The sequence below is a fragment of the Schistocerca americana genome, chromosome X, assembly GCF_021461395.2.
Source record: "Schistocerca americana isolate TAMUIC-IGC-003095 chromosome X, iqSchAmer2.1, whole genome shotgun sequence".
In the NCBI taxonomy this organism is placed as follows: Eukaryota; Metazoa; Arthropoda; class Insecta; order Orthoptera; family Acrididae; genus Schistocerca; species Schistocerca americana.
This window is the reverse complement of record NC_060130.1, coordinates 759,566,887-760,143,602: the sequence shown is the minus strand read 5'-3', so window position 1 is coordinate 760,143,602 and position 576,716 is coordinate 759,566,887. Positions and strand designations below refer to the sequence as shown.

The window sequence follows — 576,716 nt, the reverse complement described above, 5'->3', positions numbered from 1 at the left end:
TCTACAATGACAGTTTATGACCCATCAGCAGTTATCTGGCGTCAGTGATTGTGTGGTTAGTTGATTCTGCTGATAACTGACAGAACCTCCAGGAAGACAAATGGTTTTCAGCTGGGAATGCTGCTGTTAAGGGCTTCCAAGATACTAAAAATTTAAAAATATGAGACCACTATGAGAAAATAGGGTTTCTGTTATGGTTGTAACTTTGGAATTTACACCGTATATTTAAAAAAAAGACTGATATGACATACTCTTGGCTTAGCCAACTCACTAGCAAATGGTCAGTTTGCAATACAACCTACACCTTGGGCTATACTGGTACTTAGTATGTCATCACAAGCTCATAAAGAAATAAGATGACTAACAAATGGGTCTAGCATACAGTACAATGCAAAACCTCATTCCCTCAGTGGGTCACTATATAGGTCTTTCGAACAACACAATCTATGCCACCACCCCCAAACAATAAAGAACATATCACATCATAAACAAAACACATCAACAACACCTACAACAAAGTTACAATAAAAAGCATCTCAGTTGCTATCCACGTAAAATCACAGCTCACACAATATATTTACTGCCCGCATTGTTCACTAGACCTCGTCACACTATTAAGTCGGGGTCCATATTTATAAGTAGTTATTTGGAAAACATATTTCATAAATAATAATGTCATGGACAGAGAAAATGTACACAGTGAAAAAGGTGTCTTTGTAAGAATGTTTATACTGTTGGGTTCTCACTTTGTTCAGTCACATGCAATTGCACAGATAATTACTGGAATACACCTTTAATGGGAGAAGTAGAGCACATGAAATGCAAACGGCAGTGCGAGAGGTGATACAAATGTATCAGGGTGTTTTGAGAGTAAATCAGACTATTGTAACATACATTCTTTAACTACATTTATAATATACATATTTATATGTTCCTGTAGAGATTGATACAAATATTAGCATTACAAGAATTTATCCAAGGACGAATAAATATGGCAAGACTTGTGTATTGTGACTTACCCTAATGAATTTTTCGTAGTTTATGTACAACATGAGTAAATAAAATGCACCAAAGAATTTGCCTGAAATATGTTTGTTACCTAAAACAGCTTTTTTTTTTATTTAGCTTGCAAAGTGGATAAATGTGACGTGACATGAACATAGGCATCTGAGCTCACAATCTGTTATCACAAAGTTGTTTTGCATCCACATTCATTGCCTTCGTCAACCCACAACCAGACTGTCGTCAGCCAATCCAGCCTAGACTATGAGCTATGCTACAGACTGTGTTACCACAATTAACATATTGGGCGGGGGGGGGGGGGGGGTGTTACTACAGCAGCACTCCACTATTCTCCCACAATGATTACATTTTACATTACTACATCATACAATTCCACAACAGGAATAAGAACACTGGTTTTTTTAAGAAATTATACACTAACTCAATGGCATCAGCATTCTCAATCAGCCCTTAATTTATTTAGATTCAGGAATTTGAATTACATCAACGCCCATCGTTATACTGATTACCATTTACGTATTTACTATCATTTTTCATTTGTAGTGTGTATTACTAACACTTGTATTTTTTTCCCCGTAATTCACTACAGCCAACATTAATCACAGTTCTCTCCTAAAAGAATCATGACAATCCTGCAAAATAAACATTGCAAAAACAAGCGAAATTAAATTACCATATGCCATTTCAGTGTCTCAAAAATCAGGTTCAGACGTTGTCTAAACTCAATAAGAAAGTGTTTCACGCAAATGACGTATCACTGGCCAAGTACCCATATCAGTACATCAAGAACCATTTTCAATTTTTACTGGGAATGTGTGATCAACGTGAAATTTACTGAAAACATATTCAAGACAGTTACTAGGACCAACGGAATTGACACATTATGACCACGATGTGTTTGGAAATATATACAGCCAACAATGTCGCTTTGTAATGTAAAAAAACTCAAGCATCAACAAACCTTTATATTTTCCACTGAGGTGCGAAATCAGTTGTTGAACTAAGGACTCATATGTTTCAGTGTTTAAATCTGAACACCAGTCTTTAGCTAGCGATGACATATAATCATCATCATCATCATGCGACATACTGTCCACGCAGACCGTCAAGCGTGCACTTACGGTGTGCGCTCCTTCGCCGTTGCGTGCCGCTGTTGCTAATTCGCTGAGACTGTCTGTAGTCAATCGGATGTTACTACTCAGTAGTCAATGATAATCGCTGAATCTAATGAAGACTAACGGCGGAAGATCCAAAGTGATTATATTAGTTTTCGCTATGGAGACTGCAGGAATAATTTTTAGTGATCCGATTGTTATAAATTTGAAGGCTGGTTACTGATTTTCGTGTTTGTATGGTTTATTGCGTGTTTGTGGGAAAATGGCAAGAGTGTTGGCGGTATTGTTTGGTATTCCAATGCAGTTATTTTAATTTGCAGCGTGAAGTTATTACACAGCATAAAATATCTTTGAATGTACTTAACCATAGAGTTTACGAGACGTGTAGCAGAGCCTTTGACTCTTTTAACACAGCCAGCTTGCTCCATATGCGCTAACAGTGGCGCTATAACCAGCCAACCCAATTTGACGTGGCTAGTAAATGCACGAGTAGTTGCGTTATAAGCCAAATCTGTGGGTTTTATTACATTTTAAGTAGTTGTTACAAATTATTTCCTTTGACGCACACGTCTAATCAGCGAAACTGCTAACAAAAGGAAATCGTATGCGAGTAGCGCTTACTTTACAAATTTATTCCTTAAGGTCGTTGTTCCCCCCTGCAGGCAAAATCTGCTCTCCTTAAACATTTAACGTGGTGTTTACAACAAGGTTTCATTGTCAAAGAACGATTAGCATATGTAACTGATGTTCACGGCCCATGAAGCTGGTTCAGAGAAAAAAGAAAATGGCTGGTGTAAGATCGGTTTTTGTAAAGGAGTCCACATTTCCCACTGTAGAATACGTCAGAAAAGTCGGTTTGCCATCAGGCTAACAATGGGAGACATTTTAAAAATAACGTATTTGTGGGTGAAGTTACGTAGTAGCTCTTTCATTACCAAAGTGTTACACTTGTCTATGCAAGGTGTTGTGGGCTGGAGCAGTTTCCATCGTGAAGTTTGTATTATGGCTTGTATAACTAATGGTTACGATCTTGGGAGTGTGGGATCAGTCATTGAAACTGACGAATCGAAGTTCGGGCGACGAAAGTCTGGTTGGGCAAACGTGTTATCTACAGTTGGGTATTCGGCGGAGCTGAAAGAGGAAGCAACAAGTATTTCTTCCAAGTTGTGAAAAAGAAGTAACATTTACTGTCAAATGTGGTTAAAGTGTGCCACCGGAATCAATTGTGATTTCAGATTGCTTTCGGTCGTATGATTATTGGATTTCTCCGTCAACCACAAAATGCACTTCAAAGATAGGATCACAGGTGCTCATACTAGCAAAATGGAGAAGACATAGTCCACGATCGAACGTTCTTTTCTTGGGACGAATAAGCACAAGCACTTCTTTTATACTTGTCAGAGTACGTGTGGTGGAGGTGGCGCGATGAGAACGATTTATGTAGTAAATTACTGGAAGCCGTTTCCAGAGTTTATGATCTTGGATAAAGTTTTGTTGCGTTCCATTTCGTTGGTTCTAATTACATCAATTACAGTAATACCATACGTCAGTTTGCTGGTATTCATAATGTTTTCTCGGCAAAGGCCTTTATTCCCGAGATTATGATAAGATTGAGACCTAATAGCACAGTTTAAACTGTTGCGAGTGAAACGAGCAGTAATCATATTTGAAACGTGGTCATCACAAATATTTCACTGTTTCTTTCGAATATGTGATTATTTCCTAGGTTGTGGTTAGGTTGCGACCTATAGTACAACTTAAAAGATACCGAGAATCATTTTTATCATAAACGTTACTCTTTTTTCGTTCAAAACATCGCGATGTTGATAATGGCGGCTAAAGTGGGAACCTTTAAATCAGTTTAAATCACAGTGACTGAAACAACATATCAGCTGACTTCATCCATGAAATTAAGAATGAGCAATACCATTGCCTACCCACATCCGACTCATGATGCGTGTTCCCTACCCTTGATTCAACGTGCACACTGTTACCAGGAGAAACAAGCAAGCGAAAAACCCGCGTATAGTGTACGTATACTTTCTAAGGGGATTACGCACGCACTAGTTTATCGATAGACGGAACGACAAAAGGCACCAACAACGTTCGCCAGACGTCGTTATCAGAAGTAGCCCGATAATATCGGCCGACTGCTTTAGCAAAGTGCTCCCAATCTCCGTTGGTTTTTGATGGGGTCAAGGACGTTAGGTTAGAATCAGTTCTATGCATGAAGTAGATTAGACTAAGCTCATACCACGATGCCTCTGTGCTTGGAGATGAGTGCTGTTATTGCGCCTTTTCCTCTTAAAAAGACGTCAAATGCATGTGAATAAGCTGTATCTCCCTGGAAAAAAAAACCGCGAGTACTGTACATTACACACTGGCCTCAGTTATCGGAGCAGCCTGACAAGATTTACAAATATACGAGACGAATGCAGAAACGTTCTGTTACGCAAGGCCTACACTACTCCAGATGATTCGTCGTGATCTTGAAAAGTAACACAACAAACACACTCTTTCGGTGTATTTATTTGAAGATGTGCAGACATACGTCAACTGACCTCCAATGACTAACATACAGTATACGCGTGAAAGACAAGCATAAATTTCAGATTAAGATGCTCTTAACACCTAAAGCCCTGAAAAATGGAAACACAAGCCGATACACCACATTTACAATTCACCTCATATAACAACAACACCACACTATTGGCATAAAAATGCCGGGAAGCAGTAGTAATAATTTGTAGATAGCTAATGCTCAGCTACCATAACCGAAAAATGATACAATACACACTACAGTGCCGCGCGGGATTAGCCGAGTGGTCTATGGGGCTGCAGTCATGGACTGTGCGGCTGGTCCCGGCGGAGGTTCGAGTCCTCCCTCGGTCATGGGTGTGTAAGCATAGGGACTGATGGTTCAAAATGGCTCTGAGCACTATGCGACTTAACTTCTGAGGTCATCAGTCTCCTAGAACTTAGAACTACTTAAACCTAACTAACCTAAGGACATCAAACACACCATTGGCCAAGGCAGGATTCGAACCTGCGACCGTAGCGGTAGCGCGGTTCCAGACTGTAGCGCCTAGAACCGCTCGGCCACAAGGCCGGGTCGGAACGAACAGTCAAAAGCACAGCACTGAGGCATTATTCTACTTAAAACAACGAAAATACATAACACTTCCTATGCTTCACATGCAATGCTTGCGCCCATAATGGCTGCTAATGTCACGTGAGGCGCTTTCAGCCAACCCTGAACTGCAGACGGCAGCAAACGCCGGGGAGTAGAATGGCCATACTTACCTTTATATAGAACTTTGTGCTGAGACACATACCATTCAGTTCCAAGAGTGATAAGCAGAGTTCCGTATCTCTATTTGCGATCCGTATAAGTGATCGGCGTTGGGCGAAACCGGCTTTCTGTAACACTCCTCTTGGCAAGGCGGTCAACAGTTTCATTATGAAGAATGCGATGATGTCCTCTAATCCAGAATAAGTGAACGACAATGCCCCAGATCTGCTTGTCTCTTACGGCCGCCAAGAAGTCCAGAACATACCTGTTGGTCTGTTTATCAAGTAGGGGACGTTGCAATTTCTGCAGCACGCTTTGAGGTTCCGTAATTATCAGGATGAGCTTGAAAAATTTGTTGACACCCACCTACATAGGGAGAAATGATCATCACGATAAAATACGAGAAATCAGGGGTCGCACAGAAAAATTTAAGAGCTCGTTTTTCCCGCGTACCGTTCGAGAGTAGAACGGTAGAGAGACAGCTTGAAGGTGGTTCATTGAACCCTCTGCAGGCACTTCATTGTACACTACCGGCCATTAAAATTGCTACACCACGAAGATGACGTACTACAGACACGATATTTAACCGACAGGAAGAAGATGCTGTGATATGCAAATGATTAGCTTTTCAGATCATTCACACAAGGTTGGCGCCGGTGGCGACGCCTACAACGTGCTGATATGAGGAAAGTTTCCAACCGGTTACACACAAACAGAAGTTGACCGGCGTTGCCTGGTGAAACGTAGTTGTGATGCCTCGTGTAAGAAGGAAAAATGCGTACCATCACGTTTCAGACATTGATAAAGGTTGTATTGTAGCCTATCGCGATTGCGGTTTATCGTATCGCGACATTGCTGCTCGCGTTGGTCGATATCCAATGACTGTTAGCAGAATATGGAATCGGTGGGTTCAGGAGGGTAATACGGAACGCCGTGCTGGATCCCACCGGCCTTGTATCACTAGCAGTCGAGATGACTGTAATCTTATCCGCATGGCTGTAACGGATCGTGCAGCCACGTCTCGATCCCTGAGTCAACAGATGGGGACGTTTGCAAGACGACAACCATCTGCACGAACAGTTCGACGTCGTTTGCAGCAGCATGGACTATCAGCTCGGAGACCATGACTGTGGTTACCCTTGACGCTGCATCACAGACAGGAGCGCCTGCGATGGTGTACTCAACGACGAACCTGGGCGCAGAAATGACAAAACGTCATTTTTCCGGATGAATCCACGTCCTGTTTACAGCATCATGATGGTCGCATCCGTGTTTAACGTCATCGCGGTGACCGCACATTGGAAGCGTGTATTCGTCTTCGCCATACTGGCGTATCACCCGGCGTGATGAGATGGGGTGCCATTGGTTACACGTCTCGGTCACCTCTTGTTCGCACTGACGGCACTTTGAACAGTGGACGTTACATGAAATGTGTTACGATCCGTGGCTCTACCCTTGATTGGGTCCCTGCAAAACCTTACATTTCAGCAGGATAATACAAGACCACATTTGCAGGTCCTGTACGAGCCTTTCTCGATACAGAAAATGTTCGACTGCTGCCCTTGCCAGCACATTCTCCAGATCTCTCAGTAATTGAAAATTTCTGGTCAATGGTGGCCGAGCAACTGGCTTGTCACAATACGCCAGTCACTACTCGTGACGAACTGTGGTATCGTACTGAAGCTGCATGGGCAGCTGTACCTGTACACGCCATCCAAGCTCTGTTTGATTCAATGCCAAAGCATATGAAAGTCGTTGTTACGACCAGAGGTGGTTGTTCTGGGTACTGATTTCTCAGGATCTGTGCACCCAAATTGCGTGAAAATGTAATCACATGTCAGTTCCAGTATAATATATTTGTCCAATGAATACCCGTTTAACATCTGCATTTCTTTTTGGAGTAGCAATTATAATGGCCAGTAGTGTAAATAGAGTAATCACGTAGATGTAGAATGCCTGGGTACCATAATGAATAGCTTCCCTGATGGCCAGTAACTCCACCGTGTAGATAGAAGATTCAGGTGGAAGCGCTAACGTTTGATAGGCGCCACTAGAAGAGCAAAAGAAGGCATATCCCACACCCGCCTCAGATTCGGAACGGTCCGTATAGATGAGAGCGTACTGCGGACATTGTACGCTGAGAAAATGCTCCAGGTCGCGAGTGATGTTGGTCTCCGTCGGAAATAGGGCGGCAGGTATGCCACTGGGGGTGGGAGTGAAGAATAGACTAAATAAAAAACGAAAACAGGAGATTTTATGTCCTGCAGAATGAGTGGAAAGGGATGGCGCCATTTCTCTTCGTGCGAACTTGTAAAGAAGTTCTGGTAAGTCGTCGTTCACCAGGTGCCTGTGACAGTCTCCAGCATCGAACACCGCTGTAAGAGAGGCACAATCAGATATCGAAGATCGACTGAAGAGAAAAATATCACACAACATCTTATGGACAGTGGCATAACCAATGCTTCCACTAGAAGGCCGTTGGTGGACATTGATTTCTGGCTACGAGGACAAGACGAATCACAACAGATTGTGCCGTATATAGAGCTTATGTCCCGACCGCCTGACAAAAGATCGTCACTATGCACGGTAGTAAGCGCTGTCCAAATATAACTACACTACTGGGCATTAAAGTTGCTACACCACGAAGATGACGTGCTACAGTCGCGAAATTTAACCGAAAGGAAGAAGACGCTGTGATATGCAAATGATTAGCTTTTCAGATCATTCACACAAGGTTGGCGCTGGTGGCGACACATACAATGTGCTGACACGAGGAATGTGTATAAGAAATCGGTTGGAAACAAACAGCAGTTGACCGGCATTGCCTGGTGAAACGTTGTTGTGATGCCTCGTGTAAGGAGGAGAAATGCGTACCATCACGTTTCCGACTTTGATAAAGGTGGGATTGTAGCCTATCGCGATTGCGGTTTATCGTATCGCGACATTGCTGCTCGCGTTGGTCGACATCCAATGACTGTTAGCAGAATATGGAATCGGTGGGTTCAGGAGGGTAATGTGGAACGCCGTGCTGGATCCCAACGGCCTCGTATCACTAGCAGTCGAGATGACTGCATCTTATCCGCATGGCTCTAATGGATCGTGCAGCCACGTATAGATCCCTGAGTCAACAGGTGGGGACGTTTGCAAGACAACAACCATCTGCACGAACAGTTCGACGACGTTTGCAGCAACGTGGACTATCAGCTCGGAGACCATGGCTACGGTTACCCTTGACGATGCATCACAGACAGGAGTGCCTGCGATGGTGTACTCAACGACGAACCTGGGGGCACGAATGACAAAACGTCATTTTTTTCGGATGAATCCAGGTTCTGTTTACAGCATCATGATGGTCGCATCCGTGTTTGGCGACATCGCGGTGAACGCACATTGGAAGCGTGTATTCGTCATCGCCATACTGGTGTATCACCCGGCGTGATGGTATGGGGTGCCATTGGTTACTCGTCTTGGCCACGTCTTCTTCACAATGACGGCACTTTGAACAGTGGACGTTACATTTCAGATGTGTTACGATCCGTGGCTCTACCCTTCATTCGATCCCTGCGAAACCCTACATTTCAGCAGGATAATACACGCCAGCCAATACTCTTGATGAACTGTGGTATCGTGTTGAAGCTGCATGGGCAGCTGTACCTGTTTACGCCATCCAAGTTCTGTTTGACTCAATGCCCAGGCGTATGAAGGCCGTTATTACGTCCAGAGGTGGTTGTTCTGGATACTGATTTCTCAGGATCTATGCACCCAAATTGCGTGAAAATGTAATCACATGTCAGTTCTAGTATAATATATTTGTCCAATGAATACCCGTTTATCATCTGCATTTCTTCTTGGTGTGGCAATTTTAATGGCCAGTAGTGTAGCATGACAGTGCATGGCGGACAAAAGTTTGATCACAGAGTTTCTGAAGAAGTTTAAAGACTGCAGATGTTAGTGGGACACGTAGTGCGAAGAGTATACCAACAGAAGTACAAAAAACGAAGCACTTGATCCATTTTTTAACGTCGAATCCATAGACAACAAAAGATCTATACATGACTCCGGCGACGGCCTGTATTTAAGTTTTTTTTTTTTATTTCCGATACTTATCGGAAATGAAATCTTAAAACCCTAATAGACACAGATTAAATTTTAGATTTGCGTTATCAGAAATGAAATCTAAAAACCGAAATACGTATAGATTATTCACTGGTGTGCAGAACTTACGGACGTAGATAACTTTCTCATGATGTGTACTGATGAATTACATAGCTCGATGAAACTTTGACCATACGAAGAAAGAACTGCTACAGCATAGTAACAAAAGGCAAATGAAAGAAATATTCAATGAAACGAAAACAAATGACACTTTTATTCAAGAGCAATAATTGAACTGAAGTCACTGCGATTCATGATGGTCCCCTGGACACTATAAAAGATGGGACATGGTCCTTTTTGGAGTGAGTGATCACAATGGACGGCTATGCATGCTCTGCGCTGTGCCCCCATGCTCGCCACTAGGTGGGTAAGGAGTTCTTGCGGTAGAGCGTTTCATTTCTCCACCAGTACAGCTGACAACGGCTGGATGGTCGCTGGTGCAAGTGGACATGCTGCGATACATCTCCCCGCTGCATCCCACACATACTCAATGGGAATTAAGTCAGTGGAACAGGCAGGCTAATCTGTTCGCCAAATATCCTCTCGCTCCAAGAGCTCCTCCACGTGCGCTGTGCGTTAGGATCGCGCGTTGTCGTCCATAAAAATAAGGTCAGGGCCGAAGACAACTCTGAAAAGACGTTCATGTGGAAGGAGCGCAGTATCATAATAACGTTGAAAAGTATACGTACAGTGTTCAAAGATCTGGAGGTCAGAACAGCCACCAACATTATGCCTCCCCAAACCATAACACGATCGTGTTCGACAATGTTCCTGGGTCCATTGCACGTTCCCACCTCTCGCCATGTGATGGTACATCTAATATTACCTTCTGTACTATACAGTAGCAGTTCTTTCTATGTTTGGGCCAAGTTTCACTAAGCAATGTTATTTGGCAGTGACACATCATGCGAAAATTATTTTCGTCTTTAAGTTTTGCACACCATTGTATTAATTATCGGAACCCACCCGGTTAGCCGTACGGTCTAACGCGCGGCTTTCCGGAGTAGGAAGGAGCGCCTGGTCCCCGACAGGAATCCGCCCGGCGTACTTATGTCAAAGTCCGGTGAGCTGGCCAGTCTGTGGATGGTTTTTAGGCGGTTTTCCATCTGCCTCAGCGAATGCGGGCTGGTTCCCCTTATTCCACCTCAGCTACACTACGTTGGCGATTGCTGCGCAAACAAGTTCTCCACGTACGCGTACACCACCATTACTCTACCACGCAAACATAGGGGTTACACTCATCTGTTGTGAGATGTTCCCAGGGGGGAGAGGGGGGGGGGGGGGGGTCCACCGGGGGCCGAACCACACAATAACCCTGAAAGAGTGGTTCGGTGTGGGGCGGCAGAGGGGTGAAATGGACTGCGGTAGTCGTCGTGGGGTTGTTGGTTGGTTGGTTGGTTGTTTGAGGTTAAAGGGACCAAACAGCAAGGTCATCAGTCCCTTGTTTCAAATAGACTCCATTCTGCTAACGGGACATCTCAGTATAGTCAGAAAAATAAAACGGATAAAGGGGAAACGTAAAAGGGCAGTCACGTTGTCATTAGTAAAAACAAGTGAGGGAAGTTGGCAAGAGAACGAACCCAACACTATGCTGAAACAGCATAGGCAAGACCACCTGTGACTTAAAAGGTACAACTGCTATAATGCAGAAAGTACGTATGGGAATAGAAAAACTAACCAAGCCTTAAAAAGAAGGGGTAAAAACAGAGTAAAAGGGAAAGAAAAGAGGATTCCGGTCAGGGAGGTGAATCGGGAATCTCTGAACACTGCCTACAGTGGGAGACACCCAAACACTCACCGCCCTGCCCCAACACCAGAGGGAGATTAAAAACTTTAAAACTGAGAATAAAAACCACTCTCCCGGAGGAAACCTAGAACCAGAGAGACCATCCGGGAATCGTCAGCCAACATCAAAGGTAAAGTGTGGGGGAGTCTGTACTTAGCACGCAGAGCCAAAAGAAGGGGGCATTCAACCAACATGTGGGCCACTGACTGGAAGGCTCCACAACCACATAGCGGGGGTGGCTCATCACGCAAAAGGAAACCATGGGTCAGCCTGGTATGGCCAATGCGGAGACGACACAGTGTGGTCGAGTCCTTGCGGGAGAGGCTAAAGGAAGAACGCCATGGGCCTGTATTCACCTTAATGGCACGAAGTTTATTAGACAGTGGAGTAGCCTCCCAAGAATTGGCCCATGACTGTGCAAAGTGGGATTTGATGTGAAGCCGTAAATCCGCTGCAGGAGGGGTTACAGAAAACGGGGGGTAAGTAACTGCTCCCCCAGCCAAACGATCAGCGAGCTCATTACCCGGGATACCCACATGGCCCGGGACCCATAAGAAGTCAATGGAACAAGCAGCACGGTGAAGATCAGCGAGATGGTCATGGATGGCAGAGACCAAGGGATGGCGCGAAAAACACCGGTCAATAGCAAGAAGGCCACTCATCGAGTCCGTACATAACAAAACGCGGTTGTGTTGGGATTGTTTAATAAAGGTAAGGGCCCGGGAAATTGCCATCAATTCCGCAGTAAACACCCCACATGAGGGTGGCAGTAGATGATTTTCCGTTTCAACGAAGGACGTGAAGGCATACCCAACATGATCAGCAGATTTAGAGCCATCAGTGTAAAAAACAACAGCATCCCGAAACTCCCATAAAATTTGGCGGAAAAAGGAACGGAACACCACCGGGGGGATGGAATCTTTCGGACCGCGGCGGAGATCCATCCGAATTCGAGGCCGAGGAACTAACCAAGGAGGGGTGGAGGGGAGGGAGCGAGGAAGACAGGACAAAGAAGGAAGCCGAAAATCACGGGTAAGAGACGCAAGGCGCAGCCCAACCGGTAAACCCGCCCGAGGGCGGGAGTCAGGCGGGCGACGTCCATGGTCTGGGAATAGGATAGAATAGGAAGGATGAGCGGGAGAAGAACGGATAGTAAGGACATAAGACACCAGAAGCTGGGACCGCCGAACAGAAAGGGGGGGGATCCCAGCTTCAACCAGGAGACTATCAACAGGGCTAGTAGGGAAGGCACCGGTGGCCAAACGGATACCACGATGGTGGACTGGATCCAGCACGTGCAGCGTGGAAGGAGCAGCTGAACCATAAACTTGACAACCATAGTCCAAACGTGACAGAACTAGAGCACGATAAAGACGGAGGAGGAGGGAACGGTCCGCACCCCAGGAGGAGTGGGCAAGGAAGCGAAGGACATTGAGTTTACGGAAACATCCTACCTTCAGGAGTCTGATATGGGGCAGCCAAGTGAGCTTGTTCTCGAAAAGAAGACCTAGGAAACGAAACTGTGGAACCACAGGCAATCTTTGTGCAGCGAGATAGAGCTCTGGATCAGGGTGGACCGTAGTACGGCGACAGAAGTGGACCACCCGCGATTTTAAAGGAGAGAATTGAAACCCGTGGGAGAGGGTCCATGCAGAGGCACGCCGTATAGCCACCTGGAGCTGCCGTTCTGCAGATGGCATCGAGGAGGAACTAACCCAAATGCAGAAATCATCCACATACAGGGCAGGGGCGACCAAGGGACCGACAGAGGCCACAAGTCCATCGATAGCAATGAGGAAAAGAAGGACACTCAAGACAGAACCCTGTTGGATGCCCGTCTCCTGGGTCCGTGGAGAACTAAAAGCAGTACCAACTCGAACTCTGAATGACCGATGGATCAGGAACTGGCGGATAAAAATCGGGAGGGGGCCCCGAAGACCCCACTGATGAAGGGTTAGTAAGATGTGATGGCGCCAGGCCGTGTCATAGGCCTTGCGAAGGTCAAAAAACACTGCAACCAAATGGCGGCGCTGGGAAAAAGCCTGCCGAACTGCGGATTCCAAGCGAAGCAAATGATCGATTGGAGATCGTCCCTCTCGAAAGCCACACTGGTAAGGGGACAATAGATCCCGAGATTCGAGGACCCAAGTGAGCCGACGGGCTACCAGCCGTTCAAGTAACTTACAACCAACATTGGTCAAACTAATTGGCCGATAGCTGTCAACAGATAGGGGGTTCTGACCAGGCTTAAGGACAGGAACCACAATGCTATCCCTCCACTGAGAAGGGAAGTCACCCTGGAGCCAGATACGGTTAAACACCCGAAGAAGATGGTGCCGTTGTGGAGCACTGAGATGTTGAAGCAGCTGGTTATGAATGGAATCTGGGCCAGGAGCCGTATCATGAGAAGCAGATAGAGCAGAAAGAAATTCCCATTCAGTGAAAGGTTCGTTGTAAGATTCTGACTCACAAGTGGTGAAACATAAGGTGACAGCTTCAGCCTGCCGTTTTTGATGAAGGAAAGCAGCTGGATAGGAGGCCGACGCTGATGCCACTGCAAAATGGGTCGCAAGATGTTCTGCAAGAACTAATGGGTCCGTACAAATGCCATCTGGGAGGTGAAGGCCTGGGAGGGTGGACTGCCGATGGCAACCTTGGAGAGAGCGAAGTGTAGCCCATACCCGTGACAGAGGGACAGTGGAACCAAGGGAAGAAACGAATCGTTCCCAACATATCCGCTTGCTCTGTTTGATTAAATAACGGGCTTTAGCGCGAAGGCGCTTATGGGTAGATAGGCTGGCTACAGATGGGTGCCTCTTAAAGTGTTGCAAAGCTCGACGGCGATCACGGATGGCAATGGCAATGGCCGTACTCCACCACGGGACTTGCCGACGACGAAATTGTCCAGATGAGCGCGGGACAGCAAGGTTAGCAGCGCGAACAATCGCGTCAGACACGTCACGTAGGACGTCATCAATACAACCCGACAAAGAGGGAGAAAACTCGACCTGTGCAGTATATAGAGGCCAATCGGCGCGGTGGAAAGACCAACGAGGTAACCTCTCCATCGGGGAGCGGGAAGGGAGCGTGATAATCAACGGGAAATGGTCACTATCACAAAGGTCGTCGTGTGGCGACCAGTGTAATGAAGGGAGGAGAGAGGGAGAAGAAAGAGAAAGATCAATGGCAGAAAAGGTACCATGACCAGCACTGAAATGAGTAGGGGAGCCATCATTAAGAAGGCACAGGTCGTGGTCTGCAATAAATTGGTCGATAAGACGACCTCGTCTAGATGGAAAGGCACTGCCCCACAAAGGATGATGAGCATTAAAATCCCCAAGGAGGAGGAAGGGAGGAGGAAGTTGCTGAAGAAGGGTGGTTAAGGCAGCAGGTGTAAGAGTCCTGTCAGGAGGGAGATAAAGATTGCATACTGTGACTGCAGAGTCTAAGTGGACCCTAACAGCAACTGCTTCCAATGTAGTTTGGAGAGGAATCCACGTGCTAGCAATGTCTGTACGGACCAACGTACAAACGCCACCAGAAGCCCGCAAGGGTCCGACCCGATTTCGACAGAAAACACGGAACCCACGGAGGGTCGGTGAGTGAGCATCAGTAAAATGAGATTCCTGGAGAACCACACAAGCTGCTGAGTAGGACGAAAGAAGGGATTTCAATTCCGGAAGGTGACGATAGTAGCCATTACAATTCCATTGGAGAACCACAGAACGATGGTTTAAATGAGGGCTGAACACGCTAAATCCAGTCATACCGCCGGGTCCCCACCCGTCACCGACAAGGAGGGGGCGACATCCATAAACGACAGGTCAGAATCCGGTTGTGAAGCCGGGGAAGGGACCTCCGGTGACACCAGAGGCTCTTTGTCCCGGGACTTATGTTTCTTCTTCTTTTCAGGCTGAGATCGAGGAGGGCTGTGTGGCATAATGGAGCCAGCTGCAGCAAGATCAGGAACAGAAAGAGACCGGGCGACCTGGGGGCCGATAGACCGCGGCTCTCGCGGTCGCCGCGCTGCAGCAGACCTTTGACCTGGAAGGTGCCGGGAAGGGGCATCCCGGGAGAGGCGCCCTTGACCGGCAGACGCCGAAGGAGTGGGACACTTCTCCGGCTGGGGAGGGGGAGCGGCGCCCAGAGGAGAAGGTGTGGGAGCCGCAGGGGAGGGGGGAAGGAGAGGGGTCCGGGACGGGGGTAAGGAAGGGGGAGGAAGGGATGAAGATGTAACCAAGGCGTAACTAGATGTCATGGACACAGGGTGCAATCGTGCATATTTCTTACGGGCCTCTGTGTAGCTTAAACGATCAAGAGACTTATACTCCTGTATCTTTTTTCTTTCTTATAGACTGGGCAATCTGCTGAACGTGGAGAATGACTACCATGACAATTTACACATACAGGAGGGGGAACACAGGGACTCCCCTCATGGAGTGGACGTCCACAGTCACCACAGAGAGGGTCCTGGGTACAGCGAGAAGACATGTGGCCAAAACGCAAGCACTTAAAACACCGCATAGGAGGTGGGATGTACGGCTTCACATCACAGCGATAGACCATAATCTTAACTTTCTCAGGAAGGGTATCCCCTTCAAAGGCCAGGATAAAGGCACCAGTATCAATACGATTATCTTTAGGACCCTTCTGAACACGCCGAACAAAGTGAACACCCCGCCGTCCGAGATTGTCCCGAAGTTCCTCATCAGTTTGAAGGATGAGGTCTCTGTGAAAAATCACACCTTGTACCATATTCAGAGACTGGTGAGGGGTAATGGACACGGGAATTGTGCCAAGATGGGTACAGGCACGAAGGGCCGCAGATTGGGCAGCCGAAGCAGTTTTTATCAGTAACGAACCCGACCGCATCTTGCTCAGGGAGTCCACTTCGCCGAACTTGTCTTCAATGTGTTCCACAAAGAATAAAGGTTTGACACTGGTGAAAGTATCTCCATCAGTCCTGGTGCAAACTAGATAACGGGGGAAAGGTTTTGCCCCTAGACGACGGGCCTGACCCTCCTCCCAGGGGGTAGCCACGGAAGGGAAGGCCGAAGGGGCAAGAGAAGCAGCACTTGAGGAATCAGTACCACGCAGAGAGACGGCCGCAGAAGAGCGGCCAGAGGTTTGGACCCTTATGCGTTTCATCTGCATAGCGTCCGCCCTGATACCACCCACTCCGATCAGGGGCTCTCCTCACGGGCGCCACCCAGCCACAGCAAGGGCCGTCTGGCACGGCGGCCATTGCCGGGAGTTCCGATGCTCCAGGATGACGAGCAACCACTCCAAGGCATGCATGAGGAGGTCACAGCTCAGGTATCAGAAGTGTGATCCCTGTGTGTTCAGGGGGCTCAACCAAAAGGGTACATAGCGACCCCACCACACGGGCTGGCTACCGTGCTGGCTATGCACCCTAGCATCAGACAACGACGTAGAAGAAAAGGTGGAATATACTAGGAGGGCACACGTCGGAGACACTAGGTAAGGTGCTCTTCCCCAAATGGCTCACACTACGGAAGAGAAATTTTGGAATGGAGGTCAAACCCCAGAGGGGGACCAAGGAATGCCAAAAGGAGGAGATGATTACGCAACAAAGCCAGAGTGTAAAACCAACAGAACCAGGAGGATAGCGGGGGCCAACATAAGCAAGGACACCAATAGAGGGAGAGGAGAGGGCGAGGGGAAAGGGGTATGGAGGGGAAAGGAGGGGAAGGGAAAGGAAATGCAGCCCGGGAGAGAAAGAAGGCTGCAATGGCTCGGGGCCCCGTGCTCGCCACGCACGTATCCACGAAAGAGTTGTGGACCCCCTGGGGGTCGTGGGGTTGTGGACCACTGCGGCTGCGGCGGGGACGGAGCCTCTCCGTCGTTTCTGGACCCCCGGTTAGCATACAGTACAATTGTATTATCTGTCTGTATTTCGGTTTGCAGATTACATTTCCGAAAGCATCGGAAATAAAACATAAAAACCGAAATAAACGATCGACAGATTTTTATTCATAAAATATGCTTGCTTCATTGTTAGAAGTGTTAGAAAATATCCAGCCCTTCGCCACGCCTTCTGCTGTGAAGAGTGAAGTGTAAGACTTTACAGTTCTAACAGTAGCTAAATGCTTCATTTCTTATGTATCTCTTGCTGTATTTATTACATGACGTACGCCGCCATCATTTGTCACGTATCTCTTGTTGTATTTACTATACGATGTGCGCCACCGCGATTTGTAATCATTCTTGTTCTAATTTGAAATGAGTATCTCAGACTTACTGGGGGCACCTTTTATGCTACATACGTAAATTCATAAAGTTTAAATTAACGTCATTTGTTTCATTTATTTTGCTTTACCGTCATGTACACACATCAAAAAATATTTTGTATCACCAATTTATCTTGAAAATCGTCACAGAGAAACCAAAAGCTGGCTCTGAGGCACGTGTATTATATTCATTTGCAATGGGTTCAGATCACCCAATAAGAAAAACATACATACATTTGTGTAACGACAAAAGCGTCCGTTTCGACTCGGTGGAGGGCTTTCAGAGTACATCTGAGCAATGTCAGTACGTGGTGGAAAGTCTCTTTGCTCAAATGCAGGTTTGAATTGATGAGATCAAGCCAGCCCCAGTCCAAACTGTCCCACTTTTGAGTGGTGATTCTGCGTGAGTCACGCAGAGCACGTGCTCGTTGTCTGTATAAAAAAACAATTCGTTTCAATCGATCCCCCATATGTTCGATTGGGTTCATGTCCGGAGAACAGGCAGGCCACTTCATTCTGGCAATCCTAGAATGCTGAAGGAACGTATACGCGAGAACAGTACAATGATCAAACGAATTATCACCCATCAAGATGAAATCATAACCAAAATGTTGGCGATATGGTACCACTATTGGTAGCACAATGTCGTTCCTGTGTGTAGAGCAGTGAGTTGCCCTCATCAATAATGGGAGGTGGCCCTGTATTATGCCAGTCCACAATATAGTTCCCCCATCACCTTGTTGCACATGTGGGAAACATTGGTGGAGGAGTTCAATATTACCAAGTTGTCTACAATGAACAGGGTACAAACATATCAGAGTTTAGTCCGTAAACAACACCCAATGTCAATCCTGTAGCGTCTATTCTGCATGAGTTCCTGTGCACGTATAACAAAGTCCATGGTGTTGCTGTATACGACGTGGTGCTCGCCGTGATTGTGGGTATGGATATTCGCACCATGCAATTGTCTCCTAACAATTCGATGGGATGCATGACGTCCTGCAGCCTCTTGGAACGACAAATTCAGTTCTGGAGCATACAGCCCACGGTTCCTTTGACTCAAAAGTTATAGATATCGATCATTCCGTACACCTGTCGAATGTGGACGGCCTCTGGCGGCGTGAGTCCTTAACACTTCCTGTCCTTTGGAACCGATTCCATGTCCGCACCATATGACTGACTCCAGTCCACATGTCGAGCACCTCGCTCACTGCGCGATAACAACGGTGAAGTCACTGATGACACTGTCACTAAAGCAGAGTTATTAATCACGGTTTTCAGAAACTACACAATACTCAATGAAGGGATGTAGGAGTAATCCGCTGAATTACAGCCCCATATCACTAACGTCGATTTGCCGTAGGGTTTTCGAATATATGCTGTGTTCGAACATCATGAATTACCTCGAAGAAAACGATTTATTGCCACATGGTCAGCACGGATTCGGGAGATACCGTTCTTGCGAAACACGACTAGCTCTTCATACTCATGAAGTAATGAGTGCTATCCACAGGGGATGTCAAATTGATTCCACATTTCTAGATTTCCAGAAGGATTTCGACTGCGTGCCTATGGAATATCGCCTCAGTTGTGCGACTGGATTCGTGATTTCCTGTGAGAAAGGTCACAGTTCGTAGTAATAGACGGAAAGTCATCGAATAAAACAGACGTAATTGCTTCGCTACTGGTGCTTTACTTTCAACCGAAACGCTGCAATCCGCTAGTGTGGCGTTCTATCCGCAGGTAGCGCTCATGATAACTGCGTGTATGTTTACAAACATATTTTTGGGGGCGACCCTCCGATCGGTACTGAAACAGTCACAATAGCAACACATGCTGGACAAAAAAAAAAAAAAATGGTTCAAATGGCTCTGAGCACTATGGGACTTAACATCTGAGGTCATCAGTCCCCTAGAACTTAGAACTACTTAAACCTAACTAACCTAAGGACATCACAAACATCCATGCCCGGGGCAGGATTCGAACATGCGACGTGGCGTTCGCGCGGTTCCAGACTGTGCGCCTAGAACCGCTCGGCCACTTTGGCCGGCCATGCTGGACATATCGAGGTGATGCGTCGCTTTTGGTGATGTAATTGTTTCCTCGGGCAACTATAAATTACGTTGCAGGTTACAGGAATCATTTTAGATAATAATTGTAGGGATACAAATGCACTGAATTTGAGGTCCTCGTAACTTCTGCCATTTGCTAGAAACCGTAGTCTGTCTAACAGACCCTCCATGCAGCTTACAGCTTCACTAATGACTGCATTCTTGTTCTTCAAATATGGTTTGATGACGTTCAATAGCTCCGTAAACAACGTTTCATTCATTTTTGAATAATTCCGAAAGACATCGGCTCACAGTTCCTTAAGTAACAGAGCATAGGTGAATTTCATCCTTTACAAACGTCTACAAAATGAGATTGACAGGAAGTGGAAAATGGCTAAGCAGGGATGGCTAGAGGACAAGTGTAAGGATTTAGAAGCATGTATCACTATGGAAAAGACAGATACCACCTACAGGAAAATTGAAGAGACCTCTGGAGGAAAGGGAACCACCTGTATAAATATCAAGAGCTCAGGTGGAAAACCAGTCCAAAGCAATGAAGGGAAAGCAGAAAGGTTGAAGGAGTATATAGAGGATATGAATGGTATGTACAAGGGAGATGTACTTGTTGTTGTTGTTGTTGTTGTTGTTGTTGTTGTTTTTTTTCAGTCATGAGACTGGTTTGATGCAGCTATCCATGCTACTCTATCCTGTGCAAGCTTCTTCATCTCCCAGTACCTACTGCAGCCTACATCCTTCTGAATCTGCTTAGTGTATTCATCTCTTGGTCTCCCTCTACGATTTTTACCCTCCACGCTGCCCTCCAATACTAAATTGATGATCCCTCGATGTCTCAGAACATGTCCTACCAACCGATCCCTTCTTCTAGTCAAGTTGTGCCACAAACTTCTCTTCTCCCCAATCTTATTCAATACTTCCTCATTAGTTACGTGATCTACCCATCTAATCTTCAGCATTCTTCTGTAGCACCACATTTCTAAAGCTTCTATTCTCTTCTTGTCTAAACTATTTATTGTCCACGTTTCACTTCCATACATGGCTACACTCCATACAAATACTTCCAGAAACGACTTCCTGGCACTTAAATCTATACTCGATGTTAACAAATTTCTCTTCTTCAGAAACGATTTCCTTGCCATTGCCAGTCTACATTTTATATCATCTCTACTTCGACCATCAACAGTTATTTTGTTCCCCAAATAGCAAAACTCCTTTACTACTTTAAGTGTGTCATTTCTTAATCTGATTCCCTCAGCATCACCCGACTTAATTCGACTACATTTCATTACCCTCGTTTTGCTTTTGTTGATGTTCATCTTATATCCTCCTTTCAAGACACTATCCATTCCGTTCAACTGCTCTTCCAAGTCCTTTGCTGTCTCTGACAGAATTACAATGTCATCGGCGAACCTCAACGTTTTTATTTCTTCTCCATGGATTTTAATACCTATTCCGAATTTTTCTTTTGTTTCCTTCACTGCTTGCTCAATATACTGATTGAATAGCATCGTGGAGAGACTACAACCCTGTCTCACTCCCTTCCCAACCACTGCTTCCCTTTCATGTCCCTCGACTCTTATAACTGCCATCTGGTTTCTGTACAAATTGTAAATAGCCTTTCGCTCCCTGTATTTTGCCCCTGCCACCTTTAGAATTTGAACGAGAGTATTCCAGTCAACATTGTCAAAAGCTTTCTCTAAGTCTACAAATGCTAGAAACGTAGGTTTGCCTTTCCATACTTTTTCTTGTAAGATAAGTCGTAGTGTCAGTATTGCCTCACGTGTTCCAACATTTCTACGGAATCCAAACTGATCTTCCCCGAGGTCGGCTTCTATCAGTTTTTCCATTCGTCTGTAAAGAATTCGCGTTAGTATTTTGCAGCTGTGACTTATTAATCCGATAGTTCGGTAATTTTCACATCTGTCAACACCTGCTTTCTTTGGGATTGGAATTATTATATTCTTCTTGAAGTCTGAGGGTATTTCGCCTGTTTCATACATCTTGCTCACCAGATGGTAGAGTTTTGTCAGGACTGGCTCTCCCAAGGCTGTCAGAAGTTCTAATGGAATGTTGTCTACTCCTGGGGCCGTGTTTCGACTCAGGTCTTTCAGTGCTCTGTCAAACTCTTTACGCAGTATCATATCTCCCATTTCATCTTCATCTACATCCTCTTCCATTTCCATAATATTGTTCTCAGGTACGTCGCCCTTGTATAGACCGTCTATATACTCCTTCCACCTTTCTGCTTTCCCTTCTTTGCTTAGACCCGGGTTTCCATCAAAGCTCTTGGTATTCGTGCAAGTAGTTCTCCTTTCTCCAAAGGTCTCCTTAATTTTCGTGTAAGCAGTATCTATCTTAACCCTAGTGAGATAAGCCTCTACATCCTTACATTTGTCCTCTAGCCATCCCTGCTTAGCCATTTTGCACTTCCTGTCGATCTCATTTTTGAGACGTTTGTATTCCTTTTTGCCTGCTTCATTTACTGCATTTTTATATTTTCTCCTTTCATCAATTAAATTCAATATTTCTTCTGTTATCCAAGGGTTTCTACTAGCCCTCGTCTTTTTACCTATTTGATCCTCTGCTGCCTTCACTATTTCATCCCTCAAAGCAACCCATTCTTCTTCTACTGTATTCCTTTCCCCCACTCCTGTCAATTGTTCCCTTATGCTCTCCCTGAAACTCTGTACAACCTCTGGTTCTTTCAGTTTATCCAGGCCCCATCTCCTTAAATTTCCACCTTTTTGCAGTTTCTTCAGTTTTAGTCTACAGTTCATAACCAATAGATTGTGGTCAGAGTCCACATCTGCCCCTGGAAATGTCTTACAATTTAAAACCTGGTTCCTAAATCTCTGTCTTACCATTATATAATCTATCTGATACCTTTTAGTATCTCCAGGGTTCTTCCATGTATACAACATTTTTTCATGATTCTTGAACCAAGTGTTAGCTATGATTAAGTTATGCTCTGCGCAAAATTCTACCAGGCGGCTTCCTCTTTCATTTCTTAGCCCTTAATCCATATTCACCTACTATGTTTCCTTCTCTCCCTTTTCCTACTGACTAATTAGTCACCCATGACTATTAAATTTTCGTCTCCCTTCACTACCTGAATAATTTCTTTTATCTCATCATACATTTCATCAATTTCTTCTTCATCTGCAGAGCTAGTTGGCATATAAACTTGTACTACTATACTAGGCGTGGGCTTCGTATCTATCTTGGCCACAATAATGCGTTCACTATGCTGTTTGTAGTACCTTACCCGCACTCCTATTTTTTTTATTCATTATTAAACTTGCTCCTGCATTACCCCTATTTGATTTTGCATTTATAAGCCTGTATTCACCTGACCAGAAGTCTTGTTCCTCCTGTCACCGAACTTCACTAATTCCCACTATATCTAACTTTAACCTATCCATTTCCCTTTTTAAATTTTCTAATCTACCTGCCCGATTAAGGGATCTGACATTCCACGCTCCGATCCGTAGAACGCCAGTTTTCTTTCTCCTGATAATGGCGTCCTCTTGAGTAGTCCCTGTCCGGAGATCCGAATGGGGGACTATTTTACCTCCGGAATATTTTACCCAAGAGGACGCCATCATCATTTAACCATACAGTAAAGCTGCATGCCTTCAGGAAAAACTACGGCTGTAGTTTCCTCTTGCTTTCAGCCGTTCGCAGTACCAGAACAGCAAGGCCATTTTGGTTAGTGTTACAAGGCCAGATCAGTCAATCATCCAGACTGTTGCCCCTGCAACTACTGAAAAGGCTGCTGCCCCTCTTCAGGAACCACACGTTTGTCTGGCCTCTTAACAGATACCCCTCCGTTGTGGTTGCACCTACGGTACGGCTATCTGTATCGTTGAGGCACGCAAGCCTCCCCCACCAACGGCAAGGTCCATGGTTCATGGGTCGGGGGGTGGGGGGGGGGGGGGGGGGCGGGGGAGATGTACTTGAGGACTATATTATGGAAATGGAAGAGGATGTAGATGAAGGTCGGATAGGAGATATGATACTGTGTGAAGAAAATGACAAAACATCGAAAGACCTAATTCGAAACAAGGCCCTGGGAGTAGAAGACATTCCATTAGAACTACTGATAGTCTTGGGTGAGCCAGCCATGACAAAACTCTTCCATCTGATGAGCAAGATGTACGAGACCAACGAAATAGCCTCAAAGGTAAAGAAGAATATAATAATTCTAATTCCAAAGAAATCAGGTGCTGACAGATGTGAAAATTACCGAACCATCAGTTTCATAACCCACTGTTGGAAGATACTAACGCGGATCCTTTACAGAAGAGTGGAAAAACTGGTAGAAGCTGACTTCGGGGAAGTCAGTTTGGATTCTGGAGAAATGTGGGAACACTCAAGGCAATACTGGCCCTACAACTTTTCTTAGAAGGTAGGTTAAGGGACGGCAAACCTATGTTTATAGCGTTTGTAGACTTGAGATAGCTTTGACTGGAATACTCTCTCTCTTACTCTGTAGATGGCAGGGGTAAAATACAGGGAGGGAAAGGCTATTTACAATTTGTACAGAAACCAGATGGCAGTTATAAGAGTCGAGTGGCACGAAAAGGAAGCAGTGGTTGAGAAGGAAGTGGACAGGGTTGTAGCACGATGTTATTCAATCTGTATATTGAGCAAGCAGTAAAAGAAAAGAAAAATTTGGAGTGAGAATTAAAGTCCAAGGAGAAGAAATAAAAACTTTGAGGTTTTACGATGACATTGTAATTCTGTCAGAGACAGAAAAGGACTTGGAGGAGCAGTTGACTGGAATGGACAGTGTCTTGAAAGGATGATATAAGATGAACATCAACAAAAGCAAAACGAAGAGAATGAAATGTAGCCGAATTAAAACGGGTGATGCTGAGGGAATTAGATTAGAAAATGAGACAGTTAAAGTAATAGACGAGTTTTGCTATTTGGGCTGCAAAATAACTAATGATAGTCGAAGTAGAGAGGATATAAAATGTAGACTGGTAATGGCAAGGAAAGCGTTTCTGAAGAAAGTTTGTTAAGATCGAGTATAGATTTACGTGTCAGGAAGTCTTTTCTAAAAGCATTTGCATGGAGTGTACCCATGTATGGAAGTGAAAAACGGACGATGAACAGTTTAGACAAGAAGACAATAGAAACATTTGAAATGCAGTGATACAAAAGAATGTTGACGATTAGATGGGTAGATCACGTAACTAACAAGGAGATACTCTATAGAACTGTTGAGAAAAGAAATTTGTGGCACAGCCTGACTAGAAGAAGGGATCAGTTGGTAGGACTCATTCTGAGACATCAAGGTATCGCCAATATAATACTGGAGAGAAGCGTGTGGGATAAAAATGTGCAGAAGGATGTAGGTTGCAGTAGTTGCTAGGATATGAATAGGCTTACACAGAATAGAGTAGCATGTAGAGCTGAATGAAACCAATTTTCGGATCACAGCAACCACATTAGCTGTTTCTTTGCCAACAGCTTTCTCTTCTTTTTTGTTGTTGTTAGTTACAACGCAGCCAAGGAAATTTCATTTTCGTGTCCGTATTATACTAAGTAACATCTCGTGGAACATAACCTCAAGGCAACCGCCTTGCCGCAGTGGTTACACCGGTTCCCGTGAGATCACCGATGTTAAGCGCTGTCGGGCGTGGTCGGCACTTGGATGGGTGACCACTCAGGCCACCATGCGCTGTTGCCATTTTTCGGGGTGCTGTCGTGATGCCAATTGAGGAGCTACTCGACCGCATAGTAGCGGCTTCGGTCAAGAATACCATTTTACGTCCGGGAGAGGGGTGTGCTGACCGCACGCCACTCCTATCCGCCTCCTCCACCGAGGATGACACGGCGGTCGGGTGGCCCCGGTAGGCCACTCGTCGCCTGAAGACGGAGCGAAACACAACCTCAGCGAAGTCAGATAAGCAGTTCGCAACCAGCGATGCGATAGGAACAAATCGGTGCTGTAATCGCTGAGCGCAGTCGGTCGGGCTGCCACGAAATTGGTCGGTCAGTCGGCCGACCGATAACTGGTGCGTGTGTAGAGCTCTTTACCCTCCTGCCCTTCATTACAGTTGACACTGTCAAACACGCCTTTGACGCGGCAGCACAGAGATGTTGCGTCAGTACTACTCGTTTCACTCGCCGCAATGTAAGTGGGGCTCTTAGGTTCCTGCCCAATCATATCGACGCAAACCGCGACATATTAGAGGAAAAAAAAAAACAAAAAAAAGAAAAAAAACAAGAATACAAATGTCATTGCTGCTCATTTCATTCGCAGCAACTTACTCTTTCGTACTTTAAGCAAACTAAAAATAAAAAATTCAAACATTCCTTCGTACCATGTGCATAACCAGTCTTATGCCTCGATAAAATGCTAGGGAAAAAGCCACGGCTAACCCCATTTGTACCGTGGTATTTCCGGCCAGAGCCTCCTCCACTGCTGCAGCTTCTTTTGACGGCCTTCACTTTCCGAGCGATAGCAGCGGCGTTTTCGTAGAGTTATCAGTGCTAACACACAACCAACACTGCATGAAATAACCACAGAAATCAATGTAGGACGTAAGGCGAACGTATCCGTTAGGACAGTGTGGCGAAATTTCGTGTTAATTGTCCATAGCAGCAGATGATCGACGCTGCACCTCTCCTCGGCAGTAACCATATCGGTCAGATGAGTCCTGGTTTCAATAGGTAATAGTAATAATAATAATAATGATAATGTCGTGTGACGAGGGCCTCCCGTCGGGTAGACCGCTCGCTTGGTGCAAGTCTTTCGATTTGACGCCACTTCGGCGACTTGCGTGTCGATGGGGATGAAATGATGATGATTAAGACAACACAACACCCAGTCCCTGAGCGGAGAAAATCTCCGACCCAACCGGGAATCGAACCGTTAGGTATAACATTCCGTCGCGCTGACCGCTCAGGTACTGGGGGCGGACGTTTCAGTTCAAATGGTTCAAATGGCTCTGAGGACTATGGGACTTAACATCTGAGGTCATCAGTCCCCTAGAACTTAGAACTACGTAAACCTAACTAACCTAAGGACATCACACACATCCATGCCCGAGGCAGGATTCTAACCTGCGACCGTAGCGGTCGCGCGGTTCCAGACTGTAGCGCCTAGAACCGCTCGGGCATCTCTGCCGGCGGACGTTTCAGTAGGTAAGAGTTCATGGTAGCGTTCGACTGTGGTGCAGACCCAACGAAGCCATGGGCCCAGGTTTCGCCATTGCACTGTGCAAGGTGCTGGTGACTCAATAACGATGTGGGCTGTGTTTACATGGAATGGACCTGGATCCTCTGGTCCAGTTGAACCGATCATTGACTGGAGAGGTTATGTTCGGCTACTTGGAGACCGAACGACGATGGTATTCTTATAGATGGCAATGCGCAATGTCACCAGGCCACAGTTGTTCGCGATTTGTTTGTAGAATATTTTGAGAAATGCGAGCGAACGATACTGCCACCCAGCTCGCCCGACATGAATCCAATCGAACGTCTATAGGACATAATCGAGAGGTCAGTTCGTGCACAAAATCCTGCACCGGCAACACTTTCACAATTATGGACGGCTGTAGAGGCAGTATGGCTCAATGTTTCTGTAAGGGATTTCGAACGACTTGTCCATGCCACGTCGAATTGCTGCATTATACCGGGCAAAAGGAGATACGCGAAGGAACTTGCCCCCTTCTTGGAGCGGTGTACCGTAGGTCTCTAGAAGAGCGAAGCGTTCCAAAGGATTGGAAAAGGGCAAAGGTCATCCCCGTTTTCAAGTAGGGATGTCGAACAGATGTACAGAACTATAGATCTATATCTCTAACGTCGATCAGTTGTAGAATTTTGGAACACGTATTATGTTCGAGTATAATGACTTTTCTGGAGACTAGAAATCTAATCTGTAGGAATCAGCATGGGTTTCGAAAAAGACGATCGTGTGAAACCCAGCTCGCGGTATTCGCCCACGAGACTCAGAGGGCCATAGACACGGGTTACCAGGTGGATGCCCTGTTTCTTGACTTCCGCAAGGCGTTCGATACAGTTCCCCACAGTCGTTTAACGAACAAAGTAAGAGCATCTGGACCATCAGACCAATTGTGTGATTGGATTGAAGAGTTCCTAGATGACAGAATGCAGCATGTCATTCTCAATGGAGAGAAGTCTTCCCAAGTAAGAGTGATTTCAGGTGTGCCGCAGGGGAGTGTCGTAGGACCGTTGCTATTCACAATATACATAAATGACCTTGTGCATAACATCGGAAGTTCACTGAGGCTTTTTGCGGATGATACTGTGGTATATCGAGAGGTTGTAACAATGGAAAATTGTACTGAAATGCAGGAGGATCTGCAGCGAATTGACGCATGGTGCAGGGAATGACTACTGAATCTCAATGTAGACAAGTGTAATGTGCTGCGAATACATAGAAAGAAAAATCCTTTATCATTTAGCTACAGTATAGCAGGTCAGCAACTGGAAGCAGTTAATTCCAAAAATTATCTGGGAGTAGGCATTAGGAGTGATTTAAAATGGAATGATCATATAAAGTTGATCGTCGGTAAAGCAGATGCCAGACTGAGATTCATTGGAAGAATCCTAGGGAAATGCAATCCGAAAACAAAGGAAGTAGGTTACAGTACACTTGTTCGCCCACTGCTTGAATATTGCTCACCAGTGTGGGATCCGTACCAGATGGGGTTGATAGAAGAGAGAGAGAAGATCCAACGGAGAGCAGCGCGCTTCGTTAGAGGATCATTTAGTAATCGCGAAAGCGTTATGGAGATGATAAACTCCAGTGGAAGACTTTGCAGGAGAGACGCTCCGTAGCTCGGTACGGGCTTTTGTTGAAGTTTCGAGAACATACCTTCACCGAGGAGTCAAGCAGTATATTGTTCCCTCCTACGTATATCTCGCGAAGAGACCATGAGGATAAAATTAGAGAGATTAGAGCCCACACAGAGCCATACCGACAATCTTCCTTTCCACGAACAATACGAGACTGGAATAGAAGGGAGAACCGATAGAGATACTCAAAGTATCCTCCGCCACACACCGTGAGGTGGCTTGCGGAGTTCAAATGGTTCAAATGGCTCTGAGCACTATGGGACTTAACATCTGAGGTCATCAGTCTCCTAGAACTTAGAACTACTTAAACCTAACTAACCTAAGGAAATCACACACATCCATGCCCGAGGAAGGATTCGAACCTGCGACCGTAGCAGTCGCGCGGTTCCGGATTGAAGCGCCTAGAACCGCTCGGTGACCGCGGCCGGCAATTGCGGAGTATGGATGTAGATGTAATACGACATTAGGAGGTATCCCATGACTTTTATCACCGCATTGTGTTATGTATTTAGTGTTTCCATATTTTTGTGTTAAACAGTTCCACCTGTAACTGGTTAATGTGGTTTTGGTGTAGGTGTTTAGGAACTACCATCTCGAGCAAAAATAAGTGCCAGTTTTCAAAATTTTGCAGTTATTGATGCCCAAGAAAGACGCTGATTAGAAGCATATGTAGCATCGGCGGTGCAGAGATGGGACCACGTCGATCAAGTGATAGATGGTGGTATTTGCGTTGAGGAGTGCAGACAAACAAGTGAAACTTCTAGTGTTTGAGCAAGCGACCCTGAGTTGACGAAATCATTCCAGAAACTGGACAAGTTTCAACCGCTAGATCGACAGGGAATGGGAAGCTTTTAAGTTTCTATACAGTTATGTGGAATGAAAAAAAGCCCTTCAGCAGAATGAGATTTCCACTCTGCAGTGGAGTGTGCGCTGATATGAAACTTCCTGGCAGATTAAAACTGTGTGCCCGACCGAGACTCGAACTCGGGACCTTTGCCTTTCGCGGGCAAGTGCTCTACCATCTGAGCTACCGAATCACGACTCACGCCCGGTACTCACAGCCTTACTTCTGCCAGTACCTCGTCTCCTACCTTCCAAACTTTACAGAAGCTCTCCTGCGAACCTTGCAGAACTGGCACTCCTGAAAGAAAGGATATAGTGGAGACATGGCTTAGCCACAGCCTAGGGGATGTTTCCAGAATGAGATTTTCACTCTGCAGCGGAGTGTGCGCTGATATGAAACTTCCTATCAGATTAAAACTGTGTGCCCGACCGAGACTCGAGCTCGGGACCTTTGCCTTTCGCGGGCAAGTGCTCTACCATCTGAGCTACCGAAGCACGACTTCGTTTGGAGCAAAGGAAAGCAACTATTGTACTGCTTTGTTTGCTGCTTGCTTTCGCGATTCGTGGAGGTCTCTAAGCCTGATTTGGCTTTAATATTCTGTTCGGGATTATCAGTAGGCTGGGAAAAGCTGACACAAAAAATGCGCTAAATGGTAGTTCAACCATAAAAATCTTTGAGACTGAAACATAGTAATAGAAGAGCAGCACTGGACAGAAGGATTGCATCGCGTAACTGAAGCGGTTCTTTTTCTAGTTGAAAGCGATATGGCTTAGAGAGATAATAGTGACTTAGCCGGAGAATGTCGAAATGACAATTTTTTTGGACATTTCAAAGTTTTTGGCGAAGTCTGATCCTGTTTTAAAAGAGCATTTAAGGAAAGTTGAAGCATCGCAGCTAGGATGGTTCTTTATATATCACATGATGTTCAAAGAGAATTTATTGAAATAACTGGAGATGATGATCGTCAAACTATTGTAAATGAGGTAAAACGTAGTAAATGCGCTTCCGTCCTGGTAGGTGGGACTCGTGAAGAAGTGCAAACAAAGCAAAATGGTTTTATACTGAGTTACATTGCCCTCGATGAAGAAAATCAATACAGAATTAGATTGGTTCAAATGGCTCTCAGCACTATAGGACTTAACTACTGAGGTCATCAGTCCCCTAGAACTTAGAACTACTTAAACCTAACTAACCTAAGGACATCACACACATCCATGCCCGAGGCAGGATTCGAACCTGCGACCGTAGCGGTCGCGCGGTTCCAGACTGTAGCACCTAGAGCCGCTCGGTCACCCCGGCCGCCCACAGAATTAGAAGGCTGGTCAGTCAACCGCTAAAACGATTTTCGACGTGCTGAAACGTGATGGCTTACAGCTTTCAAACCGTCGGGGGCAGGATCATGATAATGGGAGCTATATGAGTAGCATCTATCAGGCAGCTCAAACCCATATATTATAAGAAAATTCACTGGAAATTTTTGTCCTTGCGATGCTCATTCTTTACACCTTTGTGGCGCCCATGCTGCCAGGAGTTGCACAGATGTAGTTACTTTTTACGACATTCGAAACTACTTTATTCTAGTCTCCAAAGATGGAAAGCTGTAAAAGAAAGCATTTTATAATCCATTTACGTGCTTTCGGGAACGAGATGGCCTGCGTGATATTGTAGATACAATGCGTCCATTTGTTAAGCATTTGCCGGGATTACGAAGAGCGATTGAACTTACTTCTAACTCTGACTGCGGAGGCACGTACTGAACTTAAGGGTGCCAATATTAAGAGTCTAGTGGAGGAATTAAATGAATCGAAAAATAGTTGGGATGCTATCTTTGCAGTATTTGACTAAGTAGCAGAAAATATTGGAATACCACCTGAGCTGAATGTAACGATCGGCGGCATGGAGAAATAGAAAGGCAAAAGAAAACGCTTTGCAGATGCAACACCAGAAAAAGATTTAAACCTGAGCCCAGAGGACAGTTTTAAACTAAATGTTTTCAGTGTTGCTCTAGATACAGTTGTGAGAAACTGGTTGCTACCTTTGTAGAGCATGGAGATAGTAAGGAGGATTTGAAAGAAGAAATTTTGCAGTCAGATAATATTCATACAGCTAATTTTGGGTCTGAGCGGCATTCTAGTCTGCTCCTTCTCAATGCTATTCATAAGTGCAAATTTAAATAAAATATTTCCAAATATAATGGTAGCTTTACGGATTTTCTGCACTTTTCTGTTACTGCTGCGCAAGATGAGTTCTCACTCAGCGTTCTTGCAAGATTTAAGAATTATTTGAGGGCTAAAATTGGGCACGAGCCACTTCTTAGATTAGTTATGATCACAACAGAGTGAAAGTTAGCCAATCATTAGATTATACAAGGATCATAAAAGATTTGCATCTAAAGAAGCTAAAAAGGAAGTATAGTTATGTTAAGTATCGATTTTATGTAAATTGCGAACATTAAAAAAGTTTCTTAGAAAAGTAGTTTGACTTTTCGTATTAAAGTTTTCTGACGTTATCAAAAATGCAGAGTTTAAAATGAAAAAGAGTCGTAGTAGGGTCCTAAGAACGCTTACCCCAGCCCAAAAATCGTAGCGCTGGCCATGAGTGTAGTCACTGGTCGCTTTCTTCCGGCTCGCTGTGTCGTCATGTTGCCTTCAGACGCCGCTATACCGTCGACGGGTGCAGAAGCGACCATCCTGAAATAGTGTGTCTTCCCGCGAGGTAGCAAGCGTCATAGTCACACTTGTTTCTGCATATCATTGTATCACATTTTAACACACGTGGTGAAAGTATAAGATCACTAGAGCAACTCTTCAAAAACGTTAAAAAATTATATTAAATTCGCACAGTTCATTTAAAATCTGTTCTTAAGAGCCATTCTTGCTAATAAAGATTTCAGTTTCCTCTAGCACGTCGAGCAATATTCCTTTAGTTGCTGTATGTAGCGCTTTCAGGTTACGTTCTACGTTTGTTGTAGAGAGTGTATTTTCGACACGTGTGTACGAAAAGCGATTTTATTTTGTGGATACGTGTGCTCTTTAAAACGTGTTTTAACGACCGTCTCATGTGACTTATGAAAAACTAATCACAGTCACTGCAGTTCATTTTGCACACAACTGAATTCAGGAATTTTTTACAATCCTGACCAATTTTATGCCAGAGAGGTGACCCCAAAGTATTGTTTGTTTGAAACCCTATTGCACCGCTTGAATTTTTAAAACATTGTCCTCTTTTTTTGTCGTTATATATCATAGGAATATACTTAGTTTTTGTTTTCTGGGCCTTATTAGTGACTGATTTACAGAAAACCTTAAGTTACATACCGTATATAGATGGTACGACTCTCCACTTTAAAACTGTGAGGAAGACTTTGAGAACGTTGCACAAAATATGAGTTTAAAGCGCCCAGAAATCATCTCACTATTGAACTGGAGCGTAGTAACTGCATTAACTTCCTGGACGTAGCTGTAACCGGAAAATAAGATTAACGCGTTTTCAGATTTATAGACAACCAACTTGCACCGGAGTGATGATAAACGCCAGTTTTTGTCATTCTCAACGTTATAAAAGAGCTTTTTCCAACTCTATGGTTCACCGTCTACCATTGCAACAAGGTGAAATTAATAAAGAAAGCAGTATACTGAAACAGACTGCTGTAGCAAACTGTTATAAATCCACCGTTGTCACCAGCACAAGTCAGGAAACGGTACGAGTCACATCTAGGTCAATCAATTACGAATAATGCCCAGAACAAAAACTAAGTATATTGCGCTGACACATAACTTGTTTGTTTTGTTTTAGAACACTACTTTGAGGTTACGCCTCTGACATAAAATTGTACCTAATTGTGACAAATTCCAGAATTCAGGCGGGTACAAAATTGACTGCAATGACAGTAATCAGTTTTACGTAGGTCAAACGGGACGATCGTTTAAATCACAATTTAAAGAGCACAACGTAGTCCCAAAATAAAACAGCTTTTGGTGCACACACTATAGAAAATAAGCGCTCTACAACAAACATGGTACTTAACATGAAAGTGTTACATTCAGCAACTACAGGAATATTGCTCAACGTGCTAGAGAAATCTTTAGCAGCAAAAAGTGCTCTCCAGAACAGGTTTTACATAGCAGTGAGAGTTTAATCAGAACGAAATTTTTAATCATTTTTGAAGAGCTGCTCTAATGATATTTACTTGGACGTTGTGTGTCAAAATGTAATGCATTGTTACGGACAAACAAGCGTGATTATGACACTGGCTGCCTTTTGGTCAGACGGCCAGACTGCTTCCGTATGCGCCCTTCTGCACTCGTTCACGGTATATCGGCGACTGAAGGCAACAACAAGACACAGCGCGTCGGAAGAAAGCGACCCCTGGTGGCTGCAATGAACATACCGATGGTGCAACATACCCTCCCTACACTTTTTTATATTGCATTTTAAAAAGTAAATGTATTCCCAAAATAAAACAGCTTTTGGTACACACATTGTCGAAAATAAACACTCTATAACAAACACAGAGCCTAACGTGAAAGTGTTACATACAACAACTAAAGGAAAACAATATAAGAAATAATGTTGACAGGTTAACTTACGGTAGTAAAGAGTTAAACAACTGAAAATAATAAAACGTGGAGAGATTAAATTATCATTTCGTAATTCACTGACGTGAAATGAACTTTTTGGCGGTACAGCGTTTCTGTTTTGTACCTTGTATTTTATTTATTAAATTATTCAATAATTTACTAAGGACTACCTTGCAATATCAGTCAACAGTCTGATCATTAGAATTATTGTTTTATCTTCTTATGTAGTCTCCCCACGTTTTATTATTTTCAGTTGTTTGCACTTTTACCACCGTAAGTTAACATGGCAACATTCTTTTGTATATTGTTTAACTGTTTTTGATATGATACATTTTATAATGTAATTGTGCATACAATGGCGCCTTTTAACAAATGCACGCCTCTTTGTATCTTAAATAGCAGCACCACGACTCATGCAGTAATTTTAATGACGCAGTACCTGACTTCACAACATGTGACGCGTTATATTTCGCAACGATATTTTATGGTGTGTTCTTTGACAGTTCCATTTCTTTTCATATTGCGCGTATTGTAAGTGGATATAACTTTTATGGACAGAAATTTTTCCGTCTATTTTAGACATGAAGATGATTGTTAGCACAATCGAAATTGGTTATATCATTTTATAAACTTTCGATCTAGACAAAGGCTGCGTTACAGATACTAGTGTCAGAGGCATTGAGAAACAGCAAAAATCGCTGAAATAAAACAAAACTGTGTGGTCTGATAGGATCCCTATCATATTCTGTGCTGAGTTTGCAGCTGAGTTAGCTCACATTTTAACTACAATATACCATAGATGGTTGAAATGGTCTAAGCACTATAGGACTTAACTTCTGAGGTCATCAGTCCCCTAGAACTAAGAACTACTTAAACCTAACTAACCTAAGGACATCAAACACATCCATGCCCGAGGCAGGATTCGAACCTGCAACCGTAGCGGTCAAGCAGTTCCAGACTGTAGCGCCTAGAACCGCTCGGTCATTCCGGCTGACAATATACCATAGATCTTTTGAACAAAAAACTACTCTCAACTAGAATAACAGAAGTGATCCACAAAACCAATGGCCTAACTAATTAACATCCATCTTCTGTAGAATCCTAGAACATATTCTAAGCGTAAACATGTGATGTATCTCGAACAGAATGTTCTCTTCGGTGCTAACCAGAACTGATTCTGTAATCATCAATCACTCAAAACCCAACTTGTGCATTTATCGCATGACATCCTGAATGCCACGTGTCAATGAAGCCAGGTAGATGAAGTATTTCTTGGCCTCCAAAAAAGTTTTTATTCGTTATTGCAACAACGTTTATTAACAAAAGTGCAGTTATGTTGGGTATCATACAATATTTGCGAATGGGTCACGGATTGCTAGTAAGGGGAGACCCATTCCATGACCAAATAGCTTTGGCTCGCATGTTCCTACGGAAACTGATAAATAAAAAAATAAAATAAACGAACAAGAGCATGTTACCTTTGCCATTTTTCGGGGTGCACTCAGCCTCGTGATGCCAATTGAGGAGCCACTCGGCCGAATAGTAGCGGCTTCGGTCAAGAATACCATCATAACGACCGGGAGAGCGGTGTGCTGACCCCACGCCCCTCCTATCCGCATCCTCCTCGGAGGATGACACGGCGGTCGGATGGTCCCGGTAGGCCATTCGTGGCCTGACGACGGAGTGCATGTTACCTTGGGAGAAGACTTACAGACAGTAGTGGAAATTATTTCAGGCATGCTCCAGGGATGTGTGTTCTGACCTTTGCTGTTCATGTTGTATATTAATGAGCTTGCAGCCAATATTAATGGTATTCTCAGCCGTTTCGCATGTGATGCGGTTGTTGATAGTGAAGTACTGTTTGAAAAAATGCTGCAGACGTATTCAATCTGACCTTGATAAGATTTCAATGTGGTACAAAATTGACAGCCTGCTTTAAACGTACAAAAATGTAAAAGGATGCAATTAACATAACGAAAAACCTACTATCCTATGATTACAATATCTCTGAGTCACAATTATAATCAGACAACTCATACAGATACCTGATTGTAAAAAAATTGAAGGGATACGAAATGGAATTGATCACATGCGTGCAGTCGTAAATAAGGCGGGTGGCAGCTTTCGGTTCATTGAAAGATACTGACAAAATGCAGCCAGGCTACAAAGGAGGCTTCTTGTAAACACTTGTAAGTCCCATCTTACAATATTGGGGCCCGTACTACATAGGGGCGAACGGGGGATACTGAACGTATACAAAGAGAAAAGCACGAAGGATCACAGATTTGTTTCCTTTGAATCACGGGAGATCGTCAGGTAATGTTGAAAAACATTAACTGAAAATAGACGAAAACTGTTCTGCAAAAAGCCTGCTTACCAAAATTTGAGGAACCAGTATTAAGTGAGGAACCTAGGAATATGCTAAAACTCCGTAACTATAGCTTAAGCAGTGGTAGTGAAGACTAGACTAGACTAATTACAGCACGCAAAGAGGAATTCGAGCCAGTCTTTCTACGCTCCGTACGCAGTTAGAACGGGAAGAGGACCATAATATGTGGTATCATGCAAAGTACCATCTGCCATACACTTCACAGTGGTTTGCAGATCATGTATGTAGATGAAGATGTTGACGTAGACAGCAAAATGAAGTGCACCGGCAGTACAGCGCCCGACTACACCAAGTACAAGGGTGTACCACGTTATCTTTTCAGAGGGTCCCCGTTCTGCCCCACGATTGGCGTATCCATATATGGAGGCTCCGAGGACAATGAACATTTCCAGGTTAGATTCATCATCATCACCATCATCATCATATGGGCCCAGCATTTAGTGTGGAGGTGTGCATTGCCACTGAGTACACAATCTGCGCAGCCGGAAATTTGGACAACAGGCCTTAGATTTTTGACGTTTTAGGCTCGCGATTGTGCACTGTCTTCGAGGTTTCCGTGACGTTATCTAATAGCAAGATAGGGTAAGAGCGCGTCTTACCCGTGTTGTCTTGCTCTACCTCCACGCAAAGTGTGTTCGACTGTTGCTGAGGCCAGCACAGTCTTCGGGTCCATCACCCACTGCCGAAGTCTATCACGCCACCATCGATAGCTACTACATTTTACAAACTCTGGAACAGTATCAGCAAGGAGTATCGTATCCATATCTGTCATCCAAGTCCAGTTCAACGCACTGGATAGCGGGGTCTGAGCCGCTTTAGCTGCGAGAGGTGGCATCTCGTGTATTGAATTTCGAACCCTCTATATTCCCAAGCCACCTACAAGTTGAAGTATAAATGGGAAGGGTAGGTAAATTTCCATTATTGTAGTAGCTGATACCAATGTTTATAAGAGCTCTTGTCGGCCGGAGTGGCCGAGCGGTTCTAGGCGCTACAGTCTGGAGCCGCGCGACCGCTACGGTCGCAGGTTCGTATCCTGCCTTGGGCATGGACGTGTGTGATGTCCTTAGGTTAGTCAGGTTTAAGTAGTTCTAAGTTCTAGGGGACTGATTACCCCAGAAGTTAAGTCCCATAGTGCTCAGAGCCATTTGAACCATTTTTATAAAACCTCTTGATATTAATTTATACCCGACTTACGTGATACATGTGATCACATAAAAGTAATTATTTCATTCAACATATGTTGTAACTAACGAAAGTATTTATTCTCGGCTATATTCAGGTATAACACATACATTTAACAGATAGTAATAAAGATTCATCGTCTGTCGTTTGTTTTAAAATAAAGGGGAAGCCACTGATCCCAGTAAAGCTTTATTTTTCTTTCATACTGGCTATCAAACATGTAATGGATAATCGATATGTTCCAGAAATTGTCAAAATTTTGTCAAAGGCGTTTCCCATTAAGCTTTATTATTCAGTATTTAGTTGCCAGTTTCCTGATTGTAATAGTGCACTCAGTTCTATTAAAAACATTTCATTAAAATTAATAAAATAATTTTACTTCCCAAATATGTATTCCCTAACATTTCTAAAGAGGTGAAAGTTATTTATAGTAACAGTGACATACCTCAATTGAAACCTCCTTTCCTCCGCTTTTGAAGAAAAAATCATTTTTCTTTTTCAAAAAATGATTTGTTTGAAAAGTTATTAATGATAAAACCTCTCGCTTTTAGAATATTCTTTAGTAATACTAAACAGTATTTGAATCGCCAATACGCCATACTATATTCTTGTAACCCTAATTCTCTGGTTTCTAAAAATGTATATTTTTATCAAAATTAATGTGCTAATTTTAAAATTATTGTAATTCAAAAGTTTTTGTTTCGCAAAAATCCTCATTGGGAATGCGAAATTATAAGCATAGGTGTTGTATGCCAATTAAGAGAGTCTGTGTTTAGTTTTCAATTTGTAAAAATACTATTCTACCTGTCTCAAGATGTTTGTCACTTTTCTATCTTGGATGTAGGAGTTGTGAACAACTGATCTGATGTTATTAAATGGTGTATAGGTGTTCTGGGGATCTGTGGTGGAGGTAGGTGGGCAGTGCAAGTCGTGGACAGCTCTAAGGCTACAGAATACTTTATTTGTTTCCCAAGAGTTTATTATAGAATGCTCTTGTCCAGATCAGACGGGCTGTGAGCATTGGGCATTGAAGCAACGGTCCATGACGGACGACGTGTGGACGAGATGTAGCCAGCAGTTGCTAGACCAAGTTTGGTTCAATGACATTACAAGGCTGGCATTTCTGTGTGGCTGTGCTGTGCTGGGTCAACTGCTGTCAAGGCAGCTCGACCTTGCTCGGCTGTAGGCAAGACAGGCCGGTGGACTGCCTTGGTATATAGTGGACATCTGGTCGACTGGGGGCTGGGAGGGCCCCAGTAGAACCCTTTGCCCAACACTGCTGGGGCTGGACCCCAGGCATGTGTTCCTGTCAGGATGACAGTTGAACGATGGTGGCCTTACTGCAGAATCCCACTCTACAGCGTACACCGTCTCCACGACTCACTGATCTGATGCCCAACTTCGCTGGGCAGTCGGTATTTATATGCATCAGGGCAGGTTTGTTATTGAGCAGAAGCCCGAGGTATCATTTATACCTCCTGCTGCAATGCCCACAAAGTGTACCACATTACAATAATACCGTGGGTTACTGGTCGAATGGTCATATTAGTGTACTGAGACACGTGAGCAGTGGAATGCTGCACTGGCTGGTTGTGACATGCAGCACGATTATGGATTGAGCCCTTGCTATAGATCACGCTGCTACACTCTTCCCCTCTTAGACGAATTCAGCTTTCTGGATACCTTGCTGAGGTCGAACCTGTAACTAGTTGACTTTTCGCATAGTTAGTACTGGATATGTTCTACTGAACCTTTGGCTCATATTATTTACAGGAGTTCAGTCGCAATTTTTCAGCAGCTAAGATGATTTCTCGTGAGTAATGACATAATTGACATAGGCCTGAAGGTGGAAGGACGTCAGGGGCAGAATCTGTGTGATTCTACTCTTGAGGTAGCCACAGACTGTGCCTACTACGGTCAGTGCTACTGACTTGGGAGTCCCCAGTGTAATGCTGATGTTCCTTACACTACTGCCTTATATGCCCTAAAAGTTGCTTGATTAAAGTCCGGCCATTCTGAGCAGCTAGCATTTGGTCCAGGGAGGTAGAAGTGCCGATTCCAGATAGCGTTCAGGTAGGTCAGGTTTTCTCTAGGAAGGATTTTGAAAGGAAGATTGGATAGGCAGACTAGTGAATAGTTGGTACCCAAGGATGTCGTTCCACTAATAGCTGCAGGTAATCAGAAAGATTGACCAGATATATCACAGTGGGTGCCGTTGACTATCAGACTGTAGCTCTAACGATGGTGTGCCAGTTAAGTGATCATGGTTATAACATGTGCAGATGGTAATCATCGGTCCTGTCATTGAAAGCCGGCCACTGTGACCGAGCGGTTCTAGGCGCTTCAGTCCGGAACCGCGTCGTTGTTACAATCGCAGGTTCGAATCCTGCCTCGAGCACGGATGTGAGTGATGTCCTTAGGTTAGTTAGGTTTACGTAGTTCTACGTCTAGGGGACTGATGACCTCAGACGTTAAGTCGTGTAGTGCTTAGAGCCATTTTTTGCCATTGAAAAGAGCCAATGTGAGCTCACTCTTTGAAAGTAGTCAGTTTTACTCGTAATCACTTCCCATAGACACACATACCTGAACTTCTGTGTGGAATAGGCTCAGCACGCAAGACCCAGGAACAGAATGTGGCAGCTCTGTGGCACATACTGTGACTCATTCGGTCCAACACCGTGGCTTTTCTGAGGTGAAAATCAATTTGTGGGACTTCCTTTCCAGTGTGGCTAGAAGGATATCATGCATCTTCAACTGTGCAAACTTCTTTAGAGATCCCCATGCTAGAAGGTAGGAGTGGATTATGTGGGACTCAAACCGGTATTCTTTACACTTTTCTGGTATTAGTACCGGAACCTGTAACTGGGTTCCACCTTGGTTATGTCAACATCAGCCATAAGGTAAATAAAAATGTAAAAGCCATGTGGCATTGTTGGCTGAGAAATTCCAAGGGGTGCATTGAGCCGACTGTGGAAAGAGTGCTTTTTCTCTGCTTACACGGGGCCCGTGCTCAGTGAATATGTGAAAGTTGTGTCATATGGATATTTGTTGAGAATAGTTTAGTATAAAGGACGAGTGTATATTTTAGTGTTACGTATGTTTGTATTGTATGTGGTTAAATAAACACCTTGTAACTTTGAGGACTTCCAGTTCATGTAAAGGAAAGAGGAATTACTTATCCATCTGATGTACTTGTTTCTCTTCCTGTGATAAGGGTCGCTGGGACCAAACTAGAAAAGATTAAACAATATTCCCTACAACTGATGGCTAAAATTCAGTTCTTTAAGAAATATGTAATGTCAATGAAAAAGTTTCTAACGCTATCTGTCTCGAAATAGTACCTCAAAAATAGTCACACAGCACACACTTTCATATAAACTAATGCAACGGAAGGAAAAAGGGCCTGTATAGTCAACATAGATAATAAAACAAGATTATGGACAGATATGGCTAGCAACAGATGTGAAGGAACCCTTTACACGTGTTGGCACTCGTTCTGTCCGTAATTGCACATATTACAATATGGAACATAGCGTTACTCACAAAATGCTAGGTAAATGACACGTGGCATGGTTTTGCTAACTACGACTACGATCAACATTGAAAGGAAACATCTGAGTTCACATAAAATATTCAAAATAAAAGGGGTGAAATAACTAACTTAGCTCGCTGAAGGCGCTAGTCTCTTCATTTAACCAATTCAGAGTGAACTGAAACTGTCTGTGGTGCCATGCGGCGTGATCACAGACAAAATCAAAAATACTGGCGAACACGCTAAAAATCACGCGAATTCCAAAATATCTCTGAAAGTTTCGTTAACAAATACGATTGTTCACCTCGGTAGCTGCAGGGTCACCGCGCCAGTCAGTTTTACTCGTAATCACTTCCCATAGTCACCGCGCCAGATTGCTAACCGAAGGGCTCCGGGTTCGATTCCGGCCGGTTCGGAGATTTCCTCTGCTGGGGGATTGTGTGTTGTGTTGTCCTTACGTTCGTATCATCGGTACTGACAGTAAAATCGTCTCCAGTACACTGTCGTATCGTCTTTTCATTACTGAGGCGGGTGAATGGGCACCAAGCGAAAGCCACAAACTGAAATAGAAAAAAAAATATGAAATTAGCAAATACGCTTTTAAATTATGAATGCAGCAAGTCATGAGAGACTAGACTCACTGATCTATAGGATCATGTGACTACCTCTCTTCACAGACAAAGACTTGGATGCTAAACCGCACTCTATACGTCAAATCTGAGTGAAAACAGACAAAAAATATAATCTCAAGGCACTACGTTGAATGAAACTTCTGACCGAAAGTGGCTAAAACCCACTATAGTCTGAATGAAACGGTTATCTAGCTCGAAACTGTACCGCCGGCCGAAGTGGCCGTGCGGTTGTAGGCGCTGCAGTCTGGAACCGCGAGATCGTAACGGTCGCAGGTTCGAATCCTGCCTCGGGCATGAATGTGTGTGATGTCTTTAGGTTAGTTAGGTTTAACTAGTTCTAAGTTCTAGGGGGCTAATGATCTCAGAAGTTGAGTCCCATAGTGCTCAGAGCCATTTGAACCATTTGAAACTGTACCAGTAAGCTAGGAAGAGTTACAGCCATATACTGACGTGTCTTACAAGGACAGTGTCTGACAATTTGTAAATTGCGGCCGCTCTCATCCTTTCGGAAAACGGAGGGGCGTGCGAAACATTAACCAATACAAACCACCGCTCATAGTCGTTTAAGAGGAAACGTTATACGAACATCTCTGGTTTGCCCTGTTATCACTGCTATTCGCGACTACCAGAATACTGTTAGATTGGTAAAGCTCATGTTTGCAGTGGTTAATTCTCTGGTACCTCACGGAACTTTAAAATTCGATCCATACATTTGTCTAATCACTTAGTAGGGTACAACCCGGATTTACCACTTGTCTTGAGCGGTTGCCTTAACCTCTTCCGCCATCTGGGTACATCCTCATAGATTTATTTCAACGCTCACTGGCAGCAGTTGTATATCTTTAGTACGATTCACATTTATATATAATGGTATCCGTTTATCCACACTCCTTCCTCTGCACCCTTTTGAGTGGCTGGACAAATGTATGAGCCTATTTTGAAACTTCCATGTGGAACCAGATGGGTTAACCACTGTAAACGTGACCTTTACTAATCTAACAGATCTAGTGCTTGCTGCACATACATCTTAATGAGTTTGGGAGACAGGTAGCATCCTTGCTTCAGTCCGTTAATTATTCTGTAGGTCTCTCTAGAAATTTCTTTCCTCATTTAATGACACATTCTGCCGAATTGTAAAGGTTTATAATACTTCTTACAAATATTTTCGGCAATTTCCCTGACAACAACACCTCAGACAGTAACTGTATGGCATTGTGCCAAATGCTTTCTAAAGATCTTTGAAGACCAAATAACTGCTTAGATTCCTTTCCAATTTCCAATTTCTTCTCCATCATCTGTTTTAAGGTAAAGTTGTTACCTACACAAGACACAAGACCTACCTCTTCTAAAGTCATTTTGTTGTTCCATTTTATTTACAAACTTCCCCATTCTTGATTTTAAAATGCTCCCATAAAGCCTGCTAATTGAACTTGCGACACTTATGTCACCATAATTGCTTTGTTTTTTTATGTATCAGGCTTAGGAGCGGTAAGTTCCACACTATTGGAATTTTCTCCCCATATCAAATACAGTTTTTAAATAACTTGCTTTGATACTCATACAGAATTATATGACCCTTTCTCACTAATTTTATTGCTACATTTCTAGGTACTGGTGATTTCCCAATTTTCATTTCAAAATGAATACGCAGTTAACAGAAGTGACTGCAATAAATTGTATTTTCTCTCAGGCTTGGTCACTTAAAATCATTTTACTATGTGATCATTGATTTTGTGTTTATTAATTGTTTATTTCGATGGCATGATCTAGCTTTCCTCAACCATTCTTCGATTAAGTTTTTCTGTATTTTCATTATTATGTTAAAGATACCATCTTAAATTACACAACATTCTCATGCGTTGTAACACTTATCACCGACTACATTATTTATTAGATTTCTTTTCCTTGCATCAATACTTCTAGAGGCACGTTTTCTTTCAATGTAATACTCCAATTATTTGACGATAAGTGTAGATATTTTCTTATCACAGGTGTATGCACAGGAAAGATATTAATATTTTTGTAAATTCCTATCTATATGCTGTTAATACTTTGTTAGAAAGAGGATTTTAGTTAATTTGTCACAATTTCCTCTGTTTAAGCGAGCAACAAAATATTCATTGAGGTTGATGTTTTTTTTATTGTTGTTGATATGTCACAGGAAATTAGTGTTGTACAAACATTAGCTAATACCGGTAATATAATGTGAAAACTATTTGTGTTCATGTTTGATTTATAAAAATAATGTGTATACCATGTGAATGTAGGCTTTCCCAGCAGATACTGTTGATGAAATCTTCTCGGTTTTCCAACTGGGTGGCTGCGTCGAAATTCAACTAATATGTATTACCAATCTTCATACCATGGATTATATGCCTACAGCACAATTGTACATGATACTAGTTATAAATCTATATTAGATGCATAACATATTTAATTTTAAAATTTTCTGTTTATTTTTAAATTACATGTGTTAGGCATCGGCTACATACAAGGAGTTTATTATTGTTTCCTATGCACCCATGTGTAACAATAACCTCGTTTTTGCGATTACTGAGTGTGTTACTAACAAGTGAGGCACACTCTTTTCTTGTAGTGACGAGTCTCTGGAGGGAGGATGAGTGGAAAAATGTGTTTCTCTTCCAAGCAGATGCACACATACTCTCGAACTCATACAGGAATCAGCGAATGCTGCGAGTATAGAGGCTTAACGGGTGGGAACACTTCATCACTAGTGTGAGGATAATATAATAACTAAAGGACTGGAGCAATGATGCTGTGTGTCTCACACAGTCTTTGAGATGTATGTGCAGAAGGCACTGGATCTATGGTGTAGAAAGCGCGTGGACGTGGGGATTGAAGCAGCGAACCGATGTATGTAAATGGTTCAAATGGCTCTGAGCACTATGGGACTCAATACCTGAGGTCATCAGTCCCCTAGACTCAGAACTACTTAAACCTAACTAACCTAAGTACATCACACTCATCCATTCCCGAGGCAGGATTCGAACCTGCGACCGTAGCAGCAGTGCGGTGCCTGGGTAAGCACGTGTTTTGACAGGTATTTCTCAGGTGTCAAGCATGAAAGGGATGCCGCTGCCCCATCCTTGTGGGACCCGAACTGACACCAGCACGTCGTTCGGCAGCTGACGGCCACATTGTCACTTCCAGAGGACTGCCGGTGCATCCTGACTCCCGGCAACGTGTATGGTGGTGTTCTGTGCGGTCCAGTGGACAGGGGATGGGCGAGCGGTGCATGCTTCGCGATCGAAAGATTTTTAACTGTGTAATTACGTATGATGTGTGTTTCATGATGGTATTCCTTGGGCGATTGGAACGGAAAGAAAGGAGATCGATTTAATTACTTCTTACAAGACCTGTATTTTTCCAAACAGCAGAGAATGATGAGCAAAAGAAATCCACTCACGCAGACTTTTTTTTTATAATCAAACAATATACCGTTAAATTTCCCTTCCTGAGATCCTTCCTCACCACTGCAGTGCCGCCAATTTCCGCAGAAGAGGGGAGGGGGAGAGGGGAGGGGGATAGGGAGGGGGATGGGGTGGCAGGGAGCGGGCTATCGATGTCCTGAAAAATTCTTTAAATAAATAAATAAACAATATTCCATACACTACCCTGGATCCCATAAATAGTTCAAGTAAACAATATTCCAAACATTGTTTAAATTGTATAAATCTACTGCAGTAGATTTCTGGGCAAATTCCCTAACAAAATAAATAACCTGTATTCCGTACACTGCCATAAATAATTAAACAATATTCTAAACATTGTATAAATTGCTGAAATAGTATTCCATACACTGCAATCGAATTCCCTCCAAATTACTGATCAACTGAGTCTTTTTCCCACCAATTTTGGGGAGGGAGAGTGGGAGGGGAGGGGGTTTATCACAGAGGAAGAGGTTAATTAATTGATCATTTTAATTAAGTAGTTATCAAATTGATAAGAGTGAGAGGAGCTATTCCAATAACTCAGAACTGAAAGTGTACCTGTATCAGGGAGGGGGGAAGGTGGTTTGGAGGTTTTCTGCGGGGGGAGTGGAGTGGGAGGTGGTGGGGGAACAATAGCTTAAGGATCTGTCAATCAAAAGGAAGGATCCTTTTAGCAGAACAATATGTTAAGTTCCTGTCAGTCAAAGGAGAACAATAGATTACTGACCTGTCAATCAAAGGAGAACAATGTTTGCCCCCAAGTTCATACCTTACCCCAATGTAGGCAACCCACACTAACAAAATGCACTGGAACGGACATTGTCTTACATATAATGTAAGAATGGCGCTTGAAAATAAACACTATACAGCTGTAACTGGACCTCTAGCTCGTTGCTAGAAAACGTGCTTGCTGTAGGAGGGATGGTGGATTTGATTCCTGGGCTTGCGAAAGGTGTCTGTAGAGGAATGATTGGCCCTTACAAAAACAGTTCTTAAGAGGGCCAAAGCGTATTAACTACATGTTTCAAGGTGTATCAACACATGGCAGCTAATTTGTTAAAACACCAATTGGTGCTTCACAACTGGTAGTATTACAAAAATATCGTTGATTGAAATAAAGAACAATGAATATAATGAATATCATAAATGATGTTGTAGACTGATAGGTCTTTATAACTGCATTACTCAGTTTTTACTCCTGACGATGAGGGCGAAAATAGGCATCGAAAGCTCGACTATTTTATTCGAAATGACCTAGAAAATTTTATTCATATGTCTTACACGCTTAGGAAATTGTTGGAAGAGTTTAGTTTGGTTCACAAAAGAGTTTAAAGGTTAAAATGAATTTACAGAAATCCATCGGGGAACCGATACCCAGCAATGGGAGTGAGTGCTCCTAACTCATAGGAAGAAACAAAAAGAGACTTAGGACTTTAGAAATGGACCACCTGACCACTTAAGAAATGAGGAAATAAGAGAAAAGACGTAGACTCGTAGTATTACGCACAGAATAGAAGAAAGGCAGATAGGGTGGTTTGGGCATGTCTCAAGAATGGATGAAGACAGATAGCCGAAGGGAGTACTTTCATGGCAATCTCCTGAAAGGAGAAGAAGAGAAAGACCATGGAAAGTGTGTCTAAGTGGTATCCAATAAGCGATTAAGGGAAGAGGAATAGAAGAGGATGAGGAAGAATGGCGAGATCGAGACGTTTGGCGACAGAGATGCGGGATACGGCGACAGCTATAGGACCTCCGCAACAACAAGAAGATTTTGACAACTTCGCACACGTGGTTAATGGGACAAAAGCGGAGCGCTCATAGGTCATCAGAGGGGTTAAAAGTCTTCTTGAAGATACTGAGAGGACAGTGGAAGTCACGCTGAGAGCTTCTTTTGACAAAAGAACAATGTTCTTCATCACCATCTGCGCCAGTTTCATGATATTTTATTTTCGTTAGAGACTGTTCTAGGTTGCACACCATCTTTCCTTGAAATAAAGTCAACAATATCATGAGTCAACCCTTTATTCAAGTGAACTCATGATTTAACTGAATACACTTATTTAGCATATTGTACAGTACTGTGGCAGACACGTTTGTGTATCTTCTTTCACCTTTCGAGTGGCAGCCCATTGTGGTTGTCGATTACATTCGCATGTGACAGTCAACAAAGTGCTCGTCTGATTTCTACCATGCCGTTATTCAGCATGCTCTCGTTGTGTCATTGACGCAGATTCCTCAACACCAGTTTCTACAGTGGTTAACAAAGTATAAAAATTTAATACAAAGTGAGAATCGACTACATTAAATTTGCGAGTTTTCTTTAGATTTATAACGGTGAAGACTCACCATCAAGTTATTCATAATTTTACAGAGATGATCCTAGATTACAACAAAAATATCATTACTTATTCTAACTTCAAAATCTAATTCAGTATTGGGAATAGACAATAGGTTATAATTCCATCCCTACGTTAATCAGTTGTTACTTCTTCACTTTTTTATATACATCTGGCTGCTGTGTCTTGGTCTAAGTACACAGCAGGTAGTCAACCTCCAAACAACTACACTATGTGATCAAAAGTATCCGGACACCTCCAGAAACGTACGTTTTTCATATTAGGTGCATTGTGTTGCCATCTACTGCCAGGTACTCCATATTAGCGAACTCAGTAGTCATTAGGTACCGTGAGAGGGCTGAATGGGGCGCTCGGCGGAACTCAACTGACTTCGAACGTGGTCAGGTGATTGGATGCCACTTGTGTCTTACGTCCATATGCGAGATTTACACACTCCTAAACATCCCTAGGTCCACTCTTTCTGACGTGATAGTGAAGTGGAAACATGAAGGGATACGTACAGCACAAAAGCGTACAGGCCGACCTCGTCTGTTGACTGACAGAGATCACCGACAGTTGAAGAGGGTCGTTAATGTGTAATAGGCAGACATCTATCCAGACAATCACACAGGAATTCCAAACTGCATCAGGATCCACTGCAAGTACTATGACAGTCAGGCGGGAGGTGAGAAAACTTGGATTTCATGGTCGAGCGGCTGCTCGTACCCCACACATCACGCCGGTAAATGCCAAACGACGCCTCGCTTGGTGTAAGGAGAGTAAACATTGGACGATTGAACAGTGGAAAAACGTTGTGTGGAGTGACGAATCATGGTACACAATGTGGCGGTCCAATGGCAGGATGTGGGTATGGCGAATTCCCGGTGAACGTCATCTGCCACCGTGTGTAGTACTAACAGTAAGGCGGTGGTGTCATGGTGTGGTCGTGTTTTTCATGGAGGAGGCTTGTACCCCTTATTGTTTTGCATGGCACTATCACAGCACAGACCTGGATCGATGTTTTAAGCACCTTCTTGCTTCCCACTGTTGAAGAGCAATTCGAGGATGGCGATTGCATCTTTCAACACGATCGAGCACGTATTCATAATGCACGGCCTGTGGCGGAGTGGTTACACGACAATAACATCCCTGTAATGCACTGCCCTGCACAGAGTCCTTATCTGGATTCTATAGAACACCTTTGGGATATTTTGGAACGCTGACTTCGTGCCAGGCCTCACAGACCGACATCGACACCTCTCCTCTGTGCAGCACTCCGTGAATAATGGGCTGCCATTCCCCAAGAAATCTTCCAGCACCTGATTGAACGTATGGCTGGGAGAATGGAAGCTCTCATCAAGGCTAAGGGTAGGCAACACCATATTGAATTCCAGCATTACCGATGGAGTGCCCCACGAAGCTGTAAGTCGTTTTCAGCCAGGTGTCGGGATACCTTTGATCACATGGTGTGCTTCACAAATACACGAATCCCTTACAAACTACCTTCCGTCTACCTAAAAATAAATTTTTTGTCAATTTCATGTGTTAATTTCCGCTTCCAGCAGAAAGTTGTTAAGTAACATGTTATGTACATATACAGACTGTAGAGCTCATTTTCATAATGACATTAATGACTGGAAAAATACAGAAACAGAACGTGCAAGAATTACCTGAAACGTTTTGTATCATGAAATGGTAAAAACGCTCTCTTGGTTACATTATGAAACAATTCCTTTAATGATCGTAGCCTTCAAAATAACGGATTCTGTGGCATATGAATAGCCAGAGGTGGACCAGTTCCAGCCGGCCGAGGTGGCCGAGCGGTTCTAGGCGCTACAGTCTGGAACAGCGCGACCGCTACGGTCGCATGTTCGAATCCTGCCTCGGGCATGGATGTGTGATGTCCTTAGGTTAGATAGGTTTAAGTAGTTCTAAGTTCTAGGGGACTGATGACCTCAGAAGATAGCTCCCATAGTGCTCAGAGCCATTTGAACCATTTTTGGACCAGTTCCTTGGCCTCCACGCCCTCAGGACCAACCCACTAGAACTTTATTTGTGGAGGCCTTTGAAAGCTCTTGTGTACGGAACCCCGGTGCAAGATATATGTAGTCAATGTGCCATTACTGTGGAAGGTTGTGAAACAATACGCAATTTTTCAGGAATACCTGTTCAGCAGCGCATCAGAGATTCATTGCGATGGCGCTGTAACCAAGGGTGTATGTTGAAGAGCCCATGAAGGGAAACGTTCGTGTAGTGCTGGAACGTTCTGTTTCTGTGTGTTTCCCATGATTAGTGTGATTGTGGAGAGAAGTAGAAAACGAGCTCTAACATGCAAATCAATCGTTTCAGGACCCAGTTTTCTTCTTCTACCTGTTGGGAACTTTACCTGAAAGTTTAACAACACCTTTTTTACACCCTATATGTATATTAAAAAAGTCAGGAACGTGCTGGAGCCTACCTCTACGGATGTTTGCCTAATAAATTTATCACTGTCATTACATGAGCTTAGAAATAAGTCATAAACAACACAAAAGGTTAATCAAAATCTTTGGTGATTGCACCCATCAATTAGTCCTGCAACAGAGTTTCTTGTTATCGCAAGTAATATGTTGTTATCTACATCGAAGACGTAGCGTCTGGGTTCCTGGCCTGCTGGAATCTCGAATCTGTTAAGAATTACAATTAAAAAATTAATTTAAATAACTTGGGTGGTTCTTGTACATCGCGTTTCAAGATTCTTGCTCAGCTGCTCAATTCCAGAATTGTAAACACACTGAAATCGATGGCACAATTTGGAATATATTAATTTACTGGGAACACACTTCTTGACGTTTCTATATTCTTGAGATTTCAGATTGATACTCCTGACTATACCAATCTTGGTCTATATTCTCACTCCTTTTCATGTCGGTGGGTCGTTGTGGTTGTTTCACCTCTGGATTTCGCCCTTCCTTGGTGTGGTCAGCTCATTTATATTTAGTTTTGGTGACAGCAGTGCCAAGCGCAGCTCTTTTAAAACAAACTAGACTGCAAAAGACCTTTTATCTTGGGAACTAATTTTAATTTGCACGGATCACTAGGGAAGATCACATGCTCTGCATTTGAAATACCCTCTAATACGTCACTAACACAGTGCTTCCACTGGCAACTAACAAAAAGAAATACTCAATACGACAAATCTGTTTGGCACATCCTGCTACTGTCACTGATAACATAAGTGCTCCATTGTCTAGGGTACTCAAAAAAGTACTCTAAAACATAACGTCAATTCCTGTATCCTTGATAAAAATCTTAAATTCTACTTACGGCGCCACATTTCGTAACTGTGCTCACCATCCATACCAATCCTTTGGAAACTCACTTTATACTCCAGTCATCTTCACTCTCTTACGAACAAAAAACGTCATAATAGCCACTGTTCAGTGTTGTTGTTGTTGTTGTCTTCAGTCCTGAGACTGGTTTGATGCACCTCTCTAGGCTACTCTATCCTGTCAAGCTGCTTCATCTCCCAGTACGTACTGCAGTGTACATCCTTCTGAATCTGCTTAGTGAATTCATCTCTTGGTCTCCCTCTACGATTTTTACCCTCCACGCCGCCCTCCAATAGTAAATTGCTGATCCCTTGATGCCTCAGAACATGTCCTACCAACCGATCCCTTCTTCTAGTCGAGTTGTGCCACAAACACTTCTTCTCCCCAATTCTATTCAATACCTCCTCATTACTTATGTGATCTACCCATCTAATCTTCAGCATTCTTCTGTAGCACCCCATTTCAAAAGCTTCTATTCTCTTCTTGTCAAAACTATTTATCGTCCATGTTTCACTTCCATACATGGCTACACTCCATACAAATACCTCCAGAAACGACTTCCTGACACTTAAATTTATACTCGATGTTAACAAATTTCTCTTCTTCAGAAACGCTTTCCTTGCCATTGCCAGTCTACATTTTATGTCTTCTCTGCTTTGACTTTCATCAGTTATTTTGCTCCCCAAATAGCAAAACTCCTTCACTACTTTAAGTGACTCATTTCCTAATCTAATTTCCTCAGCATCACCTGACTTAATTCGACTACATTCCATTATCTTCGTTTTGCTTTTGTTGATGTTCATCTTATATCCTCCTTTCAGGACACTGTCCATTCCGTTCAGTAACCTCAGGTATTTGAAGCTGTCTGACAAGAATGCTGAAGTGTATCCAGACTGCAAACCTCTGTCTGGAGGAGACGCCATTTTCTTTAAATGAGGTGCAAGAAGGAACTTCTTTTGTCCTTCAGGGGGAGCTAACATCTTCTCCAGTCCTAGCAGTGTACGACGAGAATGCCAAGACAGAACTTCACACCGACAATAGCAGTTATGGGATTATGGCATAGGTGCAGTTCTTGTGTAAATCCGGGAAGGAGCTGAAAAGGTGATACTTAACATTTACAGACTACTCTCCAAGTCCGAGATGAACTAATATATGTGAGAAACAGTGCGTTTCAGTTGTTTGGCCATCAAAAATTTCCATCCGTATTTATTTGGCAAACCCTTCATTGCTGTGATGGACCATCATTGTCTATGTTGGCTGAGCAACCTGAAGGTCTGTAAGGTCGACTAGATAGATGGGTGCTGAGACTTCTGGAGTACGACATCACAGTGGTATACAAAAGGAGACACAAACACGAGAATGCTGACTGCCTTTCAAGGAATTCTTGCGCAGAACACAGCAGTGTGAATGAAATCTCAGCCGTTGCTGTATTGAATCTCATTTCAGATGAACAGAGAGAAGATCCAGCATTGCTGAAAATCATAGAAGCCTTGAAGGGGAAGAACTGATGGAAGGAAAACGAAACATTGTGTAATAGCAGGGATCTTCAGATTACTAGAGAATGAAGGCTACATGTCAAGTTTTGAATCTCAGTGGGGACCATAATACAGTTCCTCAGAAATTAAAGAAGAAAAGCATAACGAGATTTATTGTTGTGTAACACAAACATAACGTTTAGTGAAAATCTCAGGTATAATTTATTACTCTTCAGTAAACTTGTTGGGAGGTATTAAAATTTGTCTTTCGAATAAAACATTTTCTCAAACTATGGCCCTAACTTAGTCTATTGTATGAGTAAAATACAAGTATATTGTAAACGCTTGTCACTCAGGTTACTTCTGCATTTAGATTTTGTGAATTTCAGCGAAGAAGATGTTCACACCTGTAGGTAGTGCAACATATGGAAAACGAACTTCGTGCAAAATCTTTGATCTTGTGATAGTTTTGTTCTGGAATAAACTTGTAAAACTAACATAGCTTCCACCTTTAAATTTACATTTCAGAGAGTCATCAGCTTGAAGGTCAATGTTTTCCATTTGCTGTGCTGTCTGAAAATCTTTAAATTCACAAGAAAAAAGTCTCTGGAAAATCTGGATCTCCATGGAATGAGCATCTAAATCTCAGAACCTGGAAGAGAACTATTTTATCAGATCACCAAGAAATTCCATTGCAAACAAGAGTTGAAAAGTTGAACTTCGTTCACCCTTCAACGCGTGGCAATTGTCGAAGTGTGACAAAATTTTCTGTCTGACGAGTTCAAAAAGTATGTTTCTGTCTTGAAAATTTAGCATATATTTACTAAATACGAATAATACTGAACTCCGCTCAAAGCTTTTATTCATTTCATTCAAATGTAAAGCAATATCACACAAGAAAACAAGTTTCCACGGCCATTCTTTGTTCGACAGGACTGTTGTCTTTCACTATAACGACATATTTCACGACCCGCGTTGTAGTGAAGATATGAGACTCACTCTCCTCTTTTCTCTTTTTAGTTTTAACGGACATAATTGCACACGTATTCGAAAGAAAGGAAACTTAAAATATCAACATGATACACGAAATTTAGGCTGCTTTGCTTATTTTCATTCGTTTATGAAATGTGGCATTATATTCTGGCCAAACTCTGCCCATTCGCAAAGAGACTTTCGTCTCAGAAACGGACGTGTAAGTTCGCGAACCTCTTGTCTACACCTGTCAAGGAGTCGGGAATTCTGACACTGGCCTCTCAATATAAACGTTCTTTAATGTCGTTTCTTGTTAACAGTGTGAGCTTATTTCCAAGAACCATCAGCTTTCACTCAGTTAATACTAGGCAGAAATCCAATCTGCATTTGGATAGCAGTAATCGTCACAATTTCAAGGCTAAACTGAAGAATTTTCTTACGGCTCATTCTTTCTATTGTGTCGAGGAGTTCCGGGAAGAAATTGAGATAAATCCTGTGTTAAATTGTTGATAATGCTAGTATTTGGTCAGCACCTTCTCGTCCGCATAGGACTGTGTACAGTTTATTTTATCAATTTTTACTTTTCTGATGTTAATTTCGTTAACTAACTTATTCGATGACCATGGAGATTTGCTTCTCACTTTGGTCCTACGGAAGTAAATACCTAAAGAAAGCAAACGTCATTAACATTCTACATGTTTATTCTTCATGTCTACATACTTATTTCTCAACATAGTCACCCTGGCGACGACATATTTCTTACAACGAAAGACCAGGTTGTTGATACAATCACTGTGGATTGTTTGATTTTGTTCAAGGAGACACATTCTCACCTCTGCTTGCACCGCTTCATCACTATCAAAGTGAAGTCCTCGAAGGTAGTCTTTTAAGTTTTGGCAACACATGAACGTCGGATGGGGGCAAGTTCGGAATCTAGGAGAATGATCGATAACAGAAAACCCAGAGAGTCGAATTGTTACATATGTCGCAGCGCTCGTGTGTGATTTGGCATTGTTATGCTTAAAGGAAGGGTGCTCCATATGTGGAGGAATTCATCGAATCAGAAACTCGATTACAGCATGCTGTTTGTCACCCACCGACATGGTAACATTACGCACCGCAACGTTACACTCGACAATTCGGAGTCCTCTAGCGGCAGTGCGCTACAAATATGTAGACATGAATAATAAAGATTTAGAATGTGATTCTTGAGTTTCTCCCGGCGTATTTGAGAAGACCACTGAACTTTTTAGGCATGTCTTGACCTCCACGTATTTTCTTTTTAATGGAGGATACTACAAACAAACGGAGGGAGTCGCCATGGGTAGCCCACTCTCACCGGTGGTTGCGTATTTGTACATGGAGAACTTCGAGGAGGAAGCCCTGTCGTCATCCGAATGGAAACCTACTTGCTTTTTCCGTTACGTGGACGACACGTTCGTCATCTGGCCACATAGTATGGATAAACTCCTTGAGTTCCTTACACATCTAAATTCCATACACCCCAACATCAAATTCACTATGGAGACTGAAACGGAGGGTAAATTAACTTTCCTTGACGTCTTGGTCACGAGCGCTGCGACATATGTAACAATTCGACTCGCTGGGTTTTCTGTTATCGATCATTCTCCTAGATTCCGAACTTGCCCCCATCCGATGCTCATGGGGTGTATCAGAAGACAACGCACACTGATCTGTATTTGCACGCAGTCAGCTGCCACCACCCTTCACAGAGGAATGGGGTACTTAAAACTCTAGTACATAGGGGACGCACTATCTCTGACGCAGAGAGTCTACCCCAGGAATTGGAACATCTGAGAACTGTATTTCGAAAAAATGGGTACTCAGAGTGGCAGATTCAACGTGCTCTCCGCCCAACCACTACAGCACAACCTGTGGAGATGGATGAAATCACGAGGGAGGAGCTAGGCACTGCATTTATTCCATATACAGGCGCACTCTCGGGGAAAATCGCTCGCATTTTGAAGAAACACCGGGTCGGAACTGTGTTTTGTCCTCCGAATAAAACTCGTGCACTGGTGGGGAGCGCCGAAGATGATCTCGGTTTGAGGAAGGCCGGCGTGTACCAGATTACGTGTCAATGTGGCAAGTCGTATATTGGTCAGACGATGCTTACCGTCGAGGATCGATGCCGTGAACACCAGAGGCACACTCGACTGATATATCCGAGCAAGTCGGCGGTCGCTGAACATTGTTTGTCGGAAAATCACGCTATGGAGTATGAACGCACGAGGATTCTGGTACAGACATCGAGATACTGAGACAGCGTTGTTAGAGAGGCCATCGAAATTCGCACCAATGATGACCTCATAAACTGTGACTGTGGCTATAATCTTAGCAAGGCTTGGGAACCAACGATTGGGTTAATCAACAGTAAATCGAGCAAACGTATAGTTGTGACGACCACGGCGGACAGAGCCATCACTCCGACGTCATCTCAGACGCCGTCGCAATCTGTTCCACCGCTCGACCGTGGCGCGGGGCGCGGACGGTGGAGGGAGCGCGCCGCGGGCGGAGGGTATTTAAATCGGCAAAGCCGCACCTCACACGCGATTGTACGAAGCCCAGGGAAGCCGCTGCTACATGTTGTAATTGCGGCGGTTCTCACGCCGCCAACCACCGTGGCTGCAGTTACCTCAAGAGCTGCGGCCGCGGGAAGGAGCGGCACACACACCGACGGCGAATTACAGCGCAAGAAGAGGTGACAAGGAATCAAGAAACGGTAAATGCTCTGCCCGCGCATCACGCCACTGGCACTTCTGCCGGTGCTGGCGCGAGTGGAGGGCCGTGCTGCTGCAATCCCTACAGCATTCACAAGATCGACGATGCTGTCGCCAACGCAGTTGCCGCTCTCAAATCTGCCATGGCAGGGGAGGGGGTTGCATTTCGGGCCGAGGTGGACGAGGTACGCCTCCAGCTCGCGCAGCTCCGCGAGTTGTTGGCCTGCAAATCTCGCAAGGGGCGAGAAGTTACGACTGCCACCATCGCCACGCAGACGGACGCTCTCCCGGCTCCTGCGGTAACGCAGGGCGCTGTGGGGGTGCCCATGGAGGTGGCAAATGAGATGTCTGCTCCCTCCTCGAAGGAGGAGGGCCAACGGAGACAAGATTCCGAGCCAGCCCCACCAGCAATACAAGATGACGTGACCAAAGGCATCGAAACGCCCGCCCGCCCATCCGAGGACAAGGCGGGACTGCCGCTGCTGGGAGATGAAGTCACAATTGCTGCGCCCATCCAAGAACAGGACACAGAAGAGGTAGTCCACACGCCGCCAGCAGAGACAGAGATCACTGCGCCAGAACTGCTGAAGATGGTCGCAAAATCATTGCGTGACAAGACGTTCGCGCATCTCAATACCCCGTACCCTTTTACCGCCTCCAATGTTCCTAAATCACCTCTACCCCATAAGCCTTATGATTTCGGCTGGGCAATTGCAAATCTGACCGCCGTCATTCCTAAGAAGGACTTGGACCTTATAAACCGCTTCCCTATTTTTACCGACTATGACTGGCAGCGTATAATCGCTGCTATTCCGAGAGTTAAGCAGAAGAAGAACAAACATTCCTCTTCCTCTCGCCGCTAGTTTCCTAGCACCCATTTTATTTTATCCTGGCGAGCTCAGACAAGTTTTAGCAAACCCTTTTTAATCCCAGTCAATTTTACCTTTATACTTGTGGAGTAAATGTCAATTGACAACAGACTCCGATATTGTAGACCACCTCGAAGGAGGTTGTCCATACCAGAGAGCTGCAAGCAAAACGACCGAATCCAGTTCCCTCTGAGCAGCCATAGCGTACGGATCTCCGTGCCGGCACGTTCACAGGAGCTCAGTCCGTCAGTTCACCTGATGATGGCGACATGTATGATCGCCAAAATATTGTGCCCGTTGGACACTGTAGACCGGCAGTACACCCGTGGATATTTTGATTAATAAAGATTTAGAATATTAACAAGTTTTAAGAGTTTTCACATGAAAATTTCGAAGGTATTACTTTTCAGCACGCCCTCGTGTAAATAAAATAACACAATAAGAAAGTCGCAGTCAGCTGCAGGCAGAGTGCTTCTGGTGGCGTCTCTCTCATTTGTGAGCAAGCAGAGGCGATGCCCCTTGCGGCCTTGGAGTTCAACGAGTTTCAAGAATCACGTGCAACCTTAAAAAAACTTTCGCTCAAGCGCGGGCCGGATTAAATGTCTTCGCGGGCAGCATCAACCTCGCGGGCTGTACTTAGGAAGCCCCTCTGTAAAAGCAACAGTGATTCAATGGGGCGGAAATGGTTACTCATCATCCCAGCTCATTTACAGACAGCTTCCTGAAGTACATGAAATATATTCGCAATTGCAAATAACGACAACCATCAGCTATGCAATGGAATGATGACAATGAAAATTTGTGCCGGACCGGGATTCGGACCCGGATTTCCCGTTTATCGCGAAGGGAAGCCTTACCATTAGGCTATGCGAGCTGGACCCTACTGCAAGACACAAACTTCCATATATCGTGAATCATGTATCTACAGTCTGTACTTGTACATTCATTATGTACCGGGTGATCAAAAAGTCAGTATAAATTTGAAAACTGAATAAATCACGGAATAATGTAGATAGAGAGGTACAAATTGACACGCATGCTTGGAATGAAATGGGGTTTTGTTAGAACCAAAAAAATACAAACGTTCAAAAAAAGTCCGACAGATGGCGCTTCATCTGATCAGAATAGCAATAATTAGCATAACAAAGTAAGACAAAGCAAAGATGATGTTCTTTACAGGAAATGCTCAATATGTCCACCATCATTCCTCAACAATAGCTGTAGTCGAGGAATCATGTTGTGAACAGCACTGTAAAGCATGTCCGGAGTTATGGTGAGACATTGGCGACGGATGTTGTCTTTCAACATCCCTAGAGATGTCGGTCGAACACGATACACTTGCGACTTCAGGTAACCCCAAAGCCAATAATCGCACTGACTGAGGTCTGGGGACCTGGGAGGCCAAGCATGACGAAAGTTGCGGCTGAGCACACGATCATCACCAAACAACGCGCGCGAGAGATCTTTCACGCGTCTAGCAATATGGGGTGGAGCGCCATCCTGCATAAACATTGTACGTTCCAGCAGGTGTTTATCAGCTAGGCTGGGGATGATGCGATTCTGTAACATATCGGCGTACCTCTCACCCCTCACGATAGCAGCTACAAAACCAGAATCACACATTTCCTCGAAGAAAAAAGGCCCGATAATGGTAGATGTGGTAAATCCAACCCATACCGTGACTTTCTCGTCGTGCAATGGAGTTTCCACGACAGTTCTAGGATTTTCGGTAGCCCAAATTCTGTGGGCGTTGGCAGACCCTCGGAGCGTGAAACGAGCTTCGACGGTCCACAATACGTTACTCAACCAATCGTCATCTTCCGCCATCTTTTGAAACGCCCACACCGCAAATGCCCTCTGCTTCACTAAATCGCCAGATAACAGTTCATGATGCCGATGGATTTTGTACGGATGGTATCGGAGGGTACTCCTAGGTGCCAACCAAACAGTAGTGTATGGAATGCCGGTGCGACATGCGACTGCACCAGCGCTGACTTCCCCGTGCATAGATGAACCCGCTACAGTCTCCATTTCTTTCTGAACTGTCTCAGCAGCATTACCCCTTGTGCTCGATCGGCCACTACGGAGTCTATCGTCTAAACAACCCGTGGCTTCGAACTTCGAAATCATTCTCGCCACAGCTGCATTTGTCAACGGACCTTTGCACATTCGAATCCCCTTCCTATGACGATAGGATCGTAACGCTGAACTAGCACATTCCCCATTCTGATAATACAGCTTCACTTAAACTGCCTTTTCAGGTAACGTCAACATGCTGCGACTCCTGGCGCATCTGATTCTCTCTCTCATTACAGCTCCTTTTATTCACGATTGTCATGCGCAGTCACTGACGTTTTGCTGTCCAGCGCCATCTGTTGGACATTTTGTAAACTTTGTTTTTTTTGGTTCTAATAAAACCCCATGTCATTCCAAGCATGTGTGTCAATTTTTACCTCTCTATCTACATTATTCCGTGGTTTATTAGGTTTCCAAATTTACACTGACTTTTTGATCACCCGGTATATTCCCATATAGCTAAGACATTTTACTTGAAAGTCGCTCGTTCGGTGGCGGCGGATAAATACGATGTTGCAGTGCCTGTGTTATTCCGAACTACGATGAAATGTTCCTTTGGATTTGCATGTATGTGAGCCACTGTAAGGAATGCCAGTGATAGAAGCATGTGCTGCCGTTCCCTTCTGGGCAGCTGATATCAGTTCGGCCTGCAGCAGGGCCATGCCACCGGACTGAAATCGACCTCTTGTTACCGGAAGTCGACAAACGGGAATCGATGGATAATAGTGTACTGCGGCTACCTCAACTGCTAACCTATTACCAAAACTGTTCCCACTGCTAAAGCGACAGAATTCGCAAGGTTCGTTCGTAGAGGATCTCATTTTGAAGCACAGAGCTCCCTGTGTGATGATCTCTGATAATGGAAAGGTCGAGACGGTATCAGAGATAATTTCAAGTTGCGACATCAGACGCAGGATGACAACTTCCTACCACCCGTAGACGAGTGGCTCCACAGAATACTTTAATAAGGCGCTGGAAGATATCCTCGCTATGTACGTTGATGTCGAAAGAGAGATTGGGATACAATACTACCCATAGTGAAATTCGTATATAACACAGTGAAGCAAAACACTACTGGTCTAACACTGTCTTGCTGCACAGTCGTGAGACCAAAATTACTATCGGTGCAATATTCTCGTTTCAAGTAGACTATGTGAAACTCCGTAATACCGTGACCAAAGACGCAAGACAGCTAGCTCGCATACGGATCCTAGACTTCCAGGAGAAGGACCAGCAGCGCTAGAACGCCAAGCGCTAGAACGGCAAGCGCTGCTCAGTGAGCTGCAGCCTGGGAGGCTCTGGCAAAGCTAGCAGCTAGTAGTACTAAAACGGTGCTTTGGGCCTTATCGTATCCTTCGTCATTTTCCGGACATCACATACGAAATTGTAGCTTATCACCTTTGATCAAGAAGGCGAAAGCGCACAGACATGGTCCACGTCGTCACTATGAAGCCCTACTACTTTTATGAGACGCAGATAGATGAAGATGGTGGGGAGGGGGGGGGGGGCAGGTGGGCTACTACAGCCATGAGGTGCAGATCGACGATGGGGACTTCTCGTTGAAGGAAACTGAAAAACTGAAGATGCACTCGACGATCGCGAAGTTTAGAAGGCAGAGACAACCTTCGATGCTCATCATAGTGAAAAAGACGTGACTACGCGACCAGAACGTGAGGATCCGCCAGCGTTGTCATACAGATGATCGTCGTTAAGACCTAGATTCAGGGTGCTTCAATTGGCTCCAATGAAGACTTTTGAAACATGTGGTCGCTGGAGAGGGAGCAATGCCCCGAGCTGCGTTGCATGCAGTGTGATGTATCCATTAGGGTACCTGGTATGCGCGCCACAGGTGACCAGCTCAGCTCGACCGCTAGTAATTATTTACACCCCTGGCCATTAAAACTGCTACGCCATGAATATGACGTGCTACAGACGCGAAATTTAGCCGACAGGAAGAAGATGGTGTGATATGCAAATGATTAGCTTTTCAGAACATTCACACAAGGTTGGCGCCCGTGGCGACACCTACAACGTGCTGACATTAGGAGAGTTTCCAACTGATTTCTCATACACAAACAGCAGTTGACCGGCGTTGCCTGGTGAAACGTTGTTGTGATGCCTCGTGTAAGGAGGAGAAATGCGTACCATCACGTTTCCGACTTTGATAAAGGTCGGATTGTAGCCTATCGCGATTACGGTTTATCGTATCGCGACATTGCTGCTCGCGTTGGTCGAGATCCAATGACTGTTAGCAGAATATGGAATCGGTGGGTTCAGGAGGGTAATACTGAACGCTGTGCTGGATCCCACCGGCCTCGTATCACTAGCAGTCGAGATGACTGCATCTTATCCGCATGGCTGTAATGGATCGTGCAGCCACGTCTCGATCCCTGAGTCAACAGATGGGGGCGTTTGCAAGACAACAACCATCTGCACGAACAGTTCGACAACGTTTGCAGCAGCATGGACTATCAGGTCGGAGACCATGGCAGCGGTTACCCTTGACGCTGCATCACAGACAGGAGCGCCTGCGATGGTGTACTCGACGACGAACCTGGGTGCACGAATGGTAAAACGTCATTTTTTCGGATGAATCCAGGCTCTGTTTACAGCATCATGATGGTCGCATCCGTGTTTGGCGACATCGCGGTGAACGCACATTGGAGGCGTGTATTCGTCATCGCCATACTGGCGTATCACCCGGCGTGATGGTATGAGGTGCCATTGGTTACACGTCTCGGTCACCTCTTGTTAGCATTGACGGCACTTTGAACAGTGGACGTTACGTATCAGCTGTGTTACGTCCCGTGGCTCTACTCTTCATTCGATCCCTGCGAAACCCTACATTTTAACAAGATAATGCACGACCGCATGTTGCAGGTCCTGTACTGGACTTTCTGGATACAGAAAATGTTCGACTGCTGCCCTGGCCATCACGTTCTCCAGATCTCTCACCAATTGAAAACGTGTGGTCAATGGTGGCCGAACGACTGTCTCGTCACAATACGCCAGTCACTACACTTGATGAACTGTGGTATCGTGTTGAAGCTGCATTGGCAGCTGTACGTGTACACCCCACCCAAACTGTGTTTGACTCAATGCCCAGGTGTATCAAGGCCGTTATTACGGCCAGAGGTGGTTGTTCTGGGTACTGATTACTCAGGATGTATGCACCCAAACTGCATGAAAATGTAATCACATGTCAGTTCTAGTATAACATATTTGTCCAATGAATACCCGTTTATCATGTGCACTTCTTCTTGGTGTAGCAATTTTAATGGCCAGTAGTGTAGTATTTATCATTTCCGGTAGGTGCTCGAAATATCTCATGTTTGTATATTCTGATGTATTCAGTGGTTGTATAAATAGCAGCGCTCTCCCTCCAAGAGTTCAGTTTTGTTCTGACTGTACGTTAGTGTTTATACAAAACGTGTTTTCAGTCCTACATGTTGTACTTCACTGACGACCCCGCTTTCAGATTTGGACTTGATTGTGGTTACGACGTGACAGTATTATGCCTAGTCTACTGTAACCTTTGTAATTTACGAGCGGTTCTTTTGAATGTGTCTGAAGCGAGAAAAACCTTGCAACGAGTTGCCTTGAGATGAGGCGGTAGAAAGCAGTTCTTTCCGCTCCTATTTGCCCGTCCAAGCAACACTACCTGCTTATACAGGGTGTTCGGAAATCTCCATCACTAACTTCTTGCACTTCTATAGGGGAGAGAGAACGTACTGTTTTGAGTAGGAGCCCATGTCTGGAAACACGACAGTTTCAGTTCAGATGTGTAGCGCGTCCCCGTCTGCTGAGCGAAAAAGAAAAACCTCTGGGTTGCTTGTTCTGGGATCCAGTAGGGTAGACAGGTTCACGTGTACTACATTAAACGGCCAATTAACGCCTGCCTTGCTGCGAGATCTATGCAATGCCTACGCGTCTCCGACAGGCTACACATGGTTCGCAACACGGTCTCAGAATACACAGACATGCTCCTTATGTATGTCGAAACTCAAGGTAACGCAAAAGCTGTTAGTCAGCTGTATCACGAACTTTTTCCGCAACGTTGTACGCCATCGCACAAATTTTTGCCCAAGTTATACAGCAGCTCTGAGAAACAGGTAGCTCCACAGCGATTAGACAGGACACTGGCGCTCCATGGCAACGCTGCACATTCGAATTTGAAAAAGATGACTGCATTGCATTGAAAAGAACCCGTCAACGGTTACCAGAACAGTTGCGCGGGCATTGAGAGTATCGTCTGGGACGTTCTACGTGAGCAACAGTTACATCCGTACCAGTTACAAAGGGTACACGCTATGGATCCAGCCGAGTTTCCACAACGCGTTGCTCCTGCACCTAGTTCCTGTACTGCTGCATAGACATGTCCCTGTTTCCACGACGAATTCTATTCGCAGATGAATATAAGTTCACCAGGGACTGTGTTCTGAACTCACGAAACAGCCACGTCTGGGCAGACGAAAACCCTTGTGTCACGAGTGTTCAGGAATGTCAGCACCGGTAAGGTATTAAAGTGTGGGGAAGTACTCTGGACGATTATGTGATTCGGCCACACCTCCTTACCCTTACGGTAACTTCAAATGGCTCAAATGGCTCTGAGCACTATGGGACTTAACATCTGAGGTCATCAGTCCCCTAGAACTTAGAACTACTTAAACCTAACTAACCTAAGGACATCACACATATCCATGCCCGAGGCAGGATTCGAACCTGCGACCGTAGCGGTTCCAGACTGAAGTGCCTAGAACCGCTCTGCCACCATGGCCGGCCTTATGGTAACTAGTCCTGCATACTTGATCTTTCTACAAAACGTATTGGACCCCTCCTGGGAAGCTGTGCCACTCAATGTCCATCAGGAAATGTGGTTTTATGGTGATGGTGCACCACCTCACTTCTCATATGTTGTTCGGAGACATCTCAACATACGATATGGAGAATGATGGGCAGGCCGAAGTGGTCCAAGTGCCTTGCTACCGCGATCATCGGATTTAACTCATATTGACTACTTACTGTGGGGTCTTATGCAAAATTTAATTTACGAGACTCTTGTAGAGACAGAGGAACGTCTAATTGCACGAATTCTGGCAGCTGCGCTAGAAATTGAAGTGACACCAAATGGGATGGAAAGTGCCTACCAGAACATGCTTCGTAAGTACAATGTCTGTAACAACGTTGGTGGTGGCTACATCGATCCGCTTTTGTAAGGCATCAGTACTGTACTGTACGTTCAGTATGCTGGGTTCTTTTTTGTTTTGGAATGATGTAAACACATAAGTTTATGTGTTAATACAAACAATTGCGCTTAAGTGATAAGTGGATGTTTCGTGATGTTTCCTTTTGAATTGTTACCTAATAACTGTACGGCGTCACGCTTAATCCAAATCCTGAAGCAGAAGTGGATAAGTTAAACATTTGTATTGTAACCATCGTAGAACGGAAATGATACGTTTCCGAACATAAGTTCATATTCAAAATATTATGTACTCACTCCCCTCTACAAGTCCTAGAAGTCTATAACCGGAATTTACGAACACTCTGTATATGGCGTTTGTTGCTTCAGTAGAATGTTCCATTCCTAAACGCATGTTATTAGTTAGTCAGAGGAATCATAGTTGCTGTCGTTTTCTTCTTGTTCTTATCGTATTTTTTCAGGTATGCCATCAGACTGTGATGGAAGGAGTAGATGATAATGGAAATTTTGAGCAGTTGATTAATAAAACTGCAGAACCACTAAAAAGATGCAGAAACAATGTGGTTAAAACTGGACAAGGAGAACGCTATGTAAACTGTAAATCATGGAAAGAAGAAAAAGATTGTCTCCTACTGAACGTTGGAAAAAATAAGAGCAACACAGTTTATTAAGGACGAACTGTCACCACAGACCTAAATTCATTGCTGCAACAATCACCAGGGTCAGCAGAATAATAGGTATGCAGTCCACGATGCTTGGACGAACTACCTCAATATGTCTCATTGTGTTTAATGTGAAAAGAGCAAATAAATTAAGAAGGAAGTATGTGTTTTAATAAGAAAATATGTGAAGGTACTCAAACAAAAGTATTAGATGAGGCTACCACAACAACTATGAAAAAAAAGAGAACCTCGTTTCAACAACATGTCCTTTTGCCTGACGATTTGATGAAAAATGAATCACTACCCATCGTCACACAGAGCTTATTGAAAGCGACTAGTGAGATAGGGAGAAGTCATAGTCTTAGAATCAGTTACCATCTACCATAACTTTGGCATTTTAACCCAGGGAAAATATCATTACTGCAATTTATTTTCTTTTTATATCCGTCACAGTTGCCGGCCGCGGTGGCCGAGTGGTTTAGGGGCTTCAGTCCGGAACCATGCTGCTGCTGCGGTCACAGGTCCGAATCCTGCCTCAGGCATGGATGTGTGTGCTGTCCTTAGGTTAGTTAGGTTTAAGTAGTTCTAAGTCTAGCGGACTGATGATCCCAGATGTTAAGTCCCATAGTGCTTAAAGCCATTTGAACCATTTCCGTCACAGTTGCGATAATAGTCATTTATTTGTGGTGACTGATTTCAGGCCATAACTTCCATTTGCAAACCATGGGCTTAGATGTAAATGAAATCACTCAGTTTCCACCAATGTACACGTGAGTAACCTAAAATAATTATCCTTAACAGTAATCATTACACAGATACAAAATGAGGAACTTCTTGTGAGCATACAATGGGAATTTTTTCCTATCGAACTGGAGGAATTCACATTGTATGCTCATACGAAATTTATCGTTTTGTATCTGTGTAATGATTATTGGTGAAGAAGACTGAATATTTGGGTAGTCCCATGTACATTGGTTGTATGTGTGTGATTACAGTTACGTCTAAGGCCATGCATGGTTTGATAGTGGACATGATGGTCCGAAACAAGTCACCACAAAGTAATGACTGTTATCGCAGCTATGGTGGCTTTTGAAGGAAAATAAAGATTTATAAGCCAAAGTTGCTGGTACTATCCTCCATCAGTATGTTGGTACTTCATAATTTATTACAACTGTTTAGTGGTCCTATCTGGCAAAATACACTGTGCCACATTAATGTGACCACCTGTTACAAGCCTGAATAGTGACCTATTGCCGTCGGGCTGCTGCGAGACGTACAGGAAGAGTGTCAGTGAGGTTCTGGAAGGTACCGACAGGAATGTGGAGCCATGCCAGCTGCAGTGCTGTGGACAGCTGCGCTAGGTTTCCCGGTTGAGCATCCACGGCGCGGACAGTCCGATCGGGGTGGTCCCATAAATTCTCGATTGAGTTTAAAACCGGGGAGTTTGGTGGCGAGGGGGTACGATAAACGTATTTCGGTGTTCTTCAATCAACACACGTACACTGCGGGCTGTGTGGCACTTTACATTGTCCAGCTGGTAGGTGCCATCGTGCCGAGGAAAAAAAAACTGCGTGGTCTCCAAGGATAAGTGCATAGTTGTGTTGCTCCATTGCGCTTTCCAGAATGACGAAATCACCCAGGGAGTGCCACGAAAACATTTCCTAGATGTTGTGTACATAGTTCCGCGTAGTCAGCGTGTACACAACTTTCCCACTAGAGCGCGCCTTGCTAAGCACAACGAGACGGACCAAATTCTGCTCCCGCCAATCCGCGCATTAATATGTAACGCAGCCAATGAGATTGCCGCTAACGTAGAACCTTTCCTCCTCGCGGGTCACACTCGCGCAGTGATACATGAACGCGCGAGGTATTATAACGAGTGTACAGACCTCCGATTAGTCAGTATGCATTTGTCTGCATTAGTCTGTACCAGTCTGTACGAGTTCTACATTTGTCTGTACCAGTCTATAGTCAAGCCTGCGCCTAATAAGATTACCATATTCCTGTACATAGCCATGAAGATAAATGTATAGACACTTTTGTCAAGTATCAGAGATATATGTGAGAATAAGATTAACGTACCCGTACCAAAGGAACTTCAGATTGTCAATTGTAAATAGCATCCAGAACCAAGTTAAGTAATTTTTATGCTTGTTTTTATTTTTAATAAATGTGTGTGAAAATTAATCAAGTTCTGTTTAAAGTTGGTTACCGTCAATCTGTTACGCTAAGCGTGCAAGTGGCATTTCTATCATCTGACCTAACGGCAGAAGATAAACACGCTACGATAAGACCACGAGACGTATTGCTGACAATCGCCTACTTCTTTAGAGCGACACGTCAAATAATCTGATGGTGTGTGTACTGAAGGTCTTACAGTACGCTACTACACCAGATCATAACTCTCTGTCGTTGGGCATGGACCGTTCCGTCGATTGTTGCAGGGAGTACACTTTCAGGCGTTTCATGTCCGATGGAGCATAAAACATTATTCATCTGAAAAGGCCACCCGTCGCCCCTCAGTGGACGTACAGTTGCTTGCAAATTCCAGCCTTCGTCTGCTATGAAAAGCAGTCAACATGAGTGCATGAATCAGGCGCCTGCTGTGGAGGCCCATATGTAGCAACGTTCACTGAGTGGTCATTGAGGACATGACAAGCTGCTGGTAGCCCAGAGACACTGTTTATAGCCCAGAAACACTGTTGGTTTCCCCTTGTTTTATCTGGATGGTCAGTTGCTCAACAGTTACCCGTTATTTCTCCCATGCACATCTCCACAGCCGTCGTTCTCCTCTATCATCTATAGCCTGTGATGCACCACATTTGCCTCGATGCTGGTTTTGGATAGCGCTGTTTTGCCATGCACGGTATATTGTAACCACGGGGGCTGCGAATAATTTACAAACTTAACCGTTCTGGATATGCCTCCCAGCTTGGCCCGAAAGCCAACGACCATGCCCTTTTCGACCTCAGACAAATCGCTCCGTTTCCGCATTACGACAACGACAACACCGTTACCCGCGTCTCCCCTACGCGCTTTATATACCCTCCACTGTTAGTGCTGCCACCAGCCGTCTGTGAGTGGTTATGGCAAGTTGACGTCGAACATAGGCATTGGGACGGAGCTGACGTCAAAGCTGGTTCCACACATGTTCAATTAGTGACAAATTTGGGTATCTTGCTGGCCACGGAAGTACGCCAACATCATGTAGACAGTTCATAGAGACAAAAAATGGCTCTGAGCACTATGGGACTTAACTTCTGAGGTCATTGTTCCCCTAGAACTTAGAACTAGTTAAACCTAACTAACCTAAGGACATCACACACATCCATTCCCGAGGCAGGATTCGAACCTGCGACCGGAGCGGTCGTTCATAGAGACAGGTGCCACATGTCCGGTATATTTAAAAATATGCCATACGGCTGGAAATGAGTTTCAGAAACTATGTCTCTTGCAATGATGAGAAATGGGAGTCTTGGAAGTCCCTGAACAGTCTGTTATGTGACGTTGGCAGATCAAAGGTCAATTTGACAAGACAGGGCTACACTGGTCAAGATGATATTCAGTGTAACTGTGGAGAAGACCAGACTGTTCGTCATATGCTTCAATGTCAATTGTGTCCAGCCTCGTGCACAGAAGATTAACTTTATCAAGGAATAAAAAATGCAGTGGAATTGGCTAAGTTTTGGGCAAAAGTAATACGGTCAGGACTGTGTTTCGTATGTATGTTTCTGATACGAGACGAAAAATAAGAAAGCTGTTATCAGCTACTGAGTCTGTATGAAGTTCATCTCAGGAACTCAGTCTTAATGGTAAAAAAGAAATATATTTTACAGTTCGTATTTTAACTAGTGCAATATTGAAGTAGTACGTTCCTATCACCATTTTTCTTCCTTCTAGACCGATAAGATAAGTTTCCTCGCTTCGACTAACATGCATAATTTTTTCGATATATTACAAATAGGTAGAAGGTCTTATCAGAAAATGCAGCCTGTCAAATATAAACGTAGTGCTCTGTTTCTTTCCATGAAACCAAACAGACAACAGCTGAGGTCTTCACACGCGAGCATGCATTTACATCTACACTACATGATAACTCTGTAATTCACCATTAAGTGCCTGGCACCATTAAGTACCCTGCAAGCTTTAAGCTACGTCTCTACTGCTCCACTTTCGAACAGCCTGTGGAAAGGAACATTTAAATGTTTCCGTGGGAGCTCTAATTTCTCTCTTTTTATGACGATGATCATTTCTTCCTATGACCTATGTAGATGGACGCAAAAAAATATTTTCACTTAGTGTGGAGAAACCTTGTGACTGAAAGATGAGAAGGCGCTCCTGCAGTGAAAAACACAGTTGTTTTAATAACTGCCACCCCAATTCGTGTAGCGCATCCATGGCACTCTCTTCCTTATTTCGCGATAATGCTAGACGAGATGCACTTCTTTGAACCTTTCGATGTTCTCCGCCAATCCCATCTGATGCGGACCCACGCGGCACAGCAATACTCCAGCAGAGAGCGGACAAGCGTAGCGTAAGCACTCTCTTTAGTAGACCTGTAATATATTTAAATGTTCTCCCAACAAATCGCAGTCTTTGATTTGCTATCCCTACAACATTATCTATGTGATCGTTCCAATTTAGTTCATTCTTAATTGTAATCGCTAAGTACTTAGTTGTGTTTACAGCCTTTAGATTTATGTGATTTATCGTGTAAGTGAAATTTAGCTGGTTCTTTTTAGTGCTCATGTGGATGACTCTACACTTTTCACTATTTAGAGTCTATTGACACTTTTTGCATCATACAGATATCTTGTCTGAATCATTTTGTAATTTGCTTTGGTCATCAGATGACCTCACATGGCTGTAAATGATAGCATCATCTGCAAACAATGTAAAAGGGTTACTCGGAGTGTCTCCTAAATTGTTTATGCAGATCAGAAATGACAAGGCCCTAAACACATCCTTGTGGAATACTAAATATTACTTCTATTTTACTCGATTGCTTTACGTCAATTATTACATATTATGACCTTTCTCTCAGATAACGAGTCCAGTCATACAACTGGCACATACGCCATAGGCACGCAATTTCCTTAGAAGTCGCTTGTGAGGAACGGTGTCAAGAGCTTTCTGTAAATCTAAAAATATGGAATCAATTTGACGACCCCTGTCGACAGCACTCATTATTTCATGAGAATAAAGAACTAGTTGTGTTTGAAAAGAACGATGTTTCCTGAATCCGTGTTGGCTATTTGTGAATGAATCGTTTTCTTCGATGTTGTATATAATTTACATCTACATTTACATCCATACTCCGCAAGCCACCTGACGGTGTGTTTCAGAGGGTACTTTAAGTACCTCTATCGGTTCTCCCTTCTATTCCAGTCTCGTATTGTTCATGGAAAGAAAGATTGTTAGTATGCCTCTGTGTGGGGTCTAATCTCTCTGATTTTATCCTCATGGTCTCTTCGCGAGATATACGTAGGAGGGAGGAATATACTGCTTGACTGCTCGGTGAAGGTATGTTCTCGAAACTTCAACAAAAGCCCGTACTGAGTCACTGAGCGTATCTCTTGCAGATTATTCCACTGGAGTTTATCTATCATCTCCGTAACACTTTCGCGACTATTAAATGATCCTGTAACGAAGCGCGCTGCTCTCCGTTGGATCTTTTCTATCTCTTCTATCAACCCTATCTGGTACGGATCCCATACTAGTGAGCAGTATTCAAGCAGTGAGCGAACAAATGTACTGTAACCTACTTCCTGCTCTCCGTTGGATCTTTTCTATCTCTTCTATCAACCCTATCTGGTACGGATCCCATACTAGTGAGCAGTATTCAAGCAGTGAGCGAACAAATGTACTGTAACCTACTTCCTTTATTTTCGGTTTGAATTTCCTTAGGATTCTTCCAATGAATCTCAGTCTGGCATCTGCTTTACCGACAATTAATTTTATATGGTCATCCCATTTTAAATCAATCCTAATGCCTACTCCCAGATAATTTATGGAATTAACTGCTTCCAGTTGCAGACCTGCTATATTGTAACTAAATGATGATGGATCTTTCTTTCTATGTATTCGCAGCACATTACACTTGTCTACATTGAGATTCAACTGCCATTCCCTGCACCATGCGTCAATTCGTTGCAGATCCTCCTGCATTTCAGTACAATTTTCCATTGTTACGACCTCTCGATATACTACAGTATCATCTGCAAAAAGCCTCAGTGAACTTCCGATGTTATCCACAAGGTCATTTATGTATATCGTGAATAACAACGGTCCTACGACACTCCCCTGCGGCACAACTGAAATCACTCTTACTTCGAAGACTTCTCTCCATTGAGAACGACATGCTGCGTTCTGTTATCTAGGAACTCTTCAATCCAATCACACAATTGGTGTGATAGTCCATATGCTCTTACTTTGTTCATTAAACGACTGTGGGGAACTGTATCAAACGCCTTGCGCAAGTTAAGAAACAGTATATGTTCCAAAATCCTGCTGCAAATCGACGTTGGTGAAATGTGTTTTTAATTCAGCGGATTACACGTATTTCCTTTCTTATTAAAGAGCGGACAAAATTCTAAAACTGACATTTTTGAGATAACTGATTCGCTAATGATGATAACGGTTGTGCTCCAAGCATCAATTTTGACGGGAAGTATTCCAAACTAAGTTAGATTACTTTGTTACTTAAGCAGTATGCATATTTCAATAATGTATGCCCCTTTTTAAATCAAATGGCTCTAAGCACTATGGGACTTAACATCTGAGATCATCAGTCCCCTAGACTTAGAACTACTTAAACCTAACTAACCTAAGGACACCATATACATCCATGCCCGAGGCAGGATTCGAACCTGCGACCGTAGCAACAGCGCGGTTCCGGACTGAAGCGCCTAGAACGGCTCGGCCACAGCGGCCGGCTCTTTTTTTTCATATTGTTAATATGAGTATGGATGCTACCTCTTCAACTCAACATGAAATTATATCATCATATCATTACAATCAGAGCAACAAATGAATTATGAAAAATATAGGTAGAAAATATTCACAAAACTTTGTTATATGAAAATAATTAGGCTGACACTGAAGTTAGTAAAGTGAAATACAAAAATTCAGAACGTTTGAGAATATCCTGTTACATAGCATCAAAACCAACCAACAAAAAATCTCATATTAATTTCTCACGAAATGGAGAAACATAGAATTTATAACGGAATCACAACAGTAGTTTACCGTTTTCTGTGGATGAAGAAGACACGTGATAGTTTGCTGAATACACCTCCAGTTTTACACGCAAAAGGAATTGTAGTCCTCGCTGAAAAACGCTGCTACGCTGTTCTGTAGGTTTGTACATTTATTCTCAATCTTGGGAGCTAAATGCATCAGTCGAAAAAAGATATCTTTATCTGAGATAGAAGAGAGTGAAATTTCAAGGGGGACTTCTCAAACTCTACGTGGTGCATCACAGCGCCAAATACAATCACAGAGCTACGAATTCTTGAGTTCAGTCGCCTGACTACACAACAACGCGACAAAGTGAGCAGATGACGACTGCCTCGATTCAGTCCTAGGGTGTTAAAAGTCGGTTCTACCATCCAGTTTGAGGCTCGGTTTGGAAGATTTCCCGTATTCGTCCTGTCGAAAGCTGATCCTGGGTTATACTTTTTCCAACAAACCCAAAAATTGTAGCTTTCAAAACACATTTTATTCAAGTTTAATTACGCAAGACAACTTTAAAAATAGAAAGCTCAGAAGCAATGCAATAAAGTCATAAACGTGATAGTAAGTGACGTTTCATGAGTGTGCAGGAAAGGGAATTCCTCATGGGAATTGAGGCGTAGACGTCAGGCACGTATTGTACTGCTCTCATGCTCGCGTTGTTCTGGGGAATCCACGTGCCAGGAAATCTTCTCTTCGGTGAGGGCAGTATGAGGAAATGAAAGAGAAAAGATCGAGTACAGTGTTTCAATGCGGTTCCAAAACGTTTTGCATTCACCTTGGCTGAAAAACAGGGCCGAAGTCGCTGCCGCATGTAGGAATCGGCACAGTTTCCCGTGATCGAAGTGACATACAAAAATTTCGAGATTTTTAGTAGTTACTAAAGCCAAGGTATTTGCTATTAGGCTCAGCAGTAGAGTCTTTGATAATCTTTACTCTCAATGTGTGAGAATTCTGCAATGAATGAAAAGCCTGTGCACAGCTTCCAGAATTCGTGCCAGGCAATTAAGTGACCACTCACTCCCCCCCCCCCCTGCCCCCCCACGCCCTTCCCCCTTGCGCTATATGAATCATATTTAATTTCGATTAGCACGTGTTAGAAAATGCCGACAGAGTTCCGGTTTTGGAACCATTGAAAATATGATGTGGTCTTAAGATATAATATGCATAATGTGTGTAACTAAATTCAATAGTAAGAAAGTTTGACGTACACTATGTGATCAAAAGTATACGGACACCCCCAAAAACATATGTTTTTCATATTAGGTGTATTGTGCTGTCACCTGCTGCCAGGTACTCCATATAGCGACCTCAATAGTCATTAGACATGGTGAAAGGGCAGAATGGGGCGCTCCGCGGAACTCACGGACTTCGAACATGGTCAGGTGATTGTGTATCACTTGTGTCATACGTCTGTACGCGAGATTTCCACACTCCTAAACATCCCTAGGTCCACTGTTTCCAATATGATAGTCAAGTGGAAACGTGAAGTGGTACAGCACAAAAGCATACAGGCCGACCTCGTCTGGTGACTGACAGAGACCGCCGACAGTTGAAGAGGATCGTTAATGTGTAATAGACAGACATCTATCCAGACCATCACACAGGAAATCCAAACTGCATCAGGATCCACTACAAGTACTATTACAGTTAGGCGGGAGGTGAGAAAACTTGGATTTCATGCTCGAGCGGCTGCTTATAAGCCACACATCACACCGGTGAATTCCAAACGACGCCTCGCTTGGTGTATGGAGCGTAAACATTGGACCATTGAACAGTGGAAAAAAGTTGTGTGGAGTGACGAATCACGGTACACAATGTGGCTGTCAGATGACAGGATGTGGGTATGGGAATGCCCGGTGAACGGCATCTGTCAACGCATGTAGTGCCATCAGCAAAATTCGGAGGCGGTGCTGTTATGGCGTGGTCGTGTTTTCCATAGAGGGGGCTAGCACTCCTTGTTGTTTTGCGTGGCACTATCACAGCACAGGCCTACATTGATGTTTTAAGCACCTTCTTGTTTTCCACTGTTGAAGAGCAATTCAGGGATAGCGATTCCATCTTTCAACACGATCGAGCACGTATTCATAATGCACGGCCTTTGGCGGAGTGGTTACACGACAATAACATCCCTGTAATGTCTCCAGAATGAGAATTTCACTCTTCAGCGGAGTGTGCGCTGATATGAAACTTCCTGGCAGATTAAAACTGTGTGCCCGACCGAGACTCGAACTCGGGACCTTTGGCTTTCGCGGGCAAGTGCTCTACCATCTGAGCTACCGAAGCAAGACTCACGCCCGGTACTCACAGCTTTACTTCTGTTCGCAGGAGAGCTTCTGTAAAGTTTGGAAGGTAGGAGACGAGATACTGGCAGAAGTAAAGCTGTGAGTACCGGGCATGAGTCGGGCTTCGGTAGCTCAGATGGTAGAGCACTTGCCCGCGAAAGGCAAAGGTCCCGAGTTCGAGTCTCGGTTGGGCACACAGTTTTAATCTGCCAGGAAGTTTCATCCCTGTAATGTACTGACCAACACAGAGTCCTGACCTGAATTCTATAGAACACCTTTGGGATATTTTGGAACGCCGACTTCGTGCCAGGCCTCACCGACCGACATCGGTACCTCTCCTCAGTGCAGCACTCCGTGAAGAATGGGCTGCGATTCCCCAAGAAACCTTCCAGCACCTGACTGAACGTATGGCTGCGAGAGTGGAAGCTGTCATCAAGGCTAACGGCGGGCCAACATCATACCAAATTCCAGCATTACCGATGGAGGGCGCCACGAACTTCTAAGTAATTTTCAGCCAAGTGTTCGGATACTTTTGATCATATAGTGTACGTGGCAAATTCCGTTATGATGTCAGGCAATGCATTTTCGTAAGCTTTCTATAGATCGTCTTAAAAATCTGCTACCGCATATGAAACTAAGATGAAAACAAAGGGCAACTCTTCCAGGAGACACTATTGCCATCTTTGTACATAAAACAGTTTGCGTGTTTGAGAAAGCTGAATGGACTGTAAGATTAGGCGTCTGTTCTGTGACAACTCAGCTCCACGCGTTCCTGCCGAAGTGTCAGTCCCAAGGAAATTTTGAGCAAAATGTAGATGGTCCGCGAAACTGTGTAAGGCACAATCGTAACATCATCTTTGAGTGATTTAGGGGACTCTAAACTTCCTGTCACCAAGCAAATACACCCTCCGTCACACTTTACACGCTCAGCAAAATGGTCTTCACCGTGGTAACAAGCAAATTTTAGAACGATCGATCACTTGTAGCTGAGTATTGTTACTAAATTTGTTGTTTGAAAAGCTTAGAATCAGTGCAGGTAGGTGTCTCTCTACATACGAAAAGTATTTGGTATTGTGGCCTGCTAATTAACAATGTATTTGATGATGGAATATGCAGATTCATACGTGATTAGTAACGTCCGTCAGTTCTAATGGCGAAATACTGTCAGATTTAAGTTATATTTATGTTTAACGTGTTACATATTTAACGTTCTTTTTTTGGGACTTTTTTTAGGCAAAACGTAATTTTCATCTTTATATCTCATAAATACTCCGCAATCCATGGCGGAGACTACACCCTATCGTTATTATCAGTTTTATGTCCTGTTCCATTCGCATGTTACGTGTGGGTCTGTACGCACCCCAATATCTCTTATCCTTTGCTCATGATCCCAACGAAAGATATAAGATGACAGCGTTAAGGCAGTACAATCGTCTTCGAATGATCCCCTGAACTTACCAAAAGGGTTTCGTGAAAACTAAGTCGTCTTTCTTTCAAGGACTGCAATTTAAGTTCACGAAGTATTCCTATTACACCTTCATGTGGTATATATTGTCCTGTTACGATCCTAGCAGGGCGCCCCGGAATTCGTTCGATATCTGTTGACACGCTTACTTTATAAGGACTCCAAACACTGTTAACAATACTCCAGAATGGCTCGCACTAGCGAGTTGTATGTGATTTCCCTTACAGATGCAACGTACTTTCCAAAGCTCTTTCGAACAAATCTAAGTCTTCTTCTCGCTTTTTCTATTACTGATTTTGCGTGTTTCTCCCATTTCATATCGCTTCTTAGTATTACCCGCAAATACCTATACTATGTGGCATGCTCCAGAAGTTCAGACGGCCGCTGTGGCCCAGCGGCTCTAGGCGCTTCAACTGCTACGGTCGCAGGTTCGAATCCTGCCTCAGGCATGGATGTGTGTGATGTCCTTAGGTTAGTTAGGTTTAAGTGGTTCTAAATCTAGGGGACTGATGACCTCAGATGTTAAGTCAAATAGCGCTTAGAGCCATTTGAACCACAAGTTCACTACTAATTTTGTAATCAGATACTAGACGGTTCTTTTTCTTTGTTACATGAATTATGTTACGTTTATCCGCATTTAAAGAAGAGTTGTCCTTCAGTTCACCAGGGATAAAGTTTGTCCAAGTTTTCCTGCATTTAATTACAGTCGTCTGACTACGATAGTTTCCTGTGATCAGTCACATCGTGAGCTAACAGCTTTCGGGACGTGCCCATACAGCCATCTCAACATTGGAAATGTCATACTACAATTCGTTTTGACAATTCAGAGTACACACTAGTTTAAGTCATAGCCCGATACAGCGAGCGATCTTCGCAACTCTTGGATTCGGGTATTCTGTTACTGTTAGAAAAGCCGTTGCACTGGAATATCAGTCCTGTGACCTCCAGCGCTGCCCTTGATTCCGTCATTGTGACACGTCAGTCTAAAAAACGAAACGAGGGTGACGAGACGGCGCCTCTCACAATGCTGTATTCTCGCACGAAAGCGGAAATGGGTCTGCGGCCGCTGTTGGCGTCCCCAAACAACAATAACCTTTTTTTAAGGCGTGGCCGCAATCTACAGATTTGCAGAAAAACGGCCGTGATCCACGTGATGAAAATCTGTTGCGTCATGCGGACAGCCATTTGCTGAGAACCCGCTCAAGGGCAGCCGGGTGACCTCTGTGGTCACTTGGGGCGACGCCATCTCTCCCTAGTGAAAACCCATGGGTCCCAAATGTCTGTCGACCTGCTATTTTAAATTTTTAAGCAGACATGGTCATTCACAGAATGAAATTTTCACTCTACAGTGGAGTGTGCGCTGATATGAAACTTCCTGGCTGATTGAAACTGTGTGCCGTTTGAGAATCGAACTCGGGACGTTTGCCTTTCGCAGCACAGGTCCAGAGTTCGAGTCTCGGTCCGGCACGCAGTTTTAAGGGGGGTAGGACGTCAATCGGGGCGACTTGGAGCACGTGAGACAACACAGGAATTTTTAATTTCCACAGTCTATACTTTTAAAAATAAATTTACAAAACTTTGTCAGAATGACCAGAAAGAGTTCAGGATTTACACTTGTAGTGGTGGAAGTTCAAAAATATAAGAAAATAATTTATTTTTTTACATTTGTATTTCACTTTTTTTTCACTTACCATTGGGTGCATTTGTTGCTATAGGTACACTTTTCTTCATAAGTAAGGGAGATTCTTCGATGAATTTTGCACAGCATACAAACCATACTTACAGGTGTATGAAACTCTAGAATTTTCCAAATCTATTAAAAACTATGGTAAAAATTGAGATAATTAACTATAAAATATGAGTTTTTTTTCTAAACATGAAGTTGAAAATGTAAAGGCACATTCATTTTTTCATAAATTAAATAATTTCTAGAGTTTCATACACCTGTAAGTATGGTTTGTATGCTGTGCAAAATTCACTGAAGAATCTCTCTTACTTATGAAGAAACGTGTACCTATAGCAACAAACGCAGCCAATAGAAGTGAAAAAATGATGAACTTTCACATTTAAAAAAATTTATTTTGTTATTTTTTTTGAACTTCCACTGCTATGATTGCGAATCCTGAATCCTTCCTGGTCATGCTGACAAAGTTTTATGAATTTATTCGTAAAAGTATAGACAGTGGAAATTAAAATATCCAGTGGTGTCTCTCCTGCTCCAAAACGGCCCGTATGACGTCCTACCCCCATTAATCTGCCAGGAATTTTCGTGGCCATTCATCTTTGAGACTAAAAAAACAGCAATTTTTTCTGTTTTTCGAGTGGAGCCGCTCGTCCCGCACTTGCAAGGTAAGTGTTCAATGGTTCTACTGCCACCGCCACCCTTCCAAGTATTTATAGTCTACTAAGCATTACACGATAGAGTCTATGTTGTTATTCATGCGTCTGGGACAGTACGCCTATTAACATGACCCATTTGGATATAATAGGCTAAGCGCTTGAAAAAGTATAAAGGTAGAGGTGAGAAATTTTCGCACCATCCGTTGGGGGGGGGGGGGGGGGAGGGGGGAATATATGCGCAGATATCGTCGGATCGTGGAGGGGAAGGTGGAACGAAAGTTATATGCCGCTCGCAACAGTTTGTGATTTTCATTAAGGTATGCTAGTAGTTAGTTTGTCGATGAACTGTCGTAGTCACCAGTACCTGTGAAGCCCCAGCGGTAGATACTCGGGGCAAATTGTTCTGTAACAAACCGGAGTCGTCATGAGACTAATCAGTTTGATTATAAAACTTGATTCTCAATGTACACTACTGGCCATTAAAATTGCTACACCAAGAAGAAATGCACATGATAAACGGGTATTCATTGGACAAATATATTATACTACAACTGACATGTGATTACATGTTCACGCAATTTGGGTGCATAGATCCTGAGAAATCGGTACCCAGAACAACCACCTCTGGCCGTAATAACGGCCTTGATACGCCTGGGCATTGAGTCAAACAGAGCTTGGCTGGCGTGTACAGGTACAGCTGCCCATGCAGCTTCAACACGATACCACAGTTCATCAAGAGAAGTGACTGGCGTATTGTGACTACCTCTCGTGTTGAACTGTCACTTATTTCAGATACTGTTCTAATGGTAAATAAAGCAGCATTTAGTTTCTGAACAAGATCCTGAACATGGGCTTTCCACAACAGCTTACTATCTATCCGAACGACTAGAAATTTGAACTGTTCCGTCTGGCTTATAGTATTCCCATTCTGTCTGATCAAAATATCGGTTCTTGTTGTATTGTGAGTTAGAAACTGTAAAAACTGAGTCTTACTGTGATTTAGCATCAAATTATTTTCCACAAGCCACGAATTTATTTCATGAACATTATTTGATAATGTTTCAATATTACACACAAGATCCTTCACTACCAAGCTGGTGTCATCAGCAAACAGAAATATTTTTGAATCACCTGAAATACTAGAAGGCATATCATTTATATAAATAAGAAACAGCAGTGGTCCCAGCACCGACCCTTGGGGAACGCCCCACTTAACAGTGCCCATTGGGACTGAACATTACTACCACTCTCAATATTGCGGAGAATTACCTTCTGCTTTCTGTTATTAAAGTAAGAGGCGAACCAATTGTAAGCTACTCCCCTTACTCCATAATGGTCCAATTTCTGCAGTAATATTTTGTAGTCAACACAGTCACAAGCCTTCGTTAAATCAAAGAAAACACCTAGCGTTCGCAACCTTTTATTTAATCCGTCCAAAACCTCACAGAGAAAAGAGATTATTCCATTTTCAGTTGTTAAACCAGTTCTAAAACCAAACTGAACATTTGACAGCAAATTATGTGAATTTAAATGCTCCAGTAACCTTGTATATACAACCTTCTCGATAACTTTAGCTAATACCGATGGCATAGAAATAGGTCTATAATTGTCAACATTATCCCTGTCTCCCTTTTTATAAAGTGGCTTCACTATGGAGTACTTTAATCGGTGAGGAAACCGACCACTCCTAAAGGAAAAGTTACAGATATGGCTAAGTACTGGGCTAACATACATAGAACAATACTTCAGTATTCTGCTAGATACCCCCGTCATATCCATGAGAGTTCTTCGTCTTTAGTGATTTAATAATTAACTCAATCTCCCTCTTGTTAGTATCATGGAGAAACATTTCAGGTAACTGTCTCGGAACACTTTTTCTACAAGCGCTATATGATTCCCTGTTGGGACTAGGTTTCTCTTTAGTTCACCTGCTACATTCAGAAAGTGATTATTAAATACTGTACATATATGCGACTTATCAGTAACACGGACGTTCCCACTACGCACTGATTCTATATCCTCGACCTGTCTCTGCAGACCAACCACTTCCTTTACGACTGACCGTATGGTTTTAATTTTATCCTGAGACTTAGCTATTCTATCTGCATACCGCATACTTTATGTGTTTGTAATGGGCTGCTGCATTTTGATTTTGACTGTTTCTAGCGTTTTGATATAATTGCCACTTTGTTCTACAGGATATTCTTATCCCTCTAGTTAGCCACCCAGGCTGCCTGTTTGTGCTAGTACCCTGTTTTGAACGTTCTAACGGAAAGCAACTTTCAAAGAGCACGAGAAAAGTCTTGAGGAAAGCACTATATTCATCGTCTACTGTATCAGCACTATAAACATTTTGCCACTCTTGTTCCTTGATAAGGTTTACAAAGGTCTCTACAGCAACTGGATCATCTTTCCTAAAAAGTTGATAACTATATTTAACAGGTGTTGCAGCACAAAAATCTCTTAGAGTTAAAACTTGTGCATCATGATCTGAAAGGCCATTCACCTTTTTGCTACTACTTAAACCTAACTAACCTAGGGACATCACACACATTCGTACCCGAGGCAGGATTCGAACCTGCGACCGTAGCGGTCGCGTGGGTCCAGACTGTAGCGCCTCGGCCACTCCAGCCGGCTTTTCATACCTATCTGCATTAGCTTACATCTCTCTACATTTAGAGCAAGCTGCCTTTCAGCACACCAACTAGAAATTTTAATTAATCTTGTATACTCCTACATTCACTGAACCACGATACCTTCCCGTTACACCACAGTGTCAGCAGCAAGCAGCCGTAAATTGCTACCCACCCTGCTCGTCAGATCATTTATGTACATAGAGAATAAGAGCGGTACTTTCACACTTCCTTGGAATGGTGCTGAAAATACCCTTGTCTCTGATGAACACGAGCACAACATAATGTGTTATATTACATAAAAATATTTAGAGCTACTCACATATCTGGGAACCTAAACCGTATGATTGGACCTTTCTCAGCGTTCTGCAGCTGGTCACCGTGTCAAATGCTTTTCGGAAATCTAGGCATATGAAATCTGCCTCTTGCACTCCATCCATGATGTAAAGGATGTCATGTGAGAAATGGGCAATCTGAGTATCGCACTACCGATGCTTTCAGAATCCGTGCTGATTAGTGCGCATAATCTTTTCTGGCTCAAGGAAGTTTATTATATTCGAACTCAGAATGTATTCAAGAATTCTGTAGGAAACCGATGTTAAGGAGCGTTGTGGTTGTGGTCTTCAGTCCTGAGACTGGTTTAATGCAGCTCTCCATGCTACCCTATCCTGTGCGAGCTTCTTCATCTCCCAGTACCTACTGCAACCTACATCCTTTTGAATCTGCTTAGTGTATTCATCTCTCAGTCTCCCTCTACGATTTTTACCCTCCACGCTGCCCTCCAATACTAAATTGGTGATCCCTTGATGCCTCAGAACATGTCCTACCAATCGATTCCTTCTTCTAGTCAAGCTGTGCCACAAACTTCTCTTCTCCCCAATCCTATTCAATACCTCCTCATTAGTTATGTGATCTACCCATCGAATCTTCATCATTCTTCTGTAGCACCACATTTCGAAAGCTTCTATTCTCTTCTTGTCCAAACTGTTTATCGTCCATGTTTCACTTCCATACATGGCTACACTCCATACAAATACTTTCAGAAATGACTTCCTGACACTTAAATCTATACTCGACGTTAACAAATTTCTCTTCTTCAGAAACTCTTTCCTTGCCATTGCCAGTCTACATTTTATATCCTCTCTATTTCGACCATCATCAGTTATTTTGTTTGTATATTAAGAATACTGGTCGGTAATTATGCGGGTCCGTTCTTTTTCCTTCATTACATACAGGAGTCATATGCGCATTTTCCCAGTCGCTTGGGACTTTCCACTGGGCGAGAGATTCACTACAAATGCAATCTAAGTAAGGGGACAATCCCGCAGAGTGCTCTCTGTAAAATGTTCGACTGTATGACGGCTTATTCGGACGGAACGATCGCCCTTGTGGAGCACGAAATGTTATTAATCGGACCAGGTGGCACGTTCCACTGATCAGCTGTCCAGTCTCGATGATACCGTGCCCATTGCATTCGCAATAGACGATGTCGTTAGGTCAACATTCCCAGGCGCCAGACAGTAAGAATCTACCTTTTGTCAGAGTCGCTTATGCCAGCGGATTTCGCCCTTCGATGTGTAATGATTCCCAATTTTTATAAGTTTTATTCTCTCCCCTAAACGAGGAGCGCGGGCACGTTGATAGCTTATTGCTCTTTGGTGCCTTAGAGTACTCAAGTTCCTTATTCTTCTTCTTCTTTCTTCGTTTTGGTCAACAAGGGACCACGTCAGTTCAACATCTCTTTTTATGAGCTCTGATTGCCGCCCAATGCTCCCGCATTTTTTTCTGGAGTTTTTTTTATCTACACTCGTGTTCATAAACTAAGGATAATTGCAGAATGTGGTGGCACACAATGTGGCACTACACAAAAGTGGCGCTAATAGCATAGGCACATAGGGAACACACACGACACAGATCTGTAAGTCCACGGTATGGCTGATAAGTTGAGAAAACCGTCCCGAAACACATGTGCTACACAACGCCACTGTTTCCTGCGCATGTATCCCGACATCAATATGGGATATGATTACCATGCACACGTACACAGGCCGCACAACGCATTGGCATACTCTGGATCAGGTGGTCGAGCAACTGCTGGGGTATAGCCTCCTATTCTTGCACCAGTGCTCGTCGGAGCTCCTGAAGTGTCCTAGGGGTTTGAAGACTTGCAGCGATACGTCGACCACGAGCATTCCAGACGTGCTCGATTGTGTTTAGGTCTGGACAACAGGCAGGCCACTCCATTCGCCTGATATCTTCTGTTTCAAGGTAGTCCTCCACAATAGCAGCTCGGTGGGGCCATGCGTTATCATCCATCAGGAGGAAGGTGCGACCCACTGCACCCCTGAAAAGGCGGACGTACTGGTGCAAAATGGCGTCCCAATACACCTGACTTGTTACAGTTTCTCTGTCAAAGACATGCAGGGGTGTGCTTGCACCAATCATAATACCACCCCACAACATCAAACCACGACCTCCATACATGTCCTTCTCAAGGACATTAAGGGGTTGGTATCTGATTCCTTGTGCACGCCGGATGAAAACCCGGCGAGAATCACTGTTCAGACTATACCTGGACTCTTCTGCGTACATAACCTGGGACCACTGTTCCAATGACCATGTACTGTGTTCTTGACACCAGGCTTTACTGGCTCTCCTGTGACCAGAGGTCAGTGGAATGCACCTTGCAGATCTCCGGGAGAATAAACTATGTCTGTTCAGTCGTCTGTAGACTGTGTGTCTGGAGACAACTGTTTCAGTGGCTGCTGTAAGGTCCTGAGCAAGGCTACCTGCAGTACACCGTGGCCGTCTGCGGGCACTGATGGTCAGATATCGGTCTTCTTGTGGTGTTGTACACTGTGGACGTCCCGTACTGTAGTGCCTGCACACTTTTCCTGTCTACTGGAATCGTTGCATAATTTGAGATCACACTTTGTGGCACACGGAGGGTCCGTGCTGCGACCTGCTGTGTTTGACCATCCTCCAGTCCCCCTAGTATTCTACCCCTCATAACGTCATCAATACGTGTTCTTTGAGCCATATTCAACACACAGTCATCATTAGCACGTCTGAAAACGTCTGCACACTTACTCGCTGCATCGTACTCTGACATGCACCAACACACTTCTGTGTATGTGGACTGCTGCCAACGCCACCATGCGACGACTGCAGGTCAAATGCACCGCATGGTCATACCTCGAGGTGATTTAAACCCACAAACCGCCCACCGCAGCGTTGTTTCACCATGTATCAGCATTATCCTTAATTTATAGGCATGAGTGTAGATTCCACATCTTCCCTGGCTTCATCTTTGGCTTTCCTGGAAACCTTTGTGTGTTCGTAGTTTTTCCTTTAGGGGATCGCATTTCTGGATGTCGTTAGGAGAAATTTCCAGTTCACGTAAGTATTTTTTAGCTTCGGTGAACCGGGCTCCTTTCATTTTCTTAACTTCATCGTAGGTTAACATCCTTTTTAGATATCCTTCCTCCTCCCATTAGCGTCACGTGGCCATAAAAGGCAATCCTTCTTTTTGGAATTGTGCCACTTATTTTCTGCACATTTTTATACAACTCGTAGTTGTAATGCCTTCCGTGCTCAGGATGTTTCGTAAAATCTTGCTTTATTTGCTCTAAAGTTTCTCCGTTAGACCTTCCTTGTTCACTGTAAGAGTCTGTGCAGGACATGTAGCCTGCGGCCGAATAACATTCCAATAGTGCCTAATTTTGGTGTTTAAGGATATCTGTCTCTTATTGTAGATGAACTGAGGAGTAATCAGCTGGTAAGCCATTTCAATTTTAGTATACGTGACATGAAGACTTCTTTGTCTGATAGGTTAGACTATATCAATTTATATAGGTATTTAAAATTTTCTGCCTGCTGAATTTTTCCTAGTGCAATCTCCAGTTCTCTTGGCGCTGATTTTATATTGTTATAAAGTGTGTTTTTACAAAGGAGATTTGAATCCCAGCTTCGCTACCTGTGTCTTGAAACGGTTATAGTTTTTTGTGCCATTTCTATGGAGGCTGAAAAGATCACTAGATCATTTGCAAAGGCGGTCAGTTGTAAGAGTCATATACTTATAACCTAGCGTCACCCCATTTTCTATCCATGAGTTGTTGACTTTTTTCCGCTATTCCCGGATGATCGTTTATAATATATAGTTGAATAGCGGAGGCGATAGCCTTTCTCCTTCTACCACTGCTATCCTGATTTCTTTATTGTTATTTCAGTTCTCAACGAAGGGGCGAGCTGGCAGTGGACAAAATCCACTCTTTAGCCGAAGGTTATGCATAAATAGAGGAGATTTTTAAAACATAAAGACATATGACAATAAATGATGTTTTTCTTTTAAAAAACCATTAATGAACAGTTCTTATGATGTTTAAAACTTTTTAAACGATTTTAAATTATAGTTAAAATATAACTACTAATGGCAATGTTAATGATGCTGCGGTAAAATGGTAGTGCAAGTGATACATGGAAATGATCATGGTCAGGCTGAAAGTTGAATGATGACTATGACTATCGCCCCTGTGTAACCACAGGAGAGCTGGAGGATGGGAGGAAAATCGATGGATGGGGTGAGGTGCGTCGTTGTGACTGGTGTTGCAATGACGGGTGTGTTTCGGGACGGATTTCATCGTTGGGTAGTGGGATTTTGCTGAAGTTCCTGTGGGAGAGGGTGGATAAGGCTAATGGTTCAAATGGCTCTGAGCACTATGGGACTCAACTGCTGAGGTCATTAGTCCCCTAGAACTTAGAACTAGTTAAACCTAACTAACCTAAGGACATCACAAACATCCATGCCCGAGGCAGGATTCGAACCTGCGACCGTAGCGGTCTTGCGGTTCCAGACTGCAGCGCCTTTAACCGCACGGCCACTTCGGCCGGCGGTGGATAAGGCATGAAGGTGGAATATGGGTGTGGTGGCGCAGCTGGGTACCTGGATTTGTGATCTGAATGTGACATATTGCGTACCGGGACTGGATTTTGCAATTAATGTACTGGATTCCAAGGCGCTGTAGGAAGAGAAGCAGGCATAGGAAGTGGATGGGTCGGTATAAGATGCAGAGTGGGGAGGTAAGCATATGGAGAAAACGAGGTAGAGTGCATGTCTTTGCAGATTTCAAGGGGCTTGTAGAATTTGAGGGAGGTGAAGATCCACACGATGTTGACGTAAGATGGATGGGGCGGATGAGGAATTTGTAGAATGGAAATCTAAAATGTGGAAGGAATATATATATGGCCTATAAAAGGGAGACAAAATTGAGGATAATATTGTTCGAAGAGAAGATAAAGTAGATGAAGATAAGGTGGGAGATATGATACTGCACCGCGCGAGATTAGCCGAGCGGTCTAAGGCGCTGCAGTCTTGGACTGCGCGGCTGGTCCCGGCGGAGGTTCGAGTCCTCCCTCGGGTATGGGTGGATGTGTTTGTCCTTGGGATAATTTAGGTTAAGTAGTGTGTAAGCTTAGGGACTGATGACCTTAGCAGTTAAGTCCAATAAGATTCCACACACTTTTGAACATATGAACATATGATACTGCGAGAAGAATTTGACAGTACTGAAAGACCTAACTGGAAGCGAGGCCCGTGGAGTATACGGCATTCCCACGGAATTATGAAATCCTTGGGAGAGCCAGTATTGACAACATTATTTTACCAGTTATTCAAGATGTATGAGGCAGGGGAACTACCATCTGACTTCAAGAAAAATGTTTTAAGTCTATTGCAGAGAAGACAGCTGTGAATACTACCGAACCATCAGTTTAATGAGACACTAACTATTTACAGAAAAATGGAAAAAACTGGTACGAGTCGACATCGATGAAGATCAGTTTCGGATCCGGAGAAATGTAACAATACTCGATGCAGTAATTAGCGTACGTCGTATCTTAGAAGACAGGTTGAAAAAAAGGCAAACCTAAGTTTGTAGAATTTGCAAATTTAGAGAAAGCTTTTGACAATGCTGACTCGATTCTTTGAAATTTTGAAGGTAGCAGGAATAAAATACAGGGAGCGAAAGGTCAGTTATAGCTTAAACTGAAACCAGACAGCATTTATAAGAATCGGACAGGAAAGGAAAGCTGTTATTGAAAAGTGAGACGGTGTTGTAGCCTGTTGTATTACACTGTACATCTGTATATTCAATAAGCTATAAAAGAAATGAGAAGAAATTTGGAAAAGGAATTAAAGTACAGGGAAAAGAAATAAAACTCTTGAGGTTTGCCAATGACATCGTAATTCAGTCAGAGACCGCAAAGAACTTGGAAGAACAGCTGAACGGAATGGGCATTCTCTTACAAAGAGATTATATGGTGAATACTAAGAAAAGTAAAACAAGTGTAATGAAATGTCGTCAGGTGATGTGGAGAGAACAAGATAAGTAAATGCGACACGAGAAGTAGTACATGGGTTTTTGTATTTAGGCAGTGAAATAACTGCTGATGGCCAAAACAGAGATATTACAAAATGTAGAGTGTCAGTGGCAAGATAAGCATTTCTGAACAAGAGAAATTTGTTTACACCGGATATACATAGTCGACTCACAGTAATGTGACCACCGCAATATTTGAAGTCAACGTGCAATAACCACTCACAAATGGCAGGGGAAGCCCTAGCAGTGGAGGGCATACAGGGTGTAACAAGTATAACTGAAGAAATTTTCTTAAACGTGGTTCCTTAATACGTATACACATCAGTGTGTTGGTTGGTCCGTACGGCACCACTAAGCGGACTACGCCTGTCAATATAGCTAAGGCTAACCATTTTGCGTCCACCTGACCACACACGTTGACGTTAGTACCACCGTTGCCTTCGTTAGGAGCACGAAGAACCCATCGTCGGACAGTACTGATGTTGACACTACCAGTACAGCACACAGCTTTCGTCCTTCTATAGATTTCAATTGAAGGCACTTTTTCTGTGGTTAGAAGCTCTATTACAGCTCACTGTTTCTCATGCACTAACGGAGTTACGTTTCGCACCGCTATGTTACAGGATACAATTTGAAGCCCTCTAGCGGCAAAGGGTTGCAACTTACGTCAGCGAAGCGGGAAAGTCGACCAAATAATATGCATGAAATTTAATACCTCAACTAATATTGAGAACAGAATAAAAAAAAAATCAGAGGAAATGCTTTTCAGCATAGGCTCGTATAACTGCACAAGAAATTATAATGCTATCTGAAAGTTGACGTAAGATTAAAACTACTAAAGAAACAATAACTCTTTTATTCGATAAAATTGATAATTGCCACACATTCGAGGGTTGGATTCCCTCACTTCCCGATCGAGGACTCACACTGCCTGGGCTACACTCAGGGTGTATCTTCGACGTGGAGCCGTCACTGCTGCCCGCCGTCCGGTCGCCGCCGCCGCCGCCGCCACCGCCGCTGCGGCCGTCTCTCGGTGCTCGCTGCTCCTGCCGCCGCCGCCGCCGCCACCGCCGCTGCCGCCGTCTGTCGGTGCTCGCTGCTACTGCTGCCGCAGCCGCCGCCGCTGCCGGCGTCTCCCTGTGCTCGCCGCCGCCCAGTGCTCGTCGCCACTCCCTGTTTTAGTTCCTTTTGTACTTCGGTGACTCCTGTCGCCCGTGGGGACTGCCTGCAATCATGGACAGCCCAACTACCACCATCATCTACACCTCCCCTTCACCTGCGCCCACTGTAGCATCATGGAGTGCTTCCTCTGGGATTAACCTGTCTCATCCACCTCCCCTACTAACTGTCTCCTCCCCATCTATCTCCTCATCACTGTATCCCCAGCTGTATGTCACTCCTGCTCCTGTGCCTGCTCCTGCTCCTGCCCCTGCCCCTGCTCCCACCCCCCCCCCTCCCGCTCCTGTCGCCCGCCAAGACGACTTTACCCCCCCCCTCCCCCTACAACTACCACTGCTTCCCCTACCCGAGTCACCGCCCGCCGCGCCACAGTTGCCGCCACAGAGCGCACTACCCTCTCACCCGGTGCTACTGCCTCACAGGAGGGCCCTGCCTCCCACCACCTCCTCATCCATCCAGTCCCTCATCCCTCCTCCCAGGCAACACCCACAAAAAAATCTTACAAACGGCCCAGTGGCGACCTCTTCTCTACTCCCTCATCCAAAAAGCCACTGCCCACCCGACCTCCCTCTGACCCCACCACGGATACCACTACACCTCCCACCTCTCCAGCCCCTCCCTGTATACCTTCGTCCTAGCCGACCCTTATCCGAAATTTCTGGATGCTCGAACCCTCACCCTTGAAATCCGGAAGTACATCCCCAGTGCACCCCTCACCCAACTTATCCCTTGACGAGACTCTGTTCTCATCAAGTCTCCCTCTCCCTCTTTCCATACTGATCTCCTCCGGCGCCTTCCCCACATCACGTTTGGGCCCCGTGCATCCCTCACCCCATTCCTTCCATCCTCCTCTCCTCATCAGCCCCGACTGCCTCGTCGTCCGCCGACCCTCACTGCCGTCATCACAAAAGTCAGCCCTGAGGTCACGGAGGCTGAGGTATTGGTGGAACTGAACGCCCACCTCTTCCTGCATCCTTCCCACCTCCAACCTCCTGGGGCATCAACAGTATCATCTCCTCTACCTCAACATTCACTCCCTCTCTGCAAACAAATACCTCTTCATGCATACCTTCTCCCAGCACCAGGTTGACTCCTTCATCCTTAATGAAACCTTCCTCCAACCCCACCTCCCCCCATCTCCTTCACCGCACTGACAATCCCCTTCACCTAGCCCGAGGTGGGGTCACTATAGGCCACCTCAAGCATCTCCCTGTCTGGCCGCAGCCCATCTTCTATGACCCGACCGAACACCTTCTCCTCAGCCTATTTTTTTCCTCCCTCACCGTCACCTGTGCCACTATCTATATCCGCCCTGCAGCTCCTCTCCTCTTTGACTTCATTTCCCATGTTGACCATACCTTCTGCACCTATCTGATCGCTGCTGACCCCAACATCCACAGCTGTGACCCTGCCACCCTTCGGCGGTGGCATCAGTTCCTTGCTACCCTCCATGGTGACCTTGTTCCTCTCCCACAGCACACCCATCCTGTAAGTAACCCCCCCCCCCCCCCCATGTCATCCTTGCTTCTCCCAACCTCCTTGGTCACATCGCTGTTGATGTCCTTGATCCCATTGGTAGTGACCATCTCCCTGTCCTTCTCACCATCTCCTCTACCCGTCCCACTCCTGCAGCCACCCGCCCACCTGCCCCTCAAAAGTCTGTCCATGACTACCACTGTTCCAATTGGGATACCTACCGGGAATCTACTGCCCTACAGGTCGAAAGCCACCACCTCACCTTTCATCACCGTGATGACATCACCCATGCCTCTTCCTTCCTTCAGAAGACCATCACTGACGCTGTGGAGGCTCATGTCCATACCAAACTCACCCACCCTCACCGCCCTACACTTCCTCCACAGGCCGTCCTTGTTCTGCATGAATCCAGCAGGCTATACCGCTCCTTCCTCCGCACTCGTGACCGGGATACTCTCACCCGCTACCGGCAGTTACAGCGACACATCCGGAACCTCCTTACAGCAAAGAAGCACCGAGACTGATGCCAGACATGCACACGCCTCAACTCCATCCTCCCTGTCAACTCCTCCAAGTACTGGTCAGCCTTCCACCGCGTTACTGGTAGCCATCCCACCCCGCCTTACCCCATCCTCCATGACGATCGCCCCTTTCCTGACAACCTCAGTAAGGCTAACCATTTTGCTTCCCACCTATCGGAGGTCTTCTCCATTCCTGACGATCCCCATTTTGAACACTCCCTCTTCCCCACTCTCCTTGACTGCACTGACACCTCTGTACCCCCTCTCGCCCCTATCTTCCAGTACTTGAATCGGTTATCCCCCTTAGACATCAATACTCCCATCACCACCCAAGACATCACACTCGTCCTCCGCTCCAAATGCAACACCGCCCCTGGTCATGATGGAGTCACCTACTGCCACCTCAAGGAATCCCCCCCATCCTTCCTGTATGTCCTTGCTAACCTGTACAATGTCCTCCTCTCCACTGGATTTTACCCTGACCTGTGGAAGACTATCCATGTCCTACTGTTCCCTAAACCTAGCAAACCCCACTCTGATACCTCTTCCTATCATCCCATCTGCCTCACCTCCGTGTCCAGTAAGGTCTTCGAGGACATACGCTCTCACCGTATTCACCACCACCTTAACCAGCACCACCTCCTTCCCCTTACCCAATGTGGCTTCCGGCCTTCCTTTTCCACCGACGACCAGCTCCTTAACCTTACCAATCTTCTTTCCCTCGAACTTAACTCCCGTCGCTCTGCTATCTTTGTTTCCCTTGATCTCCAGAACACCTATGACCGTGTCTGACATCCCGGGCTCCTCTTCAAACTCCAGACCTATGCTCTCCCCATCAACTTTGTCTGTCTCATTGCTTCCTTCCTCTCCCATCGTCCCTCCTATGTGACTATCCACAATTCCAACTCCTGTACTTTCTATCCCTCTACCAGCATGCCCCAAGGTTCTGTCCTTTCCTCTCTCCTCTATCTCCTGTACACTACTGATATGCCCAAACCTCACCCACCTGTTCATCTTCTCCAGTTTGCTGATGATACCGCCTTCCTAGCCTTTTATCCTACTCTTCAACGGTCCCAACGTACCCTCCAAACCCACCTTGACCAATTCACCACTTGGTGCAACCAGTGGTTCCTCCGTATCAGTCCCTCCAAGACCCAGGCGATCATCATAGGCCGCACCACCCACTCCTTCCGCCTCCATGATTTCTACCTCACCATTTATGGCCGACCTATCGACCTCACTCCTACCCTCAAATACATTGGCCTCAGACTCGACCGCCACCTCACCTGGACTCCCCATCTCCTTACCATCCAAAACAAAGCTCACAACCGCCTCCGCCTCCTGATACTCCTGTCTGGCCAGACGTGGGGTCTGCATCCTTCCACCATCCTTCATACCTACAAATCTTTGATCTGCCCCATCCTCTGTTATGCCAGCATAGCTTGGATTTCCGCCCCTCCCCCGTTCTATAAAGCCCTCCAAATCCTCGAACGCCATGCGCTCCGCCTCGCCTTCCGCATCCGCCTTCCGTCCCCACGCGCATCCTCTACAACCTCTTGCCCTTCCCCCACCTTCTTCTTTTCCTTGAACACATCCGCACACTGTATATTGTCCGCCGCCTTGATCCCCCTCACCCCCTGGTGTCACGCTTCCTCTCCACAGCCAACCAGTTGCCACACCTTTACCGTTGTGTCCCACCCTCTCTCCATCTTCACACCCTCCATCTCCTTTCCCAACACAACTTCCACCATCTACCCCTCCCGGATGATGAGCTTTGCCCTGACATCTACCCTTCCTACCAACTCTAACCCCATCTTCCTGCCTCCTCCTCAGGACTCCCTCTCCTCCCCCTCCCTCCTCCTGAGCGGCTTCCCCCTCCTACACCCCCTCCCTCTCTTGTGCCCCCTTTCAGTGTGTCTGCACTCTGTCCTGTCCTCCCTCTTAATCTCCCGCCCCATGTGTCTCCTTCCTCTTCATGTACCTGCTGACGCCTCTCCTCTCTTCATCCCACCGCTTACCCTGCTGCCCCTTGCTCTCCCCTCCTTTACCATCCTCTCTGACCTTTCCCTTGGCAGGTCCCTCCTGGCAGTTTTATCCTTCGTCGTGTGTGTTCGAAGTGGGTTTTAAGTGTGTTGTTCTGGAGTGTTTTTAATACTGTGGCCGACTTTTAACCTGTGCATGCCCATTCAGTGTCTTCTCTGTGTTATAAGAATCACCAACTGTGTTTTTTAACTTTCTGGTGACTTTTTTAACTGTCCTCCATGAACGTCTCCATGTCAGTCTATTTTTACCTCCATTTTCTCCCATTATTCTGTCTTACGTTCCCCTTTTTTATCGCCTAATGTATGTAACATTTTATTCTTATTTTAAGTTATCGTGTCACTCGACCGAAGAGCGGCGGATTGTGCCGTTGACAGCCATCCCCTGCCCATATGGCAGGGGAATGAAATCACAATAAAGAGAAAAAAAAGAATAGACACACATCCCATGGGTTGGAGTCCCACAACTTCCAAATCGGAAGAACAGCCGCCTGGGCTACGCTACGTTACCTAATTTTTTAAAACAGGTCGTACATCTTACAATTTTCGTTTTTCATCTTTTTGCAGTTTTCTTTTCTTTTGTTTTATCTACAACATTTACAAGGAATAATAATTTTCAAAGTAACAATAATTTATAAGGTTGAAATATAATTTTTTTTTTGTTTTTCGAAAGAAGAATATAAAAAGATGATAGGATAGAGGAGAGTTTTGTTAGTACCATCAGCGAATGGCGGTGAATACCTCGGAATGATTTCCTCGAGCTGTTGACCACAAGTCACACACACAGAAACACACACGCGCGCGCGCGTACACACTCACACACACACACACACACACACACACACACACACATACACACACACACACAAATGGTTGTTAGTGGAGAAATAGTATTGCTTATCCTGTTTATTACTAATCTTATGTATTAACTTTAGGTGTCCATCCGTGTACAGCATTTGGTGATTTCTTGGCTAGATCGCCAGCGCCTTATGAATATTTACTGTCACATCTCGGCTTACACCTCCTGTTCCTCCTCATTGTCACTGTTTTCGCTGTCACTGTGGGTATCGCTGTCCACCCTCTGGAGATTGTTGTTACGTTGCACATAGGCATGTCTGTTATGTCGTGTCCACATGTACTCATCATGTGTTGTTTTTGAACTTTTTTTTTTTTCTTAAATGGCTCTGAGCACTATGGGACTCAACATCTTAGCTCATAAGTCCCCTAGAACTTAGAACTACTTAAACCTAACTAACCTAAGGACATCACACACACCCATGCCCGAGGCAGGATTCGAACCTGCGACAGTAGCAGTCCCGCGGTTCCGGACTGCAGCGCCAGAACCGCTAGACCACCGCGGCCGGCTTTTGAAATATTGTTTGTCAACACGTGTAATTGTGCCCATTGTTCTTCGTCTCTTATTTCTGTGTGTATATCTATGTCTGTATCTTTGTAGTCCAAGTGGAGTATATGTCTATTGTTCGCGTATTGCCCGCAGAAAAAGACAGTGTGTTCTGGGGAACCTTCTTCCCCGCATGTGCATGTTGATGTCTGCTTGAGACTGACGCGGTTTAAGGGCGTGGGATAAGGTCCGTGTCCAGTTAAGAAATGTACCATACAGCGGCTGGGATCGATATGTTTCGTTCTCAACCCCTTCCTTATGTCAGGGAGGAAGTCGTGCAGTCTACGTCCCTTATCACTCACATCCCACTCACCTTGCCATGTATCCAAACGCCAACTTTTAAGGTGACGTATCGTTTCTATTGGTACACCAGTTATTGTGAGTATCTTATCTAGTGTCTTCATCTTTAACCAGTACCTTGCAGCTCTGTATTTGATCGTGATATCTATGGGGCATATTCCGAGCACCACCACACATCCGCTGAAGTGGTGGCGAAGGCTCCAGATAGCCTAAGTAGGATACTTCTCTGCCCTCTCCTGACCGATGCTTTGTTGGTGACCACGTTCAGTCTAAGTGCCCACGTGCTAGCTGCGATGCTGAGTACTGATTCGAAGAGCGCACAGAGCGTATGACTGGTTGAGGTAATCTGTACATCTTTTAATTTAGCCTCGCCAGTTTGTGTTGTATTTTTTCTGCTTTGTCTCTTGATAGTCTTATGTGTACGTGGAAATTCAATTTTTCACCTATGTGTACCCCAAGATAGCTCGTAACGTGTGCTCGTTTGATGTTTATGTCCTTAATTTTAACCGAAGGATGTCTTTGGAGTGATCCTTTCAGTAATGTGTATGTTGTTTTGTTTTCGGCTATCCTGAATTTATTGTTGTGACACAATTGCGTGATTGTTTGCAGTATTCCACTGGCTCTCTCTTCTAACTGGGCTTTGTTGTTTGCAGTAACTACAAGTTATAGGTCATCTGCGTAGCCGACAATTCCGTCTGACCTGTCATCCCCATCCAGAAGTTGTAGGAGAGGTTCGACTGTTATGTCCCAGAAGATGAGGCAGCAGATCGGCCCTTGAGGACAGCATTTGGTAATTCTTTTAATTACTTTCCGGCTGTCCATCTGCCATTAGACTACTCTGTCTTTACAGTAGTCTAGTAACTGCGGTACCTTCAGGTATCTAAACCTCTGAGACAGTGCAGCCACCAGAGATTATCGAATGCTCCAGCAATATCAATCATTATTGCCATGGCCTATTTATGTTTTGTAGTACTATCTATGTGTAGGGCCTGGTTAATGGCATCATCTACTGATATGCCAGTTCTGAAGCCGAACTGGTGTTGGCTCATACCCCTTACAGCTCTATGTGTTTGCAGGCGCTTACACAGTAGCTTCTCCTGAATCTTTGCTTAATGATGACTGCTTTGGAGGTATTACATACTGTAGGTACCCTGCCCAGCCGTAAGGCATCGTTCAGTAACGTTGTTAGGAACGGGGTGATCTGCAGTGCTAGTATCTTCAGAGTTTCCGAGTGGATACCATCTCGTCCAGGTGCTTTTCTTTTTTTTTTTCTTTTTTTTTTTTTTTTTTTTTTGAGCTCTGAGATTCCTATCGAAACCTCTTCTTGCACAAAAGGACACGTGATAGTTGCAGTGTTGTATGGTGTGTGTAGCTTTTCTCTTGGTGTTGTATGATATTGTGTGTCTGTATCGATAACGTAGTCAGGGAGCAGTTTATACAGCAGAAACTTCGCTGTATTCCTCCATCCCCTTGTCATCGTGCCGTCATTCTGCCTTAGCGTTCCCAGAACTAGTGGTTTTTTTATCTTCTCTGTCAGTATTTTGTATGGTTCCCTCCATATATTTTGCTCTGTTTGTGTTGTTATAAATAGCTCCCTTTGTTGTCTACGTGTTTTGTATAGAGTCTGTCTGTATAAGTCTTGTGTATCCCTGTATGCTTCAAGTCTTATGCATCTGTCCCTATCTGCTGTCGCCCTTTGGAATAATTTTCGTTTGGGTCTGGCATCTTGAGTCTCGTGAGTTCGTTGCTCCATGGTACTGGTGAGCGTTTTGTGTTCTTTGTTGTCGGTATTGATTTGTTTTGTGTATGTTGTAGTACCTGTATTAACTTGTGTGCTCTATAATCGATACTTCCATTGATATGATAATTAAGAAACAGTCTTAATTGCAAATTTCTTTTAATCGGAGTGACCGGTTTCAATTCTTAAGGATCATCTTCAGATTCTGAAATAACACACGTACAGATAGAGGGATCCTTACAGTAAAGTATATACACTGAAATAAGATTACAAACTACATATACCCAGAATGGAAGGTGGACTTCCATGGAGCAGGCTGCGCCGATCCACGACTCTGAACTGACTGCAAAATGAATAGGCAGGGATTGGTCTTAAATAGCACTAGTCCCACTCACCGTCCTGTGTATGATATCAGTATTAACCAATCAGAAGTACAGTGTGTACTATTAGCATAAAATGTATTACAATAGTCCATATTACTAAGATTTGAAGAAGAGTTACAGGTAAAATACATCATAAAATTTCTATGAAATAGCTATTCGTCAAAAAATATAAACTGTAGTAAATAATTTGCTTAAAATAAAGTAGTCTAGGCTGCCCTCTGTTATCTATTCCGTAACATCCGTGCTGTTGGCAAATATATATGGAATAACTGTCAATGGTTGCTATAGCGACAGAGAGAAGCTACTAGCAAAGATAATCTATATAGACGTTGAGGGTTGCCGTAGAAACGGCGTCCAATATAATTGCGACTATGTAAACGTTAAGGGTTGCCGTAAAAACGGCGTCCTCTGTAGATGTGACACACCAAAATAAATAGAAAATATAGTAGTGAATATAATAGTCGTTAGATGTTATTCATTGTAATATGAATGGCAGAATAGCGAAACATGGGGCGTTAGTTAACAAGCAATGTTGCCTAATACGTAGGAAGGAAACATAGACACAAAGGGCAGCATAAGGTTTTAGATATACAGAGCTCCATTACATCTCGTGTTACACACAAAATGGTTATAAATTCGTATAATAGATAATATTGTGTAAAGTAATGGTGATGCGGAAATAACCCATGCAACATTAAACGATACAAAATCCGTTAAAAAGAGATTGTTATTGAAAAAACAGTTTGTGAAAAGAAAGAAGGGGGTGGGAACAAAACATTAGGAATACTAACGTAACAGCAGTGTTAAATATAAAGAAGCTGTAACGTCATTACTCATAGAAAAATGCTAATGATAAAGTCACGAGTCAGCATTATTTGTATAGAAAGAAGGTAAACTAAAACATAGATTGAAGAAAAAACGAAAGAACAGTCAAAATTATAACAAGTCTTCAAAAAGATCAAAGAAATATTTTTCCCTAAAACAAAGCTGCTCGTTCAATATAGCTAGAGGCTGTCAACTCCTCCAAGAACTGGTCAGCCTTCCACTGCCTTACTGGTAGCCACCCAGCCCAGCATTACCCTCTTCTCCACGACCACCGCTCCTTCCCTGACAACCTCAGTAAGGCTAACTACTTTACTTCCCACCTCTCCGAGGTCTTCTCCATTACTGAAAACCTCCATTTTGATTACTCCCTCTTCCCCACAGTCCTTGAATGCACTGAGACCTCTGTTCTGCTACTCACCCCTAATTTCTGGTACTTGGAGCAGTCACCCCCCTCAGACATAAACACTCCCATCATCACACATGACATCACACTCATCATCCGTTCCAAATGCAACACCGCCCTTGTTCACTATGGTGTCACCTACCACCACCTCAAGGAATCTGCCCCGGTCTTCCTGGCTGCCCGTGCTACCCTGTACAATGTCCTCTCCACCGGCTTTTTCCCTGACCTGTGGAAGACTTCCCGTGTCCTGCTGTTCCCTAAACCCAACAAATCCCCTCTGACGCCTCTTCCTATCGTCCCATCTGCCTCACCTCTGTGTTCAGCAAGGTCTTCGAATCCATTCTCTCCCCTCTGTATTCATCACCACCTTAACCAGCACCACCTCCTTCCCCTTACCCAGTGTGACTTCTGGTCCTCTTTCTCAGCCGACGACCAGCTCCTTAACCTTACTTCTCTCCCTCCAGCTTAACTCCTGTTGCTTCGCTATCTTTGTTTCCCTCGACCTCCAGAATGCCTACAACCATGTCTGGCATCCAGGGCTCCTCTTCAAACCCCAGACCTACGATCTCCCCATCAATTTCGTCCGTCTCGTTGCTTCCTTCCTCTCCCATAGTCCCCCCTATGTCACTATCCACAATACCAACTCCCATACGTCCTATCCTACCGCCAGCGTGCCCCAAGGTTCCGTCCTTTCCCCTCTCCTCTATTTCCTGTATACTGCCGATATGCGCAAACATCCCCTGCCTGTTCACCTCCTCCAATTTGCTGATGACGCCGCCTTCCTAGCCCTTTATCCTACCCTTCAACGATCCAAAAAAAAAAAAAAAAAAAGGTTCAAATGGCTCTGAGCACTATGGGACTTAACATCTGAGGTCATGAGTCCCATACAACTTGGAACTACTTAAACCTAACTAACCTAGGGACATCACACACATTCATGCCTGAAGCAGGATTCGAACCTGCGACTGTAGCAGTTGCATGGTTCCGGACTGAAGTGCCTAGAACTGCTTGACCACTGCGGCCGGCTCAACGGTCCCAACATACCCTTCAAACCCACCTCAACCTGTTCACCGCATGGTGCAACATGTGGCTTTCTCACATCAACCCTTCCAAGACCCAGGCAATCATCATAGGTCGTACCACCTGCTCCTTCTGGTTCCACGATTTTTACCTCACCATTTATGGTAGCCTTATCCACCTCACTCCTACCCTGAAATACCTTGGCCTCACCCTCAACTGTTACCTCACCTGGACTTCCCATCTCCTTATGATCCAACACTATGCCCACAATAGACTCTGCCTCCTGAAACTACTGTCTGGCTGGACATGGGGACAGTAAACTTCCACCATCCTTCACGTTTATAAATTCTTGATCTGCCCCATCCTTTGTTATGCCAGCATCGCTTGGATTTCTTCCTCCCCAGATTCTATAAAGCCCCTATAAATCCTAGAATGTCATGCACCCTCCTCACCTTCCATATCCATCTTCCATCCCCCAAGTGAATCCTCTATGACCTCATATCCTTCCCCCATCTTCTTCTTTTCCTCAAATACATCTGCACCCTGTACATCGTCTGCCGATTTAATCCCCCCACTGCCTGGTGTCCTCACTCCTCTCCACCCCCAGCCCGTTGCTGTACCCTTACTGTTGTGTCGTGCCCTGTCTCCATCTCCACACCCTCCACATCCTTCCCCAAGGAACGTCCCCATGTCAGTGTCTGTTTTAACTTCCATTGTCTCCGGTTACTGTGTTTCTATATCCCTCTTTCTTCCACCCGTCTTATGTATAAGTTTTTTTTTTTTTTTTTTTTTTTTTTTTTTTTTTTTTTTTTTTTTTTTTTTTTGTAATGGCACTCAACTGAAGAGCGGTGGATTGTGCCACTGCCAGCACTCCCGTGCCCATATGGGGCAGGGTAATGAAATTACAATAAAGAAATAAAAAAGAATTGCCGCAGAATTCTCTGACTCTTACACCTTAGTAGTTTTAGAGAATCAACATGAAGTTCAGGTTCTATAAGTGATCAGGAACCAGAATGAGGATAATACAGTTTTAAAGTCTGGACTCAACGCTTGGAAATTAATAGTGTTACACAATGAAGCCTCAGTCTGATATTTATAAAACCTCATGGGGATGTTCATCACATAATAAGCATTAAATGATTAAACTTTCATTCTATTCGGAATTAATGCCCATCGCAATGAGTTGTGATCCCTTTGGGCGCGAATAAACTCTTGTATTCGTTTTATTATGGAGGAAAGCAGTCTCCGAAGGTCATGTCAAGGAAATTATTGCCATGCCTGAAACAGATGCTGTGTCAGCTTCTGAAAATTGCTACAAGGAGGTTGGTATGAAATTATATATCTTCTCACCGCATCTAAAACGTGCTCTATGGGTGACAAATCAGGGGTTGGAAAGGACATTCAAGGATAGTTACTTCCCGCAAAGCGTTTGTGGTGCGAGCTGCAGCGTGGGTTCTTGGGTTATTCTTCTGGAATAGGCCATTTGGTACCCAGGTCCTGAAAGGTATAATAGTAGGGTTTACCATTATTGACACTGACTGGCGAGCATACGGAATCCATTCAACATTTACCAAACTATTCCTGATGTCATTCCAATTTCTCCACACACCATGATTCCCGTAGTTGAGTTGGAACAGAGCTCGAGAACCGCTGGTAGGATTCTCCCATATCCATCATAATAATGATTTGAACTTTCTCGACGTCCGAGAAATACTCGTGCGCGTCCTCTGGGCATGTTGTGTTGCGATTTCCACCTGAAAAGTTCCAGTAACGTTAGACACGCCAAATAGCCAATATGTTCGGATAACATTAGATTAGACTGATGCACTGTTCGTGCTACACATCCATAGTGAGCAGTTCTCAGGGACGTTGAGCGTGGTACATATTTACAAAGAAAGTATATTACTGTGCATTCCACACACCTCAAATGAAATGGTCTTCATTGATGTGAAATATCTCAAAAAAACTTAAACACATTTTCATTTGGAAGGTAATAACAAATTTGTCACAAAACGAGTACTGTAAACGCACGACTTACTGAGGTGCTTATGACAATTCTTAGGCTATTGTACCCACGCTACATCAAAGAAAAGAATCAGTTTTCAACACTTATTTATATTGATTTCGTTACTGCACTGAAGACGTGCAGAAGCAGATTTTACGTAATTTTACCTTATAATCTCACATTTTGATATTACTAATAAAACGTACACTATCTGATAAAAGTATTTGGACACTTATGTGGACATTAATATGTTGCATATCCACTTTCGCCTTTATGACGACTTGAACTCTGATAGGAACACATTCAGTGAGGTGTCTGGATGTCTAGGGAGCAACAGCAGCCCATTATTCAACCAGAGAAGATAATGATGTCTGGAGAGAAATCGACGTTCTAGCTCATCCCAAAGGTATTCCAATGGATACGTTTCGCTCTTAGCGTTTAGTAAACGCCATAAGGGGACCACACCCTCGAGACTGTACCTCTACTGTAAGCAGTACAAAACGCTGTGAAATGTGTTCATATAGTTTCGCTCTTAGCGTTTTCGTAAGCGCAATAAGGCGACCATACCCTAACCACGCAAAACACCTACATACCGTAACATCATCTGCTCCATACTTCAATGTTGGCACTACACATGATGGCAGGTACCCTTCTCCAGGTCCGCCCCTGGTAGCTGAGTGATCAGCGCGACATAATGTCATACCTAACGGCCCGGGTTCGATTCCCAGCTGGGTCGGAGATTTTCTCCACTCAGGGACTGGGTGTTGTGTTGTCCTTATCATCATACCGAGCGAGGCGGCGCAGTGGTTAGCACACTGGACTCGCATTCGGGAGGACGACGGTTCTAATCCGTCTCCGGCCATCCTGATTTAGGTTTTCCGTGATTTCCCTAAATCGCTTCAGGCAAATGCCGAGATGGTTCCTTAGAAAGGGCACGGCCGATTTCCTTTCCCACCCTTCCCTAATCCGAGCGTGTGCTCCGTTTCTAATGACCTCGTTGTCGACGGGACGTTAAACACAAGTCTCCTCCTCCCCCTTATAATCATCATTTCATCCTCACCGACACACAAGTCGCCGAAGTGGCGTCGACTCGAAAGATTTGCACCAGGCGAACGGTACCCGACGGGAGGCCCTAGCCAAACGGCATTTCCATTTTACCTTCTCCAGGCGTTCGGGAAACCCAAACGCTTCCATCGGACTGCCACAGAGTATAGCGTCATTCATCACTCCTATCACTCGTTTGCAGTCACCCACCGTCCAGTGCCGTCGCTGTTTATAACACCTCAAACGTCACTTAGCATTGACTCCAGAAGTGTCTGGCTTATGAGGAGCTGGTTGACCGTTCTGCCCTATCTCTTTTAACTCCATAACCACAGCCACTGTGCTAGCTGAACTTCTGGTAGCACGTTTTAACTCACAAGTGATTCCTTCCGCAGATTTTTTACAACTAACTTCCGCAATTCTCGACGGTCCCTGTCCGTCTGCCTGGTCTTCGTCTGAATGTCGTTGTTCCTTGGTGTTTCCACTTCACAATCACATCAGCAACAGTCAACTTGGGCAGCTGTAGAAGGGCTGAAGTGTCCCTGAAGGATTCGTTATTCACGTGACATCTAGTGGCTAGTCCACGTTCCAAGCCACTTCGCTCTCCTGACCTATCCAGTCTTGTTGCTGCTCCTTTACTGACAACACAACGCTCTCTGCCTTCTTTTATACTGACGGTTCCACATCTGGTGATATCTAGTTGTCAGATCTGCATTACGTAGGGCGGCCAGCATGCTTCTGATCGGATAACGTATGCATCAGTGTCAGTCCGCACTACGTAGGGGGGGGGGGGGGGGGGCAGCATGCTTGTGATCGAATAACATACTCATCAGCCCGTTCCACTAAGAAATTCGTCAATGGAGTTGAAGAAATTGGCTGCCAGTAAATCCTTTAGGCTCATCCTAAAGTGAAATTTATTAGTAGTTAAACTTCTTATGGCTTCTTGTAAGTTTTTGAAATTGTTTGTACCTGAATGATGGCCACCTTTCTGGACCAAAGCAAGTGACTTTAATTCTTTGCGAAGATAATTTTTATTTCTAGTATGATTCTATAAACTAAGCTCTTGGTTTGAAACAGAAATATATTATTAATGACAAAGTTCATTACGGAATGAATCTGTTGGGCAGCGATAGTTAGTATGCCCAGTTTCTTGGACAATCGTCTTGAGTTCACACCGCAAATAATTCGTATTACACGTTTTTCCATTTGGAAAACTTTAGCTTAGATTGATAAGTTACACCAAAAAATTATCCCGTATAATATTATGGAATGAAAGTAAGTGAAGAATACTAGCTTTTGCGTTTTTGTATTACCTACATCTGACAACATCTGCATTGCAAATAAAAATTTGTTTATGTGCTTCAGAAGTTCTGTGGTACAGTCCTCCCAGTCTAATTTATTATCAACCTGTAATTCCAAGAATTTAGCAATGCCAACCTCTTTTATCTGCGTGTCGTGATATTTTCGGCATATGCTGGGAGGTAACCTCTTACAATTATTGAACTACATATAGCGTGTTTTTCAGAGTTTCTTGAAAAAGAATTGGCTAGAAGCCATTTATTAATATCCATGTAAATTTCATTTATCGATCTTCCGAAAACTATACTTGATTTGCTATTTAGCGCAACGAGTTTGGCCTCTGGTAATGTTACTGGTGAAAGGTCATTGATATACACGAGAACTAGCAAGAGACTTAAGACGGAACCTTGTGGGACACTGCGTGTAGTTAATGTTCAGTTGAGCTATGTCTGATAGCTTAATGCAGAGCTCTGCCCTGATGAAACTCTGTTTCCTGTCAGGGAGATACACGGTACCACCATTCTTCATCTGTAGGGATGGCTCTTTTTTGTACCGGAAATAAAGTCGCAGGAGAATGAGATGCTAATCAGCATACCTTGTAGGATGTAAATACTAAAGTATCAGTTTGGCAGCGTCCGGTCAAGGTGTTCGTGGTGTAACACTTTCCATTTTCACTGGTGAAAATAATTTTTAGCGTTCCACATCTTATCGGTAAAAATGGAACCCTTACAGGATCACTTTGTTGTCCGTCTGTTAAGACATCTTTTCCTCCGGAACGAGTGGACGTACCAAGTTGAAATTTATATCACTTACTAAAGCCTATGGTCCCTTGGCGGTGTACAAAATTAAAGCATTTAAGTCAATGCAATTTAAAGAAACGGCTATTTATGTCACTTATTTTGATACGAATTCACTCATAAAAACCTGTAGGGTACTTCTCGTTGACCTACAATCATGAAATCTGGTAAGAAGCAAGGTTTCATAGTGCAAGTGAAAGGAAAAAATTCGAAAATTGCCAATTTTTAATTATATCACATAAAAAATATTTCTTTACCATTTGCTGTCCGCCTATCTGTATAGCTATCTGTCCGTCTGTTAAGACCCGTTTATCTCTGCAGTGGGTAGAGGTATCAAGTTGAAATTTATGTCAAACATGATGGTCTACGGTTCATTGGCGGTGTGAAGAATTTAAGATTCTAAGTCATTGCGGCCATTTACGTCAGATATTTTGATACTCGCAAACTCGCTCATCAAGATCTATACATGAACTCTCTGGCACATATACGAGGTTTGTCCGGAAAATACGTATAAATGTTGTATGATGTCTTTATGTTACAAGTTGCAGTCACCGCCAGGTGGGACTACTGCTGTAATCAATCCCATCAACGCTCAGTTCGAGTCAGAGCACTCTGCGTGAAGGTGGGAGTGTGCGGCAGCTTGTTGACAGTTACCCTTTTTCACCTGCCGTCGGCATGGAGATCTCTCTGATTGAGGAACAGCGCGTCGACATCATGTTTCTTGCAAAGCTAGGCAAGAATGGCCGTGAGATTTTTGAGTGTTTGAAACAGGTTTACGGAGACAATCCTCTGAAGGAACCAACCGTGAACAAGTGGTTAAAAAGGTTCCGGGATGGCCGAGAAGAAGTGAACCATGACCCTCGCCCAGGAGGCCCGTCGACATCGAGTTCCGATGCAAATGTTGAACGAACTCGGGTTTGTGTTCTTAAAGACCGTAGATTGACAGCCAGAATGATTGCTGACGAGCTGTCAATCCCCAAAACAATCGTTCACGAAATCCTGACACAAAAACTTGAAATGAAGAAATTGTGTGCGAAAATCGTACCGAAGCTCTTGACGCCAGAACAGGAAGCAAAGAGGGTTGAGTGCTGTGAGGAATGGGTGGAAGCAGGGGAACGAGGGGACTTTCTCAACCGAGTCATCACTGGAGACGAGTCCTGGTTTAACGAATTCGATGCGGAGCTCAAATCTCAAAGCAAGGAATGGAAAATAGCAGGAGAACCGAGAACAAAAAAGTCGCGAAAACCAAGGTCCAATGTGAAGACAATGTTGATTGTTTTCTTTGATTCTAGGGGCATTGTTTACAAGGAATTTGTCCCTCCCGGCCAGAGAGTGAACGGAAATTTTTACGTTGAAGTTCTGACACGTCTCAGAGCTCGTGTGGCCCGAGTTCGACTGGAGTTGGCAAAAGGGGGCAGGTGGATCCTTCATCACGACAATGCGCCCGCTCACACGTCGCTCGTTGTGCGCGGGTTTTGGCCCGAAGCTCAATCACCGTGACAGACCACCCGCCTTATTCACCCGATTTAGCCCCGTGTGACTTCTTCATGTTCCCGAAATGCAAAATGGTGCTTCGGGGGCGGCACTTGGGAGATGTGGAAGCCATCAAGGCGGAAACGACACGGCAACTGAACATCACTACTGAAGACTTTCAGCAATGTTATCAACAGTGGAAACGGCGTTGGCAGAAGTGTATTGCGTCTCAGGGCGAGTACTTTGAAGGAGACCATATTGTAATACCTGAATAACTGTAAAATAAAGTTATTATTCAACTTTTATACGTATTTTCCGGACAAAGCTCGTAATTGAGTTTGTACGGAACTCCCAGAGCACGAGTCTTGCTCGCCCTTGTTCGTTTTTTTTTTTTTTTTTTTTTTTCTTTCGTTGTGATAAACGTTCCACTGTAGCACAAATAATTAAGGTAATTTTAAAGATCTGGTCTCGTTTAGCATATTTTATTGTGGTATGGTAGTCTGATTTATATCTCTGTGATAGAAAATAACTGACAGTCTTTAACTCGTCATCTTTTTTGATTTTCCTATAAACGTTTTACGCTGCTTGGAATAATTCGGCACCATACGCGAAAAGTGATCAACTGAAAATTATTGAAGGAGAAACGTCAGTTCTAGACCACATCCAGAAAGTTATAAACGGAAACTCACTGAGACTAAGACAGCAACAACTTATGCACAGAATAAAATTCTTTAATCTGTCGCTGGCTTGTTGTGTTTTATTTCTTCTCATCAAGCATTTGGAGGACTGGGAACCGTTTCCAGGCGTCACAGAACTCTGTTGATTTATTTGCTCCCACCACCACGAAGCAATCGTGTCAGACTTTGCAGATAAAGACGAAAAATACAAGTTTAAATTTTAAGTTGATTGCCATCGCAGCTTTGTCTTGGGAAATATCGGGCCAGATGGCATGTAACTATAGATATTTCTCTATGATATTCCTTACGTAATGGAATTATTTTCGTCTTCATCGTGTGAAGGTGGAGTGCTGCCGTGGAAATGTAACCAGAACACAAAAGATATGCATTAGTTCATTGGTACGTAAGTAATTTGATTCACAGCGGCATAAATTAGGAACTCTCGTTACAAGCCCTAAGCCCATAAAAAAAGATTTCAAGGACTGCGTAATTCCTCATACTTCTCGTGTAAAACATTATGGCAAAGGAGAACACTAAAAGCTTAAAAAATACTATGTAAGGTAACGGGACTAATTTCCTCAAGTGCTAAAGTAGCTCGCAGGACAATTGCAGTAACAAATTGTACATCACCCAAGTCATTTTTCACTACCGTCACAGCTTCCAGACTCACCATTATAATATAGAACCAATACTTAAAAAGCTTACGGGAATGCAGCCGGGTGACGTCGGCAATGCCGATATTTCGACAAGCGATAACCCTGTCATTTACAAGGCTAAACTGCAGCAGGAAAGCGCAGTGCAAGGAAATTTAAATTTTTGGTTTGCAGAGCAGTTCCGGAAATATTTCTCTCTCTCTCTCTCTCTCTCTCTCTCTCACACACACACACACACACACACACACACACACGAATGGTTATTTTTCCTTGGGTAGCAGGTCAGTTGTTGAAGTGTGGACACAAAACGGTTAGTCTATACTGACAGGCATAGTCCAGCTCGTGGTGCAGTTAGGACTGTGCAGAAAACATCAGGTAGTAAATTATTTGACGTGTTTGTGGAAAGGCTGTTAGACCCAAAGAAAAAACAACTAACACAATGAAGTGGGTACCAATGATCACAATGTGTACACTTACACGAATCACGCAACACTTGCACCACAAATATTGCACAAATGGTAAGTTCTCTTGATGTGTGGTTTTCACAAAGTGGATTGCTAGTCAGGGGCTCGTATTGCTAGCCAATAAACAGACTGTAATATTACTTACAAAGCGTATTTTTTGTGCAAACAGCAACTTTTTAACTGAAACAATGCCTATTGACATTAAAAACCTAAAAGTAGGGTAAGTTAGAATGTCAGTGATTTTTGTAGCAAGTGTGTGTGAGAGTCGGTCACGAGATATCGTACAATACTAGCCATAAAAATTGCTACACCAAGAAGAAATGCAGATGATGAACGGATATTCATTGGACAAATGTATTATACTACAACTGACATGTGATTACATTTTCACGCAATTTGGGTGCATAGATCCTGAAAAATCAGTAGCCAGAACAACAACCTCTGGCCGTAATAACGACCTTGATACACCTGGGCATTGAGTCAAACAGAGCTTGGATGGCGTGTACCGGTACAGCTGCCCATGCAGCTTCAACACGATACCACAGTTCATCAAGAGTAGTGACTGGCGTATTGTGACGAGCCAGTTGCTCGGCCACCATTGACCAGACGTTTACAATTGCTGAGAGATATGGAGAATGTGCTGGCCAGGGCAGCAGTCGAACATTTTCTGTATCCAGAAAGGCCCGTACAGGACCTGCAACATGCGGTCGTGTATTATCCTACTGAAATGTAGGGTTTCGCAGGGATCGAATGAAGGGTAGAGCCACGGGTCGTAACACATCTGCAATGTAACGTCCACTGTTCAAAGCGCCGTCAATGCGAACAAGAGGTGACCGAGACGTGTAACCAATGGCACCCCATACCTTCACGCCGGGTGATATGCTAGTATCGCAATTACGAATACACGCTTCCAATGTGCGTTCACCGCGATGTCGCCAAACACAGATGCGACCATCATGAAGCTGTCAACAGAACCTGGATTCGTCCCAAAAAATGACGTTTTGCCATTCTTGCACCCAGGTTCGTCGTTAGGTACACCATCCCAGACGCTCCTGTCTGTGATGCAGCGTCAAGGGTAACCGCAGCCATGGTCTCCGACCTGATAGTCCATGCTGCTGCAAACGTCGTCGAACTGTTCGTGCAGATGGTTGTTGTCTTGCAAACGTCCCCATCTGTTGACTCAGGGATCGAGACGTGGCTGCACGATCCGTTACAGCCATGCGGATAAGATGCCTGTCATCTCGACTGATAGTGATACGAGGCCGTTGGGATCCAGCACGGCGTTCCGTATTACCCTCCTGAACCCACCGATTCCATATTCTGCTAACAGTCATTGGATCTCGACCAACGCGAGCAGCAATGTCGCGATACGATAAACCGCAATTGCGACTCTACAATCCGACCTTTATCAAAGTCGGAAACGTGATGGTACGCATTTCTCCTCCTTACACGAGGCATCACAACAACGTTTCATCAAGCAACGCCGGTCAACTGCTGTTTGTGTATGAGAAATCGGTTGGAAACTTTCCTTATGTCAGCACGTTGTAGGTGTCGCCACCGGCGCCAGCTTTGAGTGAATGCTCTGAAAAGCTAATCATTTGCATATCACAGCATCTTCTTCCTGTCGGTTAAATTTCGCGTCTGTAGCACGTCATCTTCATGGTGTAGCAATTTTAATGACCAGTAGTGTATTCTGCACATCAATATCACTTTCCCTTTCCGCAATATCTGCAGTGCAAGTTTTAGTCGATTCAGCCTGTATATACGTAGGGTGTCTCTCCTAAGAGTCATCGGGCGCATTTTCCCTGGTGTTTCTGCAGATATTTGCAATTTCGTTTTTGCAATGTGTAGCTGGAGTCAGCCCAAACTCATCAAGTCTTTAAGGCGACGCCAAAGTGTCGCAGAAAGCGTCGGGTTGTTTCCCATTACAAACAAAATGTTTTTTTACAGTGGAATTTTACGTGCCCATTCGATGGAGCGGTCCCAAATTGGTCTAGTACGACATTCTTTTTATGTGCTAACAGGGACAGTAAAAGCCGAGGAATAACCAGCACTCCAGCAGCGAGTGTGTCGTGCTGCTGCATGGCGGTAGCAGTCAGCTCGATCCACGGCAACACACAGGTCGCTCCTGAGAGTTGGTTATTCATGGGATTTAGTTTTTCTTTTAAAACATGTCTTAGGAGAGGCATTGTCAGGAGGAAAGGTACAAAGGTACATGCATTGATGGATGATAGTATTAGTGATTCTGAATAAAAAAACTTTATATGGGCGTATGCCCTATTCCGAATGGTTTCCGAGACAGAACATATTTAATACCACTATTGTACGTTTTTCTTGAATAACTCGAAAACCGCACCCTCCAGCGACAACGTGTCTCAGTACAAAAGTAAACTATATTAAACTTCCTCCAGAAAAGTTCTATTCATTTTTTCTCTAGAACTAATGGTTTGTGCGAAGAGAGTGCGAGAATGTTGAAAAACTCTCTCGACGCGCATGCACTGTAGCTTACGTAGTTTTTGTAGGCCAATTTGAGGTAGTTTCCCGACTTGATGACCACAAGTGTCCCGTATCAAACTGTTCGTATCAACTTACTACCTCAATATGCTACCTCAAATTGGGCTACAAAAGCTACGTAGGCTACAGCGCATGTGCGTCGAGCGAGTTTTTCAACATTGTCGCGCTCTCTTCGCACAAACCATTAGTTGTAGAGAAAAAATGAATGGGACCTTTTTTTGTAGGAAATTTAATATAGTGTAATTTTGTACGGGGACACGTTTTCGCTGGAGGTGCAGTTTTCGAGTTATTCAAGAAAAACGTACAAAAGTGATATAAAATGTGTTCTATCTCGGAAACCATTCGGAATAGAGCATACGTCCATATGAAGTCTTTTGTTCAGAATCACTAATACTATCACCCCTCAACTTGTATATAAAATGTGTTCAGAAGCAGTCCGAAAAGCTTGTAAGAATTCTGCAGGGTAGATTGGGCTAAGAAATAATAGTTAAGAAAAAATTGGATGCGCTGTACCGTTTCTTATTTAATTAGCATTGAAGTTAGCCAATCAGGTATTTGCGCAAGCAAATACAAGCAGCCTGTCAGAGGCGGTGTTGCCGAACGTGATCTTTATTTGGTTAGCTGTAACCGACCACAAAGAAAAAAAACCACGGGAAACCACTGGACGGTCTACATTTCGATACTTGCTACCGTTCAATGTTCAATTTTCGTAGCGCTGTCTTGTTCGGTTTGAGGAAACCAAACGAAGAACATGTTTGGTAGACCGTCTCTAATAGTCTGCTTGAATTTCCTCATGCAACGATCTGACTGGCTAACTTCAATGCTAATTAAATCGGGAACGATGCAGTGTATCGAATTTTTTTCGTAAGAATTATTTCTCATTACAGCCTGCTCTGCAACATCCTCAGAAGCATTTGCGACTGTTTCTGTCCAGGATCAGTTCCAACCAAACTTGTTACATATATCGCTTTATATCTGGAAAAAAGCACTGCGGGGGTAAGAAGCACCCAGCTCACAAAGGGGTGGAGTGGGGATGAAAAAGGTGGTTAACATACTGGGGCGCAAATACTTAGACTATATTCATCCAGTATCTGAGAATGAGGACATTTAGCGACTTGCGACGAAGTTTACACGTAATTGAAACCTAACCTAACGTAATCTAACTTTTATGAAACTTTTCTCGCTAATACCATCACAAAATGGTGATACAAAAAAAGTTTATCGCTTACTATGTTTTCGTTTCTCACGCAGTGAAACTGCAGCATCAGGCATAACGTATTAATTTATTACTTCTTTACTAATAGCCGCCGGCCGGAGTGGCCGTGCGGTTCTAGGCGCTACAGTCTGGAACCGAGCGACCGCTGCGGTCGCAGGTTCGAATCCTGCCTCGGGCATGGATGTTTGTGATGTCCATAGGTTAGTTAGGTTTAACTAGTTCTAAGTTCTAGGGGACTAATGACCTCAGCAGTTGAGTCCCATAGTGCTCAGAGCAATTTGAACCATTTGAACCATTTTGCAAACAGCATCCAGAAATACACTATGTGAGGAAACGTATCCGTACACATGGCTGAGAATGACTTACAAGTTCGTGGCGCCCTCCATCGGTTATGCTGGAATTCAATATGGTGTTGGACCATCCTTAGCCTTCGTGACCGCTTCCACTCTCGCAGGCATACGTTCAATCAGGTGCTGGAAAGTTTCTTGGGGAATGTCAGTCCAATCTTCACGGAGTGCTGCACTGAGGAGAGGTTTCGATGTCGATCTTTGAGGCCTGGCACTAAGTCGGCGTTCCAAAATGTCCCAGAGGTGTTCTATAAGATTCAGGTTAGGACTCTGTGCAGGCCAGTCCATCACGGGATGTTATTGTCGTGTAACTACTCCGCCACAGGCCGTGTATTATGAATACGTGCTCGATCGTGTTGAAAGATGCAATCGCCATCCCCGAATTGCCCATCAACTGTGGGAAGCAAGAAGGTGCCTAAAACAACAATGTAGGCCTGTGCTGTGATAATGCCACGCAAAACAACAAGGGGTGCAAGCCCCCTCCACGAAAAACACGACCACACCATAACACCACCGCCTCCGAAGTTTGCTGTTGGCACTACACACGCTGGCAGATGACACCCACACCCTACCATCGGATCGCCACATTGTGCACCGTGATTCTTCACTCCACACAACGTTTTTTCACTGTTCAATCGTCCAATGATTACGCTCCTTACACCAAGCAAGGCATCGTTTGGCATTCACTGGAGTGACGTGTGGCTTATGAGCAGCCGCTCGACCATAAAATCCAAGTTATCTCACCTCCCGTCTAACTGTCATAGTACTTGCAGTGGATCCTGATGCAGTTTGGAATTCCTGTGCGATGGTCTGTATGGTTGTCTGCCTATTACAAATTACGACACTCTTCAACTGTCGGCGGTCCCTGTCAGTCAACAGACGAAATCGGCCTGTACGCGTTTGTGTTGTACGTGTCCCTTCACGCCCCTTCAAGTCAACAGACGAGGTCAGCCATTAATGAACCGGTACCTCCCACGCGCCTGAACTACAACTGAGCCTATGTAATCGTTTCATGACATGTCTCTACAAATTGATACGCCTGTTTGTACGAGTCGACCGATTCCAGCTGTGACTCGTTGATGTGGTAATCACAGGATACTAAGTTTTTTCGTTTCCTGAAGCGCAAAATTTTACATTTCTGAATATTTAAGGCTAGTTGTCAGTCTTTGGACCACTTCGCAGCTTATCAAGATCTTCATTATGGCCGGCCGGAGTGGCCGAGCAGTTCTAGGCGCTACAGTCTGGAACCGCGCGACCGCTACGGTCAGCCTTCCACTGCCTTACTGGTAGCCACCCAGCCCAGCATTACCCTCTTCTCCACGACCGCCGCTCCTTCCCTGACAACCTCAGTAAGGCTAACTACTTTACTTCCCACCTCTCCGAGGTCTTCTCCATTACTGACAACCTCCATTTTGATTACTCCCTCTTCCCCACAGTCCTTGAATGCACTGAGACCTCTGTTCTGCCACTCACCCCTAGTTTCTGGTACTTGGAGCAGTCACCCCCCTCAGACATAAACACTCCCATCATCACACATGACATCACACTCATCATCCGTTCCAAATCATCCATTCAAGATAATATGCAGCGCCCTCCTTACCAAGAAATCCTCAGTCCGGCTACCAATTTCGCTTCAAACCAAACACGAATGTACTTTCGGTAAAAAAAGGATTTGCGACCCCGAGCCAAATCCTTTTCGGAAGTCAAATACTGCATCCACCTTATTGCCATGATCTGTGGCTTTCAGGTCGTCGTATGGGGTAAGTGCGAGTAGAGTTTCACATGACCGACTTTTACGAAATGAGTGCTGGTTGGTGTGGAGGAGGTCAACTGTGTTAGATATACCGCATTAGATTTTCTCTACGACGAACGTCAATCCCCCCTCCCCCCTTCCAAGATCTTACACATCCGTAATTTTGAAGGAATACCACTGCTCTCGGGGATAATTCTCTCAGCAGAGCAATTAGAAACCAACAGCCCACATGTTAGGATTAATGTGCTTCTTGAACTGTTTTAGAATTGCTCGAACACCTCAGCTTGAAGATTTGATACACCGTCACAGGCATTGTTCCAGCGTGCGACACTACGAGGTCAGTGCATCCGTCTCTCATAGTACTCTGCCATCATTAAGAAACGTCCTCATATCTAGCAGTTTCCTGTTCAGAAGAAATCTTGAGAAAATCCTTTGTACTCAGGCATAGCAGGCGCAGCACGAGAAGCAAGATGCGTGATGACGTCCTCCGGTCACATACAAGCAGCCCTGTCTGAGAGGTGACCGGCACGTGATGAAATACGGAAAGCAGTATAAGTAATCACCGTGTGAAGCAACATGAGTTTGTTACATTGGATACGTGACGTACTTCCTGAACAACGGCCAATAAACGATTGTTCTCACTGGCAGTGATAACTTAATTGAGATCGTTGGTAGCTGTTGCGTATACCTACATTCGATCGTGGAGGAGTATAGCAGGTCTAACAAACAAAAACTTCATTGCTTTAACCGTGTAGGGTGGGATAGTGATAAGCATCGAACTCTAATTCGGAAGGACAGCAGCTCCAATCTCGTCCGGCCATCCAGATTTATGCATTCCATAGTGTCCCTAAATCAGTTTAAGGGAATGTTGGATTTTAAATAACGAAACACTGCATCAGCTGCTAATTTTTTTCTTGGTTAACACAACGCGTTTCAAGAATTTATTAACACTGCCAAATGCAAATATTTACGTCAGTGTTATATGTGATATTTGCATGTGTATTTTTATGCCTCTTTGGACTGCAGTCGTCTTTTCGAGGCTATACTGCAATCGCAAAACCAGACAAAATAAAGCTTACGATGATCTTTAAATGTTAATGTTAGAAATAGCATTTTTGTCCGTTCACTTACAGGTACTGTGCCTCTTCCATTACGCTGAATACCACACATAAGCAAAACGGTACTGATGTTGTTTGTTTTTGAAATCAAAATAAGTTACAAATATATTATGACAGTATGGTTCACAAAGAGTCTGGCTACACAGATGCTGTATCATCAATTATACGTTATTTTCTGTTTTGTTGTAAATGTTGCCGGCCGCTGTGACCGAGCGGTTCTAGACGCTTCAGTCCGGAACCGCGCTGCTGCTACGGTCGCAGGTTCGAATCCTGCCTCGGGCATGGATGTGTATGATGTCCTTAGGTTAGTTAGGTTTAAGTAGTTCTAAATCTGTGGGACTGATGACCTCCGACGTTGAGTCCCATAGTGCTTAGAGACATTTGAACCATTTTGTAAATGTTGCCTAGAGTGCAAGAGAGACGGAAACACAAATTTGCGAATATCACACGTAATTTTCCTGTACATTTTTTGCACTTGACAATGAAAATAAAGTCTCGAAACGTGTTGCGCTAAGCACGAAAAATTCGCAACTGGGGTATACTGTTTCATTATTTAAATCATGAATGATTCGTTTGCAAAGGACATGGTCGATATCCTCCCGCATCCACCCCCGAACCTAACTTGTGCTTCCTATCTAATGACGACATCATCGATGGCATGTTAATTTCAAATCTTCCCTCTATCTCTCATTAGTTTCATCAACTGTCACCACTACAGTCCATTTCCATCCCAGGCAGACTTTTCAAAATCTTCGGATGCTTGTCCCATTGCTTTCTTTCTTGGCGTAGTCCTGATCCGCTATTTTCCATGATCTGGTAAATTTATTTTATTCTAACTTTGTTGCTGGATGCCTTTCCTGTCGCCACAGTCGTCAGTTTAGCTTCAAGGACGGAAGTTTTGTGTAGATCGTGTGAACTTTGTTCAGCGTAGTACGTACTTTAAGTGTTTGTTATCGTATTTTTCGAGGCGGAGATGAGTGAATCTGCCTAGCGCAGGGGAATCCAGCTTACATGAAGGGTAAAAGAACGGACTCGAAAATTTACAGTCCAATATTCTCAACATAGGTCTGCTACAAAATTCCTGGACGTATTCTGAGTGCGAATATAATAATCCTTAAGATGCGAAAGCATCTGTTCACAAAGCAGCACGGATTTAGAAAGCATCACTCGTGTGAAACTCAGCTTGCCCTTTTCTCACATATTCTGCGAACTATGGATGAAGGGCAAAAGGCAGTTCCGTATTCTTAGATTTACGGAAAACGTTTGACACGGTGACCCACTTAAGACACTGTTGACGAATGTTCGAGCGTATGATTTAGGAACCCAGATATGTGAGTGTCTCGAAGACTTTTTAAGCAATAGAACCCAGTACGTTGTCCTCGAGGCAACGGCCTTGCCGTAGTGGGTACACCGGTTCTCGTCAGATCACCGAAGTTAAGCGCTGTCGGGCGTGGCCAGAACTTGGATGGGTGACTATCCGGGCCGCCATGTGCTGTTGCCATTCTTCGGGGTACACTCAGCCTTGTGATGCCAATTAAGGAGCTACTCGACCGAATAGTAGCGGCTCCGGTCAAAGAAAATCATCATAGCGACTGGGAGAGCGGTGAGTTGACCACAATCCCCTGCTATCTGCACCTTCATCTGAGGATGACACGGCGGTCGGATGGTCCCGATGGGTCACTTGTGGCCTGTAGACGAAGTGAATACGTTGTCCTCGACGGCGAGTGTTCATTAGAGATCAGGGTATCATCAGGAGTGCCCGCCGGGAACGTTATAGGACCACTCTTATGCTCTGTATACGTAAATGATCTGACAGACAGGGTGAGCAGCAGTCTTCAACTGTTTGCGGATGACGTTGTAGTGTACAAGATGGTGTCGTCGTTCATTGACTGCCGGAGGATACAAGATGACTTAGACAAAATCTGCAGCTGGTGTCATTAATGGCAATTTCCTCTACATGTAGAAAAAGCTAGTTAATGCAGGTGAGTGGGAAAAACAATTCCGTAAAGATCGAATACAGTATTAGTAATCTGTTAGCCGGCCAGTGTGGCCCAGCGGTTCTAGGAGCTTCAGTCTGGAACCGCACGACCGCTACGGTCGCAGGTTCGAATCCTGCCTCAGGCATGGATGTGTGTGATGTCCTTAGGTTAGTTAGGTTTAAGTAGTTCTAAGTTCTAGGGGACTGATGATCTCAGATGTTAAGTCCCATAGTGCTCAGAGCCATTTGAACCATTTTTAATCTGTTGCTTAACACAGTCTTGTCGATTAAATGCACTACAGACCATTAAAATTGCTACACCACGAAGATGACGTGCTACAGACGTGAAATTTAACCGACAGGAAGAAGATGTTGTGATATGCAAATGATTTGCGTTTCAGAGCATTCACACAAGGTTGGCGCCTGTGGAGACACCTACAACGTGCTGACATGAGGAAAGTTTCCAACCGATTTCTCATACACAAACAGCAGTTGACCGGCGTTGCCTGGTGAAACGTTGTTGTGATGCCTCGTGTAAGGAGGAAAAATGCGTACCATCACGTTTCCGACTTTGATAATGGTCGGATTGTAGCCTTTCTCGATTGCGGTTTATCGTATCGCGACATTGCTGCTCGCGTTGATCGAGATCCAATGACTGTTAGCAGAATATGGAATCGGTGGGTTCAGGAGGGTAATACGGAACACCGTGCTGGATCCCAACGGCCTCGTATCACTAGCAGTCGAGATGACAGGCATCTTATCCGCATGGCTGTAACGGATCGTGCAGCCACGTCTCGATCCCTGAGTCAACCGATGGGGACGTTTGCAAGACAACAACCATCTGCACGAACAGTTCGACGACGTTTGCAGCAGCATGGACTATCAGGTCGGAGACCATGGCTGCGGTTACCCTTGACGCTGCATCACAGACAGGAGCGTCTGGGATGGTGTACTCAACGACGAACCTGGGTGCACGAATGGCAAAAAATCCTTTTTTTTGGATGAATCCAGGTTTTGTTTACAGCATCATGATGGTCGCATCCGTGTTTGGCGACATCGCGGTGAACGCACATTGGAAGCGTGTATTCGTCATCGCCGTACTGGCTTATCACCCAGCGTGATGGTATGGGGTGCCATTGGTTACACGTCTCGGTCACCTCTTGTTCGCATTGACGGCGCTTTGAACAGTGGACGTTACATTGCAGATGTGTTACGACCCGTGGCTCTACCCTTCATTCGATCCCTGCGAAACCCTACATTTCAGTAGGATAATACACGACCGCATGTTGCAGGTTCTGTACGGGCCTTTCTGGATACAGGAAATGTTCGACAGCTGCCCAAGGCAGCACATTCTCCAGATCTCTCACCAACTGAAAACGTCTGGTCAATGGTGGCCGAGCAACTGGCTCGTGACAATACGCCAGTCACTGCTCTTGATGAAGTGTGGTATCGTGTGGGAACTGCATGGGCAGATGTACTTGTACACGCCATCCAAGCTCTGTTTGACTTAATGCCCAGGCGTATCAAGGCCGTTATTACGGCCAGAGGTGGTTGTTCTGGGTACTGTTTTCTCAGGAAAATGTAATCACATGTCAGTTGCAGTATAATATATTTGTCCAATGAATACCCGTTTATCATCTGCATTTTTTCTTGGTGTAGCAATTTTAATGGCCAGTAGTGTATTTATGCGTAACGTTGCAGAGTGATATGAAAAGGAACGAGCACGTAAGGACGGTAGTAGGGAAGGTGAATTGTCGACTTCGGTTTGTTGGGAGTGTTACTCGAGTGTTTGGGACCGACACCAAGTTGGATTCAGGGAAGACATCGAAGCAACTCAGGGGCGTGCTGTTAGATTTGTTACCGGTAGGTTCGATCAACAGGCAAGTATTACGGAAATGCTTCTGGAACTCAAATGGAAATCCCTGGAGGGACGGCGGTGTTTCTTTCGAAGAGTGCTATTGAGAACATATAGAGAACAGGCTTGAAGGTGACTGCAGAACGATTCTACTGCTGTCAATGTACATTTCGCGTAAGGACCATGAAGATAAGAGAAATTAGGGCTAGTATGGAGGCATCGTTTTTCCCTCGCCCCTTTTGCGATTGGATCAGGAAAGGAAATGACTAGTAGTGGGACAAGGTACGGCTTCCGGAGTAGGTACGTACACGCAGAAGTAGATTTACCTAAACAAGCGTGGAAAACGGTCGAAAACCCATACTCAGGATTAACGGCGTAGCAGACCAACGACCGTTAATCCCCTCTCGAATACAGGTCTGCATCGCGACCCTGTCTCTCAAGGTCGTGCGTTGCGCGTTAAGCTATACGGACAGGTCGAGGATGTTTGTCCCTTAGCATCACAAAGAAGTTCTGCATTTGCGTCGCGAACCTTTGTACTCAATAGCAAAATACCCAATATCTGCAAGAAGTCGGCGATCATAGGTAACGAAGTGTGAAACGTACCCTTCGGCAGTAAGCTCCTACCTGTCAGGAGTTTTTGTTGCGAGTGATTCGGTAGTCAACTCCTTCACGTGACGCTGGTGAAGGGCAGCATTCCTTGCGCCGCTGCAGTAGACCTTGCAGTTGCCTGACTAACGTCAGCTTAAGTTTTCCGTCACATCCTTCTGCAGGTGACTAGTACTCTCAGCAACAGAAGAATTTAAATTTCTTTGTTTCATATTACTGTTACTCGCTATTCTTCTGTATTCGTTTCGTGCAGATGAGGACCATGGTGTTTCTTCAGTCATCTCTTGCAACATTTGCTTGCCTTCCCGAATTTGCTCTACCTAAGTAGGTGTCGCAATGTTGGGGGCGTTCGGGAGGAGTGCTATTCAAACGCTCGTCCACCGATCTAGATTTAGGAGTTTCATAAACGCTTTAAGCGCATATCAAGAAGGTTGTTTTGAAAATGCTGCGGCCTATCCCTTGTTTTATTATTCTCCGTTCATAATGACATAGTTACTGGCGGGACATTAAAATCTTATACTTCCTTCACATTCGTTCTCTGATCGTGTCTTTCCTGTTTAAAGTCGTGGACGTATTTCTGGATGTTCTCATAATTCTATATTTAATAACAACTCATGGAAACCTTAAACATCAGTCCTCGTTTGCAAATGATACTTTTCGACGTGAATCAACAAAGCGTGCGTCTTTTTCGGTACATGATATTCACAAAAGCAAAGCTTCTCGTTCGTCAGCCATGCTGTGGGATTCGATTTCGTTTAATAATTACACCACTGAAAATGACAGCTGTAGGAAGTTGCTGAAATAGTATGCCAAAATGAAAGCTGCACACATCAAAAAAAGTTTTGCATCACTTCGGTTCCGAGAGTTCCGGAACCTGTACAGAAAATTTGGATAGAGATCAACGTAAATATCATTTCTACCCCTTTTATTTCTCATAAAAACATATTGCATGTTGTACCACCATACAGCGAGACCTTCAGAGGTGTTAGGCCAGACTGCAGTACACACCGGTACGTCTAATACCCAGTACCACGTCCTCTTGCATTCATGTAGCCTGTATTCGTCATGGCATGCTATCCACGAGTTCACCAAGGCACTGTTGGTCCACTCCTCAACAGCGATTCGGCGTAGATCCCTCAGAGTGGTTGGTGGGTCACGTCGTCCATAAACAGCCCTTTTCATTCTGTCCCCGGCATGTTCGATAGGGTTAATGTCTGGGAAACGTGCTGGTCACTCATGTCGAGCGATGTCGTTATCCTGAAGGAAGTCATTCAAAAGATGTGCGCGATGGGGGTGCGAACTGTCGTCCGTGAAGACGAATGCCTCGCCAATATTCTGTCGATATGGTTGCACTATCGAACGGAGGATGGCATTCACGTATCGTACAGCCGTTACGGCGCCTTCCATGACCACCAGTGGCGTACGTCGGCCCCACATAATGCGACCCCAAAACAACAGGGAACCTCCACCTTGCTGGACTCTTTAGACATTGTGTCTAAGGCGTTCAGCCTGACGGGGTTACCTCCGAACACTTCTCCGACGATTGTATGGTTGAAGGTATATGCGGCACTCATCGGTGAAGAGAGCATGATGCCAATCCTCAGTAGTCCATTCGGCGTGTTGTTGGACCCATCTGTGCCGCCCTGTATGGTGTCGTGGTTGCAGAGATGGACCTCGCCATGGACGTCGGAAGTGAAGTTGTGCGTCATGCAGCCTATAGCGCACAGGTAGAGTCGTAACACGACGTCCTGTGGCTGCACGAAAAGCATTATTCAACATGGTGGCGTTGCTGTCAGGGTTCCTACAAGCCATAATCCGTAGGCAGCGGTCATCCACTGCAGTAGTAGCCCTTGGGCGACCTGAGCGAGGCATGTCATCAACAATTTCTGTCGCCCAGTATCTCCTCCATGTCCGAACAACATCGCTTTCGTTCACTCCGAGAGGTCTGGACACTTCTCTTGTTGAGAGCCCTTCCTGGCACAATGTAACAATGCAGACGCGATCGAACCGCGGTATTGGCCGTCTAAGCATGGTTGAACTACAGACAACACGAGCCGTTAACTTCCCTCCTGGTGGAATGACTGGAACTGATAGGCTGTCGGACCCCTTCCGTCTAATAGGTGCTACTCATGCATGGTTGTTTACATCTTTGGGCGAGTTTAGTGACCTCTCTGAACAGTCAAAGGGATTGTGTCTGTGATACAATATCTACAGTCAGCGTCTATCTTCAGGAGTTATATATATATATATATATATATGACAGGCTGCAAAGAAATGTGTCTGCGGAGAGTATCTTGCTCCACTACTAGTCATTTCCTTTCTTGGTCTAGTCGCATGCATTTAAGTACATTTCTCTGCATGTATTACGACCACCACACATGACGTCCATCTATAACGAGAGAAGGTGTAGCTGATGAAATTTGTAAAGACTAAGGAAGATAAATTTAATGATTCTATTGACAAGCGGCTGTGGCAGTGGTATTGAAAGATTCAGTTCAACCTCGAGAAACCAGAATTAAGATAACCATATCCTAATTAATTCATTTGATGTGCTACCTACAACACTAGAGTATATCTGCCATGCCTGGCCTCGGTGGTCTCAGAGCTTCGCTGACTGGCGCAGGATGGACTTCCGCATTCATGAGCGGAGTTGACAAGACCACTAGAAAAGCCACAAGTAATCACAATTTAATAGCAAATTTCAAAATATCACGAAAAGTTTACGGGCGACTTGGTACCGAATGCAGCTCTAAGGCAGCAGTAAAAGGTCCGTACACCTGTACCTCCTTCGCTAGTACTGTAACTTACACTAACTGACCAAAAATACCAGGACACCTATTAGTCGACATTAATACAGGGGGTGGGGGGGGAGGCGGTGCCCTCGCGTTCATGATCGCATGAACTCACGAGGACACTTTCGATGAGGTATCTGAATTTCTATGGAGGAATGGCAACCCAGTCTTCCTTAAGAGCCGACACATAGAATGTAGTGATTTTCTTTATTTTTTATTTTTACTCATAACTCTACTATATAGGCAGTTTAAACCAAGTTTAAGATGTTATACAATTGAAACAATAGTTACATAGTCGTATTTGCTTTGTAACTACACTCCTGGAAATTGAAATAAGAACACCGTGAATTCATTGTCCCAGGAAGGGGAAACTTTATTGACACATTCCTGGGGTCAGATACATCACATGATCACACTGACAGAACCACAGGCACATAGACACAGGCAACAGAGCATGCACAATGTCGGCACTAGTACAGTGTATATCCACCTTTCGCAGCAATGCAGGCTGGTATTCTCCCATGGAGACGATCGTAGAGATGCTGGATGTAGTCCTGTGGAACGGCTTGCCATGCCATTTCCACCTGGCGCCTCAGTTGGACCAGCGTTCGTGCTGGACGTGCAGACCGCGTGAGACGACGCTTCATCCAGTCCCAAACATGTAAATGGGGGACAGATCCGGAGATCTTGCTGGCCAGGGTAGTTGACTTACACCTTCTAGAGCACGTTGGGTGGCACGGGATACATGCGGACGTGCATTGTCCTGTTGGAACAGCAAGTTCCCTTGCCGGTCTAGGAATGGTAGAACGATGGGTTCGATGACGGTTTGGATGTACCGTGCACTATTCAGTGTCCCCTCGACGATCATCAGTGGTGTACGGCCAGTGTAGGAGAGCGCTCCCCACACCATGATGCCGGGTGTTGGCCCTGTGTGCCTCGGTCGTATGCAGTCCTGATTGTGGCGCTCACCTGCACGGCGCCAAACACGCATACGACCATCATTGGCACCAAGGCAGAAGCGACTCTCATCGCTGAAGACGACACGTCTCCATTCGTCCCTCCATTCACGCCTGTCGCGACACCATTGGAGGCGGGCTGCACGATGTTGGGGCGTGAGCGGAAGACGGCCTAACGGTGTGCGGGACCGTAGCCCAGCTTCATGGAGACGGCTGCGAATGGTCCTCGCCGATACCCCAGGAGCAACAGTGTCTCTAATTTGCTGGGAAGTGGCGGTGCGGTCCCCTACGGCACTGCGTAGGATCCTACGGTCTTGGCGTGCATCCGTGCGTCGCTGCGGTCCGGTCCCAGGTCGACGGGCACGTGCACCTTCCGCCGACCACTGGCGACAACATCGATGTACTGTGGAGACCTCACGCCCCACGTGTTGAGCAATTCGGCGGTACGTCCACCCGGCCTCCCGCATGCCCACTATACGCCCTCGCTCAAAGTCCGTCAACTGCACATACGGTTCACGTCCACGGTGTCGCGGCATGCTACCAGTGTTAAAGACTGCGATGGAGCTCCGTATGCCACGGCAAACTGGCTGACACTGACGGCGGCGGTGCACAAATGCTGCGCAGCTAGCTCCATTCGACGGCCAACACCGCGGTTCCTGGTGTGTCCGCTGTGCCGTGCGTGTGATCATTGCTTGTACAGCCCTCTCGCAGTGTCCGGAGCAAGTATGGTGGCTCTGACACACCGGTGTCAATGTGTTCTTTTTTCCATTTCCAGGAGTGTATTTATTAATTCTACTATCCCGGTCCACTTAGCCTCAATAGCTTCCCATTTGGGTGTTACTATGGAGGTGTCACGCTTCCCGTCCGTAGGGCTGCGCACCCAGACCGATTACTACCTCTGGAGCGAATTCGACGTCCTAACTCATCTCAGAGGTATTTTACTGCGATCAGGTCGGAATTCTGTAGGACAGTCCACGTCAGGAATGTTACTGTCCGCAAACCATTGTGTCACAGATGGTGCTCTATGACAGGGAGCATTATCATGATGATACAAACAACCATTGCCTCCTAACTGTTCCTCTACTATACACAGCACACAGTGTTGTAAAATGTTAAACTAAATTTTCCTTGAGATATTTAAGTCTATCTACGATAACGTTGGAAGCTGAAGAAGTGAATTAAAAATTGTGCTGTCACCGAGATTATTTTTTTTCTTTTGTTTTAAATCTCATTTGGTTCGCTTTCGTTCGTTGCATCTGCTCGTGGTGGACGTCGTAAGACACCCGTGTGAGTTCATTGTTGGTCGATTAACTTAGTTTTTTTACTACAGAGGGCAGCTAACCCACTGACCGAACACGCTGAGCTACCGTGCCGGCCATTCGTACTCGTGTCTTCTTGTTTAATAAGCAGATATGCTGACCATTACACCACTACAGCATTGTGATGTACAGAGTTGCACGAACTACCCAAGTTTGTGTTGGGGAGGGTATTTGACTTCGGTAGTTCGTGCAGCTGTGTTAACCATAATACTGTGGTGGTGTAATAGTCAACATATCTGTTCAGTAAACAAGAAGACGTGGGTTCGAGTCCCGGGCGCAGTGCAAATTTTAATTCACTTCTTCAGCTTCCAACGTTATCGTTGTAAAATGTGTTCATATCCTTCCGCATTTAGCGAATTATTAAGCACAATAATGGGACAGCACCCTAACCAAGAAAAAGATCTCATACCGTAACCCCACCTCATCCGTACTTCATTGTTGGTGCTGGACATGATGACAGGTAACCATCTCCAGGCATTCGCCAAACCCACAACGTTATATCGAATTTCCACAGTCCATAGCGTGATTCGTCACTCAGAATCACTCGTTTCCATTCATCGGCCGCTCTTTACACGATATCAAGCGTCAAGTAATACAGACTATAGAAATGTGTAGCTTATAAGGAGCTGCTCGACAGTTGAACCCCTTCTTTTTAACTCCCTACGCACAGTCTTTGCACTATGTGGATGCTGGTAGCACTTTGGAACTTACGAATTATTCGTCGGTCGGTTACTCGACGGTCCCTAACCTTTATGCATGAGGTCTGCTTGGTCCTGGTTTAACTGTGATTGTTCCTTCACGTTTTCATTTCGCAGACATATCACCAACAGTCGACTTGGGAAGCTTTAGAAGGGTTGAAATGCCCCTGGTGGATTTACTACTCAGTTGACATTCCATGACTATTCGCCGTTCCAAGTCCTGAGTTCTTCTGACCAATATGTTATGCTGTTACTGTTTCCCTACTGACAACCCAGTATTCATTGCCTTTTTTTTATTGTGGCTGGTCCACCTCTCGTGGCATGCAGTGGTCAGTTGCGCATTATATAGGGGTGTCCGGATACTTTTGATCAGATAGTGGCTGCACGTTATTCAGAAGCTTCAGTTCACCAGTTAACAGTCAACGACAACAGCAACAACAACAACAAAAACAACAACAAAAACGACGACCCTTACACATTAATGCATGTAACCATTCCAATGAAGCTTTTCCTTTCGACATTCTTTCGTGTACTGGAAGCGTAAGTCTTTTTCGCTTCCCACCGTCCGCAAGGTGACTTCCTGCCATGGAAAAAACGCAAATGAGCGTATGGCATTGTTGACCAGGAGGCGCCTTACGGAGGAGTTCGGTCGCCGTATTGCAAGTCCTTTTTAGTTGACGCCACATCGGCGACCTGTGAACCAATGATGATGAAAATTATGACGAAGGACACACAACACCCAGACCCCTGCCGGTTCAAATGGTTCAAATGGCTCTGAGCACTATGGGACTTAACATCTCAGGTCATCAGTCCCCTAGAACTTAGAACTACTTAAACCTAACTAACCTAAGGACATCACACACATCCATGCCCGAGGCAGGATTCGAACCTGCGACGTAGCGGTCGCGCGGTTCCAGACTGAAGCGCCTAGAACCGCTCGGCCCCCCTGCCGGTAATCGAACCCAGCCCCCCTGCGTAGTAGGCGGTTAACGCTACCGCTACGCTACGGAGGCGGACACTTCCCGGCATGGTACGTGGGTACCACTGCGCTCTGTAGCATTGTGTCTGCCACTGCTCCTATTCCATATTTGAAGTAGGATGTGTGCGACCTGTGCGAGAAGTATCCTCATCCCTGTTGTTCTGCTCTGAGCTATGCCTTCGAAGCCTTCAAACATTATATATCCAGCCAGAACGAATGAATCAAAATTAGTAGAAGTAATTTAAAATACATAATTATTTGCTGTGACAGGCCTTTGCACATAACCTCCATCTAAAAAACATTTTTTGAAAAAAAAAAATAGAAATTCATAAATTGAACATTCACAGCAAATGAGCCACCTGTCAGTTGTCTCGTAATATTCTGCAGCAATACTCTCAGAACTAAAAAAATTCAAATATATTCAAATTTCTAATGTACAGTGCCGTTCTTACCTATGGTGACTAACGAAACTGCTATCCAGAGCAGACTGTCTGCATAAGTAGAAACTCTAAAGACTGTTGCTCTCTTCAGCGAAAATTTGGACAGTTCCTGCAGCGACACTAACCTATTTTATCGTAATCGCTATATAAAATGATAGTAGTTAAACAACGTTGATATCAACATTTACGATGGATTTACACAAATGACATGCCAGTGGCCATTTCAGCTCCGCTCTTTGAGCTATATACTCTGCAAACCACTGCACAGTGCATGGCGGATAGTACTTCGAAACAACGTTTTGTGCACTGTTCCATTCACGTATTGAGCAGGGGAAAATGACAATCTATATGCATCTGTATGTACCCTAATCTCTCTTTCCTTAATTCCTATGATCTCTATGCGAGATATACGATGGTGGCAGTATAATGGTCGCAAAGTCTTCTTCCAATACAGGTTTTCTAAATTTACACAACAGGGTTTCGCGTGAACTACGTCGTGTATTTTCCAAGAATTCCTACTTTATATCCCAGAAAATTTCTGATGCTCTTTCTAACGGGCTACTTCTGAGGCAAACTGTGGAGCTGCTTGATTGAGAAGTAGCGGCTCCGGTCTCGTAAACTGACGTACTGCCGGGAGAGCGATGTGCTGACCACATGCCCCTCCGTATGCACATCCAGTGACGCTTGTGGGCTGAGGATGACAAGGCGGCCGGCCGGTACCGTTGGGCCCTCACGGCCTGTTCGGACGGAATTTAGTCTAGTTTTAGCTTTTTATGACGGACTATAACGACCTCTTGCGATCCTAACAGCTCATCTTTGAATTCGTTCCATGATTGTTGTCATGTCTACTTAGTAAGGATTCTGAACACTCGAATAATACTGTACAATTTGTCGCACTTGCATCTTGTATGTGATTTCCTTTGCAGGCACACTGCATTTTCTCACAACCCTACCAACAAATCTAAGTTGTCCATTAGTCTTTCCTAATAGTGATTTTATGTGATCGACCTGTTTCGTATCGCATCTTCCTAATACTCCTAAATACGATGCATGACAAAAAAAGTGAAACGCCCAGAGGGGGAAGAGGAAAAGATACTTTACGGGTTGAGAGAGTATATGATATTGCATCAGTGATTACAAAAACGGGTCTAGTTTACAAAGAACTTGGCACTATGATACCACTTATCAGTACGCCATTGCATTCCTTCTGGCCTATATGCATACAGTGATTCGACTGGGGAGACTGTCTTACAGCCGTTGTATCCTCTCCTGCGGCAAGCTGACCCACAACTGTTGTAAGCGATCCTTGATACCTTGGATGCTGATACTGAGACGGAATTGACGTCCGAGATGGTTTCAAAAATGGTTCAAATGGCTCTGAGCACTATGGGACTTAACTACTGTGGTCATCAGTCCCCTAGAACTTAGAACTACTTAAACCTAACTAATCTAAGGACATCACACACATCCATGCCCGAGGCAGGATTCGAACCTGCGACCGTAGCAGTCGCGCGGTTCCGGACTGCGCGCCTAGAACCGCTAGACCACCGCGGCCGGCTAGATGGTTTCACACATGTCCTATATGGGACGGGGGGGGGGGGGGGGAATCTGGGAAACCTGCTGGCAACCAGAGTATCTCAACGCAACACAGACAGTTCATTGACACGGGTGATGTGTGTACCCGAGCATTGTCCTGTTGAAAAATACTGCTGGCCTCCAGAATATCTCAACATGCAGGCCGTTCATAGACACACCTGGCGCTTGTAGACGAGCATTGTCCTGTTGAACAATATCACATCGATTCTGTCACATGAGAGGTAACACATGAGATGGAATGGCGTCCGTGATGTACCGTTGTGAGGTCAGATTACGAGCCGTGACCTGCAGTTATACCGATGGGTCCCCACAGCATGACACCAGGAGACCCGTAATGGGGCCCACTTTTAAACTCTGACCTATACCAGTAAGCGGCGTCTCCGCATCCTGCACAGTGATCAACATCTGACGCTGTTCACGCCTCTTATGTGCCCCGTCAGACCTGCTAACAACACTAAACACGATTAACGTTAATGCACTCTAGCGGCTGTTCTGCCCTCATTTACATACCACACGCTGGTCTGTGTAGATGGACGAAATTACAATACTGGCCACTAAAATTGCTACACCACGAAGATTACGTGCTACAGACGCGAAATTTAACCGACAGGAAGAAGATGCAGTGATATGCAAATGATTAGCTTTTCAGAGCATTCACACAAGGTTGGCACCGGTGGCGACACCTACAACGTGCTGACATGAGGAAAGTTTCCAACTGATTTCTCATACACAAACTGCGGCTGTCCGGCGTTGCCTGGTGAAACGTTCTTGTGATGCCTCGTGTAAGGAGGAGAAATGCGTACCATCACGTTTCCGAGTTTTATAAAGGTCGGATTGTAGCCTATCACGATAGCGGTTTATCGTATCGCGACATTGCTGCTCACGTTGGTCGAGATCCAATGACTGTTAGCAGAATATGGAATCGGTGGGTTCAGGAGGGTAATACGGAACGCCGTGCTGGATCCCAACGGACTCGTAGCGATAGCAGTCGAGATGACAGGCATCTTATCCGCATGGCTGTAATGAATCGTGCAGCCACGTCTCGATCCCTGAGTCAACAGATGGGGACGTTTGCAAGGCAACAGCCACCTGCACGAACAGTTCGACGACGACGTTTCGAGCAGCATGGACTATCAGGTCGGAGACCATGGCTGCGGTTACCCCTGACGCTGCCTGCGATGGTGTACTCAACGACGAATCTGGGTGCACGAATGGCAAAACGTAATTTTTTCGGATGAATCCAGGTTCTGTTTACAGCATCATGATGATCGCATCCCTGTTTGGCGACATCGCGGTGAACGCAAATTGGAAGCGTGTATTCGTCATCGCCATACTGGCGTATCACCCGGCGTGATGTTATGGGGTGCCATTGGTTACACGTCTCGGTCACCTCTTGTTCGCATTGATGGCACTTTGAGCAGTGGACGTTACATTTCAGATGTGTTACGACCCGTGGCTCTACCCTTCATTCGATCCCTGCGAAACCCTACATTTGCCGGCCGAAGTGGCCGTGCGGTTAAAGGCGCTGCAGTCTGGAACCGCAAGACCGCTACGGTCGCAGGTTCGAATCCTGCCTCGGGCATGGATGTTTGTGATGTCCTTAGGTTAGTTAGGTTTAACTAGTTCTAAGTTCTAGGGGACTAATGACCTCAGCAGGTGAGTCACATAGTGCTCAGAGCCATTTGAGCCAAACCCTACATTTCAGCAGGATAATGCACGACCGCATGTTGCAGGTCCTGTACGGGCCTTTCTGGATACAGAAAATGTTCGACAGCTACCCTGTCCAACACATTCTCCAGATCTCTCACCAACTGAAAACGTCTGGTCAATGGTGGCCGAGCAACTGGCTCGTCACAATACACCAGTCACTACCCTTGATGAACTGTGGTACCGTGTTGAAGCTGCATGGGCAGCTGTACCTGTACACGCCATCCAAGCTCTGTTTGACTCAGTGCCTAGGCGTATCAAGGCCGTTATTACGGCCAGAGGTGGTTTTTCTGTGTACTGATTTCTCGGGATCTATGCACCCAAATTGCGTGAAAATGTAATCACATGTCAGTTCTAGTATAATATGTTTGTCCAATGAATACCCGTCTATCATCTGCATTTCTCCTTGGTGTAGTAATTTCAATGGCCAGTAGTGTATATTGACATCCCATCAGGTCTTCTGTTTCTTTTCTTCTTCTTTTTTTTTTTTTTTTTTTTTTTTTTTTTTTTTTTTTTTTTTTTTGTGAGTCAGTGCACTTAGTCGATGTGATGGACTCGAGATGATCGACACTAGTCTTGTAATCATGTTTCCCAACATCCCTCGCCACTGGTTACTGTCCATTAGTGTTGACGGGAACGGTCAGAGCATATCTTTTGATCCTATCCTGCATTTGATGTTACAGGAAGCGTACAGTGCTAGAACTTCCCAATCCAAGCAGCTCTGCTTGGAGCATGTGTCGTCTGGGAATGGGAGATATTTAACCTAGCTACTACAATAAAACCTATTACGAAAAGTCCGCAGCTCATGGTTGTTCTCGCTTCCCGCGCCCGGGTTCCCGGGTCCGATTGCCGGCGGGGTCAGGGATTTTCTCTTCCTCGTGATGACTGGGTGTTGTGTGATGTCCTTAGATTAGTTAGGTTTAAATAATTCTAAGTTCTAGGGGACTGATGACCATAGATGTTAAGTCCCATAATTCTCAGAGCCATTTGAACCTATTACGAAAATAATGCATTCCACACTGGACCTCTTCAGATTTATCATATTGTAGAATTTGATCGACAAAAAGGCGTTTTAATGACTCACCTCGTTCATGGTTCGTTGAGAGTATGTAGTTTTTCTTTAAATGAATTTATGGCCATATAAGTAGCAGTTTACTAAACAATTAATATTTGTGTCACAAAGCGTAAAATGAATATAAACGTAATGTTCTGAGCTTTTATACATAATTAATCCATTTTTCAATGTCTCGCGAGAGATCTGGCCATTACTCATACTTCTGAGAGAGATTCTTGGTTCATATAATGCTCTAATAGCCATTGTGAAGGCAGTACAAAATATGAGGTTGCAGAGATAGTAGGATGATAACCGCGTATTGATAATGTGTGTTGCCAATTGACAGAACCCCTTTATTGATCGAAAATGCTTTCTTCAATCAGATGAAAGCTTGTAACGTCGGATCAGCTGAACGAAGCATTTTTGTTATAGATTACTTGTGCGAGTATTGGACTGTGCCTAATCGTTTCTACAATAATTTTAATCACCATCGGAAATCTGTTTGCCGCGCGGTGTGGCCGCGTGGTTTGAGGCACCATGTCACAGATTGCGCGGCCCCTCCCGCAGGAGGTTCTAATCCTCTCTCGGGCATGGGTGTGTGTGTTGTTCTTAGCATAAAAAATGGTTCAAATGGCTCTAAGCACTATGGGACTTAACATCTGAGGTCATCAGTCCCCTAGATTTAGGGACCGATGACCTCAGCAGTTTGGTCCCTTAGGAATTCACACACATTTGGAAATCTGCTGCAGTTTAACCCGGGTTCCCGGGTTCGATTCCCAGCGGGGTCGGGGATTTTCTCTGCCTCGTGATGACTGGGTGTTGTGTGATGTCCTTAGGTTGGTTAGGTTTAAGTAGTTCTAAGTTCTAGGGGACTGATGACCATAGATGTTAAGTCCCATAGTGCTCAGAGCCTTTTTTTTCAGTTTAACTGGAGCTGTACTTTTCTCTACTGTGGTGTTAAAAGTTTGACCCCATTGCATTTTTGTATAGCTGACATACACTGTCCAATCACATTAATGTGACCACCTGTCAACAGCCTGAGTAGCCACCTCTTGCAGCGCTTACCCCTGCGAGACTTGCCGGAAAAGAGTCAGTCAGGCTCTGGGAGGTACCGAGGGCGATGTGGAGACATGGCGACTCCAGTGCGTGCCCAGCTGCACTAGGTTTCTCGGCTGAGGATGGTGAGAACAGTCCGATGGAGATGGTCCCACAGATTCTCGACTGGCTTACCCCAAAATGGTATACAGGGTGAGTCACCTAACATTACCGCTGGATATATTTCGTAAACCACATCAAATACTGACGAATCGATTCCACAGGCCTAACGTGAGGAGAGGGGTTAGTGTAATTGGTTAATACAAACCATACAAAAATGCACGGAACCTACGTTTTTTTAAATGGAACTCCGTTAGTTTTGTTAGAACATCTGAACATATAAACAAATACGTAATCAGTGCCGTTTGTTGCATTGTAAAATGTTAATTACATCCGGAGATATTGTAACCTAAAGTTGACGCTTGAGTACCACTCCGCTATTCGATCGTGTGTATCGGAGAGCACCGAATTACGTAGGGATCCAAAGGGAACGGTGATGGACCTTAGGTACAGAAGAGACTGGAACAGCACATCACGTCCACATGCTAACACCTTTTTATTGGTCTTTTTCACTGACGCACATGTACATTACCATGAGGGGTGAGGTACACGTACACACGTGGTTTCCGTTTTCAATTACGGAGTGGAATAGAGTGTGTCCCGACATGTCAGGCCAATAGATGATCAATGTGGTGGCCATCATTTGCTGCACACAATTGCAATCTCTGGCGTAATGAATGTCGTACACGCCGCAGTACATCTGGTGTAATGTCGCAGCAGGCTGCCACAATACGTTGTTTCATATCCTCTGGGGTTGTAGGCACATCACGGTACACATTCTCCTTTAACGTACCCCACAGAAAGAAGTCCAGAGGTGTAAGATCAGGAGAACGGGCTGGCCAATTTATGCGTCCTCCACGTCCTATGAAACGCCCGTCGAACATCCTGTGTAGGGTCAGCCTAGTGTTAATTGCGGAATGTGCAGGTGCACCATCATGCTGATACCACATACGTCGACGCGTTTCCAGTGGGACATTTTAGAGCAACGTTGGCAGATCATTCTATAGAAACGCGATGTATGTTGCAGCTGTTTGAGCCCCTGCAATGAAGTGAGGACCAATGAGGTGGTCGCCAATGATTCCGCACCATGCATTTACAGTCCACGGTCGCTGTCGCTCTACCTGTCTGAGCCAGCGAGGATTGTCCACGGACCAGTAATGCAACGGGTGAAGGCGGTGACGATGCAGTATGCGCATGACACTACTTTGACTCAGTCCACCGGCTCTCGCAATGTCCCGTGTACTCATGTGTGGGTTCATGGCAACAGCAGCTAACACACCAACTGCACCCGCTTCTCCTGTGACGGGCCTGTTACGGACCCGTTTGCGTGCTACGACCATACCTGTTGCATACAGTTGGCGGTAGATGTTTTGCAATGTGCGGCACGTTGGATGCTCTCTGTCCGGGTACCGTTCTGCATACACCCTGCAGGCTTCAGCTGCATTTAGTCGACACTCGCCATAGATGAGTATCATCTCCGCCTTTTCAGAGTTGTAGGCCGGCCTCGGTGGTCGTGCGGTTATAGGCGCTGCAGTTCGGAACCGCGGGACTGCTACGGTCGCAGGTTCGAATCCTGCCTCGGGCATGGATGTGTGTGATGTCCTTAGGTTAGTTAGGTTTAAGTAGTTCTAAGTTCTAGGGGACTGATGACCTAAGATGTTAAGTCCCATAGTGCTCAGAGCAATTTCAGCCTTTTCAGAGTTCTAATACACCATGGTCACAGTTCCTACAACACTACACTATCACAGACGTCTGGTAACACGATGTACTACAGTTGGTCTGCGTGCGGAGACGAATGCAGAATAACAATAGCAACAAGCGCTATATGCGTACACTGCGACAGCTAGACCAAACCACAACAGTGCACTGCAGCCACACTCGTAAACACGGTCGGCATCGTAAACATGTCCCTGCAGATGCTGCTCGTCGACCGTGGCCCGTGTTTGTTACAACACGCAACTGAACGTCGGACGTTTCAAGCGTCAACTTTAGGTTACAATATCTCCGGATGTAATTAACATTTTACAATGCAACAAACGGCACTGATTACGTATTTGTTTATATGTTCAGTTGTGCTAACAAAACTAACGTGGTTCCATTTAAAAAAACGTAGGTTTGTGTTGAAAAACATACTTCCGTGCATTTTTGTACAGTGAATGACCGAAATTGGAGAATGTCGACTTTCACCGGTGAATGTCAGCAGATACCAAATACGTCGGTGAAAGATCGAATATTTAATTACATTGTTGTACATTCGGGCCCTCTCCGGTGTGTGTCGACAATCTCAGATATGCTCTGGTGGAGGTCGAAAACAGAAGCGACTGGCTCTCTCCCGCCAAATCCTTTGTTCTGCTCGGAGTCAATTAGCTTTGTTAGTCTTATGCAAGCTTTGATAACGAGAGCAACGTTTTCTTAATTTTTTTCCCGATACCCTAATTTATACTAAATGGATACTGCAGTAAATCGTGATCTTTCTCATGAAAAGTTAAACGCATTAATTGCGGATAAAAGAGAAGACAATTGTTTTTATTTTCCTCAAGAAAAGTATTCTAAAATAATTTCTGAAGTGGTTTCTTCTAAAATTAAATGCAACACACCTTTGGATTACAGACGATTAAAACGTTTTGATGTTTTTAAAATTAATGATGAAGAGAAGTTAATTGTACCATTAAAACCAGGGGAAACGAACGTACAGTATTATGTTACCAATGAAGAATTGTACAGTATACTATATGAAACTCACATCAGAATAGGCCACGGAGGAAGAACATGTATGCTTAAAAAGCTGCAAGTTAAATACAAAAATATTACATATGAAGTTGCAATGTTGCATTGAAATTTATGCAAACAGTGTCAAATCAAACACAGTGCACCTAAGAAAGGTATTGTTGTGAAGCCAATGGTTAATTCTGAAATAAAGTCAAGATGTCAAGTTGATCTGATAGATCTGCAGTCAAACAGAGATGGCGAATATAAGTTCATAATCGTGTATCAAGATCATTTAACTAAGTTTGTTCAGCTACGACTTTTGAAAACTAAAAGAGCTGAAGAAGTAGCGGATCACGTTCTTTAAATATTTTTAACATTTGGTGCACCAGCAATATTGCAATCAGATTATGGTAGAGAATTTAGTAATCAAGTCATATCCGAAATATGCGATATGTGGAAAGATGTTAAAATAGTTCATGGAAAGCCTCGTCACAGTCAAACACAAGGCTCAGTTGAAAGGGCCAATCAGGATATACAGACTATGCTAACTGCATGGATGAACGATGTTGTTGTTGTGGTCTTCAGTCCTGAGACTGGTTTGATGCAGCTCTCCATGCTACTCTATCCTGTGCAAGCTTTTTCATCTCCCAGTACCTACTGCAACCTACATCCTTCTGAATCTGCTTAGTGTATTCAACTCTTGGTCTCCCTCTACGATAACGATACAAATAAATGGTCAGATGGTTTATCCTCTGTTCAATTTGTCAATAAAACTACATACCATGAAGGTTGGGTTGGGTTCTTTGGGGGAAGAGACCAAACTACGAGGTCATCGGACTCATCCTATTAGGGAAGGACGGGGAAGGAAGCCGGCCGTGCCCTTTCAAAGGAACCATCCCGGCATTTGCCTGGAGCGATTTTGGGGAAATCACGGAAAAGCTAAATCAGGATGGCCGGACGCGGGATTGAACCGTCGTCCTCCCGAATGCGAGTCCAGTGTGCTAATCACGAACGAATACGCCAAAGTCCTTATGAAGACATGTTTGGCGTTAAAGCAAAAAGAGGCATAGCATCGTCTTTTTCGTCTGGCGAACAAATCGCATATATTGAAACTGAAGAACAACTCGAAGAAATTGCCAATACTTCTGAAAACGAAGAACAGCTTGCAGAAACTGTTAATGCTCATAAAAAAAATTGAGCGGTGGTCATACCGAAAACCATAGTCCTAAGAAAAATATTGAAGAGGACCTACAACCTGCAACGTCTTCACATCAAATTCTATCTGAAAAACACGAGTTGATTTCTACAAAAAGAGCGGCTGCGAAAGAAAATCTTCTACTGCAAGCAACAAAGATCTTACGAACCTCACAAAAACAATTTCCTCCTGCTCAAATTGGTGATAATGTACGAATACAAGTCCCTAATGTCGACCGTGGTCGTACAGATAGCCGAAATGTGTTAGCGGTTGTTGGAATAGAAGACTCCGACTTCTATATACTGGCAAATAAAAATGGTACCCTCAAGCAGCTTTACACAGGTAATCAGTTCGTATTTTGTAAAGAAAGTTACTTTCCATATACGAGATTTCTTTTCAAGAAATGTCGCTGAGAGAAGCAGGTGCAGCTAATTCGAGAAGCGGGGACAAGGCTATACACGCTGTCATTGCAAAAGGAAGTGTTCCACAAATAAACGCAGTTGTAAAAACAAGGGACTCTTGTGCAATTCAAAGTGTCATAATAGTTTAAGTTGATGCAATACATAAGATTTGAATCACATAAGTACGTAATTTTTTTATAACAATTATTTTCTTTTCTCATGTAGAATGTACTGTGTATTTTAAATTCTTGGTCATTCCTTTCAGAAAGAGAGGCGAGAAAGTTACGTCACCCTTGTGACGTTTTATAGCGACTGAATTACGGAGAAGAAAATATAAATCTCCAACATGTTCAACATTCACCTTTAGTGCATGGTGAATGTCAACATTTACCGGTGTAAGTCAGAAATAAGGGTATTTATCAGATATTTCGGACATACGCTAAGCGACTATGTGAATTTTGACATTCACCAGTGAAAGTCGACATTCTCCAGATTTCGGTGTTTCACTGTAACATACCGGGTGATCAAAAAGTCAGTATAAATTTGAAAACTTAATAAACCACGGAATTATGTAGATAGAGAGGTACAAATTGACACACATGCTAGGAATGACATGGGGTTTTATTATAACAAAAAAACCACCTCATATTGCTAGACGCGTGAAAGATCTCTTGCGCGCGTCGTTTGGTAATGATCATGTGCTCAGCCGCAACTTTCGTCATGCTTGCCCTCCCAGGTCCCCAGACCTCAGTCCGTGTGATTATTGGCTTTGGGGTTACCTGAAGTCGCAAGTGTATCGTGATCGACCGACATCTCTAGAGATGCTGAAAGACAACATCCGGCGCCAATGCCTCACCATAACTCTGGACATGCTTTACAGTGCTGTTCACAACATTATTCCTCGACTACAGCTATTGTTGGGGAATGATGGTGGACATATTGAGCATTTCCTGTAAAGAACATCATCTTTGCTTTGTCTTTCTTTGTTATACTAATTATTGCTATTCTGATCAGATGAAGCGCCATCTGTCGGACATTTTCTGAACTTTTGTATTTCTTTGGTTCTAATAAAACCCCATGTCATTCCAAGCATGTGTGTCAATTTGTACCTCTCTATCTACATTGTTCCGTGATTTATTCAGTTTTCAAATTTATACTGACTTTTTGATCACCCTGTATATACCCTCCATTGGTAGTGTTGCCACCTGCCAGCTGTGAGTGGCTATTGCACGGTAACGTCGAATATAGATGACGGTTACATTAATTTGACTGGACCGTGTATTTATTCCAGACATTTTAGAGGTGGAATGAATATTGTGAGACTTGACAAGCAACATAGAACAATTTAGACGAGGAAAATATTTAATTTGACGTTCTGTTGCACCTTATATCGAGAGTAGTACAGTAGTTGAACACTGGACGTTGACAACTACTTCTTTACCTGTAAGTTCTTCGCAAAAACGTGTGTGCGTGTGTGTGTTTTTAAATGGGGAAATACTGCGAATTACACTATTTACATAATTTTTTGTATTAATACTTCAGAATATGAGGCAAAGAAATTCAGATCATATGGATACTTTTAAGCACAGCTAAGATGTCTGCTCTGGGACTACACTGTGATTGTTTCATTTTAATGGTCTGTAAAGTAGTAGGATATGACTGGGTGTTCCATTTTCATAGACTCTACCATTCCAAGAAATGAGGTGTGGCTTCTTGGAACATGAATGATATCTTTGATAAGTGACCATGGCTTGTCATATGGTGATGATGGTGACATCATTGATAAGAAGTATTGTGGCATGTCATGTAATAAAGAAGGGGAAACGTGGCTCGTCGTCATCTTGTGTTTTTTAATTTCCTGCCAGTGCCAGAGACTGCAGTGCCAAGACAGCAATGCTGATTAGTTGTAGAAACTTGAACGTGTTCTTGATACTTGGTAACCATACTACTGACCATTTATGTAAGTTCTTGCTGTGTGTATTGGGATGCTGTTACAGGGGCTGAAACTTAACACTAAATTTTTGTAAACAGTGACCCAGCTGAAACTTATACAATAGAAATACAAATAAATATTTGATGAGCAGATACAGTGGTCAAGGCCTCTTTTACTATTTGCAAATATTTCACTTTGGCTTGACTGCCTTTGAGGTGTGTGCTATTATTTATTCACTATAAGCAACCGAGATTTTTATGGACAAAAACGCCGCCAGTGAGATACTGTGATTCATCAGCGGCTACAACAGATTATTTTTGTGGCATAAATGATGCGAGACACAAAGGTCACTTAAGCTTCTGTTTTAAAATGTGGAATGCTTTGTCTCATTTGGATGACCATGTGAATGTAATACCTAAAGCCGCGCGGGGTAGCTCCGCTGTCTAGGATGCCCAGTCACGGTTCGCGCGACTGCCCCCGCCGGAGGTTCGAGTCCTCCCTCGGGTATGGGTGTGTGTGTTGTCCTTAGCGTAAATCAGTTTAAGTTAGATTAAGTAGTGCCTAGGGACTGATGATGGTTCAAATGGCTCTAAGCACTATGGGACTTACCATCTGAGGTCATCAGTCCCCAAGACTTAGAACCTAAGGACATCAAACACATCCATGCCTGAGGCAGGATTCGAATCTGCGACTGTAGCAGCAGCGCGGTTCCGGACTGAAGCGCCTAGAACCGCTCTGCCACAGCGGCCGGCAGGGACCGATGACCTCAGCAGTTTCGTCCTATAAAACTTACCACAAATTTCCAAATTTCCAATGTCTAAATTTGTTCAGTGGGTGCATTATAAAGGCTGCGCTCAGAGTAGTCTTGATAAGATACAATTATCTAGACCAGATATGTCACTAACAGTGTTCAATGTTTTCTCGTGGGAAAGGCATATGTAGCAACTGGATTTTGCTGAGAGTGTGCTATGCCTTGTGAACTGACCTTTCCCTGAATCTGCTCCATGCACTCTTATGGAAACTTATTCTTCACCGTTAACATGATTTTGCTGATCTATGCCTGTAACTATGAGTCAATCTATAAAACTGGCACATTTTGTTACATTCTGAATCAGCGGTTACAGAAAATGATGAACGGCATCAAAACCACTGGCAATCTCATAAGGCAACCTATTACGTTTACATAAACAAATGGATGGCATATATACTGTAACAATGTTGAGGGAGACCTCACTGAATGGTAGCTGTTACTGTGCGTCCTGAGGTCTATCGCAGAAATGCTTCCCACCAGTTAATTTTTTCGAATGGCCGTGAGCACTATGGGACTTAACATTGGAGGTCATCAGTCCCCTAGAACTTAGAACTACTTAAACCTAACTAACCTGAGGACATCACACACATCCATGCCCGAGGCAGGATTCGAACCTGCGACCGTAGCGGTCGCGCGGTTCCAGACTGAAGCACAAAGAGTTGATTGAGTTTTTAATGAAGACGGCGGCCGTCGTAGACATCTGTACGAGCAGCATCAGGAGATTAATGCGTTTGTGTGTCAATTTTACGAGCTTCAAAGTAGAAGCGAATTACTTACTTAGGATTAGCTGTGTGCTTTTGCAGTTAATTCATAAATTTGATCTACAGCCACTTGATTACTCTGCAATTCACAGTTAAATTCCTGGCAGAAGGTTCATTGAACCACCTTCAAACTTTCCTCTACTGTTCCAGTCTCGAACAGCACGTAGGGAAAACAAACACTCAAATTTTTCCGTGCAAACTCTGATTTATCTGTTTTATTATGATGATCATTTATCCCTATGTAGATGGGCGCCAACAAAATATTTTCACACTTTGAGGAGAAAGTTGGTGACTGAAATTTCAATAGAAGATACTGCCTCAACGAAAAACGCATTTGATTGAATGATTGCCACCCCAATTCATGTAACATATCCGTGGCACTCGCTTCCCTATTTCGGGATAGTACAGAACGAGCTGCCCTTCTTTGAATTTTTTCGATGTCCTTTGTCATTCCTACCTGATGAGGATTCCACACCACAAGGCAGTACTCCAGAAGAGGGTGGACAACCTTAGTGTATGTAGTCTCTTTAGTAGACTTGTTGCATTTTCTAAGTTTTCTGTCAATAAAGCGCAGTCTATGGTTAGCTTTCCCCACAACATTATCCATGTGATTGTTCCAATTTAAGTTTTTCGTAATTGTAATTCCGAAGTGCGGTATTTAGTTGAACTTTAATGAATTATCATATAAACGAAATTCAGCTGATTCCTTTTAGTACTCATTTGGATGACTTTACGCCTTTCGTTATTTAGATTCAATTGACACTTTTCACAATATATAGATATATTATCTTAATCAGTTTGCAGTTGGTTTTTATCATCTGATGACTTTATGACTAGTAAATGACATCATAAGCTGCAAACAATCTAAGAAGGCTGTTCAGATTGTCTCGGAAATCGTTTATGTAGATCAGGAACAGCAAAGGACCTATAACACATCCTTGGGGAGCGCCAGATATTACTTCTGTTTAACTCGAGGACATTACATCAGTTATTACGAACTGTGACATTTCTGACAGGAAATTCTGAACCCAGTCACACAACTGAGACGATCTAATTAGATGTCGCATGTGAGGATCGGTGTGAAAAGCCTTCTGCAAATCTACAACTATGGAATCAATTTGACATCCCCTGTCAATAGCACTCATTACTTCATGAGAATAAAGAGCTACTTGTGTGCCACAAGGACGATATTTTCTGAATTAATTTTGGGTATTTGTCAATAAATTGTTTTCGTCGAGCTAATTAATAGTGCTCGAACACAGTATATGTTCCAGAATCCTACTTAAAACTAATATCAGTGATATGGGTCTGTAATTCAGCTGATTACTCCTATTTCTTTTCTTGGGTGTTGGTGTGTCTTGTGTAACTTTTCATTCTTTGGGTATGGATCTTTCTATGAGAGATCTGTTGTGTAAGACTGCTAAGTATGTAGCTATTGTATCAGCATACTCTGAAATGAATGTGACTGGTATATAATTATAATCTGGTTCACCGAGGATAATATCTAAGTTACTCATATTGGTAGTTAATCTTGATTCGGATTCTGGAATGTTTACTTCGTCATCTTTTGTGAAAGATTTTCGGAAAACCGTATTTAGTGTCCCTGCTTTAGTGGCACTATCATAAGTAACATCAGCATTGTTAACGCGCAATGAAGTTACAGATTGCATCTTGCCGCTGGCGTACTTTACATACGACCAGAATCTCTTTGGATTTTCTGCCTGATTTCGAGGCAGAGTTTCGTTGTGGAAACTATTAAAAACATCTCGCATCGAAGTTCGCGCTAAATTTCGAGCTTCTGTAAAACTTCGCCAATCTTGAGGGTTTTGCGTTCTTTTAAATTTGGCATGTCTTTTTCGTTGTTTCTCCAATAGTTATTTGACCAGTTCTGTACACCATGGGGAATCAGTACCATCTCTTATTAATTTACTTGGTTATATCTTCCAATTACCGTTGATACTGCTTCTTTGAATTCAAACCTCAACTGCTCTGCACTTACAAAGTCACACTGGAAGGAGTGGAGACTCTTTCTTAGGAAGACGCCAACGAATTTTTTTCTGCTTTTTTAAATATATGTATTTTGCATTTGTTTTTGGTGGATTTATGCTATAGTATTCAATCCCGTTACAACAATCTTGTGGTCACTAATCCCTGTATCAGTCATGATGCTCCGAATTTGCTCAGGATTATTTGTTGCTAAGAGGCCAAGTATTTTTTCGCGATCATTTACACTTCGAGTGGGCTCCTGAACTAATTTTTCAAAATAATTTTCAGATAAGTCATTCGGTACGATTTCGGACGTCTTTGTAGGTCTCTCACCGACTTAAAACAACTTTATCAACATATCGAGGGTAGATTGAAGTCACTACCAACTATGAGTGGGTACCTATTTGCAATGAGACTCAATTTTTCTTTGAACTGTTCAGCAGCTGGGCCGGGGGTGGATGGGGGAGAGAGGGGGTGGTGTGTCTGTAAAAGGAACAAATTATTAATTTTTTCCCGTTGTCAAGTTCCATCTTTATGTGTTTCCGAGGCATAGTCTTCCATTTTAGTAACTGAATAGTGCAGGTTTGGGCTGTCTGTATCTACACTGTAATTTTTTTTTATTTGAACAGCCAGCAACGATCTGTAGAGAACCCTGTCAGTCGCCGACTCCAGTATGAGCAGCATCAGGAAGGTAGTTCATTTAGGTGTTCATTTTATGAGCTTCTAAGTAGAAGGGACTTACTTATTTGGACAAGTCTGTGTTCTTCTGTAGTTCAACTGTAAATTTGTCATGTATTGTGTAGTGTAGTTTTCCAGCGTCTGTAGTATGTATAGGGACTGTGAATGCTGTGTTCGGAAGCGAAATGAGTTGGTAACCCTTCGCTAACAAATCCAGATAGTGATGGCTCCGATGACGCAGCTTGAGGCTGTTACCAATGAGCATCACTATGTGGGATCAGACGCGGGAATCCAAGGGACGTGCAGCACGTCCCACATGACTCTCCTATCGGTCTGCTACTGTGATTGGACTGGTTACCGTCCACACTGAGGTTGACCCCTCACCTGTGCTTGAGTAGGAGGTTATTTCAAGCTGTGGTTGGCAGTAAAAGACTTTCCAAGGAACCAGTCGAAATGGCCTCCTTGGTCTGTCTGACGAACAGGCTTCAGTCACTATCTGTGTCTGATAAAAGTCCTTAGCCAGCTGAAGTCGTCTGAAGTGTATTTGTGCAAGCCTCCCAGCGTGTAACGTCCGGGTATTCACAGAAGGTAGTATTACTGACAGCTGGAAGCTGAAATGTTAGGCACGTGATGGCACACTTTGGGATTTGGCTGCCAAGGAGTGGAAGAAGTCCAGTGTGCATTGTGTGGTGGGTACCAGTGGGGGGGGGGGGGGCATCCCACATGTTGAACAGGCTGAAACAGGTCTTTCTGGATGCCGTGGAGAGCACACGGTGCAGTTAACAGCAGGTGATAAGTCATGTTGGTACTAATGATACGCGTCACTATGGATCGGAAGAAATTCGCTCTGGGATCCAGCGAATATTAGAAGTGGTAGTTGCAGCCAGTCTTGCTTAGGAGATGAAGATAAAATTTACCATCTGTAGCATTGTTAACAGGAGCGATTACAGACCCGAGAGGTGGGTCTGAATCAGACGCTCAAACGGTTCTCTGACCGATCCCTTGACTTGATTCATATAGTGGAAAGGTGTCAGGGGTTCACTACACACTAAAGGCTGTTACACGGGGAGCAGAAGCAGTGTGGAGTAGACTGGGCGGTTTTTTAGGTTGTAGGGTCTCCGGAAAAAAAATGTTCAAAAGTGTGTGAATTCCTAAGGGACCAAACTGCTGAGGTCATCGGTCCCTCGACGTACTCATTACTTAAACTAACTTATGCTAAGAACAAGACATACCCCCATGCCCGAGGGAGGAGTCGAACCTCCGGCCGGAGGGGTCGCGCAGTCCGTGACATGGGGCCTTAAACCACGCGGCCACTCCGCGCGGCGGAAAGAAAAGAAAGAGGGCTTTAGTCTCAAACGCGCAGATAAAACACAGGACGAGGGTAGACCTAGGAACCATTGGTATTATAGTTCTAAATTATCATAGTTGTGTTTGGAAAGAACCGGAGGTCCAAGAGCTTACAGAAAGCACTGAAGCTCAAATCGTTATAGGTAGGGGAGAGTGTAGTGTATCTAGCGACACATGATGTTTTTGGATCGTTAGTTCAGTGTAGTGACTGAATTTAGAACCATATAAAATACTGTGCACTAGAGACCGCTGTGTGCAGTTTCCGCCATTTTCCACAGCTTTCGTTTCTGTTAGAAATCAGGTTGTGTTTTGTGTAGCATTTGTAAGTATTTCGCTTTGTGCTCGTTTAAGTGCTGTATCATGAGCAGAGTATCCCTAGAAAAATTATCAGTATTCAGGGATTTGACAGGAACGATCATTTGACCCAAAAAAATGTGGACATAAGCGCAGTTCCGAATGGTTTCTGAGACAGAACACATGTAATGTACTCTGTTGTTTATTTTCTGTGTTGTTCAATCCATTGTCAGGTTTACAGAGTCGTGTATAACAAAATGGTTCATATGGCTCTGAGCACTATAGGACTTAACGTCTGAGGTCATCAGTCCCCTAGACCTTAGAACTACTTAAACCTAACTAACCTAAGGACATCACACACATCCATGCCCCAGGCAGGATTCGAACCTGAGACCGTAGCGGTCGCGCCGTTCCAGACTGTAGCGCCTAGAACCGCTCGGCCACCCCGGCCGGCCGTGTATAACAGTTAGCAAACATTAAAACATCCGTTTTGAAAGTATCAATTGGAAAATGCGTATTTTTAACACTTTCACCTCTAAGCATTATCGTACAAGGCACATTAGTTGTTGTACAGTTCACGTTCGAATATCCCACCTTCAACTTCAATGCATTTGTGTACTCATGGGAGAACATGATCTGTTGCTTGTCAGAGTACCTGTGCTTGTTCGCTAATGAGGCAGCAGCATCAGTGATGCGACCTAGCAGTTCATCTCGCTTATTCACCTTTCGCTTGAACACCTCAGACGTCATCCATCCCCACAACCAAAAATCTAATGGCGTAAGATCAGGCCAGTTAGTTGTACCACCCTGACCAACCCAGCTTTTAGGGTAGCTGCAGTTGAGACATCCCGTTACACGTACGGTGTAATGTCGAGGGGCTCCGTCATGCTCGAAGTACATTTCAGCCCGCATGGCCAAAGGAACGTTCTGGAGGTGTTCAGCAAACGCATTTTCCAAAAAATGGAAGTAATTCTGTCCCGTCATTCGCTCTTCTAGAATGACTGGACCTATGACGTGTTGCCGATCACGCCGCACCAAACATTGATAGAAAAACGAACCGGGAAATTGGTTCCCGCCATAGCGTGTGGATTTTCCTGCTATCATCGATGATCATTACATGTGTTGTTGATTCTCTTCCGTGTACACCTGGTATCATCAGTGAATAGTATTAACGGAAGCAAATAACGACTGCAATTTAAACAGTGATAAAATTCAAGTCGTGTGAATTTTACGCCAGTGTCAAGATTGTTGGTGCGCTGTTTATGAAACGGGTACAAGTTTCCTGCACTTAATGTTCGCCATACAAGAACGTTTTCGTTGGACATTGAGACGTGCAGGTAGTCACCGTGTGCAAGTCTTAGGACTACGCTGTACCATTTAAAAATGCGTTGCTGTTCGTGCACAGGTTGTTGAACCACATGCTTAGAAGAAAAATGGGAACTTGAGAGAACACCTGTTTCACTCGGTGTACTGAAAACACTGATAAACATTCTACGATCAGGAAAGTGCCGACATTACCATATCTGCATATTTTTCAATAGTGCAGATCTGTGGCATTTTAGCCATCGCGTGAAGAAACACAGACAAGCGATGAAACTTCCTGGTAGATTAAAACTGTGTGCCGGACCGAGACTCGAACTCGGGACCTTTGTCTTTCGCAGGCAAGTGCTCTACTACTGAGCTACCCAAGCACGTCTCACACCCCGTCCTCACAGCTTTACTTCTGCCAGTACCTCGTCTCCTACCTTCGAAACTTTACAGAAGCTCTCCTGCGACCCTTGCAAAGAAAGGTTCTGAGCACTATGGGACTTAACATCTGAGGTCATCAGTCCCCTAGAACGTAGAACTACTTAAACCTAACTAACCTAAGGACAACACACACATCTATGCCCGAGGCAGGATTCGAACCTGCCTAGAACCGCTCGGCCACTCTGGCCGGCGAACCTTGCAGAACTAGCACTTCTGAGAGAAAGGCTATTGCGGAGACATGGCTTAGCCACAGCCTGGGGGATGTTTCCAGAATGAGAGCACTTGTCCGCGAAAGGCAAAGGTCCCGAGTTCGAGTCTCAGTCCGGCACACAGTTTTAATCTGCCAGGAAGTTTCATATCAGCGCACACGCCGCTGCAGAGTGAAAATCTAATACTACAGACAAGCGATGCATCTCACCCGTAAAACATCATGGACAACTGTGCTTTCAAGGGGCTAGTTTAATGGCAGAAAGACATCACGTGCAAAGAGGTTGAAAGCAACGGGGTAGGTTGGGCTGGAATAAAACTTCAAAAAAATGGTTTGCGTAAGAGCCAAAAAACAAATGTACATTTAATGTGTTCTGTCTCGGAAATCACTCGGAATAGGGCATGTACCGATCTGAAGCTTTTTGCTTCAAGTAAGCGTTCCTGCCAAATCCCTGAATACTGGCCACTCATCCTAGGACACCCTGTATTAGAGCTGCTTGGAATATTTGTCAATTCTTTAGTTACAGAATTTTATGATAAGTCAAATCTGCATCTACATCTACGTGATTACTCTGCTATTCACAACAAAGTGCCTGGCAGAGCGTTCAATGAACCACCTTCAAGCTGTCTCTCTACCGTTTCACTCTCGAACGGCATGCGGGAAAAACGAGCACTTAACTTTTTCTGTGCGAGTTCTGATTTCTCTTATTTTATCGCGATGATCATTTCTCCCTATGCAGGTGGGTGCCAACAGAATGTTTTCGCAATCGGAGGAGAAAACTGGTGACTGAAATTTCATGAGAAGATCTCGTCGCAACGAAAAACGCCTTTATTTTAATGATGGCCACTCCAATTCACGTATCATGTCTGTCACACTATCTCCCCTATTTCGAGATAATACAAAACGAGCTGCCCTTCTTTGTACCTTTTCGATGTCATTCGTCAGTCCCACCTGATGCGGATCCCACACCGCACAACAATACTCCAGAATAGGCCGGACAAGCGTGGTGTAAGCAGTCTCTTTAGTAGACCTGTTGCACCTTGTAAGTGAATCACAGTCTTTGGTTTGCTCTACCCACAACATTATCTATGTGATCGTTCAATTTACGTTATTTGTAATTGTAATTGTAGTTCCTAAGTATTTAGCTGAATTTACAGCCTTCAGATTTGTGAGACTTATCAGGTAATCGCAATTTACCTGACTTCATTTAGTACTGATGTGAATAGCTTCACACTTTTCTTTATTCAGGGTCAATTGCCACTTTTCGCACCATACAAATATCTTATCAAAATCAATTTCCAAGTCGTTTTGATCATCTGATGACTTTAAAAGACGGTAAATGACAGCATCGTCTGCAAACAATCTAAGATGGCTACTCAGATTGTCTCCTATGTCGTTAATATCGATCGGGAACAATAGAGGGCCCATAACACTTTCTTGGGGAACTTCTCTTTTACTCGATGACTTTCCGTCTATTACTACGAACTGTGACCTTTCTGACAGGAAATCACGAATCCAGTCGCACAACTGAGGCGATACTCCGTAGGCACGCAGTTTCGTTAGAAGACGCTTGTGAGGAACGGTGTCGAAAGCCTCCTGGAAATCTAGAAATATGGAATCAATTTGACATGCCCTGTCGATAGCGCTTATTGCTTCATGAGTATAAAGAGCTAGTTGTGTTTCACAAGAACGATATTTTCTGAATGCGTACTGACTATGTGTCAATAAATCGTTTTCTTCGAGGTACTTCATAATGTTCGAATACAGTATATGTTCCAAAACCCTACTGCAAATGGACGTTAGTGATATGGGCCTGTAACCCAGCTGATTACTCCTACTTCCCTTTTTCGGTATTGATGTGACTTGAGCAATTTTCCAGTCCTTGGGAACGGATCTTTCTGTGAGCGAGCTGTTGTATATAATTGCTAAATATGGAGCAATTGTATCAGCATACTCCGAAAGGAACCTGACTGGTATACAATCTGGACCGGAGGCCTTGCCTTTATTAAGTGATTTAAGCTGCTTTGTTACAAAATCAAATGGCTCTGAGCACTATGGGACTCAACATCTTAGGCCATAAGTCCCCTAGAACTTAGAACTACTTAAACCTAACTAACCAAAGACATCACACACACCCATGCCCGAGGCAGGATTCGAACCTGCGACCGTAGCAGTCCCGCGGTTCCGGGCTTTGTTACACCGAGGATATCTACTTCTATCTTTCTCATCTTGGCAGTTGTTCTTGATTGGAATTCAGGAATATTTACTTCGTCTTCTTTGGTGAAGAAGTGTCGGAAAACCGTGTTTAACAACTCTGCTTTAGTGGCACTGTCATCAGTGACTTCACCGTTGTTATCGCACAGTGAAGGTATTGATTGCTTCTTGCCACTGGTGTACTTTATGTATGACCAGAATCTCTTTGGGTTTTCTGCCAGATTTCGAGACAGAATTTCGTTGTGGAAATTATTAAAAGCATTTCGCATTGCAGTACGCGCTATATTTCGAACTTCTGTATGACTTTGCCAATTTGGGGGATTTTACGTTCTTTTAAATTTGTCATGCTTTTTTCGTTGCTTCTGCAACAGCGATCTGACCCTTTTGTGTACCATGGGGGATCAGTACAATCACTTATCAATTAATGTGGTATATATCTCTCAATTGCTGTCGAAACTATATCTTCGAAAACATTCCACAACTTTTCTACACTTGCATGGTCAGATCGGAAGGAGTGAAGACTGTCTCTCGAAAAGGCGTTAAAAGCATTTTTTTAAATAGATATACTTTGCGTTTCTTTTTGATGGTTGTACGTGTTAGAGTATTCAGTCTAGCAGCAACTGCCTTGTGGTCGCTAATCCATGTATTCGTCACAATACTCACTATTTGTCCAGGATTATTTGTTACTAAAAGGTCAAGTATGCTTTCGCAACCATTTGTGCTTCGAGTGGGCTCATGAACTAATTGTTCAAAATAATTTTCTGAGAAAGCATTCGCCGGCCGGAGTGGCCGTGTGGTTCTAGGCGCTACAGTCTGTAACCGAGCGACCGCTCCGGTCGCAGGTTCGAATCCTACCTCGGGCATGGATGTGTGTGATGTCCTTAGGTTAGTTAGGTTTAATTAGTTCTAAGTTCTAGGCGACTGATGACCTTAGAAGTTAAGTCGCATAGTGCTCAGAGCCATTTGAACCATTTTGAGAAAGCATTCAGTACAATTTCGAATGACGTTTTATACCTGCCGCTGGCTTTAAACGTATAATTTTTGCAGCATATCGAGGGTAGATTGAAGTCACAACCGACTATAACTGTATGAGTGGGGTACTTATTTGAAATGAGACTCAAGTTTTCTTTGAACTGTTCAGCAACTATATCTTCTGAGTCGGGGGGTCGGTAAAACGATCCAATTAATAGTTTAGTCAGATTGTCAGGTATAACCTCTACCCATACTATTGTATATTTTTATGAATATTTGTGTAACACGTGGAAAGTTAAGTCATACTGCGTCATTTGGGCACCATCTTGTACCTGGAAACGGAACAAGGTCTTTTACTATAAAACATGTGACACCTGCAAATGAACTGAGTTTCTTTACTGTATTAACGATTTTCCCTATCTTGAAAATGGAAATGTGTGTTAGTTTCCAGTAACTTCTATCTAAAAATAATGGGTATAACTTGTGACTCGTTTCTGATTATACTTCTGCTTCATTTGATTTCACTCACTGTGTAGTAGAGTAATAGTGTAACAGATAGGCGATTAAATACAATAGGGACAAGATTTTCTCCATTGCAACGCTTTTAAATGTCAAACGAATATTCGCTTCTAGGTACATGAAGACGGTGTGCCATGGAACATGTTCTCATGTGTCGAAAAACCCTGATTTTCCAGAATAATTTTTGTAAGTGCAGGAAAAAAAACTGTAGCACGTAAAATGTTCATGCCATCATTTACAAATGGAATATGAAAATACATTAAACTTGTATTACAGGCCTAGTTAGAGGCGAAAATCTGAAAAGTGTACCAGCGTATAACACACTCTCACCTATTGAAAGCTGATTAATCGGGAGATAAGTTCAGCCGAAATTTTTACCACTGACCTAATTGTGTTCAGAAATGATAGATTAAATTCAGTTGGTGGTGGCGCGCTTGTTGCCGTTAGAATTAGTTTATCTTGTAGTGACATTGAAATAGACAGATACGGTGCGTTACTATGGGTATAGATTATGCTTGGCTACTGGAATAAATGTATGGCTGATTCATTTTGCCCCCCTCCCGACTCAAAGAGAATTTGAGCCTTTCAAATAGGTACTCCACTCGTGCAACTAATTACGCTTGCTGGTGACTACAGTCCACTCACGATATGTTGGCGATACATGTTTAAATTCGATGGCAGGCATGAAACATCGCCCGAATATGTACTAAATGCTTTCTCAAAAGTTATTTTGGCAATTATTTCAGGGGCCCACTCGAAGTGTAATTTGTTGCGATATCACATTTGACCTCTTAGCATCAAAGAATTCCAAGCAAATAGGGAACATCATAACGCATAAAGGGAGAAGTGACTACTAGGTCGTTGTAACACTATCAAAAGTAAACGCAAAATATAAAAATTAAAAGAAAAACCGATGAAAATTCTCTTGATGCCTTTCTAAGAGACGGTCTCCATTCCTTCCGAACTAACCATGTAAGAGTAGACCAAATGTGTCTTAAATTCAGAGGAACAGTATTGAGAAATTTATGCCAAATAAAGTAATAAGAGACGGTACAGATCTCTCATGGTACCCAAAACAGATCAGGATACGACTGCAGAAGCAACAATACAGGGTGTATCTTAATTGATGGTATAAATTCATACGGTTATAAAAACACGATACTAGAAGAAAAAAAGTCTCAGTAAAAATGGTCTCTAAAACGCATAGCTTCAGAGGTACGAACATTTTTTTAATTTTCGATACTTTGGAACAAATCTCTTCTATAGTAAACTCTTTGCTTTCCATATTTTGAGAGGCGGTAGTACGGACCAAAACAAGAAGAAAGTCCGGAAAACACGGGGTTCAACCTTAAGAGCCATGAGCACCTGTTCAATAGAAGAGATGAGCTTCACAGTAGCGAAGATGTAGAAGTGATCATAGCCCTTAAAGTATGCACTTTAGCTCCCATGTTCACTGAGCATTTTTGTCTTGTTTTGGACTATACCACCACCTCTCAAAATATGAAAAGCGGAGAGCTTGCAGTAGAAGGGATTTGTTTCACAGTATCGAAGATGAAGCTCTTAAGCCATCGTTTTAGATCTCATGTTCGCTGAGACTTTTTTGCTTCTATTATCATGAACTTTCAACTGTATGCGTTTACGCTATTAATTATAACGTACCTTGTATAAGAACGACAGATTTAAACGAACATAAAATGTCCAAGAAGAGCAATGTTTTACAGAAGATCGAAATTTAGCGTGGGCTATAATACGAAAAATTGTCTCGAAATCTGACAGAAATTCCAAAGAGATGCTGGTCGTATGTAACATGCACTAGCAGCAAGACACGATACTTTCACTGTGCGACAGCAATGACAATGTTACCGATCACAGTGCCACCAAAGTGGAGTTACTATATCACGATTTTCCGAAATTTCTTCACCAAAGAAGACGAACTACATATTCTACAGTTCGAGACAAGAACAGTTACTAGTATAAGTAACTTAGAAGCAGATACCTTCGATCTAGCGGAGCAACTTAAATCACTTAATAAAGGCAAGTCTTCCGGCCCAGAGAGGATATTATTTTGGTTCATTCTGGAGTATTCTAAATTAATAGTTACGTACTTAGCAAACATATACAACCGTTCACTCGACAGAAGATCAGTACCATAGGACTGGGAAGTTGCACAGGTGGCACTAATGCACAAGAAAGACATTAAAAATAATCCATTGAAACGCGGACCCATATCACTGTTATCCATTTTCAGTAGGATTGTGGAACATATACTGTATTCGTGCATTATTAATTATCTCGAAGAAAACTGTATTGACACTGTCAGTACGGGTCAGAAAACGTCATTCTTGTGAAAGACAACTGGCTCGTGAAACACAGCTGGCTCTTTATTTGCACGGGGTAATGAGTGCTATCGATAGAGAATCTCAAAATGAGTACATATTTCTGGATTTCCAGAAACTTTTTGACACTGTTCCTCATAATCGGCTTCTAATCAAATTGCATATCTATGGAGTGTCGTCTCAGTTGTGTGATAAGATTCGTGGTTACCCGTCGGGAAGGTCACAGTTCGTGGTAACTGACGGACAGTAATCGAGTAAAACACAGTGATATCTGGCGCTCTGCTGATCCTAATTTATATAACCGATTTAGCAGACAACCTGAGGAGCCCTCTTAGATTGATTTCAGACGATGCTGTCATTTACCGTCTAGTAAAGTCATCAGAAGATTGAAAGAAATTGCAAAATGCTTCAGACAAGATATATGTCTGGTGAGGAAAGTGACAATTCACTGTAAACAATAAAAAGTGTGGCGTCATCCACATGAGTACTAAAAGGAATCCGTTAAATTTCTATTACACGATAAAAAAAAACAAAATTTCGATTAAGAAAAACTTTAATTGTAACATTTTGTGGAGAGGGAGAACCAAAAACTGCATTTTATTGGCAGGCATTGAAACAAATCTACTGACGAGATGCCTACGCTTCGCTCCCTGTTTGTCCTGAGTATTGCTGCGTAGTCTGGGACTCGTGCCATATAGGACTGACGGAGGACATTGAAAAAGTTCAAAGAAGTTTGGCTCATTTTCTATAAATGCATAAAGAAAGGGAATCGTGTCAGGTGGAAATAATTAAAACAAACATGTTTTTCGTTGCGGCGAGGTCTTTCCAGAAAATCTGAATCACAAACATTCTCCGGGTGCAAAACGTTTTTGTTGATTCCCACCTGCATAGGGATAAACGACCATCATAATAAAGTAACAGAAACCAGAGTTCGCACAGCAAGATTTAAGTGATCGTTTTTCCCTCGTGCTATTCGAGAGTGAAACGATAGAGAAATGGTCTGAAATAATTATGAAAAATCCGCCTCGATTGCATAAACTACCTGGTGTTTACCTAGGTTTCAGAGTGCAGAACAAATATAAAACAGCTTGATTAAATAGGCATAGTCAAAGGCTAAAATCAGCACCTACAGCGCCAAGACCCCATTAATATACATATACATATATATACATATATATAAATCAGCACCTACAGCGGCAAGACCCCATTAATATATTGGGGTCTTGCCGCTGTAGGTGCTGATTTTAGCCTTTGACTATGCCTATTTAGGCAAGCTGTTTTATATTTGTTCTGAAGAAGGCGTGGTTACCCATGCTGAAACCTAGGTAAACACCAGGTAGTTTGTGCAATCGAGGCGGATTTTTCATAATCATTTCGATACCTACGATTACTGACACGCTGCAATGCTGAAAGTTCTTAAACAGACTGAAATGATTGAATGAACCCTCTGCCAAGTACTTTAATGTGAATTGTAGAGTAATCACGTAGATGTAAATGGCATAGTATAATCACTAGCTGACATGGGTTAAATTACTCCCATGTGACATAATGTATCCAGGTCCTCTTTCAGGAAGTCCCTGGATGAAAAATGTATTTGGCGCATTAAAAGAAAAGAAACAGAGTATGACCATTGACCTAAGTGTAATATCAGCTTTAAATTGGGAAATAAATTTGAGACACAGTGCGAATAATGAGTCGAACTCCTGATATATTGCATAAATATTATTAGGAGGTACTGTGGGTGATATCAAGTTAAGTATTCTGTATGTGAAACCTAGAGATTACGAAAGCGTAGAGGCCAAAATAATTGTCACGCCTCTAAGGATAGTCATTACAACTGTTATTGTGCAAGGCGTCTTTTTATATCACGCAGTACCTTCACACTAGCCTCCGGTTGGCTTTTTTCAATTACTATCACCAATCACCTTTGTGGCAGTCGTCACACAAAACTTGCATAAAGTGACTCTCTGGCCACTTATGAGGAATGTGAGGAGTGAAACTATTTGAACAAGACGGAAGTTTGAATACGGTGTAAGATTCAAATGACAACCGAGCTTTTCGCGGATGCATGATATTAACATTACACGAAGGCGTTCATCATTTGCTAACTGTTGTGACTGTGACCATGGTTTTCTACATCTTTGAGATTGCTGAAAAGAGTAAGGAAAGGGAATGGAGATGCGATGCTGTGACATACTGGGTACATCGGCGTTTTCCTTATTCCATTGTAATGTACTCGTGGCCCGTGCTGCCTCAAAACTCTGAATTGTTAACATGAGGTCACCTAGTGGCCTTGTAGATAGTGTCGGAAGTTCCATGCGGCTTTTCGCGGATGATGCTGTAGTATACAGAGAAGCTGCAGTATTAGAAAATTGCAGCGAAATGCAGGAAGATCTGCAGCGGATAGGCACTTGGTGCAGGGAGTGGCAACTGACCCTTAACATAGACAAATGTAATGTATTGCGAATCCATAGAAAGAAGGATCCTTTATTGTATGATTATATGATAGCGGAACAAACACTGGTAGCAGTTACTTCTGTAAAATATATGGGAGTATGCGTGCGGAACAATTTGAAGTGGAATGATCACATAAAATTAATTGTTGGTAAGGCGGGTACCAGGTTGAGATTCATTGGGAGAGTCCTTAGAAAATGCAGTCCATCAACAAAGGAGGTGGCTTACAAAACACTCGTTCTACCTATACTTGAGTATTGCACATCAGTGTGGGATCCGTACCAGGTCGGATTGACAGAGGAGATAGTGAAGATCCAAAGAAGAGCGGCGCGTTTCGTCACAGGGTTATTTGGTAAGCGTGATATCGTAACGGAGATGTTTAGCAAACTCAGGTGGCAGACTCCGCAAGAGAGGCGCTCTGCATCGCGGTGTAGCTTGCTGTTCAGGTTTCGAGAGGGTGTGTTTCTGGACGAGGTATCGAATATATTGCTTCCCCCTACTTATACCTCCCGAGGAGATCACGAATGTGAAATTAGAGAGATTCGAGCGCGCACGGAGGCTTTCCGGCAGTCGTTCTCCCCGTGAACCATACGTGACTGGAACAGGAAAGGGAGGTAATGACAGTGGCACGTAAAGTGCCCTCCGCCACACACCGTTAGGTGACTTGCGGAGTATAAATGTAGATGTACATGTAGAGAAACATCGAAAAGGCATAACGCTTCTTGCCGAACTTCCTTGTTGTGCGCTTGACATAGTACAACGTTCTGGATTAAATATCATAATCTTGACACTTACGACGCACAACAATACACTTTCTCCTCAGTCCGCAGAAATCTGCAATCCGAGAATCGTAAGACGAACCATGAAGATTTTTTATGCTGGTCGAGAGGGGCAAGATAAAAGACTTAACAGGTCTTCTTATTGCGGAATTCCCTGGAACTTTTTGCTTGGCGTATGAGTAGCTTCATACGCAAATTTGCGTCGTGCTGATGACTATCAGGGCGTCAATTACAGGTGGGAACTTCTCGCTGCCTGTGCACAGGCCACCAGCCTCTGCATTGCACTCCAGGCAGAAGCAGAACGTAGTGTGGGAGCGTTTCCGAGCATCTTGCTGTAGCTTCTTCGAAGGTGTCACCGTTCTGTTTTAAAGCAGTAAGTTCAAAAACAGTTCTCAACTGAATGACGGGATCTATAACAGCTTTCCCTTTAATAATACCGCTGACTTTTGCTATTGTACAAGGTATTAGGAGTATAAGTGCGGGTACTGTGATCATTGGTAATGGAATATGTGCCCACTTCAGTATGTTAGTTGTTACTTCTATGCGCCTACCTGTCTTTCCGTAGACACGTCACCTAATTAAATACCTGATGTTTTTGGCATGGTCGCAACTGCACTACTAAGTGGACTACACATGGCAGTACACACTAATCGTTTTGCGTCCATGGATCTACACTTCAACGCTTGTCCTGCTGCCCGGGTCAAAATAAGCATTGCTCTTGGCACATATACTTTGAGCACTAACCAACCCAAAGACATACTACTCCTAATAGGTGTAATTATTAGTCTGCAAATGAAGTAAATACTGATGTAATGTTACAAAACTATCATCAGTCACCAATAAAAATATTTGCAACTTCACCCGTACCGGCCGGCCGTTGTGGCTGAGCGGTTCTAGGCGCTACAGTTTGGAACCGCGCGACCGATACGGTCGCAGGTTCGAATCCTGCCTCGGGCATGGATGTGTGTGATGTCCTTAGGTTAGTTAGGTTTAAGTAGTTCTAAGTTCTGGGGGACTGATGACCTCAGCAGTTAAGTCCCATAGTGCCCAGAGCCATTTGAACCACCCGTAACATATTGTATACTGGTGGACCCCTCTGTGGTTTACAGCGTATGAATTTTGGTCTATCACCTAATAGGAAACGTGCTTGAAATACAAACGACTTGAGTGTTACAAGGTGATAGACTGACACTGTCAGCAGAGCTGACACCGTGTGAAGACAATACATTACTCCATGGTGATGTGTACATCATCCAAATGGCTCTAAACAGATACTTTTCTTAACGAGTAAACATAATGACGAATGTCAGAACAATTAATTGCCACCTCTGATCATTAAATAAGATGATTTTGTTTATTGTGTAGCAGAATTTTACACCCGTGTATCAGAATCTGCGTTATTTGATAATGTGTCACATATTTTTACAATATACACTCATGCTCATAAATTAAGGATAACGCGGATACATGATGAAACAACGCTCTGGTGGGCGGTTTGCGATTTTAAATCACCTCAGGGTATGACCATGCGGTGTATTTTACCTGCGGTCGTCGTACGGTGGTGCTGGCAGCAGTCCACATACGCAGAGATGTGTTGGTGCATGTCAGAGTACGGTGCAGCGAGTAAGTGTGCCAACTCTTTCAGACGTACTTATGGTGACTGTGTGTTTAAAATGGCTCAAAGGACACATATCGATGTTATGAGGGGTGTAATACTAGGGTGACTGGAGGCTGGTCAAACACAAAAGGTCGTAGCGCGGGTCCTCCGTGTGCCACAAAGTGTGATCTCAAGATTATGGCAACGATTACAGCAGACAGGCAACATGTCCAGGCGCTACAGTACGGGACATCTAAGAAGATCGATATCTCACCATCAGTGCCCGCAGACGGCCACGGAGTACTGCAGGTAGACTTTCTCGGGACCTTAAAGCAGCCACTGTAACAGTTTTGTCCAGACATACAGTCTACAGACGACTGAACAGACATGGGTTATTCGCCCGGAGACCTGCAAGGTGCATTCCACTGACCCCTGGTCACAGGAGAGCCCGCAAAGGCTGGTGTCAAGAACACAGTACATGGGCATTGGAACAGTGGTCCCAGGTTATGTTCACGGACGAGTTCAGGTATAGTCTGGACAGTGATTCTCGCCGGGTTTTCATCTGGCGTGAACCAGGAACCACATACCAACCCCTTAAAGTCCTTGAAAGGGACTTGTATAGAGGTCGTGGTTTGATGGTGTAGGGTGGGATTATGATTGGTGCACTACACCCCTGCACGTCTTTGACAGATGAACCATAACAGGTCAGGTGTATCGGGACGTCATCTTGCACCAGTATGTCCGCCTTTTCAGGGGCGCAGTGAGTCCCAACTTCCTCCTGACGGATGATAACGCACGGCCCCACCAAGCTGCCATCGTGGACAAGTACCTTGAAACAGAAGATATCAGGCGAATGGAGTGGCCCGCCTGTTCTCCAGACCTAAACCCCATCGAACACGTCTGGGATGCTCTCGGTTGACGTATCGCTGCACGTCTTCAAACCACTACGACACTTCAGGACTCCGAAAGGCACTGGTGCAAGAATGGGAGGCTATACCCCAGAAGCTGCTCGATCACCTGCTCCAGAGTATACCAACCCGTTGTGCGGCCTGTGTACGTGTGCATGGTGATCGTATCCCATACCGATGTCGGCGTACGTGCGCAGGAAACAGTGGCGTTTTGTAGCACATGTGTTTCGGGACGGTTTGTTCAACTTATCACCAATACCGTGAACTTACAGATCTGTGTCGTGTGTGTTCCCTATGTGCCTATGCTATTAGCACCAGTTTTGTGTATTGCCATGTTGTGTGGCACCACATTCTGCAATTATCCTTAATTTTTGAGCAAGAGTGTAAATAGAAAATCACAACCACAAGTCAGTGGGATAGAAATTTCGCTAAACCATGAATGATCAACGATAGTGCCCCAGGGGAACCAGTGTGGAATGATCAAATCTTTTGATGGAGGAAGCCATTCAGGTTAGTAGTATGATAGCGTTACCAGCAGTCTACTTGTGTTCACTAGAACCGAAAGCAGGTAACAACAGTTTTCAACCTGTTGGATTGGAAACATACGTTTTTACAGAATTTAGCTACCGCCATAATTTAATTCAAAACAGACCGGCTCTGATGGCAGTGCTAATCGAGATGCTACAGACACAGAACTGCAGCTAGTCTGCGCACCAATTCATTCTGCTGCTGTCAGCACGACGCACAGTTTGGGCCGCAGTATGCGTCTGTGACTGCCTTGATAGGCTGGAATAGCTTGGCGAGGTTCGAGAAGCAGTCCTGTCGATGTTTCAACAGCTCTTAATTGATCTTTAGTGTGAAGAACTACGCACAGTAATAGAGTCTGGGCGTACGAAGATGTACATTATGTTAATGGCGAGCACAACATTAGTCCACCTTTGGCACGGATAACAGCGTCGACGCGTCGTGGTATGGAAACAATGAGTCCCTGGTAGGTCGCAAGTGGAGAGCTGGCACCACATCTGTACACACACGTCACCTACTTCCCGTAAATTCCGGGGAGGGAGGTGATGAGCTCTGACGTCACGTTCAATCACATCCCAGACGTATTCGATTGGGTTCGGATCCATCGAGTTGGGGGTCCAGTACTTCAATTGGAACTCCTCACTGTGATCCTGGAACCACTAAATCATACTCCTAGCCTTGTGACGTGGCGCAGTATCTTGCTGAAAAATGAGACTGTCGTCGGGAAACACGATCGTCATGAAGGAGTGTACGTAGTCTGCAACCAGTGTACGATACTCCTTGACCGTCAGGGTGGCTTTAACGAGCTCCACTGGACCCATGGATGCCCTGGTGAACGTTACCCAGAGCATAATGGAACCGCCGCCAGCTTGTCTCCGTCCCACAGTACAATTGTCAAGGAGCTGATCCCCTGGAAGACGACGGATTCGAGCCCTCTCATAGGAATGATGAAGAAGGTATCGGGATTCATTAGACCATGCAACACTGTGCCACCGTGTCAACGTCCAGTGCCGATGGTCGTGTGCTCATTTCAGCCGTAGTTACCGATGTCGTGGTGTAAACATTGGCACATGCATATGCGTCGTCAGCTGCGGAGGCCAATCGTTATGAGTGTTCGGTGCACTGTATGTTCAGGCACACCCGTACTCTGCCCACCATTAAGGTGTCATGTTAGTTCCGTCACAGTTCGCCGCCTGTCCTGTTTTACCAGTCTGCCCAGCCTACAACGTCCGACACTTATAATGAGGGGTTGCTGCTCAACCCCACGACGCCTGCACGTGGTTTCAGCTCGGTTTCGCCGCGTGTTGAAGATACTCACCGCAGCACTCCTCGAACAACCGACAAGTCGTGCAGTTTCTGAAATACATGTGCTGAGCATCTGGACCATCACAATCTGCCCTCTGTCAGACTCAGTTCGCTCGCCTCCCCATTCTACACACGAACAGTACGCTCACTGACATTACATGCACTGTGCTTGTGTGTGGCTAGCAGTCATTCCTTGCCAGGTGACGCTGCTATCGCATGGACGGGTTTATATTGATAGTAGGTCGGTGGTCATAATGTTCTGGCTGACCAGAGTATGTGTGTCTAATTATATGTATTACATATGTTTGTGGTTAGGAGGGGTTGGGAGGGAGGGGGGGAGGAGAGAGTATGAAAGAGCAATTGCTATACAAACTGTTCGTGATTGGTGTTGGTAAAGAGGAGCTGAGTTCCTACCTCATTGTCAGGCTGTTGGTCCCATACCACGATCACAAATAACAGCAAAGGCAGACCAACTAATAGACTCAATGTTGAAAAAAATGAATAACTTCGACAAATACATACGTGAAATTATACATATATTTTGCAAGCAGTTATAATGGTGTGCTTTTCAAAGAGACATCGTAATATGCTGGGTATCGAATAGGGTTAAATATTGACAATTTGTGCAAAACGTAGGGTTCGCGAAAGCTGATAAAAAGTACCGTTATTGATGGTTCTGTTACGTAAGGATGAAAGGAATGACCACCGGCAAAGTGTGGAATTCATAAAACGGCGGAAGTAATGAATGTCTGTAAAATATTAGAAAATAGCTCTTGTAGAGGCCCAAACTCGTGAGGCTAACTGAACACATAATCAGTATTTTAATGAATAGTTAATTCCTGTTAGCTGCTCAGAGGCTACTATTCTTTCGTACTATTAGCTATTTCGGCGTTATTGTCGTTTTCTGACACGACCTGCAATCATTATGCGTAGTATAGATGTTGTCAATTGGATGGTAGTTTACATAGCATTTGAACAAAGGTATAGGTAACGTTTATTTGTTCGTAACGTATGTACATACTGTACCTGTGTATGATCGCTATTTTCTTGCAAGAATGTAATTGACGGCACCTATAGCATGGATAATGATTGCAAGTTGTGCTAGAAAATGGCAATAACGTTGAAATAAGCTTATAGTACGAAAAAATAATAAACAGGAATTAACTATTCGTTAAAATGTCATATGCTACTTATATTACGCTGCTGATCTGATAATGCGAAATATAATCAAATGAGAAAAAGTGCAGGAATGCCAAAAAAGATGAAAATAGCAGAACTGTTAAACAATGCCACCGCTAAGACTTGAAACTGTGAGTTATGAATAACATGACACGGAAATGTGACGTTATACGTTTGTATCATAGTTGAAAAATAAGAAAATAGGGAAAAAGTCTGAAAATTGAGAATCATTGCCGTTACCATGACGCTGACACTTGACTTCTCGCGAAAGATTAATAGAAAATAGTCAGAAGCTCAAACCAGAAGATAAGCTTGGGGAGGATATCGGGATCACCATGACTGCAACACCCATTGTTCAAACCTGTGGTGCATAACATGGGAGGGATATAACATGATCATTAGATATGGAGTACTGGGTCAAACAAGACAAAGATGGGCAAGGATTTTACCTATGTTCGTTTCAAAGGAACCACCCTGACTAGTATTCACATTAATATATTTAGTGAAACAACGCTCCCCCGACTTAAATGCTATAGAGCACACGGAGAATGCATTGGGGAGACTTACTGCAGCACGTCCACATACGCCAACGGCCATCCAACAGTGGTCAATCGTGCTGAGGGAGGAATGGAACGCCTTACCAACGTTGTGGCCAGCATGGGAGTACGTCTAACAGCATGCATCACCATCCGTGGTGATCACACATCCCGCTAAGAACCATGTGCCGCCTTTGTAATGACCAGGAGACCATCATGAATCGAGGTGACTTCAGTGTAATTATTGTCTTCGAATAAAAGTGTCAATTCTGTTCGTCTCACTTTCTTCCAGTTACCTTCTGTACTATACTGCAGCAGTTATTTATATGTATCGTACAAATTTAATCCGAACTATGTTACTTGACAGTGACACATGATGCGAAACTTACTTGTGTCCGTAAGTTCTGCACACCAGTGCAAACTTCGGCTGTCAACTATCAGGTTATCCTGAGCATAGTGTACCCATTACTGTGTTCTTGAGAACACATGCAGTTCAGTAAGAGAGGAGTATGCCCCTGCTAAGAAGAAGAATGTTCCGAAAATTCAGTCCTGAAGCGGGGAACGACAAAGGGTACGCAGTGATCAAACCACGTCCGTAGGAGATCCTCCAACTGGAGTAAAAACTGGTAATGGTAGTGACTTGACCTCCAACAGATTACTAAGGTAATACAATAGGATTCGTTGTCGGAAACAAAATATGACAAACTCTACATGACTTGTGAAGATTATGGGTGACCGCGGAAATGTAAGCACTGACAGTACAGATACCTCAGGCACATCGTAAACTCACTGCAGATAAATAATGACGTCAAATAACACAACGCCTAAGCAGGATAAACTATGGCAGTGCGCGTCTAATGCAACATATGCATGTCGTGAAACTATAATTCCTTCACCTTTCGTCTGTGCTCTCGTATTTCTCTCTATGAATAAAAGTCTGTCTTCTGCTCCAGATAAATAGAGATAATTTTTGTTGCTGAATATATCTCAACTTTCATGTGTATTAACTTTCATAAAGTTACTCTAGCTGCTGGCGAATACGTTATGTAATCATTGCCATCCATCGAGGCTTTCAATCGATACAATGTGATTCGTTTTGGGCCGAGATGATGGCTCCCGAAGTAACTTGTTAACAGTGAATAAGTATCATCTACTGGACATATGTAAGAGTGCACTAAATCCACGCTCTCCGAAACGATACAAATTTACTGCTTCAAATACTGAGCATAACTCATCTTAGACAACCGATAAGTGAACGTGTTTGTGTCCAGTTAGATCTTTGTTTTAGTGATCTCGCTGTCAACGGAATGCTGAATCCTAATCTTCTTGCCTTCCAAACAAAAAAAAAAGTTTACGATATATTACTGCAGGATTGAGACTGGAATGCGTTTATTTTGAGACTGAGATTATAGTTTACCCGAAACGTGTATATAAGAAGAGGAACATAGGAGTCTAATAAACCTGTATACACACATGTAAAAAAGTTTTGCATCATCTCTGTTTCGAGAGTTCCAGAACCTGTACAGAAAACTGGAACAGAGATCAACACAAACATCATTTCCGCCATTTTTATTGCTAATGAAAAACACACATTGCATGTTGTACCACCATACAGCGAGACCTTCAGACGTGGTGGTCCAGATTGCTGTACACATCGGTACCTCTAATACCCAGTAGCACGTTCTTTTGCTTGATGCATGTCTGTATTCGTCGTGGCACACTATCCACAAATTCATCAAGGCACTGTTGGTCCAGATTGTCCACTCCTCAACAGCGATTCGGCGTAGATCCCTCCGAGTGGTTGGTGGGTCACGTCGTTCATAAACAGCCCTTTTCAATATGCCCCAGACATGTACGATAGGGTTCATGTCTGGAGAGATCGCTGGCCACTCCATTCGAGCGATGTAGTTATCCTGGAGGAAGTCATTCACAATATGTGCAGAATGGGGGCGCGAATTGTCGTCTAGAAGACAAATATCTCGCCAATATGCTGCCGATATGGTTACACTATCGGTCGGAGGATGACATTCACGTATCGTACAGCCATTACGGCGCCTTCTATGACCCCCAACGTCGTACGTCAGCCCCACATAATGCCACCCCAAAGCAGCAGGGAACCTCGACCTGGCTGCACTCGCTGGACAGTGGATCTAAGGCGTTCGTTCAGCCAGACCGGGTTATCTCCAAACACGTCTCCGACGATTGTCTGGTTGAAGGCATATGCGACACTCGTCGGTGAAGAGAACGTGATGCCAATCCTGAGCGGTCCATTCGGCATGTTGCTGGGCCCATCTGTACCGCCATGCATGGTGTCGTGGTTGCAGAGATTGACCTCGCCATGGACGTCGGGAGTGAAGTCGCGCATCATGCAGCCTATTATGCACAGTTTGAGTCGTAACACGTCGTCCTGTGGCTGCACGAAAAGCATTATTCAACATGGTGGCGTTGCTGTCAGGGTTCCTAAAAGCCATAATCCGTAGGTAGCTGGCCAGGGCAGCAATCGAAAATTTTCTGTATCCAGAAAGGACCGTACAGGACCTGCAACATGCAGTCGTGCATTATCCTGCTGAAATGTAGGGTTTCGCAGGGATCGAATGAAGGGTAGAGCCTCGGGTAGTAACACTTCTGAAATGTAACGTCCACTGTTCAAAGAGCCGTCGATGCGAACAAGAGGTGACCGAGACGTGTAACCATTGGTACCTCGGGCCGGCCGGAGTGGCCGTGCGGTTCTAGCCGCTACAGTCTGGAACCGAGCGACCGCTACGGTCGCAGGTTCGAATCCTGCCTCGGGCATGGATGTGTGTGATGTCCTTAGGTTAGTTAGGTTTAATTAGTTCTAAGTTCTAGGCGACTGATGACCTCAGAAGTTAAGTCCCAAAGTGCTCAGAGCCATTAGAATTTGCTCTTTAGCTGGCAGACAACGACATAACGGAAATGAGAGAGACAATGGCAAACAAACAATATATTATAAGTTCCTCCGCCGCCAACGTTCTCAGTTTCCAGTCGTTATCCGAGAGAACGCGAAGAGTTTCACGCTTGAGGGACAATGTAATTGTCCACAGGCAACTCTTTTCCCATTATCAAGCACCGCTAAAATTCCCTCTGCGGTTTTCGACGCAAATCTGTTTTACACTGAAACTAGCGCTGTTCGTTTTTGTTGTGGGCAGGAAATTTTGCTGGCCCTGAAACCCCACTCTTGGCTTTATTTCGACAGCTAACATCGCTTTGTGCGTTGTAACCCCAAAAGGCGCTAAAAAGTAAAAGTTTACTAGATCTCTGAAGAAAACACATATGAGGATTGGGGTGGTAATCGTAAAACAAAGGCGTTTTTCGTTGCGGCAGAACTCCTCATGAAATTTCAATTACTAACTTTTTCCTCAGAGGGTGAAAATATTTTGCTGGCGAGCACCTACATAGGGAGAAACGATCATTACAATAAAACAAGAGAAATCAGAGCTCACACAGAAAGATTTAAGTGTTCGTTTTTCTCGTACGCTGTTCGAGAGTGGAATGGTAGAGAAATAGCTTGAAGGTGGTTCGATGAACCCGCTGCCAGGCGCTTGATTGTAAATTGCGGAATAACCATGTAGATTTATACTGAAGAGCCAAACAAACTGGTATACGCATTCGTATTCAAATACAGAGATGTGTAAACAGGCAGCATACGGTGCTGCGTTCGGCAATGCCTATGTAAGACAATAAGTATCTGTCGCAGTTGTTAGACCGGTTACCACTGCTATAGTGGCAGGTTGCCAAGATTTAAGTGAGTTTAAACGTGGTGTGATAGTCGGCGCACGAGCGACGGGACACAGCATTTCGAGGTAGCGATCAAGTGGGGATTTTCCCGTACCACCATTTCAGGAGTGTACCGTGAATATCAGGAATGCGGTGAAACTTCAAATCTCCGACATCGCTGCGGCCGTAAAAAAGTTCTACAAGAACGGGACCAACGACGACTGAAGAGAATCGTTCAATCTGACAGAAGTGCAACCATTCCGCAAATTTCTGCAGATTCCAGTGCTGGAAAATCAACAAGTGTCAGCGTGCGAACCACTCAACTTCATCGATATGGGCTTTCGGAGCCGAAGGCCCACTCGTGTACCCTTGATGACGGCAGGACACAAAGCTTTACGCCTCGCCTGGGCCAGTCAATATTTAAATTGGACTGTTGATGACTGGAATCATGTTGCCTGGTGGGACGAGTGTCGTTTCAAATTGCATCGAGTGGATGGACATGTACGGGTATGGAGACAATCTCATGAAACCATGGAGCCTGCGTGTCAGCAGGAGACTGTTCAAGCTGGTGGAGGCTCTGTGATGGTGTGGGGCGTCTGCAGTTGGAGTGATATGGGACCCCTGATAGGTCTAGATACGATTCTGACAGGTGATACGCACGTAAGCATCCTGACTGATCGCCTGCATCCATTCGTGTCCACTGTGCTTTCCGACGGGCTTCGGCAATTCCGGCAGGGGAATGCGACTGCCCACACGTCCAGACCTTCTACAGAGTGCCTCCAAGAACACTCTTCTGAAATTAAACACTTCCGGTGACCACCAAACTCCCCAGACATGAACATTATTGAGCATATCTGGTATGCCTTGCTGTTCAGAAGAGATCTCCACCCTCTCGTATACTTACGGATTTATGTAGAGGCATGCAAGATTAATGGTGTCAGTTCCCTCCAGCACTACTTCGGACATTAATAGAGTTCATGCCACGCCGTGTTGCGGCACTTCTGCGTGGTCGTGTGGGCCCTACACGATATTAGGGTCTTCAGTGTAGATGTAATTCAGCACGAAATATAACTGTACAGTCGTTTGAGATTCGTAGAAAGGGACAGAAAACATGTACTTTTTAGTTACAAGTTAATGTGCTTTGTTAACAGACATTGTTGTTATGGTAGTGGACTCAGTTCGTTGATAATATTTCACAGAAGTTAGTGTCTCGAATAAATAAATGTGCTTGTGTGGTGTCACCGCCAGACACCACACTTGCTAGGTGGTAGCCTTTAAATCGGCCGCGGTCCGTTAGTATACGTTGTACCCGCGTGTCACCACTATCAGTGATTGCAGACCGAGCGCCGCCACACGGCAGGTCTAGAGAGACTTCCTAGCACTCGCCCCAGTTGTACAGCCGACTTTGCTAGCGATGGTTCACTGACAAAATACGTTCTCATTTGCTGAGACGATAGTTAGCATAGCCTTCAGCTACGTCATTTGCTAAGACCTAGCAAGGCGCCGTTACCAGTTACTATTGATGCTGTAAAACATGTACCGTCAAGAGCGATGTTCACTATTTATGGATTAAAGTTAAGTATTACACAGCTACGTCCTTTTTTGCTAGTCTCTTCCTTGTCCTGTTCCAGACCTCACGCCAGCCTGCGTGAGCTAAAACACGTGCCTTTCGGCTTCCTCTCATAGTGGGTTGGCTGTCTTGCCAATCCACAACAGCTTGATTGTCCATTTTTCTGTGGTACAAGCATGTGAATGACAGACTTACGTCACCGCATGGTTTAAGCTGAACGAGATGGATGTTCACCCTGCTGAGAGTGTAGATACTGTGTCTGTAGTGACGCTGTTAACGTCGTGAAATTCAGTGCCAAAAATAATTTTTTGCTTCAAAATCGCAATACGTTCCTGAGTTACTGGAATCAACATAAGACTAAAAATATCGAAATATCGTGAGAAACGCATGCTTGAACATAAAAGGCTGGAGGTTGCGCTGTTGTATTTCACCGCGATCGGCACCCGTGCAATGTCATCAACAAATGCCAGTCGTGGCCAGAACAATGCTCTGTGTAGTTGTGAGTGCGCTGTGTTGGAGCTACGTGAAATCAAATGTGGGCAAATGGTTAGTGCTCGTATGGTCCATGCTTCTGCAACCAAGGCACCCAAAGTGTTTGGTGTTTCAAGAGACGTGGTATCAAAGATTTACACCGCATACAGATAAAGCAGAAGAACATCATCTGATAAGTTACGATGCGGGAGAAAGTGATTGTGACGGACGATCTTTGAAGAGGATCGTGCTGGTAAATGTGGTCAAGCGGTTCCGGTCTGCAACCGCGAGACCGCTACGGCCGCAGGTTCGAATCATGCCTCGGGCATGGATCTGTGTGATGTCCTTAGGTTAGTTAGGTTTAAATAGTTCTAAGTTCTAGGACACTGATGACCTCAGATGTTAAGTCCCATAGTGCTCAGAGTCATCTGAACCATTTGAAGAGGATCGTGACGAAAAATAAGACGGCGACAGCAGCAAAAGTCGCCGCAGAACCGAATGTCGCACTCTCGAACCCTGTCAACACCAAAACAACACGAATGGAGCTCAAGGAGCAGGGCAAGCTGGAATTACTCATCAATGATAAAAATGCACATAACAAGAAAACTTGATGGCGAAGCCATAAAGCCTGGGATATGGAGCAAAGGGAGAATTTCATTTGGTCGGATGAGTCTTCTTTCGCAGTCACCAAAATCTGGCCGAGTTTACTACCCAAGAATGAAACGTGGCGGGTACTCGGTGATGATTTAGGCAGCCATATCGTGGTATTCCCTGGGCCCCATGTGTACTCTGTAAGATCGCGTTATTGCCAGGGTTTATGTGACCATTTTGGCTGATCAGGTCCATCCCATGGCCCCTGTTCATACAGCTCGCGTCGTCCAGGATTGGTTTTAAAAACCATACAGTTACCATACTTATCCATGTCGAGACGACTGGAAACTGTTTTGAATGCCAACGATTTCCCTACACCGTATTAGGCCTGATGACGTGTTGTTTTTGGGCTGTTTCTATACCTTTGTGCACGCCCTGTAAATTTATAGTAAATCAGTGGAGTGGGACCATGTTACTCCTCTACGCACAAAATGGTTCAAATGGCTCTGAGCACTATGGGACTTAACATCTGAGGTCATCAGTCCCCTAGAACTTAGAATTACTTAAACCTAACTAATCTAAGGACATCACACACATCCATGCCCGAGGCAGGATTCGAACCTGCGACCGTAGCGGTCGCGCGGTTCCAGACTGTAGCGCCTAGAACCGCTCGGCCACCCCGGCTGGCGGGAGTGATATATCTGACGTCCTAATGGGCATGATGATTGTCTTTCGGGACAAGGGTGGAAGCATTTCGGAAACGGCTAAGTTTGTAACCTGTTCGCTTGACACCATGGTAAAAATATACTGTGTCCAGCGGGTCATACCGAGCGAGGTGGCGCAGTGGCTAGCACGGTGGACTCGTATTCGGGAGGACGACGGTTCAATCCCGCGTCTGACCATCCTGATTTGGGTTTTCTGTGATTTCCCTAAATCACTCCAGGCAAATGCCGGGATGGTTCCTTTGAAAGGGCACGGCCGACTTCCTTCCCCGTCCTTCCCTAATCCGATGAGACCGATGACCTCACTGTCTGGTCTCCTTCCCCAAACAACCCAACCCAACCCAACGGGTCATAGATGACGGGGGGGGGGGGGGGGGTGAATGACGGCTGCGGACATGTGTACGGGCGAACGGACTTGCAACTATTGAAAAACTGACGGCTCAAATGAACCGAGAGGCTACCAACAGTGACACCTCAACGACACCGTTCAGTCAACGTTGCTGCATATGAGCCTTCGCAGCAGGCGCTTAGTTCATGCTACCATGCAGAGCGCGCTTCATCGGCGACGAAGGCTGGAGTTTGCACGCCAGTACCGCACTAGGACGTCCACGGAATGGCGACAGGTGGCCTTTTCAGATGAATCATAATACTGAAAGAAAACACCCTGTAACAATGGTCGGAAGTGTCCAGGCCGGAGGAGGGAGCGTTATGGTCTGGGGAATGTTTTCGTGACATTCCTTGGGTGATTCTGTCATTTTGGAAGGCACAATGGATCAATAAAAGTATGCAGCTATCCTTCGGGACCATGTCCACTCCTACATGCAGTTTTCCTCTCCTCGGCACCATGGCATCTACCAGCAGGACAACGCAATGTGTCACACAGCTCGCATTGTACGTGTGTGTTTCGAAGAGCACTAGACTGAGTTTACAGTACTTCCCTGGCCACCAAACTCCCCAGATTTAAACTCAGTCGAGAATCTGTGGGAGCACCGCTCTTGGCCTTTTCGAACTATGGATCCTCGGCCCTGAGCCTATCGCAGCTGCCCACGGCGCTAACGTCGGCATGGCTCCACATCCCTGTCGGTATCTTCTAAAACCTTACTGACTCCCTTCATGCACTTCTCGCAACGGTACGCGCTGTTAAAGGCAGTTATTAAGTCTTTTGACAGGTGGTAACATTAATGTGACTGGACGGTGTATTAGAGCATCAGTTGCTTTCCGGCACACAATTTTAACAACAACTGTATTTACATTCTACTAGTCATTTCTAATAAACTGTGGGCGGGAATATTCGCCGTGAAGACTACTACGCTCATAATTTCAGCATTTTCGCAGTCTGTTTGTAGATTTTAACACTCTCTATGTAAGTGTTGGTGTCCCTCAAAGATTGTAGTTAGTTGAACAGTTACAAGACTGCGTGCTCGCCTTACGTGTGTGGCAGAGGGTACTTTGTGTTGTGCCATATAAAAAGGATTATTTCCGTTCACATCACAGAATGAGTGTGGGAAGAACGATTACTATATGCCTCTGCACAAGATGTTAATGGTCTATTTTTATCCATCTTCACATCGTCTCCGTAGCTCGATTCGCAGTTTCCACTCGGAGTATCTATTCTTCAAGTTTTCTGAGCGGGTTCTCATAAGACACACAGTGTCTCTCTTAGAGCATTGCTATTCAAGATTTTCCAGCATCCCTGTCGTGATCTACCGGCAGTTATGCAACCGTCTGAACATTCTCACAACCCTTCATCGCATACGCTTCACATCTCCTGTTACTCCAGTCTGACACGTATCATACAGAGTTGAGCAGTGTTCAGCGATAGGCGTAGAAGCGTTTGTAAAGCAGTCTCCGAAAGAGACAGAAACTCTTAGATAAACTACACTTTCTCAGTACTATACAATAAAGTGAGATCCGTAAATGACCCATCCGACATGAGCGATCATTAATAGCATCACACATTGTTATTCTAAAATATTTATACACTCCTGGAAATGGAAAAAAGAACACATTGACACCGGTGTGTCAGACCCACCATACTTGCTCCGGACACTGCGAGAGGGCTGTACAAGCAATGATCACACGCACGGCACAGCGGACACACCAGGAACCGCGGTGTTGGCCGTCGAATGGCGCTAGCTGCGCAGCATTTGTGCACCGCCGCCGTCAGTGTCAGCCAGTTTGCCGTGGCATACGGAGCTCCATCGCAGTCTTTAACACTGGTAGCATGCCGCGACAGCGTGGACGTGAACCGTATGTGCAGTTGACGGACTTTGAGCGAGGGCGTATAGTGGGCATGCGGGAGGCCGGGTGGACGTACCGCCGAATTGCTCAACACGTGGGGCGTGAGGTCTCCACAGTACATCGATGTTGTCGCCAGTGGTCGGCGGAAGGTGCACGCGCCCGTCGACCTGGGACCGGACCGCAGTGACGCACGGATGCACGCCAAGACCGTAGGATCCTACGCAGTGCCGTAGGGGACCGCACCGCCACTTCCCAGCAAATTAGGGACACTGTTGCTCCTGGGGTATCGGCGAGGACCATTCGCAACCGTCTCCATGAAGCTGGGCTACGGTCCCGCACACCGTTAGGCCGTCTTCCGCTCACGCCCCAACATCGTGCAGCCCGCCTCCAGTGGTGTCGCGACAGGCGTGAATGGAGGGACGAATGGAGACGTGTCGTCTTCAGCGATGAGAGTCGCTTCTGCCTTGGTGCCAATGATGGTCGTATGCGTGTTTGGCGCCGTGCAGGTGAGCGCCACAATCAGGACTGCATACGACCGAGGCACACAGGGCCAACACCCGGCATCATGGTGTGGGGAGCGATCTCCTACACTGGCCGTACACCACTGGTGATCGTCGAGGGGACACTGAATAGTGCACGGTACATCCAAACCGTCATCGAACCCATCGTTCTACCATTCCTAGACCGGCAAGGGAACTTGCTGTTCCAACAGGACAATGCACGTCCGCATGTATCCCGTGCCACCCAACGTGCTCTAGAAGGTGTAAGTCAACTACCCTGGCCAGCAAGATCTCCGGATCTGTCCCCCATTGAGCATGTTTGGGACTGGATGAAGCGTCGTCTCACGCGGTCTGCACGTCCAGCACGAACGCTGGTCCAACTGAGGCGCCAGGTGGAAATGGCATGGCAAGCCGTTCCACAGGACTACATCCAGCATCTCTACGATCGTCTCCATGGGAGAATAGCAGCCTGCATTGCTGCGAAAGGTGGATATACACTGTACTAGTGCCGACATTGTGCATGCTCTGTTGCCTGTGTCTATGTGCCTGTGGTTCTGTCAGTGTGATCATGTGATGTATCTGACCCCAGGAATGTGTCAATAAAGTTTCCCCTTCCTGGGACAATGAATTCACGGTGTTCTTATTTCAATTTCCAGGAGTGTATCTATTGTGAGTAATTGTTGATAACTGCCTGCCGGAGTGGCCGTGCGGTTCTAGGCGCTACAGTCTGGAGCGGAGCCCCCGATACGGTCGCAGGTTCGAATCCTGCCTCGGGCATGGTTGTGTGTGATGTCCTTAGGTTAGTTAGGTTTAATTAGTTCTAAGTTCTAGGCGACTGATGACCTGAACAGTTAGGTAGCATAGTGCTCAGAGCCATTTGAACCATTTTTTTGTTGATAACTAATTTATCAGTGAAAGACTACTACATTTTTATGTTTCCATAAATGTATATGTTTATTCTGTTCTGTGTGAAGCAACAGATGTAAGTCTTAGCACCAGTCTGTTAATTTCACAACACATAACTGAATATTACTACAGTTCTTATCAGACAAAACTCCCTCGTATGTTACTTCACTCCTGTGAAATATCTCAGATTCAACTAATATTATCAAATAATCATTAACGTATAACGTGAAGAAAATGGTTGCGTTTTTTTCTTCCTGCATCGGATCGTTTGTGATTTTTGATAATAAACCATGGTCTCACTTTAAAACCCGTCTTCCGCAAGGCCCTTTCTCTTACACGTTCTCCTGTCAGCATTATCTAAAATTTGTTCCCATGAATTTTCAGTTCGCTTAGATTACGTGTGTGTGTGTGTGTGTGTGTGTGTTGGGGCTTATGGGCGCTCAACATCGAGGTCATCAGCGCCCTGACACACATTAAAAGGAACGAATGTGGACAGACCTAATAAAACTGAAGCACACACTCAAAGAAAGCAGGAAAAGAAGGAACATGCTACATAAGAAAGTAAAACCTAAGGAAAGGGAAAACATAGCAACAAGAATGCCACAGGAAATTGTCATTGGCTGGCCACTTACATAAAATGTAGATTACTTTATACCTAGAACATGTAGGTTGTGATACTGTTACGCCATAAAACTGAAGCACACACTCAAAGAAAGCAGGAAAAGAAGGAACATGCTACATAAGAAAGTAAAACCTAAGGAAAGGGAAAACATAGCAACAAGAATGCCACAGGAAATTGTCATTGGCTGGCCACTTACATAAAATGTAGATTACTTTATACCTAGAACATGTAGGTTGTGATACTGTTACGCCACTCTCCAAAATTTAAGGACGAGAGAGATAAAATAGCATAATACATTAACAACTCCGTGGAAACGAATGAAAATGCGGGAGCACGTTGTCAGAGGTCTCCAAGTGGTGCACAGAAGGCTGGACGTGACATGGAGTGAGGTCAGAGTGATTATAGTGCCAAATGGGGCCGGCCCCGCAGCCCCAGGCAGCTGATGTAAACGGAAAAGAGATGACTGCATGTCAATCAGCGAGCGGTTATGGTGCACTGTGGTGTTGTTCTTCATTAAAAATGGCCCGGAGGCAAGAAGTGGATGACTTAATATGGGGAAGAATCTTCGGGAAAATGGAAAGAGGACGAAGGGTGACGAGAGTATGGAACAGATTTGGTGTTGCTCACAGCATTGTTTCACGTGCATGGGGCATAACCACAGGCAAAGCTACCCGAAGGAGATGGTCGACTACTGTCAGCTAGAGCAGCAAATGGCCGCCACATTGTACAACAGACAAGAAGCACCCACATGAAACAGCGGGTACAACTGCGCCCACTTTTAACACGACGCCAAGACACGCTATCCACAATCCACAATGGCACAGCGATTGCATCGAGGCGGCCTCGTTGTCCAGCGACCGGTATGTTGTGCTCCCTTGACCCCATCTGCAGCTCGTGGTCTAGTGGATGCCGGCACGGTAGCTCAACGTGTTCGGTCAGAGGGTTAGCAGCCCTCTGTAATAAGAAAACTGAGTTAATCGATCAACAACGAACTTAAACGGATGCCTTACGATGTCCGCCCCGAGCAGATGCAACGAACGAAAGCGAACAAAATGAGATAAAAAAAAAGTGGCTAGCGTTGCTGCCTCTGGATCACGGGGTCCCGGGTTCGATTCCCGGCCGGGTTGCGGACTTTTTTCTGCCTGGGGACAGTGTGTTTGTGTTGCCCTCATCATTCGTGACAGTGGCTAGATTGGACTGCGTGAAGAATTGGACTATGTAAAAATTGGGACTTCGTACGGGCGCTGACGACCGCGCAGTTGAGCGCCCCACAGACCAAACATCATCATCATCCCTCTTGACTCCCGCACATGGGCTGCACCCTTTGCGATGGTGCCAAGAGCCTAGGGATTGACCTACCGAGGAGTGGGATCGCGTGCTCTTCTGCGATGAGATCAGATTCATTCTGGGTAGTGATTCTGGATGTACCATCACATGACATTAACCAGGAATATTATTAAATATCTCGAAAATGATCCTTTTTGTGGTTCAGGTATTATGGTGTGGGGAGCCATAATGTTGCATGGGCGTGCTGAGCTCCAAATCTCTGAACGCGGTACACCCACAAGTCAACCTTATTGTGACACTGTACTCCTCTCTTCAGGGCTGCTTTCGGCCCTGACTTCATTTTTATGGATGGCAATGCACCACCACGTCGAGCAACGCAGGTGGAGAAGCTCTTGGATCTGGAGGATTTTCGACGAAAGGGATGGCCTGCCCGTTTCCCAAAACTTAGATCCCATCGAGCACGTGGAGGATGCGTTGGGGAGATGTATTGCAGCACGTACACATGTACCAGTGTCTATCCAGCAGTTGTCAACCGCGCTGATGGAGGAGCGGAACGCCCTACCACAATAACACTTTCCCAACCTCGTAGCCAGCATGGGAGCACGTTGCAGAGTACTTATTGTTGCCCGTGGTGATCACACACCCTGATAAGAACTATGCTCCCTACCCCCTTTCATAATGTCCAAGCAACCATCATGAACCGCGGTGCCTTCAGTGTAGTTACTGCCTTTGAATAAAAGTGTCATTTTTGTTCGTCTTATTACGTATGTCGTTCAGTTACTTTATTTGCTATACTTCAGCATTTCTTTCTATGTATGCTACATTTTTCATCGATATATCTCACTTGGCAGTGAGACATCACGCGGATGTTTCTTTCGCCCTTAAGGTTTGCACACCAGTGTAATTAGCATAGATTTTGACGAAACGCTAGCGGAACGCGGGAATGATGATCAGTGAGAAGAAGTGGCATCAGAAAATGAAAGCAAGATTATGGTTCAACGCCCCGTCGACGATGTGGTCATTAGAGACGGAGCACAAGCTAAAATGCGGACAAAATGGGAGGGGAAACGAGTTTACCGTCGTAATTTGTATAAGTGATGGTCTTCAGTCCTCTAGACTTAGAACTACTTAAACCTAACTAATCTAAGGACATCACACACATCCATGCCCGAGGCAGGATTCGAACCTGCGACCGTAGCGGTCGCGCGGTTAAGGACTGAAGCGCCTAGAATCTCTCGGTCACAACGGCCGGCTTGTATAAGTGAAATAACGCACAGGCGCCAGTGAAAATATGCAGTACTTTGTAAGTTGTCATTATTTAAGGCTGTAAAAGTTAGGTAAAGTTCCGCGTTCTGACCCTAGACGGGCCAGTGGGGCCTAACTGACTGCCGTGTCATCCTTGGCCTGTGGCGTCATTGGATACGGTATGACCCATGCAATTTTGGACAATAAATTTATAAGTAATGACAGTGAGCTATGTGATGCATGCCATACATTGTGAAACACATTTTTAGCAGTTGTTGTCGTTGTGGTCTTCAGTCCTGAGACTGGTTTGATGCAGTTCTCCATGCTACTCTATCCTGTGCAAGCTTCTTCATCTCCTAGTACTTACTGCAACCTACATCCTTCTGACTCTGCTTAGTGTATTCATCTCTTGGTCTCCCTCTACGATTTTTACCCTCCACGCTGCCCTACAATGCTAAATTTGTGATCCCTTGATGCCTCAGAACATGTCCTACCGACAGGTCCCTTCTTCTTGTCAAGTTGAGCCACAAACTCCTCCCCAATTCTAATCAATACCTCTCCATTAGTTATGTGATCTACTCATCTAATCTTCAGCATTCTTCTGTAGCACCACATTTCGAAAGCTTCTATTCTCTTCTTGTCCAAACTATTTATCGTCCATGTTTCACTTCCATACATGGCTACACTCCATACAAATACTTTCAGAAACGACTACCTGACTCTTAAATCTATACTCGATGTTAACAAATTTCTCTTCTTCAGAAACGCTTTCCTTGCCATTGCCAGTCTACATTTTATATCCTCTCTACTTCGACCACCATAAAAATGGTTCTGAGCACTATGCGACTTAACTTCTGAGGTCATCAGTCGCCTAGAACTTAGAACTAATTAAACCTAAGGACATCACACACATCCATGCCCGAGGCAGGATTCGAACCTGCGACCGTAGCGGTCACGCGGTTCCAGACTGAAGCGCCTTTAACCGCACGGCCACACCTGCCGGCCGACTGTCATCAGTTATTTTGCTCCCCAAATAGCAAAACTCCTTTACTACTTTAAGTGCCTCATTTCCTAATCTAATTCCCTCAGCATCACCCGACTTAATACGACTAGATTCCATTATCCTCGTTTTGCTTCTGTTGATGTTCATCTTATATTCTCCTTTCAAGACACTGTCCATTCCGTCCAACTGCTCTTCCAAGTCCTTTGCTGTCTCTAACAGAATTACAATGTTATCGGAGAACCTCAAAGTTTTTATTTTTCCTCCACGGATTTTAATACCTACCCCGAATTTTCTTTTGCTTGCTTTACCGCTTGCTCAATATACAGTTTGAATAACATCGGGGAGAGGTTACAACCCTGTCTCACTCCCTTCCCAACAACTGCTTCCCTTTCATGCCCCTCGACTCTTATAACTGCCATCTGGTTTCTGTACAAATTGTAAATAGCCTTTCGCTCCCTGTATTTTACCCCTGCCACCTTTAGAATTTGAAAGAGAGTGTTCCAGTCAACACTGTCAAAAGCTTTCTCTAAGTCTACAAATGCTAGAAACGTAGGTTTGCCTTTCCTTAATCTTTCTTCTAAAAACAATCTTTCTTCTCTTAGCACTATGGGACTTAACTTCTGAGGTCATCAGTCCCCTAGAACTTAGAACTACTTAAACCTAACTAACCTAAGGACATCACACACACCCATGCCCGAGGCAGGATTCGAACCTGCGACCGTAGCGGTCGCGCGGTTCCAGACTGAAGCGCCTAGAACCGCTCAGGCTGGCGCCTTTCTTCTAACAAGGGAACCTCCCCATCGCACCCCCCCCCCCCCAGATTTAGTTATAAGTTGGCACAGTGGATCGGCCTTGAAAAACTGAACACAGATCAATCGAGAAAACAGGAAGAAGTTCTGTGGAACTATGAAAAAAATAAGCAAAATATACAAACTGAGTAGTCCATGCGCAAGATATGCAACATCAAGGATAGTGTGAGCTAAGGAGCGCTGTGGTCCCGTGGTTAGCGTGAGCAGCTCCGGGACGAGAGGTCCTTCGTTCAAGTATTCCCTCGAGTGAAAAGTTTACTTTCTTTATCTTCGCAAAGTTATGATCTGTCCGTTCGTTCATTGACGTCTCTGTTGACTGTAATAAGTTTAGTGTCTGTGTTTTGCGACCGCACCGCAAAACCGTGCGATTAGTAGACGAAAGGACGTGCCTCTCCAATGGGAACCGAAAACATTTGAGGGAAGACTTGAACCAAGGACCTCTCGTTCCGCAGCTGCTCACGCTAACCGCGGGACCACGGCGCTCCTGAGCTCACACTATCCTTGATGTTGTCTATCTTGCGTATGGACTACTCAGTTTGTATATTTTGCTTATTTTTTTCATAGTTCCACAGAACTTCTTCCTGTTTTCTCGATTGATCTGTGTTCAGTTTTTCAAGGCCTATCCACTGTGCCAACTTATAACTAAATCTGAGGGGAGTGCGATGGGGAGGTTCCCTGGTAAGATAAGTCGTAAGGTCAGTATTGCCTCACGTGTTACAACATTTCTACGGAATCCAAACTGATCTTCCCCGAGGTCGGTTTCTACCAGTTTTTCTATTCGTCTGTAAAGAATTCGCGTTGCATTTTGTAGCTGTGACTTATTAAACTGATAGTTCGGTAATTTTCACATCTGTCAACACCAGCTTTCTTTGGGATTGGAATTATTATATTCTTCTTGAAGTCTGAGGGTATTTCGCCTGTCTCATACATCTTGTTCACCAGATAGAAGAGTTTTGTCAGGACTGGCTCTCCCAAGGTCGTCAGTAGTTCTAATGGAATGTTGTCTACTCCCGGGGCCTTGTTTCGACTTAGGTCTTTCAGTGCTCTGTCAAACTCTTCACGCAGTATCGTATCTCCCATTTCATCTTCATCTACATCCTCTTCCATTTCCATAATATTGTCCTCAAGTACATCGCCCTTGTATAGACCCTCTATATACTCCTTCCACCTTTCTGCTTTCCCTTCTTTGCTTAGAACTGGGTTTCCATCAGAGCTCTTGATATTCATACAAGTGGCTCTCTTTTCTCCAAAGGTCTCTTTAATTTTCCTGTAGGCAGTATCTATCTTACCCCTAGTGAGATAAGCCTCTACATCCTTACATTTGTCCTCTAGCCATCCCTGCTTAGCCATTTTGCACTTCCTGTCGATCTCATTTTTGAGACGTTTGTATTCCTTTTTGCCTGCTTCATTTACTGCATTTTTATATTTTCTCCTTTCATCAATTTAATTCAATATTTCTTCTGTTACCCAAGGATTTCTACTAGCCCTCGTCTTTTTACCTACTTGATCCTCTGCTGCCTTCACTACTTCATCCCTCAGAGCTACCCATTCTTCTTCTACTGTATTTCTTTCCCCCATTCCTGTCAATTGTTCCCTTATGTTCTCCATGAAACTCTGTACAACCTCTGGTTTAGTCAGTTTATCCAGGTCCCATCTCTTTAAATTCCCACCTTTTTGCAATTTCTTCAGTTTTAATCTACAGTTCATAACCAATAGACTGTGGTCAGAGTCCACATCTGCCCCTGGAAATGTCTTACAATTTAAAACCTGGTTCCTAAATCTCTCTCTTACCGTTTTATAATCTATCTGATACCTTCTAGTATCTCCAGGATTCTTCCATGTATACAACCTTCTTTTATGATTCTTGAACCAATTGTTAGCTATGATTAAGTTATACTCTGTGCAAAATTCTACCAGACGGCTTCCTCTTCCATTTCTTACCCCCATTCCATATTCACCTACTATGTTTCCTTCTCTTCCTTTTCCTACTCAAGAATTCCAGTCACCCATGACTATTAAATTTTCGTCTCCGTTTACTACCTGAATAATTTCTTTTATCTCATCATACATTTCATCAATTCCTTCATCATCTGCAGAGCTAGTTGGCATATAAGATTGTACTACTGTAGTAGGCATGGGCTTCGTTTCTATCTTGGCCACAATAATGCGTTCACTATGCTGTTTGTAGTACCTTACCCGCACTCCTATTTTTTTTTTCATTATTAAACCTGCTCCTGCATTACCCCTATTTGATTTTGCATTTATAACCCTGTATTCACCTGACCAGACGTCTTGTTCCTCCTGCCACCGAACTTCACTAATTCCCACTATATCTAACTTTAACCTATCCATTTCGCTTTTTAAATTTTCTAACCTACCTGCCCGATTAAGGGATCTGACATTCCACGCTCCGATCAGTAGAACGCCAGTTTTCCTTCTCCTGATAATGACGTCCTCTTGAGTAGTCCCCTCCCGGAGATCCGAATGGGGGACTATTTTACCTCCGGAATATTTTACCCAAGAGGACGCCATCATCATTTAACCATACAGTAAAGCTGCATGCCCTCGGGAAAAATTACGGCTGTAGTTTCCCCTTGCTTTCAGCCGTTCGCAGTACCAGCCCAGCAAGGCCGTTTTTGTTAGTGTTACAAGGCCAGATCAGTCAATCATCCAGACTGTTGCCCCTGCAACTACTAAAAAGGCTGCTGCCCCTCTTCAGGAACCACACGTTTGTCTGGCCTCTCAACAGATACCCCTCCGTTGTGGTTGCACCTACGGCACGGCCATCTGTATCGTCGAGGCACGCAAGCCTCCCCACCAACGGCAAGGTCCTTGGTTCATGGGAATGGGCAGTGTTTAGACAAGACAATCATAAAATCATTGCCTACCAACATTTCTTTTCCGATACCTGGCCATTCTCACGTCTTTCTGGAGCTACAAGCAGTCTGCTACATGTCTTGTTCTCTAACTGCTATTAGCGAGCAGATATCAGAGTACCAGACGCTTTGGTACGCAGATAAAGCCCTGATTTCGGCACAGTCCATATTCCCTGTGGGAGAAGATATATGACGCCACTAAGAGTGATTTTGGATGTTTAGGTGAAATCCAACAAATTCTTCCAGCGGGAGAAAATCGTTGATAAACTAAGAGGAAGTAAGAAGTTTGAATCAGCAGTGACAATTTTCATCCTTAGCAGAAGTACATATTGCTTCTGACCAATCACGCAAGAAAAGGAAAACTTGTGTCCTTAAAGGTACAGAAAAAGGGACATCAAGTAATTAAAAGTGGCTGCACAGATAAGAAGTGAAGGAGTAATATTATCATCCGTATGATACCGTTCGTTGATTTTCGGCTGAGTCCCCCATAGCATCATTTTTCAACGGACTTAAATACTGTGATCGGGAAGCGGTCACTGTATCGAGATTGCAAGCGTCTACCATTCTTTTTCTGACACATGTCCTATAGCCTTCCTATGGACTGCTTGCTTCTCCGAACCATGAGTCTTGCCGACCAACGATGGAATGGCTGGCTTCGGAGTCTGGAGCTGCACCTCACTCAGCAGCTCGATAAACATTACTTACGTATTAATAATTTGGAAATTTGTGGTAAGGACTATGGGACCAAACTGCAGAGGTCATCAGTCCCTAGGCTTACGCACTAATTTAACTAACTTAAACTAAATTACGCTAAAGACAACACACACACCCATGCCCGAGGGAGGTTCAAATGCCTCTGAGCACTATGGGACATACCTTCTGAAGTCATCAGTCCCCTAGGACTTAGAACTACTTAAACCTAACTAACCTAAGGACATCACACACATCCATGACCGAGGAAGGATTCGAACCTGCGACGTAGCGTTCGCGCGGTTCCAGACTGTAGCGCCTAGAACCGCTCGGCCACTCCGGCCAGCCCTGAGGGAGAACTCGAACCTCCGAGGGGGGAAGCCGCGCGAACCGTGACGAGGCGCCTGGACCGCACGGCTACCCTGCGAAGCTACCCCGCGCGGCTACGTATTAATAAAATTGCATTCAGGGCCCAGATGGAATTATTAATGTATAATTTACCTCTCACACAGGTCAAGAGCTCTGAGATGTACAGGACAATTGTTCAATTTCCTTATTTCATGGAAATACAAATTAATTATTCATTTGCTTGTTTTAATATATGTGGTTCCGTATTAGACCCTTTTCTTCACGTAATCGGTTCCCAACATTGTAAATTTGACCACTGTTACTTTAACTTCAGCTTCCTGGTGCCAATCACTCCTGAAAACGTACAGAAGGGTCATTAGCAATCTGACGCTCAACACTAGGCTGAGCAAAATAATCACTACGCTCCTGCGAAATAGCATGGTTAGAGGTTATACTTTAGAATCTGACTAAACCATTAATTGGGTCGTTTTACCGACCGCCTGACTCAGAAGACATAGTTGCTGAACAGTTCGAAGAAAAATTGAGTCTCATTTCAAATAGGTACCCCCCTCATACAATTATTGTCGGTGGTGACTTAAATCTACCCTCGATATTATGGAAAAATTTTTCGTTTAAAGCCGGCGGCAGGCATAAAACGTCATCCGAAATTCTCCTGAATGCTTTCTCAGAAAATTATTTTGAACAATTAGTTCATGAGCCCACTCGAACCGTAAATGGTTGCGGAAGCATACTTGACCTCTTAGGAAGAAATAACTTTGGAAAAATAGTGAGTATCATGACGAAAACAGGGATTAGCGGCCACAAGACAGTTGCTGCTAGGCTGAATACCGTAACACCTACAACCATCAAAAAGAAACGCAAAGCATATCTATTTTTTAAAAAAAGTTGATAAAGATGCTCTTAACTGTTTTTTAAGAGACAGTCTTCACTCCTTCCGATCTGATCATGTGAGCGTAGAAAACCTGTGGAATGATTTCAAAGAGATAGTATGGACGGCAATTGAGAAATATACGAGGTGTGGCTAGAAAAAAACCGGACTAGTACTGGTGAAACAATAAAACGAATGCAATAAGGCTGAAAGTCGCGTGGCCTGTCACGTGACTCTCGCTCCGCCTACTGCTCGAGTTTCATCTGCCTCCTGCACTCAGTCTGCCCGTGGCGTCTGTTTTAAGTAGTTGACGTTTTGTCTGTGCGTCGGAAAATGTTGAGTGTACAGAAAGAACAGCGTGTTAACATCAAATTTTGTTTCAAACTAGGAAAATCTGCAAGTGAAACGTTTGTAATGTTACAACAAGTGTACGGCGATGATTGTTTATCGCGAACACAAGTGTTTGAGTGGTTTGAACGAGTACGGAGAAAACGGAACGATTTGTGGAGAAAAAAGTCATGGATCCTTCACCAAGACAATGCCCCAGCTCACAGTGCGTTGTCATTGAAGACGTTTTTGGCAAAACACAACATTCCCATCTTAGATCATCCACCCTACTCACCTGATTTGGCCCCCTGTGACATTTTTCTTTTCCCTAAAGTCAAGTCAGCTTTGAAAGGAACTAGATTTGAGACTGTTGAAGCAGTAAAAGAAAAAGCAACGGAAGTAATGTATGGACTTACCGAAAATGATCTGCAGCATTGCTATGGACAGTGGAAAATTCGTATGGAGCAGTGTAGAGACCGAGGAGGAGAGTACATTGAAGGAGATAACATGAAATTGTAAATAATTGTAAATAAATGTTTTTTCCAGCATCAGTCCGGTTTTTTTCTAGCCGCACCTCGTATACCACATAAATTAATAAGTGTTACTAATCCGCCATGGTACACAGCGGTAGAGAGACAGCTTGAAGGTGGTTCATTGAACCCTCTGCCAAGCATTTTATTGTGAATAGTAGAGTAATCACGTAGATGTAGATGAACATACAATGAAAGCAGCTATGGAAACAGGCATTTGACTATTCGCTCCTAGGACTTTGCCTCAAAGTTGGTCAGGGTAACGCTATGATAGCTACTCTGGGACATCCATCTTTCCCAGTCTTAAATAAAAAAAAATAAAGAGCTTTTTCCATGAGTTGGGAAAGTTTTCTATTTACCACATTAACCTCGGAGAGTTTAGGCGGATTTCTAGCTATGCAACGTGTTGTAATGGATTTTTTCATGGCGTGGTGTCATTTCACATGCTGCAGACAGTGTCAAATACAACTCACGCAGGGAGAAGATACAACTGTAAGATCCTCTACTGGTGCAGCTGATGTCCCACCCGCCACTCTCAACAGTTATTCATTGCCGATGGAAAGCCGGATCCTGACAGATGGTGTCATTGCTTTGAGCGATGTTCTCCGCCATGGCCTGCGCAAGGTCAAAGCCTCGATTGTCGGTAAAAATACTTCAATTTTTTATTCCAACATTAACAGGCATCTTCCACTTCTCCCTGAAATCATCCTAATAGGTGCCCATACATGATTTAGTTTAGTGTACTAGATGGCAGTTGTTCCGACCTCCGTTTGCTCTCCATAATAGTACCACGGCAGTTTGCGGCGAAATCTGTGCATAGTCCCACAGTTATCCCTTATTGTAGAATGACTTGGGTCGTTCTAACAATGTGGTCTTCACAGCTGCCCAGAATCTGACATAGCTACGTCAGCAACGTGGTGGTTAGTGCTGTTGGTATGATCCACCCTTCCTGTATGCTCTCTAGGTACAAATGCAACCAACTTGATGTAAAGTGCCCAGTTTGCCTTGCTGACCAACTATCTTGACGGCTTTCTTTCTGGAATTTCTCCTTCTAGCAGATGTATACAGATCAGGATGTAATCACTAGAGTAGTGAAGTTGATCATTTCCCAATGAGCAGTGTGTCTGAAGCTTAGAGGCTATGTGCGTAATCCATAACAGAGAAAAATCCATAGAAATAGTGAAACGCTTTCTGTGCCTCAATAATCGCAAGGCATAGGTCACATGGGGACAGGTGACAGTTGAGCACCACTGCACATCACGTGCGTTGAACAAATTGACGCATGGTGCAGGGAATGGCAATTGAATCTCAATGTAGACAAGTGCAATGTGCTGCAAATACATAGAAAGAAAGATCGTTTATCATTTACCTACAATATAGCAAGTCAGCAACTGGAAGCAGTTATTTCCATAAATTATCTAAGAGTAGGCATTAGGAGTGATTTAAAATGGAATGACCATATAAAATTAATCGTCGGTAAAGCAGATGCCAGACTGAGATTCATTGGAAGAATCCCAAGGAAATGCAATCCGAAAACAAAGGAAGTAGGTTACAGCACAATTGTTCGCCAACTGCTTGGAAACTGCTCACCGATGTGGGATCCGTACCAGATAGGGTTGACAGAAGAGATAGAGAAGATCCAACGGAGAGCAGCGCGCTTCGTTACAGGATCATTTAGTAATCACGAAAGCGTTACGGAGACGATAGATAAACTCCAGTGGAAGTCTCTGCAAGAGAGACGCTCAGTAGCTCGGTACGGGCTTTTGTTGAAGTTTCGAGAACATACCTTCACAGAGGAGTCAAGCGGTATATTGCTCCCTCCCACGTATATCTCGCGAAGAGACCATGAGGATAACATCAGAGAGATTATAGCCCACACAGAGGCATACTGACAATCTTTCTTTCCACGAACAGTACGAGACTGGAATAGAAGGGAGAACCGATAGAGGTATTCAAAGTACCTTCCGCCACACACCGTCAGGTGGCTTGCGGAGTATGGATGTAGATGTAGATGTAGAAATCCCCACAGGAACGGAACGGGCAGTGAGCTGCGTGGTAAGGTTGCGGAAATCTTCATTGTCCGGAGAATTATTAGTGGTCAGATAAGGGCAACTTGTTATTAATTTATGCGGAGTGTACCCTACTGTAGCAACTGCTTCGAAGTTGGTATCGAGTGGGAGAGAAGAGTTGAGTTATTTGCTATTTGTGAAGATGGCAAGAGAGATGAAATAGTAAAGGCAGCAGAAGATCAAATAGGTAAAAAGACAAGTCCTAGCAGAAATCTTTGGATAATACAAGGAATATTGAGTTTAACTGGCCAAAGGAGAAAGTATAAAATTGCACAGGACGAAGCAGGTGAAAAAGAAAGCAGACGTCTAAACAATGAAAGCGACAGAAAATGCCAAATGGCTAAGCAAGAGTGGAGGGGAAATGCGAGGCTGTAGATAGCACGATTAGGGGAAAGATAGCTGCTGCCTCCAGAAAAATTAGAGAGACCTTTGGAGAAACAAGAAGCAGCTGTATGAATAGCAAGATCTCAGAGGCAAGCCTGTAGTATGCAGGCAAGGGGAAGCTGAAAGATGGAAGGAGTGTGCAGAAGGGCGATAGAAGGCAAATGAAACTGAAAGCAATATTATACAAAGCAAGCAGAAACAAAAAGAAGAAGAGCAGGAAATGTAATACGAGAAAAGAATTTGACGGAGCACTGATTCACCCAAGTGGAATCAAGGTCCCTCAAATAGACGACATTCACTCAAATATCTTAATATCCTCGGGAGAGCCATCTATGGGAAAACTTTGTGTCATGGTGCACAAGATATATGAGGTATGCGAAATACCCCCAAGACTTCACGAAGAATGTAATAATTCCAATTCCAAAAGAATTTGGTATTGACGTGAGAATACTAACAGTCAGTTTACTAATTCATGATTGTAAAATACTAACAAGAATTGTTTAGAGAAGAATGGGAAAACAGGTAGAAGCCGACCTAGGGGAAGATCAGTTTGGATTTCGGAGAAAAGCAGGAACACACGAGGCAATACTGACGCTACGACTTATCTTAGAAGATTGATTGTAAAAAGGTTTATATATTTATAGCATTTACAGATTTAGAAAAATCTTTTAACATTGTTGACTGAATTACACTCTTTGAATTTTTGAAGGGAGCAGGGATAAAATACAGAGTGTGAAAGGTTATTTAGAACTTATACAGAAACTAGACACCAATTATAAGAATCGAAGGTCGTGTACTGAAGCACTTGTTCAGAAAGGAGTGAGACAAGATTTTAGCCTGCCCCAATGTCAATCAATCTGCACGTTGAGCAAACGTTCAAGGAAATCAAGGTGAAACTTGGAAAGTGAGTTAAAGCTTAGGGAGAAGAAATAAAAACTTTGAAGTTTGCTGATGACACTATATTTTTGTGAGAAACAGCAAAGGACTTGGAAGAGCAGTTAATGGAATAGGTAGATGGACAGTATCTTGAAAAAAGATAAAATGAACTTCAACAAAAGTAAAACAAGGGTAACGGAATGAAGGCGAATCAAATCAGGCGGTTTTGAGGGAATTACACTAGGAAATAGTACACTATAAGTGGTAGATGAATTTTCCTTTTTGGGTTGCAAAATAATTGATGATGGCCAAAATGGGATTGTAAAACGCAGACTGACAACAGCAAGAAAAGTAATTCTGAAGAGGAAGAATTTGTTAGCATCAAATATAGATTTGAGTGTTAGGAAGTATTTTCTGCGGGTATTTGTCTGGAGTGTAGCTTAGTACAAAAGTGATGGACGATAAACAGTTTAGAGAAGAAGAGAACAGAAGCTTTTGAAATGTGATGCAGTAGAAGAATACTGAAGAAATTTATGGCATAACTTGACTAAAATAAGGGATCAATTCTACATCTACATCTACATCTATACTCCGCGAGCCACCTTACGGTGTGTGGCGGAGGGTACTTATTGTACCACTATCTGATCCCCCCTTCCCTGTTCCATTCACGAATTGTGCGTGGGAAGAACGACTGCTTGTAAGTCTCCGTATTTGCTCTAATTTCTCGGATCTTTTCGTTGTGATCATTACGCGAGATATATGTGGGCGGTAGTAATATGTTGCCCATCTCTTCCCGGAATGTGCTCTCTCGTAATTTCGATAATAAACCTCTCCGTATTGCGTAACGCCTTTCTTGAAGTGTCCGCCACTGGAGCTTGTTCAGCATCTCCGTAACGCTCTCGCGCTGACTAAATGTCCCCATGACGAATCGCGCCGCGTCCGGCCATCCAGATTTAGGTTTTCCGTGATTTCCCTAAATCGCTCCAGGCAAATGCCGGGGTGGTTCCTTTCAAAGGGCACGGCCGACTTCCTTCCCCATCCTTCCCTAATCCGATGAGACCGATGACCTCGCTGTCTGGTCTCCTTCCCCAAAAACAACCAACAACAACCAACGAATCGCGCTGCTTTTCGCTGGATCATGTCTATCTCTTCTATTAATCCAACCTGGTAAGGGTCCCATACTGATGAGCAATACTCAAGAATCGGACGAACAAGCGTTTTGTAAGCTACTTCTTTCGTCGATGAGTCACATTTTCTTAGAATTCTTCCTATGAATCTCAACCTGGCGCCTGCTTTTCCCACTGTTTGTTTTATGTGATCATTCCACTTCAGATCGCTCCGGATAGTAACTCCTAAGTATTTTACGGTCGTTACCGCTTCCAATGATTTACCACCTATGGCATAATCGTACTGGAATGGATTTCTGCCCCTATGTATGCGCATTATATTACATTTATCTACGTTTAGGGAAAGCTGCCAGCTGTCGCACCATGCATTAATCCTCTGCAGGTCCTCCTGGAGTACGTACGAGTCTTCTGATGTTGCTACTTTCTTGTAGACAACCGTGTCATCTGCAAATAGCCTCACGGAGCTACCGATGTTGTCAACTAAGTCATTTATGTATATTGTAAACAATAAAGGTCCTATCACGCTTCCCTGCGGTACTCCCGAAATTACCTCTACATCTGCAGAATTGATAGGGCACATCCTAAGGTATCAATGAAATGTCAGTTTTGTAACAGGTGGGGTGGCGGGGGGGGGGGGGAGGGGGGCGGTGGAGGGATACGTAAAATTGTAGAGGGAGACCTGCAGTACGCAGATAGGTTGTGGTAGTCATTCGGACATGAAGAAACTTGCACTGGATAGACTAGCGTAGAGAGCCTCAACAAACCGTTTTCAGACTTAAGACCACTACAACAAACATTTCAACATCACTTGCAACCCCTCTTCACTTATGTCTTTCTTTCTGTGGAAGCCATAAACCTTTAGAACAGGAGTGTTAGTCCACTGAAAATGGATCTCTTCCGATCAACGACAAAGAGTCTTCCTTACCCTAGGGTCTTAATGCCTCCCCGTGTATTCTAAACCCGCTCACTGGCCCAGCCCATCATCTTCACCGCTTTCTACTGCGCATCATCTGTCAAGTCCTGTAGCTAACCTTCTTTATTAACTATGCAGAGGCAGGTTTGCAGCGCTTTTGAGTTTGATCTTCACTATATTTCCAGTTTAGTTTTTCTTTTTATCTCCAGCCAATTTCAGTATTTACATAGGTATCTTCCTCTGTGTATGCATTGCCATGTTTTGAAGTCGATTTGAAATAAGCCACATTGTTGCATGGAGTAAGGATAAATCCCTTACACTTCAGGTCGTTGTTCGGTCTTCGACACTATTTTGGGGCAAAAAACGGCTTCTGACGGTTTGTGACTGACCATCAGGTGGAAATGTTCTCCTGAGACGTAGACACGGAAGTTATTTGTAAGTTCCAAAATGGTTCAAGTGGCTCTGAGCACTATGGGACTTAACAGCTGAGGCCATCAGTCCCCTAGAACTTAGAACTACTTAAACCTAACTAACCTAAGGACATCACACACATCCATGCCCGAGGCAGGATTCGAACCTGCGACCGTAGCGGTCGCGCAGTTCCAGACTGAAGCGCCTAGAACCGCTCGGACACTCCGGCCGGCGATTTGAAAGTAATTTACTAACAAAGGAAACTCCCCATCGCACCCCCATAAGATTTGGTTATAAGTTGGCACAGTGGATAGGCCTTGAAAAACTGAACACAGATCAATCGAGAAAACAGGAAGAAGTTGTGTGGAACTATGAAAAAAATAAGCAAAATATACATACTGAGTAGTCCATGGCAAGATAGGCAACTTCAACGACAATCTGAGCTCAGGAGCGCCGTGGTCCCGTGGTTAGCGTGAGCAGCTGTGGAGCGATAGGTCCTTGGTTCAAGTCTTCCCTCAAGTGAAAAGTTTAATTTTTTATTTTCAGACAATTATTATCTGACAAACTCTTATGTTTTCATCACTTTTTGGGAGTGATTATCACATACACAAGAAAACCTAAATCAGGCGAAGTAGAAGAATCTTTTTACCCATTCGTCAAGTGTGCAAGCTAGGTGGGTCGACAACGTATTCCTGTCATGTGGTGCAAAAAAAAAAAAAAAAAAAGGTTCAAATGGCTCTGAGCACTATGAGACTTTACAGCTGTGGTCATTAGTCCCCTAGAACTTAGAACTACTTAAACCTAACTAACCGAAGGACATCACACACATCCATGCCCGAGGCAGGATTCGAACCTGCGACCGTAGCAGTCACACAGTTCCGGACTGCGCGCCTAGAACCGCGTGACCACCGCGGCCGGCTCATGTGGTGCACATGCCGTCACCAGTGTCGTATAGAATATATCAGACGTGTTTTCCTGTGGAGGAATCGGTTGACCTATGATCTTGTGATCAAATGTTTTCGGTTCCCATTGGAGAAGCACGTCCTTTCGTCTACTAATCGCACGGTTTTGCGGTGCGGTCGCAAAACACAGACACTAAACTTATTACAGGGAACAGAGACGTCAGTGAACGAACAGACAGATCATAACTTCGCGAAAATAAAAAAATTAAAATTTTCACTCGAGGGAAGACTTGAACTAAGGACCCATCGTTCCACCGCTGCTCACTCTAAGCACGGGACCACGGCGCTCCTGGGCTGACTCGCTGCTCGATGTTGCTTATCTTGCGCATGGACTACTCAGTTTGTATATTTTGTTTATTTTTTTCATAGTTCCACACAATTTCTTCCTGTTTTCTCGATTGATCTGTGTTCAGTTTTTCAAGGCCTATCCACTGTGCCAACTTATAACTAAATCTGAGAGGGGGGGGGGGTGCGATGGGGAAGTTCCCTTGTAAGCCTCATTCATTACTGTGTACACACATGCAATTGTTTTCGTCAGTTCTTATGTTCTATTAACTTTACTTTATGGTAAGATCTTATGGGACCAAACTTCTGAGGTCATCGGTGCCTATCCTTACACACTACTTAATCTAACTTACACCAAGGACAGCACACACATCCATGCCCGAGGGAGGACTCGAACCTCCGACGAAGTTTGCGTTCAACAGTGGCGTCTATTCTACACATGTGATGCATCAAACGATAGGACTGAATATCAAGCATAGAGCCGACCTTATCTTTCTTTAGCATAATGAGTGCTGTATCTCATTCTGAAGATCAAAAGTATAGAATGTCTTTGCGCCTAAACCTATTAAGCAGATACATTATCTTGGCAGCATTTGGAATAAATTTCGCGTGGTAGTGACCTTGTCCAGGAAAATCTGAAAAAGGCTATTACTGGATGTTGGTAATGCGTCTGTGACTAGAAAATATTGCCGAACTGGAGATATTCCATATGAACTAAGACTGTGCCCTCAGTATTCTATTTGTTCTTCTAAAAACTAAATTTATTGAAGTGACATATACGTCTGGCCGCATTTAATCTGACAAAAACTGTTCCCACGTTAACCAAATGATCCTGTTGACTACGCATGTCATCGAAGTAGTTAGAGCAAAGAGATATGCCGTGAGTTAACTGTTCCAAAAATTTCTGAAATTTGATGGACGCAAATATGGTCTCTGCTACCTCTTTTAGATATGAGTCACAGTCATAAGCAGAGGGCGCCACACGGCAAGGCCAGCCCAAGAGAGGCGCAACATAATTATTGTCAGAGACTAGAGAAGGCATACACAACACGGACAGTGTTATGCTTCCACGAAACGTGACACAAATAGTTTCCAGGTAGACATCATCTACCAAACTCAGAGGTAAGCAGATGCGCAGCTTCACTCAGTCAGATAGTTCGACTGTACCAACACTGAGCATCGTGATTCCATCAGGATGTGTCTGAAGATGCCGCCCAGGAGCCCAACTGGACAGTCTACTAAATGATGACGATCGAATTATGTCACTTTTTGTTTCGCACATAATGTACGAGCCGCACTAGATATCCCATTGAGCATCTCAACAGCAGTAGCAGTAGGGCTCGGAGAAACAAATGAGTTACGAACTGACGTGTTATTCACGATACCGTCGCTAGGAGACTAGTGTTTACAATATGTCCAACAATGGACGATTAACACCGCTGTAGCTATCAGCAGATGTGTTACTTTTTCATGAAACGAAAAGTCCCGTTGCGACTCACAGGCGATTTAGACAGTATAACACATAGTGTGCCCCTTGCAAGAGAACCATCCACGGACCGTATGATCAGTTTGTACGGGAAGGATCAATACTGGAACCGAAGCGACCTCGGTCGAAGCCTCTTTGTTCGCTGGAGAATCCTAAAGCGGTACGAGTTGTTCCACACAGAAGCCCCGGCAAATCGTGCAGAAAGACTGCAGTGCAACTGGGCATATCCAGACGCTCCACTCAACGGATTCTTAAAAGTACCTCCGGATGTACCAGTACAAAAGATCTCTGCTCGGTAACTCATTGTAAAACAGAAGCGGCAGAGACTTAGGTTTCCCACTAGGCGGAGGATAGGGAACACACACTCAACAAAGTTTGGCTTTCCGACGAGGCGCATTTTCATTAGGACGTTGTGGTTAACAAACAAAATGTATGTTTTTGGCTGCTGAAAATCCGAAAGTGCTTCACGAACAATATCATGCTCCGAGGATTACAGTCTGGGTCGTAATTCCCAGTCACGGACATACTGGACTTTTTTCCTTTGAAGGAACCGTGAACAGTGCGCGTTATTTGGGGATGCTTCTCAGAAACTTTGTTCCGCAGCTTCTTGCTACTGCGTTACCTTTCAAGACGCAGTGGCTCATGCAAGATCGATCAGTCAATTACTGCAAACACTGTGTTGGATTTCTCACAGGAGCTTTTCGACATGCGGATCATTTCACTCCTATTTCCAGGTCATTTCAATGACGGACAATTTTGGTCCCCCAATAGTCCAGGCCTCAACCCATGTGACTTCTCCCTTTGGGGTACCTAGAGGAAACCTCCACATGATTTAAGGAAGCTCAGACGCCTTATTCTTCAAGCTTGCGGTGAAATCGCGGAAAACATGTGCCATATGGTTATCGCTAACATCAACGTTCGTGTGAAGGAAGTTAAGAATCAAAAAATGGTTCAAATGGCTCTGAGCACTAAGAGACTTAACATCTGAGGTCATCAGTCCCATACAACTTAGAACTACTTAAACCTAACTAACCTAAGGATAGCATGCATATCCATGCCCGAGACAGGATTCGAACCTGCGACCATAACGGTCGCGCGGTTCCAGACTGAAGCGCCTAGAACCGCTCGACCACGCCGGCCGGCGTAGGAATCAAAGTAGCAGACATACTGAGCACGTGCTGATTTAGAACAGTTCTCCACACAGCGAATTCCATGGTAGTTTCTTTGAGTTTATCTTGATGGTAAAGTTTTTATTCAAAAACAAAATGATGACACATTTCGTGAACTTTGAACTACACTACCACTCACCATCTTCACAGATATATTACGTAATTTATAATTTTTCTTAATAAATTATTGTAAATTTTTGCTAAGCTGTATTGCCATAATTTTTGCCGTCGTTTGCTTAAACCTATTCGGTCCCGCATGAGGTTTATGGTTACTGCGTGCAAGAAAGCCACCTCGTAACAGCAACTACTTTCGGCAACGTCTATGCATGAATTCAAGAGGATTTGGCGAATACAGCAGTCTTAAAAGATAGTCTGTAATTGACGAAATATATGAAAAACTAAGTAATGCAATAAGACATGTTAAGGGGGCTGAAAATCTGATAATCATGTGGGACTGGAATGCAAGTTTGGGTGAAGAATCGGAAGAAGGAATGTCGGCAACTATGAACTTTGGAGAAAAATGAAACAGAAGCTGGACGAACTGAGTTCTGCTCGAGGCACCAATTAGTTGTTGCAAACACGCTTTTCCAGCACCTCAAGCGAAGAAGATACATCTGGAACGGCACGGAAGACATAAGGAGACAGCAGTCGACTACATTTTAGAGAAATCACCTTTTAGAAACCAAGTAATACATAGCAGGAGGCCGGCTTGTGTGACCGAGCGGTTCTAGGCGCTTCAATCTGGAACCGGGTGACCGCTACGGTCGCAGATTCGAATCCTGCCTCGGGCATGGATGTGTCTGATGTCCTTAGGTTAGTTAGGTTAAGTAGTTCTAAGTTCTAGGGGACTGATGATCTCAGATGTTAAGTCCCATAGTGCTCAGAGCCATTTGAACCACAGCTGGAGCTATACATCTGCCGACATAGACAGTGACCACGACCCGATCCTGATTCAAGTTTATTCAGAAGCGTTTATTCAGATTCAAACGTCTGAAGAAAATGACAGTAAAACAGAAGTGGGAAATAAAAAAGAAACTGAAAACTAAGGGAATGGCCAGGCAGGAACAGATAACCAAGTTAAAAATTACCAATATGGCGGAGTAAAATAAGACTAGGTACAAATTAAATCTGGTATATATGTAAGGCAGCAGAAAAGATAGTAGGGAAAACTAAACCTAAAAACGAAAGGAAATAGATTTCAGCAGATTTTATTCAGCTTATCGAAAACAGAAGGCTAGGCAAAATGCAACTGACGAGCACGGAAATGCTCAATGCAGAAGGCTAATGAATTTAATCAACAGAAAAGCCAAGAAAGCAAAAAAACGTTTTCTTGAGGAAATGTGCATAGATATGCAAGAAAATACGAAAAATGGAAGAACTGATATAGCCTACAGAGCAGAAAATGCATTTTTAACTAACGCAAAACAACACTCTCTGGTACAGTAGAAGATCCGGAACCGCGGGGCTGCTACGGTCGCAGGTTCGAATCCTGCCTCGGGCATGGGTGTGTGTGATGTACTTGGGTTAGTTGGGTTTAAGTAGTTCTAAGTTCTAGGGGACTTATGACCTAAGATGTTGAGTCCCATAGTGCTCAGAGCCATTTGAACCATTTTTGGTACAGTAGAAGACAAAGAGGAAAACATGCTATCTGGTGAAGACATAGTGAAGAGATGGAAAGAATAAGTTGACAAATTGTGACGGTACACCTTTATCGGAGAATGTATTAGGTAAAGAGGAGGAAGCAGGCGATTTCGGCAGGCGATTTCGGCAGGACGGACGTATATAATGAGTAAAGGATCGGCCCTAGTACCGACCCTTGCGGAACGCTGGCTGCTAGGGGCCGGATTGTCGAGTGTGAGTCACCCACGCCTCCCTCGAAGGTAGGAGCTAATAAGATGGACAACTGGTTTCCGAAAGCCTAGGGCGCACAGTTTTCATAGGAGCCCAGAGTGACAAACGCTATCAACGGCTTTCGAGACATCCAGGAGGATCCAGAATGAGATTTTCACTCTGCAGCGGAGTATGCGCTGATATGAAACTTCCTGGCAGATTAAAACTGTGTGCCAGACGGTGACTCGAACTCGGGACCTTTGCTATTTGCGGGCTAGTGCTCTACCAGCTGAGCTACCCAAGCACGACTCACGCTCCGTCCTCACCGCGTTAATTCTGCCAGTACCTCGTTTCTTACCTTCCAAACTTCACAGAAGCTCTCCAGCGAACCTTGCATAACCAGCACTCCTGGAAGAAAGGATATTGCGGAGACATGGCCTAGCCACAGCCTGGGGGATGTTTCCAGAATGAGATTTTCACTCTGCAGCGAAGTGTGCGCTGATATGAAACTTCTTGCCAGATTAAATCTGTGTGCCGGACCGAGACTCTAACTCGGGACCTTTGCCATTTGCGGGCAAGTTCTCTACCAACTGAGCTACCCAAGCACGACTCACACCCCGTCCTCATAGCGTTAATTCCGCCAGTACCTCGTCTCCTATCTTCCAAACCTCACAGAAGCTGTCCTGTGTGGTTTGGACGGTAGGAGACGAGGTACTGGCGGAATTAACGGTGTGAGGAGGGGGCGTGAGTCATGCTTGGGTGCAAATGGCTCAAATGGCTCTGAGCACTATGGGACTTAACAGCTGAGGTCATCAGTCCCCTAGAACTTAGAACTACTTAATCGTAACTAAACTAAGGACATCACACACATCCATGCCCCAGGCAGGATTCGAACCGGCGACCGTTGCGGTCACGCGATTCCAGACTGTAGAGTCTAGAACCGCTCGGTCACTCCGGCCGGTCATGCTTGGGTAGCTCAGTTCTTAGAGCACTTGCCCGCGAAAAGCAAAGTTCCCGAGTTCGTGTCTCGGTGCGGCACACAGTTTTAATATGCCAGGAAGTTTCATTCAGGAAGATGGCGCCGCTGTACTCCCTGTTGTTGGAGGTCATTGTTATTTCTTCATCAACTCGTATAAGCTGTTGAGTGGTAGAGTGGCCGCTTTTGAAGCCGAATTGTTCCGGTGGAAGGAGCTGGAGACGGTCAATAGTCGTCCGCAGGCGAGGCAGGAGGATCCTCTCGAAAAGTTTGCTTAGTTGCGGAAGCAGGCTGATAGGTCGGTGGTGTTGGGGGTTTTTCCTATTTTTTCCCGGTTTCCGTATAGCCACAAAACAGTATGCTTCCAGGCGTCAGGATATTTCTTGTTATGAAGGATGGAGGTGAAGATATGGGCAAGACGAACAAATGCGTCGTGCGGACGTTGCCTCAGCGCCTTTCCCGGTATGTCGTCCGCTGGTGCTTTGTTGCTGCGCACACGTAGCGGGACACCTCTTGAGGGGAGATGGGCGGGAGTCCGTCAGCTTCGTCGTCGTTGGCGTCATCAGCCAGGTAAGCCGTTATGTCCTCTTCGACTTCGTGCGTGTGTTGCACGTCGGCTCGTCGACGGGGACGAAGGTAGTTTGGAAGATGTCGGCGAGGTCGTTGGCCTTGGCAGTAGGAGTGTATGCCACCCCAGCCGGTGTGTCCAGTGGTGGTGTTGTTCGGCGCCTCTTCGTGAAGAACCTGGCAGTGTCCCACGCTTCGGGTTTGGGAGTGAAGGCTGCGAGTTTTTCGTTGCCGCTTTGATATCACGACGTAACTGGTTGATGTGCCGATTGAGGAGTCGGTCTCACGTGATATGCCATTCCTTCGAAAGCATGTTGCGGACTTTGATAAGGTGAAGGATGTCTTGTGACAACCCCGGTCGGCTGGCCTCTTGACCGTGAAGTCGATGCTGACAGCGCTGCAGTAACAGTAGCGTTGAATGTTGCAATTGCTGCGTCACCGTTGTAGATTTCGGAGTCGAGGTCCGGTGCTAACGACAGAGTGATGTTCCCTCTGTAGGTGGCCCAGTCAGTGCGACCGATGTTGAGTCTTCGAGGCTGAGGGGTGTATTCGACGTCGAGGTTAAAAATAACCGGTAGAAGGTTGGAACTGAGTTCGTGCAGCTGTGAGGAATTGATCAAGTCCTTTCGTAATCGCGATGTCCAGAATGTCCGGAGTGCCACGCGATGTGAGAGCGCTAAACAGACTGACTAAAAGCCTTAACTTGTCAGTACCTCTCCCCTGACGCCCGAAATCCACCGTTTCCCTTCGGCACACTCTGCTAGATTAACACTTCAGAAAGACAGGCTATCATGGGGCAAGATTTTACCAAGTCTTTTACCTACTTGTAGAAGAGTAGGAGAGAAGCACTACTAGATTGCAACTTTGAATCTGTTCGCGAGGTGCACTCAAGCGGTTCATTTGATACGAGAGTGGCTCGAAGAAGGCAAAGTCCAGGTTCGAAACCCAGTCATATCTAAACTGGTGGTGTCTATTGAATTACAGAATGTAACAGATGGAGTATATTAGTAGATACTTACAGTGGAAGCTCTAAGTCTAAGGATTGAAAATTTGTCTCCTACACGGCAAAGTGTCTACAGATAAGATGCAAACAGAGGTAACACCACATTGTGGACCGAGCGAGGTGGCGCAGTGGTTAGACACTGAACTCGCATTCGGGAGGACGACAGTTCAATCCCGCGTCCGGCCATCCTGATTTAGGTTTTCCGTGATTTCCCTAAATCGCTCCAGGCAAATGCCGGGATGGTTCCTTTCAAAGGGCACGGCCGACTTCCTTCCCTGTCCTTCCCTAATCCGATGTGACCGATGACCTCGCTGTCTGGTCTCCTTCCCCAAAACAACCAACCAACCACATTGTGTAAAATGTAATAATGCAGAAATGTAGCTTTATCACAGCACACTTTGGGAACTAGGGAGTGAGAGTACTACAAAAAAGTACACAAACATATTTAATAAAATTGATATACTCTGTCAGGAAGCTTCATTACAGCAGGCGTCCTGCTGCAGCAGGAAACAGTTATTTTGGAAACTATTTCTACGCTGTGAATAAGCCATTCTCCACCACAGACTTTTACCCTCGAGTTCATCAAGGGATGCTGGAGAATGTCTCGCGATTGGCTGGGTAAAAAACTGACAGATTGAAACTTTGATTAGAAATAAAGCGTGTCCGATTGTTTCAGCTGGATGCAAATTTGCCAGAGAACGGCTTTTCCCTCTCTCAGTTGGCCACATCACTTATTCAGAAGAAACGAGGAGATCTTGGCGTCTCTTTAACTTTAGACAGTCTACAGTTAAAAGTAATCGGTAATGCAACTGCTCACAAAGACGATTTCTGACTGTTTTCATTGTTCTTAGTTCTTTGTACGAGCGTAAAGTTTGTTGTTTTTGCGTTTTTTTTCTACTTCAGCTAAATATGAAAAACTTTCTCGTTAATAGCGCTGCAGGGCGAGGTCGTTGCCACAGGTTGTGCAAAGGTCTGACGTTTTAAGGTAATTGCGCTTATGCAAGAAACCGTGACGAACAGAGCGTTCGTAAAATATTCAGTATTCGGAGATGTACTTTTGCTCTTTAACGTAATATGGCCTGCAATGAACTTTAGTGCCAACTTAAATTTTATTGGGTTTGTTTCTAAATAACTTTTCTGCTACCAGTCAAGATTTTCTTTCTTTCATATTTTACACGACCCGTTTCGGGAAGTGATTCCCATTTTCAAGTGTGTATTCTCTTTGTGCTATGTCATTTTTACTTATTGTTGTTGATGTGTGAGATTCTGCTTCGTTTAGTTGACTTTACTGCACTATATAAAAAAACTCGCAATTTTTTAGTTAGTTATCTGTTTTTATATCTAGTTAGTGGCGAAATTTGGAAGAACTTGTACTTACAGTTATCTTATGGTCTATTTCTGCAGAGTCTTTTCAGTGCACAGTATACACTGAGAATAACTTACATAAACAAACAGTTACAAAGTTGTTTTTAGATGTAGTTGACAGATATAATGTTACAGATCTTCCACAAAGTATGATATGCTTTTGTACAGAACGTATTTATCTTAGTAATATAGAATATAATTTGCTTACATGTATTTTACAATGCTACTTATTTCTATGTGTTACTATTTGATTTAAGTATATGGTCAAACCATCTCAAGAAATTCACCGATCCACTTTCAAGTTTTTCATGTAACAATTTGTCTTCATATTCTCTGTAATGTGAATACATTTACAGTTCTTCTAACAAATTCATTTTATGTCCTTTGGTTAGTCGGTGGAGTATTTCGATATTTTGCTCTACTTTTCTAAATTGATGTCCTGTATTATATATGTGTGTAGCTACTGCTTATGTGTGTCTGTTGTTTGTGTAGGCGTTAATGTGCTCTGTGTACCAGGTGTTGAAATTTCGGTCTATTTGTCCTGGTTAGAATATGGAGCATTCCTGGCATGTTACTTTGAATATTCCAGAGACTCAGTATAGGTCATGACTACACTTTATATTATGTATCAGTTATGTTGTAATTTATTTGATGTAGAAAACCCGACTTTTACTTTGTGATTTTTGAATATATGTGCAGTCTTCTGTGATATACTGCCAATGTAAGGGATGCAAGATGTACATTTTCTTACGTCTTTTTCAACTGCGGTGCACTTTGTGTTTGGGTCTTTCTTCACTGTGTCTAGAACTGTGTCAACCATGGAAACACTATAATCATTAGCAACTGCAATCTGTTTCACTATATTCGATCTGTATGCTGGCTGCTTGTGGATGTCCTGGAGACATGAGATTGCAGTGATTGTGGTGTCGGTCATTGTGTTTTTCCTGTAAATTTTGAATCTGCATGTGATGAGGTTTCTTGTAATATTTTGGTCCAGGTAATTGAAACGTTTGTTTTGTTCGTGTTCCATGTAAATGTAATTTTCTCATGGAGATTATTGAAGCAATTTATAATATCTGTTATGTCTTTGGTTCAAATGGCTCTGAGCACTATGGGACTCAACTTCTGAGGTCATCAGTCCTATAGAACTTAGAACTAATTAAACCTAACTAACCTAAGGACATCACACACAGCCGCGCGGGATTTACCGAGCGGTCTTAGGTGCTACAGTCATGGACTGTGCGGCTGGTCCCGGCGGAGGTTCGAGTCCTCCCTCGGGCATGGGTGTGTGTGTTTGTCCTTAGGATAATTTAGGTTAAGTAGTGAGTAAGCTTATGGATTGATGACCTTAGCAGTTAAGTCCCATAAGATTTCACACACACACACACACACACACACACACACACATCCATGCCCGAGGCAGGATTCGAACCTGCGACCGTAGCGGTCGCGCTGTTCCAGACTGTAGCGCCTAGAACCGCTCGGCCACCCCAGCCGGCTATGTCTTTGGCATCGCCATTCACTAACAGTAGTGTGTCAACTACATACCTCATACAAAATTCAGTTTCCTTCTGGCAGGATTCTTGGCTGCTAAATAACTTTTATTCCAAGTGGCTTATGTATATGTTAGCTATGGTACATAATGTATATGATCCCATTGCTAAACGCGTCGTGTAAAATATAAATTAAAGGACCTCGTGACTGGTAGCAGAAAAGTTATTTATGAACAAACCCATTGTTTTCACAGTCGCAGCCTTTCAAAAAACCATTTTTAATGGACAAAATCAGATTAAAATTCTATACTACACTGAAACTCTAGCCAGGATCTGAGTCTTTTGAGAGCAGTTCGAGAGTTTGTTGCCGCAAAAATAAAAGTAAAATAACGCGAATTTCACCATGTTCAACTATTTTTATCACATGCATGGTTTTTTTTAGCAACACACACAAACTTTGGAAGTCAATGTTCCCCCTTTTTGGTAACAGCTGCTCTTCATGAGTTAATTTGTTAGTATTGAAACATATTCAGTTACAAATAACGCCACTTCGAATGCACCTGTATATACGCTGTACGGGATATAATCAGCTGAACAAATTTTCCAATTCGTAATGATTCAACATGAACGTGTATAGACTACACACTGCTATTCAGCAATGGAAGTCTCGCTAACCTTGAAGGGCACGCCACTACACCCAAGGAGCTCGTTCATGAACTGTTGCGTAAACCTATCTTCCTACGTCAAAGAGTTGACAGCACGTAGGTAAATTAGAGCCGGTATCTGGACGGGGAGCCAGAGGAAGAGGGGGAAAACGGGAATCCCAAAAAGCCGCTCTGTGCGGTCGGCAGCAGTGACCTCTGCTGTACATGACGCGGAGGGCTTCTACACCTGCCACAGACCTGCGTGGTGAACGGGGAGGTACAGCCAACAGAGCGCAATGCCGCGAGGTACGTCCACACCTAGAAAGCTAGTAAGTACTTGCGCGCGAAAGACGACATTAACTATTATCGCAAAGCTACCATTTCTATTTCTATCTACTGATATAGATCTGTCGATAGGCTTTTACTGTTTGTTCTGACATTAATATTAAGATTTACGAAAAACATTGCACTTTTTGTTTTTATACGTGCACATTTTTCTAGTCCTTGTTCTTACATTTTACTCTATTTACAAGTATGCGCTAGGTTTCAGTTTGCATATAGATAGCTACAGTATGGAATCTGCAAAGTAATGCCGGCCGCGGTGGCTGTGCGGTTCTAGGCGCTCCAGTCCGGAGCCGCGCTGCTGCTACGGTCGCAGGTTCGAATCCTGCTTCGGGCATGGGTGTATGTGATGTCCTTAGGTTAGTTAGGTTTAAGTAGTTCTAAGTTCTAGGGGACTGATGACCACAGCAGTTGAGTCCCATAGTGCTCAGAGCCATTTGAACCATTTTTGCAAAATAATACTGAATTCTATGAAACTCGCTCGAGAGTTTTAAATAGGTGCTTTTTCAACTAAAATTGTGTTTTTCAATTTCTTCATTACGAATATGGGAACGTCGCTATGACTTGACTTTTGCTCTTCATCCTTAGTGTTTTTCGAATGTTGGTTGTGATAGATAATGCACGTTTTCCTATCCATTGAAAATCCAACTTCGACATTTTAAAATTTTATTAATTTATAATTAATTACTTTATTTTTTTGAGCAGAGAACCGTTCAGAATTCAGCCTAACAATTTAATAACAGTTCAGATATCCGCACAACGAAAATTTGCGTGATTTCATTACACTTCTGGCACATTCAGACAGAGACGTCTATTGTAGGTATTATTCGAGTCACCATTTCGCTACAATAAAAGCGCTTAAAAGGAAATAACACTCGTCGCTAGGGATAACCTGAAGAGTCAGGAAGCTGCAGAACAACCTGTTAAGAAAAATGTGATAAATAATTACAAAAACATTTCTGGAGAAAAGTCGCGAAGTACTATTCTGTTTCAAATGACGATGACCATGACTCAACCGAATCATGCTGCAACCTTTTCTGCAATATGTAAACCATGTTCCAGAAGCGAAGAAAGAAAGTAGTTTGGTATTTTCTTAGCTCATTCCAGTTGCCTGGATACCACGTTCATGGGCCACTGCATCAAGTTCTGCATGGGGGTGCACGTCACCGACTGCGACTCTATTTTTAGTGTCCTATCCCCCTCCCATGCCCCTACCACCTTCTGCACTCTCAATTACTGCTACAGCCCCACTATTTTTCTGCCATTCTTCCACCTCCCCATTGTTATCTTCACGTTTTCCCTATCCTCAGTTTTCTCGTTCTGGAGGCTCGTATTAGTAGTCTAGAGATGTATTTCCACTCACGTTCCCCTACCGCAATCTGCCAGCAGCAGAGCTTCCTTTATCGCAAGTTGAATCAACAATAGTGGACCATTAGACATATGAATAGCAGATTTAACAGTAAAAATAGGGTTCTATAGTTCAGTTGAAGGAGAATATATTAAAAATTTAATTCCACAAAATGTTAAGCAATTAGATGTAGCACCAATATCCTTCACTGAAATTAATAGTCTAAGCCAAATAGACGATTCATCACGAAAGAATTATCCGAATGAGATAGAAAGCGGTATGTTATGAAGATGAACAGACAAACAAATGATTACAATTTCAGAAAAATTAGACGATTAATTTAAGAGAAAGAGCTTCACAAATTGTGCAAGTCAATAACGCTTTGGTCCACCTCTGACGCTTGTGCAAGCAGTTATTCGGCTTCCAAGAATTGAGGGAGTTGTTGGATATCCTCCTGAGGGATATCGTGCTAAATTCTGCCCAAGTGGCGGGCTAAATCGGCAAAATTCCGAGATGGTTGGAGGGCCCTGCCCATAATACTCCAAATGTTCTCAATTGGGGGGAGATCCAGCGACCTTGCTGGCCAAGGCAAGGTTTGGCAAGCACGAAGACAAGCAGTAGTAACTCTCGCCGCGTGCGAGCTGGCATTATCCTACTATGAAGGGCGGCAGAACGGGGCGTAGTCATTCGTTGACGTACCGCAGTGCTGTGAGGGTGCTGCGGATGACAACCAAAGGGGCCGTGCTATCAAATGGAACGGCACCCCAGACCATTCCTCCTGACTGTCGGGTCGTCGATTGGCGAAGGACAGTCAGGTTGGTATCCCACCGCTGTCCCGGGCATCTCCAGACACGCCTTTGCTAGTCATCGGGGCTCAATTCGAAGCGGGACTCGCCACTAAGGAAATTCTACTATTTTTTTTTTTTTTTTTTTTTTTTTTTTGTCATCAGTTTACTGACTGGTTTGACGCGGCCCGCCACGAATTCCTTTCCTGTGCTAACCTCTTCATCTCAGAGTAGCACTTGCAACCTACGTCCTCAATTATTTGCTTGACGTATTCTAATCTCTGTCTTCCTCTACAGTTTTTGCCCTCTACAGCTCCCTCTAGTACCATGGAAGTCATTCCCTCATGTCTTAGCAGATATCCTATCATCCTGTCCCTTCTCCTTATCAGTGTTTTCCACATATTCCTTTTCTCTCCGATTCTGCGTAGAACCTCCTCATTCCTTACCTTATCAGTGCACCTAATTTTCAACATTCGTCTGTAGCACCACATCTCAAATGCTTCGATTCTCTTCTGTTCCGGTTTTCCCACAGTCCAGGTTTCACTACCATGCAATGCTGTACTCTAGACGCACATCCTCAGAAATTTCTTCCTCAAATTAAGGCCGGTATTTGATATTAGTAGACTTCTCTTGGCCAGAAATGCCTTTTTTGCCATAGCGAGTCTACTTTTGATGTTCTCCTTGCTCCGTCCGTCATTGGTTATTTTACTGCCTAGGTAGCAGAATTCCTTAACTTCATTGACTTCGTGACCATCAATCCTGATGTTAAGTTTCTCGCTGTTCTCATTTCTACTACTTCTCATTACCTTCGTCTCTCTCCGATTTACTCTCAAACCATACTGTGTACTCATTAGACTGTTCATTCCGTTCAGCATATCACTTAATTCTTCTTCACTTTCACTCAGGATAGCAATGTCATCAGCGAATCGTATCATTGATATCCTTTCACCTTGTATTTTAATTCCACTCCTGAACCTTTCTTTTATTTCCATCATTGCTTCCTCGATGTACAGATTGAAGAGTAGGGGCGAAAGGCTACAGCCTTGTCTTACACCCTTCTTAATACGAGCACTTCGTTCTTGATCGTCCACTCTTATTATTCCCTCTTGGTTGTTGTACATATTGTATATGACCCGTCTCTCCCTATAGCTTACCCCTACTTTTTTCAGAATCTCGAACAGCTTGCACCATTTTATATTGTCGAACGCTTTTTCCAGGTCGACAAATCCTATGAAAGTGTCTTGATTTTTCTTTAGCCTTGCTTCCATTATTAGCCGTAACGTCAGAATTGCCTCTCTCGTCCCTTTACTTTTCCTAAAGCCAAACTGATCGTCACCTAGCGCATTCTCAATTTTCTTTTCCATTCTTCTGTATATTATTCTTGTAAGCAGCTTCGATGCATGAGCTGTTAAGCTGATTGTGCGATAATTCTCGCACTTGTGAGCTCTTGCCGTCTTCGGAATTGTGTGGATGATGCTTTTCCGAAAGTCAGATGGTATATCGCCAGACTCATATATTCTACACACCAACGTGAATAGTCGTTTTGTTGCCACTTCCCCCAATGATTTTAGAAATTCTGATGGAATGTTATCTATCCCTTCTGCCTTATTTGACCGTAAGTCCTCCAAAGCTCTTTTAAACTCCGATTCTAATACTGGATCCCCTATCTCTTCTAAATCGACTCCTGTTTCTTCTTCTATCACATCAGACAAATCTTCACGCTCATAGAGGCTTTCAATGTATTCTTTTCACCTATCTGCTCTCTCCTCTGCATTTAACAGTGGAATTCCCGTTGCACTCTTAATGTTACCACCGTTGCTTTTAATGTCACCAAAGGTTGTTTTGACTTTCCTGTATGCTGAGTCTGTCCTTCCGACAATCATATCTTTTTCGATGTCTTCACATTTTTCCTGCAGCCATTTCGTCTTAGCTTCCCTGCACTTCCTATTTATTTCGTTCCTCAGCGACTTGTATTTCTGTATTCCTGATTTTCCCGGAACATGTTTGTACTTCCTCCTTTCATCAATCAACTGAAGTATTTCTTCTGTTACCCATGGTTTCTTCGCAGCTACCTTCTTTGTACCTATGTTTTCCTTCCCAACTTCTGTGATGGCCCTTTTTAGAGATGTCCATTCCTCTTCAATTGTACTGCCTACCGCGCTATTCCTTATCGCTGTATCTATAGCGTTAGAGAACTTCCAACGTATCTCGTCATTCCTTAGTACTTCCCTATCCCACTTCTTTGCGTATTGATTCTTCCTGACTGATGTCTTGAACTTCAGCCTACTCTTCATCACTACTATATTGTGATCTGTCTATATCTGTTCCTGGGTACGCCTTACAATCCAGTATCTGATTTCGGAATCTCTGTCTGGCCATGATGTAATCTAATTGAAATCTTGCCGTATCTCCCGGCCTTTTCCAAGTATACCTCCTCTTCTTGTGATTCTTGAACAGGGTATTCGCTATTACTAGCTGAAACTTGTTACAGAACTCAATTAGTCTTTCTCCTCTTTCATTCCTAGTCCCAAGCCCATATTCTCCTGTAACCTTTTCTTCTACTCCTTCCCCTACAACTGCATTCCAGTCACCCATGACTATTAGATTTTCGTCACCCTTTAATACTGCATTACCCTTTCAATATCCTCATACACTTTCTCTATCTGTTCATCTTCAGCTTGCGACGTCGGCATGTATACCTGAACTATCGTTGTCGGTGTTGGTCTGCTGTCGATTCTGATTAGAACAACCCGGTCACTGAACTGTTCACAGTAACACACCCTCTGCCCTACCTTCCTATTCATAACGAATCCTACACCTGTTATACCATTTTCTGCTGCTGTTGATATTACCCGACACTCATCTGACCAGAAATCCTTGTCTTCCTTCCACTTCACTTCACTGACCCCTACTATATCTAGACTGAGCCTTTGCATTTCCCTTTTCAGATTTTCTAGTTTCCCTACCACGTTCAAGCTTCTGACATTCCACGCCCCGACTCGTAGAACGTTATCCTATCGTTGATTATTCAATCTTTTTCTCATGGTAACCTCCCCCTTGGCAGTCCCCTCCCGGAGATCCGAATGGGGGACTATTCCAGAATCTTTTGCCAATGGAGACATCATCATGACACTTCTACAATTACAGGCCACATGTCCTGTGGATACACGTTACGTGTCTTTAATGCAGTGGTTTCCATTGCCTTCTGCATCCTCATGTCGTTGATCATTGCTGACTCTTCCGCCTTTAGGGGCAATTTCCCACCCCTAGGACAAGAGAGTGCCCTGAACCTCTATCCGCTCCTCCGCCCTCTTTGACAAGGCCGTTGGTAGAATGAGGCTGACTTCTTATGAATGAAATCCCAGTCCGAATGTGCCCGACACCACTGCAAATGGGATTGTTGGTGTACAGGGGTCTACAGTAGAGACACAATGAACGCCGTGAGCTCAGCCCCCATAATGGTCCTTGTGGTCACTAAAACACCAGTTGTATCTAGGATCGATGATGGTGATAAATCCAGGGCTCTGAGTGCCTCTCTGACGACTCCTCGGTCCTCACGTTTTGCCGTCTCACTACGTCGACTGCTCCCTTCTTGACGCTGTGTTCAGCCTTCGTTCACCCATCCCTACCAACATCGTCGAATGTTGCCATCGCCTCTATTTACTCGTAAATGTTGACCGGTTCTCCTATTACTCCAACCGGCTTCTTTGAGCCCAACTACACGTCCACTCCCAAATGCTGATGTCAGCGTATATTGTTCACGCTCCTGTCTGCGAGGCATAGTAACTGTCTGAGTACACGCAATGAAATTCGTAAATTCTATACGCCCTGGTGTATGTCCCCTGTGTACTATCCTTGGCAGCTGCGCCGTCAAATTGCGCAGCAGCATCACATCTTTATCCGTGTGCCGCCAAAGTCTACAATTTTGTATTTTCCTTCGATACCTGTATGAATATAAATCTGTGACGAATTTGCATAACTCCTTCGCGGTGCGCCGTTTTTTCTTGCTTTAGAGTGTAAACATTCCAAAACACAAAAGCTCATACTGTGTTGATCGAATTCCAAACAGAATTCTGAAAAATTGTTCTAACCTAGTAAATAATGTCGTTACTTGTATATTAAAGCATCACTAATATAGGGAATTTCTCCAGACATATTAAAATACCCAGTTGTTAAACATCGCCCGCATCTCGTGGTCGTGCGGTAGCGTTCTCGCTTCCCACGCCCGGGTTCCCGGGTTCGATTCCCGGCGGGGTCAGGGATTTTCTCTGCCTCGTGATGGCTGGGTGTTGTGTGATGTCCTTAGGTTAGTTAGGTTTAAGTAGTTCTAAGTTCTAGGGGACTGATGACCACAGATGTTAAGTCCCATAGTGCTCAGAGCCATTTTTTGTTAAACATCTTTATAAGAAAGGTTACAAGAAAGAATTGTATAAGTATCGTCCAGTTTGCTTTCTGATGTCATTTTACAAAATATTCGAAAAAGCAATATACTGAAGAGTAGTCTCAAATGTAAGTAGAAACAGTTAACTTTGCACAAGACAGTTTCATTTCCAGAGGGGTTTCTCGATTGAGAATGCTATTTATATATTCGCTCAGCAAATATTACGAGACTTACCCGATGAAATAACGCCATGTGGTATTTCTTTATCTTTCCAAGGTGTTTGCTTGTGTAGATCATGTTACACTTTGAGAAAAACTTAAGTGTCATGGAACTGATGGCGTTGCTCACAACTGGTTTCAATCGTACTTAACAAACACAACGAAAAAAGTTGTGCTGAATAGTTCCATCAGTGTACTTCTTGCAGACAATACTATTGTTATAATAAATCCCACTAGAGAGAAAGCAACAGAAAATATTTTTAATAATGTTTTTCATGAATTATTGAGTGTTCCTCTGAAAATGTACTCTCTCTTAATTTTGAAAGAAATAAGCGCTACGTTCAGTTTTGCACATCAAACAGTTACACCATCAAATGATGCAGCAAAAGAACAGGAGTCAGTAAACGGGTTAGAATGCTCCAAATTTTTGGCATACATGTTGATGAAGACTTTAACTGGAGAAACTATGTTCCTGAGCAGCTCAAACAATTAAGGTCAGTTACTTTTGTTCTTCCTATAATACTTAGTCCTAAAACCAACGAAGCAAGCTCCTGACATATTTTGCATGTTTCCACTCAATAATGTCTTATGGTATAATTTTCTGGATTTACTAGCAAGCGAGAAAGAAAATACTGATTGCAAAAAACCGAAGGGTAAGAAAAATATGTGGTGTTCACCCACAGTCTTCAAGTAGGCACCTCTTCAAGGAGTGAGGCATTTCAACTGCACAATATGCACTAACAGAAAAAAATCGCAACACCAAAAAATAACTAATCTAGAATAAAGGAATTTCGGCAATACTTTTGAGTAGGTATCGTATTTAAGTGATTAACATCGCAAGATCCCAGATAAATCCAAGCACAAGATAACCCATTGCAAATGTGAAATGTTGGTACATTAATCACCGAGGTAAGCTGCGCGGGGTAGCTGCGCGGTCTTGGGCGTCCTGTCACGGTTTGCGCGGCTCCTCCCGTAGGAGGTTCGAGTTCTCCCTCCGGCATGGGTGTGTGTGTTGTCATTAGCGTAAGTTAGTTTACGTTAGATTAAGTAGTAGTGTGTAAGCCTAGGGACCGATACCTCAGCAGTTTGGTCCCATAGGACCTTACCACAAATTTCCAAAAAAATAACCGAGGCAACCGTCAGAATGTTGAATGCAAGCATGCAAACATGCATGCATTGTGTTGTACTGGTGCCGGATGTCGGTTTGTGGGATGGAGCTTCATGCCTGTTGTAATTGGTCGCTCAATACTGGAACGCTTATTGCTATTTGTGAACGACGCTAGAATTGTCAGATGATGTCCCGTATGTGCTCGATTGGAGACAGATCTGGTGACTGAGCAGGCGAAAGCAACATGTCGACACTCTGTAGAGCATGTTGGATAACAATAGCGGTATGTGAGCGAGCGATGTAGTGTTGGAATACACCTTGTGGAATGCTGCTCGTGAATGGCAGCACAACGGGTCGAATCACTAGACTGACGCACAAATTTGCAGTCAGGATGTGTGGGATAACCACGAGAGTGCCCCTGCTGTTATACGAAACGGCACCCCAGACCATAGCTCCGGAGCTGTCCCTGAAGTAACCGATCTATAATAGTTCGTTGTGTCACAGTGGTGCCAATAGCTGCACAAACTGCAGTTGCAGATGCAGTGCAATGCGCCAGGGCCATAGGCCGAATACGATGCCCTTCCCTCTCGGTACCATCTGGAGCCCGGTCTCCTTGCGGCCGTTCATTCTCGTGACCACCGCTGCCAACAGTCATGTACAGTGGCTGCATACCTGCCAAGTTTTTCTGCAGTATCGTAGAAAGAACATACAGCTTCTTGTAGCCCAATTACACGAGCTCGTTCAAGCCCAGTGAGGTATCGACAATGGCGTCTTTGTCACCTCAAAAGTATTCTTGACTGATATCAACTCACCACGCCCAATCTTAAAGGTAACTAAGGATCACGACCATTACAGTCTGTATTTAAAGCACACCTCATCTGCATATTCATAGTGGCGGTATTAGCGCCACCTGTATGCGAGTGGCGCGACGTTTGAACACACCTTGTCTTTCATCTTGGTGTTGCAATTTATTTTCACTCGGTGTATATATTCGCTAACGAAATTCGTCATAAATAATCCATCACAATTTGAGAAGAATAATGTTGCCCAGACATACAACGGTGGATGAAAGAATGATACTTTTTACCCATTATTAAAACTGTCAGTGCCCGAGAAAGGAGTCCGGCAAGCAGCATTAAAAGTTTTTTTTTATCTTTTTCCCAATACCATAAAATGTCTGACAGGTAGCGAAGCAAGTTTCAAATCTAATCCAAACTTATTTCTCCTGGACAGCTCGTTACATTCAGTGGACGAATTTTTAATTAAAATTGGTAGCCTGCAAAAAATTAGTATTTGAGGGTTGAGTAACACTTAGGCGGTTTTTTGTTCTACTGATTGTTTTTAATTGCGTGAACTAGTTTTAAAATTAAAAAAAAAGATCAGTGGAACAAAAAACCGCTTAAGTGTTATTCAACCCTCAATATGGAAACGTTCTATCAAGAAGCGACGGAGGAATCCATAAACAACCTAGTTTTTAATTCTAGGGACATGATTAGGCTAGCAAACATACCGCGCAAAAGAATTAAAGCATCACTTTTTAAAACTCTCTGTTTCCCCCATTGCGACGAGTAAGTTTAAACTTCCTCTGTAACGGTGTAAAAGCACCCTGCAACGTCACCCTTGGGCAAGGTGACGCTTCAAACAAAAAAAAGCCAAACCAGGTCTTAGTAGTTCGTGTGATATGTAATACGGGTCAATAATGTCACATTGGCACCAAATTTCACCATAATTCTTATCAGCGCCGCAGCCGTGGACGCGTCATACGATGGTAAGGTAGGTCGTCACATAGTCTAACATAACAGTTGCGACACTTAGCCTTGATTATGTTGCCTACAGCGGCAGCAGTGCCCCAAGCGGCCGGTAGGTTGAACTGTGAGTTCGACGCGAACGTGAAAGCGAATAGTGATTATTTATTTTGATTTATACAATGGTTCTTACCATGGGGAGCGTGTGTAGCGCAATAAATTGCAGCAACAACAGAAAGAAGACACCACAGCAGTCTTTTTTTAGGTTTCCTAAGGATCCTGAGAGGTATATACCGTCATGTTACTAAACTGTATCGTCAGGATTCACTTGCAAACTATATGTGTATAAATGATGAATCTTTCGTTTTAGGAGCAGAAAATGGCTAGTTAATAGCAGACGAGAAGACCTTATGAAGATAGACCCAGTTTACCTGTACAATAATAGTAGATTTTGTCCGCTACATTTCGAACAAAACCAGTTTATGAACGCAGACAATAACAAACTCGTGTGGAATGCAGTACCCACACTGACATTCCAAATAAGCCACCTCAACTGACGATGAAGAGGAAACTGCCACAAAGATTCGACAGTCAATCTGAAGCTGTAAAACAGTCCTATGACACAGAAGCAGTCAGTTCGACTCTCCTTGTATCAGTGCCAGATTCGTGTGAACATCAACACAGACCTGCTTTGGCGGTGAAGTGGTTAGATTAAGTGCAGCTGTTCGTGTCTTAAAAAAGCGTGTGAAGTGTCAGAATGTGCAGATCGAGCGAAACTATTACGGGACAAGGAAAGTGCCTACAGACAGATTGTTTGAAAATAATTCAAATATTTGGTTCTTCGTGAAATGTAATGTAATCAGCTCATTGTAATGTTTTCAGCATATTTCTCCCACTATTTGGCAGTTGCTTGTCCCACTTAGAATAATATAGAGATGAAGGTCGTACTTGTAGCAACAGGCGGCAATGACACACACAGTAGGCGTACAGAACGATAAATGAGCTGTCGATCGCTTTTGCATGTAGAGGTACATGTCTGTGCTTCTCACATGTGAACCTGTGTGTTTATATTCTTTTGATATCAACGTGGTAAGCTGCAATTCTGTCCAATGTCACAAGTGTTTCTTCACGAATGTGTTGTAGCTTGCCGCTCTATTCATGGTTTTTGTCCCTACTTGCGCTTATTTTAGAATCACTTTTAGAAAAATATATGCCTTCTGATACTACACAAACTCTTGGAGGCAAGAAAATAACTCGAATAATTTGGAAATTACGTAGGAAATGGATACAAACAAACATTATGCTTACGACGTGTTTGACGTTCACCTAACCTGCAACTTGGAGCGCTAGTGTCGCTCCATCTGTCAAACAACACTTTTTAAGCAGTGAGTGTCGCGACTGTTATGTACACTCTTCGGTGGCCCCACCGCCACACCTTCACCTGCCTATGTTGGGCAATATTTTTCTGCCCGACTCATGTAGTACTATCACCGTCAGAGGGTGGTACGGGACTACAAGTCCCACCGCCACACCTCCAAAGTGAATTGCAGTGACGTAGTCACTGCCCTGTGGAAATTTACTGCCTCACCAACACAGTTAGACCGCAATAGACCGGTGATGCTGTATTGTAACATATCACCCCGGACTACAAGTCCATTTAAAAAAGAAAAAAAAAAAGAAAAAAAGACTGTTATGTTAGAGTGTGGGTCGTCGCGCCCCGACCTGAGCGCCGTATTCTGCCTGTTTACATATCTCTGTATTTAAATACGCATGCCTATACCAGTTTCTTTGCGCTTCGGTGTATTTTCCTCGTCGATCTTTAAGAAAACAGCGTGATATCAATGCTTAGTATTACCGTTCTGAAATACGTGGTGGTGGTGTCAAGAGAAAGAGCAAGTGTTGTCACCTTTCTGTGTGAAATGTCACTGAGCGCGAACGCGACATCGCAGGGTGCAACTTTTTATATACCATTACAGAGGAAGGTCGCAGACTTGTTTGAGCGAAATTTCACAATTCTGCGTCCCAATGCGGGAAAGAGCGGGGGTTTCAAATTAGTGACCCTTCAACTTTTTTGCGTACTGTAAGAGGCCGCCCGCAGTGACCGGGCGGTTCTAGGCGCTTCAGTCCGGAACCACGCGGCTACTATGGTCGCAGGTTCGAATCCTGCCTCGGGCATGCATGTATGTGATGTCCTTAGGTTAGTTAGGTTTAAATAGTTCTAAGGGACTGATGACATCAGATATTCAGTCCCATAGTGTTCAGAGCCATTTGAACCATTTCGTAGTGTAATATACTCATTAACGTTAATACTTATCATGTGTACATATCATTTAAGCTGACTTATGCCACATTTGAGTTGAAAAATCGTTGGAATTGTGTATGGAACATGTAACTAACGAACAATATTACGAAAGTTTGTTATTAATTACATTACCTTACATTTATATTCGTTTTCACGTTTCTGGTACTTACTGATAGATGTCGCACTGGCTGCTGACAGGAAATGGACTTTCACAATTTAAACTGGAATACACTGTAAAAACAAATCTTGTGAAATCACTGCAAAACTGACTACGGTATGATAATAATTTAAATACAATTATAGCTTATCTTGCGAAAGAATACAAACACGTTGAGTACTGAATGACAGCTCTTTTTATATGTTGATAAACCAATATAATGCCCATAAACAAAAAACAATTAATTTCTGGAGCCTGTCTAATCACTTAAATAACCAGGAATGTGAAATATTACGAGAATACGATATCATGAATACGGATGATAGATATAAGCAGTAAAACGTCGTTTCATATCATCTGGTGTATTCGGGATCTCCTTGTCAATAATGTCTTTTAGTGAATTGATTTCTCACATCTTCACCGAGCGGGGTGGCGCAGTGGTTCCTTTCAAAGGGCACGGCCGACTTCCTTCCCCGTCCTTCCCTAACCCGATGAGACCGATGACCTCGCTGTCTGGTCTCCTTACCCAAAACAACCCAACCCAATCTCTTCCGATCCAATGCGACACACGCCACTGGCACCAACATAAGCCACCATCTACAGTTACCTTCACCCTGTTCCATGTCTGGAATGACTCCACCCGGTACGCCCACAGATTGCACACTGGCTTTCTTCCCCTACCTGGCACCCATGTCCCTAAAGGGCCCCATAACACGCCTAACGTTGGTCGTTGGAGCTCCCAGCTAGCAATAAACCTACCCTCTGTGATTGCCCGGATGTTGCAGGCTGATAGGTTTCCTCTGAAACACAAGCGACTGCATCTGGCTGCGCGACATTGTCAGCCCCAAATAGCACCTAAAATCGGTTTGTCAGACTAACAGATGAGGTCTTACATTCAACCCCCTGGCAAGTCTTTCGCAGCAAGCCACGCACCAAGGTGACCTCTCACAAGTCAATAATGCGTTGGTCCACTCTAGACCTTTTGCAACCATTTATTCGGCTTGGAATTGATTGATAGAGTTGTTGAATGTCCTCCTGAGGGATACTGTATCGATTTTTTATCCAGTTGATGCGTTAGATAGCGAAAACCCCAAACTAACTCAAGGGCCCTGCCCATAATGCTCCAAACGTTCTCCACTGGGGAAATATCTGCCGACCTTGCAGGCCGAGACAGGGTTTGACAGGCGTGAAGGCAAGCAGTAGAAACTCTGGCCGTGTGCGCGCATTACTTTCTGAAATGTAAGGATAGAATGGATTGCTACGAAGGGTAACAAAACTGAGCTTAGAATATGGTCGACGTGAGGCTGTGCTATAAGGGTGCAGCAGATGACGACCAAAGGGGTTCTGCTATGAAAAGAAATAGCACCCAGACGATCATTCCTGGTTGTCACGCCGTATGGCAAGAGGCAGTCAGGTTGGTATTCCACCATTGTCTTCAGACACGTCTTCGCTGATAATTAGGACACAGTTAGAAGCGGGACTCATCACTGAAGACAATTCTACTCCAGTCATTGAGACTCCACACCGAATGCGCCCGACACTACTGCAAATGGGCTTGTTTGTGTACGAGGTACATTCAAGTTCTAAGGCCTCCGATTTTTTTTCTAATTAACTACTCACCCGAAATCGATGAAACTGGCGTTACTTCTCGACGTAATCGCCCTGCAGACGTACACATTTTTCACAACGCTGACGCCATGATTCCATGGCAGCGGCGAAGGCTTCTTTAGGAGTCTGTTTTGACCACTGGAAAATCGCTGAGGCAATAGCAGCACGGCTGGTGAATGTGCTGCCATGGAGAGTGTCTTTCATTGTTGGAAAAAGCCAAAAGTCACTAGGAGCCAGGTCAGGTGAGTAGGGAGCATGAGGGATCACTTCAAAGTTGTTATCACGAAGAAACTGTTGCGTAATGTTAGCTCGATGTGCGGGTGCGTTGTCTTGGTGAAACAGCACACGCGCAGCCCTTCCCGGACGTTTTTGTTGCAGTGCAGGAAGGAATTTGTTCTTCAAAACATTTTCGTAGGATGCACCTGTTACCGTAGTGCCCTTTGGAACGCAATGGGTAAGGATTACGCCCTCGCTGTCCCAGAACATGGACACCATCATTTTTTCAACACTGGCGGTTACCTGAAATTTTTTTGGTGGCGGTGAATCTGTGTGCTTCCATTGAGCTGACTGGCGCTTTGTTTCTGGATTGAAAAATGGCATCCACGTCTCATCCATTGTCACAACCGACGAAAAGAAAGTCCCATTCATGCTGTTGTTGCGCGTCAACATTGCTCGGCAACATGCCACATGGGCAGCCATGTGGTCGTCCGTCAGCATTTGTGGCACCCACCTGGATGACACTTTTTGCATTTTCGGGTCGTCATGCAGGATTGTGTGCACAGAACCCACAGAAATGCCAACTCTGGAGGCGATCTGTTCAACAGTCATTCGGCGATCCCCCAAAACAATTCTCTCCACTTTCTCGATCATGTAGTCAGACTGGCTTGTGTGAGCCTGAGGTTGTTTTGGTTTGTTGTCACATGATGTTCTGCCTTCATTAAACTGTCGCACCCATGGACGAACTTTTGGCACATCCATAACTCCATCACCACATCTCTCCTTCAACTGTCGCATAATTTCAATTGGTTTCACACCACGCAAATTCAGAAAACGAATGATTGCACGCTGTTCAAGTAAGGAAAACGTCGCCATTTTAAGTATTTAAAACAGTTCTCATTCTCGCTGCTGGCGGTAAAATTCCATCTGCCGTATGGTGCTGCCATCTCTGGGACATATTGACAATGAACGCGGCCTCGTTTTAAAACAATGCACATGTTTGTATCTCTTTCCAGTCCGGAGAAAAAAAAATCGGAGGCCTTAGAACTTGAATGCACCTCGTATAGAGGTGGATGGTAGGTGGTGCATGGGCGTCTTGAGCTCTGCCCCTTCTCTCTGAGCGCCCTATTAATGTTCCTTGTGGTCGCTGAAGTATCAGTTGCACGTCGGATCGATGATAATGATGAATCCAGGGATCAGAGCGCCTCTCTGAAGACTCCCCAGTCCTCACGTTTTGTCGTCTCACTAGGTCGACCATTTCCTTTTTGATGATGTGTTCGCCGGCCTGTGTGGCCGTGCGGTTCTAGGCGCTTCAGTCTGGAACCGCGAGACTGCTACGGTCGCAGGTTCGAATCCTGCCTCGGGCATGGATGTGTGTGATGTCCTTAGGTTAGTTAGGTTTAATTAGTTCTAAGTTCTAGGCGACTGATGACCGCAGACGTTAAGTCGCATAGTTGGGGTTGGGTTGTTTGGGGGAAGAGACCAAACGGCGAGGTCATCGGTCTCATCGGTTTAGGGAAGAACGGGGCGGGAAGTCGGCCGTGCCCTTTCAAAGGAACCATCCTGGCATTTGCCTGGAGCGATTTAGGGAAATCACGGAAAACCGAAATCAGGATGCCCGGACGCGGGATTGAACCGTCGTCCTCCCGAATGCGAGTCCAGTGTTTTACCACTGCACCACCTCGCTCGGTAAGTCGCATACTACTCAGAGCCATTTGAACCATTTTTTTAAATGATGTGTTCGGCCATGGTTCATCCATATCTGCCAACAACCATCCAAATTCAAACGTCGATCGATTCGCCGTTCACTGCTACTATTTTCTCTGAGCCTAACTACACGTTCTCTCTCAAATGTTAATATTGGCGTATACTGTTCATGCGCCTGTCTGCTAAGCATAGTCACTGTTCAACAGCGTACACGGAATGCAGTTCGCAAAGACCTGATGCCCTGATATCAACATGTTCACCGTTTATTATTCTTCCCAGCTGCGCGGTGAAACTGTACTGCAGCATCACACATTCATCCATCGGCCACCAAAGTTTGCAGTGTTGTATTTTCCGTCAGTACCCTCATAAATATAAATTTGTGACTACTTTGCGTTACTCCTTCATGGTGCACCATTTTTCTTTTTGTCCTAGCGTGTATTTTGTCGTAATGCACTTCCATTTCACTAGAAGCAGCAGAATAGGTTCATTGTGAACACATAACAAAATCTGTGACAGGATAACAAAAATAATTTTGCAAGCTCTCAGGGGAATGCCACAGTCCTAGACTACAAATAAAAGCTTCCCGATCTTTCAAATGACATTGCCTTCAGGGAGACTGACGAGGAGATAACGAATAAAACTGAGAGGAATGTAATGACTATTCTCAGTGCGTCTGGCTAGCCACAAAAGTCATTTATGCGAATAGAACATAAGTAACTCTGCCACTGTATCTTCCTAAGGTATACAAGGAAAGTATTCCTCTAAGACTCATAGTTAGTAATGGCGGCACACCTGCATAGTAGCTGACAAAATCCTAAAGCTCATTACCAGCGAATATGTGGGGAAGTGTGAACACGAAATTCGCAACTCTGCTCGATTTATACACCACTTAACTCCAATCTGTCTCCCGGATAACATATTGTGATCATTCATAATGTGATCTTCCTCTTTACGAGACTCCCACTTTCAAAATCCTTGGAACTTATCGCGAAAAATTTTGATTGTTTTACTAAACTTTTTAGTCACATTCTCGCGGCACCTTACTTCCTGTTCAACGGGAAGTATCATGCATTCTTAAACACAATGGCGTGGCGATGGGTAGTGTGCTGCCTATGTTAGTGAAACTATGAATGGAACACTTTGCAGTAAACGCACTAGAATCCATCTAGTTCATGCAATGTTTTTCTGTCGATCCGTGGGCGACATGTTTGTGGGATGGCCATATGGAACGAAAAAACCTGGAGAGTTCCTGGAACATTTAAACTCCATCCATCCTACTATAAAATACACGATGCAACTTGAAAAAAGAGGCTACCTATCTTCCTTCGACATGTTAATTCAAGAAAAAACAGCCCGATCGCTAGGTCACAGTGTAAGCAGAAAATCCAAGAATCCGTGAAAATTAACTGTTTTTTGTAACATTAATTAAACGCCCATTAGTGATTTTGAAACAACTTTCGAACAGATTTATGGTCATTTTTCAGGAAAAACTCTGTGACTCGAAAAGTTTAGCGACAAATGGGCAAACTTTTGCAAGCGGAATGTAAATTTCACCGAGGTGTTTTTGAAGGAAACAAATTAGTTAATATTAGCACGGAGATTTGAAAAGCTGATGTATGGCTCGTGTAACGAGTCGCATTTTATAAACAAAGACTCGTGCACTGCAAATGTATTTCCCATTTGTACGACCTGAAGCGAAGTATTCAAGAAAATGGACTTTTAAATTCGAATAATTACCGATGAATTTACGTAGAGGACTAATCTGAAGTCGTTGCTCCCGGTGGAATTGCATTCAGTGATAAACTACTACGTCAATACTTAACGTCATGGACTGTGCGGCTGATCCCGGCGGGGGTTCGAGTTCTCCCTCGGGCACGAGTGTGTGTGTTTGTCCTTAGGATAATTTAGGTTAAGTAGTGTGTAAGCTTAGGGACTGATGACCTTAGCAGTTAAGTCCCATAAGATTTCACACACATTTTGAACAATACTTAACGTGAAACTGAAAATATTGTGTAAGACAAACTATAGTGCGGGGCGGTACACAGAGTATCCGTTTCTTATTATAAGAGGGTCGTTAATGGAACCAATAATCATGAGAAGAACCCAGTATAGGTTGTTCATAAGAAAAACTACGTAGTTTCATGCTCACACAGAATTAAATTTTAGTGTAATGAATAGTAAAATGCTGACACACCTTGTAAAGGCAATCTAATATTGAAGTACTTTGGTTACAAGAATATGCAGCCCTATATTGGTGACTGCAAACCGTCTCAAATGTTGCACGAAAGCAATAAAAATTCCTAATTTTATGACTCAAACAAAACAACAACGCGAGCAACGTAATCCACTTGTTGATAGTTGATACCTTCCGCAAGAAACATATGTGAAACACGTGTGGAAAATTCGGTGTAAGTTAAGGGAATGTACCGATCTCACCCAAATATATGCAGTGGCATGATGAACTTCAGATCAGCGTTCAAACTAAACAGAAGCCAGCGAGCAAGTGTGGCTCCTGCCTTGGTCGTGCTGTCCCTAACACAAATTCGCGCTCAGGCCTCTAATTGGCTATCACAAACTCAATGAGACATACCATGTGCAGCTACTCAGAGATAATGCTGCAGCCAACAGGCGTGGCAGCGTGTCAGAAATACAATACTCTGGAAGCAAAACCAATGGACTGGTGAGTGGCACACTTGTGCGAGTATGAAACAAGTCGGTGAGTGTAGACAGTGTAACGTGTTTAACATGGATCACATCTCCATGCTTCTAGTTATCACTATCCACCACAATCAAACTTCGTGCCACAAGTTCTGGTTCATAGAGCTCGAACGCTGTCAGATAAGAAGAAATGCACTGAAAAAAAAGAAAAAAACCTTCATCATTTACGAACAGTGTTCCGAAGGAATGGATAATCAGATCGGAAAATTAAGAGAGCATCGCAGTCAAAATTGGCAGCACCTGAGGTGGAGGTTAGGTTGAGACTGAGAAAGATAAAAAGATACCTAGAGCAGTTTGATCTGCTTTATGTTGGCCGCATATTCAGAAAGATCCGTAGATACTTACGAATACATGATACCCAGTGTGTTTCACTCCAGTCAACAAAGACAGAAACTCATCTTTGTAGTGTTGAAGATGTTCCAGGTCTCTGAAAGCCGAGAGTGTTTGAAAGAAACTGTTTTCATCATTATTTTCATGTCGATGCAAACATTTTTTAATCATTTTAGTAATTATAAATGGCCATCTTAAAGGATTTTTCTTGTACCAGTCTTGTAAAACTTTTACTCTCTATAACCTAAAAAATGTAAAAACTACCCAAATGATAGGAACTGCTTGGATTTCATTATTATTAGTTAGTGTAGATTTGCAGTAAAATATATAGTGAATGTTTATGCATTATAATGTCTTTGACTCTTATAAAGAACTGAATTCATCATATTCTCTAGATATTAATAATTTGTTGGATACATATCCTCAAATTTCTTTGTGCTAAATGATTTAAATCTGCTTTTTAAGTCTACTGAGATCATACAACCATTATGAGTTGAAATTTTTCAAAATTATTCAAACTTACATTGGTTCATATATTTTTTGTATATTAACATAACGAAATTCGTAGATTTTAAATCTCATACCTTGCTTCATCCTGTATCATAATTATATATATCAGTAATAGTAATCATTCAACCTCGTTTGTGTGTTAATGTTTTCTTTACAGACTTTCAGTTAAACATATAATTTGAGCACCTTTAATTTTCGTTAACGTGATTCTATTCCATATGGACAAAATCAAGATTCCATAGAAAAAGGCATTTTTGAAAACAATTTATCGAAAACTCTTTATGAAGACATTATTTGATATAACCAGTAAAACCTGAAGCCTGAATAAGTGTACAATAATTGAAATAAAATCATAGTAAATAATTTATTCCAGTACAAAGACAAAATGAAAACTTATAGAAAATCTAGAGAACTACAAAATGAAGCAATTTCAGTAAACAATTGGAGGAAACTAAAATATTTTACACTGACAGAAAAAAATCGCACGACCAAGAAAATATTCTGTGACATGAACTGAAGTTGGTATGGGTGTTTCTACATCTGAAAGACGATGTGCACTAAAATTTCTTGCCAATCGCGTAAGAGTGGCACTAAGGATGCAAATCAGGTTTGCCTTAAATACACGCTGTAGCGGTCGTGAGCATTACTTACCTTTGAAATTGGACATGATGAGCTGATGTTAGTCAAGAATGCCTTTAAGACGACAAAGACGCGATTATCAACACCTTAATGAGGTTGAGCGAGGTAGTGTATTAGGGCTAAGGAGCTGAATGTCGTTCTTGGATATTGCAGAAAGACTTGGCAGGAATGTAGCCACTGTACATGACTGCAGGCAGTGGTGGTCAGCAGACTGCACGTTCGCAAGAAGACAGGGGTCCAGACAGCCACGTGGTGCTACCAAGAGTGAAGACCATCGTGTTCAGCATATGGTTCTGGCGCATCGTACAGCATCTGTTGTAGCAACATGAGCAGTAGTTGGCACAACAGTGATACAACGAATTGTTAAAAATCGGTTACTGCATGGACGGTCCCGAGCCAGACGGTATGTAGCGTCAATTCCTCTGACCCCAAACCTCCGCCATTTGCGACTTCAGTGGTGTCAAGCAAGAGCTCATTGGAGGGCAGGGTGGAAGTCTATTGTGCTTTTGATGAAAGTTGGGTCTGCCTCTGTGCCAATAACGGCCATGTGTTGGTTAGAAAGAGGCCACCTGAGGGCATGCAACCGACCTGTCTGCTTGCTAGACACACTCGACCTACACCTGAAGTTATGATTTGGGGTGCGATTTCGTATGACAGCAGGAGCAATCTCGTGGTTATCCCACAAACTCTGACTGCGAATCTGTACGTCAATCTGGTGATTCGACCTATTGTGCTGCCAGTTATGAATAGCATTCCAGAGAGATCTCAAGCAGGATAATATTCACCCACATAGAGCTGTTGCAGCCCAACATCATCTACAGAGTGTCGACGTGTTGCCTTGGCCTATTGGCCTACTCGATCAGCAGATCTGTCTCCAAACGAGAACATGTGGGACATCTCCAGCGTCATCTACAAACAGCATTAACCGTCCCTGTATCGACGGACCAAGTTGAACAGGCATGGAACTCCTTCCCACAAATTGACATCTGGCTCCTGCACAACGCAATACATGCACGTTTTAATGTTTGCATTAAACACTTTGGCGGTTAAAATAGTTATTATTGTGTCAGCATTTCACATTTGCAGTGGCTTATCCCGCACTTACATTTACCTGTGATCTTGCAACATTAATCACTTATATATTCTACCTAGACAAATGTATTCCAAAAATTTCATTACTCTACTTGAATTATTTTTTGGTGCTGTGATTTTTCCCCCAACAATGTATCATGAATAAACTAAAATTTAGAAGTTTACAGTCTCAAGCAAAAATTAATAAGAAGATCAGTACAAAGAGGAAAAGAACTTTTTATAACATTTCATCATCTCAATAAGTGAAAAGAATAAGCGGATTAGTAAAAGATTAGAAAACTATAACTTGCAGGTAAGAAATTTTCTATAAACATAGGCTTTAGAAGTAAATTTGGGCTTAAGTAAGAAAATACTGAACACTGATTCCAAAAATTTCTGAATGATATATGATACAAACAAACCAATCATCCTGAAATACTAATGCTAATCCTCAAGAAGAACCATCTGAAAGTAGTGCTAATATTAGCAAGGTAGAACGCTTATGTTAAATTTGAAGTTCTGGCGAGGAGAAAGAACATAATTTTAATAAATTTTGAAGGATATATCTTCACAAAATTTTATTTTTGCTAGGTTCCACAGGCTCATCATGTTATGAGATTGGAAAAATGGTCCAAGTACGCTGTATTCTGCAATATAGTATTCTAGAACACAGCATATGTGGACCATGTTCTTCCGGCCGAGGTGGCCGAGCAGTTCTAGGCGTTACAGTCTGGAACCGCGCTACCGCTACGGTCACAGGTTCGAATCCTGCCTCGGGAATGGATGTGTGTGATGTCCATAGGTTAGTTAGGTTTAAGCAGTTTTAAGTTCTAGGGAACTGATGACCCTAGAAGTTAAGTCCCATAGTGCTCAGAGCCATTTGAACCATTTTGAACCATTTTTTTTGGACCATGTGCTCATTCTGAAATCTTCATAAAAATTCATGAAATTTATTGATATTACTCACAGTTATATAAATGAAATTATAGAACTATTTGGAGTTTTTAATGAGAATGTCTTGAGTAATTCATTTGAATAAAATTTTTTTTACCTTAACCATTGTAACTTATTTGAACATTACTCACAGTATTTCTATGAACGAGATATCTGAAGGGTTAGTGGTAGAATTATTAATTAATACTTTAGTAGAAAATTTGGATTAAAGAAGAAATAGGAAAAGGAGTTAAGTATAAATTATTATAAAATATAATTTGAGATACTTAAACACAGTATGAGAAAACCCATTGTGATTTACTTTGAACAAGATTAAAGTCTATTAACTACTGCTGTTTGATCAAATCAATATGAACAAAGGTAAATAATACACCTGGATGTACAAAACTATCTAATCTTTGGATTAATACACAAGGATAAATCCACTGACTTCCAAGATGGATATGAACTTTGTTAAAGGTATTTAAATGTATGCCAGACAAAAAAATAAATCTTGTGAATTGTCTGATAAATAAACAAAGAAAGTTGATAAAAATAAATTTTGATGTAGCAGATGCTAATTCTGCCTTCCAGCATCTAAGAATTTCGAAGATATGAAGAATAGAAAATCTACAAATATTTCTTTTCTTCTTATGAAGAGAGAAAAGCAATATTATCAAAAAGAGAATGAAACTGATTCTTGTAATATACTTCACATTGACTTTGTTGTGCTGTATTTATATATAGGCTTAGTTATTTTAACAAATCGTGGTATCATGTAAATATGTAGTGGGTATCCACCAAATATTTTTAAAAAATATCTTGCATTTAGAGCAAAGTTCAGAAATTATCTACTAACCCCAATATAAACCTTAAAGTCATGATGAAATTCCATTTTGTTTATAATGATAATGTTCAACTAGTGAGTTTACCACTTTCAGTTTGAACATTTATTTGCAATCCAACACATAATGTTACATCTGTCTCTGTGTGAATAAGAGCAATACACACAAGGAACAAAAATTCCTCACTCTGATGTGAATTTGCAAATATATATCATTTTCTGATTAAGACGCATTCAATAATTCCAACATTTTGTGGTATAACAGATACCAGTTTTACTCAAATAGTCTACTTTTTTCTGTATTGCCTATTTAATTTTCCCTAAAGCATGCGCCCATATATATTAAAAGCTCATGATCGAAATGTGGTGATAGATATTGTAATGGAGGTTGATCGGTGATGTTTGAAATTCACAGTACGTTTTTATTGCCATTGCGACGTTAATCATCTATAACTACCTCATATGTACTCCAAATTATATCAATCAATGAATGGTGGAAGGTTTCTACTTCACTACATTAACTGCCCCGATTTCTACTCCGTTTATCAATTGTGGGTGAGAAGGAAGATTTCAAGTACTGCTCTGTATATGCTCAAATTTAATTTTTTTGTTTGCTCATTATGCGAAATAAGAGTTGGAGAGACTACCATGTTTCTTGTTTTGTAGTCCAATGTGCATTTCCAAAAGTTTTACATAGAAGCTCTCCAGAATTCACTGCATATTACTTGTATCATTAGATAATTCTCAGTCGCACAGTTTGCTTTCCAAATAGTTACATTTATTATTGTTCTGCATTTATTAGATCCTGATAGATGTTCATAGATGCATGAGTGTTGAGAAGTTTTAGTGACTGCTCAGCAACTGCATAACCAAACTATATCTAGTCATTTCTTCTGTTTATGCGGAGTGTGTTACATTATATTTGTGGAAAGTGAACTGTTAGTCTTTGCACCGAGAGCTGATCCCTTTCTGAATTTAGTAATTTTTTAACGATGTGTCCCCACCAGATTCTTAACGAGTGCACCACGAAGTCTATAACTGGTAAACTGAAAACTGTACGTATTACATTGGCATAGTAGGGAATTTACATGTGGTCGTCTTAGTCGTCTGATTACCATTCTAGACCAACTGCAGTGGGATGAAACTATTAGTTCTTACTGGGAGACTCTGCGAGTCATGTGCATTATTGATTGGGAAGACACCGAAAAAACTTTTTTCTTTCGCACTTTCTGCAGATTGAAATGGAAGATGGCGGGGGAGGGGGGAAGAAAATCGGATACAGTGAGTACCCCCTCTCCATACGCCGTACTGTAGCTTGTAGTATACACGTGTTTTGAGTTAATGAAATCAAGAAATTGTAATTAATAGTTACACAAAAGCACCGAAACGGTTGAAGACAAAAGATGTTTGTAACTGACGGAGATTGGTTTCACATTCGGAAGTAGAATAAAACAGGCGAAGAAGGTTGTTGGTGACAAGTGCGGAGGCGTTTGGAAGAATGTATGTTCTGAAGGAGCGGTGAATCGACTAATTTATTCAGCCGCGGCTGAAGGACAGAAGGAATTGTTTGGGCGGAGAGGAGTGCTTGCTTGTCGACTGTGCACAGTGGTTTCTGGTTCTAATTTCCGTAATATAGCAACGTTTTCTTCGAGAATTGATGAAGAAGGTCAAAACATTCAGCGTGAAAGTCTTTAGAATGTCATCTGAATAATTTGAAGCGATGCGTACCGTCCTCTCCTAGCTTTGGAGACATTTCGTGTACCGTACGTACTGATAGGCAGACAACTTTAGAAAGAAGAACGATCTTGAAATGCCGCTTTTCTTTTGTCTACTGCGGCATTTGCTGATACTACATAATCAGTTTCGATGACAAAACCGGCAATAAGTATCAGCGTTCCCTTTTGTAGCGCATGTATGTTGACGCTGTCGGGGTTAATCAGACCTTATGCAACGTTATACTGCGAAATTTTCTTAGTGCTGTTTGCACAGCGCCCGAGAATACTTGGAAATTTGATGTGAGGGGCAGAAGCGATGTTGCGTCTATTGCACGATTGTTTGGCATGGGCAGTTATAATTACTTAGTGTTAACTAGCGCAAGGAGTTATGTAAAGTGGAAAGACCACATAAATTAATTGCAGGGAAGGCGGACATCGGACAGATTTATTGGAAGAATTCTCAAGACTCCACCTACGAAGAAGGTAGATTACATTATCTTCGTTCGACCAATACCACTGTATTGTTCGTCAGTTTCGGATCCTTGCCATACAGAGTTGATAGAGAAAGTGAAGAAGACCCAAAAAAATTCGTTTATTAAGCTCATTTAACTCCAATGACGGATGCTACAGGAGACATCGTGCATCACGGAACGATTTGCTGTTAAAATTACGAGAATGTACGTTAAAAGATGAGGCAAACAACATATTGCTTCTTTCTATGTCTATCTCTCGAAATAGCTATGAAAATAAAACTTGAGAGATTCGAGTTGACACGGAGACTTACTAACAATCGTTGCCCCGGGCCCCACTTACGGTTCAAAATGGTTCAAATGGCTCTGAGCACTATGGGACTTAACATCTATGGCCATCAGTCCCCTAGAACTTAGAACTACTTAAACCTAACTAACCTAAGGACAGCACACAACACCCAGCCATCACGAGGCAGAGAAAATCCCTGACCCCGCCGGGAATCGAACCCGGGAACCCGAGCGTGGGAAGCGAGAACGCTACCGCACGACCACGAGATGCGGGCCCCACTTACGGCTGGAATAGGAAAGAGAGAAGTGAGAGTGGTAAACAAAGTACCTCCGTCACATCCCACGAAGTGTCTAGAGAAGTGTACATGTAGATGTAGAAATGATGTTTGTTTCTTGTTTATCTGAAAATACATGTATGTATTGTGTGTGTGTGTGTGTGTGTGTGTGTGTGTGTTTGTGTGTGTGGTCTAATGTTTGTGTTGTATGATAATGACGATGACAAAAGAAGGAAGAAGGTGAAACCCGATTCAACGAATAGCACCAATGGGGCCGCCAAGCTTAACGTCCCATCCGACGGATGGATCACAATCAACTTCCCATTCACTTCATGAGACACTGCGGAGAGGTTTGGAATTCAAACCAGGACACTGGAGCAAAGTCTGGTGATCATGAACTTTATGCCACCACCTCTCCTTCCCATGCCGACCAAATACCGGAAGCGAAAATTTTTTCACTACCGGGATTCCCACCAACGCTTCCCTGAGACAGAGTTACCGCACAAGTGTACGCTAGCGACCTCTGCCGCAGATGTGCGTAGAAGAAATGTCGTTTGTTTATTAACATTTTGCTGCTAGAGACGATACCAGGAGGAGGGTAAGATTCTGTGTGATCTTTCGCCCCAGTACTGAGGGATTTGACCAGGATAAAAAGGCAACCGATGGTCAAATGTCCCTTTACCATCTGTATGGAGCTGTCATAACCTGAGACACTTCTAGTAACAGTTGTGCCGTTTGGAGTCATTCGTTGAGCGCACCTATCCAAGTACATGCTTAGATGCAGAGTCTTCAGTCTCTTGCACGGTATTCTTACCGTATACAGGGTGTTAGAAAATTCCGTTACTGATTTCTAAGACTTGCAGAAAGGAGTGAGTACATAATACACTCCTGGAAATTGAAATAAGAACACCGTGAATTCATTGTCCCAGGAAGGGGAAACTTTATTGACACATTCCTGGGGTCAGATACATCACATGATCACACTGACAGAACCACAGGCACATAGACACAGGCAACAGAGCATGCACAATGTCGGCACTAGTACAGTGTATATCCACCTTTCGCAGCAATGCAGGCTGCTATTCTCCCATGGAGACGATCGTAGAGATGCTGAATGTAGTCCTGTGGAACGGCTTGCCATGCCATTTCCACCAGGCGCCTCAGTTGGACCAGCGTTCGTGCTGGACGTGCAGACCGCGTGAGACGACGCTTCATCCAGTCCCAAACATGCTCAATGGGGGACAGATCCGGAGATCTTGCTGGCCAGGGTAGTTGACTTACACCTTCTAGAGCACGTTGGGTGGCACGGGATACATGCGGACGTGCATTGTCCTGTTGGAACAGCAAGTTCCCTTGCCGGTCTAGGAATGGTAGAATGATGGGTTCGATGACGGTTTGGATGTACCGTGCACTATTCAGTGTCCCCTCGACGATCACCAGTGGTGTACGGCCAGTGTAGGAGATCGCTGCCCACACCATGATGCCGGGTGTTGGCCCTGTGTGCCTCGGTCGTATGCAGTCCTGATTGTGGCGCTCACCTGCACGGCGCCAAACACGCATACGACCATCATTTGCACCAAGGCAGAAGCGACTCTCATCGCTGAAGACGACACGTCTCCATTCGTCCCTCCATTCACGCCTGTCGCGACACCACTGGAGGTGGGCTGCACGATGTTGGGGCGTGAGCGGAAGACGGCCTAACGGTGTGCGGGACCGTAGCCCAGCTTCATGGAGACGGTTGCGAATGGTCCTCGCCGATACCCCAGGAGCAACAGTGTCCCTAATTTGCTGGGAAGTGGCGGTGCGGTCCCCTACGGCACTGCGTAGGATCCTACGGTCTTGGCGTGCATCCGTGCGTCGCTGCGGTCCGGTCCCAGGTCGACGGGCACGTGCACCTTCCGGCGACCACTGGCGACAACATCGATGTACTGTGGAGACCTCATGCCCCACGTGTTGAGCAATTCGGCGGTACGTCCACCCGGCCTCCCGCATGCCCACTATACGCCCTCGCTCAAAGTCCGTCAACTGCACATACGGTTCACGTCCACGCTGTCGCGGCATGCTACCAGTGTTAAAGACTGCGATGGAGCTCCGTATGCCACGGCAAACTGGCGGACACTGACGGCGGCGGTGCACAAATGCTGCGCAGCTAGCGCCATTCGACGGCCAACACCGCGGTTCCTGGTGTGTCCGCTGTGCCGTGCGTGTGATCATTGCTTGTACAGGCCTCTCGCAGTGTCCGGAGCAAGTATGGTGGGTCTGACACACCGGTGTCAATGTGTTCTTTTTTCCATTTCCAGGAGTGTATTTTGAACAGGAACCCACGTCTGGAAACGTACCTTTCCGTTCTACGACGCTTTCAGTTCAGATGTAAAACGCGTCCACGTCTTCTGAGGAAGAGAGAAAATTCTCAGAGTTGCTTGTCCTGGTATTCAATAGGTTAGATAGGATGACATGTACTACGTCAGACGTAGTGACCTGAAGTCACTTAACGTATGGTTCGCTGCAAGGCCTATTAAATGCCTGTGTCTCTCAGATACAGAAAAAAGGGTCTAGTAGACCGAAATATAGACATGCTTCTGTATGGCGAAGCTCGAGATAGCGAAAACGCTGCTAGTCGGTTGCATCACGAGCGTTTTCTGAAACGTAGCATGCCAACTTTTTGCCCAAGTTACGCAGCGGGTCCGAGAAACAAGTATCTCCACAGTGCAAAGGGTGTCAGTCGCAATATCGACTTGTGTGTTCTGCGTGAGCAACAGTTACATCCGTGTCAGTGTACACGCTATGGGTCCAGCCGGATTTTCACAACGCAATGCCTACTGCACGCGATTGCTGCACAGCTGCATTGACAAGTCCCTACCTCCACGACGAATTCTGTTCACAGATGAAAGTAAGTTCATTACGGACTGGGCTCTGAATTCACGAAACAGCCATGTCTGGGCAGATGGAACCCTCGTTCCACACATGTTCAGGGACTTCAGCACCAGTTTGATATTAACGTGTGGACAGGTATTCTGGACTGTCATGTGATTGAACCATATCTCCTTCCACTCGAATTAACTGGTCCTGCATACTTGATCTTCCTACCGAGCGTATTGGACCAGTTCTTGCAAGCTCTGCCACTGGATGTCCGTTAGGGAATGTGTTTTTACCGTGATGGTGCGCCACCACACTTCTCGCGTGCGCCATCAACATACGACATGGTGAAAGGTGGATAGGCCAAAGTGATCCAACTGCGTGACCGCCACGATCGCCGGATTTAAATCCTGTGCACTTCTTCTTATGAGATCGTATGCAAAGTTTAATTTACGATTCTCCTGTAGTGACAAAGGAAGATTTACTGCCACGAGAACTGGCCGCTGCAATAGTAACTGAAGAGACATCAGATGGGATGGAGTATGTGTACCAGAACATGCTTCTTAAGGACAATGTCTGTCATAGCGTTGGTGGTTGCCATATCGAGCCGCGTTTCTAATGTATCGGTATTGTTCTGTACGTACGGCATGCTGGGTTCTTTTGTGCTTTGGATCAATGTAAACACGTAATGTTTAATTAATACAAACAAATGTGCTTGAGTGATAAATGGATGTTTTGTTAAGTTACCTTTTCAATTGTTATCTAATAGTGGCACTGCGTCACACCTAATTCAGTTCCTCAAGCAGAAGTGGGTAAGTTAAACATCCGAATCGAAACCGTCGAGAACGGAAACGATACGCTTCCGGACATGGGTTCCTATTGAACATATTATGTAATCACTTCTCATCTACAAGTTCTAGAAGTTTGCAACGGGAATTTCCAAACACTCTGTACATTCACTGGGCGGCTAGCGTCTGACCAACAGTATTAGCCAAACCACTCAACTGAGGAGGCCTAAGACATTACAAACAGATTTGGGATATGAACTGCGGCCTTGCACCCGGATAGTTATATGTTTTCTCTGTAATTTATCCCTTATATAATACATAAATGTCCAATTGCACACGAGCTGCGATTTTCAAATGAACCATTCTGAGCATCCAAACGTATTAGTAAGTATTAAAAGCCACCAACAACAATTTGTGACCATCCGAGCACACCAATTTCCATAGAATAAAATAAATTACCTTATGACAGCAATACAGACGCATGTGTGAAATAGAAACTTTACTAATTAGTTCAACGGGTAATTCGAGCTTACGCAAGTAAGACACTATTACGTCCGCTTAGCAATGGCACACTGCTGACGCTGTGGATAGCGAATAAGTTAACAAAACTGCTTATTGTAGCTACTAAAGAAATCACGCTTGGCGTATTGCAGTGAAGGTCAAGGCAAGCATTACAAAATGTTAGAACGTCTCCCAGGTGTGCAAAAAAATACGTACCACTCTGCTGTTCTAGGGTTACGTCACCCCACCTCGCCGGATAACTGGGTAGTTTGTTGGCACAGTTATAGAAAGTTGGTAAAGAAAGGCAGAGGTAAGAAGAGTGAATGTCATTCTTTCTTTCTGTTTTAGCAATCGTCACCGAGCTCACTATCATAATCTTGGAAAATCCAGTACAAACTAATTAATAAAGCGTCTGGAGCTCTCCATAAGCCTCTCGTGTCTCATGAGTAGTGCGAATTGGTGAGCTGCTTAGGAATCACACATATCTGTTTACCTACTTTTCTCACAACTCTAGACTCTTGTCTTGGATTCTTATAGTGCGTCGAAAAATTCCATACTCAATGATCAAATCACATGATAAAAACGACTTGCAAAATGATTTAGATAAGATATCTGTATGGTGCAAAAAGTCGCAGTTGACCCTGAATAAAGAAAAGTGTGAAGTTATTCACATGAATACTAAAAGAAATCAGCCAAATTTCTATTACGCGATAACTCACACAAATCTGAAGGCTGTAAATTCAGCTAAATACTTAGGGATTACAATTACAAATAACCTAAATTGGAACGATCACATAGATAATAGTGTGAGTAGAGCAAACCAAAGACTGCGATTCATTGGCAGAACACTTAGAAGGTGCAACAGGTCTACTAAAGAGAGTGCTTACACCACGCTTGTCCGCCCGATTCTGGAGTATTGCTGTGCGGTGTGGGATCTGCATCAGGTGGGACTGACGGACGACATCGAAAAAGTACACAGAAGGGCAGCCCGTTTTATATTATCGCGAAATAGGGGAGATAGTGTCACAGACATGATACGTGAATTGGAGTGGTAATCATTAAAACAAAGGCGTTTTTCGTTGTGACGGGATCTTCTCGTGAAATTTCAATCACCAGTTTTCTCTTCCGATTGCGAAAACATTCTGTTGGCACCCACCTATATAGGGAGAAATGATCATCACAATAAAATAAGAGAAATTAGGGCTCGCACAGAAAAATTTAAGTGCTCGTTTTTCCTGCGTGCCGTGAGTGGAACGGTAGAGAGACAGCTTGAAGGTGGTTCATTGAACCCTCTGCCAGGCAGTTTACTGTGAATAGCAGAGTAATCACGTAGATGTAGATGTAGATGTGTATTTCTTAAAATATTAGCCGAGTAACCGACGTTGCCCAGGTATGTGTTTATTCCAGTTTTCTATTAGTGCATCTTCCCCTTCCTCGTCTCTCTGTACATCTGCACCATCCCCACTCTCTGTCGACCTCCTGCACCCACCACTCACTGTCCCTCTCCCCCTGCCCCTCACTCTGTCATCCTCCTCTTCCCCCCTCTCTTTGTCAATCTGCTCTTCCCTCCTTCTTTCCACCTACTCCTTTCGCCTCCCTGTCCTCCTTCCCCCCACAATTCCAATTCCTCCTCCCACTCTCTTTTCCAATTCCCCACCCCCTTCTCTCTGTCCACCTCCTCCTCCTCCTCCCTCTGTCCATCTCTTCCTTCCCCTCTCCCTATTCATCTCCTCTTCTTTCCCTTCTGTGTCCATCTACTCCTCTCATCTCTCTATGTCCATCTCCTCCTCTTTCCTTTCCCTAACAATTTCCTACTCACCTTGTGTCTGTTCATCTCCTCCTTCCCCACCTCTTTGCTGTCTCTTTCTCCCCCTGCCTCTGCCCATCTCCCCCTCATTCCTTTCTCTGTCCATATCTCGCTCGTCAGATATATTTCACACATACTTAACAAATTTCACGCGTGCTTGCACAGATATTTCACCTGCATGTCCATGGAATTTTGCCCGTCAGTTTCATTTTAACACAGCTCAATATTTATGACATGCTATCTCCTGAACTATGTGCTGTACAATAATATCGCTTTCCAGGTACATCCATTGATATATTTGTCTACTGTCTGGGAAATTCGTGGTGAATAGAGTCAGTAACAAATAAGTAATAAATTAAAACTTCAAGCATGATGCGGCGGATTTCGCGCATCTCAGTATTTGGCGTCATATCTCCTCTATATCTGTGTGTGGTACTATGATATATTTTGTACGTGCATTCAGTGGCAGATGTGGATGCTATTTACGGGAAGTTTTGCGAAAGAAGCCATAAATATAAACTTCTTGCAGGACGCTTAATTTTTCACAGATTTCAGTGTTTATGACGTCATATCTCCTGAACTAAGTGACATACAGTGATGTAATTGTTCTGGTACATTCAATGGTGTACGTGAATACCGTTCGCAAAATGCGTCACGAATGCCGTTAGCATTGAATAAGTAATAAACTAAAAAGTCATGCTTCATGCTGCATCTTTACAGTATGAACAGCGAAAATATAGTAAGTGATAACCTTTTTATATTCCATTCTTCAAGGTTTGAAATTATGTGTAAAATTTGTTGCAAGTCTCTAAGGGCTCTCATTTTCAAATACTGGATAACTTAAGTATGGGTATTCTCGTGTCGTGGGGGCTACACTGCTTTTTCACCCTCGCTCCTTTGGTAGGTAGGTAGTTCCGCCCCCCCCCCCCCAGTGATTTTTTTCACATAGTACATGATATGTATACCAAGTCGGGTTGAAATTGGTCAAGTAGCTTAGGAGGAGATGTGAAACATACATATATATATATATATATATTCACTGCTGGAAAAAACTAGCATACCCGGAAAGACGCTGTCGATTTTCATCCGATGACGGCGTATGCCAGCTGGGGGATAGCAGATGTAGTCATAATAGATTCAACTTCGTCCGCCAACAGGTAAGTTTAGTTGCATAGCTACCAGAGCGCCATCTGTGTTTACTATTTAATAAGGAATACTCACAGCTAGAAGGATCAGCGTAGTGCAAACGTGTGAAGCAATCAGGAAAGCATGCTAAGGAGACTCACTTGTGCCCCCTACAGCCAACTGAGTGAGTTTGAAAGGAGTCAAATTGTGGTCTTCCCAGTGGCGAGACGGTCCTTTCGAAGAATTACCACACAAGCTGAACGTGTTGCCTCAGTTGTGCAGCGATGCTGGTATCAATGGTCACATGAACATTCTCACACCTCTAGAGGAGGCTCTGGTCGTTCACGCAGCATAGACATTCGTCAGGATCGTCGTATTGTAAGGGCAGCAGTGGCTGATCGTACAGCTACCATAGCACATACACTACTGGCCATTAAAATTGCTACACCAAGAGGAAATGCAGATGATAAAATGGTATTCATTGGACAAATATATTATACTAGAACTGACATGTGATTACAAAATGGTTCAAATGGCTCTGAGCACTATGGGACTTAACATCTGTGGTCATCAGTCCCCTAGAACTTAGAACTACTTAAACATAACTAACCTAAGGACATCACACACATCGATGCCCGAGGCAGGATTCGAACCTGCGACCGTAGCAGTCGCGCGGTTCCGGCCTGCGCGCCTAGAACCGCTAGACCACCGCGGCCGGCGCGTGTGATTACATTTTCACGCAATTTGGGTGCATAGATCCTGAGAAATCAGTACGCAGAACAACCACTTCTGGCCGGAATAACGGCCTTGATACGCCTGGGCATTGAGTCAAACAGAGCTCGGATGGTGTGTACAGGTACAGCTGCCCATGCAGCTTCAAGGCCACAGTTCATCAAGAGTAGTAACTGGCGTATTGTGACGAGCCAGTTGCTCGGCCACCATTGAGCATACGTTTTCAGTTGGTGAGAGATCCGGAGAATGTGCTGGCCAGGGTAGCAGTCGAACATTTTCTGTATCCAGAAAGGCCCGTACAGGACCTACAACATGCGGTCGTGCATTATCCTGCTGAAATGTAGGGTTTCGCAGGGATCGAATGAAGGGTAGAGCCACGGGTCGTAACACACCTGAAATGTAACGTCCACTGTTCAAAGTGCCGTCAATGCGAACCAGAGGTGACTGAGACGTGTAACCAATGGCACCCCATACCACCACGCCGGGAGATACGCCAATATGGCGATGACGATTATACGCTTCCAATGTGCGTTCACAGCGATGTCGCCAAACACGGATGCCACCATCATGATGCTGTAAACAGAACCTGGATTCATCCGAAAAAATGACGTTTTGCCATTCATGCACCCATGCGTCGAGTACACCATCGCAGGCGCTCCTTTCTGTGATGCAGCGTCAAGGGTAACCGCAGCCACGGTCTCCGAGCTGATAGTGCATGCTGCTGCAAACGTCGTCGAACTGTTAGTGCAGATGGTTGTTGTCTTGCAAAAGTCCCCATCTGTTGACTCAGGGATCGAGACGTGGCTGCACGATCCGTTACAGCCATGCAGATAAGATGCCTGTCATCTCGACTGCTAGTGATACGAGGCCGTTGGGATCCAGCACGGCGTTCCGGATTACCCTCCTGAACCCACTGATTCCATATTCTGCTAACAGTCATTGGATCTCGACCAACGCGAGCAGCAATATCGCGATATGATAAACCGCAAACGCGATGGGCTACAATGCGACCTTTATCAACGTCGGAAACGTGATGGTACGCATTTCTCCTCCTTACACTAGGCATCACAACAACGTTTCATCAGTTAACGCTGGTCAACTGCTGTTTGTGTATGAGAAATCGGTTGGAAACTTTCCTCATGTCAGCAAGTTGTAGGTGTCGCCACCGGCGCCAATCTTATGTGAATGCTCTCAAAAGCTAATCATTTGCATATCGCAGCATCTTCTTCCTGTCGGTTAAATTTCGCGTCTGCAGCACATCATCTTCGTGATGTAGCAATTTTAATGGCCAGTAGTGTATAAGAGAACTTGTGACCCCAGATGTGTCAACACGAACTGCTGAGAACCAGTTATTAGCAGTGGGAGTACAGGCATGCTTACCTTTAGCCCATCTTCCACTCACGCCACAGCACCGAGGTGCCCGGCTCGACCGGTACCGTCAGAGGACCACTTGGTAAATGGAATGGCGCGCCGTGATCTTCAGCGATGAAAGCAGATTCTGCCTGCACCAATGTGGTGGTCGTGGCGTTTAGAATATCCCGTGTGAAGTGATGTTCACATGATGGGCGTTTTCATAATCCATACTGAATTCCATGGAGAGCGTCATTTGGCTCGAAGTAAGTCATTATGCTCTAACTCTGAATATGTTCTAGATTTCTGCCAATAACAGTGGTCAGTGATGTAGGATAGTAGTTCTGTAGATCAGTTCTTCTCTCTTTTTTGTAGGTGGGTATGCCCTTTTCAGAGGCTGGGAATAGTTCTATGTTTAAGGGATTACTAGTAAAGCATGGGTAAAAATTGACCTGATTCGCTGAAAATTCTGGATAGGACCTGAACAAACCCGGAATGATCTGGGGTCTTGTTAAGTTTTAGATATTTCAGCAGTGTGGTGACTAAAGGGGGGCAACTTCTCTGATTATTTGAAGACAGAACTCAACACTGTTGTTTTTGTTTTACTGTTTTCCAACCTTGCTCCATGTCTCGTCAACAAGTATCAGGAAGCTAATTTCTGAGCCACTGACAGCCTTAGTTGTTGTGTTGCCAGAAGAGCCAACACCGTGTTACTAGTGGAGACCGAAATTCACGCGTCTTAGCTCACGCAGGCTGGCGTGAGGAGGGAAGGACTATACTGACGTGTGGTCTGGAACATGACAAGGAATTAGAATTCAGAAAGCGGACGTAAATAGTTTGATACTTAACTTTAATCCATTAATGATGAACGTCGCTCTTGACGGTACATGATTCACAATATTGTCTGTTTCGAATTCATTCTAATTACTGAATATGGCGCCTTGCTAGGTCGTAGCCAATGACGTAGCTGAAGGCTATGCTAAACTGTCGTCTCTGCAAATGAGAGCGAATGTAGTCAGTGAACCATCGCTAGCAAAGTCGGCTGTACAACTGTGGAGAGTGCTAGTGAGTCTCTCTAGACTAGACCTGCCGTGTGGCGGCGCTCGGTCTGCAATCACTGATAGTGGCGACACGCGGGTCCGACGTATACTAACGGACCGCGGCCAATTTAAAGGCTACCACCTTGCAAGTATGGTGTCTGGCGGTGGCACCACATTAATATCTGACAAAAATTATTTAGGTTTTCAGGAGAAGTCCAGATATAAGATTTTGTTAAGGAAGTTCCTGAAGTACAATGACGCAACTGCCTGTGGCAGCAGTTGAGTGCGGGAATGTACTGTGCGCTGTGGCCATAGTAGACATGGCACTTAGGGCTTAGCTCACAGCGGGTGGTTTTATTTAAAGTGCAGCTAGTCACGGAGGCGAAGTGTAACTATCGTTGGGCAGCGAAGTTTGGTTAATATGCTAATGCGATAATGCGCAACCTACTTACGCTAAAAAAATAGTTAGTTCCAATTGTGGCCACCAGGTTGGAAATTCGGCGCTGTACACTGTACGACGGTATGACGTCAACGTTGTAGTTTGAGAAGCCGTAACGTGAGTGAACAATATGGATATCGAGCAGCCATTACAGTGCTGCATTGAGAGGGTATTATCGACTGGAAGGTCTAGGAGAGGCCGGACGTCATAAAATGGTTTGAAGAAGATGATAATGAAATTTGAAAACAAATGTGAGCTTGGTGTGGCACCTGGAAGAAGAGGGCATCCATTCCAGTGGAAGTTATTGGACGATGTTGCTGTTGCTGTAACTGACCATGCAGCACATGTCCCATGTAGTGCTAGTGCCCGTGCAGTGTCACGAGCTTTATTGATCTCAAGGTCAACAGTACGGAAAGTTTTGCGGTCTATTTTACACTGGTACCCGTGCAAGATCCAGACGGTGCAGCAACTGAAACCTAATGAGCCGCAGCAATGTTCTGAATGTCCTCTTCGGTTTATGGGACGGATAGAAGTTGATTCTGTGTCGTTGGGTAATATCCTACGTAGTGACGAGGCACACTTTACAGAACATTGTGCAGTGCCGAATTTGGGATACTGTTAAGCCACGTGTTGTACGCGAAGAGCCACTCCATTCGCCGTATATGACTGTGAGGTGTGGATTCACAAGCAGCTTCATTCTTGGTCCGTTCGTCTCTGAAGAGAAAACACCCAGAGAACCTTTCAGGTGTACTGTTACGTTACATCGGGAGCCCCCCCCCCCCCCCCACCCTTATACAGCACGCGATTCCTGCTATGGAAGAGCGCAAGCGTGTGGAAACCACTGTTTTCATACAGTATGGGGCAACACCTCACGTTGCTCGCCCAGTGAAAGATTTACTAATGCAACCGTCCACGAACGTGTTATCTCCAGACGATTTCCAGATGCATGACGTGCAAGATCACCTGATCTCATCCATGTGACTTTTGGCTCTGGGGTTATCTAAAAGAACGCGTTTACCGGGGGCACGTTTGGTCTAAAAAATGGTTCAAATGGCTCTGAGCACTATGGGACTTAACTTCTGAGGTCATCAATCCCCTAGAACTTAGAACTGCTTAAACCTAACTAACCTAAGGACATCACACACGTCCATGCCTGAGGCAGGATTCGAACCTGCGACCATAGCGGTCGCGCGACTCCAGACTGTAGCGCCTAGAACCGCTCAGCCACTCCGTCCGGCACCACGTTTAGTCTCTACCTGATCTAAAGGGCAATATACACGAACATGTTGCTCAGATTACAACGGAGCTACTGTTTATCCTGTCGTTTTACGGATGCAGCATCTCGTAGAGGTCCCCGGTGCTGATACTGAAAAAATCGTGTAAGAGACAGTTAAAATTAAAATAAAAATTTATGCCTTTCTCACTTGTTTGATCTTTTCTGCCTACGTCCCGTTCGTAATCCATTACGCATGGAAACATTTCTACACATCTTTCTTGCAATCACAGCTCCAGATTTGCAGATGGTGGCCAAAATTGGAACTAATTTCTTTCCAGTGGAAATTGGTTCCGCATTAACACATTAGAATATCTACCAAGTTTCACTGCCACGCGATAATTACAGCCCATGCTGGGCCTCTGTGAGTAGCTGCACGTTAGTTATAACCACTCGGCATTAGCTGATTTAGCGAACGCCGGGCATCACCACCAAGCCGGCGAACTGTTATGCACGTACCTAAGCGCTGTTATCATGGATATGTGTACGTGAAGGAACTAGCTACGATTTGGTTCTCCCTACAGAAATGAATGCCCGAAAACGCACTATAGGGACACATGATTGTTCGAAAAAGATGGGTTTACTACATAATGAAGTCGTTGGCCTTTGCTTATGACTTTTTAGGCAACACTACTTCAGACTAGTCAACGACGAAATTTGCATACATTTGGTTACTCATTTTAACGGTGAAGTTGATTTTATCACATCTGGGGGTGAAATGACCGAAGTAATTACCCCATACGTGAGCTTAGGATTACTCTCGGGTTAAAATTAAGAATGAGATGATCCAACAAGCGCTAGGCGCATTCATCAGAGTGGACAAGAACCGCCAGTTCAGTGTAGATAACAGAGTCCATATTTTGAGATTAGAATCGGAAATACGTATCCTCTCAAGTCTGTTTGGGCATCACGCAGTGTCCGAAGAGACAATATATGTGCGCAATGAATTTCACACACGGAGCATTGCAGCTTCTGAATGCAACACCCTCTACTAGTCAACAATATCACGTCATCTATGGAACAAAGACCAACACCCAAGATCTATGTGAAGCTAATTCATCGAACAATTAGATCTTTTAGGCGAATACACTGCCCACTCTACAGACGGAGTTAGTAACCCAGGCTCCTCGTTAGACGATTCCGGATAGTGGCTACCAGCTGATGTTTCAAAATCGCACCCCACGCATCCCTCAAAAGTACCACTCTTCTGTACATTTTCGGCACCCAACTTATCCATCCTTACTTCAGCCATTATGAAGCCCAAGTCGACAATCTACAATCAAAGGTGGGGAACCTACGCAAGTTCAGTACTGCGAAAAACCTGTACCGACAAAAACAATAACGATCGAAACTTTAAACAACACATCTGACGATACTATTGCCCAGAAAATGAGGCAAAACGTACACTAAAACCCCAGCAAGTAGCGGAAAACAGAGACAGAGAGCGTAACGTGTTACTGTAGGTACCCTGAAAACTATCAGAGTGAATATTAAAATAGGCACAGAACCCGAACTTGCATCTTCCAATGTGCGGCCACTTTGGAAGACGCTTAATGGACATGTCTCAATCGGAAAGTTAAGACCCTAAGTTGCTTTGTTCACAGAATAAATAGAACTACTATTGTGCAATGCGATATTACAGAATTGCAGACTTAAACTTGTATCGTGTCATCTTTTGAAACACTCCACTTTAGACAATATGTGTCTCGGACTAGCCCGGATAGCCGCGTGCGTTAGCACACCGCTTCCGCGAGCGGTGAGGCGCGTCGACCCATGCTCGAATCCTTCAGTGGATTAACGACGAGGGTTGCTGTGCCAGCCAGCCTGGATGTGGTCCTAACGCGGTTTCCCACATCGGACTAGTTGAATACCGGCCTGATACTCACGTCCCGCCTCATTTACACGATTCACAAACATTTCGAAAACGTTCTCCCACTTTCACATGGGATAACAAGAGACGCAGGCAGATGAGGTGAACAAACTCTGTCTCGGGAGGGGATGGGGAGGTGACAGGGAGGAAACTGCGCCACCTACTAAGACTAACATTGCCACATCCAAAATTAAAATACCGAACCCGTCATGATACGGGATAAAGGCCAGGATAAAGAAGAAGACGAAGAGAAGAAAAAATAAGAAGAACTTGAAGCAATATCTGTCGGTAGCAAATGTTGATATAATACTACTTCAAGAAGTTGTCATTCGCACTGTAGCTGATACAACAGGATATGAATCACTAATAAATATTGGCAATCACGCAGGTAAAGCAACAACATACAAAAGTAGGGCACTGTAACCATGCTGCTGGTGATTCTTTTATCGGGCCGAGATATTTCACTTAAAATGAACAGTCGACTCCCCATTAATATCTATGCTCCTTATGCATCTACCGCTCACACGACACGCCCGCGGCGGTTGTCCGTATTCGCAGCTGCCAATACGTTTCCCGTATTACAGAGATGCATAACAAACTCTAGTGGCAGACGCTACAAGAGAGGCGTTGTGCATCAGGGAGAGGTTTACCGTTGAAATTTCGACGGAGCACTTTCGGGAAGACCCAAACAACATATTACTTCCTCCCACGTACATTTCGTGAAATAACCACGACGAGAAAATTCGAGAAATTAGAGCTCCTACAGAAACATTCCAACAATCATACTTCCCGCGTGCCATTCACAAGTCCCACAGGTAAGGTGGGATCACTTAGTGCAGAGGGAGGCAACCCTTTTTACCTATCACCCACTTTTGTATTTATGTTAGTAGTAAAAATTTTTAACACCCACCAGTTCTACCGTAATGGTGATTTATAAAGTAATAAAATGGCTTTAAGTTATATATTTCCAAATAAGAGTTGAAGCAAGTTAAAGTATATAATAATAATTACTCACAAAATAACCTATGTCAAAATTTTATGAAAACCCAATGAAAATATATTTAATCCCCATCTGCCTACCACCGACCATGAAAGCTTGGACGCCCAGTTGTAGGCGGTAAGGACCAGGTTGACTACCACTGAGTTAGTGGTACCGGAAGTACACTAAAAAAATGGTTCAAATGGCTCTAAGCACTATGGGACTTAACATCTATGGTCACCAGTCCCCTAGAACTCAGAACTACTTAAACCTAACTAACCTAAGGACATCACACAACACCCAGTCATCACGAGGCAGAGAAAATCCCTGACCCCGCCAGGAATCGAACGCGGGAACCCGGGCGCGGGAAGCGAAGACGCTAGCGCACGACCACGAGCTGCGGACCGGAAGTACTCTCTGCTGCACACCGTTGAGTGGCTTTCGGGGCATGATGTAGATGTTAACGTAGATAGCGAACCATAGCTAAACAGAGACCAGATAGATCCCATGGACATGGACCGTCGAGCATTGCCGACGGTGATTCAAAAAAATCGCATGAAATGAGCATGAGGAATCACTTGTGAGTTGCAAAGTGCTAGCATCAGTCCTGTTAGCACAGTGATTGTGCGTGGGCAATTAAAAGCAATGAGGTACTATGGTCGAGCAGCTTCTCACAAGCTACAGATTTCTGTAGTCAGAGCATAGTGACGTTTGGGGTCGTGTAAAGAACGACGCCACTGAACAATGGATGAGTGGAAATGAGTGATTTGGAGTGATTAATCACGCTACACCCTCTGGCACTCCGACGGAAAGGTTTGGTTTGACGAATGTCTGGAGAACTCTACCTACCATCATGCACAGTAACAACAGTATAGTACAAAGGAAAACTGCATGGGTGTTTGTTTCGTGGATAAGGTGTTGCGTGTAAGTAAATGCTAAATGTGGAACGATATGTACGTATTTTACAGCACTGTGTAGTGCATAAAGCAGAGGAACAATTGGTGGCGATGTTTGTTTGTGTCAGGACGACAATATACCCTGTCTTAAGGCAGCATCTGTTAGGCAGTGATATGTGGAAAATAACATTCCTGAAATTGACTGGCCTGCCTAGAATCCTCACATAACCCAATGGAACACCTTTGGGATGAGTCAGAACGTCAACTTCGCAACCCTACCTTCTCTGTTTCCGGCTCTTGGGGAAGAATGGGCTGCCACTTCTCCCCAGACATTCAGACATCTCATCGGAAGTGTAGTCAGCAGAGTTCAAGCCAACAAAAAGGCGAAGGGTGGACACACCCCATATTAATGTCCGCTAACAGGTGTCCTGATACTTTCGATCAGACGGTGTAGGTATAGAGAACATTCAGACGTAAGCTTGAAGTGGTTTGGAGATAACTGAAACGACAATGGCTCGAAGACGACTTAAATACCGTTTCTTTGAAATTCGAGTCTAGTATTTTAATCAGTTGCTATTCGAGAGATGTAGGCTGCATTCCGTATCCCTCTCCCTTCTCTTCCGAAAGAAAAGGTGCGACTGGGTGCAAATAAAGAAAGCCTTCAGAATTTACTCGGTTGAACCCCTAGAGGACATCGCATGACAACAAGACCATGTGCTGTTTACATTTCTTACCTTAAGCGCAGTGTCTTCTCGGACTGCTGGTGTTCAGGACCACTCAGTTTGTAACGTTCAAGAACTGGTCCTAATATATTTATTGACGGAAACTTGCTAAAGAAAATGCTAGTAAGAATATTCTTGCATTTTGGCAAAACGATATTCAAAGAACTTGTAATGTAGCATTAGCAGTCAAATATGATTCTAAGCTGTAACGTCAACAGCGTTGGCAGTTCGAGCGTTGCCAGGTCCCAGCATGTTCTCCATCCTGCTTGCTGGCAGCCGCGTTTGCGCAGTGCCGTAATCCTCCGTTAATGAGTAGCGGTTACCTTGGAGTACTGATCTCAAGCGTCACCGGCACTAATAATGTGGCGTGCATTAACGACCTAAGCAATTTCCGGCAAGGTGCTTACGGTACTCGCACACTGTACGCTTGGAAACTGCACTAAGGCAGTTTTCATTGTCGTTCAACGGCTGAGTAATTATTAAAAGAATTTTAAAACGAGTTATCAACTAATAGCATTTTTATGCGAATGTATATGTAGTCGTGACTGGTAACCAGGCGTTTCCTAGTTATTCCCAGAGATTTACTTTGAGAGCTGTGCAAAATTTGCGAATGTTAGATCTGCAATAAAATGAAATTAGGATTGTAAGATTTCTCGAGATCAGTTCATACCTCGTTTCATAGGAACCATATGCAGAATTTGTTGTTGTCTTCATTCTGAAGACTGATATAATGGAGCTCTTCAAGACAGTCCATTCTGTGCAGGCTTCTTTACCTCTGTACAGTTACTCCAGTCTATATCCATTTCAACTGAATGTAGCAAGCATTAGCCTTCCTCTAAAATTACCATCCTCCACATTTCCATCCATTACTCAACTGACGATTCCTCGATCCTTCATGCTGTGTCCTATCGACCAGTCACTTCTTTTTGTCATGTTATGCCATTCATTTATTTTCAAATACGTTCGATTCAGGACGTCTTCATCCGTTGAACGATCTGTCCATCTACGTTTGAGAATTCTTCTGCAGCTCCACATCTCAAAGGCTTCTGTTCTCTATTTGTCTGAACTGTTTAGAATCCACGTTTCACTTTCGTGGTTACTGTCTATCAATGCATTTATGATGAACTTCAGTGACCAAAGGTAAATAAACCACGCATCTACTCGAAAGTTGGTTTGACTGAGATAGTGCTGTACTAAGCATCATCCCATCATGGACGGTATGCCCCTTCCTTCCTCTGACCCGAGAAGCGACTCACCAAGCCAATAACTGGAGAAAACGCAGTTCACTCCGAAACAGGAGACAATTTGGAGTTTTCCATATAGCAAACCGTTATCGAAGATAGAACTCACGGTACATGCCAGAAGAGGAACGATACGACCAACTATGGAGTGAATCGTGAACCTTATTATTTTTAATCAACACAAGCCCACTGAGCCAGCAGTCCCAATCCAGTCATTCAAATATTCACCATCAACAAATTTAGGTAAGCAGTAAACGTATATTCGTTTTTGGTCTTACGATCCATGTGAACAGTGAGTGAACACCAAAATAGCTGTAGACCGTTGTATCGATGTTTACGAAAAATCTACCGTGGTTTAGCTAAAACCTCCTTGTTGTATATGAAGAAAAAATTCCTCCTTAATCCAAGAAGACAGTGACTGATTGTCAGTTCCTACTTAAGACGGTAAACTAAGCATATTAATAGATAATGAACAACATAAACTAGGTTCTGTCTTCAAAGTCCTGCTGTGATCCTTAAAGTGCCAAGAACGAATCCTTCAGAGGTTTGTGTCTTCATCTCTCTCATTCTTCGTTGTAAATAAACCGTACTCAATCAAAACGTCAGAATTGATATTCAATAGTTGTACATTATTTCTACAACAATATTTCAGCCGAAATGAGTATTGTTTCGTTCCAAAATACTGCCTCAAGTACTTATTCAGATAGCAACTTGTAACGGAAATATCCTATAGCTCTTACCGATGTTCCGTTAGTATTTAAACACAACTGTATTCAAGCAAGAGCTTATATACCTTCATTGTAATAAATAGTCAGTGTAGATAATCGGCATTCGCTACAAGGATAGCGGAAAGTAATATGAACGCTCACATTTGGCCCCCAAATCAGTCTGTGTCATCCTGGGTGCCGATTAATACAAATCATAACGGGAGATCAATGGAACCTTATGCCACATCTTGTGAAAAAAAATTCAGTTTCTTGAGAGACACCAGAGGAAACTGTTTTTATGTTTTTCGATTAAAGACCTAATCACCACACTGGTGTAATATTCTACAATATTCATTATTGTTCACACGACTAGGTTTTTGGCTGTTATGTCATCATGAGGCACAGAGATAATTGTAACAACTTATAAATATTGTATAATATTACACCAATGTTGTGTGTGTATCATTCATAACGCGTAAAATATTCTACCAAGAACCGATGGAACAGTCAATCAATGCAAGGAGCAAATCACTTGATGATATTCAAGTAAGTAAGTAAGCTGTTTTACTTCTTCTCTACAGTCAGCAAAAGAATTTTGGACATACAAAACCGTATAAAAAGAAGCATTCTCATATTGGAAGATGCGATACTATTTACGTTTTCTTCTTCATAACTAAACGCTTTCTGTTGTGATGATGCAGACTCTCTAGGTTTTGTATTACTCGCACTACTTCAGCCTCTTAACTCTACATTCTCCTGGCGTACAAGAGTTTTGGCAACAGCACCTCTACCATGAATGATTTGCTTATGCTTTTCTCGTATGCTAGAATACTTTTTAAAAGTCTACGAATTTCCGGCGAAGTGATAATTCACACACATATATCCGTTGCGTAAATTCGTTTATAATGTGCAAGTTGTCCATTGTACTACATCCATTTCTAAGGCCAGTTTATTGTATTATTTTACTAAATTGTATTCTTTCCATGTGGAGGTGTTGATAATTTTAGCGAATATCTGACGCCTTAAGAACAGGACTTTGATAGATCTATAGCTTATTATATCTTGACAGTCTTATTTCTGGTGAAGCAGAACAATCACCATACTCTTCCAGTTTCGAGGAACTGACATACGTAATTAATTCAAAAGTTTACTTTACATTGACGTTCTTTCAGAACCTCCAGAACCCTATTACTCGCATTACATCTCAAATGGATTTATACATTTACTCTGGTACCACTTCTAGAATACTGTTACTTTAATAATTAACTATACATGTTTCCGATTCATTTCTTGCTCTATACAAGTACTCACTGTCGAACGCTTCTGTCTGTTTTTGGATTTGTGCCATTTTACATATTAATAGATGAAGGATAATGTCTATCATACATAAGTTTATGTTCTGTTTCCTTTAATTTCTTGTTTTTTTAACAATTTATCCCATATGTTAGTCACTGTACCTTTTCACATTCTCTCAACGATATTCACTAATAGTTTGGTTTCACTCAGCATATTCCATCACATTCCGTTTATCGTTTTCTTGAAACGCACGCCATTTTTTTAATAGTGGCTACGTTCAATTTCAGATTTTCTTGCTGCCTACAATATACTCTGCTGTATGCATTAGTATCTTTCGTAAGTACTCTCTAAGACAAAGAAAGGTAAAAGACCTCAAAGGATATATCTGTTCTGGGACGGAAGTCAGTAGATGTGGTGTACATGTAAAGACAAAAAAATGCTTACAATTTCAAAAAAGGTGGATGATTTATTCAAGAGAAAGTGCTTCATAAACTGAGCAAGCTAATAACGCGTTGGTCCATCTCTGACCCTTACACAAGCACCTTTTCGGCTTGAGATTGACAGATAGAGATGTTGGATGTCGTCGAGGGGCATATCTTTCCAAGATCTATTGGGGCATTATATCGTAAAATATAAGTTTGGACGATCCTGTCCATAATGGTCCAAACGCTCTTATTTGGGGAGAGATTCGACGAACTTGCTGGCCAAGATAGTGTTTGTCAGGCACGAAGGCAAGTAATAGAATCTCTCGCCGTCTGCAGTTGGTCATTATCTTGCTGAAATGTAAGCCGAGGACAGCTTGCCACGAAGGGCAACAAATAGGGCGTAAAATATCGTCGACGTATTGCGTGCTGTAAAGTGCCGCAGATGAAAACCAGAGACCATGCTATGAAACGGAATGGCACTCCAAACCATCACTCTTAGTTGTCGGGCCGCATGGCGGCCGACAGCGAGGTTGGTACTCTTTCCCTGTCCAGAGGGCGTCTCCAGACACGTTTCGGCCTAGAAGCACATTGACTGGAATATAATTGTCTTCAATGATGAGTCATGCTTCGAATCGGGTCCCGATGGCCAGTGCAAACGATATCACTAAGGCGGATGTCCAGCAACTCTGTCAATCAATTGCCAAGCCGAATAACTGCTTGCATCAGGGTCAGAGGTTGACCAACGAGTTATTGACTTGCTCAGTTTGTGAAGCTCTTTCTCTTGGATTAATCCTCTAGTTTTTCTGAATTGTAATCACTTGTGTGCCTGTACATGTAAATCACATCTTCCGATTTCCATCCAGTTTGGATAAACCCTTCGTGGTGCGTCGCTTTTATTCTTTTTTTCCCTTAGAGTGCGTAATCTTCATTTTCTAAAAAATTTATCCTGTTGCTTACTTGCAGCTGGCATATCTCCATATTGTTGTACTAATCATTATAAAGCACATCAATTTTTTCTTTCTTATGAGTTTTCTTTCTTTTTTCTTTATATTTATTTTTACTAATTTATTTTTACTATGTGTCTAACTAGTATGCGATTACTCGAAATTTTAAAGTAATTCAGCACATTTCGTTTGTTGATTGGTAAAATACAGTCAGCTAAATTTTAGATTCTATTCGGTTCCTCTCGGGTTAACTTTCCATTTGTTGCTGTATTTTGTTCTAGAACAATGTCTTAAGTACAAATACTGCACTGAAGTAGGACATCTGTCATTTTTCCTACCAGCATGTCTTCATATCTTAAAGTACTGTAATTTGTCATAGAAAATTAGAAAGTAATAAAAACAGTCGAGATTTGAAGCCCACATTATTGATTAATCAACCAAATCCATTAAGTAGGTATGGTTTGTTAACGGATTAAAATAGCAACTCTACATTACATCAAAACATCCACCTAAAAAAGAGATCACTTACTTTCAGGACACATCAAAGTTTCCTCGTCCTCAGTTGAAATAAATGACAAGGTACTCTCTTCGAAAACAAGCATGTACGCTGAGGGCTTGAGACATAATATTCAATGTATCATCCACAAACTTTCGAACGTTACGTAAAACACAACCATTTGACTGCTGAGTGGCTTGCTTATCTTGCTTAAGTCCTATTTGGTAGTTTTCTTTGTGTGAGAGGTGGTTTTTGGATCGGAAATCGGCTACAAAATACAAAGCGCCGGTCATCTCGTATTGAGATGTATATGCTTGGATGCTAATTATAACTGGTTCTCAGCAGTTCGTGTCTGAGATCACAAGTCCTCTTATCTGTGCTATGGTAGCTGTACGATTTGCCACTGCTGCCCTTACAGTACGACGATCCTGACGAGCGTCTGTGCTGCTTGAACGTCCAGAACCTCGTCTACGAGTGTGGGAATGTTCATGTGACCGTTGATACCAGCATCGTTGCACAACTGACGCAAAACGTCCAAATACGTGGTAATTCTCCAAAAGGATCATCCCACTACTCGGAGGGCCACAATTTGACCCCTTTCAAACTCGCTCAGTTAGCTGTAGGAAGCACGATTGCGCCTCCTTAGCATGCCTTCCTGCTTGTTTCACACTTTTGCACTACACTGAGCCTTCTGACTGTGAGCATTCCTTATTAAAGGGTAGATACAGATGACGAAAAAAATGTGTGTGAAATCTTATGGGACTTAACTGCTAAGGTCATCAGTCCTTAAGTTTACACACTACTTAACCGAATTTATCCTAAGGACAAACACACACACCCATGCCCGAGGGAGGACTCGAACCTCCGCCGGGACCAGCCGCACAGTCCATGACAGCAGCGCCTGAGACCGATCGTCTATTCCAGCGCGGCCTACAGATGACGCTCTGGTAATTTTGCCACTACAGCTATCTGTTGGCGGACGACGTTGAAACCATTATCACTACATCTGCTATCCCGTAGGTGGCATATGCCATCATCGGATGAAAATCGTCTTTCCAGGTGTACTATTTTTTCCCCAGCTGTGAATATATGTACGTATGTTCCACATCCCCTCCTAAACTACTTGACCGATTTCGACTAGAGTTGGTACACATATCACGTACAAACTGGAAGGGAGAAGAACTGTGGGTGAGGAACTACCCGCTATCAAAGGAAGTTTAGTTATCTAGTATTTGAGAATGTGAGTACTTAAAGACTTGCAGCAGGCTTTACACATAATTTCAAATCTTTACGGAATCTTTTCTCGCTGGTGACCCCCACCAATGGCTGAAAGGTAAAAAGATTATCACTTACTAAATTTTCGCTGTTCATTCTGCAAAAATGCCTCACGAAGCGTGAAGTTTTAATTTATTGCTCCTTTACTACTAACGGTATTCGTGGCGCATTTTGCAGACAGTACTGATATACATCATTGAATGTACCAGAAAAACATTGTGCTACGTGAAAATGATGGACAATGGTGGACAAAATTCGCTGGACAGGCAGGTATCTGTACAAATACGCTTGAAATTTGGTAAATATGTGTGAAATATATTTGACGAGGAGGAAGTGGAGAGAGAAAGGAAAGAGGAGGAGATGGACTGAGACAGGAGAAGGAAGAGACAGGCAGAGAGATGTGGGAAGAGGAGATGAACAGATAGAGGGTGAATAGGAAATTGACAGAGAATGGGAAGAGGAGGAGATGGACAGAGAGAGTGAGGAGGAGGAGGTGGAGATGGGCAGAGAGAAGGGGGAGGGGGAGGAAATTGAAAAAGAGAGTGGGAGGAGGAAATGGAATTAGAGGGCAGGAGAAGACGGACAGAGGCGGAAGGAGCAGATAGAAAAAAAGGGGGACGAGCAGATTGACAGAGAGTGTGTACAGGAGGAGATTGACAGAGTGAGGGGGAAGAGATGGACAGTGAGTTGCGGGTGCAGGAGGTGGACAGAGAGTGGGGATGGTGCAGATGTACAGAGAGACGGGAAAGGGGGAGATGCACTAATAGAAGACTGGAATAAATACATACCCGGGAAACGTCGGGTACTCAGTTAATAGTCTTAGAAGTACACGATCACTGAATATGGAATTTTTCGATGCACTACAATAATCCAAGAAAAGAGTCTACAGTTGTAAAAAAAAGCAGGTAATCAAATAAACGTGATTTCTGAGCTGCTCAAGAATTCGTCCTACTCATGAGATACGAGAGGCTTATGGAGAGTTACAGACGCTTTATTAATTAGTTTGTTCTGGATCTTTCATTTGTAGGCTTAGAGAAAGCTTTTGACAATGTTGACTGGAATACTCTCTTTCAAATTCTAAAGGTGGCAGGGGTAAAATACAGGGAGGGAAAGGCTATTTACAATTTGTACAGAAACAAGATGGCAGTTATAAGAGTCGAGGGGCATGAAAGGGAAGCAGTGGTTGGGAAGGGAGTGAGACAGGGTTCTAGCCTATCCCCGATGTTATTCAATCTGTATATCTACATCTACATCTACATCCATACTCCGCAAGCCACCTGACGGTGTGTGGCGGAGGGTACCTTGAGTACCTCTATCGGTTCTCCCTTCTATTCCAGTCTCGTATTGTTCGTGGAAAGAAGGATTGTCGGTGTGCCTCTGTGTGGGCTCTAATCTCTCTGATTTTATCCTCATGGTCTCTTCGCGAGATATACGTAGGAGGGAGCAATATACTGCTTGACTCTTCGGTGAAGGTATGTTCTCGAAACTTTGACAAAAGCCCGTACCGAGCTACTGAGCGTCTCTCCTGCAGAGTCTTCCACTGGAGTTTATCTATCATCTCCGTAACGCTTTCGCGATTACTAAATGATCCTGTAACGAAGCGCGCTGCTCTCCGTTGGATCTTCTCTATATCTTCTATCAACCCTATCTTGTACGGATCCCACACTTCTGAGCAGTATTCAAGCAGTGGGCGAACAAGCGTACTGTAGCCTACTTCCTTTGTTTTCGGATTGCATTTCCTCAGGATTCTTCCAATGAATCTCAGTCTGGCATCTGCTTTACCGACGATCAACATTATATGATCATTCCATTTTAAATCACTCCTAATGCGTACTCCCAGATAATTTATGATATTAACTGCTTCCAGTTGCTGCCCTGCTGTTTTGTAGCTAAATGATAAAGGATCTATCTTTCTGTGTATTCGCAGCACATTACACTTGTCTACATTGAGATTCAATTGCCATTCCCTGCACCATGCGTCAATTCGCTGCAGATCCTCCTGCATTTCAGTACAATTTTCCATTGTTACAACCTCTCGATACACCACAGCATCATCCGCAAAAAGCCTCAGTGAACTTCCGATGTCATCCACAAGGTCATTTATGTATATTGTGAATAGCAACGGTCCTATGACACTCCCCTGCGGCACACCTGAAATCACTCTTACTTCGGAAGACTTCTCTCCATTGAGAATGACATGCTGCGTCCTGTTATCTAGGAACTCCTCAATCCAATCACACAATTGGTCTGATAGTCCATATACTCTTACTTTGTTCATTAAACGACTGTGGGGAACTGTATCGAACGCTTTGCGGAAGTCAAGAAACACGGCATCTACCTGTGAACCCGTGTCTATGACCCTCTGAGTCTCGTGGACGAATAGCGCGAGCTGGATTCACATGACCGTCTTTTTCGAAACCCATGCTGATTCCTACAGAGTAGATTTCTAGTCTCCAGAAAAGTCATTATACTCGAACACAATACGTGTTCCAAAATTCTACAACTGATCGACGTTAGAGATATAGGTCTATAGTTCTGCACATCTGCTCGACGTCCCTTCTTGAAAACGGAGATGACCTGTGCCCTTTTCCAATCCTTTGGAACGCTTCGCTCTTCTAGAGACCTACGGTACACCGCTGCAAGAAGGGGGGCAAGTTCCTTCGCGTACTCTGTGTAAAATTGAACTGGTATCCCATCAGGTCCAGAGGCCTTTCCTCTTTTGAGCGATTTTAATTGTTTCTCTATCCCTCTGTCGTCTATTTCGATATCTACCATTTTGTCATCTGTGAGACAATCTAGAGAAGGAACTACAGTGCAATCTTCCTCTGTGAAACAACTTTGGAAAAAGACATTTAGTATTTCGGCCTTTAGTCTGTCATCCTCTGTTTCAGTACCATTTTGGTCACAGAGCGTCTGGACATTTTGTTTTGATCCACCTACCGCTTTGACATAAGACCAAAATTTCTTAGGATTTTCTGCCAAGTCAGTACATAGAACTTTACTTTCGAATTCATTGAACGCCTCTCGCATAGCCCTCCTCACACTACATTTCGCTTTGCGTAATTTTTGCTTGTCTGCAAGGCTTTGGCTATGTTTATGTTTACTGTGAAGTTCCTTTTGCTTCCGCAGCAGTTTTCTAACTCGGTGCCGGCCTCGGTGGTCTCGCGGTTCTAGGCGCGCAGTCCGGAACCGCGCGACTGCTACGGTCGCAGGCTCGAATCCTGCCTCGGGCATGGATGTGTGTGATGTCCTTAGGTTAGTTAGGTTTAAGTAGTTCTAAGTTCTAGGGGACTGATGACCACAGCTGTTAAGTCCCATAGTGCTCAGAGCCATTTGAACCATTTTTTTTCTAACTCGGTTGTTGTACCACGGTGGCTCTTTTCCATCTCTTACGATCTTGCTTGGCACATACTCATCTAACGCATTATGTACGACGGTTTTGAACTTTGTCCACTTATCCTCAACACTATCTGTACTATATTGAGCAAGCAGTAAAGGAAACAAAAGAAAAATTCGGAGTAGATATTAAAATCCATGGAGAAGAAATAAAAACTTTGAGGTTCGCCGATGACAATGTAATTCTGTCAGAGACAGAAAAGGACTTGGAAGAACAGTTGAACGGAATGGACAGTGTCTTGGAATCTAGTCGAATTAAGTCGGGTGTTGCTGAGGGAATTAGATTAGGAAATGAGACACTTAAAGTAGTAAAGGAGTTTTGCTATTTAGCGATCAAAATAACTGATGATGCTAGAAGTAGAGACGATACAAAATGTAGACTGGCAATGGCAAGGAAAGCGTTTCTGAAGAAGAGAAATTTGTTAACATCGAGTATAGATTTAAGTGTCAGGAAGTCGTTTCTGAAAGTATTTGTATGGAGTGTAGCCATATATGGAAGTGAAACATGGGCGATAAATAGTTTGGATAAGAAGAGAATGGAAGCTTTCGAAATGTGGTGCTACAGAAGAATGCTGAAGATTAGATGGGTAGATCACATAACTAATGAGGAGGTATTGAATAGAATTGGGGAGAAGAGGAGTTTGTGGCACAACTTGACGAGAAAAAGGGACCGGTTGGTAGGACATGTACTGAAACATCAAGGGATCACCAATTTAGCATTGGAGGGCAGCGTGGAGGGTAAAAATCGTAGAGGGAGACCAATAGATGAATACACTAAGCAGATTGAGAAGGATGCAGGTTGCAGTAAGTACTGGGAGATGAAGAAGCTTGCACAGGATAGAGTAACATGGAGAGCTTCATCAAACCAGTCTCAGGACTGAAGACCGCAACAACAACAGATCTTTCAATATTGTGATAGTGAGCTTGGCGAGGATAGCTAAAACAGAAAGAAGGAATGGCATTAACTCTTCTTAGTTACGCCTGTTTTTACCAACTTTCTATAACTGTGTCAACATGTCTCCCATTTACCCGACGAGGTGGAGGTGACGCAACCCTAGAACAGCAGAGTGGTACGTAGTTTTTTACACACCTGGGAGACGTTCTGACATTTTGTAATGCTTGCCTTGACCTTCACTGCAATACTCGAAGCGTGATTTCATAACTAGCTACAATAAGTAATGTTGTCAGTTTACTCGCTCTCATCAACGTCAGCAGCGTGCCATTGCTACGTGAACGTACAGTAATAGAATCTTCCTTGCGTAAGCTCGAATTACCCGCTGAACTAATTAGCAAAGTTTCACTTTCACACATACTTCTGTATTACTGTTATAAGATTATTTATTTCATTCAGTGTAAGTTGGTGTGTTCGGATGGTCACAAATTGTCGTTGATGGCTTTTAATATTTATTAGTACGTTTGGATGCTTAGAGCGGTTCATTTAAAAATCGCAGCTCGCATGATGTTGGATATTTATGTATTATATGAGGAATAAATTAAAGACCAAACATATAATTATCAGAGTGCAAGGCCGCAATTTGTATCCGAAATCTGTGTTTTATGTCTTAGGCCTCCTCAGTTGAGTAGTTTGGCTAGTACTGAAGGTCACACGCCAGCCGCTTAGTGAATGTACAGGGTGTTCGGAAATCCCCATTACAAACATCTCAGACTTGTAGAGGGGAGTGAGTACATAATATTTTGAATAGCACCCCATGTCTGAAAACGTACCGTTTACGTTCAACAACGGTTTCGATTCAGATGTTTAACTTATCCACTTCTGCTTGAGGAATTGAATTAGGTGTGACGCAGTACTACTAGTAGGTAACAATTCAAAAGGAAACGTAACGAAACATTCATTTATCACTCAAGCACATTTGTTTGTATTAACACTTAAACATAACTTGTTTACATTAATCCAAAACAAAAAAAGAACCCAGCGTGCTGTTCGTACAGAACAATACCGATGCAAACTTCTGTGAAGTTTGGAAGGTAGAAGACGAGGTACTGGCGGAAGGCAAAGTTCCCGAGTTCGAGTCTCGGTCCGGCACACAGTTTTATTCTGTCAGGAAGTTTCATATCAGCGCACACTCCGCTATAGAGTGAAAATTGCATTCTAATACCGATGCATTACAACAGCGGCTCGCTGTGCGACCACCAATGTTGTTACAGACGTTGTACCTACGAAGCATGTTCTGGTACCCACTCTCCATCCCACTTGGTGACTCTTCAGTCGCTAATGCAGCGGTCAGTCCTCGTGTCAGCAGATTTTCCTCTGTCTCTATAGGAGTCTCGTAAATTAAACTTTGCATATGATCCCATAAGAGCAGTGTGTAAGAGTTAAATCCGGCGATCGCTGCAGCCACGCGGTTGGATCATCTCGCCCTATCCATCTTTCACCATATCGTATGATGGTAACCGCAAGTGAGAAGTTTGGTAGTGCACCATCATGCTAAAACCACATTTCCTAACGGACATCCTATTACAGAGCTTTCAAGAACGGGTCAAATACCTTTTGTAGGAAGATCAAATATGTAGGGCCAGTTACCTAGAGTGGAAGAAGGTATGGCTCAATCACATGATGTTCCAGAATACCTCTCCACACGTTAATACGAAACCTGTGCTGAAAGCCCTGAACATGCGTGGCACAAGGGTTTTCGTCTGGCCCTAGTGAACTTACATTCATCTGTGAATAGAATTCGACGTGGAAACAGGGATTTGTCGATGCAGCGGTGCACGAACCGCGTGAATAGGTAACGTGTTGTGGAAAATCGACTGGAACCACAGCCTGTACCCTGGCACGGATGCAATTGCTGCTCACGCAGAACTTCCAAGACGATATTGCGACTGACACCCACTGCACGCACAACTGTTCGAATACTCGTTGACGGGTTCTGTTCGACGCGATGCAGCACATCAAATTCGGTTGCGCGGCCTTGCCCTGAGCACCACAACCCTGCCTCCTCACTGCGGAGGTACTTGTTTCTCGGGCCCGCTGCGTAAGTTGGGCAAAATGTTTGTGCGATGGCGTTCTACGCTGTGGGAAACGTTGGTGATACAGCCGACTACCATCTTTTCCCATTAACTCGAGCTTCGCTATACAGAAGGAGCATGTCTGTATTCCGAAACCGTGTACCGAACCATGTTTACCGTATCGGAGACGCGCAGGCATTGAAAAGGTCTCGCAGTGAGGCAGACGTTAAGTGAAATCAGGTGACCGTCTGACGCAGAACATTTCGTGATAACTTATTGCATTCCAGGACAAGCAACTCCGAGAATTTTCTCTTTCCCTCAGAAGACATGGACGCGTTATAAATCTGAACTGAAACCGTCGAAAAGGGAAACGATACGTTTCCACACATGGTTTCCTGATCAAAATACGATTATGTACTCACTACCCACTACAAGTCTTAAAGACTGTAACGGAAATTTTCGGATACTCTGTGTACGATAAGAACAGTGTGCAAAATATTGGGCCGCGCAGGATTAGCTGAGCGGTCTCAGGCGCTGCAGTCATGGACTGTGCGGCTGGTCCCGGCGGAGGTTCGAGTCCTCCCTCGGGCATGGGTGTGTGTGTTTGTCCTTCGGATAATTTAGGTTAAGTAGTGTGTAAACTTAGGGACTGATGACCTTAGCAGTTAAGTCCCATAGGATTTCAAACACATTTGAACACATTGCAAAATATTGGAGACTCTGCATGTACTTGGATAGGTGCACTTAAAGAGTGATTCAAATCGGCTCATCTGCTAATAAACCGGTCGCATGCTATGACAGATCCATACAGAGAGTAAAGGGACATTAGACCATCGGCTGCATTTTTATCCTCGTCAAATCCCTCAGTACTGGGCCGAAACATCGCACAGAATCTTACCCTCCATCTGCGATCATCTCCAGCAGCAAAATATTAGCATACCAACGACATTTCTCCTACGTGTTTCCGTGGCCGAGGTCGCTAGCGCACGCTTGAGCGCTAGTTCTGGACTGAGGGGCGTGCCGGTTCGAATTCTGGCAGCGAAAAAAACTTCGATTGCCAGTATTTGGTCGGCAAGGGGGGGAGAGGTGGTGGCATAAAGTTCATCATCACCAAACTTCACGCCAGTGTCCTGTTTTGAATACCAGACCTCTCCGCAGTGTCCCATGAATTGAGCGGGCAGTTGTTTGTGATCTGTCCGTCGGATGGGGACATTAAGCTTGGCGGCCTCAGTGGTGCTATTCACCGGACCGGGTCACCGTTATCATACAACACAAACATTACGCTACACTACACTACACTACACACACACACACAATACATGGTTGTAGTATTACAAAAAGTTGTGATGGAGCACGTTGCAAATAAGCAAACATCATTTGTACACCTACACCCACGCTCCTCTAGACACCGTACGGTATGTGACGGAGGGTACTTTGTTAACCACTCTCATTTCCACCTTTCTTATTCCAGTCACGAATGGGGCTCGGAGACAGCGACTGTGGGTAAGCCTCTGTATCAGCTCGAATCTCTCCAGTTTTATTTTTATAGTTATTTCGAGAGATATACGTTGGTGGAAGAAATATGTTGGTTGTCTCATCTATTAACGTATGTACTCCAAATTTTAACAGCAAATCGCTCCGTGATGCACGATGTCTCTTGTGGTTAACGACATTGGAGTTAAATCACGCTTTCATGCTTAACAAACGAACTATTTTTTAGTCTTCTTTATTTCTTCTATCACCCCTTTATGGTAAGGATCCAAAAATGATGAAAAATACAGTGGTATTGGTCGAACGAAGGTTTTATTATCAACTTTCTTCGTAGGTGGGGTCTTGAGGATTCCTCCAATAAATCGGTCCGATATCCGCCTTCCCTGCAATTAATTTTACGTGGTCTTTCCACCGTAAATAACTCCTTGCGCTAGTCAACACTAACTAATTAAAATTGCCTATGCCAAACAACCGTGCAATAGCTGCAACATCGCTTCTGCCCCTCACATCAAGCTCACAGGTAATCCCGGGCCACAATCTAAATACCACTAAGAAATTTGCGGAATGTAACGTTCCATAAGGGCTGATCAACCCCGGCAGCCTCAACATACATGCACTGCAAAAGGAAGAGCTAATACTTATTGCCGGGTTTGTCATAGAAACTGGAATAGTATCAGCAGATGTCACAGTAGGGAAAAGGTGAGTGGCAGTTTCAAGATCATTCTTTTTTCTTAAATTGACAGCGTATTAGTAGGTACACGTAATGTCTCCAAAGCTGGGAGATGACTGTACGCATCGCTTCCAATTTATCAGATGACAGAGAGTTTGAGAAGGATAAACTCATTCTAGAGACTTTCGCGCACAATGTTTCGGCCTTCTTAATCACTTCTAGAATAAAGCGTTCCTATATTGCAGGAACTAGAATGAAAGCTCACTGTGCACAGCCAGCAAGCAAGCACTCCTCTCCGCCCAAACGATTTCTGCTGTTCTTCAGCCGTGGCTCAATAAATTAGCTGATTCACCCGCTACCATCCTTCAGAACATACATTCTTCCAAACGCCTCCGCACCCTGTCACCAATAACCTGCTTCGCCCGTTTTATTGTACTTCTCAGCGTGAAACAAGCCAAATAACATACATTTTATGTCTTCAACCGTTTCGGTGCCCTTGTTTCCAGAAGGTGCGATAAGATTTTTCGGTATCTTCCCAAGCAATAACGCACATGACACAAACTCTCTCTCATTAAGACCTAATATTTATATCCTTCTCCAGTGGGTCTAGAATGATAATAAGACGACTAAAACGACTACCCGTAAATTCCTTACTATGCCAAAGTAATACGTAGAATTTTCAGTCTACCAATGATAGACTCCGTGATGCACTCGTTTAAAATCTGGCGAGGACGACACATAGTTGAAAAATTACTGAATTCAGAAAGGGATTATGCGGATAAGTTCTCGGTGCAAAGGCTAACAGTTGACTTTCCACAAATATAATGTAACATACTCCGCATAAACAGAAGAAACGACTCGATATTATTTGGCTATACTGTTGCCGAGCAGTCACTGAAACGTCTCAACACTTATGCATCCGTGAACATCTATCAGAAGCTAATAAATGCAGAACAATAATAAATCTATCTGAAAAGCAAACTGCGCTCCTGAAAATTATCTAATGATACAAATAAGATGCAGTGGATTCTGGAGAGCTTCTGTATAGGAAATACACACTGGACTACAAAACAAGAAACATGTTAGTCTCTACAACTCGTATTTCGCGTAATGAGCACACGAAATAAAATTAATTTTGAGCATATACAGAGGAATATTGAAAATCTTCCTTCTCACCGAGTATATATAAATGGAGTAGAAATGGGGTCATTTAATTGAATGAAGTAGAAATCTTCCACCATTCATTGTTTTGTGGAATGTGGAGTACATATGATGTAGTTATAGACGATTAAAGTCACTAATAAAGGCAATAACAACATATGGTGTTTGTGTGTATGTGTGTGTGTGTGTGTGTGTGTGTGTGTGTGTGTGTGTGTGTGTGAAAATGAACAATCCACATCCTCCCAGCCTGTATGCAGTCAATTAGATAAAATGAAATAAGCAATATAGAAAAAAGTAAAATCTACCTGAGTAAAACTAGTAGCTATTATACAACAAAATGCTGGAATTATTAAGTATCTCTGAATCAGAAAATGACATACATCTGCGAATTCACATAAGGTGAGGAATTTTAGTTCCTTGTGTGTATTGTACTCCTTCACACAGAAGAAGATGTCACATTATGTGTTGGATTCCTAATAAATGTTCAAACTGAAAGTGGTATACTCGCTAGCTGAACATTATCATCATAGCCAAAATGGAATTTCATCACAGCTATAAGAAGATTTGTATTGGGGTTAGTAGATAATTTCTCAACCTTTTTCTAAACACGAGATATTTTTGAGAAAGTTTACCTGGATACCCACCACATACTTATATGATACGATGATTTTGTAAAAGAAGTAAGCCTATATATACACTACTGGCCATTAAAATTTCTACACCACGAACATGAAGTGCTACAGAAGCGAAATTTAACCGACAGGAAGAAGATGCTGAGAAATGGAAATGATTAGCTTTTCAGAGCATTCACACATGGTTGGCGCCGGTGGCGACACCTACAACGTGCTGACATGAGGAAAATTTCCAACCGATTTCTCATACACAAACAGCAGTTGACTGGCGTTGCCTGGTGAAATGTTGTAGTGATGTCTCATGTAAGGAAGAGAAATGCGTACCATCAAGTTTCCGACTTTGACAAAGGTCGGATTTTAGCCTGTCGCGATTGCGGTTTATCGTATCGCAACATTGCTGCTCGCGTTGGTCGAGATCCAATGTCTGTTAGCAGAATATGGAATCGGTGGGTTCAGGAAGGTAATACGGAACGTCGTGCTGGATCCTAACGGCCTCGTATCACTAGCAGTCCAGATGACAGGCATCTTATCTTCATGGCTGTAACGGATCGTGCAGCCACGTCTCGATCCCTGAGTCAACAGATGGGGACGTTTGCAAGACAACTACCATCTGCACGAACAGTTCGACGACATTTGCAGCAGCATGGACTATCAGCTCGGAGACCATGACTGCGTTTACCCTTGACGCTGCATCACAGATAGGAGCGCCTGCGATGGTGTACTCAACGACGAACCTGGGTGCACGAATGGCAAAACGTCATTTTTTCGCATGAATCCAGGTTCTGTTTAGAGCATCATGATGGTCGCATCCGTGATGGCGACATCACGGTGAACTGGCGTATCACCCGGCGTGATAGTATGGGGTGCCATTGGTTACACGTCTCGGTCACCTCTTGTTCGCATTGATGGCACTTTGAACAATGGATGTTACGTTTCAGATGTGTTACGACCCGTGGCTCTACCCTTCATTCGATCCCTGCGAAACCCTACATTTCAGCAGGATAATGTACGACCGCATGTTGCACGTCCTGTACGGGCCTTTCTGGATACGGAAAATGTTCGACTGTTGCCATGACCAGCACATTCTCCACATCTCTCACCAATTGAAAACGTCTGGTAATGGTGGCCGAGCAACTGGCTCGTCACAATACGCCAGTCACTACTCTTGATGAACTGTGGTATCGTGTTGAAGCTGCATGGACAGCTGTGCCTGTACAAACCATCCCAGCTCTGTTTGACTAACGCCCAGGTGTATCAAGGCCGTTATTACGGCCAGAGGTGGTTGTTCTGCGTACTGATTTCTCAGGATCTATGGACCCAAATTGCGTTAAATGTAATCACATGTCAGTTCTAGTTTAATATATTTGTCCAGTGAATACCCGTTTATCATCTGCATTTCTTCTTGGTGTAGCAATTTTAATGGCCAGTAGCGTAAATGCAGCACAACAATATCATTGTTAATTAAATAATCTACAACAATCTATTTGGTGCTCTTTTTGAAAATCTTTCTTTTTCATCTTTGTATGATCTTGCATTAAGACATTTTTTTCCCCCACAAAAAAGTAATATTTGTAGAATTTCTATTCTCCATGTCTTTGAAATTCTCACATGTTGAAAGGCAGGATTAGCATCTGTGATAGCAAAATTATTTTTATCATCTTTATTTATCAGACAATTTTTTTTTTATCTGTCACACATTGTGGCTGACAGTGTCCCTTAGACAGATGCTGTCACCTGCCCTGTTTCAGATAAAACCTCTCAGCCTGGAAGATCCGGGTAGTCACAGAGGGTGGGATTATTGCTAGCTGGGAACTCCAATGTTAGGCGCGTTGTGATGCTCCTTAGGGGCACGGCTGCCGAGGAGGGTTCGTACTGTGTGGAGTCATTCCAGACATGGAGCGGGTCCTTCCGGATGCCATGAAGAGCACAGAGTGCAGCCAGCTGCAGGTGGTGGCTCATGTCGGTGTTAACGAAGTGTGTCGCTTTGGATCGGTAAAGATTCACTGTGGTTTCTCCTTCTCCTTATTCCTCTTCCACTGGCACAGCCTTCTCCACTCTTTTCCTAGCACTGTTCTGTCACTGTCAACTGTGTCCCTCTCTTTCACTCACATTGCCATTGCCTCCTTCGCTCTCCCTATACCACAACCACTGTCCATTATCTTCCAGTATTTATTGCTGTTCCGTCTCTTTTCCACTGCCACTGTCTCCTTCTCTCTCAACATAAAAAAGCGCGAATACGTACGCATGCAAAAAATTTGGGAAAATATTTAAATGTGCTGAGGGAGGTAGAATGAGGCAGCTGGTGCCCCCCTCTTCAGTCGAAGTCTTTTAAACAGGATCTTATTCGCCTTTTTTGTGATCCATTTAGGGAATTTTTCCGCTGGTTACCTTCTTTTCCCAGCCATGGAAGGCATGTTATTTACATGAAAATAATTTTAGAGGTCAGTAACATTTTAATAGTTTACTTATGTAAAATTTAAATTACTCTGAAGCAGTTTTACGCCTCAGACCGTATTTTACGTACACAAAAATGTTGAATGTGTTTCAGATCTAAAGCATGGGGTTTACAAAACCTCTCTGGTGACAACGGAGTCACTTTTCAGCACATTTCTTCGAGCTATGTCACTTTATAGACTACGTTTTCACTCTGCATCGGATTATTCGTGCGTATTTTACCTGTATAAGTAGGGTATCTTTTAACCTCTGTATTTCGGAAACGGTTAAAGACAAAGAAAAACCGAGCGAGGTGGCGCAGTGGTTAGCACACTGGACTCGCATTCGGGAGGACGACGGTTCAATCCCGCGTCCGGCCATCCTGATTTAGGTTTTCCGTGATTTCCTAAATCGCTTCAGGCAAATGCTGGGATGGTTCCTTTGAAAGGGCACGGCCGACTTCCTTCCCCATCCTTCCCTAATCCATTGAGGCCGATGACCTCGCTGTTTGGTCTCTTCCACCAAATCATCCCAACAACAAAAGAAAATTTCCAGGGTTGTTCGAGATCAGGATCTTAGAAATATATTGTAAAAATAACAGCAATTTGCTGTGCATAATCGTCTTGCAATCTGAGGCTCTGTTTGGTACCTACAGGCCAAGTTTTTGACGTGTTTCTGAATAACGGAAAATTATTTTTGAAAGAAAGAAGATGTTGTTTCTAGATAAATGCTTAAACAACGTAACATTAAAGTTTTAGCGATTTTGTGCGGTTATTTATAGTTTAGGTTTCGCCTCATATCGGATTGTACGTGCGTATTTTACGTGTAGAAGTAGGGTAACTTTGAACCTCTGTACCTCGGAAACGGGTAGAGATATCAAGAAAAATTTTAAAGCTGTTCGGAATCGGAATATTAGATATATATAGAAAAAAAATTCGGCATTTGCTTTGAATCGATGTCTTGGAATCTGCAGCTTGGCTTTGCTACGAAAAAAGGTAAAAATCCCTTTATTTGGGGTTTTCTTAGAAACCGCCGATGAACTAATGGTGCCTCTATGAGCCCCTAAAGGCCTACCGTAGACCATATCAAATTAAAAAAGAACCAAACAATTTGCTCCCTTTCCATAAGCAAAAGGAGGTGTGTAATAGTCAAATTTTGACCCTGTACTGTAGGTTAGTGTCACTATGACTATCCTTCTGTTGGGTATACAAATTGTTTCCGGGCCGAAGGCTATCCACAACACTTGACCCTACTTTTCTATCAACAACAGAGACTAAGGCATGAGTCGTGGAAGACTCCCGTTTATATGTGCGGCGTTGCGGAACGTCTTAGATAGCACACGCTGACGCATGCGTACCAATGTTTTGTCATCCCTCTATTGAAGTACATTTACGTGGTACCATCTCCATCTTACACATACTACATACATTAAGGCTCCCCAGCGTTTGTTACTATTCCTGATGACTTCCTGTGTTTACTGCCCTTCCTAAGGTATCTATAAATCACTTAAATATTACATACGTATGATTGCAGCCAGTTACAGTTATGGCGTTAAAGTGTTAATGGAATAAGATATTTTTCCATGTAATTCACACCAATACAGCATCGAGTCACTAATGGAGTTTATATATTGCCTCTGGACTGCTATTCTGAACATCGAAAAGCACACTTGTGAATGGAGATATCCAGCTGCGTAGTACAAGTCAGTTTTTTTTTCCCGAAGGAAGTGTAGAGATAGCAGAAATCTTACGTGTATTAAATATATGTCCTATACATCTAGTTATTACTTCCTACAGAATCGAATGTCGATGTGTGACGTCTCACTTGAAGTACCTCTCAGTATACATATAAATGTCGCATAGCTTTACGCAGAGAAGTCTCAAAACTGACAATAATCAATGTGTACAGCTATAATGTGCAAACCTCAAATGGTGACAGTGTTACTGGATTACCATACAATACGTAGAGGACTACCCAAGAACATCATAAATATACAACAATGAACATAACATGTGATATACCTTTTTTTTCCACAAGCTTTACATCCAGGAGGTTCAAAACAGTAACCATTCCTACCGTCACTCCATCCATCCAACTTGCACATTCTGGACTGACTAATTTTAGCTTTATAGCGTTCTTCCAAGCACGCCAGACAGATGATACAGACATGAAAGTTTTACCCATAGCGCTCTGCGACGATAAAGTGGCGTTTTCTTAACCCTACAGAAGGCCATTCACGCCGGCATACAATGGAGTTATCTGTGGGTTCTACGTTATGGGACTAAAAGTCATGATTCCTTAATATTACACAGTTTTTTCGAATTAAGTGTTTATTTCACGTGTAATCGTATTAAGAATTAACCTATCTAGATATTATCTGTCTCTGTATAGAATGTCAATCGGTGGTGTCTCTATTTAACAAAAAAACAGCCATATCCTATGGGCATATATGTAATTATACAACATTTTTTGCTAAAGTCACCATATGATCTCTAATGCAACGTAAAGTATACCAAATATTAAAACACATACTTACCTTCTATGTCTGAAGTATCATGTAAACTGATGCACACGTAGTAAACACCTTCAAAATGGTTCAAATGGCTTTGAGCACTATGGGACTTAACTTCTGAGGTCATCAGTCCCCTAGAACTTAGAACTACACTAACCTAAGGACATCACACACATCGATGCCCGAGGCAGGATTCGAACCTGCGACCGTAGCGGTAGCGCGGTTCCAAACTGTAGCGCCTAGAACCGCTCGGCCACCGCGGCAGGCGTAAAAACCTTCAAAAGCATTATTTTTTTTCTCGAAGTACACCAATATGTGACCACTCTCCTTCTGTAAATACAGACATTCTGTATCCCCATTTCGTATCTGGATTTTTTCCCATATTTTCCCCGTGTGTTCCATATTTTTCCGTATTTTATTTGTAATTGTGCAAGAATATTTGTGCTCTTTCTCCTTACCCTACCAAGTTTCTTTAGCATCTAAAAGTGATTTGGATTTCCTGCCAAGCCAGAGAGAATCTACAAATTATCTGCAAAATTATTTGTCCCTCTTCATCTTCCAAATGCCAACATTGAAAAAAAGAAATTTCTGTCAACATACACCATTAACTGCCAGAGCCAACCATTATATACACTAAAACACGCATGGAGTGCAGTGTAAGTGGAGTACTGATATTAACTATCTTAGATACATCCTTATGTTTACTGATTTTTACAAAAACACCTAACCCCATGATGACATACCTAACAATGATGACATACATCATACTTCCTCATATGTCGATAACGCAGAATAGTGTCCAACTAGGGTTTTCAACATTTCGTGTATACTCTAAAGAAAGAAGATGTATGGAACAGACGGGAATAATGTTTAGAATACTGATAAACTGCAGTTATCAAAGCATCTGTATATCTGCACAACTTCTTTGCATTGCTTGAAAAGGTGTGTCTCCTCCCGAAAATCTACCACTGCTGAACGCAGACACTTGGTATCACTACCTCTATCTCCAGGTAAACTACAGCGTGTAGGGTTTAACTACCTCTGACCCAAGAGGTATGCCAGCCGCGGTGGCCGAGCCGTTCTAGGCGCTTCAGTCCGGAACCGTGCGACTGGTAGGTTCGCAGGTTCGAATCCTGCGTCGGGCATGGATATGTGTGATGTCCTTAGGTTAGTTAGGTTTAAGTAGTTCTAAGTTCTAGGGGACTGATGACCTTGGATTTTAAGTCCCATAGTGCTCAGAGCCATTTGAACTTTTTTATTTTTTATTTTTTTTTTTAATCCACGCGATATATCCTTGTTACTGAAACAGGCACCACTGTGTCCAATAAAAATTTGTGCTTTTTACCCTTCAGTATTCCCGCTACACTACATTCCGCTTCTAAATCCATATTAGTAGTATCAAAACCTAACGGGAGGTCCTTCTGTATTTTTCATTTGGTTATTAGTCCCCTGTTCCCCCTTACCATTCCTACAGTCATGTTGGTGGTGTCCTACCACACTGTGGTTGGTTACATTGCCTCTACACATGTTCTCCCACACCTATAACACTTCATGTCAGCAGATGATATACCTCTCTTATCCTCAACATGCTATTACACCAATTTTTTAAAACTTCGCACATAGTCTGACCGCAGGTTGTAATTCCTTAGGGGTACTCGTTCTCACTCTTCTAGATATATCAGGCGGCAAGCCATTTAAAAATGCGTCGAATGCCCTCTGGACCAACTCATGATGTATGACTCGATTTGCCTCGTCACTTTCCCCTAATCCATTTGTCAGTATAATCACCTTCCATATTCTGTCCGCGAAATTTTCTACCAACTCATTATGCTTCTTTGACAGACTACCCAACTACTCGTGAAAAAACCTCGCGCTGATTTACTTTTTATAACTTTGTAGCAGGCCTTTTTGCAATTCATCAAATGACTGTACACTTCTTAAAAATGGTTCAAATGTCTCTGAGCACTATGGGACCTAACTTCTCCCCTAGAACTTAGAACTACTTAAACGTAACTAGCCGAAGGACATCACACACATCCATGCCCGAGGCAGGATTCGAACCTGCGACCGTAGCGGTCGCTCGGTTCCAGACTGAAGAGCCTACAACCGCTCGGCCACCCCAGCCGGCTTTACACTTCTTAGTCCGTCTGTACATCTGATATACTTCTTGGCTTCCACCACTAGCCACAACTTTCTCACCTGTAATAACTGATCCCATAATCACCCTAAAATAGTAGCTGAGAACTGCAGGCCATCCAAAAAAGACCTTAAATCGTCAGTCGACTTTCCAGAGAAGGACGTGACTAACCTGGGTGTGGCTGGATGTAATAAAGGAGTAGGTTGCTCGTGTCTCCTTCTTAGCTGCAAGCTTATTATGCAAGTCTGCATTATCCGCATTGAATTGGGCCATTTTATTAATTAAAGCTTGAACTGCCTCCCGACCAGTGACACTCAGCCATTGCATGACCTTAATCTGCATTACACACTAAGGAACACAAACTACACTCACAACAGACCGTATGACAAAACACAAACTTACATCTTAAGTCTTGTCATCATTCATCTTGACTCTGTTGACTGATCAGTCATATGCCTTTACCAACGACAGTAAATGCAAATTACTGATACTGACTCCATACATGGTGCAGAATGCCCTGTCAAGCTACACTGACCACATATCACAGGCTGTAAATTACCATGGAATTGCGAAAGATCAGACGGTTCTTCTGTCTGTACAAACGTAACACTCAAACCCCTGTGCATAACTCATTTAGACTCCACGACCTCTACACGTAGAACAGGAAAAACAACCACAAAAACCAGTCTGCTAACTCACCACACTGTCTGACGAAACCGCGTGATGTGGTTGCAAAGCCGTGCTACATGGAGGTCGATTGTGCGCCAGTTGCCAGACGAGGTCCACGAGTACTTCTGACACCACTCTACAGCCAACCGTCGTGATAGGGCCGCTGCGGTGTAGAGGTGGTGGAGTGCCGGTTTATGGAGGTGGGAGTGCTGGCCAGAGATGGATAGGATAACTCTGCTGCAAGATACATCATATTTTAATTCATCTTGAGTTACAATATTGGAGTGCTGCGACACTCCTGGGTACTCCCTCTGCAGGTGCGTAGCACAGCGGCGCTGGCGATGAGGTCGGAAGGCCGACTCAAATTTCCAACTCGCCATACCCCAGTGCGGCGTCCCTGTCCATATGCCCATCGCTCCCAGCGCTACCTGTATTTCTGCGAGAGAAAAGGAAACCTGGTGCGCGTTCTCGCGGAAGGAATCATGTTTGGGTGTCAAGCCTGTAGAAACGTTACATATGAAGGATGAACATTAATACAGCCGACAAACTACATGGATGGATTCGTGACTGTAAATGGAGGGAAAAAGGTCCTATGAACATGTGTCTGGAAATAGACAATGTGCGTGCAACGACAACAGATCGTCCCGGAACACAGTGCAGAATTGCATACACCCGCGTCTCAACAGGTGGTCAGAGTGGCCTCCATGAGATTGCAGGTGATAGGAATAGAAGGGGTTGTCATGCAGGATACACATACTCTTACTTTGACTTAAACCATGTTGGCGAGGCACTTTCCTGGAGCTTGTACCAGAATTCGTCTCAGTGTCCTGTAAAACCAGGTCCTCCCAATGTGGGGTACGCAAGGTCCGCCTCCCTCCACGTTCGTCTGTCTGAATGGACTCATGATCACACAGTCGCCCAGAAAGGGCTTGATATGTTGTGTGATGTGGTTGGTGTCTGTGGGGTACTTGTTTTGGTATAGCCATGCTGCCTCTCGATCTGCTTCGCCGTACACAAGCACCATCTCGGCTTATTCCCGTCATGAATACCGAACCATTCTGCTGCTTACCGTACGCTGCGTCAATCACACAGCTTGCAACACACAAAAACCATACGTCACGTGGTCAGAGAAACTGTCATACATCAGCGCCATCTACCGTGTCAACGACGCATTTCTGGACACATGTTTTTAGGACCTATTTTCATCCATTTCCAGTTAGTGATCCATCTCTGCAGTTTGTCACTTTTATTACTGTTCATCATGTACATGTGTGTGGTGTCTGTTCTGTCTCTTTTGTACACAGGTTTCCTGCAGGCGGCATCTGTCCTTCCTGTAGTCACGTATGCCTCTACAGTTCACTGTCATACCCCCTGATCATCTCGTAAATCTTGACAAAACTCTACTAGATGCTGTTCCAGTTCTTAAACTGTATCAAGTGGAGAGATACGCACTTCACTTTTGGGATGACATCAGACAGAAATATCCAGAGGAGTGAGATCAGGTAATCTTGAAGGAGAAGTTGTAGGCCCAGATTATATTGCCGTGTTAGATGTTGTCTCACAACAGCAGCAAAATGTGCCGCTGCCCCATCATACATGTACTATATTCCCCAACAATGGGCCGAGGGTACAACTGGAGCCCAGTTAGAGGGGAAGTTAACCGAAAAGTTTGTACTAACTAGAACAACATTTCGTACTGAAATCTGTCCCGGCTCACAAACGTACATTTGCAATTTTCTCCCAAACAGGTCGTTTGTGCACTCACGTCCAGTACAATATTTTTGTTTATATTATGGTGTATTTTCACCAATGTCAGTGATCACTACTAATTCTGGCACAATCTGAACATCACAGTTGTTGGCTGGCCACTCTGGCTGAGCGGTTCTAGGCGCTTCAGTCGGGAACCGCGCTGCCGCTACGGTCGCTGGTTCGAATCCTGCCTCGGGCATGGATGTGTGTGATGTCCTTAGGTTAGTTAGGTTTAAGTAGTCCTAAGTCTAGGGGACTGATGACCTCAGATGTTAAGTCCCGTAGTGCTTAGAGCCATTTGAACCATTTGAACCACAGTTGTTGAATTCATACATTAACTGAAGATTACCTGTCTACTATTATCTGTCCATGTCCTTAGAAAACAAGCCCAAATGTTCGATCTACAGAGAGGTAATTCGACGTTAATATCAAACCCAAATGGATTAATGTCTGCGAAAAAATCTCGTCAAATCCAGACCATAAGAAACAAAGAAGCCTTAGGAATATTTTATTAAATTTGAAATGAGTGAGCAGATTTATGCCTATTATAGCTCACATTCACCCTCCTGATATAACGTAGGAGGAACGTAGTGAGCTAATGCAATGCTGCAGCAAAGCTGTCCCGCTCTTGAAGGGGAAGATCTTGGAGCGAATCTTAACTCTGGTTCTACTGTGGCTTGTGAAACATGGAGGTCACCACAGTTGCTTGACCTGTAGATTCAGAAGAGAGCACTTAATTCTTGCTGAATTCACCCAACTACAGACGGTTATAAAATAAGTTTTTCTTCTGTAGGTACACCTGATGTGTTTCTCTCTTTATCTATGTGTATCTCTCTTTATCAGGAGAAAAACAGGACTCCAGTTGAACAGCTTCATTACTAGTTTCAAGTTTTTTTCTCTAATACCATCTCGGTGTTATTTTATAAAATTATTTACATCACCAAGAGAATTGTCACCATGGTTAAGAAACTGGACGTGTACTCTGTAGAGCCGAATCGTAATTCCCGCCCACGTACTCTGACTTACGATTTTCACGGTTTCCTTAAACCACCGTAGTCGACTGCAGACTATCATATTTAAGAAGAATGGAGTGAAAATCACTGTTCATCCGTCCTGACAAGTTTTCAGTCGTTTTTCTAACATATATGCGGACGAATACCTGGATGGTTCCTCTAATATGCCTCACAGCCGCATTCTTTTTTCCCCCTTCTTCATCAGAACTCCGACTCTAATGATCTCGACACTGATGAGACATTGGGCTAGAACCTCGATTTCTTTCTTCTTACAGACCATTACGAGATGTTAAATTTAACACGCGCCTCCTTTAACTAAGTGAACAGTAGCTACCATAACGTTTTTGCAGTGTTTGGTGTAGCGTTTGAAGTCAGAGACCAGTCCAGGGCGTTCTATTAATGAGTAACACCTCCTACTGCGTGAGAGGTACTGCACACATCTTCTACATTTATACATTTGAAGATTATCTGGATGCATGTGGTGGTAGATCAACATGTGTTAAATCCTAAAAAAAAAAACAGAAACATTGTATGACCTTTTTATTGACCAGCAAGGTGTTTTTATTTCTCTGCACCTTAAATGCTGGACACTAATCCAAAATTATGAAGCATGGCACAACTTCTGGGCTTTTCATGCGATAGAGAGTTGAAAGAGAAGGAAGATTAGGGTTTCACGGCCCGTCAACGAAGAGATAATTATAGACGGAGCACAATCTCGGTTTTGGAAAGGATAGGGAAGGAATTGGGCCGAGTCCCTTTCAGTGGTACCATCCCGGCATTTGCCTTGAGCTGTTTAGAGAAAATGTAAATCTGGATGACCCAAGGGTGCTATGAACCACCGTCCTTCCAGTACCTTAGAGTTGCGCCACCTCACTCAGTATCACTAGTTGAGTTGGCTTCGACAGCTGGAGGATATAATAGCGTAACCCCTCAAAGCTCTGAAAGCCTTAAGTAATCTAGAAGAAAACTTTGGGGTTACACATTTTCGATTCTTAGCTATTTACTGATGTTTTCCACACGTTTTACACAGTTCTCTGCTGGAAATGGAACTGGTGCTTTTAGAACAAAACACCCAACAATTCAGAAGGTGGCTGTCGGCCACCTATCCTCAGTCGACAGCCTTTTATGATGTGTCGTGTTTATCTCATATTGTAGACGCCACAATCACCTGAATTCTACATAACTATTTTAAACTCATTTTTCATTTACGTGTTTGTCGGACTTGAATTTCTATTCTACCGCCTTAGCAGTCTGTAGTTCCATATTAAAAGAACTCTGTGCTATAACGAAATAACACATCAGTTTTCGCTCATTCGCCTCTTTAATGTTGCAATGCAGATTATATGTTAAATTTTGTTCACAAAATACTTTCTTTAATCTCCTTTGTCTTCTCTTACAGACACGTGTGCACATCTGCAGCAGATTTTTGGCGTCAAACGACAAGATCTTTTATCTCCAGTTAGTTCATTTACTCTTAATTTGGGTGATGATCATAGGTGTGTGTGCTAAAATATTGGCTTTTATTTCACGACGCTATCAGCCCTAACATATTGCGCAGTAAATTACAGCCTCATTTTGGTTTCTCTATCTTGTCTTTCCGTAAATAAAATACCCTTTCAGTCAATAAAACTGAGACAAATAATAATGAGCTCACGAACATAAAGACCTTAAATAATGTTGCATCGGTTTTTCGGACGTACGAAGTTAACTGCAACGTATATTGTGTTGTGTAATCTGTAGTCGTACAGACATGTCAAAAGTCAAGCGAATTAATAACTGGACCACCAACATCGTGCTCCCAAACGTTTTTGGTCAAATGTCTGAGCGGAGAGAAACAAGACTCTCTATAAATTTCAGACTGGGTATTTTACAGAATTTTCATAGCCTAACGAAGAGCGGGAAACTGAAAAATGGGTTATCAAATTAACGACGTGAGAACTAGTTTTGAATAAAAAACATTTAATTCCTTTAAAATCGTCTTGGTAATTAAGAAGAACTCAGTTAATGGTCTGAGGGAAAATGACAATCAATTTCTATCCGTATTTTAATAGTCAAACGAAGGATGGAAAATGTAGAAATAAGGTGTCAAGTCGACCAGAATGTGGTCTATGTTTGAAAAGGAAAACAATTGCTTGAAAGAAATCAGAGTACTTATGAATAACTTAATTGGTGATTTGACTGAAAACTGAAATATTTCACGAACAGTTGCTGGTGCCTATGTAAGTGAAGTGTCAAAAAGTTTATCTCTTAGAGGCCTATCTATTTTGCTCGCAAAAAGTTACATTGGTGAGATATTTAACTGTGAAAAAGGCTCCCTTCGAATGAAGTACTAAATTCAGGACACTTGGAGAACGAGATGCAAATGAGATATCACGCTTTCTGAACAAAACTAGAAAATTAAAAAATAGAAAAAGTGAGAAAAAAGCGGTCAAATATATTGTAAAGTGATTTCTATAAAAGTAAAAAATAAAATAGATTAGAAAAACATTTGACGCCCCTTTGAATGATCTTCGAAATCATGTATAGCAAATGAGGTGCTTCAAACGTTTCCCTAACCTATTTTATTTTTACTTTAAGACTAATAATTTCACAATACATTTGACTGATATTTTTTTTCAAACAGTTTAATAACTGTACTACGCATATCGCGTTGGTAAACGCTCTTTTTTGACCTTTAAGGTTCCGTGAGTAGCTGTAGCCACTGTAGCATCCAACCTAATATCATCGGATAGACACTGCAGCGGGCGATTAACACTGCTGAGATGGTAGATAAAAGAAGCGTTACGAAACTGGCCAAACTCAGTGGCCAAAGTTGGTATTACTGCTGGCTTGGATATTCCGGTATGTGACCCTGAACAACAGTTTTTGAGATTTCAGCCAAGAAGCTGTGCACATGGATATGTATTTATCGAAATGTTGCGAGTCTTCATCACTACTGCTCGGCTGTAATAGCGATATCTGTTAACCATGAATAAGGAGGTTAAGTAAAGAAGATAAGCGACTGTGACAAAAAGGAATGTTACTGCGAATATTTTAACAGATTAATAGTTCTAGGGTTGCAATGTAATGGCACTATTGATTTGTGTGTACTCGTGGAAACGTTGCAACCCTTGAACGGTTTTCTTCGGTTTCAGTCATGAGAACTAATCCCAAAACAAACCGTCACGATTCAGTCAGTTAACACAGTCTTCGTAACTCTTTACATTCTTTGTGTGAGATTAACACTGAAACCAATGACACCAGTATGCGCTTCTCACAACAACTGCTTCCAACGGGCTGGATGGCGCGCCTACTTATTACCTGTTACTGCGGATGCTATGGAGGCCGCGTTCTTACCTTGAACGGTTTTGTCGTCCGTATGTTGTAAAATTACATTCGGGCTCCTTGTTGAACAAACGTCAGCACCGAGCCATCCTGCTCATCTTCACATCTAGTGGTAGCGTGTAGGAGGCACAGAGAGCTGAGTGCGAATGGGTGAAAGGCGACATGTTCACATTATTTACTGGTGTTTATAAAATGTACAATAAGCTTTTTCTTGTTTGATGATACCACTTCTCTTTCATTTACGACTGCTAGCGCAGGGCTCCACTCGGTAGAAAACCGTTCGTCGTAAGCAAAGCCCGACCGACAATCGTTTTACGGTTGGCGTGATGCGACCTTGGCATTCGCTTCGCTCCTAGTTCATGTAATGACGTCTGCGGGGCAGTAATTTCAGATGGCTTATCCCTGAACTTTTACGGGACAGTGCTCGTTTCTGTGTGATATTCTAGATTTGAAATTGTACCATAAACGCTTGACGAGTACTTTTGTTACAGAACAACTTGCGAAGGTCTCGCAGAACGATCACTGGACCGGCACTGCGTGTTGTGTCCGTAGTTTCCCACTTCCAGTATGCGGCTGCGGCACAACAGCTTGTGTCATTTACAAATAGCGGCATGCATCGAGTCAAGTTCGAAATATTTTAACGAAAGGTGGGGGGACAAGCCTATTAATTGATTTCGTATAATGTGAAGTAGACATACATCTTTCGGGAAAATCGTGAAGGATACGTGTATACTGATAATGTTGGAAGGTGTGTTGGGTAGTTAGTACTATGACTTTCTGTAAAAGAAAAACAACTCATTAACATTATGAGTTGTAAATATGGGCCCAAATTTATAGGTCCTGTTTCTTGCAAACAATTTCTTTTAATTTTGAAAAAGATGCCATATAGTTGGGAAGACGTTAGTTCTACTTTGCTCTGAGACCACTTACGAACAGTAGTTTAGATTTACTGTAGACCCCAAAATTAGTTGGCTATAGATAAACCAATTATTATTATTATTATTATTATTATTATTATTACTGTTGTTAGTGTTGTTATTACTACTATTTAACAAACATTGACCATCACATCCTAAAGGGATAAAGAAAAGCATAATTTCAAATTCAAATGGCTCTGAGCACTATGGGACTTAACATCTACGGTCATCAGTCCCCTAGAACTTAGAACTACTTAAACCTAACTAACCTAAGGACATCACACAACACCCAGTCATCACGAGGCAGAGAAGACGTAATAAGTATCTCTTCAAGATCTGATAGTCCATATAAATCATCTTGGTAGAACCTTCAATCAGTCTCAGTCAGAAGGCGATCGAGAATTTTAAACACATCTTACGCGTGTTTCAATTAGCTGGTATTTTTTTTTTTTTTTTTTTTTTTTGGCCGTGAGAAATTTGGGTCTATGAGATTTGGGTTTTTAGAATAATCTTCGTCTTTCTCTAACAGAAAGGCTGTGAGCCCCGCTCTGCCGAGGTTTAGCAGTGGATATGTACCACCAAAGTTTTGGGACCTGGCAGACTTGTGTACCGTATATAGGATTGCTGAAGACTCTACTGCTACATGCAGTTTCCTTATGTCGGCTTGGGTCAAATGCCGTTTGATTTAGTCGTAAGCAAAAACTGCTGTCAAGCAAAATACTGAACACATATTTGCTAATGAGAAGCATATTTTTTATAGCTGGCTTGGAAGAGCGGGAGGGAGGGAGGGGAGAGGGACAGAAATCGTATGTTACATCCAAAGACTTTAAAGTGAATTGAGGCAGTGCTCCCCCTCTCCCGTTCCCATGGTTGATACGCCTTTGCCTACAGGCTGTGAAGAAACCATGTATACAAAATTTTAGAGTGCTTAGAAAAGACAAAATGAGCACATTTTGTGACAAAAATATCACAGATGCACCATTTGCCAGCTGATTTGACGCTAGTGATGTTCAGAGACGGTGTTGAAACTGCTGCGTGATGAACATTGTTTTAGAGATGTTTCTGCATGTATCGTCCGTTTACATTAATGCACAACTGGCATCTGCAAGCTAATTATTGTCTAACGTGCAGAAAACAACGAATAATGGCTGCAGCTTCAGTCAGATGGACGGCCAGCCCTTCTGAAGTGGCTATCAGTGTCTCTTACGCCAAACTTCATCTCCACCTCCCCCCGCCCCCCCTCCCGCCAGCAAAAGGAAATCCCCTGAACAGTCAGCAATACCTCTAAAACAAATGGCGTCAAAACCTTCATGGTGGAGAAACCTGTAACATTTTTATAAGATAAAAACTATAACGTTTTGTCTCCTCTAAACACTAAAATTTGGCCCGCCTGGTTGGCCGTGCGGTCTAACGCACAGCTTTCCGGGCGGGAAGGAGCGCCTTGTCCCCGGCACGAATCCGCCCGGGCCAGTCTATGGATGGTTTTTAGGTGGTTTTCCATCTGACTCGGCGAATGTGGCTGGTTCCCCTTATTCCGCCTCAGTTACACTATGTCGGTGATTGCTGCGCCAGGAAGTTCTCCACGTACGCGTACACCACCATTACTCTACCACGCAAACATAGGGGTTACACTCGTCTGGTGTGAGACGTTCCCTGGGGGTCCACCGGGGGCCGAACCGCACAGTAACCCTGGGTTCGGTGTGGGGCGGGGGGGGGGGGGGTGAAGTGGACAGCGGTAGTCGTCGTGGTGACAGAGCCTCTCCGTCGTTTCTAGGTCCCCGGTTAACGTACAATACATTCAATACAACCTGTAACATTTATATCAAATAGAAACTGTAACGTTTTGTCTTCTCTAAACACTAAAATTTAGTATACGTTGTTTTTAGTATCCTGTATATCGCAGTTTCAATTTTCATTTCTCACGAGGCCAGCAAAACGATTAGAGACGGGCGGCGTGTGAGAATTAGTATTCGTCTCCATGCTGCTCCGGTACTGCCAGTGTGGCGGTCCTAATCTGCTTTCATAACCAGCCCATTTACATGGAATGCCAAAAATGTCTTTTTGTAAACTTGCATTTACATGTACCACAATGAAAACGTTATTTCTTCTCACGTGTTAGATAGAGAGCTTGTTTTTATTTTTTGTTTTAAAATGCTGATACCAGTCAAAAAAGAAAGGTTGCTGTGTGCATTTTCGAACCTTCGCTCACGTAAGGCGACCATTTTGAATACTTGTTATGATAATGTACTAAGCTAAACATAAATTCCATTTCATTAACTTACTGAAATTTTGCAGTTTGTTCCTAATGTTTCCCTCTTGGTATTCGTAGCGAGTTTGTTGTTTAATGAATGAAGGGAGAAGGTTTATTGTCAATTGCAAAACTAATATCGTAAAAATTTACGACGCATATTTAATTTTCGTGCTGTGCTTTGTCACTTCTGACTCGTCCGTTGTCGATACTATACGCCACCATACACCATACGTACTCAGTTTTTTCTCTCGAATTGTTATGAAAAATGTAACCTTCAAGAAAAATATCCATGCGTATCTTAGATGCACTAAAAATCTATTTGAGTAGGCACAAATTACATAAACCTGTTGCTAGATTTCTTCGGATTATGCTGCCCGTAAGCGTGATTAATCTCCTATGTTGATCTTAGTGACTCCCAAGTTCCGATAGAGTAGCCAGATAAGCAGATAAACTGCAAACACTTCCTTAAAAGCGCGTAGCAGCCGTTTTCTTTCCTGTTAACGTCGGTGACTCGGCGTAAGGCTAGCTCCGCAAGCACCGGAAGCGACTTTCACCCACAATCAGGCGGTCACTCTGAGGTCTGCTGCTTCACGGTCAAGTGTCACGCTTAACCTCTGAATTCACTGAGGCGGCAAGAATGCTCTCTGTCTCTGTCTCTCTCTCCTCTCTCTCTCTCAGATACGGCAGTAGTTATCTGCAATTCAGTTGTCTATTAGTGTAGCACTTACTGCGTTTCGTCTCATTTTCGCGTTTTATTACAGTTCAGTTTAATTCTACATACCCTATATCTTTGTCGTGCATTCGAAGTATGCGAACTTTGTGCGTCAAATCTTTGTTTTCCTTGCCACTTCTTACCATCTCGTGAAGCCCGACTAGGCTGAACATTTCGTTGCTCCATCCTTCAGACTTAACAACAGGCGTGCTGCACACTTCACTTTTGAGTTGATTACAAATAAAGTATCCAGAGGGTTAAGGTCAGATGATGTTAGAGGCCAAGGTAAACACCCCGCTCGGCCTATAAATCTTGGACCATATTGACGCTTTAGATGTCGTCTCACAGCAGCAGTAAAATGTACCAGTGTCCCATCATGCTTCTAACACATTCCTTAATCATGGGATAGGTAGCATAAAGTTCCGCGTTCTGGCACGAGACGGGTCAGTTGGGTCCACTATCCCGGTTCTTCGAGGGTTTCTTGACCTTGGAACTGTTATTAATCGGTCGAGTAGCTCTGTTGCCTCACAACACTGGGTACAACACGTTCCATTCCTCCCACCAAGGAAACGTCTGGCAGTATCTGGAATCGAACCCGGGTCGATACGAACCGCTAATGATCTGCCATAGGTGTAACTGGAGCACCGCTGGATGGAGACTTAATCGAAGTTTACATCACCAATATGTATGTGCTACCTAGGGAAATATTTCATGCTAAAGTCGGAGGTGATTGGTAAATAGCACATTCGCAGTTATCTCGCAAACGGTTCGTTGCCGGACCCAGTTTTACTGGAAGATTTTTGATTCCATTAGCGTGTCCTTTTACCTGCGCTAGTTTCAGCGATTAACTATGATACATCCTACACTGGTAGACAGCAAGTATGTAGTGACTGTTCGAACGCGATGGAATAATTGTGAGATATTTCGGTTTTTGATTAATCAATCGTTGCGGATACTCGTGGAGCTTATGCCTCGATCTCGCAAACAGCTGAATTTATAGTATGAATGAGAGCTGCCGTAGTTAACATGGTTCAAATGGCTTTGACCACTATGGGACTTAACTTCTGAGGACATCAGTCACCTAGAACTTAGAACTACTTAAACCTAACTAGCCTAAGGACATCACAAACATCCATGCCCGAGGCAGGATTCGAACCTGCGGCCGTAGAGGTCGCTCGGTTCCGGACTGTAGCGCCTAGAACCGCTCGGCCACCCCGGCCGGCCATAGTTAACGTGAACTGCCACTGGTGCCAGCATTGGGAAACGGCGAACAGTCACAACAGTAAAGAGGCAAGAAAAGTTGATAGCAGTCCCTAGTGGACAGAAAAAAAGAGAAGGATAGAGTTTAAATTCCCGTTGATATCAGGATTATTAGAGACGCAGCAACGAGCGAATTGTAGAAGTGCTTAACTCTAGCAATACCAACTTATTTTCCATAACTCGTATTACCGAAGGGTTGGGGGTGGCGACACTTTCTGCACACCACAAAAAAATTAATTGTTGTTAATTTTTACTAATTACATCGTTTTTAAATTTTTATTAATCGCATACTTTTTAAATAGGTACTAATGTATAAGAACAGTCCAGGACCTGAAAATACTTTTAGCACAATCTTAGTAGTACCAACGCATTTTCCACAATGTGTACACGGAGAGGAGAGGTACTTTATTACTACCAAAAAAAATTTAAAAATATATATATTTTTAATCATCCTTAAGTTGTATTCACAACATGCTTTTTAAAGATATACTGATGTGTAAGAACGGTCCCGAACTTGAAAATATCAGTACGACATTTGTCGCGAAAAGTCACATTTACTACTAAGACTTAAATTTTAGAGTTATATTTAAACGAAAAATTTAAAACAAATACGGAATCTCATATTAGAAATCACTAAAAACAACGAATATTTTATCAAAATTTTAAAATATATTTTCAAAAGGTGCCCCTTGGTATTGTGTGGGTTAAGCGAGTGGACTTCTATTCTGAAGGACCAGAATCCTAATCTTAATCCGAACTTGCTGATTTAAGTATTAGTGGTTTCCCCAAAATTACCCGATGCCGTTATCAGAATGGTTTTCTAAGCAACGTCAGGCCATTTTCCTTCCTCGTACTTACCCAATCCGACTCTAACGATGTTTTCGTAAATGGGACGTTCAGTTTTCAATTTCTAGGAACTAAGCACTAGCTCGTACTAGAAAAGATGGAGAAAGGGAGCGAGCGTGGTCTTGGTTTATGAAAACCTAAATCAGAATGGCCAGGCGGGATCTGAATTCCATTCCTCCCAATCACGAAATCAGTATCTCAGTCACTACGCCATTTCAGCGAGCACCAAGTTTGTAATTGGTGCGTACCGAAATGCATAGCTCATGAACCACTATAGCAGTGGACATCTTTACAGTTGAAGCCTGATTACGAAGTTCCACACACTGGTATCTATGTGATGTTCCAGGAGGCACACATTAAACTGCCCACCCGTATATCAACGGAAGCAGCTTGATTAGTGTGACGAGTGTATGAACTGGAGTTTTTAAGACTGATGAGTCAGGTTTTATGCTCTACTCCATGGATGACTCGTGTGTGTTTGACAACATCTGTATAAGGCTCTGGTTTTATTATGCATGTGCTCAGAGTGCAAATCGATGTTGGTGGTAATTTTTGTATCGTATGGTGCATAAATTCCACGTGACAAGTATTGGGATCTCGACCTGTAGAGGAGCGCACAACAGTTTTCTGAATCCACGGCTTTTTCGTGGAATGAATTTATCCGATAGGATGGCACGTTCTGCCAAACGGCAATGATGTCTTTCAAGAGGAAAATAAAACTGTGCGGCACCTATGTTCTTGCGCAAGACTTTTTCAGAGAACACTGTGAAGACTTTCCTCCTCTTGAGTAGTCACCTATCTCAGCAGACGGTAATTCTATTTCACACGAATATTACGACATGGGACGGCACAAGAGGTCACCAAATGCGTCCGTCAGTTGCATATCGACACTGAAGCGGCATTGAATGCAGCGTTGTAGGTCATATCACAACACGTCACTGCCACATCAGGACTCTGATTCAAGGAAAGCGAAAGGAAGCCCCAAACGCTGTTAGGTAAGCTGCCAGCCACAGTTTAAATCCTTAGTACCTTGTCTCTTAATTATCTGGATTCTTAAGAGTCATGGTAAAGTATGTCCACCTAAAATCATCAAGCGCTGTTTCCATTTTTAGCGACAACGTGTTATGTAGTTCCATAAAAAAGAGGAAAATTTCGACGTTAGACGTTCGGTTGTACGGTATTCTTGGGATCCATTCCAACATAGTTCTACACTCTGTTAGGATATCAGCAATTTCTTTATGATAATCGTTATTAATGTCATAAACATGACTATCTTGAGCCCTTTTAGCACTGAATAATAACTGAACATACACCGGTGAGTCCGCAGCTCGTGGTCGTGCGGTAGCGTTCTCGCTTCCCACGCCCGGGTTCCCGGGTTCGATTCCCGGCGGGGTCAGGGATTTTCTCTGCCTCGTGATGACTGGGTGTTGTGTGCTGTCCTTAGGTTAGTTAGGTTTAAGTAGTTCTAAGTTCTAGGGGACTGATGACCATAGATGTTAAGTCCCATAGTGCTCAGAGCCATACACCGATGAGCCAAAACATTACGACTATCTGCATAGTAGCTTTTTCGTCCGTCTTTGGAACGAAATATATCACTGATTCTCCGTATTAGGTATCCGACAATTTGTTAATAGGTTTGTATATGTATATGGGGTTAGATGTTTACGCACAGGTCATGTTCAAATGGTTCAAATGGCTCTGAGCACTATGGGACTTAACTTCTGAGTTCATCAGTCCCCTAGAACTTACAACTACTTAAACCTAACTAACCTAAGGACATCACACACATCCATGCCCGAGGCAGGATTCGAACCTGCGAGCGTAGTGGTCGCGCGGTTCCAGACTGTAGCGCCTAGAAGCCCTCGGCCACTCCGGCCAGCGCACAGGTCATGTAATTCGAGTAAATAACGGGCCGCTGATTTTCGTACGCGGTGATGGCGCCCGATAGTGACAGAGATGGGTTCCATAGGATTTACATGAGATGAATTTGGTTGCCAAGACATCAACGTGAGTTCCAGATAATGCTCCTCAAACCACTGTAGCACGGTTCTGGCTTCGAGACACGGACAGTTGTACTGCTGAAAGATGCCATTGGCGTCGGTGAAGACGTCAAGCATGAAGGGATGCAGGTGGTTCACAGCTGTCAGCATGTCTTCGATTATTACCACAGATCCCATGCAAGCGTAATAGAATGTCTCCCATAGCGGAATACTGCTCCCAGCAGCCTGCGTCCATGACACGCTGCACGTTTCGATCCGCCGTTCATTTTCATGACGACGTTTGTGGAGACGACCATCGAGCTAGTGTAGCAAAAACGTGATTCACACGATGAGGCGACACGTTTTCGTTGACCGACAGTCGAATCCCGATGGTCGCGTGCCCACTGCAGTCGCAGTTGACGATGTCGTTGGGTCAACATGTGAACACATATAGGTGGTCTATTGCGGAGCTCCATGTTCTACAATGTACGATGAACGGTGTGCTCCGAAACACTTTTGTGTGCACCAGCATTGTGCTATTTCGTCAGAGATGCCACAGATCACCATCTGTCCTACTTTACAGAGGAGACAAGTCTCCGAACCCTATGTTCTGTGAAGAGTAGTGAACGTCCAACCATTTAGAGCCTAGTGGTAGTTTCACTGTCCTACCTCTGTCCTTAGACGCTCACGGCAGTAGCATGTCAACATTCGACCAGCTTCGCCGTTTTCGAGATACTCGTTCACAGGCTTTGTGTAATAATAATCTGCCCTTTGTCAAAGTCGTTTATCTCAAAGGATTTCCCCATTTGCAGTCCATATCTTCGCTAGGCTGATTCCCCGTCCGTGTCTGCTCCGCTTACATTCTTCCGTTACCGCGTCACGTGGCCGCAAAATCACCAGACGGCATCCAACATCGCGGTGGGCAACGGTCATAATGTTTTGTCTGACCAGTGTATGTGGTTACTCATCGTTCCGACAGAACTACTCGTTTTCTCCAGTTATGTCTTCGTCTATATCTTTTACTTTGTTGTCATGTAGCTTACAGCCCAATGGTGTGTCACAAACACAGAAAATAACCGAAGTTTTACAAAATTTTAGAAGATGGGACGGAGGAAATCAAAAGTGCCATAGTTCCAGGAAGGAAAGAATGTCAGTGTTGAACGCCCCGTAGCTCTCGAGTTCGGAACACAAACTCAGATTATACAAGGACAGGGGGATAAATCGTTCGTGATCCTATTAAGAAACCATCTCGGCATCCACTTCAAATAACTTTGAATAACCATTCAAGTGTTTTGGACAAACTACGGAAACCCTAAATCTGGATCCCACGGACTGAAATTAGAACACAGTTCCTCCTGAATCCAAGTCTAGTATCTTATCCCCTTCATCACCTCGCTTGCTCCGGTTCTGACTGTTAAAATTACCTGTCACTGTCTCTTCCTTCAGCATTGTAATCAGTTTCTACGTTTATGAGAAAGGGTCTCAGTCTCAGCAATGACAATTCAATTTATTCCAACTTTCCTTTTTAGGTGTTAATGTTACTTTTATTTTCTCCTTGTTTATTTATTTGTTTATTTACAGTACATAAGGAATTTATTTACAGTACATAATGAATGACAAGTGGGTAACCAATCATCTGAAGATGATCCTGTCATCAGTGTGTAACATGTAGTGTCTTTTAGTTACATATTATTATTTATACGTACACTCAATTCTTAGCTATGGCATTCTTTCTTGGGGAACAAACGCACGAAATATGAATACAATATTCAAACTCCAGTAAAGAGCCGTGAGGATAATAACCAAAAATACTAGTCGACTCATTGTAAAGATCTGTTCAAAACACTGGGGATTTTAACTGCTTCATGCGAATACATTTACCAGTCAGTTGTACACATCAAAAATAACATTGGTAATTATTGCACAAACAGCTCTGTCCATGACCATGCAACAAGAGATAGACTCAACTTACATTTACCAAGAAAAAACTAAGTTAAAAACTTAGTTTGTGAAACATTTTGTTATCAAACTCCTACTCTGAGTTATCTAAGTAATCCTTCCATGTATAAAATGTATTGCATAACAAGTACTTTTTAGCTGACATTTTAAATATGTGTATTTTTGCAATTTCTTTAATCTCTTTTGGTAATTTATTGTACAGTTTTGTTCCTTGGTAGAAAGTGCTGTTTTGAGTTTTATGTCTATTTTTTCTTGGTAAATGTAAGTTGAGTCTATCTCTTGTTGCATGGTCATGGACAGAGCTGTTTGTGCAGTAATTACCAATGTTGTTTCTGATGTGTACAACTGACTGGTAAATGTATTCACATTGAACAGTTATAATCCCCAGTGTTTTGAACAGATTTTTACAATGACCCCAACTAGTATTTTTCGTCATTATTCTAATGGCCCTTTTCTGGAGCTTGAAAATTGTGTTCATGTTTTCTGCATTTGTTGCCCAAGAAAGAATGCCATAGCTAAGAATGTACTGTAAATATGAATAATATGTGACTAAAAGACACTACATGTTACACACTGATGATAGGATTCCAAGGGCATAACGTGCTGATGACATTCTGTTTGCAAGTACCTTTGTGTGTTCACATCATTTCAACTGAGAATCAGTATTCATTCCTAGAAATTTTGCATCTGTTACACAGTCAATAGAGGTACGATCTACATTTAATTTAATATTGTCATTTTTCCTCTTCAAACTGAAATTCATGTCATTAGTTTTCTTTATGTTCAATGTCACTTCATTGCTCATTGAGCAACCATAAACTTCCTTGAGAGTTTCATTTGCTTTCTCGGCAAGGAGTTCTCTTGTTTTCTCAGTGACTATAACATTGCTGTCATCAACGAAGAGAATTTATTCACCATGAGTAACACTACTGGGAAAGTTATTGATGTATATCAGGAATAGTATTGGTCCTAATATGCTACCTTGCGGAACCCCTATAATAATGTATTTTGGTTCTGATAAGTGTTTTATTAAATGTTTAGATCTATTTGAAGTATGTGTTATCTCTACTCTTTGTACCCTATCTGCTAGGTATGATCAAAACCAGTTATTATCTACCCCTCTTATTCCTAATGCTTCTAATTTATTTAATAGGATCTTGTGGTTGACTGTATCAAACGCCTCAGAAAGATCCAAAAATATGCCTGTGACACACTCATCTTTATCAAGAGCATCAAGTACAACTTTTGTGAATTCTACTATGGCTGACTCCGTATTTTTACCACTTCGGGAACCAAACTGTGATTCGCTTAAAAGATTGTATTTATTCGGATAATTCATTAATCTGTCTTTCATAATTGATTCTATTATTTTTGAGAATGCTGACAGCAGGGAAATGGGCCGATAATTTTCTATATCTTCTGCTTCACCTTTCGTAAGCAAAGGTACAACTCTTGCCTGTTTTAACTGCTCTGAAAATGTCCCTGATGTGAAGGATTCATTTATTATATTTGTTAAGGGGCCTTGTATAATCCCTATGCATTGTTTCAGTACCCACATTGATACTTCATCTGAGCCTCCTGACTTTTTATTTTTTTTAGTTTTTGAACAGTTTTATTGACTTCATTCTCTGTGGTTGGAAGTAACACAATTGTATTTAGTGCAACATTATTTACAGGTGTTATATTTGTTTTGGGGAATTTTTGCTGTAACTTCTCTGCAATACTTGAAAAATGATCGTTTACATAGTTTGCTAAGTGTTGTGGATCATTTATTATCATATCCCCCTCCCTCAGCAGTATGTTATTCTGCGTTTGTTTGCGTCTCCCCGTTTCCTTTTTTATAACATCCCACACTGCTTTTCTTTTATTCTCTGCGTTACACACTATGACTTTTTTGCAGCAGTCAGCATCTTCCTATAGATCTTTTTGTATCTGTGATAGAAATTTAAGAATTCTGGATCATTGCGAATCTTTTTCATGGAACTGAGGTGTTTAAGTGTTTGGGAGTTTGGGAGGACTTCTTCATACCTGCTATTATCCATCTGTTTTTGTGAGATGTTGATACAGACATGCATACTTTTGGAAATACCTTTTCAGTGTAAACAATGTGGTGAATTTAGAGAATTTCTTATTTACATTGGTTTCCTTATGCACTTCATCCCAGCTTTGTTTTTCTAGTTCTCTTGAAAAAAAATTATTTTGATTTCTGATAGGTGTCGTTTGTAGGCTTGTAGTTTAGGGAATGATTCGATGCCTGATTTTACTGTTGTTATTTGACAGAGATCTTCACGAGATAAATTAAAGGCAACAAGTTGTAAACAATTGTGAATCTCAACACTAATTCTACCTAAGGTATCACGACACATCACCTTCACTTTCCTTACATCGGAAGTTCTCCAGAGTACTTTCCTTTATTTTTGTATTCTTTTCTGGAAATTCAGTTGTTAATGAAGTCTATTCTTCTCTGCATTTTTCAATGGAGAATGATTTTGAAGTCTCTTTTAATTGTATAATCATTTCTGCGCACTCTTTTGTAAGTGGTACTTATCTCACGTCTTCGCGCTAACTTTTTCCTTATATAACGTTTTATACAATGATTTTCGCATAACCTCTTGAGCTAGAGAAATCTGTTCCCACATATATATCCAAGTTCCCTAATCGTATTTATTTTAGCGACTTGAAACCCCAATCACCACAGTGCCATCAGCATTTCAGTCATCCTGAGCCTTATTGGCGTGAATGAATATAAGGCTATTCTTTCAACAGGTTTTGAAAGTATGAATTAATTTCCCAGTACTCCTGATTTTTTTGCCATAGCCTGGTTAATACAACATTTCTCACAAATAATTCCTAGTTTACAACCTAATTTTCATCTTTGACAGAATAATGGCTCAGGGAAAAGCAATCAGTACAATCTATGAAACTTCCTGACAGATTAAAACTGTGTGCCGGACCGAGACTTAAATTTTTCTTTCCTTCGCCTGTGTCTTCATATGGATAGCAGTACGCATCATCATTGTTCCAAGATGATCCAAACACCCTTCTGGGATACCCCAATTGGGGCTATTTTTTATCTGTGAAACATTCAAAATACTGTCGACAGGAAGTAATTTAACACAGAATGAAAGACAGGTTTTGAACAAAGGGACAGTGAGCGGTAGAGGCTTTGTTAAGGGAACATTTCGTCCATCAGTGATATTTGAGGGACAAGCAGGGAATTAAACTAAAGCTACACAAAGCCAAGATCTGCAGTTGGGTCTGCCGAATTCCGAGACCGGCGTAATTGCCTCGTGTTAGCTGAGTATCAACTTGATTGTTACGATTGCTTAATGTACAAAAGACGTATTTGCTTACTACACTCCCATTGGCATGATACAGAATGTATAATTGAGATTCATTGGGAGAGTCCTTACAAAATGTAGTCCATCAACAAAGGAGGTGGCTTACAAAACACTCGTTCGACCTACACTTGAGTATTACTCATCAGTGTGGGATCCGTACCAGGTCGGATTGACAGAGGAGATGGAGAAGATCCAAAGAAGAGCGGCGCGTTTCGTCACAGGGTTATTTGGTAAGCCTGATATCGTTACGGAGATGTTTAGCAAGCTCAAGTGGCAGACTCTGCAAGAGAGGCGCTCTGCATCGCGGTGTAGCTTGCTCGCCAGGTTTCGAGAGGGTGCGTTTCTGGATGAGATATCGAATATATTGCTTCCCTCTACTTATACCTCCCGAGGAGATCACGAATGTAAAATTAGAGAGATTCGAGCACGCACGGAGGCTTTCCGGCAGTCGTTCTTCCCGCGAACCATACGCGACTGGAACAGGAAAGGGAGGTAATGACAGTGGCACGTATCGTGCCCTCCGCCACACACCATTGGGTGGCTTTTGGAGTATAAATGTAGGGGTACATGTAGATGTAAATAATAAGCCTTCCTGGACACCCTTCAAGAATTCGCATGTGCAATCTGTTGAATGAGGCGAAAAAGTTTTGCGTAACTGCGTTTTTGCATCTACACTTTTTTCTACCGTAGATGCCACCAAAAGCCGAATATCTGAATATGGCCAACAAAGAAAAATTGGCAAACAAGGATTTTACACAAATGAAAGAATGCTTGGTGTACAGGTAAATTTCCACTGGCAAGAGTTAACGCAATCAGACTTTTTGCCACATGGAGCGCTTTTACTTGGGCCTCGGTGTACATGCTGCAGCACGTCGAGCTGCAGATATTTCTCATTGTTCTGCGGGAGACGCTGTGGGATAGGAACGGTGGCCTTCGCACGCTGGTCTGTTCGTACTCTGATTGGTCTAAATCCGTCCAATCACTGGCCGTGGCCTGCTCGCGGCGGTAAAATTCTGGGGAAAACTTTTTATTGCGGCTTTAAGGTCTGCGCACAAATACACATATATATTCGCAAATGGGCCAAAGCACATTTTAAGTTCTCAGCGTCAGGTAGCATACAGAAGGTGAGTAAATGAAAACCGACGTGCATTCGCAGATTCTTGTTATTGTTTTATGCCTAGAGATAATGTCTAAGCCACGTCGAAATATATGAATCGATTTTTCACGGCTAACCCACCAAAAGTGTTCTAGTCTGTTATCTCTTCGCTTCTTCTTCTAAGGAGAGCCAATGTTCACGTCAGTTATTGACGACTCAGATTACTCGTGTAACATGTTACATGCTTGGCAATGGGCTCGGTGCAAGACTTCTTTGGTTTTCGGCCCACTCTATTGCACAGAAAAAAGTTAATCTTGTGTTTAACGATAGCTTTGTGTTGTAAGAAGCGGTCGTCTTATGGTAAACCGAGTTGCGTTGCATTCTGATGTAACAATTTGATATTTTCCCGACCTGCACACAACTTATGCAAAAAGAATCATCATCTATCCTTCACACATGTTTGCAAATGTTTACTGTAACGAACGATTTTCCACTTGTCATACAATATCTCGTTCTTTACTCTACCCTTAAAGGAACATTATAATATCTGAAACAGTGTACTCCATGGTTTTACGGGGAAGAATATTCATTTATGAAACATTGCTTTATTTTTATTGATTTCTTTCTATTCTTCATGTTTTGGGTCTTCACTAACTTTAATTTTTTTTCATATTTAAGATTTCACTGAATATACGATGACTTCCACATCAAGTAAAATGAGTAAAATAATTGACGGTTGTGAATTTCTTATAACGCTTTTGCTGCTTAACAGTAGTGTTTCGTGATTATCTCCGATTGTGAGCAGCAACGAGAAAAAAGAAGTATTCTCTAAAGAAAGGAAACTATTAAGCAAACTTTTTTTATTTACAGTTACTCCTATTTATTGTAAACTTATAAACTGTATGACTGTGATTCGTCCTGCTACCACCGCCAGAAGTTTCTTTCCATATTCTGCTAAGCGTGGAGCGCACTGAGGAAGAGTATCGCGCAAGAATACCAAGCATTAAGGCTGCTTTCTTTGTATCATAAAGTTTTGTTAAGTACATGAAAACGAAACTGGAAAAAACAGTCCTGATCAAGTTTTGTATAGTTGTAAAAATATATGCGTCGTCTGAAAGTGTGTTAGTGTCACTTAATTTCTAACTAGTCGCCTAAGCTTGCTATAGCACAAAGAACTACGAAAATCCACACTGTTCATCGATTTCCCCATGATCAGAATTTTGTATCGTATCTTTCTGCCCGGAGTTTCTTGAATGCTGCATTCCCCACCGGGCCTTGGAACCAGTTCCACAAAGCAGAAATTATAATGGTCCAAGATACAATCGGGGATACAGCAGCTAAATGGTAATTTAGGACTACGAATGAATCGCAAGTGCAGTCATACCTTCAGTACGAATACTGCAACATCAGGAGTATCACCAAACTGTTCACAGGACGGCATCTTCTAAAAAAAGACATGCTCTCTCGAGTTTGTTGCCGTTGTGTTTAAGACACAGGGCGAATATTCGGGAGGAAAGGGATTCAAATCCCTGTGCGGAGGTCCTGAGTGGAGGTTTGTATAGTCTCCCTACATCATGTGTATCCACTGTTAGTACGGTTCCTTCAAACTAAGTCTTTATCTGAGTCAATTACAGACTCTTGTCCTTCTGAGCTCGCATTCCGTCTCTAGTGAACGGATGTCGATTCGATGCTAAACTCTAGGTTTCTGACAGACCATGCAACTCAGATACTTTTGGTGTGTTGAAGCACTAGCCTTTAGAATATAATCACATATTTAAACAAATATATACGAGAAAATAAACGAAGGCTGTTGCCTGAACGGTTCCGAGATTGTTAAGACTGCTAAATTGAAAAAAAAAAAAATTGCAGTCGTGTATAAGAGTAAAACTGAAAACACTAAGAGAAGTGAGAGTTCATGTGGAGTTTCTTACGAGATCTTATTTCACATAATCAGAGAATAAAAATATTAATTACAATTTATCTGTGCACTGGACTTAGGAAGTAACTACCGCGGGATTCGCTTCAAAACATTTAAGAAAGGCTACCAAGGACTCAATCTTCATTAATATCATTCCAAATTTGCTGTTGATTCGAAGATTACTGAGGAATGGATTACTACATACTTTCCTATACGGTGAGTTCCCAAAGAAGAAGGGTGCTCTCCAATGAAGAACTGATCAAGTGCTCCTTTTGTGTAAACGGTCCACCGGACTGAGTGAGAACCACTCTCAATTTTTTTGCTGACGATTTCGTCAGTACAGGAAGATATTTCAAGCGAATAACTTATGTTTGTGGAGTGGTTTAGATAATATTCGAACTTCATGTACTGAACAGAACGTTGCTTTATATATACATTACTGGAACAAAAATGTCCGTATAGGAAAGTAAAATCTATCCTCTTTTCGATTGCAGCATTATTGATTAACGTAGAGGATGGATATGAATTTAAAAAAGAAGACAGCAAAACATCAGTTTTACGGTGTCGTGGTAAAAGTTTCAATGAATCGGGAGACTTCTAGGAAAAGTAAGTGCATTGACGAAGGAAATAGAGAATACAAACAATCTGTAGCATATACTGATGTTCTAAGATTCCCTCTAATTTCTTCTTTCAGAAGAAAGCAATTGAATTCGGAGAAAACTTACCCCTATGGCTATAATTTGCTAGTTACAATGTGAAAGAGGGTCGGAGGTAGTTGTGTGAACTTAAACATACATTGCTGAAAGGAAGAAGATAGTCTGCTCGTGGAAGGCTGATGAATAGAAATGGAGAACAAATTTTCGTTACTGGCTATAAAACCATTTTACTGCTGCCAATTTGTATTTTAGAACACTGTAATAATCGAAGTGCACTTCTATATCTATAATACAGAAGATTGCGGTTTTTAATGCAGCGCGTAGAGAATTTCGATTTTCATCAATTTTGTCGATAATCACTAAATTCGTGCCTTTTGAGACACTGAGAGGTGTTAAGAAATCATTTACGTATAAACTGAATGTCATGAAGCTCTTGCGACTAACACTGAATAAACATACGAGTATGTCAATTTCTTGCATTTGTCCACAATCGTCTCTAGTTCAGAACCGAATGTTTTGCTTGTTGACATCGCCATTCAGCGAGAAAATAGAATTAACAAACTTTGAATTATTCTCAAACTTTTGAAGTCTCAGAACGCTGTAATGAATATTTCTTGTTTGCAATAGATTCAATTTCATATTTTAAATTGACATTTAAAATTGCATGGTAACCTACACACGTTCGACAGTCTCAACTGTTTCCAGAATGAGGTCCCGAGTTCGAGTCTCGGTCCGGCACACAGTTTTAATCTGCCAAGAAGTTTCAGTCTCAACTGTTTTCGTAGTTTAGCATGTCTGTCATCCACTGTCAGCAATAATTTCGTAGAACAGTTTCTGATGTCGCAAACGTGCCTCTCTCAATCCCACTCTCTCTTCCTCCCGATATGACGCCATTACCTATGTACCCATCTCCTCTCTGGAGAAACCCCATTGTCGTAAACCTCCCCTCTCTACTGTCCTCTAGTCCTATGTCAAAATGTCGGGAAAAATTACAAAGCAGTAAATATAGTCCACTTGTGCTAACTTAAAATGGTAGGCGAACATTGCATTTGTTATGTGACTGTAGGCTTCTGCGACCGTTGTCTTCTTCACCAAAAAGTTTCCGGATACGTGATCAGGTCGTCATTTTCTGTATAAAAACTAACGTTTAGGCTACTGTTGCAAGCTGCCTTCGACTGGTGATGTATTTACCACTTTGTCAGTGCCACATTCAGATCTTATAAAGAGTAATTTCATTCTGCTACTAGTATCAGTATGTTAGGAAAATCATTGAACTCTATTTTGATTAGATGCCGGGACTGAGGAGGTGTAAAGTGACAACTTCTGGAGCAGTTTTTAACTCCTACTGGCTGGTATAGGCGAATCAGGGACATACCAGTACAGTGACGCAGTATTTTGCTTCCACGGTACCAAGACTACTCACACGGAGAACTCCACAGACACGACCAACCGATTCGCCTCATGTCTGAGGGGTGGGGGGTCTCTAGGGCACAACCTAAAACGAAATACTCTAAGTAGTTTTGGCTCAACAACTACCCGTTTTTGAGAAACTTCCTAAAGTTCCTGACAAGTAGTCGACTCTGAATTGACAGGATCGATAGCTAATTGAAAGTAAGCATTTTCGTCAACATTTATGGGGTCTGCGAACGCATATTTTCCTAGAAATGGAGGAAATAAACTTTTTCGATCGCCGCTTTAGTACTCGTTAGGGGTAAGTCGTTCAAAGAAAGCAGCTAGTGTAGCGACCAAGTTGTTGATTGGAATTTCGTAAAATGATCCCGCCACAACGAAAATCGCCTTTGTTTTAATGATTGCCACCCTACTCGGTTATCCGTGACACTCTGTCCCCTAATTCGCGAGAATACAAAACGAGTAACCCTTCTTTGAACTTCTTAGTTCCCTCCGCAGTCCTATCCAATAGGGATCCCATGCCATGCAGAAATACTCAAGAAGAGGACGGACAAGCGTAGTGTAGATATTCTCTTTATTAGATTTGTTGCATCTTCTAAGTGTACCGTCAATAAAACGCAGTTTTTCACGGAACAGGCCATCTGTATATCTTGTGTACGTCGAGGAAAAACTTATGTTCATTTTTAAGGTCCCGTACCCCGGTCGCTAAAAACAAAACCCTTGTAGAATCATTTGTTGTCCGTCTGTTAAGACACCTTATCCTCAGAAAGGGATAGAGGTATAGAATTGAAATTTATATCAAATATTGAGGTTTACTCTCACTCAGCGGTGTAAAAAACTTAAGCTTCTAAGGCAATGCAGTCAAAGGATACGGCCGTTTATACCACATATTTTAACACTCGCAGGCTCACTTATCAAAACCTATATGGTATTTCCCGTTGACGTAGAATCAAGAAATCTGTCAAGAAATGAGAATTCACAGCACAAGTGAAGGAAAAAAATTCGAAAATAGTTTGACTGGTATAATGTCACATAAAAATATTTTTTGCCGTTTGTTGTCCGTCTGTCTGTCTGTCCGTCTGTTAAGACCCCTTTGCTCAGGAACGCGTTGAGGTATGAAGTTAAAATTTACGTCAAATGCTAAGGTCTACGGTCCCTTGTCGTTGTTAAACATTTAAGCTTCTATGTCAATGCAGGCAAAATATACGATAATTTATGTCACATATTTTGATACTCGCAAACTAACTCATCAAAACCTATATATCAGCTATCTACGCACACAGTTAAGTTTGTACAGAACCCCCCAAGTACGCATCCCACTCGTACTTCTCCGGTTTTTCTTAATTACCAGTCTTTCCCTTTACAGTGTCTTGATGACGAAAGTTATTAGGAAAGTAAAAACTTATTGTTTCTTCTACATCGCCTTGTATAGAGACGAGGGCAAATGGAAGTGGATGGAGGAAATTGATTGTGGCTCCGTTAAGGGAATCATGCAGTATTCGTCCACGAGATCAAGAAAGATGTAGCTAAGGCGCACATGTAGATGCAGTGTTCCTTGACTTCCGGAAGGCACTGGACACAATTCAGCCCTGCCGCCTAATGAGCAAAATACGAGCGTACAGAATACCAGACCATCTGTGCGACTGGATGATATAGTTTCTAGCAAGCAGAACACAAGAAAGCCATTCTCAATGGAGAGAAGTCTTCAGATGAAAAGGTAACTACGGACGCACCTGAACAGAGTGTTATAGAACCATTAATTGTCATATATAAATGACATAGTGGATAACGTAGGAAGTTCCTTGAGGTTCTTCGCTGATGATGCCGTTGCACACAGAGAAGTCGAAACGCTGGAGACCTGCAGAGGATTGATGTTTGCTGCAGAGAGTGGCAGTCGACCCTCAACATAAAAAATTGACGTATTGCTTATACATAGATAGAGAGACCAGTCATTGTATAACCACACGATTGCAGAAAAATTACTGGAAGCAGTTACTTCCATAAAATATCTATGAATTTGTGTACGGAACGATCTGAAGTGAAACGACCACATAAAATTAATCACGTGTAACGCAGATGCCAGACTGAGATTCATATCGAGAATCCTCAGGAAATGTAGTCCATCAAAAAGGAGGTGGCTTACAAGACACTTGTTCCACCAGTACTAGAATATTGCTCGTCAGTTTGGGATCCGTACGAGATAGGATTGATAGAAAATGTAGAGAAGATCAAAAGAAGAGCAGCACGTTTCGTTGCTCTTACATTTACTAATTGCGAAAGCGTCATGGAGACACTCAGCCAACTCGAATGGCAGACGCTGCAACGGAGGCGTTCTGCCTCACTGTATGGTTTACTATTACAGTCCCAAGAGCGCAGTTTCTAGAAGAGACTACAAATATATTGCTTCCTTCTACGTATATCTCACGAAAAGACCATGAAGATAAAATCAGAGATATTCGGGCCCTCACGAAGGCTTACCAGCAATTGTTCTTCCTGCGAACCGTACGCGAGGGAAAAAAGGTGACTGTGGTACACAAGTACCCTCCGTCACACACCGTGAGATGTGGAATACAGATGTAGATATAGAATCTGAACTAAGCTGAGGAATCCACGGGCTGCCGAATGCCAGTCTTCCTTCTTACCACGCAGACAAGAGATCGATGTGTGAACCACTACAACCTCTGTCACTGGTCTCGGTGTTCCTGGAATGGTAGGGTCACCTTGAAGCTTGCAAGTAGCTTCTCGCGAGTCAAGGCTGGCCAAATTGTGTTAAGAACGCTCTCCTAGTGAGCGGTGGCGGCACGTTTTCTACGCTCGTGACTGCTTTTTGTGTGCTGGATGCGCGATCAGCGCTACTTATTGCTTGAAGTGGTCGCTGGTCCACTGGCCTACACCTTACAGTCAGCGTCTTTCCCCCTTTCCTATGGCCATTACAGAGTTTCCACGCGATTACCAAACACGTATTAAGGATGTAACATGCAACGAGTGCATCTAAATACGGTGTGTGTGTGTGTGTGTGCGCGCGCGCGGGCGCGCGTGCGTACGTGCATGTGTGTGTTTACTGTTTAAGCTGTCAAAGTACGCATTATGAGAATGAAATTGTCATGAATACAACGAGGCAGTGCAATCATTGCAATCACTACGATCCTAACGTCTGGCTGCGCTTTGTCGAAGATATAATGTTCCTGTAACACCTCCATCTGAACATAAGCCGATACCGTATCGAAAACTAATTAATGATACAATATGTGCATATCAAATTCATACACAAATCGCCAATTTAAATCACAATTGCGATTTGCCACACGCAATGAATATAATGAATTTACATCTTGAGGAGCGCTTAATGCTCTAATTAAGATAAGCGTTTTGTAGCGATGAATACGATTGGATTTACAGATGCATCAAGAGAAGTCATACCGTTTTAGCAGATGTTGAAATTTGATATTTCTATACTCTCAAGCTGCTCTGTGAGAAATCAGAAATAACAGATGCCGGCCGTTGTGGTCGAGCGGTTCTAGGCGCTTCAGTCTGGCACCGCGTGACCGTTACGGTCGCAGATTCGAATCCTGCCTCGGGCATGGATGTGTGTGATGCCATTCGGTTAGTTAGGTTTAAGTAGTTCTACGTTCTAGGGGACTGATGACCTCAGATGTTAAATCCCATAGTGCTCAGAGCCACTTGAACCATTTGATTTGAATAACAGATATGTGACTGAATCCAAGATTTACAAGCAAAAGAACACTGTCTGTCTGTCTTAAAGGGGAGACAACGTCACGAGCGAAAGTGCGCCCATCGTATCTGAAGGAACTGTGACGAACCCATTACTGTTATACACCGATGACCCAAAACATTATGACCACGTGTTTAATATCGTTTTGTTCCCCTTTTCAAACACAGTACAACAGATATTCTGCTTGGCATGGGTTCTAAAAGTCTTTGAAAGGATTCCAGGAGTATATGGCACCAGATGTCTACGCGGAGGTCAAGCAATTCACGCAAATTACGGGATGGTTGTTTACGGGCACGCTGCTGGCACCCGATATGCGTTCCATTGGGTACAGGTCAGGCACATTTTTGGCCAAGACGTCAAAGTGAGTTCACTATAATTCCCCTCGAACAACTGTAGCACGATTCTGACCTCGCAACACGGACAGTTATACTGCTGGAAGATGTCATCGCCGTAGAGGGAGACTTCAAGCATAAAGCGATACAGTTGGTCCGCAATAATGTTCACGTAGTTCACTGCTACATCTACATCTACATCTACATCCATACTCCGCAAGCCACCTGACGGTGCGTGGCAGAGGGTACCTTGAGTACCTCTATCGGTTCTCTCTTCTATTCCAGTCTCGTATTGTTCGTGGAAAGAAGGATTGTCGGTATGCCTCTGTATGGCCTCTAATCTCTCTGATTTTATGCTCATGGTCTCTTCGCGAGATATACGTAGGAGGGAGCAATATACTGCTTGACTCCTCGGTGAAGGTATGTTCTCGAAACTTCAACAAAAGCCCGTACCGAGCTACTGAGCGTCTCTCCTGCAGAGTCTTCCACTGGAGTTTATCTATCATCTCCGTAACGCTTTCGCGATTACTAAATGATCCTGTAACGAAGCGTGCTGCTCTCCGTTGGATCTTCTCTATCTCTTCTATCAACCCTATCTGGTACGGATCCCACACCGCTGAGAATCTGCTTTACCGACGATCAACTTTATATGATCATTCCATTTTAAATCACTCGTAATGCGTACTCCCAGATCATTTATGGAATTAACTGCTTCCAGTTGCTGACCTGCTATATTGTAGCTAAATCATAAGGGATCTATCTTTCTATGTATTCGCAGCACATTACGCTTGTCTACATTGAGATTCAATTGCCATTCCCTGCACCATGCGTCAATTCGCTGCAGATCCTCCTGCATTTCTGTACAATTTTCCATTGTTACAACCTCTCGATATACCACAGCATCATCCGCAAAAAGCCTCAGTGAACTTCCGATGTCACCGACAAGGTCATTTATGTATATTGTGAATATCAACGTCCTACGACACTCCCCTGCGGTACACCTGAAATCACTCTTACTTCGGAAGACTTCTCTCCATTGTGAATGACATGTTGCGTTCTGCTGACATGATGCCTTCGATTACCACCACAGATCCCATGGAAGCCCAACGCAATGTACCCCGTAGCACAATTCTGCTCTCACAGGCCCGCATGGCGCTGTGCACGTTTCGTGCAGCCATTCGCCTGGATGACGGGGTGTGAGAACCCAACCATCGACTTGGTGTAACAAGAAATGCGATTCTATCCAGAGGCGACACGATTCTATCGTTCGGTGAAAAGTCAGTGATGCTGTGCCCGCTGCAATTGAAAATTTGTCGTAAGGTCTTATGCGACCAAACTGCTGACGCCATCGGTCCCTAAGCTTACACACTGCTCAATCTAACTTAAACTAACTTACGCTAAGGACAACACACACACCCATGCCCGAGGGAGGCCCCGATCCTCCGACGGGGGTTGGGGGTGGAGGGGAGGGGGGGAGCCGCGGGGCCCACTGCAATCATACACTACTGGCCATTAAAATTGCTACACCAAGAAGAAATGAAGATGATAAACTGGTATTCATTGGACAAATATATTATACTAGAACTGACATGAAATTACATTTTCACACAATTTGGGTGCATAGATCCTGAGAAATCAGTACCCAGAAGAACCACCTCTGACCGTAATAACGGCCTTAATACGCCTGGGCATTGAGTCAAACAGAGCTTGGATGGCGTGTTCACGTACAGCTGCCCAAGCAGCTTCAACACGATACCACAGTTCATCAAGAGTAGTGACTGGCGTATTGTGACGAGCCACTGCTCGCCCACCATTGACCAGACGTTTTCAATTGGGAGAGATCTGGAGAATGTGCTGGCCAGGGCACCAGTCGAACATTTTCTGTATCCAGAAACGCCCGTACAGAACCTGCAACATGCGGTCGTGCATTATCCTGCTGAATTGTAGGGTTTCGCATGTGTCGAATGAAGGGTAGAGCCACGGGTCGTAACACATGTGGCCGAGACGTGTAACCAATGGCACCCCATACCATCACGCCGGGTGATATGCTAGTATCGCAATTACGAATACACGCTTCCAGTACGCATTCACCGCGATGTCGCCAAACACGGATGCGACCATCATGATGCTGTAAACAGAGCCTGGATTCATCTGAAAGAATAACGTTTTGCCATACGTGCACCCAGGTTCGTCATTGAGTACACCATCGCAGGCGCTCCTGTCTGTGATGCAGCGTCAAGGGTAACCGCAGCCATGGTCTCCGAGCTGGTAGTCCATGCTGCTGCAAACGTTGTCAACCTGTTCGTGCAGATGGTAGTCGTCTTGCAAACGTCCCCATCTGTTGACTCATGGATCGAGACGTGGCTGCACGATCCGTTACAGCCATGCGGGTAAGATGCCTGTCATCTCGATTGCTAGTGATACGAGGCCGTTGGGATCCAGCACGGCGTTCCGTATTACCCTCCTGAACCCACCGATTCCATATTCTGCTAATAGTCGTTGGATCTCGACCAACGCGAGCAGCAATGTCGCGATACGATAAAACACAATCGCGATAGGCTACAATCCGACATTTATCAATGTCGGAAACGTTATGGTACGCATTTCTCCTCCTTACACTAGGCATCACAACAACGTTTTAGCAGGCAAAGCCGGTCAACTGCTGTTTGTGTATGAGAAATCGGTTGGAAACTTTCCTCGTGTCAGCACATTATAGGTGTCGCCACCGGCGCCAACCTTGTGTGAATGCTCTGGAAAGCTAATCATTTGCATATCACAGTATCTTCTTCCTGTCGGTTAAATTTCGCGTCTGTAGCACGTCATCTTCGTGCTGTAGCAATTTTAATGGTCAATAGTGTAACTAACTCTGTCGTTGGGTCTACACAGGAACACGTAGGGGTCGTGTGATGTGGAGTTCCATGGTCAACAACGGCCTTTGAACGGTGTGTTCTTAAACACTTGTGCCTGCTCTAGCATTATACTCTGCCATTAGATCTGCCAGAGATCGCTGCCTATCTTGAATTATACAAGGGGGATTCCTCCCACCTCTACGTTTTGTGATGAGACGCGGTCGTCCAGTACCACACTTCCTACTCGTTATTTCAGCATTCTTCAACCACTTCCCATAGGTGCTCAGGACAGTAGTACGCCAACAGGTGACCAGCATGGCCGTTTTAGAGATTCTCGTTTCCAGCCGCAGTGCAACAACAATGTGCCCTTTGTCAAAACCGCATGTGTCAGTGGAGTTCCTCATTTGTGGCCCGTATCTTCGCTGTTATGACTGCCCAATCCTCTCTCTTTCCTTACTGCGTCACTTGCCCGCATCGCCATCAGGAGGCATTCAACCTCGTGGTGGACAATGGTCATAATGTTTTCGCCCATCAGTGTAAATATCCTCCTAGAGAATGGCTGGGTTGGGTTGGGTTGTTTGGGGGAAGAGACCAAACTGCGAAGTCATCGGTCTCATCGGATTAGGGAAGGACGGGGAAGGAAGTCGGCCGTGCCCTTTCAAAGGAACCATCCCGGCATTTGCCTGGAACGATTTAGGAAAATCACAGAAAACCTAAATCAGGAAGGCCTGACGCGGTATTGAACCGTCGTCCTCCCGAATGCTCCTAGACAATGATTGTAGCTCTCGTCCGTAGACGATGCAGATGTACAGGGAGGTGATGTTGTCAGAAAATTCTTGAGATAAGTATGCCAACTGACCCCAAACATAAATAAATTTAATGTAATGTGCGTAAGTAGACGAAACGATCAGTCACAGCGGTCAAATATCTCTAAATATCTGTTCTGAACGACATGAAGTGGAACGAGCACATTAATCAAGCTGCATGGGACGCAGATGCCAAAGAGATTTATTGGAGGACTCCTAAAATAATTTACTTCATCCACGGAGAAGTCACTTACAGAACCATCGTTTACCAATTCCTGCGTAATGTTCGTAGCTCTGGGACTGTTACGTAATTTGGTTAACGGAAGATATGGAGAAGATTCAGAGAAGTGGAGCGTGATACATCGCGAGTTTGTTTGGACATCGTGTGGACATCACTGAAATTTTCAGCAAACTGCCGTGAGAGAAACATGATGTACATTCCAGTGAGTCATACTCTTAAAATTCCGAAGCCCACGTTCCAATTAGACACAAGAAACATTTTACTTCGTTGTCACATTTTACGTCCTTCAACATACGTCTCGCGTAAACATCACCTTCTGCCCCACATCATGTGGTGACTCGTTGGGTACAAGTTGTTGTTAAATTTAAAAATGACGTTTTCATGTTTTTCATTCCTTTTTAGATTAGATTAGATTATATTTACTTTCATTCCAATTGATCCGTAGTGAGGAGGTCCTCCAGGATGTAGAACACCTCAGATAAACAATAATACATGACAAATATTTACAACTCAAACAAATAAGCTAATGTACCACTCCGCAGGTCCCAAGTGGAATGATCGTCATTTTTTAACGAACACTAATGTACTGAATTTAAAATAAAAAAGTTTTTTATTTATAAGGTAATAAACATGTAATAAACTTGCTATAATACTTATTTACAATGAACACATTACTGCACTGAAATTGTGCAGAAGTTGCATTGTACTTATATATATGTATATAGACACACACACACACGCGCACACACACACACACACATACACATACACAGACCCACACACACGTACGCTCGCGTGCGCGCAAGCGCAAATCAGTTGGTTCTACTGAGAACCACGTAGAACTACATAGAAAAAGAAGAGGTTCAAATGGCTCTGAGCACTATGGGACTTAACACCTATGGTCATCAGTCCCCTAGAACTTAGAACTACTTAAACCTAACTAACCTAAGGTCATCACACAACACCCAGTCATCACGAGGCAGAGAAAATTCTTGACCCCGCCGGGAATCGAACCCGGGAACCCGGGCGTGGGAAGCGAGAACGCTACCGGACGACCACGAGCTGCGGACAAAAAGAAGAAGAGGAAAAATCTAAAGCATAAACCAGAATAAAAACTACAAATTAACTAAAATAATTACAAAAGTAAAGCTACTTGTGTAGATGATTACGAGCGGCGACCTTCTTCGCTAACTTCCTATGACAAGGAACTTAGACGAAATAAAACAGAAGGAGAAAGGGCTACGTCTACCCAACAACCATAAATCGAAAGTCATATTGCTAGGAAATAGTTTTGTGGCTGTGGGAGAAGTATAAGGGCCGACTGAAGGTAGTTTAGCAATTTCTAAGAGCTGTTAGTTGTTCGCTGTGTATGGCAGAATCGTCGCACTTCCTGTAAAAAAAGCACAAAATCATTTTCGTCAGAGTTAGTTCCTTCCCTCAATGTGACATAATGTTTTGTTTCCAGCTGCCGCCTGCAAATCAGTTTCAGTAGTTAAATAATATGACCTCTTGATATATTATTCGTTTTCATTTTTCTGTGGTTTAATGTCTGGCTGGTCCTATTTTCTTCTTGTTCCCTTACAACCGATGCCCTTTCCCAAACTTCAGCAATTGTTGGATGTCTCATCTTTCCGTGCCCTCTCTGCGATACGGGGAATCCTCTGATTCTGAGCGAGGCCTTGGGGAACGGCTGGCATCCTGTGACGAATGGTAAAACATTGTGTCAGGCTCGAGTCCAGATGTTCTCGTTTTCTTTCTTATTCTCTGCAAGTCACCCTGGCCTTCTCTTCTCACAATGACAAGCATGAACTTTTCTTCCACAAGCATTAATTTGTCTGTTCTCGCGGTACACTATTGAGAAAATTTAGAGAACTGGCATTTGAAGCTGACTCCAGAACAATTCCGCTGCCGCCAACGTGCACTGAGGTGACAAAAGTCATGGGATAGCAATATGTACATGTCCAGATGGCAGTAGTATTGTGTACACAAGGTATAAAAGGGCAGTGCATTGGCAGAACTGTCATTTGTACTCAGGTGATTCAAGTGAAAAGGTTTCCGACGTGATTATGGCTGCATGACGGGAATTGACACGCTTTGAACGCGGACTATAGTTGGAGCTAGACGCATGGGACACTCCATTTCGGAAATCGTTAGGGAATTCTATATTCCGAGATCCACAGTGTCACGAGTGTGTCGAGGATACCAAATTTCAGGCATTACCTCACACCACGGACAATGCAGTTACCGACGGCCTTCACTTATCGACCGAGAGCAACAGCGTTTGTGCAGAGTTGTCAGTGCTAACAGACAAGCAACACTGCGTGAAATAACAGCAGAATTCAATGCCGTTAGTATACTATGGCAGCAGACTACTGACGCGAATGCGCTTGCTTACAGCATGACATCGCGTGCAGCGCCTCTCCTGGGTTCGTAACAATCGGTTGGACCCTAGACGACTGGAGAACCGTGGTCTGGTCAGGTGAATCCCGATTTCAGTTGGTAAGAGCTGATAACAGGGTTCGAGTGTGGCGCAAACCCCACAAAGGCATGGACCCAAGTTGTCAACGTGGCACTGTGCAAGCTGGTGGTGATTCCGTAATTGTGTGGGCCCCTGGACCAACTGAACCTATCATTGACTGGAAATGGCTATGTTTGGCTACTTGGAGACTATTTGCAGCCATTCATTGACTTTATGTTCTCAGACATGTCACTGGAACACAATTGTTCGCAGTTGCTTTGGAGCACATTCTGGATAATTCGAGTTAATGATTTGGCCACTCATATCACCCGACATAAATCCCATCAAGCATTTATGGGACATAATCGAGAGGTCAGTTCGTGCACGACATCCTGCACCGGCAGCACTTTCACAATCACGGACGGCTGTAGTGGCAGCATGGCTCAATATTGCTGCAAGGGACTCCCATAGACTTGTTGAGTCCATGCCACAGGGAGTTGTTGCACTACGCCGAGCAAGAGGAGGTCCAATTCGATATTAGAAGGAATCTCATGACTTTTGTCATTTCAGTGTACATTTCGCGCAAAGACCACGAAGTTAAGATAAAATAAATTAAGACTCATACGGAGACAGTAGACAGACGTTTTCCCCTCACTCTGTTTGCGAGGGGAATAGGAAAGGAAACGAACAGTAGCGGAGTGAGGTACCTATCACCATGCACACATAGTGACTTGACAAGTATGAATGTAAAAGTAGATGTAGATATAGGCCACATTTACCTTACACGATTTATGGAAATCACAGAAAACCTAAATCTGGATGGCCGCACGTGGATCTGAACTGAGGTCCTCCAGAATGCGTGTCCAGCGTGATACGCATTGCGCCACCTCATTCTGTAGGTTTACAGAAGGTATAACATTTTAAGAAACATTCGTAGACTTTTAGAATTGGAGAAAATTTGATCAGACAATAGGGAATCCTGTAGGAGAGCGAAAACAAATATAGAAAGCTAAGTGGTGTACGTGGTATTCGAGGACTTTTAAACAGTGCTACAGTTTACGGTATGCATTGGTCCAACTACGATGATGAAGGTGAGGATATCCATAGCGATGATTTTGTAGATGTGCAAGATGGTGAAAAATTTAATTTCTGTGTTTGCTATGTTTTTTGTTTTTGTTTTAATAGACTGTATCTATTATCAGCTTTTGTTGAGTGGGTAGTAGATCAAATCACCGGATTATTCTGCGATCGAGAGTCAGGGTGTAAGTAAGCTGGGTGGCATCACTAAGTGCCGTGAGATGGAAAACTTCGGCTGGTGCACCCCGAGATTATTGCCTAACGTTTTGACGAAATATATGCATAAGTTACATTAGGTGGATCAGGAGGAAGCGTTGAGAAGTCTGTAGGGTTGGGTAGAGACTGAGGAAAGTGGTATCGTCGGTATATTGGAGAAGACAGATGAGAGTAAATGTCTTAGGTACACGTGTGGTAATGTCACGGACTGCGCGGCCCCTCCCGCCGGAGTTTCGAGTCCTCCCTCGGGCATGGGTGTGTGTGTTGTTCTTAGCATAAGTTAGTGTAAGTAGTGTGTAAGTTTAGGGACCGATGACCTAAGCAGTTTGATCCCTTAGGAATTCACACACATTTGAACGTTTGGACATACGTGTGGCAGTGATACATGGGCATCAACGTGTCAGGAGCGAAATAATGAGGCAAACGAAACTGCACGTACGGTTTTCAGTTTCAAATATTGAGACTGGGATTTCGTAGACTGTCAAAGGCTTTTTCGATGTCGATGAAGATGAGGGTAGCAGATCGAGGTTTGTCAAGCTGCAAGGATTTGTGATGTACTGTGTAGTACAAATGAAGGGTGGAACTCGGCTGGTTGTTGCTGCTTCCTATATGTAATGCTTTCTATACCGAAGCTAGGTGGGGTTCTGTCACTCATCACCATAATTGCCATTTCGTCGTCTTTTAGTAATGATGGTGTCGTTAGGTCATCTAACAGTGTTAAATTTAGCAAACAGTTTTCAGAAACCTAAAAATATCGAAATAATATTCATAAGCATGACATAAATGCTGTTTATGATTGTTGGTTCCAGGACACACTTTGGTGCCAATGTAGATGATTGTGAAAGTAATTAGAGTCTTATAAGAGAAATTGTGTGTTGCCTATGACATGATAACCATGACAATGATGATGTTAAGTGTTTATTCCTACAGAAAGAAGGATGACAGGAAAAGTGGTTGACAGAATGGAGCAGAAGATGGATAGGATGTAGGCTAAAATCTGAAACTGAATACTAGGAAGGATGTTTGACAGAAAAGCTTTAAAATTCTGGTATTTTTATCAGGTGACGATGGAAAGTGTTAGATGTAGAGACTGAAAAGATTATGTTCAAATGCTGCTGTACAATTTCGAGGTTTGTGTTCAGGAACACTGAACACGATGTTTCAGTATCACAAGGGACACAGCTGGTATGAAAAAATGGTGATCGGAACACAATGAAAACTGAAGAGAATATTTGGAGGTGATAATGGTCCAAAGACTAAGGTGTTTGGAATTGGAGACAGTGGTAGAATTCGTGACATGTACCGAGTCATTTGACACGAGAAATGCCAGCATAAAAAGCATTACAGACCTGTAACTAGGTATTACAACAGAAGAATGGATAATGCGAGCATGTTAGTTTTTTAGCAGAGCTGAGACTTTCGTGTTAGACCATCATCTACAGTCAGTAAGGTGAACATGACGATGTTAGTGACAGCAGTTGATACGTATGGAAGAAACCGTCTGCTGGTACATCCTAAAGCTTTTGTTTGGCACTCCCCTTGACTAACTTTCGACTCCAATTTATGACACAATGTTTCTGCAACCTACGGTAGGTACTTTGCGTCTACAATATGTTGCAAGATGTATATAGAGATGGAGAAGCTTTTAATGTGGCTTATGTAGAAAATGTGTATAACTGGTATGGTGGAGGAGCCCTTGACACGGAATCTTTATCATCACTGCGTGAATGAATTGCATTGTACAAATGCTAAAACAAGTTGTAGTTTGTTGAAAGTGATTCAGAAGTTTAGAAATGTAGGAAATAATACAAGCTGTAGTTTATCGGAGGTGATTCAGAAGTTTAGAAATGCAAGAAACAATACATTAATAGATCCGGGTTTCGAACTTCAGCAATTGGTGTCCAGCGGAGAATCAACGCATATGCGATATCTTAGGAGTCTGACCACAAGGTTTCCATTAAATGGCTCAAAAGGAATGTGGGAGTCATTAGTCTGTAGCAATATCGACTGAAGAATGTTTGTTGAGGAAAGAAAGATAAGCTTTCAACTTTTAGTTGACAGTGAGTTAGAGCATTAACTCAGTTCAACAAGAATGAGGAAAGAGCTTGAACGTAGTCTCATTAAGGAAACCATCCCAGCGCACACACAAAGTGATTTCGGTAAATCGTGGAAAATCTAAATCACTCGAACTGAACTGTGCACTAACCTCACGCACTTCATCATCTCGCTTGTTCTGTTGGTTACTGAATTTCTTGAAGAATTTTGACAAACTTGACATGTGTACGATTGTATTTGGAGGCGGCGAATGATATCGTGGACGCTGTAAACCTCGTGTCTGGAGGCTGGAAATGATATCGTGGACGCTGAAAACCTCGTGAAAAATAATTCATCCGACGCCACTGATACTTAGCGATAACACTCTTGCGAGAACGGGGGATACTCTTTTAAAATATCTGGAATATTATGGAATTAATAACAATTATTTAAAACACTAAGAACTAGTAGCACCTTCCAGGCTGGCCCTAAAGGGTATAATGCGATGAAATCAAAGATCCTTGGAAGTAGCCAGCCTCAGCCTCGGAATGCCTTCGCCGTGCTCTGTGCATTGTCACAATACCTGCTTGCTTTGCTGTCCTTCACGGTGAGAGGCTTGATTATGTTTTCTATTTTCTTATAAATCATTACGTACTAGTGAACAATAGACCTGAATCGCAGGAAGTATAAAGCACAGCGTCAGATCACACAAATACTTTCAAGGAAACTGGAATGCACAGTCGCGAATGGAACCAGGGTTTCATTTGTAACTATGTATTTGACACCACTGCCATCGTGCTTTCATAGAAATAATGACACAACTTTGCTTCCGCCGTTTTGCAATAGATGGCAGTGGCGGGAAGTGGTGGTGTAGGTGTCAGGTCGTAAATGTCATACAATAAGCTTAGACAGTTGTAAACGTAACGCTATCAGAACATCACTCAATTTTTTTATTCCATCTTTAAGTTATTCTCGATTCAATATGTCAATTAATGAGCCCAATTCTCGTCATTTGCGAAGAGTATTAATTTTCTGTTTTAAAATGAAGAAATCTGCGGCCGAGGCTCATAAAATGGTGGGTAAGACCAATGGGGAGGCACATATTAGTGAAAGACCATGCAGAGAATGGTTTCAGTTGTTCAAGAATGGTGATTTTGACGTCGAAGATCGGCATGGCGGTGGAAGATAGATGATTTTCGAAGCTACTGAAACCGGCGGAAACAATCACAGGAGATCATTATCGAAAGCAAGAATGTGTTTGAGCTGAGCACTGAAAGACAAATGGCACAATACAGTGATATACGTGAAAAGGTTAATTAGCAGCCTGACAATGCTCGACCAGAGGTCGCAATACCCGTCAAAACATACTTGCAAACGCTGAAATGGGAGGTCCTACCCCATCTGATGCATTCTCCAGACATTGCTCCCTCTGACCACTTTTTTCTATCAAATGCACACGGCCTGGCTGACCAACACTTCCGGTCATATGAACAAATACAAAATTTAATCGTTTCATGGAATTTCTCAAGAGACGTCCATTTCTTCCTCCGTGGGATTCGTACGCTGCCTGAAAGACGGGAGAAAGTAGTGGCCAATACTTAGAATCGTATATTTTTTGCTGGTTGTAGACATAATAAAAGTAAAACAACTCCTGAAAGAGACAAAAGCTACTCGAAAATTGCTCAGTGATGTACTCACAATGGCACTTTGCAGTTTTGTGAACAGGTCTGATATTCGCAAGGTGGAGATTGTTTGCGCCTATATGAAATCGTATTCAAGGCAGGAAGTCGCCATTATGCCCAGATTTTTCACTACAGCTTTGGTCCACTTTCTTGCCCCTTTTTTTCATTTTCGTTCTCATCATAAAGTCTAACTTTTCTATATGATAGCACTCTTACTATAAATGAAAATAAATAATGAGCAGCTAAATGTGAGTGGGTCTCCTTCAGTACATACACATCTGTCAAACAATGTTTCTTGGGAAAAGAAACGAGTTACGTGAAGGTGACAATACAAATGTCAGGTGAACGCGAGTTCGGATTGGGGCACTAAATCGTTCGAGTCTTTTTGAGAGGAACCATTCGGCGTTTGTCTTAAGCGGCATAGGGAATCCATGGAAAACCTAACCTGGATGCTCAGGTGAAAATCTGAACCGCTCTACTCCCGAATGCGGATCCCGTCTCTTGCCACTGCACCACATCACTCTGTAGATCGGTAAGAGAAAACTATGCACTTTTTATTATTATACTTCTCTTCTTGTTCTTTCAATTTCAATAATGTAAAACAAATCAGCTTGTTCATGCTTGTAGCCTATTAGATTTCTTCAGAAACAGTTACAAGAGGGCTCGGCGTTCGTCATTCATTCCGATGCTCAGCCAACAAGTACTAAAATTCCGTTGCGCAAGCCGTTTACAACTCCGACTTTGTGTTGTGTGCCCTCGTCGGCAACCTTTTCCACGCGTATTGTGGAGAGGTAGCATACTATTGCACTGTTAAGTGTAGTAAAACACATAGGAAAAACTACTTTTCAATCAGAACTGTCGTTTGTTTAAGGAAGCATGAAGTAATGGAGATTTCCTTCTTCAACTGACATGTAATATTTTATCCACATGAATTATTACCGCTATAAACTTGCCTCCTTAGCCAACGTCGCTAGCGAACAGCTGTGTGGTGCCGCTCAACTGAGAGATAACATCTTCGATTCCTGGTCGTGGAAGAAATTTTCGCCGACAGTATTTAGATGGCAAGGAAAGAAGAGGAGGTGGCGTGGAGCTACTTTTCACCAGCTTGTGCTCCAATGTCCTTCATTAAATTCCAACCTCTCCACTGTGTCTCGTGGAGTGAGGGCATATCATGCTGTTGATGGTCCTTCATCTATCATTTGGGGACGTTAAACTCGGCGGATCCATTGGTTGTTTGCGGGAGGAGAGGCCCAAGTGCCGACATCGAGTTTCACCTCCTCCCTTCTCTCACCATCATACAACACAAGCATGACACCGAACTGCACACACTTCGTGAGGACCATTGTGCACCAAAGAACAAAACGTTCCCAGCTAGGTGGCCTGCCCCTCCAAGTCTCCATGCCATCAGTGCCCGACGACTCTTCCTACCTTTATTTCCAGCACATGGTGGTTACTGGGCTCTCTAAACTCTCAGGTTTATCTTCAGATATGTAAAATGATGGTGGAGGGGGAGAAAGGAAAGGAAAGGGAAAAGATTACTGAAGTCAGCTGCATCGGGATATTGCGAGGAATCAGCAGCGACGAGTGTAAATGTGTACTGGGCCAGGATTTAAACCCACGATCTCCTGCTTATTAGGCAGGTGGTTAACCACTGCGCCATCCGGGACATGGCGTTCCCGCAACTCTGCGGATTACATCCACCATCAGTTTACATGTAATGTATCACAGCTGTGGGTTCTTTCGGACACGACGCATTCATACACAATACTGGCCATTAAAATTGCTACAACACGAAGATGACGACCTACAGACGTGAAATTTAACCGACGGGAAGAAGATGCTGTGATATGCAAATGATTAGCTTTCCAGAGCATTCACACAAGGTTGGCGCCGGTGGCGACACCTACAACGTGCTGACATGAGGAACGTTTCCAACCCATTTCTCATACACAAACAGCAGTTGACCGGCGTTGCCTGGTGAAACGTTGTTGTGATGCTTCGTGTGAGGAGCAGAAATGCGTACCATCACGTTTCCGACTTTGATAAAGGTCGGATTGTAGCCAATCGCGATTGCAGTTTATCGTATCTCGACATTGCTCCTCGCGTTGGTCGAGATCCAATGACTGTTAGCAGAATATGGAATCGGTGGGTTCAGGAGGGTAATACGGAACGCCGTGATGGATCCCAACAGCCTCGTATCACTAGCAGTCGAGATGACAGGCATCGTATCGGCATGACTGTAACGGATCGTGCAGCCACGTCTCGATCCCTGAGTCATCAGGTGGGGACGTTTGCAAGACAACAACCATCTGCACCAACAGTTCGACGACTTTTGTAGCAGCATGGACTATCAGCTCGGAGACCATGGCTGCGGTTACCCACGACGCTACATCACAGGCAGGAGCGCCTGCCATGGTGTACTCAACGACGAACATGGGTGCACGAATGGCAAAACGTCATTTTTTCGGATGAATCCAGGTTCTGTTTCCAGCTTCATGATGGTCGCATCCGTGTTCGGCGACATCGCGGTGAACGCACATTGGAAGCGTGTATTCGTCACCCAGCGTGATGGTATGGGGTGCCATTGGTTACACGTCTCGGTTACCTCTTGTTCGCATTGACGGCACTTTGAACAGTGGACGTTACATTTCAGATGTGTTACGATCCGTGGCTCTACCCTTCATTCGATCCCTGCGAAACCCTACATTTCAGCACGATAATGCACGATCGCATGTTGCAGGTCCTGTACGGGCCTTTCTGGATACAGAAAATGTTCGACTGCTGCCCTGGCCAGCACATTCTCCAGATCTCTCACCAACTGAAAACGTATGGTCAGTTGTGGCCGAGCAACTGGCTCGTCACAATACGCCAGTCACTACTCTTGATGAACTGTGGTACCGTGTTGAAGCGGCATGGGCATGGGCATCCAAGCTCTGTTTGACTCAATGCCCAGGCGTATCAAGGCCGTTATTGCGGCCAGAGGTGGTTGTTGTGGGTACTGATTCCTCAGGATCTATGCACCCAAATTGCGTGAAAATGTAATCACATGTCAGTTCTAGTATAATATATTTGTCTAATGAATACCCGTTTATCATCTGCATTTCTTCTTGGTGTAGCAATTTTAATGGCCAGTATTGTAATTGATTCGCCTATATGGGTAATGGATCCGTCTTCTTCAGCGCGGATGCACAACTACGTTCAACCTCCTGTGGAAGTCTCAGAGTAGCGAGCATGGAGGAAATGGACAGGAACTTCAGACAGATGGCGCTGGGTGGTGGAAATGTGGGTGGGCAGGGTGGCGTACCGAGATAGTCCGCACAATTGCGGTAACACTGTGTGACGGATGGAGTAGATGGCGCGGTAGCTCAGAGTGGTGCCAGCACGGTAGCTTAGCGTGTTCGGTCAGAGGGTTAGCTGCCCTCTGAAAAAAAAAAAAAGAAAAAAAAAACTGAGTGAACAGATCAACGATAAACTTGAAGAGGTGTCATGGGACGTCCACCTCGAACAAATGTAACGAACAAAATGAGATAAAAAAAACGTGGGGCAGTGGTTGACGCACCTTCCTAATAAGCAGGAGACCCAGGTTTTGAATCCCTGTCCGGTATAAATTTTCACTCGTCGCTGCTAATTCCACGTAATGTCCCGATGTAGCAGACATCAATAATCCGTTTCCTTTCCTAATTCCCTCCCCCCTCCCCCTCCCATCTTCAGTTTACAGATCATGTATCACAGCTGCGAATTCCGCGGGGTTTCCGTTATTTCGGACATGTCCGAAAGCAAGGACACCACATATTCATATAATTATCTTCAAATATCCGATTAAAATACTTTGAATGCATTCCTCTGCCTTTATATTACTTACCACACTGTCTGACATTGATAAATGTGTTAACCATTATTTGGCCAAAAACATGTACGTTAAGTCCTCCAAATGATCCTGATCTTGAAGATGGAACTTTTCTACTTTCAGAGATAATAAGAGGAAAAAGTAGTGAAGCCTCAGAAATACTTCATTTCTGATAAAGGTCGAGGCAGCTCGGAGGACAGTATCAGAAAGTGATGTCAAGATGATTTACACGTTAGAAGAGTCATTGGGCCAATTTTATAAACACTAAGATGAGTATTTTGAAAAGGGAGGGTACTTTGAATCCAACTTATATTAATCTCAATTCTGTATTAAGTCAATTTTTATCGACAGTAACAATATGCTAATATTGCATTCTAATGCAAATATGTTGTACCCACCGCATGCTCTTGATTATGTGAAGGGTCTGGTATCACTTAACGGAGGCTAGGAGCGCACTGACCAGTAGACGTCATGTTCGTCCTGACAAGTTGGGGCTTGTAAAAGTACCTAGTCAATATTTTTAACATTTGTTTGTATACATAATACATTAACCATGCTTACCGGCTCAAAGTATCTTACGTTAATATTTACCAACATTTTGCTGTATATGCTATGACGTCACAGACACTACAGTGTCAAAGTATTTTTACTCTTATGCATAGACTCTTTGCTTGGTAGTTAAAAATTCATCTTTCTTTCCAGCGGAGACAGTGCACTGCACCTAATCGCGTTATGTTAACGTCAGGTAGCTAATTTTACCAATTGTTGTTTATTTACGACTGGTTACGTTAGACGAAGTCCCTACCAATGTCATATAGCCTAGGAAACATGTTTATTATTTGTGGTACTATGGCTGATAAAGGTACCATCTTTCAATGGTTTTCTTTACTAATGTTAAGAATAAGAACAGATAATAGCTACACATCTGTTTAGATGACTGTTTTGCTACTGAAGATATAGATACCTTCAGGAGCTAACGTGTCAGACAGACTAAACACATTACCTATTAAAAACTTATAAGATGGTCACATAACCATGACATCGCATTTCGTTCCTTTATGATTTTAGTTTCTTGAGTTCGATGTACCACATTCCCAGGTTTCTTTTAGCGTGAAGTAAAAGTTTTTCTTTCTTCATAGAGGAGGCGGTGTCCCTAATCGTGTTATCTTAATATGAGGCTGCTAATTCTACCAATTTTAGTCTATTCAACCACTTTTTTGGCGCTGCTTACACTTGACAAGGATGAAATAGAAATGAGCGTTTGGCGTCATTGGCGGGGAGTCCCCTTGCGGGGCAGGTCCGACCACCTTGTTGCAGGTCTTATTACATTCGACACCACATTCGGCGATCTGCGCGCTGGACAGGGACGAAATGATGATGAAGACAACACAACAGCCAGTCCCTGAGCGAGGAACAATCTCCGACCCAGCCGGGAATCGAACCCGGGCACGTTGGACGGCACTCCTTCACGCGGACCACTCACCTATCGGAGCGGACATTTGACGAGGATGATATGTAGTCATGCTAACGTCATTGTTATTGCTATAACTACTTTATATCTGGTTCAAATGGTTCAAATGGCTCTGAGCACTATGGGACTTAACATCTGTGGTCATCAGTCCCCTAGAACTTAGAACTCCTTAAACCTAACCAACCTAAGGACAGCACACAACACCCAGTCATCCCGAGGCAGAGAAAATCCCTGACCCCGCCGGGAATCGAACCCGGGAACCCGGGCGTGGGAAGCGAGAACGCTACCGCACGACCACGAGCTGCGGACACTTTATATCTGCGTGCAGTTTTAGTACACTACACTGACTCCAACAAAAAGGGCACAGAACTGCTATATTAAAGCAAGAGAAAATACACCCTTTCTACTACAGTACCCACAAAGAACGTTATTCCGACAGTACTGCCTTTCCTCTGTACGTAGTTTCGTCATCTCGACATAGTCAATCCTTTTTTAGCATTCACCGACTCGGTAGAAATGCCTGTGTTTGCGGACAGGCTGAGACAAAAAGAGAATCGAGTTCAGTCGAATAATTTTATGTAGATGCACACAGACAGTACAAGACATGTTTCCTCGATGTCAAATACTCTTATCCTCTCGTCACAGAGCACATACCTAGAATGGAGAGCAAACTGCCAAAAAGCTGTGGAGCAACAATGTATGATTGATACATAATTCAGATGCTCTTTTGAGCACAGGCTACGTTGGATATTATAATTAACTCTTGCTCGAGTGCTGTTTTTGGGTGAAAACTTACACTTAACATCAGGCAGCTAATTATTTACATTGCATCCTTCTTTTTTCCGCATTTACAAAGTAGGCAGATATAACCACATCCCAAAAAATTTCTTTTTGGCAGGTATATTTGCGTGTTGATTTACCCTCCCAATTTTTCACCAAATTCCAGATTTGTTGAAACTCAACTGACATTTTGGAGACCACATTATGACATCTTTTTTTTTATATACTGTCAAAGTATCTTACCGCGACGTGTGTATGGTGTAATTTTGTGTGGTGTATATGCTGTCATAACATGTTATACTGATCGGTGAAGCGCTGGTGTGACGCCGGCGTGACGCTGGTGACACCGGTGATTTCTAATTTTGTGTGTCTAAATGCCAACAAAAACCAGTATTTACAATAGGCTCACTGTACTTTGTACCACTCACCTCCATGTTGTGCTGTAAATTATAACGCAGACTCCAACGTAGGCGAATAGGAGTACAGGCAGCGGTCATGTAAGCACCTCAAAAGTAGCAACGTTGAAACTGAACATTATGTATGATTACAGAAAATGTATTATAAACTGCAAGTTTGTATCCTGCTACTAATAACTCAGAACAGGTTGACGGGACACTGACGAAATAACAACAGTATTTATTGTAGGAAATATACGGTCATTACTTTGTAGCACAGTATTTTATGAAAACTTGCCTTCTACAAGCCTTTAATTCAGCCTGTATTGCACTGAGCCCTACAGACACGAACACACATATTGGAATACTGTTCGTGAACGCAGCCTCTATGGAATTAAAAGGTTCGACAATTACACACTTTGATACAGAGGGACATGAGCATTGATGCACTTGATCCATATTTACGCTGTTATTATGCTAATAATCAACGAATTCATAATACCCCTCCCCTCTCTTACATATGGGCACCAACTCTTCACTCTATCTGTTTCAACTGATAACACACCAAACAGGTTTGAATGTTTTGGACATACGTTCGAGTCCATGAAGTAAATTCCAGCATTGCCTCTACACACATTTCTACCACAGACACCTTGCGACCAAGCACGTGAATGTCATTTGGAGTATAAGATGCATCATACTCATCAGTCATCTTCCTGTCTATATACTCCATCACACCAAGAATAAAGGGTATTCGAAAACTCCCGCTACAAACTTCTAGGACTTGTAGAGGGGAGTGAGTACACAATATTTTGAGTAGGAAACCATGTCCGGAAAGGTGCCGTTTCCGTTCTACGACGGTTTCAGTTCAAATGTTTAACTCACACACTTCTGCTTCAGGGATTGGATTAGGTGTGACGCAGTACAGTTATTAGGCAACTGTTCGAAAGGAAATATAAGAAAACGTCCATTTATCACTTGAACTCATTTGTTTGTATTAACACTTAAACATTACATGTTTACATTATTCCAAAACAGAAAAATAACCAAGCTTATTGTACGTACAGAACAGTACTGATGCATTACAACAGCTGCTCGATGTGGTGACTACCAAACGTTGTTACAGACAGTGTGCCTGCGAAGCGTGTTCTAATACACACTCTCCATCCCACGTGGTGTCTTCATGGTGTGGTACAGCGACCAGAAATCGTGTCAGCAGATCTTCCTCTATCTCTACAGGAGTCTCGTAAATTAAGCGTTGCATACGACACCATAAGCAGTGGTCCTTGGGAGTTAAATATGGCGGTCCCACCTGCCACGCGGTTGGACCGCCAATCTGTCTTTCTCCATATCGTATGTTGGGATCACTCCTAACCGCACGCGAGAAAACCGGTGGTGCACCATCATGCTGAAACCACATTTACTGACCGACTTCAGTGGTACAGCTTCCAATTTTGTTGGAAGATCGAGTATGCAGGACCAGTTAGCTTGACTGGAAGCAGACGTGGATGCGTTACACATCTGAAGTGAAGCCATCATCCGGACATGGGTTCCTACTCAGAATATTATGTACCCACTCCCCTCTACAAATCCTAGAAGTTCGTAACGGGAATTTCCGAACACCCCGTATAGTCCCATTCGGACCATGAATACTGAACTTTAGCACCTACATTCACACGTTTACATCCAATTTCGGTCACGTTATAACTTGTTGGCGAAAAGCTGTATTATTGTGGCGTTTTCCAGCAGCTCGAGTTCCGACTGCGGCTGTAGTACGACATAGTCGAACGATACGAGGTCTGAAATGCCGGAAAGACATCCTTGCTGCAGCTGTGGTCAGGCAGGAACTTCCTCGTTTACTCATCTGGAACAATAACAAAAAAAATCTCAGTATAACGTTATTAATTTATCACAGGACGTTTGTAAAATGCATATGAATGGAAGCAGTATAACGTTAGCACTACGCTTGAATGCTGTGACGTGCGCATGCGAAATAACCATATTGTTGTAGCAAAAAAGGAAATGGACAAATACTTATAATTGTCTTCCTCGCATCTGACCGCTGCTGTTGCTGCCGGAGCGTCAGATTGGACGGTAAATGACGGTCATCGGTAGTCTCTGTACAAGTTGGTCCATTGACAGTAACCGGGCCAAATATCTCACGAAATTAGCATCAAATGAAAAAACTACAAAGAACGAAACTCGTCTAGCTTGAAGGGGGAAACCAGATGGCGCCATGGTTGGCCCACTACATGGCGCTGCCATAGGTCAAACGGATATCAACAGCGTTTTTTTTTTTTTAAATATGAACCCCCATTTTTAATACATATTCGTGTAGTACGTGAAGAAATATGAATGTTTTAGTTGGACCACTTTTTTCGCTTTGTGATAGATGGCGCTGTAATCATCGCGTAATAGTCACAAACGTATAAGTACGTGGTATCATGTAACATTCCGCCCGTCGTATGTGCTCCAAATGGGTTTGAAGTGTGTTGATCCAGAGTGTTTTCACTACTATGGCCGACTTTTAACCTGTGCATGTCCATTCCGTGTCTTCTCTGAGTTTTGAAGAATCACCAACTGTGTTTTTTAACTTTCTGGTGACTTTTTTTAACTGTCCTCCATGAACGTCTCCGTGTTAGTCTATTTTTTATCTACATTTTCTCCCCTTATTCTGTTTTAAGTTCCCATTTATCCCCTTATGTATGTAACAATTTATTCTCATTTTAAGTTGTCATGTCACTCGGCTGAAGAGCGGCGGATTGTGCGAAAGAAAAAAAAAAAAAAAAACACATTCCGCCAGTGCGGACGGTATTTCCTTCGTGATACATTACCCGTGTTAAAATGGACCGTTTACCAATTGCGGAAAATGTCGATATCGTGTTGATGTATGGCTATTGTGATCAAAATGCCCAACGGGAGTGTGCTATGTATGCTGCTCGGTATCCTGGATGACATCATCCAAGCGTTCGGACCGTTCGCCGGATAGTTACGTTATTTAAGGAAACAGTAAGTTTTCAGCCACATGTGAAACGTCAACCACAACCTGCAACAAATGATGATGCCCAAGTAGGTGTTTTTTCTGCTGTCGCGGCGAATCCGCACATCAGTAGCAGGCAAACCGCGCGAGAATCGGGAATCTCAAAAACGTCGGTGTTGAAAATGCTACATCAACATCGATTGCACCCGTACCATATTTCTATGCACCAGGAATTGCATGGCGACTACTTTGAACGTCGTGTACAGTTCGCCACTGGGCACAAGAGAAATTACGGGACGATGATAGATTTTTTGCACGCATTCTATATAGCGACGAAGCGTCATTCACCAACAGCGATAACGTAAACCGGCATAATATGCTCTATTGGGCAACGGACAATCCACGATTGCTGCGACAAGTGGAACATCAGCGAACTTGGCGGTTTAATGTATGGTGCGGCATTATGGAAGGAAGTATAATTGGTCCCCATTTTATCGATGGTAATCTAAATAGTGCAATGTATGCTGATTTCCTACGTAATGTTCTATCGATGTTACTACAAGATGTTTCACTGCATGACAGAATGGCGATGTACTTCCAACATGATGGATGTCCGGCACATAGTTCGCGTGCGGTTGAAGCGGTATTGAATAGCATATTTCATGTCAGGTGGATTGGTCGTCGTAGCACCATACCATGGCCCACGCGTTCACCGGATCTGACGTCCCCGGGTTTCTTTCTGTGGGGAAAGTTGAACGATATTTGCTATCGTGATCCAGCGCATTGTCAATGCATGTGCGAACATTACGGAGGCGAACTACTCGCTGTTGAGAGGAATGTCGTTACACGTATGGTCAAATGCATTGAGGTTGACGGACATCATTTTGAGCATTTATTGCATAATGTGGTTTTTAGAGGTAATCACGCTGTAACAGCATGCGTTCTCAGAAATGATAAGTTCACAAAGGTACATGTATCACATTGGAACAACCGAAATAAAATGTTCAAACGTACCTACGTTCTGTATTTAAATTAAAAAAAAACCTACCTGTTACCAACAGTTCGTCTAAAATTGTAAGCCATATGTTTGTAACTAGCCGGCCGGGTGGCCGAGCCGTTCTAGGCGCTACAGTCTGGAACCGCGCGACCTCTACGGTCGCAGGTTCGAATCCTGCCTCGGGCATGGATGTGTGTGATGTCCTTAGGTTAGATAGGTTTAAGTAGTTCTAAGTTCTAGGGGACTGATGACCACAGATGTTAAGTCCCATAGTGCTCAGAGCCATTTGAACCATTTTTCGCCTCCTCGTGTCCGCATCTATGTGCAGGCTCATCTCAGGAATTGTGGCAGGGATTTTGCTCCTGTTTTGACTAATAGATTCGCTGATTCATGAGGAAGTTTTTTTCTATATAATTTACAAATATTTCGTACAAATTGTCTGAATTACGTTGAATTAAAATCAAGTTGTGAAAACGACGCCATTACCTTCTAGTGAACAGCTGGCATAACTCGAGAGAACAGCAGTGATTAGAGGGAGAAGATAGCATAATCTGACTTGCATCTGGTGTGGTGGTGTAGTGGTAAAGGGTCTAGCTAGAATCCGGAAGGTTGTAGAATCAAATCGCGGCTGGGTTAATATGTTTCACTCCGCTAGGTTAAAACCTAGCATTCACCTCTCAAAGATGTGGGGATTCGCCAGAAATGAAGTCTGGCTCAGATTCCACGTTACACTGAAGCTCCCTTTATGCAGTTGGATAATTGCTCGCTTGAGTCACATCCAATTGACTGCAATCGTTTCAGACCAATGCATAGCGAAAAAAAAAAAAAACATGCGAATCCAAATGCTGCTGTGTTCAGTCCAACATGGGATGCAGGTTTGCTTCATTTATTTAATATAATTTATATGAAGATGTTTTACAGAACCGCAGCATATGACTCAATTTTCAGTTTTCTGCTTTCCATGAATCTAACCTAAATCTGGGCACGATTCTTTAAATGGAACCGCCCAGAGGTGTGACACAATGAATCCACGACAAATAATTACGGCAATGATTCTCAACAGCGCATCAGAGTGCATACTAAGCTTCACAAGACTAGTGCTGTAACACAACCTATACACAGACATCATCTCTCTCTCTCTCTCTCTCTGTGTGTGTGTGTGTGTGTGTGTGTGTGTGTGTGTGTGTGTTTATTTGTGGCACGTCAACCAGCCTCCAATACATACTGCATCGTTCACGTACAAGCATATACCCACGATTCGAATACAATATTTATATTGGTTGTAAACATATTACTTACGCCACGATGTGCACCCATCATTGCCATGAGAGATCACTCCAAAGCCCAATTCTATATACAACACATAACATTAATGCCTCAAAAAAGCTTTCCTGTCATGTGCTGCTTACATCTCGTAATTTATATGAAAGTGATGATATACAGCTACTTAACGCTGTTCTTTGAATTTTATTTGTGGTCCGCAAACAAAATACGCTATGCCTGTCAAATCGTCAGACCGTAGGTACTTATGCTCTCTTGGCGAAGCCGGGTTGGGACTCTAGTCGAACTGTAAAAACTAAAGTTGCCCGAGGGGTGGGGGGGGTGGGGGTGGGGGGTGGGGGTGGGGGGAGGGCAAGCTTGCCCTGAAGCCCTCAGCATTTCCACAAAAACGCATATCGTCATTGGCACAGGGGTGACGGAGAGGGGCGAATTCTGGGAATAATGTCATTAACCGAAGGCTAGATGCTAGCGTCAGCGGTTCCGAGAAAGCTGGTGCTGGTGTCATCAGTTCCAGGAAAGCTGTTGCTGATGCCAGTGATTTTCTGCCCACAAAGAACGCTGTCTTAAAGTACTGTTGACGGTGTGTTCATACTGCTGAGGGGAGCTGTGTGCGCCTTATATCCGAACGGATGTCCACTTCAGAACTACGAGGGTCATTCAATGAGTAATGCCCAAAATTTCTTATACTCAGAAGATATTTATTGTTAAGAGTCAGAATTTGGTGACAATATACATCAACTTGTCTCGTCCATGTACTATTCTTCTACGTAGTCTCCACCACGTTCTACAGCTCTACGCCAACGTTGTGAAAGAGCATGTGTTCCCTGCTGGTAAAAGCTCTTGTCCTGTAGGCCTAGACATGTTTTCGCTACAGGACTGACACTCGTCATCTTCAAAGTGTGTTCCCAGTAGAGGATCTTTAAGCGACCCAAATAGATGGAAGTCTGAGGGTGCCAGGTCTGGACTGTAGAATGGATGAGGCAATGATGTCCAACCCAATTTGGCGATGTGTTCCCAGGTTCTCAGTCTTGTGTGTGGGCTTGCATTATCGTGTTGGAGCAAGATTTCTGCTGGAGTCTTGTCCGTTCGAACACGTCTTGAGTTTATTCAGAGTCTTCAAGTATGCCTCTGAATTGATGGTTGACCCTATTGGCACCACATCCTCGAGAATGACGCCATCACAATCTTAGATGACTGTCACCATGAATTTCCCGGCAGAGGGGGTTGTCTTGAATTTCTTCTTTTGTGGTGAATGAGGATGATGCCGCTCCATGGACTGCCTTTTTGTTTCCGGTGCAAAGTGGTGCACCCAGCATTCGTCCCCCGTAACGATCCGTGACAGAAACGCCTCTCCATCGGTCTCAAAACGCTCCAACAATTCAGATGAAATGGCCTTTCTTTGAATCTTGGGGTCCGCTGTGAGCATTCGTGGACCCCATCGCGAGCACCCCTTTGAAATATCTCTCTTTGAATATCTCTGAAGTTTCGATCATTGCAGACGCACTTCCAATGCCGACCGGCAACTGTAGAGCCAATTGTCGCGATGCGCCGGTCGGCACGAATAATGGCATCCGCACGATTCAGCATGTGTGGAACAATGGCTGTGACAGGACATCCCGAGTATGGTTGGTCATGGAGCTCTGTTTCTGCATTTCCTGAAGGTGTAACTTTCTTTACCCATCGCCCAGCTGTACTCCTATCAACTACAGCATGGCCATACACTGCACACAAACGTTTGTAAATGTTCAACACGGTTTCTTTTTCTGCACACAAGAATTCAGTATCAGCACACTGCTTGTAACGTGACTCGTATGTGGACGCCATTTTGACGCAGTGCTACGGCTCTGCCATCTGCCAGAACGGTTCGAAACTTCACCAGCACATGACCCTATTGGTCATCAAATATGAAACACAAACAAGGACATTTGTCTATGTACATTAATGACTTAAAAAAATGTGAGGCATTACTCATTGAACGGCCCTCATATTTGTGTGATAGTCCGAAAGTTTTGAGACAGGGTGAATAAAAAGTAGAAAAAAGTTAAGAAGGTGGTTTTGATGTTTCAGGTGCTCTACACTATTTCCTCTCACTTGATTACAATGCACAGAACTTTCATACAACTACGTGAAGCTGTTAGAAAATAACTTCTTTGGGAGATTCTTCAACTCGCGCGTCCCATTCGTATCTTCTTCGGTTTTGGCGAACCATCAGAGACCCATTCTGCGCTTTGTCGTTATTTATATTCGTTTTGATAACATAAAGTCTCGTCACCCGGAATGATTTTTTCCAGAAAAAAACTGTACGCGTTTTTATTTCGATCAAATAGAGGCAGGTATCCATTCACTATTCTTTTCCCCAGGAGTCAGGATGTGCAGGTCAAAATTTACAAACACCTTTGCCTCCTTCAAAACATTCTGCGAAATGTCTTGCATACTTGGTTTAGAAATGTTCAGTTCGTTGTTCCGTTGCAATTTCTGACACAGCAACGTTGATACGTCCAGCCCGATAGCTGAGTGGTCAGCGCGGCGGTCTGTCACGCCAAGGGGCCCGGGTTCGATTCCCGGCTGGGTCGGAGATTTTCTCCGCTCAGGGACTAGGTGTTGTGTTATTCTCATTTCATCATCATCAGTGGAAGGCAACGCGAAGCTACCACTGGAATCACTTCCCTAGACGCTCATCCGGTGGACCTCTCTGAGGAGGCTTCCCCCATGACAAGACCTGCCGTAAGGCAAAACAGAAAGAAGTAAAACGTTGATACACCACAGTCGCACATCCACTACATAGAAGGCAAACTCCCCATCGCTCCCTCCTCAGATTTAGTGGTAAAACGTAAAACGGCCCAGTGCATAGCCCGTCAAAAACTGAACACAGATCAAGCATAAAGCAGGAAGAAAGTGTTCTGAATTAAAATAAAAGAAGCAAACTAGAAGCAGTGAACGGTCCAAGCTCAAGATGCCCAACATCGAGGGAAATGCAGGGAATATGGCGTCGTGGTTGTATGGTCACGGTGTTGGACTGCAAAACGAGAGTTTCCGTGTTAAAATCTCCCAGGTGCCCCATATTTCTTTTTTTCACAAAACTATGAACTTCCCGTCCGGTCATTGGCGTGTCTGTTCTCCTTCTGTGATCTTGGCAATTGTCATACCATACATTTATTATAGAATGTTCAAATGGTTCAAATGGCTCTGAGCACTATGGGACTTAACATCTGAGGTCATCAGTCCCCTAGAACTTAGAACTACTTAAACCTAACTAACCTAAGGACATTACACACACCCATGCCCGAGGCAGGATTCGAACCTGCGACCGTAGCGGTTGCGCGGTTCCAGACTGTAGCGCCTAGAACCGCTCTGCCACCCTGGCCGGCTTATAGAATGTGACTCATGTGATAAGAATATATTACCGTCGCAAGTAAATGTGATGAACAGTGAGAGGAGGCGAGGCGCCACATGGAACTCTCACATAAATGGAAATAACAAATAAACTGGTGTGAACTATGTGACAACAAAGTAACTCAAGAGTCCAAACATCCAAAACGGAACGCAAGAGTCGTAACATGTGGTTCTTGTGTAGGACAAATGCGAGGTACGTACGTCTGGAAGTCCCTTTCCTACACCGCGCTGTTGCAAACGGACGGAACACCACGACATAGACACATATTTGAATGCAGCAAATAGACACTTCAGTGACAGATCGGACAGTTCATAATTTTGTAGAGAAAAAGGTAAATGTGAGGCACGAGGGAGATTTGAACACAGGCCTCTCACTCAGAATGCCAACAACGTGAGCGCATAACCACAGCGCCAGGGCTATTCGAGCTCGCTCTATGTAGCGCATCGTGAGCTTGGAGAGTTCACTGTTTTGCTTCTGCTTCTTTTTTTCACAGTTCAACACAACTTCTTCCTGTTTTCATGCTTGATCTGTATTCAATTTTTGAATGGCTATCCACTGGGCCATCTTACCACTAAACCTGACGGGGGTGTGATGGGGAGTTTCCATTGTTAGCACTGTCTGCTTATAACTGACTGTTCGAATGCACATCTGTTGTGTACAGTTATTGCTTCAAGTTGCCACCGTAGTTGCTGCGCTGTCGTCGCTTATAAACCAGAAATAAAATCAGTCTCGGAACGTTTTCGACGGACGCTGTAGGTCTTGTCTTGTGTGGCCTCTGTTGGAGGCTAACCTTACTTGGGCAGTTCGGTGCTCTTTTTTGTACGGGCATGTCTCGTATCCTCTGGAGGGGACAGTAAAATATCATTGATCGTCTGCATCGCGCTGCAGCACGTAGCGAAATACTGAGAAGAGACATTTTCAAACAACGTTATCACATATCTGAACTGAGGGAGAAATGTTCAAATGTGAGTGAATTCCTAAGGGACCAAACTGCTGAGGTCATCCGTCCCTGGATTTACACACTACTTAAACTAACTTATACTAAGGACAACACACACACATCCATGCCCGAGGGAGGACTCGAACCTCCGGCGGGAGAAGCCGCGCAATCCGTGACATGGCACCTCAAACCGCTCGGCCACTCGGCGCGGCGAACTGTGGGAAACGCTCCACAGGAATCGTGTTCAGAAGGAACGGAGACCAATTCATTCGTCTCTGCCACATCCAAGTAAAATGATGTAGTGTTGCAGACTTTTATTCTCCTTACCCATTCTTTTACGCTTAAGCTTCTGGCCAATCACTAATTACTTTGTTTCTGACGAGGCATTAAACTCTGAGCTACGTCCCCATCTGTAGGTGGTGATTACTCATTGGATGCTAGTAACCAGCAGGATCTTGTGGTAGAGTTTAATTAACTTAAACTTATTAACTGTAACTAGTTGCTTGCATGATTAATTTATTTCTGTTGGTTACCTACCAATCTTTTACCCACCTCTGATACTGCATAGCTCATCAACTATTTTCTTTCATTTAAATTACTATCGCAGCTGCGGATTTTGTGTGTTCCGGCTGCGATGGAACCAAAGCAGAATCGACAAGTCATATTAGCCTTGTCCAGCTTCTGGCAAAACTATTTTGATCTGGAGTCAGCAGCAGAATGTTTCTGCTGAATCACAATTTTAATGAGTTGCTGCAAGTTTGAAAGGAAGCCGAACACCACTGATGCGGAGACTAAGGTTGGTGATTTGGACGTTAAGCGAAGGCCGTGAGACTCTCAGATGTTGAGGGTTTCCAGCGTGTACAGTTAGCCGTCAGGGACTGATCTAGTGTCTGCTGTATCAAGGGCGCGCGGCAGCGACTATGTAAGAGCTTGATTAGACTGATCCATCATCACGCCAGTCCTCAGTCTTCCTCTTCCTTGTGTTTATCTTATTCGCCAAACTTTTACGAAATTACTCCAATCTCAGTTTCTACCATCTCCAGTGCGCCACGGGAAGGTGAGTTGATTTTAATTCAGTATCTACTAACGAACGTACTTCTTGAAGGTTCGGATAGATCCAGATCGATAACAGCAGAAAGACAGGAAAGACAGGGGACTTGGTGAGGATCGATATCAGTTCTGTTAATATATAATGTGAAACCACATACCTAAATTAAAATTTGAAAATAAATCACTTAACATATTCTGTTGTCTTGAACTTCAAAAAAATTTCGTCTTTGATTTCTACCCACATTCCGGACACTTATTTCTACAGGATATATACAGGATGATCAAAAGACAACTGTACACACTTCGTGGATGTAATGTACGCATCAGAATAAGAGTGAAACGTTAAATAAAATTTTATCTGAAAATACTTTATTTTAGTGTTACGCAGTATAGTAGAGATCAAAGTGCAACACAAACAACACAAAATAAATTAGTCTCAGAAAGAAACGACATGAAGGGACCTGAAATTCAAGTCAACTACGTACTCTTCGTTTATCCCAGGATATGTTCAAAGCGATGTCCAAGTAGACGAAGACAGTGACGTGCTCAACTTCTTACCGCTCTCGGAATGATGCAGGCTTCGTTCATCTCATTCTGCACAGTTGCACAGCTATTTTCAGTTTGCTGCTGTAGTTGTGCTACACTCTCAATTGCAACACCATACATGAGCTCTTTGAGACGGCTCCAAAGGAAGAAGTCCAGGTGTTTAAGATCTGGAGATCTGGCGGGCCGAGCAACTGGTCTTGCACGACCCGTCTACTTATCGGAATAAGCAACTCCGAGACATTCTCTTGCCTCCCGACTGAAATGTGCTGTGGCATCGTCGACAAAGCATCAGTCAATATGCAGACTAACACGACAAAAGCCTGTACTGGCTCGTGACGTAATTCGTACCACAAATGACATTATGCGTCATAACCCGGAAATAAAGCAGTTTCGCACAAAACTTTGTTTGAAGTTGTAGTTTCTTTTGGTCCATACTTAACACCCATGAAATGTGTACGGTTACTTTTGAATTGCTCTATGTCTCAGAAATTTGTCGCTATATTTGTGTTACACCATATCTACACTCCTGGAAATTGAAATAAGAACACCGTGAATTCATTGTCCCAGGAAGGGGAAACTTTATTGACACATTCCTGGGGTCAGATACATCACATGATCACACTGACAGAACCACAGGCACATAGACACAGGCAACAGAGCATGCACAATGTCGGCACTAGTACAGTGTATATCCACCTTTCGCAGCAATGCAGGCTGCTATTCTCCCATGGAGACGATCGTAGAGATGCTGGATTTAGTCCTGTGGAACGGCTTGCCATGCCATTTCCACCTGGCGCCTCAGTTGGACCAGCGTTCGTGCTGGACGTGCAGACCGCGTGAGACGACGCTTCATCCAGTCCCAAACATGCTCAATGGGGGACAGATCCGGAGATCTTGCTGGCCAGGGTAGTTGGCTTACACCTTCTAGAGCACGTTGGGTGGCACGGGATGCATGCGGACGTGCATTGTCCTGTTGGAACAGCAAGTTCCCTTGCCGGTCTAGGAATGGTAGAACGATGGGTTCGATGACGGTTTGGATGTACCGTGCACTATTCAGTGTCCCCTCGACGATCACCAGTGGTGTACGGCCAGTGTAGGAGATCGCTCCCCACACCATGATGCCGGGTGTTGGCCCTGTGTGCCTCGTTCGTATGCAGTCCTGATTGTGGCGCTCACCTGCACGGCGCCAAACACGCATACGACCATCATTGGCACCAAGGCAGAAGCGACTCTCATCGCTGAAGACGACACGTCTCCATTCGTCCCTCCATTCACGCCTGTCGCGACACCACTGGAGGCGGGCTGCACGATGTTGGGGCGTGAGCGGAAGACGGCCTAACGGTGTGCGAGACCGTAGCCCAGCTTCATGGAGACGGTTGCGAATGGTCCTCGCCGATACCCCAGGAGCAACAGTGTCCCTAATGTGCTGGGAAGTGGCGGTGCGGTCCCCTACGGCACTGCGTGGGATCCTACGGTCTTGGCGTGCATCCGTGCGTCGCTGCGGTCCGGTCCAAGGTCGACGGGCACGTGCACCTTCCGCCGACCACTGGCGACAACATCGATGTACTGTGGAGACCTCACGCCCCACGTGTTGAGCAATTCGGCGGTACGTCCACCCGGCCTCCCGCATGCCCACTATATGCCCTCGCTCAAAGTCCGTCAACTGCACATACGGTTCACGTCCACGCTGTCGCGGCATGCTACCAGTGTTAAAGACTGCGATGGAGCTCCGTATGCCACGGCAAACTGGCTGACACTGACGGCGGCGGTGCACAAATGCTGCGCAGCTAGCGCCATTCGACGGGCAACACCGCGGTTCCTGGTGTGTCCGCTGTGCCGTGCGTGTGATCATTGCTTGTACAGCCCTCTCGCAGTGTCCGGAGCAAGTATGGTGAGTCTGACACACCGGTGTCAATGTGTTCTTTTTTCCATTTCCAGGAGTGTATATAATTATGAACTGAATGAATATTATTATTACCTGCTGTGAAGCGCCGCCCGGGGTGGCCGAGAGGTTCTAGACGCTACAGTCTGGAACCGCGCGAACGCTACAGTCGCAGGCTCGAATTCTGCCTCGGGCATGGATGTGTGTGATGTCCTTAGGTTAGTTAGGTTTAAGTAGTTCTATATTCTAGGGGACTGATGACCTCAGATGTTAAGTGCCATAGTTCTCAGAGCCATTTGAACCATTTTTTGGAGCCGCGCGAACAGTGACAAGACGCCTTACACCGCACGGCTACTCCCCGCGGCCAACGCGTTTAGGACCGCTTTCTTGTGTACGGGGTGGTGTAAACGGCGTTCAAATATCGATCAGTGTGCGTCGGTTACCTTTACGCTGAGTGACCAAGCCGGCCTCCTGCCTTCCGCTCAACTACAACCTCCAAGACCGGTAGTTTGTCATCCCCCTCCATCTCGATGGTAAATTTAATGTTGGGATGGATACCGTTCATGTGGTCCACGAAATGCTGCAGTGTATTTTTACCGTGAGGCCATATTGGGAAGGTGTCATCGACGTACATCAGGGAGCAAGACGGACGCAACACCGCAGAGTTCAGACCCTGCTCCTTAAAGTGCTCCATGAAGAAATTCGCAACTGCAGTAGACAATGGTGAGCCCATTGCTGTGCCATCCGTCATTTTACCATATTCGCCGCGGTACGAGAAGTACGTTGTCGTTATTACATGGCGGAACAATTTGACTATGCCAGGTGGAAATTAATGGGCCAAAAGGTGTAGCGTGTCTTGTAATGGCACCCTATTAAAAAGTGACACCACGTACGGACTAACCATTACGTCGTTTCAGCCTATTTTCATTTTCTTGAGAATTTCAGCAAATGTCTGGATGATAAGGAATTTCATCATCAGATATGATTAACATATCAAAGTAATTCAATGAAATGAACAGTGTTATAGAGACGAAAGCTTCATATCAGACCACGGTATTATCTGCCGAAAAAGTACTTTGTATGAACTTCTTTCCTCTTTCTGCCACTATCATAAATAGTATTTTTCCTGTGAATGATATATCCGGTTTTAAAAGGCTCTTATGCTGTTAATTATTCTAAACAACTGTTCTCAACATCGTTTCCACATAGTTTAAAAAAGGTTCACAAGGAATTATAAGTTATAGATTCGTCTTCCACATTATTGAAGAACGAAACATAGACACCCCAAAGGGTTGGTTGATTCGGGAAAAGGGGTCAAACATCGATGTCATCGGTTCCTTCGCATTAGGGAAGGATGAGGAAGGAACTCAGTCGTACCGTTTCAGAGGAACCATCCCGACATTTACCTGAAGCGATTTTAGGGAAATCACAGGAAACCTAAATCAGGATAGCCAGAGCGGGTTTGAACCGTCATCCTCCCGAATGCGAGTCCAGTGTGCAAACCACTGAGCCACCTCGCCTGATAACGCAAAAGGCATGACATGTGAACACTACATTGATATGGAACACTGTTGGAGATCAGCAAAAATAACAATTCTAACAAGGGAACCTCCCCATCGCACCCCCCTCAGATTTAGTTATAAGTTGGCACAGTGGATAGGCCTTGAAAAACTGAACACAGATCAATCGAGAAAACAGGAAGAAATTGTGTGGAACTATGAAAAAAAAAGCAAAACATACAAACTGAGTAGTCCATGTGGAAGATATGAAACATCAAGGACTACTTGAGCACAGCAGTGCCGTGGTCCCGTGGTTAGCGTGAGCAGCTGTGGAACGGGAAGTCCTTGGTTCAAGTCTTCCTTCGAGCGCAAACTTTTATTTTTTATTTTCAGACAATTATCAAAGTTCAGGCACTCACACATAATAAACTTCGCTCTCCAAAATTCCAGGACATGTTCAGATTTGCTTGGACATATGCAGGATTTGACGGTCTACACACGGAAAAATTTGAAAACGTTAAAAACATATGTTTTGACAGAGCACAGGGAAAACTGTGCGACTGTGAAACTATTGTATTCATTTGTTGCAGTTTGTGTGACAAACTCTTATGCTTTCATCACTTTTTTGGGAGTGATTATCACATCCACAAGAAAACCTAAATCGGGCAAGGTAGAAGAATCTTTTTACCCATTCGCCAGGTGTGCAAGTTAGGTGGGTAGATAACATATTCCTGTCATGTGACGCTTATGCCGTAACCAGTGTCGTATAGAGTATATCAGACGTGTTTTCCTGTGGACGAATCTGTTGACCTACGACCATGCGACCAAATGTTTTCGGTTCCCATTGGAGAGGCACGTCCTTTCGTCTACTAATCGCACGGTTTTGCGGTGCGGTTGCAAAACACAGACACTAAACTTATTACAGTGAACAGAGACGTCAATGAAGGAACGGACAGATCATAACTTTGCGAAAATATAGTCAATAACTTTTTCACTCGACGGAAGACTAGAACCAAGGACCTCTCAGTTCGCAGCTGCTCACACTAACCACGAGACCGCGGCATTCCTTAGCTCAAGCTCTCCTTGATGTGGCCTATCTTGTGCATGGACTACTCAGTTTGTATATTTTGCTTATTTTTTCATAGTTCCACACAACTTCTTCCTGTTTTCTCGATTGATCTGTGTTCAGTTTTTCAAGACCTATCCACTGTGCCAAATTATAACTCAACCTGAGAAGGGTGCGATGGGGAGGTTCTCTTGTAAGTGCCTTATTGTTAGCAGGATTGAAACCATATGTTGAGGGTGAAAACACAGAGCCCATGATAACTGCATTTGACTTCATAAAAGAGTGGTCTGGTGTTTAAAGCATCGCCCTTGGTTAGTAGGCATTGCAGATATAACAAACCGCCTGTCGGCTGCTGTCTCGGGTTCTTCGGCTGTGGTATGGCAGCTGTCAACTGTGTATCATCTCTGGTGCTAGTGGTTCAATGACTCAATACGTCCTCTTCATCCTGGCTCTGTTCCCATATGCGGGCTGGTCAGAAACACTCTCAAAAGCTTGTAAGGGCTTTGCATCGTAGGTTGTGCATAAAAATAATTTTTAAGAAAAAAAAATTGTTACGTTGTGTCGTTTCCAAGTTAATTAGCATTGAATTTAGCTAGTCAGGCCGTTGTGTGCGCAAATTCAAGCGGGCTGCTAGAGACAGTGTCGCCGAACGTGTTCTTCGTTAGGTTCCCTGAAACCCAACAAGAGAGCGATACAGTTGGATAGCAGCTGCAGCAGCAAGTCGTATACTCCTAGCTCACTCATTTGTTACATAGTTTAATTCTTAATTTCTTTGCGTGTTTTTGGTACTTGCATTGTTTAATTCATAAATTTCGGGCGTATTATAGTATTTGAGAGTTGTAGCATCGCGTTTTAGTACCTGGATAGTGTAAATTCGCGTAGTCGTTTGTCTTCTGTTTTTGTTTTGAACGGCCAGTGTCGGTTGGTCACAGTCAGTGTGCTCCCTGCCGCCGTTGGATAGGCAGCTGCAGCAGCAAGTCGTATACTCCTAGCTCACTCATTTGTTACATAGTTTAATTCTTAATTTCTTTGCGTGTTTTTGGTACTTGCATTGTTTAATTCATAAATTTCGGGCGTATTACAGTATTTGAGTGTAGCATCGCGTTTTAGTACCTGAATAGTGTAAATTCGCGTAGTCTCCTTCCGCCGCCGAGCAGTGTCAGCAGTGCGCAAGTAGCAGCATTACTGCATTTACTAGGCAATCTTGTATTTTAATAACCGTTTAAATTTTATCGATTTGTTTGCGCTCTCTGTAGATTAGTTCAGACGTTCTTTGCAAAACAGTTTTTAGCATGGATAGGGACTGCAACTGCTGTGTTCGGATGCAGGCTGAGTTGGCATCCCTTCGCTCCCAGCTTCAGGCAGTGTTGGCTTCGGTCACACAGCTTGAGGCTGTTGCCAATGGGCATCACTGTGGGGGTCCGGATGGGGGTTTGTCGGCGACGGCCAGCTCGTCCCACACATCCCCTGATCGGACTACGACTGTGGTTGCCCGGGATACTGCCCGCATTGAGGCTGATCCCTCACCCGTGGTAGAGTGGGAGGTCGTCTCAAGGTGTGGCAGGGGGTGAAAGACATTCCGGAGGGCTGAACGGAAAGCCTCTCCAGTTTGTCTGACGAACCGGTTTCAGGCTCTGTCTCTGGCTGATACTGATCTTCGGCCTGACATGGCTGCTTGTCCTGTTCCAGAGGTTGCCCCTCAGTCTGCAAGATCCAGGCAGTCGCAGAGGGTGGGCTTACTGGTAGTTGGGAGCTCCAACGTCAGGTGCGTAATGGGGCCCCTTAGGGAAATGGCAGCAAGAGAGGGGAAGAAAACCAACGTGCACTCCGTGTGCATACCGGGGGGAGTCATTCCAGATGTGGAAAGGGTCCTTCCGGATGCCATGAAGGGTACAGGGTGCACCCATCTGCAGGTGGTCGCTCATGTCGGCACCAATGATGTGTGTCGCTATGGATTGGAGGAAATCCTCTCTGGCTTCCGGCGGCTATCTGATTTGGTGAAGACTGCCAGTCTCGCTAGCGGGATGAAAGCAGAGCTCACCTTCTGCAGCATCGTCGACAGGACTGACTGCGGACCTTTGGTACAGAGCCGAGTGGAGGGTCTGAATCAGAGGCTGAGACGGTTCTGCGACCTTGTGGGCTGCAGATTCCTCGACTTGCGCCATAGGGTGGTGGGGTTTCGGGTTCCGCTGGATAGGTCAGGAGTCCACTACACGCAACAAGCGGCTACACGGGTAGCAGGGGTTGTGTGGCGGTTTTTTAGGTTAGATGGCCTTGGGCAAGTACAGAAAGGGCAACAGCCTCAACGGGTGCGGGGCAAAGTCAGGACATGCGGGGACCAAGCAGCAATCGGTATTGTAATTGTCAACTGTCGAAGCTGCGTTGGTAAAGTACCAGAACTTCAAGCGCTGATAGAAAGCACCGAAGCTGAAATCGTCATAGGTACAGAAAGCTGGCTTAAGCCAGAGATAAATTCTGCCGAAATTTTTACAAAGGTACAGACGGTGTTTAGAAAGGATAGATTGCATGCAACCGGTGGTGGAGTGTTCGTCGCTGTTAGTAGTAGTTTATCCTGTAGTGAAGTAGAAGTGGATAGTTCCTGTGAATTATTATGGGTGGAGGTTACACTCAACAACCGAACTAGGTTAATAATTGGCTCCTTTTACCGACCTCCCGACTCAGCAGCATTAGTGGCAGAACAACTGAGAGAAAATTTGGAATACATTTCACATACATTTTCTCAGCATGTTATAGTCTTAGGTGGAGATTTCAATTTACCAGATATAGACTGGGACACTCAGATGTTTAGGACGGGTGCTAGGGACAGAGCATCGAGTGACATTATACTGAGTGCACTATCCGAAAATTACCTCGAGCAATTAAACAGAGAACCGACTCGTGGAGATAACATCTTGGACCTACTGATAACAAACAGACCCGAACTTTTCGACTCTGTATGTACAGAACAGGGAATCAGTGATCATAAGGCCGTTGCAGCATCCCTGAATATGGAAGTTAATAGGAATATAAAAAAAGGGAGGAAGGTTTATCTGTTTAGCAAGAGTAATAGAAGGCAGATTTCAGACTACCTAACAGATCAAAACGAAAATTTCTGTTCCGACACTGACAATGTTGAGTGTTTATGGAAAAAGTTCAAGGCAATCGTAAAATGCGTTTTAGACAGGTACGTGCCGAGTAAAACTGTGAGGGACGGGAAAAACCCACCGTGGTACAACAACAAAGTTAGGAAACTACTGCGAAAGCAAAGACAGCTCCACTCCAAGTTTAAACGCAGCCAAAACCTCTCAGACAAACAGAAGCTAAACGATGTCAAAGTTAGCGTAAGGAGAGCTATGCGTGAAGCGTTCTGTGAATTCGAAAGTAAAATTCTATGTACCGACTTGACAGAAAATCCTAGGAAGTTCTGGTCTTACGTTAAATCAGTAAGTGGCTCGAAACAGCATATCCAGACACTACGGGATGATGATGGCATTGAAACAGAGGATGACACGCGTAAAGCTGAAATACTAAACACCTTTTTCCAAAGCTGTTTCACAGAGGAAGACCGCACTGCAGTTCCTTCTCTAAATCCTCGCACAAACGAAAAAATGGCTGACATCGAAATAAGTGTCCAAGGAATAGAAAAGCAACTGGAATCACTCAATAGAGGAAAGTCCACTGGACCTGACGGGATACCAATTCGATTCTACACAGAGTACGCGAAAGAACTTGCCCCCCTTCTAACAGCCGTGTACCGCAAGTCTCTAGAGGAACGGAGGGTTCCAAATGATTGGAAAAGAGCACAGATAGTCCCAGTCTTCAAGAAGGGTCGTCGAGCAGATGCGCAAAACTATAGACCTATATCTCTGACGTCGATCTGTTGTAGAATTTTAGAACATGTTTTTTGCTCGAGTATCATGTCGTTTTTGGAAACCCAGAACTACTATGTAGGAATCAACATGGATTCCGGAAACAGCGATCGTGTGAGACCCAACTAGCTTTATTTGTTCATGAGACCCAGAAAATATTAGATACAGGCTCCCAGGTAGATGCTATTTTTCTTGACTTCCGGAAGGCGTTCGATACAGTTCCGCACTGTCGCCTGATAAACAAAGTAAGAGCCTACGGAATATCATACCAGCTGTGTGGCTGGATTGAAGAGTTTTTAGCAAACAGAACACAGCATGTTGTTATCAATGGAGAGACGTCTACAGACGTTAAAGTAACCTCTGGCGTGCCACAGGGGAGTGTTATGGGACCATTGCTTTTCACAATATATATAAATGACCTAGTAGATAGTGTCGGAAGTTCCATGCGGCTTTTCGCGGATGATGCTGTAGTATTCAGAGAAGTTGCAGCATTAGAAAATTGTAGCGAAATGCAGGAAGATCTGCAGCGGATAGGCACTTGGTGCAGGGAGTGGCAACTGACCCTTAACATAGACAAATGTAATGTATTGCGAATACATAGAAAGAAGGATCCTTTATTGTATGATTATATGATAGCGGAACAAACACTGGTAGCAGTTACTTCTGTAAAATATCTGGGAGTATGCGAGCGGAACGATTTGAAGTGGAATGATCATATAAAATTAATTGTTGGTAAGGCGGGTACCAGGTTGAGATTCATTGGGAGAGTGCTTAGAAAATGTAGTCCATCAACAAAGGAGGTGGCTTACAAAACACTCGTTCGGCCTATACTTGAGTATTGCTCATCAGTGTGGGATCCGTACCAGATCGGTCTGACGGAGGAGATAGAGAAGATCCAAAGAAGAGCTGCGCGTTTCGTCACAGGGTTATTTGGTAACCGTGATAGCGTTACGGAGATGTTTAATAAACTCAAGTGGCAGACTCTGCAAGAGAGGCGCTCTGCATCGCGGTGTAGCTTGCTCGCCAGGTTTCGAGAGGGTGCGTTTCTGGATGAGGTATCGAATATATTGCTTCCCCCTACTTATACCTCCCGAGGAGATCACGAATGTAAAATTAGAGAGATTAGAGCGCGCACGGAGGCTTTCAGACAGTCGTTCTTCTCGCGAACCATACGCGACTGGAACAGGAAAGGGAGGTAATGACAGTGGCACGTAAAGTGCCCTCCGCCACACACCGTTGGGTGGCTTGCGGAGTATAAATGTAGATGTAGAAGACAAATTCAGAAGAATGCAAAATCCCCAAGACTGGCTAAGTTTCACGGAAGCTCGAAATTTAGTGCGGACGTCAATGCGGGATGCTTTTAATAGTTTCCACAATGATACATTGTCTCAAAATATGGTAGAAAACCCAAAGGGATTCTGGTCGTATGTAAAGTATACCAGTAGCAAAAAACAGTCAATACCGTCACTGCGCGATAGCGATGGAAATGCTACCGATGATGGTGCCATTAAAGGGGAGTTAATAAATAATAAATACAGTTTTCCATAATTCCTTCACGAAAGAAGTCGCAGTAAATGTTCCAGGATCGAAACCAGAACAGCTGTTACCATGAGTGACATGAAAGTAGATATTCGCAACAACTCAAATCACTTACGAAAGGCAAGTCTTCCGGTCCAGATGGTATACCAATCAGGTTCCTTTCAGAGTAAGCAGACACAATAGCACCTTTCTTAGCAATCATATACAACCACTCACTTGACGAAAGATCTGTTCCTAAAGACTGGAAAGTAGCACAGGTCACACAAATATTCAAGAAGGGAAATAGGAGTAACCCATTGAATTACAGACCCATATCACTGACTTCAGCATTTTGGAGCATATACTGTACTCGAACATTATGAATCACGTTGAAGAAAATGACTTATTGATACATAACCAACACGGATTCAGAAAATATCGTTCTTGTGCAACACAGTTAGCTCTTTATTCCCATGAAGTAATTAGTGCTGTCGACAAGGGATCTCAGATCGATTCCGTATTCCTACATTTCCAGAAGGCTTTTGATACCGTTCCTCACAAGCGACTATTAATCTAATTGCGTGGATATGGAGTATCGTCTCAATTGTGTGACTGGATTCGTGATTTCCTCTCAGAGAGGTCACAGTTCGTAGTTATAGACCGTAAATCGTCTAGTAGAACAAAAGTGATATCTGTCGTTCCGCAAGGTAGTGTCATAGGCCCTCTGCTGTTCCTGATTTACATAAATGATCTAGGTGATAATCTGAGCAGCCCCCTTAGATTGTTTGCAGTTGGCGCTGTAATTTACTGTCTAGTAAAATCATCAGACGATCAATTCCAGTTACAAAATGATCTAGAGAGAATTTCTGTGTGGTGCTAAAAGTGGCAATTGGCACTAAACAAAGAAAAGTGCGAGGTCATCCACAGGGGTACTAGAAGAAATCCGATAAATTTAGGGTATACGATAAATCGCACAAATCTAACGGCTGTCAATTCAACTAAATACCTAGGAATTACAATTACGAGCAACTTAAATTGGAAAGACCACATAGATAATATTGTGGGGAAGGCGAAACAAAGACTGCGCTTTGTTGGCAGAACACTTAGAAGATGTGACAAACCCATTAAAGAGACTGCCTACATCACACTTGTCCGTCCTCTGCTGGAATATTGCTGCGCGGTGTGGGATCCTTACCAGGCAGGATTGACGGAGGACATAGAGAAAGTGCAAAGAAGGGCAGCTCGTTTCGTGTTATCGCGCAATAGGGGTGACAGTGTTACTGATATGATACGTGAGTTGGGGTGACAGTCACTGAAACAAAGGCGGTTTTCTTTGCGGCGAGATCTATTCACGAAATTTCTCTTCCGAATATGAAAATATTTAGTTGACACCCATCTACGTAGGGAGAAATGATCATCATAATAAAATAAGAGAAATCAGAGCTCAAACGGAAAGATTTCGGTGTTCCTTTTTTCCCACGTGCCATTCGAGAGTGGAATGGTAGAGTAGTAGTATCAAAACGGTTCGATGAACCCTCTGTCAAGCACTTAAGTGTGAATTGAAGAGTAACTATGTAGATGTAGATGTAAGATCGAATTCGAGCCAAAGGCTGACCCGTCTCGCACGCTATCGTCTACCCTATGAGAACAACGGACACTAAAAATTGTATCTGGTGAACAGATTGGCTAATTTCAATGCCAATTAACTTGGAAACGGCGCAACGCACTGAATTTTTTTCTTAACATTTATTTCTCAGCACATCCTACCGTACAACACCCTTATAAGATTTTCAGTCAGCTTCTGACCAGCCTGTATATCGTATGTGACTCGTTACATCAGATGAGGAGTCCACACAGCACAAATTAGAAACAGTGGTAAATCCATACATTGAGCACTGCAGGCTACACCCAGAACATAATCTGGTCGAATTTGATGTCGCTGTGTAGGTTGAGGGAGGTGTACACTTCTGGCAGGAGAGCAAGATAAACCAATACAAGATATTGTAATTGGTGTTCAATGTTATGTTCATAGGTGTATGACCTTGTGAGAATAATTATACAGCATGAATCACACAAAACTTTAAACTGCACACATATTTGAAATGGAAGGTAATGTTGATGCGCTGTTTTCACAGAAATGAAATGCAACTATAGGACTAAAATTTCAGCTCACACACAGATTTTAACATTACTAGAATGTGTATATACTTTAGAAAGTCACATTTTTAATTTAACACTGCCTGTTGACATCAAGGAAATGAAAGTAGAGTAAGTTAGAATGCCAGTGGTATTTTTCTTTGGGATTGTACTACAAGTATTCCACGAACAATGACAGTGTAATAATTATAAATATTAGTAGCTGTCTACACCATGTGCCAGCACTAACTTAAGGAAAAAAATGGTTAAAATGCTTTGGTTCTGCAGACGAAAGAGGATTAACCTTCAATGGAGGTGATCAAAACCCAGCCACAAGCTTCAATACATGCTTCCGGTCGGCCCTGTGAAGACTGATGTGCACGTTCCAGCATTTCATCAAAAATTTCAACACATGCAGCAGTAATACGTCGTTTCGTATCATCGGGAGTAGTGTATCTATGGGGCCTCCAGCACGTTTACTGCAGTGTGAACTTGGCCACCTGGGACCCTCAAGCCATGACCCCTATCTATGACATCTTCATCACGACATCTTAAGGCCTGCCTTCTTCATCAGTGACATCATCACTCTTATCAGTAAGATCATCATTACTATAAGTGAGTTCATGAGACTTATCAATGAGTCATCATCAATACGTGACAGCCACCCCCACCCCCTCCCACTCATATTATCATCATTTCCATTGTAATCATCCTCTACTTCTTCTCTTTCTCCTTGTTCTTCTGCATAATCATTATATTTATCATCGTAATTATCCTCTTCTTCTTCTCCTTCAATATCTCAACCTTCTACTTTCATAAAAAAATTGTTTTCTTTCGCTTCAAGAACTTCATCTTCTTCTTCTTGATTTGTTTTTTTCTCATTTCGGAGCAGCTGCCCCAGTTGTATAACAGCTGAGAAATAGGTTTAAATGATTTTTCCAGCACAGACTCAGCTTTATCAGTGATATCATCGCTCTTATCAGTAATATTTGCCTTTTATGCTCCAATGAGAATTTCGTCTGGATATTTCGTCCGAATTTCAACACAACCTGACGAAATTTGGCGTATCCAACATTAGGCACAGCTGGATTAGTGTCTGAAATTGAGAATGATATAATATCTCACAAATGTCTCCGTTAAGTAATGATGAGAGGCTACATAAATTTTCCGAAATAGTTTTTGATTTGTTTTCCGCAGCTTTGATGAGTTACAGATATGACATACTGTAACACGTGAAGTTGCTGTATAATTTTTTTAAGTATACGACGGGTTTTGGTCAAAGCCCATTTTCCAGGACTTGTTGTACGGCAAAACGTTAAGGAGATAGGAGAATTTTCATAGAAAGAGGATGTTTGAAAACTGCAGCAAAATACAAGAAATACCTACAAATTCTTGTTAAAAGCAGATGTTACAATATTTTTGTTATGCATTGTATTACCAGTACAAAAACCAATTTTTATTCCTGTTTCACGAAATATGTAACTAATTTTGTCTGACATTTGTCCAATATATGGTAAGATTTCATGTTTTGTTTTCTGTTTTTTCCCTTGGATATTTTCGTGATGTTTTATTAACAAGATAATACTGCTCATAATGGCAACTCCTTGTCCTTTCATTTTATACATTTTTTAGATAATTGCATAATTGACACTCCATCGTCTACCTTTGCATAACAAAATATTATTAATATATATTATGTTTCGATATTTGTTTTATGGTTTGCATATGCAATTTCTACTATTAACAAGAAATTGTAAATATTGCCTGTATTTTACTAAAATTTTCCATCATCTTTTTTGCATGAAAACTGTCCTGTATACATAACATTGCGTAACGGGTACTGATAAATGGTCTCTTACCAAAACTGGCCATACAATTAAAAATAATATATAAAGCAGCTTTACATATTACAGTATATCGTTTCTACTATGTAAATAATGCTCTTTTACATGTTGACCTACTGTGTTTCGAAATGGGTTTCACGAGAAGTTGAAATGCTTGCTTCTTGAACAGCCTCTTCAAATACAGTGCATCTTCAAGTGTTTTAAAATGGTACGCACATTTCCTTCCTAAGCCCAGGCCCGATTCATTTACACTAATTAACCTGATTTGCAGTGTACTAAAAAGTAGTTTAAAATCGTCAGTTTCCTTTCTAATCGATAATCCTTCAGCAACACCTTGGTTTGCTTTTTTTCAAATCTTCTGCAATCGATTTAGCTTTATCTGTCTTCATTATATATTTTCTACTCATCTGAAATATAAAATAATGGATACTATTAGGACAATGACTTTTGGTTTACAGAGTGACTGCCGTTACTCCTTAATAAACAAATACGTGATACAAAGTAGAGCTTTCTTTAGTGCCATGTAAACAGTAGTATGTTAGCAGAAACTGTGAAACAGACAACTAATTGTGTATTGTACTATGGCTTTGCTTACAAAAAACATTCTCACTCAAGATCTAAATAAAAACTGTCAAAATCATCCAACTATGTCTATTAAATTTAGGAAACTGTTACTATGCTATGCTCTCCATCGTGGGTAATGGTGGGATGACATATTACCCAGGAGAAGAACATTATTCATTTATTTTTCCAAACACACTAATACTACTAAGTAGTGGTAGCACTAGTAGTAGTAGCAATAGTAGTAGCAGTAGTAGTTGTTGTTGTATATCTTTCATTTCATGGTACTCTTTGTAAACTTTTGATGTCACAGCATATGGAACATAATCCTGATGAAGTCATTGTCTCTGGATCCCTTTGTGTAACGTCTATGTGCCTTTATGCTGAACATATTTATGCTATAGTTAAGGATTTTCGTGACACAGTGCAGTTTGTAAATAATACATTTCCTTTCACATTTTGGGTCCCTTGAGCCTGTACATTTGATTCCTGTTGCTTAAAACGTAGAAGAGAAAGATGATGCAGATGTTGACAAAATGAGGAAAATGGTTCAAATGGCTCTGAGCACTATGGGACTCAACTGCTGAGGTCATTAGTCCCCTAGAACTTAGAACTAGTTAAACCTAACTAACCTAAGGACATCACAAACATCCATGCCCGAGGCAGGATTCGAACCTGCGACCGTAGCGGTCTTGCGGTTCCAGACTGCAGCGCCTTTAACCGCACGGCCACTTCGGCCGGCAACAAAATGAGGACCTATAGCTTTTTTACACATCGGAACACAGCCCGAAACAGGTGGAACTTGATGACTAGGCGGTCAACACAAGATAATAAATTCCAGGGAATCCCCTCTCCCAACACTTGCTGATTCAACAAGAATTCAAGTTAAATAATAAATTTTGAGGAATCCACTTCCTATCACTTGCTGACTCAAATGTAATTAGTGCCAAACAATATTTTGTAAAATATTTTCACATCTACCTCATCGTCATCATCATCAGTAAGTTTCATCTCTCTGATTTATGCATCACCATAAATTTCCTCTATCTATCTCTAATGCTTACTTTAATGAGACGACAATGCTACAATATACACTCTACATACATAAACTACGTACCACGAAGGAATTATTTGAGTGGGATGGAAACTGGTAGATGTGATGAACGTGTACAGAAAAATCGATAATTGCAATTTCAGAAAAATTGGGTAATTTATTCATAAGAAAGAGCTTTACAAACTGAGAAAACCAATAACTTGTTAGTCCATCTGTGGCCCTTATGCAAGCAAGTATTCTGCTTGGCATTCGTTGACATAGTTGTTGGACATCCTCCAGAGGGATACAGTACGAAAATCTGTCAAACTGGCGCGAGACAAAATCCGGAGATGATCCAAGCTTTCTCAATGGTGAAGAGATCCAGCGACCTTGCTGATGAAGATAGGGTTTGGCAAGCATGAAGACAAGCATTAGAATGTCTCTTCATGTGTGGGTGGGCACTACCTTGCTGAAATGAAAGCCCAGGATGGCTTGTCATTGAAGGCAACAAGACGGGGCGCAGAATATCGTCGACGTACCGCTGTGCTGTAAGTGCGCTGTAGATAAAAACCGAAGGGGTCCTTTTATGACCATCACTTCTTGTTGTCAGACCATATCGAGGGCGACAGTCAGAGTGGAATCTTTGGTGTCACCGCCAGACACCACACTTGCTAGGTGGTAGCTTTAAATCGGCCGCGGTCCATTAGTACAAGTCGGACCCGCGTGTCACCACTGTCAGTGATCGCAGAACGAGCGCCACCACACGGCAGGTCTCGAGAGACTTACTAGCACTCGTCCCAGTTGTACGGACGACTTAGCTAGCAATGCAACACTGACGAAGCCTCGTTTATTTGCAGAGAAGATAGTTAGAATAGCCTTCAGCTAAGTCAATGGCTACGACCTAGCAAGGCGCCATAGCAATTGATAGTTATCGTATGAAGCATGTCTCATCAAGAACGATGTATACAAATGATGGATTAAAGTTAAGTATTCCAGCAGCTACGTACTTTTCTTCATAGCTCTCATACCGTATCCTGTTTCAGACCTCACGCCAGCCTGCGTGAGTTTAAGTGCGTGCCTTTCGGTTACCCGTCACTGTGGACTGGCTGTCTTGTCAGTCCACAACAGAATCCCAGCACTGTCCAGGGTGCCTGTAGACACGTCTTCGGCCTCGAATCTCATTGATTACACCTGTCTTCAGTGATGAGCCCCACTTTGATTTGAGCTCCGATGATCAGTGTAGACACGTCTGAAGACGCCTGCGACAATGGCGGGACACCAATCTGATGATCTGGGGAGCCATTTCCTTTCATAGCAGGATCTTATTGGTTGTCATCCACGACAGTCTTACAGCACAACGGTGCGTCCACGATATTCTATGCACTGTTTTGTCGCCCTTCATGGAAAGTCATGCCGAGCTTTCGTTTCAGTAAAATAATGCCTGCCCACACACGACAAGAATGTCTATTGCTTGTCTTCCTGCTTGCAGCCCATACCTCGGCCAACAAGGTGCGCAGGATCTCTCCCTAACTGAGAACATTAGGAACATTATGGGTAGGACCCTTCAACCGGTTCGGGATTTTGACAATCTAAAGCACCAGTCTGAGAGAATTTGACATGATATCCCTCAGGAGGACATCCAACAACGCCGTCTATCAATGCTATGCCGAATAAATGTTTGCATAAGAGCCAAAGGTGGACCATCTACATCTACATTGACACTCCGCAAGCCACCCAACGGTGTGTGGCGGAGGGCACTTTACGTGCCACTGTCATTACCTCCCTTTCCTGTTCCAGTCGCGTATGGTTCGCGGGAAGAACGACTGTCTGAAAGCCTCCGTGCGCGCTCTAATCTCTCTAATTTTACATTCGTGATCTCCTCGGGAGGAATAAGTAGGGGGAAGCAATATATTCGATACCTCATCCAGAAACGCACCCTCTCGAAACCTGGCGAGCAAGCTACACCGCGATGCAGAGCGCCTCTCTTGCAGAGTCTGCCACTTGAGTTTATTAAACATCTCCGTAACGCTATCACGGTTACCAAATAACCCTGTGACGAAACGCGCCGCTCTTCTTTGGATCTTCTCTATCTCCTCCGTCAGACCGATCTGGTACGGATCCCACACTGATGAGCAATACTCAAGTATAGGTCGAACGAGTGTTTTGTAAGCCACCTCCTTTGTTGATGGACTACATTTTCTAAGCACTCTCCCAATGAATCTCAACCTGGTACCCGCCTTACCAACAATTAATTTTATATGATCATTCCACTTCAAATCGTTCCGCACGCATACTCCCAGATATTTTACAGAAGTAACTGCTATCAGTGTTTGTTCCGCTATCATATAAACATACAATAAAGGATCCTTCTTTCTATGTATTCGCAATACATTACATTTGTCTATGTTAAGGGTCAGTTGCCACTCCCTGCACCAAGTGCCTATCCGCTGCAGATCTTCCTGCATTTCGCTACAATTTTCTAATGCTGCAACTTCTCTGTATACTACAGCATCATCCGCGAAAAGCCGCATGGAACTTCCGACACTATATACTAAGTCATTTATATATATTGTGAAAAGCAATGGTCCCATAACACTCCCCTGTGGCACGCCAGAGGTTACTTTAACGTCTTTAGACGTCTCTCCATTGATAACAACATGCTGTGTTCTGTTTGCTAAAAACTCTTCAATCCAGCCACACAGCTGGTCTGATATTCTGTAGGCTCTTACTTTGTTTATCAGGCGACAGTGCGGAACTGTATCGAACGCCTTCCGGAAGTCAAGAAAAATAGCATCTACCTGGGAGCCTGTATCTAATATTTTCTGGGTCTCATGAACAAATAAGGCGAGTTGGGTCTCACACGATCGCTGTTTCCGGAATCCATGTTGATTCCTACATAGTAGATTCTGGGTTTCCAGAAATGACATGATACTCGAGCAAAAAACATGTTCTAAAATTCTACAAGAGATCGACGTAAGAGATATAGGTCTATAGTTTTGCGCATCTGCTCGACGACCCTTCTTGAAGACTGGGACTATCTGGGCTCTTTTCCAATCATTTGGAACCCTCCGTTCCTCTAGAGACTTGCGGTACACGGCTGTTAGAAGGGGGGCAAGTTCTTTCGCGTACTCTGTGTAGAATCGAATTGGTATCCCGTCAGGTCCAGTGGACTTTCCTCTATTGAGTGATTCCAGTTGCTTTTCTATTCCTTGGACACTTATTTCGATGTCAGCCATTTTTTCGTTTGTGCGAGGATTTAGAGAAGGAACTGCAGTGCGGTCTTCCTCTGTGAAACAGCTTTGGAAAAAGGTGTTTAGTATTTCAGCTTTACGCGTGTTATCCTCTGTTTCAATGCCATCATCATCCCGTAGTGTCTGGATATGGTGTTTCGAGCCACTTACTGATTTAACGTAAGACCAGAACTTCCTAGGATTTTCTGTCAAGTCGGTACATAGAATTTCACTTTCGAATTCAATGAACGCTTCACGCATAGCCCTCCTTACGCTAACTTTGACATCGTTTAGCTTCTGTTTGTCTGAGAGGTTTTGGCTGCGTTTAAACTTGCGTTTTGACTCGTTCAATTTGTGAAACTCGTTGTCTTGTATAAATCATCCAATTTTTCTGAAATTTGCTTGTCTGTACATGTACATCGCATCTACCGATTTCCTTCCGATTCAGATATTTCGTTCGTGGTGTGTTATTTTCTTTTGTCTTGGAGTGTTTCACAGAAAATGTGAAAGGAATACTACTATTTCCAACAGCTGATACCCACTGCACTGTGGGAACACATCCTGACAAGTCTCATCTTGCTGACTAATTTCTCTTTGGAACAAGTCGCAACTTGCTGGAACAAATCTCAATTTGCTTAGGCGTCGTCCAGGATTAGATTAGCTGACATCTGAGCATGCACATTTACACACTCTAAAATCATGTCAAATTTTGCTGAGACAAGATAAATACAGGTGCGAGATCAATTGACTATCAAAGCACCCAGTCTACATCTACATCTACATTTATACTCCGCAAGTCACCTAACGGTGTGTGGCGTAGAGCACTTTATGTGCCACTGTCATTACCTCCCTTTCCTGTTCCAGTCGCTTATGGTTCGCGGGAAGAACGACTGCCGGAAAGCCTCCGTGCGCGCTCGAATCTCTCTAATTTTACATTCGTGATCTCCTCGGGAGGTATAAGTAGGGGGAAGCAATATATTAGACGCTTCATCCAGAAACGAACCCTCTCGAAACCTGGACAGCAAGCTACACCACGATGCAGAGCGCCTCTCTTGCAGAGTCTGCCACTTGAGTTTGCTAAACATCTCCGTAACGCTATCACGCTTACCAAATAACCCTGTGACGAAACGCGCCGCTCTTCTTTGGATCTTCTCTATCTCTTCTGTCAACCCGATCTGGTACGGATCCAACACTGATGAGCAATACTCAAATACAGGTCGAACGAGTGATTTGTAAGCCACCTCCTTTGTTGATGAACTACATTTTCTAAGGACTCTCCCAATGAATCTCAACCTGGCAACCGCCTTACCAACAATTAATTTTATATGATCATTCCACTTCAAATCGGTCCGTACGCATAGTCCCAGATATTTTACAGAAGTAACTGCTACCGGTGTACCAGTGTACCTGTAATATCTGGAGGGGAAGGGATGAGTTTCCCCAAAAATTCTGCTGAAGTATGACAGTGCAACTTGTCGGAACTAGTTGAAGGTAATTGCAACTCCTCGGAAGTATTCAGAAACCGTGATGTAAGGGAGGTTGTCCTCAGATGTATACATATGCTTATCTTTGGTGTTGGCGATCGCTCTTTAGAATACTATGTCAATTTGTGATGTCTGTTTGGGTAAACTATCACTGCCTTGCCTGATTAGCATTATCAGCATAAGATGACAAACCTTTCGTACTGCAAGATAAAATTATAATTCTAGAATGGAGTCGCTATAATGTTTGGGTAACTTTGAAAGAATAGCAACCCTTGTCTCTTATCTACTGATACGCTATTTCATTGAAGTGTCATGTAGTTTCCATTGTGTAACAGCAGAAGTTGAGAAGGTTTTCAACTGCAAGATTAAGTTAATAATGTTTGACTGACTTTGTTATCAGACAAGTTTTTGACATGTGAATAACATTGTTTACTTTACTAATTCTCGAGGACAATTGCGCTTTTCCCTATAAATTATATCAGCAGTAGTGCCCATTTGCGTTTTGAAATACGGGGTGTTCACAAGGTCTCTCCGCAGTGCCGTATGACTGTTAGCTGCGCGTGCCGTATGATTGTTCGCCTGCCTGGGTTACTTACCTTCAAGTGGACTTTCCCAACATTCCACTGTTTCGTTTATCACAGCCACGTCATTTAAAAAATTGTCATCGCTATCCACGAGTATTAGAATTCCTCGCAGTTGGTTGCCACAAGTTCATTAAAATAGTCGTTCACTACATTATATTTCTCCGCATCATTTCCAGTATATTTGCTGCCCTGGAACTCCTTGATATTCCTGAGAAGATGTCTTGCACACTTTAATTCTTCTCATTATCTCTGATGAGTGATGTACTCCCGGATTGAGTTCCATCATGTATACTTATTCATCCATATTCCAATCTTTCAGATCATTTTCTCATATCTTTATTTCATTACTTTACCCTGATACATTGAGTTTAGTTGGCTTATAGTTTCTGCAGATATCAGCTTCCGAGCACACACTTGTGACCTCACAGTTGGCGGGACATTATATGACACAGTCAACTTTAGACAATAACAGAACCCATCATAGCTACTTCTTTCGATTATTACTCATAAAACTCTGAGACAAGATAGGGTGCAAGCAATTTGATCCTGGTAGAGGCCTGATTTCAATCTGCACAGCGGGACAGCGCAAAAGACCGTCACTTCCATCATTACCCTCGTACATTGTATTTAAAATCTTCCAATTTATCCCAGCCTGGCATCTGCTTTTCGTACAACTAGTTTTGTGCGGTCATTTCATTGTAGGTCACTCCGAACGGTTGGTCATAGATATTTTATGACTCTTACTCGTTATACTGACTGATCATCTACAGCAAAGTCGAACAAAACATTTGCGTCAAGTGCATTATATTTATTTACGTTGAAGGTCAACTGCCAGTCACTGAACAATTGTCAGTTCTCTGCTAGTCTTCCTGCACTTCGTGATAACTTACTGTTGCTGCAAATTTGCTGTACTACAACACCAGGAGAGATGGGAAAAAACCAAATTTTACACACTGTGCATATACAGTACTAGCTGATTCCATTCAGTATTTCGCAATTACTAAATATGAATAAAGATCGGATATATGTCCTACTTTCCTTCTCCTAACTCTATCTGTCCATCTCCTTATCCCCCTCTATTTTTTCATCTCCTCCTCCTCTCCCTCCTCCCCTTCCCGTCCCTCTGTCCATCTCCATCTTACACTTCTCTATGTACCTTTCCTCCACTCCTTCTGTCCATCTACCTTCCCCCCCCCCCCCCCTCACTCTCTCTCTTTCTGATCTTAAGTAAACCGATAAGCCATAAATGCAACTTCCCTGTTTTCTATGAAAACCCACTGAGAGGAAGAATAAAAAACAGAACATTTCCGTGTATACAATATTTGTTTAAAACATATATGCACACATCAAAATAAAGTTTTGCACCAACACGGTTCTCAAAACTCCTGAAGATATATGTTGACTGTGGATATTGTATCACACAGTCCCTTTGACAGTTCAGAGATGTCACTAAACCCGCCCATAGATGTAAATAACCATGCATGAGCAGCGCCTGTGAGACGGAGGGGGCCCGACAGCCGATCAGTTCCAGTCATTCCACCAAGAAGGAGGTACACGGCTCGTGTTGTCTGTAGTTCAACCGCGCCTAGATTGTCAATACCGCGGTTCGATAGCGTCCGCATTGTTACTTTGTGCCAGGAAAGGCTCTCAACAAGGGAAGTGTCCAGGCTTCTTGGAGTGAACCAAAGCGATGTTGTCTGGACATGGAGAAGATACAGAGAGACAGGAACAGTCGATGACCTGCCTCGCTCAGGCCGCCCAAGGGCCACTACTGCAGTGGATGACCGCTACCTACGGATTATGGCTCGGAGGAACCCTGACAGCAACGCCACCTGTTGAATAATGCTTTACGTGCAGCCACAAGACGTCGTGTTACGACTCAAACTGTGCGCAATGGGTTGCATGGTGCGCAACTTCACTCCCGACGTCCATGGCGAGATCCATCTTTGCAACCAAGACACCGTGCAGCGCAGTACAGATGGGCCCAAAAACATGCCGAATGGACCGCTCAGAATTGACATCACGTTCTTTTCACCGATGACTGTCGCATATGCCTTCAACCTGACAATCGTCGGAGACGTGTTTGGAGGCAACCCGGTCAGGCTGAACGCCTGAGACACACTGTCCAGCGAGTGCTGCAAGGTGGTGCGTGGTTCCCTGCTGTTTTGGGATGCCATTATGTGGTGCTGACGTACTCCGCTGGTGGTCATAGGAGGAGCCGTAACGACTATACGATACGTTAATGCCATCCTCAGACCGATATTGCAACAATATCGGCAGCATATTGGCGAGGCATTCGTCTTCATGGACGACAATTCGGGCTCCCATCGTGCACATCGTGTGAATGACTTCCTACAAATTAATGACATCGCTCGACTAAAGTGGCAAGCACGTTCTCCAGACATGAAATGTATCGAACATGCCTGGGATAGATTGAAAAGGGCTGTTTATGGACGATGTGACCCACCAACCACTGTGAGGGATCTACGCCGAATCGCCATTGCGGAGTGGGATAATCTGGACCAACAGTGCCTTGATGAACTTGTGGACAGTATTCAGGCAATGTGTGGTTTTCATGAGCAATTAAATGTTGATCTACACTCCTGGAAATGGAAAAAAGAACACATTGACAGCGGTGTGTCAGACCCACCATACTTGCTCCGGACACTGCGAGAGGGCTGTACAAGCAATGATCACACGCACCGCACAGCGGACACACCAGGAACCGCGGTGTTGGCCGTCGAATGGCGCTAGCTGCGCAGCATTTGTGCACCGCCGCCGTCAGTGTCAGCCAGTTTGCCGTGGCATACGGAGCTCCATCGCAGTCTTTAACACTGGTAGCATGCCGCGACAGCGTGGACGTGAACCGTATGTGCAGTTGACGGACTTTGAGCGAGGGCGTATAGTGGGCATGCGGGAGGCCGGGTGGACGTACCGCCGAATTGCTCAACACGTGGGGCGTGAGGTCTCCACAGTACATCGATGTTGTCGCCAGTGGTCGGCGGAAGGTGCACGTGCCCGTCGACCTGGGACCGGACCGCAGCGACGCACGGATGCACGCCAAGACCGTAGGATCCTATGCAGTGCCGTAGGGGACCGCACCGCCACTTCCCAGCAAATTAGGGACACTGTTGCTCCTGGGGTATCGGCGAGGACCATTCGCAACCGTCTCCATGAAGCTGGGCTACGGTCCCGCACACCGTTAGGCCGTCTTCCGCTCACGCCCCAACATCGTGCAGCCCGCCTCCAGTGGTGTCGCGACAGGCGTGAATGGAGGGACGAATGGAGACGTGTCGTCTTCAGCGATGAGAGTCGCTTCTGCCTTGGTGCCAATGATGGTCGTATGCGTGTTTGGCGCCGTGCAGGTGAGCGCCACAATCAGGACTGCATACGACCGAGGCACACAGGGCCAACACCCGGCATCATGGTGTGGGGAGCGATCTCCTACACTGGCCGTACACCACTGGTGATCGTCGAGGGGACACTGAATAGTGCACGGTACATCCAAACCGTCATCGAACCCATCGTTCTACCATTCCTAGACCGGCAAGGGAACTTGCTGTTCCAACAGGACAATGCACGTCCGCATGTATCCCGTGCCACCCAACGTGCTCTAGAAGGTGTAAGTCAACTACCCTGGCCAGCAAGATCTCCGGATCTGTCCCCCATTGAGCATGTTTGGGACTGGATGAAGCGTCGTCTCACGCGGTCTGCACGTCCAGCACGAACGCTGGTCCAACTGAGGTGCCAGGTGGAAATGGCATGGCAAGCCGTTCCACAGGACTACATCCAGCATCTCTACGATCGTCTCCATGGGAGAATAGCAGCCTGCATTGCTGCGAAAGGTGGATATACACTGTCCTAGTGCCGACATTGTGCATGCTCTGTTGCCTGTGTCTATGTGCCTGTGGTTCTGTCAGTGTGATCATGTGATGTATCTGACCCCAGGAATGTGTCAATAAAGTTTCCCCTTCCTGGGACAATGAATTCACGGTGTTCTTATTTCAATTTCCAGGAGTGTATATTCCAATTTTCTGTACAGGTTCCGGAACTCTCGGAACCGAGGTGATGCGAAACTTTTTTTGATGTGTGTATAATGAGAAAGAATATAAGTGGGGCAAACAATTTGTCTAATGGTTTAAATGCCCTGCTACCGTAGTCAAAACCGAGTACAAGGAAGAAAACAAAACTGCACATTTTCACAGCAGAACACAGCACTCTATTTTCTTTCTCATAGGTTTATGAGAGTCTCGTGTAAAATTTTGAAGTAAATCGGTCAAGAACTTCTCGAGATTTATGCTAGCAATATTTCTCTATATACATTATATTTATGTACTTATTATTTACATTAGAAATATATAGCGTATGTCTTTTGGAACGTTTATTAGAGTAACGCGTAAAGGTTTGAAGTAAATGGGCGAAGAATTTTTCGAGATATTTGAAAAACGTTCAAATCTGTGTGAATTCCTAAGGGACCAAACTGCTGAGGTCATCGTTCCCTAGACTTACACACTACTTAAACTAACTTATGCTAAGAACAACACACACACCCATGTCAGAGGGAGGACTCGAACCTCCGGTGGGAGTGGCCGCGCTGTCCGTGACATGACGCCTCAAACCGCGCGGCTACTCCGCGCTGCTCGAGACATTTGCTAACATCATTTCCCTATTACATGTATGTATATATTAAAAAGATAATCTTTCCACACGTTTATTAGGGTATCGTGTAAAAATTTGAAGAAGACTATCGTCTTAAATTCGTAGGTATATAGGATGCAAAATTTAATGCACAGAATTGTCACCTCCGTTAGCAGCAATGGCTCTTGCCCGGTTGGACGTGAACTGAGCTTGAATGACATAACCGGCCACTTTATTCATTGCTACTTCAACTCTGTGCCTGGGTTCAACAGTCATAGTGACTATCAAGTAGTAGCATACCAGTCTCTCGGCAACCAAAGGCAGACAGTTGCAGTATATGAAGGACCAGAAGAACATGGTGTCTAAGGCAACAGTTGAACACCCTGTGTTCTGAGGCAAGGCAGAACATCGTGGGCAACATACCGGATTTCGTTATCTTGTAGAAAGATTGTGTTACAATGTCCTTGAATGTAACGCACAGCCATTGGCTTTAACATGTCAGAAATGTAGTGGCTGGTATCCAAATTACTGAGTATGCGAACCAGAGATAGCTTATTGTGTACCTAGGGGCACCTCATACCATCAAGCTAGGTTATGGGAGCGTATGACGATGACGAATGCAACATTGGTTCCCCTTGGAGCCACCGCACGCAGACACGTCCGTCGTGATGCTGTACTTAGAATCGGGACTTGCCTCAAAAGACAATGTGGCGCCACTCCTATGTCCAATGCTATCGTTGGACTCTTCTCGTCGGCGCCCCTCTCTCTGTTTTCGCTTCAACGGAAGCCGCGATCATGGTCGCCCTGCTGACAGTCCGTGATACTCTAGACGTCGCAGCACTGTCCGCGTGGAATTTCTACAAACAGGCCCATTGTGTGATTCAAAGTACGTGACGCGGATGTACGATCCTGCCTCACTAAGTGAACAATATAATTACAGGGCTATTACAAATGATTGAAGCGATTTCATAAATTCACTGTAGCTCGATTCATTGACATATGGTCACGACACACTACAGATACGTAGAAAAACTCAAAGTTTTGTTCGGCTGAAGCCGCACTTCAGGTTTCTGCCGCCAGAGCGCTCGAGAGCTCAGTGAGACAAAATGGCGACATGAGCCAAGAAAGCGTATGTCGTGCTTGAAATGCACTCACATCAGTCAGTCATAACAGTGCAACGACACTTCAGGACGAAGTTCAACAAAGATCCACCAACTGCTAACTCCATTCGGCGATGGTATGGGCAGTTTAAAGCTTCTGGATGCCTCTGTAAGGGGAAATCAACGGGTCGGCCTGCAGTGAGCGAAGAAATGGTTGAACGCGTGCGGGCAAGTTTCACGTGTAGCCCGCGGAAGTCGACGAATAAAGCAAGCAGGGAGCTAAACGTACCACAGCCGACGGTTTGTAAAATCTTACGGAAAAGGCTAAAGCAGAAGCCTTACCGTTTACAATTGCTACAAGCCCTGACACCCGATGACAAAGTCAAACGCTTTGAATTTTCGGCGCGGTTGCAACAGCTCATGGAAGAGGATGTGTTCAATGCGAAACTTGTTTTCAGTGGTGAAGCAACATTTTTTCTTAATGGTGAAGTGAACAGACACAATGTGCGAATCTGGGCGGTAGAGAATCCTCACGCATTCGTGCAGCAAATTCGCAATTCACCAAAAGCTAATGTGTTTTGTGCAATCTCACAGTTTAAAGTTTACGGCCCCTTTTTCTTCTGCGAAAAAAACGTTATAGGACACGTGTATCTGGAGATGCTGGAAAATTGGTTCATGCCACAACTGGAGACCGACAGCGCCGACTTCATCTTTCAACAGGATGGTGCTCCACCGCACTTCCATCATGATGTTCGGCATTTCTTAAACAGGAGATTGGAAAACCGATGGATCGGTCGTGGTGGAGATCATGGTCAGCAATTCATGTCATGGCCTCCACGCTCTCCCGACTTAACCCCATACGATTTCTTTCTGTAGGGTTATGTGAAAGATTCAGTGTTTAAACCTCCTCTACCAAAAAACGTGCCAGAACTGCGAGCTCGCATCAACGATGCTTTCGAACTCATTGATGGGGACATGCTGCGCCGAGTGTGGGAGGAACTTGATTATCGGCTTGATGTCTGCCGAATCACTAAAGGGGCACATATCGAACATTTGTGAATGCCTAAAAAGACGTTTTGAGTTTTTGTATGTGTGTGCAAAGCATTGTGAAAATATCTCAAATAATAAAGTTATTGTAGAGCTGTGAAATCGCTTCAATCATTTGTATTAACCCTGTAGATACGTGACCCCCTGACGCTGTAACATTTGCCAAAAACCGTGTTTCGATATATGTAACCGTTCACTAAATAAAATGGATGTTATGTCTTACGTGACTCACGGTGTCTAAGACATGATTGTGAACGCTCAAGTAAATGCCCCAATACTATTTCCAAGCCTAGATACTTATAAATAACGTGCTGAAGAGACAGCTGATATTTCAAGTTCGGCTTAAAAGAGTGATATAGTATAACTAACCTGAGCGAGCTTATAACCACTGAAAATACTGTATATGTTAGCGAAAATACTATGCTAAACATCCAAAACTACAAACAGGCAGTCCGAATTACGGTCAGCTACTGGAAGAATGTAATTAATTCCACGATTTAGGCGTACTATTGGTGGAAGCTAGAGTGCACTATGAAATTAAAATTGCCACAAGTAAATGGTATTTTGTAGTGATATCTCCATGTCTAAAATACAAAAAGGGCGTTGTCATTCCAATATTTTCAGTCCGAAGAAATGTTAGTGGTGGTTCATAGAATAGACTGTCAACACTTGGTTTTTTATAAGACTGTCAGTAATACATCACCTGAATAAGCACCATTTCAGAGGAAACGAAGATAATGAATCATGTTCTACACTATCAAAATCTGATCGATGATTCTGAGTGGCCATCATTGCTTTTTATTACAAATGATTGCGCCTAGTCGAGATTAGGTACAATAACAGTTGTTGAGGAGTGCTGCAATATTTACTATGGAGCCAAGGATCTCTAAAACTTTTACAGACTGTGTTTCATAAATAACGCCAAAATATTATCGTAATACTCTATTCAAATGACGCTATCACACACAACAGTGCGAAAAGACAAACGAACTGGCGACATAAGATTTTAGGAAGGAAGGGAAAAAATGTTTTGACAGCATTTTATTTCAGTGTGTCACTTAAACTGCATATTTTTGTATTACATGAAGAGAATTTCTGCAATATTTACATACATCAAAATAAACCAATGAAGGTGCTGGAAGAAGACAGAGAGGCGTTCGTACGGAAAGACGGAGATGGAAAGTCCATATCTTGAAGATAAAATCTTTGCCACCAAGTTAATATTAGTTTTCATTTATCCAGTATAAAACACATGCCGATTACTTATTGTAATATGCAACTATAATTACAGATCTCTGAATGAAAATGATAATTCGAACTTTGCAAAATATAATTGTATTATTTCTCAAAATATATAAGATTTAGAGCACAAAACACAAATTGTACTTTGGTCATAAATTAATTATCCTAGCTGCTCTTTTTAATTACGCATGTATTACATATTACTGATAAATCTCTACGTTAAGCAGTACTTGTTGATGACCAAGGTTCGATCGCTGTACTACACTTTGGAAGCACAATGGACCTTCAAACTAAATATTTCCGCATCTAAATTGTCTGTGTAATTTATTAAAATACACATAAATCGCTAATTGACACGTTAGAATAATTATCTTTTCCCTGTTTTCTTTTTTAAGTATCTAGTCTCTAACTTTTTGTATGCTGAGATAACTTACAAACCGCTCGTTCAATCACTTTCCGAGTGTTACTCGTAAGTGTGGGAGGATTAATAGAGAAGATATAAAGAATAGCAGAGCGTTTCGTCACAGGCTCGTTTAGTAAGCTCAGGAGCGTTAGAGAGACGCTCACAAACTTTTTTTTCCCCACACAATTCAGTTACATCTACATGTCGGAGAAAAATATTGGTAAAATACCTCCCCAAAGAACATGTGTCGTATCTTCAAAGTCACTATGCTCACTTAACTCACTACAGTTTATTCGTTTGAAAACAGGAAAAAGAATGAGGATCGTCTTCCAGAGGGATTCCGCTAGCACGATTTCGGCACCCGTCCCAGCTGTGGCAATTCAAGCATCGGCCTGGTGTTCTGGAAAAGAGGCCAGTACGCATCAGGTGAAGGCGAGTGCTGTCGCGTTGTGACACTGCTCGGCCGTCGTGGCGGGCGCCTCGCCAGGCCGGCTTTCACTCTCCTTTCCTGCCGCGAAGCACCGGAAGCTGCGCGCTCACTACCGCGGGTGCAACCTTGAAACTCTCCTACGAGCACAAAATAGCCATTTTGTTTCAGTTCGTGCGAACTCTTCTGTTAACTGGTGTAATTTTTAGCTTCCGAGTACAACTTTATAGATTTCGTCAACTGTCAATAGAAGTGGCGTCAGAATTGCAAAATCGCAGTCCGCTTTTCTGAAGACCTTCTGTCAGTCGATGTACGTTAATCAATAACTCATAACCGTGAGCCGAAATATCGTCATGGTGCATTGTGGTTAGAGCATATGAGTACATGCTTCCAAAGCAGTTCATTCGTCTACATTACTTATATATGAACGTACAGAAACACTCAAGAGTGTTTCATGAAGCCGGCCGGTGTGACCGAGCGGTTCTAGGCGCTTCAGTCTGGAACCGCGCTACCACTACGGTCGCATGTTCGAGTCCTCCCTCGAGCATGGATGTGTGTGATATCCTTAGGTTAGTTAGGTTTAAATAGTTCTAAGTTCTAGGGGACTGATGACCTCCGGTGTTAAGTCCCATAGTGCTCAGAGCCGTTTGAACTATTTGAACTGTTTCATGAAACTGTCAACGTGTAACAAATCGAGTTCTCTGAACAGTATCTGAACTTAAGTATTTCTTGTAGTTTTCAATAGTAAAGACAAAAAGAAACCTTTGAGACAGAGTGGCGTGTTAATATACCTTACAAAGTTTGTCGAAATCTATGTGTTGCTCCATCAAGCAAAATTGTGATTATTAGGATATCGGAACCAGGGAGAAGCTGGAAACTGGGTAAGATAGATTTGAACTTCGTGGTAAATCTTTTAACAAAGAACCACCCATATGACACAGACTGGATCGATTGGAACATTATTAAGAAAGCAGAAGGATAACACCGTTGGGGATACCTGAAGTCAGTAAACATGTGACAACAGAATGTCAGTTTAGTTATAAATGATCAAGCATAATTTCTTTTTTCCCCCTCTGTTATATTAAGTGTCTGTTCCGCATATGGTAGGTTACAGTAGTAGACACAACTTCGTTTTTCAATGTTAGTTCAATGTAACGGTTTACGCATCAAATAAAAATTATTATTTTTCATGCAGTGCCAGAAGCAAAGGTTTCTGCGTATCCTTTGCAACGACAATGTATCTCGTCGCTTTACGTATCTTCTGTATTTGTTTCAGTTATTTTTTTATATGTTGCAAGTAACTCTCTCTGTGGTTGTGACATACAGTTGTTACTTGACGATGACGTAAGAATCCGAAAGCCGATTTGTGATTAAATAAGTAACATTTGATCCAGATCGTGAGGGAAGTGTATCTTTTTTAATATTGTTGTCATGTTCTGTAAAACACAGACCGAAAATTCAACTAATTTCGTATTTTGGTTTATTGCAGCCTTTTGCCATTTTTGGAACATTCTATTTAGGAGGTTGTTGCAGTGGACTTCATTACTGTTCATAGCTTCCTCTATAGATTCTTCCTATACTGTCTTACACCTTTCTTTCCATCATATTGCAGGAATCCTGAAATTTCATACTTAATCGTTCACTTCCTGTACTCCATTCTTCTAAGATGTGGATAACATCAAGTCGATCTATTCTGTTACGTTCAAACTATGGGAGCTACCAATTCTTCCTGTGACAACGATACTAGATATATGTCCTAGTATTAACTCCTTACAACTCCCCTACATTACATTCCTCAGCATATTGCTTCTTTATGTTGATCACCCCCACACCAGAGCTACACAGAACAATACCTTTATTTATTTCCTGAAATTTTCCTCAATTGAGAGGTTTCCTTTCAACATAACAATAAACTCGGAACTTATTACAATGAGTATTACAAAGTACTTAACACTATATCTTCAAGACGTTTCTCGAGGTACTTCGATCTTGTGTACCCTCTTGTTCTGCCCAAAATCTTCCCATTGTTATCTCTACATTTTGGAGTCATATAGTCATCGGTCGTACTCTTCTTCTTCTTCAGTTTCCCACTCCAGTATAAATTTTGGCATTCTTGTTTCCTACATGCTTCTCACATGTCCGTAACATTGTAATTTTCTTTGATCCATCAGCTCACATATTCCTTCTTCCACTTCCATTATCTTTAACATTTCAGCGTTCCTTGCGAGGTTCTTCCTTGAGATTCATGCTGATCTCCAGAAATACTTTCAGCTTGTTCATACGTCACTGATTAGCTATCCATCTCTCTACTCAATATAAGACTACACTCTCTAATATCGACTTGAATGTGAATCTTTTTGCTCTGTTCATCAAATTTTTGATCCATAAGACTGAATTGAGAATCTCAGTGACCTTGCTTCCATTACTGATTCTTTTATTAATTTCTTAATTTGAACTTCCCTTCTTTTCTAAAATAGACCCCAGGTTGCAAAAATTATTGTATTTTTTATTTTTTATTCCTCTCTTCGTAGAGTTCATTCAGGTCATTAGTAAGATATTCCGCTTCTTGATAAATAATCCGTAAACCCCAGTTATTATGTTCCATTGATGGCTGAATGCAAACATAATTTTTATCCTTCTCATCTTTTGCTACGATAACTTGGTCATTAGAAAATAGTAAAAGTTGCATACATGTTCCATCTGCAATCTCTAACACCATTCTTTCACTTTTACGAGACCATTTCCTGAGACTAATATCTATATATACAAGGGTTGCACAGGAATAAGTAAACATCGCAAGAAATGCGTGTTTGAACATAAATGCAGATGCTAGCCAATCCTGCAGATTGCTGTTGTATTTGTCAGCTGTTGTGACCTTGCGGTTCTAGGCGCTTCAGTCCGGAACCGCGCTGCTGCTACGGTTGCAGGTTCGAATCCCGCCTCGGGCATGGGTGTGTGTGTGATGTCCTTAGGTTAAGATAGGTTTAAGTAGTTCTAAGTCTAGGGACTGATGGCCTCAGATGTTAAGTCCCATAATGCTTGGAGCCATTTGAACCATTTGCTGTTGTATTTGACCACGAACTCTACTTGTGCAATGTCCTCAATACGTTGCAGGTGTCAGTCATGGTCATAACAGCGTTCTGTGTAGTTGTGAGTGCGTTATGTTGGAGATAAGTGGATTCTAAGTGGGTGATCGCATGGTGGGTGCTTCTGTAACTAAAGTAGCCGAAATGTTTGGTGTTCCAATAGGCACCGTATCGAGCATTTACGAGTACCGCATACACGGAAAGCGGAATAACATCAGCTAAGTCACAACGCCGACGAAAGTGTGTGTTGAGTGATCATAATGGACGGTAATTGGAGAGGATTGTGACGAAAAATAAGAGGACGACAGCTGCAAAAGTCACTACAGAAATGAATGCCACACAACACGAAGGAACCTGCATAAGCAGGGAATTCAAGGCGAGCTTGAATTCCAAAACCACTCGCCGGTGATGGAAATGCCCGTAACAGGAAAACGTGGTGCCGAAGCCATGAAACATGGACTGTGGAGCAATGGCCAAAGGTCATTTAGTCGGATGAATCTTGGTTCACACTGTTTCGGATTTCTGGCCGAGTTTACGCCCCTCGAGTGAAACATGGCGTGAGTTCTCTGATGATTGTTGTACTCCAATGGATCCCATGGCTGCCCTGTAAAGTTGCATTACTGCCAAGGATTATGTAACCATTTTAGCTGGACAGGTCCACCCCATGGTACCATGTTTGTTTCCCAAAGGTGAGGCTGTGTTCCAAGACGACAATGCCCCTATTCACACAGCTCGCATCGTCCGTGATTGATTACTGCGTCTCCTCTGACCACCACAGTCACCAGATATCGATATTATTGAGCTTTTGTGGGTTGCTTTGGAGAGGAGGCTGCGCAATCGATATCCACCTCCATCACCGTTACCCTAACTTGCCGCTATATTGGAGTAACGGTGATACAAGGTTCCCGTGAGAATCATCCATTACGAGACAACTGGAAGCAATTCTGATCGTCAACAGATTTCATAGATTGTATCAGGCATATTAGTGTCTTGTGTTTTGGTGTTTCCAAATCTTTGTCCAAATCTTGTATTTTGAATAACACTGGTGACATAGGGCATGTAACAGGCCTTTGGTTGTTCCATATTTCTGCGGAAGTATATTAACAGTTTTTATTTGGCGTTTGTTTTCTTTATGTCCGCCTCCGTAGCTCAGCGGTAGCGTTAGCGCCTACCACGCAAGGGGGCCCGGGTTCGATTCCCGGCAGGGGACTGAGTGTTGTGTGTCTTTCATCATCACTGACACGCAAGTCGCCGAAGTTGCGTCAACTAAAAAGACTTGCAATACGGGGGCCGAAACCCGAAGGGGATATCCTGGCCAATAAATGCCATACGATCATTTCATATGTTTCTTAAATACACGTGAGATTTTATATTTCATTTCAGACCAATTTGCTGTAACAAACATTATTTAGCTTTTCTATTTCTCTACTGTTCTGAATAAGTCGTTATCATAGACTAGCGATCGGAAAGTTGCACTGATTGCGACGCTGGACTTGTGAAGTGTGGGTTTAAAATTCCTGACCAACCATAGAACTTTATCATAGTCACGACAAACGTAAATCTGAATGGTTGAACAGGTACTTTTACCTGAGTCGGCGCTCTATCTCTAACGAGCTGGACGTCGTCAACGCATGAATCTCTAACCTTCCTTCCTGCAATGTTCTATACGTCACTGACAGCGCGGACAAATACTCAGTTTAGATATTCAAGTGTCTAAGGATTCTGTACAAGACTCCTTTCAATATCTACACTGTTTCCTCAGCTTTTATAACTAGGTATTCTATCGTTTCAGAGCTTTATTCCATAGTAACTACTCAAACCTTCCAGAATGAGATTTTCACTCTGCAGCGGAGTGTGCACTGATATGAAACTTCCTGGCAGATTAAGACTGTGTGCCGGAGACTCGACCTCGGGACCTTTGCCTTTCGCGGGCAAGTGCTCTACCATCTGAGCTACCCAAGCACGACTCACGCCCCGTCCTTACAGCTTCAATTCTGCCAGTACCTCGTCTCCTACTTTCCAAAATTCACAGAATCTCTTCCAGGAGTGCTAGTTCTGCAAGGTTCGCAGAAGGGCTTCTGTGAAGTTTGGGAAGTAGGAGACGAGGTACTGGCAGAATTGAAGCTGTGAGGACGGGTCGTGAGTCGTGCTTGGGGAGCTCAGATGGTAGAGCACTTGCCCGCGAAAAGCTAAGGTCCCGAGTTCGAGTCTCGGCCCAGCACATAGTTTTAATCTGCCAGGAAGTTTCATACTCAAAACTTATTTCGAACCATACACAGGATTTTACTTTCCACGTCTGAGATTCAAAGGACTTAACTGCTGGTCAGCGCAACAGTGCTTACTTAATGCACTAAGCATGGTTAACTACAACCAATGCTTTTCTCTCCGCAGAGCTGTCTCTCTTCCTCTCCGTTCGATACAGTGTACAGGATTGCCGGAGATGCCTTGGTGATCGACAGTAAAAAGCGTAAAACAACAGTCCAGACAAAGTATGCTGGACAATGTACTTCATTCTCTTAGCCTAAAACGTTGTAACAGCTTCGTAACAATGTCATTAATATAAAGTATTAGCTTCCACAGATACAGAAAATTGTAAGTTGTTATAAATTGTTATTTTCTACAGTCACAAATACCACATAATGTAAGTGCTCGTGGCCGGTTTCGGCCGTCAGAGGCCATCTTCCGATCTCAATTAATTAGCTGCACTGCAACACGTCACATTCATAAACACAGATGTGCAAAATTAAAAGATGAAACTGACTTTCGCTTGACGCGTCACCGCCAAGTGACATACTTGATGATACTTAGATTATACATATAAAAACTGCTACAGTATAATACAGAAGGTAACTGAGGGAAATACAAGGGTTGTCCAGAAAGTAAATTCCGATCGATCGCTAAATGGAAACCACAATGAAAATCAGAAACATTTTATTTGCAAGAGTTAGCTATACTTTCCAGATAATTCTCTAAATAGTCGCCGCTCCGACTTAGACATTTTTCGGAGCGTTATACCAAATTTCCAACACCATCGTCATAGAAGGTAGGTGCCTGTGCTTTATGATAATTCTCTACGCTGGTCTATAGCGCGTAGCCTGCGCCCAAGTGTTGTCTTCGTATCGAGCGTTTCATGTGAACGTAGATGATACTCAGGACAAGCCAATTAGGGCTGTGTTGTGGGTGATCGAACACTTCCCATCGAAAAGGCTGCAGGAGCGTCTTCACTGCCCCTGCAGAGTGCGGCTGAGAATCGCCATGAAGAAGGAAGTGCGTGGCAGTTGTGTTAGGTGGGTTGCACTCATTAAGGCGAAGCCTCTCAGCGGGCCCTCCTACTTGGCGGGAGGCATCGTTGTTCTAGGCACCTTTACCCGCTCACAGTGCCCTCACAACTGAAAAAAGCGTCTTGATGCGATCGACGGTCATACTAGAAACACTACCCAACACATCTGTGCAAAGTTTTATCAGGTTTTCACTGTGGTGACCATTCCGCAACTGATCGGAACTTACTTTCTGGACAAGCCTCGTATGCAATGAGACGAATAGAAATAACACCTTTATTCAAAGACAAGGGCTAATAACACTGAAGTCACCGCAATTTATGATGGTCCCCTGGACTTTACAAACAATGGGTCATGGTTCTAAAGAATGTGTGATCACCACCACGTCTGCAGTGCATACTCTGCAATGTGCTAGCACACTGTCCACAAGGTCGATAAGGAGTTCTTGTAGAAGGGCGTTCCATCCCTGCACCAACGCGGCTGAAACTGCTGGGTGGTCGTTGGTGCGAGTTGTTTCGTAATACATCTCCCATACGCGTTTTACACGTGCTCGGTGGAATTTATATCGGGGCAACGGGCTGACCAGTCCACTCTCCGAATATCCTGTCCTTCCAAGAGATCTTCCAGCTGCGCTGTGCGATGCAGTCGTGCATTGTCATCCATAAAAACGAAGTCAAGGCCGAATGCACCCTCAAAAGAAGGGCATGGGGAAGGAGTACAGTGTGACACTAATGTTCACCAGTGACTTCAGTCATTTCTCTTCGTCTCATGGCGTATTTTTTTCAGTTACCTTGCGTACCGTACCGTATTGTACTGTATTGTACCCTAACAGTTCTTTCTAAGTATGGTCATCAAGCTAAGTTTCTTGGTAGCGATACATCATGCGCAAGTTATTTCACCCTTAAGTTATGCACACCAATATTGGCGACGAACGTGACGTGTTGCACTGTAATCAACCAATCGGGGAAACCGATACTGTTTTAAGAAAGATTTTAGAAGACTATCTCGCTTTCCCTAAGTTCTTTCTTTCGTGTTATTATTGCAAAAAAGTCGATTTCCGTCACTGTACAGTAGTTGTTTGAGGAAGCATTCTCCTTCAGTTGGGCGAGGGTAACGAGCAGTGTTGATATCCGTAGTTACTATCTGAGAGAAAGCGATTTAATATACTATACGCCCATTCAAACCGTTTCACGATTCCCCAGTTTTTTGCCCAGTATTCGAGCGCAGCGTAAACAAGACTCCGTAGAAGCTAATTTTCATAGTCAAGCGAAGACTGGGAAATGGGGCATTACACTGAACAGCGTGAGGACTGTTTTTACAAAAAGGGTTTAATTGCTTCGAAGTTATCAGGGTAATTAAGCAATCTTATGTAGCAATTTGAGGGAAGATACTTGTCCGAGTTTTCATAGCCAAATGAAGAGTGGGAAATGGTTATATGAGGGCTCAAACTGACCAGCGTGAGGTACAGTTTTGAAGAACATGTTTAATTGCATGAACCTAATCAATGTAATTAGGGAAAACTTAATCAGTGATCTGAGGGAAAATTGAAATTTTTCACGAGCAGCTGCTGCAAATGAAATGCGAAAACATATCAGATCACAGCATAAATTGGACTTATTTTATATAGCTCTAAAACACCGGAGCTAAATCACTGCAGCAGTACTCGTAGTGGAGGGCGAGGTAGATGGGTGTAAGTTCGAATTCCCGCCACTCATTATCATTCTCTTTTCCCTGAGGGAAGGAAATGATGTGGAGTCAGCAGTGCTTTACTTGACCTTCCTTTCCCAGAAGCTGATATTCAGATAACAGAAATCCAGAAAAAGTGACAGAGTTGCCTAAATGATATTTACAGTAGCGCAAAAGGTACAAAGTCTTTTGCCGAATATCTTTTGGTAAGTCATGTTTCATTTCTCAGAATGGTACGAAATGATGTAACAAGCTGGGGCGACAATATGGGGTTTCTGCAAAATCGGAAGTTGTAGAATTGTACTGTTCAACCGTATATCGTCTGAATGAGCATAGAGTCGTCACGGTTAAGATAAAAGAGCCGTGTTCAGTTCCCATTGGTATTTGCGTTTTTGTAGTTTTCCTAAATAACTTCAGACTAGTGCCAAGATGTCTTAAGACAGAATCACGACCTCTTCCTTTCTCCACCAAGAGCTGTTGCAGGACGATTGATTCATGGATCCAGTTATATGGCCCTTTCCGTGTATATCGATTTTACGACTATGACGAGTGGGGCCTGAAGATAGTATCAGTGTAATGCCGAAACTGGTAGCACATAGAAGTTCATAAAATAAAAGAAACTTCTACAAATCATACGGCTGTTGGTAAATCCTTGCATCGAGGATAACAATCGAGAATCTGTCTCACTGTTCACATTATGGATCCTCGACTGAGAAACCTCGCATAGGCCACAGCACTGGATTCGGCATGGTTCCACATTCCTGTCGATACCTTCCAGAACCTCACTGCCTTCCTTCCTGCGAGCGCTTCCGCAGCAGTCCGCGCTATAAAAGGTGGTTATTCAAGCTTTTTTACAGGCGGTCACATTAATGTGACTGAATAGTTTAGGTCTAATAATGAATAATAACACAGATGCTGTATACACCATTACATACTGTAGACAGTGATACCTACAGAGGGCGCTACCAGCCAGGGAATGTTCAGCGTGGCACCACAGAAGTTCCAGTCAGTCGCCATATAGATGGCACACATAACAAGAATGTTATTATATTTCCTCCACAAGTTTAAAATAATTCTTTCTATCCACCAATAGTTATGTCTGACGCCATAGATGGCTCTCACTCAGGGACTGTTTCCTACATGCGCCATACACATCGCTAATGTACATTCACACATTGGTCGTGGATAAAAGCGGCCGCACATCTCCTGTCGGCCAGTTACTGACCAGTTTCGGACGAGTTCTCAGAATTACCGACCAGTTGCCTGCAAATGCCACAATTATCGCTCAGCAGCTATCAATGACTAGCCGCCGGGACAAAAAAATGTTCAAATGTATGTTAAATCTTGTGGGACTTAACTGCTAAGGTCATCAGTCCCTAAGCTTACACACTACTTAACCTAAATTATCCTAAGTAAAAACACACACACCCATGCCCGAGAGAGGACTCGAACCTCCGCCGGGACAGACAACGGCGAGTATAGAAATGCTTATCACAACATAAATCTGAACTACAAACTGCTAAAAACAGTCCACACTGAACTATTACATCAGTTAATTATCACTGGGACTCCTTTGCCCGTCTTATTTGTTATAGTAGTACTTGTCCTATGACGAATCTAGTTGCAAGTACGCAAGCACTCCACTTCTGTCCGGCAACTACTTTTCTTTGGTGAGGGTTCGCTTCCTGCAACCTTTGGTGTTGGGTGCCAAACTTATTTGGCGAATACAATAATAGGAACGACGGGCAAACAGTTCAGACAAGAAGAGAGTAGAAGCTTTCGAAATATCGTGCTACAGGAGAATATTAGGTGGGCAGATCTGATAACTAAGGGAGATACCGAATCCAGTTGGAAAAAAGACATTTATGGCACAATCTGACCAAAGAAGGGATTTATTGATTAGGCACATTCTGAGACATCACGGAGTCGTCAATTTGGTAATGGAGAGAAGTGTGTGTGCGGGGGTGGGGGGGTGGGGGGTAATAGTTGCAAGTGTCAGTCGTGCTCAGAACAGTGTTCTGAATAGTTGTAAGTGCATGATGTTGGAGCTAAGTGGATACGAAAGTGGGCAAATTGTTGGTGTTCGTATGGTGAGTGCTTCCGCAACCAAGGTAGCGGAAATGTTTAATGTTTCAGGAGGCCGCGTATCGAAAATATATACCTCATTCAGGGAAAGCGGCCGGCCAGAGTGGCCGTGCGGTTCTGGGTGCTGCAGTCTGGAGCCGAGCGACCGCTACGGTCACAGGTTCGAATCCTGCCTCGGGCATGGATGTGTGTGATGTCCGTAGGTTAGTTAGGTTTAATTAGTTCTAAGTTCTAGGCGACTGATGACCTCAGAAGTTAAGTCGCATGGTGCTCAGAACCAGGGAAAGCGGTAAACATCAGCTAAGTCACAACGCGGTCGAAAGTGTGTCGTGAGTGATCGTGACAGAAGGTCATTAAAGAGGATTGCTACGAAAACTAGGACAACGACAGCCGCAGAAGTCACTGCAAAACTGAACGCCGCACTCGCGGACGCTGCCAGCAGAGAAACAACCCGAAGGGAGCTCTATAAGCAGGGAAATGCAGGTCGAGATGGAATTCCAAAACCACTTACCAGTGACGCAAATGCCCGTAATTGGAAAATGTGGTACCGAAGCTATAAATCCTTGACTATGGAGCAATGGACGAAGGTTATTTCGTCATTTTCCAACTTTTGCCCGAGTTTATATCCCAAGAATGTAGCATGGCTTGAGTTCGCAGATGATCTTGGCAGACATATCGTTGTATTCCATGGGCCCCATGGATACTCTGAAAGGTCGCATTTCTGCCAAGCTACACTACTGGCCATTAAAATTGCTACACCAAGAAGAAATGCAGGTGATAAACGGGTACTCATTGGACAAATATATTATACTAGAACTGACATGTGATTACATTTTCAAGCGATTTGGGTGCATAGATACTGAGAAATCACTACCCAGAACAAACAAACACCTCTGGCCGTAATAACGGCCTTGATACGCCTGGGTATTGAGTCAAACAGAGCTTGGATAGCGTGTACAGGTACAGCTGCCCATACAGCTTCAACACGATACCACAGTTCATCAAGAGTAGTGACTAACGTATTGTGACGAGCCAGTTGCTCGGCCACCATTGACCAGACGTTTTCAGTAGGTGAGAGATCTGGAGAATGTGCTGACCAGGGCAGCAGTAGAACATTTTCTGTATCTAGAAAGGCCCGTACAGGACCTACAACATGCGGTTGTGCGTTATCCTACTGAAATGTAGGGTTTCGCAGGGATCGAATGGTGGGTAGAGCCACGGGTCGTAACACATCTGAAATGTAACGTTCACTGTTCAAAGTGCCGTCAATGCGAACAAGAGGTGACCGAGACGTGCAACCAATGGCACTCCTTTCCATCACGCCGGGTGATACGCCAGTATGGCGATGACGAATACATGCTTCCAGTGTGCGTTCACCGCGATGTCGCCAAACACGGATGCGACCATCATGATGCTGTAAGCAGAGCCTGGATTCATCCAAAAAAAATGACGTTTTGCCATTCGTGCACCCAGGTTTGTCGTTGAGCACACCATCGCAGGCGCTCCTGTCTGTGATGCAGCGTCACCGGTAACCGCAGCCACGGTCTCCGAGCTGATAGTCCATGCTGCTGCAAACGTCGTCGAACTGTTCGTGCAGATGGTTGTTTTCTTGCAAACGTCCCCATCTGTTGAGTCAGGGATCGAGACGTGGCTGCACAATCCGTTACAGCCATGCGGATAAGATGCCTGTCATCTCGACTGCTAGTGATACGAGGCCGTTGGGATCCAGCACGGTGTTCCGTATTACCCTCCTGAACCCACCGAGTCCATATTCTGCTAACAGTAATTGGATCTCGACCAACGCGAGCAGCAATGTCGCGATACGATAAACCACAATCGCGATAGGCAACAATCCGACCTTTATCAACGTCGGAAACGTGATGGTACGCATTTCTCCTCCTTACACGAGGCATCACAACAACGTTTCACCAGGCAACGCTTTTCTACTGCTGTTTGTGTATGAGAAATCGGTTGGAAACGTTCCTCATGTCAGCATCTTGTAGGTGTCGCCACCGGCGCCAACCTTGTTTGAATGCTCTGAAAAGCTAATCATTTGCATATCACAGCATCTTCTTCCTGTCGGTTAAATTTCACGTCTGTAGCACGTCATCTTCGTGGTGTAGCAATTTTAATGGCCAGTTGTGTATTCCGAGGCTATTGGATAAAATTTTGAATGCTAACGGTTTTCCTACGCCGTATTTGGCTTAACGTGTACCGAGCGAGATGGCGCAGTGGTTAGCACACTGGTCTCACATTCGGGAATACGACAGTTCAAACCCGCACCCGGCCATCCTCGTTAATGTTTTCCGTGGTTTTCCTAAATAGCTTCAGGTAAATGTCGGGATGGTTCCTTTGAAAGGGCACGGGCGACTTTCTTCTCCATCTTACCCTAATCCGCTGGGACCGATGACCTCGCTGTTTGTCCCCTTCCCCAAATCAACCATCCAACCAGTTTTTGGTGTTTCCATATTTTAGTCGATCGCCTGTATGTAGGGATTAAGAGGCTTACACAGGATAAGCTAACATGGAAAGCTACATCAAACTAGAATTTGGACTGAAGGTCACAGCAGCACCAAAATCGAAGCAGACAAAACAATTTTCGCGCATCACGTGGCCCCTGACGGTGCGCTCGACGGAAGCAGATACAGAGGAGCGTTGTCTGGCGGCCCGCGGCGGCACGTCGGCGCTGCGAGTCGTCCCACTTCTTCGCCGGTGGGCGCCTCCGTGGCAGTCGCAGTCGTTACTCTGTTGCAGCGCACGCTCGCGCCGCTGCCTCCACCGTCCTTCCGCCGACTGCCGCCACAATGACGTTTGTCAAGAGTTCCACGTACCAGCTCTTCGGTGAGTGCGATCACTTCTCGACAAGAACAGCTAAACTGTAGACCGGTGTTAAGTTTCGCTCTCACCAGCGCGTTGCGGGGGAAATGAAACGTACTCTCTCTTTTGCTTGCTGTAACCTGTCGGAAACGCTCTCCCGGCGTTTTGATCGGTTGTAATGTATCAGGGATCTCCACATATGCACGAAATGTGTTTGCAGTTGCGAATATAAACCACCTTCGGCTGTGTATTAGAGTGGCACTGAAAATTTGTGTCGCGGCGGGACTCCAGCACGAATTTCCCGCTTTACGCGAGCGGTCGCACCGGCTATCCGTGCACGAACCACGGACAGACCCAAAGTTTCTTATGTCGTCGTCCTTGTGTCACAACCTGCGCTCGCACGTTACGTATATTCCCGTCCAGGAAGGGCATATTTGTTGACAGTCTAAGGCCAAGTATTGGCAAATCAAGACGAAATAGCAGTACATGTCCGAAGGAACAATTGATCGAACTTCTTAATGACACAGGCAATGATATTTAGTCTTCATTCGCCCACACACTGGCACGGGTTCGAGTCCCGATGCGGCACAAATTTTCACTGTCGTCATTCTAATACACAGCCGGAGGTGGTTTATATTCGCAACTGCGAATATATTTCTTGTGTTTCTTGACAGTTGTAGTCGCTGAAACGTACTTCTTAATAACGCAGGCACTGCTATTTCGTCTCCAACAGACATTCTGTATAATCGATTTACTGTTCCAATGAGCAAACCAGAAGAGACGAGTCCGCAGCTCGTGGTCTCGCGGTCGCGTTCTCGCTTCCCGAGTACGGGGTCCCGGGTTTTATTCCCGGTGGGGTCAGGGATTTTCACCTGCCTCGAGATGACTGGGTGTTTGTGTTGTCCTCATCATTTCATCACCATTCATGAAAGTGGCAAGATTGGTCTGAGCAAAGGTTGGGAATTTGTACGGGCGCTGATAACCGCGCAGTTGAGCGCCCCACAAACCAAACATCATCATTATCATCATCAGAAGAAGAAGAACAAGAAGAAGAGACGAAGTTCAGCCTCCAGCCAAGCATTCTACTGGATGACTGGCAATAAACCGCCTGAATACCTCCATCAGGATGTTCGGTAATAGAACTTTTGAATTCACACCATGCTTTCCCTAAGCAGGTACATCGTCTGTCTGAAAATCTACCACCATTGTTACTTGATTCATTTCTCATTTCCTTGTTGGTAACTATAATGTTACGTGTAGAGATTATCGAACTATTTGTAGTCCATTTAGGGCTTGGAAGTGCCTAATGCAGCACTGAAGTGTCCATATTTGTTACACGTACCGAGTGAGGTAGCGCAATGGTTAACACACTGGACTCGTATTCGGCACAACGACGGTTGAAATCCGCGTCCGGCCATCTTCATTTAGGTTTACGATGTTTTCCCTAAACCGCTTCAAACAAATTCTGGGATGCTTCCTTCGAGAGGGCACGGCCGCTCTCCTTCTCCATCCTTCCCTAATCCGGGCTTCTGCTCCGTCTCTAATGACCTCATAGTCGATGGAACGTTAAATAACATCAATCCCCTCCTCCTCGTCCTCCTACATATAGTTAGGCGAATGCGAATCGAATGAGATCTCTGGACAAGAACTCACATTTTAACTCTCATGTTATAACTACCAAGAAGTTTCCTATGCTTTTCTATGTAAGTGCTGCTCCAGCCTGGAAGATTTACTTCATCTATCCACAGATTTACGTAGAGATTTTATAAACTTATGTTACTTGCGTTTTGTGTACTCCTCTTTTCGTGTAACCTAACTAGTAAATGTCTGAGGATTTGACTAACACCGGAACGTGGCCAGTATGAGCTGCTCATCGCTGTAGGAATCTGAAACGGGCAGTTACAATGTGGCGCAGTTCCATAGCTCAAAAGAACAAAAAAATGGCTCTGAGCACTATGGAACTTAACATCTGAGGTCATCAGTTCCCTATAACTTAGAACTACTTAAACCTAACTAACCTAAGGACGTCACACACATCCATGCCCGAGGCAGGGTTCGAATCTGCGACCGTAGCGGTCACGCGGTTCCAGGCTGAAGCGCCTAGAGCCGCTCGGCCACAACGACCGGCACTCAAAAGACACTGTGAATCATTCAATCAAATAAAACTTTCTGTTTCAAGTACACGGTGAGCTCGTACGTGTACAATTTTACTGAGATAATCCTCGCATTCACTGAAATAATACTGTATCTGTTTTTGCGTTCCTCATTTTTAATCAGAGTAATCTGTCGTAAAAACTACCACATACTACATCTTCATCTATACTCCGCGAACCACCTTACAGTGTGTGGTGGAGGGTACTTGGGTACCACTGTTACTTTCTCTTTTTTTCTATTCCAGTCGCGAATGGTTCGCGGGAAGAACGATTGTTGATAAGGCTCCCTGTGGGCCCAAATTTCCCTAATTTTACCCTCATGATCTTTTCGGGAGATATGCGCGGAAGGAAACAGTATAGTGGCCAACTCTTCTAGAAACTTACGCTCTCGGAACTTTAACAACCAACCACTCCGTGATGCAAAATGCCTGTGTTGCAGCGTCTTCCACTAGAGATGACTCAACATCTCTGTCACGCTGCCGCGCTTCCCAAATAAACCTGGTGTATAATTCAATAAAGAGAAAGGCTGCCTTGTAGCGTTTCGTCGACAGCAAGGTTATCAGAAAAGAACTGTTGGACAAAGCTATGACAAAAAAAATTATTTTTTTTTTCAAGTATCCACCCTGGCAGTCGCATTTGATTTCCGTTTCTTCAGAGTACAAGTCCAGCAAATTAACCATTGCGCCATCTCGCTAGATACACCGTACATTCTTCAGATTTCATTTCACCTTACTTCACTTGCTGTTAGTAGGTAATGAAACGATAAATGCACTAGTGTGAGAGGTGTTTTCGTAGAGCATCGTGACCTCGCTCGCAGGATCTTAACTGTCTTTCTGTGTCGAAGCAGAATAAAGTCGCTAGAGAGACGAGAACTGTAAGACATATATAGCCGTTGAGGTCAAGTTACAAATGGATTGTGAGCACGTACGCTTATTTCCATTTTATAAACACTACTTACTACGCAGTCAGTACAGATGCATCACGTGGGCACCTATTGTACTGCTAGCAAGAAACAATACCTACGTATATTTTGAAACTGCTAGTCTGTGAACCTAATTGTAGCCCACGCGCTCATGTATACTGAGAGCTGATAAAATATAAAGGGACTTTTTATTGTCTGCCTTCCTTTCTTTTTCTGGGCAATCTATTACCAGGAAGTTCACTGCATATGTAGCCTGGATACACGTGGGAGAAGAAAAATGCTAGTTTAATTTGTGAGACTTCATACTGATATGTTTCCAAGTAAGTAAGCTACTTCATTCCGGTCTAAGTGGTTTGGCTCATTTCTGTAGGACTCACCGTAAATAAAATTTCTTTTAAATTACGAAAGTTATCTTATCTTGACGCCACATTTACTTTATGTCTCTTTGACTACCTTTTTATAAGTGTTGATTTTTATTTCCCATGTGCAGGGCTTGGGGATTATTTTTTGCTTAATTTGAAACACTGAGTACTTTACTATGAATTGAGGAGCGCCGGGACAAAAACCGATAAATCCACATTTGCTGTTAATACAGAAAGTAACAAATAGCGATCTCTAAATGGCTCCACAAACTATAAAAAGAAGAAACACATCATAAAACGCTTGATGTCGCGTTGTGCCGAAAATTATTTTGTGGCAGCATGTATCTCCTCCCTACAGTTCAAACAAGCGAATACAGCAGAAGTGGCTATATCGGGTATTGTTGCTGGACTCCTCAGTTTATGCGTATAAATCATGAAAGCTCTTTTGACACTGAAAAATAACACTGACCCCTAAACGAGAATTCGAACTCTGGGCCTTCTGAGCACTCGTTCCTCGTACAGCAAGCTTCCGTTTCTCTCCGTGAGGCTTTTTTCTCGGCAGTAAAGGGCATGACAGAATTCTCTGGACGTTAACACCACCTCTAGTCCAGTACAAAGAAACAATTGTTAAGTTAAATATTTTTCTAATCAAAATGATGTCAGGAAGGGAATCAGTAGTTAAATTCAGTGTAAGTTTCGCATTGGCTTCTAACTGCACTGATGCGTTAGATATAGTCGCCTGACAGAACGACATAGCTATCAAAGCTCCATAAATAGGAAGATTAGGGTTAAACATCCTGTCAACGATTAGGACATTAAATTAGGAGAACGAGCTCGGATGAGACAAAACTGGGAAATGAAATCCCTCACGTTGTTTTCAGAGGAACCATCCCAGCATTCACCTTAATCGTCTTAGAAAAACGATGAACAAGACATATGTGCGTAGCTGGAGGACTCGCATCTCGCGATTCAACTTCTGAGCCACCTCGGTTGGCGGCAAGCATCGTGCAGAATTTTTGAGGCCACTGGTACTTTCTCCGGTAAATGTTCTCACTCTGCTTTTCTCTCCGCAGCGAATTCGGCTGCCCTTGACTCAGTGGGAGGAAGGTCTGTATCTTCGCATACCTGCGGGATACTACTCGACAAATATGTATTTAAAACATTCTAGTCGGATTCATATTAGTCTTCTTATTGACTGGGCCCACTCGTGGTAAGTCATTACTTACCGTGGCAATGTCATTTGCTTCTGCAACGGCCGGCCGCGGTGGTCTCGCGGTTCTAGGCGCGCAGTCCGGAACCGTGCGACTGCTTCGGTCGCAGGTTCGAATCCTGCCTCGGGCATGGATGTGTGTGATGTCCTCAGGTTAGTTAGGTTTACGTAGTTCTAAGCTCTAGGGGACTGATGACCACAGCAGTTGCGTCCCATAGTGCTCAGAGCCATTTGAACCATTTTTTTTGCTTCTGCAACAAAATTTCCTTCCCCATCCACAAAGTTACCTTACCTAGGGGGCAAAAGTTCGTGCATGCTTCCTGTGTGCGATCTATGTAAACTACGATCTGTTTCTAAGACGCTGATGAGGGGCAGCATGTACTCGATTAAATGTGAGAAACCTAAAAGACACATCCAGATAACTCAGTGTACTTTACCAAAAAACTTTAATTCGTCTCGATTCTCCTTCTAGTACGCTACACATTACTTTTTCCAAGAAGGTTTACATTTAAATTCACCGAATAAATTTAAGCAGTAGCCACAGTGCTTTGCATAAGGTGAAACATACTTTTGTCTCGAATTCCGTGATCTTTAGGAAAGAAGGCACTTTGCTGCTGACAAAAGTGTAAACAATGAAAATTACAAAAAATGGTTCAAATGGTTCAAAAAATGGTTCAAATGGCTCTGAGCACTATGGGACTCAATTGCTGAGGTCATTAGTCCCCTAGAACTTAGAACTAGTTAAACCTAACTAACCTAAGGACATCACACACATCCATGCCCGAGGCAGGATTCGAACCTGCGACCGTAGCGGTCGCACGGTTCCAGACTGTAGCGCCTAGAACCGCTCGGCCACTCCGGCCGGCTGAAAATTACAATTTTCGCTATAAGTTCACTGGACATTTCAGTGGAATTTAGTTAAACCTGTAGAAAATTTTTCCTCGCAGCATATGCACTCTGTGTCTTCATAGTTGTCGTCAAAAATAACTCTTCTAGGGTCGGGTTTCCTACTCTTCACACTCTTTTTGTCACTCTCTTTCTTCTCTTGAGTTGCTTTCGGTTTTTCCTTCTTTTTATTTTCTTTTTCTTCTCTTTCTTTATTTGCCGCTTCTAAGTCACTGTTACAAGAACTTGCTGTAAGTATCGCCGGGGAATCCTTCTTTTGGCCGCCGCTCTTACGTTTTCCAGAAGCCACCTCGGAGATGGCCACTTTGTCCGCATTGACGCCTTCACACAAAAGCTATATACCCTCTAATGGTTCAATTGGCTCTGAGCACTATGGGACTTAACATCTGAGGTCATCAGTCCCCTAGACTTAGAACTACTTAAACCTAACAAACCTAAGGACATCACGCACATCCATGCCCCAGACAGGATTCGAACCTGCGTCCGTAGCAGCCACGTGGTTCCGGACTGAAGCGCTATATACCCTCTAATAGCATAACCGAACTTCAGGAACTAAACTGGGGTTATGGAGTCAAGATTGACACTTTCAACACAATTTCATTAAAAAGACGTGACAAATGGTTCAAATGGTTCTGAGCACTATGGGACTCAACTGCTGTGGTCATAAGTCCCCTAGAACTTAGAACTACTTAAACCTAACTAACCTAAGGACATCACACACATCCATGCCCGAGGCAGGATTCGAACCTGCGACCGTAGCGGTCGTGCGGTGCCAGACTGTAGCCCCTTTAACCGCTCGGCCACTCCGGCCGGCCAAAGACGTGACATTTCCTCTCAATAACAAATGCATAAAGTGACCATTTAGGTAATATCAGAATAACTAAAATCGACAAAAATTATTGACAACTCCGAGGAGCGGCACAGCAGACAGGTTATGCTTCACGGGTTACTGTGTCCTCCAGAGCGAACAAGTTGAGACATTTCCCGCAACGATGTCGGCACCCCATAGCTCCCGGGATCCCAGTAGCCACTTTGCCCGCCAGCGCCACTGTGCCCGCCTCTGCCCTATAATGCAAACTGCTGTAACCTTTCAGTGCGAATAGAGGGATTGTAACGTGTGATGCAGCCACCAATCCTGTTTCAAGTGCGTCTGAGGCCCACTCAAAAGTTTTGGTTTAAGCAGCTGGTTCTGAGTACTGTAGCCGTCACCTAGGCGAAGTTCTGACTAATGCCCGGTCTCCACTCATGCACTCTAGGATTTACTCAGTGCCCTAATTTATTATATGAAGAGAAGTGTTTGAAGGGTTCGTTAAGATACCTAACTTGCCATTAGTTGCATTTTAATCGATTCTTAGTCTCTGCGAAGTGACTCTGGTTGCGCACTGCGTCTAGATTCCACAACAAGCTGTGCGATCACTATTCTGTATAACCTCGTTGAACTTCGAGGTTACAATATCACGTCAATGATAAATAACAACCTTATAGCCCATATCTTTAATAGTCTTTTTGAGTCTCTTTGTACCTAATGCAATACGAACTTTAACATTAGTGTGACGTTAAAGGGGAGAGCCTTGGACAACGAAGTATTATCCACTGAGTCGACTTATTTTGATGACCCCTTGCCAGGAGTTACTATTCGTGATCCAATTGCTATAGTTGATACGTGAGACCTCTAGCTCCATGTGCAATCCTAATGGCGACGGAGTGCCCGTGGGTGTCTGGACAGGATAATGTAGTTCTCAAGTAAAGGCATTAACAGGTCAAGACCAACAGAGTTCATGAATGATCCGTAATCCATAATGTATAGCTAATGAACGAAACTGAAAGTTTTCATACAAGTGACAATGTTCTTATTTTAACTATAAAGAAAACCAAATCAAACGTTGTGACTCATTTCCGCGGTTGTTCTGGGAGATTCTGAAGTACTCAGTTGGGGTGCCTTTTATTTCAACAGTGGAGGCTATCAAGTGTGGATCTATGTCATATGGATGATTGTAGATAACATAAAAAGGTTGTTCGCCTGTTATAAAGTTATGTACAGAGAAATCGCAACAGTAAAGAACTGTAACGAGATTCACGAGGACCTTAAGAAAATCGACGCTTGGTGTAAGGGTTGGCAGCTGACCCTCGAAATAAACAAACGTGACGAACTGCGGATAAATATGCGGAAAGACTGCATGATTACGCGATTGACGAAAAGTCACTGCAAGGAGTCACACCTATCAAAAAATCTGGGAATCTGCGTACGCAGCGATTTAAAGTGGAATTACTGCATAAAACTAATCGCGAGCAAGGGAGTTGCCAGACTGAGAATCAATGGAATATTCCTCAAGAAGTGTGGTCTGCCCATAAAGGAGGTAGCTTACAAAACCCTCTTTCGATTTTTGCTCGTCGCTCTGGGATCCTTACCAGATAGGATGGATAGAGGAAATAGAGAAGATCCAAAATAGTGCAGAGCCTTTCGTCATACGTTCTTCTAGTGAGCGCGAAAGCGTCACGGAGATACTAATCCAACTCCAGTGTGAGACTTTCAAGAGAAGAGCAGTGTATCTCGATGTGGTTGTATGTATTTATGTTGTATGTTAACTGGGGACCTAGAAACGACTGAGAGGCTCCGTCCTCGCCACAGCCGCAGTGGTCCACAACCACACGACGACTACCGCAGTCACTTCACCCCTCCGCCGTCCCGCACCAAACCCAGGCTTATTGGGCGGTTCGGCTCCCGGTGGACCCCCAGGGAACGTCTCACACCAGACGAGTGTAACCCCTATGTTTGCATGGTAGAGTAATGGTGGTGTACGCGTACGTGGAGAACTTGTTTGCGAAGCAATCGCCGACATAGTGTAACTGAGGCCGAATAAGGGGAACCAGCCCGCATTCGCCGAGGAAGATGGAAAACCGCCTAAAAATCATCCACAGACTGGTCAACTCACCGGACCTCGACACAAGGCCGCCGGGAGGATTCGTGCTGGGGACCAGACGCTCCTTCCCGCTCCGGAAACGATGTGGTTACTAAAAGGCTCATCCAATATATTGCTCCCTCCTACCTATTCGCGGCGAAAAGACCCTGGTGGTAAAGTTAGATACGAGTTCACACAGAGGCTGTCCAACAATAATTCTTCCCGCGCACATTTCGCGGCTAGAACAGGAAAGGAGAAAATGACAATGGTATACGAAATTCCCTTCGCTATACACCAGAAGATAGCTTGCGAAGTATAAATGTAAATGTAAATAGGATAAGTACTTGCGTATTGTCGTACTGAGTTTGGGTTTTATGAAAGATTATAAAAATTTAAGAAGGAAAGAGGGTAAACCAAGTGCTGTCGTATATCCCACTCCTGTTGAATGGCACGAAGAGCGTCGCCGAGCCCACATCACCATACGGCAGACTGATCGCCCTAAACAGTTTCCCATGCCCTTAATCCATGAGACACTGCGGTGAGATTTAGAATTTTACCCAGCTCATTGGCTCACAATCTGGTGACCAATAATTTCACACCATCCCCTCTTCTCCCTTATTCCGTCAGAAAGTAGGCACGGCAATTCCTTTCCCCACCATGATTTAAACCGGCTACCTCGTAGTTGAGTGCCACTGGCATCCAATTGTAGCCTAAGCTACCAAGACCCTTATGTGGGAATATACACTGCCTGATGAAAAAAGTGAAGCCCGCAGAAGACATAGTCGGATGTCAAAATAACTTGGTACACTTACACACCATCGACGGGAATGTAAATGATTGAGAGTTGCAATTCTCTGTGACAGATAGAACGACCACAAGAGTGCATTAGTATCGTTCGTGTTTGGCGTTGTTACCAGGCTTGGTAGAACAAATAAGGAGCGTGAACACTGTAGCATGCGGGGTGATTACTGTGAAGAACAGATAGTTGCCGCGTAATAGCGCGAGACAACTTTATCAACACCTCACAGAGTTCGTGAGTATCCACAGTTGTGTTACATGCAGACATGTAATAGTGGCACGATGCTGTACTGCATGAGTAAGTGAGGGCAGGCATGCGTCGTCAAGGTTCCGGTAGTCCGTGTCTGACTACCACAGAGAGTGGTCGCCATATTGTGCACCAAGAACATCATTACCCCGTCACAACGGCGCCTGTTATCCGAGAACAAGTAATGGACTCTCTACAACACTCTGTATCATCCCGCACCATTAATCGGAGAATAGCAGCAGCAGCCGGACTAGGGAAGTACCGTCCTAGATGTAGGTTGTCGTTAACACCAAACACGAACGGCTGCTTCTAAAGTGGTGCAACGTTTGGCAAGCATGAGCCGCTGATGAATGACGTCGCACTGAGTTGAGCGATGAATCGCGGTTCTGCACTACCCCGGATGACGATCGTCGGCGTTTATGACGGCGACCTAGGAAGAAGTCCCATTTTTCTCATGATTTGGGGAGGCACAGCAATGTTGCTCGTGGCGTCATGGTTTGGGGAGACATTGGGTGTGACTACAGGCACAGACAGAGATGTAACTCCGTGCTTAAGATCACGTAGTGCTAGAAGGGAACTTTGGCGGGACAACGGTATCTCGCGAATATCCTGCGTCCTCATGTGTTAGCAAACATGTGGCAGTATTGTGGTGCCATTTCCTAATAGGACAATGCTCATCTACACATGGCACATGTCTCTGCGAGCTCTCTGTGTGATGTTGAGGTACTCCCGAGGCCAGAAAAATTCCCAGAACTGTCCCTGATAGATCAAGTGTGGTACCAGCTCGGATGTCAACTCCGTCCCAGAGGCAGTATTCACAACATCATGGACCAGTTACGACAGTTTGCCTTAGGAGAGGATATAGCGGCTTTATGACACTTTTCTCAACGGAATCAGTGCTTTCATTCACGCCAGAGGAAGAACAATGTCATATTAATAAGTGGGCTCATACTGCCCAGTTCACATACTCTTTCTATCGTGAAGTTTCATTTAAATTGTCCCTCCATTTTAGAGTGCTTTCCTCTTTTCGTCAGTTGTTGTATGCGACTGTTAAACGGGATACTTAGCGTGGGATTGTAGAAGTCTCCTGTTCTTTTTGTTCTAAACAATTAACAGAAAGAATAAACGGCTTGATCAGATGTTTAACACCGGTACAGCGAGCTATTCACCAGGTAGAGACACGCAGCGTTTCGAAAACTTTCTACCGCGTCTGTAGCCTGCGGCACCATACAATACGTCCTTGTTTCACAGCTGGCTTTCCGGACGTACCACTCATTGATAAATATTACCGAGGAAGATGAAACAGTGGCTGAGGCACTAGACTCTCATTCAGGAGAAGCGTGGTTCATATCCCCCTTAGACCATCCTGATTTGTATTTTCAGCGAATTCCTTAACTTTATTAAGAAAATGTATGGGATACTTCACAGATGAGGACACGGCTGATTTCTAATCTCCGTCCTTAAATAATACCAGTTTTCCTTTGTCTATAATGACCTCATCGTCGACGGAACTTTGAAGTCTCATCTTCCGTTTTACTGAACAGTCTGTACTGTTTCCCTGCTCAGCGCGGAAGTTCTCGGTACGGGGTAGCACTCGACATTTTCTCTCTTAAGATCTCGTCACGGTACCTGACAGCAATTAAACCTAGCCGTACAGTAAATAGGATGGAAACTTCAAAGTTCTTGTGTGTCTATATTAATGAGAATTTAAACTGGAAAAAACACATTTTAGAATTCCTGACACAACATAGCTCAGCCCCATTTGCACTTAAGAGTCACTGCATACCTTGAGGAGAGACAAATCAGTAAGCTGACCTATTTTGCATATTTTCATTCAAGTCATATGGAATAATATTCTGGGGTAACTCATCGTGAAGAAAGAAAGTCTTCAGTGCTCAAAAACGTGCTGTAAGAATAATATGTGGTACTCATTCACATCATCTTATATACATCTTTTTAAAGAATTGGGCTTTCTGACCACTGCTTCACAGTAGATTTATTTCATCTTGAGCCGGCCTCTGGTGGCCGAGCGGTTCTGGCGCTACAGTCTGGAACCGCGCGACCGCTACGGTCGCAGGTTCGAATCCTGCCTCGGGCATGGATGTGTGTGTTGTCCTTATGTTAGTTAGGTTTAAGTAGTTCTAAGTTCTAGGGGACTTATGACCTCAGCAGTTGAGTCCCATAGTCCTCAAAGCCATTTGAACCATTTTTTATTTCATCATGAAATTTGTTGTAAACAATCCACTGCAGTTCAAAAGGAACAATGGTGCACATAATTACAGATGAAAAATGACATTAATTACTGCACACTAAGGTTATCTTGAGCACAAAAAGAGGTGTGCAGTGCTGCAACTGAGCTTTTGGGTCACTTACCCGGAAATATGAAATGTGTGACAGACAGCAAAGTAAAATTTGAAAACAAAATGAAAAAAAGTTTCTCCTTGACAACTCCACCCATTTCGTACAATAATTTCTGTTATTGTAATGTGTAGAAGGTGGTGGGAAGGAATTACTAATTCACATCTGTATTTTAAAAAAACTTGTAAATGTTCGGCATGTAGCCATATTTACAAAATAATTTTCAGTGTGAATGTAAAATGACTCGTTCCACATCAGTACGATTTACCGTGGAAAATGATCCTTGGAACATGGAACTAACTAACCGACATTAATTCCTTTGTGTATGGATCCACAGCCACAGAAAACGTTTTGGAAATGAAAGCGTTTTTCATGTTCAGGTGTTTAAAAAGAAGTTTCTTAATTTCATCATTCACTTGTACCCTGTTAGCCGATTTCACCATATGGCTATTATCAAGTGCCTTTCGAAAAATCATTCATGGTGTCAGTTCCCTCCAGCACTACTTCAGGCATTAGTCGAGTCCATGCCACGTGGTGCTGCGGCTCTTCTGTGTGCTTGCGGGGGCCCTACACGCTATTCAGCAGGTGTACCAGTTTATTTGGCTCTTCAGTGTATATGTGTTACACTGCATAACGAATGATAGAGAATTTGTCCATAAACAATTTACAAGCCTACCGCATTAATTCCAAACTCATTCGCAACTGCAAAACGGACTAAACGTTGTTGATCACTGTATTACGAGTATTCACGTTCGTTTATGTATTTCTATTGTTCTGTTAACCACCTAAAACTGGTGCTCTGTGCGAGGTGTGATAACATTTAAACATATTACCGGTGCGTATTGTAGTAGATTTCGAATGTCTAAAACACATTAAAACTAAGTATTAAAGATTTCTGTGGCATACTCCTACAATGCACAGAAACGGTGTAATATGGTAAATGGGGTTAATGTTCTGTGAAGTTCTGCAAGGTTTCTACCATAAAACACACTTCACTGGGGCACACCGGAAGTTATTTCTACACATGTCTATGACTTTGCATCTCATATAACATGATGCCTCCTCTCGACCAAGAAATCCTCAATCCACCCACAAATTTCGCCTGATATCGCGTACGATAGTACCTTGGTTGATAATGTACTCAGTTAAATTTCTTTCGGAAACCAAGAAGTCCTGGATCCACTTTACAGCCCTGAAAAGCACAAGTTAGGTTTCTCATGAACGATCTTTTCGGGATCTATGCCGGATGACATGGAAGAGGTCACTCTGTTCGCGATACCTCATTACGTTTGAACTTCGAATAAGTTCTCAGATTTTACAGCTGACGTCAAGGATAGGGTTGCCAGGTCCAAAAACAGAAAAACCGGACTCGACGTTATATTTAGGTGGACATTTTGCCCTACATGCCGGACTACCTATTTTAAATAGAAATAGAGTCAACTGGGTGTTTCCAATTATTTATTAATAATCAGTTACAGTTAGTTTTATGCGAAATCAATCACAAACATTCTTGAATTAGAAAACAATCAGCAGCCTTTTAATTTGACAGTTATGATAGCAACTTCTTAATAGCTCAGTCTTCTTCCTAAGATAATCTTATGTCAAAATAAGCTAAACTTTCTTTATTAAACAAAATAGATAATTATCTATTTTTCTTCGACGGAAAACGAAATTATATTCTGTAACTTTGGTTACTTCAGCTAGACTTATAAAGAAACAATCTTCAATCTTAAATTATTCATTAGTATTGCTCAGATGTATCCACTTTGTCAGGAACGTTATTTTTCTTGGAAATTATTTCGCGGAACTTTTGATAGGCTAATTTTAAATTACATAACAGCAACAGCACCATATTCCTCGTTTTCAATTTACTGCATTCGTTTATGAAAGAGAACATCCCTTCGACGTTGACATTATGACCTGTCATTACATAGTAATATTTTGCCAGTTTCGATAATTACGGGTGAAATTCTTCGTCAATCTGAAAATTGAAAAAAGCTCTCCATTTTTCACACACCAGAAGTTTTTAGAGGCGGAGTCGGCTTTGTTTTTGCATGACTTTCATGAAATTTTGTCTCTTATCAAAGAATTTACTGTCACCGAACTTAACGTTTTTTCTTGACTAAATATCTCTGGTTTCTGCTATGTGTTCCCAGGTTGGAAAATCTGCTAACGTCATCTTCTGGAAAGCGCTTTAATTGTGTGTTAAATTCGCATGTCTAGGATTTTAAGTAGTCTTTGACAGTTACTTACTAATTATTCATGTTAACTCTACATTCTTCCGCCGGCCAGTGTTGCCGAGCGGTTCTAGGCGCTACAGTCTGGAACCGCGCGAGCGCTACGGTCGCAGGTTCGAATCCTGCCTCGGGCATGGATGTGTGTGATGTCCTTAGGTTAGTTAGGTTTAAGTAGTTCTAAGTTCTAGGGGACTGATGACCTCAGATGTTAAGTCCCATAGTGCTCAGAGCCATTTGAGCCATTTACATTCTTCCACCTGTCTTTTATGTGTATTTTATATGTTGTGCGCTCTCTACTTCTTCTATAAAGAGCCTAACAAAAGCCTGACAGATCTGACTCGTATGTATTTGGCTGGATAAGACCTAAAATGCTGGACACCTGGCTATCTTAGTCAAGGATATAGGACGGTAGTTTTGTGATCACTTACTACCCTTCCTATAGACACGTGTGATCAGTGTTTCCTTCTTAATAATGGACACACTTTTTATTCATCGAATTTGTGGTATGTTATGGTTATAAGAGGGGCTAACTCAGCCGGAAACTCTAAACAGAATCTGACAGGGATTTCATCTTGCACATAAGCTTTGTTCAGTTATAGAGATTCCAGTTGTTTCTCAGTCCCATTGAAGCTAATATCTATTTGACCCATATTTGCAGTGGTGTGAGGATTAAATTGAAGTGATAAAAGTAAAGTAAAGTCGTATAGAATTTTGACTGAGGGACCCTAGAGTTGTACGTACAGCCACTTAATCGGAAGGGGCTTCTTCCGCTGTGCACATTGGCCCCTTTCCCAGTGGATATATTAAAGTTGCGTCTTTTGTGTATTTCTAGAGTGCAAGTGAGTGTAACTGATGCATGTACAATGTGGTGTTGTTTTTGTGTTATACGATAATGATGATGAGAGAAGAGAGAGGATGAAACCTAGCACGAGTGCATAGCCTGCTATTCTCGAATAGCACCAAGGGGACCGACGAATTTAATCCCACCACCCGACGATCGGATCACCGTCAACAGTGTCACATGCCCTTACTTCATGAGACACTTCGGATAGGTTTGGAATTTACTCCAGGACGCTAGTGCAAAGTCTGGTGATCAGGAACTTTATCCACTACCTCTCCTCCTGTTACCGGCCAAATACAGGCAGTGAGTTTTATTCTCCACCAGGATTCGAACCGGCTTTACATCCGAGACGAGCCCCATTGCATCGGTGTGCGTTAGTGACCTCGGCTACGGAGGCGGGTATTAAGGTAATACTCTTGGATTTTCTTATGTAAAGAATCATTTGGAAACGGAGTTCATGACTGCTGCTTCTGACTGCTACACCTCAGATATTCTCATAATAACATAAATTGACTTACATCTCAATAATTGATACACTTTCGTCTCTTTGAAAAGCAAAAAATACTGTTCAGCATAATCCAAAGCGAGCGCTATTTTGAAAAGTATGCAGTGCGTACTGATAATTTCTCTGAACGGTAACTCTTCTCTAGAGTGGGAGTCTTGCTGTCCTTAATTTCAGTTCCCACTCATATTAATTTCAGAATCATTCGAGTTTTCATCTGTGTTAACACTTATACAGTAACGTCTCTGCGTTATGAGGAAGCGACGCCATCCAAGGACCACGGAGACCAGTACAGAGACTCACGTCATTTCCTGAGTCTGTAAACACAATCGGTGAGAAAGTCGTTTATTACACACTAAGGTCGACAATGAAGGAGAAGTGCAGATGCATAAAGCGCAGAAGGCTTCCTCTACTCTCTCTCTCTCTCTCTCTCTGTCTGTCTGTCTGTCTCTCTCTCTCTCTCTCTCTCTCTCTCTCACACACACACACACACACACACACACACACACACACACGCAAACAATGTCAATACATTTGAATTCGCAATTTCAAAACCGTGACTAAATTATACGAGTATTTCAAATTATTTCTGTTCTCATGTCGTCGAATTCTTCTTTGGTCTCGTGCACATCAGACAGTCTCGTAATAACATAAAATGACTTACATCTCAATAAGTGTTACACTTTTCGCTCTTTGAAGGGCAAAACATACTGTCCAGCATCATCCAATAAGTTCTCTATTTTTAGAAGTGTACAGTGGGTACTGTGAATTTCTCTGGAGTGTAACTCTTATACACTTCTGGTAGATCAGTGTCTACGCCAAGAACAACAGATAGTAGTAACGTGCATTCCGTGTAAAGCTGCGGTCCCTTTCGTAATGTCTGAATTTACTGGTTACGCAGTCAGAGAAAGTTAAGATTATGAGACTTTCAATTCATTAGGGTCGTCTTCGTCCGTGAAATACAGAAGGCTTACCTGTGTAAATTTGACGTAGTAGTCTCTGAACACACATCTTTCCTATATTGCTAAATCATCGAAAAACAGGAAAGGTAGAGTCTTTCCCCATACTTGTGTCTGTGACGACTACTGCTTCTTCTATTCTGTCATCCGTACCTACTATTAGATGAAAAGCTCGTGAACCATCTTCGTAAAAATGAGAATACTCCAACGTGTGTAACACACACGCCTTGGTAATCAAATTACTGAAAGAGCGTAACATGGTTCTTTCTCGTCAGATATTCTATATGCTTTACATTTGCTTCTTTCTTTTTTCTGCGTTCATTTTTTTCATTTCAAAAGCGCTTTCAAACTTGTTAGGCAAGGACTGTTTTGCCTCCTTATAATCTCTGATTAACTTAGTGTGTTCACTTCCATGTGTTTTGCATTCTTGTGACCAATTCCTAAAAATTTTCTTGTGAAGCTTCTTCACAAATCAGTGCTTAGTTACTGAAGGATATGTATGTCAGTACCACAGGTTCTAGGCGCTACAGTCTGGAGCCGCGCGACCGCTACTGTCGCAGGTTCGAATCCTGCGTCGGGCATGGATGTGTGTGATGTCCTTAGGTTAGTTAGGTTTAAGTAGTTCTAAGTTCTAGGGGACTTATGACCACAGCAGTTGAGTCCCATAGTGCTCAGAGCCATTTGAACCATTTGAACCACAGGTTCCATTCGACTTCATCAGGATAATGGGAGAATATTTGCTTCGTAAGGAGCCAACCTACGACTGTGCTCTGGCGACCTCGCCTACATATAACAGAATGACTGTCCTTAATTGTTGCTGCTTCAATATTGACATAGTAACAGCTAAAAACATAGCAAAGCTTCAGCTAAAAATTAACGATCCCATAAATGGTGCTATTTCAGGCGAAGCTCATGTCCCACATTCCTTTACAGGGAAAACCCTGTCAAAAGCGGACACGCTGTTATTTCAGTCACCAAATGACATGTTCTATTTTAATTACGTATGCTGTAGTACACGCACGTAGGATAATAGACAAGCATGCCAAAAATAAATAACGCTGAGAAAACAAGAAAGATACGCAGATGAGCCAAAACATTATCACCACCGCCCAACGCGAACGTTGAATGCCGCCTGGTGGAGTTGTGGGCACGTGAGGTGGTAACAAAAGTACACCACTGGCCATTAAAATTGCTACACCAAGAAGAAATGCAGATGATAAACGGGTATTCATTGGACAAATATGTTATACTAGAACTGACATGTGATTACATTTTCACGCAATTTGGGTGCATATTTCCTGAGAAATCAGTACCCAGAACTACCACTTGTGGCCGCGATAACGGCCTTGGTACGCCTGGGCATTGAGTCAAACAGAGCTTGGATGGCGTGTACAGGTACAGCTGCCCAAGCAGCTTCAACAAGATACCACAGTTCATCAAGAGTAGTGACTGGCGTATTGTGACGAGCCAGCTGCTCGGCCAACATTGAGCAGACGTTTTCAAGTGGTGAGAGATCTGGAGAATGTGCTGGCCAGGGCAGCAGTCGAACATTTTCTGGATCCAGAAAGGCCCGTACAGGACATGCAACATGCGGTCGTGCATTATCCTACTGAAATGTAGGATTTCGCAGGGATCGAATGAAGGGTAGAGGAGCGGGTCGTAACATATCTGAAATGTAACGTCCACTGTTCAAAGTGCCGTCAATGCGAACAAGAGGTGTCCGAGACCTGTAACCAATGGCACCCCATACCTTCACCCTGGGTGATACGCCAGTATGGCGATGACGAATACCCGCTTCCAATGTGCGTTCACCGCGATGTCGCCAATCACGGATGCGACCATCATGATGCTGTAAACAGAACCTGGATTCATCCGAAAAAATGACGTTTTGCCATTCGTGCTCCCAGGTTCGTCATTGAGTAGACCATCGCAGGCGCTCCTGTCTGTGTTGCAGCGTCAAGGATAACCGCAGCCGTGGTCTCCGAGCTGATAGTGCATACTGCTGCAAACGTCGTCGAACTGTTCGTGCAGATGGTTGTTGTCTTGCAAACGTCCCCATCTGCTTGACTCAGGGATCGAGACGTGGCTGCACGATCCGTTACAGCCATGCGGATAAGATGCCTGTCATCTCGACTGCTAGTGATACGAGGCCGTTGGGATCCAGCACGGCGTTCCGTAATACCCTCCTGAACCCACCGATTCCATATTCTGCTAACAGTCATTGGATCTCGACCAACGCGAGCAGCAATGTCGCGGTACGTTAACCGCAATCGCGATAGGCTACAATCCGACCTTTATCAATGTCGGAAACGTGATGGTACGCATTCCTCATCCTTACAAGAGGCTTCACAACAACGTTTCACCAGGCAACGCCGTTCAACTGCTGTTTGTGGATGAGAAATCGCCTGGAAACTTTCCTCATTTCAGCACGTTGTAGGTGTCGCCACCGGTCCCATCCTTATGTGATGATGATGATGATGATGTTTGGTTTGTGGGGCGCTCAACTGCGTGGTTATCAGCGCCCGTACAATTATCCAATCTTTGCTCAGTCCAATTTCGCCACTTTCCTGGATGATGATGAAATGATGAGGACAACACAAACACCCAGTCATCTCGAGGCAGGTGAAAATCCCTGGCCCCGCCGGGAATCGAACCCGGGACCCCGGGCTCGGGAAGCGAGAACGCTACCGCGAGACCACGAGCGGCGGACCCATCCTTATGTGAATGCTTTGAAAAGCTAATCATTTGCATATCACAGCATCTTCTTCCTGTCGGTTAAATTTGGCGTCTGTAGCACATCTTCGTGGTGTAGCAATTTTAATGGCCAGTAGTGCATATTAGCGGAGCAGACACGGACAGCTTCAAAACGGAACTTGTAGCATAATTGCAGGAAACGTACTGAGCTGGCTGCAGGTGCTGAATTGTACCGTCTGACAGCAGGATTGGAACTGAGTGAGTGGCCGTGCCGCGTAGTGTTTTCTGCCTGTCGGTGGAAGGACTTCCATCTCCGCCAGTACAGACATTCCGGTCTGCACCTAAAACCTCACTGCAGTACGCAGAAACAGTTTCAAATTCGCTGTTGACTTCGTTACGTAGGAGCGGCTACTCACATTATCAATAAAAATTCAAATCAGAATTCAAAATTTCTGCTATAAATAAGAGCCAGGAAGAGGATAACGTGATCGTCATAAATTCAGTTGCTCATAATTTACCGAGAAAATTTTTTATGCCTTATGAACGGGTAAAATTTGTTATAAGACCTTAATTGAGAAGTTTCCGATGTCTAGGTCATTAAAGATCGAGCACAAGATCGATGACAAGAAAATCGATTGCGTCCTTTTCAAAGGAATCGAACTGGGGAAATCAAGGGAACATGAATCTGGATGGCCGGACGGGGATTTGAACCCCACCGTTACGAACGCGCGTCAAGAACTTTAATTCCTAGGCCACGTCCCTCGGTTGCCTCTTTTCTTCAATCGAAGCAATCATCGTTTGACAGACACAAAAATGTAACTCGGTGCTTTTAATTTTTATACGTAGCAGGATAAGACAAATTTTATATCAAAACGCTTAGCAGCAATGCTGTAAGGAAATAATTTTAGTTGCACGTTTTGAACATGATTCTGTAGAAATGAATTGCTCTAAAATACGAGGTTCATTTAAATGAAACCTGATCAGTGCGTCTACCTTTGCCTTACACTTAAGGTGGCACCACGTAACTGCGGGTATGGTGGCGCCATCTTTTAGTAGAGTGACGGACGCGTGCGCAACGTTTGAAGTTGCATACCGCCAGTGTGGTTTCACGCCGAGGAGAAGGTGGTCACACAAGTTATCGTACACTACCTAACATGCAGGCAAGTAAGGAGGAACAACGAGGAGTGATTCGATTTTTGGCGGCGGAGGGAGTTGGAGGACGTGAAATATATCGACGGATGAAGGCTGTATACAGTGAGTACAGTCTGAGTCGTTCAAGTGTTGTGGAAAGGTGTAAACGATTCCTTGAGGGGTGCGAGTCACTGGAAGACGATGCTTGTCCTGGACAGGCTCATCGTGTCATCACGCCGGAAATGGTTGCGGAAGTGAATGCTTTAGTCTTGGACAAACGCATAATCACCGTGGACGAGATCCATAGGTTACTGGGTATTAGCGTGGGCACCGCCCACACCATAATGCTCCAACACTTGAACTTTCGAAAAATCTGTGCTCAGTGGGTTCCCCACCAACTGATCGCCGAACAGAGTAATACTCGAATGGCGTTGTCTTTGAGTCATCTGCAACGTTATCATTATTTTTTATTTTGTTTTTTAATTATTTATTGTTCCGTGGGACCAAATTAGGGAGAAGTCTCCATGGTCATGGAACGAGTCAATACATGAAATTATAACACGATATTAGAAACAGATAAAATGAAATGTAAAAAAACATATTCAGGTGACAAGTCGTAAATTTAAGTAAAGATAATCAACAATGTAACACTGGAATTTGCTTAATTTTTTAGCTCTTCCAGGAGCTCCTCGACAGAATAGGTGTGAGCCATGAGGAAACTCTTCAGTTTAGACTTAAAAGAGTTTGGGCTACTGCTAAGATTTTTCAGTTATTGTGGTAGCTTATTGAAAATGGATGCAGCAGAATACTGCACTCCTTTCTGCACAAGAGTCAAGGAAGTGCACTCCACATACAGATTTGATTCCTGCCTAGTATTAACTGAGTGAAAGCTGCTAACTCTTGGGAATAGGCTAATATTGCTAACAATAAACGACATTAAAGAAAATATATACTGTGAGGGCAATGTCAGAATTCCCAGACTATTGAATAGGGGTCAACAAGAGGTTCTCGAACTTACACCACATATAGCTCGAACAGCCCGTTTTTGAGCCAAATATATCCTTTTTGAATCAGAACAATTACCCCAAAAGATAATACCATACGACATAAGCGTATGAAAATATGCGAAGTAGACTACTTTTCGTGTTGAAGTGTCACTTATTTCAGATACTGTTCTAATGGTAAATAAAGCAGCATTTAGTTTTTGAACAAGATCCTAAACATGGGCTTTCCACAACAGCTTACTATCTATCCGAACGCCTAGGAGCTTGAACTGTTCCGTCTCGCTTATAATATGCCCATTCTGTTTGATCAAAATATCGGTTCTTGTTGAATAGTGAGTTAGAAACTGTAAAAACTGAGTATTACTGTGATTTAGCATCAAATTATTTTCCACAAGCCACAAGCTTATTCCATGAACTACATTATTTGATACTGTTTCAATATTACACAAGATCCTTCACTATCAAGCTGGTGTCATCAGCAAACAGAAATATTTTAAAATCACCTGTAATACTAGAAGGCATATCATTTATATAAATAAGAAACAGCAGTGGCCCCAGCACTGACCCTTGGGGAACGCCCCACTTAACAGTGCCCCATTGGGACTGAACATCACTACCTCTCTCAATATTGCGGAGAATTACCTTCTGCTTTCTGTTCTTAAAGTAAGAGGTGGACCAATTGTAAGCTACTCCCCTTACTCGATAACGGCCAACTTCTGCAGTAATATTTTGTGGTCAACACAGTCAAAAGCCTTCGTTAAATCAAAGAAAACACCTAGCGTTCGCAACCTTTTATTTAATCCGTCCAAAACCTCGCAGAGAAAAGAGAATATAGCATTTTCAGTTGTTAAACCAGTTCTAAAACCAAACTGAACATTCGACAGCAAATTATGTGAATTTAAATGCTCCAGTAACCTTGTATATACAACCTTCTCGATAACTTTAGCAAATACCGATGGCATAGAAATAGGTCTATAATTGTCAACATTATCCCTGTCTCCCTTTTTATAAAGTAACTTCACTATGGAGTACTTTAATCGGTCAGGAAACCGACCACTCCTAAAGGAAAAGTTACAGAAATGGCTAAATACTGGGCTAACATACATAGAACAATACTTCAGTATTCTGCTAGATACCCCATCATATCCATGAAAGTTCTTGGTCTTTAGTGATTTGATTATTAACTCAATCTCCCTCTTGTCAGTATCATGGAGGAGCATTTCAGGTAACAGTCTCGGAACACTTTTTTCTAAGAGCGCGATATGATTCCTCGTTGGGACTAGGTTTCTATTTAGTTCACCTGCTATATTCAGAAAGTGATTATTAAATACTGTACATACACTCCTGGAAATTGAAATAAGAACACCGTGAATTCATTGTCCCAGGAAGGGGAAACTTTATTGATACATTCCTAGGGTCAGATACATCACATGATCACACTGACAGAACCACAGGCACATAGACACAGGCAACAGAGCATGCACAATGTCGGCACTAGTACAGTGTATATCCACCTTTCGCAGCAATGCAGGCTGCTATTCTCCCATGGAGACGATCGTAGAGATGCTGGATGTAGTCCTGTGGAACGGCTTGCCATGCCATTTCCACCTGGCGCCTCAGTTGGACCAGCGTTCGTGCTGGACGTGCAGACCGCGTGAGACGACGCTTCATCCAGTCCCAAACGTGCTCAATGGGGGACAGATCCGGAGATCTTGCTGGCCAGGGTAGTTGACTTACACCTTCTAGAGCACGTTGGGTGGCACGGGATACATGCGGACGTGCATTGTCCTGTTGGAACAGCAAGTTCCCTTGCCGGCCTAGGAATGGTAGAACGATGGGTTCGGTGACGGTTTGGATGTACTGTGCACTATTCAGTGTCCCCTCGACGATCACCAGTGGTGTACGACCAGTGTAGGAGATCGCTCCCCACACCATGATGCCGGGTGTTGGCCCTGTGTGCCTCGGTCGTATGCAGTCCTGATTGTGGCGCTCACCTGCACGGCGCCAAACACGCATACGACCATCATTGGCACCAAGGCAGAAGCGACTCTCATCGCTGAAGACGACACGTCTCCATTCGTCCCTCCATTCACGCCTGTCGCGACACCACTGGAGGCGGGCTGCACGATGTTGGGGCGTGAGCGGAAGACGGCCTAACGGTGTGCGAGACCGTAGCCCAGCTTCATGGAGACGGTTGCGAATGGTCCTCGCCGATACCCCAGGAGCAACAGTGTCCCTAATTTGCTGGGAAGTGGCGGTGCAGTCCCCTATGGCACTGCGTAGGATCCTACGGTCTTGGCGTGCATCCGTGCGTCGCTGCGGTCCGGTCCCAGGTCGACGGGCACGTGCACCTTCCGCCGACCACTGGCGACAACATCGATGTACTGTGGATACCTCACGCCCCACGTGTTGAGCAATTCGGCGGTACGTCCACCCGGCCTCCCGCATGCCCACTATACGCCCTCGCTCAAAGTCCGTCAACTGCACATACGGTTCACGTCCACGCTGTCGCGGCATGCTACCAGTGTTAAAGACTGCGATGGAGCTCCGTATGCCACGGCAAACTGGCTGACACTGACGGCGGCGGTGCACAAATGCTGCGCAGCTAGCGCCATTCGACGGCCAACACCGCGGTTCCTGGTGTGTCCGCTGTGCCGTGCGTGTGATCATTGCTTGCACAGCCCTCTCGCAGTGTCCGGAGCAAGTATGGTGGGTCTGACACACCGGTGTCAATGTGTTCTTTTTTCCATTTCCAGGAGTGTATATGCGACTTATCAGTAACACGGACATTCCCACTACGCACTGATTCTATATCCTCGACCTGTCTCTGCAGACCAGCCACTTCCTTTACGACTGACCATATGGTTTTAATTTTATCCTGAGACTTAGCTATTCTATCTGCATACCACATACTTTTTGCCTTCCTAGTAACATTTTTAAGCACTTTACAATACTGTTTGTAATGGGCTGCTGCATTTAGATTTTGACTGTTTCTAACGTCTTGATATAATTGACACTTTGTTCTACAAGATATTCTTATCCCTCTAGTCAGCCACCCAAGCTGCCTGTTTGTGGTAGTACCCTGTTTAGAACCTTGTAACAGAAAACAACTTTCAAAGAGCACGAGAAAAGTCTTGAGAAAAGCATTATATTTATCATCTACTGTATCAGCACTATAAACATCTTGCCACTCTTGTTCCTTGATAAGGTTTACAAAGGTCTCTACAGCAACTGGATCAGCTTTCCTAAAAAGTTGATAACTATATTTGACATGTGTTGCAGCACAAAAATCTTTTAGAGTTAAAATTTGTGCATCATGATCTGAAAGGCCAATCACCTTTTTGCTAACAGAATGCCCTTCTAGTAATGAGGAATGAACAAAAATGTTGTCTATGGTTGTTCTACTGTTCCCTTGCACTCTCGTTGGAAAGAATACGGTTTGCATAAGATTATATGAATTATGGAGGTCTACCAGCATCCATTTCCTTGCACAATCACCTATACAATTAATATTGAAGTCACCACATATAACTAACTTTTTGTATTTCCTATAAAGTTAACCAAGAAACTCCTCTAGCTTCAGAAAAAAATGTTGTGAAATCGGAGTCTGGGGATCTATAAATAACAACAATTAGAAGTTAAGCTCCGTTAAATTTAACCACACCTGCACAACATTCAAACACCTTTTCAGAGTAGTACTTTGAAACATCAATTGACTCAAATGGGATGCCGTTTTTCACATACATGGCTACTCCCCCACACCGCAAAGAGCTCCTCGAAAAGCTGCCAGCCAACCTGTATCCTGGTAAAGGAAGCCTCTGAATTATCTCCTTATTTAAAAAGTGTTCAGATATACCAATAATTTCAGAGTCAACATGAGAAGGAATACGGCTTTCTGTCGCGATTGTCACAGGTGACGAAACATGGTGTCATCATTTTGAACCGGAAAGCAAGCGTCAGAGCGAGCAGTGGGAACATGCAACTTCACCACCTCCAAAGAAATCAAAGGCCGTGCACACCATTTCTGGTAAGGTCTTGATGTCCTTTTTTGACCACAAGGGCCCACTGCTTGTCGAGTTCCTGGAACGGGGAACCACCATCAATGCCCAGCTTTATCAAGCCACTCCACAGAACCTTAGACGAGCTATCAAGCCGAGACGGCGAGGCATGTTATCCAATGGCGTTATCCTCCTGCATGATAATGGCCGCCCGCACACGGCCAATGGTGTGAGGACAACATTACAGCCGTTTCGGTGAGAAACGCTGGAACATCCACCGTACACTCCTTACCTCTCACCGAGTGACTTTCATATGTTTTGACCTCTAAAACAAGCTATTCGCGTACATCGATTCGCAACGGCCGACGAAGTGTGTGACTGGGTCCAGGCCTGGATCCGACTGCAGCCTACTAGCTTCTTCAAGGATGGAATCGACCGGCTAGTGTCGCAATGGGATAAATGTGCCAACAGTTTTGATGACTATTTTTGAGTATGTGTACTGTGTATAACTACATTTTTCAGTTAATAAAATCGTTACCATTACTTTACACTAGTGACTGGGTTTCATTTGAATGCCCCTTATAGCCTACGTCTTGTATCTGATAATAATCTTAACTTTTAAGGTCTCTGTAAATGATCAAACTTGTTCGTCAAATTTGATCTTTGTTATCAGTGGATTTATCATACAAGCGCACAGATGTACCAGCCAAGTTTGTCAAACTTAACTTCATCTTTGAAACAGCTGTGCGTAATGTGTCGCGAACTGTTTTGACACTATGCAGAATGACCACCAACGCAAGCAAAGAGCTTCCTGCTGTTACTCGAACGGTTGAAATTGAGAAATACGAGGGGCATTAAATAAGAAATGCAACACATTTTTATCTGAAAGCTGGTTGGCTTTATTCAGTATCCCAATAGTCCATATCATTCCCCACTCTTTTGGCTACAAAACTTTAGTTTTCAACATGATCTCCGTTCAATGCGACGGCCTCACGCCACCTTACTGGGAGGGCCTGTATGCACACATGGTAACACTGGACTCGCATTCGGGAGGACGACGGTTCAATCCCGCGTCCGGCCATCCTGATTTCGGTGTTTCGTGATTTCCCTAAATCGCTCCAGGCAAATGCCGGGATGGTTCCTTTCAAAGGGCACGGCCGACTTCCTTCCCCGTCCATCCCTAATCCGATGAGACCGATGACCTCGCTGTCTGGTCTCCTCCCCCAAAACAACCCAACCCAACCCAACCCACATGGTACCACTCCACTGGTCGGCGTCGCAGCCAAGGTCTTGCTGCATAATAACCTCCCCATCATCCACGTACTGCTTCCGGTGGAGTGCCTCCTTCATTGGGCCAAACAGATGGAAGTCGAAAGGTGATAGATCTGTGTGGACGAGAAGAAAGAGTTCAATGAAGTTTTGTGAGCTTCTCTAGGGTACTCAGACTTGCGTGAGGCCTTCCGTTGTCATGGAGAAGGAGAAGTTCGTTTGCGTTTTTGTGGTGACGATCACCTCAAATGAGAGTATCCGCGCGTTCCAGCACTGCAGAAGTCACAACTGTGTGCGGCCGACCGGACATGTTTGCGCGTCCTTCTTGCGGTGATGACGGACGCCTCGCCCAACTACTCATCGTGCTTTTGATCACTGCCAGGTCTCCATAGATATTCTGCAAGCGCCTATAAATGTCTGCGATGCTCTGGTTTTCCGCCAAAAGAAACAGTGGCAGTTCTCTGGTTGGAACGCACCTCCGCTACAGGCACAATTTTGAAAGTTGCTTATAGCGTCGCCACCTATCGTAACTTCACGAAACTGTGAGGGCTGAAGTAGGAATATCCCACAATGTCCTACGACAAATTCAGCGTTTTTTCAACCTAAATTGTTACTTAGAGAACGCCCCCCGTACATACAGCGTGATGCAGCTCCCCCTACTGCCGTCGTTTAATGCATCCCGCAACGTTATAGCTGTCCTTCACAAACCACTCTCAAGATTGTCATATTCTCTCGCTCGCTATGCGCAAATTGTTAGTCCCACAGGAGCGTTTGAAGGTAAATTTTGTATATTTTTCTTGAATAACTCTAAAGTTATTACCTCTAGCGAAAACGTATCCCAGTACAAAATTTAACTACATGAATTTTCCTACAGAAAGGTCCTGCTCATTTTTTCAGTGTGACTAGCAGTTTGCACGTAGCAAGCAAGGGAATGTGAAAATTTCGCGTGTGGTTTACGTAGGCCAGCTATAATATTTTGGGTTGCACAAAGCGACAGTGGTAGGGGCAGCTGAATCACATTGTATAACCATGAAAATTAACTAAAGGAAATATTACATTCAGAAGTTCAGAACTTAACATTCCCCGTATGGGCACTGAAACTTTTAATAATGTGGTACAATAACTTCGTACTCACATTGAAGAAGAAGGTACAGTTATGTGAAAATCTATTCCAATTTCTCAGCCATTATCTATAACTTCTGAGATATCTGCAAACTGGCGCATATTTCGAAGATTAAAACGTTTATCTTGCATTGCACCTCAACACTGAGTGACGTCACTGTGAAAACACGTGAAGCAGTAAATGAAGTAATAAAAGAAAATATTGTTTCGTTGCACTCCCGTCTGTACGTCGTCCGTAGAATACCGATTTTTTCCTTTGCATCTTCCTGTGTAATATTGGGATGGGTAAGACGCAACATTTTGGTAACTGCCAGTTGTAATATTTTTGGCTTTACAGCCATCATATTCAGGTACAAGAAGCTCTTATAAGATCAGTTGAGAAGGCAGCAGTGGGAAACTGACGTAATGTGGTGTGAAGTACCGATGACATATGGTGTACTCGGTACGGGTGGTCCTTCTCAGCGACTGGCTGTTGCATTCGAAAGTTGCACGTCGAAATTATAATCTTTTGTTATTATTATGCGGTCTAACTCACAGCTTTCCGGGCGGGAAGAAGCGCCTGGTCCGGTGAACCGGCCAGTCTGTGGATGGTTTTTAAGCGGTTTTCCATCTGCCTCGGCGAATGCGGGCTGGTTCCCCTTATTCCGCCTCAGGTGGACTATGTCGGCGTTTGCTGCGCAAACAAGTTCTCCACGTACGCGTACACCATCATTTCTCTACCACGCAAACATAGGGGCTACACTCGTCTGGTGTGAGACGTTCCCTGGGGGGTCCACCGGGGGCCGAACCGCACAATATCCCTGGGTTCGGTGTGGGGCGGCGGAGGGGTGAAGTTGACTGCGGTAGTCGTCGTGGGGTTGTGGACCACTGCGGCTGCGGCGGGGACGGAGCCTCTCCGTCGTTTCTAGGTCCCCGATTAACATACAATACAATACAATACTAGCAAAATTAAATACCTTATTTACTTGCATTTCAAATTAAAGCATCTCTCAATAGCGTGCTATCGTTCCATTATTTCACAAGTATTAATAACTAGCAGAATAATAAACAACTGATAAATAAAAAGGCAGGCATCATAGCTGGTTCGGCAGTCTCGGAGGACGGAGATGTTGTCTGCCGCGGTCGGCATCGGGTTAAGACTTTATTAGCAATGTATTGTTACATGGACATGCAGCTGATAGCAGTGTGATAGTAATTATGGAAATCCGTAGTTCATTGTTTTGTCGAAGAATGGATTTTATTTGTGACTGTAAAGTAAAATGTAATTGTGCAGTTTCTCGTGTTCTGCCAGTAAAAAGCGAGTGGGATCCCACATAAACAAACGAATTGCAAATTTAATTATTCACATAATATCAGTTCTTCGCTAAAAGCTTCTTACAGCTTCAAGATGACGGTTTCACGATCTGTGTGCTGTTTTCTGCGCAGGGGAGAACAACTATAGAAGACTGTAGGTTGATAAGTGTTTATTAGAACTCATGCATTTCACGCAGGGCGGTGGAAGCAAATCGGCACCTAGCGTGTACTACAGTCTTCGTACAAATGAGAACAGTGACACGTCATCTGTGGTAACACAGAGAAGGTACGAAGGAGAAGGGGTTTATTACGCATATATAAATATCCCCTCTCTCACCTTCTCTCTTTTTCAACTTGCCGTACAGTGATCTTTTGTTTTTATCCATAAACTCTTTTGATCTCTTTTGATCCACAGCTGTGGAAACATGCCATACAAAGAGAAAAAATATTTCTCGCTAAAAATGCGTGGCGAAACATCAACAGGTCCGACATCCTCGAACTCTGTCAATCAATTGGATACTGTTTGACAAACGCCTACGTAAATGCTCAAAGTTGGCCGTTAACCAAAATTTCTCTCAAACGCGTGAAACACAGTCAATTCTTGACAAAAACGTTAAACAGAGCAACGCGCTGTCAAATAATCTGAATACACTTGGAGCCTGATAAATTGTTTGATCGTCAACGGGTGTCGTAAGATGAGGAAGTCCTGAAATAGATTTAAAAAGTGTCGTAGGGAAAGCAAACCTAAGCCTATTTCGAGAGCAGACCACTCTATGAAATGTCTGGGAAAACACTGATATCGTTTATTATGTTGTACGAGACAGCAAATTTCTCACTTTTCAAAAGTGAACCTTTGTCCGGAACGCATAGTCCCGGGGCTGGGAGGCATCGAAGGTTGAGAACGGTGGCTTCTGATCTCTTGGGATTGCGTTCGGTATCCTAATCTTATGCAACTCATTAGCCACCACTGTAATAGAGACGCACGAATACTCCTACCGACACTTGGCATGTTGAACAGGACAGTAAACTGAACTCACGCCCGTTTATGCACTATTTATTAGTCGCAGCCCGTGCGTCGATATTACACTGATGGCAAATCGGTCACGTAACTGATAAGATACCAAACACGTTATTCAAGGAGCTTTGACGTCTCAAACCACCGAAATTATGCACAAGCAAACAGGGATCAGCCTTCTCCGTAACCGAGGTCCCTAACGCACGTTTCTGCAGTGGCGTTTGACTAGGAGGTATGCCGATTCGAACCCTGGTGGTGGAAAACTTTCAGTGTCAATATTTTACCGGCATGGGGAGCGTCAGTGGTGGCATCAGGTTCCTGACCACCAGTCTTTTGTGCCGATGCCCTGGATTAGATTCCAAACTTTTCAGCAGTGTCTCATGAAGTGAGTGTATGTGACACTCTTGATGGTGATACGTCCGTCGGATAGGGACGTTACGCTTAGCGGCACCCGTGGTTCTATTCGAGAGGAGTGGGCTGTGTGCCGGCGTCTGGTTTCACCCTCCCTTCCCTTCAGAAACCCAACGCTACATTGTACAAGTACGCATAACAGTCATCTACACGACACGGAAACGCAGTTAATACTTCATAACAGGTCGGAGTAAGCCAATGGCAAACCGCTTCCACCGGGACTTGACCAAATACGGTTATACAAAATTTCAGTATCTGCAGCCCTACGCTCATTTCCTGAATACAGGATTACCTTAGCTTCAACAGAGATACCGTCTTGAAAAATCAGCAGCTTGCAGTTCTGTCAAAATATAATGTGTTGTCTGTGTCTTTCTGGCATACTTGTGGAGAACACTGTCGGTATATTACTGCCCAGATGCCTGAATAATGGAAAACCTTCACCTCTTTTGGAAAAACCGTATCAAGCTTGTAGTTTTTGCCTAAGAACATTTAATGTATTACCAGACTGTAAACTCAAAATATTGCTAAATCTTCTGATGTTGTTGATAATTGTCTTTAAATAATTAAAATGTAAGTAATTTAGATAGAAACATCCCTTGAAAAATTATGAATGACAGTGCTGGAAAAAACGCTTTCGTTATTTGATTTTCAAACGGCTGAGCAAAACTCATCGTACTCAGACATTTCTCTCTTTACTTCTTCTGATCATCACTAAACTGACACAGAATATTTTTAGCGCAACGCAATCTGACTTTCAATAATCCCTACAAAAGAATGGCCCTGACTAACAATAACCTATACCTTTCGTGAATCACTTACCTCACAAAAATCTTCGTTACTCGAACTACTGCAATACAGCGAGCGCTAATACTGCCAGCTAAATAAAAGATTCTAACTACTGAAGGCACTAACTACTGATAGGCATAGTTAGCAAATGAAAGATTTTGATAGAGAACAAACAATGAATTTACCTTAATAGCGTTCAAAAGTCATATACAGGGTGTTACAAAAAGGTACGGCCAAACTTTCAGGAAACATTCCTCACAAACAAACAAAGAAAATATGTTATGCGGACATGTGTCCGGAAACGCTTACTTTCCATGTTAGAGCTCATTTTATTACTTCTCTTCAAATCACATTAATCATGGAATGGAAACACACAGCAACAGAACGTACCAGCGTGACTTCAAACACTTTGTTTCAGGAAATGTTCAAAATGTCCTCCATTAGCGAGGATACATGTATCCACCCTCCGTCGCATGGAATCCCTGATGCGCTGATGCAGCCCTGGAGAATGGCGTATTGTATCACAGCCGTCCACAATACGAGCACGAAGAGTCTCTACATTTGGTACCGGGGTTGCGTAGACAAGAGCTTTCAAATGCCCCCATAAATGAAAGTCAAGAGGGTTCAGGTCAGGAGATCGTGGAGGCCATGGAATTGGTCCGCCTCTACCAATCCATCGGTCACCGAATCTGTTGTTGAGAAGCGTACGAACACTTCGACTGAAATGTGCAGGAACTCCATCGTGCATGAACCACATGTTGTGTCGTACTTGTAAAGGCACATGTTCTAGCAGCACAGGTAGAGCATCCCGTATGAAATCATGATAACGTGCTCCATTGAGCGTAGGTGGAAGAACAAACTAAAATGAGCTCTAACATGTAAATTAAGCGTTTCCGGACACATATCCACATAACATCTTTTCTTTATTTGTGTGTGAGGAATGTATCCTGAAAGTTTGGCCGTACCTTTTTGTAACACCCTGTATATCAATTCAAGACATTCATCTTTACAAATTTCCTTTTTTTGGCGAACACACGTCCAGATCGTCCGCTTATAGTAACCTCTCAAAACTCTGGCATCTCTCTCTCCACATCCACCACTGCTGGCGGCTCACCTCCAACTGCCTAACGCTACGCGCTGTTCATATACAACTGCCCAACACTACACTAGCGAATATTCCAACAATGAGCACTACGTGGCGTTACCAACATAAAAACCTAAGCAGCCTACTTTCAAGATGTATTGAATAGTTGTATACATACTGGTTACGGTTCTAATTCTTTTCTTAGATATATGAATGTGTTTTTATGTGTGTATTGTATGTAAAGACTTTGCTATGAAATAATAATAGTACCGGTTACAAAAAGAATGGAAGTATATTCTTAAAATATGTACTTCCGCTGCAGTTATGTACAGTTAGTCTAAAAAGTTTCAAGACAAGATTAATTAAAAAATAGAGAAAAGTTAAGATGATGATTTAAACGCTTCAGGTTTTCTGTATAGTCTACCCCCCTCTTGAGTAAAAGGCACAGGACGTTCATACAACTTTGTGAAATTGTCGGAAAAGTCTTTTGGATATTGTTCAACTCGCGCTTCACTTTGGCTTGAATGTCGATTATGTCTTCGAAGCGTTGACCCTCCATGTGAATGTCTGCACTTAATCGCTCTGTGCTAGATTCGTGTTGATTACACCAAGTCTCATCAACCTTGATGATTTCTTCTAGAAAAGAATTGTCCGCGTTTTGCGTCTCAATTAAGTCGCGGCAAGCGACCACGCATCGTTATTTTTGTCGGGAAGTCAAGGTGGGCGGGGCAAACTTAGCACGCACTTTTCTCTTCTTCAGAACATTCTGGAGAATACCTTAAACATTTGATTTGAAGATGTTACTCCAATGCGGTTTCTGCCACAAGAACGCTGACACGCTACGGTCACGCTTCGACTACTTAGCACCGCCTTTCCACAAAATGCAGGTCGAATACATACCTGTTGTTTATTATGGTTAGTTCAAGCTGCCACCGTAGTTACTGTGCTGATGTCGCTTATTCGCCAGGAATAAAATCGTTCTCGGACATTTTTGGACTAACGGTCCACGGTTATTTGTAACTAACTGAGAACCCAGCGTTGCCTGGGCATGTATTTATTCCAGTCCATTAGTCCATCTCCTCATACCCCTCCCCGGGTTCCCGGGGTCGATTCCCGGCGGGGTCAGGGATTTTCTCTGCCTCGTGATGACTGGGTGTTGTGTGCTGTCCTTAGGTTAGTTAGGTTTAAGAAGTTCTAAGTTCTAGGGGACTGATGACCATAGCTGTTAAGTCCCATAGTGCTCAGAGCCATTTGAACCATCATACCCCTCTCTCTGTCCAGCTCCTCCTTCACTTCTTCTCCGTCCATCTCCTCCATCACCTCTCTCTGTCCACCTTCTCCACTCCTCCCATTAGCTGTCCATTTCCTTGCGCCCACCTCTCTGTCCATCACCTCCTCCCTTTTCTCTCTGTCCAACTGCTCCTCTACTGTACAACTGCTCCTTCTCCAAAATGACATTTTCACTCTGCAGTGGAGTGGGCGCTGATATGAAACTTCCTGGCAGATTAAAACTGTGTGCCGGACCGAGACTCGAACTCGGGACCTTTGCCTTTCGCACTTGGGTAGCTCAGTTGGTAGAGCACTTGCCCATGAAAGACAAAGGTCCCGAGTTCGAGTCTCGGTCCGGCACACAGTTTTAATCTGCCAGGAAGTTTCATATCAGCACCCACTCCGCTGCAGAGTGAAAATCTCATTCTGGAAACATCCCCAAAGCTGTGGCTAAGCCATGTCTCCGCAATATCCTTTCTTTCAGGAGTGCTAGTTCTGCAAGGTTCGCAGGGGAGCTTCTGTAAAGTTTGGAGGTAGGAGACGAGGTACTGGCTGAAGTAAAGCCGTGAGGACAGGGCGTGAGTCATGCTTGGGTAGCTCAGTTGGTAGAGCACTTGCCCGCGAAAGGCAAAGGTCCCGAGTTCGAGTCTCGACCCAGCACACAGTTTTAATCTGCCAGGAAGTTTCTGCTCCTTCTCCCTCTGTCCATCTCCTGCCCCCTTGTCCATCTCCTCCCCCTCTAATTCCACCTACTCCTCTTCACTCTCTTTCTCTGCCTCCTCTTCCCCCTTGTCCTTTTCATCTCCTCCTCTCTTTCTCCCCTTTCATCTCCTCCTCTTCCATTTCTCTATTCACTTCCTCCTCCCCTCTCTCTGCCTATCTCTTCCTCACCTTGTCTCTGTCAATCCCATCTCCTTTCCTTGCTATATCCATCTCCTCTCCCCTCTGCCTGTCAACTGCCCTCTACTCTCTGTTCATCCTCTCCTCCATCCTATCTGTGTACATGTCCTCCGGGCCGCACACTGTCTGTCCATCTCCTCCCACTGTCTCTCTCCACGTTATCGCGGTAACCTCAATAGGAGGCTGGCGGTTCTTACCCCTACTGAATAACTTTCCATATCGTAACTGATATGCATACCAAATTTGGTTGAAATCGTTCCAGAGATTTAGGATGAGCTTTTTACTCGTGGTCCTGTCCGCATATGCACATCTCAAATGTATTTCACACGTATTTGGACGCATATTTCACCTGCGTCTCTAGCGAATTTCGCCCTGCAGTTACGTTTTCACGCGTCTTCATGTTAATGACGTCACATTTCCTGAACTGTGTGCTGCACATCGATGTACTTTAGCAGCTACATCCAGCAGTACGAGGTGCATTCAAGTTCTAAGGCCTCCGATTTTTTTTCTCCGGACTGGAATGATATAGAAACATGCGCATTGTTTTAAAATGAGGCCGCGTTCATTGTCAATACGTCCCAGAGATGGCAGCACCGTACGGTAGATGGAATTTTACCGCCAGCCGCGAGAATGAGAACTGTTTTAAATACTTAAAATGGCGACGTTTTCCTTACTTGAACAGCGTGCAATCATTCGTTTTCTGAATTTGCGTGGTGTGAAACCAATTGAAATTCATCGACAGTTGAAGGAGACATGTGGTGATGGAGTTATGGATGTGTCGAAAGTGCGTTCGTGGGTGCAACAGTTTAATGAAGGCAGAACATCGTGTGACAACAAACCGAAACAACCCCGGGCTCGCACAAGCCGGTCTGACGACATGATCGAGAAAGTGGAGAGAATTGTTTTGGGCAATCGCCGAATGACTGTTGAACAGATCGCCTCCAGAGGTGGCATTTCTTTGGGTTCTGTGCACACAATTCTGCATGACGACCTGAAAATGCGAAAAGTGTCATCCAGGTGGGTGCCACAAATGCTGACGGACGACCACATGGCTGCCCGTGTGGCATGTTGCCAAGCAATGTTGACGCGCAACGACAGCATGAATGGGACTTTCTTTTCGTCGGTTGTGACAATGGATGAGACGTGGATACCATTTTTCAATCCAGAAACAAAGCGCCAGTCAGCTCAATGGTAGCACACAGATTCACCACCACCAAAAAAATTTCGGGTAACCGCCAGTGCTGAAAAAATGATGGTGTCCATGTTCTGGGACAGCGAGGGCGTAATCCTTACCCATTGCGTTCCAAAGGGCACTACGGTAACAGGTGCATCCTACGAAAATGTTTTGAAGAACAAATTCCTTCCTGCACTGCAACAAAAACGTCCGGGAAGGGCTGCGCATGTGCTGTTTCACCAAGACAACGCACCCGCACATCGAGCTAACGTTACGCAACAGTTTCATCGTGATAACAACTTTGAAGTGATTCCTCATGCTCCCTACTCACCTGACCTGGCTCCTAGTGACTTTTGGCTTTTTCCAACAATGAAAGACACTCTCCGTGGCCGCACATTCACCAGCAGTGCTGCTATTGCCTCAGCGATTTTCCAGTGGTCAAAACAGACTCCTAAAGAAGCCTTCGCCGCTGCCATGGAATCATGGCGTCAGCGTTGTGAAAAATGTGTATGTCTGCAGAGCGATTACGACGAGAAGTAACGCCAGTTTCATCGATTTCGGGTGAGTAGCTAATTTAAAAAAAAGTCGGAGGCCTTAGAACTTGAATGCACCTCGTATATGTACCTACAACCTCCGAAATATGTTATGAATAGAATTAGTAGCAACGCAGTAATAAATTTAAACACCTTGAATGACGCGGCTGTTTTTCAGCCATCTCACTGTTTGTGACGGCATATCTCATGGCCGGCCGGGGTGGCCGAGCGGTTCTAGGCGCTACAGTCTGGAACCGCGCGACCGTACGGTCGCAGGTTCGAATCCTGTCTCGGGCATGGGTGTGTGTGATGTCCTTAGGTTAGTTAGGTTTAAGTAGCTCAAAGTTCTAGGGGACTGATGACCTCAGATGTTAAGTCCCATAGTGCTCAGAGCCATTTGAACAATTTAGCCATACCTCATGAACTATGAGTCATGCTGTGATTTTTTTTGTAGGTACATTCAGCGCCGTATGTGGATATTGTCTGCGAAATGTATTGCAAAATTCAAAATGGTTCAAATTACTCTGAGCACTATGGGACTTAACTGCTGTGGCCATCAGTCCCCCAGAACTTAGAACTACTTAAACCTAACTAACCTAAGGACTTCACCCACATCCATGTCCGAGGCAGGATTCGAACCTGCGACCGTAGCGGTCGCGCGGTTCCAGACTGTAGCGCCTAGAACCGCTCGGCCACTCCGGCCGGCAATGTATTGCAAATAGAGTTAGCAGTAAAGAGGTAATATATTACGTCATACATGATGCAGCCGTTTTTCTCGCATCTCAGTATTTGACGTAACATCTTTTGAACTGTGTCGTAGAACGATATATTTTCGTAGGTACATTCAGTATAATATGTGAATACTGCCTGCAAAATGTTTTGCGAAGAAAACTAGTAGTAACGAAATAACAAATTAAAACGTGATACATGTTCCGGCAGTTATTCACGCATCTCTGTTAATGGCTATGGCGTAGTATCTCCTGAACTATGTGTCGTACAATGATATAATTTTGCTGGTACGTTTAGTGGTATATGTGAAAACTGTCTGCAATATGTGTCGCTAATACGGTTAGAAGTAATGAAGTAATAGATTAAAACGTCATGCTTCATGCGGCAGTTTTACGGCATGAACAGTGAAAATGTTGTAAGCGATAAAATTTTCTGCTTTAATCATTTTGCTTGGGTTGTCAGCAAGAAAAAGTTTTCTAAAGGTTTGATATTATGTGTAAAGCTTGTCGCAAGTCACTAAGTACTTTCATTATCAAACACTTTATGACCAAAGTATGGTTATTCGCGCCCTTCGCTACACTGGTTTTTCACCTCCACCCCCACCCCTCTGATAGGTAGGTGGCTATTACCCCATCAGTGATTCTTTGCAAATAGTAAGCGACAAGTGCACCAAGTTTGGTAGAAATCGGTCCAATTGTTTAGGAGGAGATGTAGAACATACATACCTACAGACATACGTAAATACAGGTACGTACAATTATTTTTATAATACATACGGATTAGCATTGCTGCGGTAAATGTGGGAATGTTTCTTAGGCCGTCGAAGCTCTATTCTGACAGTTCCTTCCACAGCACAGCGTTTGCTATTTGTCTCCGGTTCTTTCCAGATCTCAGCATGGGGGTTGCGAGCCAGTCGACGCAATTCTTCTCGGTTGCGGACTATTTGGTGTTTGGAGGGATGCTGGCTGTATCTACGGGCATTGGGCTCTACCACGGCTGCCGCAAGAGAAAGGAGGCCAGTCAGGACAGGACGGGAGAATTCCTCACAGGAAATGGCCAGATGAGCACCGTGCCAGTAGCACTATCCATGTTGGCGAGGTAACTAGCTATAAAACATTTATATGTTAAGCGAAAGTAGGATTATTCTCACAAACGTACTAATGACTCTCAGAGAACACTCGAAATGAACAACTTCATTCCTCAGAATTCGTTTTGCTTTTTTGTGCCCTCGCGTAAAGCATCTTTCGACTATCACCAGCCTTGGCCCAGTTTCTAATTCTCACACTTAGTCTCTGATTCTGCTGTAACTTGGAGGCGAAACAAACTATTAAAGGAAGATTAGAGTTTTACATCCCAACTAAACTGAGATCATTAGAGACAAGTCGGATGGGCTGATGACATATCATAAATCTGCTGTGACCTATTCGAAGGAAACCTCCCGATTTTCACCATAGGCGATCAGTGGAAACCAAGGTAAACTCTAAATATGCATTTTCGGATGGGGATTTCAACTTCGCTCCTCCCGAATACGATGAGTCAGTTGCAACGGACAGGCAGCATCCATATATTCCTGAACTACGACTTCCTTCACGGTTTTTTGTCTTGCTAATGTTTCTATTACACCCACAGAATAAATGATTCTTAGAGGGAAGTAATGATCAACACAAGGGTTGTTTCAGCACCACTATGCTTCATTAGGCACGGACCAGTGACTTCCTCTGGCAGTGAACCAGTCTTCGCAGCTAGATATGGAGGAACCCGAACTTAAACATGCAATGTGACCCATAATGCGTCTTGTCATTTTACCCACACAAGGAATTTTACAAGCACTAAACGCCGCATTAAGTACTGGCAGAATAAAATAGTAGAACCTCCGAGGTTATACGTTACCGTCCTGAAATTTCACCAGCTGCGCTACTCAGCCTCATTTCCATTCTACAAATTGATTATGATCAAAAATTCCTTAAGCCCCCACTTCATAATAAACTACACAGACGTTTAAAATTCTAGAAGTCGAATCGGAGTGCCTCGGAGACTCTAAAGTTCCAGATTATAGACCGCATGGTTCAGGGTTAGATCCTGGGTTGAAAATCAGGATTTTCTGCGTTACTTGCATTGATTTCCTCTTTTTACGATATTCTATGTATGTTAAATACATCGGTGTACAAAAGTAGCTTTCGCCTGATGTGCCACTGCCAAGTAACATAGCTCGATATACGCTACTGGCCAATAAAATTGCTACACCACGAAGATGACGTACTACAGACGCGAAATTTAACCGACAGGAAGAAGATGCTGTGATATGCAAGTGATTACCTTTTCAGAGCATTCACATAAGGTTGGCGCCGGTGGCGACACCTACAACGTTCTGACATGAGGAAAGTTTCCAATTGATCTCTCATACACAAACAGCAGTTCACCGGCATTGCCTGGTGAAACGTTGTTGTGATGCCTCGTTTAAGGAGGATAAATGCGTGCCATCACGTTTCCGACTTTGATAAAGGTCGGACTGTAGCCTATCGCAAATGCAGTTGATCGTATCGCGACATTGCTGCTCGCGTTGGTCGAGTTCCAATGACTGTTAGCAGAATATGGAATCGGTGGCTCCAGGAGGATAATACGGAACGCCGTGCTGGATCCCAACGGCCTCGTATCACTAACAGTCGAGATGACAGGCATCTTATCCGCATGGCTGTAACGGATCGTGCCGCCACGTCTCGATCCCTGAGTCAACAGATGGGGACGTTTGCAAGACAACAACCATCTGTACGAAAAGTTTGACGACGTTTGCAGCAGCATGGACTATCAGCTCGGAGACCGTGGCTGCGGTTATCCTTGACGCTGCATCACAGACAGGAGCGCCTGCGATGGTGTACTCAACGACGAATCTGGGTGCACGAATGACAAAACGTCATTTTTTCGGATAAATCCAGGTTCTTTTTACAGCGGTGAACGCACATTGGAAGCGTGTGTTCGTCATCGCCATACTGGCGTATCACCCGGCGTGATGGTATGGGATGCCATTGGTTACACGTCTCGGTCACCTCTTGTTCGCATTGACGGCACTTTGAACAGTGGAGGTTACATTTCAGATGTGTTACGACTCGTGGCTCTACCCTTCATTCGATCCCTGCGAAACCCTACATTTCAGCAGGATAATGCACGACCGCGTGTTGCAGGTCCTGTACGGGCCTTTCTGGATACAGAAAATTTTCGACTGCTGCCCTGGCCAGCACATTCTCCAGATCTCTCACCACTTGAAAACGTCTGCTCAATGGTGGCCGAGCAACTGGCTCGTCACAATACGCCAGTCACTACTCTTGATGCACTGTGGTATCGTGTTGAAGCTGCATGGACAGCTGTACCTGTACACGCCGTCCAAGCTCTATTTGACTCAATGCCCAGGCGTATCAAGGCCGTTATTATGGCCAGAGGTGGTTGTTCTGGGTACTGATTTCTCAGGATCTATGCACCCAAATTGCGTGAAAATGTAGTCACATGTCAGTTCTACTATAATATATTTGTCCAATGAATACCCGTTTATCATCTGCATTTCGTCTTGGTGTAGTAATTTTAATGGCCAGTAGTGTGCATATGAGCGATGCACAGTACGTCTCCCCAACGCGTCCCACTCGTGGTCGATGGGATTTAAGTTGGGGGAAACGGGCAGGCCAGTCCATTAGCCAGATATCCTCTTGTTCCGAGAGCTCCTCCAGCTACGCTGTTCGATGCGGTCGCGACTCGTCATCCATAAAAACGAAGCCAGGGCCGAAAGCACCCCTGAAAAGACACACATTGGAAAGGAGTACACTGGCATAATAACGTTGACCGGTGTGCGTCTCGTGTTCGACGATTTGGAGGCAGTTCGCTCATGTAACATTGTACCTCCCAACACCATAACACCTAGACCGCAAAGACAATCATTTTCGACAATGTTCCTGTGTGCACGAAGTCTTTCCACCTCTCGCCCCGCACGCTAGTGTGTATCAAGCGTCCCTGTGGTTTGGAATGCACGTTATAGTGCAGCTGTTCCTAAACTAGCGTGGTATGTCGGTTCTCATATCAGTGAAGAAGTGGTCATATGAGGGTCACTCCAAAAGAAATGCACATTCTTTTTTTTAAATCCATCTTTTATTTTACATGTTTTAAAGTTTTACTGTGTGTAGATACATCCTTTAAGAACAATATTTTCATTTCTCCACATCATATCCATCACTCTCAACTGCCTTACGCCATCTTGGAACCAGCGCCTGTATACCCGCACGCTAAAATTCTGGACCAACCTGTTGGAGCCACTGTTTGGCAGCGAGCACAAGGGAGTCATCATCTTCAAACCTTGTTCCACGAAGAGAGTCTTTCAGTTTTCCAAAGAGATGATAGTCACACGGAGCCAGGTCAAGACTGTAAGGCGGGTGTTTCAGTGTTGTCCGTCCGAGTTTTGTGATCGCTTCCATGATTCTTTGACTGACATGTGGCTGTGCATTGTCGTGCAATAGCAAAACATCTTGCTTTAGCTAATGTAATTGAACACGTCTGAGTCGAGCTTGAAGTTTCTTCAGTGTCGTCACATATGCATCGGAATTTATGGCGGTTCCATTTGGCACGATGTCCACAAGCAAGAGTCCTTCGGAATCGAAAAACACCGTAGCCATAACTTTTCCAGCAGAAGGTGTGGTTTTAATTTTTTTTTTCCTTGGGTGAATTTGCATGATGCAACTCCATTGATTGCCTCTTCGTCTCCGGTGAAAAATGATGGAGCCATGTTTCATCACCTGTCACAACTCTTCCAAGTAATTCATCTCTACCATTCTCGTACTGTTCCAAAAGTTCACTGCATACCGTTTTTCTTGTTTCTTTGTGAGCCACTGTCAACATCCTGGGAACCCACCTGGCACAAACTATTTTTAACGCCAACACTTTCAGTATTCTGCAAACACTTCCTTCCCCTATCCCAACGTAACGTGACAATTCGTTCACTGTGATGCGTCTGTCAGCAGTCACTCTCTGCACATTGTCTGGAGTGTGTGCAGTACGAGGCCTGCCGCTGCGAGGACAATCATCAATATTGCCGTGGCCGCTTTCATCACGTAACCTGCTTGCCCACCGACTAACTGTACTGCGATCGACAGCAGCGTCTCCATACACCTTTTTCAACCTCTTGTGAATGTTTCCCACTGTCCCGTTTTCACAACACAGGAATTCTATGACAGCACGTTGCTTCTGACGAACGTCAAGTGTAGCAGCCATCTTGAAGACATGCTGTGACGGCCCCACTCACGGGAACAGGTTGAACTAAGTTTGAAACCAAGTGGGAAGGATGTATCTACACACTGGAAAACTTTCACACATGCAGAATAAAAACTGTATTTTTACAAAAATAGTGTGCATTTCTTTTGGAGTGACCCTCGTACATCCCAGTAGTGCCTCAGCAAATACCTTCTAACTGATGATCACTTTACTTTTCTTTATTTAATTGGCATATTTTTTATGATCAGGTAATGTACACGGTTACCTGTCCTCAACTTGTCAGTCAAAAGTCAGCAACAACACTGTCAGACATCAGGATCCGAACCTGTTACATTTTGACAGAGCACTAATGCGTAACGCGATTTCGTCTTCTTCCCCACGAAGGGCGGTGTAAGACGACTTTAGCGAAGTAAAATATGCGTCTCCTCTCTGGTTATCCACGGTTTTTTGAAACCGTTCCTATTTATCACAAAATGTTCAAATGTGTGTGAATTCCTAAGGGACCAAACTGCTGATGTTATCGGTCCCTAGACTTACACACTACTTAAACTAACTTATGCTAAGAACAACACACACCATGATCGAGGGAGGACTCGAGGCTCCAGTGGGAGGGGCCAGTTCCTATTTCTACTTCAGTTTTTAACTGCATAGAAGCTGCTTCTGTGTGGGGTTGCACGTCAGCTATCGTACGACTTGATTGAAACAACCTTGCAGTAGAAATAAATCCACCCACTGTCATTTCTGACTGTTTAGTAAGAAAAGAAAAAAAAACTTCAACTTCATTTTCACTTTGGTTTCATTTACTTTTGACGTTCTTCGATGGAAAAGACTTTGCAACAGTTCAAGGGCCTCATGATGAAGTCAGATCTTTGCATACAGAGCATGATGAAGGAGAAGAGTAATATTGGATCTGTGCTGTTGAGAACAATTTTCGTATACCTATTCTGACGATCTCAATCTCTCCTGACCAAAGATGAGTCAGGTTGGGTGACATTGCTGATCGCGATCAGTCTGTGGGAGGAGATATTGTGGTACCAGGTACAACCCACTATTGTCACAGCATTCCAAGCTAATCCATGTCAACACAAACACAAGAGCCCCCTGCACACTCATTTTGCATAGTCGTCCACACATCATGCTAATACACACTGACTATTAATAACAGACCGCAGGACAACAATGGAAAACAAGATTTACTAGAAACTGTTTCAGGACCACATTGTGGCATCCCTGTATTGACTCCAACAATCATGTAAACTATGGTATTGGCTTCGACATGATTGGTATTTGTAACAACGGTCATCGTATTTTAACAATTAGTTACTCAACACTATGACAGTATTGTAGCAGAGGGTTGCCAGCGTCGGCCGCTGTGGCCGAGCGGTTCTAGGCTCTTCAGTCCGGAACCACGCGGCTGCTACGGTCGCATGTTCTAATTCTGCCTCGGGCATGGATGTGTGTGATGTCCTTAGGTTAGTTAGGCTTACGTACTTCTAAGTCTATGGGACTGATGACCTCAGATGTTAAGCCCCCTGTGCTTAGAGCCATTTGAACCAGGGTTGCTAGAAGGCTGTGTTATTCAGTCACGTAGAGTGCTGTTCACCGCTCCCAATGCCTATATCCACTATTTAAGAATGTTGATAGTACTTCAAAAGTTAACTATGCTAATCACAGTAGATGGCACTCTGTAACTGCTATTACTGTACGCACTTTCGCATTTGATTCAACAGTTTATAAAGAATGCCTTAGTCAGTCAGAACGACCTCTAAAAGAAGCAATGTATGTTCAGCTTCCTGTGGTGGAAGAAGGTGATGCGCACATTCTTTTACAGTGTCAGCTTTGGTATGTCCGCGTAGTATGGATATTATCCAGATGGTGCCGCTGAGCGGTTCGAGAATCCACCAGCGTCCCCTGACGTGGCAAGTACGGTGGCTTCTATCATTCAAGCACGAATTTTTTCGTTGCGCTACTCTGCAGTTTGGTTCTTTTGCACACAAAAAGTAGCTGTGTGCACTTTGGGCTCAATAGGAAAAGTATAAGGGATGCCCAGGCCACTACATTAGGAAAAAAAAAACCTCACAATCAACAAACATTTTTTTCACTTCAATAAATAGTGTACAGAAGTCGCTGATTAAACAACAAATTTATTATTTTCAATTTATTTGGTAATGCTACTGTATTGACTTTGACTCTACAACAAGCATTATATGAAGCCACTCTTTACCGCGATTGTGAGGCAAATGTGATGAGAAAACAAACTTTCATTTGAAAATTCTTATTCTTTGATAAAGTCTCTTTCTACGGTCTACAAACTTATGGCGCTACTGAGGTACAACCTGAAGCACGTACAGCTTCTGTTTCTCATTCTTGTAAATAAGTTTAATAATATGTACACAGCGTTTTCGATGTCCTGATTTTCATGCCACTGTGAAGGACCTATCACAGGGAAGTCGTCGCTCAAGAAAAATCTGGTAGAATAAATTTTATTAGAAACAAATTGATTAAGCCCATTATTGATAATTTCTGTGACTTGTTTGATTCCTTTTTGAACCCTTTTTGTCTAATCTAATGACCCTGTCTCAAGATTCAATGCACAAATTAGTTCAGTTTTTCATTCAGATGACTAATACGATGAAAGATGATCTAACTGACAGAACAGAAGACCGGTTCCAGAAATGATTTTTCAGGTTTCGTAAAATCACACTAGAAATATCACGGACGACAACCTCATACATATAAGATTTTGAAAGAATACTGAAATCCAAATATTGGGCTTTGGTTTCAGAAAGGACACATAACCATGCTTCTGTGTACAGTGATAAGGAATATACAAGTCTCACAAATCGCTTTTTATTCTTGTAGTGATGATTCAAATTAATCAAGGAACGTAAGTGTTTTCAGTTAATAAGTAACACTCTCGCATGACAAACACCACTTGGAGCACTTAAAGATAGTTCATGAGACTGTGTTTCTCAAAGTAGCTTGAACAAAGTGGAGACAACGAGACATGCTGATTTAATAAATGCGTTCCTTGAGCTTTGATTGTTGACTTCCAGTTTGGAATTTTTAAAATTGATTTCAGACCAAGGAATTTGAATTTTTTTCCCAAGATTAATATAGAGTCGGCCCCGTATTTCTACATGTCAGTTTTTACTCCAAAACCCATTTAAGAATGATTTAGTGTGTATGATGTGGTAAATAAAAGAGACTTTTCTAATAAAATAAATGAACACCACTTTCCGATTAGTCCTTAGGCTTGTTCCGACTGTTGCCTACAAGGCAGTACGAGGAGCAATTATGATCATGAGTCATGTGATCAGCACGTCGCCAAATCCTCCATCTGTTGTTGCCAGTACATGAATCCTGATGATGCTACTGCTTCTTTATTCAAGCAGTTTCTCATCTGGCCACCCTTGGGCTGAGTGGACCCCCTACCAGGTCTCCATACGTCAGGAAAAATCTGAGGCGGTACCTGGAATCGAACCCAGATGCTTTTGCATCCAAGGCAGCGACGTTAACCATATTTTTTTATCGGATGAAAACGAAAGCCACGACCAATAATCGAACACAGAGCAGCAGTCTCGTAATCTAATACCTTGACCGCTTGTTTTCTTTTTTTAAGGGAAAGTCCGCAGCTCGTGGTCGTGCGGTAGCATTCTCGCTTCCAGTGCCCGGGTTCCCGGGTTCGATTCCCGGCGGGGTCAGGGATTTTCTCTGCCTCGTGATGACTGGCTGTTGTGTGATGTCCTTAGGTTAGTTAGGTTTAAGTAGTTCTAAGTTCTAGGGGACTGATGACCATAGATGTTAAGTCCCATAGTGCTCAGAGCCATTTGAACCATTTTTTAAGGGAAAATGAGAACTTTATTTCCAAAAAATACAGCAGATCAGCAGATAACATCAGAAAGTGAAAATAGTGGAAACTGGCCATTCCTTGTAAGCGGACAGAAGATGGGGACTATGCTAGATTAGAGATGAGCACGTGTGGGGCACTTCGACTCGATAACAGGGTGGGGGAGGGGGCTGCAGAGTGGGCAGTCTCCAACATCACCAACCAACTGGACGTTGGCAATAAAGGACAGTCAGTTGTAATCATGAAATTCCACTGTGTGTCACAGCAGTGGTAGGTAGGGGAGAGGAGAAACGAAGAACAAAAACAATGTAGTAACAGGCGCTGCGCCCACCATGGGCTAGAAGTACCCCTCTGGCTGTGCCAAGCACACTCCAGCTGAGCAATGGAATGCACAAATTCCCACGGAGTTCACTGGCGAAACAGACTTGGTAGCGTAGATGTCGTTTAATCACCACAGAGCTGCCATTTGTCCCCATCTCCATAAAAGTAGGTGACTGTACATCAATTGACCCAGACAAGCGCACGAGACTTGGCTGCAGGGAAACACACGTCCTCTGGGGGAATGGAAGTACACAGTTTCACCACAGATGAAGGGGCATGGAGGAAACAGTAAAGAGCTTGCTACCTCAGCATCCACAGTTCATGAACACCAGTGCAAGTTTTGCAATAAGCGTCATCATCCACCGAGTGACAGTTGAAGCATAAAGGAGTGTCCATCAAACCAATTACATGTAAACTCTTGTCAGTGGCGACTTTTCCACAGGTGTCCTGACACCATGTCACTCGGACTGATGTCCGGTAGATCTGCTGATGATGGTTGCGCCATACTGCAGTCCACCTTCTTAATGGATACTTGATCTCAACACTGCTGCGAAGTATACCACAAATTGAACGGATAAATCTTTCAAGCATAGGGGATGTGTGCATGGGAGGCCACATGTACATAGTTAATGTTCTTGAAGAAGTCAGACAGATGTGCAAGTACGGCCGCAACGTGTCCTACTGACACCAGTGGGGAGATGGAAGCCAGTATGGTAAATATCAAAGAGTTGTTACATGAGTTGGTTTCCTGTGCCCAACCACTAGTTATTCATGGTGTTCAGATGTAAGGCCACACCACGGTACATGAGTTTGGTGAGTCCAAGTCCCCTGGCATTTCAGGGGAGCGCAGGTGTGCCGTATTTGACCTTATGAATGATACCAGCCAACAGGAAGTAGCCCATCGCAGCCTGCAGGCTGCGACCAATCGCTGGCGACATCAGAAGGACCTGCGCTATGTGCACAAGCTTGGAAATTGCATGAACATTCAGATATTCCACATGTTGCAATACATCAAGACAACAGAGGCACTGTTGCTAAACAGTCGTGCAAGTGACTTGGAGGGCACACTGGAAGTTGACTGCTGTGGTGCGGCAGGTGGTGGACATAAAGACGATACCAAGATAGCAGAAACTCTGTATGCAGGGTAGAGGCACCAATTCTACTCGTGTGAGGCCACGGACGACTGGCGTCACCGTAAATTTCGACATGCTCAAAACACTGTCCATCATATCCCCGTACGAGGACATCAGGTCAAGAGTGTGTGTGGTCTCTTCCCGTGAGTGTACTAGCAGCAACAGGTCGTGTGCATAGGAATAACAGTGGAACATCTACTGCCACAGTGTGAATCCTGACAAGTGGACTGTGAGATTCCCAATAAGTGGTTCAAGGTGCAAATCTTGGAGGAGCATCGATAGCGGGCATACCTGATGTGAGGAATAGCAGATCAGTACTGGCCTGGCGATATGACCATTAACCTGGACAGGGGAGCAGACGCTAACATAGAGATGAAGAAGGGTATCAGTAAAGGCAGCTGGACAGCCCATCTGCTCCATGACAGTAGAGAGATAACCATGTTGCACCCGATGAAAAGCACTGTCAAAATCAACAGCCACCAATGATGCACAGAGATTGCACAAAGCCAATAGAATAACCACATCTCAACATTCACCAATGGCTGTCTGGACATTTGGTGTCATTTGTTCAATGGAAATTAGAGTGGGAAGGACCCAATGGCAACACGTCGCCAGTATATGTGTAAATACACTCCTGGAAATGGAAAAAAGAACACATTGACACCGGTGTGTCAGACCCACCATACTTGCTCCGGACACTGCGAGAGGGCTGTACAAGCAATGATCACACGCACGGCACAGCGGACACACCAGGAACCGCGGTGTTGGCCGTCGAATGGCGCTAGCTGCGCAGCATTTGTGCACCGCCGCCGTCAGTGTCAGCCAGTTTGCCGTGGCATACGGAGCTCCATCGCAGTCTTTAACACTGGTAGCATGCCGCGACAGCGTGGACGTGAACCGTATGTGCAGTTGACGGACTTTGAGCGAGGGCGTATAGTGGGCATGCGGGAGGCCGGGTGGACGTACCGCCGAATTGCTCAACACGTGGGGCGTGAGGTCTCCACAGTACATCGATGTTGTCGCCAGTGGTCGGCGGAAGGTGCACGTGCCCGTCGACCTGGGACCGGACCGCAGCGACGCACGGATGCACGCCAAGACCGTAGGATCCTACGCAGTGCCGTAGGGGACCGCACCGCCACTTCCCAGCAAATTAGGGACACTGTTGCTCCTGGGGTATCGGCGAGGACCATTCGCAACCGTCTCCATGAAGCTGGGCTACGGTCCCGCACACCGTTAGGCCGTCTTCCGCTCACGCCCCAACATCGTGCAGCCCGCCTCCAATGGTGCCGCGACAGGCGTGAATGGAGGGACGAATGGAGACGTGTCGTCTTCAGCGATGAGAGTCGCTTCTGCCTTGGTGCCAATGACGGTCGTATGCGTGTTTGGCGCCGTGCAGGTGAGCGCCACAATCAGGACTGCATACGACTGAGGCACACAGGGCCAACACCCGGCATCATGGTGTGGGGAGCGATCTCCTACACTGGCCGTACACCACTGGTGATCGTCGAGGGGACACTGAATAGTGCACGGTACATCCAAACCGTCATCGAACCCATCGTTCTACCATTCCTAGACCGGCAAGGGAACTTGCTGTTCCAACAGGACAATGCACGTCCGCATGTATCCCGTGCCACCCAACGTGCTCTAGAAGGTGTAAGTCAACTACCCTGGCCAGCAAGATCTCCGGATCTGTCCCCCATTGAGCATGTTTGGGACTGGATGAAGCGTCGTCTCACGCGGTCTGCACGTCCAGCACGAACGTTGGTCCAACTGAGGCGCCAGGTGGAAATGGCATGGCAAGCCGTTCCACAGGACTACATCCAGCATCTCTACGATCGTCTCCATGGGAGAATAGCAGCCTACATTGCTGCGAAAGGTGGATATACACTGTACTAGTGCCGACATTGTGCATGCTCTGTTGCCCGTGTCTATGTGCCTGTGGTTCTGTCAGTGTGATCATGGGATGTATCTGACCCCAGGAATGTGTCAATAAAGTTTCCCCTTCCTGGGACAATGAATTCACGGTGTTCTTATTTCAATTTCCAGGAGTGTATCTTGTAGTCGGCGTTGAGTAAGGTTATGGGGCAGTAATGGGCAACCATAGTCCCCTGCATTGACATGTGTATTGGGGTGATAATGTCTTAGACAAATGCCAGTAGAACAGTGGCGGCTGTCGTCAACAATTCTTGGAATATCGCAGTCAGCCTTGGCGCCATCAAATCCTGGAAAGAAAGGTGAAATTTCATAGGGAGACCATTGATACAAAGAAACTTCTTTGGTGCACCCTTCGCAATCGCATCCTTGATGTAGTCACAATCGACGTCCTCTGTCAGGGTTTCCGCCTTAATTACCGCGATGGTTCGAGTGATATGGGACACAACCAGCTTCAAATAATGAATTTCATGTTTCTCATAGTGGTAAATGTGACGAAAATGTTCCACAAATCCCACCACGATATCTGTCTGATTGTTGACCTGATACCCCCGCGAGTGATGAACTCCAACCCAGTTGTTGCCGGTCGTGCTTCCCATCAGTCACGATGTGGTGGACTGAGGGTTCCTCCTGCCACGCTGTATCTTGACAGCAGGTCCTCACGTCCACTCCCTGCAATCTTCGATGGGTCAGCGCCATTATGTGAGCATTGATCCTGTTCCAGTCCATCTGAATGGCTGCAGAGGGCGGTTGCATGTCAAAGTCATGGAGCACCACGAAGTAGTAGTCTGCTGTATGGCAGTTTCATGCAGACACCTCCCTGCTAAACTGCATGCAGACTCGCCATGTCACTGGCTTGGCACACTCCGGCCACCATGCTATCATCATCGAATATACTGTCCAGACCTCCATCACATGCCACCGGCAATCAGGATTGGAAAGGTGCATTGTGTTTAATTTCCATGGCAGATGACTGTGAAACACCACCTGTTTGGGAGGAGGATGGTGCTGACATAGGTAGGCACAGTGGTCTGCATCTTGAATAGCACCAATGAGCCCATGGGAGACATAAATCCTATCCAGTTTGCTTCCAGAGTGACCCATCTGATACGTATAGCCTTGCACATCGCAATGTCTAATCTCCCAAATGTTGCAGAGGGAAAGGGTGTGGATGACAAAGCACAGTTCCCGGCAGGCACTGAAGTTTGGTTGTTGATCCTGCCAGTTTAAAACACAATTGAAGTAGCTGCCAGGTAGACAATGTTTGTAGCGACCAAGAAAGGGTGGTGTGATCTCCTCAGAGAAAAACTGTGCTCTGTCCCTTCTACAGCCACAACCAGACTGGGTGTGCACATTTACAATGCGGGTGCCCATCATGGTAAGTGCCATGCCCCTTGTGGATGGCAGATACACAGCATCCTCAAGTGATAAGCCCTCGTGAATGTGTGTGACCACTACGCATCCTAGGTCTTCATCAAGAGAACTGTAAGAGTCATAACCCATGACGTCTTGCAGAGCAGCCACACACACCTCCTGAAGCAGCACGACATCACTGTTGTAAGCCCAAATCATATCCCACAGGCCGGCCGCGGTGGTCTAGCGGTTCTAGGCGCGCAGTCCGGAACCGCGCGACTGCTACGCTCGCAGATTCGAATCCTGCCTCGGGCATGGATGTGTGTGATGTCCTTAGGTTAGTTAGGTTTAAGTAGTTCTAAGTTCTAGGGGACTGATGACCACAGATGTTAAGTCCCATAGTGCTCAGAGCCATTTGAACCATTTCCCACAGAATTTGGAGCTTTACCCAGGTATTAATGTTATTAATGTTAATCGTAGCCACACAGTACATCTATAGATGTGGCACATCATGTGGGTGGATTCTGCCAGCAAGAATCAGATCAGGGGTAGCTGGCAGTGCTATGAGCCAGGTACCCTTGGAATTCACCGTTGCCGCTATGTTCTGCTGTGGGCGCTGGAGCCTCCTGCACAGAGTCCGGCGACTGCTACGCTCGCAGGTTCGAATCCTGCCTCGGGCATGGATGTGTGTGATGTCCTTAGGTTAGTTAGGTTTAAGTAGTTCTAAGTTCTAGGGGACTGATGACCACAGATGTTAAGTCCCATAGCGCTCAGAGCCATTTGAACCATTTCCCACAGAATTTGGAGCTTTACCCAGGTATTAACGTTATTAATGTTAATCGTAGCCACACAGTACATCTATAGATGTGGCACATCATGTGGGTGGATTCTGCCAGCAAGAATCAGATCAGGGGTAGCTGGCAGTGCTATGAGCCAGGTACCCTTGGAATTCACCGTTGCCGCTATGTTCTGCTGTGGGCGCTGGAGCCTCCTGCACAGAGTCCGGCGCGTCCTCGACGTCGTTACTCCATGCCTCAGATGTTTCCATACAATCCACTGCAAATGTCACGGATGGTGTTGGAAGAACATACAAGCTGCCAGTCTGGTGGAGTAGTACTACAGATGATCGTCGGTTTGTGCATGCAGCGCACATGTCTGTGCTGATCCATTGGCCAAAGCAACATCATTGTCTTCACTTCGTATTGAGAAATCGCCGAACTGTCAACATAGCGAACAGTCACGGAATACTCAATGAAAGGCGATACATCCCGGTCAGAGGACGTGTGGTGCTTCTTGGGCGACCGTTGCTTGTGCATATGACCATCAGCATCGAAAGAGGGAAGGGTTTCCCAATGTTCCGGCACAAAAGATGGTGTAGGACCGATGAGCAATGAAAGTTCCATCAAATGGTCTGGCACGGCGTCAGTAGGTGGCAATGTGATAGGAGGAGCGAAGGATGGGCGTGTCTTCAATCTGTCGGAGTTCGCAAATAGGCGTTTCATTTATAACAGTGTCTCCAGTGGTCAGCAACCAGTGAGCAGCGAAGTTATGGCCGACATGTAGGTGACTGGCAATACCGTTGATGGAGTCTCTCTCGGCACCTCAGAGGGCGGCAGATGAGTGATGTGCCTCAGCAGTCATTCCGATCAGAGGCAACCCTCCTTGCCACACCCAGGTCAGGTCTTGGGTTGACCGTAATACATAACTAAAGTGCAACACCCACTGATGATTAAATAGGATGGCATGTACTAACGAAAATCAGTCGTGCTCTGACACAAACCGTTTAAAACATGATATGTTCTGATCTGGCCCAGCATTCTATAGTATGACCGTGAACCAGGTTATAGGGCCGCAAGGCCACTACGACGGCCTCCACCTGTAGCTTGAAAGGTAGCTCAAACGAACATATGGTATGAACGCCCAAGCCTGCATGTGCCACTCTGACTGAGCCGACATTGTCATCAGCGTGATAAAACTGGAGGCCATGTTGAGCAGATTTCAGGATCGTGTCACACGCTGCATTGTCAAACACCTTGACATACACGGTGCAGCGCTTAAATCCAGACAAATTTCAGTTTGAATTTCCCGCCATATTGTAGTTCCGCCGGAGGTCGCGCTTGGCGTTCTTGAAAGCCGTAGGCATCTAGTAAACAGTCAGAACCTCAAAATGGCCGAGATGTTACGGAAAAGTGCCGAGTACAACCGAAGAGCCGCCATTAACGAAAGTCTTCGCACTGCGCGTTTGCCCACTTAAATAGTTCGATTCTTCGGGTACCCGAGATCAACTGTTTACGATGTTGTGGCCAACTATAATGCTTTGGAGAACTCTGGGAAAGGTTCCGCTTACCCAGTGAGAAAATCTCATTCGAGGAAACGCGTGTCGCCAACTGTGGCCGTCATCGAAAAGGCTCAGGCGCTGACTTCCGAGGATCTGGGGCATTTGCTGAGGAAATTGGTGTCTGCATTGAATGTCAGCGTGTGAACAATGCGTCGGATGGCAGAGGAGAACCTCATACGAGCCATTTAGTCCAAAACTGGCTCTCAGATAACGTTTACATATTCTGGTCAAAGGAGTTCTGGCCCCCAAATAGTCCGGATTTGAACCCCCTCGACTACTATGTTTGGAGCGTAGTCGAAAGGGTTACCAATAAGACGAGGCACCCTAATGTCGCACTCTATGCACTGTTATCAAAGCAGCATTCGCGAATGTGGACAGCTCTGTTTTAAGGAGTGCTTGCTATCACTTCAGGACAAGATTGGAGGCGGTCATTGTGGCTGAAGGGATTTACATCAAGTAATATTACTCTTGTAAGATACGATTACTTATATGTAAAAGGATTTTCGTTTTCACTTGTATTTTGTTTTAATAAATTCGCTTTTAAAAAAAAGTTTCATTTGTCTGAATTTAAGTGCCGCACTCTGTATACGACACTAATAAGTCTGGAAGTGTGTATCCCAAGTACGTCCGATGGTGGTACCTATGCTTCATCATGGAGGAAGCACTCTGCCTCCAGTGCTTTTGATCTGGCATATTCATTATTAAAGGTGAATCGAAGTGTTGCTTTCCTATGGTGATTGACCACATTCTTGTGTACAATCAAAATGGTTCAAATGGCTCTAAGCACTATGGGACTTATCATCTGAGGTCATCAATCCCCTAGATTTAGAACTACTTGAACCTAACTAACCTAAGGACATCACATACATCCATGCCCGAGGCAGGATTCGAACCTACAACCGTAGGAGCAGCGCGGTTCCAGACTGAAGCGCCTAGAACCGCTTGGCCACAGCGGCCGGCTGTGTGTACAATCAAGTGGAGTCTAAGTCAGCAAGGTAAACAAGGCTGGCTACACATGTCGCAGGCAGAAACTGAGGGCATGTCTGCACTACTCAGCTGTGAAGGCCAGACAGGGGTCCCTACATTACAAAAAATCAGGAAAATCACAATAGCACTTTTATTCACCACAGTAAATAGTGCACAAAAGTAGATGACTAAACAATAAATTTATTACTTTCACCTTATTTGTTAATGCTAGTGTATTAACTTTGGTACCACAATATATACGAGGTGTGATTGGAAAGTTTTAAGAATGGATCCACTACTGCTTACTGGTTTGGTGGGCAGGTACACGGAGGGTGGGGGGTGAGTCATTGCCTTGTCCTTGAACACCCTCTGACAGGAAACTGCATTTCCTTTATTCAGTTTGTTGTGGCAGCTGGTTGAGTGCGGGTCTGTGAGGGCTTGCTGCTGGATTCTGTCTGCGTGAAAATGGACGTAAAAACGGAGCAACGAGTTTGTGTGAAATTTTGTTTTAGAACAGCGAAATCAGCTTCTGAGACTTCCGAACTATTAAAAACAGCTTTTGGAGTTAATTATATGAGCCAGTCAAATGTTTTTGTCTAGGTCAAAAGATTTAAAAATGGCCACGAATCATTTGAAGATGAACCACGGTCTGGCCATCCTTTCACTTCAAAAACGAATGAAAATGTTGTGAAAGTTCGCGAATTAGTGCGCTCTGATCGTAGACTTACTATTAAGGAGATGGCTGGTGAACTTAATTTAAGTTTCTATGCAGTTCAGTCAATTTTAACTGAAGATCTGAACATGCATCGAGTACCCGCAAAATTCATTCCCAAAGTGTTGTCAAGTGACCAGAGACAATACCGACTTGAAGTGTGCCAAGAACTGATTAATTGCACCTAAATTGACCCGAACTTGTTAAACAGGGTAATTCCAGGTGAGGAATCGTGGGTATATGGATATGATCCTGAAACCAAAGCGTAGTCTTCACGGTAGAAGACTCCAGGTTCACCATGACCGAAAAAAGCACAGCAAAGTCGGTCGAAAGTGAAGATAATGTTGGTGATTTTTTTCGATTCTACCGATATTGTGCATCATGAATTTCCCCCTGGAGGACAGACAATTAATTAATCAGGAATACTACAAATGTGTCCTTGAGCGTTTTGCCGGCTGGTGTGGCCGAGCGGTTCTAGGTACTAGAGTCTGGAACCGTGCGGCTGCTACAGTCGCAGGTTCGAATCCTGCCTCGGGCATGGATGTGTGTGATGTCCTTAGGTTAGTTAGGTTTAAGTAGTTCTACGTTCTAGGGGACTGATGACCTTAGAAGTTAAGTCCCATAGTGCTCAGAGCCATCTTGAGCGTTTGCGCAAAAAGGTGAGGAAGAAAAGGCCTGCATTGGCATGAGTTGGGTGCTACACCATGACAATGCTCCAGCTCATTGTGCCTTTTCCATCGTTGAATTTTTGACCAAATTCAAAATTTCTGTGCTTCCACAACCGCCATATTCCCCTGATTTCGCCCCTGCGGACTTCTACCTGTTTCCTAAAGTGAAATTTTCACTGAAAGGGAAGCGATTTGAATCGATTAAAGACACCCAGGCAAATACGGAGAGCGTCCTTAACACACTTCAGGAAAAAAATTTCCAGGGATCTTTCCAAAAGTGGAAACACCGTTGGGGTCGGTGTGTTCAGTCGGAAGGGGACTATTTTGAAGGAGATGCATCACAGTAGCATGTAAGTTCCACCATTGTACAATTACAAGCCCATTCTTAAAACTTTACAATCACATCTCATATGAAGCCACACTCTACAGTGATTGTGAGACAGGACTTGTTTGATTCCTTCTTGAACGTTTTTCTCTAATCTAATAGCTCTGTCTCATGATTCAACGCACTAATTAGTTCAGTATTTCATTCAGATGACTAATACAATTAAAGATGGTCTGATTAACAGAAGAGGAGACAATTTCCATAAATGATTTTTCAGTTTTTGTAAGGCCACACCAGAAATACCACAAATGACAACCTGATACATACAAAGTTTTGAAAGGTGCTTTGGTTTCAAAAAGGACACAGAATCGTGCTTCTGTAGGCCTATACACTAATAAGGAACACAGAAGTCTCGCTAATCACATTTCCTTCTTGTAGTGATAATTAAAATTCATCATGGAATATAAGAATTTTCAAGTAATAAGTAACACTCTCGCATGACAGACATCACTTGGAGCACTTAAAGATACTTAATGACAGACATATTGTTTCTTAAAATATCTTGAATAAAATGGATGAAACGAGATATGCTGACTTAATTAAAGTGTTCTCTGAGCTTTAATTACTGAATTCCAGTTCGGAATTTTTTTAAATCAGTTTCAGACCAAGAGATTTGAATTTTTTTTATGCGATATACACAGGAGACATTATTAATAAAATAAATAATTACTTCTCACAGACTAGTCGTTAGGCCTGTTGTGACTGTTGCCTATAAGGCAGGACGAGGAATGATTATGATCAGTGCTTTCTTTTCTAAAAAAAAAAGTTTGAGGGTACTCCGGCATTGGATATAATGCAGCGAAAATTACTTGTAACTGAAGCATGGGATACCACCCATCTGCTTTTAGCCATGACATATGACATCATCAACATGTCCAATTACACAAAAAAAAAAGATATCGGACTCTTCAGTTGACTTTACTACAGCTCAAATGAAGGTTTATAGTTTCACTTTCGCCATACATTGATGCTGAACTTCCTGGCTTTTCACTCGCACTACATGCTTGTCGAACTGGCTGCCAGCGATTCAGTTGTCGAGAATACTTGCTGCAGCTTTGAAATGCTTGAAACAGGCAATGACATCACTTTTCCCACAAAAAACTGCACTGGTATCGTTCGTATTGCAATTACCAACACGAAAAAATGAAATAAAAAATTTATGTCCGTGAAATAAATCTTTGGCACTCTTCCAAGTTCTCAACATCGTAAAAAATTACTTTGTCGACGAAAAAGTTTAGGGGTACGCATCCCCCAGCGTTCCCCCAGAAAAACATCACTGATTATGATCATGGGAAACATGATCAGCATGTCGCCAACCCCTCCAGCTGTTATTGCTTGTAGATGAATCCTGATGGTGCCTTTGCTTCTTTATTCAAGCAGCTTCTCACTTGATCTCACAAGTGCTGAGTGTACACTATACCGGATCTCCACACCTCAGAAAAAAATGTGACGATGTACCGGGAATCGAACCCGGACGCATGTGCATCAAAGGCAGTGACGTTAACGATTTTTTAAATTTTTTTAGCGAATACTTTTTTTGTCAAATCATCCACTGGGCGCTCTTCACTAAGGAAATGATACGTGTTGTTGAATAACTAAGGAAAAGAGAAAAAATGAAATTTCCACATGGTGGGTGAGTATAAGAGGGATCCGCTTTGGCGCTTCTGCCTCTGGGCACGCCGTCTCATAGAAATGGAGGAGATAACAGTTACGCCATGCTCACTGTATGCCTCTTCATCGTGTTTGACATCAGCTTCTCATACCTGGGTTGTTCCAATTGCGTGGAGGATCTCGTAACACACTCCCCAGGAAATTAGAAAAATATTGTTGATATTTTGGGTTGCGCACAATCATCATATGTCGTTCATGCATATGGTTCAAGAAGTTCAGCACAGTCTTAGGGCTGTCACAAAGGAGATAATGCACCGCTTTGGCTTGTGACCATATCATTGTGTTTGGCTTGGCTCTTGGGTAGTAAATACTGACCAAAAAAGAACAGTCATAGGGTCAATGACATGTTGTCCTATGCGAAGAAGAGAGTTAATTATGTTTGTTCCACAGAGGGGCCACACAAAAGACGGTGGGCAGCGTGGACTCTAGCCTTACACATGTGGCATAATGGGGAGTTTAGTATATTGATGGCAAGAGGGTGGTATCCAGTGAGTTATTTACTAACTACAAGGTACCACGTTCTTCATGTTTCTGTGTCAAAGGTAATATGGTGAATTATCCACCGACCAGTGAATTGTTAGGCGCCATGTTTCCACAGGGTTGGTGGGATGTCTGCTCGTGAGATGTCGTGTGCTGTCGCTGGTCTATTGGCTGGTTGCTCCGTCAGAACATTGCTATGTTGAAGTAAAATATCTCTGATATAATGATATGGTTGGGAAATGTCCTTCACCGTCACTGGTGCAATTTGGAAAGCTGGTGTCAGTTCGTCTATCAAGATACCTGACAGACTCCGCTGTTGTCTGCCCTACATTTTCAACTTCATGCTGAGATAAAGCACCACTGTTCACTCATGAATATACAGCATATGAGCCCTAGGCCTCCTCTACTAATGGGTAGGGTCAGATCACTGTATTGGATCTTGAAGATTAAATCCACACTGCTCAAGTACCCAAATGTTACCTTTATGTGACCAGTGATCATCTACAGTATCAGAAGAATCTGTGCATAGCGGAGGATACAAGACGTCAAGAAGGTATTTATGTAGGCAACCCGCTGAATCATATCTAAGACACACAAGCCATTTGCTCTGATACCATTCCGGACAGCTAGCAACAAAATCTTGAAGTTGATCACCACTGTGCATTGTACATTATTCATGAACATGGTCACCAAACACTTTATACTGTCCCATATTACGGAGACTGTAACACTGTCAGCTGGTAGTCCGGTACCAAAATTCAGAGTGACCAATTTGTCCACATTCATACGGCTACCTGTAGTAGCACCACATCTATTGATTCAATCCACTGTCGCTTTTGTGTCATTGCCAGTCTGCAGCACCAGCAATAGGTCACCTGCATATACCTTGCACTGAAAAGTGTTGGCAAATGCTGTTGAGAAGTGGTTCAAAGGGCAGTGCATATATGATCGTTGATTAGGGACATCCTTGTCAGATTGGTCTTGTAATAGTAAGAGGCCCTACCAGTCAACCATTGACAAACACTTTAGAGGTGGCTATGTGTAGTAACTGCATCACCATGGTGATGTAGGGCTGCAGGAACTTAATTCGTGTCAACACTCCTGTAATATAGATATAGCTGTCAAAGTCTCGATTGAAGCCAACGGATGTTAGAGCTTTGCATAGTCGAAATGCTTTCACCAGTGTGACTGAATCGCGCCAAGTATCATCTGGTTGTTGTTATCACCACCGAGGGAAATCCAGTCAAGTTACACTATGTGATGCAGTATTCTTGTGAGCCGTGCCGTCATCAGTCTGGTAGAAATCTTAAAACAACACTTAAATGTTGATAGTGGCAGTAGTCTCTGAGTCGTGTTCCACCTGAATGTTTAGTTATTGAGATGGTGAGCACTTCTCTGAATGCAGGTGGAAATGGCACGTTGGGAGACACTAGTTCGTGGTAGATTTCAGTCCAACAGGGAGCTGTAAAGTTTTAGCAGGTCAGATAAAACTCCAAGGATATCCCATCCAGCTCTGACAACTTACTGAGTGCCCCCTTGCCTCTAGCATCTAACACTTTGTCCTCATTAATTTCCTCCAGTAGTATGGCCTCCTCCTCTTGACTGAGCATCCCAATGGGCCTGTGAGTAACATCTTGTAGGGCCATCCTCTTGTGTTCTTCTTCATGGTATAGTTGGGTATAATGGTCAACGAAGGCATCTGTTGTGTCATTTGGTGTCTGCAGCACCGCTTATCTTCATTAATGACATGGTGCATTGATAGACATTCGCCTGCAATTCTGTCTAATGTCCTGCAGCATACCGTTGCTCGTTGCAGATGAAAACTCATAATAGCAATGATTTTTGTCTTGTACCACCATCTGTCATTCAAGAGAGGAGGGGCAGGTTGGCAGATTCTCCTAATATTGTGAAATATAAGTCTAAAATCTGCCAACTACACTGTGAATTTTGGCGCCCCAACACAATTAATGTGCGTCGTATCGTGGGTTTGTAACATTCCAAACACCAAAGTAATGTCGTGGGGCACATGCATTGATGCCATTTACAAGAGTGAGGCTATTTCTTTCACTATGAAGCATGATCATTCTCTTGGTTTGTCTGTGCCTGATGGTGCATAAATGTTTATAAGCTGCACTCTAAGAACTGTATCAGCCATTCTGTGTGCCAGTGGTACAGAGATGATGTGCTTTGCTATGATGCCTTCCATAAGGAATATCACAACTGGTTTCTAAAGATGGTGACATTGAGTAGTGTAACCATAGAGGGATGCGATTTCGCCACCATATACTTCCTGTTAAAGAGGTATATCTATATCTGTGGCACGTAGCATATCTATGAGTAAGGTCATCTTGATCCGTGATCATATGGTATTGTGATTAATGGACATGATGCAGAACGCCTGTTGATGACATACAAGTTGTGGGGTATGCATGGCAAGCACACATTGTTCTTGTCAGTGTGGTCTCTGTCGGGGGCATCAGTGAGTTGAGCATCATCAGCTAGAAAGTGTTGCCTCAGTCATGATACTGGCAGCTGCAGGTGGCTAGATTTCCTCACTGTCATCAGCTCAGTTCTGCCTGTCGCCAGATCTTCGCTGTTCAGCTGTTATGGTCATATCTTCCTCTACTGTGCCGAGTTCTAGGACTTCCTGGGGATCTGCCTTAAAGGTCTCACTGATGTAGAGAACACCATCACATTTGGTAGTGTAATTGGTCATCATTGGAGACCCCAGCGATCTCTACTGTGGGGTCATCATCATCTGCCTGTTTGCATTCATCTCCTCCTGTAATTTTCTTGATGTTTCAGAGCATATACAGATGCATGTTTGTTGTTTCAAGAGGAGAGATCCAAAATCATAAATTTGGTTATGCATCAACATTAAAATGATTTGTTTTGAACTTTTTCTCTTGAATATTCCCATCATTTAATACTTCATTTTGGAGAACATATCATATCACACAAAATATTGAATTACAAAAAAAATCTATAAAAAGTCTTTCTTAACACCACACAGTTAATCATCACCTTTCTCAACACAAACAGCTTCAAATACAGCAGTGACATTAGAGATGAATTTATCTATTCAAAAACACTGTTTTAAATCGATCCGTAAATGTGTGATTAATAGTTTTGATTTCTGACATTATAAATGTTATAGGTGGACATTCAAAATTGAAGAAATATTAAAAATAATTTTCATTATGGATACTTTTCTGAAATTATAAAATGAGTTAGACACATTTTTAATATTACAGTCATAATCTTGAAACAACTTTTCATGACATGATTTTACATTTGAATATGACCAAATTATACTTTACTTTTAAGCATACTGGTAAATGAAAATAAAAAGTTCATGTTGTGTGAAAAATGTTATTGGATCAGGTAGTGACTTTATTGAATGATTTGAACTATATACTAAAAATAAAAGTGTGTCACTAACCAGTTCTATTATAAGATCCACTGAGAAAGTAGCATACATTAGGCTATAAATAAAATACTGGAGAAGCTAGAGTAGATTTTTTAGGAAAACCTTTTCACTATTCCTTTGTTTACTTCTTTAGAGAAACACTGTACAATTTCTATCATTTGTCATATGTCTTACTTAAGTGACAAATTAATTCTTGCATAAAATTCAGCTCTGAGATTGAAGGAGGCCCATTATAGCACCCTAAAGTTCATTGAAATCAAAACATGGGCAGCCAAGACATCTTTTCATGTGCAGAAGAGATGGAAATCACTTGAAGTCTCATGCTAGCTGTAAATCAGATGTTCAAAAAGACCCCATTTGAATTAATGCAACAGTTTTTGTGTTTGCCAGCCAGAGAACATATGAGAATTGTGCAATACTGTGACTCCATTTGCAAAGAGACAATATAACTTGTTTTGAATACAACTTCTCAATTTTCTTAATGTCTCTCAGTAGGCTTCAGAGCCGATTTTCCTCCCACCTTCCATAAAATTCACTAACAAGATTTCTTCATCATCCTAAAAAATGGTAGTTATAATGCTCCTGCCTGAAAGAGTTTGGCATCCTTTTTTGGTTTGTTGGGTGAGGTGGTATGACTGTACACCACTGATTGCTGTTTTGTCTCTTCCTTAACAAATGAAAGCATTGTCTCTTCACCACACGTTGTTCTGTCCAATAAGCTTCCTCCTTCCTCTATTGATAAAGGGAGTCCAGAAAAACAGACATCATGTGAGTTCTGGAACCCATTGAGAACAGAACTTTGGCTACCATAACTGATTAGTCACAACCCCACGTAACACACACCAAAGAATTAACAAATCTATGGAAAGTTGTCTAAAAGTTTAAATCTCAAGAAACATCAGTTTTCAAAATTTTTTGGCGGTTTCCTGTACTAGTCTGATGCAGAATACCAACATACAACTATTTCTCTCATTACAATTAACATTTTACCTTCCATTATTAGACAAATAAAGTCAATGATCCGCAATACATTTGCTCACCACATCTGGGTAAAATGTAGCACAGATTTCATGGAGAAATTTAAGAGCTTTGAGATTTTATGCCCCTAAAAATTTTATTACAGAATGGATTTTACATTTGATGGGATTTTCAATTACAATGCTAATTTTGATAAGATAGTGCAGGAGACTGAGAAGCAATGTGGCATTCTCTCTATCACAGTTCTAAGTACACTGAATTACTGTGCTATATGAAAATGGGGACTGCTTTCCAGACAGTCCTTGTATTTTTGAAACTGATATCTATCAGTAGCATAGCTAGTGTTTGGTGAGGCACATATAATAGATGTGTTTTCTCTGACTATTAGGAAGTTATTACAAAACGGCCAATAATTTCAGTATTGCGTCATGTCTGATGGAACTAGTGGCTTGGCCTTCAGTGTAATGTGCCTCAGTGTATTTGTTTGTTGTTTGTCTAATAATATTGCACCATTACATTTTCTTTATCACTGAAATATTTTTATTTACAGTATTTAGTATATACCGGTATTTCATTTTTTGTAACAGACTGATGAGTTTTGGAGTAATGGTGGTGACAGAAATTTATCTCAAGACTATAGCTCATCTTCTAAAAGAGGTAGAGCTCTCACTTCCAAGCACAAAACGTGTTATTTCCCACACTGAATCCATCCTTTGCCACCTTACCTATAATTATAGTCTTTTGTATTGTAGAATACAAAGCTGTGACTGCTGTAGGAACACATTTTACACAAAATTAACTTTTTCACATACACCATCTAGTCTGTAAATTTCTTCCTTGTGTGATTTCCATACATATTCTCTGAATACCATGATCAAAGTATTTTTCTGATCTTTTTACATTTAACACATTAAAGGTCTATAAAATTAGGTTGTTGTACTATGATTTTCAGTTCTTGTTGGGAAATCAACTATGGAAAGGAATTTGGTTTGCTTCAATCCTATGAAATATAATGTATAAGAATTTAATGAAATTTGTAGACAAAAAGAAAGTTTTCATTTACACTTAGCACGAAATTAATATAGATAAGTCTATAACAAGTGTCATCTGTAATTTTCAGCAAAGTGCCCAATAGACATGTAACAAACAATATAGGATGCCATTGGGATTTTCCTACATGTACTTGAATAAAGATTTTGATATTTTGAATCATAAAATAGTATTGATACATATACAGATGTGTGACATTGATATTACTGATCCTATACTAAGATAATTTACTGTTTACTTAGTAAAGCAACAACACAAATAAGACATGAGCAAGACAGAAATTTCACAATATATTTCTCATGCAGAAAGATGTGTATAGGAAGACCCATGATCATTTCTTACTTTAGCAGATATTTATTAACAGTTGACAACATACACTACTGGCCATTAAAATTGCTACACCAAGAAGAAATGTAGATGATTAAAGGGTATTAATTGGACAAATATATTATACTAGAACTGACATGTGATTACATTTTCACACAATTTGGGTGCATAGATCCTGAGAAGTCAGTACCCAGAACAACCACCTCTGGTCATAATAACAGCCCTGATATGCCTGGGCATTGAGTCAAACAGAGCTTGGATGGCGTGTACAGGTACAGCTACCCATGCAGCTTCAACACGATACCACAGTTCATCAAGAGTAGTGACTGGCATATTGTGATGAGGCAGTTGTTCAGCCACCATTGACCAGACGTTTTCAATTGGTGAGAGATCTGGAGAATGTGATGGCCAGGACAGCAGTCGAACATTTTCTGTATCCAGAAAGGCCCGTACGGGACCTGCAACATGCGGTCATGCATTATCCTGCTGAAATTTAGGGATTTGCAGGGATCGAATGAAGGGTAGAGCCACGGGTAGTAAAACATCTGAAATGTAACATCCACTGTTCAAAGTGACGTCAATGCGAACAAGAGGTGACCGAAATGTGTAACCAATGGCACCCCATACCATCACGCCGAGTGATATGCCAGTATGGCGATGACGAATACACGCTTCCAATGTGCGTTCACCGCGATGTCACCAAACAAGGATGCGACCATCATGATGTAAACAGAACCTGGATTCATCAGAAAAAATGACGTTTTGCCATTCGTGCACCCAGGTTGGTCGTTGAGTACACCATCGCAGGCACTCCTGTAATGCCTGTCATCTCGATTGCTAGTGATATAAGGCTGCTGGGATCCAGCACGGCATTCCATATTACCCTCCTGAACCCACTGATTCCATATTCTGCCAACAGTCATTGGATCTCGCCCAACGCGAGCAGCAATGTTGCGATAAGATAAACCGCAATTGCAGTAGGCTACAATCCGACCTTTATCAAAGTCAGAAACGTGATGGTACGCATTTTTCCTCCTTGCAGGAGGCATCACAACAACATTTCACCAGGCAATGCCGGTCAACTGCTGTTTGTGTATGAGAAATCGATTGGAAACTTTCCTCATGTCAGCACATTGTAGGTGTCGCCACTGCCGCCAACCTTGTGTGAATGCCTTGAAAAGCTAATCATTTGCATATCACAGCATCTTCTTCCTGTCAGTTAAATTTCATGTCTGGAGCATATCATCTTTGTAGTGTAGCAATTTTAATGGCCAGTAGTCTATTAGAAATTACTGATGTTTGCTGGTTTCATTTTTTTAGCAATTTATTCTTAGATCACATCTTTCCTTCCATAAAAATGGTAGTAGTTTATCCACTGATCATATTGAATGGCATACTATGCAAAAATTTTTGCACAGCATATGATTCAAGAGTCTCACTGACTATTCATATTGCTGTTGTATTGAATGTTATGATCTCAACACCTAACATCTTGTAAAAAACAAAACTGTTACTTTCCAGATATTTGTATTATTTCCTGATGGTTAGGAACACTCTGATAAGATATTTCTCAGATATGGAAAGTGTAAAAAGCCAATGAACCTCAATTATGCAATCTTAGGCCATTTCTTCACTGCCAGTACACAAATGGCCTATATCTGAATGAGTCACAAGTAGATACCATGCTTACACATGCGACTAGCATTCTTTCTGCATGAAATAATCCAAATTAACTACAGTAATTTGTAAATAGAGCTATGGGTCCACTAAATGGTTGATTCAAAGGGAATGGGTTCATGATAGAACTCACAGTTCAAAACTTTTGTTTAAAAGGCAAAACCTCCAACACCAGCATGCCACTAAATTCCAGCAGAATAACGTACTTGACAGATGCAAAATTCTTTCGTGTTATAGTACCATATTTCATTTTGGTTCTAATAAAACACCCAACTTGAAAAACATGAGCCGGCCGAAGTGGCCGTGCGGGTAAAGGCGCTGCAGTCTGGAACCGCAAGACCGCTACGGTCGCAGGTTCGAATCCTGCCTCGGGCATGGATGTTTGTGATGTCCTTAGGTTAGTTAGGTTTAACTAGTTCTAAGTTCTAGGGGACTAATAACCTCAGCAGTTGAGTCCCATAGTGCTCAGAGCCATTTGAACCATTTTTTTTGAAAAACATGCCAGTATTCCTGTCTCTGATTTCCTGTTCTTGATGTATTACAAATTTCACTTTTTCCCCAGAAACTTCTATTAATTTTCAAGTACAGATATTAATCCTGCAAAAGACAGCAATTTCAGAATTCCTCAATGTGCTTATTAAACCAAAATATCTCATAAATGAAAATTATCAGCAACAGCACCGTATCTTCATATTCAAGCATTTTAAGCAGGGCCAAATCACAACTGTTTTTGATATTTGAGTGTGGTTACATGTAAGTTTATGTTGATGACACACACACACACACACACACACACACACATAGATGCGCACAAGTTATATAGCCGTAAGTCCAAAAACAACTCATCCAAAATCTAGTAAAATTTTGATTTGTGTGCCTGTTCAGAACTCAACACCTCTAACTGTTCAGTGAGTTGTTAACTTTACTCCAAAATTGTTCATATTCTACCAGGACTTTCGATTATCACGTGAAAATAAATGTACACTGCCTGACAAGAAAAAATGAAGCACCTAGAAGACATGGTTGAATCTCAATGTACAGATCATTGATGGATAAATAAATTATTAGAGTTGCAGTTCTCTCTGACGGGTAGTACAGCCACCAGAGTGCATTATGCATCAACATGTCACAACTCCTTCACTTCTTCACCTGCCACCCAAGAACAAGTAATAGACTCCCTGTAACATTCTGTGTCTTCCTGAATCACTCGTTGGAGCCTAGCAGCCATTGAACTAGGAAAGTACAGTCTTATGCATGTGCTGCCGTAACACTACAACACAAACAGCTGCATTTGTTATGTTGTCATGAGTGGGAAACACAGACTGCTCACGAATGGCATCACATTGTATTCAACGCTGTATTCCAGTACTGCATAACTGCAGGTGATCATCGTCACTATGTATGGTGGCAATCTGAAAAAAGGTCCCATTTTTCCAACATTTTGTAGAGGCCCATTGATGTTACTCCTGGCATCATGGTGTGGGGAGCTGTCAGAGATGACTTCATGTCATGATGGCTGGTAGCTACTGAGGATGTCTGATGGAACAGTGATATGTCGTGGACATTATAAATTACCCCTTAAAACAGTGTCAAAGTATTTTAGTCTATATCTATTGCCTATTTATTGTCTATCACTGCTACAGCTGTCATTGTAGTAAGTAGTCAAGAGAATACTTCATAATGGTTTCAATATTTTTACTTAACTTTTAGTTGGCTTCAGTATCCAGGAGTTGTGATGTCTGCATAGCCTTATTAAAAAAAAAAAAAAAAAAATAGGTCGCAAGTCCTTGTACAAGAATGACTGAAGTATTGCACTTACTTTTCACACATCCTCTTTCATTTGCAGTTCTTTGAAAATTCAGTAGGCACCTCACAAACATTTTCCAAAACAATTAAAGTTGCAGGCTGCCTGACAAAAACTCAGTCATAGCAAAAATCCTTGAACAGTTACAGATCAAGGTCCAAATATTAGTGACACCTATGACACCAAAAGTACATTGTACATCTATTATGCTTTGTTCTGGAAGCAGAACATTCTGTGAGTCAAAATAAAAATATATGAACTTCCATTTTTAAGATTTGGCATAATTCCAAAATCTTCAATGTTTATTACAAATAGACAATCTTTGCAGTTATTATCAAAGTAAAAGATATTTATTAAAGTAACAAAATAAATTATATACTTTTCAAAATTATGGATGTTATGCTACAACACTGAAGTAACGCAATACCGACTGGTAAGTTAATAGAAAAATTGTTGACATCTCTCATGAATGATTTTAAAATGATTTCACAAACCAGAAATAAAAATGACGGCATGTTTTACAAGTTTTTGGAATATATGTGGGAGCAGCTTTGGTCATCAACAGCATACCAATGCCAATAGCCAGGATATCAAGGCCAACCACCCCATGAACCATGGACCTTGCCGTAGGCGGGGAGGCTTGCGTGCCTCAACGACACAGATAGCCGTACCGTAGGTGCAACCACAACGGAGGGGTATCTGTTGAGAGGCCAGACAAACGTGTGGTTCCTGAAGAGGGGCAGCAGCCTTTCCAGTAGTTGCAGGGGCAACAGCCTGGATGATTGACTGATCTGGCCTTGTAACACTAACCAAAACGGCCTTGCTGTTGTGGTACTGCGAACAGCTGAAACGAAGGGGAAACTATAGCTCTAATTTTTCCCGAGGGCATGCAGCTTTACTGTATGGTTAAATGATGATGGCATCCTCTTGGGTAAAATATTCCAGAGGTAAAATAGTCCCCCATTCGGATCTCCGGGCAGGGACTACCCAGGAGGACATCGTTATTAGGAGAAAGAAAACTGGCGTTCTACGGATCGGAGCGTGAAATGTCAGATCCCTTAATCGGGCAGGTAGGTTAGAAAATTTAATAAGGGAAATGGATAGGTTAAAGTTAGATACAGTGGGAATTAGTGAAGTTTGGTGGCAGGAGGAACAAGACTTTTGGTCAGGTGAATACAGGGTTATAAATACAAAATCAAATAGGGGTAATCCAGGAGTAGGTTTAATAATGAATAAAAAAATAGGAGTGTGGGTAAGCTACTACAAACAGCATGGTGAATGCATTATTGTGGCCAAGATAGATACGAAGCCCACGCCTACTACAGTAGTACAAGTTTATATGCCAACTAGCTCTGCAGATGATGAAGAAATTGATGAAATGTATGATGAGATTAAAGAAATTATTCAGGTACTGAAGGGAGACAAAAATTTAATAGTCATGAGTGACTGGAATTCAACAGTAGGAAAAGCAAGAGAAGGAAACGTAGTTGGTGAATATGGATTAGGGCTAAGAAATGAAAGAGGAAGCCGCCTGGTAGAATTTTGCACAGAACAGAACTTAATCATAGCTAACACTTGGTTCAAGAATCATGAGGGAAGGTTGTATACATGGAAGAACCCTGAAGATACTAAAAGGTTTCAGATAGATTACATAATGGTAAGACAGAGATTTAGGAACCAGGTTTTAAATTGTAAGACATTTCCAGGGGCAGATGTGGACTCTGACCACAATCTATTGGTTATGAACTGTAGATTAAAACTGAAGAAACTGCAAAAAGGTGGGAATTTAAGGAGATGGGACCTGGATAAACTGACTAAACCAGAGGTTGTACAGAGTTCCAGGGAGAGCATAAGGGAACAATTGACAGCACTGGGGGAAAGAAATACAGTAGAAGAAGAATGGGTAGCTTTGAGGAATGAAATAGTAAAGGCAGCAGAGGATTAAGTAGGTAAAAAGACGAGGGCTAGTAGAAATCCTTGGGTAACAGAAGAGATACTGAATTTAATTGATGAAAGGAGAAAATACAAAAATGCAGCAAGTGAAGCAGGCAAAAAGGAATACAAAAGTCTCAAAAATGAGATTGACAGGAAGTGCAAAATGGATAAGCAGGGATGGCTAGAGGACAAATGTAACAATGTAGAGACTTATCTCACTAGGGGTAAGATAGATACTGCCTACAGGAAAATTAAACAGACCTTTGGGGAAAAGAGAACCACTTGTATGAATATCAAGAGCTCAGATGGAAACCCAGTTCTAAGAAAAGAAGGGAAAGCAGAAAGGTGGAAGGAGTATATAGAGGGTCTATACAAGGGCGATGTTCTTGAGGACAATATTATGGAAATGGAAGAGGATGTAGATGAAGATGAAATGGGAGATATGATACTGCGTAAAGTGTTTGACAGAGCACTGAAAGACCTAAGTCAAAACAAGGCCCCGGGAGTAGACAACATTCCATTAGAACTACTGATAGCCTTGGGAGAGCCAGCCCTGACAAAACTCTACCATCTGGTGAGCAAGATGTATGAGACAAGCGAAATACCCTCAGACTTCAAGAATAATATAATAATTCCAATCCCAAAGAAAGCAGGTGCTGACAGATGTGAAAATTACCGAACAATCAGTTTAATAAGCCACAGCTGCAAAATACTAACGTGAATTCTTTACAGACGAATCGAAAAACTGGTAGAATCTGACCTTGGGGAAGATCAGTTTGGATTCCGTAGAAATGTTGGAACATGTGAGGCAATACTGACCCTATGACTTATCTTAGAAGAAAGATTCAGGAAAGGCAAACCTACATTTCTAGCATTTGTAGACTTAGAGAAAGCTGTTGACAATGTTGACTGGAATTCTCTCTTTCAAATTCTGAAGGTGGCAGGGGTAAAATACAGGGAACGAAAGGCTATTTACAATTTGTTCAGAAAGCAGATGGCAGTTGTAAGGGTCAAGGGACATGAAAGGGAAGCAGTGGTTGAGAAGGGAGTGAGACAGGGTTGTAGCCTCTCCCCGATGCTATTCAATCTGTATATTGAGCAAGCAGTAAAGGAAACAAAAGAAAAGTTTGGAGTAGGCATTAAAATCCATAGAGAAGAAATAAAAACTTTGAGGTTTGCCGATGACATTGTAATTCTGTCAGAGACAGCAAAGGACTTGGAAGAGCAGTTGAATGGAATGGACAGTGTCTTGAAAGGAGGGTATAAGATGAACATCAACAGAAGCAAAATGAGGATAATGGAATGTAGTCGAATTAAGTCGGGTGTTGCTGAGGGAATTAGATTAGGAAATGAGACACTTAAAGTAGTAAAGGAGTTTTGCTATTTGGGGAGCAAAATAACTGATGATGGTCGAAGTAGAGAGGATATAAAATGTAGACTGGCAATGGAGGGGAAAGCATTTATGAAGAAGAGAAATTTGTTAACATCGAGTATTGATTTAAGTGTCAGGAAGTCGTTTCTGAAAGTATTTGTATGGAGTGTGGCCATGTATGGAAGAGAAACATGGATGATAAATAGTTTAGACAAGAAGAGAATAGAAGCTTTCAAAATGTGGTGCTACAGAAGAATGCTGAAGATTAGATGGGTAGATCACATAACTAATGAGGAGGTATTGAATAGAATTGGGGAGAAGAGGAGTTTGTGGCGCAACTTGACTAGAAGAAGGGATCGGTTGGTAGGACATGTTCTGAGGCATCAAGGAATCACCAATTTAGTAATGGAGGGCAGCGTGGAGGGTAAAAATCGTAGAAGGAGACCAAGAGATGAATACACTAAGCAGATTCAGAAGGATGTAGGCTGCAGTAGGTACTGGGAGATGAAGAAGCTTGCACAGGATAGAGTAGCATGGGGAGCTGCAGCAAACCAGTCTCAGGACTGAAGACCACAACAAAAACAACATCAAGGCCAAGTTACAACAGTTGTGAGCTGGTTTGCCTCAGAAGAGGATCAGCAGCTTTATGACAACCTTCCCAACTGAATCAATGCATGCATCCAGCCCAAAGTACCCCCCTGTGGCCAGCATTGCCTGGTGGTTGGGCACACCAGCTGTATCAGCTTCAATGTAGGCACTCCATCTGTCTTGACAGCCAACTCATTGTGTTTGATCAGTGTCTTCTTTATTAGAACTAGAACCGGTTTCCAAGCTTTGCTGAGATTATAGCAACAGTTGCAGTGTGTATGTCAGAGTCCTCCCTGATGATGCTGTTCTAATACTTTGATATTTGTGCTAAAATCCTTGTGCATTTGTATTCTATCATGTGAATTCTGACAAACAGTGCACTGAAACTGTTGACCTTTTAGAATACATCAGTCAAGTGTGCTGCTGGTGTTCACTGGAGCAATCTTTGATGTTTTGCACTGTTTGCTCAATATATATTTTGCCACATTCACATAGAATCTAGTACAACAAAGCCTTCCATAAACTGGGATCACAGCTCATACTACCCAGTAATGCCTGTGTTTTATTGGATGAGCAGAAGTTGGTTTTTACTCAGTGATTTTTTAGTTCAAATAGTTCAAATGGCTCTGAGCACTATGGAACTTAACATCTAAGGTGATCAGTCCCTTAGAACTTATAACTACTTAAACCTAACTAACCTAAAAACATCACACACATCCATGCCCAAGGCAGGATTTTACTGTGACCGTAGCAGTCGCGCAGTTCCGGACTGAAGCACCTAAAACCGCTCGGCCACTGCAGACGGTGATTTTTTAGTGTGCAAAAAATTTTTCACAATAGCTTGCTGGAGCATGGTATAAAGGCTGTGGCAAACCATATGCTCCATCACTGCCAAGAATATCAGCAGCAGTTATAGAGTACTGTTAGTATGAGACTCATGTGATGGAATACAAATGTATCAAGAATTTAGCACATACATTAATATATTGGGAGAGCATCATTAGACAGGCCATCAAAAAATGGATCAAACACAATCTCATCAACCAGGACAGCAGCAATAATCCCAGCAAGACTTGCAAATCAGCACTGGGTCTAATTAAGAAGATACCCAGCAAACACAATGAGCTCATGACCAGGACAGATGCAGTGCATACATCCATGTTGCTGCAGTCATGGTGCTCCATCAGGTGCTGCCAGTCACAGCTGGAGCAGCCCATGGGGGAAGAGAATAAAAGTCACCCTTAGGTCACCTGAGATAACTGGGAGAAACTAAATAAGCACTTTGAAACTAGTAATTTTGTAGGTAGATTAGTATTATAGTTACTGCAGTAATGATCATTATTTCAGCAATAGCCATCAATTAAGTAACAAGCCATAACTGGTAGAATTACGAATGTGATGGATACAGTATGGCCTGATGTCCCGAATGACTGTGTTACTTAGATTAGTCCATTCTGGGTAAACTACTAAGGAGTTCAGTTGTCTGTAATTCAAGCTATTTTTGATACTAATTGGACCTTGGTCCATTCAGAAGCACATTAGTTAAAATTAGAAGAATTCTGTATCTGATAACATGCAGTAGCTAACCATTGTCTCTTCAGTTCAGAAGAACTGTGGTGTCCCTCCTGTTTACCCTTCTCTATTTGTTTGTGGTATAAAGGACACTCTGTCCTGTGGTGTTTTGTACAAAAAGAGGCAGTGTAGCAATCTATCATCACAAGCCTTTCAAAATTAATTGGAGCGACAGAAGAGAGGCATGAGAATTCTCAATATATATTATGCAGTCATATAACTGACAGGTTCTGCAAGTTTGCTGGGAAACGATATTACAATACCAAACAAAGAGAATTTAAAGTTTTGTCAGCAGTAAAAGAGCAAAAAATTAAATTATAAGCAGATGAGATTCATTGTTCTGTACATCAAGAAACTCTTTGTGCTGACTTTGCAGGCAGGCAGCATGTGAAGAAATTGGTGATATGAATGGTAAGATTTCTGAAGTTGCACACATCATTCCATTACCTATTTATTTTATTTATTTATTTATTTGTGTTCCATAGATCCAGCATACAAGAGAATTGTATAAACATGGAATGAGTCATAATTATACATGAGAACAGTAGCCTAGTTATAGGTGCTAATAGATACAAATTGCAGTATGTGTAAAGGAACAACATATGTTAACAATTACAAGCTTAGACACTTCCTAAAGTGAAACAGAGGTATAAAACAATACAATAATAAATTACAATTTTTCCATATTAAGTTATAACTTTTCTAGAAGTGAAGTACATTGTTATTCTGACAAAGGTCATCATGTTCAGTTACAAAGTGGTAACAGCAAATATTACAAGTCAATGTGCCATATTTGACTTACAATATAGGAGTGTTTATTTCAAAGAACTCAGAAACAGAGTAAAAAGAATGTTCCAGAAGATATTCTTTTAATTTACTTTTAAATTGTGGCATTACACTAGTAATATTTCTTATGTCCGTAGGAAGCACATTGAACACCGTTTTGCTTGAGTAGTGTACACTTTTTTGTACTAGGCTCAAGTTTCTTTCATCCACTTGCAAGTTGTGTTTTGATCTTGTGTCATAGTCATGATAGTCACTGTTGGTTTTGTGCTTGGGTAGGTTCTTAACTAAACAGAATATTGTGAGGTCACTGTTAATATTTTGTGTGTTTTAAAAAGATTTCTTCATGAATGATTTCTACTCACTCCACTTAGAATTTGGATTGCTCTTTTGTGAGTGACAAATACTTTATTTGCCATTAGTTGATTTCCCCAACACATTATGCCATATGAGGACAATGAATGAAAATAGTCAAAATAAGCAACCTTAACAGTGTCAGTATTTCCACTCACTGCTATAATATGTGGAGCATAAGCTGCTGAACTAAGTCTTTTTCTCAAGTCCAGAATATAGCACAACCAGTTTAATTTACTTTCGGTGTGGAGGCCTAACAATTTAGGAGAACATGCATGATGTATATCTTGACCATTGATCATTACAGCTTAGACTTATGTCCTCCCACACTTTCTGAGACCCACGGAAATGAATGTACTCACTTTTTTTTATTTATTTAAAAAAATGTCAGACAACTGCAGATGAACCATTTATAGACATCATTGAACACAAACTTGGCAGACATTGCAATGTCAGTGTCAAGCATTTTTTCAACTAAAAGATATGTATCATCTGCAAAGAGTAAATTTGGTAGGAGCTTTTGTACAGTCTGGAATGTCATTAATAAAAATAAGAAAGAGCAAGAGGCCCAGCACAGAACCTTGTGGCACTTCTGTACTTACTGTTCCCCAACCAGATGAGGCTGTTGTGCCATCTCGATGATTAAGCAATACCATCTGCTTTCTATCAGTTAGGTATGATCAAAGCCACATTCCCATTGTACCACTTAAACCATAATAGATAGGTTTTGACAAGAGGATTTCATGGTTTGCACAGTTGAAGGCCTTGGATAAATCACAAAATATACCAACTGAAGTTAATCTATTGTTCAATGCTTCTAAAACATTATTGGTAAATGAAAATGTAGCGTCATGTGTAGACTGCCTGCTTGGAATCCAAACTGACACTGGCTAAGAGGCTTCTGGATGTTCATGTACTTCACAATTCTCTTGTGTTTAAGTTTCTCAAGGACTTTGGAGAATCTTGTTAAAAGAGAAATAGGATGGTAGTTAGAAGCATCAGTTTTATCCCGTCTTGAATAATGGTTTCACATCTGCATGCTTTATTCTGTCTGGGACAATACCTTGTTGAAGAGATTCATTAAATATATGGCAAAGTATTACACAAATCACATTATGAGAATGTTAAAGGACCTTAGAGGAAATATTATCAAAGCCAGATGAATTTTTGGTTCGCATTTGAGTGATCATACTTTTCACCTCACTGACAGTAACTGGGGCTATATGCATTTGACTTATTTTGCACAATTCAGTTTCTTTCAGGAGGTCCATAGCCTCATTGACTGAGCCCTTACAACTGGTTTTCTCAGAGGCTGTTAGAAAGTGCTCATTAAGGACACTTGCAACTCCATCAGTTTCTTTAATCAAACTAACACAATGCCTTGTTTCTACATTAGAAACACTATCATGTTTTTTCCCCAGCTCCCTTTTAATAGCACTCCAGATGGCTTTTATTTTATTGTTTGGGTTGTCTATTTCAGATTTAATATGTAATATTTTAGAGCACCTTATAACTCTTTTCACTATTTTACAATATGATCTGTAATGTTCTTTTACAGCAGGCTCATCAGAACATCTTTGTGATTTATGTACACTCTTTTTGTCTTACATGAAATTTGTATCCCTTTTGTAATCCAGGGTTTCGTTTTGCAAACTTTAGGATTCATTTTTACAGTTTTTTTGTGAAATATTGCTTCAAAAAGGGACATGAATTCATCTGTGAGTAGGTTGAATTTAATATTAACATTTCTTTCTTTATGCACTGGTCTCCATTTCATCTGCTACAAGAGCTTTTTGAAATTTTCTAATGTGTCCACATTTATTATTCTGAAAGACCTAAAAGCTGGTTTACATTTAATGCTCAAACATATGTTAAGAGTAAGCAACTGCTGATCATGGACAGTCAGATCATTGAGAATTTGACATACAGTTCTGTGACTACTACTAAACTCATCAATAAAGATTTTGTCCATAAGACTTACACTGGTATCTATGACTCAAGTAGGAAATTCAGCTACTGGAGTCAGATTAAAGGTTTGTAACAAATGTTTTAGTTCTCTTTTGTTGGTGTTGTCTGTAAGGAAGTTTACATTAAAATCACTCAGAAAGACTAAATAGCCTTTGAATATATTTTTAACAAAACTGATTCAAGCTGTTTCAAGGAAACACAAATTTTCCCTGCAGGGGCTCTTTGCAGGGGCCTGTCACTACTATAACTGACATATTATCAGCAAAAATTTCAGATCCACAGTCTTCAAAATGAAAATCTTCACAATACCTACTTAAGTGATTTATGAGCTATGCCCACTATGAGCTATATTGCAGCACTACCTTCCTCTCTATTTTCTCTACAGTAACCACCAGCTAGGACATAATCCTCCAACTGAGGCATCAGAAAGGTAGACTTTACATGGTGTTCTGTGAAACACAGTAAATGCACTTGGGCTAGGGAGCAATTTTCACTTATATTGAGAGCCTTAAGCTCCACTTTATCTCTACATCTCCTAATATTTTGGTGGAATATACATAATCTATCATTCATAACAGATTTTAAGTTACAGTGTTTGGGGGTTAAATAAGTGTCTCTCAAAACATAAGGATATGTACTCGATTGACTGACAGGCTCCCTTTTATAGGCTATGTTTGTGCACACATTACTTACAAACTGACCAGAGTCTTGCCATGTTTCTTGTTGCACTGATCCCATAAAAAATTGTGACTGAGACTATCAGCTCTTCCATCCATTTTGCTTTTAATTAGTGATAGTGTTGGACAGGCTGCTGGTGATGAGTTGGTTACTACTTTTCAGTGGCTGGTTTTGTTTAATTCCACACTTTCATGTTGCTTCTTGCACATAGAAAAATCCTGTTGATTATAATGTAGGATGATAGGGTCCCTGGTTTTATGTAGTTCACTACAAAGTTCCACTACCTGGTCACTAACATGAAGCTTTCATTTGTGTTGCAACGACTTTCAATGGAACTGAACAGAGAGTATGGAGACTTTATATATTAGTGAAAAGTATATTGGTTAGGTCAAGGACATATGTGAAACAATTTTTTTTATTTAAAACTCACTATTGTTGACTTTATGAAGGAAAAATGAGTGCAGCAACAAAAATTAGAATATCTGGAATGGATTGCAGACACTGTATTTTAGCCTGACTTGAGGGCACACTGCCCACAGTAGAACATTGCATGATGAGAAACAACTTCTTTCTCACCTTTTGCAGATGCATTTAAAAAGAAAATTTTATTATAGAGGGAACACATTCTGACAAACATAGTTCAGTTCTCTAACCTCAGTGCCATTAAAGGAAAGGTAAGGTTTTCAGAAATCATTATGAGCATGAAAGAATTACAATGATATTTTCCTAAATGTTTTGGGGACACTGTCAGTCTTACATCTATTTTCGGGCTGTTTTTGAGACTGTTTGCCATTTCAGTTGAAAGCACCCTTGTGCATGTGCAGATGTAACTGATTGACTTGCAACTTGAGTGTGAAAATCTGTGAAATTGCTTTCATCTGTCCATGTGTAGACAGTTTGTATTAGATAAAAATTATGTTACATTTCCAACACACCAAAGGGAATTAAATAATATGGAAAATTTACTTTTTTTCTGCTGTATATTGCTGACAAATGTGAAACTTATTACCAAGTCATATGCAGTGTGACTGCACTGCCTTTTAAATGCAGTATGTTTGTGGTATCCCCCCCCCTCACCCCTCCAAGTGCAAACAGAATGGTGAGGCGGTGGTGGAAATCTATATCAAGGCTCAGCATGATTCATTAGCTGAAATCTTGGCTACCTCTGCTGCAGGAAACGAAGAAAACCAACAAATGTTTTCTCTTTGATCAATTACAATTAAATAATGGAGCACATGAGACAGCAAATGTGAATCCTAATCATTTCTGATGTCTGTTAATTATACAGAAACATTATAATCATATGTCAGTGATTTCTTGCTGAATGCAGCTACCCATATATTTTTAAGAAATGCCAATTACAATTTGCTGATACTAATTTCTGACTCCAGAGGTTTGATTCTGTGCTATGAACATCACAATATATTTCTACGGTACAGTTGTGTCACATTAATGACATTCTGGAAAACAGTGTCACTACTGCATAATGGCATATGCAGCTGCAGCAAGACTAGCATGTTGTTATTTAGAATAATCTTTGGAATTTCTAAAGTGGAATGTGTTGTATTTCTGCTTGCTACATTCCTTGGATGAGTGATCAAATCCTTAACAATATTTTTTTCTCTTTCACACTCATCAACTATTGATTGCATTGAAGTTTGTGTGATTAATATAAAATTATCAATATTTTGCAAGATATGTAATGATTGGCATGATTTCCAACTGCAGGAGATATGCCAATTTTATGACCAAAGAAAGTGGATGAATTGTTAAATATGAACATCAGGATAAAAGCACTAGTATTAACAAAATTTACTTTCTCTAATTTCTGTGTAAGAATCTCATTGTATCATAGTTCCTTATGCTGAAAAATAAGTTTTTTAAAAATGGATTCAATTGTGTCAAAGCTGTAGATAACATCAGAATACAATTCTTTACATTCAGATTTTCAAAATGGTCTTCCAAACAGCAACATACAAAGATTGTATATTTCTAATAAGATACAGTTTCTATTACAGCAATGAATGAGTAATAGCTTGGCCTCCTCCCTCACAGAAGTGTAACTCCAATTTGTCAGAAGCTCTTTTCCCAAGTGTTTTTTCATTGAAATTCTTTCTTGTACATAAAACATGTTATTTTGACTACTCATTTGTCTAATAGATATGCTATGTGCTACTAGTGATTTTCTTTCTTTTCTTTCTACAGCTTTCTGTCCTCAATAACATTAATGGGGCAACCAGCAGAAGTGTACCTTTTTGGCCCACAGCTGTGGTTGTTTGGAATTGCCATGCTACTCAGTATTCCAGCAGTCTGCTACATTTTTATTCCATTTTACCACAGAATTAAATGTACATCAGCTTATGAGGTAAGCACAAAAGGACAGTAATATCTCATATTCATTTCATACACAAAACATAAGTTTACATATTAGCTTTAAGTAATACCATAAAGTAAACTTTCATGAATAAGGTAGATTTATTAAACTTTCCAGCATCTTTATATTTTTTATGTAATTGCATTGCTTTTGCAGTACTTTGGGACAAGATTCCACAAAAATGTGCAGCTCCTTGCATCTGTTCTCTTCACAGCTCAGATGGTAAGCCAGTAGCAGAAATAACTGCATCACCATTTCTCACTCTTTTGTAATATTATTTGTTGTAGTAATTTTACCATCTCCTTTGTTTGTTTAGACAATATAGTTTGGAAGAAATAAAAATTCATCTCTGGTGTGAAGTGAAAGAAATGCATTTTCAGATATGTGAAGTAAATTTTTATCATAATATACGCTTTATTGTTTGTAGTCACAAGCAATTTCTGTATTTCTGAGTGTTATGGCCATAATACACTGCAAAAAATTCATAATGTTTTCCACTTTTTGAAATTTACAGATTTATACAAAGCTTCTCTATTGGGTGTAGTGTAACCATTTAATGTGAGGTACTGTGCAAAACTGTTACAGGCATGTGACACTGCAACTCCTGTTCTAGGAGTTGCTGACAATGATGAGGGTTTCCCTAAGGCTGAAGAAAGAATGAGCAACTAAAACAGTGGAAAGAGGGGAATGAGTTGTGTTGCAACAGATAAGCCAGTTAAGAAAGTGGGTGATCATTCAAGACAGCAGAAAAACAAACAGGAAAAGAACACTAAAATCAACAAGATAAGTCAGTATTCGCAAGAACCTGACTTGCCTGGAATACAGGAACACAAAATGTGTGGGCCTTTAGATTACTCAGACAATGAAGATAAACTGTTCAAAAAAGTTACATTTCACTAGGTTTCAATTGCATGATCCCACTTCACTATATTGGTAAAGTGGCCATGAATAAGGTTGGTTATGGTGACAAAGAAGTAACATTTGTCCACAGGGAAGCCAAAAATCCAAATATATTTGCACACTGATATGTAGCTGATACAACATATGTGTCAGAAGAAAGTGTAGTAATGATTTTAACAGAAGTTGTTTGCATGGGGAAAACCAAAATACAGCATGAGTTCCTTAAATTTGATGTCAACCTACAAAGTTCTAATTTTCATTTAATATTGTGGAAAGACCTGAAATTACTGTCAAAGAGTCTAAATATTAATTTTGTCTTAACTTTAGCTTGTGTTTTGAAGTAATTGAATAATACAAGTAATGATAACATGCATATAGTTTCTCATGCTTTTTACACTGTTACTCAGTAGGAACTAATCACTGTACTCTCTGCTTTGTACTGGGGCACATTGCAACAGTTTACTTTCATACTTAATATTCTCAATAAATACACCAATTTCAAAGGTGTTCTCAGTCCGTGATCTTTAAATGTATATTAAGGGATCCTTAAAGAAAAATACATAAAGGAAAACATCTTCAAAAATATGTTTTCAAAATTTAAGAAAATAACTGTTTGTTACACTTTGCATCCCCTTTCCCTAGATCAAACTAAAAGCTTATTTTAATAACCTGGTGAATTATACTTTTCTGGATTTAAATTTTTTGTTAAATTCGTTGATAACACCTGATATTACAATAAATTTTAGTAAATACATAGACCATCTCATAATAATTAAACTATCTCCACACAATTTAATATCAGTAAATACATTTAGAACAGGGGCAGCCAAGAATTCACTTTATGAACCCCAACAGTAATGCCATAGTGCTTAGGCTTGCTGTGCATGTCCCCACTGCCATGCCATGCTGTCTGAGTGCTCGGAGGAGGAAGAGGGGGAAACTGCAAATGCACCACATTTAAGTGGTGCTGCAGTTACACTGCATGTTACTGGGTTTTATATTCACATTTCTCAACAATTTAGATAAGGGACAAAACAAATTTTCAGTATTATTTAACATTTTTGGAACATTTAAGTTATAAAATAGCTTTCATCTGGTACAAACTGTTGGACTACGGACTGATGCAAGCAGTTTCACAAATTTTTGCACTCAAACTGCCATGCAGTTGTGACTTATTTAGTTTCCACTATTGAAAAAAGGTCTTTTATACACATATATCAATCAAAATATTGTAGCACTTTTGCAACCTCGTGATGGAGATATGCAAACTCTACCTGAGGAATGCAATGTAGACATCCTGGACAGTTTTGACATAAAAGGATTTGTCATTAAAATGGGAATTACTTTCCAGGTCAATCAGTTACATCTGCACATGTACAGAGACATGTTCAACTGAAACAGCAAATGGTCTCAGAAAAATATGTAAGATTGACAATGTACTCAAAAATTTTAGGAATGTATCCTTGTAATTCTTTCAAGGACATACTGAATTCTTCAGACCTTATGTTTTTGTTAATAGCAGTTAGGTTAGGGAACTGGAATGTGTTTGTCAGGAGGTGTCCCTTCTCTAACATGATTTCCTTTTTAAATGCATCCATACCAAATCAAAAATTAGTTGCATCTTGAAATTTATTACTGTGGGCAGTGTGCACTTAAGTCCACTTAAAATGTGAGATCTGCAATCTGTTCCAGATGTTCCATTTTTCAGTCCTACAATTCTTTTTCCTTCATAAATTGAACAGCAGTGAGTTTTAAATAAAAAATTGTGCCACATATGCTCCTTAACTGAACCAATGCACTTTGCAGTAATATACAAAGTCTCCATACTCTTTGTTCTGTTCCATCAAAATCTGTTGCAATGGAATAATTCATGTGACTTCAGAACTTTTAATATTCATATGACCAGTTTCTTTTCATTCTGCATACCTGCAAAATTAGCACAAAGTGTTGCTTGAAGTACAGAACTTTTTCATTGTGAAGTAAATCTATAAATTCTTTCTATAATTTCATTTCACAGCACATTTGCAGTATCTGTCATTTACTTGACTGCATACTACATATTGAGAATTCTCATCCGTCTCTTCTGTCATTCCCATTCATTTTTAAAGGCTTGTAATGATAGATTGCAAGACTGCCTAATTTTGTGCAAACAGCCTTTGGACCTGTCAATATCCTTCACACCACAAACAAATAGTGAAAGATAAATAGTGATTCTGCTGAGCTGAAGAGAGTTGTGCTGACCAAAAGATGTTACACAGCAATACTAAATGAAGTATGCTCTAATGGGTACTGTTATAACCTTTAATCACCAATAATTGCGTGGATATTCAAAGACACTCACTTAGAAACAATAGCTGGTTACATGATAACAACTCAGTATCTCTTATTTGGCTGCTGTGCCGTGACATGCGGGCGGCACCGTTCGTAGCTGGGTGGCGCTCCCGCGCTCAGCCGAGTTGCGGAACACCTCTATCGCCATTTACGCATACTGTCATGGTGGCACTGTTAAATGTCGTGGCACTGTCACAACACTTTTCCCCCCTTGAAAAAAAACCACTCACTTCCTTGGAGACATGGACAGTGCGGAGACATCCATGGCCTCTTGTGAGGCCCCGAGAAGATCCCACGGACAGACACAAGAGTATGGTCAAAAATGTCCAGGACGGAAGCTCACGTGTGGAACGTGCCTCCTGGATGAGATGACAGGTGAAAACTCAGGAGCAGCATCCATAGGTGTCATGGACCTGGGGGTGTGCTCCAGCAAGATGGGTCCCGGAGAAGGTGGCGTCGTGACTGGGGCCGGTTCCAGCGTACTCGGGAATGGTGGCAACGGCGGCTGCATCAACACATATGGTAGATCGGCAGCAGCAACAGGACTGGCTTCTCGGGCTGGTGGAGGCAAAGGAAGGGGCGGTGGCACCAGCGTGGCCACCACTCGTGGGCGCATCTGGTCATAATGGCGAACAACCATGCCATCGTCCATACATATTTCACAAAGCCGGCGGCCGTGAAGAGCCTTGACCACCCCTGGAATCCATTTAGGGTGAGATCCATACCCTCATGCCCACACGTCGGTGCCCACCGAGTATTTTCCTGCACTAGGGGACACAGCACAAGGCCTGACAGGGTGAAGCAGGTGCAGTAGAGTGCGCGGTTGGCGGCCATGCAAGAGTTCAGCAGGGCTGCGATCACCCAGAGGCGTGAAGTGATAAGAACTTAGAAATTGCAGCAGAGCGTCATCTGTGGAAAAATCACTAAGGAATTTTTTCATCTGGCTTTTGAAAGTGCGGACAAGGCACTCGACCTCCCCATTCGATTGCAGATGGAAGGGCGGTGCTGTAACATGATGAATCCCTTGTCCAGTACAAAAGTCACAGAAGGCCTGTGAAGAGAACTGAGGGCCAATGTCTGTGACGATCGTGGATGGAAGACCTTCTAGCGCAAAGATTTTGGACAAAGCCAGCATCATTGCCACAGTGGTGGGCAACGGTCATCGAACAACAAACGGAAACTTCGAGAAGGCGTCAATCAACAGTAGCCAATAAGTACCGAGGAAGGGGCCGGCAAAGTCAGCATGCACCCGTTCCCATGGCTGCGCCAGATCAGGCCATGGAGAGGGCATTGTGCAAGGTGCAGCCAGTTGTTGAGCACACTGACCACACGCAGCAACCATGTGGGCGATGTCCGAATCAATACCGGGCCAATAAACGTGCCTGCGGGCCAGGGACTTAGTCTGAGAAATACCCCAATGGCCTTCATGCAACAGTTTGAGAACATCTTTGCGAAGAGAGGCTGGCACCATGGCCCGTGGAGATGCGCCATCCATGGCCAGAAGAACAACAGCATCACGAACAGACAGACGAAGGCGCAAGGCATGGTAGTTGCGAAGGGGATCCGATGCCCAGCCCTGGGTCCTGTCCGGCCAACCCCGTTGAACAAAACCGATCACCTGACACAGGACCGGGTCCCGCGCAGTAGCCAACGCAACCTGCGAACCTGTAAGTGGAAAACCCTCAACCGCACGACGTTCTTCCTCATCAATGTGGAAACAGAGTAGTTCATCACGATCGAAAACCGGGTCAGGGCCCATCGGCAATCGCGACAATGCATCAGCGTTGGCGTGCTGGGCCATGGGGCGATAGTGAATCTCATAGTGAAAACGAGACATGTATAAGGCCCAATGTTGCAGGCGGTGAGCTGCCTTATCCGGAAGTGACGCCGATGGGCTTTATCCAGAACACGAACAGTAACAAACAACTTAGGTGTTTGAGAAAGCACACAGTTAACATCCATGTCCGATGCCTCGTCCTCGTTGACAGGAACTTTAGGGGACTGACACACAGAAGCAATGTGGCCTTTTTTCCTACATGAATTACACGTGGCCCAACGTTTTGGACACGCGGCCCTGTCATGCTGTACGAAACAATGTGCACAAGAAGGAAGTGCGGAACGAACCTGCTTCTGTGGTTGCTGTTGTTGCTGCAAGCATTGCGGCCCAACGCGACGTTGTTTACACGGGTGAACCGCCGCCACATCTTCGTTCTCCTGTGAAACAGGCAAATTGTCCATGTCAAAAGTTGACTGTACGGCGCCTACATCACAACACGCGTCTATTCTGACAATGACGGGTTTGGCAGTTGTAGGGCACGTTGCCGAGCTTCTTTATCAGGAGCAAGCCGTAGAATAGCATCCCTAACCATTGAATCAGCATAAGACTCATGATGAGTGTCCATGACAAACTGACATTTCCTACTCAGACCGTGTAGTTCCGCCGCCCAAGCCCGGTAAGATTGATGGGGCTGTTTACGACACCGGTAGAACGCCACGTAGGCGGCAACAACGTGGGTGTTTTTTCAGTAATAGTTAGACAATAAGTCACACATTTCTTGGAAGGACAGAGAGGCAGGTTCCTGCAGAGGGGCTAACTGAGATAGCAGCTGATAGATCCGTGGGGAAATCCAAGATAGAAATAACGACTTACACATAGGAGTGTCGACAAAGCCGAAAGCCAAGAAGTGTTGTCGCAAATGCTTCTCATAATCCTCCCAGTCTTCAGCAGCCTCGTCATAAGGAGGGAATGGAGGCGGAGAAGAGGAAGACAGACGATGAGTAAGCGACGTCGACAACGCCTGAATAGCAGCTGTCAACTGTGTTTGTTGTTCAATGAGCGCTTGCATAACCTGTTCCATGTCTGCCCCATCACGAACACACAAATCCACAATGCAGTGAAAATATCCCATCATCATAGCCAAAAAGTGTTATAACCTTTAATCACCAATAATTGCGTGGATATTCAAACACACTCACTTAGAAACAATAGCTGGTTACATGATAACAACTCAGTATCTCTTATTCGACTGCCGTGCCGTGACATGCGGCCGGCGCCGTTCGTAGCTAGGTGGTGCTCCCGCGCTCAGCCAAGTTGCGGAGCTCCTCTATCGCTGTTTGCGCGTACTGTCATGGCGGCACTGTTAAATGTCATGGCACTGTTACAACAGGTACTTCCCCCTGATGAGGTAGGCCAATACATGACCAACATGCAGCCCACACACTTGGTTCACATATTTTCTTACTAACTGGACTCTGATGTGCAGTGCAGATACCATTCCAAAAAGTCTCATCAATTTTTCATCCTAATTTTATGTATGTCTGATCTGCACAAGATTACTACTTACAGATTCACAGAAAGAAAAAGTACTGGGTGTCCAGAATTATAGTTTCTGTTCCAAAACTCTGCAGAAAGAGAACCACTGCTCAGAATGACATCAAAGTTTAACAGCTTATTGTTGAAGCAGGGAGAAACATCATGGAAAAAATAAAAAATAAAAGAAAAATATTAACACCAATTTGATGAATAGATGGTGCTGTAAGCTTCAGAATATGCACACCAGCAGATGTGTGGCACATGGCTGTTTCTCATTTTGTGTCCAAGATGCCTAACATGGCTGTCTCCATGAAGGATCATTTACTGTTGGTAAAGCTCTTTTACAAGAATGGAGACTGTGCCAGTAGACCTGCATAAGTTCTTTACACTCAAGGGTATGAAAAAAGGCCTTAGTCTGATGTCTGCTAAGGGTTGGGAGAAAATGATGACAAAAATTGAAACAACAGATTTTTTTGAAGTGCAGTATGGCAAAGGAAGGAAGATGTAGAAAATGCGGAACAGCATTGCAGAAGGGGGTCAAGAGATGGTGTGCAAATATGCAGTGCATGGAAATAGCCTGAATGTTGGACAGGCCTGTGAGCACAGTGTATAAAATCCTACTAAACATTATCCATTGCTATCCATACAAAAGCATCCATGCTTAGGGTTTGCTTCCTGTTGACCTGTTAGCAAGACAAATGTTCACTCTGGAATTTCTTGCTCATATGGATGTGCACAATGAATGGCCATGGAACATCATATGGATGAAGCCATTTCCATCTCCAAGGACATTTCAATATGCAGAATCACAAAATATGGGCTATGGAAAATCCATTCGCACGCCAACTGGTACCACTTCATTCTGCTAAGGTGACTGTGTGATGCAGATTGATGGCATCATTTATCATAGGGCCAAATTTTATTGAGTAGAGAAGTCCTGCTCAGAGGAGTGAAGCCGACATAGAGGACGTGGGTGGAGCCATCGATGAAGGGATTATAGATACGTCCGCACCCGTTTTGACCAAAAAATTGAGTTTCGAAGAAATGTCTGCTACAGACAATCAGCCATTGGTAAAAATGGGGGAATGTATGGAGTGCAGCATAGTGGGACGCCTGTCTGATCCCCTTCAGGTTTCAGCATCTACTTTGCCCTGCAGAAGGCGTCTGGATGCTGGCAAGGCAACCCCCACTTCTGTGCTGTGTCGCTGTCGGCCTTGTGATACCAGCGGTATGGGTGAGCCAGATGTGGCAGAGGTGGAGAGTTAGCAAGGGGGGGAAGCTTGTCTTCGTTGATTGCTTCAGGTAGGTATACTGGCACGTACGGGATGTGCGCAATCTGGGAATGTTTGGAGAGCGGGGAGTGTGAGTGCAGGCCACCAGGCATTGTGGAGGCCAGAGCGGTGAAGCGAGCCTTGCCCCTACCAGCAAACAGGTGAATCTCCAGTGCAGGTGTACCAACCTGTGGCAGAGAACATGGAGGTTGGTGCTGTCACAGTAGAGAGTAAATCGACTCGATGTAACAGGTGTATCTGCAGATCGTTGGGTTGCTTAGCAGACCACACCACCCAGACCGGTATATCCGACATAGTTTGCTTGTTGGCCAGCAACCATAGGCAGCACCAGAGTTGCGATTGTGTCCGGTCCCCAAGGTGTTCTTTGTATAAAATTTTTAGGATGAGTCTTCCTGGGGGGAACAGGTGTGGCACCCGATAATCGTTTTCTTGGGGAAGTCATACTTTAGAGCCGGTGGCATAGAGAGGAGCAGGTTACAGATCAGGTCCCAGTGGTCATGAAGGTGTGTCATGAGTCACAGGAACCTGGGGTTGTCATCAGAAATATAGTGTATCTCAAAAATGTGCTCTACCAAAATGTCTTCTGACAGCGGCGCTAACTTTGGTAGGTGTCCAGGGAGAGGAGACGGAGGAGAGTTAGGAACCTCTGGGAACAAAGAATTGTCTTTGTGAGCAGTGAAATCCCATTCCAGCCAGGAAATGATAGCACAGCAGTCCGGCATGGCAGGTGTAGGTGATCCTGTGGAGAAAATGGGTGTAACAGTGGAAGGGGGTATAGGTCCAAAAACACGTATGTCACAATTGCCACGTGTGTGATCACTGTGCATGCCTGTTGCACTGTGGAAGGACATCATGGCAGGCATGGTCAGTACCATGGAACGAATGGGCAGAAGTGCGGCAGGAGCCAGAGTTCTCGAAACTGATATGCCTGCCAGGGGTGGCAGGCTGTGGAAACAGCAAGTGGGTTTACGGCAGGAACCGGAACCCTCTGTGTGGGCAGGGGTGGTAGTGGGGGGCAGATTGTGAACATGTGTGACATGAATTAACGTCCACAACACATGGCAGTGGCAAAGTTCATCGTGCGGTGATGTACATCACGGGATGGGGGTCAGGTTATGTGTCCATCAGTTGCAAAACACTAGCAGCAGGTGCTGGCATGTAAACTGAACTTGCACTATTATGGTCAACCACATGTGAAAAAGTTCTGGGGATCGCCCATGGTGCACTATTAGTGAGGATATGTCCTTGGCTAGTATTCATGAGCATTGTAACAGGTGTGGAGGATGGCTGATTGATACATGTTACATGTTGTGGTAATGGCATCGTTGTACATAGCACAATAGTAATGATCGCAGGAGCATGCTATGAATGAATGTTCAGCTGTGGAGGTAACCTAACCTGTGCATTCAGATAACGTTCCAAAGAAACACTGTTCTGAATATTGTGTGAGTTGAACTGCACACGGTGATAAACACAATCCAGCAATAAAAATCCTGAGTCCATTGTTCTGGCCGGAGGTGTAGCAAACAGCCATTGTGATGCGATGAACATCTTTTGTGACGTGGATGTAGTACATGAACTGTAGTCAGCAGGAGAAAATCCAGTCACGGGAGACATGATGAATACATCTGCATAGTTGGTTTGAGTTTCCATGTCCACGAGGAAAGAGTTGTGCAGAGAAGTCATCTACAAGTGTATATTTAACCACTCACATAAACAAACTGAATCATCTCAAACTTTTCATTCAAAGAACTCATGAGTGGAGAGAGAGTCCTCATTTGTGGGTCAATGTTTATATTGACGCCACAATTTACACTCCTGGAAATGGAAAAAAGAACACATTGACACCGGTGTGTCAGACCCACCATACTTGCTCCGGACACTGCGAGAGGGCTGTACAAGCAATGATCACACGCACGGCACAGCGGACACACCAGGAACCGCGGTGTTGGCCGTCGAATGGCGCTAGCTGCGCAGCATTTGTGCACCGCCGCCATCAGTGTCAGCCAGTTTGCCGTGGCATACGGAGCTCCATCGCAGTCTTTAACACTGGTAGCATGCCGCGACAGCGTGGACGTAAACCGTATGTGCAGTTGACGGACTTTGAGCGAGGGCGTATAGTGGGCATGCGGGAGGCCGGGTGGACGTACCGCCGAATTGCTCAACACGTGGGGCGTGAGGTCTCCACAGTACATCGATGTTGTCGCCAGTGGTTGGCGGAAGGTGCACGTGCCCGTCGACCTAGGACCGGACCGCAGCAACGCACGGATGCACGCCAAGAACGTAGGATCCTACGCAGTGCCGTAGGGGACCGCACCGCCACTTCCCAGCAAATTAGGGACACTGTTGCTCCTGGGGTATCGGCGAGAACCATTCGCAACCGTCTCCATGAAGCTGGGCTACGGTCCCGCACACCGTTAGGCCATCTTCCGCTCACGCCCCAACATCGTGCAGCCCGCCTCCAGTGGTGTCGCGACAGGCGTGAATGGAGGGACGAATGGAGACGTGTCGTCTTCAGCGATGAGAGTCGCTTCTGCCTTGGTGCCAATGATGGTCGTATGCGTGTTTTGCGCCGTGCAGGTGAGCGCCACAATCAGGACTGCATACGACCGAGGCAGACAGGGCCAACACCCGGCATCATGGTGTGGGGAGCGATCTCCTACACTGGCCGTACACCACTGGTGATCGTCGAGGGGACACTGAATAGTGCACGGTACATCCAAACCGTCATCGAACCCATCGTTCTACCATTCCTAGACCGGCAAGGGAACTTGCTGTTCCAACAGGACAATGCACATCCGCATGTATCCCGTGCCACCCAACGTGCTCTAGAGGGTGTAAGTCAACTACCCTGGCCAGCAAGATCTCCGGATCTGTCCCCCATTGAGCATGTTTGGGACTGGATGAAGCGTCGTCTCACGCGGTCTGCACGTCCAGCACGAACGCTGGTCCAACTGAGGCGCCAGGTGGAAATGGCATGGCAAGCCGCTCCACAGGACTACATCCAGCATCTCTACGATCGTCTCGATGGGAGAATAGCAGCCTGCATTGCTGCGAAAGGCGGATATACACTGTACTAGTGCCGACATTGTGCATGCTCTGTTGCCTGTGTCTATGTGCCTGTGGTTCTGTCAGTGTGATCATGTGATGTATCTGACCCCAGGAATGTGTCAATAAAGTTTCCCCTTCCTGGGACAATGAATTCACGGTGTTCTTATTTCAATTTCCAGGAGTGTATTATGGTTAAGAAGGTTAAGAGAAAGTCTAACTCAGCTGCAAATTCTATGTGAAATCTGACAGGGTTTCCATCAAGATCTACAGCTTTGTTCAATATTTCTGTTTTGTAATAATATTTTATCACCTGTGTTTAACTAACTAATTTTTATATTTGTAATGAAGTATGTAATTCAATAGAGTATGTTACTGTATTTATCATTTTCTTTTCAGGTACTATATTTAGCACTAGTACTTTATGCACCTGCTGTTGCTCTCTATCAAGGTAAGGAAATAATTCTCCACCATAAAATAATACCTCATATACTAACAAAAGATATTTTATGTCAGATTTCTTCATGTCAGATGGAAACAGATCTTTGAACTAACTAAACATATTGTAAAACTATAATGTAACTGAATAGATAAAAGATTTATACACCAAACAGTGTCAATGACTCATACAGAAATGAAGTAAATTTGCAACAGTCAGTGTTTCCTTCTGATCCCATCCAGTAACCCTCCCCTGGCCTGGGGTTCTGGGTAACTTTTCCAAACTCTCCTCATTTCCTAAACCTCACCAGTCCTTTCCTTCATCCCTTTTCCTTCCCCTTCAACTCTCTTGCCAGAAGAAGGAGCCTAATGCTCTGAGAACTTGTAAATTTTCTTAACTTTTATATGTATGTGTTCTCCTGCTGCTGCTTGCTGAGTAAGTTTTTCAACTGTCCTGTTACATTATAGTGTTTGGAATTCAGAATTGATTTCTTTTTTGGTATAAACATACTGCAAGCAATCTCTTCAACTCTGTAACTTTCCACTTTTATTAAAGGCTTATAATACTTTTTTATTTAAATTACAAGAAATAAGAATGGAGAAAGATGGAGCTAGTTGGCTGTCAACACATAATGTGTCTCAAAAGATGCTCAGCATATACAGGGTGAAGTATTTGCAGTGGTAATATATTTACAGACAGGATTATAGTCACAGGCTTCCTTTAGGCTTTTGCTGCTCAAGAAGCATGTTTGGTTCATAGACTGATTACCAGTGGTTATGTGACTCAGACAATTTTCACATTCACTAAGATAGCTGTGTGGTTATATTCAGTATGAACCACAAGCCACATCATTGTCTAGGTTGTTTTGAGTGTTGTAAAATATGAACTGGTCAGGATGCTTTAGATCATATATTCTTCATACAGACACAATAAACAAAGGCTAAACTCCATTAGGATGAATAACAACACATCCACAAAGAAAAGTATGAACTTACTGTTTTTCATGAAGAATCAAAACAATTGGCTAACAGTATTTCATGAAGACCTAAAGGAAATTTGGCGTAATTGAAGAAATCTTTCAATGTACAACAAAATTTTGAATCATAATTACAGTCACACATTTTCTAAGGAGTTCCTTTGACAAACTATTTGATGGACACGAGAACAACAGAAGAAACACAGCAAACAGATGAAGAAATAGTGTTGGAGGCTGAAACACACCCCCTTATGGGGTACAACAAATAATAAAACATTTTACTGTACATACTTAATGTTTTATACATAGCAATACCTCAGGATGTTTAACATGCCAGAAAAAAATACACTATTCATATTTATGAAGGAGCTGATAAGCTTTTGTTCCTTCATATTTTATGCATGCTTAGGAAGAGAGTTATTGCAGATTAACTACTACATGCAGTGAGTTTTGTCAAAATTTAATGACAATGAAGTGGCTAGAAATAATTTTTTTATGCTCATGGGAATTTTCATTAGATCTTCCAAAAGTTATTCTTGATTTTGTACTATTTATCATAATGCTCATCTATTACAGCCACTCCTTCTTTTTGTAATGTTTATCCACTAATGGATGTTTGAAATCACATTTTCCATAACTTCTTGGTTACTTGCAGTGTAATTGAATATCAGTCTAACATTTTGCAGCCAAGATCTCCTCTTTTTCATAATGCCTTACTGCCTTCAACTTTGGCTTTAATGATCAGCTTATTATTATTATTATTATTTATATTCTGGACACATCTTGTTCTCTGCTATCATGCTTAAGGATTTTGTTATTTGTCATTCTCACCATCCACATACTCTATGGTATATCCATATCTCAAAAGCTTCTACTTTATTGATGGTGTTTACCTTTAGTGTGTAACCTTCTAAACAATAAAAAATAATAATTAAACATATCAACTTATGAACTTTAAATGTAATTCCAAGTAAAAATCTCAAAAAATATAAGTCCTTTTTTTTTAATTTTAAGAATGCTTGTTAAGCAAGTTCAGTGCAGCATTTTACTTTGCTGTCAAATGACCAATTTTCAGAAGGCCATTTGTAAGATATTTAAATTTGTAAGTCTTTCTATGAGCATTGCTTTAAACATTGTGCTAGAGTCTTGAAATAAGTTCATATTCATTGAGATAATCATAAATTTTGACTTTTTATACTTATATTTAGGCCTATAGATAAACATGTTACTCATCATCGTTAATATTCATGTTATCAAACTTGCATGTAAAGACTGGTCTCATGTCAGATATTCTAGAGCAGCATTTACAGAGCTTGGCAAATCCATCTTATCAATAACGGATGTAACATTCTTTTTAGAGAATTTTGCTAGACTACAGAAGTCTGTTACCAGCATATCATTTATTCAGAAAGCAATCTGCTCCTCTTCATCTATGGTCCTAGGTGTTTCTTTTTTCATTATATTCCATAATGTCTTCATATTATTGCCTGATGTGGCTGTCTTCTTCTGATAGTGCAGCTAATTTCATAATGGGAATAATTTCTTTTGTATCCTACAGTATAGCTTGTAATAAACTGCAGTATATATATTAGACCTGTTTCTTACAGACAGATAAAGTTCCTTCAGTTTTCTTTTGGTCCTAAAATATATCTTTATTCCTCAATATTTTTAACCTTAGTTTAGATTTGGTCGCTTTTGGGAGAAAATAATTGCCATATTTGGTTAGGTCTATATTAACAAATGCACTTTATTTCTATCCATGTTGTGAGCATTTTAAACATCTTTCTAGTTGATGTCTTTGAGCAGTTTCCTAAAAATTCAGTTTTTCTCTATTAACCACCCTATTGGATTTTGATTTAGTAGATTTTGCATCCTGATAAATATGAATACTTAAAACTGGGAAATGCGCATCATCAGATAAAAGGAAGTGGACTATGGTTTTATTCATTATATGTGTCTACAAAAAAGAGATTAATGGCTGTTTTTGAACAGTTATCTACTTTGACTGGAATCCTTATGATGGGAATTATGCTTTTCATCCCGTCTGCTAAATCTCCCTTGACCGGAGTTCTGGGCAACTTTTCTATATTCTACCCCTTTTCCTAAATCTCACCAGCCCTTTTCCATCACCCCTCTTCCTTCCCATTCCACCCTTCTGTCAGAAGAAGAAGCCTCTGTTCCTGAAAGTTTGCAAACTTTAATACCTTTTACATGTGTGTTCTCCTGCCACCACTTGGTGAGTAGATTTTTCCATGCCAGTTACATTATATTTTCAAAAATTGATACAGAGTGTGTTTGTCAGTTGCCTTAGCCAGCAAGTTCTCCAAGTCTCTCACCCATTGAAATGATTTAGTCATTGGTTGCTCAGAGACTGGCACACAGCAACTCACCTGCCATTATGACTGATAAACTCTGCCATAGAGTTGAAGCAGCATGGAATGATGTGCCCATATTTGTAACCCAAGCTCAGTTCAACAAAGTGCGCAACCAGGTTACAGCTCTTGATCCTTCCAAATGTGGCACCTTTGTGTATTAAATTGTACATACAGTATATTTATTTATTTATTATTTTTATTTGGTGCTGTGACATCTTCTGTAGATACAGGAAAAGTGAAAATATAATGCAAATATAAACATTACAGATTTTCCACACAAGGACAATACAGAAATTAATCATGATTTGACGTTTACTACATGTATGAATTTACTACATGTAAGCATGATATCCCACAAGTGATTCCTACAGACAGTACAGTTAGACTATAAATATATATACATATACATCCATAAAGACAATACAGAACTTAAGGATAATTACAACAATGAATCTTAGTAATGTTTACTTCATATACAGGATGGTCCATCTGAATTTTCGGATGAGATTTTCTAAAAAACTATACATTGGGTAAAAATAGTGGGTAAGAAAAGTTCGTAAGCTCGAAGGGGGACATCAAATGATGCCACATGGGACCCCCAGCCCCCACCCCCTTGGGTGGGGCGGGGGGAGGGGGGGGCAACTTTTAAATCTTAAATGGAAACCCCCATCTTTTATTGCAGATTCGGATTCTCCATAAAAAAGGAATCAAGTTTTGTCTGAAACGTTTTTTTAAACCATCGACAGGTGGCACTGAAATTGAGAAAAATTAAAATTGGGCAAGAACTCCAATTTATTTAGAATGATTCGAGAAGGACGCATCTAATCAATACAAAATATGTGCCAATTCTTTCATTACGCCAAATTATGGCATTTTTTTACAAAATGCATCCTACCCACCACAGTTTTTGATGGAAGGAGGTGGAATGATATTAAAATCCCATTAGTGAACTCTTCACAATTGCATTACTCACCCGACTCTGACACTACCATGGCCAAACTGCGAACTATGGCTCAGCTGGGATGGGATCAGACATCACTTCACTTTCAGAGTGTGAACAGTAAACATCAACTGACGAAAGTAAATTATTCTTTAGTGAAACATGGCTCACTATCCTTTTTTCTTTAGCGAAACATGGCTCACTATCCTCCTACAGAGATTGTTGATATGCTGTTAATTTTAGGTGAATGCCATAACAATTACACTGCAGCTGCGCAATAGTATGCAGATTGTTTCCCAAACAGACAACACCCAAGCTAAAACATTATTTGAAATTGCACTCAATGAGCTCGAAATGGATGCATGCACCATTCACCTCGTCATCACAAATACAATGAAAATGACGCTCGTACCCTTACTGTTCTCATCTGTGTTCAACTGGATCCTGAAATTAGTAGTCATGCATTTCAGAGACAAACTGGAATACCAAAATCAACTGTTTTGAGGATTTTGAAGGCACACAAATATCATGAGTATCATATCACACTGACACAGACATTAACACTGAAAGATATGTAAATACGTGTGTATTTCTGCCAATGGGCCTTGGAAATGATAAGAGGTGATAATGTTTTTTTTTAGATACATTAAGTTCACCAATGAAGCAACATTCAAAAACAATGGCGAATTAAATCATCATGATTGTCATTATTGGTCCCCTGTGAATCCACACTGGCACAGACCCGTTGACAAATCAACACAAATGGTTGTTAATGGTCTGGTGTGGAATTTTAAATGGTTACTTGATAGGTCTGTATTTTTTTCACCAAAATGTTACAGGGTGCACATGAGATGCAGTTCCTTACAAATTTTTCTACATCACTGCAATGTGTTTCCCACCAAAATCTTTCAACTACACATCTACCAGTTGTCCATTTTCCTCTGTGACCTGATAATACGTGGTTGTACGCTCAGTAGAATACTTCCAGTTTCAGTGCTGCAGGAACTACAATACAAGGTTTGCAATTTGTAGATCTGCATAGCAAGCCTTCTTGTATTTCAAACTGAAATTGTGTTTGAAAAAATTGACATTCACTGTCAGCTGCTTGTGCCTTCATCCAATCTATCTGGCTTCCATCTACTACTTGCAAAGCTGCAATCTTTTTGGTTAGAACATCAGCATTTAAGTGTTTGAGTCTTGACTTATGAATTATCTCATAATCAAACTCACTCAATTTTAATGCCCATCTTACAAATCAGCTTGATGGATCTTTGAGTCCTAATAACCATTTTAAAGATGTGGGGTCTGTAACTACTTTGAATTTATGACTGTACAAGTAGCAACAAAAATAATAGATTCTGTATACAACTGCTAATATTTCTTTTTCAGTTGTTGAATAATTGATTTCAGCCTTATTCAATTGGCTAGAGGTATATGCCACCAGATGTTCTTTTCCATCAACATTCTGACTTAAGATACAGCCCAAAGCATCCTTGACTGCATCACATGCAAGTATGAACTCCTGTTCAAAGTCAGGGAATATTAACACATCATTTGATACTAATATCTCCTTGAGTTTCTCAAACACTTCTTGGCATTGTGATGTCCACTGCAAACTAGCACCTTTTTTTAGCAACTTAGTTAATGGTCATGCAATTTCAGTGAATCCCTTCACCAATTTGGAATAATAATTGTGTAACCCAATGAATAACTGTAATTGTTTTGTAGTTTGTGGTGTTGTAATGTAATGTACAGTGGAAGCAAACTGAGGATCTGCCCTCACTCTGTCTTGACTGATAATATGTCCAAGACAAGTTATCTGTGTCTGACCAACATGGCTTTTCTCCACACTTAGCATAAGGTGTGCCGCCCTCAATCTACTAAACATTTCATCCAGGTGTTTAAAATGATCTTCTACAGTTTTTGAATAGAGCACTATATCATCAAGCTATATCATGCATATTTTCAGTTTTAATGCACAAGATACAACATAAAATAGTTGGTGAAAGGTAGCTGAAACATTTTACAAGCCAAATGCCATTCTTCAATATTGCTAGTGACCTGAATTTGCTGCGAAAACAGTTTTGGGTCTGTCTTCAGGAAATATTTCTAGTTGGTAATAACCATTTCTAAGATCAATTGTTGAGAAATATTTACATTTTCCTAGGTTGTTTAATGTATTTGTTATGTCCCGTATTAGGTATTGGGTTTTAAGGTGAAATCCATTCAACCATGGCATAATAGCTCTGAACATTTTATTAATTGTGAGACATGCATCCATTGTGGTTCATGTGTTCAAGTAACAATAGTCACAGCAAAATCAATATTTTCTGGTATCAACTGATTTTTTGCATACAAGGGCAATATTTGCTGACCAAGGGCTATTGCTATGCTCGATAATACCCTCACACCATTGCTGGCCTATAAATTCATCTACTAGTGGCTGTAGGTGTTTTGCTATCCTGTATAGTTTCCCATCAACTGGTGAATTATCACCTGTTGGTATGTGGTGTTGTGATAGGTGTTACTGGTAGTGAACCACCTGAATAGGATAAGTCTGAATATTCTCACAACAAAGCTTCTATGGCTCCTCATTCAACATATTTCAAGTGATGAACCATGTCACATAGTGCAGAGGCATTGGTGGCTTTTTAGATGCTGTGATCACAGTGTGACCCTTCAATATCCTCACCTTTAAGTTCCTCTAAACTTGCTATAAGTAATTCTTTTGGGAGATTCACTTCAACTGTCCCAAAGTTATCCAAGCTTACCTGAATCATCAGTTCTTCATTAATGTTGGTTAAGTACACAACTCTTCTTTGTATAAAACTATGCATTTCTTCTAATGTTGCATTGTTCTGCAGTGGCTCAACCACACATAATCTCTGCTGTGGCACACTGGTGTCTAGAGATACCCAAACCAAATTCCCGGTACCAGCAGGTACTTTGTCATGCATAATCTTCTTTAATGTACATGTACACAGTTCAGTTGGTGACACCTCAGCAGTCAGTGTACCTTGTGACACTGAAACATTTACAGCTGTTGGATCCACTGGAAACAAGTACCCACCAAGTTCAGCTGTGCGCTGTGAAAGATTAATTTTTGCATGATGCATATCCAGTAAATCAAGTCCAAGAATTGCAGAATATCCTTGCACAACAGTAGGCAGCACTTCCATATACTCATGAAACTTTATTGTTTCAAAGCTAAAAACTAGCTTTCTTTTCCCCAGTGATACCAAGTCATTGTTTCCCACTCCATATAATTTATACCTCAGAGTTCCCAGTCCTCTCCTACCCATGAGATCTAGACTAATAATACACAAGTGCTCCAGTATTGACTAGCAATTTACATTCTTTACCATTTACAAACCCATTAAACAACAATCCATCTCTGCCTTAGTGTCTGCAGTAATCTGACTAACCAGAAATATTTTCCAGTGGACAAAACACCCCCATTTAAGCTTAACATTTTCCATTGATTATGTCCTTTATTTTGCTTCCCATTCCCTCACTTTTTTGCCTTGTGACCAAAATGCCCACATCTGTAAAATTATGGTTGACTGCATTGTGCCTTCTAGAATGCCCTTCCTTCCCATAACAGTATCGACTCTTTTTAGAAGCAAAAAGTTGCTTATCTGTGCATACCTGTGTAGCAATATCTACCTTCTGCAGATGCATGGCAATACACAGTGCTGCAATCAAATACTCTGGATTTTCCGTTAGGACTCTTTGTGAAAACTCCACAGGAATTCCTTGCAAAAACACATTGAGTGATCCGTTCTGTGACTCCCTGAGTATGACATGATCCATGTCAGAATTTCCCACCAGTTCATATGTTTTCACATTTATTTTACAGATTCTGTCTGAAAAAGTCTCTACAGTCTCATTTGCCTCTTGCATCAACCCACTCAACTTTCCCCTAAAAAGCCTGGCACTAATTTGATTACAGTGTCTCTGACACATACCTTCCACTAACTGCTCAAATGTACTTGCTTTGCTCAGCGTCTCATAACACATCACGTATATCTTGGCTTCACCTGTAAGGTGTAAATTAACCAATTTACACCTGCAGAGTAATTTCATCTGATCAATTACACATTCTGGCTGTAGTAAATACATCACTATTGAAAACCGTGATGTCCTCTGTTGATCTGCTGGAGAAGGGAATGATGGGGTGAGCTATTAAAGAATCTACTGAAAAGTGGGGCATTGCTGCTGTGACTTAAATTCACTTGAACCCAGCCATGAATCTCGCATGGCCTGCAAAGATTCTAACTGTTCCACCAATTCCTCATTGCATAACTTCTCTCGAGCATTTTCCTCTAATAATTGTGACATGTTTCTTTAAAGTGACTATACTATCACTGGTAGTAACTGACCTCATGCCTAGCATGTATGTGCAGTTTATCACTGCCTTATATGTATACCAAAAATATCTGTGCCAATATATACCAGAGAGGAAAAATACAATTTACACTGACTTGGTTATTTCTTTTGCCTGATCATCACCCAGCAACACTCAGTACGCTCCTGTGCTGTGTGGCCATAATGTCTACATGTAGAACAAGTTAACAGTACAAACTAAGTGCATAGTTCACTATGACTTGTTAAGTTACAAATAGCACATGCCACCAGTACCAAATACATTTCTTTACAATTGCCTCTGAAGTTTGATAAGTCAGCAGGCTCCATTGGTTTTTCAAAACATACTTTTGACATAGAACTTCCATCACTATGTCTAAATTCTGCCATAACATGAAAGAAAACATTTTTTGTACTCACTGTGTTATGGTTATGGCTAGGAATTATGGACACAATGGAGGCAGACCACTGCATCCAAATTCTAGGTGCTGGAGTTGAACACCTCCAATGCCAAATCCTCTGATGACAGCATCAAAGTGCATACTTCTCGCATCAACTTACAGAGGGGCCAAGTGAAGACACCTCTGCATGAAGTCAGGATAGCAGTTGGGTACCTATGAAGCATCTCTGACACTAGTAAACATTGTTAAAGTTCAATTACTTATTAACTATTTTTACAGTCATCTTTTCCACACTGGTCTTGTAGCCAATGCTTTGTTCAGCTGCGTGCTGCATTCTGCTGATGGCTGCCAAGTCAGCTTCTCATATGCAAGCACAGGGGAAGAGTGGGTGACCTTGTGCCGTGGAGCATTGCTGGCAGTGTTCCAGCATAAATGGTCTCATGTTAACTGCTAGAGTGTCCTCAATCCCACTCCGAATTCTACGTTGACCCTTGATGAACTATGCGCAATGTGGTATTATCAGTAGTCGTTTGGTCAGTCAATCTCCTTCCTACTGGCCAGGTAGGTTTCAGCAGCTGGAGGTGCTGAAAAGTAACATGGACCCCACAAGGCCTTGCTGCTGGTTTCTGCCCTGAAGTCTGGTGCTGCCTGCACTCCACAATGCAGTGTTATTGAAAGACAGTCAGCTTCTTCACTTAGGCAGTAAACGGCATGAAATTCATCAGGTGAAGGCCGTCACCTCAGTTACATCTTCAGCTGGTTTGTAAACCATTCTGGAGTATCTATGACATAGATTCATTGCAGTATCATAATCAGGGAATCAGCTGCCATCAATCCCAATGATCAACTCCTTGAGAGCTGAAAACTTGAGTACTTAAAGGGAGCTAACATGAGGCTAGGACTCAATGCTTGGTTCGTAGTGACCATATGTGTCCTGCTTATTCTGCTGTATTTGCTTAATAGGCTCTTAACTGCTGTGTAGGTTCTCTGATCCTGGTTCTTATGAAACAGGTACAATTTCTTTCAACATCTCTTACAAGCCACAAAATATTCATGTCATGTTTCTGTCAGTTTTTTGTCCCATGCTGTTTTCTGCTAAGCTTGTCCTCTCTCTCTCTCTCTTGGTGTGGTGTTGTAACATGCTAAGGCCTGACTCACTTGCAAAACACTGCTTATTTCCTGGTTCTGCCTCTGCCTATGTCGTGACCACAAGGTGAATGAGTTTTAGTAATATTTTCTAATTTTCAACCTATTACTATTCTGTGCTGTAACACTACTGAAGTGCTGACATCATTTCTCCTGCTACCACCTGTCTGGCTCGTGAATCTGTGCCACTGTCCACCTCTTCCTGTCGTGTTCTGAACTAGCAAGTCCTGCCATCTAGGGGCAGCCTGTGCCATTGGGTGCTGACTGCAGCAAGATTATGCCTTCAATTGCTGCACTGATTATGGTTAATAAACTGTTTATTACTCTCTCATTGCTCCTACAGCTCTACAATGGCCAGCCATATGGTGCTGTGTACCTGCTTCCTTGTCAACCATTGTTCACATCAATGCAACCTTTTGTGAGGTCAGTTAACACTCGGGCCAATGTGACCTCGCTATAGAGTAACATAATCAGACCAGCAAAAGTTACGCACTCATGTTATGCAACCATTCATTGTTTATTTAAGTCATCTAGAGTTTTACTATTTGTCACGTATTTAACTACAATCCCCCACGTATCATGGACCTTGCCATTGGTGAGATGGCTTGCACGCATCAGTGATACAGATAGCCATACCATTGATGCAATCACAGTGCAGGGGTATGTGCTGGGAAGCAGCATAGCAAAAGCATTGTCTTAGGCAAGATAGACGCAAAGCCCAGACCTACCACAGTAGTGCAAGTTTATATGTCAGGTATCTCCATAGATGCTGAAGATATTGAAGACATGTGTGATTAGATGAAAGAAATTATTCAGAACGTTAGGTAGAAGAAAATTTAACTGTGATGGGGGACTGGAATTCAATAATAAGAAAAGGAAGAGAAGGAAAAGTAGTTGGTGAATACGGACTGAGGGAAAGGAATGAAAGAGAAAGCCATCTGCTTGAATTTTGCATAGGACATAATTTAATCATCACTAACACTTGGTTTAAGAATCATAGAAGAAGGTTGTATATATGGAAGAGATCTGGAGACACTGAAAGGTTTCAGATTGAGTGTATAATTGTTAGTCACAATTTTAGGAACCAGGTTTTATTTTGTAAGATATTTCCGGAGCAGATGTGAACTCTGACTACAGTTTGTTGGGTATGTGCTGTAGATTAAAAGTGAAGAAATTGCTAAAAAGTAGAAAATAAAGGGGGTGAAACCTGGATAAGTTGAAACAATTAGAGATTGTTGAGAGTTTCAGAGGGATCATTAGACAATGATTGACTAAAACAGGGGAAAGGAATATAGTATAACATGAATGTCTGACATCGAAATAAGTGTCCAAGGAACAGAAAAGCAACTGAAATCACTCAACAGAGGAAAGTCTACTGGACCTGACGGGATACCAATTTGATTTTACACAGAGTACGTGAAAGAACTTGCCCCCCTTCTAACAGCCATGTACCGCAAGTCTCTAGAGCAACAGAAGGTTCCAAATGATTGGAAAAGAGCACAGGTAGTCCCAGTTTTCAAGAAGGGTCATAGAGCAGATGCACAAAACTATAGGCCTACATCTCTGACATCAATCTTTTGTAGAAGTTTAGAACATGTTTTTTGCTCACATATCATGTCATTTCTGGAAACCCAGAGTCTACTCTGTAGGAATCAACATGGATTCCAGAAACAGCAATCATGTAAGACCCAACTTGCTTTATTTGTTCATGAGACCCAGAAAATATTAGATACAGGCTCCCAGATAGTTGCCATTTTCATTGACTTCCGGAAGGCGTTCGATACAGTTCCGCACTGTCGCCTGATAAACAAAGTAAGAGCCTACGGAATATCAGACCAGCTGTGTGGCTGGATTGAAGAGTTTTTAGCAAACAGAACACAGCACGTTGCTCTTAATGGAGAGACGTCTACAGATGTTAAAGTAACCTCTGGCGTGCCACAGGGGAGTGTTATGGGACCATTGCTTTTCACAATATATATCAATGACCTAGTAGATAGTGTCGGAAGTTCCATGCGGGTTTTTGCGGATGATGCTGTAGTATACAGAGAAGTTGCAGCATTAGAAAATTGCAGCGAAATGCAGGAGGATCTGCAGCAGATAGGCACTTGGTGCAGGGAGTGGCAACTGACCCTTAACATAGACAAATGTAATGTATTGCGAATACATAGAAAGAAGGATCCTTTATTGTATGATTATATGATAGCGGAACAAACACTGGTAGCAGTTACTTCTGTAAAATATCTGGGAGTATGCGTACGGAATGATTTGAAGTGGAATGATCATGTAAAATTAATTGTTGGTAAGGTGGATGCCACGTTGAGATTCATTGGGAGAGTCCTTAGAAAATGTAGTCCATCAACAAAGGAGGTGGCTTACAAAACACTCGTTCGACCTATACTTGAGTATTGCTCATCAGTGTGGGATCCGTACCAAGTCAGTTGACAGAGGAGATAGAGAAGATCCAAAGAAGAGTGGCACGTTTTGTCACAGGGTTATTTGGTAAGCGTGGAAGCGTTATGGAGATGTTTAGCAAACTCAAGTGGCAGACTCTGCAAGAGAGGTGCCCTGCATCACGGTGTTGCTTGTTGTCCAGGTTTTGAGAGAGTGCATTTCTAGATGAGGTACCGATTATATTGCTTCCCCCTACTTATACCTCCCAAGGAGATCACAAATGTAAAATTAGAGAGATTCGAGCATGCACGGAGGCTTTCCCGCAGTCGTTCTTCCCACAAACAATATGCGACTGGAACAGGAAAGGGAGGTAATGACAGTGTCACATAAAATGCCCTCCGCCACACACCTTTGTGTGGCTTGTGGAATATAAATGTAGATGTAGATATAGATATAGATGTTGATGTTGATGTAGAATAGGTAGCTTTGAGAGATGAAATGGTGAAGGCAGCAGAGGATCAAATAGGTAAAAAGACAAGACCTAAAGAAATCCTTGGATAACACAAGAAATATTGAATTTAATTTATGAACGGAAAAACTACAAAAATGCAGCAAAAGAAGCAGGAAAAAGTGAATACAAACATCTAAAAAATATGATTGGCAGGAAGTCCAAAATGACTAAAGAGGAATGGCTAGAGGTAAAATGTAATGATTTAGAACTATATTTCACTAAGGGAAAGATAGATACTGCCTATAGGAAAATAAAAGAGGCTTTTGGAGAAAAGAGAAGCAGATCTATAAATACATAGGGCTCAGATGGAAAACCAGTTCTAAGCAAAGAGGCGAAAGCTGAAAGGTAAAAGGAGTATATAGAGGGTCTATACAGTGGAGATGAACTTGAAGGCAGTATTGTAGAAATGGAAGAGGATGAAGATGAGTTGGGAGATATAATACTGAGAAAAGAATTTGACAGAGCACTGAAAGACCTAAGTCACAACAAGGCCTTGGGAGTAGATGACCGTCCATCAGAACTGTTGTTAACCTTGGGAGACCCAGCCATGGCAAACTCTTCTATTTGGTGTGCAAGGTGTATGGGGCCACCAGAATACCCTCATACTTCAAAAAGAATATAATAATTCCCATTCCAAAGAAGTCAGTTGCTGACAGGTGTGAAAATTGCCAAACTATCAGTTTAGCAAGTCATGGTGGCAAAATACTAACATGAATTCTTTACAGAAGAGTGGAAAAACTGATAGAAGTTGATCTTGAGGATCATCAGTTTCGATTCTAGAGAAATAAGACAATACAGACTCCATGAAATATCTTATAAGATAGGTTAAGGGAAGGCAAACCTATGTTTATAGTGTTTGTAGACTTATAGAAATATTTTGACAATGTTGACTGTAATACTCTCTTTGAAATTATTAAGATAGCAGGGGTAAAATACTGGGAGTGAAAAACTATTTACAACTTGCACAGAAACCAGACAGCAGTCAAGGGACATGAAAGGGAAGCAGCAGTTGAGATTGAAGTGAGACAGGGTTGAAGTCTATCCCTGATGTTATTCAATCTGCACTATCAGCAAGCAGTAACAGAAACCAAAGAAAAATTTGGAGTAGGGATTAAAGTTCAGGGAGAACAAATAAAAACTGTGAGGTTTGCCAAAAATATTGTAATTCTGACAGAGACAGCAAATAACTTGGAAACCAGTTGAATGGGACAGACAGTGTCTTGATAGAAGGATATAGGACGAACATCAACAAAAGCAAAACAAGAATAATGGAATGCAGTTGAATTAAATCAGGTGATGCTGAGGGAATTGGATTAGGAAATGAGACACTTAAAGTAGTAGATAAGTTTTGCTATTTGGGCAGAAAAATAACTGATGATGGCCAAAATAGAGAGTATGTAAAATTTAAACTGGCAATGGCAAGAAAAATGTTTCAAAAGAAGAGAAATTTGTTAACATGAAATATAGATGTAAGCATTAGGAAGTTTTTTCTGAAAGTATTCATAAGTATTGTAGCCATGCATGGAAGGAAATATATACAATAAACTGTTTAGACAAGAAGAGAATAGAAACTCTTGAAAAATGATGCTGCAGAAGAATTCTGAAGATTAGATGGGTAGATTATGTAATTAATGTGGAGGCACTGAATACAATTGAAGAGAAAAGAAATTTGTGACATAATGTGACTGGATGAAGGGTTCAGTTGATAGGACACATACTGAGGCATCAAGGGATCACCAATTTAGTACTGGAGGTACGTTTGTGGGGGTAGAAACCATAGAGGGAGACTAAAAGATGAATACAGTGAGCAGATTCAGAAGGATCTAAGTTGCAGTAGTTGTTTGGAGATGAAGAAGCTTGCACAGGACAGAGTAACATGGAGAGCTCCATCAAACCGGTCTTCAGATTGAAGACCACAACACAACATGTTAGTAGAAAGTCAGCAAGAATAAAAAATGATCTAGTTTTTGCTTTGTTATAGAGGGAAATATTTTTCTAAATTTTGAGCTTCATATAGCCAAAAGATAGACTTCCTAAATGGTGTTATAGTCTAGTATACCAAATTTAAATGCTGATCCAATGTTATGTTAAGGGTAGTAGGATAAAGAAAGAGGTATGGGAAGAATGACTTCACAGGTATGTCCAGTTATCAATTTCCAGTGTGATTTAACAGTTACCTGTTACTTAAGATTCAGTTTGAAACCTAGGTTTTGTACTCACATTAATAATGAATAAAGGTTGGGAGTCACAAGCTGAAATGATAGAAGCAATACTGGCTCTTAGATACAGCTATGTGTCATTAGCTTCAAAATGGCATTATAAGAATAAGACACAGATAAGGTAACACTGATGTTCATGGAGAAAACAATGCATCAGACAGTCTTCAGAGCTTATAAATGTCACATTGGTATTTTTTCAGTGTTAAATAACCCACTTCAAAACTCAAAATAATAGACCTTTCATCAAGTCAAACATAGTTGTAATAGATTCAGTGTTTCCATGCACAGTACATGATTTCTATTCAGTCTACAGCATGGTGTATAATCTTTGTCTTTTGTGCCTTCTCTCTCTACCTCAGACAAAAATGGATTTTACATATGTTTCATTTTCCAGAAATGTTCATTTTTCATTTTCTACTAGTGTATTTTGGTTCAGAATGACAAACATTATAATTGAAATTTGTTTTTCATATTTTTGCAGTCACTGGCCTGAAGACTGAAATAATTGTTTCTGTGATGTACATAGTGGTTATATTCTACACAACAATAGTGAGTACACTTTCAAAACTATTTAAAATCTTTTGGATTAGGTGTTGAAACATAAAATAAAGAATGAGATTAAAATTTGTATAGATTATTTTCCATTTAGTTGTTATAATTTGCATGTGGATTCACTTTTTGGCTCTCATACTCATGTCCTCCATACATAACTGGCTCATGGTCATTGCATACATATCACATACTCATTTATTACTAATACTGTTTTGAAATTTCAGAGTATCATGCATGTTCAATGCAAAGTCATAATTAATGTCAGGGAAATATGAGGGGCGTTTGAAAAGTCCATGCAAAAATAAACACTACATACGTGTTTGGGGTAAATCTTTTTTTATTTTTCGACATAGTCTCCTTTTAGACTTATACACTTTGGCCATTGCTGTTCTAATTTGTTGATCCCTTCCAAATAATAGGAATTGTCCAAGTCTGCAAGATAGCTATTAGTTGCTGCAATCACCTCCTCATTTGAATAAAATCTTTGTCCTGTCAGCCATTTCTTCAAATTGGGGAACAAATAGTAGTCCGAGGGAGCCAGGTCTGGAGAATAGGGTGGGATGTGAAATGAGTTGGAATCTTATTTCCATTAATTTTGCAACCACAGTTGCTGAGGTGTGTGTTGGTGCATTTTCGTGATGGAAAAGGACTTTCCTGCTGTTGAATAGCCGGCATTTTTCTTGCAGCTCAGTTTTCAAATGGTCCAATAACAATGAATAATATGCACTTGTAATAGTTTTACCCTTTTCCAGAAGGTCGATGAGAATTATACCTTGTGAATCCCAAAAGACAGTCGCTATAACCTTTGCGGCTGAAGGAATGGTCTTCACCTTTTTTGGTGCAGATTCTCCGTTGGTAACACATCGTTTAAGTTGTTGCTTGGTCTCAGAAGTATAGTGATGTATCCGTGTATCATCCACAGTGACAAAACAATGACCGAGCGGGGTGGCGCAGTGGTTAGACACTGGACTCGCATTCGGGAGGACGACGGTTCAATCCCGCGTCCGGCCATCCTGATTTAGGTTTTCCGTGATTTCCCTAAATCACTCCAGGCAAATGCCGGGATGGTTCCTCTGAAAGGGCACGGCCGACTTCCTTCCCAATCCTTCCCTAATCCGATGAGACCGATGACCACGCTGTCTGGTCTCCTTCCCCAAAAACCAACCAACCAACCAACAAAACAATGTTTAAAGTCCTGCAGATTCTTCCTGAACAGCTGCAAACCATCCTTGCAACACTTCACACGATTCCAATTTTGGTCAAGCGTGAGCAATTGCAGAACCCATCTTGCGGATAGCTTTCTCATGTCCAAATGTTTTTGCAAAATATTATGTACCCATTCATTTGAGATGCCAGCAGCATTAGAAATCTCACACACATTAACTCTTCTGTCATCCGTCACCATATCATGGATTTTATCAATGATTTCTGGAGTCGTAACCTCCACAGAACATCCAGAACGTTCAGCATCGAAGGTGCAGAGTCACTGTAATGTTTATGAAGATTCTCGTTAGTCTCCTGAGGTCTTTTGCCTTTCATAAAGTAATGTTTAATCACCACATGAAATTCTTTTTCATCCATGTTTTGACAATCACTCGACTTTCTTGATTCACGTGAATGCTGACCACAAAGAAATAGACCAATACTGCTGAAACTTGGTGTGCACTCTTTCCAAAGATGCTACTAACTAAACATGACCTTGGTGGCATCTCCCAGACTTTGCATGGACTTTTCAAACGCCCATCATAATTGTTTAAAGAATGTGGAGTGTGCATGCTTACAGGTACTGCAGCTGCATTAATGGACATGGTCTCCAACTTCAATTGATTTAAGTGACTCATAATATTTACAGTGCACAAAATTACAATGCTCATTTGATTGTAATAGAGACTTGTTGACAGTACTGAGAACATAAATAATAAGCCATGACAAAGTGAAACATGGATATGCATAGAAATTTAATAAGTTTGTGAGTGAATGCCTACAAATCTGCCTTCTTATTCTACCGGCAGCCATCCACTCATTACTGTAAGCATTCTGAAATTTATAATGAATATTAGTCATGGAAACTCCATCTTTTGAATGTGACTCTATCCCAATAGGTTGTCAAAACTGTATGTTACTGGAGCTTTTTCTGACAATAGTTATTTTACGTCTGTTTTGTACATTGGAAGCTAAGTAGATTGTCAGAAGTTGTGATAACCCATAACCTCCTTCCTAAGAAGCTTGAGTAACTACACACACACACACACACACACACACACACACACACACACACACACACACACACACACACACAGGGTGTACATATTTACAAATAAAAGGGGTGAGTAGAGGACAAATGAAACAAGAAAATAATCCTGAAAAATATACAGTAGGTCGAAAAACCAATGATTTCCCTGACACAATGTATGCACAAGTACAGTCATGCCAGTGTTACAACACTGTTCATGTCTAAGGCTATGTTTATGCTGTAGCTTTGTTGCTCACCCATCACCATTTGTTAGTTGAGTTCATGACTTTCAATGCTGTGAAGTGAAGAGTGACCTTAAAGCAACCAATCACAGGTCAAGTTTCAGGCCATACTAATGTTATATGAGCAGTGAAACTTCAGTATAAACATAGCCTTCTGTTCCAAGCAACAGTTCTCACAATCAGCAGCAAACACAGTGGTCATAGGTAACATTTGAAGTAGTTGCTATGGCTCTGCACCTATTTTCAAATGAAGATATGGCTGACATCCATGTCATATACAAGTGTGCAAATTGCAGTGCACAGGAGGCAACAGGATTGTATCACAAAGTGGATCCTCAAAGAAGATAACCAGACAGCAGAGTGTTCACTAGGTCTCATCAGCATCTCCATGAAACTGGCTCATTAAAATCCAATGTGCAACATGCTGGTAGATCAAGAACAATGCAACACTATGACTAGAGGAACATTTATGACAAGAAGTGAATACAGTGCTGGGCACAAGTACCAAAAGGATTTCTGCAACAGAATGCATTTCACCCTCCACTATATGATGGATGTTGCAGAAGGGCCGACTGAACCCATATCATGTACAAATAGTGCAACAAATGACTGCACCTGAATTCCCACACAGGGTTTCCTTCCTCCATTTGGTATTTATGCAATGTGAGAATGGTTTTTTGCATGTGTTATTAACAGAGAAAGCGTGCTTCACCCAGGACTCTATTGTGAATATCCACAACACACATGTTTTTGGTTTATGAGAATCCACATGTTACCTTTCAGGTGGCATATGAGTGGAGATTTTCCATTAATATTTAGGCAGGTGTCATTGGTAATTGATTGACAGGTCATATTTCCTATCTGACTGATTTACGGATGGTGTGCACCTTCATTTCCCACAACACATCCTAATTGATGATTTTAAAATTTTCCTTATGGTGAAAGGATGCATATGTTGTACAGAAATAGTGGTGCACTGGCACACTCTCATGGGCCTGTTCCAACATACATAGCATAAGTCTTCAACAACAAGTGTATCAGTTGTGGCTTGCGAATACCATGGCCTCCCAGGCCCCATGACCTGAATTTGTTGGATTTCCTTTTTGTGTGTATAGAGCTATTTACAAGCTGATATATATGGACAGGTTGCTACTCACTACATAGTGCAGATGTTTAATTGCTGACAGGCACAACATAAAGACTGCTAAATAAGTAAACTTACAGCCAAACGCCTTCTTCTGAATTAGACAACATACACATACACATTCAAGCAAATATGGAACTCAGACACAAATGACAACTGTCTATGGATGCTGAAGTTCTGTCATTATTCATCCTGACTATTTATCCAATGAAGTTAATGTGACTGCTGCCTATGTTCTATATCAATGTGCGTTAACCACTTACAGATGGTAGGTGGTAGCACAAGCAGTGAAAGGTACATAAAGAGTATTGGGGGGACACAGAAAAGAATGCAATCATTATCAAAATGTAGAAACGGAGTGATTTATCTGAGGTCCAAAAGAGCATGGTCATTGACTTTCGGGACAAGGATGGAAGCATTTCTGAAATGGCTAACTTTGGAAGCTGTTTGAATGCTGGTGTGGTTAAAGTATATTATACTTGCCAAAATGGCCTTTTCCAAAACTGGTGCTGAGGTACAAAGCATAGCTGACAAGGGTGAACAACAGCTGTGGTAATGTGTATGAGCAAATAGACTTGCAACTGTTGAGCAACTGACCACCCAGGTGAACCAAGGAGCTACCACTAGTGTCTCCACAATGACCTTTCAGCAAATATTGCTGTGTATGAACCTCTGCAGCAGGCACCTTGTTCACGCACCCATGCTGGCTGCCGTTCATTGGTGACAAAGGCTGGAATTTCCATGCCAGTACTTCAACTGGACATCCACTGAAGGGTGACAGGTGGCCTTTTCAGATGAATGACATTTTATGTTCCATTGGCATGAAGTATCTGAAAGCAAACACCTTCTAACAATTGATGGAAGGGTCCAGGCCACAGGAGGAGCATTATGGTCAGGGGAATGTTTTCGTGGCATTGCCTTGGTGAGCTTATGATTCTGGAAGGCACAATGGATCAACACAAAGATTCATACATCCTTGGGGACCACATACACCCCTACATGGTCTGTGTTTTTCCTCTGTATAATAGCATCTACCAGCAGGACAATGCAACATGGCACACAACTCACAGTGTATGTGCATGGTTTGAAGATGAGTTTATCATACTACCCTGTCCACCATACCCCCTCCAGATTTAAACACAATGGAGAATTTGTGGGACCATCTCTATTGGGCTGTTCATTCCATGCATCCTCAGTCATGAAACCTGGTGCAGCTGGCCATGGCCCTGGAGTCAGCATGGCTCTACATCCCAGTCAGCACCTTCCAGACCCTCACTGCTTTTCTTCCTGGGTGTCTTCACTGCAAAAGGTGGTTATTCAGGCTTTTGGCAGGTGCTCAAATTTCTGTGGCCATACCGTGTGTGTGTGTGTGTGTGTGTGTGTGTGTGTGTGTGTGTGTGTGTGTGTGTGTGTGTGTGTGTGCATGTGATTATTGTGTCTTCATTTTTCTTTTTTTCTCTTAATAGTTTTATTTTTTCAAAGTCACTTCTGTGATTTTCTTTAATCTCACACTTTTTTGTTTCTGTTAATTTTATATCCTTTAATTTGCTCATGATGTTTAGCTAATATGTAAGTCTTGCATCACCTGAACTTAATAGAACTTTCATAATGAGTGAACCTACAATAAAAATACTTTGCCATTTACAGTATTTGACCATTTTATGTTTGCTGTGTTAGGTTCTAAATTTTTCAGTTCTTGTTTAAGAAAAATTAAAAGCTTGCAACTTTCTGATTGTGTTTCATAATCTAAACAAGAGAAATTTTAATGTTCTAATGCTTATCAATTGTAACTGGTAGCATTCAGCTGTATTTATATTCTACAAATATGGTCAAATGGTACCAATTATAATTCTGAAGACATAACAACCATTGCCTCCAATCCGTAATGGACAATATTGAACATAATGCTTAAATTCAACTAAAATATCCTGTCATGAGCTATCTTATCTTGAGAGACTAAGGAAGCACCTACAACAAACTCATGCCATCTATGTTGCTATTAATATATTCCAGAAACCAACAGATGAAGCTGAATGGCTAATAAAGATTAAACAACTTTGAACAATAAGGATTATGTCAGACAATGATATCATCTCTGCAGCTATTAAGTCCATAATTACTAGTCCAACTTTCTATTAACTATAACTAAATGTGCTGCCAGATTGTAAATATAGTTTATTAATAATGAAATGTATGAGTTTTGCCTTTAATAAATATAACAATGTATTTTTTTATTCATAAAACTAACTGAGGTATGGTATTATGTGAAATGAATATGAGTCAGACATAATTTTTTGTTTTTTAAACCAGTCATTGGGTTATGCATTTCAAAGAAATTTCATATGTTTTGTGTTGACACAAAATTTGTTACATTTCTCTGAGTGTTAATTATGCCAGAAAGAAGTGACTTTTTAGTGGGATTTCTTATATGCTTTCATAAATATTGTAATACAATGATCAGCCAATGTTATCAGAAGAAAATTGTTAAAATTAATCCAATAACAAAGGGTACTGGCCTTGTTAGTGGGAAATATCAGTGTCAGCCAAGTGAAAAAAAGAAAAATAAATAGCTATATTCAGTTACTTTCAAGGAAGAAATACTTATTGAGTTTCCAGTTTTGATCTGCTGCACCTGGCTATACTTTTTGTACAATCACTTCAAAGGATCCTATTCCTATTGCATCTAATATTTTACCATTCATTCAAGAGCAGGTGAATTCATGAAACTCTCATAAGCCTAAAATATTTGAGTTTGGCTGTTTCTTAGATGTATTTATACAAAAAACAAAATTTTCCACCACTACTTACATGATAACTTTCACAAAAAAATCATTTACTTGAAAAATGAGACCTCACACATGAAGAAACTCAATGGAGAAAAGAAGTATAGGTAGACACATTATATTTAAGAGTAAATTTTCATTTTGTCATAGGGTGGAATAAAAGCAGTGGTATGGACAGACTGTTTTCAAGTATTTGTCCTCTTCATCTCCATGATAGCAGTTCTTACAAAAGGAACAATGGATATTGGTGGACCAGAAGTAGTGTGGATGAGAAATGCAAAAGCTGGTAGAACAGAGTTCTTCAAGTAAGTTACCAATGGTTTGTCAGATTATGTCACTATTTCTTAATATATCTTGCAATGATTACCACTAATTTTCATCTACTCATGAATTTAACACAAGGTCATTGTTTCAGTTGGAATTATGATCCTACAGAGAGATACACAGTTTGGTCATGTTTGATTGGAGCAGGATTTCTGCACAACACAGTTTATGGTGCGAATCAGTTGCAAGTTCAGAGGTATCTCACTGTCAGAACTGTCAATAAAGCAAGACAGTAAGTATATGAGCACTGCCAGCAGTGTCCTTCGCTTGTTGTTTTATTAGAATTTACCATAGTTGTTTTTACCTATTTTGTATATACCTACTCCTGTACTTTTATGTAATACATATGCACCAGCATGTTATGTTCTTTAGCACTGTATCTATCTGATTTCATCCTGTATAATTATTTATCTTAAACTATGTGCAGCATGCACTTCACTGACTGTATGTAAGAGGTTACACCTGTGTGCTGGGCTGGCACTAAACAATCTGAGCAGATCTCATAAACTTACTTAGAGCTAAATAAATAAAAAATAAATAAAGCTACAATTTACCACTGAACTTCTTTCCTCCCTCTTTTGAACTTTGTAGAGTCTTTACCAAAGTGTTGTGAAAATAAGAACCCAGTGTGTACTGTTCCATTTTAGATCTTTGATATGTTTACTTCATTATTTTGTTACTTTGAATAAAATACTTTATGCTATTCATAAACTTTCCTGAAACTTAGTCTGAAATTTGCAGGTTCATTTATAATTCATGTCATACATATTTTTAGTTCATATCACATATTTCAACAGTCAATTAACGAGCATGTTGATTGTAAAATACTATTTAAAATTAAACATAAGATGCTTAAAATCCCATAGCATTAACTCGTTGTTTGTTATAAACGAGCATTATATGTGCATGTGGAGAAAGGAGAGATGAATGACGTTGTTTCTACATTCAAAAACTGATATCTATATACAGACCAGATGTTATTCACTGCTACATATAAGCTAACCTAAACCAAAGAGAAAGAATTAATGTTTTCATCTTTAATATTGTTAATGCATAATTGATGTATTTTGATTTGGTGTAGTGTGTACTAGTATTCAGCATATCACCACATCTTAAACTAAACTTTAGCGCCATCAGTGAATGCAGACAGACATCTGATGATTGGCCCCTCAATAAGTCCACTCTCTTAAGGTAGCAAAGTGCCTCATCACCAGACAAAACACATCAGCTGCCTCAAGGTCACACTACACTTAGTGCATAACCATGCACTAACAGTGAATATAAGTGAATGAATATTTTTTTTTTTTTAATAAGGAATTAGTAAAGGAGATAAGGACTTTTTATTGTCTATAATACAGCAGATAATCACCTGTAATCTTTATTTTACAGTTGTTGTTGCCTACTTTCACTCAAATGAACAAATGCTCATCTGCATTCAGCTTCTTCTTTCTTATTGTGGACAAATTAAATGGCTTGTCTGGAACCAAGGTACCATAGGGAAACTTCGCTAGTAGTCCAGTACTCTCCGCTATACTCCAAGTCTTCCAAGCAAGAATGTATGCATCAGGGAAAGCTTAAAGGCCACTGTAGTCTGCATGGTTCCCCCATACAACAGCCAAGGTCAACCATGTACTGCCCCCAAAGACAGCACTAACATCACATATGAACTGCATTCTCAGTCCACAAAAGACATTTGCACCACCAATAAGCTGCTACTTATTGAATTGGCCAGCAAGATCAATATCTATTGCTTTCAAAGACTTTTACACAGGAACACTGCACCACCAGTGGTGATGATAACTATGTTGCACAGGCGTTAATCTTCTTTTCATACTATTTCATTTAAAGATTTACTAATCAAAATTATTTCTGTGCTGTCAAGATTTTGTGAAACACATTGTAATAGAGTTATCTAAGTTCATAACCTAAGTTCCATAACTACCATAAATCTTTGTGAATTTTATACTTTTGGCAGGAATTTCATAATTTTAACATAATATACTGATGTTCCACTATTTCATGATAACATGTGGTTACTGATAAACATCATGACATCCGGGGCTACACTTATTGTGAATCTTCTGTCATTTAAGTTTTCAACTAAATGTTGTCTCCACCTCAGCCAACAGCCTTGTCACAGTGGTAAGACCATTTCTTGTCAGATCACCGAAGTTAAGTGCTGTCAGACTTAGCTAGCATTTGACTAGGTCACTGTCCAGTTCTGCCAAGTGCTGTTGACAAGCATGGTGCACTCAGTCTTAGTGAGGTCAACTGACGAGCTACTTGATTGAGAAGTAGTGGCACTGGTCAATAAAACTGATAATGGCCGGGAGAGTGGTGTGCTGACCACATGCCCCCTCTGTATCTGAATCTGGTGATGCCTACAGGCACAGGATGACACGGTGGCCAGTCAGTACTGTTGAGCATTTAAGGCCTGTTGAAATGGTGTTCTTTTTTTGTGTGTTTTCTGCACCTCATCTTTCCTTTACTTAATGAATTGGCTTTGTAAAACGATATTCATGAATCCACACATTCCTATGTTCCACTACTTGCACTGTAATATGATCACGATGGAAAGGAGTAAGCATTACTAGTAAAGCAATTAGTTATGGGACATCTTACACACTAGTTGAATGCAATGTGTGTCCTGGTGCTGTTTTGCAAGAAGCACCGATAATACACTGTAGATGATTTTATAAGTATTACTCAAAATTGCTGATTGTAACTGTTTGCAAATGTACTGCTTGTGTTATGTTTCAGTACTTATGATGGAGGTAATGGTTCAGTAATTTAGGATACTTATAGATTGTATAACTTCGGCAGCTGTTTGGAGCATGCATCAGCAATACAATCTGGTCATCAGCAAAGAGTAATATTATCAAATAATTTCTTTTGTTGGAGACATCATATCCAAACCTAGTCACCACAAGTAAAGGTCATATATATAAAGACCTAATTTATTCACCCATTGCCTCAGCATGTCACCCATATAAATATAAACAAGAATCTGCAACAAGCTGAATTCTTGTCTCACTTCCAAATTTATCTGGATCTTAGATTTTCTGTTTCCTGCAGTGGTGATTTCTGATCCTTGGTACATATTTTCTACTACCTTTATTACATGTATTCCTTTTTTGTTTATTATCTTCCATAGCTTTTCTCTGTTTACTTTACTGAAAGCTTTCATATTATCTATGAATCATAAATGTGTCTCTCTGTTGAACTCTCCATGATTTGCCTCATCATTTGATAGTTTTCTTGATTGAAAATTCATTTTGGTACAATAAAAGAGTTTCATTGTCTTCCTTATTTAAAGTAATAACCAACTCCAACTCCTTATTCCTACACTTTGAAGTATGCAGCTGCTAATGGGACCATGTTTACAATTATCTCACTGATGTCACTCAAAGTGCAATTTACTAATTTCAGAACATCTGTTGCTGAATGCCTGTCATCAAGTCATTCAATTTTGTTTTATCCACATGAGTGTCATTTGCTAAAAATGTATTTCCTAAACTTCATGGCCATTATTTCTCTGGTGTTGTCACCAAGTAAGTTCTTAAAATACATTGATCTCATTTCTTTAATGAAACTGACTCAGAAGTTTTCATTTCTTAAAGATTGTATTATATCTACCATAAGGTCAAAGTTTAAAAAAAACCTCTTTTTCATCACTATTTCAATGTGGTTTGCATTACACTGAGGTTTGCCGATTTCATGCCCAGCAAAAGTATAAACTTATCATGCCAGGGATAAAGCTATAGCTGTGACCTGAGTAGAATTCATCTGCTTTAATATCTTTAAGTAAAACCCATGTGTAATACTTTATTTATGAAACAATGGTTAATAAATTCTTTAACTAATAAGTAAATTTTAATTTTCTTATTTTTAACCTATTCTGTCATACAGACAGTTATTAAATCTAGTTCATCACCTGTAGTGAATAGTTACATTTGCATACATATTTCTCACTGACAAAAAAGTTAAGCACCAAAATCATACAAAACTGAGGAGTTTGTAAAATCACATCAAATAGACTTAAGAGTTAACAATATGGACTGTTTGTTCCATGTTACAATAGTTGGATGTGCCATGCCACCAGATCTGGAAGCACAATTTAATTGTGGTTCATAAGCATGTATAGCTCAACTATCCTCCTTTGAATAAACTGACCCACTGATCATTCTAGATGTTAAAATTATGACAGCTCTAATAATTTCCATGTTCTTTCATAGTATGCAAATGTTCCAAGTGATATGCAAACTGGACCACTCATTCCTGGTGTTTAACTTTTTTTCAGTGAGCTAATATATTTGTGGAGGGCACATGGCATATTTCTCTGCAGACGCCCTGTTGTAAAACTGGTGCATATCATTATTAGATTGCAACAGAAGTATAGTTCTTGACCTGATGTATCAAAATCAGTTGCAACCATATACTGAACTGCAGGAAAATAGGTGTGGATTATATTACAGTAAGTTGCACACTCATTTGTGCGTAAAATGATGTGGCAAAAATTTCATTTTGTCATTCCTGCTATGAAATATGTTTCAGTTTAAATAAATAATAAACATTTATCTGTTCCAGAATGATGTGGATAAATGTAGTTGGTTGGACAGCCATTGTTTTCCTGACAGTGTATGCAGGGATGCTAATATTTGCAAGGTACCATGATTGTGATCCTATTACATCACAGGTGAATATTGTTTATCAGTATGTCCTTCAGTTAAGTCACTAATATCTCAGACATCTTAGATCAAAATACTGAGTATGACAGAGGGTATACTATGTATATTAACACTGTCACATGGCTACCATTCATATTTCACCCATAGATTCTAGATGGGAAAAACAATTATCTGTATCATTGTGCAAGTGCCCTACATTCTCTACTTTTATCATTCCTGTACAAGATGACCATAATTAAAGTTTAAGTTTCAAAATGCTGTGGAAAGAGAACCACTGCCCAGAATGACATCAAATCTCAACAGAATATTATTGAGGCAGGGGGGGATGTTGTGGTGAAAAGAAGAATTTAACAAAAATTTGAGCAATAGGTAGCACTGTAAGCATCAGAATATGCACAACAACAGCCATGCAACACATAGCTGTTCCTCAGTTTGTACCTGATACACTCAGCATGACTGTCTCCATGAAGGCTCACACTCTGGTGGCAGAGCAGTTTTACAAGAACAGTGACCATGTGCCAGCAGTCCCGCAGAGGTTCCAGACACTCAAGGGTAAGAAAAAGGACATTGTTCTGATGTCTGCTAAGGGTATACAGGAAATGACTACAAAATTTGAAAAGACTGATTCTTTTGCAGTGCAATGTGGCAGAGGGAGGAAAGCATTTGACTCAATATCTGTTGAAGATGTGGCCAAGTATTACATGTTGAATTCCACAAATGTTGCACCTGTGAGCATGGCACATAAAATCCTATGAAACAGCATGCATTGCTATCCATACAAAATCTTCCCATCTTCAGACATTGTTTGCTGCTGTTCTGCCAGAAAGATAAGCATTCACTCTGGAATTTCTTGCTCACACGAAAGCAGACAATGAATGGCCATGGAACATTCTGTGGACAGAAAAAGCCCATTTCCATCTCCAATGTCATGTCAGTACACATAATTGCAGAAAATGAGCAACAGAAAATCTGCACACTCATCAACCGATAGCACTTCATTCTGCAAAGGTGACTTTATGGTGCAGGTTGATGGTATTGTTTATGGTAGGGCTGCAAATTTTTTTTAAGGAAATGAGAAATTAGTCCTTTGTGTCATGTTACCTGTACCATCACTGGTAAATGCTATAAGAGTCTTTTGCATACCACTGTCATTCCAACCCTTCAACAGTATGGATGTGTGGGTAGGATCATTTTATGCAAGATGCTGCAGAGGTATTTTGGAAATGCTAGAACTATCAGCCATAATTTCCCTACAACCTGGCCATCCAGCTCACCTCTGTGTGATTTCTGGGTGTGGGGTTGTCTAAAAGATGTTGGTTCAGTTCTCCAATTACAAATGGAGCTGAACTGAAGCACACATTGTACAATACATTTTGAACAAGACCCGAGACACTCCCATCTGTTGTGAAATATCCTGTTTTTTGATTTCTATTTGTGACAGGAAACAGAGGACAGTATACTGAACACACCTTGCACCAGTCTCAGAACAATTATAAACCAATGTCATTTTGGTTTTATGTGGTGTTTGGCCTCAGGACAAATAAAAACTGACTTTTTCCATCTGATGTGCTATGACCCTTTCATAGTGGATGGGCTTACATAACTAACAGTGCCACAACTGTTGACTGCAAAACTTGTGTAGTCATGCACATTGAACAGCACAGGTGGTACAATGTGCAGCCCAAAACAAAGCTGTTGTTTTTAGCCAACCTCATTTAATTACTTAAATAGAGTTGCTTATGGCACCATCTATCAATAAAATTTTTGTTAATTTTTTTCCCATGATGTTTCCCCCTGCATCAATAGTATGTTGTTCAAATTTGACGCCATTCTGAGCAGTGGTTCTCTTTCTATAGCATTTTGAAACTGGAACATTAATTATAAAAGTGACAGGGTTCATTCTATTTGGAACATTTGTGGCCAGAAACTTTACTTATTCCAAGTAGTAAGCGGTACAACAATCAGTCACAAATAATATTTATTCCATATCTAGGTTCTGGTCACTTTGTGGCCATCTTCAGTTCTAAAAAGGCATATGAAGAACCACTTACAATAAGATAACATGCATGCCTCATTAAATGTACAGTTTTTTAGGCTTTAAATGTGAGACAGTCATAAGGTTCATACCTGTAAATGTAAGTTAAAACATTAATACCACTTATATACGCATATAGTACCAACTGGAGTATTCATGTCAAAGGTTGACCTCACACTCAGGCCACTGTTTAAATTACATCACAGCTGCAACAGTGCACTAGTTTTGTGCTCACATATGAGAATGCTCCATCCATACAAGGAGGGAAGGCATATGGACCTGTTGGAGGAGTTTGAAATCTTTTTCCATCAGGCATCATCTCACAGGACACTGCTTAATGAGCATGTGACCACAAGAAGCTCCCAGTTTTCGGAACTGTTTAAAAGTCATTGGAATTTGGCTACTATGGGCTGATCCCAACATGACTTCCTGCTCTTGAAGTTAAAAACAGTAATAATAAAAGGTAAAACAAAACACAATAAGAGCACATTTAAAACATGATACCGAAACGTAGCACTTTCCTGGCACAAAAACTGGAATAACCTGCCCTGGCATAGGGAGTCTGTTGTTGAAGGGGAAAAGGTTGTTCATTATGGAGGGTAGGGATGTGATGGTATAATATTGGAGGAGTGAAGTGTAGTATTAATGGGGTAGGAAAGGCTGTTAGGAAGGAAGAGTGGGTGGAGTAGAGGGGGTATTGGTGAGGCTAAAATTTGATGGGGAATGAGAGATAGGGAGCACTGATCTGAAATGAAGCCCTACGTATTTCCTACATTTTTGCATGACTTAATTTTACTAGTTTTGACACCAAACAGTGCAAATTATAAAGTTTTTTTGTGTGAAACTTATGAGAAAGGTCATTTAAAACCGAAAGATTTATGGTCCTTTTGATATACCACTGCTGGTACAATGCCTTATAGCATCACTTCTGTCTGCCCAACTCCCCCAGTTGTCCTTAGTATGTAACACAATTTAATAAAAACATTATTAATGTAAGAATTCTGAACAACATCTTTCATTTTTTTTAAAACTATGTTCAGTAAAGCATACAGCAACAACTGATGCCACTGCTTAGTTCACGCATTTGCCACCATATGTAAATGTAAGACATTAGTCAATCTTTTTATTTGCAACCACATGATTTGCTCTGTGTACATAAAAAAATGGCTCTGAGCACTATGGGACTCAACTGCTGAGGTCATTAGTCCCCTAGAACTTAGAGCTAGTTAAACCTAACTAACCTAAGGACATCACAAACATCCATGCCCGAGGCAGGATTCGAACCTGCGACCGTCGCGGTCTTGCGGTTCCAGACTGCAGCGCCTTTAACCGCACGGAAACGTCGGCCGGCTCTATGTACATAAGTTTTTGAAAAGTATAAAGTAATAAATAAAATGATAAAACATATCAATTTTGTCAACACATCACACATGTAAAACTGTAAATCAGCATGACATACACTGAAGCCAGTTATATCTGTAAACAGCAGTCTCAATGTGAACTCAGCCTTTAATGTGACTAGTCCAGTTGGGACTATGTGCATATATATGTGGTCTGAATGTTTTGACTTACATTTACTGTAAGATAGGAGTGGGGGAGTGATTCTCTGCTGGATGCTGACAATGAAATGGGTGAAGAAGGAAGCCAATTCAGTTGATAGAACACTTTACTGATGAACATGAATATACATGGTTCAACACCTCTGAAACAGACAGACTGCAGGTGATGCAAAGTGATCCTCAGGCTTCAGCACACTGGTATGTGTGTCCCAATGCAGGCGTTTCCTGTCAGTGATTGCAGTGGCCCGGTTACTACATCATGATAGCACGTGGCAGCTGGTGGCTGCAGTGTGGCAGTGCAGCAGCAAGGTGGTGCCCATGTGCAGAGGCGGAGGCAGTGTCATGGTTTTAGTGACTACCAACACAGGCTGTGAGTCATTGGACGGTTCAGCTGTGACGACTTTGTGATGGGATGGTCCTGGTGATGCAAATTCCATTTCCATACGGTGGCAGCTGTGGAAGACGCCCTGTACTGGGACTGCATCAAAACATCTGGAATGGGATGATGGCCTGGTGTGGCGTAGTTGGTTAATCAGTCAATCATGTGACAGTAGTCTGCATGACATCCCTCATGTGGAAGTGCCAGTTGCAGGTGCCCATTTGCTGACATCACTGAGCTGGCAGGGCATTGGCTGGTAACTGCGACCTGGCTTTGGCTGCGGGTCTGTTGTTCCAGCTGGCAGTGTTTGGGGCATTACATTTTGTCCCTTCTTAGCTTAACCCAGTCCTCTGTATTCCTATTTTGTTAGTCTTACTGTAACAGGACACTTTCACATCTATCAATGTTTCTTCATTTCTTGAATAAGACTTTGGTGTGTGTCCATTTTTGTTTTATTTTACACTAAATACAGTATCTCACTCCTAAAATGCTTAAGCACTAAATTTCTGTATCCCTCTTTGTTTTTTCCCCTCTTTTTTCTTTCACAATTTACTATTGTTCACTGTGGTTGAGTCACTTCTTCACTGGTACCAGCATGTCTGTTGTGGACCCACAGGTTGATGGAAGGTAGGGGCAGGATTTGCAACTCTGTGTGTGAGATGGCAGTACACAATCATTATTATGCTCAAAAATACACAAACGGCTGATGTGCTAGTCCCTGTGGTTATGAGGAAAGTGCCTTGTTCATTCCATTGTTTTCTTATATGACTGAGTAGATGTTCCTTCATCACATGATCACTTTTCTGCTGCTATCATCTGGTCCAAGGTAGCCAGAAGAGTTTGGTCTAACATGGAATTTAGAAGAGTCAAGTTTTCCTTGGGTTGGACTTCTAAAGGCAGGTCCATTAGATAAATTAATGAGTAGCTGGTATTTAGAATTGTGGTTCTGTTAATGGTGGCAGGTAACCAGAATGTGGGACCTGAAGTGTCACACTGTGTACCATTCATTAGCAATCCCTGACTTATTAGCTCTATATGCTGGGTGCTGATGAAATGTTCTTGGTCATGACAGATGGCAATGACTACTATTGGTTCTGGTACTGAGTACAGCTAGTGTGACCCTATCTTTTGGAAAAATTTGTTTCACTTGCAATGATCTCCTTGGGCAGTTAGTTGCCAGCTTCTTGAAACAGAGTATACTTGTGTGACTTAGGTACTGGGTGTACTTGATTTTTGGGGCAAATAGTGACTTGCCTAGCTCATCACTACAGTGACTCCACAGTGGAGAGTAGTATTTTCTCATATGCCTTATCATCTTAACTGACTGTCTGCCTGCTTATCTGGGTGGTAACGTGCTTGCCTCCCAAGCACTGGGCCCGGATTCAATTCCCAGCTGGGTTGGAGATTTTCTCCACTTGGGGACTGGGTGTTGTGTTGTCCTCATCATCATTTCATCCTCATCACCGGCCGCAAGTCCCCCAATGTGGCGCCTAATGAAATAAGACCTGCACTTGGTGGCCGAACCCAACTAGGACATCCCAGCCAACAATGCCATACAATCATTTCATTTCATCTTAACCGACTGGCTTGATGTAGAAGACATCTGTTACAAAGAGCCTTCAACCTTAAATGTACACACCAAAGTGTGACACAAATGTACTTACTCATTCTCTCTTACTACCAACTTATGATCTATCTGCTTATCTACTTCATACCAACTACATTTTAAAGAAAACAATGGATCTGAATTAGACACACTACTGTTCTATTAATAGTTCTCTAACCTATTACCTATATGCAAATGTACCCTGTGAACCTCTCTCATAGAAATAATACAACATAAATTAACCATAATACATAACTGATCAGTAATTACAAACATCCAACTTGTGAGATCACCTTGTGGTCTTAAGGTGTATAGGTGTATGGATGTATTGGAACAATCTCAGGTACACTCTGCATCACTGGCTTATTTCTACCTTTCTTTCTTCTACTTTCTTTACCCAATTCCCTTCCTCTTTCAGAAGGAGCTGTTGGTAATTGAGGTAGTCCTTCCAGTTCACCTCGAAATGGGTGAATTCTTTCTATACGAACCACCATGGCTCAGATGGAGAGTTATATTTTAATGTTAACTGGGGATGTTGTTTCACTATCTGATAAGATCCTTGGTATTGCAGAATGAACTTCTTTCCTTTCCCTTTCGGAACATGAGGGTTAGATAACATGACCCACTGCCCAACACTACACTTCCGTAATTCTGCTTTCTTATTGTGAGTGTTCTCCTGTCTTTCTAGAAACTCTGTGTTCTTTTTTCACCTGATACTATATTCCTTCAGCCATTTTAATACATCTACAACTACATCTACGTTTATACTCTGCAAGCCACCCAACGGTGTGTGGTGGTGGGCACTTTATGTGCTGCTGTCATTACCTCCCTTTCCTGTTCCAGTCGCGTATGGTTCACGGGAAGAACAACTGTCTGAAAGCCTCTGTGCACACTCTAATGTCTCTAATTTTACATTTGTGATCTCCTTGGGAGGTATAAGTAGGGGGAAGCAATATATTTGATACCTCATCCAGAAACGCACCCTCTCGAAACCTGGCGAGAAGCTACACCGCGATGCAGAGCGCCTCTCTTGAAGAGTCTACCACTTGAGTTTGCTAAACATCTCCGTAACACTATCACGGTTACCAAATAACCCAGTGACGAAACATGTCGCTCTTCTTTGGATCTTTTCTATCTCCTCTGTCAACCCGATATGGTACGGATCCCACACTGATGAGCAATACTCAAGTATCGGTCGAACGAGTGTTTTGTAAGCCACCTCCTTTGTTGATGGACTACATTTTCTAAGGACTCTCCCAATGAATCTCAGCCTGGTACCCGCCTTACCAACAATTAATTTTATATGATCATTCCACTTCAAATCGTTCCGCACGCATGCTCCCAGATATTTTACAGAAGTAACTGCTACCCTAGTTTGTTCTGCTATCATATAATCATACAATAAAGGATCCTTCTTTCTATGTATTCGCAATACATTACATTTGTCTATGTTAAGGGTCAGTTGCCACTCCCTGCACCAAGTGCCTATCCGCTGCAGATCTTCCTGCATTTCGCTACAATTTTCTAATGCTGCAACTTCTCTGTATACTACAGCATCATCCGCAAAAAGCCGCATGGAACTTCTGACACTATCTACTAGGTCATTTATATATATTGTGAAAAGCAATGGTCCCATAACATTCCCCTGTGGCACGCCAGAGGTTACTTTAACGCCTGTGGACGTCTCTCCATTGATAACAGCATGCTGTGTTCTGTTTGCTAAAAACTCTTCAATCCAGCCACACAGCTGGTCTGATATTCCGTAGGCTCCTACTTTGTTTATCAGGTGACAGTGTGGAACTGTATCGAACGCCTTCCGGAAGTCAAGGAAAATAGCATCTACCTGGGAGCCTGTATCTAATATTTTCTGGGTCTCATGAACAAATAAAGCAAATTGGGTCTCACATGATCGCTGTTTCTGGAATCCATGTTGATTCCTACAGAGTAGATTCTGGGTTTCCAAAAATGACATGATACTCGAGCAAAAAACATATTCTAAAATTCTACAACACATCGACATCAGAGATATAGGTCTATAGTTTTGCGCATCTGCTCTATGACCCTTCTTGAAGACTGGGACTACCTGTGCTCTTTTCCAATCATTTGGAACCTTCCGTTCCTCTAGAGACTCGCGGTACATGGCTGTTAGAAGGGAGGGAAGTTCTTTCACGTACTCTGTGTAAAATCAAATTAGTATCCTGTCAGGTCCAGTGGACTTTCCTCTGTTGAGTGATTCTAGTTGCTTTTCTATTCCTTGGACACTTATTTTGATGTCAGCCATTTTTTCGTTTGTGCGAGGATTTAGAGAAGGAACTGCAGTGTGGTCTTCCTCTGTGAAACAGCTTTGGAAAAAGGTGTTTAGTATTTCAGCTTTGCGCGTGTCATCCTCTGTTTCAATGCCATCGTCATCATCCCAGAGTGTCTGGATATGCTGTTTCGAGCCACTTACTGATTTAACGTAAGACCAGAACTTCCTAGGATTTTCTGTCAAGTCGGTATATAGAATTTTACTTTCGAATTCACTGAACGCTTCACGCATAGCCCTCCTTACGCTAACTTTGACATCGTTTAGCTTCTGTTTGTCTGAGAGGTTTTGGCTGCGTTTAAACTTGGAGTGAAGCTCTCTTTGCTTTTGCAGTAGTTTCCTAACTTTGTTGTTGTACCACGGTGGGTTTTTCCTGTCCCTCACAGTTTTACTCGGCATGTACCTGTCTAAAACGCATTTTACGATTGCCTTGAACTTTTTCCATAAACACTCACCATTGTCAGTGTCGGAACAGAAATTTTCATTTTGATCTGTTAGGTAGTCTGAAATCTGCCTTCTATTACTCTTGCTAAACAGATAAACCTTCCTCCTTTTTTTTATATTTCTACACTCCTGGAAATTGAAATAAGAACACCGTGAATTCATTGTCCCGGGAAGGGGAAACTTTATTGACACATTCCTGGGGTCAGATACATCACATGATCACACTGACAGAACCACAGGCACATAGACACAGGCAACAGAGCATGCACAATGTCGGCACTAGTACAGTGTATATCCACCTTTCGCAGCAATGCAGGCTGCTATTCTCCCATGGAGACGATCGTAGAGATGCTGGATGTAGTCCTGTGGAACGGCTTGCCATGCCATTTCCACCTGGCGCCTCAGTTGGACCAGCGTTCGTGCTGGACGTGCAGACCGCGTGAGACGACGCTTCATCCAGTCCCAAACATGCTCAATGGGGGACAGATCCGGAGATCTTGCTGGCCAGGGTAGTTGACTTACACCTTCTAGAGCACGTTGGGTGGCACGGGATACATGCGGACGTGCATTGTCCTGTTGGAACAGCAAGTTCCCTTGCCGGTCTAGGAATGGTAGAACGATGGGTTCGATGACGGTTTGGATGTACCGTGCACTATTCAGTGTCCCCTCGACGATCACCAGTGGTGTAAGGCCAGTGTAGGAGATCGCTCCCCACACCATGATGCCGGGTGTTGGCCCAGTGTGCCTCGGTCGTATGCAGTCCTGATTGTGGCGCTCACCTGCACGGCGCCAAACACGCATACGACCATCATTGGCACCAAGGCAGAAGCGACTCTCATCGCTGAAGACGACACGTCTCCATTCGTCCCTCCATTCACGCCTGTCGCGACACCACTGGAGGCGGGCTGCACGATGTTGGGGCGTGAGGGGAAGACGGCCTAACGGTGTGCGGGACCGTAGCCCAGCTTCATGGAGACGGTTGCGAATGGTCCTCGCCGATACCCCAGGAGCAACAGTGTCCCTAATTTGCTGGGAAGTGGCGGTGCGGTCCCCTACGGCACTGCGTAGGATCCTACAGTCTTGGCGTGCATCCGTGCGTCACTGCAGTCCGGTCCCAGGTCGACGGGCACGTGCACCTTCCGCCGACCACTGGCGACAACATCGATGTACTGTGGAGACCTCATGCCCCACGTGTTGAGCAATTCGGCGGTACGTCCACCCGGCCTCCCGCATGCCCACTATACGCCCTCGCTCAAAGTCCGTCAACTGCACGTACGGTTCACGTCCACGCTGTCGCGGCATGCTACCAGTGTTAAAGACTGCGATGGAGCTCCGTATGCCACGGCAAACTGGCTGACACTGACGGCGGCGGTGCACAAATGCTGGGCAGCTAGCGCCATTCGACGGCCAACACCGCGGTTCCTGGTGTGTCCGCTGTGCCGTTCGTGTGATCATTGCTTGTACAGCCCTCTCGCAGTGTCCGGAGCAAGTATGGTGGGTCTGACACACCGGTGTCAATGTGTTCTTTTTTCCATTTCCAGGAGTGTATTAACTTCCATATTCAGGGATGCTGAAACGGCCTTATGATTCCCTGTTCTGCACATACAGAGTCAAAACGTTCAGGTCTGTTTGTTATCAGTAGGTCCAAGATGTTATCTCCACGAGTCGATTCTCTGTTTAATTGCTCGAGGTAATTTTCGGATAGTGCACTCAGTATAATGTCACTCGATGCTCTGTCCCTACCACCCATCCTAAACATCTGAGTGCCCCAGTCTATATCTGGTAAATTGAAATCTCCACCTAAGACTATAACATGCTGAGAAAATTAATGTGAAATGTATTCCAAATTTTCTCTCAGTTGTTCTGCCACTAATGCTGCTGAGTCGGGAGGTCGGTAAAAGGAGCCAATTATTAACCTAGCTCAGTTGTTGAGTGTAACCTCCACCCATAATAATTCACAGGAACTATCCACTTCTACTTCACTACAGGATAAACTACTACTAACAGCGATAAACACGCCACCACCGGTTGCATGCAATCTATCCTTTCTAAACACCGTTTGTGCATTTGTAAAAATTTCGGCAGAATTTATCTCTGGCTTTAGCCAGCTTTCTGTACCTATAATGATTTCAGCTTCGGTGCTTTCTACCAGTGCTTGAAGTTCTGGTACTTTATCAATGCAGCTTCGACAGTTTACAATTACAATACCGATTGCTTCTTGGTCCCCGCATGTCCTGACTTTGCCCCGCACCCTTTGAGGCTGTTGCCCTTTCTGTACTTGCCCGAGGCCATCTAACCTAAAAAACCGCCCAGTCCACGCCACACAACCCCTGCTACCCGTGTAGCCACTTGCTGCATGTAGTGGACTCCTGACCTATCCAGTGCAATCCGAAACCCCACCACCCTATGGTGCAAGTCGAGGAATCTGCAGCCCACACAGTCGCAGAACCGTCTCAGCCTCTGATTCATACCCTCCACTCGGCTCAGTACCAAAGGTCCGCAGTCAGTCCTGTTGACAACGCTGCAGATGGTGAGCTCTGCTTTCATCCCGCTAGCAAGACTGGCAGTCTTCACGAAATCAGATAGCCGCCGGAAGCCAGAGAGGATTTCCTCCGATCCATAACGACACACATCATTGGTGCCGACATGAGTGACCACCTGCAGATGGGAGCACCCTGTACCCTTCATGGCATCTGGAAGGACCCTTTCCACATCTGGAATGACTCCCCCCGGTATGCCCACGGAGTGCACATTGGTTTTCTTCCCCTCTCTTGCTGCCATATCCCTAAGGGCCCCCATTACATACCTGACATTGGAGCTCCCAACTACCAGTAAGCACACCCTCTGCGACTGCCTGGATCTTGCAGACTGAGGGGCAACCTCTGGAACAGGACAAGCAGCCATGTCCGGCCTAAGATCGGTGTCAGCCTGAGACAGAGCCTGAAACCGGTTCATCAGACAAACTGGAGAGGCCTTCCGTTCAGCCCTCTGGAATGTCTTTCGCCCCCTGCCACACCATGAGACGACCTCCCACTCTACCACAGGTGAGGGATCAGCCTCAATGTGGGCACTATCCCGGGCAACCACAGTCGTAGTCCGATCGGGGGATGCGTGGGACAAGCTGGCCGTCCTCGACAAACCCCCATCCGGACCCCCACAGTGATGCCCATTGGCAACAGCTTCAAGCTGTGTGACCAAAGCCAACACTGCCTGAAGCTGGGAGCGAAGGGATGCCAACTCAGCCTGCATATGAACACAGCAGTTGCAGTCCCTATCCATGCTAAAAACTGTTGTGCAAAGAACGTCTGAACTAATCTGCAGAGAGCACAAACAAATCGACACAAAATTTAAACGGCTATTAAAATGCAAGATTGTCTAGTAAATGCAGTAATGCTGCTACTTGCGCACTGCTGACACACTGCTTGGCGGCGGAAGGAGACTATGCGATTTTACACTATTCAGGTACTAAAATGCAATGCTACACCTCTCAAATACTATAATACGCCCGAAATTTATGAATTAAACAACGCAAGTACCAAAAACACACAAAGAAATTAAGAATTAAACTATGTAACAAATAAGTGAGCTAGGAGTATACGACTTTCTGCTGGCAGCTGCTTATCCAACGGCGGCAGGGAGCACACTGGTTGTGATCAACCGACACTGGCCGTTCAAAACAAAAACAGAAGACAAATGCCTACGCGAATTTACACTATTCAGGTACTAAAACGCGATGCTACAACTCTCAAATACTATAATACGCCCAAAATTTATGAATTAAACAATGCAAGTACCAAAAAACACGCAAAGAAATTAAGAGTTAAACTATGTAACAAATAAGTGAGCTGGGAGTATATGACTTTCTGCTGGCAGCAGCTTATCCAATGGCGGCAGGGAGCACCAATAAAGTCCTGAGCAGAGGCTGCTTCCTCCTCTGGAGTAGGTTGACATAATTCAAAAAGTGTGGGCATTTGTGTACCAAGAATAACATTATAGAGCAATAGACCCATGTTTTCTTCGAGTTTTGAATTGACTTTCCACTTCTGATACCAATATTGTAATATGAGTTTACTGCAGGGTACGAGTGGGTAAGTAGTTCTCTGCTGCAGGTTGGCGATTGAGTGAGCAAAGAAGGCAGCCAGTCAATTGACAGAATACTTTAATGATGAAAACTGAACAGGCATAGTTCAGCACATGTGAAACAGACAGATTTCAGGCAATGAAAGGTGATCCTCAGACCCCAGCACAGTAGTGCAGGTGTGCTGACACAGGCCTTTCCCTTGGATGGTTCTGGTGGTCTGGCTACCACAACATGCTGGCAGGTGGTAGTTGATGGCTGTGGAGTTGTGGTGCAGCAGTGAGATGATGTCCCTGTGGCTGGGTAGGATACTCAGACAGCAATCGTTCATTTGTGGTCCAGCGGAGACAGTGTCATAGACACAGTGACAACTGACACAGACTGTGCATCATCAGACAGCTTAGCTATGATGACTTGCTGACAGGTATGATGACTTGCTGACAGGTTGGTTCTGGTGGTTTAAATCCCATTTTCAGGTGCTGACAGTTGTGGAAGGCCCTCTGTATTGAGGCTGCATTGAAACATCTGAAGCATGGTCAATGGCCTGTTGTGGCATAATCTTGTAGGTTGGTTGGTCATGTGATGAGAGTCCACATGATGTCCCTCATGTGGAAGCACCAACTGTGGAATCCATGTCTGATGATGCTGCTGAGCTGGCAGTGCATTGGATGGTAGCCGTGACTTGATTTTGGTTGCTGGGCTGAAGTCTTAAATGTTAATGTTTGAGCTGTTACACTATTTTATGACTGACTCACATTTAAATCTTATGCAGCTGTACATTAATGAGGCATATATGTTACTTTATTGTAACTTTTTCTTCATATTTCCTTTTAACACAAAGATGGACACAGAGTGACCAGATGATGATCTTGTACAGTCCTCTATTGGATTTTTGAGTATCTGTATAATTTTGTAATGCTAAATAAATACAGTGATGTGCCAAACATTATGATCACTTGCTTAACTGTGTGTCTGTAATGCAACACAGAAATAATTATACATGGTAAAAATGGTTCAAATGGCTCTGAGCACTATGGGACTTAACATCTGTGGTCATCAGTTACATGGTAAAGATTCAACAAGTCATTGGTATGTTTCTGGAAGTATGTGGCACCAGATATTTTTGCACAGGTCACACAATTCCTGTCAATTATGGTCTGGTAATTTGTGGGCATGTGGCTGGCACCTGATAACACCCAACATGTGTTCCATTGCATTCAGATCAGGTGAATATGGTGGCCAAAATATAAATATGAATTCACTATTGTGCACCTTAAACCACTGTAGCAGCATTATGACCTTGTGACATGGGCAATTATCATGCTGGAAGATACCATCAACATCAGGGAAGACATGCAACATGAAGGAATGTGGGTGGTCTGCAGTAATGTTCATGTAGTCCACAGCTGCCTTGGAACCCTTGATCATTACCACAGGTCCTATGGAAACATAGCTGAATGTCCCTCAAAGCACATACTACCTCTACCAGCCTACATCTTTGGCAGGGTGTGTTTTAAGCAGCCATTCACCTGGATGACATCTTATGTGGATATGGCTTCTGAAGAGGTGCAACAAGAAATGTGATTTGTCTGACCAAGTTACATGTTTTCATTTATCCCTAAACCAGTCTCAATGATCCCAGGCCCACTGCAAAAGTAACTGATGATGCCACTGGATAAACAAGGGGATACATAGTGGTCATTTGCTGCAAAGCATATGTGCAGTAGCATGCACTGAATGGCTATGATGAGGTGTGAACATCCAGCTGATTGTCACCTACTCACAATTTTACTGTCTCTCAACCACTTTCCATAGATGCTCACAACAGCAGAATGTGAACAACCAATTATCTTCACCGTTTTGATATGCTCATACCCAGGCAAAGGGTGGTGAAAATCTATAGTTTGTCAAAGTTGCTTATGACAACGGATTTCCCCATTTGTAGTTAATATCATTGCCAGAACAGTTCCCCATTCATTTCTGCCCTGCCTGTATACAGGATGATTATAATTAAAGTTAATTTTTCAAACCACTGTAGAAATAACACCACTAGTCAGAATGACATCAAATTGCAACGGAATATTATCAGAGAAGGGGGAAAACGTATGGCAGAAGAAAAATAAATACTTACAAAACGTAGCAATAGATGGCACTGTAAGCATCATAATTTACTGTTAGCTACGTAAGCCCATCCACCCAGGCAAGGTCACATCACACGGGATGGGGAAAAATTGGTTTTTAATTGTCCGAAGCCAAAAACCGCATAAAAAGCATCACTCACATTGGTTTTTAATAATCCTGAGGCCAGAAACTGCATAAAAAGCGTCAATCAAAATCAAATTGGATTATTAAATTTCATATGACTGGCGCAAAACATGTTCAATATGCTGTCCACTATTTTCTGCAACAAGTTTAAATTGAGAAACAGCATGTTCCACAACTGATCTAAGTGCTTCTGGGGTCACATTCAGAATGTGTTGCACAATGTGTGCCTTCATTGTAGTTAAGTTTGAAGTTGGAACACTGAACACAACATCTTTCAGATATCCCCACAGCCTGAAGTCACGCAGATTAAGATCAGGTGATCGGAACCGCCAGGCTGTAGGGAAATGGCGGCTGATAATTCTAGCATTTCCAAAAATGGTGCTTCATTAACTGCTTAACTGGATTTGCAATGTACAGAGGTGTGCCATATTGTACAAATATGATCCCATCCACACTGTTGGAGAGCTGGAATGACGTGGTTGCGCAAAAGACACTAATAGTGCTTACCAGTGACAGTACAGGTAACAGGACCAGAAGCATCTGTCTCTTTGAAAAAATATGGCCGTATGGTAAATTCTGCTGTAAACCTGCACAACACAGTGATCTTTTCAGGATGAAGTGGTACTGGTTGAGTTGCTTGTGGATTTTCCATTGCCCATATTTGTCAATTCTGCGTATTGTCATACCCTGTCAGATGGAAGTGGGCTTCATCTGTCCACAAAATCTTCCATGGCCAATCATTGCCCACTTCCATGCAAGCAAGAAATTCTAAAGCAAAGGTCTCTCTTGCTGGCAGGTCAACAGTAAGCTACTCATGCACATGGGTGATTTCAAATGGATAGCAAAGAAGGATATTTCGTAAGAATTTACGAATTGTGCTCATGGGTATGTCCAATGCTTGGTCAATTCTCCATGCACTACATGTTTGCACACCGTCACTCATCTCCTCCTGCAATACTGTGGCCACTGCTTCCACTGATGTCAAATCAATTTGTTTCCTCCCTCTACCAGGTTGCACATCAAAAGAACTGGTCTTTTTGAATTTCCGAATCATTTTCTCCAGACCCACAGCAGTCACTGGACCAAAACCTTTTCTCAAACCATTCAATGTCTGGAACTTCTGCAGAGCAACGTATGTGCAGTCATCATTCTTGTAATACAGCTTTACTTGCAGAGTGCAATCCTGCATTGAGATAGTCATGCCAAATGTCACAGATGTGAAAGGAGGAAAAGCCATGTACCTGGTGTGTTTATACCAACTTCAATGAGTCATATGGGGGTGTTTTCATTTACATAGTCTGACACATACAGCGCCATCTATTGATCAATTTTCACACCACTTTTTTTTCTTATACCATACGTTTTCCACATATCCCAATAATATTCCATGGCAATTTGATGTCATTCTGACCAGTGGCGTTATTTCTACAATATTTTGAAAGTTTAATGTTAATTATAATCATCCTGTATATTGCTTACCACACCACGAGCTCACAAAACCAACAGGTGTCATTTAATTTCATAGTGCCCAGTGGTCATAATGTTTTGGCTCATCCATGTAAATCTAACACAAATTATTTAGGGCTTTTGTGAATTTCTTCTCTTTTGTCAATTATTCACATTTTATAGCTGTTCCAGGCATATGAGCAGCGTTCAATAATGTGCCACATTAATGTGGATCTACACTTTCACATAATCATAATCTGGTGTTTTACTTCTCCATTGTGGTGGTCTTATCCCTATATGTTGTTTCAGTGTAGACATTCTATCAATTAGCAAAGTGTTTGTTTATTTTGTCAATAGCACTTGACTTAGTTACCTTATCAAAAGCACTAACTGATCACATAAGTCTTCATATCAATGTAGTTAAAATATAAATGAAAATATGAGACTGGAAATAACACATTATTGATCACTGAGTCAAACTGAAAGCCAAGCTCTTTCTTTCCTCTGTTTTCTCTTTAAACACAGATGGTGAAGAAACCAGATCAGCTTTTTCCTCTTTATATAATGGACACCTTGAGTGACTATCCAGGATTTCCCGGTGTTTTTGTTGCTGGGATATTTAGTGCTGGACTGAGGTAAGCAGAGCTCTAGCTTGTACACCTTTATTTGCTGTGTACTTACTTCATGATATATATCAAAATGATCATAACATGTGGGCTTTCACAGGTGGCGTCTTCATTAATTAAAACTTCTGGGCTAAGAGGTCACAGTCAAACAGTAGAAATTCTTCCTCCTGACGTTCAATGATATGTCAAAATGGGTTATAAAATGCAGCCAGAGAATTGTGTCAAGTGCTACAAAAATTCTCTTATGAGGAAGTGATTTTTCTTAGCATTCAACAGAACAATAAATAAGTATGTAAATTACACTGAGGTGACAGAGGTCATGGGATACATCCTAATATTACGATGGACCTCCTTTTGCCCGGTGTACTGCAGCACCTTGATGTGAACTGAAGTCAACAAGTTGCTGCAAGTCACTTGCTGCTGTACTGAGCCATGCTGCCTCTAAAGCCACCCGCAATTTTGAAAGTGTTGCCTGTGTAGGTCTTTTGCATGAACTGACCTCTTGATTACATCCCATAAATGTTCAATGGGATTCATCTTGGGAAATCTGTGTGGCCAGACCATTCACCTGAATTGTACAGAATGTTCTTCAAACCAGTCACAAACAATTGTGGTCTGGCATCATGACACATTCTCATCCATAAAAATTCCATTGTTGTTTGGGAACATAAAGTCCCTAAATGGCTGCAAATGATCTTCACATAGCTGAACATAATTATCTACAGTCAACGATCAGTTCAGTTGGACTAGAGGACACAGTCCATTCCATGTAAACATAACCCACACGATTATGTAGGCACCATCAGCTTGCACATTTCCTTGTTGACAACTTGGGTTCCATGGTTTCATGGGTCCTGCAGCACACTCAGACCCTACCATCTGCTCTTACCAACTAAAACTGGGACTCCTCTGCCCAGGTCATGTGTTTACAATCATGAAAGGTCCAAATGATATGGTCACAAGCCTAGGATAGACACTGCAGGTGATGTTGTGCTATTAGCAAAGGCATTCGTATTGGCCATCTGCTGCCATAGCACGTTAATGCGAAATTTTGCCACACTGTGCAAACAGATACATTTGTTCTACATCCCATATTGATATCTGTGGTTATTTGATGCAGTGTTACTTGTCTGTTAGCTCTGACAACTCTACGCAAATGCTGCTCTTCTGCAACTGTGTTATCCACAGTGAGAGGTAATGGCTGAAAGTTGCTATTCTTAGCACTCTCTTGACACTGTGGATCTCAGAATACTGAACTCACTAACAATTTCGAAAATGAAATGTCAGAGGCATCTAGTTTGAACTAGCATTCACTTTCAAAGTCTGTTAATTCCTGTTGTGCAGCTGTAATCACATCGGAAATGTTTTCACATCAATCACCTGAGTATTACTGACAGCTCCTGCTTGCTCTTTTATTTGTTGTGTATGTGACACATTTTTTACCTCAGTGCATACCAAAATGTAAAATTTCTTGGTTTAAGGGGAGATGGAAGGCAATTTTTATCCCTATTCTGCCAATGCTATTTTACCCTTTGAATAGGTACACTTTTCATGGGAACTATAAGTAATAAAACAATGAAATTTGTACTGCATATATATAACATATATGCCTCAATTTACAAGTAAAATGAACGTAATACCTCTTATGATTTTGAAGGAAAAAAATTGTTCTTTTTTTTACAAGTAAAATGAACGTAATACCTCTTATGATTTTGAAGGAAAAAAATTATTCTTTCACTAGTAAAATTTAACTTTTTTTGTACATTAATTATTATAAAACAGTTTCTGATTGTTTGGTGGTTCTCAATTTACTTGTAATAACTTATTACCATCTGCAGTACAAATTGACCAAATATCATGTTTATAACCCCATTAGTTTATCATATAATGGTACATGAAAGTAAAAAGATGTAGTTTTCAGAAGAATCCATTTTAAGTTTAATATTGCAATTCTAGTATATTTATTGATGAGAATTACTTACCACTAATATTTTCCTGCACCATACTGAGCATCATCTGAATCATACTGATCTTCTTTTCAGCTCTTGGTCCCTCTTCTTTACTGTCTGGCTTCTTTCGTGCATTTTAAATTAGCAATATCTGCTTTGCAAATTCTCTCTTTATCTATTTGCACCAAGGATTTTACAGCATTTCCTCTAGATTTTATGCCCAATAATTCCAAAACATCCAGTTTTCTAATTACATCATCATTGAAGCATAAAATAACATCATAGACACCAAATTTGGGCGTTGTAAGCTGAACAAATACAGTTTTCGGTAACCAGTTCCAAATGACAGAATTTACACATTCATTTAAATTTTGGGTTTTCCCATGAAGGCATTTCTTCAACAAGGTCTCTGAATATGGGTTTAATTTCATTCATTACTGACGCAGGTAAAGAATGTTTGTGGTCATATCTGGCACTTCTCCTGTACTTGCACCAAGTGTCAGGATCATTCAGGCAAAGACCATGCACTGGATTTTCCTTTGTGGAAAGCTTATAGATAAAGATAGCCCATACAGCTTTCTTCATATTTTCTAAATTCCCTACATATAAAACAAAAACTGATTCATGCAGGAAAGACCAGGCATTTCAAATATGCTAAAATCTAAAAATCGAATTTTTGAAGCCCACTTGCCTTCCGTCTCCCCTTAAATTCAATAGAAGAAAACCACTTTACAAAGCATGTAATGCACAGAAGTTATTTGGGAAAAAAACATAATTATAATGGAAATGCTTAGTAAGTTTGAGAACGCTGTGCTTCAAGTGGTACTGTAAGCAATTGCTCAAAATATTGACATATTACCAATAGAAGAAAAACAAGAAGCAGTATGAAATCATCCAGTCACAATGGCAGAAATTAATATAACACCACCAGAATAAGCATCATATGGAGAACTATTATTCAGCTGTGGCCCTGTGCAAAATAATCTAGAATGTATCTGGGAAGCATAACTACCACAGGACACCCAAAATGTGTGGTACCCAAAAAGTTCCACGTCTTTTCCAAAATTTGATGGCCAAGCCACAAATATGTTATCATCAGATGTGTTTACTGTAACTTCAAACAGTGAGACCCCTAGATGCAACAAGTCAGCAACAGGCAATAGAACTGAAATTGAGCCAAGTGGGATTAGCCAAGCGGTCTAAGGTGCTGCAGTCATGGACTGTGCGGCTGATCCCAGCGGAGGTTCGAGTCCTCCCTCGGGCATGGGTGCGTGTGTTTGTCCTTAGGATACTTTAGGTTAAGTAGTGTGTAAGCTTATGGACTGATGACCTTAGCAGTTAAGTCCCATAAGATTTCCCACACATTTGAACATTTTATTTTGAACTGAAATTGAGATAAAATAAAATTACAATACAGTCAAATTCACAACAGATAAGAACAGTAAAAATAAAGCAGCATATAAATTAGAGACATCCAATAGCAAGAAGTGAGGTGTTTTGATAGCTACATAAGAAGACAATCCTCCCCCCCCCCCCCCCTTCCCCTCCCTTTCCTTAACACTCATAGTAGTCTTGCATTCTGCACAGAAAGGTGGTCAGTCAGATATGTCAGCATCAATCAGTGAGTCAAATTTTATCTCAATCAATCAGATTGTTCAGTCCATACCAAATAAGAAAAATGAAATTGATATACCACCAGCTAAAATTAACTGAAAATCTAGATACAGAGCATGTCTTCAAGGTATCTATAATAGAAATTTTACAGAAGTTCATATGGAAATGTGACTACTCTCCTTAAAAATCTGAAAAATGCCCATAACTGCATCAGGAGACACAGTAATATTTCAAAACATAAAAGTTCTAAACCTATTGATGAGGCAGAGAGAATGGCAATGATGATCACGTAAGAATTGCCAGTAACAAGTGAAAGCTCTATAGAATATTGTAAAACAACTGATAGGCAACAATATTCTCAAAAATATCAATGTGCAGTTAGATTATAAAAGTGTAAAAAATACATACAAAATACTGTGGACATGTTTAATAAATATTTTTCAAATGTAATAAACAATTACTCAGTGGACTCAAGTATCTCAGACAATAACCCTGCTTCTCTCTTTGTTCTTATGGCTAATAAGAATAAAATTTAATAACAGTTGTGCACTTAGAGTCCAAAAATTCCACAGGTATAGGCAGCATCTCAGGTAAAATTATCTTTTATTTTATTGTTAAGAACTGTGGTGGCCTTATTACTAAACCACTGCCCCATTTATGTGACAGTTCTACATCTACACTTTGCAAACCACTACCATTCTTGTAGACTGGTGTGACCTATGGTTTCTTTCAAATACTGAGTATTGTCTTTTGTGTTCGGGTTAAGAGAGGGACTAACTCAGCCACAGAGTCCTTACAGAATCATATAGGTATTCCATTGGACTCTACAGCTATGTTAAACATTAGTGATGTCAACTATTTCTCAATACCACTGATGCATCATGAGAAATAACCTTTGTTAGTGTTTTCAGATTGTCATTTCTAAAGGGATTTTGTAAAACAGAGTTCAGAATTTCTGCTTTTGCTCTGCTGCAAGCAATTTCAGTTCCTGTGTCACCCATGAATCTCTAGGCATTAACGTTGGAGCAACTGATAGCCTTAACAGTTCATTATCAACTGGAGCATTCCCATGTTGATTAAAGAAACTAAAACTCAAGCTGCTATTCAAGAGAAGGAAGAAAGAAGCTATGACACATTAGATACTTTGCATTATTATCTAGTTTCTCAAAAGAACTAGAAAAATGTTTCCAAAAAAATCTGAGATTTCTTGTGCAAACATCAGCTCCTTTCCATTGGAGAATTTGGCTTTAGAAACAATGATCAGCTGTCACTGACTTTCCTGGATTTTTAAATAAAGTGCTTCATAATATGAAATGGGAAGCCTATCACCAGTCTACACACTGACCTGCCCAAATCTTTTGATACCATTGATCACAATACATTAATTTACAAACTCCACAATATAGACATCAGGGACACACCCTACGAATGATTGAGTCAGCAGAAACAGAGCAATGAAATGTTTTATTAAAATGCCAGTTTAAATAAACATTATCATGGGTATCAGGAGACTGAATATGATTTACCATAATAGCCTGTACTCTGGTCCATTTTATTTATAGTGTATGTATTGGGTTGATGCATAAGTTCGTAGGGTTTGTCCATAAGTTTAATAAACACAATAGATACATATAACAGAGACTTTAGTCATAAATGATACATTCTGCTTCACTATCTACAACAATCTGCCAATGTTGGCGTAACAGTTTCATTCTGTGACTGTAGTAATGACTTGGTTTTAGGGCAAAGAACTTGTTGAGTCATGTTCAGAGTGCCTTTTCATCTGGAAAGGAAGTTCCTTGAAGGTTGTTTGATAGAGAGTGAAAAAGATGAAAATCTGAGGGCACAAGATCAAGAGAATAAGGTGGGTGCAGAATGACTTCCTGACCCAACTCCTGTATAGTGTTTTTTGTCAGTGTAGCAGGATTCGTGCAAGTATTTTGCAGAGTAGCATCCATTCACACAGTCTTTCTCATTGTTGTTTTTGGATTGCACCTGTAAGATGTCTCAGTTATTGATAAGAAATTTCAGCAGTAACAGTAACACCTTGTGGAAGTGTGGTGTGGTACACCACACCATCACTGTTCCACCAGATGCATAACATAAGTTTTGTGGATGTGCACAGGTCTTTGTACGGGGAACTGCTGCTTTGTTTGGGCTCAACCATTGCTTTCTTTTCCTTATGTTAGTGTAGAGACACTATTTCTCATCATGGGTAATGATACCAGATAGAAAGGGTTGGTTTTGTTGTTCACAATCCCATTGATGACAAACAAGCAGAGATCCACATATGGCCACCCACTGATTTTTGTGATTTGGCTTAGAGCATGTGGTACCCATACTCCTAACTTCTGAGCCTTCCCCATCAAATGCAAATGCTGCATGATGGTGCACTGATCACAGTTCATCACATTTGCCAGTTCCCAAGTATACTGACATGGATCATTGTGGATTAATGCATTTAAATTATCTTCATTAAAGCCCAAAAGTCTTCCTCAGTGACACCAAAAAAATCCTCTTTAAAATGAGAAAACCATGTGCTTGCCATGCTCTAGCCAGTGGAATTATCTCCATATATGGCACAAATGTTTCTGGCTGCCTCCACTACTGTCACCCTTCTATTGAACTCAAACAGAAGAATATATCAGAAATATTTTGATTTCTCAAATTTTCACTCCATTTTCTAGCATCCACAGCTCCACATGCTATCTCCAAATGACAAAATTACAACATGTAAATTCAAATAACAACAGTGAACTACAAATAAGAAATGACAATTGATAAATAAACCCATAGCAATCAGAATATCAAAACAAAAGTGATACGACCTTATCCAGAAACCAAATAAATGGCTTAATATCAAACAAAAACTGTCAAAAAATTGTCAGTTTGCAGATGATACTAGTGGCTTCATCGTTGATAAGAATATTGAAACATTCTAGGAGCTATAACAGAAGCTCAAAGCAGTACCTGGAACTGATTTAACAAATATAAACTGATAATGAATCAAAACTTATCTGCAGTGTTGAATTTTCACACTTCAATCAATAGAAATAACCAGAACATTCTCATATGGTGGAACCATAAACTATTTAATTGGTAAAGATCACAAAATTTCTTCAAATGTTCCTCAGGATGATCTTAGATGGGATACACACATTGAAAATGTCTTTAAGTGGCTAAGTACAACAAATAACCTAATGAGGGGCCTTGAAAATTGCTGTCACAAACTCTACTTGTCCCATTAAAGTAGACCCTGCCTGATTATACAATGGGAAATAGAGAAAATATTTCCCTAAACTATTATTGGGAAAGCAAGAATAAATACCTTTTAGCATCATGAACTTCTCTTCCTACATTTAATATTGGAAATTGCACTTCAGATTTATATACTTAAAGTAAAGTGAAAATATCATGATGTTAGGAATTACTATTCTGAGATCACAGATATATTTTACTGCTACAAAAAGTTATCTCTGCTATGGATGATTAGTATTTTCCTTTATGACTCAAAATAAATTGAAAATTCTTTTCATTCTGAAATATCATTTTGTCAGGCTCAAGCCAAAGCTAATGCAAGCTTACGCTAGTGTGGTTTTATGTGAAGATAAATTTTCAACAATCAAAGGTAACTGCGCTGTGTTAACTGAAAATCAGACTTTGTAAATAACTTTAAAATGCAGGTTGTTTAGAATTTATAGCACTAGAAATGAAAGAAAACTAATTTTAAGTTGCTTTTGGGAATTAAAATAAAATACCACACAAGCTTCCACCCATAAAAACCATACCAAGGAGAGGAAAAGGTTTCTGTTTCACAGCAAAAACAAATTTTTAAAATTCAGCACTGATAATTATTATTTAACGTTAATTCAACTTACATGAATAGGCAGCAAGCCTTTACACATCAAACTGCATACAGAGCCACAAGTGCAAGACAAGAGTTAAGCAACAAGATCAAAAGGCAAGTGATAATAAAAAATGATATGGTGTCTTTCTTCATATAGTAGTTCGTGGAATCTTTATATACCACTGAAAAATCTAATGTTTCAGTACACTACTTGTGATAAATATTCTTTGCTAAGCATATATCACTCTAATTACTTTTACCACTAATTAGAGGTGTCACACTGTATCTTATTGTTACTTGTACAGAATTGATGAAAAAGGACAAATAGGTTACAACAATAATAAAACATGCCACACAGAAGGAATTTACAGTTTTCTGCTGCATGTTAATTGAAAAACTCTTCTCAGTACTCTTTTGATTGCAGAAACTTGCTGCGTACAGTCAAACAGAGATAAAAATAAACCTGCATTCTTGATGCATTTCAGTAGGGCATACTATGTCTCCAGTCAAGAGTGGGACAATGCAGGTGTGTATGCTGTTATCTCTGTCAAAATGTCTCAAAAATTAATTTCAAGTTTAGACCATGGACTCCTTGTCACTTGATGGCAATAACAGTTTTCAGTGTGGAGAGGTGCCCTCCAAATTGGCACAAACCACAGTAATGACATTCAAATATACATCTGCTGTCTTGAAAGATAAAATATACACTCCTGGAAATTGAAATAAGAACACCGTGAATTCATTGTCCCGGGAAGGGGAAACTTTATTGACACATTCCTGGGGTCAGATACATCACATGATCACACTGACAGAACCACAGGCACATAGACACAGGCAACAGAGCATGCACAATGTCGGTGATGATGATGATGTTTGGTTTGTGGGGCGCTCAACTGCGTGGTTATCAGCGCCCGTACAATTATCCAATCTTTGCTCAGTCCAATTTCGCCACTTTCCTGGATGATGATGAAATGATGAGGACAACACAAACACCCAGTCATCTCGAGGCAGGTGAAAATCCCTGACCCCGCCGGGAATCGAACCCGGGACCCCGGGCTCGGGAAGCGAGAACGCTACCGCGAGACCACGAGCGGCGGACACACACACACAATGTCGGCACTAGTACAGTGTATATCCACCTTTCGCAGCAATGCAGGCTGCTATTCTCCCATGGAGACGATCGTAGAGATGCTGGATGTAGTCCTGTGGAACGGCTTGCCATGCCATTTCCACCTGGCGCCTCAGTTGGACCAGCGTTCGTGCTGGACGTGCAGACCGCGTGAGACGACGCTTCATCCAGTCCCAAACATGCTCAATGGGGGACAGATCCGGAGATCTTGCTGGCCAGGGTAGTTGACTTACACCTTCTAGAGCACGTTGGGTGGCACGGGATACATGCGGACGTGCATTGTCCTGTTGGAACAGCAAGTTCCCTTGCCGGTCTAGGAATGGTAGAACGATGGGTTCGATGACGGTTTGGATGTACCGTGCACTATTCAGTGTCCCCTCGACGATCACCAGTGGTGTAAGGCCAGTGTAGGAGATCGCTCCCCACACCATGATGCCGGGTGTTGGCCCAGTGTGCCTCGGTCGTATGCAGTCCTGATTGTGGCGCTCACCTGCACGGCGCCAAACACGCATACGACCATCATTGGCACCAAGGCAGAAGCGACTCTCATCGCTGAAGACGACACGTCTCCATTCGTCCCTCCATTCACGCCTGTCGCGACACCACTGGAGGCGGGCTGCACGATGTTGGGGCGTGAGGGGAAGACGGCCTAACGGTGTGCGGGACCGTAGCCCAGCTTCATGGAGACGGTTGCGAATGGTCCTCGCCGATACCCCAGGAGCAACAGTGTCCCTAATTTGCTGGGAAGTGGCGGTGCGGTCCCCTACGGCACTGCGTAGGATCCTACAGTCTTGGCGTGCATCCGTGCGTCACTGCGGTCCGGTCCCAGGTCGACGGGCACGTGCACCTACCGCCGACCACTGGCGACAACATCGATGTACTGTGGAGACCTCACGCCCCACGTGTTGAGCAATTCGGCGGTACGTCCACCCGGCCTCCCGCATGCCCACTATACGCCCTCGCTCAAAGTCCGTCAACTGCACGTACGGTTCACGTCCACGCTGTCGCGGCATGCTACCAGTGTTAAAGACTGCGATGGAGCTCCGTATGCCACGGCAAACTGGCTGACACTGACGGCGGCGGTGCACAAATGCTGCGCAGCTAGCGCCATTCGACGGCCAACACCGCGGTTCCTGGTGTGCCCGCTGTGCCGTGCGTGTGATCATTGCTTGTACAGCCCTCTCGCAGTGTCCGGAGCAAGTATGGTGGGTCTGACACACCGGTGTCAATGTGTTCTTTTTTCCATTTCCAGGAGTGTAGATTATGTGCCTCATGGTAGTTGCCTGCTGCCAACAGCACCAGCTGGTGGTTACTACCTACAAATTATTGCTCATAGATATCCATTCTCGCAGGACAAATTATAACTGAATGCTGCCTTTTTGTAGGTAACTGGGAGAGCTGTCAGCCCAGTCAGTACACAATTATCCAGACATGAGAAATTTGGTCAATCCACCACAAACAACCGTACAAGCTCCTCAAAACAATGGTGCTTGAAGGAGGTGGGCAAGGAATATGTGGAATGAAACCTGGATCAGTGGCATTAGGCTCTCTTTGCCAGTGTGTGTAGGATTTGTCTGACGTATGATGCCCCTCACAGGTCAGTGTCCAGAGGTTACCAGATCCCTCAGGCATTCAGTCCCACAGGTTCAAAGTGGAGGTACAGCAATGATACTTTATGCCTGTATTGAGTATGGGCATTGAACACTTCTCATTGTTATCAGTGGTAACTTGAGTGCTTTCCATTGCAATAACAGGGATCCTCCAACCTATAGTCTAACCCTACAGTGATGGGTCCTTCATTCCATGATAATAATTCATGATCAATCATATCCTACTTGTAATCACTTTTCTCCAGAAGGCAGTAATCAGTGAAACAGAATGGTCTCAGTACCAGTTGAGCTACTGAGCATGCTTGGGGCCTGTTGAAATTTGCAGTGTGTCATTGCAGTAACCCTGCTCACACACTGAATGAACTTATTATGGTCATTGTCAAAGAATGGGGCAGTCATCTAGTGAACTTCATACTAAGGGCACTTAAAGAATATTACAGTGCATGTGCTACAGTAGTGTGATATTAGATACTACACCACAGCACATTTTGCTTTCTGGGATGAGCAAAAATGTCCACTCTTGAACAGACTGCCTTTATTTGGGTTATTATTTTGTTTTCATGTACATTTAAATTATATTTTAGTTTCATAAGGCTTATTCTTTCATTCTGCACTCCTGATGAATCAGCTTGCACAAATTTGCAAATATTTAGATAATGCAAATACTCTTTTGAGCAGTTTAGATTATGTTGTGGCAAATAAAATTAAGATTCACTAGTGAAAATCTGCGCAATATTACAACTAAAGAGAAGACATTCTATCAGCAAGAATCAGCAACAACTGGTTCTAGAAATTTTCTGAATCAGATACTAGTCAGTTAAATCCATTTCTCCAGATCTTCAATCATCTAGAACAATCAAAAGTTAAAGGTGTTTTGAAAATCACTCCACTGATAAAATTACACTGACTGAAAGTAAAATCACAACATCAAGAAGGATTTTTGCGACATGAACAAAAGTTAGTAGATGTATTTCTACATCTGGAAATTGATGTCTATTCAGATTTCACACCAGTCACATAAGAATGGTACTATTAGCGCCACTATGAGGATGCAAATGAGGTTTGCTTTAAATACACACTGTTACTGTCATTACCATTAGTTATCTTGTGGATTGCATGTGGTTAGTTGATGTTAATCAAGAATGCTTTTAAGGCAACAAAGGTGCCATTATCAGTGCCTCACTGAGTTTGAACAAGGTCATGTAACAGGGCTATGAGAAGTTGGATGTTCCTTCTGCAATATTGCAGAAAGACTTGGCAAGAATGTAGCCACTGCACATGATTGCTGACAATGGTGGTCGGGGTACTGTAAGGTTGCACAAAGACTGGGCTCCAGATGGCCATGTGGCACTACTGAAAGGGAAGACTATTGTGTTTGCCAAATGGTTCTGGCGCACTTTACTGCATATACAGCAGCAATTTGAGCCACAGTTGGCACCACAGTGACAAAAACAAACTGTTACAAATCAGTTACTTCAAAGGCAGCTCTGAGCTGGATTCCATTGACCTCAAACCACCACCATTTGTGACTCAAGTGATGTCAATAATGGGCTCATTGGAGGACAGGGTGGAGATCTGTTGTGTTTTCTAATGATAGTTGCTTCTGCCTTGGTGCCAGTGATGGCCATGTATTAATTAGGAGGAGGCTAGTTGAGGGCCTGCAGCCAACCTGTCTGCATCCTAACACACAGTATGTACATTAGATTTATGTTATTGAGTGCAATTTTCTATGACAGCAGTAGCACTCTCGTGGTTATCCCATGCACTCTAACTGCAAATCTGTATGTAAATCTGGTGATTCGACGCTCACCCATATACCACTGTTGCAACCCAACATGCTCTATAGAGTGTCAACATGTTGCCTTGGCCTGCTCAGTCACCAGATCTGTTTCCAATGAATCACATATGGGGCATCATCGCATGACAACACCATTGACATCCACAACCAGCATTTATCAACCCTGTATTGACCAATGAACTGCAACAGGAATGGAATTCCATCCCCCAAACTGACATCCAGCACCTGAACAACATAAAGCATGTATGCTTGCATGCTTGCATTCAACATTCTGGTGGTTACACTGGTTATTAATGTGCCAGCATTTTACATTTGTAATGGCTTATCTTGCACTTACATTAACCTGTAATCTTGCAATGTTAACCACTTAAACATGTTATCTAAGCAAATGTATTCCCAAAATTTGATTACTCCACATTAATTATTGTTTAGTGTTGTGGTTTTTTTCTGTCAATGTATTTCCTCCACATACAGGTACACATTCTTAAAAAGTATAGCAAACTGGTAGGAGAGCTGGTGAACATAATAATGACAACAATGCACCATTAGTAAGGTTTGAATTTTATAAACACTGTAATACACCTATTTCATCATATGCCCTCCTCTGTTGTAAATTAGTACATTTTTGCTACAGAAAATTAGAGACTAGTTCACTGAGAGACAAAGCCTCACACATTGTGTCAATTCTTGTAAGTACTTGAAAATTGTGGAATAATGTATACTCATTACCCCAACTATGTTTTGGGCAGTCACCTAACAGTTATGCTCTACAGCTACTCACAATGCATTATTGTTTAAAGGAAGAAAATTGTGAGTATTGTTGGCCACCTGCACCTTGATACCATAGACATCATGAAGATAAATATTAGACTAATAAAAACCTACACATATATCTAAAGGCATTTTATTTTCCAAAATTGCATCTGTGAATGAAACAAACAGAAACCATAACATATGGTTGAATAAAAAGTGTCCCCATATTTAACAATAATTTTCACATGGTGGATATGGATAGGTTCAGATGAAGTTGTGACTACTGATGCATGTCCACTATCATTCTGAAGGTGATATTGCTACAGTGAAACTGTTTGAACCCTCACTATACAGTTTGTCTATTTATGTTGTTGGATACAGAAGTTCTATATAGGTTCCCACTTGCATCTGTTGAATTGGAATCAGGCTTGTAATTTCAAGGAGGAATTGGGTGTATTTGATTTACATATTGGGTTGGAATATGTGCTGAAGAAATTATATTTCCTTCACCTTCTTTTCTCTTACCACACAACAAAATCTGTTTCATATTTGAAAACAAATACTGTTTACAAAATGAAAGAATGATATACTTCTTTTCTCGACAACTGTCTCTGCAATAAATTTCTCAAATATCGTGAATCTCAGAAAACCAAGGACAGAAAATAAGTATTTACATGTAGATTAAATGTTATTTGCCAAACACAAAGTTGTAAAAGGACAGACCACCATGAAGTAGAAAAACCAACCAGCGAAACTTTACCACACAGTCCTTGTTCATAGTTAAGTCATATTTCTACCGAAGTCCCTGTTTGCTAGTCAGAACATCTTCTATTTGAAGAATAAAGTTCTTTTCTCAGATACAAAATTACCACAAGCCTCTGTATTCAAATTAAATCCTAATTTGCTTATCTTTTATACAAGTGATGTATTAAATCTCTTTCTGGTTGCATAACAAGGTGATAACTAATTTCATCCTTTGTTTATGGTTGTTTCACATAACATTGTCATGTAGAGCTTATGCTGCTTTTATAATACAGTGATATCTCTGAAATACAGTGCACTCTGCATGAAACGTGTTACACCATCTGGTACATGATATTCCGGAATGGATACTTATGAGATAGAAATCTGCTTAACAGTAGTTCTGCAGACTAAATTTCAGTCCTGGCATTATGTAAATTTGTTAATTTTCCTGCCTTATGTTCTGGGCATGAGAAAACCTAATGTAATAGATCTTAATTCAAAAAATTTAGTGCTCTTAGATTGTTTTTATGTACTACGGGCCTTCAACAGAATTGCATTTATATGGAGGAATTTGACATGAATCTACATCTTTTTTTTATAGTACTGTCTCAACTGGCCTGAATTCCCTTGCTGCTATATGGTTTGCAGAGATGGATGGCTCAAATTTTAAGAAGAAATTGAATCAGTCCAGGGCAGCATTAACAGTAAAACTGCTTGCCTTATTGTTTGGACTACTTTCATTTGCTTTAGTGTTTGCTGTACCATACATGGGTGGTCTTGTGCCAGTAAGTATTTCATTCCTTTAAACAATTCAGATTAATTTTCTTTGATGCGCTGTAATTGAATGACATATGGAAGGCCAGTCTTAAGTTAGGAATAAAAATTTGTTTTGTTCATGTTTACCAATACAGTCTCTGGCTAATTTATCATTTCTGTAAATGTTACATATCTACAAAACTTAGGTATGTATTGTCACTGGCACTACCTTTTAAAAAAAAACACCTTTCTTAAACATATTGTGTATTGCGAATATTGTTACGCATTAAGCTGAAGATGTTTTCTGGAAATCAGCTTTTTCTCATTGTCAGAACTTACCCAACTGAATCACTGAGATCAAATTTTCTTTATTAATTAATATTCTGACATGGTAATAGCTGAAATGTTAGGTTCAAAAATACACCAACAGCTGTACCTCCAGTGAACTAACTTGAAAAATGCAAGAATTTCTTGAGAATATTTTTTTTAACTGCAATATGTGTATTTTAGAATGTCTTTACCAGTAAAATATGTGAAATAGACAAGAGCTTACAGTTTTTCACAGATAGATATGATGTAAGAAGATCAAAACATGAGGAGGAAGTGTAAAATATCTTCTTTTTGTTTAAATAAGATTTGAAATTTTTTGTCCGTGTTTATGAAATTAAGAACTATCATATGATTCACAAATCATATTTTCTCTCATTTTCACAACTGTTAAAACCTACTGAGATTTGTAGAAACATGCATGATGTTTGTTGTTTAATTATTCTCTACAGGTTGCAGTGTCTCTATCAGGATTCTTTTCTGGAGCATTATTTGCTCTTTTTCTTTTGGGAATGTATGTTCCATGGGTAAATGCAGTGGTAAGTGTAGTTCACAAAACATTCTTTATTTATTCATCACTAAATCATTCTTGCACAAGACATGCGCATCGTGATATTGGACATGATTGATGACATGATGTGATGTGATGAGAATTTACGAAACATGATTTTACATAGGTATTATTTATTAGAATGTTATTTTAGTTTTATGCCTAGCTCACATGTATACCAAACAAGTACCTGGTTGGCATACTTATAGATTGCAACTTATTATTAGCTTCAAACGTTTTTATGTTTTATATTTATATCTACAGCATAAAAGAACAAATGTATTTCATGGGAAATGCATCTCTAGATCAATCAGTCTATTGCATATTTCTTGAACTGATTTGCCTAATATTATATAAATGAGATTTGTGGTAAACAGTGTTAAGTGTAACATGTTATTTGTAAAATATTTGCACAGATATAGTAAAGTTAGGGGACTGAATACTTACATGTATTTAAGAATGCATTTGTAGTATAAAATTATTTCTCAACGAACAAAACTTTAACCTTATTGAAATATACGAAGGGACTTCAAAAAGTAAGCTACACATTATAATAGCAAGCCAAGTAACTTTTATTGAATATTTCACTACATTTCAAAGTCACATAGATACATTACACTAATTTTAAACATAGTTACAAAATCTCTGCAAACATGGGTCAGAATGTTCTACCAACTGTTCAGTTCCTGAAAAATATAAAGGTGCTCCTTGGTCTCTGAGCCATTCAAGAACCACTCAGAGAGCATCATCATTCAAGACACTCTTTTCCCTGAGATGTCTTTCAGCTTGCCAAAAAGATGGAAATTTTAGTACCTTTTTGTGGGTGATGTGTGCTGCTAGAAGAGACAGATGTCCAGGTAGCTGAGAACAATATAACTTTATAACTAACACAGAGAATACATAAGTACTTAACAAATGGTTCAGGATAGCAACTGAAACAGCCTCTGAATGGATGCAACTGCAAAGATCGTTATGATCCGATGGTAGTTGATCTACCATAGTAACAGTTCTTGAAGCTACTAGCTTGGTACACAGCCTGTCACAGTAGGGAAACATCACCATAGGCAAAGTCCATATATGCTGCTCTAACCATTTCCACTCTCTTAGGTTCTGGGTGACATGTGCTGCTTTCTGATGAATAGACTTGCCGAGCTTCTAATGTCAAGTGTTGATTTCAAGATGTTAAGGTCAAGGCTGGAACTCACACTGACTGGTGAGCTGCTGGACAGCAGCCTATAAGACCATCCACTGGAGAAATACTGGGAAGTTGTGCTAGTATCACATGGCTTACAGAGGCAAGCCAGTGCCAGCAATAGCAGCAGAGTATATGGCAGATGTGGTGCCCCCAGATACTGCAGTAGGTGTCGCAAGCAGGATGAGCTGACACAGTGTTGCAGGCACCTTGACAGGGTGGCAATCAAGACCACTCTGTTTTGTGGCTTGTAACTGGGTCGTAAGGTGCTAGCCACAGATGCCACATATGTGGTGCAAGACTTTGACTGTATGGCACATGCTTCCAAACTTCTTGCATTAAAATGTTCAAGCAAAGCTAGTGATGTGCACACTGTGTGGGGTGATGCATTGTAACATGGGAAAATAATGCCTTTGCTTAACATTCCATGCATTGTTTTCTTTACAGCATTATGCAGTAATATCATTGCTGCATAGAACAAATTGGCATTAATAGTTATGCACTTTGCCATAAACTCAGTGTACATACCTCCATCACAGTTGAAGGAAACAGTGGCCATGACCCCCCAGCTGATGGTACAACATTTCTTCCTAAGAGGTGAGTAGGTATGTCTCCATTCCACAGCCACTCTCTCAGTTGCTGGTGTCAAGTGATGGACCTATGTCTGATTGCCCATAATGATATGGCTTAGGAAGTCTTTGTAGGGCTCAAAGAAGGTACCATACACCTTGCACCTTTGTGTACAAGAGGTAATGATTGCAGACCCGAACATGAGCACAATTTCTGATACTGCAGATGATTCCAGATGATGGGATGAACACTGCTTGTTGAGATGCACATGTGCTGAGCAATGTCCATGATACTCACTCTGCAATTGCTACAAATCAGTTGCTCAATTTCCTGGATATTATTACCTGTACTTGATGTTGATGGCTTTCCTTTTCAACATGTGTTACCCAGATCTGTGTGGACTTAGTCAAATTTTTGGCACCACTTCACTATGGCTGGATACAACATTGCATTTGGCCCATATACCACCATAATTTCATTGTGAGTCTGTGCAATTTAGAGGTGTTACCCACAAGAATCATGCTGTCCTCCATAGTTCAACTTTGTAATATACTTCCAGTTGCTGTGCCATTTTTCTCACACACTGTGATGCACTTATTATCTTTACCACAGCAAAGCTGTGCCTGCAGGATACTTTCAACATGTACTCTCCACTGACAATGTACCACTGTTGTTGCACAATGGTCTTAGCATGGGACAACATATATAACTTACTTTTCAAGTCCATACCTATTTATGCTACCTGTAACACACATACAATAATAAAGAGTTAAACTGACCTATGTTACCCAAAAAGTACATGTGTTCCTTACAAAACACTTATTACATGCTCTACACATTCACTAGACAATATACTGACTGAACATATATTAAATATTACAAGTGAACAACCAGCCTCATGACACGCTCAAGTTATCAGGATCACTAATCTCTAGATTGAAGACTAAAACTAATAGACAGGTGGGATTTTCTGCACAAGCATATTTTGAAAAATAGTGATTCTATTAATTTTGTATGCTAATAACATGATTGTAAAAGTCTATATGCAAACAGATCATTTTTTACTAAATATTTGTCGATCAGCAGATAGGCATGTGCACACACACACACACACACACACACACACACACACACACACACACATATGGATATAATATTGTACAATTTCTTGTGTAGATTTGCAAAACCTCGATGCAGTGAGAAGACAAAAGTCATGGCATACCTCTTAGTATTGTGTTGGACCTACTTTTGTCCAGTGTAGTTGCAGCAACTCAACATGAAATGGACCCAACAAGTCGTTGGAAATCTCCTGCAGAAATATTGAGCCATGCTGCCTCTATAGCTGTCCATAATTCCAAAAATGTTGCTGCTGCAGTATTTTGTGCACTAACTGACCTCTTGATTATGTTCCATAAGTGTTCAATGGGATTCATGTCAGGTGATCTGGGTGGTTGAATCATTCACTCAGATTGTCCAGAATTTTCTTCAATCCAATCTGGACAATTGTGTCCTGGTGACATGATGCATTGTCATCCATAAAAATTCCATCATTGTGTGGGAACACGATGTCCGTGAATGGCTGCAAATATTCTCAAAGTCACCAAATGTAATCATTTTCAGTCAATGATTGGTTCAGTTGGACCAGAGGACCCAGTCCATTCCGTGTAAATACAGCCCACACCATTATGGAGCCACCACCAGCTTGCTCAGTGCCATGTTTACAACTTTGGTCCATGGCTTTGTGGGGTCTGCATCACACCCAGACCCTGCCATCAGTTCTTACCAACTGAAATAGGGACTCATCTGACAGGACCATAGTTTATCAGTCATCTAGGGCCCAACCAATATTGTCATGAGCCCAAGAGAGCTGCTGCAGGTGATGTTGTGCTGTTAGAAAAAGCACTCACATTGGTCATCTGCTGCCATAGCCCATTTATGTCGAATTTCGCCACACTGCCCTGACGGATACATTCATCTTATGTTCCACATTGATTTCATGTGGTGTTGCTTCTATGTTAGCACTGACAAGTCTACACAGATGCCACTGCTCAGTCATTAACTGAAGGCCATGAGCCACTGCAGATATTGCCTGAAATTTAATATCCTGAGCACACTCTTGACACTGTGGATCTCAGAATACCCCAATGATTTCTGAAATGGACTGTCCCATGCATCTTGCTCCAATTTGTCTGCATTCAATATTTTTTAATTCACATCATGCGGTCATAATTACATTGGGAACCTTTTCACATAAATCACCTGAGTGCAAATGGCAGCTCTGCCAATGCACAGGCCTTTTATACCTTGTGTATGCAATACTACCACCATTTGTATGTGCACATTTCACTATACCATGACTTTTGTCACCTCAGTGTATACAATATCATTTTTACAAATATGGCCCAACAATGGATTTTATATGCAAGATTAAGTGCTAACCAAGTTTTTCTATCCACCTGTCTGCTGTTCAATACCTCCTTTATTCAGTGCTATGTTTGTATACCATGTTCAGTTTTCTATCACCATAGAGTAATCTGATTCTTTTGGACTGAAACTATAACAATATGTTCTTATTGCTATAAATCACTTAAGAAACAAATTTTATGATTTTATGATTTTTTTGTGACAGTGTAACTTATTTAATGTAAGTATATTATAAAGTGTTTCGATGTTTGTAGGAAATTTGTCAGTTTATTAGAAAGTTTAATGGGTTGATTAGTCATTGCCTGTCAAAGCTGTTTCACGCAGTTTTTACTTGAATCTTGATATATGTATTTCCCACATAGTTATCTTGTAAAGTACTTGCAATTATCTCAATATGAATGTTAAATTTAGTTTTCACAAGTGATAAGTACCTTCCATGCTTCATGAATCAGTTTTATTTATTTATTTATTCATGCATCTTTAAGCATTTACATATAATTGATGTTGTAATTAGTAATTTTAAAATAGCTTTTACATTGAGGGGTGACATGTTAAAGAAAACATGGTTACTTATTGTATAGTAACATGTACTATATACTAAATCACATACAATCACATAAAAATTCATATATATAAGTAAAACAACACTACACAAGAACACACATACAGTTTCTTTAATGAAAGTGCAATCAGTCTTACAAATTAATTAGTAATGTAGATAATCTTTCACAGAGTTTTCAAATTCTTGGAGTATGTGAAAAACCCTTTCTTTCAGCTACTTTTGTATTTCACTTTTGAAGACGTTTGGTAAGACCTAATGTGCCTATAAAGCAAATAAACTGAAAAGTTTTCTACCTAGGTATTCATAATTTCACTGCATTTTCTTAAAACTGGTTGTAGGCCTAGGCATCCACAGGTGGGATGTAGGGGTGGGGACTGAGCCTCCCCTTCCCTGGAATCTACAATACAAAGTTTTTATTATCACTACACATTTCTCACACTATAACAAGTATTGTGTGGATAGCAATAAGTTCTCTGGGGTGTTTCACCTATAAAATTTGTTTGTTGTGGCATGACAGATCTCGAAACTGACCATCTCATTTATATAAAAAACGGTGATTTGAGTCATGGCCCCCACCTTTACCCCCCCCCCCCCCCCCCCCCGCTCTCCTACCACCATAATAAATTTCTGTTGATGCTCATGGTTGCAGGCATATCTGTCTTTGATGTGTGATGAATATGATGTTGATGTACTGGCTGCCATAAGCTATACTTGTTGTAGTTATCTTTCATATACATCAGGCAACTGTATATGAAGAGAGGTGGAATGGTCAGTGTATTTAACTATTTGAAATAAGAACTGCTAGATATTTTAGGTAAGAAAATTCCAGACATGCACCTAATGGTCTTCTCCCAGAAGAACTACCCCCACACAAGAATGCCATATCATAGATGACAGCGAAAGCAAATAGTTTTTTAGGAAGAAACTAGCATAGTTTACTCAACAGATAAATAATGCAGGATAGCTCTTTACATATATACTCTGTTCCAAGTTAATTTCAAGTCCAGATATACACTGAAGCACCAAAGAAAGTGGTATAGGCATGCATATTCAAATACAGAGATATCTAAACAGGCAGAATATGGCACGATGGTCAGCAATGCCTATATAAGACTAAAAGTGTCTGATGCAGTTGTTAGATCAGTTACTGCTGCTACAACGGCAAGTTCTTAAGATTTAAGTGAGTTTGAATGTGGTGTTATAGTCAGCACACGAGCAATGGGACACAGCATCTCCAAGGTAGTAATGAAATGGGGATTTTCCTGCACGACCATTTCACAAGTGTATTGTGTGTATTCTGAATATCAGAAATCCACTAAAACATCAAATCTCTGAAATCACTGTGGCTGAAAAAAGATCCTGCAGGAACAGGACCAATGATGACTTGCTGCATATTTCAATGCTGTGCCATCAACAAGTGTCAGTGTGGAAATCATTCAATGAAACATCATTGATATGAGATCTTGGAGCCAAAGGCCCACTCACATACCGTACCCTTGATGACTGCACGAGACAAAGCGACCTTGGACTGTCGACACTGACATTGGACTGTTGATGACTGGAAACATGTTGCCTGGTCAGACAAGTCTCACAAATTGTATTGAGTGGAAGGGTGTGTACGGGTTTGGAGACAGTGTCATGAATCCATGGAACCTGCATGTCAGCAGGATTTTCATGTCATAGTTGCCTCATTCCATTAGGACAGTAGCATTGCCCTTGTTAGGTGGCAGGACACCAGGGAGGGAATTGGCCAGATCCAGAAGAAACATAAAATCAGTACTGTCTGCAGGCTCCCAACAAAGATCTGGAAACTAATGAAACCTGTGAAAGATGATGTAGGCTTCAGAACACCACGAATATACAAAATACCATGTGGGTGTGGACAGTTTTATATCAGTCAGAGTGTCAGTACCACTGAACAGTATCACACACAACATGAAAGGTGTTTCTGCCTACTGAAGCAATAGAGATCAAAACATTGGACAGCATACTCAATAAAGATGTTGGATTGGAGCTGAGTACAGCCTGGGCTCCCGTGATTGGGGAGTTGAAGCGGGTGCGGCGGTCACGCAACCAAAACATTGCCCTACATGGCACAGGACTAGGCACCAATGATGTTACTGATTGCTGCACAGCTATGTAAGCATGACAGAGGCAATCAGATGACAATCAACCACTTGACAATGTCAGAGGAGGTCTCTGCCGAAAGCTCGTACACAGTTAACCACTTGACACAGCTTTGAACCTGAGAATATTTTATCAATGGATGTTGCCACAAAAGCATGCTTTCATACATAAGGTATGGCCTACTGTTCCCTGACACTTATCAAGAATATTTTTCCATACTATTCTTAGTCATTTGGTAGATTTACAGATGGGAATCACTCCTTTCCATGCCTCCCATATTGGTACTGCAATCCATGACAACACTAGGCTTTTGTGTGATGCCATTCTTTGAATTTACTTCCTGAAATGTATCATCATCACTACATCTCTCTTGTCATTTCATTTTGTCAAAATCTGATTGATTCTGTATGCCATTATGTATTTGCCCTTTTTCCGTTTGTCATTTTCCTTGAAGTCAGGGAACTCCTTTCAGTTTTGCTGCTTAGTGCTGATAACATTGGCGCTCTTACTTGTTAGATTGTGAACCAAATCTGGGATAGTGTACAAGTTGTCAAAGTAACTATAGTGACACTTTCCAAGTAAATCACGAGGAAGATCAAAGCAGCTCGAAAAGTTACTTTCTCTCCCATAAATTGTGTCTTTAGCTGTATAAACAATGAAAAAAGTTATAACCAGCCAAAATACATTATCTTGGATGACGAGAGGTATCATCCTCTGGAAGAAGCATTTATAAGGAAATACAGCATCACTTTTTGTACTGCTATGTATTGCTAGTAATCCTTTTATGCTACACTGAAGTGCCAAAGAAACTGATATAGGCATGTGTATTCAAATACAGAGGTATGGAAACAGGCATAATATGGCACTGCGGTCAGCAACACCTATATATAAGACTACAAGTGTCTGGCACAGTTGTTAGATTGGTTACTGCTGCTACGGAGGCAGGTTATCAGGATTTAAGTGAGTTTGAACATGTTGTTATAGTTGAGGCATGAGCAATGGGGCACAGCATCTCTGAGGTAACGATGAAGTGGGGATTTTCCCATACCACCATTTCACGAGTATACCATGAATATCAGGAATCCAGTAAAACATCAAATCTCCAACATTGCTGTAGCTGGAAGAGGATCCTACAAGAACAGGACCAATGATGACTGAAGAGAATGATTCAACATGACAAAATTGAAACCCTTCCACAAATTGCTGCACATTTCAATGCTGGGCCATCAACAACTGTTAGGGTGCGAACCATTCAATGAAACATCATTGATATGGGCTTTCAGAGCCAAAGGCCCACTCGTGTACCCTTGATGACTGCACAACACAAAGCTTTACACCTTACCTGGGCCCATAAACACTGACATTTCACTGTTGATGACTGGAAACATGTTGCCTGGTCAGACAAGTCTTGTTTCCAATTGTATCGAGTTGATGGATGTGTATGGGTATGGAGACAACCTCATGAATCCATGGACGCTGCATGTCAGCAGGGGAAGGTTCAAGCTGGTGGAGGCTCTGTAATAATGTGGGGCATGTGCAGTTAGAGTTATATGGGACCCCTGATATGTCTAGATACGACTCTGACAGGTGACACATATGTAAGCATTCCATCTGATCACCTGCATCCATTCATGTCCATTAAGTATTCTGACAGGACAATGTATGACACCCCACACATCCAGAATTGCTACAGAGTAGCTCCAGGAACATTCTTCTGGGTTTAAACACTTCTGCTGGCCACCAAACTCCCTAGACATGAACATTGATGAACATATCTGGGATGCCTCGCAACATGCTGTTCTGGAGACATCTCAGCCCTCTTGTACTCATACAGATTTATGGATAGCCCTGGAGGATACATAGTGTCAGTGCCCTCCAGCATGACTTCAGATATTAGTCAAGTCCATGCCACATCATGCTGTGGCATTTCTGCGTGTTCATGGAGACCCTGCATGATATTAGGCAGGTGTACCAGTTTCTATCGCTCTTCAGTGTATTTTTATCATGTCAGTCATCAGTAATTATTATTTCATGAACACGTATGTAAATGACAAGCATCCAAGAAATCAGTGCATTTCATTTTAGAGTACACAGCATATATAACATCTGATAAAACTAAAACAAAAAATATTCATCACTTTTATCCGAGTGTAGATGCAGCATTCATTATTTTGTAGGGTGCAGCAGCTGGAATGATATTTGGTATTGGCATACCAGCATGGTTAGCTACTGGAAGCAACATAGCATCTGAAAAAGGGTATGTCCCAAACATGCTTCCTGTTTCAACGCATAACTGTTCAAAGAATACAACAATTCTGCCACAATATGTAAGGTGTGTAACACATTCTCCTGTTGCTGCTTATGAACATAGGCCTACATGTTTAATTACTTATACATCTCCTCTGCTTCCACAGATTTTAACTGTACATTTGTGTTTCAGGATTAATGATGAGATTTTTTATCCATACAAAATATCATTTCTTTGGTATTCACTTATCTCAATCATATTGACACTTATCTTTGGTTTGGGAGTCAGCTGGCTTTTCAATTTTGAATGTTTTCAAAGACAGAAACTGTGCAATATCAAACTCAGAAGCTTGACACAAAGAACAACAGAAATGGAACATCAAACTCTTTCTGCTACAAGTGAGGAGTCAAACAAATTATTAATAGCAGAAGGCAACACTGACAAAGATTTGTACAGACAGAGTTGAAAATATCTAGCACCTAAGGAAGAAATATTTGTGTGTGTGTGTGTGTGTGTTTAGTGCAATTGTTTTTCTGACTCCTAGGTTATGAGTATAACTGTGTTGTTTACACATAACTCTATGTTGTTTGTGAAGATATGTTTTCAGTCTGTAACAATAACGACCAAAAATGTCAATCTACTGTTGTAATACATATCAACTAGCTTCCTTATTAATAGTATAGTAGTATTATTAGTATAAAACAGTTGTTTCCTGCTCAAATTTTGTACAAATTTTTTGTGTGACTGTGTGATGATATGTGACATTAGTAACTTAATTCTTTTCAATTACCTATGAAACTGCCAGTCAAATGCAATGTAAAAATAAAATGGTAGCCCATTGTATGTAATCCTGAGATGAAATTCAAATGTGTATTCTTGACAGTATAAACAATATTTCAGAGGAATTATAAATATTTTAGTAGAACAGTTTTGTGTTAAAAAGTTCATTTAACCATATATCCAAGCTTGGTGGTTGCTGTATTTCAGGAATCTGAATGTTTCACATGGGAGGAATACTACTACAACCAATTGAGATTCCACAGCTACATTATCAAAGCAGTCTGCCTCTTTTTCATTTGCCATTCTTTCAATAACACTGGCAATTCATGTTGCAGGAAGTCTCAAATATGAGCCTTGTGAAACGCAATAGGACAGTAGATCCAGTCAACCAATTGTCAATTGCACAACATTACACATTTACAAAGAAATCTTGAAAATATGTTTTCAGAATGCTATGTGAACTCGCAATGAATCATTGATATGAGTTATTGAATCCATCTCATGTGGAAGAGACTTCCTCAGTTAATGATATTCACACAGTCACTCAAATACTAGCAGTTACCCATTGCCAAAATTACAATCACTGAGTTTCATCATTTACCTACAAGTGTTGCAACCACTGATGTAGGTAAGGGATATAAACCATACTGAGATACTGTTAGCCATAGTTTAAAATGTGGATACCAATAGAAGTTGACAGTTGTTATAGTTCTATAATTTATTGACTGCAGAGTGGTTTGTTTCTAATCAAAATTTAACTGGACTAAATAGCCTTCAGTTTGGTACTCTGCAGATATAAAACTCTCCTTGTATTTCTTATAAATAGCAAGAGAATTTCTATCATAAAACCCGTAAACAAATATCATACTGAGATATTCAGTACATCTAAAAGTGTGTAAAATTGTTTTAAATAATTCATTAATGGACTCACATGCACATAACCAAACTGAACATACTAATTTAACTTATAGAAACAATCAAATAATGAGTGAGTTCAATATCTTGTCTTATAAAAAACAAAAGGCAAACATTTTCAGTCTTATCATAAAAAGCTTTTAATAAATAATTAGCACTTCTTAATTCACCAGAAATATTTCAGATTAAAATGTCTTTCCTTCATTGCAAATCTGCTTCTTGTACTATGCATTGTCTTTTATTTTAGGAATCAGTAGTAGTTTCCCACTATAGCAGTCTTTCATCTACACACAACAAAAAATGTTTTGCATCACCTCAGTTCCAAGAGTTCCAGAACCTGTACAGAAAATTGGAGTAGAGCTCAACATAAACATCATTTCCACCCCTTTTTATTGCTCAGAAAAAGCACAATTGCATGTTCTACCACTATACAGCAAGACCTTCAGAGGTGGTGGTCCTGATTTATGGATGTCTGTATTCATCATGGCATACTATCCACAAGTTCATCAAGGCACTGTTGGTCCAGAGTGTCCCACTCCTCAATGGCGATTCAGCATAGATCCCTCAGAGTGGTTGGTGGGTTGCATCATCCATAAACAAACCTTTTCAATCTATCCCAGGCATGTTCGACGGGGTTCATGTCTGGAGAACATACTGGCCACTCTAGTCGAGCAATGTCATTATCCTGAAGGAAGTCATTCACAAGACGTGCACGATCGGGGTGCAAATTGTTCTCCATGAAAACAAATGCCTCGCCAATATGCTACCGAAGTATGCTGCCAAAAAATTAATTCCGGTGCTTATCTGCCTATGATGGTAAGAATGGTAGACTACAGTAGTGTACTAAAATAATGTGAAAGGAAGAAAATTAAATGAACAAAGTGCTGAAATACTGTTTTATTTTAGATGTTTAAAAAGATTGAAACCTTTACATAAAAAAACTAAACATGAACTACTACAAGGTACAATATTAATAACTTCACCACTGAATTCAGTTTTAACACCTGTCATGAAAGTGAGAAATCTTTGGAAACAAATCTTGGGAAAATGAAATATTGCAAAGAAACGATCACAGGGTAAAATAAAGTATAAAGCATTGAAGCTATATTCGGGGAATTGTGATCATCTAAGAGCTCAAAATCAAGTCCTTCATCCTCTCCATTTTGACATTCATCTGTTTCCATGATCTTCTGCTGCTCAAAAACATCAGTGTAGAATTTTAACTTTTCCTCCTCAGGCCATGTCTCTCCTAAGTGTAGTTCTAAGAGCCACTTGGCACCCATAATTTTAACTTTTTTCAGTGGGACGCCTTTTGGAATCTCCTCAGGAAGAGTTTCTTTCATGACACGTTTGCCTCTTTTAATAATAGATTTCGGCTCTCAACTTTCAAAATTGAAGAATGCTTCTCCTTGGACAAGACATAATTTTCTGTTTGCTGTCTTTGTAATGATAATTCTCTTCGACTTTTGAAACTGGAAGTGCCAGGATCACGGAGCTTTTATGACATCAGTGACGATCTTCTTCCAGTCTCTCACTTTGCAGTTGTCTGACCCCAAATGCACCACAGTGGTGAATTTTTCCATTACACAGACAGGGTTTTCGATTATGCTCAGTTTTCTCCATGTCTCCAAAAACTCGTGTCAGAGGGTATAAAGGAATGACCGACAATCAGGAACCACAATTCAATGCTCTCTACATGTACTAGAGTAGCGTACAGGAACCAGTACATCAACATGATCCGTAAAGAGGACTGGTGTTAAGTAGTTGTGATGAAGAGGTGAAGCAATCTGATTCAACCCCTTTGCAAATTTGTTCTCCAGCCAAACATATGAAGTCACATTGTCTTTTGTCTGATTGCCCGTAAAGGAACCTCAGCAAACGGTGAAATTATATAAGTTCATCTGTCTGGAATAATAAGCTGCTTGATCTGGGACTTTTGGAAGGACTAAATTTTTCTGGCAGCATGTAGAGCATGTGTCAATATAAGGTGTTCTGATGCCACTATTAAAATTATTGCAGAATATTGTCCGGTAGTAGTCATACTTTACATCCAGATCAGGATGTTTGTCACAGAACGTTCCCACATTATTTTTATATTTAATTCACCAGGCAAATATTGATAAGGTAGCATTTTTCCTCTATAATAGTGACTTTCAATCAGCTTCAATTGTTCAATGTGTCTCCATGTATGTTGAATTTACAAGAAATGTGTTCCAGAAAAGGTCAGGTAATGTTGCTAGGTCATTCATTCCAACAACATTAAACCTGTAATGAAAATTTGAATATTATTATAAGCAGTGGTCTTCCTTACCTCTTCCTTTTCGCGATGGTTTGTTTCCATTGCTGTAAATTCCGTCTTCTCTTCCTAGAAGTGGAGTTTCTCGTGGCATCTTCCCTCTCATCATTAATGCTAATCTCAGCTTCATTGTTGCCGGGTTCATCAAAATGTACTTCAATACCAGAAATTTCCTCTTAGTTATCCTTGTCCATTTCCAACTGTGCTACAATAAAACTGCCTACAAAGTTGTTTTAAAATACACAGTGGAACGAGTGTGCTGGTAGGTCTTTTTATCATATAACAATGCCTTCTTGCACTTTCCTTCCAACAATGTAGCAATAGAAGCAAAGACATATGGGAATCTACCCAGTACTGCCAACCCAAACATTTTAGTCACATGTAGCTAAAAATTGGAACTTTTAAAAAGTGTTGCATGTGACGAGACAATATGTCCAGTTCAGCAACCATACCCTTTGTCGGCTGCCATTATTTCTTTAAGACTCTGCCTCTTTTGCAACCGAATAGGATTTGGCTGCTTTTGTAACCTAACATGAGGAAAACATAGCCACCTCTGCACCTGCACACAATTTTTGCACCTCATTTTAATATACTTAGAACCATTTTTGAAACCTGATTGATACATTATTACATAGACCGTGAAAACCTGTACAAGAAAGTGCCTCTAACTCAGTTTTTGATTTTTGGTCACATAGTCACTTTTGCAACTGGGCAATTCATTTAAAATGTGTGTTACTGAATAATGAACACATTCCTGGGTCAAAATAAGTCACTATGTTGCTTTTTTTAAATTCTAGTACTGATTCCATGAACTGAATTATCTGTTTGAAAGAGATACACTATTTGTGGATCCTTTCTCCATAGCCTCTACAAAATTCTTCACAAATCCTTATTTAAGAAGGAGAGTGAATAAGAGCACATTTACAGAAACCCATTTAAAATCATTTACTTGCATATTTCCAAGTCAGTGGAAGTTCCATAGATCTTACATGAAATGCTCTTCATGAATATGGAGTAAATCAAAACATCTGAATTATATTTTCATTTAACAAGTAAATATATATACACTGTAGTGCAAAGATAATTATTATGATCTTGTAGCTCTGTATATTTTTCATATTTTCAAAATTTATTTGCATTGAAAATGTGTGTTTCTGAATAATAAACGCATTTCTGAAACAAAATAAGTGACTTCATGTTGCTTTTTTGAATTCCAGTGGTAATTTCATGAAGTGAACTGTTTGTTTGAAAGAGATATATTATTTATGACAAATTTCATATATGTTTGATTCAAATAACATGAGCTTGGCTTTGCTTGGTGATGAGCTTGCGTGACATCCTAAACATTTGTTTAGGCACTTCAGAAATTCTGTGGTATGTTCCTTCCAACTTAATTTATCATCAGCTTTTAAACTTAAGACTTTAAATGATCCGCCTCTTTTGTCTACTTCATATCACATTTTAGATAGATACATGGAGGAGACCTCTTACAAGTTCTGCTGCACATAATGTGCCATGCACATGAAAATTCCATTAACTGCTCTTTCTAAGACTAAACTTGATTTGCTATTTATTGCAATGCTTGTACCAGCTGCAAACATAATAAACTTGGCATCTCTTAATGTTAATTACGTAAGGTCATTAACGCACACAAGAAAATGTAATGATCTTAAGATGGAATCTTGTGGGACACCACATGTATGTAGTTCCCTGTTAGATGATGACTTTTACAATAAAACAGGCTTGTGCGTATATTCTAGATTACGTAAAAGTATATTGTAAATTACACAGTCAAACACCCCTGACAGATCACTAAATGCACTAGTAATATGTAATTTACTGCCTGACAAATTAAAGACTCTGTGTGCAAACAGCCTTCTCAGTATCTGAATCCCTTAGAAATCCAAACTGTGACTTTGACAACCTATATGTAAAGGCTGATGATTAAAAAGTCTCTTGTATACTATTTTTCTAATATTTCTGGGAATGCTGGCAGTAGCAAAATTGGACAGAAGTTTTTTGGTATTTCTTTATTTACTGTTTTATACAGAGGCTTAACTTCAGTACATTTCAGCCAATCAAGAAATGTTTCAGTGATAAATGATTGGTTTCGCAAGTAATATGTACTAGTCTCAGAACACCACAATTAACTTTTGTGATATTTTATCATGGCCATAGAACTGATTTATTTTAGAGAGTTTCTGGTGGCCATTACATCTTCTGGTGTAATGAAGGTCATATTCATATTGTTAAAGTGAAATGTTTATATTAAACACTTTGCTACATAACAGATTTGTGGCTGTCCTAAATACACGTCACATTGTCAAAACTATGATGTGTGTGTTCTTTAAGTTGTCCCCATTTGTTCGCCTTTCTACTGTAGGTTATGAGCCCAGTCATAAGTAACAAGTTCCGTAAAGAAACTGTACATCTTGCGGCATCAGAAATGTGTTTGCATGTGTTGTGTGAGTTGCACAGTTTTTGTTTTATCTGAATAATTGTCCAGCAAATTCTCATGTGGAAATTTTGCAGTTATAAATCTGAACTGTTTTACGGGATGCAGTTGATATCCATGGCATTGAAAACTGAGTGAGGCTGAAAAATGGACCATATGGAAATTTTCAGTACAAAACATATTATGTAAGTCAGACAGCACATATGAGGTGTGTATTGGCAATGTGAAAAAATTGGTTGCTTTGTCAGCAGATGCTACAACAGGACATCTATGAGAGACATTCCAAAAGTATGTTTTGTCATTGTTTTTGAAGGAGAAGATGGTACACCAGGTTACACCAACAAATACCACATGAATCCATACCTGTTGCTAGTTCAAAGATGGATGGGGTGTCAGCATACGAGGAATGAGGTGTGTGCAGAGTGCTTAAGAAGAGACAATAGCAGCAGACAGACGTGCCTGAAGTTATTCAAGTATACATCATGATGGCAGGTGGGTGTGTACTGACAGCAGGGTCACCAGGGCTACTGAGCATAGATGCAATGCTTGTGGTTACAGTGCAAAACCACACGCAGAAAGGCTCACACAGTATCAGATTTGTCACTTTAGGTGGAAGAGAGTGGATGACCCAGCCCACAGTCCTGATCTTGTCACATTGAACTTTCACCTGTTCCTTGCATTAAAAGCCGCACTCTTGGGATGTCACTTCCAAACTAATGCTAAGGTAAAGCAGGCTGTACAACAATTCCTTGCATAGTGGGGCACTGAGTTCTAATAGTGATTTCTTCAAACTGACTGCTGTGACAAATGTCTCAATGTCAGTGGTTACTATGTCAACAAATATAGCAAGGCACACAGTTCATGAGGCCATTTGTACTCATTTTGGCAATAAAGTTTCTGTATGAAAAACTATAATGAAACTTACTTCCACAATGTTACTTGCAAACGCATTTAATCCTATGCTAAAAGCATTCTACAAAGCTGATTATTTGGAAGTCATATCATATCAGAACTGTTGAAGCAAAAGTCATGGCAATGTTGGTTGCATGTGAGAGTGTGCAAAATATGTGGGGCAAGTTACATGTAGTGTCTGAACAGATAACATAGCAAGCTGTTCAGTCAGAATTCTTCAGTTTCCACATGATTGCAGGTAGCAACATGGTGACACACCTTGCTCATTTAGAAAAGTTGGTTCTTTGCATGCAGAAACTCAGTGTGAAACGCAATGAATCATAATTAATGAAGCAAGCACTTGAAACACTGCCTGACAGTCATGGTGGGTAAGATCTGAAGATCAACAGACACTAAAACATTTAATTGACATGTTAATATCTGATAAAAGTTGTCACACTTATTGCAGGAAGAATTGAGACAAGTTGCAATAGATATGACCAACTGTCAGAGTATAGTGGAGAGGAATCTCTAGTAGCTGTAGATGTAGGAAGTATGCAGCAGACCTCAGCAGTTATGGTGGCTAGGACAGTTGCAAAGTCGAAGAGGAAGAAGAAGGTTCTGCTGTTAGGTAGTTCTCATGGCAGAGGTGTAGGCCAGCAGTTGCAGGAAGCGTTGGCGAGTGAGTACCAGGTCACCAGCATTGTGAAACCTAATGCAGGACTGGCTCAGGTGACTGTTAACATAGGGGGGTTATGTAGGGACTTTACTAAAGAGGATCAGGAAGTGATTGTGGGTGGGGCTGGTAACAGTATTGATAGGGATGGGGAGTATGACATAGATGGTGACCTGGAAAAGATAGCCACTCAGACTGGCAACACGAATGTGCATTTAGTGGAACTGTTTCAGCGTCACGATCAGCCTCATCTTAATACAGCCGTCAGGCATAATAACATGAGACTTGGGGGTGCGATGATGACAGAAAGCATGGGTCACATTTCAGTGGTGTTGGTGGAGTCTATCAGCAGGACGGGGTTCACTAGACATGGCCTGCACCTCAACAGGTATGGGAAGGGGAGGTTGGCAAAGCATATAGGTGACAGCATAGGTGGGGGTGGTGGGATCACTCATGGGAAAATTCCTGCAGTAGTGGGTGTTAGAGCTGCACCTTTTTTAGATTGAAGTCAGCTGATAGGTATTCCTGCTTAAGGGAAGTCTCTCTAACAAGGGAACCACTTTTGACAAAGCTTAGGTATCCGAGTAATGAGGGAATTAGTATATTTCATCAAAATATACAAAGTATTAGAGATAAAGTTAATGAACTGCTTATAGACGTTGACTCTGAAATTATTGGTATATCTGAACACTTCTTAAATAAGGAGATTATTCAGAGGCTTCCTTTACCAGGATACAGTTTGGCTGGCAGCTTTTCTAGGAGATCTTTGCGGTGTGGGAGAGTAGCCATGTATGTGAGAAACAGCATCCCTTTTGAGTCAATTGATGTTTCAAAGTACTGCACTGAAAAGGTGTTTGAATGTTGTGCAGGTGTGGTTAAATTTAATGGAGCTAAACTGCTAACTGTTGTTATTTATAGATCCCCAGACTCCGATTTCACAACATTTTTGCTAAAGCTAGAGGAGGTTCTTAGTTCACTTTATAGGAAATACAAAAAGTTAGTTATATGTGGTGACTTCAACATTAATTGTATAAGTGATTGTGCAAGGAAAAGGATGCTGGTAGACCTCCATAATTCATATAGCCTTATGCAAACTGAATTCTTTCCAACGAGAGTGCAAGGGAACAGTAGAACAACCATAGACAACATTTTTGTTCACTCCTCATTACTAGAATGGCATTCTGTTACCAAAATGGTGAATGGCCTTTCAGATCATGATGCACAAGTTTTAACTCTAAAAGATTTTTATGCTGCAACACATGTTAAATATAGTTATCAACTGTTTAGGAAAGCTGATCCAGTTGCTGTAGAGAGCTTTGTAAACCTTATTAAGGAACAAGAGTGGCAAGATGTTTATAGCGCTGATACAGTAGATGATAAATATAATGCTTTTCTCAAGACTTTTCTCATGCTCTTTGAAAGTTGCTTTCTGTTACAAGGTTCTAAACAGGGTACTAGCACAAACAGGCAGCCTGGGTGGCTGACTAGAGGGATAAGAATATCTTGTAGAACAAAATGGCAATTATATCAAAACGTTAGAGACAGGCAAAATCTAAATGCAGCAGCCCATTACAAACAGTATTGTAAGGTGCTTAAAAATGTTACTAGGAAGGCAAAAAGTATGTGGTATGCAGATAGAATAGCTAAGTCTCAGGATAAAATTAAAACCATATGGTCAGTCGTAAGGGAAGTGGCTGGTCTGCAGAGACAGGTCAAGGATATAGAACCAGTGCGTAGTGGGAATGTCTGTGTTACTGATAAGTCACATATATGTACAGTATTTAATAATCACTTTATGAATATAGCAGGTGAACTAAATAGAAACCTAGTCCCAACGAGGAATCATATCGCGCTCTTAGAAAAAAGTGTTCCAAGACTGTTACCTGAAATGCTCCTCCATGATACTGACAAGAGGGAGATTGAGTTAATAATCAAATCACTAAAGACCAAGAACTTTCATGGATATGATGGGGTATCTAGCAGAATACTGAAGTATTGTTCTATGTATGTAACTTTTCCTTTAGGAGTGGTCGGTTTCCTGAATGATTAAAGTACTCGGTAGTGAAGCCACTTTATAAAAAGGGAGACAGGGATAATGTTGACAATTTTAGACCTATTTCTATGCCATCGGTGGTTGCTAAAGTTATCGAGAAGGTTGTATATACAAGGTTACTGGAGAATTTAAATTCACATAATTTGCTGCCAAATGTACAGTTTGGTTTTAGAAATGGTTTAACAACTGAAAATGCTATATTCTCTTTTCTCTGTGAGGTTTTGGACAGATTAAATAAAAGGTTGCGAATGCTAGGTGTTTTCTTTGATTTAATGAAGGCTTTTGACTGTGTTGACCACAAAATATTACTGCAGAAGTTGGACCATTATGGAGTAAGGGGAGTAGCTTACAATTGGTTCGCCTCTTACTTTAAGAACAGAAAGCAGAAGGTAATCCTCCGCAATATTGGGAGTGGTAGTGATGCTCAGTCCCAATGGGGCACTGTTAAGTGGGGTGTTCCCCAAGGATCGGTGCTGGGGTCACTGCTGTTTCTTATTTATATAAATGATATGCCTTCTAGTATTACAGGTGATTCAAAAATATTTCTTTTTGCTGATGACACCAGCTTGGTAGTGAAAAATCTTGTGTGTAATATTGAAACAGTATCAAATGTAGTTCATGAAATAAGTTCATGGCTTGTGGAAAATAATGTGATGCTAAATCACAGTAAGACTCAGTTTTTACAGTTTCTAACTCACAATTCAACAAGAACCGATATTTTGACCAGACAGAATGGACATATTATATGCGAGAAGGAACAGTTCAAGTTCCTAGGCATTCGGATAGATAGTAAGCTGTTGTGGAAAGCCCATGTCCAGGATCTTGTTCAGAAACTAAATGCTGCTTTATTTACCATTAGAACAGTATCTGAAATAAGTGACAGTTCAACACGAAAAGTAGTCTACTTCGCATATTTTCATTCGCTTATGTTGTATGGTATTATTTTTTTGGGTAATTCTCCTGATTCAAAAAGGTTATTTTTGGCTCAAAAACGGGCTGTTCGAGCTATATGTGGTGTAAGTTCGAGAACCTCTTGTCAACCCCTATTCAATAGTCTGGGAATTCTGACATTGCCCTCACAGTATATATTTTCTTTAATGTCATTTGTTGTTAGCAATATTAGCCTATTCCCAAGAGTTAGTAGCTTTCACTCAGTTAATGCTAGGCAGAAATCAAATCTGCATGTGGAATGCACTTCCTTGACTCTAGTGCAGTAAGGAGTGCAGTATTCTGCTGCATCCATTTTCAATAAGCTACCACAAGAACTCAAAAATCTTAGCAGTAGCCCAAACTCTTTTAAGTCTAAACTGAAGAGTTTCCTCATGGCGCACTCCTTCTATTCTGTCGAGGAGCTCCTGGAAGAGCTAAAAAAATTAAGCAAATTCCAGTGTTACATTGCTAATTTTCTTTATTTAAACTTGCGACTTGTCGCCTGAATATGTTTTTTATATTTCATTTTATCTGTTTCTACTACCATGTTATAATTTCATGTATTGACTCGTTCCATGACCATGGAGACTTCTCCTTAATTTGGTCCCACAGAACAATAAATAAATAAATAAAATAATTGCACAGTTCACTACCAAAGCAGGTGTTAAAGGAACAAGAAATGCAGATGGTGCCACAGCTAGGAATGTTACTTTGTCAAATAAGCATGAAAGTCAACAAAGAAAATGAAGCTTAAATATTTTGGTTGTATTAAAAAACAATGTGTCCAAGTGCCAAACAAAAACAAAAAATATCCATAACCAAAATAAAAGTGAACTGCCTGACCAGGCTTTCACTGGTGAAGCAACAAGTACACTTACATAAATATGGGAAAAAGAATCTGTGTGTTAATGTGCTGAATCCCATCAAAAGTCCACTGGTAACAAGAAGTGCCATAAAACGTATTACACCAGGACATCAAACATATTTGTGGTCCAATGAAGCTAATTTGGTGGACAATCTCAGAAGAATGAGCAATACTGCAGCTGAACCAACAGCAACACCAGAAGCTGAAGAGCCATCGGTAACAACAACAAAAGTGGGTATGCAGTCAGGATCATCAAGGAAAACATCAGAAACAGTGTTAGAAAAGAAGAAGGTATCCACAGTCAGCACCAACTCACCACCAACATCCTATGCAAAAATTTCGTCAAGTGCCACAAATCAATCAGCCCATGACATCCAAGTGGAAACAGCAAAAAATGTGCAGCCACACTCCAAATCAGTACCACTGGAAACTGTGACAAGATCTTCAACATGAAAATGCAGACCTCCAGCCTACAGCCAGCATTTTTTATCGGCAAGAACAACAGTAGCTCCCTGCTAGCAGCAAACCAAAGGAAAACAGATGCAGAGCAAAATCTTCATGAACCAAAACTACAAGAAAACCTGGTGAATGGTGTCAAAAATCATTCCATTGGAAAACAGTAACTATTATCCTTTAAAATATTACTCCATAATGTGTAGTCAATGTTTAATAAGTTATTAGAAATAGACCTCTTCCAAAAAACAAAGTCACACTTAAATGTTCTTTGTATTACTGAACACTGGTTAACAGAACACAAAATTTTAAAAATGCCACTTGACGAATTTACTCTAGCTGGTTATTCTTGTCGGAACAAAAGTAAGGGAAGTGGTAAAGCAATCTATGTCAAAAAAAAAAAAAAATGAAGCTCCAAAAGCCTCACAAAGTACAATAATATGCAAATAGAAACAGACTTTGAATTCTCCTTAATTATCTTAACAGACTATAACCTATTGATACTCAATGTATATAGAGCCCCTGATGGGAACATCCAAACCTTCGATCACTCCCTCGAAGCACTACTCACAAAAATTCACTCACTAAACAAAAATCTATTAATAAGTGGAGATTTTAATATTGACTTCCTCACACCTGGAAAAAAACAAAGATGAATTGTTGAATGTTACAAATTCATTCAACCTATCCCCAACTGTAAACACACCAACCAGGGTCACAAAAAATTCAAAAACAGCTCTAGATCAGATTTTCATAAACGCAGACAAACTACACCACTCAATCGAAGTCATCAGCACAGGTTACAGTGACCATGAAGCTCAAATACTAATGGCGAATTTAAATTACATAGGACAATATCCCACAATAACTAAAATGCAAAGGCAATTTAATGATGATAATATAAGGCTTTTTAACTATCTGTTAAGCACATTAAAGTTCAATGGAGATATTCATAACTATGCAACAAGGCAGCAATCTGACCTACATATGATTCAGTCCAGAACTACCTGCTACCAAAAAAGTGTTTTAAATGTTGGGATACAAATGTATAATAATTTACCAAATGAAATCAAAGCAACAAAGAACCCAAGAGCCTTCACACATAAGTTAGAAAAATATCTCTTGGACCATTGCTTTTATGCAGTTGATCATTTTTTTGAAAGGGGTTAAAATCGTAAACAATTTTATGATAAACGTTCAATTAGGTCTGAAAATTATATACTGTGCATGTCTATGAAATATACTGGATTATTATATACTGTGCATTTCTATGAAATGTACTGGAGTATTTTACTATTACATTTGTATTGGCTGTTTGTATTTTACTATACAACATTTGTATTTACTGTTTTGTTAAAGATAGCTAACTTCCTCATTACAAAATAATGTAAAATCAATTTATTAAAAATTACTTGCAAATATGTTCTCTTGACCTGTCCAATATCATATGTACAACCATACAATTCTATGATTTGTGTTAACTGTTTTGTAAAAATCAATTTGTAAAAATTACTTGTAAATAGCTCTCTTGACCTGTCCAATATCATATGTACAGCTGTACAATACTATGATTGCCTGGATCAATAAAAATACAATACAATACAATACAATACAATACAATACAATTAGATGAGGACTTTTGGATTGCTGGTTGTGGAGTGACAAATCACATGGCTAAGAAAATTGAGTGGTACACATTGTTTACTAAGTTTGCAAAACCTCTGCAGATACATATAGGCAATGATTAGACTGTGGGCTAGGAAAAACGACTGATTATTTGAAAGCTTTTGATGATGCAGAGTGAGAGTTATGCTACATGAATAATGTTTTATATAGTCCAGGAAGGCAGAGCAACATCTTTCCTGTATCATCTACTATGGACAAGTGATTAGTCTTTAATTCATCATAAGACAAGTGTGAGCTCCAAAACAATGGTCTTGTTACAGTCTCTGGCACACATATGCAATGGCAATTTATTCAACATGTGGATTCAAATGACGAAACCAATTCATCCTTATAATCCTGAGGTAAATCTTGCATTAAAAGAATCTCTGTAAATTTGGCATGGACGCTTGGGTCATCGGAACAAAGTCATGTTCAACAGTTCTTGCATCAACATGGTGTTGAAGATGAAGACTTTGGCAAAGAATTTTATCAGGCACGTGTTAAGGGGAAGCAGTATCACAGCAGTTTTCAATCACAATTTCAGTATGCTATACAGCCTGGAGAAGTGATTCACTCTGTTTTGTGTGGACCTATGGAGTGTAAATTTCTGGGATGAGCTAGCTGAATATTTTGTGTGCTATACCTGTGATTTTTCAAACTAAGCATGGTATACTTTCTCGAGCAGAAGTCTGAGACCGCAGAGAAAATTGCGAAAAAATTTTGTGCTTGATTACCAAAAACATTTCATTGTGATGGTGGATGGGAATTTGAGAATACTGAAGCGAAAAATTTGATTAAATTAAGTAGTGTACAACTCATCACCACAAATCCAGAGCAGAACAGAGGTGCTGGGTGTACCAATAGAAGTGGTCTGAAGCTGGCTTGAACCATGTGCATCATTTGGGTAGTGCTTCAGGTCATATGGTCCTAAAACTGCTGCATTGTGCCGCCAAACTACACCCAGTAGACGGCAACCATTGTTATTTGTTACTCTGGGATGCCACTCAGAGTGTTTTGCATTAAAATCCCCTGTGATAAAAAGTTTACCTTGGAGAGACATGAAGAGACAGTAATGCTTCAACATCACATGGTTCTAGTGGCCTTCCAGGTGGCCGATAAACAGAGATAAATGTAATCTGAACTGACAGTGTCTCTACCGCAATAGCAGTGGCCTTAATTGTTGGTAGTTGTGGGAGCTGTACAGGTTGGTGTTTCAGCAAGGTTTTCATGTTGATGGTAGTGCCATCCCCTGCTGCAGGCCTATCAGTGCGATGACAAATGAAATTTGCTGACTGCACATGGACGGAAGGTTTTAAGAAGTTTTCCTGGCTGAGACAGATGTCAACTGCCTTGTCCTGAAGGAACTGCCAGAAGGCCATCTGCACTGTCATCACAAAGATGATGGGAAGAGTTTGGAGCAACTCTTTGACTGTTTTAAAGAGAGAGCGGAGCTCATCTCTCAATTCATCATAATTTGCACCAGTGTCCTCATTTGTGGAAGCGTTTACATTTTGCAGGTGTTTCCTTTCTGGTGCGTTCTCGTGAACATCTAGCACAGCTTGTTGGGCAGCTGGGCATTCTCTATTTGATCTGTGGATTTACATTGACGTGTGAGCAATGACCATTTGCACACTTTTCCTCAGTGGTGGCCTGACCTGCTTTGGCAGTGAAATAAGCACTTAGCCTGTATAAACACAGACAGAAAGGGCTGTCTTTTGGAAAAGGGCAGGTGCTGGCTTGAACCATGTTTCTAGCTCAGGGTTCAACTAAGCTTTTTTGGGCAGAAGCAATAAATACATATGTTTATGTGTTAAAAAGAACTGGTACAAATCATATAAATGGCAGAAAACACTGCAATGTATTAACTGGAAAGACAATACAGCTAAATAAGCTTCACATTTTTTTAAATAAATGGTTTTGTTCATATTCCAAAGGATAGACAAAAGAAATGGGATCCAAAACATAAACCAGGAACCATTATTGGCTATTCTGATGGCATTGATGGGGGGTTTTGCGTGTGGACTGAATTGTAAAACTGAATTATTTAGAGCAAGGCTGTTTGTCTTTGAACCCAAGGAAACTGGAAAGACAATGGCATTATTTTCAGATGGAAAGAATGAAAAACAATTGATGATTCATTGTGCAATTGTGTTTACAGAACCCACAGAAACAAGTTTTAGTGTGAAAGAATTGATAAATAGAAAACATCCGAAGAAACCAACTCACCTTAGTAAAATGATGCTAGCTGAAGTAAAGGAGAGTAAAAGTTACACAGTGGCTATTAAGTCTGTAGACCATCAACAGTAGAGAAAAGCAATGGAGGAGGAAATAGCTTCATTGGAGGGCCATGGTACATGGACTTTGAAACCATTTGGTTTACAGAAGTAAGCATAAAGCTGATGGTAAAATTGTTCACTTTAAGCTAAGACTAGATGTTCATGGACTTAGTCAACAGGAAGGTATTGATGTAATGAAACATTTAATTCTGCTGATAGTTACAACACAATCTGAGCAGTTATGAGTGTTACTTCTAGCAAGCATTTTCACTTGGTGCAGTTAGATGAGAAATCTGCTTTTCTGAGTGGCCCCCAGCAGCCTGAGAGATTTACTGCTGAATCAGATTGTTTGTGCAAGCTTCATAAAAGTTCATATGGATGTCTGAAGTGCTGGAGCAATGGTTCAAGGACTTGATAATGAACCTTGGGCCTGGGGAAAAGTAAGGCTGACCCCTGCCTGTTCTAGTAAGAAGATTTCAATGATAAATTGATGGGACATTGAAGTTTTCCTAAAGGAAATTCACGGTCTGTTTAAGATTACTACAGAGCCACTAGGAAATTTCTTAAATGTTAATGTTACATGTCAACAGAATGGATCAGTAGAGATTAATAAAGAAAGTTATGCTAAAGATATGCTTCAGTGGTTTAAAATGATGGAGGCAAATTCTGTGTCAACACCAATCCAGAAATATTTAAAATTAGATGAGTTGTCCAATAGTTAACCAATAAATGCTCCATACGGTAAAGCAGTTGACTGTGTTATGTATTTAGCTGTTGATACAAGGCCCAATATAGTGTTTGCAGTGAGATATGTGTCAGAATTTTTAGACAATTGTTAATAAAATCACTGGTCTTTTGGGAAAAGGGTTCTAAAGTATATAAAAGGTTCAGTGTCATTGGGCACAAAGTAGGAAGCTAGCTATCCATACAAATGGAAAACTTGAACTCATGCTGGTTGTGCTGGTGATTGAGCAACTCAAATCAGTCACCGGGATGGCTACAACATTTTTTGGAGGAGCAATTACATGGGCAAGTAAGTGACAACATCACATATCACTGTCAACATCTGAGTCAGAATATGTGGCTGCTAGTGAAGGAGCAAGGGAAGCAACACAGCTACTCAAACTCTGTGAAGAAATTTCATCACTAGAGAGTGTTACTCTTCCTCTTGTTGATAATACAAGTGCCATTAAACTGAACAAAAATCCTGAATTTCACCAGAGATCAAAGTACATTGATGTTTGTGTTCACTTCATATGTGAGAAAATTCAAGAGGGCCAGTTAGCTAACGAGTATGTGGTAGTAGTAGTAGTAGTAGTAGTAGCTTTATTCATCCATAGAGCTCTTTTTACAAGGATATAGGACATGTCAAAGTATTTACAAGTTTAGACCAATTTAAAATAAGCTAATTCATGTACACATGTATTTACAGACTTCTAATTAGAGACAATCATTAGATTTATTCCTGGTATACAATACTTTTTTTACAGTAACTTATCAAATAATTTAATGCCACACTGTTCACTCATATCTCACTATCAGTCACTGCACACACTATATGCACATTGTTTCATAATACTTCACTCACTATACACACACACACACACACACACACACACACACACACACACACACACACACACACACGCACTGGTGATCTGTAGGCCATTTTCTGTACCGCAACTTCCCATTTGCTATCCTGAAAAACTGACTCAGCATCCTCCATTATGAGTGAGATGTTGAGCTCAGAAGGTGGAAGAAGTGTTAGTATTGTGCTATGCATAGCTTGGTGGTAAGTATTTCTAGAAAGAAAAGAAGAAGGGAAAAAAACGTAAAGTGAAGGTGTTATGTGGAACGTTGGATGTTTTATAATCATTATTATTATTATTTATTTGTGTAACATTTTTTTATCAAACTGCTACTCTTTTATTTAAGTAATCCATCAATGTATAAAATGTATTGCATAGCAGGTAGTTTTCAGCTGCCTTTTTAAATAAGTGTATTTTTGCAATTTCTTTAATCTCTTTTGGTACTTTATTGTACAGTTTTATTCCTTGGTAGAAAATGCTGTTTTGAGTTTTATGTCTATTTTTTTCTTGGTAAATGTAAGTTGAGTCTATCTCTTGTAGCATGGTCATTGACAGAGCTGTTTGTGCAGTAATTACCAATGTTATTTTTGATGTGTACAACTGAGTGGTAAATGTATTCACAATGAACAGTTAAAATCCCCAGTGTTTTGAACAGATTTTTAGAATGACCTCAACAAATATTTTTGGTTATTATTCTTATGGCCCTTTTCTGGAGCTTGAAAATTGTGTTCATATTTTGTGCATTTGTTCCCCAGGAAAGAATGCCATAGCTAAGAACTGAGTGTAGATACGAAAAATATCTGACTAAAAGACACTGCATGTTACACACTGATGATAGAATTCCAAGGGCATAACATGCTGATGACCATCTGTTTGCAAGTAACTTTGTGTGTTCACACCATTTCAACTGAGAATCTGTATTCATTTCTAGAAATTTTGCATTTGTTACACAGTCTATAGAGGTGCCATCTACATTTAATCTAACATTGTCATTTTTCCTCTTCAAACTGAGGTATGATCGAAACCAGTATTTAGCTATCCCTCTTATTCCTAATGCTTCTAATTTATTTAATAGAATCTTGAGGTCAACTGTATCAAAGGCCTTAGAAAGATCCAAAAACATGCCTGTGATACACTCATCTCTATCAAGAGCATCAAGCACAACTTTTGTGAATTCTACTATGGCTGGCTCCGTATTTTTGCCACTTCAGAAACCAAACTGTGATTCGCTTAAAAGATTGTATTTAATCAGGTAATTCATTAATCTGTCTTTCATAATTGCTTCTATTATTTTTGAGAATGGTGACAGCAGAGAAATGGGTCAGTAATTTCCAAAAATGCTCCGGGACTTAACTTCTGAGGTCATCAGTCCCCTAGAACTTAGAACTACTTAAACCTAACTAAAACCTAATGACATCACACACATCCATGCCCAAGGCAGGATTCGAACCTGCGACCATACCAATCGCGCAGTTCCAGACTGAAGCACCTAGGACTGCTCAGCGACAACGGCCGGCCAGTAATTTTCTATGTCTTCTGAATTACCTTTCTTAAGCAAAGGTACAACTGCTCTGGAAATGTCCCTGATGTGGAGGATTCATTTATTATATTTGTTAAGGGGCCTTGTATAATCCCTATGCATTGTTTCAGTACACACCTTAATACTTCATCTAAGCCTACTGACTTTTTATTTTTTAGGTTCTGAACAGTTCCATTGACTTCATTCTCTGTCGTTGGAAGTAACATCATTGTTTTTATAGCAACATTATTTACAGGTGTTATATTTGTTTTGGGGATTTTTTGCTGTAACTGCTCTGCAATACTTGAAAAATGCTGGTTTACATAGTTTGCTAAGTATTGTGGATCATTTATTATTACCTTACCTTATTCCCCTCCCTAAGGAGTATGTTATTCTGTGTTTGTTTGCCTCTCCTCATTTCCTTTTGCCTCTCCTCATTTCCTTTTTTATAACACCCCAGACTGCTTTACTTTTATTCTATGCATTATATATTATTTTGTCATTAAATAACTTTTTTGCAGAAATCAGCACCTTCCTATACATCTTTTTGTATCTATGATAGAAATTTAAGAATTCTGGATCATTTCGAATCATTTTCATGCAACTGAGGTGTTTTAAGTATTTGGAAGGACTTCTTAATGCCTGCTATTTTCCATCTGTTTTTGTGAGATGTTGATACAGACATGCACACTTTTGGAAATGCCTTCTCAAATTTCAATTTAAGCAATGTGAAAAATTTAGAGAATTTCATATTCACATTATTTTCCTTATACACTTCATCCAAGCTTTGTTTTTCTAGTTCTTTTGGAAAATCTTTTATTATCATTTCTGATAGATGTCATTTAAAGGCTTGTAGTTTATGGAATGATTTGATGCCTGATTTTACTGCTGTTATTTAACAGAGATGGTCTGATAGTCCAAGATCTTTTACACCTACATCATATTTTCCCTGTCCATATTTGTGACCACATGGTCAATTACTGATGCAGTCATTGTAGTAACCGCTGTTTGCACTACTGACCAATAGGAACATGTCAAAACTTTGAAGGATGTTTATGAAGGTGTTGCTGGATTCATTTATGATATTAGTGTTGATGTTAATGTCCCCACACAGAATTATGTTCACCTTTGTACTTCAAACTTTATGTAGAACTTCTGTTAATTTATTGAAAAAAGTGTTCGCACTACCACTGGGAGATTTATACACACACAAAATGATTAATTTCATGGTGATATCAAGCCCCATTAATTCAATAGCTGATATTTCAAAGTGTTTGTCTTCACTTACTGTACTGAGGTCATGTCTTGATTTGAACTGTGTTCCTTTTCTTATATAAATGCATGATCCTCCACCCCTTGAAGTAGTTCTGCAGTAAGAGTTCACCCTTTCATATAATGATAATACTGCAAGTTGGATTTCTGTGTCTCTATACCAGTTCTCAGTAATACAAACTACTGTGCAGTTCAAAGATTGGAGCTCAACTTCTAATAGTTCTATTTTATTTTTTATTGATTGCATGTTTTGATGGAGAATTGTTGAGTCTGTGAAATGCCCCATGTCACTCTTTCCAATTGTTCGTTTTTCTTTGGGACATCTGTTAGGTGTGATATTTGAAGTGGTAAAATCTGTCTTGTGAGTGATTGTTTCAGTATTTTTTAAACTGCTGGAGATACTCTTCAGGCAGGGGAACCTCTTGTCTGGGTTTATCCAAAGAAGACCTACTTTTCCTCCCTATGAGAACAGGTATGTGACCATGTGTGGTCTGAGATCCACCCCCTGTACTTTCATGAATCAGCTGTACCAATCTTCCCTTCCCAGTCCTGTTTAGGTGTAGACTATGCCTAGTGAAACCCCATCCATTGATAGTCCCAACAGGCACCAGAGAAACATGAGCAAAGTTGGCTGCCCTCAGAGCCATCCCTAACCCCACATTGATTCACCTCACAGCTGCATCAAGGTGTGGTTGATCATGATGCTGGAACAGCTCAACAAAGTGTACATTGGTGCCATGAGTCAGGGAAGCTATCTTGTCCAGGTCACCACCTATGTCATGTGCCCCATCCCTGTCCAAACTGTTTCCCGCCCCACCCACTATCACTACATGGTCCGCTTTTGTAAAGTCCTTACATAAAGACCCTAGGTCCTCTATCACATGACTTAGCCCTGCATTTGGCTTGAAGATACTGGTGGTCTGGTATGCTGCCCCTAAACTTCCCTGTAACAGGGCCTACACCCCGCCAATGGCTACTACCTAGCAGCAACACTTTCTTCTTCCTAACACTTTGTACATTCCTAGGATTCTTGGCCTTGAAATTTGCTGCACATTTCCTGCTCCCAGTTCTACCTGAGGCTCTTCTCCACTTAACTGTGGCAGTGGTAGATACCTGTTTTTGGTGTTGATGATAAAACTGTCAGATCGCATTCTCTTTCTTCCTCTGCCAGTTCCCAATCACCCTACTCCCCCCTATCTCCCTTGATCCTTATGAGATCCTTCCTTGCTTCCTCTAACTGTGCCTGAAGGGCACAGATTTTCCTTTCCTGTTCCCCAATCGAAATGTTCCTACTGCATACTCTGCAGTGGCAGGAGAGAGCCTCTTCTGTTCTCCCAACATTATCCCCACTGCATCCCCCCAGTGAAAATATTTCCTACAAGATTGGCAACAAATACCTCTACTCACTACCCTATAACAGCTCCCACATTTCTCACTTATGGTCAGTTTCAAAAGAATAATTAAGTTTAAAGAATGTTTTAAATTTGACAAGGACGTGAGATTGGCATTGTGTAAACAAAAAATGACACAAAGGTCTTATGTACTGGCCAATAAGCAAGTTGCAGATGTTCTCACCAAACAATACCATGTGTCCAGCTTGAATATTTAAAATCATTAACTGGAATGTGTTAGGTAGTGTATTTATCAAAATAAACATTTAGGGAATGTGTTGAAGTGAAATGTTTATGCTAATCTTTTTGTTATTTAGCATGTCTCCATGTGCAGTGTCTTTTACTGTTCTCCTCAATACATGTGTCATGTTGTGAGAACTATGCTATGTACGTGCTTCAAGTTGTCCTCTTTTCTTTGAGTTTCTGCAATATATATTACTGAAGTTATTTGCAATGAATAACTGGAGACTGCATAAATAGAAAAATTTTACATTAGTGGACTAATGCTTAAATTCTAGTACAAAAAAGAAAAGAAAATAAAAGAAAAAATGTATGCTTTGATTGTGCTGCAAAAACTATGATGGCTGGTATTAATTTTCCTTTAGCTCATTGAAACTGCCCATTTGAAATTGTCTCCCTTCAAATTTTGTTGTTAACCTGAATCTGATTAAATTTACTTCTTATGAAAAAGTGTTATACCTATGAGAAATATATACAGTACCTCTCATAGGACACTACCTGTTTCAATTATACTGTTTCATGCAGCCAGGTTTATAATTTTTTGTGAAACTGCATTAATATATTTAAGAACCATTCACTAATGGAGACATGTATTGACATTTCCTAACATTATGACATTTCTGAAATTACTTAGAAGCTACAGCTTCAACATATTATTCAGTGTTTATGTTTCTGCATGCTTTCCATTTTACTGTTTAAAATATAGCAGTGAAAGTACTATTTTTAATGTTTAGGGGGATGCATTTGTTATATGACCAGTTTAGCACTACTAGTCTGCCTCCATAGCTCAGTGGTCAGCAGGTTTGATTTCCCATACTGCCAGGGATTTTTCCTTGATGGGAGAACTCTTATGAGATTCACTAAGCCTCAAGATGTCAACTGTGTGAGAAGTAACAACACCAATGTCTAGAAAGCCAACAACAGTTGGGAGGGCTCTGCTGATCCCTTGCTCCTCCATTGTACATAAATCTGGAACATTGTTACGTAAGTTAAAAACTGCATAAGAAACTAACTGTATATGCTGACTTCAACACAGATGTATGAACTGATGACAAATTTTCTTTATATTTAACAAATGCGACAGCCACAAATGGGCTAAATGTAAATTTTGATCAGCACACAAGAGTTATAGCAACTGCTTCAGCATATGAGTACTCTATCTTATTCTCGCATTCACAATAAATATTGTTCACTATTCATCAATAACTTTATTAAGCAAGCATAGGTTGAACAAAGAAAAGAAGATAAATAACTGTCAATAACAACAGTAACTAAGCCAACAGAGGCAAAAATACTTTTACAGTCTGCAATGATTTCATTCACTTATCATGGTAAAGTGTATTATGGCGTCATCACTTTAGGTCCGATCTCCCTTTTTGAAATTGGGTGCTCCCAAATATGTGAGGAAACTTACACTTAATTTGCCTGCCAGTCCTCAGATAACACCTGGTGTAGCTGAAGATTGCTCTTCTATTGGTGCCCAAAGCTCTGCCTCCCCACTGGAGTGCACTGTTGTGGTGTGAGAAGAGGACATACCCTCATCAGTATACACGGGCTTGAGTTGTTCTATTGGCACTGTCCCCTGGTTGCTGTCTTTTTCAATGTTGAAAGGGTGGCTCCCACATGTGATTACTCTGCATGTTCCTGAATATGGAAAAATGCGGAGATGGGGGTGGGGGGGGGGGGGGGTTAATGGTATTATCCTTGAGCTACATATGGGTTGGTTTTGCTATGTCTTTATGTGCAAACACCAGTCAGTATCTATGTCTGACAGGAGTAGTATGCTGAATGGACCTCATTTTGAGGCTGAATTTCTGTACAAACTGGCTGCATAGCTCTGGAACCACCAGTTGTGAGGGTGCTGGCTAGATCAATTGTCCTGGAACCCACCACTGCTTGCCATAGGCCATTTGACCTGGTGAGCACTGGATGATCTCATTCACTGCTGTTCTGAACCTGAGTAAAAGTGCTGGCAGGACCACTTCAGTGGATATAGCACATATCATGATGACCTCTGTCCACCTGGTAAAATGATCGATGATCATTAGTAAATACTGTTGTCCAGTTGAGTATGGTAGTGGCCTTGCGATGTCCAAATGTATGTGCAAAAGTCTGACAGATGGTGTCAGGAAGTGTGCAACAGGTGCAAAGACATGCATGCCGATATTATGCCAGCATGTCAGGGATGTTCTTGCCTGTGTATGACAATCTTTCTGTATTCCCAGCCATATAGCTTTAGTGGGACCTAATTTGGCTGTCACTCAGACTCCTGGGTGTGCTAAGCTATGCAGATTGTTAACTTCTTGACTGCATTGTCCGGGCATGTGGGTCACTGCTTCCCTCTTGCTACGTCACATCAAATACTGTGCAGCACATCCTGTGCACCGAGAGAGGTGGAATCACATTCAGGAGGACGATCATTCAAACCTGCATTCAGAGAGGCGAGTTCCTGAGTTAGGTTTTCTGTGATTTCCCTAAATTGTTTCAGGCAAATGCCAGAATGGTTCCTTGATAAGGCATGAATGGTTTCCTTCCCCATGCTTCCCTAATCTGATCTTAACCTCCATTCCTAATGACTTTGTTGTTGGTGGGGTGTTAAACACTAATCTCCACCCCCTCCACATCTTGGTCTAGCATAAACTTGAGCTGCAATACAGTTTACTGCATGAGACTGAGTGAAAGGGAATCCTGCTGTCCAATGAATAGAGTTTAAACTGTTACGGTAATGAGACAAGTAACACGCAATCAGGTCGTTTTTGCCCGCTATGTGGCACACATCACTTGAGAACTGTGCAATGTACATGATCTGCCTGCTGAAATGTAGGGTTTCGCAGGGATCGAATGAAGGGTAGAGTCACGGGTCGTAACACCTCTGAAATGTAACGTCCATTGTTCAAAGTGCCGTCAATGCGAACAAGAGGTGACCGAGACGTGTAACCAATGGCACCCCATAACATCACGCCGGGTGATACCCCAGTATGGCAATGACGAATACACGCTTCCAATGTGCGTTCATCGCGATGTCGCCAAACATGGATGTGACCATCATGATGCTGTAAACAGAACCTGGATTCATCCGAAAAAAATGACGTTTTGCCATTCGTGCACCCAGGTTTGTCATTGAGTACACCATCGCAGGCGCTCCTGTCTGTGATGCAGCGTCAAGGGTAACAGCAGCCATGGTCTCCAAGCTGATAGTCCGTGCTGCTGCAAACATCATTGAACTGTTCGTGCAGATGGTTGTTGTCTTGCAAACGTCCCCATCTGTTGACTCAGGTACTGAAACGTGGCCGCACGATCCGTTACAGCCACGTGGATAAGATGCCTGTAATCTCAACTGTTAGTGATACAAGGCCATTGGGATCCAGCACGGCATTCCGTATTACCCTCCTGAACCCACCGATTCCATATTCTGCTAAAAGTCATTGGATCTCGACCAACGCGAGCAACAATGTCGCGATACGATAAACCGCAATCGCGATAGTCTACAATCCAACCTTTATCAAAGTCGGAAATGTGATGGTACACATTTCTCCTCCTTACACGAGGCATCACAACAACGTTTCACCAGGCAACCCCGGTCAACTGCTGTTTGTGTATGAGAAATCGGTTGGAAACTTTCCTCATGTCGGCACATTGTAGGTGTCGCCACTGGCGCCACCCTTGTGTGAATGCTCTGAAAAACTAATCATTTGCATATCACAGCATCTTCTCCCTTCGCGTCTGTAGCACGCCGTCATCGTGATGTAATAATTTTAATGGCCAGTAGTGTAGTACGCGCACAGCATTTGGAACAACCGCGGCTTGAAGAAAAGGCCACAGGCGCCGCCTTTGGTCGACACATACCACTGACAAAGCGCCTGACGTGGTGCGGACCACAGACGAAGCGCGTAGCACAACACAGGCATAAATACCGGACTCGTTCCACATTGGAATCAGTGTCAGACAGCACCTGAAGAAGACTGCAAGTCACACAGTTGAAATATCGTGCAACACGACAAGGCCTCGCCAGGAGAGCCTGAAGAATTACGATATGTCTCCGTTTCAGACAAAACAGTTTCTATAACAAAATTTTTGTGCTCATTCGACAGAGTGGTTTCAAATTAGTCTAGTGCAATATTTTTCATCACTGTTTATCAACAGGGACAGAAAACCAGTAATCTGGCAGTGACAGCACTGTTCTGGCCCATGCTGATTGCTACTGCCGTGCACAAGTGCTGCTCAGTCGCTGCTAGAGTGCTGATTATTCTTTGTGCTATATAACAATGAAAATAATCAATTTTTGAGAATACAGTGTAATTGGATAGATAAAAGACCTTCTCACCGAGCGGCAACGGGAGACACGCATATATATAAGAAAAGGTTTTACTTATCTGCAGACCACGGATGAGTCCTGTATTGTTATTTCTCGTCACTACTTCCCCATGCTGGTAGTGGGTAGTTTGCATGCCTGCTGCCTTCCTCTGATATGGGACTCATGCAAGACCCTGTAGCGTAAGTAAATCCTGTCTTTTGTATGTGTATTTTCCTGCCGCCGCTTAGTGATTAGATTTTTATGTATCCAGTTTGATTATTCTTTGTGCTTTATGTTCCTGATAATTCATATCAATAATACAAATAATTCACTAGAATAATTGTGGAGTACTCTATGAATGAAAATGCAAAATAATTATCTAGAAATCAGTTCGTTTCTAATGGGAAATAAATCGATGATTTCCGTCGATGCTGAGCATCATATGTGAGATGTGATGAGGAGCATTCATTTGAGCTAACTCCAGCTACTCAATTCACGAATGAAATTGCATATATCTGCTAAAAACACCAGAGAAAATGCACCTGATGACCCATTGAAGAGACACATGCTTATGAAATTCTCATTTTCACAATGAGATACCCACAAACATTTGACTGCAACTGCTTCTTGCATCTGCATGAGACTACACATAGAGTAAATTACACATTACCTATCCACAGACTAAAACTACATGAAAATACTCCAAATTACATGGGCTGAAATTTATAAATAAAATCTGGAAGGGGGAGCATGATACAAATCTAAAAGATATTGAAGGAGACCCAGAAAAATATTTGAAAAGTGAATACTATGTAGAAGAAATTTTTGAGTGATAGCTATATAAAACGGTCTTACAGAACATTCACGGCCACGAATCAAAATTGCTTTCGGACAGGATTTACTGAAAATTGTATGCGTATTCTCCACAGGGCCATGCTCTTAATTTGTTAGAAGAGCTTGATATTTATAAAGCAAAAAAACAAGAGCCAGTAGAAGTGCTGAACTGGCAGAGCGATTTTTTGCCCAATGCTTTGTTTGACAATGTTCAACTTCAATCACTTTTTTGTTTTTTGGACGCGCCGTAAATCAAATTGCCATTGTCGACGATGATCCAGACTTCATGGGGGAAGGTAATTAGGTGCTTGGGTTCACTTTATTATGAATAAACGTTTGGGGTCAACTTCTTACTCGCATTCGGGAGGACGACGGTTCAATCCCGTCTCCGGCCATCCTGATTTAGGTTTTCCGTGATTTCCCTAAATCGCTTCAGGCAAATGCGGGGATGGTTCCTTTGAAAGGGCACGGCCGATTTCCTTCCCCATCCTTCCCTCACCCGAGCTTGCGCTCCGTCTCTAATGACCTCGTTGTCGACGGGACGTTAAGACACTAATCTCCTCCTCCTCCTCCTACTCAACTTCTTAGGGCCTGTATATCAGCCCGTAAGACACTGCAAGTTGGTAGAATGGGTCAGGATGTTACAGTACCAAGAAAGTGGTACCTTATACCAATGCGATAAGAGGGGTATTGTCCTGCCCAAAGTTCTTATGTGGTACACCGAGTAACACAAAGTGTCTACTTTGGTGTGCAGGGTCATTGTCCATTTGCGAACTACTTCTAGTACTTTATGCATATGGAGGACAGCATGCAAGTCAACGATGCGAGTGTAGTGGCTGGCACAAAGTATCCAACTGAGTACCATATTTTGTAAAACTTGTAGACAGCCAGTTTGTGTTGGACTGGCAAGACCCTGACCGAGCTGCCATACAATATCTTAGAGACCACTGACGCCTTATATAATCGAAGCTTTGCTGTGGTGCTGAGGTCAGCACTATTGAAGAAAGGGAGGAGTTTCTTGGCCATATCAAAAGCTTTGTTTCTGACAAGGACACCATGTTTATGGAGATAGAAATGTTTGTCCAGGTAAGTCACTGTCGCCCCCAAGGGGATATCCCACCCATGCAATCTCAAGTTGGTAGGCATTGAGGGGCAGTTCTTGCTGAAATAGATGGCTGTCGTCTTGGTGGTATGTAGTTACTCTTTAGTTGACATTAAAGGCATCGAATGTTGGTGTGAATGTGTCTGCCGCTGGTGAGAAAAGCCATATCTTCGGGAAATTCCACAATTTGTACCCGTGTGACAGTTGACATATCATTGACATAGAGATTAAATAGTGGTAGGGATAAAACGGATCCTTGAGGCAGCCCCGCCTGCGCCAGCTGGGTATCACACAATTGGTCCTTCACTCTATAACAATAGGCTTTCTGTCTGTCAGTCTAAAACCTAGCTACAAGTTTCACACAATAATGGGATATCGATGTCAATTCATCCAGTTTCCAACATAGTTGTCTCTTCCATACATAATTATAGGCCCTCAACTTAAATTGTTTTTTTTTTTTTTTTTCTTTATTGTGATTTTATTCCCCTGCCCCATATGGGCAGGGGAGGGCTGGCAGTGGCACAATCCGCTGCTCTTCAGCCAAGTGACATGACAATTAATAAAAGGGGAAAACTATAGATATAAAGGCGATAAAAAGGGGGACATAAAAAACAGAATAAGTGGAGGTAATGGAGGTTAAAATATGCACTGACACGGAGATGTTAATTGTGGGACAGTTAAAAAAGTCAACATATAGTTAAAAGACACAGTTGGCAATTTGTGGAGCACATAAAATACGCTGAAGTCACACACACAGTTTAAAAGTTGGCCACAGTATTAAAACACTCCAGAACAAAGACACTTTAAAACCACTGTAAGAGATGAAGCACACACGATGAAGAATAAAAACTGATAGGAGGAACCTACCGAGGAGAGGCCTGAGAGGAGGGAAAACGAGGGGAGAGCAAGGTGCAGCCGGGGAGGGGGCAGGATGAAAAGAAAAAGGGGGTAGTGGGCAGGGGCAGGAGATGAGTGGGGTGGAAGATGGAGAGGGAAAGCAAGGCAGGAGGGAGTGCAGAGATACAGCAGGAGTGCACTGGAAATGAAGGGAAGAGGAGGGGAGAGGGAGCCCTGAGGTGTGGGAGGAGGAAAGGTAGGGTTAGAGTTGATAAGAGGGGCAGATGTCAGGGCAAAGCTCATCATTCAGGAGGGGTAGGTGCTGGAAGTTGTGTTGGGAAAGGAGGTGGACGGTGTGGAGATGGAGAGAGGGCAGGACACAATGGTAAAGACGCAGTAATAGGCTGGGGGTGGAGAGGAAGGGGCACACCAGGGGGTGGGGGGATCGAGTCAGCAGATGATGTGCAGGGTGCGGATGTGTTCGAGGAAAAGAAGAAGGTAGGGGAAGGGGATGAGGTCGTAGAGGATGCGTATGGGGGACAGAAGGCAGATATGGAAGGCAAAGCAAAGCGCATGGTGTTCTAGGATTTGGAGGGATTTATAGAATCTGGGAGGGGCGGAAATCCAAGTAATGCTAGCATAACAAAGGATGGGGCGGATCAAGGATTTGTAGGTGTGAAGGATGGTGGAAGGATGTAGTCCCCATGTCCGGCTGGACAGGAGTTTCAGGAGTTGGGCTTCATGTTGGATTGTAAGGAGATGGGGAGTACAGGTGAGGTGGGGGTCAAGGATTAGGCCAAGGTATTTTAGGGTGGAGCGAGGTGGGTAGGACGACCATAAATGGTTAGGTAGAAATGATGGAGACGGAAGGAGTGGGCGGTGCGGCCTATGATGATTGGCTGGGTCTTGGAGGAGTTGATGCGAAGAATCCAAGTGGTGAACTGGTGAACGTGGGTATGGAGAGCATGTTGGGACCATTGAAGGGTAGGACAAAGGGCCAGGAAGGAAGTGTCATCAGCAAATTGGAAGAGATGAACAGGTGGGGGAGGTTTGGGCATATCAGCGATATACAAGAATTAGAGGAAAGGGGAAAGGATGGAGGAGCCTTTGGGCATGCCGGAGGTGGGACAGGAAGTATGGGAGTTGGAATTGTGGATAGTGATATAGGAGGGACGCTGGAAGAGGAAGGAAGTAACGAGATGGACGAAATTGTTAGAACGAGCATACGTCTGGAGTTTGAAGAGGAGCCTGGGATGCCAAACATGATCATAGGCGTTTTGCAAATCGAGGGAAACAAAGATAACGGAGCAATGGGAGTTAACTTGGAGGGAAAGAAGATTGGTAATGTTAAGGGGTTGCTCGTTGGCTGAGAAGGAGGGCTGGATGTCACACTGGGTAAGGGGAAGGAGGTGGTGCTGGTTAAGGTGGCGATGAATATGGTGGGAGAGGATGGAATCGAATACCTTACTGAACATGGAGGTGAGGCAGATGGGATGATAGGAAGAGGTGTCAGAGGGAGGTTTGTTGGGCTTAGGGAACAGCAAGACATGGGAAGTCTTCCACAGGTCAGAGCAAAAGCCAGTGGAGAGGAGGACATTGTAGAATGAAGCAAGGTCAGCCATGAAGGACGGGGGAGGGGGGGGGGGGGAGGTACTCCTTGAGGTGGCAGTAGGTGACACTGTCATGACCAGGGGCAGTGTTACTTTTGGAGTGGAGGATGAGTGCGATGTCATGTGCGGTGATGGGAGTGTTTATGTCTGCCAGGGGTAACTGATCCAAGTTCAATCGCTTTTTTTTTCTTTATTAAATAGCGACAGTATGGTGTCTGTTCCCAACACTAAGATGGGACACTGAACACTCACTTAAAACAGCACTATAGAGGAGACATGACGGCAGGAGTGGGGGGCAGGGGGGAGCACCCGAACCATGAGGGGGGGAAAGTGGGGGAGGAGAGGAAAAGAATAAATGGGGGAGCTGATGGAGGGAGAGGACATAGGAAAAGGGGGGGGAGGGGGGGCAGGGCAGATGCAAGAAGGAGTGGGGAAGGCAGTGGAGGGGAAAACAGAAGGACTCAGGGAGAGAATGGAGACAGAGAGGGTAGGTGGGGAAATCCAGGATGGAAGTGGTGGAGAGGGAGCCTGGGAGAATGACAGAGGGAGGGAGAGGGAGGTGAGGATCAGAGGTTATAGGAGGAATAAATGGAGGGAGAGAGGGCATCATCCAGGAGGGGGAGTTGATGGAAGCCACCTTGGGAAAGGAGATGAAGGGTGTAGAGGTGGAGGGTAGGTGGGGACACAACAGTGAAGGCACAACAGCGGGAGGGTCTTGGAGAGGAGCAACCAGGGGATGAGGGGGATCAAGTTGGCAGGAGGTGTAGAGGACTTGGATTTGTTCAAGGGAAAGGAGCAGATGAGAGAAAGGAATTAGGTCACAGAGGATCCACGTGGGGCACAGGAGGCATATACAGAAGGTGAGGCAAAATGCACGGCACTCGAGGATGTGGTGAGACTTATAGAATTTGGGGAGGGGGGCGGATACCCAGGTGGGACTGGCATAACAGGGGATGGGACGTATCAAGGATTTGTAGGTGTGGAGGATAGCACAGGGGTTCAACCCCTTTGTCCGGCCCGAGAGGACTTTAAGGAGACAGAGGTGGTTGTGGGCTTTGGATTGGATAGAGCGGCAATGAGGGATCCAAGTGAGGTGACGTCAATGGTGAGTCCAAGGTAGGTGAGGGTGGGGGAGAGGCGGACAGGACGGGCGCAGATGATAAGGGTTAAAGTGCTGAACGCATTTGTTTTGTATATCTTGCTGAGAGTTTCAGCTACTATAAGGTGCCTTACGTATTTACTTCATTTCCTTACGTTGTGCACATAACTCTAGTATTTACTTCCTCCTTCTCTGATTATATGAATGCTTCATTAACTAGATAATCTTGTTGTTCATGCACTACTAAGTGGTTTATCATTCATTTCTTGAAACAGCATGCCACAGGGTAAGAGGAGCCCTCTGGCGGTCAAGTTCCTCTAGCCACTTCTTGCCAACGTGCCCATTCTGGCGTCAGAGCCAACAGAGGGCGCTGATTATGTGCAGCAGTCAGTTTTCATTCATTGGGCTTCTTTAGCTATTTTTTTTTAATTTTATACTATTCTGTGTAGTCGGAAAGCTGTTTATTATTTACATCATTATCTAAAATATCGCCACTTGAGCATATGTCAATTACTGTCTCTTAATTTTTTCGTTTTTAACAGTGTAACTTTTATTGTGTTTTATTTCATTGCTTTTTATTACTGTAATGCCTTTACACCTTATACCTCCACACCTACAAGTCCTTAATTCGTCTCATCCTCTGTTATGCCAGTCCCGCCTGCATATCCACTACCCCCCACAACTTCTATAAGTCCCTCCACATCCTCGAGCGCTATGCACTCCACCTTGCCTTCTGTATCCGCCTCCCTTACCCCACGTGAATCCTCTATGACCTGATTCCTTTCCCCCATCTGCTCCTTTTCCTCGAACATGTCCTCCTCCTCTACACCTCCCTCTGACTTGATCCCCCTCATCCTCTGGTTGCTCCTCTCCTCTCCTCTCCACCCCCCACCCACTGCCGTGCCTTCACCATTGTGTCCCCCCTACCCTCCACCTCTACACCCTTCATCTCCTTTCCCAAGGTGGTCTACATCAACTCCCCCTCCAGGTTGATGCCCTCTCTCCCTCCATTTATCCCTCCTATCAACTATGATCCTCACCTCCCCCTCTCTCCCTCTGCCCTTTTCCCAGGCTCCCTTTCCCCCTCCCCCCCTTCCATGCTGTTTTTTCTCCACCTACCCACTCCTTGACTCCATTCTCTCCCCCAAGTCCTTTTTCTTTTCCCTCCACTGTCTTCCCCCCTTCTTTCTCGCATCCACCCTGCTCCCCCCTTTCTCTGTGCCCTCTCCCTCCATCAGCTCCACCACTTTTTCCCCCTGATCTGTCTAGGTCCTTTGTACTCTATAGTGCACCGTTTTCCGTGAGTGTTCAGTGTTGTGCGTCCCCTTTTTACAGAGCTGTGAACAGCAACCAGACTGTCGCTGTGTTTTTCTAATTGTGCCTGTCTATTTCCTAAGTGTCTTTAATCAGCATCACTGACGTCTTTGTTTTTTACGTTTTCTTCACAACTTTTTTGCCGTGTACCAGTTTTAAACAGTCACCGATTCATCCCTCTTTTTACTGTTATGTCTCCTCATTATGTTTTTTAACTTTATCTCTTTATCTGTAGGCTGCAGAGCGGCGTATTACGCTGCTGCCAGCCCATCCCGGGTGACTGTTCAATAAAGACAAAAACCACACCTTATAATCCCATTACAGCCTTTACTGATTGTATCGACCTTTATTTTACATCATTGAGGAGTATATGTACGGCTACAATAGCGACATCTGGCGAACTTGCAACACAAATATTTGTGGCTACAGTACAGCAGTTCGTTTTGAACAGTAGTGCTGCTGACAAGATGACTCCTGTATATATCTTTATTTATATATGTTTGACAATACTGGCACTTATTTTTTGTTTAGATTTGACCAATGCCAAAAGTTTTGTAGCAGCTGTACCACAGAATTGCGTGGATGGTGGCATACCAGTATTTGCCTGCGAGTGCAGATTTTACTGTTCAGGCTAACCTCTGGCAATGGTGCAGTGCCCATGGATGCAGAAGAGACGAAAGCAAAATCAGTGCGAGCTTGACCAGTGAGCCTTGTGGAAGTTTATGCTAATCACAGATTATTTCAGCTGTGGACCACGTGAGTTGAGTGCAATGCGTGCTCCTCACTGACGCTTTTGCGAATTTGAACAGGTGCCCATTGTTCGCTCTGACCCATCATGTCCGCAAATTAAATGGCACCCAGCGAAAAGAGAAGTAATTTGCATGTTCAGCTGGACACACATCCTTTGTCTCTCTGCAGTCGTGAGACCATACTATGTTCTGGATCACTGGGGTGTGCACCCTTTGGGATGAATGTTTGAGCTATTTACTGCAGTCACATGACCACGCTGTGTGACCATTTCAGCCAACATCTCTGCAAGTTTTTTAGTCTACCAAACTTTGCCAATATATGTATTATTATGTAATGAGCTGTCTGATCAATTACCACCACCTTAACTTAATGCATGGTTGTAACAGTAAAAGATGGCTCTCTGCACAACAGACTTGAAAGTGGTAAAAACCACCCCTTTCCCACTTTACTGGTGACCCCAACGTGATCAGTAGGCAAAATATGTGGTGATGGACTCGATCAGCGGAAGTGACACAGAACCACGAATGGACTCCCAGACAAACTTTTCTGTGCTTGCCCATAGCCACCCATGCATGTAGTTTGAACGTTGAACAATTATTATTCTTGTGAGAGTGTATTCTTTGTGTGTGCGCCTTACCCTTAATGTGTGTTTTCACCTAAGTGTGGGGACTTAGTTGTTGCATTATGATGACTATGGAGGAACTCTAAAAAAAGGCAATAGAAGAGCTGTTGGCATGCAATTGGCTCCTGGCAAGTGAGCTGCAGACAAGGCCCACACACATGGACCCCTCTTACTTGGAGCCAGCTCGTGACAATTTTCATGTGCAAAACAGTGTTACTCAGACACCCTTATCATTGCTGGGATGATGACTAACACAGGACACATGTTAGTGAGACTGCCTACCTTTTCAACCCATGACCCATTCATGTGGTTTAGCAAAAAGGAGGCAGTTTTTCTAAGTAACAATGTCGCTTGCAAGCTCGCCAAATGTGGACACGTCATGAGACAGTTCGATAAAAACTACACAGCCGAAATGTGGGACATACTCACTGCCCCAGTGATGGAGTTCTCATATAACTATCTGAAGGAGGAATTGATCCAATGGATTTCGTCATTTGAAGAACAATGGGTGCACCATTTGCTGGGGCAAGAGGAACACAGCTAACAGAGACCTTCTCATTTCTTGCGCCACCTGCGGAGCCATGTACAGTCCGACATGATCTCTCAACTTGCTGTTGCGCACTATCTGGGTGCACATCTTCCCCACACAGATGCAAGCAGTAATAGCGAGGAGGACAAATATGCAGTTGGACCCCATTGTAAACTTGGCCCATGGTACATAACATGCTGACAATGATGCCTAGTACCACAACTGCAGTAGCACACACATCCCACAACCACCACCTTGGATTCCAAACCGTACTATCTAGTGCAGAACTTGGTCACTCAGGTGGCACCACTTACCACACAGGTCAACTGGTTGGCACGCTCATGGCCAGAGGCTGACCTGGTTCGTGCAATTGGCAACAGAGCAGCCACCATTCTAGCACTACCCTTCTGGTATCGAAACCATGTCTGAGTGGTTACTGTCAATAACATGTCCTTTTCGGCAATGAAGCTACCAAATGTCATTCATCATGCTCAAACCAAATGCCAGTAGTAAATGGGCCTAGGTGCACCTAGTTGCAGTGTAGTATCAAAGTGTCTGGTCATAGCAGAATGGGGGGAGGAGGCATGAGATACCTGGTTGACACTGGTTTAGATTTATCCATTTTCCCTGGGACAATGAGAAGAGATAGTAGGAAAGCCATGTCTCATGGTGGCAAACAATTCTGCCCTAAAAATATACGGTACTCATTACCAGGATGTGGATCTTGGACTGCGCTACACATTCACATGGAAGTTCACTGCGGCCAAAGTCAACAACCCAATCCTTTCTGCAGATTTCCTCAGCCTCTACAAGCTACTCGCTGGCATCATAAATGCCACAACAATTTGAGGATAGCAGTACAGCGACAGCAAGCAGTGCTCATCAGCATAAAACCTGTGGTGTGCTCTGGACTATACATACACATTCTGGTGGAATTTCCAGATCTTACTCGTCCATCTGGGGCACCGAGGGAAGTTAAACATATGATGCATCCACCACATTATTACCACACCTGGCGCATCACCACTTTAATACCATGCCTCACTCTCCCACCTCATGCCACTCACACCTGATAGGCATATAGTAGCAAAGGCTGAATTTCAGGCCATGCTGTGACAAAGTATCATGCGACCTACCTTGCACTTAGTACCTCAAAAGGACAATTCATGGCGCCCATGTGGAGACTACTGTGTACTTAATTCAAGGACGGTGCCAGACAGATACCCACCATTGCACCTGCTGGATTTTAGCTACACCTTGGCGTGCTTGACTATATTCAGCAAGATCGATTGCACAGAAGTGCACACACAGTTCCCCATGGCACCTGACGACATACAAAAAAGCGACGATGATACCCTTTTTGGGATCTTCGACAGCATGTATATGATGTTTGGCATTTGGAATGCTACACAGACTTGGTAGCTCTTTCTGGACAGTGTTATGCAAGGCTTGGCAGGCTGTTTTGCATACCCTGACGACATCATCGTGTTCTCAAACTCACCTGAGCTCCACTGCAGCCACCTAACGACCATTTGTCGGCGCCTCAGCAAGGCTAGCAGCATTGTAGACCCATTGAAATGCATATTTGGTGTAACAGATATCGAATTGCTAGGGCATCCAAACCTCTACCAGACAAGATGCATGCGATCTTGAACATGCCACATCCACAGACCCATCCCTTGGTATGATCAGTTTTTACAGGCTCCATCTGTATAACGCTATTGCGGTGCTTGAGCCCCTGACTGCAGTGCTACACAGCTCCACTGCCAAAGGAAGGCCTCTTGTTACCTGGACAGATGGAATGGAACAAAGCTTTCCTCAGTTCAAACAGAGCCTCATCAAAGTGACGCTGCTGACCCACTCAAGCCATGATGGAGAGTTAGCCACAGTTGTGGATGCTAGGCAGACCGCTATGAACACAGCACTCAATAACGTGTTGACGGCAGCTTGCAGCTACTCGATTTCTTTTCACGCACGTTATCAGTGTCGTAATGCTCGTGGAGTGCATACAACCATGAGTTGCTTGCACTGTACCAAGTAGTGAAATACTCTTGTTCGTCAGTAGAAGCCCTCCCTTTCATTATTTTTAGTGACCACAACCTCATAACTCACGTGTTTTGGAGCAGCAGCATCAACTGTTCACCACGCCAACTATAACAGCTGGAGTATGAGTCCCAGTTCACCATAGACATTTGCCACATTTCCAGCCATGAACTTTGAGGACGTTGCCCAAGAACAGGAGAATGATGAACAGCTGGACAGCTTTCGCTATGACACATCCATTGGCCCACTATTTAATCTAGTACATATTCCCTATTCCTCCCACGAAATCTGGTGCAACGTTTCAACAGGTGCACATCACCCATTTCACCCAGAGGAATATTGGTGCAGAAAATTTGACTGCATCCATGGGCTAACACACACCAGTGTGAACACCACTGTGACACTCATGACTGTGTGTTTCATCTGGCTAGGACTCTGGAAAAACTGCCACAATGGGCATGCATCTACGCTGCATGCCAGCATGCTAAAGTTGGGAGACATACCTACGCACATGTCAGCTCCTTCCCTGACATGTCACACCACTTCACACATGTCCACACACACTTTGTGGGCCACCTTCCTCTGTCCCAAGGCAAGTGGTATCTACTGGCAATGGTGGACCATTTCATGTACTAGCCAGAGCCAACACCAATAGTGGACATCACAACAGAGATTGTCATCACTGCCTTCAGCGACACCTGCGTGGCATGCTTCAGCTGTCCCAGTCACATAACAAGAGACTGCGGCCACTAGGTCGATAGTGCGCTGTTTGCGCAGGTGGTGTGGTGTTCAGCTACCTCAAATGGCCAGCTACCACCCAGCATCTAACAGCATGGTCGAGCAGCTCAATCAGATGCTGATAGCATCTCTGATATGTCATGACATAGCATGGATGGAAGCACTTTCGTTTGTACTCCTGTGTCTGCGAGTAACGCCAAAGAACGAGATTGGCATTTCACCTGCAGACCTTACCTACAGTGAATAATTTGCCACCGCTGGTGAATTCATGGAGGAGATACCACTGCCACATGACTCCTCAGTCCCACCACTGGCAGAACATTTGCACAGTCACATGGCTGGCTTCCAATTACACACACTAATATGGTACAGTTCTGGCAGAGTATTTGTTCATGCTGATTTACAGTTCTGTACACATGTTATGTTGTGCATAGACGTGGTACAGTCACTACTTAGTCTGCCCTACTCACTATTGCACCGTGTGATCATCCGTGATAAGAAGGCTCTGCAGATCATGGCAAACTGACTGAAGCCTCAATCGAGAGAGTAAGCTGGCTTACATCTTGACCACTCTGGCCATCGTTCACTTCTTCAAACAGAGGACCTGACAATGGTCAATGCTCCCAATGCCACCGATCAGGCAGAGCCCATTCCCATAGCAGCCAGTTACATGTGGGTGATGCCGTCTATCACCACACAGCCTCATGCGGCGTGGCCTATTCCCACCCCACCCAGGTAGCTAGCAAGTTCACACCCAACACAGGCACACTTGCCACCCCAACCACATCAGCCAGTGGAATACATCATATGAGCTGGCTGCTGTGTCCATTTCAAACGCCCATGCTGCATCAGAATGCAGTCAGCATACATGCCACCTGCTCTCTGCTGCTGAGACAAAGTTTTTGGTGGGCAACCTCACTAACTGTGATCTCATCTCCAATCGAGATCCAGACATCACCTCCTGTCTCACTGGTTGTTTGTCCATCACAGCTCCTGGACCCACTGTCATGTCTCCGTGCCTCTGACGCCTTGAGCATTGAGGCTGGATCGACTCCTGCACTGTTCCCCGCATCACGTTCCCGTCAAGCTCCATAAACCGCCTCCCACACTGCCAGGGTTGTCCGTCACACTTCGAGGACCAGCATTTAAGTCCAAATGATACCATATTCATGCAAGCCTAGATTCTCCATAGTCTCCACGTCCACACTACCGCATGTGTCAAGGCCAAATCAAGTGCCACACCATGTTTATGTGCTGGGTGTGTCAAGAACTCAGGGCATTATGAACAGTGCACCTGTGTGAATGTTTAGTTTTATGCCTTTTATTCACATTTAACCAGATTTTGTGCGCTTGTGTCGTCTGAGGTGACGTCTCTGCAGTGAACATTTCTAGCCACATGTTGCCATGAACAGCTCCTCGACAGCTCTGCCTGTTACTGCTGTTGCTGGTGGGCCATGTGAGGACACACCCACTGCACCAAGCCAGTCATGCGTGATGTCATACACTGCTGCTCAATCACCAGTAACTGACCCCACAGCCATTGTGCTTGCCCTCACATCAGCATGAAGCTCATGAAGCCCAAACAAATGCTGGCTGCAAACAGATCACTTTCACTTCTCAAGGCTACAGAGCTCCACTGTTCAAGGGGGATTGTGTGACTGCCATACCACAGAATAGTGTGGACAGCAGCGAGCCAGTATTTACCTGCAAGTGTAGATTATACTGTTAGGCCATCCTTTGGCAATAATGCAGTACCCATTGGTTCGGAAGAGTCACAAGCAAAAACCATTGTGAGCTAGACCTCTGTCCCTTGTGGACGTTTATGACAGATTCTGTCTACTGTGGATTACGTGGGACAAGTACAATGTGTGCTCCCCACCGACGCATTTGCGAATTTGAAAAGCTTAATCGTTTGCTCTGTCCCGCCGTTTCCACGAATTAAATGGCACCCCATGAGAGGAGAGGCACTTTGCATGTTCTGCTCGACATGCGTCCTGTGTCTCTCCACAGCTGCGAGAAAATATTAAATGCTTAATCACACAGGAGTGTGCACGAACAGTGGTCAAGTTATTTGCTGCACTCACTTGACCATGGCATGTGAACATTTCAGCAAGTAGCTCTGCAAGTTTATTAATGTACCAACTGTTGTCAATAAATGTATTATTATGTAATCAGATGTTTAATCGTCACCTGAGCCTACACCCTGAACTTGGTTTGTAGTTTTGGAAGTAAAAGCTGTCACACTGCACGATAGACTTGAAAACGGTAAAAACCACCAATTTCCCACTTCAGTTTTACCAATACCCGCGTTCATCAGTGCCGCTGAAGAAGCTGTTTGAGCATTCTCCGTGGATTCAGCAGAAGGAATAAGACGTGAAACTTGTTGAGCAGTAATATATCTGAGGCAGAGTGAGCTATATTATGTTAGCATCGCAAGGATAGCAAGGTGGTGATCCTTCCAGTTGATAAAAGTAGCCAGCCGCTGGTGGCCGAGCGGTTCTAGGCGCTTCAGTACCGAACTGCGCGATCGCTACGGTCACAGGTTCGAATCCTGCCTCTTGTGTGGATGTGTGTGATGTCCTCAGGTTAGTTAGGTGTAAGTAGTTCTAAGTTCTAGGGGACTGATGACCTGAGATGTTAAGTGCCTTAGTGCTCAGGGCCATTTGAACCATTTGATAAAAGTAATGTCACTATTTTAATGTATCATGACGTCTACCATGATAAAATCTACAGTTTACTAAGTGATAGCACATAGTGGAAGACCAAAAAGACCCCACCAACCAAATGCTAAGGAAGACTGCTTCACTTCTGAAGGCGTCCCCCTTTCCACCAGAAGCTGTGCGAAGATAGAAACCAAGTGATAGGGTTCCTGTGAGGCATTATGGACTTCTAAAGATCCATAAAAAACATCTTCCTATGTGTCTGATGGTGAGTAACATTGGCCCTCCAACCTCTAACTGTGCCAAACACGTAGCGTCGTTATTAAGGACTGTTAATGGGAAAATGTGCTCGTCACATACGTAACTCCACAGATTTCATAGGCAAACTAAAATCACTTAAAGTGAACAGTTCTGATATTTTAGTTAGTTTTGATATAGTGTAGTTATTCACAAAAATTCCCCTTTCAGAATCATTACCTCTTATTGGCAAAACCTTCGATAAAGAGATTTCAACTTTGTTTAAACATGACATGACCTTGACATATTTTTATTTAACAACTAATGTTTTGAACATACCGACGGTGTCACCCTTGGTGGCCACTTTGTTTATGGAGGACTTAAGACAAAAGGCGCTGGAATCTTTTAGAATGAAGCTCACAGTATTTTGGAGGTATATTGATGATACATTTCTAGTATGGCCCCCAGGGTAAAGATAAATTACAAGAAATTTAAACCATCTGAATTCCCCCATAGACAACCCGAGTTTACAATGGAAATTGAAAAGGACGATGCTTTCCATTTCTGGATGTTTTGGTATGACACAAATATGATGACACTTTGGGATATGTAGTATATCGGAAGCAAAGGCGTACGGCTTTATATTTACACACGAATTGCTACCACCATCCTTCCCAGACTCTGTGTGTTCTCAGAACTGTGGTACACAGAGCACACATCATTGCTGATGACAGCAGTCTGAAGGACGAGCTTCTACCCTTGAAGAGAGTTTTTGAATCCAACAGGTATTCTCCACCGCAGATACGTAAGGCACTACCAATGAAGTCAATGGTGGGCATAAGGAATGCAGAGGAACACACTGAAAGTTTTTAATTCATGGCTTTTCTGTCATATGTGGGAAGCCTATCCTCAAAAACAGGACGAGTCCTGAGAAATCACAAAGTAAAAGTAAACTTTCACCCTCCAAAAAAGACAGCAGCACTCCTGGGTACCATTAAAGACTATTTGGTGCTTCAGAAGCCTCGCGTCTACGAAATCCCCTGTGGGTTTGGCCTTTCATACATTGGACAGACGACACATGCAGTCCATGAAAGACGCACAGAACTCCTCAGTTACATGTGTCTCTTACATCCTAATAAATTGGCGGTGGCAGAGAACCGTGTTGACACTGGACACACTATGGTGAACGCAAACATCTAAATTTTAGCCCGACTTCATCTTTCAGGGACTCAGAAGTGAAAGATGCCATTGAAATTTGGTTGGCGATGAATTTGATAATTACAGATAGCGGCTTCAGCTTGGATAAATCATGGAGTTCGACACTTTCTATTATTAACGTACAAAGACGTCGCCACAGTACAGCTCATAGTGATGCATCCAAGATTCCAACATGGATAGACCGCACAGCCACAGTTCTAATTCATGAATGTGCTGTACCTGTTTGCCACCAATCAACCACTCTGGAGCCTTGTTTATCTGTGACCGCATGTGCAGTGGCATGGTCCATGGGTTTAAAAGGAACAGCGCAAGTGCTGGTGCGTCAGTCATTCGGCTCACTCTGAATAACGGTGAATGATACACAGCCGAAATATCAGGAGTATTTATGTGCCTGCACGCCAAAGCTTTAATGAAGAAACATTCTTTTCGGCTCTGTTGTCTGCTCGGTCTGTGGATGCATGAGCAGCTTTGCTATTGACAGTAGTGTAAGATACGGTTGTCATGCAATTTTTCTGAAGGAGATTTTGTACGCTGTGGAGTGGCTTAGCATAGTGAAAGAAAATTAATGATGCATTATCTTTATTGTATCACTGTGTTAGGTTTGTCATATTGTATTTTAACATTAAAACAGCAGAGTTTCTGACATTGCTAAAATGGCAGAAAGTGGTCATTTTGACCCCACATATAATATTTTTATATTTGACTTAAACAAATACTTGTTTACTGTTTTTTAATCCATACCTTATTTATAGTAATCACAACAGTTATTTACAATTATATATAATAATTACTAATTTATTTGAACAACAATGTGTCATACAAGTTTATTGTTGCTACTGCTAACAAGTTCCTTAACTATAGATTATAATTTGTTAACTGTTCATACAACCTTCTAGACACATTTAGTATATTTAGTCAATTTTACCCTCACATGTGTTTTACAAACAGCTCTTTATCACTTTTCACTCTAGTCGTTTGAAGGTGCTAGACGCACTTAGCACAGGTGATTTCTGTTTTACTCACACATTTTATGCACACCGCTTTGTGACACTTTACACATTTTACACTGGTCTTGTTGCTTTTGCAGAGGCTGATTTGGCACTTCCTCCGCTTTCTAGGTGATTTCAGTACCATATCATTTTCATTTGCCTGATGTTCTTGCTCTTTCGTTCCTTTGAGTTCATTTGCCAGTTGAAATATGAACTTCTTCCTTTCCATTTTCTTGTTGATTACTATGTTATAGATGACCCATGCATTTATTGCCCCCATGTCCAGTATGTTGTAGAAGACATGCATTGGCCATCTCCTACACGCAACCTTCGTAGTATATTTACAGGTTATTTGATCAACCACATCCACCCCATACTTTGTTGCATTGTAGAACGTTACAGTTTCAGGTTTTCTCTTTCCTTCCTTGCTTATTGCTACTTCAGCATGCAGCATACTCAGAAGAATGACATTTTTGTTCTTCTTTCCTTAGTATACAGTCAAGGTGCAGTCTATGTTGCCACTATTGTGCAGTATTGTGGTGGAGAGTATATCAGCATTCTGCTTCCTTACTTCTTCTAGGATTTCATGGCGGATCTTGCCCATTGCACCAACTAATGAAGTTTTCTTTTCTCTAAGTTTTTTAGCTAGTTGAAGAGACTAAAGAAGTTGTTTGTGGTCACATTTCTTGCGTGATTTACAAATGGCTCCATGAGATGCAGAATGATATACCCTCCAAGTAATTGTTTCTCTCTATGCGTGTCCTCTTTGCTGAGGTATGGGAAAGAATTACATATATACTTTGTTGTTACATCAACAGCCTACCAGAATTTGAGACTGTTGATGATATTTATTCAGAATAAAGGTTAACTACAGATCATGGTACAACTACACACATCCATCTTTTTACAGTGAGTGAGGAAACACGCAAAGAACAAAACGGTTGTGCTATAAAGATATATCACTCTTCATTAGATTCCATATATCGATATAAATGTACGAAAATTCCAACGTGCCTCCTTACACTTATACCATAATCAGATTATATTTACCATGTCTCGAAATTTTACAATCTTATGCTTTCTCAAAGATTTGGTAAAAATGTCTGCTACATTGCACCATGATTTGTACTTAACCTTTGTTCTGAATAACTACTATCAACTTGGTAGCAGTTCGCGGTTGTAAACCACAAATGAAATGTGTCCCTCAAAATAATAGTGATCGGTTGTAAGTTAAATGGAAGACTGTTATTCGAAAAAGTGTGATTTGTGAAACTGAACATGGCTGATATTAAGATACCGGTATATGATGGAGAAGACTACTGGAACTGGAAAAGAAGAATGGAAATGTACCTGAAAATGAAGAAATGCTATACAGTGGCTTCAAGTGCGAAAACAAACGCGAACAAAGTGGATACGTGGGAAGAAGGAAATCTGATTGCAATGAACTACATATACGGAGCAATTTCGAACAAGCAACTAGAATTCGTGAGTGCTAAGGAAACTGCATTTGAAATAATGAAAAAGTTTGATGATTTATACTGCAAAGAATCAACAGCACTGCAGCGTGTGTGCAGAAACAAGTTCGACAAACTAAGGTTAAAAGACTATAGTGATATGGCAACATTCTTTAGTGTCTTTGAAAAAACAGTGAATGAATTAAGATTAGCCAGTGCAAAAGTGACAGAAAAGGAGACGCTAAATTATATGTTGAGAACATTGCCGGAAACCTTGAGCTATATTGGGGACTTGATCGATGTTTTGAAAGAAGAAGATCAGACAGTGGAATATGTTGAAAGTAAACTTCAGTTGAGTGATCTAAAAGAAAAGGATGGAAGTGAATGTGTAAAATCCAAAGCATTTCATGCTGAAAAGAAAACTAGTATGAGCTACCAAGAGCAATTGTATTACGGATGTGGCAAACCAGTTCATATAAGGAGGGACTGTCGCCATTCAGGAACAAGCAGAGATTCAAGGACATCACCGAGGAGGCGGTCGCAGCAGTTGGCAACATGGGCAGAGTGATCACTCCAGCGGGAACAACTGGTGATTTGATCAGAGTAAACATCATGTTACAAGAGGAAGTCGTCATCCTGGACGCCAAGGATGTCAACAGAATGGAGTCAACATGAGCAGCTTTGTAACAGAGGTACAACCTACAGTGATGTGTAACAACATTGAGACAGGTAACAATGTACAGATTGATTGGTTATTGGATAGCGGTTGTTCAGATCATGTTGTCAATAATCAGAGTTATTTTTCTGAGTATGTAACCTTGAGAGAGCCTGTAAATGTTACAATTGCGGATGGAAAAGTCTTGCAGGCTACAAAAATAGGAAACATAATTAGTTATTTTCCAGTTTATGATGGTATGGTTGCAGTCGAAATGAAAAATTTGTTTTATGTCAGAGGCATGGACAGAAATTTGATTAGCTATGCTAAAGGAACAGAAAAACATGAAGTTGTATCTGTGGTCAATACTTAAAAGATTTTCGATAAATACAATAACTTACTTGTGATTGCTTCAAAGAAGATAGGCTCTATAAAGTGACAAGTAAAATCTACAAGGAGGAGATAAATGTAAACACTGTCAGTAGTGGGGATAGTATGTCAGTTAAGGAGAAATGGCATCGCATACTTGGACATGTAAATTTTAACGATTTGAATACATTGTGAAACCAGCACTTAGCTTATGGATTGCCAACAAATTTAGAATCAGAATTTATGAAGTGTAAAGTCTGTATTGAAAGTAAAATGCACAATTAACTTTCGAAAACAAAAGAAGCAAAGCAAAAGAAACATTGGAGATTATTCATACTGATTTAAATGGGCCTCGCTCAACTTATGGTTTGCATGGGGAAGGATATTTTCTCACTTTCATTGATGATTATAGTAAAGCAGCTAGAGTCTATACTATTAAATCTAAAAGTCAGGTTTATGATTTTTTTTGTGGAGTATGTAAATGAAATTGAAAATTTAACTGGTAAAACTATTAAGAAATTGAAGTATGACAATGGGAAAGAATATTTAAATTCAGATGTGTATCAGTTTATAAGACAGAAAGGAATCATATTAAATGCATGCCCTCCCTATGTACATGAATTAAATGGAACAGCTGAAAGATATAACAGGTCAATTATGGATATGTCACAATGTCTGATATCTGAAGCGAGAGTAGGTAGGCGATTTTGGCCAGAAGTGGTATGTGCAGCTGCATACCTTAGGAACAGAACTTTCGCTATTGCTATTGAAAAGAAAACTCCTTATGAGATATTATGTGAGAAGAAACCTGATGTTAAACATTTAAAGTTATATGGAAGTCGGGTTTATGTACGTGTACCAGAACAGTTGAGGAAGTCAATGTGGGACTGTAAAGTAGACTTGGGAATTTTAATAGGGTACAGTGAAGTTGGGTACAGATTATTGATTAATAACAAAGTTATCATTGCCAGACATGTTGATATTGTGGAAGAGGATGTCAGGTGTATTTATATGAATGCATCCAATTCAAGGAATGAGCATTTTAGTGCTTCTGAGTGCAAGAGCATAAACAATGAATCAGTAAATGAGCATTTGGAAAGAAGAGGTGTCGAGCATTGCCCAAGTAAGCAAAAATAAAACCAGGAACAAGAGTTGAGAAGGTCAACTAGGGACCGTAGAATGCCTGATAGATTAAATGATTACGTCTTGAGTAACTTCATTTATGTAAACTTTTGTTGTGCTGATAGTACAGAAAATTTTGAGGTGGCAATGAATAGTAATGAGTCAAAAATGTGGAAGGAAGCAATGGATAAAGAAATTGAAAGTTTAAATAAAAATAAAACTTGGAAACTAGTAACTAAATCAATAAATGTAAATGTTCTTGATGTAAAGTGGGTTTTTACAAGGAAATCAGATAACACTTGTAAAGCAAGATTAGGTGTAAGGGACTTCCAACAAAATGGATCTGTGGATGATATTTATTCACCGGTTGCTATGATGCTAACATTGAAAATGTTGTTGTCATTCTGTTGTCAAAAGGGCTTAATTGTAGAACAAATGGATGTACAAACTGCATTCCTTAATGGAAAAATTTTCTCAGAATTTTATGTTAAGCAACCCCCTGGATACATGGATGGAACAGATAGGGTTCCTAAGTTATTTAAGGCACTTTATGGCTTCAGGGAAAGCCCTAGAGCATGGTATGATTGTCTGGATGAGTTTTTAAAAGGTCAAGGGTTTCAGAGAAGTAACTATGTCTATTGTCTGTATGTACTGAGGACTACAATTTGTATTGTCTATATAATTGTGTTTGTTGATGATCTGCTAATTTTTTGTAAAAGTAAAGAGAAAATACAAGAAATCAATCCAAGCAATTTGAGATGAAAGAATTAGGAGAAGTAAAGAATCTTGGGATAGATATTAATTATAATTATGCAGAAAATGTAATGACTCTGAGTCAGGGTAGCTATATTGAATCTCTAGCTAAGAAATATCAGATTTAACACGCAAAATTGTACAGTACACCAATGGAAGAAAATTTGAAACTAGATGTAGCACATGATGGAAGTCTTGATAGCAAGTACAGGAACTTTATAGGTTCTATCCTGTACATTAGTTCTGGAACACGGCCAGATATAAGTTACAGTGTGAATTATTTGAGTAGATTTCAGAGCTGTTACTATGATACTCACTTTAAGTATGCTGTGAGAGTACTGAAATATTTGTATCAAACAAAAGATTTGAAGCTAACATAAAGAAAGACTGAAGATATGGATTTGTTAGATTGTTTTGTAGATGCAGATTGGGAAGGTGATTCTGTGGATCGTAAGTCCACATCAGGCTATGTAATTAGATTATTTGGAAATGTAATATTTTGGAAATCCAGGAAACAAAGAAGTGTTACAACATCCTCTACATTCTCTGAGTATGTAGCATTGTCAAAACCTGTCACGGAGACTAAGTTATTTCTAGATATTTTGAATATTTTTCATGTAAAGTCTGACAAGCCCATTAAAGTTTATGTAGGCAACTCAGGGGCAGTCAATATTGCTAGATATGGTAGTCTTACTAAAAATTTAAAGTATATTGAAGTGCATTACCATTTTGTGAATGAATGTTTTAAAAATGGGATCATAGAAATTTGTAAAGTAGATTCAGAAAGCAATGTAGCAGACATTTTTACCAAATCTCTGAGCAAGCATAAGTTTGTAAAATTTCGAGTCATGTTAAATGTAATTTGATTATGGTACAAATGTAAGGAGGTGTGTTGGAATGTTCGTACATTTATATTGATATATGGAATCCAATGAAGAGTGATATATCTTTATAACACAACCATTTTGTTCTTTGCATGCTGTCTCACTCACTGTAAAAAGATGGATGTGTGTAGTTGTACCATGATTTGTACTTAACCTTTGTTCTGAACAAATATTATCAACAGAGACCATATTTGTCAGGTTTGTTGGACATGAATTGAGTAAGCCTGCATCTTGCTTTCCTTGGTAACAGTTGCTTATCAATAGTTATATTTTCTCCATGGTGGTAAGTGCAAATACTGTTTTCAGTTAACTTTCCCCAATTTCAAATACAAGAGCAAATTTATCTGCTGCCAGGCATTCAGCTTGGGTTGATCATCAAAATGGAGAAATCTGAAAAGCTCCTGAAATCTGCCCTGTGGCACAATGTCGTTGATAAAAGCAGGCCCCCAAGAGTGCGACCAGAGATCATCCACAGACATACCTTTTGCACACAGTACATCCTGAACATACATGATGGCTATCAGTCTCTCCAGTTCCTCAAGTGACACAGTCTGGTCATTGTTTTCTAGTACTTTTTGAGCATTTGGTTCTGTGTATTTCTTCGTGAGACATAACACTGCTTCATCAAAAATAAGACGGAAAGCACTGATGACACAGCTGTCGACTCATTGGTAAGCATAAGCAGTGGGACCTCCTCTCTCCTTCAAAACACTCACAGCTGACCACCTTCCAGAAGATGAATAATTTCCACTTTCCCACACGGTTCCATCCCTTGCAATCATCTTTGTAGACTCTTCCAACTGTACCAGCTGTGCTGAAAGTGGTGATGATTGACGTATATCAGCATCTGAACCCTCTTGCACTAATTGCCTATCTTTCACAATGTATTCATCTTCATTTGTGTCAGGTACATAATCATCATCTTCATCAGTGAAGTCAATTTCCGATTCAACTTAGGAATTCTCTAAGAGATCTATCGCTTCTTCATCAGAAAGACGACGCTGACGATACATGTTCGAAAACGTGTTTCACGGACAAAGCCAGCCTGAGTGACACAACATAAGCTGTGGCGGACTGGAATGTACACATGTCAAGTTGCAACAATGAGGAGTAACTGCTCTACGCTCACCAGTGGCGGCTCGTGACCAAAGAAGATGGTGGTGCACTTTGCTCACGAAGGAAAACATCAACAAAAGAGAGAAAATCAGTACCCTGCTCATGTTTTTGTAACGTCTGATATAAACAGACGGCTCTCTCGTGTCACTCCTGCATCTACTCATAATAAAACCAAAAGGTGTACACAGAAAAAAGTATTACTTTTGCAGAATAAAAGGAATTAAAATCAACTGCACCTCTATGTACTCAAAAGTGGTAGGCATGCCTTACTAACCTTTTTCAGCAGGACTGATGCTAACGCCACTTGATTTTATCTCTGAATTTGGATGTGGTGGTTATCACTTGTACAGGAACTCTATTCTTCTTTCCTTCCTATTTGCAAATCTTTCAGTCACTCTTTGATTGAAGTCTGGAATTCCTAAAACGAGGTCTCGTTCAATAGAGAGCATTGCGAGTGCTGGTAGTCTTTCTTTTCAAATGGCTCTAAACACTATGGGACTTAACATTTGAGGTCATCAGTCCCCTAGAACTTAGAACTACTTAAACCTAACTAACATAAGGACACCACACACATCCATGCCTGACGCAGGATCCGAACCCGCGACCGTAGCGGTCACGCGGTTCCAGACTGAAGCGCCTAGAACCGCTCGGCCACTCTGGCCGGCGATAGTCTTTCTTGGTCCATAGTATTCCGCATGAAGGTTTTGATGCGTTTCAGCGAAGAAAAACAACGTTCTGCTTCTGATGTGGTCATTGGAATTGGAATTATCGCTTTCAGGAGCTTCACAGATTCTCTCAGTGTATCACAAAGATTATTTTCTGTTATGTAATCCAGAAAGCTCAAAGATCCACACATGATTTTGAACTCCTCTCTTCCATAAATAACAGAGAGTTCTGTTCGAAGTTTCTTTGCTTCCAAAAAAGAGTAGCATTCAGTAGTAGCTCTGAAAGAAGTTTCTGGAAATCTGGAAAAGTAAGTAGCGAACTACTCTGGTAGAAAGAGAGAGGCTGCAACTAGGTGTCCAGTGAACTAGAATCTTTCTTTTGCCTCGTAACTTATGACATCACATACTTCTTTTGCCTCCCGCAGTAGATTACACATCGCTGCGCCATCTTCAGTTCTCCCTCTTTTATGGTAGGGGAGAGTGGGGCACATTGAAGCATAAAAAATATTTCTCCATGTTACTCATCCAATAATTTTATTACAGAGTTGTGATTTACAGATGTTACAGTTTAATCATTCAAGTATCAAATGGCCTTATATGATTGCATTGTCATTAATTGTTTTTTAGCTGCAGGCCATTGTAGAAAATTTGGTAAATGGTTCATTGTGCCCCACATGTGGGGCACAATGAACCACTTTAAACAGGATCATTGAAAGAACCTATTTAGCATACAAAGTAAGTGTAAATATACTTTAAACATAATGTGTACATATATTCCATGTGTGAATCATATAATTAAATCTGTAGGCACACAATCATGTTACTTATTTTGAAATTACCGAACATCAGTGGACTTGAAGCTGATTTCAAATTTGATGTATGATTTTTGTCTCTTTGTCACACTATCAGTAGCAGGTCGTGGGAGCACATAAAGCATGTTGCTATCTGGAACAAAAGCTTCATCCTTTACCTAATTCTTTCTCCTGCTCCACAGAAAATACCTTACGATTATCATAGTTTGGTGTCAATCCATCTCTGGAACCAAATTTAATGTCTTGAACATATCAATGAAGAGTTGGGTGAGGTATTAGATGAGATTTAGCTGCTTGGTGAGCTGCCAGGCCCTCATTAAGAACATCATGTACAGCTTCTTTCATAACGTAATGGTCAGTTTTACCTCTGTCCTTCTTCCTATGGTATGAAAGAACCATCTTCAAACCTGATAATATAAAACAGGACTGCTGAACGTCTGTGATTTAAAAGCCTTAAATTCATACACATATGTTTTACCCATGCTAAGGAAACAAAGTACAGAGTGCTTGTTCAAATGGTTCTGAGCACCATGGGACTTAACAGCTATGGTCATCAGTCCCCTAGAACTTAGAACTACTTAAACCTAACTAACCTAAGGACAGCACACAACACCCAGCCATCACGAGGCAGAGAAAATCGCTGACCCCGCCGGGAATCGAACCCGGGAACCCGGGCGTGGGAAGCGAGAACGCTACCGCACGACCACGAGATGCGGGCTCAGAGTGCTTGTATTGGACAATCAAAAGATTCCTGGGGCACAATGAACCATGGCTCATTGTGCCCCAGGAGAGCTTGGATCAATGTGCCCCAACAGTACATATTTCAAACAAAGCTCATGTGAGGTTAAGTATGAACATTGTTAATATTTGAAGATCTATATCATTAAAATACAGTATTGATATTGTTACAATTACTTACTTTCTCTAAAATTTGCTGACAAAGGATTGAACAAATTTCAATCTATCAGTGTCCCCAAAAATTACTTGACTGTCGCGAAACTAACATATCACTAGTACAACACTAATGGCGGGAACTAGATCCTGCAGAAAACAATGGCAGTTGGTAGAGCAGTACTGACAACATATGCACAGAGGAAAAAATAATTTACCACCTTATACTGAAATTATGCAACCTGATTCATTGTGCCCCGTGGTTCAGAGTGCCCCACTCTCCCCCACTCGTGTAAACCTGTTGAATTTTCACTCACTCCTTCCCTAATGATCGCAATTTCACGCTCAAAAGCTGTCAGTTGATTTTGTGCGTAAGTTGGGTCAATATTCATTTTTTGTAGCTGGTTATACAAAATACCCACATGGATCATGATTTTATGAAAAAATGAAAGCCAAAAAATGAACTTTTCATGCTTCAAAATTGTTACTGAGCCACATGTTTGCAGGATCGTGTTCTCATTACACAGTTTTTCCCCCTGGCTCATATTATTCATGCACGTGATAATGTATTGACGCTCCTTGACTGAAAATTCCAACGAGTCGGCACTGAACGTGGCAGTCGTTTCTGTACTATTTCGCCGAGAACTGCTGTTCTTTGAGGAGATGCTGAAAAGAAGCTGCAAAGTCCCTGAAGTTTAGTGAAGAATATGCGCACATTTTTATTAATGGAAGCGACTT

General features: G+C 42.8%; 1 protein-coding gene and 1 pseudogene across 3 annotated transcripts; both read left to right on the top strand.

The window, feature by feature from the left end:
* Positions 1–115,141: 115,141 nt before the first annotated feature.
* Positions 115,142–115,259, top strand: LOC124557044 (annotated as a pseudogene).
* Positions 115,260–154,590: 39,331 nt separating this feature from the next.
* Positions 154,591–525,240, top strand: LOC124555441 (sodium-coupled monocarboxylate transporter 1-like). 3 transcript variants are annotated; one of them, XM_047129351.1, is made up of 14 exons: positions 154,591–154,612; positions 403,501–403,711; positions 444,391–444,550; positions 444,716–444,781; positions 455,843–455,894; positions 471,688–471,755; positions 478,311–478,465; positions 478,576–478,716; positions 483,072–483,180; positions 499,815–499,924; positions 513,961–514,144; positions 514,895–514,981; positions 524,045–524,199; positions 524,308–525,238. In XM_047129351.1, exons 2-14 carry the CDS (start codon positions 403,509–403,511, stop codon positions 524,579–524,581), a joined length of 1,764 nt encoding a protein of 587 aa, XP_046985307.1. In that variant the 5' UTR covers positions 154,591–154,612; positions 403,501–403,508; the 3' UTR covers positions 524,582–525,238. The 3 variants fall into 3 exon arrangements, with proteins under 3 accessions (XP_046985307.1, XP_046985306.1, XP_046985305.1); XM_047129350.1 differs by lacking the exon at positions 154,591–154,612 and adding an exon at positions 286,145–286,226; XM_047129349.1 differs by lacking the exon at positions 154,591–154,612 and adding an exon at positions 365,734–365,830 and having other exon boundaries at positions 524,308–525,240.
* The last annotated feature ends 51,476 nt before the right edge of the window (positions 525,241–576,716 follow it).

Excerpts from the sequence above, each read along its gene's own strand:
- LOC124555441 (XM_047129349.1), top strand. The coding sequence starts at position 365,794 with ATGACGTTTGTCAAGAGTTCCACGTACCAGCTCTTCG. Across the intron at positions 365,831-403,500 it reads TTCCACGTACCAGCTCTTCG|ATCTCAGCATGGGGGTTGCG; the intron begins GTGAGTGCGATC and ends GGTTCTTTCCAG. Across the intron at positions 514,145-514,894 it reads ACATGGGTGGTCTTGTGCCA|GTTGCAGTGTCTCTATCAGG; the intron begins GTAAGTATTTCA and ends TATTCTCTACAG.